This window comes from Canis aureus, chromosome 13 (assembly GCF_053574225.1).
Source record: "Canis aureus isolate CA01 chromosome 13, VMU_Caureus_v.1.0, whole genome shotgun sequence".
Classification (NCBI taxonomy): domain Eukaryota; kingdom Metazoa; phylum Chordata; class Mammalia; order Carnivora; family Canidae; genus Canis; species Canis aureus.
Genome location: NC_135623.1, coordinates 9,265,527 through 9,828,020, shown reverse-complemented (window position 1 = coordinate 9,828,020; position 562,494 = coordinate 9,265,527). Strand labels below are relative to the sequence as shown.

Sequence of the window (562,494 nt, the reverse complement as noted above, 5' to 3'; positions counted from 1 at the left end):
TGTCCTGCCAAGAGTTAACCCCTCAGTTACTGGATCAAGGGGAATAGGCAGGAGAAAAGCTAGGGATGTGGTGGGGGAGCCCAAGGCCCATGATTCTTCGTTTACAATCAATTTGGAAGTATTGTGGTGTTTTAACGACCAATTCAGCTGTACCGGGGACTGAATATCAGCTGTGGTATCATTACTTTATTTCATGGCAGTGGATGGAAGCTCAGAGAGGTTCAGCAACTGGCCCACTGTCATACAGCTTGTTAGCGACAGAGCTGGATTCCGATCCAGGTCTGATTCCAGAACCCACACTCTTATCACTGACTGACCTGTGTTTCTAGGAGAGGTTGTTGGGATTTCCACTTTCTACGACTAAAGGCTGAGCCAGAAGAATGTGATTTAAGTTCTGACTTTTGTTGTGGCCTTGGCTATTCTCAGGCTTGGAGCCTTGACAATACCTGTTCCGTGCTGCTGAGGGTGTGGACCCTGCCCCTGCAGAACGAGCGAGGAGTGCAGAGCAGACTGCCTGGAACGGTGTGCATGTGTGGGAGGACCCAAAAGGGGGCACAGAGGGAAATCCCAGCAGGGTTTCCATTAGGTCAGAGGTCTGCAGGCTATGGCCACTTCATTTTGCTTCCTGAAGTGCTAGCCTTCCTCACACCGGGTACCGCCAAGGCCTTTGTGATGGATAACACCTCCCTAACTCCCTGGGTTTCCTCAGCCTTGGCCAGTGCAGCCTGGTGACAGCTAGGATTCCCCTGGGTCCTAGATATTTCACAGCTTTTGTGGCTGGGAGACAGTGAGATCACCAGCTTTGGACTCCTTCCCTCTCCCTTATTGGCTAAGCAGGACTTTTTTTTTTTTTTTTTTAATTTCCAAAATAGAAATCTGTTATCTTCTTTCTTTTCCTGTTAATGCATGGTAGCTAAAAAAAAAAAAAAAAAAAAAGATACTAAGAGAGAGGAAGTTCCCTCTGCAGTTCCTCCCTTGAGTGTTACCTGCAGGGGACTTTGTGTTTTGTCCACCCTTCATTCACCTTCCTCTGGAGAAGCCCTATAGGTGTAGTGGGTTAAACATGCAGACTGTGGAGCCAGGCTGCCCGGGTTTTCATCCCAGCTCTATCACTTACCAGCTATGTGACCATGGGCAAGTTACTTAACCTCTCTGTGTGTCAATAAGGATAATAATAACAGTCCCCACATCAAAGGGCTACTCTGAGGACTAAAATGAGTTAGTTTGCGCAAAGGGCTTAGAACAGATTTTTGCTTTGGGGAATTACACAGGCCTGACTGTGTGCAGTCTTGATTGGAATTATCAGTCTGGGTGTCCTGCCTTCCTGTGACAAGGGCTCAGCATGTGACTCAGGTAGGGGGCTAAATAGGCACTCTGTCCCCTGCCCAAGCTAATCTGAATCTTGAGTAAAGCAACCCAAGCATGCTAGATGGTTACCACTGGTTTATTCCAGGGCAGTGTTCTGGAGACTGTCCACTCATTCCTCCTACCTGACTCCCCAGGGGTGACTCTGATACACATCTTTTCCAAGACCTAATTCTTCTTCTTTTCCTCCTACATCCTTCTCCCAAATCAATCAATCTACGTATCATCTATCTATCTTATCTTCCTTCCTTTTACAACTTAAGTTATCTAGAGGTGATTTCTGCTTGCTTGCAGAAAACATATATGAGTTTGGCATAGTTCTCTATCAGTTATGACTCTTGGTTGCAAGTAACAGAGAATCCAGCCCACAGTGGGTTAAGCAAAAAAAAAGAATGCAGTAAGAGAAAACTCAGGAGTGGACTGGACTTTGGGGATGGCTTGATTCAGGGGCTTAAACAGTATAATTAATATCTGACCTCTTTCCAAGGTGTGGCTTTGCTCTTCTGTGTTGACTTCATTCTTGAGACCCACATAAAGGCAAGCTATCTGCCAGCTTGGCCAACACACTCTCAGGCTGGAGTGCCACAGAAAAAAAAAGAGAGCTTCTCTTCCCCAGTGCTGGCAGCCAGTACCCTGGGCTGGTTCTCATTGACCTGGCTCAGAACCAGTCACTGAAAACAGGGGATCTGGTGCTCTGATTGGCCAGGGCTGAGTCACTTACCCACGCCTAGATAAGGTCAGCTTCTCCCAAAGCGTGTATACCCAGGGAAGGTGGATGTTCTTACCAAGGACAGCAGAAGTTCCTAAATTATAAAAACACACAAGCTATACTATCAGGATGCCATCAGGAAACAGATGGCACTCAAAGAGATGACCAAAGATCGGTCAGTAGGGGAACTGTTTGCACAGTTTTGGGCCCGGTTGAGAGAAATCCGTGAGATATTATCAAGCACTGGGACCAGCACCAGTGGAGAGCCATTACCACCTCCAGGCCTCAAAGGGCGAGGGGAGGAAGCAAAAATCTGTTGCTGTAGGAGGGAGTCTTCTAGGGAGAGTTGTGGCCTCTGGTAAGGAAACACAGCATTGCCAACACATGGCCTAGTACAGAGAGACTAAGGGTGAGTGGAATAAATGCCTTGACCTCCTTCTATTCCCATGTCTCATAGGTCTCCTACTTATGTCTCCCATTGGCCAAACCCAACTGGAAGTCAGAGGGCAAAGAAGCCCAACTGATGCAGTCCCCAGCAACCTCCTAGAGTGGCACCCAGAGGGTAGAGAGTGGAGAAAAGCAGAACACAAACCTAATAGGACTAGATAATATCTGTATCTATACCTATCTGTATATACATGCTACATATTTGTATGTAAAATATCTATATATCAATCCAAGTGCATAGGCTTTCAAGTTAGATAGCTCTTGAACAAGTGTCTTAATCGCTCTGCAATTCAGTTTCCCAGTCTGTAAATGGGAATAACAAAAAGAAGTACTTATTGTGTGAGGCTCCAATAGTGAAGAGTGCTTTGAAGTGCCTGACATTCACATAAATATATAAACCATGGCTGTGAAAGTGCCGTATTAGTTGAGGCAAAGGCTAAGCTGCTATAACAAATAAACCCCAACATACAATAAGTCAAATGCAATAGAAATTTATGTCTGGTTTACATATAGTCTAGGGCTGCTGTCAGGTGGGTGGATGGCTCTCCTCCTTACAGGGATTTGGGACTGATTTTCCATCTACTGTGTGGTTCCACCATTCCCTGGGGTCTTCAGCCAATGGAAAGGGAAGGAGAGAGTGGAGAAGGTAGACAGTGAGGTGACCCAGAGGTTTCTAATTGGAGGAAGCAACTACCACTCCTAGGCTGGAGGCGCAAAAGGGAAAATGATACAAGCCCGAGCCCAGGCTCACTGCAGGGGGAAGTTGAGCAGAGCACCTGTCGCCACCACCACCAGAACCAACACCGCTGCTGCCCTGCAGAAAGCCAGGAGCTCACACTCTTGCTGATGCTACAGTCTGGAAGTCTGAAGTCACTTGCTGCTGTTGTTGGACACTAAAAGCCCAGCAACCAACATGTGGTTACTTGTGCAGGAGAGTAGCGGTTATGACCCACAGGAAGAGGCCTGCCCCGACTCACTACAGGCAGTCACATGAGAACCTGTTTTTTCCTTTCTTCCTCCACCCTAAAACCCACACTAGAGAAGCAATCACAGGGATGGGAGTGAGTGTCTAAGAGCTCCCCGCTCCTCGCACCGCCTCCAGCTGCTGGAGCCTTAAGTCTGCCCTTCATGAGGCGGGGCTGGGAAAGAGCTTCAATGGAGACTTTAATTGAATTTCAAGAATCAAAAGTGATTGAGATAATGGGCTCAGAATTGGGGTAGGGATGAGTGGCCCGGTAAAAGGAATCAACTCCCTTGATCCAAGTGCCAATCTCCTTAGTGACCTCCTTCTGCCATTGCCAATCCCTGGCACAGCTCTTCCCTTACCCTGGCCCTGGGATGCTCAGCCACTGAGCCCAGGGAATGCCTGGTCCTTTGGCCACCTACATACACACACACCCCAGAACACCTGTCCAGCTCCAAGGGCCTTTGGGAATACAGGAGCAGATCAAGGCATTCAGGGACCGGCCTGGCCCTCCTAAGGAGGAGCAAGAATCCACCATGGAGGCCCCATAACCTCAGTCTGCACCTGTCAGAAAACACCTGGCTCATGCTAGGCCAGTCAGATGTTATTTCCTGGGAATTGGGAATTTGGAATTTGGGACGGAGAGGCACAGAAGCCTCAGCGTCATTAGAGCAGAAGCACATTGATGGCGGTGCTCTAGGGAGAAAGTTCTCTGGTCCCCTGTTATAGGGTGGAGGCTCTAGCCTGGCCTTCTGAGAATTGTCTTGGTAGTTCAACCTTGTCTTATAATTCATGAGCTACTCCATGACTCTTCTAATGCTCATCCTCTGCTCTCTGCACTCACCCCTGCGCACACCTTCCCCCCCCTTAGGTTAGCCAGAGCTGGTTTCTAGGACTTTCAGTCAGATGATTCAACTAATAAAGGCCATTTAAGGTCAAAGACAGGAGGTGCAGTGAGAGGCAGAGGCCAGCAGAGGGCATTGTGGGCTCATTTTGAAGGGGCTTTTGAGTGGCCCAAAGGTTCTGGACGCTTTGAAGGGAAGATGGGTGGAGGAGCCTGGGAGTGGGAACAAGGCTTTTCCATGCAGTATTTTATGGTAGCAAGTGTAGGAAGGGCACACAAGGAGATGGTGAGAGGGAAAGTTGGAACCTTTGTTGCAATTGTATCTATCATTTCACTCACTGTGTGGCCTTGGGCAAGTCATATAATTTCTTTGGTTTCCTCATTTGTAAAACTGGGATAAGACTAGAACCTACTTGGGGTGCCTGGGTGACTCAGTCGGTTGTCTACCTTCAGCTCAGGTCATGATCCTGGGGCCCCAGGATTGAGTCCCACATTGGGCTCCCTGCTCAGCAGGAAGTCTGCTTCTCCCTCTACCTGTGTCTCTGCCTTTCTCTCTGTGTCTTTCATGAATAAATAAATTAAATATTTTTTAAAAATGATATAATATTTTTTGAAAAAAGGACTAGAACCTACTTTACAAGGTTATTGTGAGGATTAAATACAATAATGCCTCTTAAGTGCTTAGAACATTGTCTGGCAAAGGACACCTAGGTGGCTGGGTTAAGCATCAGACTCTTGGTTTTGGCTCAGGTCATACTCTCAGGGCTGTGACATCGAGCCCCAGGCTGGGCTCCACGCTAGATGTGGAGACTGCTTAAGATTCTTTCTCTCTCCCTCTCTCTCTCTGCACTTCCCCCCACCCTGGCTTATACTCTCTCTCTAAAAATTAAAAAAAATTTTTTTTAATTTAAAAAAAATTTCTGGCAAATACACTCTTAATACATTTTAGTTATTATTATTACTCTCATTTCACTGAACACATTATCAAACGGCCAGAGATAGAGCCAGTGAATAACCCCCTAGACCTTGTGTGTCATGTAAGTCCTACATCTGTCTTCTTTTAGTTTTCATCATTCATCTGCTGAATACATATTTACTGGGTACCTATTAAGTATTAAGCTCTGGAGATATAAATATTAAGGAGTCTATATTAGTCTAGGTTCTCAAGAGAAACAGAAAGGAGATGATAGATGATAGATAGGTAGATAGATAGATAAAAAGGAATGGCTCATGCAATCATGGAAATTAAGAAATCCCAAGACCTGCCATCAGTCACCTGGGGACTCCAGAGAGTTGATGCCTTAAGTTCGAGTCTTCATCCATCCGAAGGCAGGAGACCAGTGCCCTAACTTGGAGATAGTCAGGCAGAGAGAGCAAATTCTCCTCCACCTTTTATTCTATTTGGGACTGAATGGGTTGGATGCTGCTCAGCCACATTGGGGAGGGCGGTCTGCTTTACCGAGTCCAAATGTTCGTCTCATCCAGAAACACCCTCAGAGGCACCCCCAGAATAATATCTGGGCACCGTGGCCCAGTCAAGTTGATGTGTGATATTAACCATTACAAAGACCAATATGGCAACTCCTCGCATGCAGTTTATGGTCCAACAGGAGCAACAGACACAAAAAGTAAAACAATGACTTTGTAATCCCACCTTGTCACAACATACTGGGAGAGAAATGAACAAGGGTCTGTCATCAAATAAGGGGGCACCGAATTGAATGCAGAGTGGAGATCTAGGGGAGCATCTCCAAGAAGATGACATGTAAAGGATTGGCAGTGGGCAGCCAAGGGAAAAAAGGGGAAGAATGTTCTGGAGAGGAAGTGTGGCTCATTGCATGAGCTCAGAGAAGACCTTTGTAGCAGAAAGAGAAGGGAGTCTGCTAAGAGAAGTCTGTAGCCAGGAGTTTTGATTTTATCCTAAGGGCCACTAGACTGTTTTGTAGCTGGAGGTGGGTAATGTGAGCGCCTGAACCACATTGTTCAGGGTAACTCGGGCTTCGAGGTAGAGACCAGATTGGAGAGGGCTGCAGGTGGAGGCGGCAGTGCTGGAGTGGTTGAGGGCTGGGGTCTGGGCTAGAGCGCCAGCCAGCAGCACAGGGAGAGGGGTGACAGGCAAAACTTCAGAAGAGGCTTTGCACACCTGCTTCCATGGCCTCTGACACCAGTAACATGAAGGTGACTGGGAGCCTGACTCCCCGTTCTGGATATTGGGGACATCTGGGTGCTCAGTGGGAAGGTGCCTGTGCTTCAGCGTGCTGGGCAAGGGGAACCCCGACAGTAGCCAACCCATGGAGAGGGACGCACTAAACTTATTCCCTCTTCCTTGTAGACAATGGCTAGCTAGACTGAATTCAGGGCTCCATTCCAGACCTGAGTTCTAGCTCCTGCTCATGGGTGAGCACGGAGGAAGGGAAAGAGCCGGGCTCAGGACAAGTTGGATTCAATCCCAGCTCTGCCCTAAACTCCTGCTGGGACTTCACTACTTACGTGGCATAAGCAGGATTGGTTTTTTTTTTTTTTTTAAGATTTTTAAATTTTTATTTATTTGAGAGAGAGAGAGAGAGAGCAAACATGAGCAGGGTGGAGAGGGAGAAGCAGCTCCCCCTTGAGCCAGGAGCCACATGTGGGATCATGACCTGGGATCATGACCTGAGCTGAAGGCAGATGTTTAACTGACTGAGCCACCCAGGTGCTCCTGTAAGTAGGATTAAAATCCTGGGCTCACAGGATTTGTTGTCAGCATCAAGTGAGACGATGCATGAAAAAATACACAGCACAGTGTCAGGCACATAGCAGGGATTCAACAAATGGAAGCTGCTTCCTTATGCCTAGAGAAAGCTTTAGTTTCTGGCTGAGACTAGAGGGCCATCTGGGGCCAGGTCATATGATCTCGGCTGGCTCTGCAGCCTCACTCACCTCCTATCTGCAGATGGAGCCTGGTTACATGGGGCTGGAGAATCTGTCTCCAGATCTGGAAGGTGGGGGGGTTGCCAGGGGCAGAAAGGGGCAGAGCTCAAAGTGACCCAGAGACTATCATCATATCATCTCAAAATTGGAAACTCTGGGGTGACTCCTGGGAATCTACATTCTCTGTACACTAAAATTTAAGAGCTGGCTTGTCTATCTTACTTGTTTGGGGTTCAGGAAGACTCGAGGCCAAAGGAGGGGAAGTAAGAGCAGGGTAGTGGGTGTGCTTGGGTGAGGAGCACCGGACAGGAAAGAAAGGACCCCCGGAATAAATGACATGTGCCAAGGGTGAGCTCACAGAGTTGGACTGCATTAGCAGGATGTTCCCCCTGTTTAAAAAGAACAAGCACAACACTTCTGTAATGTGAATTCTGAAAGGAGAATTTGTAAGTGGGGAGAGATTTCTAAGTAAGTAACCTGATTTTGCCCCACCTACACCCCCCACGGAGGCTGAGGAAATATTACCAACTAACATACTAGTTGGCAAAAGGTACCCAGGAACCTCACTAACCAGGAAAGTTAATTATTTATAAGTACAAGTATAAGTATTTATTAGTTCATCGGATACCATCACGAACATTGATAAGTGGTCCTCCTAAAATAACCACTTCTGAGAAACACCCATGGGTGCTCTCTGCTACTCCGCCCATGTCTCTGCACCCAGCACACGCTGCCTTGCTCATTCTTTATAAAGCGCTCTGTGCTCTAGGGGGGAATCATCAGTTTATCTTTACCCTCAAATTACCCACATGTTAGTGGCTCTAAATAGTTTACCCTTTCCATCTGCTCTCCTGGTGGTGCATTATACTTGTCTGAGTAGTAGGTGGGCAGGGTTTCAACATTTTCTTAGAAGATTCAGGACTTAGTTCATCCTTTAAAGATGAAGATCCAGGAGCAGGAGACAGTGATGCTTGGGAAAATGTTTCTTTCATTTATTTTTTTAAAGATATTTATTATTTATTTAAGAGAGAGAGAGAAAGAGAGAGAGAGCGCAAGTAAAGGGAGCTGAAGAGGGAGAGGGAAAATCTGCAGGTTCCCTAATAAGCAGGGACCCTGATGTGGGACTTGATCCCAGGACCCTGAGATCATGACCTGAGCCGATGGCAGACACTCGACTGACAGAACCACCCCGGCACCCTGATGTGTCTTTTAAATATCAGAAAGAGGGGATCCCTGGGTGGCTCAGGGGTTTAGCGCCTGCCTTCGGCCCAGGGCGTGATCCTGGAGACCCGGGATCGAGTCTCACATCGGGCTCCCTGCATGGAGCCTGCTTCTCCCTCTGCCTGTATCTCTGCCTCTCTCTGTGTCTCTCGTAAATAAATAAATAAAATATTTAAAAAAATAAATATCAAAAAGAAAAATCTTCTGGATCTGAGGGAGAAGCATTTAAAGAGATATTAATAACTGATATTAATAACATGAATGAGAAACCAACACCTCGCTACCAAGCCAACTACAGCCAGGAGCTGCGTGTTGCTGCAGCTAACGCTCATCACCCTAATGACCATCTCTGCTCATTTACTGAAGTGACAGATGACCAGAGGCTTTCATCTGGTGGGGTCCGGCGAGCTGCAAACAGCCCTGGTGGTTGTGCTCAGCATCCCTCCGTGATAAGAGCCCTTTGTGTAGTCACCGTGTCAAGGGTTGCTCTTGCGGCTCCTATCAGCTAACGTGCGTTTGATGGAATTTTGATGATCTCATATGTCTTTTTCTGACTAAAGGTCACAACTCAGGGGTTCGTTTGGTTGGCATTTTGTTAAGGCAAAGGGCAAACTCCATTGTCTTTCTATCACCAAGTTTATAAAATAACTCCTATCTGGATCCATTTCTTCTGCCCCCTGTGAACTTGGAGGAGGTTCATCTCCCACCCAAAGGCAGTCCAGGGTACAAATGTCTTCCCCCTAACCAAATCCGATAGTAATTCCGTGTTACTGTCCCTCTTGATGCCCTCAACAATGTAGTTGAGCAAACTCCTTCTCCAGACACTTCATTTGACTCCTACAACACACCTTTCCTATAACGTGCTGACTTCACCATGGTCCCTTCCACAGGCTCTTCGGTTGGATATCTAATAGCTCAGATCAAACAAACCCAAATTAGAAACTCATGCTCAACCCCTCCAAATCCAGGCCACCTGAACGCATCTGCACATCAACCCATGGCCCCACTCTTTACCTACTGGCTCAGGCCAGTCACCCAGGAATCATGCTTTTCGCCTCCTTCTCACACCCCTAAACTCTAATCAATCAACAAATCCTGCGAAGTCGAGCTTCAAATGATATACACCAGGATCAATCCATTTCTCGCCATCTCTGTTTTTACTGCTCTATTTCCAACCACCATCATCTTGTGCCTGGATGATGGAATAGCCTTAGAATTGGTTTACCCTCCTCCACACTTGTTCCTACGTTGTGTATTCTCCACAAAGAAACCAGAATGATCCTTTAAAAGTAAAAACTGTCCTTTGTCCTTTCAGCTCCCCAAATATACCAAATTCTTTCCTACCTCAGGGCCTTTGCACCTGTGGCTCTCTTTTCCTTGAACATCCTTTTCATATGAATTGCTATGTCTTATGCTTCAGATCCAAACCTACATGTCACAGTCTCAGAGAGCACTTATCATCCTATATGAATCTGGTTCTCCATTGCTGTTCTCTGTCACAGCACCTGATTTAATTTTCAGTAGGACTTATAATTATATTTTTGTTTACCTGTTTATACTGTTGAAATGTCGATCCTCATAACAATCTCCATAAGGGCGTGCCCTGTGGACTGAATCATGCCCCCCCCCACCAAAATCCATAAATTGCTCTAACCTCCAATGTATTTAGAGATATGGTCTTTAGGAGGCAATTAACATTAAGTGAAGTCATAGGGCACCTGGGTGGCTCAGTAGGTTAAACGTCCAACTCTTGGTTTCAGCTCAGGTCATGATCTCAGGGTTGTGAGATCGAGCCCTGTATTGGGCTCCATGCTGAGTGTAAAACTTGCTTAGAATTCTCTCTCTCCTTCTCCTTCTGTCCCTCCCCCAACCTCTCTCTCTCTCTCTCTCAAAAAAAAAAAAAAAAAAGATTAAATGAAGTCGTAAGGTGCAAATCTAATAGGACTGGTGAGCTTAGAAGAGGAAGATCTCTCCTTCCCTCCCTCCCTCTTAAGAAAGGCCATGGAAGGGCATAGTGAGTAGGGGGCTGGCTTGAAGAGCACCCTCACTAGGAACTGGACTGGCTGGTACCTTAATCCTACCTTTCCCAGCTTCTAGAACTGGGAGAAAACACATTTCTGCAAAAGCCACTGAGCCTGTGGTATTTTGTTATAGCTGCCCAAGCTGAGACAGCAGGTTTACAGAGTTTGCTCGTCTCCACTTTTTCACCCCTTGCACTCAGCACAGTGCCTGGAACATGGTAGACATGCAAAAATTACGTGTTGAATCATGAATGGACTCCACACAAGCTACTGGTACCACTGCTTCAGCTCTACATCTACCAAATCCCCAAATTCCCTAGACGGTAGGCCCATCTCACACGAATTTAAAGAGCAGCTTTTCCTTCCTCCTGCCCCTTTGCGGGTAAGTGGAAACATTACTGGCAGATGCTCCCACCGCTTCCCGCAGGTTAAGACACTTTACCTAGAACTTGACTAATCGAGATCTGCCCAGGACATGAAACCTGTTTGCCTTCCCTGGACCACCTGTAAGCAGTTCTGGTGAGAAAATAAGGCCTGATGGGGTGTGTGGGTAGCTCAGTCGGTTAAGCTTCTGACTCTTGGTTTTGATTCACGTTGGGATCTCAGGGCCATGAGATCGACCCCGCATCGGGCTCCACCCCGCAGTGCAGAGCGGACTTCAGATTCTTTTCAGTTTCCCTCCCACCCCTCACCCTCCTACTCGCAGTCTCTGGCTCTCTCTCTCTCTCTCTCTCATAAAAATAATGAATGAATGAATGAATGAATCTTTAAAAAAATACAAACAAAAAAACCCCCGAAGTCCCAACCTGCGGGCGGCCTGGGAATCGGGCAGGTGCTGCTGGGCCTTGGGGCTGGGAGCGGAGAGGTCAAGCGGCGGCTCCGGGCTGCCCCGGGGGCAGGATTTCCTTCCTCCTCGGGGACTTCAGTCTCTGCTCCCAAGGCCTTCAGCTGTGGCCCGGCCCCGGGGCCTGGAGGGCGGCCCGCGTCGCTCAGAGTCTGCGATGGAAACATCCGTCCCCTCCAAGAAGTGCCTTCAGAGCCACAGCGACGGGGACCAGAGCCCTGGGCACCATGGCCTAGCCACGTTGACGGTAAAGCTAACACCAGGCGGCCTCTCTTGGGGTTCCTAGGAGGCAGGCCTCGTCCTGCCTCAGGGCCTTCACCCCTCCTCCTCCCTCTGCCAAGGTTCTGCTTCCGGGTGTCCACCTGGACAGCCAGAAGTTCCCCCTCACCCCCCGTGGGCTTGGCTGGATGTCACTTGGTGACGCCTTCCCTAGCAGGCCCAGCACTTCCAGTCCCCTCCGCTTGGCTTCCCTGCCAGGTGGTCTCAGGTGAGGTGTGTCTCAAAGGCACAGTCTCAAAGGCACTAGGACAGTCTCCTGTGAAGAGTTTCCCTCCGGACTAGGAACTCCTTAACCAAAGGACCTTATCTAACTCGGCCAGTGGCCGGTGCTTTGGCTGGAATCTTCTATGTGTCCAACTCCACCCCCTTGTCTACTGGGCTTTGTGAGGCTAGAGCTGGGACTCTGGAGCTCACATTGTGCTTTGCTCATCGTCTCCCTGTCGGGGTTGCCACGGTGCCGCCACAGAAGGCTCTAAGGGAACCTGGGGTTTGTTTAATCAGATTCGGTGGGACATGCAAACACAGAAATGACTGTCATGAAGGAGGATGCTTAGGAAATAGGACACGCCATGCAGGGCTAGGTGGGGAAGCACCAGGGCGGGTCAGGGGGCAGAGGGAGTAAGGGGGAAATGTGGGAAGGGTATTGCTTGATTGCAGCTTTCCCTGGAAGGAACAGGCAAGGGGGGTAGGCAGGTGTAGAACTGCCCAGTTTGAATAATTTCAGTGGGCTCCGGGGTACAGGGGCTGTCCTTAGTCATCTGGTATCTGGCCCTGGAGTGATTAGAGCAGGTGAATAGTGACCTGAATGTGAGAGCCCACTAGAGGAGGTGGTGGGTTTGCATATAAAAGGCATGCTCTATGGGCAGCCCAGGTGGTTCAGTGGTTTAGGGTGGCCTTCGGCCCAGGGCCTGATCCTGGAGACCTGGGATCAAGTCCCACGTCGGGCTCCCTGCATGGAGCCTGCTTCTCCCTCTGCCTGTGTCTCTGCCTCTCTCTCTCTCTCTCTGCCTCTCATGAATAAATAAATAAAATCTTTTTTTTAAAAGGCATGCTCTAGGGCAAATTATGTGCCATCTCTATATTTTTTTTTAAGGATGTTATTTATTTGAGAAAGAGAGAGCAGGGGGAGGGGCAGAGGGAGAAGCAGAGAGGCTCAAGCAGACTCCCAGCTGGGCTTGGAGCCCATCATGAGGCTTGATCTTAGGACTCTGAGATCATGATATGAGCCAAAATCAAGAGTCTGGATGCCCAACCGACTGAGCCACCCGGGAGCTCCCTATCTCTAAAGGTGATGGTGGAAGCTAACCCTGGTGGGGAGCAGTCCCTCCAGAGTCAGTAAGGGCCCAAGGAAGCAAAGCATCAAATAAAAGGAATTTAAAAGGCATGATTAATATAGGCATACCTCATTTTATTGCACTTCGCTTTATTGTGCTTCATAGATATAGTGTTGTTTTTTTTTTTTACACAAATGTGGCTACTCTGCATCATCAAAATCTATCGACACCATTTTTCCAAGCATTTGCTCACTTCATGTCTCTGTGTCACATTCTGCTAATTCTGACAATATTTCAAACTTTTTCATTATGATTATATTTGTTGTGGTGATCTATGTATGATCAATGATTGCGACTTGCCCAGAGCTAAATGATGGCTAGCGCTTTTGAGCAATGAAGCATTTTTGAACTAAGGTATGTACATTTTTTTTAGACTACAGTATAGCACAGACTAACTTTCATATACCCTGGGAAACCAAAAACTTCACCTGACCTGCATTATTATGATATTTGCTTTATTGCAGTGCAAACAGCGGTGCCTTCCTGCCCCGGCAGCTGAGTCCAGGGTACAATATCCTACCACTTGCAAAGCCAGCCCCATTGTGCCCATCTCAGAGATACCAGCTCCAGCCAGCCAGTGTCCTGTCAACAAAAGGTCTGGGCCGCGGCCCCATGGACTGACTCAGAGACACCAGCATCCTCCAAGCAGTCCCCACCCTTAGTGGCCTGTGTTCCCTCCTGCAAACTCACATGAGTTTTGAACTCACACCTCTTCTCTGAGCTCCTTCAGCCCCAGGAGTGGTAGCTGCTTCCTGCAGTTGCTACCTCTACGGTACCCTGGTGGTTTGCTAATTGCCCCTTTAGTGACCTCATTAACACCTTTATACCTAGTTAGCAATTACTTATATTCAGTTCTCTCTGTTCAAATAACTGCTGGGGTTCTGTCTTCTGGTTGGACTCTGGCTGACAGAGAAAATGTGCCAGGAGGGGACTTTTTATTTTTTAATTTTTTTTTGGCATTGCTTTGGTTGTGTTCTTGGAGTTGAACTCAGCACTGACCTCCTTGCCTGTGGACGATGAGATAAGAGCAACTGTGGCATGCAGAGACTTCACAATTAATCAATCACCCGTGGTTGACCATAATGAAGTGTCTATTGAAAGTGCCAGGGGACCAAGTGGCTGTTTCTCCTGGTCATTGTGGCAGTGATGATGACCTCAAGGGCCATGGTGTGGGGTGAATTCTTTTGAATGCACCGCAGTCCTTATGGAAAGAAAGGGTGTGACTATTCAGTTGGGATCATGACCAAATTTGAGAAGTAATGAATGTATCTTAGAAATGAAGTATGAATGTCTCAAAAATGGATACAACCATTGCTGTCACTTTGCACCTTCTCATTTGGGGGAGAAGTTTAGATGTCTCCGTTTGTATGAAGGATGGTTTTATTTTGTTAGGTAGACAGATAGAGCTGGTTTTATGGTCTTACAGAAGTTCAAATATGTAAAGATGCGTGGTTAGGGATGCTGAATAGTCAGAGGGACGGAGGGTGCCATGCATTAAGCTGTTGTCTGTTAGCTCCAACTCACCCTTCCATACTCTGCGGGTGATGCTGGGGCAGGGACCCTGCCAACCACATCTCTGCTTCGCCAACAGCAGGCTCCCTATAGGCTCCATCAATACGTGGTACAGGGACAGCAAGATTGAAGGAAGTAGGAACTGGCTTCTTCCCCCGGACTTCCCAAAACTGTATCATCCTTCTTCAGCATGGCCATAGCAGATCCTTCCTGTGGGACTTGCTGAATCCAGTGTTTGATCTTTCCAACATTTGGACACCAGGCTTATTGCGCTTTGCTCAGAAACCCCAACCACAGCTGAGCAGTACCCACCCCTCCTCAGAGATCTCAGTTTCAGCTCTGCACCGCCTCTCCACTAAGCTTGAGTTGTAAAAATTTAAATACCTTCCCTTGGGGATCTCTGGGTGGCTCAGCAGTTTAGCGCCTGCCTTTGGCCCAGGGCGCTGTCCTGGAGTCCCAGGATCGAGTCCTGCGTTGGGCTCCAGCATGGAGCCTGCTTCTGTCTCTGCCTCTCTTTCTCTCTATGTCTATCATGAATAAATAAATAAAATCTTAAAAAAATAAATAAATACCTTCCCTCTGTTCTCCCAGCCTAGATCGTGGCATTGCTTCCAGTAATTGCCACCGCCAGGATACCTCATTATTCTTTTCTTGTCAGCTAACCAGTCAATAACTTTATATCTAGGTGACAGTTGTTGAGATTAAATTCTCTCTGCTCAAATAAATAGTGTGGTTTCTATCTCCTGATCAGACCCTTCCTGATATATATACCTTAGTGGGTGACATCGCAGCACTGAAACAAATATTTGTCAAACTAGTGGCAATACCAGTTATTGAGTCTTACCACTCAGGCTTTGTTCTAAGTGCCCTACAAGCATTATCTCATTTCATCATCCAAGTAATCTTATGAGTTAGGAATTGTGAACCCTAATAAGAGGAAAAATAAATACTGCTACGTAGGGAGTATTAAACTGAACGTACTGCCAGGTAAAGGAGGGACACTCGATCCAGTACAGAAGTTAGGCCATGTGAGATTGCATCTTCAGATTAAGTGTTAGCAAACAACTCAGGATGAAGGAAAGGTTTCCTTCGGGGCAAGTAAGGTACAAGGGCTGAACAGGGCCTGTGAAAACTGACTCCATCCAAAGGCAACGGTGAGCTTCTAAGGGTGACAGCCCCAGTTTCAGCAGGAGGGGTGACTGGTGGGTGTAAACAAGTCTTTAACTTGTCAACACAGGACTGTGCGGTTTGTAATGGATCTGAGCCCCAATCCCACCTGTGACTTTTTGGAACTTCACTGACCCAAAAAGTCATGAGGTTGAGTCCAAATAGTGCAGTTGAGGCAAAGATCACAAGTACGAGTTCATCAGCAGGCTTTTCTTTTTGCTGATTCTGAGTAGTTCTCCAAGAAGCAGTTGCTTTGGGCTTGACCAATGCTTTCTTGCATTTTAGTAGCAGTACAGGCTCAGAGTCACGCAGTAGATAAGCCTAACTGTGGATGCTCAAGACTCAGCAAAAATCTCCTTATCATCTCGTTTTTACCATGAGGAACCCAAGCCACAGGGCAGTTAAGTAGCTTCTCCCTTGGCCCCACAGCTGGCCAGTGAGAGAGCCACACATTGGTGGCTTACTTTGCATGGGAATCGATTTCATGATGCCATGTTTCCCTACAGGTACTCATATGGGCCAAGCCTTCCTAGTCAGGCAGGTTGACCTCAGAGTTGGTATATTTAACCTCTTCATTATACTATTTCTAAGGGAGAGAGGAGGGGAGAGGGAGAGGGAGAGAGACCAAGAATATAGTGTTGTTAAGAACATGGACTCTAGGGGTGCCTGGGTGGCTCAGTTGGTTAAGTGGCTACCTTCGACTCAGGTCACAATCCCAGTGTCCTGTGATCAAGTCCTGGACTATCAAGCCCTGGAATGGGCTCCCTACTCAGCAGGGAGTCTGTTTGTCCACCCCCTCCAAGCCCCCCCCTCTCACTCATGCTCTGTCTCTCTCCCAAATAAATAAATAAAATCTTAAAAAAACAAACAAACCATGGACTCTAGTGCTAAGTAGATCTTTACCGGCTTTACCTTATGCCACTTAGAGTTTCCATGACCTAGTTAAGTTACTTAGCTTCTCTAAGGCTTAGTTTCCTCATCTGTAAAGCGAAAAAACTAACACATACCTAAAAGGGCACTCAGTTTAATCTATTTTAGATCATTTTTTTAGAGCATCCAATTTGTGGTCCATGACTGCCCCCTAAAGGTAAGATTAAAATTTGCACGCTATAATTCTACCGTATACAATTCTTGAAAAGCCCTTTTCTCCCCAAACTGTCCGGCAAAAAGCCAGTAGTTTCTGCAATAACCGCTGGCCTGTAGCGTCTCTGATGTCTTCGAATTGCAAGATTAGGCTTCTTCAAATGGAATCGGCAAGGCTTGACCCAGCTGGTGCTGCAGGGCACCCGGGGCACAGAGAAGTGAGTCCCATGAGAAGTAAGTCACCTGCTACCAACAATAACAACAGCACATGAAACCCAGAGAGCTTTACAAACGAGTGTCCCCCATTTCAAAGAAATAAATTATCCCTTATACAAAGTATTTCAAATAACAACAGGAAGGAAGGAAGGAAGGAAGGAAGGAAGGAAGGAAGGAAGGGAAGAAAACTGACCAATTCATTATATTAGGCTAAACTAAGTCTGCAATCTTTTATCTTAAATTCTTTGGGTTTGGGAGTTTAGAAAGATAATGCAGTGTATACGTTGTGTACAACACCTCCAGCAAGTCTAGACCAGCTCCCACAACCAAATATGTTAATATCTTTGCAGCATCACATACCGAGTAGGATAAATAAAAACTATAAATAGGCTCACATCAGTTCAGATCAGTTTTTTTTTTTTTTTTTTTTAAGATTTTTATTTATTGACAGAGAGAGGGAGCAGGAAGTGGCAAGCAGAGGCAGAGGAGGAAGCAGACTCCTCGCTGAGCAGGGAGCCCAACCCAGGACTGTATCCTAAGACCTTTAGCCGAGCCAAAGGCAGACACTCAACAGACTGAGCCACCCAGGCGCCCCAATTCAGATCAGGTTTTGCTGCCAAATGAGTTTGCTGAAAAAGTACTCTCCCTAAAACAAACAAACAAAACCACCTATTGTTCTCAGAACTTTTGCATTTTAGAATTGCAGATAAAGATTGTGGGCCTCTTAACAGATGCCAAACACATCTGGGATGCTAGTATGAGAAAAGAAAATTTAGCCCAAACTTGTGAAAATATTTGCAAAACTCCTAAAAGTAAAATGCTAGCAAATAGCATCCTGCAGCGTATAAAGCAAACAAACAGCGTATAAATTTTCACCACCTCCACCACTATTCCCTCTGCACCACCTCATCATCTCTCTACTGAATTTTTGCAATAGCTTGCTAACTGACCTCTCTCCACAGAAGCCAGCATGGTTCCACTAAAACACATTAGAGTTGAGCAAACCTGTGGTGTCTTCCCATTTAATTCAGAATAAAAGCCAAAGGTCTTACAATCCCCTGCAAAGCTTTCCATGAGCTGATCTCCCAGCAGCCTTTCTGGCCTCACCCCCTACTGCTTCCCCACGGCTCACCCCACTTAAGCCACAATGGCCTCGAGGTTCCTTACCTGGAGGGAAAGAAGGAAGACATGAGAGCAGCCCCAGGCAAAACACCACAGACTCCTGCTGTTCTTACCTGAAGTACACCAGTTTTTCATGAAAAAAACACTTCTCAATTTGTTATGTGGCTGAGGCACAGGGGCACAGGAGCAATTGTGTTAGGTATTGGAGACAAAAGTCAAATAAATAAATAAATAAATAAATAAATAAATAAATATTTATTTTTTAAAATTATAGGACTCGTACTTAAAGGATACCTGGTCAGATTCTTCTGGAGAGTGACCTGGTTGATCTGCACTACTGCCAGGGACCCAGGGAGATGACAAATAGATCTCAGAGCCTGATTTCTAAGGAGCATCTCTTTGGTTTGGCCTGAGGGTGGTGAGGTCAGCTACTGCGTGGCTCTGGAAACACAACAGGCACAGGCCTTGGTGTCAGAGTGGGACAGGCCAACGCACCTGACTGCAGTGACAGCATGTGTTCTAGTCGACTTCTGACCCTGGAGGGCTGAGGCCCCCGCCTGTGGGGGGGATGTGAGGGAAGCTTAACGAGGACCTCTGACAAGGACTGGCGGGTGCCTCCTGTTGCGGGGAGGAGAGACCCAGATGAACCAGAGGCAGAGGCAAGGGGAAAGGGGCCTGTGGTAAGGGCCAGAATTAGTACACAGGTTGGGGTTGACTTGACAGCTGTGGCCCCTTGCCAGGACCCTAGGAGCCACAGCATCCACAAGTGTTTAAGAAGGGAGCTCTTGGGATCCCTTGGTGGCACAGCAGTTTGGCGCCTGCCTTTGGCCCAGGGCGCGATCCTGGAGACCCGGGATCGAATCCCACGTCGGGCTCCCGGTGTATGGAGCCTGCTTCTCCCTCTGCCTGTGTCTCTGCCTCTCTCTCTCTGTGTGACTATCATAAATAATAAATAAAAATTTAAAAAAAAGAAGGGAGCTCTGGAGAGTTTAGGTTTATTTTGAAAAAAGATCACCCTAGGAAAAGGCTGGAGGGTAGATTGAAGGGACGCTTTCCTAGTCAACTGCATTGACCTTCTGGTCTCCAGGATTCCTAACAATCCTTTTTGGCCACAGTGGTCAGAGCACTATTTTATTATTAATTTAATTTAATTTAATTTAATTTAATTTAATTTCAAAGACCTTATTTATTTATTTATTCATGAGAGATACACAGAGGCAGAGAGAGAAGCAGGCTCCCTGAGGGGAGTCGGAGGGGGTACTCCATCCCAGGACCCCAGGGATCACGCCCTGAGCCGAAGGCAGACGCTCACCCCCTGAGCCACCCGGGTGTCCCCACAGCACTATTTTAGAACATAAAATGTGATCATGAATTCCCTGTTACAACCTCCTGTAACTGCTCCAAGCTGCCATCCTGCACATGGCTTATGGGGTAGCGTCACCCTTGCCTACCTTTCCTGCCTGATCCCATGACCACCCCCTGCACACTCTAACCTTTCCATCCCTCGAGTGTGCACAAGCGGATCTCCTTAAAATCTCCCTGCTTCCTCCTCTCCCAGCTTCTTCTTCCTTTAGGCTTTAGCTTCGAGGAGACTTTATTTTATTTATTTATTTATTTTGAGAGAAAGAGAGCAAGCACACCTGGGGTGGGGGGCAGAGAAAGAATCTTAAGCAGGCCTCACCCAGCTGGGAGCGGGAGGGAGAGCAGAGCTTGACCTGCCCACACTGAGATCGTGACCTGAGCCTAAATCATATCCCCCCTTAACCGACTGAGCCACCCACGTGCCCCTAGGCTTCAGCTTAAATGTGACCTCAAAGAGGTCTTAACCCGCAGGTCTATGGAAAACAGGTGGCCCCATTAGTTTCTGCCACAAATGGCAATCTGCGATTTCTGAATTGGCTTAGTCCAAGAGTCAGGGGGCAGGTATTTCAGGCCTTGTGGATGGACCATAGGTCTTCTGACCCTGTAGTGTGAAAGCAGCCACAGGCAAGCGATGAGCATGGCTGTGTTCCAATAAAACTTTATAAACACTGAAAATTGGATTTCATAAATTTTCATATCTGCTAAGATTATTTATTTTATTTTTTTAAATTTTTTTAAATTTGGACTTTATTTTCCTTAAAATTTTATTTATTCATGAGAGGAAGAGAGGCAGAGACACAGGCAGAGGGAGGAGCAAGCTCCATGCAGGGAGCCCAATGTGGGATTTGATCCTGGGACTCCAGGATCATGCCCTGAGCCCAAGGCAGACGCTTAACCGCTGAGCCACCCAGGCATCCCTGCTAAGATTATTTAAAAAGTTCTCCCCGTCTACTTAAAAACGTAAGGGGATCCCTGGATGGCTCAGCTGTTTAGTGCCGGCCTTCAGCCCAGGGCGTGATCCTGGGGTGCCAGGATGAGTCCCACATCAGACTCCCTGCATGGAGCCTGCTCCTCCCTCTGCCTGTGTCTCTGCCTCTGTCTCTCTCTGTGGGTCTCTCATGAATAAATAAATAAAATCTTAAAAAATAGATTTTTTAAATAAAATAAGTAAAAACCACCTGCAGCTGCCGGGGTGTCCAAGGGCCCGCGGGTGGGGCGGGGTGGCCCGTAGTTTGCAGATGGTTTACTACCCGCGGAGCAGGCGGTTCGGCCGAGCACCCACCGCGTGGGGCCGCGGGGCTCACCGCGAGGACCCGCCGCCCCGAGGCGGACAGCCGGGGGCGGGGCCTGCGAGCGCCTAGGGGCGGGGCGGGGCCTGCGAGCGCCTAGGGGCGGGGCGGGGCCGGAGGGGCGGGGCCTGCGAGTCCCTAGGGGCGGGGCGGGGCCGGAGGGGGCGGGGCCTGCGAGCGCCTATGGGACAGGCGGGGCCGGAGAGGGCGGGGCCTGCGAGCGCCTAGGGGCGGGGCGGGGCCTGTGGATGGGCGGGGCCTGTGAAGGGGGCGGGCCGAACTCCGGTTTCCGGCGGGTGCGCGCGGGAGCAAGATGGCCACCACCAAGCGCGTGCTGTACGTGGGTGAGCAGGCGCGGAGCCGGCGGAATCGGGGCTCGCTCGCCCAGGGGTCTCCGCGTGGGGCTGGAAGGCGTCTAGGGACGCGGAGGGTGGCGAGCCTGGGTCTCGGCCGGGTCCGTGGCGGTACTGCTTGGCTGCAGGGAGCTCGGCCGCCGTAGCAGTCTCGCCGGCTCCCTTCCAAGCCCGCTGAGCTCTGATGGGGACCGCTTCGCCTGCTGGGCCCGGAGGATTGGGAGAGGCGTCTGACGAGGCTCCAGATCCTCGCTGCAGCGGGGGCTCGGCCCGGGCCCCGGCCCGGAAGGAGGGAGTCCCGGGACTCACCCGGTGGAAGTGAGAATGACCTCAATAGCGAAGTTTGATGAGCGCTCTATGGCCCAAGTAGGGTCGTTACGTTTACTGAAAGGGGAGCAGCAAGAGCAAAAACCCCCGAGGTGTGAAATAGCAAAGGGGTCATCTTGCGGGAAACCCAGAGAACTGAGGAAGCAAAGGGAAAGAAGGCGAAGAGATGGGCGGGGCGGGGAGTTTGTACTGTATCTTGAGGACGGTGGGAAATCTCCGAAGGAGTTGAAGCAGGGAAGTGATGGGTGAAAATCTGCACGTTCCCAGGTTTGCTCTAGTTGGCTGCGTGGAGGAGAGGGAGGCCAGCTAGGAAGCTGTTGCAGTAATCCTGGCGCTAAGATGCGCGTCCTCAGGAAGGGTGAGGAGGTGTGTTTCATGAGTGTTGGGTGAAGGAGCAAATGAGAAACGTGCTTCTGAGCCCCGAGGACTGGACGGAGCAGCCCCCTCTCCGTGGCTGTCACGTGCTAACTGGGCTGCAGGGACTTCTCCAGAGAGTGGAGGACAGTGGCTCAGAAGGCGCTTGGCATCTTCGCAGGTGGGCTGGCAGAGGAGGTGGACGACAAAGTTCTTCATGCTGCTTTTATTCCTTTTGGAGACATCACAGATATTCAGATTCCTCTGGATTATGAAACAGGTGAGGCCTTTTCATGTCATGTTCACAATCCTAAGAGGGGAAAAAAATTCTAACTGCATTCTAAATATGGTTGATATGTAGGAAAGCTCAAGAGGGTGCCTCATTAGGGCAGCATGACAGGGATCTTGATGCAGAAGGAATGTTCGGAGGCTTGTGGTTATAAGGTTATAAGCTATGACATAACTTTGCAGAGAGTCCCATCTGTCGAGTGTGAGAGAAGATTTTCAATAGCCGGGATGCCTGGGTGGCTCAGCGGTTTAGCACCTGCCTTCGGCCCAAGGCGTAATCCTGGGGTCCCAAGATCGAGTCCCTCATGGGGCTCCCTGCATGGAGCCTGCTTCTCCCTCTCCCTGTGTTTCTGCCTCTCTGTGTGTCTCTCATGAATAAATAAATAAAATCTTAAATTTTTTTTTTCAATAGCCCAATAGGAAGATAGGTTTTGAACTACATGGAGATCTGACTGTTGTTTCAAACTACCTGCTGGGTACCCCACCACCCCCTGCTGCTTTCTTGGCAGCAGTACTGTTGATCAGGGCAGCAGGGAAGCTCAGCCCCAGCTGAAGGGCTTTGGCCTCTGCTTTCCTGGGTGATATTTCCTTCAATTGGCATCACAGGTTCATTGCAGATTTTCTATCTTGCCTTTGCTTTCTTTTCTTTTTTAAGATTTATTTTATTATTATTATTTTTAAAGGTTTTATTTATTTATTTGTGATAGACATAGAAAGACAGAAGGAGAGACATAGGCAGAGGGAGAAGCAGGTTCCATGCCAGGAGCCTGACGCGGAACTCGATCCTGGGACTCCAGGATCGCGCCCTGGGCCAAAGGCAGTCACCAAACCGCTGAGCCACCCAGGGATCCCCCTTATTTATTTATTTTAGAGATAGCACATGAGCACAGGAGTGGGGAGATGGGAAGAAGGAGAGAATCTCAGGCAGATTCCCTGCTGAACGCTGAGCCAGACAGCAGCTCAGCAGCTCATGAGATCATGACCTGAGCTGAAATCATGAGTTGGGTGCTTAATGATCTAAGCCACCCGGGCACCCTGCTCACCCACTTAGTTGTCATTTTTAAGATTGGAGTTCTAGGCCTAAATCTGTCATCACCCTGCCTGATTATTAGCAAGGTCTTTAAACTCTCTGGGTCTGGGATCTTTATCTGTAAAAAAACAATACAAGCATACTTTGGAGATACTGCAGATTGGGTTCTAGGCCACCACAACCAAACCAATATCACCATGAAACGAGTGAAATGAAATTTTTGGTTTCCCAGTGCACTCAAGTTACGGTAACTATATTGTGGTTTATCAGATGTGCAGTAGCATTATGTCTAAAAAAGTAATGTACTGCCTTAACTTAAAAATACTTTATTGCTGAGGTGCCTGGGTGCCTCAGTCAGTTAAGCATCTGACTCTGGCTCAGGTCATGGTCTCAGGGTCCTGGGATGGAGCCCTGAGTCCGGCTCCTGGCTCAATGGAGAGCCTGCTTCTCCCTCTTCCTCTGCCCCTCCCCTCGCTCGTGCTTGCACTCTCTCAAATAAATAAAGTCTTTTTTAAAAAAAAAAAAACGTCATTACTAAAAAAGGCTAACCATTATATGAGCTTTCAGCGAATTGTAAATCCTGTAATCACAGATCACCATAGCAAATATAATAATAATGAAAAGTTTGAAATAGTGTGAGAATTTCCAACATGTGACACAAAAGACAAAGAGAGGAAGTGCTGTTGGAAAACTGGTACCAATAAAATTGTTTGCTGCCGGGTTCCCTTCAGTTTGTGAAAAACTGCTATCTATGACATGGAACAAAGCAAAATGCAATAAAATGAGGTGTGCCTGTAAGGTTATATTGGCTCTCTAAAGTTAGTAGTAGGTTTAATTAAATTAACACGGTTGTGCTTGGCCTTAGATCAGCATTTTTCTGAGGAAAAAGGAGTGAGCATCCTCATCCAGGTTTGAGGATTCATACTTTATGCACAGTCGATGCTCAAAATGTGGGATCAATAATTGAGAAGTTAAATAACTTCATTTTTCTACTTGCCTCGTATGCAGAGGTTAAGGTTTTAATTTGGCTTTGGTAGAATAATTGACTGCCTGAAAGATTGAAAGTATAGTACATTATCTAGCCATGTTTTCTGAAAGACAAAGTTTAATATTGCTGAAATGTTTAAACTGGGAAGAATCGAAGGAGGAGATTCCTTCTTCCAAGACAGTGATTGGATAGAATTTCTAGTGTCTGGATATGGCCTGTGAGTGACTTCACCTTCCTTGCCCCACATGGTAATAAGTTGTTTTTGTTTTCCTCCCTTTCTCCCCCCACCTCAGAAAAACACCGAGGATTTGCTTTTGTTGAATTTGAGTTGGCGGAGGTGAGAAAATTCTGTGTCACCTGTGTTTAGTCTTTGGCTAGTTTTAGTGTTGGTACTGATTACAAAGGCAGCTGGTCTCCGTTCGGTCCACTTCTGGGCCTCTTGCTGATGTTTCCGTAGAGACAAGAAGTGCTGCTTGGTAGAAAGCTTCCCTCAGTTAATCAGATTGTAGACTGTTAACAGCCCAGGCCTGCCCCTCTTGTCTTGCCCAGCTCCTGCAGCTCTGCCCAGTGAGCCTCCTGCCTGGCAGCGCTGCTGATTATTTCTCAGGCCTTCTGCTCCATGGCAAATTGCTGCACCACCCGCTCTAAACTCAGCCAGGGAGTGCTTTGATAGACACACATCGAACCTAGGCAGGCGATGTAGGTGTGACACCCCCCCCCCCATTATGTTTTGCTTTACTCTGTTTTTCTTCTGCTGAATCAGCATGTAGACCCCACAAGAAGCTAAACTTGACCTTGTATTTTCTCGGCAGGATGCTGCAGCAGCTATTGACAACATGGTATGGCTGAGAATCTTCATTCTTACTGAAGTTCCTTTTTGGTGGTACAGAGGGGCCCCCGTGCATCTGTTGCTTTGCCGAACTGCCAAAGTTACAAGGTCGCACGGGGAAGTAAAAAGTGTCGTTGTCATGTGAAAAGATTCACTGTGAATTGAATAAGATTGGTCCTTACTCAGACGTCCTTCCCTGTTTAACAGTAATAGAAATCCAAATCCTCATCGTTGGCTAGTCTCTCACTGGCCGCCCCATGTCTAGGATAATAAATTGTAAGCTCTCGGGAAATTGATTGCACAGTGAAATCGCCTATTTTGTAGAAGCAGAATTTCATGAAGTTTCAGACCAATTACAAGTAAAGAGCTCCCAGTAAGGGTAACGGCAGGGTGTGCTACTGATGCCGATGGTTTGGATATCCTGGAGAGGTCTTTGGGAGTAGTGACAAAACGCTGGAGTATCTGTGCACTCTTTGAGATCTTTGTGATTTTCACATCCGATAGGAAGCGCAATGATGTCATGTCGCACTGTTGATAGAGCTTTGTTGGAAAAAACACTGCAAATTAACCACCCATTACATCTTTGTTCTACAAATTAGTACGAAGTTAAACCTGAAATTTATAAGAAATTTATTTCCCTTGTTTTTAGTTTCATCCCAATAAAGTCCCAGTCCTTTTTTTTTCCCCCCCTTTTTCCTTCACTTTTTGCCATGGAATTTTTTTAACTGTTCTAAATGGGTTTACGTGAAGTGACTCTTCCTGATACCAGTTATCTTTGGATGATAAAGTTCTTTATTCCTGTTCGGTCACCCATTCGCCGAACATATTCCTCAGCCCCCAGAGATCATTTCTCACCATTTCAAAGTAGATCTTTTTTTTTTTTTTTTTTTTTTTTTAAGATTTTATTTATTTATGAGAGACATAGAGAGGCAGAGACACAGGCAGAGGGATGAGCAGGCTCCATGCAGGAAGCCCGACGTGGGACTCGATCCCGGGTGTCCAGGATCATACCCTGAGCTGAAGGCAGGCTCTAAACTGCTGAGCTACCCAGGGATCCCCTCAAAGCAGATCTTGACTTTGGAAGGTGAACTCAAGTAGTTGGAAACTATGTGTATCCAGGGCACTCTGGACCTGGAGTCATTTTCAGGAGCACAGGTCTCTGCTAGTAGGAAAGAAAGGAGATGTGTGATGGGGGGAGATTGCCTGCAAGCCCTGGGCTGCCGCGGGGGGGTGGGCACAGAGCTTGCTGTTCGGGGCTCACGGATTAAGGGAGAACCGGTCACGGGTGTGTGTCTCGGATGTATCAGAAGCAAATGCAAAGCTGTCTGACTCTCTCAACCTGACAGTTTAAGCAGCTGGGCTTCCAATCTTTTCAGAATGAATCTGAGCTCTTCGGACGGACAATTCGTGTCAATTTGGCAAAACCAATGAGGATTAAGGAGGGCTCTTCCAGACCAGGTGAGGGGGGGCAACCACGGGTTCCCCATCACGTCCTCCAGCGTGGCCTTCGTTGTGTTTTTATCCATGTTTAGAAGTAGGTGCTGAAGGCCACTCTGGATGGATCGGAGTAGAGGGTGGTTCGTGTTGGCAGAGTCGGCGTGAGCCAGCTTGTGGGGAATAGAGTCCCAGCAGAGTAATTGTTCCCATTATGAGAGAAACCTTGCCTGATCTCTCATCTTTCCCAGTTTCCTCGGCACTTCGTTCCTGAGATGTTCCATCAGGGGCTGGAACTGGCAAGGCTACACCTTCCCTCTTGGCGACATGTTTTGTTTTGTTTGGTTTTAAGATTTTATTTATTTATTCATGAGAGAGACACAGAGAGAGAAGCAGAGACACAGGCAGAGGGAGAAGCAGGCTGCGTGCAGGGAGCCCGATGAGGGGCTCGGCTCGATCCTGGATCTCCAGGGTCACTCCCTGGGCCGAAGGTGGCGCTCAACTGCTGAGCCACCCAAGGTGCCCACGTTTTTTCACTTAGCTTCATGAGAGCTGGACTTCAGGGCTAACGTTCCCAGGGGAAGCATTAATTACACTTGAGACTTCCGCTGAATATGTACTTTGCTGACCAAAGCAGCTAGTGAGCAGGTGGCCGGTAGCTTGAATTTCTTTTTGTTTGTTCGATTCTCTTCCTTTCAGTGTGGTCAGATGATGACTGGCTGAAGAAGTTTTCTGGGAAGACTCTTGAAGAGAATAAAGAGGAGGAAGGGTCGGAGCCTCCCAAAGTGGAAACCCAGGAGGTAAGATCGAAGGCCTGCGCTTCCCCGGGAGGGGCTGGCACTTTCCACAGGAGACTTTTTTTTTTAAAGCTTTTGTGGAAATTTGCAAATAGGTATGCAAAAGCAGAGAGAATGAAAAACAAGGTGGTATTGAGTGAGTGAGAGACAAGCTCTAGGTCTCTCACCTTTGTGCCCTGTGTGAGGAGCTGCCCCACTCAGACCAGTCCCCTTGGGATTGAGGTCGAGGAAGCCCAAGGTGAGGAAGGCGAGTGAGTGCTCCTCTGTGCCCCTCTAGCCCAGTTCCTCCTTCACTGAAGCGCCTTGCACAGGCTCCTGGTCCCCCTGGCCCTGCCCCGTGCAGGGGAGGCAGGCGAGGCAGGCGAGGCATGCGAGGCAGGTGAGGGTCATGGCACCCTCCCTCCAGTGGCAGCACCCTCCCTCCGTCTGCACACAGATTCGGGGCTCTCCGTTCCCAGGAGCAGCCTGCCAGCACACTCTCCTGACTCTGGCCTCCCTCCCTGGCTGGCTCCTTGGGCCTTCCCACCCCTCCCTGGGAGTGTTGTTCTCTGGATTTCTTTCTTGGCTCAGGGCATCACTCCCCCTCTTCCTGCCAAAACAGTAGCAGTCGCTGATTTTTTTGCAGCCTCTGCTGTGCCATTGCGTTTCCTGGCCTCTGTTCCTAGTGTCAAGCTGCAGACCTTTCAGCCACAAATGTCACAGGCAGCTTAGAGTTGCCCAGAATGGGTGCCCTCTTCTCTCTAATCTTGTTCCCCATCTTGTTGATTCGCCACCGTGTATCTGCCACATATTACCCAAGCCGGAAATTAGGTTGCAGAGCAGAGCACACCCATGGCCTTTGCAGTCAGAGATCTCCTCCTTAAAACAGCCTGCACACAACACATCGAATGCCGTCAGGTTTTCCTCTCAGACCTTCCTGAGTCTCCTTCCCCCATTTGTCCCACGTGTGCCCCACCCCCCCACCCAGCCTCTTCTGTACATAATTGCAGAAGCTCCCTAACTAGTCTCTGGCTGCAGTGTGCTCGCTTGTCCTTCATCAGGATCTCCAGAAATCTGTTTAAAGCACACACTGATCCCTGACTCCTACTAGAACTTTCAGTAGCTCCTTATTGCCTGTCCAGAGGGATAAAGTTGGGGGTGCTCCCCAGCTCCTGTCCTCCCACCTGGCCATCTCACTTCCACCCTCAGGAACACCAGTCTGTTTCCTTGTGCGTCTCTGCTTTTGTGCAGGCCGCTCAAGGGTTTCTTGCTTGTCACTTTCTAGGCAGTAATTCTGTGAGGTTAGGGGCCTTGTACTCAGCATCGTATCGAAGTGTGAGGTGGAGGATTGTGGGTAAGAGCATGGGCTCAGGATGGGGTGGTATGATTCAGGTTTGAATTCCAGCTTCACCACTTACCACCCTCTCGGCTTGGGCAAATGACTGCACTTCATTGTACCTCAGTTTCCCCACCTATAAAATGGGGACAAATAGTGGTACAGCTTCATCTTCAGGATGGTTGCAGAGTTGAGGAGCTAACATATATAAACGTTGAGAAGAGCCCCCTGTCCGTTGCCAAGTGCTCTGTGCGTGTTCTCTGCTACTGTTGCTGGCGGCAGGTAATAGTCACCGTGTCCCCAGTGCCAGCACCAGACCTTAGCATGCGTCAGCTAAACCAAACCCCAAACCGGTCATGAACATTTGACTTTTTTCTCTTTGGAACACTTGTGATGTCTGTAAAGGTCTCCTTACCCTCTTGGCCTTGTCTCCTTGTGGTAGGAAACAGGGCCTTTACCTCCCCCAAGGCCTTCTGGGCCACCAGAGGGCTGCCCTCCTGGCTTCCATTGTAGCCAGCCCGTGGTGCCGCGGGGCTGCGCATAGAGGGGAGGTGCCATCCATCTAACTGGAGTGGGGGGTCCGCAGATGTGGAGAGCTGCGCACTGCAGGCCAGGGTGTGGTTGTGTGGCCGCAGGCCGGGGTGCAGCGTGCTGGTGCGTCTCAGGGTGAGTGTGATGAGGTCCCGAGCCTGTGGGGCAGGGCTCAGGTAGCCAGTGCTTGAGGTCCCCGTCACTGGGGGTCGGGCTGGAGACCATGGCCCTGGCCTCTGCCTTCCGCCTGCCCTTCCACGGCCCAGGGCCTTCCCCATCGGCACCTGCCGCAGCCCGCTCGCTGCATTTGGGTCCTTGGTGTGTGTTCAGAGAACTCAGTCTCCTGGGCCGCCTGGCAGGCTCCGTTAGTAGGGCACGCGACTCTCGATCTCTGCGTTGGGAGTTCAAGGCCCATGTTGGGTGTAGAGATTACTTAAAAATAAAACTTAAAAGTTTCCAACCTAATGATTTCTTCTGCGCCCAGGGAGAGCCCGCTGCCAAAAAGGCCCGGTCAAATCCTCAGGTGTACATGGACATCAAGATCGGGAACAAGCCAGCCGGCCGCATCCAGATGCTGCTGCGTTCAGACGTTGTTCCCATGACAGCAGGTGAGCAGGACTCCGGCCCGAGGCTGGTGGCTGAGCAGTGGGCCTTCCCACAGTTCCCACTGCCTCAGTTCTTGTGCCCCGACACTGTTGCTGACCTCAGTTGTTTTGAGGCATCTCAGATTCTGGGATCTAGTAACAAGTGAGTCTGAGCAGACACTTTTTTTTTTATTTTTATTTTTTTATTTTTTTTGAGCAGACACTTTTGAAGCTTTATAGGTAGCTTTACTATTTTTTTAATAATAGGGGTTTGTGGGGGTTTTTTTTTGATACAAATAAACATGTATTCATGGTAGAAAACAAAAACACCAAAAACCCGTACATATTCCAACAATACTAAAGGCAGTAAGTTGGAAACTTCAGTCTTTTCCCCCCTCCACCTCCGATTTTATTCTCCAGAAGGTACTGTTAACTAACAGTTTCTTGAGTCTTTCTAGTATAAATATTGAATTCTACTCTTTCTTTTTTTTAATCTAAATTTTATTATGCAGACATACAGTTTAAAAAGCCAATTTCACAAAACTTCTTTTGAAAAACAGCAGTCCCTTGGTCCTGGCCCCCAACCCTGGGGCCCTACCACCCCCATCTGCCGCTCCTCAGAGGCAGCCTCTTTCTTTCTTTCTTTCTTTTTTCTTTTCTTTTCTTTTCTTTTCTTTTCTTTTCTTTCTTTTCTTTTCTTTTCTTTTCTTTTCTTTTCTTTTCTTTTCTTTTCTTTCTTTTCTTTTTTCTTGATTTTATTTATTTATTCATGACAGACACAGAGAGAGAGAGAGAGAGAGAGAGAGAGAGAGAGGCAGACATAGGCAGAGGGGGAGAGAGAGAAGCAGGCTCCATGCAGGGAGCCTGATGTGGGACTCGATCCCGGGTCTCCAGGATCATACCCCAGGCTGAAGGCAGCACCAAACCGCTGGGCCACCAGGGCTGCCCAGAGGCAGCCACATTCAACTCATATCTGGTTCTTTTGGTTTTTTACGTCTGTATTGGTATATAAGAGATTTATGTGTCTACTTTGTGTTTTTTTGTTTTGTTTTGCTTTAGACATCTGTTGGCTTCCCGCTTCAGGAGATAAGGAATCAGCTTTTTAAATCCCTTTCCCTGCCTTTTACCTTCCTTATATAGTTAGCATAGGTTTGGTTAGGCTGTAAATTATCCTGACTCTGTAAGCATCATACTATGGTAACCTCCTTTCATGCACAGCATTTTGTTTTCCTGGGATTTGTAGTTGTCTTGTTTTCACACACACTTCATCTTCTGTGCATTTATTCCTGATGCTGTCCCCAGTTCTGCTGCCTCTGTAAATCTGTCATCATGTTCACACACACCAGATATTGTCAGCTTCTCTCTGCTGTAGAAGTTCCTTCTTGGAGCCTCTGACTCTCCAGCCTGGACCATTGCTTTCCAGGCCCACAGCACAGTGGTGTTCACCTCTTAGGTTGGACTGTCTATTGTCTTCTTTTTTGGTGTGGTTCCTTATTTTAGTAGAAGACATCCTTCTGTAGCTTCTGCAGCAAAGAGCTTGGGAGGTAAGTTTTTTTAAGAGTGAAGTCTAAATATATGTACCTTCCCACTTGATTGGTAGTTAGGGTATAGAATTCTAGAGAAGTCTAGTCATCCTGATTCTTCTTCTTCTTCTTCTTCTTCTTCTTCTATTTATTTATTTATTCATTCATTCATTCATTCATTCATTCATTCATTCGAGACAGAGAGGCAGAGACATAGGGAGAGGGAGAAGCAGGCTCCCTGTGGGGAGCCTGATGCAGGACTCGATCCCAGGATCCTAGGATCCCAACCTGAGCCAAAGGCAGATGCTCAACCACTGAGCCACCCAGGCGCCCCTGTCCTTCTGATTCTTGATCCTTTATAAAAGCTTTATTTTGCTGTCTAGTCCAGAGCTGTGCAATATAGTAGCCACTAGCCAAGTGTAAATTTACATTTAAATTAAATAAAATTAAAATCCATTTACTCGGTTACATTAGCCAAGTGCTTAAGAGCCATTAGATAGCCCTGGCCTAGAGACTCAGAGGGGGTCTGTTCTGTGTTCTGAAACCATGTGCCTTTGGATAGATCTTGCATCTGTCTGCTGGCTCTTCAGTGGGCCCCCCACTATTAGTTTTCTCTTGCTTTTGTCACAGATTACCACAAACTTAGTGGCTTACAACAACACAAATTTATTTATTATCTCGCATTCTGGAGGCCAGAAGGCTTGTAGACTAAAATGAAGATGGTAGCTGGGTCACTGCCTTCCCTACTGGAAGCTCTAGGGGAGGATGTTTCTGGGGATATGCAGGTTGCTGGCAGAATTCAGTTTCCCACATCTGTAGGACTGAGTATCCCCATTTCCTTGCTGCTATTCCCAGCTTCTGGAGGCTCGCAGCCCCCCATTCCTCCATCTTTGGAGCCAACAGTGGTGGATCCAGTCCCTCTCACATTTTAAATCTCTCTAACCTCAGCTGGGACAAGTTCTGTTATAGGCTCTTGATTATATTAGGCCCATCCGGATAACGGGGACTGCTTTCCCCATCTCGAGGTCCATCCATAACCCTAATCACACATAGAGGCTCTTTTGCCATAAGACATTCTCAGGTTCCAGGGACTGGCATGGACGTCTCCAGGGAGCCATTACTCTGTGTACCACACCCATGGGCAGTGTTTGTCTGGCTGGGAAATTTCTTTCAATTATTTCTTTGCTTTTGTCTCCTCTGATTTCTCTCTTCTTTCTTTCTGGAACCTTCCTAAGTGTTCTTTTTCTATAACACTGTGCTGATTTCACAGACATAGGATCATTTCATCTTTCTGGGGACATTACTAAAGTTTTTTCTCCCTATAGTTTTTGTCTAAGGTCACTTTTTCCTGAGTTGTTATGTCTTGCTTTGGTTTTGGTCTGTTTGTTTTGGTCTTTGCTTTTCACATTAGATGCCTTCCTTATATGTAAGAATGGGGCCCTAACAATCTGCTTGGAAACCTCCTAAACGTTGGTAAGCCTTGCTGGTGGCAGCTTCCACTGTGGGTGATTCATTTGGGGGTACTTCTCTGTCAGACCCCGGATGTCCATTTCCCTGACTTATATAGGACAGCTTGGAGTCTCCCAAGAAGAGTCTAGTCTCCTGCTGGAGGCTCTCCATCCAGCTATTTGCCATCTTGGTGGTGCGAGATGGGGACAGTACATAAACTTTCACTTACTTTGTTTGTCACTACAGCACCTCATTCCCCAGCTACGTATAGTGTATCCCGGGCCAGAGACCTCTGCTTTAACCTACCAGGGAGCAGACCTTCACCCGGCTGCCTCCAGGGTTGGCAGAGGATCTGGGGGTTGGCTCCTTTCTTAAACAGGCTTTCAGCCAAGCTTTACTGTTTTTAGAACCACCTTCACCCTTGTACCTGAGCTTCTGGCATTTCCACAACACAAAGTGGGTTGCTTCTCAGCTCTACCAACTTCAGAGTCAGCTTGCTTTCTTTCTTTTTTTAATGTTCCAAGTTTTTATTTATATTCTAGTTAACATATAGTATAATAATAGTTTCGGGAGTAGAATTTAGTGATTCATCACTTATGGTTTGCCTCCCACTCTTTTTTTTTTTCTTTCCCCCATTGCTCATATGTTTTGTTTCTTAAATTCCACATATGAGTGAAATCATATGGTACTTGTCTTTCTCTGACTGACTTATTCTGCTTAGCCTAGGACTTTCTAGCTCCATCTACGCCACTGCAAATGGCAAGATTTCATTCCTTTCTGTGGCTAATACTCCACTGACTCTTGGCTCTTCTGTAATTTGGCTCTTGTTGATCATGCTGCTGTAAACATTGGGGTGCATGTACCAAGATGCAGCTTTCTTAAGTCTGCTACATCAGGTATGATTCATCGGTTTGTTTTCTAGCTTTCAAAACTTTTATGTTGCTGTTGTCTCCCCCCCCCCTTTTTTTTTTTGGCTTTTAAAACTATTTTTAAGTGTACAGTTCAGTGGCATTGATTGCGTTCACAATGTTGTGTAACCATCACCACTGTCTTCAAAAGTTGTTCATTTAATAGAACTAAGCCTATTAAACCACTCCTCATTCTCCCCCTCTTGCCCCTCATGGCCTCTAATCTACTCTGTGGATTTGCCTGTTCTAAACATGTTCTATAAATAGAATCATATACTCTGTGGTCCTTTCTTTTTAACTGGCTTTTTTCCCTTAGCATTTTTTCAAGGCTCATCCATATTCTCGTATGTGTTGGGAGTTCCATCCCTTTTCTATGGCTGAATATATCCCATTGTCTGGTTATGTCCTTGTTGTTCATTCATTTGTTGATGGGTACGAGCATTGTTTCTACTTTCTGGCTATTGTGAATAATGCCGCCATAAACATTTGTGTACAAGTTTACGTTTTAACGCCTGTTGTCCACTCTTTTTTTTTTTTTTAATTTTATTTATTATTTATGATAGTCACACACAGAGAGAGAGAGAGAGGCAGAGACACAGGCAGAGGGAGAAGCAGGCTCCATGCACCGGGAGCCCAACGTGGGATTCGATCCCGGGTCTCCAGGATCGCGCCCTGGGCCAAAAGCAGGCGCCAAACCGCTGCGCCACCCAGGGATCCCTGTTGTCCACTCTTTTGGGTACATACCTACGGGTGGAAATGTGCTCACGTGGCAGTTCTGTGTTTACCTTTTTTGAGAAATTGCCAAACTTTTCTACAGTGGCTGCTTCATTTTACGTTCCCACCTCCAATGTATGAGGGTCTCGGTTTCTCTGTATTTCTGCCAACACTATTTCTTCTGTTGATTGCGGCCATCCTACTGGGTGTGAAGCGGTATCTCATGGTGGTTTAGATATGCGTTTCCCTGTTAGCTAATGGTATTGAGCATCCTTTTGTGAGCTGATAGGCCATTTGTAGATCTTTTTTTTTTTTTTTGGCCATTTGTAGATCTTTGGAGAAATGTCTGTGTTGTTTGCCCATTTATCAACTGGGTTGTTTGTTGACCCTGTTTAGTTTTTCTTTTCTTTTTTTTTTTTTTTTTAAGATTTATTTATTTATTTATGATAGAGAGAGAGAGAGAGGCAGAGACTCAGGAGGAGGGAGAAGCAGGCTCCATGCCGGGAGCCTGATGTGCAACTCGATCCCAGGACTCCAGGATCGCGCCCTGGGCCAAAGGCAGGTGCCAAACTGCTGAGCCACCCAGGGATCCCCCTAGTTTTTCTTTTTTTAAAAAAAATCGGGGGATCCCTGGGTGGCGCAGCGGTTTGGCGCCTGCCTTTGGCCCAGGGCGTGATCCCGGAGACCCGGGATCGAGTCCCACGTCGGGCTCCTGGTGCATGGAGCCTGCTTCTCCCTCTCTCTGCCTGTGTCTCTGCCTCTCTCTCTCTCTCTGTAACTATCATAAATAAATAAAAATTAAAAAAAAATTGGTTGCCCACCATTCAGTGGAGCTGAGCTGGAATTCAGGTATTCGGTCTCCTTCTTATCCACAGTCCCTCCTATTCTTTACAGTGTGAGGATCACAAAGGCTTATAATACATGGCAGACTTTTTAATGAAAATACAAACACTAAGCAAATACAGCGTATCAGAATCTAGCTGCCTAGGTTTTGCTTTTTTGTTTGGGGGGTTTTGTTTTCGTTTTGCTGTTTTCCTCAAAGACTTGTTTTTTATTTTTATTTTTTTTAAAGATTTTGTTTATTTATTCATAGACACACAGAGAGAGGCAGAGACACAGGCAGAGGGAGAGGGAGAAGCAGGCTCCATGCAGGGAGCCCGACGTGGGACCGATCCTGGGACTCCAGGATCACACCCCAGGCTGCAGGCGGCGCCAAACTGCTGCGCCACCTGGGCTGCCCAAAGACTTGTTTTATTAGGGTACATGGGCTAGGCGTGATGGGAAGGGGAAGCTGTCGTGGGCGGCCACTGCGGTAATACCGGATGCCCCCTCAACGGCCACCAATGTGCCAGAGGTGCTGCGCCGCCACCTGCGTTGTGGCATCATGGTTTTCCCGATGCCGCCCTCCAGCTCCCGACCTGCATTCCAGTCCTGGCCCTGGCCACCATGCCCACTGTGCAGCCCGTCACAGGGCTCATCCTCAGGTGACCGAAGCAGCTGGGCTAGGACCGTCCGTAGGGCCCCACGGCCACCGGCACCTCGCTGGCGGCTTTGGTTGCTGCCTTCTCTGTCTCACGCGGAAGGCGAGGCGGAGGGCACCCACGGCCCAAGGAACTGCGCTGTTTTGTTTTTTGACCTCAGCACCTTTTCCTTTCTCTGCGCCAGAGAATTTCCGATGCCTGTGCACCCACGAGAAGGGCTTTGGCTTTAAAGGAAGTAGCTTCCACCGCATCATCCCCCAGTTCATGTGCCAGGGCGGCGATTTCACGAACCACAACGGCACCGGGGGCAAGTCCATCTACGGGAAGAAGTTCGATGATGAGAACTTTATCCTCAAACACACGGGACCAGGTGGGAGCCGGTTGGGTGCCGTGGCGGGCAGCCTGGCTGGGGTCGGGGAAGTGGCTTCTCTCCACACGGGCCTCCTGGCCACACTGCGGCCCACGCTGCGCAGTCAGGCTTGGGTTCTGGGGCCCGCGGCCCTGCTGCCCTGCTCTGTCCCACGCACCTCCCCGTGAGTGTTGGTTCCCCCGCACCTTGGCCGAAGTAGCTACGATGCTGAATGGTCATCTTGAAACTCATGACTACACCTCCTCGGGGCCTGGGCGGCGTTACTGCAGCCCCGTGGTTAATCACGCTCAGTCCCCGTCAGACGCCCTCCTCCCTCCACTCCCAAAGCCTCCACATCGCCCTCCAAGCCGCCGTGTGGCCTCCCACGTCCCCCCGCCTGCACCCGCCTGCTTTTCCTCTGGGCCAGCCCCTCTGTTCTGACCTGCCCCCTGCCCCCGCCGTCCTGCCCTTAGGTGTCCCCCTGCTGCCTTAGGCCCGCGTCCTCGGCTAGGCCGGCCAGCAGCATAAAGCTGCAGTCACAATCTTTAAAAAAAAAAAAAAAAAAAAAAGATCATCCTTTGACTTGTGTGAACTATCATCCAGGCTTCTAACCGCCTTTTGAGGCATACTTCTTAGAAGAAAGTTGTGTAGACTCCCTGTCCTTTGTTGTCTGCCCCCTTCGGCCAGACTGGTAGCCCCACCCTTTCAGTGCAGCCACTCTTACCACAGATGCCAGCAGGAGCCACCTTGCCGGGAGCCAGTTTTTGGCCTGCATCCTGGGCCGGCTTCAGGCAGCATTTACACTGCTCCATCCGCACAGACGTCCCTCCGAGTGCTGGGCCTGGGGTATGGGCTGAGCCACCCCTTCTCGCCCCCAGGCCTGCTCTCCATGGCCAACTCTGGCCCCAACACCAATGGCTCCCAGTTCTTCCTGACGTGTGACAAGACGGATTGGCTGGATGGCAAGCACGTGGTGTTTGGGGAGGTCACGGAAGGCCTGGATGTCCTGCGGCAGATCGAGGTGGGGGGCTGCTGGGTCCTGGGTGCGTGGCCCCATGGGGGAGCTGGGGGGCGCTGCTCCGCTCGGTGGGAGTGGGGGGACACGTGGGGAGGGGCCCTGAGCCGCCCATCACCCTCTACCCTCCCCGGTTTCTGCCCCTGTCTGTCCCCGCGAAGGCCCAGGGCAGCAAGGACGGGAAACCGAAGCAGAAGGTGATCATCGCCGACTGCGGGGAGTACGTGTGAGTCTGCACGCCCCGTGTCTGCACCGCCCTGCGTCCCAGAGCGGTCACCCCGTCTCGGGGCATCGGTCCCCTCTGGGCAAGCAGGGCTTTGTGTCCCGGCTCCTGGGGTCTGCTTGGAGCAGCTCTTGTGCCGAGGCGGCCCGGGCTTCCTCTGGCTCTCTCCCTGGGGCGGCCGGGGGCCGGGAGGGCAGAGGCGCTGCGTCTTCCAGGCCTCTGCTGCCACGGCTGCTCCTGGGCCCACCCGTGTAGCTCCCGGACGTCGCTTCTGCTAAAATAAATCCTAGTTCTTGTCCTGCCGAGTCCAGCCAGTTCCTAGTTGTCAGAGATTGCCTCCGTGGCGAAGCTATCCTGCTGACTTCTTCTGGCAGAGGGTTAGGGCACAGCCATTCATTCCTCCCCTGGGTGGATTCCCGGAGATGCCAGGTACCCTTGTCAGACCATTGTCAGGACAGTGGAAATCAAAAATACCGGAGAAGTTCCTGTCTTCTGCCTCTACTCCTAAGCTCACACTGGCCAGCCTTAGAGGCAGCAAGTGTACTTACCAGTCTTGACAATTCATTTGTTTGCTCCTTCACATTTATTCTACAGAATTTTTTTAAGTAGGCTTTATGCCCGATGTGGGGCTTGAATTCATGACCCTGAGATCAAGGGTCACATGCTCGACTGAGCCAGCCAGGCATCCCCATTCTACAGAATTTTTTTTTTTTAAGATTTTATTTATTCATGAGAGACAGAGGCAGAGACACAAGCAGAGGGAGAAGCAGGCTCTATGTGGGGAGCCCGACGTGGGACTCGATCCCAGGACCCCAGGATCATGGGCTGAGCCGAAGGCAGACGCTCCACCACTGAGCCACCCGGGTGCCCCTCTAAAGAATTTTTTAAATGATATTTTATAACTCAAAGTGCCTTCTCTGTGCCAGGGCCTGTGCTTGCCTGGAGATAGGAGGTCTCCTAACTGGGGGCCTAACCCAGCTGCTGCCTTTTTTGTGAATCCAGTTAACCAACACAGCGTCAAAGCCTAAAGTATTTACTTGAATCTTTGGAGAAGTTTGCTAGTAGCTAAAACCACTGGTCCCACCCGATGCTGAGCTCTGATCCTGATGCAGCCACTGCCTGGAGCTTGTCAGGCTGGCTTCTCTCCCATCGCTCGCCACATACTGGCCAACCAGGGGCTTTCAAGGATCCCCCACCTGCTGAGCCCTGTGGCCACTAGACACTCTGTGGCTGGATTGCTAGGACCATCCAAATCCAGTGGGTTGGGTTTTTCATCTTGAGCTCTGGACAAGCCAGGTGCAGGAGAGGCCTGGTGCCTCCCGGCCCTGGTGACCCCAGTATAGCTGCTGTGAGGGAGGATGGCATTCTGGCCCTACCTCTGGCTTCCGTGTGCCCAGTGGACTCCCAGCCCTTGGTTGAGCTCCTGCTTGGGGTTTGTATCCTTGTATCTTGCTAGGATGTACATGGTGACCCTTGACCCCATGGAGCTCCCAAAAGAGACCTTCCCTTAAAGCACAGGCCCCCACTCTGAGGGCTAACTATGGCCATCACAGGTCAGTCCCCAGGAAGGCATGTGTATGCAGGGCACAGCATGGCCCACCTCCCAAGAGAGCGCTGGCTTCTGTGACAATGACCTTGCTGCTTTCTGTTCTTCCCTGGTAACACCCACTGGGCACCAGCGTGCCCCCTGGTTCGCTCTGGAGTGTCCACAGGCGTTATTACTCTATCCAGAGCAGAACCCTATACAGAGGGGAAACCATGGCCCAGGTGACAGGCTGCAAAGGTCACCCAAAACATGGCAGCACCGGGAGAGGAAGCTCGGCCTGCTCGGTTTACTGGGCTCTAGCCTCAGTCTATGGCAGGGGGCCCAAGGCCCCGGGGGGATACCTGGGTCATGGTCCCTATAATGAGCCTGGAAGGAACAGAGACTGTTTGGCTCTGCACCCTGGGGTGCAGTGGCCTGGCTGCCCAGTTCAGCCACCACGGCACACCCAAACCTCTGTTGCTTGGAAAGGCTCTGGCCCATCAGAAGTGGACCTAAGGGTGCCACGCGGCCTTGCTGTGGTCCAAAGGACAGAGTGCCTCCCTGGGTCGGCCTGCCCCCGTCCGAGGTGGCCTCCAGTCTGCGCACACTGCTCCACTGCGGCAGACAGGGCCGGGGGTTGCCGGTGCGCTAACTCCTCGGGCTGTGGCCCTGAGGTTGGGCCCGTGGCTACGCGAGCTCCCGCTCTGACCGCACATCTACCTCCAGGGGCTGCGGGCTCTATGTCACAGTCACGACAGCCTCAGCAACCCCCCAAGGGATTAGGGACCTGTGTTGGAGTTGTGGACAGTCTTGTCAGCTTCGGGTATAAACGACCTAGAAAGCCATGTTTTCAAAAAATATTTATCAACAGGAGAATTTTTACGGCATAATAAAGTGGGAAAGGCATATTTGAAAGCAATCCATATAATACAGTATGATCCCAATTTTGTAAAAACATCTATAATATGTAAACATCTCTATGCGTGTATCTTAAGAGAAAAGCCTAGAAATAAATTCATCCAGATACTGCGTTTATCTGAGTCATACAACTGTGGTGACTTCAGTTGTATTTTTTCCTAATTTTTCCTCCAAAACTGCATTATTTTTGTGATAAGTTAAAAATCCGTTTTTCAACAGATGGGGCAAGGCTTGTGCCTTCAGCAGGCTGGTGGGCTCCCCCTGCCTCTGGGAGCACCGGGGGCGATTCCCAGCCTGGCCATAACCAGACACTTTCCTGAGGCCTTGAGAGCGGTGAGAACACAAAGTCCTCCCTCCGTGGATCGCAGGGTGTAGATTTTGTAGGAAAAAGCATCTGCAGAACATTTTCTGAGAGGAGGTTTGGTGGACAAGCACAGAAAGGGCTAAGCAGTCAGCAAATTCCTTGTGGTAATGCCAGCAAGTTCCAGTTGCTAAGTGTTTACGTGGGACACCTTGTCCTAAATGTGATCTTCACACTCGCTTGGAAGGAAGGAACCAAGATCCTGCTCCGCAGAAGAAAAACCAAGATTCAGACCCATCTGACTCCACACCTCTGTCCTCTTGCTATGTGGCCTCTTTTCCTGTTTCTGGATTTTTCCAGAACAAGTTACTTCCCCAATTTAGAAAACCTTAGAGCAGAAATGTGCCGACAAGGCCTCGAGGCCAGCCTCGTGCTCCCCAAACTGAGGCTGCTGTACCTTTCTCCTCAGCCTTTTCCTGGCAGCAGTCACGGACTCCTCGTGGCTGTCCACGGGCCTGACCGTCCCCCTGTGCGTAGCCTTCAGTCCCGTGCAACCAGGTACACAAGCCACGGCCTGAGCAAGAGGAAGGGAAAGGGCGGCATCTGGGCCGCTCCCTCGGCTGCCGTCCTAGGCTCAGCAAACTGACAACTGGGAACAGAACGCACGCAGCGAGCGCGTGCCACACCGTGCAATAAACGGAGGGAGACGCACAGGCTTTGTGTCCACTCACGATTGCGTCCTGCTCGGGGCAGTTCCTGTTGGATCTCATTTAGAGACTGCGCGGGCTGCAGAGGTTCTGCGAGCGGCACCCAGGGAGCCAGGCGAAAGCTTTTCAGTTGTGCATGCGCAGGGAGACTTAGCTCCAGGCGCTCGTGCTGTGCTGCCGAACAGGAGGTTTTGACAGACACCCCTGGCACACCGCTGGCTGTGCCAGGCCGCCACTGGGTGCTGGCTACCAGGGGAAGTAAAAAACTGTTGAAATAATTGGCTGATTTCAAATTTACATTTGCCTGAAAGACAATCCTTGATGTTAGGAAGACAAGTGTCAGCTGAGGACTCGAATGGCAAACAGGTTCCTGTCCTACCAGCCGATCTGTGACTGCCACCTGAGCCCCGAGTCCAGGGTCATGAGGCTGTCTCCGCGTGCAGGGTGAGAAAGGGTTAGACACGTTCCTGGCGGAAGGCCCAGTGCCCACAGGTACAGGTGGGAAAGTGAAGCCCAAAGGAGGCTCCAAGTCTGGTTGCCTCACATCTGGACCAGAACTTAGGTCCTTATACTGACAGGGAGCTCACCCCCTAGCACACAGTCCAGGCACAATCTGTGTCTGCTCCTGTCCCCCCAGGTCCCTGTGGAGGGGCTTTTGTCCCCCAGCAGGGCCTGGCCTCCACACCTGTGGTCCTGGGGCCCCTCCTCTGGGGGCGGGGTGACTGGGGATGTGCCCCAGGGGTACATGGTGCTTCTGCCTCCGCCCCGCTGGGCCTGGGGGGGGTGGGGGGGACAGGCCCAGGCAGCTGGACTGGGCTGAGCAGGGAAATTACAGGCTTGGCAGCGGCTCCGGGCAGAGGAGCGGTTTCCGGGAGCGCCCCGCCCGGGCCCCTAATTACCGCCTGTCGCGCCCTGGCTCACAGGTCCCGAGGTAGAAGACAGCACTCCTGGGCACACAGGGTGGTGCAGATTATGGTGACAACTTCTGGCCATAGCGGGGGCTGGGAGGCCGTGCCCTGGCCGCAGGCTGCCCGGGGTCCCAGGTGCACTGCTCTGGGTGAAGCGGATTGCCCCCTGGCCTGCACAAGATGGCAAACAGTTTCCACTTAACATGTCAACTTTGATCTGCTGGCAGTGGCTGCAGGGGACTCCAGTATGCGTCATTTTAGAATTCTATACAGATTTGGAAGAAAAAAATATCAGGATTGATGATTGGTGTTTGCCACGCCAAAGGGAAATCACATCACGTGTGCTGAGCACTGTCATCTCAGGCCACCTGACGTATCACCGGATAGGCTCAATACGGAGCTTCCCATGGGGCTGAGCTGCTCGTGGCTCAGCATGGGGACAGGCAGGCGAACAAAACCGTCCAAATGTTTTGTTCCTACAAAGGCCAAACGTCCATGCCCTGTACCCCTTCCCCAGATGGCAGAGGCAGATCAAGACAGGAAGACGGGAGGGGGAGACAAGTGCCATCGGCCTTTGTCCTATACCATGTTGTTCATTCAACTCTTTCTCGAGTTGACCCACATGCCTGTGGCCAGCGGGCTGTAATTCAGACCCACAACTACACAACGAGGGCAAGTCCACATTCTAACAAAAAAAAAAAAAAAAGAAAGCGCCAGGGAGGGGCAGGCAACCGGAGGTGGACCAGACCCTGTCTACACATACCAAGCCCTGAAATGGACAGTGAAGACCCGGAGGTAGCCACCCTGAGCCCTAGGTGCCTATTTACCGCAGACCACCCTGCATGGGTAGGTCCTCAGACAGGACTTCGGTTTCAACCCAAAATGCTGGTCAGGATGTGCTTGTGGAGGAGGCTGGGAGAGAACCTACTTGATGACTCAGACCACCAGGCCTGGAGGCCAAAGGACTGTCACAAACCGCAGGCAGGGAAGGATGCAGAGGCCTGGAGAAGATCCAGCCCGGGCAGGAAGGCGAGGGGAGCATACATATGTTGATCTGAGGACCAGGCTGGGTTACAGGGTTCCCTGCCTCCAGAGTGGGGGGACGCAGGCAGGAGGCACAGGGGGTGGGCAGCACCTCAGTGGCAGCCGCACGCCCTGACCACCATGTTGCGGTGCTTGCGCAGGATGACGTTGTTGCTGCTGTCGTAGTAGAGCACGGAGGTGGCGCTCAGCTTGGTGGGGGCACAGCATGCCTTGGGGACCGCATCCGGCTTCATCAGGTGCACCTGGCCAGACGGGGCGGCGGGCAGAGGCATGAACACGGGGCTTCCCCGAGCCCCCACCCCCTGCGCCCTCCCCACCTGCAGCCGAGGCGGGTGCTGATGTGGAGACGTGCCCCACCCTGTCCCCGTCGCCCCTTCCCCGCCCCACTGCCCTCAGGGCACCCCCTGGGCCCCGGCCGGCTCCCCTCAGATGGGACAGCCCAGCACACGGTGCCCCTCCAGGTGCCCTCCATGCCCCCCTCTGTGCCTCTGTGATGTGCCCCCCCCTTAGCCGTTCGTGGTCTGTCTCCCTCCCACGTGCGAGCTGGTGATGGTCACAGGCCTGGAGACGGCCCAGCAGCCTAGGCCCGCCCCTGGGGTGTGCAACGCGCTTCTCCCGCAAAGCGCTTCCCACCCTGGAGCTCACCTCTAAGGCCACGACTGTCCTGGACAGACCAGGACTGAGGCCCGGGACCCGGGGGTGGCACAAGGCTCCGCGCGGGGCGGTGGGACCTGGGCCCAGCGCACTGACCTCTTGCCCCCCCCGCCCCGGCCCTGCTGCCAGGAACGAGCCCAGGGCAGTGGCCTTTCAGCCTCCGAAAAAAATAACGCGCTGCACCGAGAGGACGGGCTGCAGCGCCAGCGGCCGGGCAGGGGCCACATGCAGGGGGCCTGGGGGGGAGGCTGCACGGGTGAGGCGGCCTCCCCGCAGCCCCGGCCTCCAGCCCTGGCAGGGGCGCCGAGCGGGACCCGGACGAAGCCGTCTGGTGGGGGGCCCACCGGCAGCCTGGCCCCCGGCCCCCCCCGCCCCCCGGCCCGGTCTTGGCCCCGTAGGCCCAGCGCGGAGCCGCCTGCGGAAGGACGCTGGTTGCTCGGGGCCCGGAAGCCTCGCGGAGGCCCAGCCTGGCGGGGACGCGGCTGCCACTGCCCCCAACGTCCCCACCTCCACGCGCCATGGCTGGGCTTGGTGTCCGTAGGCCCACGGGACAGAAACCAGGGGACACGGCCCCCCTGCAGCAGCCGCGGGGCTCTGTGGGCTGGAAACCTGCGAGGGCCGCTCCTGAGCTGGGGCTGGGGGGACGTCGGGCGCCACCGGGCACGGCCTGAGACTCCCCGCAGATGACGGACAGAAAGACAGGCCTTTGTCCCATCTGGGCCCAGACCAGGGGCTGTGGAGGCCGTGGTGCCAGCCCACTTAGCTTGGTGTGGGCCCTGGGGGAGCAGGTCACAGGGTCTGTCACTGGCTGGGCCGCTCTGGGTACAAGTCACGCCCCTGCCAAGGGGGTACAACGGCTCTCTGCTCGTTCCCCACACCAGCGTATCCAGGACACAGGCCTCGCGCCAGCCCCACCGGGATCGGGGCACAGAGGATGTCCCAACCTGGTCCCTGCTCTCACGGACTCCGTGGGGAGGGAAGGGGACACGGGGAATATTCCAGTCGGCACCCAGGACCTCGGGGTCAGTACAGCCCTCCAGCCCAACGGGCTCACCTGCAGACCCCAGGTGCCCCACTCCCTGCCCCTCCCGAGGGCCGCCCTGCCTCTGCCCTGTACCCCACACCCTGGCGGTGGCCACCGCAGCCCCCCGCTGGCACCCTGCCTGCCCCGCCCCGCCCCGTCCTTCTGCGCTGCAGCCAGAGCAGCACTTCCAGAGAGCAAGGCAGGCGGTGGCACTTTGCACCTGCTTGTCCCTGGACAAGGGATTAAGTCCACCCACCTGGCCCTTCAGGCGGGACCCAAGGGCCCCGTGAGCGGCCCCTGACCCCCGACGTCACCTGCCGCCCGAGCCCACCCAGCCAGCCAGCCGGACTTGGGAGCTGCAGGGGCCCCTCGGGCCGCACGCCCTTGAGCCCCTGGAGGAGCAGGAAGCAGGTGCGTAAAGGGCAGCTGGGGCTCACGTGCCTCATCCCACTGAGCTCCTCATCCCACTGAGCTCCGGGCAGAAGGCGGCTCCTGGGGGGCGGGAGGGGGCAGGCCCCGCCTGACGTGGGAAGGCGGTTACCACCGAGCCAAAGCCCCCGCGGTGCTGCGTCTCCTCGCCCCTGGAGCTCCCAGACAGGCTTGGGGACACAGGAGTTAGGAGTCCAGGTCCACCTTCTAGGAGGTGTCCACCCCGAGTCAGTACCACGTAAGCCTTGGGGTGCCGCGTTGGTAGCAGACGCCCCCCAGAGCTCCTGGTCCCTGCACACAGCCGGGCACCCCCGAGGGTGAGGGACGCACAGACTCGACTCCACGGCCCAAGGCAGAGAGAAGGGCCCAGAAGGGGGCGGAGGGGGCGGACCCTCACCAGGAGCCCTGGGAAGGCACAGCCCCTGGCGGCCAGTGTTGAAGAAACCCAGAGGGGCTGGATTTCGGGGTCCTTAGGACCTGAGCACTTCCAGCGGCCCGTGGGCCAGCAGCAGCCTGGCTGGGCAGGGGAGGGGGGTGGCGGGAGTAGCCACCCCGCCTGGGGCCCCACCTGAGTCGGGAGCTGCTCACCCTCCCAGAGCACAGCCCAGAGACCCCAGGGCACCCAGGGGCCGAGGAGCCTTCCCCCCCAGCCCCCCAGCACCCCGTGGGAACCAGCACCCCCGAGGCCCCGCCCACCTCTCCACCCCTCCCTGCAGCCCTGCCCCCCTCCAGGGGCCCCTCCCGCAGGCCTTGCTGCCAGCAGCTCCCCGAGCAACTCCCCACCCCCCAAGCTGCTCCGGCCACGCCCCCGGCTCGGGCCCTGCAGCAGCGGCTGCCCTCCAGCAGGGGACCAGCGCACACACCTGCAAACACTGCGCGCCCACCCCCCCCACTACACGGTGGGCTGAGCCCCTTCGAGGTGGCACGCTAGCCCAGCAGCAGCAAGCAGCCCCACCAGGGCTCCTTGGGACTCCTGCCCTGGGGAGAGGGAAGGACGACTATACACACACAGAGGAGACGCCCCTGAAGACTGGTTCCGGTGAACGGGGGCACCGCTGCAGGGCACTACAGGACCTCGGCTTCAGGAGGCCGCTGCCTTTAAGAGCCGGAGACGTAGCTGACCTTCCTCACACACAGAGACAGACATGGAGAGTTAGAATCAGGAGACAGTACATTCCAGATGAAAGAACAAGACACAATCACAGCAAGACACCTAAGAGAAACGTCAGCAATATACCTGCTAGAGATTTTAAAGGAATGACCACAATGATACCGTATGTGAAAAGAGTGGAGGATGTCAGTGAGACCCTTAAAGAGAAAAAAAACAACCAGTCAGAGATGAGGAACACCATAAATGCGATTTAAAACACACTGGAGGGGCGCCTGGGTAGCTCAGGGGCTTAAGTGTCTGATTCTAGTTTTGGCTCAGGTGAGTCATGGGATCGAGTCCTGCATCGGACTCCTGCTTGGTGTGCAGTCTGCTGGAGATTCTCTCCCTCTGTCCCCCTCATGCTCTTCATCTCTCTGTCAAATAAATAAATCTTAACACACACACACACGATAGAATAAAGAGTAGGCTGGAGGAATCAGAGAACAAATCAGTGACCTGGAAGACAGAGTAATGGAAAGTAATCAGGGGGGCACCTGGGTGGCTCAGTGATTGAGCATCTGCCTTTGGCTCAGGTCATTATCCCGGGGTCCAGGATCAAATCCCACATCAGGCTCCCTGTAGGGAGCCCGCTTCTCCTTCTGCCTATGTCTCTGCTGTTCTCTCTGTGTCTCTCATAAATAAATAAATAAATAAATAAATATCTTAAAAAAAAAAAAAAAAGGAAAGTAATCAAGATCACCAGATGAGAGAGGGGAAAATTACGCAGAATGAGAATAGATTTAAGGAACTCAGCAACACCATCAAGCATTTAACATCCTCATCACAGGGATCCCAGAATGAGAAGAGAGAGAAAAGGGGCAGAATATTTATTTGAGGAAATAACAGCTGAAGAAATAGGAGGAAGGAAACAGAAATCCAGATTCAAGAGGTAGATCCTGGAACCAGATCAACCCAAGGAGATCTGCTCCAAGACACACAGTAATCAAAATGGCAAAAAGGAGTGCTACAGAGAATGTTTAAAGCACCAAGAGGGGATTTACAAAACAAAACAAAACAAAACAAAAAAACACCCAACAGCACATACAGGGGAACCCTAGAAGGCAATCAGCTGAGTTTTCAGCAGAAACACTGCAGGCCAGAAGGGAGTGGCATGATATATTCAAAGTGCTGAAAGGAAAAAAGCTGTAGCCAGGACAACTCTGTCCAACAAGGCTACCACTCAGAATAGAAGGACAGATAAAGTACTTCCCAGAAAACAAAAGTTAAAGGAATTCATGACCACTAATCAGCCCTACAAGAAGTGTTAAAGGAGATTTTTCTAGTGGAAAGAAAAGATCATAAGTAAGATTAAGACTAGTAGGAAGCACAACAGCAGTAAAAATAAGTATGTTTATAAAAATCAGCCAAAGGACTCACAAAATAAAAGGATGTAAAGCACGACACCATATACCTAAATGATGAGGTGGGGGGAGAAGAGTAAAGAATGGGTTCATCTTAAACAACCATCAACTTAATATAGACTGCTCTAAGCAGAAAATGTTAGGTACAAACCCAACGGTAACCACAAATCAAAAGCCAGGAATAGGTGTGCAAAAATGAAAGGGCAAGGTAGCCACATATATTACTAAAAAAAGTCTGCACTAGACATGAGAGTAGAGAGCAAGGGAGGAAAGGAACAGAAGACATACAAAAACAACCACAATGGAATGGCAAATAAAACAAAATGGCAACATGTACGTCCCTATCAATAATTACTTTGAATGTAAACGGACTAAATGCCCCAATCAAAAACACTGGGTAATAGAACGGATACAAAACAAAAAAAGACCCATCTATACGCTGCCCACGTAACACACCCATTTAAGATGGTGAGACACCTGCAGACTGAAGGTGAAAGGGTGGAGAAACACTTACCGTGCAGACAGACACGATAATGAAGCCAGGACATGGGACAAAACAGACTTTAAAGACCACAAGAGACAGAGAATGACACTATATAATCATAAAGGGAACAATCCAACAAGAAGCTCTAACAATCGTAAATATTTATACACCCAACATGGGAGCACTCATATACATAAAACAGTAATAACAAACACGTAGTAAACTGACAGTAATACAGTAATAACAGGGGACTTTAACACCCTAGTTACATCAACAGATAGATCGTGCAAACAAAATCAACAAGAAAACAGTGTCTTTGAATGACACATCTGACCAGATGATTTTAACATATATTCAGAACATTCCATCGTAAGAATATACACTTTATGGGATCCCTGGGTGGCTCGGTGGTTTGGCACCTGACTTGGGCCCAGAGCATGATCCTGGAGTCCCAGGATTGAGGCCCACATCGGGCTCCCTGCATGGAGCCTGCTTCTCCCTCTGCCTGTGTCTCTGCCTCTCTCTGTGTATCTCTCATGAATAAATGAATAAAATCATTAAAAAAAAAAAAAAGAATATACACTTTACAAGTGCATATGGAACACCTTCCAGAACAGATCACATATGAGTCCACAAAACTAGTTTCAATAAATTACAAAAGATTAAAGTCATACCATGCATCTTTTCTAACCATAATATTACAGAACTAGAAACCCAACACAAGAAAGAGTCTGGAAAGAGCACGAATACATGGAGGTTAAATAACATGCTATCAAAAAATGAATAGGTCAACCAAGAAATCAAAGAGTAAAATTTAAAAATATATGGAAAAAAAACTAATGAAAATGAAAGCACAATTGTCCCAAATCCTTGGGATGCAGCAAAAGCTGTCCAAAGAAGGAATTTTATAGCAACACAGGCCTACCTCAAAAAGCAAAAAAATCTCAAATAACCTTATCTCACAGCTAAAGGAGTTAGAAAAAGAACAATCAGCAGGAGGACAGAAATAATAAAGATGAGAACAGAAATAAATGAAACAGAAACAAAAAATAAAAAAAGAGACCAAGGCACCTGGATGGCTCAGTTGGTGGAACATGGGACTCTTGATCCTGGGGTCATGAGTTTGAACTCCATTTTGGGTGCAGAGATTACTTAAAAAACAAAACCAATAATAGAGCATCGATGAAATCAGGAAACCAGGAACTAGTTCTTTGAAAAGATCAATAAAATTGGTGAACATTTAGTCAGGCTCAAAAAAAAAAAAAAAAAAAGAGCGAGAGAGAGAGGACTCAAAATCAGAAGTGAAGAGGAGAAATAGCACTGCAGAAATATAAAAGATCGGGATCCCTGGGTGGCGCAGCGGTTTGGCGCCTGCCTTTGGCCCAGGGTGCGATCCTGGAGACCCGGGATCGAATCCCACGTCGGGCTCCCGGTGCATGGGGCCTGCTTCTCCCTCTGCCTGTGTCTCTGCCTCTCTCTCTCTCTTTCTGTGTGTGACTATCATAAATAAATAAAAATTTAAAAAAAAAAAGAAATATAAAAGATTATAATAGAAGAGTATTATGAAAATTATACGGCAGCAAACTGGGCAACAAGAAATGAATACATTCCTAGAAACATAATCTACCAAAACTAGAAGAGGGAAGAAAGAAAATTTGAACAGATCAATTACCAGCAAAGAAATGGAATCAGTATCAAAAGCTCCCAAGAAACAAAGTCCAGGACCGGGTGGCTTCACAGGCGAATTCTACCAAACATTAAAAAAAGGAGTTACACCTATTCTCAAACTGTTCCTAAAACAAGAGTGGAAGGAAAACTTCCCAATTCATTCTACAAGGCCAGCATCGCACCGATACCATAGCTAAAGACACTGCAAGTAAAGAGAACTGAGGCCAACATTGCTGATGAATACACATGCAAAGTCCTCAACGAAATACTAGCAAACTGAATCCAACAATACATTAAAAAATTATTCACGATGATCAAGTGGGATTTATTCCTGGGATGCAATGATTGTTCAATAATTACAAATAAGTCAATCTGATACATGAATAAGAGAAAGAACCAAAACCACATAACCGTTTCAAAAGTTGCAGAAAACACATTTGACAAAGTACAACATCCATTCATGAAAAAAAAAAAAAAAAAAAAAACAACTCAGGAAAGTAGGTTTAGAGGGAACATAACCTCAAAAATAAAAGCCTTATATGAAAAACCCAGAGTGAACATCATACTCAATGCTGAAAACCAGAGATTTTCGTAAGGTCAGGAACAAGGGAAGGATGCCCCTGCGCTACTTTTATTCGACCTAACACCGGAAGTCATAACCACAGCAATCAGACAAGAAAAAGGGAAACAAAGGCAACCAGATCAGTAAGAAAGAAGAAACATTTTCACTGTTTGCAGATAACATGATACTATATGTAGAAAACGTTAGAGACGCCACCAAAAAACCTGCTAGAATTGATAAATGAATCCAGTAATGTCACAGGCTACAAAATCAAAATACAGAAATGTGGGATTTGTATACACTAAATAGAAGCAGCGGAAAGAGAAAATAAGAAAACAAAGAGTTTCTTTTACAGTTTACACCAGTTTACACCCATTTACAGTTGCAGCAAAAATAATAAAACACCAAAGACTAAACTTAACCAAGGAGGTGAAAGACCAATACTCCGAAAACTATAAAACAATCATGAAAGAAAGTGGAGATGACACAAACGGGCAGATCCCCAGGCTCAGTGGCTGAGACAAGCGGTACTGTTAGAGCCGCCGCGCCTCCCAGGGTAGACGCGGCCTAACGCAATCCCTATCATTACACCCGGAGCACTTGTGACAGAACGAGAACAATCCCAGAATTTATATGGAACCACAAAACCGCCCTAGGAGCCAAAGCATCGTGAAAGAGAAAAACGAAACTGGAAGTCTGACGATCCCAGATTTCAAGCTACGCTGCAAAGCGGTGGGAAAACCCGGAGCGACAAGCGGCAGCGACAACCCCTCCCAGGGGCGATCTTCCAGCTCTGAGGCTGCCCCCCCCCGCCCCCCGCCCCCAGCACGGGAGCCACAGCACCTGTGGGAAACACCAAGCGCCAAAGGAGCAGGACAAAGAGCCGACGGGGAGGTAACAGAAGGGGCCGAGGCCCAGCAGCTCAGCGGGGCACCCGTCACCCGGCCCCGTACACATGCGGCGGGAGGCCCAATGCACACGCCCGTCGCTCACCCCGCGTACGTCTGTGCCACAGGAGGCTGAGCACGCCGGCGACACGGTGGTGCGTGTGCTCAGAGCACACAGGGACCCAGGCGGGACGCACGTCTGCTGTGTGTGCCGTGCGTCTGACCACAAGAGAGCAGGTCGTGTAAGTCGCGTGTGTAGCGCACAGAGGTGGGGGCGCGCCAGCAGTCAGGGTAAGTCGGGTGTGTGCGGGTGCAGGTGCACACACAGCTCGGCCACCCAGGCACTGGCTCCTGAACAGGCGTGAGCCCGGAACTGCTCGTGCACGCAGGGAAGCTCCTGTGCACAGAGCCTCCCCGACACCCGGGGCTGCCACCCACCCGGCGCTGCGAGCCCCCGCCCCGTGGGTCCGGGCAGGACGGACGCGGTACTGACCAGGGACTGCAGGATGGCGTGGTTGGTGGCGTTCATGCACGAGTCCAGCGGGAAGGAGCACTCGCCCTCACAGTAATAGGCTGAGTAGCCCTGGGGGGCGATGACCCAATCCTGGGGGGTAATGGGAGAGGTGAGTCCCAGCGGATGCCCCCTCCTGAGCCCCGAATCTAGCACCCGGCGCGGCATGACTCGGGGCCGCCCCTTCCCCTCCCGCAGCCCCAGGCCAGGCTGCCGACCCTCGGCTCCCTCCAGGCAGGCTCCCCCAGGAGGCACCACCAACAGGCCCGGCAGGGGGCGGGCACAGCCCTGTCCCCCGGTGCCCACGCCTCCTGCAGCTGCAGCCCCAGCCTCTGTTTCCCTGTTGCAGAGCTGACGTGTCATGGCTGAGGATTCAGACTGTCCCCGTTTCCCGGGTTTACCCCAAAGCACCTCCTCACACTAAGACATTCTCCCTTCAGAAAACACATCAGAACCTAACGCACAAGAAAATTAAAGTCACCGTAATGGGACCTCCCCCCGGGGGCACACTTAGGATCTTCGGGTGGGGACGGTCATTTAAGCAAAGGAGGCGAATCGGAACTAACCAGCCAGCCCAGGTCCTGGAAGCTGACGTAGAGCTCGTGCCGCCGGCACACCTGCCGGCCATCGGTGCCATGAACGTCATCTGCAGGGACAGAAGCAGGGGCTTTCCTGGGGTTCCTGCTCCGGGCAGCCACCACAGGGAGCTCCCAGGGCGGGGACACCCTACCGGGCACATTTGTTGAATAAATGAATGAAGTGAAACCAATGCCCTGGTGTCCTGAAGCCCATCCTGCAGCGGTGCTGGTGCCATGACCCAGCTCGAGAGCCTTCGCCGGCTCCAGGTGGCTCCCGATCGCTGCAGGGCAACCCTGCACTTGCTCAGAGCCTCCCCTGACTTCCGACTGCGGCCCCGCGATGCTCCCGTAAACAGCCAGGGGACCCTGGGCCACAGGTGGCTCCTGCTTTTCTGCAGAGACCCCTCCTGACCTCACCCCACCTCTCCCGCCACACCCATTCCACCCGATGGAGGGGCTCCTGGAGGCCAAAGGGTGACCCCCCGTGGAGGGAAGGGGGCAGGAGGGCAGGGGCAGGGCAGGCCCATCCCTGATCCTGAGCGGCTCAGCCTGGTGGGACACACAACTGTGGATCCTCGGGGGACCCAGGGGGGACCTGAGAGCCACCAGTGCCTGGAGGAAGGGGCACCTGAAGCTAAGGGAGACTTCTGGAAAAAGCCCTGGTGCCAGGGGAGGGCAGAGAAGGCACCCCTGGGAGGCGGGGACGGAGGCCGGTGGCCGGTCCTCGGGGCCCACGAGGTAAGCAGGTGTCAGACAAGCATTGGAGGGTGACCACAGGCTTGACGCCACTGAGGCCCCGAGGGTTCGGTCCCCGCCGCCGTCCTCGTCCTCGGCCCGGCCCAGGCCCGCCCCGGACCTCACCGAAGATCCCTGGGAGGCGGTTCGGGTGCGGCAGCTCGTTGCTTTTCTTCGGCGGCCTCCTCTTCAGGGGCCTCGCTGCCCGAGGGGCGCGGACGGGACCGGGGCTCGCCCTGAAAAAAGTGACCAGGAAAGGCTGCTTGGAGCGCGGCGCCCGTCGCCCCAGCAGACCGGCCAGGCCAGGATCCACGCTGCGCCCTGGGACGGAGAGAGGAGAGAGGCGGTCACTCGCGGGCGGGGGGCGCACGGGGACGGCGGGGACCCTCCACCACGGCCTGCACGGTGTCCCCACCCGGAGGACACGGTCCCAGGGGCACGGGGCGGAGGGGCCTCGCCACCACAGGGTCCCTGTTTGTGACACCGGTGAACCCTCTACACGTTCGAGCTCCTCCCACTGGTGACCTCAGGCCTCTCCACCGTCCCTGGACCACGTGCTTCCCAGGAAGCCTCAGAGCCAGGCTGCCAGGGGCGCACAGCACCCCGGGTCCCACCTCCGTCCGAGGGCCCCGAGGCTTTCGGGGGATCGATGGATCTGTGACCCAGGGGACTGGGGCGGCCGCCAGGTGGGAGCCACGGCTTGCTCTGCCTGGCACGGCCAAGAGCAGGGCGCTGAGTGTCCCCTGAGGCCCACAGGCGGGACACAGGGCAGCGGGGCACAGACATCTGGCCAGAGGCCCAGGGCCGGGGTCCAGCCCACGTCGGTCTGACCCCAGTCCTTACTCACTTACAGGGTTAACCCCAGGTCTGTGGGTCACAAGAGAGGAAAGGCTGTGGGCAGGGACACGGGGGCCTCGGGCTAGGAAGAGGGACACCCGGGAAAATGGGATTTGATCCCGTAGCTGCTTAGAGACGAGGATGCCGTGAGAAACACTCACGACCCTGGGAACGTCCCCTCCACCAGTAAGACTCCCTGGGCCCCTTGTCTTTCCAAATGTCCTCCTGACTTTTTAAAGATCTTTTATTTATTTGCGGGGGGAAGGGCAGGCGGAGAGGGACGGAGCCTCTCAAGCAGACTCCCCGCTGGCGCAGGGCTGTGCGGGGCGCGGGCCCAGGACCCTGAGACCACGAGCTGAGCCAAACCCAAGAGTTGGCCGCTCCACCGACTGGGCCACTCGCCTCCTGGGTTCTTAATTGTCAAAGTGACACAACAGCAATGCAAAGTGGCCTCGGAGGAAAAATACCACTCGGAAATCTCTCCCCACTCCAACTCGGCATTTTCATTTTTTTTTTTGGCATTTTCATTTTTCTGGAATGTTTTCATGTCAATCAAAGCTTTACACAACAGTCACCGTAATAGTCTCCATTTTTTCCAACTTTTTCACCCAAACATGGTCACTGCAGTTAAGATGTCTCCACTCTGAGCATTTCAAGCCTATAAAACTCCTTTGAGAAAATATACATAATATTTGGATATTAGCTCCACTCCAGGCACGTGGGGTACGTGCTGGCTTTCGCGATAAAGACGAGTGGCCACAGGCCCCTTCATTTTCTCTTCCTGAGGAATTTAGTTAAACGACAGGAGCTGAACACTAAGTCCATTTTATGTTTCGTGTAACGCAGAGCCAACGGCTCCATTCCGGGGACACGTCACCTCGGGGTGGCCACCCTGACCCCCCCCACGTATGCAGAGAAACACACGCGTTGAGCACACAGTACGCAGACGTGCACACGCACAAGCACACACGTTGTGCCATCGGCGGCCCTCCCGCGACTCGCCGTGACACAGCGCAGGTCAAGGCATCGCCCGCCCCACCGCGGTCCTGCTCTGCTGGCGACGGGAGCCCCTAGACGGCCGAGCTTCGGGCCGAGTCCTCGGGCCAAGATGCTCCAACAACCAGTCAACCCGGACACTGACCTCTGACCTCACCGCCACAAACAGGTGCGCTGGACCCGTTAGAGGCTCCACTCGGGATGAATCCTGCCGGATCGCGGCCCCTGCTCTGGGCGCAGGCCCTTCCGCACTCTCCGGCCCACCTCAGCCTGCGGGGGCGGGGGGGGGTGACCCGGGGGCCTCGCTGAGGGACCCTCAGGGTGCCGGGCTGAGAGCTGGATGGTCCCAGCCCTGGCCCAGGTCCGCTTCTGTCCCTCTGCTTAGGATTCTCCGTCACGGGGGGACAAGGGGCTCATCCCTCCTCCTCCCTTCCAGCGCCCTACTCTCCTCTAGCCGGCGCCGCCCGGGAAGCCCGGCCTGCCCCACGGGGCGGCTGGACAACCGTCAGGTCCCCTCCCCGGACGCCCCAGACGGTGCCCCACCATCCATCCCGCCCCCAGGCGGCCCCATCAGGGCGCAGGGCCCCCCTCCATTCCAGGGGCTGCCTCCCCTCAGGGTGAGGCCCCAGGGAGGCCGCTCACAGGCCTTCCTTCACCCGCGAGACTCCCCAGGCCTGGCCCACATGCTCCTGAGGGCTGTGTGCGCCTCACAGCGACGTGAGGGAGGGTGCCGCGCTCCACGCCAGGCTGTGGTCTCATCATCACACACACACACATTTGCACGCACACACGCCTGCAGATGAACTCACTGTTCCCTTAGGTCTGTGAGTCTGCGGGTTCGGGATGAAGCCACCACAGCCTCTCCTGGTTCTAAGGGAGCAGCACAGCAGCAGGTGTAGCGCTCCAGGACAGACACAGGGGTCTGAGTGCCCGGGGTGACACAGGACGCCCGTGACTGGACATGAGAACTCCCGGAAGGGGCCTAGGGTTGCTTCTAGAAGCCCTCCTACCACCGGCCGCCGCCTCTGACAGCACAGGCTGGACTGTTCATCCACGGAGGCACCTCGCTCCCCGCCCTGTCCCTGCACCCCGCGGGCTCCGGCCCAGCTCCACAGCCTCGCTGTCCTTCCAGAGACATCTATTTAGCCGTGAGGAGAACGAGCAGGGAGGAAGAGGGGAGGCTACCGGGAAACAGAATTTGGCAGCGAGATGAAAGGCCCCAGAGGAAAAGTCAGAGGGGCCGCGGGAAGACGAGCTCACGCCGACAGCACCCCCTGCTCACGATGCACGTTGACGCTTGTGCATTTTTCACGGCGCTGGCAAAGTGGGGCCCTGGGCGTGGGGGGGAAGGGCTCCTTCCTCATCACCCCCCACATCTCGGGGCCCAGTCGCCAGGGAAGGCCCTTCCCAGAAAGCCTTGCTGCGGGCTCCTCCGAGCTGCGGGGAACTTCATGGAGTATCACAGGGAGGAAGGCCGCGGGGGGCCCCGGGACCAGCAAGTCCTCCTCAGGAGCCACAGAACATACAGGACAAACGGCTGCGCTCTCCCCTTGCTTTTAACTGAAGCCACAGCCCTCGTGAGAGAAGAGTCTGTGCGGCGGTAGCAAGTCTGAGACGCCGGAGCACCGCTCGGGCCACCTGGCCCCACAGCTGTGCTCACCTCCTCTGGGTGAAACCCCAACGGGCTCAGACGAGACGCGCCCTCTGTGAGCAGGGCTTCCTTCCCGGGCGAGGCTGCCAGTGCCGCGAGGGTCCGAGGTGGTGACACGCGGGGGGCCGCCCGCTGCCTCGTCCACCGTCAGGTCGTCCCAGAGCTCGATCAGCATCAGGACGTCCAGTGCACGTCGCACCCGGCCCTCCCGGCGGTGAGCAGGTCCACACGGCGCATCCCGGGCGGTGGCAGGTGCACCTGTCCCAGACTTGGGGTTCGCTGTCCTTGGTGCAGTGGTCCACGGGGCCACCACTCCGGTCCTGAGAGTGGACACCAAATCCACGGCACCCCCATGCTCTCACCTTCTTTCCAGGTATCGTCCAGTCGTCAGGAATCCCACGTGGCTCCTGGGACACTGAGGTGGACGTGTCCCCTCGAATCATGGCAAACCAGTCATCGCTGGAGAAAAACAGCCCCCAGGGAAAACACGGACTGTCCGCTTGCCCACAGCGACGGGATCTGCACCCACCTCATCTTTGAATGGAGACGGACCCAAGCCCAGGACCGTCCCCGTGCAGAGGACAGTCCAAGCCAGGCTGACGCAGCTGCTGGCCAGAGGGGGATTCCTACGCCCAAACCGGCGTGCGCGCCTCCTCAAATTCCGGAGCTGCCCGTGTTGGATTCAGGCCTGGGGGTCACCGACAGACTCGGCCTCTTCACCCTCCTCCGTCTGCAGCTTCACCGCTCACTGCCTTTCTCATATTCCCCCCCGTGTTCTGGGTCCACATAAACGTTAGGAACGTGGATGGCTTCCGGGGCAAACGTCCCCATACCCACGATTTCTTCCACCTCCACCACTGAGGTTTCTGCAGCTTTGCACATGGACACGGTGGAATTCCTGGCGCTTCTTCCCAACATGATGCTTCCTGCAGGGTTGGCCTTCCACCCTTCTGCCCGCAGAACCGGCCGCGATGGCTCGCTGCAGAGGACAGTGGCTCCCGTGACACTCCCTCACCTCTCGGGGCTGGCCCGTGATCGAGATGCTGCCGAAGGGCGCGTACCTGATGTGGGGGGCCTCCTCCTGCACCACAGTCCCGGAGGCCGTGTGGAACGCGGGCACCCCAGCACCCACCACCCCCGCACGGATGCGCTCGGCCAGGGAGCCCTGGGCTGGCAGCTCCAGCTCCCGCTCGCCCGACAGGGACTGGCTCTGGCACAGCGAGTTCTCCCCCACGTAGCAGCAGATGCTGCGGGTGATCCGCTCGGTCCCAGTAAGAGGCCCGGCCCGAAGTCGTCCACCCCACGTCGCTGCTGACCATGCACAAGTCCCTGACCCGCGTCTTGAGCAGCGCCTTGACAGGTTCTGGAATCCTGCAGAGCCCTAAGCCGCCGACCATGGTCCTGGCCCTGTGGTTCGTGTCTCTCACCAGCTCCGCGGGATCCGTGTAGGAGAATCATCGCTGGTGACCAGGCTGCACACGGCGCCCTTGGTCTTGGCCAGCGCAGGCCCCAAGCGGCCGGCGGGGACACAGCACCCCAGGGCCACCACGGGCCTCCAGAAGGCTGCCATCGTGGGCTCCACCTCCGGGCTCGGGTCCAGGTCAGGGACAGACCGCCACCACCCATCAAGGAGCAGGGAGGGCAGGCAGGGCAGTGACACGGGACCAGGTTCCCCCCATGTCCCAGCCCCTCATGCTCAGAGGGCTCCGGAAGCCACGTGCTTCCAGGCACGCGGGACCCAGACCCTGGACCCTGCAGCCCCACAGGGAGGGAGTGGTGCCTGTGGAGGCCCCGACAGGTCACTGAGGGGAGACAGACCCTGGGTCTGGGGGTTGGTGGGAAGACCGCCCTCTTCAGCCCACCTCCCTGTGGGATGGGAGACGCGTCATGTGGTCCCTCCTCGGCAGCTCTCTCCATGTGAGAGGCCCCAGGGCTCTGGGCGGTCCCCTTCCTTCTCCATGGCCATCCCCTTCCCAGGCCCTGCTCCAGGCCCATGGCTCTCAACCCACGTAGACGTCAGCGCTTCCCACACGGGTGCCTCCAGCACTCACCCGTCCTGGATGACGGTCCATCTGACGTCCCCCAGGGCTCTCAATAACATCACCCAAAGAGCACTCTTGGTTTGCTCCCTCAAGCCTGCCCTTCCTCTACTGTTACTCAGGCAGGAGAAAAAAGATTCGATTAAAACGGCCCCTGGCTGGATCCACACTTTCCCCGATTCCTCCTCCACCCGCTTTTCTCCATTTCTGCTGCTGCCCACAAGCCCCTGTCTGCTCCCGCCGCACACGTGTGGCTCAGGGCGTCTGACTTGGCTCTTGTCCCGCACAGATTACTCCCCCTGCTGATGTCGGGGGCGGGGCCTGTCGCATACATGTGGTCTACAACAGCTGACGTTTACAGAGAAACTTCGAAGACCCTGCAGAGTCCCAGGTGCCCAGAGCCAGTTTCCCCGGGAAATGTTGGCATTTGTCTGCGTGGTGCATTTGTCACGACTAATGAACCGATGTTGCTGTCTGATGCTGTGCTAAACACAACGGGTTCGGACCTCATCTGTCTTCCTCAATGTCCTCTTCTCCTCCAGGGTCCCATCCACTTGTTACCACTGCTCAGGCCCCGTGGGTTGTTATGTATGTGATGACCTCGACACGTTGCGAAATACTTGTCAGACGTTCTGTAGTGTGTCCCGCAACTTGGTTTGTCTGACGTCTCTCTCACAGTGAGAGGGGGTTCTGGGTTTGGGAGGAAGACCAGGAGATGAGGGCCCTTCTCATGCCATCATGTCAAGGGGACACAGGATGGACGTGACATTCCTGTGAGCGTTGATCACCTGCTGCGGTCCTGCGGTCAGCTTTCTCCTCTGGGACCTACTTCCCCACCCCGGCCCTCCTGGACTTCGGGGAAGCGAGTCACTAAGCGGAGTCCTACGGGGGTGGAGGGACCCCTCCTCGAGGGGCTGTCTCAGAGGCCTCTTTTCTAAAAACTGGAATCAGATCCTGTCATCCTCCGCTGCTATGGAATACAGCGAGCTGTCAAGGCTCCAACACCGGGCCCCGCGTCACCCGCACTCAGTGTGCCCCGCCAGCGGTCAGTCTCCTGCCCCACCTCGCCCTGACCGCCCGCTCCAGCCACGGCAGCCCCGTGTGTGGCCCAGAAACGCCCATCCTGCGCCCGCCTTCGGCCTCTCCCTCTGCACGGCTGCCCACGAAGGAGGCTCTCCCTGGCTAGCTGGGGAATGAGCGCAGGCGTGAAACCTCGTTCTACAGAGGAGGAAACAGACTGGGCAGGGAAGCATCCTGCCGAGGTCACCGGGGGAGAGCGCTGCAGCGCTGGGACTTAAAGCCAGGCCCCTCTGATCCGAGTCTGAGGGTGTGATCCCTTCCCTGAGGCCCTGCCGCTACGGACACTCCCCACTGCTCATGCCGCTCGCTCGTGGTAGGGACAACATGGACTCTCTCTTAGCAACTCAAATGGTTCTGCAAAAGGAGAGGAGGGAGACCGTGGTGGTGGGGGCCTCCGCTGTGGGAACCTCACCCTCTGTGCCCCGCTGAGGCCCCAGAGGGGGTAGGGGATTATCACCCAGCCACCGGGCTGAGAAGGGCCAGGCCTCTGGGGCCAGATGCGGGGGGTAGGGGCCGCAGCCGCCTCCCGCCAGCAGCGTCGGAGGAGCCCCCAGGAGGAGGTCTGCTGCCCGGGCCTGAGCCTTACCATCTTCCGTTTCCACATAGAGGCGGAGCCCCAGGTCCTTGTTCCGGCCCAACAACCAGCGGCCACTGGCTGCTGTCACGTCCAACACCAGCCAGCCCTCGTCCCCAGCTCGGAGCGTCTGAAGATCCAAAAAGAACAAGTCAGACTCCCTGTGGACACGAAAAAACAATTAACTGAGGGCCGGCACAGCTGCTTTTGTTTCCAGCCCCCACCCTGGGGCCCACTCGTGGGGCACCGACCCTGCCTGGCTCGGGCTGGGCCCCTCGCCTGCCTCATCTCACCGTATCTACTGTGGGAAGGTGTTGCTGTGCCCAGTAGGGACGTGGAAACTGAGGCTCAGGAGCTGAGTGACCAGCCCACGGTCCCACAGCCAGGACAGCAGTGGAGGGATTTGCAGCAGGACCAATGCTGGGCCTCTCCCCGTGGTGACGCGAGGCCTCCGGCCACGTGTCCTTCTGTCTCTGAGGGTGTGTCCCCCGGGAAGCTCCCCTCCGTCCTCTGGGGAACGTCCCCTCCATGGCCAGGCCAGACACACCCACAGAGGCTCATCGGGAGGCGGGTGCAGGGTAGGCACCTGTTGGACTGCTCCCTGACCACCTCGAACGTGCTGACGTGCAGAGTCCTGTTGAGCAGGTGGGTGCTGGCCAGCTTGTAAATCCGGAACTCAGCGGCCGTGACCGCCTCCCCCTCCGGGATCTGGGTCAGGTCAAAGTGGAACTCCTTCCAGTGGGGCTCCTGGTGGCCCAGGGTGCGGTCACGCTCCACTGCAAGACAGAGCAGGGCTGCGGGTCACCTGTGTTCTGGGCAGAGCCGGGAGGGCACCGGGGGCCTGGCGGCCTGGGTGGGGACGGCTCCCTCCTCCTCTGCAGGGGGGCCTGCTCCCAGGCCCTGCCTCCTGGGGCTGAGACGGCTCTGCACAGGGCCCCACACACAGTGGTGCCGCAAGAGCAGCCTCCGCCTCTGGACCCCAACCCCAAACCCAGCCGGCCCCGCCCCATCCCCGCTGGCTCTGGGACCCCAGGATGAACAGAGGCCACATCCCTCTTCAGGGAAGAGGAGCAGGCACAGAACCGAGTGCATTTCTGAGGCCAGTGTGTGTGCATGGGAGCCTGGGGAGGGGAGCGTTTGCAGCTGACACTGGGGCTGGGCCCCGTGGGGTGACGGCACATGGGCCACAGCGTCCCGGGAGGAGGACACCGCAGAAGGAAGGGCCAGCCTGAACACAGGGCTGAGGCACAGACGGCACAGGCAGGGCAAACAACAGCCTTGAGACACAGCAAAGGGCCAAAGGATGGAGGTCCTGCCTGGGGAGAATGCAGAGGAGGAAGGAGGGCCAGGGGGAGACTTGGCAGGAGCAAGGACGAGCAAGGGATGAGCGACCGCCCCTGGGGACACCTGGTCAGGTCCTGGGGAGGCTGGACGGTCCCCTGACGTGGTGGGATCTGAGCAGGCTTCCCAGGGGAGCTGCCACCTGCCCTGGCCTTGAAGGACGGGACAGAGTCGTGTCGGGTGGAGCAGGTGGCGGGATGGTATTCCAGGCAGAGGGGACCTGGTGGGCGCAGGTGTGGGTGTGGGGGCGCCCGCAGATCAGCGGTGGGGCTGGGCGGTGAGCCTGGCTGTGCTCTGGCTCCGAGGGCTGGCATTCCGGCCTAGGGGCCCGGGCTGTGCCTCTGGCCAGTGGGGTTCAGGGTTCTGGGCAGCAGGGGCGCGACGTGGGTTGGGAGGCAGGGGAGTGGAAGACAGATGAGGAGGGGAAGGTGAGGCACAGGCTGGAGGGGGCCGAGGCGGGCCCGGTGGCCGGGCTGGCGTGTCTGGACAGGAGGCTGGGGGGCGACTGAAGCCCACATGTCCCCGCTGCCCGGAAATGCCCAGGACAGTATATTTAGCAGCGTCTTACTTTAGCCTCCTGTCACTTTCAAAGGCCACAAATCTGTGTTTCCGGAAGGCAGGGGCGGGAGCCGCCCAGCACCTTCCCCAACCCCGACGCTGAGATTTTAATTACATGTCTGTGAGTCTTTTTAAAAACTCTCTCTGGCTACTGGGCTCAGTGACCACAAGTCACCAGGCTGGTGGTGGAGGCGGATGTGGGAGCACTTCCCGGCCTCGCGGTGGGGACCGGGTCCAGGGATGGACAGGCAGGCAGCTGGGCAGGGCGGGCCAGTGTCACCGTGACACACACGATGACAGGAGGAGATGGGCTCCCGGCCCCGGGAGCAGAAGGAACGGGACGTCCAGCCTCTGACAGGGTGGGGGCGCGCAGCACGTGCCCACCCGGGAGCCAGGCTGCCCAGGGGGCAGTGTGACCCAGGGTGGGATCCGGGTCCTCCCACGCGGGCCTGCCCAGAGAGTGTGGAGGGCAGGGCTCTGGACCCTCACCGAGGACGTGTGCCACGAATATGGACACACGTGTCCCCTCCGCCCTACAGACACGCTCACACCCACACTTGCAGAGCTTTGGTGACATTTTGTGGACTCAGGGTCCACACGGAGCACCTCTGTCACCTGGCTGTGAGGCTCCCAGATGTGTAGGACCACACAGGTGGAGGCCATAGACCGTGACAGGGTGTGGCACAGAGAGTGAAGGAGGGTGGCTGGGGGGCGGCCTCCCGACTCCTCCCAGAGCAGCCAGCAGGGACCTGCTCCCCGGGCTGGGGGCTGACAGGCGGGTCCCCGAACCCCGGGCAAGCTCGGTCTGCAGGCCCGACGCTGACATCCTGCTGGATCTGGGGACTGAGAGAACGACCCTGAGCCTGCCAGCTCCACAGGGGGACCGCGCTCTGCGGCCTCCCTCCCTGGCTGACCCGGGGGCCCACATGCGCTGGGTCAAGGGAGCCTGGGGTACCCAGTTCCAAGCTTCCACCCTGTGGGTTTGTGAAACTGATGAACCGGCCAGCAGTTCAGCCAGGAGACTGCCACCCTGGCTGTCCCAGACGAGCACTGGGAGGAGGGACAGTCTCAGGAAAGTCATGTTTTTCATCAGAAATTAGTGATATTTACTGCAGTGTGGAACCAGGTAAAGAAAGCTCCTTTATCTGACAGTCAGTTGGGAGGATGGGAAGAGGTAACCTACAGATTCGCCCCCTTTTCAGTGGCTGTTGCTCTGAGTTAGGAGACAGGTTTTCCAAAAGCTAGTTTTCTGGGAAAGTGTTTCCGGGCACCTCTATGCCCCCTTGTTATCTGTGCAGGCCAAGCCTGTTTTAGCCAAAGGGGCAGCTCAGGGCACTACCGGGGACTCTGGCAGTGGTCAGGCCAGACCCTGCACCAACCAGGTACTATGTCCCCTCATGGCCTCATCTCCTCCATGAACTTGGAATAAGGGCACTGCCCATCTTTCCTCACAAGGCTGTGGAAGGGCTTGGTGAACAGCCACGCAACGCACTGGGAGGAGCAGCCATTCAACAGGAGTTCTGGGGGAGCCTGACTGCAATCTCCCTACTTTGTGCCAAGATAAGACACCCTCAGAAGGCCATGCCAGAAATTTCAAAGCCATGGGGAGGAGAGGAAGGGGAGATCTGGAATGATTTTTTTCTAAATAAATGTCCTAATCTGCTCATTTAATTTTCATTAGTTTTTCAGGTTCAATTTATAAACAAATTTATTAAGTTCTTACTCTATGTGAGACTGTTCTTTTTTATTTTAAAGATTTTATTTATTTGACAGAGAAAAAGAGCAGAAGCAGAGGGAGCAGCAGGCAGAGGGAGAAGCAAGTTCCCTGCTGAGCAAGGAGCCGGGTGCAGGACTCGATCCCACGCCCTGGGATCTAGACCCGAGCCTAAGGCAAAGGCTTAACTGACTAAGCCCCACAGGCGCCTCCATCTGAGACTGTTCCGAGCACTGGAAATACAGTAAGTCAGGTCTCTGCACCGATGGGGTTTATGGTCTTAATGGGGGGAGACACAACAGAAACACCACCAGCAAAAAAACAAGGAAGACAGATGATGCTGTTTACATTGTGAGTGGAATACAGAGGGTTATGGGCTCAAAAATAATGAGGAAGGGGAGAGGGTACTGCGGAGGGTGCTCAGCATGGCCTTTGAGAAATAGGTGAGAGCGGACATAAATATCCTACCACATTGCTGGGAGGAATGAGTTGGAGAGGAATTTGGCAATATCCTTTTGCAGTAAGGACCCCGGCAAAATTACATATGAATGTCCATTCCCAAAGATAAATGGGCAGAATATGAAGGGCCACACACAAAGTATTCATCAGGCCAGACAACAGGCACTGCTAAATGTTTATTTTCTACATAATTATAAAAGCTGCCCAGAATGATCAAACACTGAACCAGCTTCTATCTGGAGAAGCAGCAAATGAATTTACTTTCTGAATCACTGTAATGCGGCTTCCGGAACCAGAAACAATTATGAATCACCAACGTGTACTAATAGGACTCTCGGCCTTCTCCTTGGTCTCTGATAAACCAACCTCCAGATCCCACGTTCGGGAAGGGCCTGCTGTGGGGAGGTGGTGGCCTCCACCCTCCGTGACCGCCATCCACATCCGACCTACCGCGTCTGAGGCTGCATCTCCAGATGCCACACCCTGAGTCCACCAGTCTTATACCAACAAAAGCTGTGGCTATATTTGTGCCCTGGACAAAATTCAGAGTCACTCAGAAGACCTAAATCTGTCTTGTTTCTGACCAAAAGTAAGCCACCCCAAGTGGCTGTTCAGAGAACAGAATCTTCTGACCTGTCTGCCCTCAAACCCTTCCCCAGCCCCATAGGGCCCACCAGGAGTAGCCCAAGCTCTGGCTCCAGGCTCCCCCTGAGCTGGCCTGGCCCAACCTCATGGCCTCCTGGGCCTCCTGGATGCAAATGCTGCCCCCCCTCACCTCTAGGCCCTCCCCAAAAGCCCCATCTCCTGAGTGCCCCCATCCTGCTGGGTCTGAAGGCTCCCCTCCTCTGAGGCCACTCTCAAGGCCCCTTGTCCTCCTCTGAACCACACCGATCAATGGCCTCTCCCTTTCTCCTGGCCCGGGGGTCCCCATCTCTGGTTCATGTTCCCCTCTGGATGGTGAGCAACTGAGGGTAGGACCGCACAACGTGGGCCGGAGACAGGAGGCTCTCAGTGGACCTTCCCGAGCTCCTCGTGCCCTGGGGGCCCAGAGGGGGACGTGTCTGCCGCGCTCCCCAGGACACGGGGCAGCCTGCTGGCCTGGGAATGGCTTCCATGCCACAGTGTGTCTCCATCAGAGGCCACCCGTGTTTCCACTTTGCTGTGGGACCGGCCCCCGTTCCCGGCCCGGCTGGGCTGCCGAGGCAGAGGGCAGGCTCCCCAGGCTCCCAGAAGCAGAGGCGTGGGTCCGTCTGGCTCATCCTGCGAGTGACAGGGCTGAGGGGCCCCCTTCAACCTGGATCAACCCCCAGGCCTCCGTGGCCGGTGCAGGCCCATGGACGAGCTGCAGAACTGATCACCCACCAGGTCTGCATCTGAACCAGGTCCGCTTCCTCCCACCCACAAATCTCAGTGCTGCCCAGAGGCCAGGGCTGCATTTCTAACGTATTTTTAGTCACTTTTCATTACTGACTTTCTCAAAAGCCGTTCCATAAATGGCTCCGCACGCGTGATCGCCGTCCAGGCCTCAGATGGCTTTAGACCCCAAATTAAAAGGGAACACCCGCACACTCGGCCACATCAAGTCTCTCAAGGCCAGAAATAGATCCAAGGAGACTGAGCAAGGATACTATTCCCTGGTGCAAACCCGGGGAGAGGACCGAACTGTGGGAGTTTTCCAGAAAGATGTGGTCACAGTGACACAGCCCTCTCTCCCTTGGGGAATGGGTTCCCATGAGGAGGTGGACTGGGTGTACCTCCTTGCCCCAGGCCTCACCGCTGGAGGGGCCCCCCTCAGTGGGCAGGGGCGGGCACATTCTCTCAGATTTAAAGATGATGTAAAACGAGTGGCCCTAGATTCCCTCTAGGGGTCGATATTGGGATGGGGGGGGGTCACCTGTCAATGAGGTTCTCCTGTCAATCCCCACCCCCTCCCAGAATGCCTGCTGAAGCCACCTTCCTCCAGGCAGGACCCTGGGAGGACTGGAGGTCCCGGGGAAGTGCCCAGGGAGATGCTGCACCCATGGTCGGCCTCCACAAAGACAGGGAGGGCAGCCCTGCTCTGGCCCACCCAACCAGGCCCAGGCTCCTGCCCCTGCTCTCAGCCCCTGCCTCCTGCCGTGTTCCTCCTCCCTTAACCTTGCCTGGTCCGTCTGGCTCATCCTGCGAGTGATGTGGTCACTCTGCGGTCTGCCCTGCGCACCTGCCATGCAGGGGCTGGGGTGAGTGCCATGAGGAGTCAGAAGATCTGGTCCCTGTTCTCAGGTCGTTCATGATTCCCCAGGGATTAAAGAGGGATAAGACATGGCCCTAGGGATGCCTGGGTGGCTCAGCAGTTGAGCATCTGCCTTTGACTCAGGGTGTGATCCTGGGGTCCCAGGTCCGAGTTTCACATTGGGACCCCCACAGGGAGCCTGCTTCTCCCTTTGCCTCTCTTTTTCTCTCATGAATAAATAAGTAAAATCTTTTTTTTTTTTTTAATTCATACATGGGGATCCCTGGGTGGCTCAGCGGTTTAGCGCCTGCCTTTGGACCAGAGCATGATCCTGGGGTCCCGGGATCGAGTCCCGCGTTGGGCTCCCAGCGTGGGGCCTGCTTCTCCCTCTGCCTGTGTCTCTGCCTCTCTCTCTCTCTCTATGTCTATCATGAATAAATAAATAAAATCTTTAAAAAATTCATACAACAGCAAAAAAAAATTATTTTTAATGGGCAGAGGAACTAAACATTTTCCAAAGACGACATACAAATGGCCAACAGACACATGAAAAGGTGCTCACCATCACTCATCATCAGAGAAATGAAAATCAAAACCACAATAAGGTATACCTCACACCTGTTAGAATGAATAGCTGTCATCAAGAAGACAAGCAATAACAAGTGTTGGTGAGGATGTGGAGAAAAGGGAGCCCTCGTGCACTGCTGGCAGGATGTAATTTGGTTACAGCCACTGTGGAAATCATTATGGAGGTTCCTTAAAAAACTGACCCAGCAAGGGTACTTCTGAGAATATATGCAAAGGAAATGGAAACAGGATCCCAAAGAGATCTCTGCACTCCCATATTCACTGCACATTATTCACAACAGCCGGGACATGGAAACAACCTAAGTGTTCATCAACAGATAGACAAAAAAGATGTAGTATGCACATATCATGGAATATTCAGTCATGCAAAAAAGGAGGTCCTGTCATTTGTGACAACAGGCTGCACTTTGAGGGCATTATGCGAAGTGAAAATAAGCCAGACAAAGACAAACACTGCATACTAAGTGAAATCTTTAAAAAAATTTTTAAAAAAAAGTCAAAATCATAGAAACAGAGAGTAGAAAAGTAGATGCCAGGGGCTGGAGGAGGGGTGGGGGATATAGGAAGAGACTGATAAAAGGGTACAAACTTTCAGCTATGAGATAAATAAGGTCTGAGGACCTAATGTAAAATATGAGGACTAAAGCTGGTAACACAATAGCGCATGATTAAATGTGTGAGGTGATGGATGTGGTAAATAATACCTGGGAAGAATCCTGTAACAATGCACATGTGTATCAAGTCACCACACGGCACGCTTTAGATATCTTATAATTTTATATGTCAATTACATACCAATAAAGCTAAATTAGTTTTTAATACGGGATGCCACTTTGGGCATACGGTCGCATTAATAGCTTTTAAGATGGACAAAGGATTTACTGTTAAATGAAAGATAAAGTAGCAAGATGGTATGTATTTGTGCCCCATTTTATTAAAAAATAAAATAAAATATTAGTTTCTGTATTGATAAAATGTCAGGGGTGGTTGAGGAGACTACAACAAAGGAATGAAATGCTGGTTTTCTCTGAAGTGGAGAGAGGATTACAAGGGGCTTTCATATCATGTTTCTGAACATATGGTCTGATTTTCTATAATGAAATTCTATAATGAGCCTAATGGTATAAATTTTTTATAATGAATATCCATTAATTCTATAAAATCCCAAAATAAAGGTATTTTTGAAATGAGCTACTCAGTTTACAACATACATTCAAGACAGTCCAATTGGGCGACACTAACACACCTAGTGGTGGGCCAGGCCTCCCCCTGGGTGGAGAGGCAGCTTCTCTAGAGGAGAAGAGCAGAGAACACAGCGATCACCTGCTGGGTGGCCTTGGGAAAATCACCCAACTCCTCTCACTCTCCTCTTTTCAAAACAAAGTTGTGACCAAAACTGTGATGCAAATGAAGGGACAGACCTGAGGGCCCTGGGCATGTGGTCCTCACAGGCGCCATCTCACGTGGTCCCTGAACAGCCCTGCAGGGTGGGTACGACGAGGGCCTGCATGTTACAGAGGAAGGAACTGAGGCTCCCACAGGTGGACTGGAAAGCCCAGATCACACGCGCAGCAGGTGGTGGCACCAAGATGCAGATTCTGATCCAGGTCAGAACCCCCCTCCCAGGTCCGTCTGCCCGCCCCCACCATTGTCCATCTGCTCCTGGTTTCCAGATGGGGAGTGTCACCGTCTAGACCACTTGATGACCATCTTTGTGGCTTATGTATTTATTATCCGCTCCCCCCAGAAGGCCAGCTCCCCCAGGGCAGGGACTTTGTTAGGTGCACCGTCACATCCCAGGAACTAAAACTGTGCCTGGCACGGAGCAGGTGCCACAGGACTATCTGCTGAGTGAATTCATAAAAATGAAAGAATTCGTTGGTAAAGAACCAAAGAAAATGACCTGGGGGCTCGTGGACACCAAGCATTGCCCCTTCAAGGTCACAGGACTGAGGAGGACATGGGCCAGGTCCCTCGCTCCCACTCAGCCCTGCCGCCCCCAAATCCAACACCTCAGGTCAACTCCCCCGTCCTCGCCGCCTGAGGCTCGGGAATAAGTCTGGTCAGAGAAGGGTCGGGACAACAGTGAAGACGGCTCCATGCATCTCTGGCTGGACCTCTGCCTGGAGGGCCGTCTGTGCCTCAGTTTCTCTACCTAGAACACGGCAGCTGCTGCTCCTCTGCCTCAGGTGGAGAAGGACCAGGAGAGACTTGCAGAGTCGGTCCTTCCTGCCTCATTCCTCCCTCCCCGCGGGCTGGGCCATGCTCCAGTCAGACCCACGCTCCCGCCCAGGGGACAGGGTGGTGCCATGAGGAGCTGCCTCCGAAACAAGGCCACGGGGTCAGCGATGGGAGGCCCCCGGTTTTCCGGCACCATCGCTGGACTGGACGAGAAAACAGAGGCTCAGGGAGGGAAGGGAGGTGACTCGGGACAGGAAGGAATCAGTGATGGGCCCAGGTGATACCAGAACCTGGGCGCTGCCTCCCAGCTCGGAGCTCTCCTCTCCCTGAGCACCCAGGACACCCAGGACAGACCCGGACTGCTCCACGTGGGTATCCGCCCCCATGACCGTGTCCTGACCAAGGGGAGCCAAGGGTGTACAGTCTGAGACTGACTTACAGGCCGCCAGGGGCCCCAGCTCTGACCATAGCCCCGGCCTCCCTAGAGAGACACCATCAGCCACGACGCGGCTTCCTAAAGCATCTGCTTGTGACAGGTCCCTGGCCTCTGGGTCCCACAGGCTGCCGTGGATGCTCAGGGGCCCGGCAGACATCAGGTCTGGCTTCTCAGGAGCCACATGAGGCCCACAGGAGAGGTGGAGCTGGAGGCCCAGGTATGGGAGCCCGGGCGTGGGCGCCGATACCACGGTGACTCTGCCATCAGGCTCGGTGGTTCAAGGGCCTGGGGCCTGGGCCTCCAAACAAGGAAAGAATCCTGCCAGGTGTCTAACCCCTCCCCCCATCCCAGCCCAACAGCCTAGGTAATTACCAGGTAAAACCACTCAAACTGCAAGAGTTCTACTAGTGCAATTAGTACATCAGAATAAAGAAGGCCCTTCTGACAGCTGCTGGGCCCGCCCACAGCCTGGGCCTCCACAGAACAAAGATCTGCTTGTTAGTCCCACAGCGTCAGAGGCCCTAGATCTTAATGAAACACGCACCGACGGCGTGGGAAGAAGCCGGCATCTGGAATCCACAGCCCCGGATGATGTCATGGACGTGCTGTGTGGCCCTGGGCTGGCCACTTTACCTCTCGGAGCCCATGAAAAGGGGGCTGGCACAACAGCTTACATGTTACCACATGGATGGAACGTGGACTTTTCCGGCTACAGAACTTCAAGCGCTAGTTTGTATTCTAAAAATAGGTAGAGACACCTTTGGGTTGGCTTTTAAAACCCATCTCGGTTGCACATAAGAAGCCTCGGACATTCCCAGCACATCCCCCCAAGGCTGGGCAGCAGTGGGGAGGGACGGGGGGCAGCAGGGACCAGGCGCAGGTGCACCTATGACAGGGCTGATGTTCTGCTCCTCCCATCCATCAACCAATCACACGGTAACCTGTGGACGCACTGATCTCAAGCAGCCCCATTTCACAGGGAGGGATCTGGGGCTCCAAGAGGGCAAGGGACTTGCTGGAGGCCACCCAGCAGAGGCAGGAGAGGAGGCCGATCTGCGTGAGCTCCGGGTGCTGCTTGATTCGGACGACAGCTCCCACCGAGGCTGTGCACGCCTTCACCAGGGGATGCTGGGAAGGAAGCAGGACACTGGCCGGGCGGTGACTCACTCTAGTGGACGTTTCCCTTAGGGACGGTGTCAGGGTGACAGTACCCACAACCCTCTTGGTTCTGAGCCGCAGGTCAGCTAGTCCAGAGGACAGGGCTCTAGCCTCAGTTCCACACATGGTCTCTTTTGTCCTGAGCCCCCACCCTGCCCTTCACCAGGAAGGCGGCGTTCAGAACCCCCGACCCAAGTCCTGTGCCTGGCACCCGGCTCTCAGCAGAGGTTAGCAGCCACTTCCTGCTGCTCACTCCCCCCTCGGCCACCCTCTGGGCTGTGGGGACAGAGGTCCCCTTGGCCGAGCCCTCTGCCTGCCCTAGTAGAGGAAGCAAATGGCTGAAGACCCCACAAAACGTGCTGCTGCTCCATCCCCTGGGTTTCTCTGCCTCAGCCTCCCTGGAAGCTCTCTCCACCCTGCAAGTGTGCCCTCCTGACAGTAGAAATGTCCCCGCCTGGAGGGCTGGGTGTCGGGCCGACACGCCCGCCTGTCCTGGCTGGGCCACCGCCAGGCTGCGCGATCCTGGGCGTGACGCGCCTCGCTCAGCCTGTGTCCTCATCGGGGAGACGGGCACGATGGCACGTCTGCTCCCAGGCTGTGCGGAGGGTTAAGGGTGACGCTGCCGGTGAAGGGATGCTGGTGGCCTTGGCGAGGGTCCGTCCCCACCTCAGGCCGCGCTGGGGTCCCTGAACCCCCAGACCCCCGGCCCTCTCTGGCCGCGGACAGGTGCAGAGCGGAGAGGGGACGGTGGTGGCTGCAGGTTCAAGAGCGTGTGTGCAGTCACCCAAGACGTCGGCGTCCTCTCCCCACAAACGGCCCCGGGACTTGAAGAGAACTAGTGCGGAGCACAGGCTGGGCTCCGAGCGGGCAGCCGGGAGGGCCCGCCGGCCGGTCCTCACTGGTCTGGACGGCAGCGCGCCGAGCCGGCTGCGGGCTGGGCCCAGGCGACCGCACGGCCGAGCTCCGAGTCGCCCTTCCCGCCCGCTGCCCGCCAGCCACGCCCTCCCCAGGAGCTGGAGCGGGGGCTCCGGCCGGCCCCGGGGCGGCTCGGCGTCTGGGCTCCCGGGCTCCCGGGCTCCCGGGCAGCTCCCTCCCGCGCTCACCTTCGGCCCCGGCCCGGCCCCGGCCCGGCCCCGGCCCGGCCCCGCCCTTAGCGCCGCGCCGCGCCGCATCCCCGCGGGCCCCGCCGCCCGCCCGCAGGAGAGGACTCCGACCCCGGGCGGCTGCGCGGCTGCGGGCGGATGGACGCGCGCCCCAGCGCTCCCGGTCGCGCCGCCGCCGCGGGGCCCACGCCCGAGGCCACAGCCCTGCACCGCCCCGGCCCCGCCGCCCGGGCCCGGCCGCCGCACTCACCCACGTTGACGAAGCTCATGACCAGGTCGGCGCGGCCCGGGCGCCGCGCGGGGGGGCCGCCGTCCTCGTGGTCGTCGCGGGCCATGGCGCGGTACAGGCCCAGCATGAAGAGCGGCGCCGACGCCGGCAGCCGGGCGGCGGCGGGCGGGGCGCGGGGCCGGGGCCGCCCGGGCAGCCCGAGCACCGCCAGGATCTCGCGCTGCATGTCGCGGCGCTCGCGCGGGCCCAGGCGGCGGGCCGGGCAGCCGGCCGGGGGGCGCGGGCCGGGGCCGCCGCCGCTCAGCGCGCACAGCGCCAGGCCCACGAGCCACAGCGGCCCGGGGCGCGCGGCCATGGCGGGCCGGGCGGGCCGGGCGGGCCTCAGCGGGCGCGCATCCGCCCCGCGGCCGGGCGGGAGCCGAGCCGGGGCCGCCCCGACGGCGGGCGGCGGGCGAGCGCGGGGCCGGCGCCGCGGGGGGGGCTGGCGGGCGGCCGCGGCGCTGTCCCCGCGCGCCCCCCGCGCCGCACCTGCCGGGGCCGCCGCCCCGCGGCAGGCGAGCGCTCCCCCGGGGCCCACGCGCGTGCGGCCGCCGCGCCGGCAAAGGCTCCGCCGAGGCCCGCGGGGCGGCGGGGGCGGGGGCGGCGGAGGCGGCGGCGAGCGCCCGTCGGGGCCGAGCGGCGCGGACCGAGCGGCGCCTCCGCAGCGGGACCCGCCGTCTGCGCCGCGCGCCCCGCCCCCGCCGCCCGTGGGGCCCGCGCGCCGCCTCGGCCCCGCCCCGGCCCCGCCCCCTCCGGCCCCGACCAATGGGGGCGCGGGGCGGGGGCGGGGGCGGGGCCGAGGCCGCGACGCCGGGAGGCTGCTGCTCCGCCCGGGCGAGGGGGCGAGGGGCGAGGGGGCGAGGGGGCGAGGGGGCGAGGGGGCGAGGGGCCGAGCGGGCCGAGGGGCCGAGGGGCCGAGCGGGCCGAGGGGCCGAGCGGGGCGAGGGGGCGAGGGGCCGAGGGGCCCCTGCCCGCCGTCGGGGCGTCTGCGCCGCGCTGGGCTCCTCTCCGGCCGCTGGTGGCGCCGTCGGGCGAGCGCGAGGTCCCGGCCCGGGACCCCCGGGGACCCGGAGTCTCCGCCCCGCCCCGCCCCGCCCCGCCCGCGCAGGGACCCGCAGCCCCGCCCGGTGCGCAGACCGTCGCTGGGGACCCGAAACGCCTCGGGCGGGTGCGGAGGTACAGGGCCCCGCAGGTGCCCGCCGCGCCCGGAGGTGCGGCGCTTCCTCTGCCCGCGGCCGCCTCCGCACCTCCTCGCTGGCACCCGGGCCCTCCCCGCCGTCGCCTTGCACGCGCGGTGGGCGCTTCTCCTTGCGCGACCCCTGCTCAGCCTCTGCTCCCCGCGCGCCCCCTCCTGGCTCCCCGTGCTCGCGGCCGGTGCCCCAGGCGGGCGCCCCACACCCCGCGCTGTGCCCGCGCCCTGCGGGCCCCAGGGCCGATCCAGCGGGCGTGGGAGACGCGCCCTGCAGAGCGCCTGGGACGGGCTTTGCTCGCCCCGTGGTCAGGGCCCTGGCGGCCCGCGAGAGCAGCTCTGCACGGAAGCCCCCGTCGCCTCAGCCCCCTCTGCACGCTCTGCTCTTCCGGGGCGCTCCCTCGCTGCGCTAACTCACGTGGGAGGAAGTGACCCCTCGACTGCGCTGGGAAGGCTGAAGGACTGGGCCCGGGGTGACAGCAAAGGGCAGGCAGGGGGAGAAGAGTGCTCCAGGCAGAGGGAACAGCGACTCCGGGGAGCATAGTGCAGGCACCACTTGGCACTTGGCATGTGCCGGCAGTGCTCTGCCTCGCTTCTTTAATGCTAGCGCACACCGCCTTGATGCCATTTCACCCCCTTTTTAACAGACGAGGACGCTGAGGCACGCAGAGGTTAAGGGACTCTCCCTGTCACACGACAGCGGAGCTGGGCTTGGGCAGGTGGGCGCTCGCAGGTGAGCTGTTCAGTGGAGCCCAGAGAGCCAGCAAACGGCGAGGCTGAGGCTGAGGCTGAGGCTGAGGCCGAGGGGCTGGCCAAGGATGGGTCCAAGGGCCTCGCAGGGAGACTAGAGGAGGGCCCTGGACGACAGAGGGTTATGGGGCCCCAGTGTGGATTCAGTATTAAACTTCAAAATACATTAAGAAGTCCACCAAAAATTAAGATTTCCCCATGATCGCTTCGAACTTTTAAAAAATACTGAAACTGGGCTGCTTGGCTGGCTCGCTCAGTGGAGCATGGGACTCTGAGTTCAAGCCCCACAGTGGGCGTGGAAGCTAAAGGCTACTGTACATAAACAATCATTTGTTGGTGCCTTAGGCTCGGGCTCAGTCTGCCTTTTATCCAACGGGCGCATTCCCACGCTGCTTACAAGCCTCTTAAGGATGTTGCAGCTTAGCCACCGAAAGTGCCCAAGGCAGAGTCTGCTGCAGGGGCGAGTGTGGATTGGAGGGACAAGATTAGAGCCAGCGCCCACAGCGGAGGCAGGTACAATGGGGCGGGGGGGGGGGGGGGGGGACAATGATCCGTTTTGGTGACAGGGTGGAGGGCAGAGGAGAAAGCGGTTGAGGAGGCTGCATCCCCAGGGCTTGGTGACTGCGGACAGAGGCAGGGGCAGAGTCAAGGGGGCATCCCCGTGTCAGGCTCGTTCAGGGTCTCAATCTCAGGTCCTCTTCACTGTCCTCTGGGCATCCCTCGGCGCTCCCCGTGGAGTCCACACCACATCATCGGGGGCCTCAGGTCTAGCCTGTAACCCTCCGGTTGTGTATGGTGCAACACTGGGCTCCCAGCTAGACTGTCAGCAGCCCAGTGCAGGGCTCATACTTAGAACAGAAATCATTTATTTCAATATAGGGTTAGCGGAGACAGTGGTATTCTTTAAATAATGGATCTTGGGGCACCTGGGTGGCTCAGTGGTTGAGCATCTGCCTTTGGCTCAGGTCATGATCCCCTGGGGTCCTGGGATGGAGTTCTGTAAAGGGCTCCCTGCAGGGAGCCTGCTTCTCCCTCCGCCTAGGTGTCTGTCTCTATCTCTGTCTCTCTCTCTCTCTCTCTCTCTCTCTCGTCTCTCATGAATAAATAAAACTCTTTTTAAAAATAATAAATGAACAAATAAATAAATAATGGGCCTCACATTCCCATAAACCTAAACATCAGGTTTGAGCCATTCCGAAGGGTGTTACCCCACAACTGAGTTCAATAGCAACCACCATGGGCTGTTCCGTGCTCTGCCCTGAGCCAGAGATGAAGCCAACCAGTCCCTGCCCCGCAGTGGCTCATCACCCCCAAATGAGTGATAACAGTTGAACATGGCCCATCATCACACGGTCATGCCTGACTCCCAATGCACAGACCCTCTCCTGAACCCCAGGAGTTCTATCGAACGAGGGATCAGTCTTGGTTGAAGCCAGAAACCTAGGAGCCAATGTGTATTCCTCCCTCCAAAGGCACCTCAGCCTATTGATTCTACCCTCCGATGCTTCTTGAATCCCCTGAGCCTTGCCATGCCCTCCTCCTAGGTAGTTCATGAAGCATCTTCTCCACCCTGTGTGGCTGTAACAGGCTTCCTTTCAACTGGCCTCCGTGTTTCTCATTCCCTATCCCTCCCACACTCTTCATTCCCCAGAAAGAATTTTTAAATGAAAATCTGATATCTGTAAATGGCTCAAAATCCTTCTATGGCCATTCATTTCTTTTTTTTTTTAAAGATTTTATTCATTTATTCATGAGAGACAGAGAGAGAGAGAGAGAGAGAGGCAGAGACACAGGCAGAGGGAGAAGCAGGCTTCATGCAGGGAGCCCAAGTGGGACTCGATCCCGGGTCTCCAGGATCACGCCGTGGGCTGAAGGCGATGCTATACCACTGAGCCACCGGGGCTGCCCTCATCCTTAGGATTTCAATAGATATCTGCTGCATTCACTAGTCTCTGAGAAAGGAGTAGCCTCCAGCCCCACTCAGAATTGTCTCTAATTGCATGGGAGGCAATGAACAGAAGCACAAAGGTGTGTTGGAGTGAGGGGGTCAGTGACCAGCAAAGCTCTCTCTCTAGCTATGTGATTGGTTCTCTTGCACACCAGCCACAAATGCAAATCCATGAATTTTTTTTTAATAGTGCATAACCTGGTGTGTTTTTTTTTTAAGATTTATTTATTTATTTTGGAGGGAGAGTGTACACAGCAGGGTGAGGTAGAGAGAGAGGGAGAGAGAACATCTCAAGCAGACTCCCCACTGAGCACAGAGCCTGACACAGGGCTGGATCTCACAACCCTGAGATCATGACCCCAGCAGAAATCAAGAGTTGGATGCTTAATGGACTGAGCCATCCAGGTGCCCCGCAAATCCATGAATCTTCATTACTGAAACCACAAGGTTAAATTCATGGTAGCAAGACCTGTTCTGTTTTTTTTTTTTTTTTTTTGACCTGTTCCATTTAGAATATGAACAAGAAACAGCAATTTAAAAGAGCAGAGAGTACAGCTTCCCATAAGAAAGATACTACAGGAATGGAGATTATCCAATGTTCTCACCAACACATTTAACCTTTGCATTTTGTGATCTGAGGACCTGTTTAATCCTATCACAGAATCCTACCCAGAGCTCCTATGTCATGATTGTGTCTGACCCAGAGGCCGCCGGGGGCAAAGTGCACTATCCTGCCTCATTAAATGACTGTGAAGGGGCCCAAAGTGTGCCTCTCTTACCTTTCTGGCTGGCTGCATCTAGGAGGCTGGGAAAAGCCAACTCATCACGTTCCCAAAGTGTGCGTACCTGCCAAGAACAAACAAATGACACAGGTCCCGTCATCATGGGTCAGGTCACCTCCTATTAATGGACTAAATGCTCCAATTATAAATCAGAGATTGTCAGATGACTTAAGGGAGGTAAAAAATAAAAGCAAAAGAGCAAAGGACAAGTTGTCTCTAAGAGACGCACTGTAAATATAACCATACAGGTTTTCAAAACAAATGGATGGAAAAACAGTATGTCATGCAAACAAAAGAGAAGGCTGGAGTGGCTTATCAATATCAGGAAAACTAGTCTCAAGATAAAGACTACTGGGGTGTCTGGCTGGCTCAGTTGGTAGTACATGTGACTCTTGATCCTGGGGTTGTGAGTTCAAGCCCCATGTTGGGTGTCGAGATTATTTAAAGAAATATAAAATCTTAAAAAAAAAAGATCAAGATTATGAACAGAGATAGCGATAAGTGCCCCCTCAGAATCCATCATGCTGAAACAGGACATCATACAGCTCACGATGACAGGCTCGGACTATACTAAGGGAATAGTGAATGGTTCAAAAGTGGTTCAGAAATTCTCACATTTATTTTGGAAGTCAGTGGAAATGTACTCCAACTAGTACTACCTGAGAAAAGCACACAAATGTCATTGTTTTGAGGGATCCCTTTTCTTTGGCTCACAATTCTGATTGCTAAAGGGAATAGTGCTTGAACTCTATAAAAAAGAGGGCCCTCCCTCTGGACTGGTTTGAAATACAGTTAAAAGTTATCAAGATGAGGGCAGCCCCAGTGGCGCAGCAGTTTGGTGCCACCTGCAGCCCAGGGCCTGGTCCTGGAGACCTGGGATCGAGTCCCACGTTGGGATCCCTGCATGGAGCCTGCTTCTCCCGCTGCCTGTGTCTCTGCCTCTCTCTCGCTCGCTCTGTGTCTCTCATGAGTAAATAAAATAAAATCTTTAAAAAAAAAAAAGTTATCAAGATGACATCAAAAGTACAGGCAACAAAAGAAAAAATAGATCAGTTGGACTTTTGTACTTCATCAAAATTTAAAACTCCTGTGCATCAAAGGACACTATCGATAGAACAAAAAGGCAAACTACAGAATGGGAGAAAATGTTTGTAAATCATATATCCAATAATATCCAGAATATATAAAGAACACTTACAACTCAACAACAAATAAAATGGACAACCAATTTAGAAATGGGCAAAGGACTTAAATAAATATTTATCCAAAGAAGATGTAGAGAGAGCCAACAGGCACATGAAAAGATGTTCAGGGGCACCTGGCTGGCTCAGTCAGCGGAGTGTGCAACTATTGATCTCGGGGTCATTAGTTCAAGCCTCCTGTTGGTTGTAGAACTTACTTTAAAAAATAAATATAGGGATCCCTGGATGGCTCAGCAGTTTAGCGCTGCCTTCAGTCCAGGACATGATCCTGGAGACCCAGGATCGAGTCCCACATCGGGCTCCCTGCATGGAGCCTACTTCTCTCCCTCTCCCTGTCTCTCTCTCTCTCTGTTTCTCATGAATAAATAAATAAAATCTTTTAAAAATAAATAAATATAATGGATCTTCAAAAAAAATATTCAGTATTAATAATCATTAGGAAAATGCAAATCAAAGCCACAATGAGATACTCTACATCCATTAGGTTTTTTATTATCAAAAAAACAAAAGCTAAAAACAAAAGATAACTATTATAAAATAAAACAGAAAATCACCAGTGTTGGTGGGGATGTGGAGAAATTGGATCCCAGGTGCACAACCAGTGAGAATGTAAAATAGTGCAGCTGCTGCGGCAAAGTATAGCAGTTCCTCAAAGAGTGAAACACAGAATTACCGGGGACACCCAGGTGGCTCAGTCGGTTGAGGCTCGGGTCATGGTCCCACCGTCCTGGGATGGAGCCCCGCATCAGGCTTCCTGCTCAACCAGGAACCTGTTTCTCCTTCTGCTTGTGTTCTTCCTTTCTCTCTCTCTCTCTCTCATAAATAAATAAATAAATAAATAAATAAATAAATAAATAAATAAATAAAATCTTAAAAAAGAAACCACACAGAATTACCATAATATCCAACGAAGGCAGGGAGTTAGTTACTTGTACACCGATGTTCATAGCAGCATTCTTCACAATTGCCGAAAGATGGAAACAATCCAAATACCCATCAACAGGGACGCCTGGGTGGCTCAGTGGTTTAGAGTCTGCCTTTGGCCCGGAGTGTGATCCTGGGGTCCCGGGACCGAGTCCCACATAAGGTTCCCTACAGGGAGCCTGCTTCTCCCTCTGCCTGTGTCTCTGCCTCTCTGTGTGTCTTTCATGAATAAATAAAATAAAATAAAATAAAATAAAATAAAATAAAATAAAATAAAATAAAATAACAAATGTCCATCAACAGATGAATGGATAAGCAAAAGATAGAACATACATACAATGGAGTATCATTCAGCTTTAAAAAGGAAGGAAACTCTGACACATGCTACACCACGGATGAACCTTGAGGACATTATGCCAAGTTGAAGAAGCCAAGACACAAAAGGACAAAGGCTGTATGATTCCACTTAATGAGCTACCTAGTGTAGTTAAATTCAGAGACACAAAAGTAGAAGGGTGGTTGTGAGGGGCTGGAGGAGGGGGAGATGAAGAGTTCTTTTTTAATGGGGCACAGGGTTTCATTTTGGGATCATGAGAAAGTTCAGGAAATGGGCGGTGGTGATGGTTGCACAACAGTGTGAATGTACTTAATGTCACTGAACTGTACACCTAAAAATAATTAAAATGGTAATTTAAAAAAAATATGTATTTATTCAGAGAGAGGGGCAAAGACACAGGCAGACGGAGAAGCAGGCTCCATGTAGGAAGCCCGATGTGGGACTCAATCCCGGGACCCCAGGATCACGCCCTGGGCCTAAGGCAGGCCCCAAACCACTGAGCCATCCGGGCGTCCCTTAAAGTGGTAATTTTGATGTTATATATATTTTACCACAATTTGAAAAGTGACCAAAAGTAATAATAATAGACATTTTTTACCCAAACCACACTGTAGGATGGAGTGAGTGGAGTGCAGGGAGCAGGGATGGAGTACCCCTGGCGTCTTACCGTCCAAGGACTGGGTGCACAGACTCACCCCGATGATGGAGTGCCTGTACTGATCACATTATGCCCTGGCACATTAGAGGGCAATGGTTGAGGGCAAGGTAGCAGTTTAGAACACAGGCTCTGGAATCAGACAGACAGGGGTTCCCATCGAAGCTCCACACCAGCCCTGTGACGCTTAGCCTCTCTCAACCTCTGATTCTTGTGGGCAAGATGCGGTCATTAGTGTCCCTACCAGCAGAGCTGTGGTAATAGCCCGACAGCTGCCCCTCATTCACCACAAGGCCCAGGGCCTGGAGACCCAGGACCCCAGCTCTGGACTCTCCGAGCCTCACTTCCTCTTCTGAGGAACAGGCATCAGAGACACCTGCTTCCCTGGGTTGCCCGGCAACTCGCTATTAATAATAAAATAGGAACAACAAGAGCAATAGAGCCTCCACTGCCTGAGAACTTCCTCTGCGGTCAGCCCTTTGCATGAATCCTCACAACAGTCCTGGGAGGGAGACCCCCTGCCCCCTGTTACAGGGACTTAGGAACCTCTTGGTGATGGGGAGCCTGGCTCAGGAAACGGCAGCTGTATCCTGGCCGCGGGCAGGGCCGTGTGGCTCCCCTGGAGCAACGGATGTCTGTGCAGCTCACAGCTGGGGTGGGAGCCCCCGCCACAGTCCAGAAGCTGGGCCCAGGGTGTCGCCCCCCAGGCGCTGGGGGTCACCTGAGTCCAGGGCTGGGGTCTGGGGCTCTGGTGCCACTCCTGCTCCTGATGGGCTCTGCCCCCTGGGTGGCTCCCTCTCCTTCTCCGGCCTCCATTTACCCCACGGTAAAGGGATGGAGAGGGGTTAGGTCCCTTGATCCCCCAGGTCTCGGACCACAAAGGCAGGCAGGCAGGCAGGCAGAGGGAAGTTCAGGAAAGCTTGGAAACTGTGTCTGAATTCCTGGCTTCTCTCTGCCCCCTAGTGGACACCAGCAGCCTAGCACCGGGGGAGAAACCTGGCTTTGTCACCTTTTCCAGGGAGCCCTCCCCTGGGAGCCCGGGTGCCAATCTGCTAAGTGGGGATCATAAGAGCATCCACCTCTTTGGACTGCTGTGAGGATGTGAAAAAATAATACGTGAGAAGTGCTTGATCCTAGTCAATCAACAGAAGCCAAATCCTATGATTGAGATGGCCAGTCCTGTCTTCAGTGAAGAACGCAATGACACTACAAGCTCCTAAGACTTGCTTGTTATTGGAAACTGATGTTATTTACTTAAGCTGTAAATGAATTCACTGTGATCATTAATCCACCTCTGGATATTATTTTTTATATATTTAATTATATACATTTGTAAATTTTTACATTTTTTACAGATATATTTGATTTCTTTCAAAACACCAAATTTATTTTTCTACTTTTGTTTGTTTTCTTTCCTTGGTTTCTGATTTTTTTTTAAAAATTTTTATTTATTTATGATAGTCACACAGAGAGAGAGAGGCAGAGAAACAGGCAGAGGGAGAAACAGGCTCCATGCACTGGGAGCCCGATGTGGGACTCGATCCCGGGTCTCCAGGATCGCGCCCTGGGCCAAAGGCAGGCGCCAAACCGCTGCGCCACCCAGGGATCCCGGTTTCTGATTTTTTTTATGGTTTCCTTCCTTCTTATTTTTATTTTCATTTTTAAATACCTTTATTTATTTATTCATGAGAGACAGAGAGAGAGGCAGAGACACAGGCAGAGGGAGAAGCAGGCTCCCTGTGGGGAGCCTGATGCGGAGTCAATCCCAGGACCCCGGGATCATGACCTGAGCCGAAGGCAGATGCTCAACCACTGAGCCACCCAGGCATCCCATTTTTATTTATTTTTTAAATATTTATTTATGTAAGTAATCTCTACACCCAATGTGGGGCTCAAACTCATGACCCTGAGATCAAGAGTTGCATGCTCCTCCGACTGAGCCAGCCAGGGGCTCCTTTACTTTCTGTTTTTTAGAGGTTTGTTTCATTGCTCTTTTCTCACCATCTTAAATTGAATGCTTTCCTTATTTATTTTTAACGTTTGGTTGAGGTATAATTTCCACACCATAAAATTTGCCTGTTTTAAGTGTACAATTGAATGATCTTTAGTGTAGTTACAGATTTGCACAACTATCACCACAGTATAATTTTAGAATATTTCCATCATTGCCAAAAAAAGAAATGTCATACCCATTTGGATGAACTTATCCCTAATTCCACTTCCCCCTAGGCAACCAATAATCTATCTTCTTTCCTTATAGAGTTGCCTTTTCTGGACACTTCACAATAATGCAATCATACAATACAAACTCTTTTGTGTCTGGCTTCTTTCACTCACTTAACATAATGTTTTTGAGATTCATCTGTATCATAGCATGTAGCGGCGCTTTGTTCTTTTTTTATCACCAAATAATATTCCCTTGTATGGACATACCACATTTTGTTTATCCATTCACCGGTTGATAAACATTTATATTGCTTCCTTTGGGAGCTATTTTAAATAGTTGCTGCTATGAACGTGCTTGCAAGTATTCGTGTGGATGTATGTTTTCATGTCTCTTGGGGGCTTGTTTATTTTTATATATGTACTGGTTCCTAATACATGTATTTAAAGATATAAATTTTCCTCTAAGTGATGCTTTAGCTGTATCTCACAAACTTTGCCGTGTGCTTCTGTCATTATTATTCAGAGCTAAATATTTCTGAGATTTCTTTATGATATCCTTTCCTACCAAAATTGTCAATACAATAGTTTCCAAACATATCAACCTATTATAATTTGCAATTTCACTGAATCATGATTGAGAAACATAGACTGTATGGTATTAATCCTTTAGAATTTGTTGAGACTTCCTTTATGACCTTAAAATACGTGCTCTGGTGCTCGCTTTGGCAGCACATATACAAAAATACATGCTCTATTTTTTTTTTAATGCTCCATTTGTCTTCCCTGGTAACATCACACCTGCCTATCACACAGGTACTCCTCCCTGCCCCCCCTCCAGTCCAAGGATACTCCTTCTATGCTCAGAATTCCAACCCTGCTGGCTTCTCAGGGACTTCACACTATTCATTGGAGGGAACTGAGACATTGTGAAGGGAAAAAAATCAGGAGGTAAGTGGCAGAGGTGCTTGTTTTAAAACACAAATCTGCGGGGCCCCAGCTGGCTTAGCTGGTGGAGCATGCCACTCTTGATCCTGGGGGTTTTAGGTTCATGCCCCATGTTGGCTATAGAGATTACTTTAAAAAAATAAAAGTAAATAAAAATAAATAAAATGCAAATCTGGATATATTTGTTCGCAACAACCTCTCTTCCACACCTGCACACAGCTCTGAAGAGTAAAAACTAACACGGTCCTCATCAATACATAGTTCACAAAAGATGAAAACAACCATAACACATATTGAAATATACCAACTTCACTCATTATAATAAAAGTACAAATTTAAATTACACGGAGCTAAAATTTCTCACCATCAAAAGAGCAAAAAAAATTTAAAAGTTTGACAACACAGACTGATTGATGGTGAGGCTGTGGGGAAACAGGCACTCAACCTCCTGATGGGAGTGTAAATACAGTACAGTCTTTATGGAGAGCAATTTGATCACATTGACCAAAATTTCAAATGCATTTACACTCTGACCCAGCAATCCCTCTTCTGAGAACTTATTGTATAGATGTAATCTCCATACTAAGAAACGACATATGCACAAAGATAAAATTCAAAAATTCAAAAGTGGCTGAGGCGCCTGGGTGGCTCAGTTGATTAAGCGTCTGCCTTTGGCTCAGGTCATGATCCCAGGGTCCTGTGTCAGGCTCCCTGCGCAGTGGAGAGTCTGCTTTTCCTTCTCCCTGACCCTCTCCCATTCATGTTCTCTCTCTTTCTCAAAAAAATAAATAAAATATTTTTAAAAAATACTGAACAAGGGCAGCCCCAGTGGCGCAGTGGTTTGGCGCCACCTGCAGCCTGGGGTGTGATCCTGGAGACATGGGATCGAGTCCCACGTCAGGCTCCCTGCGTGGAGCCTGCTTCTCCCTCTGCCTGTGTCTCTGCCTCTTTCTCTCCGTGTCTATGAATAAATAAATAAAATCTTTAAAAAAATACTGAACAAGTGGATATGATCATTAAAATGTATAGGTATGTGTATATATGCATATCAACAATTTTTAAATATTCCCTTTTATTCTCTAATTTATCTAAACTATATCTTATATGATGGTCCAACAAGTGATGCAAATTGTAGGTGCTCACCAAATTATTCTAATGATTTCCAAATCCTGTATTATGTTAGTTTTTAGAAACTGTTGGCATATCGTCTGTATAATGCAGTGGTCACTAGCTAAATGAGCCATGATTTGACTTTAGTTTTCCAAACAGATCATCCTAGTGTGACTTGTACTCTCGAAAGTTTTTTCTTATTTTTTGCCTGCTTTACTCTATCCGTTACTGAGAAGTATGTCAAAATTTTCCACTGTAATATTAAATTTGTCTATTCTTGTTCATGTTCTGTTGATTTTTGCTGTAAGTATATTTTTTAAGATTTTATTTTTTCATTCATGAGAGACACAGAGAGAGAGGCAGAGACATAGGCAGAGGGAGAAGCCTGATGGGGGACTCGATCCCGGGACCCCGGGGTCACGCCCCACGCTGAAGGCAGACACTCATCCGCTGAGCCCCACCAGGCGTCCCAAAAGATCTTATTTTTAAGTAATCTCTATGCCCAGTGTGGAGCTGGAACTAACAATCCCAAAATCCACCCAGACATCCCCGTGTTTTTCTTTTCATAGTGTTTGCAGGGCTGCCTGGGTGGCTCAGTTGGTGAAGCATCTGCCTTGGTGAAGCTCAGGTCATGATCCTGGGGTCTTGGGATTGAGCCCCGTGTCGGGCTCCCTGCTCAGGGGGGAGCCTGCTTCTCCCACTCCTTCTGCAGTTCCCCCTGCTTGTTCTCTCTCTCTCTTTCTCTCTCTCTCTCTGTCAAATAAATAAATAAAATCTTTATAGTATTTGGGGTTTGTTATAGAACGAATTGTGTCCCTCCAACAAATTCCTCTGTGAAAGCCCTAACCCCTCAGGTGACTCTGTTTGAAGACAGGGCTTTTAAGGAAGCAACTGAAGTCAAAGGAGGTGATAAGACAGGGCTCTCCTCCAATGTGACTGATGACCCCGTAAGAAGAGGGCCACCAGGGATGGTCACACGCAGACAGAAAAGGCCATGTGAGGACACGACCAGAAGGCAGCCACCTGCGAGCCAAGGGAAGAAGCCTCAGGAGAGAGCGAGCCTGCTGACACCTTGGTCTTGAACTTCCAGTCTTCGGAGCCGTGAGAAAATAAGTTCCTGTCATTTAAGTCTCCCTGTGTGTGGCACTGGTGTTACGCCAGCAAAGTTATACAGAATTTGTAAGGCTTCTTGAATGTGGCTGGATGTTTAACTGTGTCTTGATTTTTTTTTTTAATCAGTTTTGAAAAATTGTTGACCGTTCTCTCCAAAATTGAGCTCCTGCCCCATTCCCACTCTCCCCCTGGGAATACAAGCATGTGTGGGCTAAACCTTTTCACAGAATCTCTCAGTGTGGTGGCAAGGCACGGGCCCTCAGCATCTGCACATCCTTGTGAGGGTGTCAAACTTCAAGGCTCAGTATTCCCTGACACTGAGCAGTTACTGTAGCCGGTCATGTGGATCAGCTACAGTGTAACCACGGCCTGTAATGGCATCTATGTGGGCCCACTACGTCACCCCAGGGGACATACGTTTGGGGAGAGGAGGGTGGGCCATAGTTTCCATTAGAGATGGGGGTTGCTTTCTGGCTTACCTATCATCTTCTGTAATTTTTGACAACTGCACTGCCCCTTGGGTCAGGTTTCCTTTGTCGGGTCCCCCAAAAAGAGGGTAGTCCTGCCTGCAGCAGACACTGACTTCTGGTTCCATACATCTGTGTGAGTCTTGGTAGCTCCCAACAGAGACCATGCTCCAGACACAACGATCAAAAACCTACCCCTTACTTTAGCTACCACAGCCAAAGGGATGGCACGAGTCCCAGGTTAGCAGGGCAGGCTAAACTCTCTCGCGCAGTTGTAATAGGTAAGGGTCTGGCTTTATCCTACATTCTGAATGAACAGGGAAGAGCATGTATGGTTGCCCACACCTCCTGTTCTATTTGGACTAAGAGCACAGTTCAAGCAGAGTAGTCCATCCACACCACAAGAGAGGAAGCTAAAAGGTTATCTGAAATAATCCTCCCCTGGGACTCCTCACATGGCTGAGTCAGAGACCCCTGAGATGCATGAATGATGTCAATACTGCACCATGCTGCTGATTGGGATTCTCGTCATAATAGCCTAACCAAGTGTTATATGAGACAAACTAAATGGACTTGTGCCAGGCCCAGTCAGTATGTCCAATCTGAGTCTCTGATAGGATGGCATGTTCATGAGAAAATGCGAATTCACTTAAAAACATGTGGGGTGCAGGATGGGTTATTGGAAAGGCAGGCTGCCATGGGCCTCAAGAGCCCCTTATATCCTTGCTGAGGTAAACCAAACTACCTGATACTGAGCAGTCTCTGTAGCTTATCACAAGGTGACAAGGCAGGTCAAGGAGCCCACAGGTGACTGCATGCACCTGTTCACTCTCCAGAGGAGGGGACTGGTTTGTCACTTACTGCAAAAATGCTAGATCCTTGGGGCACCTGGGTGGCCTGGTCAGTTAAGCGGCCAACTCTTAATCTCAGCTCACATCTTGATCTCCAGGGTGTGAGTTCAAGCCCTACATTGGGCTCCATGCTGGGCATGAAGCCTACTTAAATAAAAACTTAAATAAAAAGTGCTAGGCCCTTGGCTCTGGGTTCCTCAGCTGTGGCTGGGACACAACCCTTTCATGTGGCGTTTCTATCATGTCACACCCACGGGACTTGGAGGCAAGGACCAGCCAGACACCACTGTTCTGGTGTTCCTGCCACTGGCTGTGCTGTGAGAAATAACCTGTCTTGGGGCTTCTGAGTGGCTCAGTCAGTTAAGCATCTGCCTTTGGCTCAGGTCATGATTCCAAGGTCCCAGGATTGAGCCCTGAATCGGGCTCCCTGCTCAGTGGGGAGCCTGCTTCTCCCTCTCCTGCTCTGCTTACTTGTGCTCTCTCACTCTCTCTGTCAAATAAATAAAATCAAAAAGAAAGAGAAAGAAATAAGAAAGAAAGAAAGAAAAAAGAAAGAAAAAAGAAAAAAGAAAGAAGAAAGAAAGAAAGAAAGAAAGAAAGAAAGAAAGAAAGAAAGAAAGAAAGAAAGAAAGAAAGAAAGAAAACCTTGTCTTGCTCCCATGAGGGCCTGTTGTCTATGTTCGGCATCTGTCGACTTGTGGCAGGTTGACTACCCGCTGTCCTCTAGTAGGTTAGTTCTTCCCCAATAGTTTTAACTCCCTGCTTTGTGTTCTCCATCCATTTGTCTCCCCGTGTTTCACTCTGGGTACTTTTTTCTGACCAGTCTTCTAGTTCACTAATTCTCATCCACTGAATTTTTGCTTCTCGTTGTTTATCTTTCAACTCTATGCTCTCAGGATTCATTTCTTAGGGCTGCAAGAACAGGGTGTCATGAACTGGGAGGTTTAAAGCAACAGACATTGATTCACTCACAGTTCTGGAGCTAAAATCTGAAGTCTAGGTGTCAAGAGGGTGGGCTCCTCCTGGAGACTCAGAGAGTCTATTCTCGTTGCTGCTGGAAATCCTGGGGGTGCCTTAGCTTATAGACGTGTCACTCTGATCTGCCTCCGTCATCACATGGCCTTCTCTTCTGGTGTGTTTTCACATCATCTTTTTTAAGGCTGCCAGTCATACTAGATTAGGGGCCCACACTACTCCAGTATGACCTCATCTGAACTTAACTAATTATATCCATAATGGCCCTATTTCCAAATAAGGTCCCATTCTGAGGTGCTCAGGGGTTAGGACTTTGACATATCCTTTTGGAGGGCACAACTCAACCCATACCACTTTCCTTTTGGCTCTCTTTTTTTGTTTTTAAGATTTTATTTGTTTGTTTATTTAAAGAAAGAGAGTGAGCATGTGCATGAGTGGGGGGCGGGGTGCAGAGGGAGAGGGAGAAAGAATCCCAAGCAGCCTCCACACCAAGCTCAGAGCCTGACAGGGGACTTAGTCCCCCGACCCTGAGTGGAAATCAAGAGTCAGATGCTCAACCAACTTAACCACCCAGGTATTTCCCTTTTGGTTCTTTTTATAGTTTTCAGTTCTCTACTGAAATTCAAGCTTTTTTTTTTTAAGATTTATTTATTTATTTGTTTTAGAGAGAGCATGGGGCCTGGGTAGAGAGAGAGAGGGAGTGAGAGTTTCAAGCAGAATCCATGCTCCAAATGGACCCTACATGGGCTTGATCCCATGACCCCAAGATTACAACCTGAGCTGAAACCAAGAGTCAGTCACTTAACCAACTAGGCCATCCAGGTGCCCCATCTTTTAAAATTTTTAATGTAGAATGTTACCTAAAGGCCTGTGTCTACTATTCCAGTATCTAAAGCCTCTGAGGGTTCATTTTTCTTGTCTATTGATTCTACCTATTTTGTTCATGTTGACTCTTCATGTGCTTCTTACATGAATATGCCAGGTATTGATTTGCAAAATTCCATGTAGAAACAATTTCAGGCTGAGCATGGTGTTATCTTCCTCCAGAAAGTAAGTCCAGAGATGACTCACTTTTCCTTCTGCCCAGCACCTGAATGACTTGCAATCTGGGATCATCTCAATACAATTTCAAGGACTGTGGTGGTACAGAGCCACAGTGCATTCTTTGTGAAGAGATATCTACTCCCCATTCATCCTTACTTACTCCTAGAGTATAGCCTCTCAGGGTCCTAACTCATAGCCAGGGGAGTTCACTAAGGAACTTTCCTTGATGGTCCTCAACTCTAAATCCCATCCCACTTGCTCTGCTAGTTTGTGGAAGTACTACCAAGTTTCCTGGCTGCCTTCTGTCAGCCCCAAACATAAGGCTCACCTCCCTGACTCCCAAGGGTCTGAGACCAGTTGGTAATTCTTCACTAACTTGTGAGCACTCTATTTCCTTTATGTTAGTTGTCTATTGCTGAATAACAAATTACTACTAAACTTAGCATCTGAAAATAATAAGCATTTATTATCTTACACAGATTCTGAGAGTCAGGATCCAGGAGTGGCTTTGGCTGGTTCTGACTTCAGGGTTTCTCACAAGGTTGCAGTAAAGCTGTCAGCTGAGACTGTGTTCATCTGAAAGCTTGACTGGAGCTGGAGGACCCACTTCACCTGGCAAGATAATGCTGTTTTTTGGTGGGAGGCCTCAGCTTCTTCATCTTGTAGACCTCTCTTTATGGATGCTTAGATGTCCTCATGACAAGGCAGTTGGCTTCTCCTAGAGTGAGTAATCCAGGACAGAGAGCAAGGAGGAAACCACAGTCTCTTTAAATGATCCCATTGCTCATTGTCACTTCCACTTTATTCTATTCATGAGAACCGAGTCATGAGGTCCAATTCACATGCAAAGGAAGGGAAATTGGGCTCTACCTCTTGAAAAGAGGACTGATGATGACTAAATGGATACATTTAAGACCTGTCACAGCTGGCAAGTAGGATTGTAGGATTTTTTTTTCGCCCCCCCCCCCCCCCCCCCCCCCCCGCCACCCCGCCGGATTGTAGGATTTTTAAGTGATTGTGTTCTGCTTTTCTAGATGTCCTTGGGAATATGATTGATTAAAATTACTCAGTCCATCCTAGAGACATATAAACTACCAAAACTAAAACAGGAAGAAATAGAAAATCTGAACAGATCCATAACCAGCAAGGAAATTGAAACAGTAATCAAAAACCTCCCAACGAACAAAAGTCCAGAGCTGGATGGCTTCCCAGTGGAGTTATACCAAACATTTAAAGAATTAACACCTATTTTTCTGAAGCTGTTCCAAAAAATAGAAATGGAAGGGAAACTTGCAAATTCTTTCTATGAGACCAGCATTACCTTGGTCCCCAAACCAGACAAATACTCCACCAAAAAGGAGAATTACAGACCAATATCCCTGATGAACATGGATGCCAAAACTCTCACCATCATACTACGCAATAGGATCCAACAGTATATTAAAAGGATTATTCACCATGACCAAGTAGGATTTATTCCTGGGCTGCAAGGGTGGTTCAACATCCATAAATCAATCAACGTGAAACACTAAATTAATAAAGGAAAGGACAAGAACCATATGATCCTCTCAATAGATACAGAAAAAGCGTTTGACAAAGTACAGCATTCTTTCTTGATTAAAACTCTTCACAGTGTTGGGATAGAAGAAACCTCAATATGATGAAACCCATATATGAAAAGCCCACAGCAAATATCATCCTCAATGGGGAAAAACTGAGAGCTTTTCCCTTAAGGTCAGAAACACAACAAGGATGTCCACTCTCACCACTGTTGTTCAACATAGTAATAGAAGTCCTAGCCTAAGCAATCAGACAACAAAAAGAAATAAGAGGCATCCAAATTGAGAAGTGAAACTCTCACTCTTTGCAGATGACATAATACTCTATATGGAAAACCCAAAAGACTCAACCCCAAAATTGCTAGAACTCATAAAGGAATTCAGCAAAGTGGCAGGATATAAAATCAATGCACAGAAATCAGTTGCATTTCTATACACTAACAATGAGACAGAAGAAAGAAATTAAGGAATCAATCCCATTTACAATTGTACCAAAAACCACAGGATACTTAGGAATAAATGTAATCAAAGAGGCAAAAGATCTGTACTCAGAAAACTATAGAACATTCATGAAAGAAACTGAGGAAGACATACAGAAATGGAAAAATTTCCATGCTCATAGATGGAAGAACAAATATTGTTAAAATGTCTATGCTACCTGGAGCAATCTATATGTTCAAAGCAATCCCTATCAAAATGCCATCAACTTACTTGACAGAGTTGGAACAAATAATCCTAAAATTTATATGGAACCAGAGAAGACCCCAAATAGCCAAAGGAATGTTGAAAAAGAAAACCAAAACTGGAGGTATCACAATTCCAGACTTCAAGCTGTACTACAAAGCTGTCATCATCAAGACAGTATGGTACTGGCAGAAAAACGAACACATAGATCAATGGAACAGAATAGAGAATCCAGAAATGGACCCTCAACCCAATGGCTAACTGATCTTCAACAAAGCCATAAAGAATATCCAATTGAAAAAAAGACAGTCTCTTCAACAAATGGTGTTGGGGACACGTGGACAGCCACGTGCAGAAGAACGAAACTGGACCATTTCCTCACACCATATACAAAAATAGACATAAAGTCGTTGAAAGACCTAAATATGAGACAGGAATCCATCAAAATTCTAGAGGAAAACACAGGCAGCAACTTCTTTGACCATGGCCACAGCAACTTCTTGCTAGACACATCTCCAAAGGCAAGGGAAACAAAGGCAAAAATGAACTATTGGGACCTCATAAAGATAAAAAGGTTTTCACAGCAAGAGAAACCATCAACAAAACCAAAAGGCAATCTACGGGCTGGGAGAATATATTTACAAATGACATATCAGATAAAGGACTAGTATTCAAAATCTATAAAGAATTTGTCAAACTCAATACCCAAGGAACAAATAATCCAATCAAGAAATGGGTAGAAGATGTGAATAAACATTTCTCCAAAGAAGACACACAAATGGCCAATAGACATATGAAAAAATGCTCAACATCACCCATCATCAGGGAAATACAACCTAAAACCACAAAGAGATACCACCACACACCAGTCATAATGGCTAAAATTAACAAGTCAGGAAACAACAGATGTTGGTGAGGATGCAGAGGTTGCACTGTTGATGGGAATGCAAGCTGGTGCAGCCACTCTGAAAAACAGTATGCAGGTTCCTCAAAAAGTTGAAAATAGAGCTACCCTAAGACCCAGCAATTGCCCTACTGGGTATTTACCCCAAAGATACAAATGTAGTGATCCGAAGGGGCACCCGCACCCCAGTGTTTATGGCAGCAATGTCTACAATAGCCAAACTATGGAAAGAGCCCAGATGTCCATGGACAAATGAGTGGATAAAGAAGATGTGATATATATATATATATATATATATATATATATATATATATATATATCACACACAATGGACTACTACTCAGTAGTTTTTCTTTCAAAAAAAAAAAAAAGAAATCTTGCCATTTGCAATGACACGCATGATGTGGTTAGAACTAGAGGATATTGTGCTAAGCAAAATAAGTCCATCAGAGAAAGACCATTATCATATAAGCTCACTCATATGTGGAAATTAAACAAAACAGAGGATCATAGGAGAAGAGAGGAAAAAATAAAGACAAAATCAGAGAGGAAGTAAAAGCACTAGAGATTCTTAATCATAGCAAACAAACTGAGGGTGGCTGGAGGGGAGTGGTATGGGAGATGGGGTAACTGGGTGACAGGCATTAAGAAGGAGATGTGAGGGTGGGGGTGAATGGGTGACGGGCACTGAGGGGGGCACTTGACGGGATGAGCACTGGGTGTTATTCTGTATGTTGGTAAATTGAACACCAATAAAAAATAAATTTATTTAAAAAAAAAAAGGAGATGTGATGAGCACTGGGTGTTATATAAGCCTGATGAATCATTGACTTCTACCTCTGAAACCAATAATAAATGTTAATTAATTGACCTTAAATAAAATAAAAATAAATAAATAAAATTACGTAGTGCATCATAACCTGAGGTACAAGCCTATAAATTTGGTTTTTATTCTAAAAATACAAATTACTTATTTTGTACTTATTCTTTTTAAAAATGATTTTATTTATTGGAGAGAGAGAGAGAACAGGAGCAAGGAGGAGGGACAGTGGAAGAGGGAGAAACAGGGTCCCCACCAAGCAGGAAGCCTGACGCGGGGCTCGATCCCAGGACCCTGGGATCATGACCTGAGCTGAAGGCAGACACTTCACTGACTGAGCGAACCACCCAGGCACCCCTGTACTGAGTCCTGCATGCTAGTAAATCTTCTGGCTTCAGATTTTCGCACCGTAGTAAAAGAATATTCTAGACTGTGATTGATTATTATTGTTATTCTTTTCTTCCTTCTTCCTCCCAGGAAAGGAAGATTGATGTTTCAGGTAGCTAAAAGAAACCTTAAGAACAATCAAATGTTCTCGTCTCTGTTTCTTTCTACTAGTTTGAGATACATCTTAAATTTTCAAACATCAAAGCACCGCATTCTCCTTCTTGACAAGAATGAAAACGAACCAACAAAAAGCCCAGTGGAAACAAATATTTACGAACAGTAGCAACTAGATCCCTAGAGGACAATGATAAACGAGCGACTCGTCTAAGATACAGAGTGCTCTGTAAAGAAGGCTCAGTACGGCACAGTCACATGGGCTCTGGCCTAGGCTGAAGCCCAGCGGGCCCTCGTGTTCCTAACCGGCCAGGTGCAGGTAGGGCGGGTGGTCCCCTGAACAAGTCCTGACGTCCCACAGCCACTGCTTGAACGGCAGCGTTTATTACAGAATTCATATCGTTAAGTTCATCGATCGTCACAGTTGCAATTGTATTATTTACCAAGCACTAGGAAAGTATTTCAATATTTTAGCAACCGAGTCAGCCATGCCTTTGATGCCACTGCCTACACACCAGCCGTGAAAGGGTAAAGTCATTCATTACGGTGTCGTTTGTGATAGCAAAACCCAAGTGCCCCTTAGGAAGGAAGGAACGGGCTGGGTAAATCACCGGTGGCACAGCCTCACGGCGCAAGACCAGGCTGCTGCTGAAGAAAGAAAAGAACAAGGAAGCCGTCTACGGACTGATTAAGCTACAAAACACATTGTTAAGTAAAACAGGTTCGATGCACAACTCTCTGTGCCCTCCTTTGGGTAAAAAGGGTGTGAATAAATAAGAATGCATGTTTATATTCGGTTATATTTGTTCACATGACAAGGATACATAAGAAACTAATAAGATCAAATACTTACCGTTCCCTGTGTGGTTTCTTGGAGGTTGTGAGTACATTACTTAGCCCTAACAGTGAATCGAATAAAAACGTGTTGATTTACCGAATGCTCAGTACGAGCCTAAGGAATTTATTTTTCGTGGGCCTGGCTGGCTCAGTGGGTTAAGTGTCTGCCTTCAGCTGAGGTCATGCTCCTGGAGTCCCGGGATCGAGCCCTGCCTGGGGCTCTCTGGTCTGCTGGGAGTCTGCGTCTTCCTCTGCCTCTCCCCCTGCTCCTTCTCTCTGTCTCTCTGTCTCTCTCTCTGACTCTCCCTCTCTCTCTCAAATAAATAAAATCTTTGAAAAAAGAAATGTATTTTCCTTAGTGGCCTGTAGGACAGCTTTCCATACAGGCTCCAGGACCCTGGTGCAATGCTCCCGACCCAGCCCTGCCAGAGAGGGTCCGCCTCCCTCCCCTAGGATCAGTCCAGGTGCCACCACCACCCCCACCACCCCAGCCAGAGGGCTCCTTCTCCACCTGGTCCAGCAGCGGGATGGGGGAGCAGGCCCAGCCCAGTGAGGGGCCAACCAGGCTCCGCTCTGCCCAGGGGCCGTTCTGCACTCTGGGCTCGGAGTGTGCCCCCACTGAGGTTTGGAGCTGTGGTGGGACCTTGGAGGTTCATCACCCCCCATAGGTACCTGCTTCCCAAGTGACAGATGTGGCTGCCCTGGTACTGGGACAGAAACCTCCCTCCCAACCGTAAGTACCATGGCTCCTGCGGGCTGCATCCTGCCCTGTTTTCTCTCTTTCATCCTCATGACGGTCCAGCTTGGCAGATAAGGAAGCTGAGACCCAGAGAGGGCGCAGGTGGGGCGGGGGGGTCCTACAGCAAAGGTGGGAGAGGGGGGCAAAGACAGCTGCCGTGAGCTTTCACGAACTCACCTGGAGGCAGGACCAGTGGGCCTGAGCGGAGGGACCCAAGGAGCTGGGTGGTGAGAACACAGGGAGTAGAAAGGCACAGGGTGACTGGGCTGTCCAGGTGGCCAGGATCCCCGAGGGCTGGGCTGAGGGGCCTGGACGGCAGCCTGAGATGGGCATGCACAGGTCTGGCCTGGGGAGGGGGGTGCACCCAGGTGAGGTGCCGCAGGGCTGGGGGAGTGGGTGGGGGGGCTCTAGGAGAGGGATCGTGAGGCCGGGTTAGGGGGCAGCGGGGAGCCAGAGGAGCAGAATCGGAGGTGGGGCTTGGGGACTGATTGGCCGGCAGTGGAAGAGAAAGAGGGAGACAACGATGATTACCACGGCCTGGGCCCATTCTGGGCGTGTGGCTCAGTAGCAAGTACGCCACACTCGCTGTCACTTAGTCATCACAACAAGCCTCATGAGGTGGGTGCTCTTATGATCCCCACTTAGCAGATTGGCACCCGGGCTCCCAGGGGAGGGCTCCCTGGAAGAGGTGACAAAGCCAGGTTTCTCCCCCCGGTGCTAGGCTGCTGGTGTCCACCAGGGGGCAGAGAGAAGCCAGGAATTCAGACACAGTTTCCAAGCTTTCCTGAACTTCCCTCTGCCTGCCTGCCTGCCTGCCTTTGTGGTCCGAGACCTGGGGGATCAAGGGACCTAACCCCTCTCCCTCACTTTACTGTGGGGTAAATGGAGGCTGGAGAAGGAGAGGGAGCCACCCAGGGGGCAGAGCCCATCAGGAGCAGGAGTGGCACCAGAGCCCCAGACCCCAGCCCTGGACTCAGGTGACCCCCAGCACCTGGGGGGCGACACCCTGGACCCAGCTTCTGGACTGTGGCGGGGGCTCCCACCCCAGCTGTGAGCTGCACAGACATCCGTTGCTCCAGGGGAGCCACACGGCCCTGCCTGCGGCCAGGATACAGCTGCCGTTTCCTGAGCCAGGCTCCCCATCACCAAGAGGTTCCTAAGTCCCTGTAACAGGGGGCGGGGGGTCTCCCTCCCAGGACTGTTGTGAGGATTCATGCAAAGGGCTGACCGCAGAGGAAGTTCTCAGGCAGTGGAGGCTCTATTGCTCTTGTTCCTATTTTATTATTAATAGCGAGTTGCCGGGCAACCCAGGGAAGCAGGTGTCTCTGATGCCTGTTCCTCAGAAGAGGAAGTGAGGCTCGGAGAGTCCAGAGCTGGGGTCCTGGGACTCCAGGCCCTGGCACCCACACTTGCCTAGGAGGGCCTCTTCCTTTGGTCTATTCTTTGACTCATTCATCTAACTGTTTGTGTAGGATGCTCTCTGAGCCTGGTTCTGTAGCGGGCACATGTGCCATGTGCTGGGCCCTGAGCCTTCAGGCTCCCTGGGTCTGGGCACTGAGTTATGGGGCCAGGGGAACAGAAAGCCAGGCCTGAGGGCGCAGGCTCAGTGCCACCTCTGGCCAGGGCTTGTGTATCTTCCGCCCAGAAGCACACACTGGGGGGGCAGAGCATGCACTGGACAGCCTTCTGCCCTCAAGATAGCCTCAGGATTACACCCTCATCTAGGGACCACTCCAAGGCGAGAGGGCTTGGGAAGAAGCCTCCTGCCACTGGTTATTGGGAGCTGCTTCTAGGGAACCCCTCCTGAGTCCCTGCCCTGTTGCCTGAAGTGGGTGTGTGCCAGTGAAGGCCCCCTTTTGCCCAGCCCAGGGAGGATCCAGGCCAGGGGAAGGGGATTTAGCCTGGGAATCAGGGGTCCAGGGTCACAGTTTGGGGATTACCCTACCAGCACTGCCCCTGCAAATGACAGCATAGGTGGGGTCTGTACCAGCTCAGAGAGATGCAGAGCAAGTGCAGGCTGAGGTCCAGCCCCACTCAGCACGGCTGGGGGCCCTGGAGGAGCGTGCTGTCCACCTGCAGGAGTCTCTTTTTCTGAATCACCATACAGCGCCACGTGGGCTGGCAGCGGCCCTGACGACAGCAGTCACTACAGCCGAGGGTTGGAGGGGGAGGCTTGGGGTGGCCTGGGGCTGGGAGCTGGGCCTGGGGGTCCACAGCCCATCCCTCTTTGAACAAAAGAGCTGAGGTGAGGTGGTCTCTTGTCCAGATCCATGCCCCTCTCGTCTTGCTCACAAGAAGGGGAGAAGGAAGGAGAAGGAACTCAAGGAAGGTCATGGGCTGGGCACCAACTTGGGAGGCCAACCCCCACCTCTGATGAGCTGCTAGCACTTCGCTCAAGAGGTGTCCAGGGACTAGGGGGGCCCAGCTGGCTCAGTCCGCGGAGCTCTCAACTCTTGATCTCGGGGCTGTGAGTTCGAGCCCCACAGGGTGGGGGTGGGTATAGAGATTACTTATAAAAAAAAAAGTAGAAGCATCCAAGGAGAACCACATCACTACCTTGGGGTCTCAGTCTTCACTTTTCATTCCTCCAGGCCTCCAGTCCCGATATGCTCCCCCAGTGCCTGCTGCTGCTAATGCCCCAATTCCCTCACACCCCTGTGCACTCTGCACCTGACAAACCATTGTGGTGACACCAACCTCTGGGCTGAGGGAGGCCAGGCCCGGGGCTGTGAAGCCACCACCCTGGACACCATGGGGGAGCATGGCAGGAAGGGAGGTTCAGGCAGCCTGGCCGAGCCCCAGGGGGACGCCAGCCTGGGGGTTTCTGGGACGTGCACCCCTCACCCCGGGGTGAGGGGGCAGCCGGGAGGTGCTCCAGGCTGGGCCCTGACACCTCTGTGCAGCCCCCTGAGGCCGTGTAAGGACCCGATGGCCTGGAGGTCAAGTGCCCCGGCTGAGGACCTGCAGGCACCTGGAGAGGCGGCCGGTTGTGGCAGGAGGACGCCTTTGTTCCAGGTATTTTCTCAACGGTGAGGCTGGGCCACCTGCCAGGTGCCAGGGCGCGCTCTGGCCTCCCGCCCCACGGGCAGCTTTGCCGCCAAGGCCCGTACCTGGCTCAGGACTCCTTCCCGCGCTTCTGGGCCCCAAGGGAGAGGCAGGCCCTGGAGGGCAGACGGCATGGGCCACCTCCCCACCCACCCAGCCTCATTTCAGGAAAGGGGACTCACCTAGGGCTTCTCATGTGTTTGCCATTTAGAACTACATTCTTCTAGGACAATAGGTTAGAAACAGAAAAATACAAACTTTTGCTCAACAAACTATGATAAAACTGCATTGTTGGATAGAGGCTCTGTCTGGGTTTGAATCCCAGCCCCGCCACTTACTAGCTGTATGACCATGGCAAGTGACTGACCCGTTCTGTGCCTCAGTTTCTTTTTCTGGAAACTACGGGTGATCGTTGTACCCACCTCATAGGAGCGTGGTGAGGATTTAACAAGTTGTCACACGTAAAGCTGTCAGAAGAGTCCGGACGTAGCGCTGTACCGGTATTTGCTGTGATCATGGTGATGACATCAATGAGGATGATGTTAGTCAAGACTCTTGGCTGCACAGAACAGAAACCACTCAGGCAAGCTTAAGCACGAGAAGGATTTGACACAAGTCTTCAGAGGTGTCACATGGAGCCAAAGGGTAGGGCGCAACCAGGCCTCACCAGCGATAAGAACCAGGATCTTAAAAGTCATTGAGGAGCCAGGAAGCTTCTCTCCGTCTCTGAGCCTCACCATCACCCACTTCACTGAACATATGGCCAGACGTGGCCAGCTCTGAGTCTCTAGGTCAGGAGCCCAGCAGACATGGACTGGCATCTCTGAATCCCAACAGCAACATCATGGGAGGGAGAACCCATTGCCCTATTTGGGTCATGTACCAAAAGTCCATCAACCATGACCAAGGGGAACACCAAGGAGCCAATCCTGGGAGCAGTCTAGGGCCTAGAGACAGCAGCATGGGCCAGGCAGATATTCCTAAGGGCCCCTCTCCACTCCAGTGCTGCTCTGGAGTGAGGGTCACAGACTTGTGCACCAGTCCTGCTGTTGCCTCAGAGAATCACCTACATCTCTGAGCCCTTTCCCTCTGTTCACTCAGAGCTTTCTGCAGCCCTTTATCACAGTACGTAGGTGGTATTATCATTATTTGTTTATGTATCTCTCTCCCTTAATAGACTGGGATTTTCATTCATTTTTTTCAGTGTAATAAATACCTACCAAACACCAGCCATGTGTTAGAGCACAGAGAGGAATCCAACAATTCCTCTCTGCCCTCCTGAGGGCTCAGTCTATGTCCGGGGGCATAAAGTCATATGAAACAGGTCAGCCTCCCTATCCAGCTCCTCCCAAGTTCAGGTGCTAGGGACTTTTTTCCCCACACCATTGATACTCAGTGTCAAGATCCTACCTTCTGGGCACCTAGCTGACTCACTCAGTAGAGCATACAACTCTAGATCTTGTGGTCATGAGTTCAGGCCCCACACTGGGTATAGAGCTTACTAAAAACAGGGAGAGAGTGAGAGAGAGACCCCACTTATTGTTTTATGAAGCTTATAAAGTTCCCGAGCTGTCATGAAAAGCGGGTGTCCACAGGAAATGGCTCATGTGGGGCATGGAGTGGGTGGGCACCATTTCTCCTGAGTGATCCAAGGCCAACAGCAGGCAAGAGAACAGCTGACAAGAAAACGACTTCACCAGGAGTGAGGAGAGTGAGGAGCAGAACAGTGACTGTGGCCTCGGCACAGATGATGGCAGAGTGGACATCATGACCTTGTTGGCTCAGCCGCCACAGCGCCACCCAGCTCTGCTGCTGGGCAATCTGTTGACACTGACTCTGCTCCTGTCTGATCTCCAGGTTCAACTCCTGTCCTCACTCCCTGCCGAGGTGACCCCTGGCCAGCCTTCCCATGAGCAGGATGGGCCAGGCACTTCACTCTTTTAGTCCACTATGAAGGCATACACTTTATACTCTGCCTGCTTTAGGACCACTTCCTTGGGTTCTCAAAGTCTCTTCTCTCCATAAAGCTCACTGCTTGGCTCACAAACTATTTGTGTGGGTGTCCACATGGAAATGTACTCTAGAAGTTGAAAAACTAAACCTCTTTTCCTTTCTCTTTGCATTCTTATTATACGGACTAATTCTTGAAGATGATGTGAATGCCTCTGACTGACTGTGGGAGGGTCACATACAAGGAAGTGTGGACAAGAAAAACACAAATGTTAGTATTTCAGGATGTTCTCTCTTACACACATCATGAAATGATTGTATATACATGATAGGGCCTCTGATTCAGGTCACAGAGCTTCCAGAGTTCCAGCAGTGGTGGGAGGAGACAGCAGGGAGTCCTGTGCCCGTGAGGTGATACTGCGGTGAGCCTTGAAGGGATGGCAAAGAGTTCCAGGGAAGCGAGGTCATGAGGAGAGCATTCTGAACCACATCAACAGGACTGAGAACATGGAATGATATGGGAAAACCTGTGTGCCAAGCACTGTTCTAAGAAATTAAAAAAGATTTTATTTTAGGAGCACCTGGGTGACTCAGTTGGTTGAATGTCCAACTCTTGATTTTGACTCAGGTCATGATCACAGGGTTGTGGAATCAAGCCCCACATCAGGCTGTGTGCTCAGTAGGGGAGTCTGCTTGCAGATTCTCTCTCTCTCTCTCTCTGCCCCCCTCTGCTCCTCCCCGGACTCATGCTAGATAGATAGATAGATAGATAGATAGATAGATAGATAGATATCTCCCCCCCAAAAAAAAATTTATTTATTTTAAAATAATCTTGGGACGCCTGGGTGGCTCAGGAGTTTAGCACCTACCTTCAGCCCAGGGTGTAATCCTGGAGTCCGAGATCGAGTCCCACATCAGGCTCCCTGTATGGAGCCTGCTTCTCCCTCTGACTGTATCTCTGCCTCTCTCTGTGTGTCTCTCATGAATAAATAAAATAAAATCTTTAAAAATAAAAATAAAATAATCTCTACACCCAACATGAGGGTTGAACTCACAACTCCAAGATCAAGAGTCACAAATTCTTCCAAGAGAGCCAACCAGGTGACCCTCTCTGAATACTTTAAGTAATTTAATTAATGTAATCAATTTAATCATCACAACAATCTCAGAGGGCCAAAGTTTTAAAAAGATGAAACTAAAGCACAGAGCAGTTAAGTTATTGGCCTCAGAATTCCTTTTTGGCAAGTGGTAGAGCTGGCATTCAAGGCTGAGTAGTATGGCTTCAGAAGCTCTATAACCCATGTTTTGAGAAATTACAAGTAGCTCTGTTACGGCTCGTAGATTTGGCTAAAAGGGTGAGCAAAGAGGGGCGCCTGGGGGGCTCGGCGGTTTAGTGTCTGCCTTTGGCTCAGGGCGTGATCCTGGGAGTCCCGGGATTGAGTCCTGCATCGGGCTCCCTGCATGGAGCCTGCTTCTCCCTCTGCCTGTGTCTCTGCCTCTCTCTCTGTGTGTCTCTCGTGAATAAATAAATAAAAAATCTTAAAAAAGAAAGAAAAGAGTGACCAAAGAAAAGACCACAGAAGGCCTGGAATACCATAACGGCGCCTGGGTGGCTTAGTCGGTTGAGCATCTGACTCTTGATTTCGGCTCAGGTCTTGATCTCAGAGTCGTGAAACTGAGCCCCACAGTGGGCCTTCTGCCCAGTGTACAGCCTGATTGTCCCTCTCCCTGTGCTCCTCCCTCTACCCCCACCTCCCTGCCCCCAGCTCACACACCCTGTCTCTCTAAAATAAGTAAATAAAACTCTTAGGAAAAAAAAGAAGAAGAAGAATAAGCATAATGGTTTATGGAGGGGGTCAGAACCAGAAACAGAGGCCCACTGCCCAATTTGGGTCATGCATCAAAGGCTCACCAACTCAGAGACTGTTTTAACTGCCTGGATGAGAGACCATGTGATCCGAAGAGCGACAGTTGGAACAGATGAGTTCCCGGAATGTTGGGTGGGTAGGATGGTGTGTAAGACATCCATATCCTAATGCCTGGAACCTATGAATGTCACCTTATTTGGATTATCTTGGTTATCTGGGTGGGCTCCAGGTAGATTGCCCCCTGGGTGGGCTCCAGGTAGATTGCGAGGGTCCTTCTGAGAGAAGGATAGATCAGAGGAGGGGCAAGAAGGCAGAGATGCAAGTGGGCAGCTCTAAGCCAAAGAATCTGGGTGGCCTCTAGAGGCTGAGACAAGGAATGGAGTTTCCTTTAGAAGCTCCAGACTGGGTGACGGGCACTGAAGGGGGCACTTGACAGGATGAGCACTGTGTGTTATACTATATGTTGGCAAATTGAGCTCCAATAAGAAAATATAGAAAAAAATAAAAATAAATAAAAATAAATAAAAAGCTCCAGGGGGATCCCTGGGTGGCTCAGCAGTTCAGCGCCTGCCTTTGGCCCAGGGCGTGATCCTGGAGTCTCGGGATTGAGTCCCATGTCGGGCTCCCTGCATGGAGCCTGCTTCTCCCTCTGCCTGTGTCTTTGCCTCTCTCTCTCTCTCTCTCTCTCTCTTGTCTCTCTCTCTCTCCCTATGTCTATCATGAATAAATAAATAAAATCTTAAAAAAAAAAAAAGAGCTCCAGAAGGAATCAGCCCTGCTGACAACTTTCAAACTGTCAGATGATAAATTTGTGTTGTTTTAAGCCACTAAGTTTGTAGTTACTTATTATATCAACAATAGGAAATAAATACAGATGATAAAACCTGGTGATCAGGTAGTTACTGTGGGATGCCCCAATCAGATGGCGGGGGGCCACTAAATGTGGGGTGTCCTGATTGAGTGGAGACCGGCAGTGGAGGTGGTGATAGAATTTACCCAACACAGAACAAAGGAGAAGTTTATCAATACACTGCAAAGAAGCAGTGGGCAGGCCAGCAAAGGAAAGACTGTCTGCCACGAGGCAGCGGTGAGGGGCCTCGGAGACAGGACAGAGTGAGGAAGTATTTTCCCTTTTTTGGTAACCTTAGGAACTGTGCCCAGTTTTTATTTATTCATGAGGCACACAGAGTGAGAGGCAGAGACACAGGCAGAGGGAGAAGCAGGCTCCCTGTGGGGAGCCCAATGTGGGACTCGATCCCAGGACCCCGGGGTCACGCCCTGAGCCAAAGGCAGACGCTCAACCACTGAGCCACCCAGGCGCCCTGGAACTGTGCCTGGTTGTAAATGGTCAGTTAGGGCCTATGGCTATTTAGAGATGGGTCGCTTCATGAGCCTGTTTGCATTGCCTGTCGGCGTTGAGCTCCGGGGCCGCTGTGGGCTTGCTCTACAGTCACAAAAGAAGGGAAGGGTTGCAGAAAGGGTGGGGGATGACAGCCAGGCTCTTGGCTTGGGTAACAGGGTCGGTGGTGGGAGCACTACAATCAGAATTGAGACTTAGCAAGGAAAGGGCAGTTTGGGGACAGTGGAAGAAGGGTGGCATGTTCGGTCTTGCAAGTATTTTTTAAGTGCCCTTGGGACACCCTGGCGAGACGGCCAGAGGAAGGTCTGGAGCCTCGGATAGAGCTGAGAGCAGTCAGCGTGCACAGGCTCTGGTCTGACACTTTTAGGGAGACCCTTGCAAGCCACAGACCTGGGTTTCCTTTTCCAGCTCATACGCTGTGCTGTGGAGTTGAAAGTCACTCCTAAATGCAGCTGTTAAGCCCCGACGCACCTGTCCTCACATCCTGGTTTGGACTGGGTGGCAGACTGACTCCAGATGGGAGAAGCCAAACAGCCTCTTCCAAGGAAGTGCCCAGTGTGGCTTCACAGGCAGCAGGGCCTTTCAAGGCAGCCACGGGGCCAAGGTCCAAGCAGGTCAGCCTGAGGGGGTACTTCTGGGGGAGCTCTGTTGGCTCCTGAAGGGCCCTCCTGTCCCACTGTCCATTTGAAGATGCAGTTTAGGGGCGCCTGGGAGGCTTAGTCACCTAAGGGTCTGCCTTAGGCTCAGGTCATGATCTGGGGTCTTGGGTTCGAGCCCCACATTGGGCTCCCTGCTCAGCAGGGAGCCTGCTTCTCCATCTCCCTCTGCCACTCCCTCTGCTTGTGCTCTCTTCCTCTCTTTCAAATAAATAAAATCTTTAAAAAATATATTTTAAAAAACGGAGATGCCGTTTAGTGTACAAACCAGTTTAACTCAAGGTATACCTGTGGACAGCACCAACATGTTTCTGGCAGTGACAGATATATCTCAGTGGAGTTTCCCATGGGTCAAACTAAACATGCAAACACTGAGTACAAAGTGCAAGGGGTAGAAATCACATATCAGTTAAAAAAGAAAAAAAAAAAAAGCCTGCTCATCTTGCAGAACAGGTGTGAGCTAAGGCCTGAGAGCAGATGAGATCATTCAGGGAGGGCTGGTGGCCTGAGAGAGGAGGGCCAGGGAACCCAAATTCTAGCAGGTAGGCAAAGGAAGGGCAGGGGACAGCCTGACATTTATATACCTATACAGTGGGAATTCAGCGGATGCTTGAAGAATGGATTAATTTGTATTTTCACCTCCATAGGCTATAAAAGGGAAAGGGAAAATATGTATGCCCAAACCAAGTACACAAACACACATTTAGTATCTGAATAACTGAGTAACTAAATTAACTGTAAAACTTGTTTCCGGGGCACCTGGGGGGGCTCAGTCAGTTGAGTGCCTTCATCTCAGGTCATGATCCCAGAGTCCTGGGATGGAGCCCTGCGTGGGCTCCTTGCTCAGCCCAGAGTCTCCTTCTCCCTCTCCCCCTGCCTGTGCTCTCTCTGTCAAGTAAATAAATAAAATCTTAAAAAACAAAAACACCACTTGTTTCCAGTCAGAAAGACCTTACTATGGAAACAATATGACTATGAAGTTATCCCAGGAAAACGTTGGGTCTTACCAGTGAATAAAAGAGAAGCAAATTCAGTTACCTTAAGGTAACCTGATGGGCCCATAAAACTAGAAAAAGCAGAACTAGGCTTCCAAGCACTGAGTGGGTGAGGCTGTGAGACCTGGGGCAAGCACTGGGCACAAATGAGACCAATGCCACCGTGGAGGACAGGCACTTTAATGACATGCTCATTCCGGACTGGGGGGGTCATTGAGTTGCACATAAAAGAAACCCATGGAAGCAAAAATAAAACTCCCATCTTGCTAAGGGAACAGTGATCCCTCAGGAGCCCAAGGAAGCATGTTAGGCCTCAGGAGGATCAGAAACCAGGAAGCGAACTGGAACCTGGGAGGCAGAAGGGACTTCCCTCTCCTCGCTGGGCTTCCCTCCTACACCTGCATCTTCTCTCCTTCTCTGCAGATCTTTTTGGCCATGTACCCGTTCACACAACAAATATTGATTTTGTGTATGTGCCCAAACATTACATTTCCGTGTCCAAGGGTACCCGGCAGAGACCGAGTTGCGGTTTGAAATTCTCAGGAGTCTGATTGGCCCAGCTTAGGGACCTCCACTGGGCTGTTGCTGCTGGTTAAGGGGGTTTGGAGGTTTCTGATCTTTTTTTCCACAGGAGGATCCTTCATCTCTAAGTTAGTGAATGTGATTAGATAAATTGGGGAGGGGATACCCCAGGGCAGAGAGACAGCTAGCATTAACCATTAACATACCCAAAACTTCTGACCTCCAGGCCCTGCTTCCAGCCAGAACATCCGGTTAAACTTTTTCCTGCTTCCTCATTCCACATTCTTATCACCTTACAGCCCATCCTCCACAGAGCAGCCAAACTAATCTTTTATCATGTGCATCAGGCTATATTCTTCCTCTGCTAAAAATAGGCCAAAAACCCCACATACAAAACCCCCAAACCGGAAACACCACCACCATAGCAAAAACCCTCTTTGATTCCTACAGTTGCAATTAAAATAAAATCCCAATTCTGTACCGTGGCCTTACCTGATCTAGCCCTTGGCCATCTCTCTCTCTTCTACACATGTCCCACTCATCCACTGTGCTATAGGTACGATACACTGGCCTTTTTGCTAGTCTTAGAATATGCCAAATCCAGTTCTACCTCAGGACCTTTTCACTTGCTGCTCCCTCTTGCTCCATTGCTGACTCCACATCATACTGGAGTCAAGTGATGTCCTCTCTTCAGAGGGTCTTCCCTGGTCACCTCACCTAAAGTAGTAACACCTACCTCAATGCACATGTAACTGGTGACTCTCTACCTAGTGTTTCAGTTTTTTCTTCATAGGAGTTAATACTTGTTGACATTCTCCTAATTGTTTACTAGCATATTTTCTTCTCTCTTCAGAACATAAGCTCTAGTTGAGCAGGGATCTGCTCTGTCTTGCTCTTTGATATTTTTCCCAGCAGCAAAAAAATCCTGAATTATTTGGTTTCAGTGATCTGCCTTGTGGGCTTGTAGCTCAGCACTTCGGAGTGAAGGCTCTGAAGCTGGACGGCCTCACTTCCTCCCCGTGTAAACTTGCACCAGCGGTTGAACCTACCGGGGCACCAGGGTCCCCATATGCATAATGAGGAGGATGATAGTCCCCATGGTGTTGAAGAGTGAATTTGTTCACATGCGTGAAAGGCTTACAAAGTGCTTGTCACAGAAATTAGCACTCGGCAAGTCCTCATTTATTTTATGCATTATTAATCATTAGTCCAATCATTTGAATTCTTAAAATTCATCTTTAATTGTTCTGCCCTCCGGATCTCATCTTTTATTTTCCTATCTTCATCAGTTTTGTCCGTGTTCTCGGAGATCATCTGAAGTCTGTTTCTGGGATTTAGTAGACCTACTGTGCTCAACCTGGTGTGTGTTGCTTCTGTGAGATTTTTAGTTCAAGAGCCAGTGTTAATCTCCTCCTTCCTTATCTCAGATTATTCCACTTGCAGGATCACTATTTCTAAGTTCATGGTGGACTTTCTGACTGAAATACCAGTCAGGTACTACCTACCTACCTTCTGACCTTCTGTTCCTTGCAACAGGTCTTTTTCTAAGGTAGGTAGCTCTTCTAAATCTTCAGAGAAATGATAGATCACTCTCTCTGCAACTGCAGGATATTTCTTTTTTAAAAATACATTATTTATTGGAGAGAGAGAGAGAGAGAATGAGCAAGTACCAGTAGGGGGAGAGGCAGTGGGAGAGGAAGAAACAGGCTCTCCACTGAGCAAGGAGTCAGACGTGGGGCTTGTTCCCAGGACCCCAGGATCACCACCTGAGCAGAAGGCAGATGCTTAATCAGCTGAGCCACCCAGGTGCCCCAGAATATTTCTTATTTATCCTTATGAAGCATCCTGGTTTGCCTAGATTGAGGCATTTTTCCAGGACACGGGGCCTTCAGTGATAACACCAGGAAAGTCCCAGACACACCGGCCCAGTAGGTTACCCTACCTGCAGCTGTAGAGAGCATCAAGAAGGAGCTCTGTTTTATCGGTACCGACATTCCTCCAAATCTATTTTACTTATTTATTTATTTACTTACTTATTTTGAGATTTTATTTTTTGAAGTAATCTCTACACCCAGGGTGGGGTTCAAACTCGTGATCCTGAGATCAAGAATTGCACACTCTATGGAATGAGCCAGCCAGGTGTCCCCACCCCAACCCCTGTCCCCAATCTTTCAAAAAGGGAGGAAACCTTTTCTAGTACTTGGAACTGCTAATCCCTTTCAAGTAGCATTTAAGCATGCAAAAGTCTCTCAGCAATAAAGGAAAACAATTTCCTTCAACCCTTCAACCTCCAGCAGCCACCCTCTCTCCTTCCATTCACTACTTAAGCAGCAGACCACCCTCACGACGGCCACTCTCCTCCCACTCACTCTTCAAAGCACTGAGATGTGGCTTCCACGTTCTAACCATCGGCTGAGTCTTCTCTTACCAAGGTTACCACGATGTCCTCATCACTTAAAAACTGCTGAATACTTCTTATTCCTTATCAGACATGGCTTCTCTACACATTCTTGCCTGCTGACTGCTCCCCTCTCTCGGCTCTTTCTACTCGGCCTCTGGGATCCCAGCCTCCTGGTTTCTCCTTGCTCTTGCGATGCCTCCCTTCCTGATACAAGTTCCCCTCTCCCAATTGTCCGTGTCCCACAAGCTCTGTTCTAGACCTTTCCCTTCTCACTACGCACCCAGTGGCTTCATGTTCCACAGCTTCAAATACTATCCACACTGATGACTTAGAGATCTCTATCTCCAGCCCAGAATTCTCACTGGGCTCAACCTGAATATCCAGTTCCTTACTACTTTCCATTAGGCTTCTCCGTAGACACTTCAATCTCAAGTCCCAAAGTGAACTCTGCCCAGGGCCCAATCCTGCTCGTCCTCCAGTGCACCAGTGCACTCCATTTTTTTTTTTTAAGATTTTATTTGTTTGAGAGAGAGATCACAAGGGGGGTGGGGCAACAGAGGGGGAGGGAGAAGCAGTCTCTCTGCCAAGCAGCTCAATCCCAAGACCCCCAGATCATGACCTGAGCCCAAGGCAGATGCCTAACCGACTGAGCCACCAAGCACCACCAGAACACTCCATCTCAGCCAAAGGAACCACCATCAATCAATTGCTTGGGTGAGAAAGCCTTCTTCCTGGCCCCTTCCCATCCTTCACTATTGATGCTTAAGCAGCCATCAAGTCCTATGAATTCAACCCACTTTACCATCCCCCTGCCTCTTGGCTGTCTCCAACCAATTCATTCTCTGAATTGCACCAGCATCATCTCTCCAGTGAACACACATGATGTTGTTATCTTGGGGTGAAAGGTTTACAGGCCCTTCTCCCCCACCTGGCTCACTCCCATGACTTTCCTGGTGTTTTCTTAGATGCCATTTCCTCAGAAAGCCTTCCCAGATGCCCCTGAACCAGGTCAGGTACAATCGTGTGTGTTTCCTGAACCTCTCTAGAATAGTATTTAGTGCATCCTTGGAAACAGCACGGGAGACTCGAACTCTCTGAAGATAGGAATTATCTCATCCACTGATACATCTCTAGCACCTGGAACAGTAATTAGTAACTCAGTAAGTCTGTTGAACCAACTAACAAACAAAAGTTCCTAATTATAAAGCTCTTATCTATTTGTTAGATTAGGGTCCCAAAGTCCTCTACTTGCCTTCGTGTCAGACCAGTTCCTGCCCCTGAAGAAAGTATTGTGCACCTGAAGAAAAATACAAGTACTTCCATTGGAGAGCTGTCATGAAATAGCTAGAAGCAGCATGATTCAGTGGAAAGAGTCCGACTCCTAAGCAAGGAGACTGGGATGCTGATGTAGGAACGAGTTAGGGGCCGACGGGGTAGGCAGAAAGAGGTAAGGGGAAGTCCCAGAGTCAGGCTCCTACCCATCCCAAGAAAACAGAGATAAGACAGTAAAATCAGAAAAATAAACCTGGCTCACTAGCTCCAAAATGTTAGGGAGTATCCCCCTTTAATGGCTACTAAGTAATCACAGAAATCCCAGATATAAAGAAACGTTATGGAGGAGATACTAACCTGGGAGAAGGGAAGGCCTTGTTTGTGCTCAGGATATTTATAAAGACACATCTTGGGCAGTCCGGCTGGCTCAGTGATTTAGCGCTGCCTTCAGCCCAGGGCCTGATCCTGGAGACCCAGGATCGAGTCCCACATCCAGCTCCCTGCGTGGAGCCTGCTTTTCCCTCTGCCTGTGTCTCTGCCTCTCTCTCTTTCTCTCTCTCTCTCTCATGAATAAATAAATAAAATCTTAAAAAAAAAAAAGAGAGAGACACATATTGTTTCTTAGGAGTCCACCAGGTTTGTTCTAAATAGAGATATGATATTTATAAATCTACTTTGATATTGACAAGAAATTTACCAAGTTCCCTGGTCAGTTTCCTATAAAAGACCATAAAATGCCCAGTGGCAAACCCATAGGGACCCCTCTCACTTTTGAGAGCTTTCTCTGTATCTCTGCTTGATAAACTTCTATTGCTTTGCTCACTCTCTGTCGTCCAGGAGATTCATTCTTCATTCTTTGACTCAATAAGACAAGAACAGAGCTCTCCCCTGTGGATGCCAGTCAGCTCTGCTAACTGTTGGTGCTCTTGTGGGTGACCCACTTAACCTTTCTGGGCCTTAATTTCTCCATCTGCAAAATAAGATGGCTAATCTAGATCAGTGATTTTCAGAGTGTGTTCTGCAGGGGGAGAGACCAGAATCAGAGGGTCCAGAGGTCCCTGTGAGCCGCCAAGACTCCAAGCCACTCTGCTTATATCTAGATTGTGTATTAGGAGTTTGGGTAAGGTTTTACTTGGGCGGTGGGAGGAAGGATCCATAGCCACAGCTAGTTTGAAAACAACCGAACCAGATGATTGTTGAATTCTGTGCATCCTTTACATGCTGACATTTAAAACCATCGAAAGTTATGAGTGTCAGTAGCAAGAAGGTAGTTTCTAGGGACACCTGGGTGGCTCAGGCTCAGGGCGTGATCCTGGGGTCCTGCGATCAAGTCCCACATTGGGCTCCCCATGGGGAGCATGCTTCTCCCTCTGTCTCTTCCTCTCTCTCTTTGTGTCTCTCATGAATAAATAAACAAAATCTTAAAAAAAAAAAAAAAGAAAAGAAAGAAAAGGTAGATTCTAAAAGCATGTGAAGATTCTGTGAAAGGTTGGAGAGGGTGGGCTGGCCCTTCCAGCTGCTAAGAAATACTGGTTTTCATGCAACTCTACTTCATCGTGTGCTTCTAGGAGGACTCAGAGGTGTTTCTGAATCCACAAAAATAAGTTATATGAAGGTCTTTTCTCCCTCAATCCCCTGGTACTAACGAGGAAGCTCAGGTGGGAGGCATCGGACTAAATGGTTTCCTTTACATCAGGTGGCCCATCACCCCAAGTCTGGTGACTCAGAGGCTGATGCAGCCTCACACCTGAGAATGCATTGGCCCCAGGACCTGCAAAGATAGGCCCTTCCTTGTGTGGGGGAAGTACTGAGTAGTTAGCGAGTGCCACTGAGGCTATTGCCCATTCAGGCCTGGGGTCCCCTAATATGCACTTGCTTGCTCTGAGGCTCAGTGGGGGACACCCATTGTTTGGTCTATCAGCATCAATCCCACAGCCACCCTCTTAAAAAGTGTTTTCCCCATTGTCCCATTCTTTCTAATCACATTGTTCTTTTTTTAAAGAGTTTATTTTTAATAACCTCTACACCCAACATGGGGCTCAAACTTACAACCCCAAGATCAAGAGTCCCGTCCTCCACCGACTGAGCCCATGAGGCACCCCACTAGTCACGTAGTTCCACAGGGGGTTGCCGTGTTCCTAGGTGACTGGTTCTCCTGCTTCATGCTGTGGGAACAACAGGATCCAGTGCTACCAGGAGTCCTTCCTTGGGATTTTTAAGCTTGCGAGTCAGGTGTACTTCGTTGCAAGGGGACAAAGCTAGAAGATGGGAGATGTGAAGCTTCCAGTGACCATTTGAAGAAAAGTTGTTTGCATGGAGAAAAAAGTGAAGTCAGTATGCACAGAAGAGAAAGGGGCAGAGACGGTGCTGGTCATGTGGGGTCCCTGATGGCAGATGCTCCCGATGCCCAACTATATCTTACCTGCTTACCCCGCTGCTTACCCTACTTCAGAGGGACTCAGCTGTTCAACTTGTCCTTGGGTTCCATGAGCCAATAAATCTTTCTTTATATCTAAATTAATTCAGATTGCCTTTAGTTGCTCACAAATGAACTGACCTCAACTCTACGTTAAGTCACTTAAATAGTGTGAGTCTGTTGCCTCGTTTGTAGAACCTTCTTGAGAGATTTTTGGCAAGGACTAAGGAGATATGTAACTTTGTTAAAACTGTACTAAGTTGAGGCACCCGGGTGGCTCAGTGGCTGCACGTCTGCCTTTGGCTCAGGTCATGATCCCGGGGTCCTGAGATCGAGTCCTGAATCGGGTTCCCAGCAAGGAGCCTGCTTCTCCCTCTGCCTGTGTCTTTGCTTCTCTCTGTGTGTCTCTCATGAATAATAAATAAAATCTTAAAAAAAAACTGTACTAAGCTATAAATATGTCAGGAGTGACTATGGCATGTCCAATGATAAATATGATGGCAAGTGCTCCTCAGTGGAGTTAGCACTTATCACCCTTGCTCTACAAAAACAACTGTCCTGCTGACTAGAAGGCAGGAACTCCGCAGTGGATACCCACTGCTTGTCTGTCCACTTGCCCTGCCCTTCCAACTCACACACCCTACTTCTGGGAATTGCTTCACCTCTGCTCCATCCATTTGGTTTCCATGGGAACTGCCCTACTCTTTCAAAACTCTGTCCCTAGCCTGGTTGATCAATGGGCCTCAGGATAAGCACCAGACCCAATCTAAGCTAATGAATCCCTTTCCTGGGACTCTTTTTTAAAATTGTGGTAAAATATACATAACATAAAATCTATAATTTTTTAAAAACACTTTATTAGGGAGAGAGAGCAGGGGGAGGGGCAGAGGGAGAGACAGAATCTCAAGCAGATTCCCCAATGAGCATAGAACCCTATGTGGGGCTTGACCCCAAGACTCAGAGATCATGACCTGAGCCAAAACCAAGAGTAGGGCGCTTAACTGACTGAGCCACCTAGGCACCCCTAAAATCTATGATCTTCAATCATTTTCAAGTATATATTGAAATTGAAGTTGGATATTTCACACTGTTGCACAACCCAATCTCCAGAACCTTTTCCTCTTGCAAACTTGCAACTCTATACTCATTAAACAACTCCCCATTTCCTCTGATCTCCAGGCTTTGGCAATCCATTCTACTTTCTATCTCTATTAATTTGACTACTTTAGATCCCTCATATAAGTGGAATCACACGCTATTTGTCCTTCGGTGACTGGCTTATTTTATTTAGCTTAATATCCTCAAGGTTCATCCATGTTGGACCATGTGTCAGAATGTCCTTCCCACTGGGTGTTATACTATATGTTGGCAAATTGAATTTAAATAAAACATTAAAAAAAAGAATTTCCTTCCTTTTTAAGGCTGAATAATATTCCATTGTATGTATATACCACATTTGTTTTATCCATTCATCTGTCCAGGGACATTTGAGGGTTATTTCCATTTTTTTTGGTGACTGTGAATAAGGCTGCTATGAACATGGGTGTACGAAAATCTCTTCAAGACCCTGCTTTCAGTTCTTTTGGATACATACCCAGAAGTGGAATTCTTGGATCATTAGGTGATTCCATTTTTTAAATTTCTTGAGGAACTGCCACCATACTGTTTTCAATAGCAGCTATACCATTTTGCATTCCCATCAACAATGCACAAGGGTTTCAATTTCTCCACATCCTCACCAATGTGTTATTTCCTGATTTTTGATAGGAGTCATCCTGATGGGTGTAATATGTCCCAGCACTTTTGAACTTAGAGAAAGAATCAGCATAACCTCTCCGATGTAAGAGCTCTAAGAGATAAAGCAGCCTTATCTCCCACCATGTAGAAAAAGTCTGCTTGCAAGGAGAGAAGAGACAGGAGTCACCACAGCATCAGATTAGGTAGTATTGGTTACACCTGGGGCTTTTCTGTCCTTGATACTGGTGAGACACCCAAGTAATCCTATCATAAATTCACCTTTTCGCATCCATTAGTTTGGCTTATTTCATTTTTTTAAAGTAGGCTCCATGCTGCATGCCCCAAGGTGGGGCTCAATCTCATGACCCTGAGATCAAGACCTGAGCTGAAATCAAGAGTTGGTTGCTTAACAAACTGAGCCACCCAAGTGCCCCAGAGTTTAGCTTATTGGTAACCATTAGTCTTAACTAAAATAAATATCTTAGAAGGGTTAGATCTTCGGGAATCTTTTTTTCTTTTTCTTTTTCTTGATTCCTTCTTATAAGTAGTTGGGATGTAAATAATTTGTACATTTAAAAAACCTGTGGGTGCCTGGGTGGCTCAGTTAGTTAAGCATCTGCCTTTGGCTCAGGTCATGATCCCAGAGTCCTGGGATAGAACCCTGTATAGAGCTCCCTGTTCAGCAGAGTTTGTTTTTCCCTTTCCCAATCCTCCCTGCTTGTTCTCTCTCTCTCTCTCTCTCTCTGTCAAATAAATAAATATAATCTTAAAAACAAAAAACAAAAACATTAAACACACACACAGACTTTGGAGGCACCTGCTTAGTTTCAAACCCCAGCTTGCCTAAGGAAAATCACTTCATTCTACTCAGTTTCCTCAGTTGAAAAATAGGGATAATGATGATATTACCTCACAGAGCTGTTGTGAGAACTAAATCAGTTATTACATGTAAAGTACTTAAGACCACTCTGGCACATACTGCTATATAATAAGTATATCCTAATGTTTCATATAAAACCACTGTGGAGGGGCACGTAGCTGGCTCAATGTGAGACTTCATCTTGGGGTTGCGAGTTCAAGCCCCATGTTGGCCAGAGATTACTTAAAAAAACAAAACAACAAAACTGCTACAGGAACACACAGGAGGAGACACCAAGCCTCTAAGAGGTGCCAGTGAGCCTTTGTTTAAGGAGAGGACATAAAATTTGGGCCTTTAAGGATGTATAGGGCTTCACTGGGTAAAAAGTAGCAGAAAACATTTCAGGTGAAGAACAAACACAGTTTAAGGAAATGAACTAAACCATGAAGAAATCATATGCATTAAAAAACAATAGGGGTCCTGGCTGGTTCATTTGATGGAGCATTAGACTCTTGATCTCAGGGTCATGAATTTGAGCCCCACATTGGGTGTAAAGTTTACTTTAAAAATTTTGGGGGGGAGACACCTGGGTGGCTCAGTGGTTGAGCACCTGCCTTCGGCCCAGGGCGTGATCCTAGAGTCCCGGGATCCAGTCCCACATCGGGATCCCTGCATGGAGCCTGCTTCTCCCTCTGCCTGTGTCTCTGCCTCTCTCTCTCTCTCTCTCTCTCTCTCTCTCTGTCTCTCATGAATAAATAAATAAAATCTTTAAAACAATGTTTTTAAATTAAAAAAAAACCAATAACATCTAATAGGTGGTAGATAATGCAGGAGGCATTCTTTTTAGCCATTAGCACTGTGGACAACCAAACTAATCAGTTTTAAGTCAGAGCTTGACCTGATAACTTCTGGGAACTGACACTACACCATAAACCAACACTTCGGTGGCATTAACAGTTTTTCCACAATGAAGCAAATAAATCCAATTTATACCTATCATTTACGGGGCACTGCCTTGCCAGTAAATGGCAACAACTATGCTGTTTTCCAAAGGACCTCATTTAATCCTTACAATGTTCCCCAGAATGGAGGCAATAACTCCATTTTATATATGAGGAAACTCAGGACGCTTGAGCAATTTTCTCAAGGTCACCAAGGAAGTGTGCTAGATAGGAAAGTGTTCAGCTGCAAGTACAAAGAGCAGATGTTGTTTTTTTCCACACAAAAAAGTGTGCAGGTAAGTAGTCCCAGCCCCTAGCCCAGTTATTCCACAAGGCCACCAAAATACCCATCATCCCTCCCCACCATCTTTAGGGGGTTAGCCCCTGGCCCCAAGCCTCCTTCAGTCTCTATGCCTTCTAATATTCTTTTTAACCTATCTTTAAAAACCTTGCCAGCCTGGGATGCCTGGGTGGCTCAGTGGTTGAGCATCTGCCTTTGCCTCAGGCCATGATCCCAGGGTCTGGGATCGAGTCCCACATCAGGCTCCCCACAGGGAACCTGCTTTCTCCCTCTGCCTGTGTCTCTGCTTCTCTCTGTGTCCTCATGAATAAACAAAATCTTAAAAAAAAATAAAAATCTTTCCAGCCAAGATCTTGTCCAGCTTTACTTTTTGAAATATTTCAGCAGTCAGCTCATACAGCTCACTGATTTCACAGATGGGGATATAGATTTGCCCCCAGCGAGATATCAGAGCTAATTAGTTACAGCAGCCTGGAGTCCAGTGCTCCTTTCATGACACAAGTGTTTAGTGGAGGCGGCAAAGTGCCCACCAAAATCCGTTCTCCCATTTTATCTTGGTCTGTGACTTGCCTACATTTCTCAGCCTCCTTTGCAGGTAGGTGTGGACGGCCACAGGACTAAGTTCTTGCCAATGAGAAGCATGAAGTAGGGACGCCACTGCGGGCTGCCTTCTGGGTGCCGGTTCCCCTTCCCCTTGGCTGGAACCAGCGGTGATCCAGCCTCGTTCATGCAGGTGATAAAATGACAGTGTCCCCTGGATTATGGAAAAGCAACATGATATTAGGAACCCATGTCTCTGAGAGGCTGCTTGGAGCACAGCTGTCCCGCAGACCTGGACCACTGGCTTCAGAAATGTTAACTCCCCCTCAAAGTTGCTATGTGAGAAAGAAACAAAGTTCTTTGTCCCTTAAGCCACTTTATTGTTGAGCCTCTTTGTTATAGCAGCTTAGCCTTTTATCCTAACTGATACAACCATGCAGCTTCCTTTGTACATATTCAGAATAGCTTGACAAGTGACCAGTTAGCTATCTTTTTAGAAAATGGCCCTAACTGCCCAAGCAGGTGATGATCAAATAATGAAATTCCTTCCTGTGGCTACTATCTCAAGATTTCGTCATCCTGGTTATTTAATGATATTTTAAAAAAGATTTTATTTATTTATTCATGAGGGACACAGAGAGAAGGAGAGGCAGAGAGACACAGGCAGAGGGAGAATCAGGCTCCACGCAGGGAGCCCGATGTGGGACTCAATCCCGGGTCTCCAGGATCAGGCCCTGGGCTGAAGGCGGCGCTAAACCGCTGAGCCACCCGGGCTGCCCCTTATTTGATGATTTTAAAACATCTTTATGTAGAGACCCACTTAGCTTCTATGCTTTTGTGTAATTATTTCAACAAGTATTTGACTTTCTAGATGTTGGGGATATATAGACAGGTTACAAGCTTGCCTTCTAGTGTTTTCTGTCGTTTTTAATGTAGTATCTTAAGCAGAAAAAACACTTTGTAGGAACTGAGGCTAAGAATACAGTTACTGACAGTTACAAAGGAACAAACCATGGACCTAGACTATAAATGAACTGTTTCCCTACTTAGCTCTAAAAATCAAGCAATATATTTTGTGGGCTTTTAAGAATATTTTATTTATTTGAGAGAGAGAGCAAGAGAGCGAAAAAAAAAAAAAGAGAGCGAGGGTATGGGCAGGGGGTAGGGGGAGCATAGCAGTGGGAGAGGGACAAGTAGACTCCCCACTGAGCAGGGAGCCCAACTCAGGGCTCAATCCCAGGACCCTGGGATCATGACCCGAGCCTAAGGCAGACATGTAACCGACTGAGCCACCCAGATGCCCCAAGCAAAATATTTTAAAGACGAAGAATCCAGCTCTCTGATTTTCAAAGTATTTCCTACCGTCTTGAAAACAGCATTGCCTGAGCTACAAGAAGTGTAAAGCCTAGTCAGGATTTTTACTTTATATGTCAACTTTATCTCAATAAAACTGGGGCAAAAATTTTTTACTGACAGAGGTAGACGGACCTAAATAGCTTGCTGAATGTTGGAATTAATTACCAGAGCCATTTAGATAGCACTGCTGTGGCCTGGAGACTCTGAGCACCTGGACCAAAGGGCTCTGCTTGTCTGGGGATTAGCTGAGGCCAGATGGTACAAAATGGCACTCCTCATCCTCCCTCCAGGCTGAACAAATAGCCCAGAGCTGGTCTCCATGGTCCTTCCCAGTTCTCAAATGAGATTTGGAATGAGGTATTTAGTAGTAGTTAATAGAGGGAAGCTGAGATTTGTCCTGACTTTGCCACAACTTGCTCTATGGTTATGGAACAGCCATGTTTTGGGTCTCAATTTCCCCAACTGCACAAAAAGGTGCTGAGGATCCTTCCAGGTCTACATTATGACAATTACTGGGAAGAACTTACACTCAAGAGCAAGGTCATTCAGCAGGCAGCAGGCAGCAGGCAGAGAAGGGGAAATCTACCTCAGTGCAATGCCTCAGACCGGGGTACCAAGCTGATTTCTGGTGAGTGTTCCTCTTCCCTAGGCTCTCTGCTGACGGTGAAGGAATTCCATCTTGCTGAACTTACAGTTTCTAAGAATAGGGGCAGTGGGCACAACCACAGGGCCTTATACTTCGTAGGTACTTCATGAATATTAGGCGCTTGGCTTGTCTCTTTCAGGAAATTCCTGATTTCCAATTGCCATAGAGATAGCAGTGGGTTCAAAGAGAAGGTGCTGCTCCAGGTATTTCAGATGAAAGGATTAAAGGCTTTTTGAGGTAGGATTATTAAAACTAGTTTTTCCTGCTTATCCACCAAAACTTTATTGCTTTAAAATATATTTAGTGGCTGGAGTGAAGAGCGTTTCAGAGACTAAGGCTCCTCCTAAAATTACAGCCAGCTTCATAGTGCCTCAACTCCAGGCGGCTGCTCACTAGCTGTGGTCCTGTGTGGAGCCCTTTCCCCGCCGGTTAGCGGGAAGAGGAACAGCATCTCCCTCCCAGGAGTATGTGGGAAGGGAAAGAACAGTACAAAGCGCTTGTTTGACTCACAGTTAAGTATTCATCCCCACTTCCAGTGGGAAGATGTGACTTTCTGCTCTGTTAGCTCCTGAAGTAGTTAATAATAATAATAAACAAACAAACAGACAAACCCTGATTGGGAAATGTGTTATGTTTAATACTAGGAACAACTTGGGGTGGATAGAGACTTGACTTTAGAAAAATTTATTCTTGAAATCCAAAGTCGTTAAAAATGGGTAAAGGTCAATAAAACTCAAGGGGTCCAGGACATACGAGTGGGGAAGGAGGGAGGAGAAGCCACTGCAGTCATATTGAGAAACCGAGTTTTCCAGGTCACGTGGTCCCTTATCTGCAGATTTGGCTCCTAACTCCCGACCTGGCGTCATGCTGTGCCATGCCACAAATGCCCTCCCCCAACTCATGCACACACTCCCACACACCAACATGGGGGGCAGGTCCTCGGGTTACTTGCTCTTACAGCAATGTCCTTTATTTGCAGCCATTATCACAGCTATAATTCTGTAATTAATTTTTTTTTAAATTCTGGAATTATTTAATCAGTGTGAACTTTCTGGATCACCACTGTATCCACTGAGTCTAGCAATGCACCAAGAACGTGTTAAGTTCTAAGGTATCTGCTGGCTGAATTTGTCAGAGACTGGTTTTGGCCTCAACCCCGGCATCTGAATGAAGTTCAGTATATAAGGTAAATGAACCCTGTTGAGGTTAACTGGGGAAGTCTAGGGTAGATGGTTAAGGCCCAAAACAAGAGACCTGACAGACGTGACAGGAGAAATCATGCACATCCAGATATTGCTAACCAGGTTTACCTGTCACAAGGTAAGGGGACATATTAAAGACTGTATGTGCTAAATGCTATATTTTGGGTAATGGAAAATTTGTTCATTTTTGCATTAAAAACAATTAGAGAGTTCTAAAAAACTAGTAAATAATTATTTCGAGAGGAGGGGATAGGGATGGGAGTGAGATTTCTCAATGAACATCTTTTTTTTTTTTTTTTTCCAAGATTTATTCATTCATGAGAGACACACAAACAGAAAGAGAGGCAAAGACACAAGCAGAGGGAGAAGCAGGCTCCATGCAGGGAGCCTGACGCGGGGCTCGATCTCGGGTCTCCAGGCCCTAGGCTGAAGGCGGCGCTAAACCGCTGAGCCACCCGGGCTGCCCTTTTTTAAAAATATTTTATTTAGAGGTGCCTGGGTGGCTCAGTTGATTGGGCTTTGGCCCTCCACTCAGGTCATGATCTTAGGGTCCTGGGATGGAGCCCGTGCCAGGCTCCTTGCTGGGTGGGAAGTGTGCTTCACCTTCTGCCTCTGCCCCCGTCTCCCACTCATGATCTTTCTCTCAAATAAATAAAATCATTGGAAGAAAGAAAGATTTTTGAGAGCGAGAGAGCCACCTAGATGCCCCTCAGTGAATGTCTTTTTGTATTATTTTGATTTTTGAAGTATGTAAACTAGTGGAAAAAATTAAACTTTTTTTAAATTAAACTTTAAAAAAATGTTAGAAGAAAAAAAAAGGTAAAGCTATGGAATTCACACTGTTTAAAAAAGGACAACCAAGTTTGATAATTCTTTACCCTCTCCTCCTACAGAGAGCTAACCAAGAATTGCTTTTAAAGGTCCAGGAGAGGGGGCTCCTGGTGGCTCAGCGGTTGAGCATCTGCCTTCAGCTCAGGTCGTGATCCCGGGGTCCTGGGATCGAGTCTCACATGGGGCTTACTGCAGGGAGCCTGCTTCTCCCTCTGCCTATGTCCCTGCCTTTCTCTCTGAGTCTCTCATGAATGAATAAATAAAATATTTAAAGGTCCAGGAGAAATGCTCCTTCTTCTATGATCCTCTCCCTCCCCGGCCCTCCCCTCTAAAGTACCATGCTACCCACCTCTTATGACCTTTAGATATTCTTCCCTAGACTGGCTATTTGTAGAGTATGAACAAAGCTCCCTGAAAACAAGAACAGCATCTCATTTTATCTCTGTATTCCCTCTAGCCTCTTACCTAGTAGATTCTGAACAAATAAAATACTACTTGAGTGGGGTTATGGCTTAATGGATACACCGTGTTTGGGGTGATGAAAAAGTGTTGGAAATAGAGGTGATGGTCACAAAGCACTATGGATGTAATTGATGCTGAACTGTAAACATAAAAATACTTAATTTTATGCTAAATGCATACCTACATATACTCAATATTGCTGGAAATCACACATCTCCAATAACCTGTCTTCCAGGAATATAAGAAGTGCTTAGTAAACATTTTCTAAATAATGAACGGACAGCATGATCATATGAAGAATGTGGAGTTTCAGAAAAAGCTATGATGTTTTTGTTTTGTGTGTGTGTGTGTGTGTGTGTTAAGTAGGCTCCACACCCAGCATGGAGCCCAATGCACAGCTTGAACTCACGACCCTAAGATTAAGACCTAAGCTGAGGGGATCCCTGGGTGGTTCAGTGGTTTAGTGCCCGCCTTTGGCCCAGGGTGTGATCCTGGAGTCCCGGGATCAAGTCCCACATCAGGCTGTCTATATGGAGCCTGCCTCTCTCTCTGCCTGTGTGTCTGCCTCTCTCTCTCACTGTCTCTCATTAATAAATAAATAAAATCTTAAAAAAAAAAAAAAAGACCTAAGCTGAGATCAAGAGTAGGATGCTTAAACGAATGAGCCACCCAAGTGCCCCAAGGCTGTATGTTGACAACAGAGCCTACAGTGTATAAACTAGACATGGAACATACATTGCTTTAAGGACTAAAGAGACTCTTAGGGGCAGCCCTGGTGGCCTAGTGATTTAGCGCCGCTTTTGGCCCAGGGCCTGATCCTGGAGACCCGGGATCGAGTCCCACATCAGGCTCCCTGCACAGAGCCTGCTGCTCCATCTGTCTGTGTCTCTGCCTCTCTGTCTGTTGTAAATTAAAAAATCTTAAAAAATAAAAATAAAATAAAAAATTAAAAAAATAAAGAGACTCTTGGAAACTTTCTTTTTTTTTAATTTAACTTTCAATAAAAATATAGGCTCCTAACTTAATGTAAAGACAGCAGTGAGAGTAATTATCACACAGGAAGAACTCAACAAAATGTCAAAGTCTTTAGTTTTCAAGTGCCATGTCATGACCACGTTCTTCTCTCCTTCTCAGTGGAATTCCAAGAACTGGTGGTTGAGTTCACTTAATCTTCTTGCTGGGGCTGGTCCTTTCCTGCCATTCACCCAAATCCAGAACTCCCGATTTGTGGCCCATAATACTTCAGTCATCTATAAAAGTATCTGGAAATGAGATATTTTTAGCCAGAGTCAGGGACATAAAACTTCTTTTTTAAAGGCTATAGGGAATTCAGGTATTCATTACCAAAAAGATCTTCACAAGTATTAAAAAGTACAATCTGTGCTTCTTTCAAAAATAGAACTTTAAGGTTAAAAGAAAAAAAATTCCTTCCCCAAATTATCATTAACAGGCACATCAGCCAAACAAGGAGCTAACAAGCCCTGCTGTTTCCATGACAGAGAACATTAAAACTACACCACTGAAGGCAGAAAATGGTGGGCGCTTTCTGCAGAGCACTCCCAAGTCCAGACAGGGACAAAGACATAACCCTCCCTCCTAAACTGGGTCTCTACCTGTGCAAAGGCTACTGGACATGTCTCTTTAAACACTAGATTCCAGCTCTTTCTCATTCTGCCCTAGGGATCCTTTCTCTTTAAGCTCTTTCTCATGGTCTGAAGAAATACTCGGACTTTCTATGGTAGTGACAGCATCCGAGTCCAATCTTCTTCTCTTCTTTAGTCGGTGCAAGTGGGATTTGGATTTTATGTGTGCTAAGACAAAACAAAACAAAAACAACTCATTAGAACTTTCTAGAATCAATCCTAGAAGCATAAAAATTAACTATATAATCCTTTTTTTAAAAAAATAATAATAGGATCAACACATTCACTGGTATAGCTGCTTAGCATTTTTAAAAGAAGGATAAGTTACATGGCCAGCAAGCTACCATGCATTAAGTGTACCCTGCTGGGTGCTTTACATCACTAATCCTCACAGCAATCTTGCAGGACAGTATTATTCAGCTCATTTTTTTTTTTTTTTCTTCAGCTCATTTTATACAGAAGGAAACTGAAGTTCACTGAGGACTTAGATTCTGTCCAAGTACACACAGTAGGTAAGTACTTTGGCTCATCTATAGCTCAAAAGAGACCAAATTTTCCAGAATCAGAGCTCCAGACTCCATTTTTGTAACAGAACAGAGCTGTTTCAGAGAGATTACCTTTCAACTCAGTCAGTTAAAAAGTTACAAACCCAAATCCTTGTCTATATTGCCAGACAGATGCTCTGTCCCACATCAAACCCAGAGCTGTCCTTTCCTCTTCTTCCCCGCTCACACAGGTGGCCCCTCCTGATCCAACATCCCCTATGCCTAGGCTAGATAAGCCATTTGAATGACTAACCCACAAGGTTCACATTCTTCAAGCACACAATGCTCCAGGCAGATAACAGGAAGCATTCTTCTCTGTTGATCCTTTTTGAGGGTCCACAGAATCAGTAAAGCTGAAAGGCCACTGTTGCCTAATAACGATTTCTGACCTCTCACCCCAAAGAGTGTTCCCACCCTCTGACCAACTCATATTAGCCTCTTTTTACTTATTCTTTTTCAAGGAAATTTTCTTTGGAAGCCTCTAAAGAGAGAGATGACTAGATTAAATGATCTTTGATATATATTTAAAAAAAACAAACAAACATCATTTTAAGGGTTTCACAGCAAAAATAATTTTTAAAAAAGGAAGAGGTTAGAAGAAAAGTTTACTTGGGGGGAAAAAGTCAGCTTTATTCTCCAGCTAGAGCCTAAGGCAAAAAAAAAAAAGGGCTTCTGGCCTGGCTCTCCACGGCAGCAGGAGATGGGAGCAGGGACCTGACAGATGGCACTATAGAAGGGCTCACACAAGCTAAGCTCACAAAGGCTCACAAATGTTGTTTCTTTAAGGCTATCCCTGAAGGACATTCGACAAATCGAACCACTAAGTTTCCTTTAGAAAAAACAATCAGACACTCTCTTTCTCTTCCCCTTTCATCATTATAAACCAGTGACAATCGAGGCTTCTTCTGCCGTTAAGGCAAATCACAGCCATTCCCAGCCTCTGACAATGGAGTTCATTTTGCCAGTGTTACCAGTTAATAGAACTAATCATTCTATTGGTTGGTATGGGGAGAAAATTCTATTTCTAGGAGAATCTCATGAAAGGCAGTACTCTGAACAGAACGATTCCAGCTACTGGGTATCCTACAAGCCCTACTGTGCTCAAAAGGAGTAACCTTTTAAGAAGTCTCCAAATACAGTGTAAACTCAAGACTTGTAGGCCCTGGCCCTTTCTGGGCTTTGACCAGAGGACTACAAGAATCTGACAGGGGGGATCCCTGGGTGCTTCAGCGGTTTGACGCCTGCCTTCAGCCCAGGGTGTGGTCCTAGAGTGGTCCAGGATCGAGCCCCACATCGGGCTCCCTGCATGGAGCCTGCTTCTCCCTCTGCCTGCGCCTCTCTCTCTTTGTGTGTCTCTCATGGATAAATAAATAAAATCGAAAGAAAGAAAAGAAAAGGAAAGGAAAGGAAAGGAAAGGAAAGGAAAGGAAAGGAAAGGAAAGGAAAGGAAAGGAAAGGAAAGGAAAGGAAAGGAAAAAAGAAAAGAAAAGAAAGAAGGAAGGAAGGAAGGAAGGAAGGAAGGAAGGAAGGAAGGAAGGAAGAAAGAAAGAAAGAAAGAAAGAAAGAAAGAAAGAAAGAAAGAAAGAAAGAAAGAAAGAAAGAAAAAGGAAGCTGACAGGGGAGTGCAGTGTGACTATGGCAGAGCAGACCCAGGCTCTAAAAGACAGAGAGCCTTAGGTCAGTGCCCATGCTGGTTGGTCAGGAGTACCTTTAAAGACATCACCCTCTGACCACTTTCTCTATATAAGTCTTGCTTTCACAGCTTCTCTCTCTCTTTTTAAAGATTTATTTATTTACTTGAAAGAGGGAGTGTGTGTACGTATGTGGGGGGTAGAGCAGGCAGAGGGAGAGAATTCCCAAGCAGACTTTCCTCTGAGTGCTGAGCTCAATACAAGGGGGTGGAGGTGGTGTGGGGTTTTGCTTGCTGGATCCCAAGACCCTGAGATCATAACCTGAACTGAAACCAAGAGTCGGATGCTTAACCAACTGAGCCACCCAGATGCTCCTGCTCTCACAGGTTCTCTTAATGCTTTTTATCACAACTTTAGCAATCACCACCATTTCGATATATTACATTAAAGATTACCAGAGACCCCACTTTCAAATAATGTACTCAGGAGGAGTAATTGCACTTCCTCCTCCCCTCTCAGCTGTTTCTGCTTCTCTGGTCTCTTGGGTGAGTTGGCTAGTTTCCCTTACAATCCCACCTCACCTGCACTGAGTTCTAAACATGAGGGGCCAAGAAACTCCTATAAGGTAGGATCAGGAAAGTCAAAGGGGCTCTGGAAACTTAACTACAGACCTGTCAGTATAAAATATCTACTCTAGCTGAAATTGGAGGGCAGATGATCTTCCTTTGAAATTCAGAATATAAAGATAACTCTTCAAAATGGGAAAGTTGCCATGAAATGTGAGTACTTAGGGGCTCTTGGAGGAATCTGGCCATCCCTTTACAAGTAAGCAGACTCCAGCATTTAACCTACCGAAGACCTTAAATTTCACAAAGTCACTGTGAGTCACCCTCACAAATGTCTCCGTGCCCCTCCCCAGATCCTACCTGCCCATTCACGGTCCCCAATGATGATTCGATCACAGAGGTCACACATGTGATGACTTCTCCTGTTCTCTGTTTCATTGCATGGCATCTTTACTGGAGCAGCTGCAGGCTGGTGGCCCTGAAAGAACAAGGAGGGGGAGGGGAGAGAAGCAATCAACTCAAAAGAGATTTGGATCTCATTCTCTGATATTAAGGGGAGTGGGATTTTCCCAAGATTCCTTTTTCTCATCCCTGTTCTGGTGGACTACGGACAGATTTTAGCAACAACCTTTCTAAATGTGAAAGCAGAAACACAGCCTCCAGGGATCTAAGGGCAGCCAGCTCTTCTGCTCTATTCCATGGAAAAGAAAGCTTGGTTCCCTGACATGCCAACAAAGGTGCCAGCTAAGGAAAACTCTCTGAAAGCCAGACAACACACAGCACTGTGATTAATAATCACCTGGATGAAACTTTGCACGATTTCAAGAGCAGGTTCAAGAACACACTCTTCCCACTTCGAGACATCAGACACTTCTAAGCCATATACTGGGGGGACTCTGGGACCAGGTCCTAATGATGACAAAGAGAAGTTGTGAGAGGTCAGCCTCAAAGACCCAATCCATTCTGCTCCCAGGAGTCCAAAATCCTCAACGGAAATATATGGGGCCAAAGAATAAACATTCTGATCATGCCATTCATTCTAACCAGAAACATGAACCAAACAACTACATACAATCCAAGAATGATCTAGAAGGTTCACTGATCTGTAGCAAACAAGTCTAGCTGTATAATCCAGAGACCTCCAGAGACAGGATCTTCCAGATCAGTCAAAAAAACAGAACAGAGTAACAGCTCTAGTGACTACTGCGTGCGCAACCATATGAAGATAGCATACCATAGGAGTAAATAAACTAACAGCTCTAAGTAAATGCCTATTCTAAGTTGCCTATGATCTTAACAGTGATACTGCTCTTCTGGCAAGAGAGTTCACAGCTTTCTTCAGGAGCGGACACTAGTCTCAGGTTTGTATATATCCCTTCAGCAGCACGGCCCTCATGAAACTTGTTGATACCATACCCATGATCAGGGACTGGGAACAGAAGAGTATCAGTCAATGAGCCACTAAATCTGAGAACTTTTAGAAAGAAGCCATGAAATTAAACTAGTTGAGCCCCTTCTTTTAGGAACAAGATCTAGAGGAGTATTCAAGAAACATCTTTTGGTAAATACTTCTGAGTGGAGAGACGACTAGAGACAGCCTAGAATACAGCTACAGGCATTCTGTCCCCTGGATCCAACCCTGTTTTGTCTCTGTTGGTAGCCTCCCCTGTCTATGGACACACTAAATTGCCTTCCACAGCTAGGTCAAGTCAGTTGCCTAAAGGCAAAAAGCATCTCCCCATGGACAAAAACATCAAAGTCCTTAGGATGCCAACGGCTGGCAGGTGCTGGCCTTTTGATTGTGCCAACCACAAGTAAGATTTTTCATAAAATGGACTGGGCCGCACCTGCCACCACACGGAAAGGTGAGACCGGGAGGGTGCAGGCAGCATCCACAGCACACCTGGCCTTGGCTAAGCTCTGCACCTGTTTCCAGGCCACTCTATATTTTCCTTTCCCCTCTGAGTCCTTTGTTGGGCTTCTGTGCCCTGTCTAAGCACCTTTCAACAAGTTCTCGGCTCCCAGCTGCTATTTCTGGCTTGGGTCCAAGGCCAAGTTGGGGCGGGGAAGTCCCCCTGGCTTCTTGCCAGAACCATGTCCCAGCAGACTAGCCCTGGCCAATCACACACGGCTCCTGGTTTACAAGGCAGCTGTGCCTTTCACTCTAGCACCAGGACTGTGCCGGCATACACATGAATGAGGAATGGGCAGATGATGCACTGTGCCATCAATCCCTCCTGACTCAGAGATGGGGGAGTTATTGTGGCTTTACCACAGGAGGAAGTTTCAAATCATTACAAAAAACAGCTTTTGTTGCAGACTAATTGTTAGCCCTGGAGAGAAGAGAAGCTGCATTAGAAATCTATAGTGAATTTCAGTTGATGCAATTCAATTTTGATTTTAGCTGAAGTAGAGAATTCTCCTATTTGACAGGACATGCAGAGAAACCAGGGTGAGTAGAAAGAAGTATAAAGAGCCTCTTGGTGCCAGAACTACCCTGGAGAGGTCTGGCAGAGAGTGAGAGCAGGAGAGAGAAATGCAACAATCCGTGGTCACAACATGGATTGAGGTGTTTCTGTTCAGAGACCCTGAAGAGCAGACAGTGGAGGCCTCAGCTGTCCTGATCTATAACTGAAAGCAGAAGTCTAACAGCAAAAGGCAAACAGGAAGATTCAGAAACATATTTAAAGAGTGACTATAAGATAAAGTTGGTGTTTCATTTAATCTCCTTTAAATTAATCTCCTTTTAGCTCATAACCAGAAAATTTCTTACCCAAGGCCCAATACCAATGCTGTCTAGCTGAAATTATAGCTACAGGAAACAAGAAGCATGCTATAGAATACATTGCGGGGGGCGGGGGGAGTGGGTAGGGGGACAGGCCTGCTTTCAATACTGCTTATTCAGCTGGCAGATACTTGGCAAGATTTTTAACGTCTTGAAGCCTCCGTTGCCTTATCTGCAAAAATGAAAGAATAGCACCTATCTCACAGGCTTAGTAATATATGTATGGCACCAAATTTACTGTCAAGGACACAGAACAGGGTCAAGTGAAGGAGAATTTCTTTCCCTGTTGCTTAAAAGTGCTGTTCAATTGAAGGCAAACCTGCAGCAACTCTGAAGCACCACATACCTAAATGTGAAGGCAACACTGAGAGAACTGGTGAAGGTTTGGCTTTTTATACTGCTCATGTATCCTAAGAACGATTTTCTTTCTTTAAGCTTTCTTTTGTTGTTAGAAATCTCTACACCCAACATGGGGCCCAAACTCACAACACTGAGATCAGGAGTCACATGCTCTTCTAACTGAGCCAGTCGGGTACCCCAGAACCACTTTAATTAGGAAAGCCTACCTACAGAAATCTGACTGCACTCAAGGTACAAAATTTGAAGCTAAAATCAACCTTGAACACCGACCCTACGACGATGTTGCTGTTATGTTCTTATGTGTTTGTAGCCAACACCCATGTGTTCAACTTCTCATTGGAAAGATTTCATTTGTTTTCTGACACATTACAAAAAAGCATGGTCATTTATGCAGTAGACCCTCTCCCAGATCAGGTCCCCAAAGCTCAGGACAGGTCCAGAAACTAAAGTTCCTTTTCGCGGTGAGTTGAGGACAATCTATACTCTACTGGAAACAAACCCAGGGGTAAGGAAAAACATGAGACTTACTGCTCAAAAACCGATTTTTAACCCATCGGTTTTGCTTCCGGGCATATCTCTTGGTCACTTGTTTCAAAGACTCGATACCTGAAAGACATAGTAGGTCTAGTAACCTCTAAGTTCTGACCCAGGCAAAATGCAAGCCCTCCCAGCCCAGGAAAAGAGAAAATCAGCCATAGCAGCACCCTGGAGTACACTTGGTAGACAAAAATCTCAATTCTGAGCTGAAGGCCACTTGGGACTCTTTGGCCTCAGCTCTTTCTCAGATCATACCAGTAGGTACTCTGCCACCCAAGGATGTCCAAGTCTAGGTAAGATGGAGGAATTCACACCTTTCTTTAGGAGCTGGTTACTAGTCTCTGGTGTGCATTTTCCCTCAGTGACCAGGTACTCGTGAAATTCCTTGAAGCCAATGGATTGGAAGATACCATGTTGATAGTCCTGGCTGGGAATAGGAGAGCATCAGCGATGAGCCACTGCATCTGAGAGCTAGCAGGGGCCTTAGAGAGGATCTAGCTAAGCCATTTCATCTCATAGATGAGAAACTGAGATCCTGAGCAACTACTGTCTCTCTAAATTCTTCCTCCACCCCCCACCCCAACAGTTCCCTGGTTAGTTCCCTTGAAAATGAACTCCTGGGAATGTCTGACATATTAGAAAAGTGCAACTGTAACAAGTACACCAGACCTCCTTGCAACAAGCCTTGCCAACGCCAAGGACAAAGGCTAATAAACAAGTAGGTCCAAAGCCAGTACTCTATTTATGGCCTTTGGGCCATATGCAAGGGAGGGAGAGTAGGTTGAAGAAACGGCCAAATCCTCACCTGTTTTCTGCAACTTTCTTCTGATTATAGCGTCGGTGAAAATCTCTTAGTTCATCCAAGAGCCCAGCAGCTAGCATTTCATCCACCCTCTTATCCAAGCGCTCATCTAGAACTTCAATCACATTAGCCCATCAACCATCTAGTCTGTCATAGGTGCCCACTAGACACTTACACAGTGAGTGAATGGACAGGCTGCCACAAAGAGGAGCATTTATTCAAATGAAAGAAGGCATTTAAAGTCCAAGGATTATAGAATAATTCATATTATATTTGTCATACTTAAGACCAAACTTCAATACAAAACAGCCAAAATGAAGCACATGTCTTATTACATAAAGAGAAAGCATACAATTATAGCAACTAAGAAGGACAAATATTTTATTATGGAACATATATTCATTGTTTACTTTAGAGGCAGCTGAGACCCCTGCTTTACCTTTATTTAGTCCCATCATATTTGTTACTTTAACTTTGTGTTCTTTTACATTTAAGAACTGACAGATGACACCTTGGACAGGAATAAGAAACATTAATACAAAGCCACCCTAGGTATCTCTTGAACTACTGAGCCAACCAAAGGAGAAAAGCAGAGTCAGGGGTCATAATCATTCAGATGTGGTGGTCAAAAACTTTACTATGATCAAAGGTAGTGGTCAGCTTTATTATGAATCAGATTCCATTATTTTATGCTAAATTGCAATACATGTTTTTATTTACAGAAATTTCATTTAAAAAATTAACTTTTTCTATAAACTTGTACCTGAGATTAATTTAACAGTAATTTTTCACCATTTCAACCATATTCTACATTATCTGCCATTGCTACTTCTCAGCCTGCAGTAACAGTAACCTTTTTTCCTATCTTCCTAGAAAGTTTGTATTTATTAAGGACTCACCACGTGTAACGCACAACTGAGCACTTTGTATGTTCTAATTAATCTAATCCTCAATCCATATATATATTACTATTATTATCATTAATTCCATTTTATAGAAGAGAAAATTGGGGCACAGGAAGGTTAACTAATTTGTCTTAAGTGGGTCTCTGATTGCCCTCAAGAGAATGCTCATCATCCTTTCTCTGTGGCCTTACAGCACTTTTTGGCCCAGAATTTATCACAAAGTAGTATCTATCTTTGCTGCCCCACTAGACTGGGAGCTCCTAAAAAGCAGGCACTGTCTCATATTCATCTCTGAAATCCAAGGACTATGCAGCATATCTAGCACTTTATTAGAGATGCTTACTAAATGTTAGCTGGATGAAGAAGTTAGTACTATCACAGGGCATTACCATACTTTACAAAAAAAACCCAAAAAATATCATCAGGCTAGCTAATTAACCATCATATCCATTTCTGAGGCCTGCTGCTTCTAGAATAATCAGTGATGCAGCCTCCATCTCATCAATCCAGGGAGGCAGACCTCCTTTCACAAAGCCTTCCTTCTCTTTCTCTTCAGACCTTCCCTGGATGGCAGTCTCTTACCCACCCTACCCATTTCATGTTATCCCACCCTTGGTATTTTATCCTAGTGCCAGGGCTACCCTTCTTCCCTTTCCAGACAGATACCTAGGGGAAGGGCACTGTGCCTTACTAAGTTAATGAAGAACAATAATTATAAAATTAATAGCTAACACTTGTTTAGTGCTTATTATGAGCCACTTGTGGTTCTGGGCATCTTATGCGTGTATATATACATATAATCACATATTATAACAAGCTCTATCTCAGATGGACTCTAAGGCATCAAAGGGCTTTTACCTGTCTGGTCAGCATGAAGCCAGAGGATGCAAAGATTAGGGAACTTCAGAGGGCCTCCGAGAGGACCACCACCTTCCTCCGCATGTTGACGATGAAGAAATTCACTATGAGAGATTCCTGTTTCTTCAAACACCTGCAAGCTCCTAAGCCATTTAAGGGGACAGCGGGGGGGGGGGAATACCCATAAAAACCATTAGAAAATATTCATTCTCAAATGAGACAAGGAGAAAGGTTATTTATTACAAACACCTCTTTCTCATTTTCACTGATAAGCCCCCAAAGCCATGAAGGCCTGGAGTCACTCCAATCCTATAGCTACCCAGAAAACAGTTCCAAAGAAAATTTTAGATAAAGTAAGACTAATACTATTCTTGTAAACATATATTAATTTTTCTGAACTCAGGTTCAGAAACAACAGGCTTCTTCTACACAAATAGAATGGGACACACTCACCTTCAGGTAAGCAATAAAAGAGCTTATTTGGAAGACTGTTACAAGCCAGCAAGTCCAGTCTTGCTGGAATGTCTTTCCCACAGTACAAAAGTATGTTGTATATCCAGCTCATCAACCTTTTTTTTTTTTTTTTTAACATAGGTCTAGAATTAATGAAGAGCACTTCTGACTGATTTGGTACTCTACTAGCACAAAGACCACTGAAGAAAGAACTCAGATACTTATTCTTCAGCCACCATCCACTCTGTCTGCCTCTATTAGATTATGCAGGTAATATAACTCTCATACCTACACTACACCACTCTGAGTGGTGGCAACTTATCAGCTTGAAAGTGATCTTTCCCTCCCTGACCCAATTCTACTTCCTGAATCCCTAACACGAGAGTAGAGACCCCCTGTTTCTGTACCAATGCTCACTCAAAGAGGACCTGTGAGGAAAAATTGTAATAGATAATCTCATTTATCTGGAGGTTAGAATATAGTCTCAAACTAAAAGAAAGATGAACAAAGTCCTCCAGTCCTCTCTAAAGAAGAGACTAGAGCTCTTGCTTAGAACCTATTGACTTGGGGTTCCTGGGTGGCTCAGCGGTTGATCATATGCCTTTGGTTGAGGGCGTGATCCAGATCCTGGATCCCAGGATCATGTCCCACATTGGGTTCCTTGCATCGAGCCTGCTTCTCCCTCTGCCTCTGTGTCTCTCATGAATAAACAGAATCTTAAAAAAAAAAAAAAAAAAAAAAAAAAGAACCTATTGACTCTTACTAGGACACAATTCTTGGCTCTAGTTTAGAAATAGCAAAATGAGGAGAGGTGATAAAAAAGAACTCATTAATAAAAGGAGAAGATAATAAAGACCAAGCTCTAGAATCACATCATAAAACAATATAAAAATGAATGTTCATCATTAAGTTTCTGTTTTCTAAAAACTTTTGAAAGATCTCTATTAAAATGTTTTAAAATAAATGTTTAGATACTGAAGGTATAAACTTCATTTATCTAGAACATGCATTATCACCCGGGGTGATACTGCTCTCAAGGGGGCAAAAAAACTTAGATATTACAGTGGTATGACCCTCTGAGGGCAATCATACCCAAAGAAATATTATTCTTTAGTACTAAACTTCATGGAGAACAGGGAGGGAGGGAAGTACAATTAGGAAAAAATTTCTAAAAAGTCACTGGGTACATGTAGGGTGGTGGGGGATAATGAAAAAGGATTAAGAAACACTGATCTAAAACATTCATTTAAGTGGACTATTTCACAATCCCTATCAATACCAGGTGGTTCTATAATATTTAATCTGCATAATCAACCATCCTTCATTAGACCCTCTACTTTGCTAGATATGGTATCACTCCCAACACTGCAGAAAAATAAACCTAACACACAAGACTGCGATTTCAAAGCAACCTAAGAGGGATTGGCTCAGTGGTTGAGTGTCTGCCTTTGGCTCAAGGCATAATCCCCGAGTCCCGGGATTGAGTCCTGCATCAGGCTCCCCGCAGGAAGCCTGCTTCTCCCTCTGCCTGTGTCTCTGTGTCTCTCATGAATAAATAAATAAAATCTTAAAAAAAAAACACTAAGAAAACATGACCTTATGAGTTCATTCACCACCTCTTCAAGAAAACCTCCATATGTGAAGATGAGCAGGTCTACGAGACAGGTTCATAAAATCTACCTCCCACTGGGAAAGCTGCTGGGGCAGAACTCAGCATTACACCATCAATTATGAAACTCAAATCACAATGTAAACCAACTGCATGCCAGAAAAAATTTATATGAAAACTGTTATACAAGCAAAGATCAAATAGAAAATGAAGCACAATTACCTAGGCCCTAGGGAAAACTCTATTGTATTATACATTTTAAATTAACAACAAAGTTGGATGCAATTATTTATTGAGGGAGTTGGACTGAGGCAGTACCTCAGGGCCTCATGACCTGTGGGCTGGGAACACACCAATCTCCACTTCCTGCTATTACCAAACCCCTCTCATTACCCAGGTGCACTGAAGAACTGGCTCCCCAACTCCAGACGGACTCGGCTCAGTAGGCCCAGGCTTTCTTACCTGGCTACTTTGCGCTTGTCATGCGGGTGCAGCTTGGCAGCCATTTCTGGGTCCACTTGGCTTAGGCGTTTGTGGAGTGCATGGCCATCCTCCTTTTCAAGCTCTACCTTCCGGTCAATCACTTTCTCAGTCCCCATCTCCTGGGGCTATTAAAAGAAGGTTTAGAAGTAAATTTAATTCAACGGTTCAACAAGCATTGCAACAGTATATATGCCAGGTGCTTTGCTGGGAGTTAGAAATACAGAACAGAGAGAAATCAGAAGGTCTTGCCATATAGTGAGAGACAGATCATAGAAAATTCCAATACACCGTGGTAGTGTTGTGAGACCACAGCACACAAAGGACTTACTGCTGAGCGAAGTACTCAGGTACCTGCTTCCTTGTCAGAAGTACAAACAGGAACCAGGGCTAACACATCTGTATGAACATATCTAGGAGCCCAGTCTTCTCAGTAAGTGACCAGAGTGGATCAGGATTGCCTGCACAATACAGTTTGCAAAGCCTCCCCCTAGGCAATAGCATCTCCATACGAAAGGTTAGTGTTGGGCATCTCACTGATGTACAGATTGTTACAGCCAGGAAATGCTGAGTCAGACTGATGTACTGTTAACTTACATGGAGATGCTAATTAATTCACAGAGGAGCATTTTTCCCACACACAGCCCCTGCCCTCAGGCCACCCTGCAGGAGCACACTTCACATATGGAGGTGGCATTTGCTTCAGAATATTAAGTAAGAAAATTACACTTGCTGAGTTTAAGAAATAGACAAGAGTCAACTTTCCTCCCACTAAAATTAGCTGGCAAGAAAGAGGACCCATTTCCTCAGTGACTTATAAAGGAACTAAACATACCTTAGTATTGACAAGAACTTTCCAGAGCAGAGACTCAATGTAGTAATTGGTTCCTCCCACGACAATAGGAATTTTGTCTCGGGCAAATATATCTTCAATGTGAATGTTAAGAAAGACATCACAATATTTAATATCAAGAAGAGCATCCTGACTCACTTGGGAAGGAGGATATTAGCAAGAAACCACACTCATTTATTCGTCTGGAGAACAGAGAAGAAAGGGTGGAAACCAAGATGAACTGATACCAGTCTTCACCCTCTCCCATGAGTTCCCAGAAGGATTTCCCATTAGTTCTGGAGGGACTTGCATAAACCAGATACAAACACATGATGGTAATTCCTTTCAGTTCTAGAAGTTTCTAGGCCTCGCTGCTACAATTCAAAGCTTGCTTGGTATTCCAAATCAGTTTAATGAGCACAAGCCCAAGGGCTCTCAGAGAAACAAGTGTCAGCTGCTCAGGAAGCCACCAAGGTAACATCCATTCTGTGACTGCCTTCTACAATAAAATACAAGCTGGTTTCCCTACACCACGGTTCCTAGACTCAGTCAGTCCCCACCATTACATAGTAATACTGCACATTTCAGCCCCACTTGAGACTCCACCAGTAAACTGGGAAGCACAGGTTCTGAAGACAAATAGATCTCAACTACCAGCTCCAACTCTGACAAGTTATTCAGCCTGAGCTTCAGTTTTCTCACCTGTAAAATTCTCTTGAAGTCTAAGGAGCATTAAATGTGACGAGGCATATAAATCCCCTACCATGATGCCCGAAATATTTGCTTTCAATTGAGTAAGCACTGAATTTACTTGAGCCACTATTGTTTTTATATCCCCACTACTTTAAATTCTTCTCTTTAGAATCTCTGTTGAACAGATAATTATCTGCTTTATGGAGGGCTTTGCTTCTGAGGATAATTGATAAAAAGAGACTTTCGACCTAGACAAAGACTGACTCATTTATACCTTTCTTCCCCTTGCCAGCCTGTCTGTGCACCCAGAGATAGATGACCTCTTTTCTATCAGAAGCCCACTAACCCCAGAGAGGCTGGGTGGGGTGGGAAGAAAGCTGTTACAAATCAAGGATCTTAAAGAAGAAACATTGTTTCTTTTGTTTTGTTTTGTTTTAAAAATTTTATTTATTTATTCATGAGAGACAGAGAAGACAGAGACATAGGCAGAGGAAGAAGCAGGCTCCATGCAAGGAGCCCAATGTGGGACTCCATCCCGGAACTCCAGTATCATGCCCTGGACCAAAGGCTCAACCTGGACTCAACTGCTGAGCCACCCAAGTATCCCTTTCTATTTGTTTTTTTAAAAAAGAAATACTGGGGTGTCTGGGTGGCTCAGTTGGTTGAGCATCTGCCTTCAGCTCAGGTCGTGATCCCTGGGTCCTGGGATTGGCCCCTTGTCAGGCTCCCTGCTCACTGGGGAGCCTGCTTCTCTCTCTCTCCCCCACACTTGTGCTCTGTCTCTCTCAAATAAATAAAATCTTTAAAAAAGAGAGAGAGGGACGCCTGGGTGGCTCAGCGGTTGAGCGTCTGCCTTTGGCTCAGGGCATGATCCCAGGATCTGGGATCAAGTCCCACATCAGGCTCCCTGCATGGAGCCTGCTTCTCCCTCTGCCTGTGTCTCTGCCTCTCTCTCTCTCTCATGAATAAATAAATAAATAAAATCTTTAAAAAAATAAAAATAAAAAAATAAGAGAGAGAGAGAGAGGAAATACTATATTCCCCCTATTAAGTATAAGGAGCATACACAATTACAGTAATTATAATAAACATTCAAGTATATACTATGAGTGACAAAGGGAGAAGGACCAAAGAAAGTAAAAAGGGAAGGGGTAAATGGTGAGATGCCAAAGAGAGAGAGTAGAATAGAGAGAAGGAGAATGGGATAGGAGATATTTGGTGGGAAAAGGTTTAACTTGTTTGCCCAAGCCATGAAACAACTGGACAAAATCCTTCTCTCTGGGCCTCAGTATCTAATACCTTACCTAGCCTGTCAAAACAAGGTTAACTGGATATTTCTTCAGGTACTTTCAGTTTTGACATTCTGATTTTAGATTCTTACCTAAGCTCAAAAATATCCGATCCTGTAAGTGATGATTAAGTCATCCCCTGCTGCCCTCTGAAAACTCCACTTTCTCTAAGTTCTTTCTGAATAACCAAACTGTCTTAAAGCAACAACATACATTCAGTGTTATGTTTTAATTTGTCAAGGGCATTCATATATATTATTCCATCTGATACAACTGTCTCGTATAGCAGGTAGGGCAAGAATTACCTACATTTTAATATCTGCCTATTTGATAGGCAAAAAAAATATGATCTCACTATTTTGATCTGCATGGCCTTAACAGCAAGGATAAAACCCTTTTCTCCATTTACCATCATTTCTATTTCTTCCTTTGTGAATTATTATTACTCAAACCCTTTAAGAATTTTTCATATTGGGGATCCCTGGGTGGCGCAGCGGTTTGGCGCCTGCCTTTGGCCCAGGGCGCGATCCTGGAGACCCGGGATCGAATCCCACATCAGGCTCCCAGTGCATGGAGCCTGCTTCTCCCTCTGTCTGTGTCTCTGCCTCTCTCTCTCTCTCTGTGACTATCATAAATAAATAAAAAAAAAAATTAAAAAAAAAAAAAGAATTTTTCATATTGATTCATATGAGTTCTTCATATATTAAGGATATGAACTATTCACTTTTCCTAGGTTACAAGTATTTTTCCTCTGGCTTATAGTCTGTTTTTTAATTTTGTTTATAGCAGGCTAATTTTTTAAAAATTATAAAATATTTAATATACACAAAAGAACATCCATACATTATGAAGCCTAATAATAAACACTCATGAACTCAAGGTAAGAAAAGGAATATTATTAATTCTTTTGAAGCTTCTTTTTTTTTTTATTTTTTTTTTTATTTATTTATGATAGTCACAGAGAGAGAGAGAGAGGCAGAGACATAGGCAGAGGGAGTAGCAGGCTCCATGCACCAGGAGCCTGATGTGGGATTCGATCCCAGGTCTCCAGGATCGCGCCCTGGGCCAAAGGCAGGCACCAAACCGCTGTGCCACCCAGGGATCCCTCTTTTGAAGCTTCTTGTGTATTCATTCCCACTCCAACCCCCTACACTTCCCCTCTCTGCAGGGAAACCTGAGATTCGCTATCCTGAATTGTTTGGTTTTCTTGTTATCATTCCATTGCTTTTCTTTATGTTATTCCTTATGTATATATAACCCCCTAAAAAATACATTGGTTAGTTTTGCTTGCTTTTTAACTTTTATAATAAATGGTATGAGTGTATATGCATCCTTCTAGAATTTCTCATATTTTATAATGTTTCTGAAAATCTCCCACATTAATTGCTGCACGCAGCTACAATGTATTCACTTTCACTGCTGAAAAAGCACTTTTATGAACAAAGCAAATTTTACACATTCTTCTGTAAGTAAGAATCTAGGTGTTTGTTTTTGCCATTAAGAGCAATGCTGCTATGAATGAGATCTACCATCTATCTCCAGTTATACTCGTGGCAAGGTTACTCTAGGGTGGACACACATTCTTGCCAATACAAATTCTTAATTCGTACATACTCAAAGCTAGCTACTTTCCTTTAAAGAATCCTCTTTTTTTTTTTTTTTTTTAAATTTATTTATGATAGTCACACACAGAGATAGAGAGGCAGAGACACAAGCAGAGGGAAAAGCAGGCTCCATGCACCAGGAGCCCGACGTGGGATTCGATCCCGGGTCTCCAGGATCATGCCCTGGGCCAAAGGCAGGAGCCAAACCGCTGCACCACCCAGGGATCCCTTCCTTTAAAAAAGGAGAAGGTGGTACCTGGGTGGTATAGTTGGTTGAGCACCTGACACTTGGTTTTGACTCAGGTCATGATCTCAGGGTCCTAGGATGGAGCCCCACATCAGGCAGGGAGTCTGCTTGAGATTCTTGCTATCTCTCCCTTTGCCCCTCCCACTTGTGCTCTAATAAATAAATCTTAAAAAAAAAAAAAAAAAAAAAGGTTATATGGAAGGATGGTGGTGATGGTTGCACTATAATGTGAATGTATTCAACACAACTGAAATGTACATTTTAAAATGGTTAAGTGGTAGGCAGCCTGGGTGGCTCAGCGGTTTAGCACTGCCTTCGGCCCAGGGCCTGATCCTGGAGACCCAGGATCGAGTCCCACGTCGGGCTTCCTGCATGGAACCTGCTTCTCCCTCTGCCTGTGTCTCTGCCTCTCTCTCTCGCTGTCTCTCATGAATAAATAAATAAAATCTTGGAAAAATAGGGGATCCCTGGGTGATTCAGCGGTTTAGCACCTGCCTTTGGCCCAGGGCGTGATCCTGGAGTCCTAGGATTGAGTCCCGCGTCAGGCTCCCGGCGGAGAGCCTGCTTCTCCCTCTGCCTGTGTCTCTGCCTCTCTCTCTCTCTCTCTCTCTCTCTATCATGAATAAATAAATAAATAAATCTTAAAAAAAAAAAAAGAAAATCTTGAAAAAATAAAATAATATAAAATAAAATAGTTAAGTGGTAAATTCTGTATTTTAACATAGTAAAATAAAGAAAAACTGAGTTTAAAAATCCATTTAAAAACCCTTTACCAAAAAAAAAAAAAAAAACTTTTCCCTACTCTAAATCATAGAACTACTCAATTCTATATTATCCCATTTGTTTCAAAGTTTCATTAAAAATACACGTATTTAACTCTGAGATCCATCTGCAATGTCATATATGAGATTGTGATTTTATTTTTTCCCAAAAAATTAGCTATTCCAGGAATAATTATTAACTACTATATTATTTCTCTACTGTTTCAAATGCCATCTTTTTAAAAAATATTTTATTTATTTATTCATGAGAGACACATAGAGAGAGAGAGGCAGAGACACAGGCAGAGGAAGAAGCAGGCTCCAAGCAGGAAGCCCAATGTGAGATTCGATCCCAGGACTTCAGGATCACGCCCTGAGCCAAACGCAGATGCTCAACCGCTGAGCCACCCCGGTGTTCCTCAAATGCCACCTTGATTAGGTAAATATATATATCCATTTGAATTTGTACCTGAGTTTTCTATTCTGTGTCATATATTTATCTAGTATAAGTTCCATGTTATTATAACTATTATGAATTTTCCTTATATTTTAATATCTGGCAGTCCAATTTTTTTTTTTTTTTAAGTAATCTCTAACCCAATGTGGGGCTTGAACTCACAACCTGGAAATTAAGAGTTGCATGCTCTACCAACAGAGCCAGCCAGGCACCCCACCTGGAAGTCTGGACAATTAAAATATAAGGTCAGTCTCCCTTATAGTATTCTTTTTTCAAAATTTATTGGTGTTGAAACTAACACTATATGTTAACTGTACTGGAATTAATTTTAAAATAAACAAGGGGCACCTTGGGTGGCTCAGCTGGTTAAGCATCCGACTCTTGATCTCAGCTCAGGTCTTCAATACAGGGTTGTAAGTTCAAGTCTCATGTTGGGCTCCATGCTGGGTATAGAGCCTAATCAATCAATCAAAGATCACTGATCATAGGAAAAAAAATTTTTTTTATTGTTTTGCAGTCCTCACCCAACAATCCCTATTCAATTCTAAATGTAAGTAACTCCATTATATCTATAAATTGATTTTGCATCCCCATTTAAAGGATGAGAAACTGGAACTGAGTGGGGTAAATGCTCTACTCAATAAAATTCACTTGGTCCAAAGGTTCTGGAACTAGAGAACAGATTTTCTAATTCCTAAATCAGTGCTGTCTTCACTAAAACTGCTTCTGAAATTGTAATATGTATATGAATCACCTGGGACTCTTGTGAAATGTAGATTCTGATTCAGTAGTTTTGGAGTGAGGCCCAAATTCAGCATTTCTAATAAGCACCTAAGGGATGGCTGATGCTGCAGTCTGATGACTCTGAGAAGCAAGAGCATTCTATTTTTGATCCATATAGTTCTGATGGGGGTGCTATCTATTGGTTGTTATGTCTTGGGTGCCCCTGGTTTTAAGAAACTCACTGAAAAGAAAACTTCTCTTGGCTTGGGCTGCCTTGTACCCACCAAATCTAGTTGCTCTTTCATAAGGATATTAGAGCAGTTGCTTTGTTCCTGAAGTCCACAACTGTGTAATTTGTCACGAGAGGATCCACAAAGCTGATCATGTGGTGCTGGCACATTCTCTGCTCTTGGGCAGTAACCTTGTTCGTGATGATGTCTAGGCCTTCATAAACCTAGGGAGGGGAAAGAAAATTAGCATGAGAAAGTAAGTCACCTGCCTCCATAAAACGCAAACTTCATAAGTAGCAATGGTGATCTGTTCCTCCCACTAGCCAAACACGGGACTGACCCAAAGCACCAGAATAGATGTGTTTCTAAGCACATGTGTTGAGAGAATAGCAGACCTACAAACACCCAAGATAAAGGAAGCAAAAGAAAACAGAACACTGGCTTTCTTATCAAACAGTGGCTATTAGCTTAGACTTAAAGATAAAAAGTGTATGTAAATCAATGGTCAAGTAAGAACTAATTCCGCAGGATTAACTGGACGTTCTTTAGGTTCTGTAAGCATTTAAAAATGGGCAGGTTGTTTTATTTATTTTACTTATCACAAGTCTCCAGAAAGGTAACATTTGCATTGCTCATAGTTCTACTTCAAATGCTTAGATATTTCTTGGATTTAAATGGCTCTGAAAGATTTTTAGAATCTTGGCTCCATTTGTAGAGAAGTGGCCTATTTACAAAGATACATATAAAACACACACAGACACACTTTGAAGTCAGAACCCCTAATACTGCTGTACTCTAATGGAAACATTGTGATCTAACCAAATTACTGCTTCAGGGGGTCAGCACATACAGTCTAAATACTCAAAGGCAATATCCTGTCTGTAAGCTCTTGATCTGCCAATTCAACTAAAAAGTTCAAATGTACTTTTTCTAAATGCAAGGTCTCAGATGGAGAACAGATCTGAAAATACTAGTTTGAAAATAGGGATGAATGCTTTGAGATTAAATGTTCTCTCTGTAATCACTGATTCTACAGGGAGCATTGAATGAACAAATAATAAGTTCCATAGAGCCCACAAAGATGTTAAAAGCATTTTTTATCTCACATTTCCCTTTACTTACATGGGTGTCGATTAAGTACAGTACAGTATAATGGTTTAGGAGGAAGGACGCTGGCGCCAGGCTGCCTCAGATCAATTCCTAGCTCTGCCACTTACCAGTTATTTGTACTTGTGGAGTAGTCAGTTACTAACCTCTCTCTGCCTCAATCCCTCATCAGTAAAATGAGGATAACAGTATCTATCTCATGGGGTTGTTGTGTGGATTAAGTGAGTTAATACACGTAAAAGCACTTGGTTTTTCCCTAACACTTTGTATATGATATACAGGGTCATTATATTACTACCTATATTACAACCACTACTACTACTATCACAATGCAAGAGAAATGGGAAGTAAGTTTAGTGTCACTAGCACTCTGAAGCTTCTGTGCTCTTAACTACTGAGGTTGTTTACCCAACAAGGATATACGCTATCTTCAAGGAACAAAAAAAATGTTAATTAGTAAACCCCCCCCCCCCCCCCCCCCGCACAGAAGAAATATAAAGAGCCATAGGAAAGAACCAGCTCTGTCTTTAATTCACAACAGACATCCATTCTTACACCTGAATACTGATGGAATCTTAAATCATCGGGTGTGCTTTTCTGTGTATCTTGAATAAGATGGCCTTCTGACATCAGAAGGTGCCACAGCATATACTATACACAGCAGTCTTCTGCATGAATTAAGAAAACTATAGGAGGGACAGGAGTTAATAACTCTGTGTTCTGTGTTCTTCTCCCTCTTCCCCACAAACTTTAGAAAACTATAGGAGGGACAGGAGTTAATAACTCTGTGTTCTGTGTTCTTCTCCCTCTTCCCCACAACCCTGTAAATGGATTCTCATTTTTAACACTGAGATTAATGTTAAGGAAAGGCATAGTTGTACATGCACAATTATCACCCCCACCTCCAAAAAAGCCAAAATGTAAACATATATAAATTTTCATCCTGAGTCCTGCCTTTATGTGTATGTTCTAGAACTCCTTTTTTAAAAAAAACTTTAAGCTTGCTTTTATTTATTTATTTATTTATTTATTTATTTATTTATTTTTTTATTTATTTAAAGATTTTATTTATTTATTCATGAGACACACAGAGAGAGAGGCAGAGACACAGGCAGAGGTAGAAGCAGGCTCCATGCAGGGAGCCTGATGTGGGACTCGATCCTGGGACTCCAGGGTCACGAACTGGTCCAAAGGCAGGCGTTCAACTGCTGAGCCACCCAGGCGTCCCTGTTCTAGAACTCCTTAAAATGGTAAGTTTATTTTATTTATTTTTTATTTTTATTTTTTGTTTAAACAAAAACATCAACAAATACTAAAGGCAACCCCAGAACGAGGCTCACCTTATTTATTAAAGGAAGTGGTCTGTTGTACTGTTTATGGTATATATAAATGTCAACAAATATCAGAAAGAAACGAGTATTAGTGATTTAAGGAAAGTAGATGTCTTGCTTATAGAGTTAACAAACTAAAAACTGTAAATCACACAAAAGTACATCTTGGTTACCAGTGTAAATTGTCATCTTTGAGTGATTTGTCAACTTTTCATTTCCTGTACCACTAGATTAAAAGAAACTGGGCATAAAGACATAGGTGATACTAACTGGATATCTGATGATAAAAGGATTATTTTTAGGTATCAGTTTTATGGTTATGTTTTTTTAAAAAAAAGGAGTCCTTAACTTTGAGGTATACAACATATTGAGGTACATATGAATGAAAGTATACCTTTTTTTAAAAAAAAGAAATTAGAGCTGATCCAAAGTTACATCTATAACAACGTTGCTTCAGTCTTCCATTCTAATATGACTTCTTTCAACAATTACAGTTGAGCTTACAAATAACTGTGTAACTTGTGACCACAGCTACTGTGTATTTTTTCATTTTACCCATGAATAAATTTTTAACAAGCAAGAAGGCAAGAGTAGATGAAGGGCATATGTAAAGTACATCTATATGTGCATTGCATGAGAGAAAGAATGATGCTGAAAAGATATTTGTTAATAATGACATGAGAATTATGATCACTGGGGCACCTGGCTGGTTCAGCTAATTGAGTGACCGACTCTGAATTTTGGCTCAGGTCATCATGATCTCAGGGTCCTGGGATCGAGCCCTGCTTTGGGTTCTGGACTCTGTAGGGATTCTGCTTGAGGGTTTTTTAAAATTTTATTTTTTACATTTTTTAAAAGATTTTACTTATTATTTGAGAGAAAGCACGAGCAGGGGGAGGGGCAGAGGGAGAAGCAGGCTCACCACTGAGCAAGGAACCCAATGTGGCTCAATCCAAGGACCCTGGGATGATGACCTGAGCTAAAGGCAGACACTTAGCCAACTGAGCCACCCCAGTGCCCCTCTGCTTGAGGATTCTATCCTTCCCTCTTCCTTTGCCCCTCCCCTGCTTGCACATACTCTCTCTCGCTCTCACATAAATAAATAAATAAATTTAAAAAAAATTTTAAGTTTATTTGCTGCTTTTAACAACAGGAAAAAAAAAAGTATATCATGACTGGGATCTGGGTTCCAGTAACAGGGTAGGAGGGGCAGACTAATAACTGAAACAAGATTGGCCAAGTGTTCTTAACTGCTGAAGGGAGGTGAGACACACAGCAGTTCAACTGGTATTCACTCTACTTTTTTATATGTTGGAAAATTTCCCTAACAAAAAGTTTCTTTTAAAAAATGTGGATGCAGGCACCTGATCAGGTCACAATCTGAGCCCTCTCCCTTTGTCTGCTGTCCCTCCTGCTGTGCTCTGTCAAATAAATGAATAAAATCTTTAAAAAATAATAACAATAGTAATAATAAATAATAATAAAAAAATTGGTACAGAATTTCAGTTTGGGCTGAAAAAGTTCTGAAGATGGAGGGTGATGAAGTTTGCAGAACAATATGAATATGCTTAACATATGGCAAAACAGTAAATTTTATGTCATGTATATTTTACAATAACAAAAAACTTGGATGACAGATTTTTTGGTAGAATGACAAACCAGTGAATATTAGCAATGAAGTGAAATTTTCAAAAATTTGAAATTTTCAATTCTTTTAAATATGTACCTAGAAGTGGAATTGCTAGATCATACCATAACTTTTAAAATTATTGAGAAGACTGGTAATGTTCTATTTCTTGAACTGAGTTTTGGTTACACAGGGATTTTCACTTTTTTGATAACTTACTGAATTGTACAGTTATGAATTATGCATTTTTAAAGATTTTATTTTTAAGTAATCTCTACACCCAACATGGGGCTTGAACCTATATTTCCAAGATCGAGAGCTGTACCCTCCACCAACTGAACCAGCAAGAAGCCCCAAGAATTATGCATTTTAAGACATATATTATTTACCAATTAAAATCATACCACCCAGCCAAAAAGCAAAAACACAACACATTTTACACATTTGTACTAAGGATAAATATCTAATCAAATTTAGAAACCAATCAATTTTGTAAATGTCACATTTGGCCCATACAGATATTTATATTATAAATCCCACAACTGTGCTTATTTTATTACCTGCCCAGAAAACATCATCCTACCAGAGTAAGTTAGGTTTGTAGCTGATTGCCTTATATTTCACCTATTTTCCAGCTTCAATTATAGTTGCAGTGAGACTCTACCTATAGAATAGACAGCCCTGGGTGCTAGGAAGAACTTAAAGGATCTGTTACCTTCCAAAGGCAGCAGGTCACTCTGTTCCATTTCCTATTCTCCTAGAGGACACCTATGATCTGTGGACATAGAAATGACTGGATAAAATGCTTCTCTCTGTACAATTCAGATTTTGTCAATATTAAGGGAGTTCTGGTCTCTTTGTGAGGTCTGATAACTGAAATACTCTGAAAAATTACAAGTTTAACCTACTTAGCCAATTATCAACATAATTGACTGATCTTAGCAAACATTTATTGAGAGTCTACTATGTGCCAGGTATTCTGCAAGATGTTAGGGCATGCAAAGATTTAAAAAGGGTCCCTGTCCTCAAGGAGTCCAGGCTAGCAAGAGATACAGATACAAATAACTATACTATAAAGAGATAAACAGTATAAAACTTTCTGAGACATTAAAGTTTGACTGTAACCATCATCTATAAATCTCATAAGCACTAACCATTTAATGAATGTTCTAGGTATTTATCTGTACTAGAAGGAAATATGCTTCTGTCTCACTTCTAATCAGAGTTTATTTCCAGATTGAAAATGTCTTGGGAAAAGGCCACAAAACTAAAATAACCCGAACTCTCCAAACCAACAAAGCTAAAGTGCCCAGAGGCGCTAATGAAGGTGAGTAAAATTTACAGCAGAGACCTAGAGGAAAACCAGCAGAATCGAGAGGTGTGTTATCAACTGAAAGTAAATTGTCCCCTAGGGGACATTTGGCAATGTCTAGAAATATTTTTGGCTGTCACAACTGCGGGAGTGGACGTGCTGCTGTTATCTAGTGGGTAGGTCAGGGATGCTGCTAAACATACTACAATGCAAGGACAACTCCCCCCTCTCCCCATACACACACACAACAAAAAAATTATCCAGCTCAAAAATGTCAATAATCCTGAGGATAAACCCTGATCCAAAGAAATTTTACCTTGGAGAAACTCCCCAAAATCTTTAAGTGTACTGCTAAAGATCCTACTCATTTAAGTCTCCATCCCTTTAGTCTGTTATTCTGTAGGGTAGTCCTACTGAGTATGTTCATCAGCAAGATCCTGAGCACTAGGCAGATCATGGAGCTCTGAGTGCAGATTGATTCCCCAACAGTGCTGTCTACAAGCATGAGGAAAAGCTGCCCCCCCTCCCTTGTTTGTTTTTCTTTCCTTCTTTCTTTGGACTTCATTTCCTTCCTAATCCAAATTAGATCCTGAAGTCCTTCAATCACTTTCTTGCCTCTATGGATTGCATATGCTTTGAAAACCACAATCATGGATTATGAATCAGTACAATCACCCTACCTTCTCTGCTGGCTGCCCCTGTACTGCTCCATGGATACCACTCTCTGAGATCACTAATGAACCCTGGCTGCCAAATCAACACTTTTCTACTAAACTTTCAAAACACATGATGGAAAAAGCAACAATCTGATACTACTAGTCTCTCTCCATAATCCATTCTCCTTTGGAGTTTCAATGGCAGCAATCTCTCCCACTTTTCTTCCAATCTCACTGGCCCTTCTTCAGTTTCCTTACTGAAGCCAACCCCTGATCTGTTAGCAATATCTTTCATGGTAACAATATTGAGAAATGGCTGTCTTTAGGGCATCTACCTGTCATTCCTATACTATGAACTGTCTGACACTCATGGCTTCTATAACCATTTTTGTGCTAACTCCTAAAATCCATATCTGCAATCTAGTTCTCTCTTGATGCCAGACCTGTATATTTAACTGCCTAGTGGACATTTTCATCATCAATGAGAGGCATATAATATAGTGAAGTTGTTAACAGTAAGGACTCTGGAGCCAGGTTGCCTGGATTTAAGTCCTGGCTCCACTATTACTGGCTATGTAACCTTGGACAAGTTATTTAACCTCTCTGTGCCTCAGATTTCTTACTTATAAAGTGAGGATAATCTTAAAGCTAACCTCAAAAGGTTATGGTTAGAATTAAATAATTAATATGAGCAAAGCATATGGAATAGGGCCTGCCTTTTGGAAGCAGTCAATAAATGTTAGCTATCATCCTTAGCAGCAGCAGCAACATCACCCCAGACACCTGTAACCTGATATATCCAAAACTGAACTCCTTATTGTCCCAGCCATACTTGAGTGAACCATGAGATAATCAAACCAAAACCCTCGAAGTGATCCTAGTACCTCTGTATCCATCTCTCTCCCCACATTTCCAATCTCTCACTTTTATCCAAACTAGTTCCTAAAATGCTCACTATCATCACACCAATTGAAGGCTTTATGACTTCCCAACCAGACTGCTCATTCCATCGGGTTCCTCACTGATCTTTCTATCCTTACAGTATAAGTCCTCCAATTTATGTCCACACCCAGGCAGCTCAGCAGGCTCCCTGCATGGAGGCTGCTTCTCCCTCTGCCTCTGTCTCTCTCTCTCTCTCTCTCTCATGAATAAATAAAATCTTAAAAAATTTCACACCCTATGAAATTATGTTGGCTTCCACTTTAACAATGAGGGAATGAAAACTTAGACATGTTAGGTAACCTGACCAAAGTCACACAGCAAGTTAGCAGCAGAGGCAAACTTTGAATCCACATCTTCTGACTTCGTATTGTTCTCTTCCCACCATGTTGCTAATCTCTGTTCTATACACATTAGCTCTGTGACTTTGGGGAAGTGAGCTTTCTTTCCTGGAACCTCAAGTTCCTCATTCCCAACATCCTCTTTAATTCTAACAGTCCAAACTTCAGAAAAAAAGACTTTTGGCATGGAAGCTAAAAGGAAAAAAAATTTTTAAAGGATGTTGACACACACCAGAAAGTTGATTTTCTTTTCTGATTAAAGGAGTTTGGATTTGATTATTCAACTGAAGAGAAAGGACAGAGTAGGGAAAAGGTCAACCTCTTGCCTAACTTTTCTTTCTTAATAAAAAGATGACTTTTAAAAAATTTTACACTTTATTAAGAAAGAATGAGCAAGCTACAGGAACATTGTATCAGGCAACTACTCCTTTTAGCTTTGTTTGGCAGACGTTCAACTGCAGGCATACTGACTAAATCAGATAGACTAAGATGCTCAGAAAGTGGGAGAAAGTCGGTCTGGTGAGAGGAGTGCTTTGGAATTTGCAGTGCAGATCATGACTTTTCTTCTTCCAATGGCTATCTGTATATAAGAAAAAAAGGTGGGTGGGGGGAACACCTGGCTGGCTTAGTCAATGGAGCATGGGACTCTTGATCCCAAGGTTGTAAGTTCGAGTCCCATGTAGGGTGTAGAGATTACTTAAAAATTAAATCTTAAAAAAAAAAAAAAAAAAAGGGAAAGGGACTAGAATCTTAATACAAAGCCATGCTTCTCAAACTAAGAGGCGCATACATAGTAAGTATGCATTCCTGGAGAGCATCAATCTAACTAAATGGTAAAAAGAATTTGAAACATTTTTATATCTAAATAAATACAGACAGGGGATCCCTGGGTGGCTCAGCGGTTTCCCGCCTGCCTTTGGCCCAGGGCGCGATCCTGGAGTCCCGGGATCGAGTCCTGAGTCGGACTCCCAGCATGGAGCCTGCTTCTCCCTCTCCTCTGCCTGTGTCTCTGCCTCTCTCTCTCTTTCTCTATGTCTATCATAAATAAATAAAAATAAATTAAAATAAATAAATAAATAAATACAGACAGACAGATCAGGGTAGAGAATGCAAAACTGGCACATAATGGGGCAGCCAGGGTGGCTCAGCGGTTTAGCACTGCCTTCATCCCAGGGCCTGATCCTGGAGACCCGGGATCGAGGCCCATGTCCAGCTCCCTTCATGGAGCTTGCTTCTGCCTCTGCCTGTGTCTCTGACTCTCTCTTTCTCTCTCCCTCTCTGTGTCTCTTATTAATAAATGAATAAAATCTTTTTAAAAAATGGCACATAACTTTTAAGTTAAAGCCTGAGAAACTCTGCAATGGAGAGCCTCTGCAGTGGCTGCTTAGAGGTCCACCTGTAAACTCTGGGGAAGCATGGATTTAAGGAAATTCAGAGATCATCCACCTAGTCCAATCACCTGAAATTTTATACTTGAGAATATGGAGGCTCAGAAAGCTTCCCTAGACATATAACTGACTGGCAGTAGAGATACAACTAAAGCCTGGATACTCTGCTTATAGCACAAGCTGTTTCTGCTGTCTCTTACCAGTAGAATTTTTATCCCCATTTGACTCTGATCTGTTTGCTTGCTTGAAGTAATAAACTCTTATTAAGGTGAAATTAAATTCCAGAAACCGAGGAGAAGACTGCTTCCATTCAGTGAACCCCCTCATGGTTCTGAAAAGTAAATGATAAGAATACTAAAAATAACTAAAAAGACAATGCCATGTGACTATAATGCTGGGACAGAAACAAGGGCTCTTTTAAGAAAATAAAATTATTAATAAAGTTCCTCTCATGGCCACTTTTATAGCCTCAATATTGGCCCACTTTTGAGGGTTTCAATAATATTTTACTTAAGATCCTTATGATAGGGGATCCCTGGGTGGCGCAGCGGTTTGGCGCCTGCCTTTGGCCCAGGGCACGATCCTGGAGACCCAGGATCGAATCCCACATCGGGCTCCCGGTGCATGGAGCCTGCTTCTCCCTCTGCCTATGTCTCTGCCTCTCTCTCTCTCTCTCTCTCTCTCTGTGACTATCATAAATAAATAAAAATTTAAAAAAAATAGAAAAAAAAGATCCTTATGATAGAGTATATATTATTTGGAGGTCTATGTCTAAGTTAGGGAGAGGCAATAAAGTATAATGGAGCTATGCCTGGGTTCAAATTCTGGCTTTACTATCAAACTTCATTTTGCAGTTAATTAAGTATTTAATTTTTCGTTGTGTCTCGTTTTCTAATCTATAAAATGGGGATGATAATAGCACCTACACTCCTCACTGGGTTATTCTGAAGATTAGAGTTAATATAGGTGAAATATTTAGAAGAGTAGCAGGCAAACTGTAAGCACTATATAAGGCTTGGTATTACCTATATTTAACTGGTGGTAGTTAAACAAGACTTTCCTTGGTTCTTCTAGGTGAGACCCCTTGCTAGGGTTTGAAAGAAGAGAACCACAAAATGCCAGAACTAAAAGGAGCTTTAGACACTGTGACAGACAGACACCATATGTATGACCCACAGAGCCTATCTGGACCTTAATAGAAAAAAGCTGCCCATCCCTGATCTAATCTAATCAGTTCCCCTCCCTAATATACCCAAAGAGGAAACTAAAGCCCAGAGAGGACAGTACCTTGTCCCAGGTTATAGATACAGTGAGTTAGTGGCAAAGCTAGGACTAAAACCCAGTTTTCCCAGTAAATAAAACTGTCTACCAGGCTCAAGAGGCTAAATGAAGACCTCGGAATAAGACTGTAAATTATGAAGAATATCAGCACCTGAAAAGTTAGGCAAATCATCTAATTCTAATCAATAGACACTTACCAAATACTATAAATCTGTTTTTTTCATGCTCTCCAGGTGACTGGAATGTGCACTTGAGAGTGAGAACCAATGTTGTAAGTATTGTGTGAGGCACTAGCAAGATGTAAACCCCAGAAAAGGAGAGTAAAGTTGCTGATTGGGTAGCTGGGTAGCTACCAGCCTGGACAATGCAGAATCCCATACTTCAGCTGCAGTTACATTATGTATAGGGGACTGCAAGGGAAGAGCAACAGACACAACAAAGGCAAAGAGGCCTTGGGTATACCTTCATTTATGCTAGAGCATCATCAACATTTTTTACACACATCTGTAAGTTCCAATAGTTCAATAAATTATAAATCTATTATATCATTCTCATCATTTTTTTTTTTACATTCTCATCTTTTAAAGCAAGTTCTACACCCAACGTGAGGCTCAAAGTCACAACCCAAGATCAAGAGTCACAGGCTTTACCAACTGAGACAGCCAGACACCGCTATAGCATTCTCTAAAAGAATATTAAATTTTTATACTCCTAAAACGTATATAAGAATATACAAATTTAAAACATTTATATTGGGACACCAGGATGGCTTGGTGGTTTAGTGTCTCAGAGTGTGATCCCTCTGACTCAGAGTGTGATCCCGGTGAGGGAATCTAGTCCATCTGGCTCCCTGTGGGGAGCCTGTTTCTCCCTCATTCTGTGACTCTGCCTCTTTCTGTGTTCCTATCATGAATAAATAAATAAAAATCTTCAAAAAAAAAATAACATTTATATGACAAAAAAAGTCATATAAATCAAAAGACAGATGACCAACTGAAAAAATACTTCCAACACATGAGACTGCACCAAGGATTAAAACTTAGAATACAGGGATCCCTGGGTGGCGCAGCGGTTTAGCACCTGCCGTTGGCCCAGGGCGCGATCCTGGAGACCCGGGAAAGAATCCCACCTCGGGCTCCTGGTGCATGGAGCCTGCTTCTCCCTCTGCCTGTGTCTCTGCCTCTCTCTCTCTGTGACTATCATAAAAAAAAAAAAAAAAAAAAAAAAAAAAAAACTTACAATACATAAAACCTCTTAGAAATCAATAAACACAAAATGAAAAATTAAAAGGAGTATATAGGGGACACCTGGGTGGCTCAGCGGTTTAGTGCCTGCCTTTGGCCCAGGGCATGATCCTGGAGTCCCAGGATCAAGTCCCACATCGGGCTCCCTGCATGGAGCCTGCTTCTCTCCCTGCCTAGGTGTCTGCCTCTTTCATGAATAAATAAATAAAATCTTAAAAAAAAAAAAAGAAAAGGATTATATAGAAGTAGACACAACACAGGACATTCAAAAAAGAAAAACACAAATAGCTAATGCACCCTTGAAAAGACAACCTAAAGGGGTCCCTGGGTGGCGCAGCGGTTTGGCGCCTGCCTTTGGCCCAGGGCGCGATCCTGGAGACCCGGGATCGAATCCCACATCGGGCTCCCGGTGCATGGAGCCTGCTTCTCCCTCTGCCTGTGTCTCTGCCTCTCTCTCTCTCTCTCTCTGTGACTATCATAAATAAATAAAAAAAATAAAAATAAAAAAAAAAAAATGAAAAGACAACCTAAGAAATGAAATTAAGATGAAATTCACTTCTCATTTACCAAACTGACAACAACGAAAAGATAGGTAATACATAGAATTGCAAGAGTGAAGGAAAACAGACTTACCACTGGTACAAACTTTCTTGAAAGCAGTCTGGCAATACATATCAAAATGTAATGTGCAGGGGCACCTTGGGTAGCTCAGTTGGTTAAGCATCTGACTTTGGCTCTGGTCCTGGGATAGAGCCCTTGTGGGGCTCCCTGCTCAGTGGGGAGTCTACTTGTCTCTTTTGCCCCTCCCCCTGTTTGTGTGCTCTCTTGCACTCTTCCTCAAATAAAATCTTTAAAAAAATAAAAATGAGCACAGGACTTAAATAGGTATTTCTCCAAAGATATACAAATGGCCACTAGGAAAACGTAAATCAAAACTCTAAAACCATACCATTTTTACACCTACTAGGATGGCTATATTAAGGAAACAAAAACAAAAAAAAAAGGAAAATAATAAACATTGGAGAAGAGGTAAAGAAATTGGTACCCTTATACATCACTGGTAAGAATGTAAAATAGGGGGCACCTGGGTGGCTCAGTAGTTGAATGTCTGCCTTCGGCTAAGGTCGGGATTCTGAGGTCCTAGGATAGAGTCCCACATTAGGCTCCCCACAGGGAGCCTGCTTCTCCCTCTGCTTGTGTCTCTGCCCCTCTCTCTCTGTCTCTCATGAATAAATAAATAAAATCTTTTTAAAAAGAAAGAATGTAAAATAGTATAGCCATTGTGTAAAAACAGTTTGGCAATTCCCTAAAAAGTTAGACACAGAATTATCATATGACCCAACAATTCTACTCCTATATATGCCCAAAATAAATGAAAACAGATAAACAAGTAGATGTACATGTTCAGAGCAACACTATTTATAACAGCCTAAGGTTCTAATGCCCATCAACAGATGGGACAAATTTTGATCTATACATACAATGGAAAATTACTCAACCATAAAAAGAAATAAAGTACCAATACATGCCTACAATAAATGTGAGAGAAGCCAGACACAAAGGTCACAAATTATATGATTCCATTTATATGAAATATCCAGAATAGGTACAATCCCTAGAGACAGAAAGCAAACTAGTGGTTGCCAGGGGCTTGGGATTGGGGGGGGGGGGGCGGAGAATGGGGGGAATGAGGGGAATGAGGGAGTAAATGCTTAGAGAAATGCAGAATAAATGCTTAATGGGGATAGGGTTTTCTTTTGGGGTAGTGGAAATATTTTGGAACTAGAAAGAGGTAGTGGTTGTACCACCATGAACATACTAAATGCCACTGAATCACTTCGCTTTTTTTTTTTTTTTTAAAGATTGTATTTATTCATTTGAGAGCGAGACAGAGTATAAGCAGGGGGTGCCGCAGGGTGGGTGGGTGGGTGGAGGGGAAGCAGGCTACCCCCTGAGCAGGGCCCCAATGCAGGGCTCCACACGACCCCGGGATCATGACCTGAGCTGAAGGCAGACACTTAACCAACTGAGCCATTCAGGTGCTCCTGGATTGTTCTACTTTAAAGATTTTAAGTAATCTCTACACCCAACATGGGGCTCAAACTAATAACCTTGAAATCAGCAGTCACATGCACTACTGATCGAGCCAACCAGATACTCCTGAATCCTTCACCTTAAAATGGCCGATGCTGGAGCACCTGGGGGCTCACTCAGTTAAGCATCTGCCTTCAACTCAGGTCATGATCCTAGCATCCTGGAATTGAGCCCCTCATCAGGCTCCCTGCTCAGCTTGGAGTCTGCTTCTCCCTCTCCCTCGCTCTCTCTCAAATAAATAAATGAATCTTTATAAAAATAAAGTGGCTGATGTTATGTGAATTTCATCTCAGTAGGAAAAACAATATAAAATAAGTATAACCTCTAATAATCTTAGAAAATTGGAAGAAGGGAGAAAAAAAGGTGCTATGTGCATCTTTTTTATCCAGTGTTTCCATCCTACGAATTTAACTTTTTTTTTTTTTTTTAAGGCAGGGAGATTTCTTTTCTTTCTTTTTTTTTTTTTTTTTTAAAGATTTTATTTATTCATGAGACACACACAAAGAGAGGCAGAGACACAGGCAAAGGGAGAAACAGGCTCCATGCAGGGAGCACAACATGGGACTCAATCCTGGGACTCCAGGATCACGCTCTGAGCCAAAGGCAGAGGCTCAACCACTGAGCAACCCAGGTGTCCCCCTAGGCATTTATCCTGGAGGGAGAATCACACAGTTCAAATAGATGTATGTGTGAAGATGTTCATCTCAGCATCATTTATTATAGCAAAAAACAACCCTCTAAATGTCCTTCAGTAGAAACCTAGCTAATTACGATATGCCTATAAAATAGACTACACAGGGATTAAAAACAACAAAGCAGAAAGTTGGAGAGCTTACACTATCCAATTCTAAGACTTATTATAAAGCCACAGTAATCAAGACAATGCAATATTGGCAAAAGACTAGACACAGATCAATGGAACAAAATGTAGCCCAGAAATAGACCTGCACAAACATAAACTAGCTTTTGACAAAAGTACGAATGCAATTTAATGGAGAAAGGATAGCCTCTCTAAAACAGTGTTGGCATAACTGGACATCTATATCTCATACCTTATACAAAAATTAATTCAAACCAGCTCACAGACCTAAATGTAAAATGCAACATAAATGTAAACTGCAGTATAAAACTTTTCTTTTTTGGGGCAGCCCCCATGGCTCAGCGGTTTAGTGCCACCTTCAGTCCACGGCATGATCCTGGAGACCTGGGATCGAGTCTCACATCAGGCTCCCTGCATGGAGCTTGCTTCTCCCTCTGCCTGTTTCTCTCTCTCTTTCTCTCTGATCCTAATAAATAAAAAATCTTAAAAAAAAAAAAACTTTTTAAAAATAAAACTTCTTTTAAAAAAATGGTGAAAAAATCTGCATGACCTTGGGTTTGGCAAATTTAGGATAGGAAACCAAAGACACAATCCATAAAAGAAAAAAACCGATAAATTGGACTTTATGATAATTTAAAACTTTTGTTCCGTGAAAGACACTGTGAAGGAAATGAAGAAAAAAAAAAAAAAAAAAAAAACACAGAGCAGAAGATATTTGCAGGGGATCCCTGGGTGGCGCAGAGGTTTAGCGCCTGCCTTTGGCCCAGGGCGCGATCCTGGAGACCCGGGATCGAATCCCACGTCGGGCTCCCGGTGCATGGAGCCTGTTTCTCCCTCTGCCTGTGTCTCTGCCTCTCTCTCTCTCTCTCTCTCTCTCTCTCTGTGTGTGACCATCATAAATAAATAAAAATAAAAAAAAATTAAAAAAAAGAAGAAGATATTTGCAAATAACATATCTGAGGGCAGCCCGGGTGGCTCAGCAGTTTAGCACCTGCCTTTGGCCCAGGGCATGATCCTGGAGACGTGGGATCGAGTCCCATGTTGGGCTCCCTGCATGGAGCCTGCTTCTCCGCCTCTCTCTATGTGTCTCTCATGAATAAATAAAATCTTAAAAAAATAATAATAATAACGTAACTGGTAAAGGATTTGTATCGAGGATATATAAAGAACTCTTAAAAGTCAAGAATGAGACACACCCCCAAAAGATCCAACAGACACTTCAAAGATACACAGATGGCAAATAAGCATATGAAAAGATGCTCAACTTCATTAGCCTTTAGAGAAATGTAAATTGACCACCATGAGATACCAGTACACACCTATCAGAATTGCTTAAAAAAAAAAAAAAAGAGTACCAAATCCTGGAGAGAATGCAGAGGAACAGAAATTCTCATTCACTGAATAGCCATTTTGGAAAAACTTTATAGTTTTTAAAGTTAAATCATCAGCACATGAATGTCTACAGCAGCAAAAAGTGCTAAAAACTGGAAACCCCCCAAAAAAAATTAAAAAAAAAAAAAAAAAAAACATTGGAAACCCAGATTGTCCTCTCATTGGTGGTGAATGGGCATACTACAGTACATCCAAACAATGGCAGGACACTCAGCAATAAAGATTAATGGATTCATGCAACAACATGGGAGAATTTAAAATGTACTTTGCTAGTGAAAAAGTCAGTTCCCAACGGGTGCATATTGTATGACTCCATGTACATTACATTCTGGAAAAGGCAAAACCATGGGGATGGAAAACAGTGGTTGCTGAAAGTTGAGGCAGGTAGAAAAGAGCTGACTACAGAGGCCACACAAGGCAATTTTTAGAGTGATGGAGCTGTTCACTTTGGTACTGTACTGGTAGACACCTGACTCTGTATTTGTCAAAACCCATAAAAACATACTCAACAAAGAACGCACTTTACTGTATGCAATTCTTAAAAAAATAACCAGAATGTCTGGGGAACCCAGGATAGAATGCAGACTGCAACAAATGAATCTACCTGTATTACAAATGTATATGGCATAACCTCACCAAAGGTCAGTGGAGGGGAAAAAAGCTTACCTAAGTAACTGTAATTGTTACATTGTTATGACTGGATACTCTAAGGCTAATATGAACAAAATGACTGCACACAATTATACCTAGTTGGTAAATCTGTTTCTCACACAAGTAACTAATGAAACTACAATACAGGTTGCACATATAAGTAAATATATTATACACAATGAGAGCCAAATTTCTTACTCTCTGAGAAAGAAGTCACAAATAGGCAAGGAAGGGAACACTAAAATGAGAATAATTTTCTGAAATGCCAGAATAGAGTCAGAGATATTATAAGCCCATGGATGCCAGAAATGCCAGAATAGAGTCAGAGATATCCATATAAGCCCATGTTTATTTTCACATATATGCAGATACAGATATAAACATAGATACTATGTATACATGGAATAAGTGTGCATATTCATGTCCTAGCTTTTTCCACTGAAGGGACAAGAAGCAATGATATCCCAGTTGCAACAAGCATACCCAGCATCCAGATTTTGGTTCCTAAATACCATTCACCAAAACCCAAAATAAAGCAAAATAAACAAACAAAACAAAAAGACATTCACCAATTAAAAACAAAACAAAACAAAAACCAGGGCTCCTTGGAGAAATGGCTGATTCTGGGGTGGGGCAGGACAAATACAAGCTGAGAGCGTCTTGTAGTTCCAGAAAGAAAGTGCTAAAAAACAAAGATGGGAGCATGCCAAAAGGACACAAGAGTTAATGTGAAAGAGCACCCAATAATCAAAGTTTGAAATAATTTGAGCAATAAAATAAATAACATAGTATTGAACTATAACCCAAAGAATATCCATATGGATATAAGTAAATGATGTAAATAGTGAAGAAAGGACAAATTATTCCAGAATAATTATAATTCATAAATGTAGAAGGAATAAAGGAAATTATCATAGTAATTGCAGCAGGAATAATGCACTGGTAAATGCTAAAATTAGTGAGTGAAACTTTAAGACACTGGATATCTACACTGTCTCAAAGTATCTCCCCTAAAATACTTATTAATCATTGGAGATGCTTTTAATGTTTGTCCACACATTCTTTGATATCCCTCCCTCCAGGATATAAAGGTTAAATCCCCTCCCCTTCAAAATTGGCTGGACTTAGCAACTCATTTTTTTTTTTTCCTCTCAAAGATTTTGTTTATTCATTTGACAGAGACAAAGAGAGCACAAGCAGGGGGAGCTGCAGGCAGAGGGAGAAGCCGGCTCCCCTCAGAGCAGGGAGCCCCATGTGAAGCTCAATTCTGGGATCCTGGGATCCTGCCCGACCTGAGCCAAAGGCAGACATTTAACTGACTGAGCCACCCAGGGCCCCTAACAACTCATTTCTAACAAACAGAGTATAGAAAAGGACTTTACAGGGGCAAAATCTGGCAGACACAACCCAAATCAAATGATCAAGATTAATTAACATCACCAGAATTAAGTCATGTTGACATCATACCCTGATAAAATGTAATGAAAAGGGTACTTCACCTTTGTGCTGTGCTTTCCTAAAATCTGTAATGCCAGTGTAATAATGAGAAACCATCAGACAAACTCAAATTAAGTAACATTCTACAGAATATCTGACCAGTACCCTTCAAAAGTATCAAAGTCATATACTGGAAAAGCCTGAGAAACTTACAGATTGGAGAAGCCCAAGGATACAAGATGACTAAAGGCAATGTGGGACCCTAGATGGGATCCTGAAACAGAAGATATTAGTAGAAAAACTGATGAAATCCAAACAAATCTACAGTTAACAATACTATACCTATGTCAATTTATTAATTTTGACAAACGTACCAAGATGATAGAAGCTGCTAATTTTATTTTATTTTTTTAAATTTTTATTTATTTATGATAGTCACACAGAGAGAGAGAGAGAGAGAGGCAGAGACACAGGCAGAGGGAGAAGCAGGCTCCATGCACCGGGAGCCCGACGTGGGATTCGATCCCGGGTCTCCAGGATCGCGCCCTGGGCCAAAGGCAGGCGCCAAACCGCTGTGCCACCCAGGGATCCCTAATTTTATTTTTTTTAAAGATCTTATTTATTTATTTATTATTTATTCATGAGAGATAAAGAGAGAAGCAGAGGGAGAAGCAGACTCCACACAATGAACCCAATGTGGGACTCAATCCCGAGACTCCGGGATCATGCCCTGAGGCAAACAAAGGCAAACACTCAACCGCTGAGCCACCCAGGCATCCCTAAGATGCTAATTTTAGAAGCTAGGTGAAGGATATACAAGAACTTTCTGTACTATCTTTGAAACTCTTGTATAAATCTATAATACTTCAACAATTACTATTACAATTACCTCCTCCCCAGTTTTTTTTTTTTTTTTTCCTCCCCAGTTTTTACAACCAAAAATGTCTCCAGAAATTGCAAATGTGCCCTGGGGGGGCAAAATGACCCCAGATTGAGACCACTGATGTACATACATTAACACATAAAGATATCCATAACATATTGTTGGGGGGGGGAGCGGATACAGAATAATATGAAATGTAAACAAATAATAATAATATGAAATATGAGTCAATTTATGTAAAAACATACACACGTGGATGAACCTTGAGGACATTATGCTAAGTAAAATAAGCCAGTCACAAAAGAGACAGATATCGTATGATTCTACTTATGTGCGGTACTTAAGAACAGTCAAAATCATAGACAGAGAAAGTAGAATGGTGGTTACCAAGGGCTGGGAAAAAGGAGGAATGGGGAGGTATTGTTTAATGAGTATAGAGTTTCAATTTTACAAGACGAAAAGAATTACGGACATAAAAAAAAAAGAATTATGGACGTAGATGGTGATGATGGTTACAACGGCATTACAAATGTATTTAATACCACTGAACTGTACACTTAAAAATGGTTAAGATAGAAGTGCCTGGCTGGCTCAGTCAGTACAGCATGTAACTCTTGATTTCAGGGTCTGAATTTGAGCCTAACATCAGCTGTAGAGTTCACTTTAAAAAATGGTTAAGGTGGTAAATTTTATGTGTATTTTACCAAAATAAAATCGGAGGAAAAAAAACACGTAAACAGATGTTCATAAATACACAGACAAATGTGTGAAAGAATGTACATCAACATGTTAAAATGTTTATCTCTGGATGCTAAGACTATGGTGATATTTCCTTTGTACTTTTCTGTGTTAATTTGCATTTTTTTCAGGAAGCATGTCTTTCTTTCTAAACATCAAAAGGCTTTGTTCTCTATCATTTTTTCTCATAAAAACTTCCATTTCGGGATCCCTGGGTGGCGCAGCGGTTTAGCGCCTGCCTTTGGCCCAGGGCGCGATCCTGGAGACCCGGGATCGAGTCCCACGTCGGGCTCCCGGTGCATGGAGCCTGCTTCTCCCTCTGCCTGTGTCTCTGCCTCTCTCTCTCTCTCTCTCTCTGTGTGTGTGTGTGACTATCATAAATAAAAATAAATAAATAAATAAATAAAAATTAAAAAAATAAAAATGTTAAAAAAATAAAAAAACTTCCATTTCAATAACCAAAATCTTATTGATTCTGTCTCCAAAATGTCAAAATGGTTCCTCTTCTTCTCAGCCACAGTTCAACTCCAGCCCCTCTCACCCAGGCCAATGTAACTGAATCCTAAGCTGTTTATCCCTCTCTAACCCATTCTCTAACCAGAGTTACCCAATGAAACACATTTACTAACACTCCCATAGTTAACACACACACACACACACATACCCGCATTCCTTTCAAAGGCCTCTACAGTTTGTTCACAGGGTCCTTTATTTTTAGTTTCACCTCCTACTACTGTCCCTCAAGTATCCTCTATACCAGATAATTGCTGGTCACTCCTTGAAAACACACCATACACTTTTATTTTTCCATTACTTTGTTCATGCTATTCTTTTGTCAGGCAGGAATAGTCTTCCTCCTCTGCCAAATAAAATGTATACAGTGGTACAGAGGAAAAACTGGGATGCAGAATGAATGGACAAATAAGTAAGAGGAGGTGGAGGAAAAAAGCATAGAATAGTACAGAGGTGAGGGTTCAAGAAAGTAATTTTCTGGGATCCCTGGGTGGCGCAGCGGTTTGGCGCCTGCCTTTGGCCCGGGGCATGATCCTGGAGACCCAGGATCGAATCCCACGTCGGGCTCCCGGTGCATGGAGCCTGCTTCTCCCTCTGCCTGTGTCTCTGCCTCTCTGTCTCCCTCTGTGTGACTATCATGAATAAATAAATAAAATCTTTAAAAAAAAAAAAAAAAAGAAAGTAATTTTCTGTAGGGCTGAGATAATAGTGCCTACCTCACAAGGCGGTGGTGAAGGGATTAAATGAGATAATACGTGTCAAACTTTTAGAACAGTACCTGGCATATATACTATTATTGTTTTCTATGCTGTTATTATGATGACGAGGATTATTCATGGTATAATGGTTAAGAGCTTGAACTCTGGATGCCACAATGAGGAAGGGGCAGAACCAGTGCCCCAAAGGTAAGTAATGAGGCAAACAGGGCTCCAGTTTGATTCAAATTTATCTAAAAAATTCAAACTACACAAGAAAACAAAACCAATTTGGTTAAGCCACATACAAGTACATACAAATCACATAGGGCAATTCCTGTATATCCCAAATAACATTTACCCCTTGAACGTATATTCCCTTTATTTTTTAAAGATTATTTATTTATTTATTCATGAGACACACAGAGAGAGAGAGAGAGAGGCAGAGAGAGAAGCAGGCTCCATGCAGGGAGCCTGATGTGGGACTCAATCCCGGAACTCCAGGATCACGCCCTGGGCTGAAGGCAGTGCTAAACCACTGAGCCACCTGGGCTCCCCCAAATATATTCCTTTTAAAGAAGAGCTGTGGGATCCCTGGGTGGCGCAGCGGTTTAGTGCCTGCCTTTGGCCCAGGGCATGATCCTGGAGACCCGGGATCGAATCCCACGTCGGGCTCCCGGTGCATGGAGCCTGCTTCTCCCTCTGCCTGTGTCTCTGCCTCTCTCTCTCTCTCACTGTGTGGCTATCATAAATAAAATAAAATAAAATAAAAATTTAAAAAAAAAATAAAATAAAAAATAAAGAAGAGCTGTTTCAACACCCTGCCCCAGGCACTGAAGCATCAGAGCACCATCTTCTCCTCACACATGTGAACCTACAAGTCCCATCTGTGCTCTCCTATGGTTTCTCATTTGGCCAGTAGTGACTTCTCTTTCCTCACATAACATAGGATGTTTGATTCCACAGTTCTTTCCACAGCTGCGAGAAAGTGAATATACACATATATGAATAACCCACCCAGGCTTATTACCATAGCCTAAGGAAAACTAAACTCAGTGACAATGGAGGTGAACTAAGAGATCTAGAAATTCATAGTTTTTTTAAATATTTTATTTATTCATGAGAAACACAGAGAGAGAGGCAAGGCAGAGACACAGGCAGAGGGAGAAGCAGGCTCCATGGAGGGAGCCTGATGTAGGACTCAATCCCCGGACTCCAGAATCACACGCTGAGCCAAAGGCAGATGCTCAACCACTGAGCCACCCAGGCGTCCCGAAACCCATAGATTTTTTAGATGAGTCAAAAATTTTGAGATTTCCTTCTTAGCCTCTTGTCGGCCTCAGTCTTTTTTTTTTTTTTTTTTTTTTTTTAAGATCTCCTCTGTCAGTCATGGCAAATAGCCTCCAGATAGCTCCCATCTCTCCTGGTTAACAAGGTTTTTATGACTTTTATTTCATGTCCTAGTAAGCCACTGTGATCCACTCTCCCATCTCTCCTTTCATATCCCTCCCCCAAGCATCCCAGATCTCCCTTGAGCACTATCAGACAAACAAACAGTCCTTTGGTTTATATATTAATTAATTAATTAGATACTGCTGCTAAATTATATCCCAAAGCAGACAAAAAGAACCCAGAACTCCACATCTATTAGATGACACATAGCCTGCTCATAGCCAGACTGCCAAAAATCATTTGCTTCTCCTCTTGTAGGTTTAGACAAACACAAAGGGAACTGTGCTCCTATGTATGACTACTGCTTCTCCACAGGACTTGAAGAACTAAGGCATTAGAGATACTTCCTCTCTATAAACCCAAATAGAACACTTTGTTTATTTTTCTCTTGGCATATAGTTGGCAGTCTGTATTTCCAGGCAGTCATTGTACATCTTTTGGCAAGTGCCTTCATGTTTCTCAGTACAATGTTTCATCCAATGACTGAAGGCAATGCATTGTACCTTGAATTTACATGCCAAGAAAAAGACTCAGACTGAAAAGAAGACCTTCAGTATCATCTTCCTGCAATATATCAGACACTACACAGGAGTCACAAGACCCAGATCCAATTCCCAGGTGTACCAGTGTCTTGCATTGCGATCTCTAGCTTACTCTTTAATCTTCTGGGCCTCAGTTTTTCCATCCTGGAAAACAGGGATTGCATTACCTGTCCCTCCTTAAATTTAGACTCTTACTGCTAACAATAGTTTCTATAATTTGTGAAATTGGGGTTTGGAAAAACTCAGAAAATTATTATTTTTTTAAAGATTGTATTTATTTATTCATGAGACACACACACAGAGGCAGAGACATAGGCAGAGGGAGAAGTAGGCTTCCTCTGGGGAGCCCATGTGGGACTCAATTCCAGGACCCCGGGATCATGACCTGAGCTGAAGGCAGACGCTCAACCACTGAGCCACCCAGGTGCCCCAAACTCAAATTAAATATTTGTATTTAATTTCTCACATTTGTCACAACTGCCATGCAGAAATTCAAAGCAGAATCCAGCAAGAGTCCCTAAACAAGTAATTCCTCAGAAAGTGTTTCTGATATCCCACTCAACAAATTAAGTGCTTGAGAATGGGAAGCAAGAAGCCAGGCAGGACCTTCGGATGCCACATGGCTACAAGAGCAAGTCATTATCTATCAGGCTCCATGACAATGTATTCACCCTAGACATCCTACCCTTAATACTCCACTGTGATTTTCCCTCAAAGAAGCTACCTCAATATTTAAAGCACTTACTTATTCAATGTTTACAAAAATAATCACTTTCCCTGGATGGGAACTGCCTCAACAGGGCTTGCCTTGAAATCACCCTACAGTCAAGGTAAGACAAAGATATAACAAAACAAGTACAAAGTGCAAGACAATTTAAGATTTAAAACAGTGTTTTATGAACTAGGGGTGGTGGAAGGGGAGGAGGGCAGGGGGTGGGGGTGAATGGGTGACAGGCACTGAGGGGGGCACTTGATGGGATGAGCACTGGGTGTTATTCTGTATGTTGGTAAACTGAACACCAATAAAAAATAAATTTATTTAAAAAATAATAATAAAACAGTGTTTTAGAATCCCTTTTGAGTTACTAATACACTTATGAAATACAAAATTCTGGACATCACCCAAAAGGGATTATTAAAATGCAAATACTTTTTTTAAAAGATCGACCTGGAACCTTGAAAGAACTAATTATCACACTTTGCATTTGGTCACTCTTTGTGTGGCTGTACAACAAAGTTTACTGCTCCAAGTAGGCTCTCCACAAGGCCAAGTTTCCCCTTTGTTTCAGTACACATTCTCTCCAGGTATCATTAAATTACTGACATTAAATATTTCTCTTAGCTGCAGCAAGTTTTATTCTCCTAAGCAATGCATCATGTAGCCACCACTAAGTTCAAACTCCATTTGAAGACATCACTATGAATATTCACACTATGATTCACAATATGAATCCTAAAATACATTTTATATCCTACTCAAAATGTAGCACTCCTGTGAAAGAAGAGTCATACATATTAAGAAATACTCTCTAATGCCTGAACACTACTGCTCCTGCCCCATCTAAAGGGCAAGGCTTTGTGGGGATAAGGCAGCAAGCATGGAAAGTAAACACATATATTCAACTCCAGGTTTGCTACTTACTGGAAGACCTTACTGCAAAGCCTGTTTCCTTACCTGTGAAATGACAATATCTACCTTACAAGGTTGTTGTGAAAATAAAAAGCATCTGTAACTATTTTATAAACAAATTTGCTCTACAAATTTATTATTATCATTCTGCCTCTGTATTTATTCGAAATGGTTTCAAGGAGCTGGTAATACAACATTAAGAATGTCATTTTGTACACGTGAAACTAATATAACGCGTGTCATCCACTATACTTCAATTCTTTTTTTAAATGTCATTTTGTTCACATGGTTACCAAAAATTTTGAGTTAACCTCAAGTCAATGAAAAGCACCATCTCGCTCCTTCGGATAAAAAAACAAGCAAAGCAGGTTAACAGGCATGTAAGCAAAGGTAGAAATGAAGAACTGTGTACAACCACATAAATGGGGCATAAGTACTTTATATCATTATTTGGACTGAAAACTAAAATCAAAGGTCAAAGTTTTCCAATGGAGACCAAGAGGTCAAATAGCCATGGTATAATCAAAACTAAACACAATCTATAGCCAGTTCAGAAAGCTCAATGATCTTCAAAGTGTTTTCCTACATTAATTCTCAAGGCATCCCTAAGATGAAAGAAATTTAAGTCTCTGAGTGCCTGGGTAGCTCACTGGTTGAGCCTCTGCCTTGGGCCCAGGGTGTGATCCTGGAGTCCTGGGATCGAGTCCCAAGTCAGGCTCCCCTGCTTCTCCCTCTGCCTGTGTGTCTGCCTCTCTCTCTCTGTCTCTCATGAATAAATAAATAAAAACTTAAAAAAAAAAATTTAAGTCTCATATTCCAGTTACTTACATAACCACAGGAAAAATCTGAATGGATCAAGATCTTTCTTCCTTCCTTTCCTTCCTTTCCCTCCTTCCTTCCTTCCTTCCTTCCTTTCCTTCCTTCTTTCTTTCTTTCTTTCTTTTTTTTTTTTTTTTTTTTTAAGATTTTAAAGCAGAGAGAGAAGCAGGCTCCATGCAGGGAGCCCAATGTGGGACTCGATCCCAGGACTGGGATCATGCCCTAGGCTGAAGACGGCGCTAAACCGCTGAGGCACCCAGGCTACCCTGGATCAAGATTTCAATAAGGCAAGTCAACAAATCTTTCATCAAATGTTAAGTAAGGTCCACCATATCACCAGTATGGCACAGTGTCCCACTGCCATGACCTATTTTACAGCCAACAAAACCTCTAGCAACCTCAACCTTATAGTACACAAACTACAAGTAAAGAAACACTTCTGAGAAATGAATAATAGCTATTACAACACTGTATACAACACTCATGATCAGAACCCACTAACTTACTTAAAAATAAATGTAAAACTAAGATGATTTACTGAGAACACTCTCCTGACATGGACGATATTTGGTATATGAGGAAAATGGGGAACAGGGAATAGTGGTGTGTTATTTTAAATAGGATGATCGGAGAAGGCCTCAGTAAGGTGACATGTGAATAAAGAAAGTGAGCCACATGGTTAAACAAGTTCCACCAGGCAAAGGTAGTAAGTGCAAGAATCCTGAAGCAGGGTCACATCTGTGGCACTCTCCACCCACCCAGTAGACTTTCCCCTTGAATGTCCTGCTGCCGCTCCCACTGTGCTCTACAAAATCTTCCTGATGTCCAGGCTCACTATACTCTCCCAGGCATGTAAACCTGAATCCCAAGTCACATTGTGTGTATTCTTTCAGGAATCAGTGACCAACTCACTTTAACATAATAATACCTTCGAAAATATTACATCTTGGGGCGCCTGGGTGGCTCAGTCACTTAAGTGTCTGACTCTTGATTTCACCTCAGGTCATGATCTCAGGGTCCTGGGATCAAGCACCACAGTGGGCTCCGCACTCAGTGAGCAGTCTACTTGAAATTCTCTCTCTCCCTCCCACCCCCACTCAAGAGTGTGTGCTCTCTTTCTCAAATAAAGAAGTCTTTAAAAAAAAAAAAAAAAAGTTACGGGGACAGCCCAGGTAGCTCAGCGGTTTAGCGCCGCCTTCAGACCAGGCGGGATCCTGGAGACCCGGGATCGAGTCCCACATCAGGCTCCCTGCATGGAGCCTGCTTCTCCCTCTGCCTCTCTCTCTCTCTCTCTCATAAATAAATAAAAATCTTAAAAAAAAAAGTTACATCTTTCCCTTCCCCTGCATTCCTAACACCCACTCCCAAATCCAATTCATTATGCATACTGTTCACAAAGGAATGCTTCTTACAGTCTTCATCACATTACTCATCCCCGATTCCATCCACAGTATCTACAATACCTAATGAACACCCTTCTTTCACTACCCTACATACACACTATGCCCACTTCACCTTCTAAATCTTCATTTGTGTTCCTTTCACATAACGCCTTTTCCTTCTCTCTTATCCGTCCAAACTTCTCACCCATCTTTCAAGTCCCTTTTCAGAGAGCTTTCCATGACTGACTACACCAGTCTTCACTGATTTCTCCCATCTCAGAAATTGTATGGCTTGCTATAAAATCTGACTTGTAGGGCAGCCTGGGTGGCTCAGCGGTTTAGTGCCTGCCTTCGGCCCAGGGCATAATCCTGGAGTCCCAGGATCGAGTCCCACGTCGGGCTCCCTGCATGGAGCCTGCTTCTCCCTCTGCCTGTGTCTCTGCCTGTGTCTCTGCCTCTCTCTCTCTCTCTCTCTCTCTGTGTGTCTCATTAATAAGTAAGTAAAATCTTAAAAAAAAAAAAAAAAAAAAAAGAGGGATCCCTGGGTGGCTCAGTGGTTTAGCACCCGCCTTTGGGCCTGGGCATGATCCTGGAGTCCTGGGATCAAATCCCACATCGGGCTTCCTGCATGGAGCCTGCTTCTCCCTCTGTCTTTGTCTCTGCCTCTCAATCTCTCACTCTCTGTCTCTCATGAATAAATAAAATCTTTTAAAAATTTTAAAAATTAAAAAATTAAAAAAAAAAAAAAAAAACTAATAAAGGTAGAAACCATGCCGCGGAGGTTTACAGGGTGTATAGCGTGAGGGGAAGGAATGCCCCTCCTCGCTTTAATACCCATCAGGTAGGTGCCGGACTCAGGGTCAGGCATTTCATATCAAGCACCTATATACTCTGTAAAAACCCATTAACTGAAAACTATCTTTAACAAATAGGGTTCCTCCATCAACGATTTACCCAAAATGTCACCCACTCTCACCGCGAGCACAAATGCACCCAGGTGCTGCGGGTACTACACTCCCTTCTCGGCTTCCCTCTAACTCAAGGAAGAGGACAAAGCGGCCTGACTCCCAGCGGCCAACAGGTTAAACATCTCAATAAACCATTTACCAAGTGCCTGGCCCTGGCCTTCCTCAGGACCCTGCTCTTCATTTGAAAACTCCTGCTCTCACCTATCGAGCCCCAAGCCCTGTGAAGGAGGTGGCATTCCCCTTCCCACTTTACAGAGGCGTTTAAGCTCACGTGGCCGGCGGCAGATTCGGAACTAGAACGCAGGTCTCCTGAACATCCAGGCACCCTGTTCCATTTCCCGCACGAGTCACTCACAGATGGGCCCCGACTGACACCCGCGTCGCCGAGTACCCTAAACAGCAAAAGCTCTGCAATGATTTTCATTCAACAGGTTACTTCCTGGACGCCCGTCAGCCTTGTAGGTTCAAGCGCCACCTCCTCGCGTACTCGCTCTGCGCCACGGGGAACGCCGGTCCCTCTCCCTAGGCGAATTCCCTCAAGCCGTCAACGGAGACGGTTACCTTCCAACAGCAACGTCGTGAGGCGTGAGGGGGAGGAGGGCTGACTCGATCGCCGGGCACTACGTCTGGCACATGGTGGGCATCTCCAGTCATGACGGGTTCCCTTCACTTACCCACTCCGCCCCACAAGCCTCGGGGTTCACCCACTCCCACCAGGCGACAGGGCATCCGCTCGACCTGAGGCGCCCGCAAATGGCCTCCGGGTTCCTCAGGCCCGGCGCTCGCCGCACCGTCATACCTGCATGGAGTCGGCGCTGACGATTTCGCCGCCGAGCCGCTGGCCTAGCTGCAACGCCAGGGTGGATTTGCCGGTGCCGGTGGCCCCGAGAATCACTACGAGAGGCAGCGTCCGCGGCAAGCCCCGGAGCCCAGAGCCCACAGAAACCGCTCGTGCAGCCGCCGCCGCCGCCATCTTGAAGACATCTGCGCTTGCGCGGAGCAGCTGTCCCCATGGCAACCGATAGTGCGCCGGCGCATCCCTAAGGCTCTGTGGGGGAGGGGAGGAGAGGCGAGGTGGGGGGAGCGAGACCTAGGTTTCCAAACTTGAGAGATTCCCGACTAGCTGGTGTCAGAGCCTCAGCTGTCACCTCTCTCTCTCTCTCTCTGTTAAGCAACTAATAATCAATGTATTCAAAAGATTGATTTTTTTCTTAAGATTTTATTTATTTATTCATGAGAGACAGAGAGAGAGAGAGAGAGGTAGAGACCCAGGCAGAGGGAGAAGCAGGCTCCATGCAGGGAGCCCGATGCGGGACTCGATCCCAGGTCTCCAGGATCACGCCCTGGGCTGAAGGCAGGGGCTACACCGCTGAGCCACCTGGGCTGCCCGAAAAGATTTTTAAGCTATGTCCTCTTAAATGCGGAACGGCAATTCTATCTCAAATCACTCTCAGTTCTTTTCTTCATGCCATTAATTACAATATAAAATTATATACTGATTTCTTGTGCATTGTCTGACTTCCCCCCCAGGCTGGTAGTTCCATAAAGGCAAGGAACAGGTTCTACCCAGCCATTGCTGAATCTCCAGTGCCTAGCAGAGCGTCCGATGGGGAAAAGACACCCAATAATTGTTAAACGGAGAGGAGAATGGTTTCCCTACCTAGCGCTGGAGCCAGTGAGCTAGAGGCGTGGTGTTTTCCAGGATCAGATCTGCCCAGTTCTCAGGCAAGGGCAGCCGCTCTAATGTTTTTATCCCAAAACGCAAACCCAGACATAATCAGAAGGCAGGACAAAATCTTCCATCTCTTTAGTGAAAGGATGCAAGAGATGGGTTGAGAACAGAGAAAAGTAAACAACCCTCAAAATAAGAGGGAAAATAAGGAAGGCAGAAAGGATAAAGGAGTGGTAACCCTCAGATTAAAGTACAGATCAGAGGCCTGAAATTCAGGAAACCCCACAACCTTTAAGAAAGGGCTTTGAAATCAGAGACCTGGGTTCAAATCCTAGATCTGCTACTTATCAGCTGCTGTATGACCTCACATAATTAACTTTACCTCTTAGCCTCACTTTTATCATTAATACCTCTCAGGATCGTCATAAGGATAAAATTCAAAAAAAGTACCTGTAGGGCACCTGGGTGGCTCAGTGGTTGAGCATCTGCCTTTGGCTCAGGGCGTGATCCCAGGATCCCACATCAGGTTCCCTGCATGGAGCCTGCTTCTCCCTCTGCCTATGTCTCTGCCTTTCTCTGTGTCTCTCATGAATAAATAAAATCTTAAAAAAAAAAAAAAGTACCTGCTACAATACACTAGCACAGAACGACTACCATTTGTTGAACACGTATTATTATAATGGTAACACCCCATCTGCCTCCCTAAAGAGGTAAGAACAGCAGCCTAAGGGCAGAGAAATCTTCAGTACTGTGTAAAAGTACCCAAACATCTATTCTAGTAACCCCTTGTTAGCCAATTTAAGGGTTAATTTATTTCTCCCTGAGATTACTTGGCTGTGCCCAGCTCTCAGGTCATATCACCAGGATCCCTTGGGCCAGAGGAATTACCGCTGGAAGTTTAGAGCATATGTAGGCCTGCCTGGAATAACTGCCAATACATTTCTCAATCGCTTGGATCACTGCTGGCATAATGGCCACTTCTTCTGCAGCCTGAACCTTGTAGCCACATGTATTGTTTGGAGTACATCAGAACCCAGAGTACCCTGTACCTCCTTTTCTCAATCCAGTCTGCTTTGATCAAAAGCCTGTTCTCGCCAATTTGTGGTACCCGCCTGGGGCTGGTTTTAAAATCGAGATGTGTGGCCATATATTGGCAGACACTCTCACATGATGGTTGTTAACTGTAGAGCCTTTGCCTGGAGACTTTCAGAGGGTACGGTTACCATGACAACCACTAGAAAGATGGCAGGCAGGAGAAATGATGCAAATAAAGCAAAAGGGAGCTAATTTCATGATGACAATCTGACCATGACAGAGTATGCTCACTCACAGATAGGAAAGCACTGTCCAAGTCATGACCAGGTGACTGTTACTAGAGAAAGCAAAAAAGAGGGGAGTGGAATTTACCACTGAGAGACCCAAAGAGGGAGAAGCTGGTTACTAAGGCAACTGGGGAGAAAGGAATGAAAAAATGGGGCTTCACCACAGCAGCAGAAAATTGCTTCTAGCCAAGCAACACGGGACTGTTGCTATAGAAACAAAGAGAACAGGGATCCTATAGACCATGGGGAGAATTATCACTGAAATGCTGAGCAGGAAAGACTCCTAAATCAGAATGGAGCCCATGGTCCAAAACAAGTCGGAGAAGTGAGAAAAACATCGTACCATTTCCATTTGTTTTAATTCTACCAATCCTGCCAAAAGAGAATGGGACCATATTTTTTAAATACCTTTAGGCTATTTCATTTGTACCTGTTTGTCTCCTAATGGTCTTCTGAACTCTAAATTATACTAATAGTTCCATTCAAGATAATTTGTAACTTGAAATCCTAATTGGTGAGTTTAAATTCAAGGGAAAATTGGGAAATGGAAGACTATGATTAAGAATTAATAAGAATTTATTTTAAAACAATATAAAACTCTCAGATGGGAAGCTTTTCAGGGCAATAAGGAGACAAAAGGTGAAAAAAATTGTTGAGAAAGATATTTGGAGGCACCTGGGTGGCTCAGTTGGTTGAGTGTCCCACTCTTGATTTCAGCTTATGTGATGATCTCAGGGTTGTGGGTTCAAGCCCCAGATCAGGTTCCTTGTTCAGCAGGGAGTCTGCTGGAGATTCTCCGTGACCCTCCCACCTTCCCTCCCTCTCTCTCTCTCTCAAATAAATAAATAAATCATAAGAAAAAAAAGAAAAGAAAGCTATTTGTAGTCATGCCCAGATATTAGCCCTGACCTCACTTCCCGCCCGCTTTTTAAGATTTTATTTATTTATTCATTCGTGAAACAAACAAACACACACACACACACACACACACACACACACAGAGGCAGAGACACAGGCAGAGGCAGAAGCAGGCTCCATGCAGGGAGCCCGATGTGAGACTTGATCCCGGGTCTTCGGGATCATGCCCTGAGCCAAAGGCAGGCGCCAAACCGCTGAGCCACCCAGGGATCCCCCCACTTCCCCTTTTGTGAAGCCAAATAGCAAACAGCTTTCAGTTATTCTGAAAGATAACTCAAGAAGAAAGGGAGTCTTTTACTTAAATTGTATATCTAGAGGTGGAAGATGAAGAAGCCCATTTCCCATACTCCACTGCTTATAGATTATTCGGGGTAAAGAAATTCTAATTGAAAAGGCAAAAATGCTGAGACAACTTCAGTTTCAGAAGAACATATCTAAAATGTAAGAATAAGGAACTAGGGATATTCAAATTACTTGGAGGGTAATAATCCTTGGTCTCCCCTACTAAAGTCCCCAGCCAGCCACCTCATCATTATCCCCCGTGTGTGCATGTGTTGTACGGTGTCTGTCTGTAGGACGGATGTATAGTCAGGCTGGACAACCTCTGCACCTGCCTCACCTTCTTTAGAAAATTGAGAGCAAAAAAAAAAAAAAGAAAAAGAAAAGAAAATTGAGAGCATGGGACACCTGGGGGGCTCAGCAGTTAAGCATCTGCCTTCAGCCCAGGGCATGATCCTGGAATCCTGGGATCGAGTCCTGCATCAGGCTCTCTGCATGGAGCCTGCTTCTCCCTCTGCCTGTGTCTTTGCCTCTCTGTGTCTCACATGAATAAATAAATAAAATCTTAAAAAAAAATTGAGAGCAATACAGGGGGTGAAATAGGCATGGGAGCACGTCAAAAAAAGAGAAAGAGGGAAGTGCAGAGAGGCAAAGGTGATATCTGGGTGATAACCCAGTGTTCATTCTATTATTTCCTGTCCTCTATTTTAAATAATTTATTTTTAAAAATTTTAGGGGCGCCTGGGTGGCTCAGTGGTTGAACGTCTGCCTTTGGCTCAAGTTGTGATTCCGGGGTCCTGGAATCGAGTCCCGCAGGGTTCCCTGCAGGGAGTCTGCTTCTTCCTCTCCTGCTCCCCCAACTTGTGCTCTCTCTATCAAATAAATAAATCTCTGTCAAATAAATAAATAAAATCTTTTTTTTTTTTAGATTTTATTTATTCATGAGAGACACACAGAGAGAGGCAGAGACAGACAGAGGGAGAAGCAGGGCCCCTGTGGGGAGCCCGATCCGGGACTCGATCCCAGGATCCCGGGATCATGACCTGAGCCAAAAGCGGATGCTCAACCACTGAGCCACCCAGGTGCCCCAGTAAATAAAATCTTTTTTAAAATGTTTAAAATATTTTTAGAAAAAAGGAGTATAGGGAGAAGGCTAAAGGTGAAGCCATTAGAGTGGAAGGGCCATCCACAGTGAAGCATCCAGAAAGCTCAAATGTTCAACATGGAAATCTAGAGGATGTTTTGATAGGACAGGAGGAGGAACATGCCACGGGAGGTCTGAAGCATGTTTCCCAGGCAAAAGAAGAAAGTTGAATTGAAGACAAACACTAGCTTTTTATGCAACCCTAGGTGCCTTTGCAGCCTGACCCCCATACTAATTACATATTCTAAATAGAATATATCCTGTGGGATTATCTCATGGTAAACTCGGAGCCTGCATCGATCTCCTAGGGCTGCCATAACACATTACCACAAACTGTGGGGCTTAAAACAACAGAAGTTTATTCTCCCACAGTTCTGGACCTCAGAAGCCCCAAATCCAGGGCTTGGCAGGGCCCCAGTCCCAAGCTTCCCTCTATGGAAGGATGCTTCGAGTGCCTCTTCTGGCTTCGAGTGGTTGCTGGCATCCCTTGGTTTGTGGCAGCATGACTCCAGTTCTGTCTCTGTCTTCAAATGGCCGTCTTCTCTGTGTGTGCCTCTGTCCAAATTTTTCCCTCCCTGGGACACCAGTCACTGGATTAGAATCCACCTTAATCCAGTATGACATCATCTTGATGACATCTGCAAATATCCTATTTCCAAATAAGGTCACATTCATGGGTTCTGGATAGACATGAGTTGGGTGAGGGACAAAATATGACCCAGCAGAGTGCCTGGGAGTAATCAGAATACTTTTTCATTGGTTGCTATTTCCATTGGCGATTTGTCGATTCAAATTTGGGAGCTCAGAATTGCTCAAAACAAGTGAAGCTCCCCTCTCAAGGGAGTGGAGCTCATCATGTTATATGGTTTGTGTTACGCCCAAAGTAAAGTTATAGGGTTTTCTCCAGAGTCCATCAGAATGTTCTCAGAGGGAGCTCACTTCCCGTCTTCTCAGCTGTCTAAGAGGGCCTGCACACCCACAGCGAAGCCCTGAAGGCTATAAGGTCAGAGTGGGGGTCCTCTGTGTCCCTGTCCCTTCCCTTTCTCATGGCATGGCATGGCCGGTTGGGCCTTCATCATCTTTATATCCTCATGAGTCTCAAATCTGTACCTTCACTGCAAACCCCTTCCTAAAGCTTTAGTATCACATCCTCAACTTCCTGTTGGGTGCTCTGTTTTGTATGACCCCATCACCTCAAACCTCACGGTGTCCCAAACCACAGTCAGTTTCCTCCCCTGACTTCCCTATTTCAAAGGATCTCTGAGGATGTTTGCCAACCCAAGGGTCCTCTTAGAAATCCAGCTCAACTCCTGTTTTGCAAAAAATGAGACACCCAGAAGACAGCACATCAAACTGGATTCTTCCCCATTCCCAGATTCCATACAAACCTTCCCATTTCCCCCATCCCGCACCCAAACTATTCCCTCAGCCTAGAATACCTTCCTCTTCTCCACTTAGCTAGATGCTGCAGGGACTTCTAGTTCCAGTTACAGTCACACTATCCCCAACAAGAACTTTCTTAATGACTCCAAACAAAGTGCTCTCTTCCCCTTTGAGGCTTGTAGCCCTTGCCTGAGACATATAGTGTCTTATCTCGTGATTGTGTTCACACGCTTATAAACTTCCACGAGGAACCTAGCTTCATATATCACTGCTCTCACGCTGTGGCGGGCACCATGCTAAGTGTTTTACATATAATTACCTGCTTAATCTTTACAACAGTGCTATGTGGTAGGTATTAATATTATACCCATTTCAGGGAAGGAAACTACTAGGACTCAGGGAGGTTGAGTGATTTGCCCAACGTCACACAGGTAGTAACTCCAAGTCCCCATTCTTTTTTTTTTTTTTTAATTGAGAGACACACAGAGAGAGGCAGAGACACAGGCAGAGGGAGAAGCAGGCTCCATGCAGGGAGCCCGACTTGGGACTCGATCCCAGGACTCCAGGATCACACCCTGGGCCAAAGGTAGACACTCAATTGCTGAGCCACCCAAGGATCCCCAAAATCCCCGTTCTTAACCATTATACTATGCCATCAAACCACCTTCTGTGGCTATTCTTCTTTAATCTCCAAAGGACCTGGCCCCAACTTCTCATTCCAAAGTTCTTCTAAGTGTGACCTCAGGATTCCCCTCCCTGCTTGCTTGTAGATTCCTGGCTCTGACCTACTGTATCAGGTTGGGGCGGGTAGATTCTCAATGCACACTCATGTTTGAGAGTCACTGCCTGAACAAAACAGGCATTTGAAAAAAAAAACAAAAACAAACAAAAAAAAAACCAGGCATTTGAGGGTTTAACTGGCTAAATGGGATCAGTTGACTCTGGCTCAGTTTGACGTTACCACACTGCCCAGTAAGGACACATGGAAGGCCCATCCATGCAACACCATCACAGACTCACGGCTCCTGCCTGCTGTGGGTCATGGGATGCTGTGGGCCAGCCAGAAGCTCAGGTCGTGCCCACCATTCCCCCTGTGCCCTAGCTCGGGCTCCCCAGATGACTAAGTACTCATGCTCAGAAGATTCCTTATTTCACCAACCGCTTCTATCACTTTTCAAATATGACTAATCTGTATTAGCAAGGTGTGGCTTGCTACATGGTTTGAATTACACTAATCATTTACTGAGCACTTACTATTGCTCATAACAACCCCACAACACCCCAGCTATTATTTAGAGCTGTTTTACAGAGAAGGTAATAATTTGCCCAAGGTGGTGGCAAAGGTGCAGCTGGAAAATGTGGAGCCAGATTTGGAACTCAGATCTGCTGGGTGTGGGAGACCAGTTATCCATACCACCTCTCACAAGTTTAAAGGCAATCCAACACTTCCTGGGCACCTACCGGGCCCCTGGCACTGGGGCTAATTATTTAATAACTCATCTGATTAGTGACTTTAAGAACATATTTACATTTCCCGGTCCAAAGAATGGAAACGTGAATACAGTTGATCCCTTTGGCAGTAGTTCCAAATAAAGACATTAATAAGAGCTGCCCACCAGGCTTAAAGTAGAAATGCTCACACCCCGCTGGAGCTTCGCTGACACATTTAGACACCTCGCCTCTCCTCCCCAGTCACCCACTCATCAATCATCTTCCAACTTGCTAGCTTATCCTCAGAAAGGAACTTCTTTCTCACTCCCTCCTATCACCTTCCAGAGCAATAAAGTCATCCCCATCCTCTCCTCCTCCTTCCAAAAGTGAGTATTCTGGAATATCCTAATCCCGGGAGCACTTTAGACAAATTCAGCACATCTAAAATAGTTCAACCTGTCTCAGTGCCCCCAAAATAGCTTCCCACAGGGGTGGGAATTAGCACACGCATTGGCCTTTTATTGTTTAACCTTTCTTTTCTACACTAAGGGTGGCTTTGCAGCTGACCCTTATTGTCCATACGTGTGTCCTGGAGTCGGGTTCGTGGTTCCTTAGGTGTACTCTTCCGAGTCAAATCTAATTTGTAGGAATTGTTCTCCGAAATCCAGGAATAAACTCCCTGACTATTTTCAGACAAAGATAGAGGTAGGAGTCTGTAAGAAATGAGCTAGGAAGGAGCTTAAAATACTTCACATTCCAGAAACACCCTCCCTTCCCCCCAGGAGATGGCTTTATTCCCACTCCTTTCTCAGCAGAGTTGGACGAGGAGGAGCTGAAGCTTGGAGACAGCCGGCTGGCACTAGCAGGTGTGGGCTTAGACAAATGATTTCAATGTCTCTGAGCTTCAGTTTGCTCATCTGTGAAATGGGGCCGATGCCACCCGGTTCTCTAGGTTATCATGAGAATTAAGATACGTAAAACAATTAACACCAGTACCCCTACCTAGGAGTCCCTACTATTTTACCGAGGGCCTAGGGATTCATCCCAGGCTAGGAAAGGGAGAGAAGTCCTACGTGTTCATCTCTTGATAAATGGCTGGGGATGGGGATGACTTTATTGCTCTGGAAGGTGATAGGAGGGAGTGAGAAAGAAGAAGGAGGAGTATCCTGGGCACAGAGTGACTAGCACTAGAAGAGGGAATTGGGAGTTTTCAGATTCCCAGCAATGCACATCTCTACACTAGGTTTGGTGACTGAGAGAGGTAGTGGGGATGGAGTGGAAAGCTTACCTGCCGGGAGACTGGGTTTGGGACTCTGATTTTGTTCTGGGACCTTGAGCAAAAATCCGCTCTGGTCCCTGTGGCAGAGGTGGTGTACTTACACAGTGTGATGAGGCTCCCTCTGCCAACGTGAGGGCTTTAGGGTAGCTTTTGGACTCTACTCAGGCTCCCCGATGACAGAGGGAGAACAGGCAGGCGTTACCAACCAAGTCTGAGCTGTAAGGAAGAATTGGCTGAGGCAAAGTGGCCTCCCTCCGCCATGATGCTCATGGCCTTTCCCAACAGCAACTGTTGGCCTGTCCCAGTCCCAGAGGGGCCTCTCTGGCCTAACCAGGACTGACCCACCCAGCCCACAGACGTGGCCCAGTGACTGGTCATGGAACATTGGCTCCACTTCATCCCAATAAGTGGCCGGCACCATGGTCCCGAGGAGGGACGATTGCAACAGGCAGTTAAGTGCTGGAATTTCATGCTTACCTCCTCCACACACCCCATGCTAACAAAACAGGCTGGCATTACTAGGCCGTGATGAAGACCTGTGGCTGTGGAGATAGGCAAAAGGGGGTTTCAATCCTAACTCATTTACTAGTGGAGTAACTTTGGGCTGTTTTGTTTTCACTCTTAGAACCTCAGTCTCGGGGAACCTGGATGGTTCAGCATCTGCCTTCGGCTCAGGGCATGATCCTGGGGTCCTATGATGAAGCCCCATGTCAAGGTCCCTGCTCAGTAGGGAGTCTGCTTCTCCCTTTCTCCTTGCCCCTCCTCACTGCTATGCTCGCACTCTCTCTTTCTCTCTCTCAAATAAATAAATAAATATCTAAAAAAAAAAAAAAAAAAGAGGTCTACTACTTCATTAATACCTGCCAACCTCCTGTGTAGTAGTGTTTATCCCCATTTTATGACAAGGAAACTAGGGGTCAGAGAGGTAAAGCTAAAAGGCACAGAAGAAGTTAAGTAGTGGAACTGGGATTTCAAACCTTCTGAAGTACAAATTCAGCACTCTGTGCAATTCACAAAAGAATTTCATGTTCACCAAGTACACAACCTACATTGTTTAGACATGTCTGAAATGGCATTTCAGGAACCCAAAGTGGAATGACCTGGTTGGCAACATGGTTAGAAAAATGCAACCCTCCGGATCACTGGTGGTTACCCTGAAATAGTTTTCCTTGGCTTAGGGGGACTTGGCATAAGGTGCCCCCACTCTGACATGTTTGAGGAATCTTTTATTAGAAGTCCCAGAAGGCAACATTTTAAAATCAGGCAATTGATAATCACAACAAATTCAAAATTTCAGGTAAACTTGCCTTTCAAAATAAATCAGACTCTTGCAACATGAGAATTGCCCAAGAGTTTTTTTCTTGTACAAAAACAACACCACTTTGCAAAAGGCATACAAAAATACAGTATTAAAAAAAAAAAAAACCCACAAATAAAACAAACCATTGCTCCCAATCTAAGACCCAACAGCAGCTTATAAAACACAAGCTATTCGGGTGATACATCAGTAACCTACATCCCACCTGTTCTCCAAAGACAGTTCCAGAAGTCAGTTGGCTCCCGAAAACCATACTCCAGAAGGTAGAGAGGTTTTTTCCAAACTTCCGCTGGGGTTCTCCGAGGCGAGGAAGCAACCTCAGAAACAGACCATTGTGCCTAAGTTTGGAAGTAGCAGCTGGCTCTCCAGACCCCCCAAGAGTGCTCCACCATCCTCCCCTCCTCCACTTATAAAACCACAGCCAGTAGGCACCTGCTGCCCTGGGCAGAGTTCTGGAGGGGCTGATCTTTCTTCCAGGCCAGGCTTAGGGGCTGCTGAGCTTGGCCCATAGGACACCTGTTGGGTTGGATGCCTTTCCAGACTGGAGGCGGCACCTGGAATCCACTTGGAGGTACCAGGTTCACCTGGGGCAAAATCCATGGTCAGCTAAGCAGAGCTTCTGGAAGCTCCTTTAAAACCCACCAGGAAACCAGTCCACCTTCTGGAGCCCTGGATGAGTCCCAGCAACTCTCCTAGCAAGAACTCCAGTAAGGCCCAGACTCTGGGAAAGAGATCTGACTCATGTCAGGCTGGCAAGGGGCCAGAGGGTGGCTGCAAAGCCAGCAAGCAAGCTCCTTGGAGTTGCCCTAGAAGGACAGCCTGCATGGTTCTAGTAGAACTTCAAACTTACCAGTCAGGGTCTGAGATGAGAGGGAAGTGGGAAAGAGGAAGTGGTATAGTTCTCCCTCTGAGGTGCCTGACATCTGCCTGGAGGAAAGATTCCAAACTGGAAAACACCTGGGCAGATAACAAGTTCACAGCCAGGACTCCAAGCCTTCCCCAGGCCACAGTCTAGTAGGACCCATTTCCCAGTGTCTTGGGGAAATATTTCTGACCTTGGGAAAGGGGTGCTGGAGAGCCCATTGCATAACAAAGGCAGAAGGAAACAAAAAAGTCCCTTGTGAGGACAGAATGCTTTCTCCCTCAGAGGAAAGGGCCCAGAGGGCTTCAGGAGACAAAGAATTTAGAGGTCAAGCTCTTTTAAATGTTCTCAAGGTCGCAGCATTGAGAGTGGGAGGAGGGGTGTTGGCTAACATCATTATATATATATTAAAGGTTTCCAACTCCTCAGCTACTGTAAAGTGTCTGTCAGTGAGGTAACGGTCCATGTTGATCAAGTCTGTGAGCTTGTCTTCACCCCAGATAGCTCGTGTGTCTCCTGGAAAGAAGAGCCTCAGGGAGGACGTCCGGGCCCAGCTGTCCTAGCGTCACCCCAGAGACACCAGCGGGAGCATCCTTTCCCAGCCTCAAGCTCATCCGGAGTGTGAGATTTCATGCAGGCTGGAGCCCCCCGACAACGTCCACCACCTGTTGCATAGCATCTGTCAGGCTTTTCTTCCGAGCTAGTGAGCTAGGCCGACCCCAAGTCTCCTCGGTCAGCTGCCTGCCTGAGAAGCCAAAGGCGCCAGAGAAGACCCAGTGCTCCTGGGAGTCAGGGAGGAGGGAGAGCTGGGTTTCAGGGTTCCCAAGAACGCGAGCCCTGCCTTGGAGGGCATGCCCTGCCTCCCCTAAGGCCGCACCACCTTCTGGAATGTACAGTTCCGACTGTCCCTCCATAATCCAAATGTGCAAATTACTAAGGGGGAGAAGGAAGGTTAGAAAATAAACTCAGGTCTCTGTAAGACAGAGCAGTCAGGCTTTTTGGTCACCTAGTAGCCACTGAGGTAGGCAATTCTCTTCTGCAGTTGCTGCTGCCGGCATCGGAGCTGCCTTTTTTCCGTGGCCATCCTCTTCTCGGCCCCCACCAGGGCTTGCAAGTACTCCAAGGCCTTGCTCAGGATCACCACCTTGGGGGCCTTGGAGCAGCTGGCCAGGGTGGGGACCTGGTCCCTCAAGGCCAGGAACCTAGAACGGAGGTCGTTCCGCCTTTTGCGCTCCAGGAAGTTGTGGTTCTTCCTCTTGGTCACATCCTCGGTGTCAGAACTGCCAGGTTTGGGGTGGCAGGACTGGGGAGCCTCGCTTTCTACGGGGGGGCGACTCACAGTCTCTTCATCCACTTCTTCCTTTTCCTCTGGGGCGTCTCTCTCCAGAGCCTCTTCTTGGGGACCTCTCTCTGGAGCCCCCCCTTGGGAACAGCTTTCTGGAGGAAAGCGGGCGGCGTAGTTGTGCTGTTGCTGGTGGATGGAGATGTGGAAGTGCTTCATGCAGGGGTCCAAAGGGTCCGCCCGCACCGTGATGGTGACCGGCTTCCGTACACCCAGGGACTGTCTCTTCTCCACTGTCACGACGTCTATTTCTTCACCCTCTGTCCAAGAAGAGAGATCCAGAGAAGAAACACACCCCATGAGAAACACACACCCGCACACGCACACACACACACCCTATGCTGGGGCTTGGGAAAGGAGATGACATTCCGCTCACTTAGTTATAAACGGATCCAAGTGAGGAGCAAGACAACGGATTCATTTGTAACGGGGTAAGGGCAGCGGGAAGGAAAGAAGGGGGAAGAAGCAAGAAGGAAAATATTCTCCAATTTCCTTTTGCACAGCAAGGCTTAGATAAGAACAAAAGGCAGACCCAAGCCAACAGCCCCCAGTCCGCCCAGGCGCTCCCCTCCCCCACGGAGGGGATGGAGAGAAAGAGCTACCGGCCTGGGACAAAGTTTAGCTGTAAAGATCTTCCCCCGTCGGGCTCTTTCATGCCCCATCAGAATTGTAAATGAGGGGTCTGTGGGCAGAGCTGCCCTTTGTTCCGGCCCAGCACAGTCTGCACTTGGGGAATTGTTACTTTTCACAAGTTATAAATCCTATTATTCCCCTACCTCTCTATTCTGCTATCCTTTCAGCTGAGGACTCCGAGAAGGGAGGGCAACAAGCCATCCCTCCTCACCCACGGGGGTGGGGGACGGGTCTCCCTCAGGAGCATTTTGCTCCTGGTTTCAATGGGTTTCTAGTCATCCATCATTTATAGGTCGCCTGCCCCACCCCCTTCCCTGGACCAGAAGGGGGTTGGATTTTGCAATCGCCTGTCTGCAAAAGCTGCTGGAACTTCACAAAGATACAAGCGACCATTTCCTAGCGACCTGTGCCGGGGGAGGGGGAGGGGCAGGGAACTGAGCAGCAACAGAACGTCCTGGTGGGAGGGCCAAGACACCAGGGGCCTGGGGACGCCTGGAAATGCCCCCCGTCATCCCTTGGCTCAAAGGTGTCTCAGGCTACTCAACCCCGGAGAGGGGCGGTGAGGGGAAAGCCTTCCTGATTCGCACATATTGCAGCCCCCACATAGGAGGCCACCCGAATGCATCGCGGCCTGACCACAGAAGCGCCCAGTTCTGGGCCTCTTTTGCATATCAGGATGGTTGAGCCCCTTTGTCAGGAAGGCTTCCATTGTGTGGACAATCGCATTATTTCTCCATTAATAAAACCTGACCATTCAGCCCTCCTGACCACGAGGCCCGGGATTGGCTGGCTGAGCTGTGTTTGGAATGCCGTCTCACCCGGCCCCTGGCCCCCATTGGCTGAGCCCCGCCGTCAGTCACTCTCCCCGCCCCCCCCCTCATTGTTTGCAATCTGTTGCATTTTGTTCTGGGCCATGTGGCCTGTGAGTGAACCAGGAGCTTGCGAACAGGTTCAGGTTAAAGGGCAAGTCAGAAAATGATTCAGGAGGCTTCCCCACATCCCAAACCTTTTAATAGTTCAGTGTTAAAACCTCATAGCCCGTAAGGTTCTGCCTAAGGAAGCAATAACGGAAGATACCATTCTTTTCAGAGATGGTCTAACTCTACCCAGACAAGGAAATGGCCTCAGCTGGATAATCAAGTTCAACCCTCTCGCGTGCAGAAGGGGAAACTGAGATCCAGATCAGCCATGTCCGCATATCACCTTTGTAATGTTCTGGATCTCAAACTAAAGATCTCCAAACTCCCCCAAACAATGCTCTTTGCACTCTACCACTCCACCAAGCTTTTGTAGAGATACATCTTTATTGGTTTCTTGATCTCAAAACTCCCGTTGCAGCCATTAAACAAACACAAGCTCTTGGTGTTGAAAGCAGGCAGGTTAAAAATGACCTTAACACAGTGGACCGAAAAAATTGACTTTTAATTTCTTGTTATCCTTATTTTTCCCCTCAAGTGTATGACAACTTCCATACCCACTCCCCAGTTCCCTCTCAAACAGTCACGTAAAAGTGATTCTTAAAAGCTACGGTGAGTTTTCTAGGTCCTGATTTACCTGATGCTAGTCAGTGGCACGCTATTAAAGCACCCTCTCCGGTCTCTCTCATGGGTAGAGATTTAAGAGGCTAGGCTAAGAACGACATAGTTTGGTGGCACAGGATGCTCAAAGTCGGCCCTTAGGTTTAAATTTGCATCCAAGGGTGGAGGAGGAGGCTGGAGTTTCAGATCTGGGACCCCAGCATCTGGCTCAGAGCTTGGTACCAAGTAGGGACCAGTGAACATTTGTTGAATGCAAGGAAGCCGCTACACAGAACCACAGGTCAAATTAGGAAGGTACTAGAGGTTGCTCTTCCTACTCGGGCCAAAGCAACAAAGCAAGATGTAGCCCTTTTCGGATAAGCTACCATGAAGACCCTGGAAACATCGAGGAAATGCCTGGTTGCAAATGGACCCTTGGGCCAAAGAAGATGGGGCTCACTTCTGGTGATTTCCCGTTTCTAAGCCTCAGTTTTTCCAGCTGTTAATGGGGAGCGTTCGTTGCTCTGCTGCCTGTCTGGTGGGTGATTGTGTGGGGCACTGGTGGTAAAGGGTGGGAGGTGCAAGTGTGTGTGTGTGGGGGGGCATTATTGTAATTTTAAAGCAAAGCAGACAGGAAACTAGATTTTTCAGAGGGCGAAGGCTCTGGTTTTGCACAAAAGGCTCCTCAGCTTCCTCTCTCCCTGGGGGAGTGTGAGCTTCCCCCCGGAAAGTGGCAGCAACAAAAAACTTCAAGCTTGGAATGACCCTTAAGGGACCCCTTCCAGCCTCCGAAGGCCAGAAATCCCCTACAGTCCAATCCTAGGATCGTCCTCTCTAAGCGCTAAGCCTCACCCCGTCTCCCTTGTCCCCTGGGGCTCCGATCATCATCCAAAGGACGCTGGCTCCCACGCCACTTCTTCAAACTGTTTACTAACACACCCACGTGCCAGACAGACACCGCTGGGGGCTACACCGGCAGCTTCAGCCAGAGAAAAGGGGAGGTGGCCGAAGGGCTTGCGAAGACCCAATGCCAGACCTCAGACAGCGGCAGAGTTTTGGCCACCCTTGGGGTGCCCCCCTCTTGGATGGCCCGGGGCGGTCCTTACCCGAGTCGCTTGGGCTCTCGGACCCCGAGCAGGCCTGGGTCTTGGGCTCGCCCAGCGGGCAGGGGGCAGCGGGAGCCGGGTTGCCGGCTTCGAGGCTGGGAGCGCAGTCCGGGGCGGCGGGCGCCTTGGGCGGGTTCCCCCGGGGGGCGCCGGCGGCGAGCCGGTCGCTCACCGCTCTCTCCAGCCGCTCCCGGGCGGAGAAGCCGCTCCACATGCAGTCACGACGGATGATGGAGGCGTAGTTCCTGCCCCAAGCTTTCGAATGGCCCCGGGACTCCGCCTCTTCCCCGGCGCCCCCTCCGGGCCACGGCTCCGGGGGACCAACGCCAGGGGCTGCGTCCCCGGCGCCTGGACCCGAGCCCCAGGGCGGCGACGTGGGGGGCGACGGCACCAGCTCGAATTTCTTCCAGATGTCCTCACTGGGCGCCGTGGAGCGGTAGAAATCCTCCCCGCAGTCATAGTCGTAGAAATAGTGCTGGTACGAGTCGAAGTCCATGTCCGCTCCCTGCGGGAGGGAAGGGGGACCGGCTGACGGGGGTGCGGGCCGGCCCGGGAGGCGCCCCGGGTCCCCCGGCACGGCCGGCCGCGCTCTCGTCCCTCCCCGACCTCCCGGCGGGCAGCCCGCGCCCTTCCCTCGCGTCCGGGGCGGCGTGCCCGGGGCAGCGGCTCGCGGCGCGCGGACGGGGCTGCGGGGAGCGAGTTCAAAGCAAACTTTGCCAGCGCCGCCCGGAGCGCAGCTCCCAGGGCCCGGCCGGGCCGGGCGGGGGCGCTCGGAGCCCGGGACGCAGCCCGCAGCCCGCCCCGGGGCCGCCCGTCGCCTCACCTCGCTCCCGCCGCCCGCCACCTGGAGCGGACCGGCTCCCCGCCGGCTCGGGGCAGCCCGGCAGCCCGCACACAGGCACATGCGCGCCCCCGAGCGCGCGGCCCGCACCCTAGAGCGCGCCCCCCCGCGCGCGCCCCCGCCCTCGCCCGCGCACCGCGGCCCGGACGCTCCCGGGATCGGCGCGGGAGCGCGAGATGCAGGCGCATTGTTTCCGGCCGCCTTATATCTGGTCGTGCGCCGCGGGCTCGGGAGCGGGGGCGGGGCCTACGGGACAGGCCACGCCCCCGACCCGCCCCCGCCACGCCCCCCGCCAGACCCGCGCCCGACAGGTGGGGGCGGTCGAGGGTCGGTCCCGCCGGCTGCTCGGTTCCCTGGACCCCCAGCCCGGAGGGGGTGCACGCTGGGTGGCGCGGGGCAGGCCGCGAGCTGACACGGTTCAGGGTCGTCTAGCGAAGGCGTGACTCTTAGCTGGGCCGGGACGGTCCCAGCACGCAACCTAAAACCTCACCCTTTGCCCACCCCGGGCTGGGGAATGGGGCTACTCCCTGCCCCGCCCCTCGAGCCCGTGGGCGGGCTTATTTCAGGTGCTCCTGCAGGGCGGTCTGCGTGAAGGTGGGGGGCCCGGTGCACCTTCACCGCGCCACCTGGCGGCCCGCCGCCCTGAACTGGCGCTGGTCCCGGGTATCCATCCTCTTTATCACCTGTTGGCCCGTTAATTCACTGCGGTTGGTGCAAACCCGGACCTCGGAGAAGCGAGGTAGGAAGATGCTGGACTTCGGAGCGTCAGATTTAACCTTCCTGAACTTCAGTTTCATCTATAAAATAAAGGGATGGTAATACTTACCTTATAGGGTTGCTGCGAGCGTTTCTTTAACAAGATAGCGAAGGTACTAGGCCAAGAAGAGAGGCAAGTAAAACTAACTTAGCCCCTGGTGTGCTGGTGGTAAGGAGAATTTTTCCCCGGAATCTACGTGTGGGCTACTCTCCCCTCACACCACACACACACAAAATAGCTCTGTAGGAACTGTAGTACTAGAGGAAAGAAAATGGGGTTTGGAGTCAAGAAACTTCATTGCAGCCTTCGTTTTGCTATTTGCTAGCTATAGGGCCAAGTCGCCCGAAGCTTCTGTTTGCTTATCTGTAAAATGGGACCATTGCTTGCAGTTGCATGTGTGGCCAAGATAATGGACATAGAAGCCCTTTGCGTCATCCATCTTCTATGTCTTCAGTGGGAGAAGAAAAGCCAAACTATATGGTCATTCTGTTTAGGCCAAGTAAAGTAATTTGGGATAGCAGCCAATACATATAGAATGTTCTACATGGCATTCAAAGTCTGGTCGCTGTCTACAGTCAGCAACCAGATTGCCTGCTCTCTTTTCCTCCCACTCCTGTGGTCTAAGAACACCCAAGTACTCACTGTTGGCATCCAGGCATAGGGAAATGAGAAGTGCAAGCGGTTCATTGTGGTTGGAGCATCCAAAAGTGTGAGTTGGGAGAAAAGGCAGGGAGGATGACACCATCAGTCTTGAATATATTGGGTCTAAAATGCATGTGGGACATCTTTGAAGGCAGCAAGTCGTTCTCACTAGCTTGGGAACCTCAGTGCCTAGAACAGCTTCTGGCAGATATTTGTGGACTCAGTGAGTGATTCAGCCAACCAGAGTTTACTGAGACAGGCTGTGTGCTCTGCTTTGTGCTGAATGAAGGTGCAGGTCAGAAAGGTTCTAGGTTTGGTTGCAGTCCTAAAGCAGAAGGCTTGGAACTGCCTTTTGGTAACTTCCTCTCTGGTCCACAGATGTCTGAGATGGTTGCAGTACCAGTCAGGATGCTTGGTTATACATGACAGAAACCAACCCTAGATAAATTTAAGCATGAAATAACATTATTGGAAGGATTTGGGATATAGAAACCACAAGGGGCTGGGATTCTATGCTTGGAAAATGGATCTTTTTTCTCTTTTTACATGAAAGTTCTTACTCAACAGCCCTTCCCCATGATTCATTTTTTTTTAACTTTAAGACTTTTATTTTTTTCTAAGATGTTATCTATTTATTCATGAGAGACACAGAAGAGAGAGAGAGAGAGAGAGAAGCAGACACAGGCAGAGGGAGAAGCAGGCTCCATGCAAGGAGCCTGATATGGGACTCGATCCTGGATCCCGGGATCATGCCCTGAGCCAAAGGCAGATGCTCACCCACTGAGCGTCCCTCCATGATTCACTGTAGTTGGTGATATCTAGGGGCACCCATGAGGTGACCCCACCTCAAGAACTAAGATAAAGGAAATTGTCTCTGAGAGTTGGGTTGCTCCTTCACTTTGCACACTTCTTTTGTGGGGGGAGGAATCAAACCATTTTATTGAGGGGCTTTGGGGAAAGGTCAAAGGGAAGGAGGGCAAGGAGATCCGATGTCCCCAGCCCAGCTGAGATCTTACCTTTCCAGCTTCATGGTGGCTGAAAGATGTACACTTCGGTTAATGTCTGTCTTCCTTACTAGACTTTAAGCTTAATGAGGGCAGGGACAAATGTCAGTCTTATTGGCCACTGTAACTCCAGGGCTTAGAGCCTAGCACATCATGGGTGCTTTATAAAGGTGTTGCCTGTTTGACTGGATATAAGCTTCTAATGCTGTGAGGTAGAGATGTGCCAACCTACCTGATGGAGAGAGAGTAACTGTCAGGCCCAGTCTAGACTGTAACCTGAATAAAAGGTACTGTTTTTTAAAGATTTTATTTATTTATTTGACAGAGAGAGGGAGAGCAAGCACAAGCAGATGGAGTGGCAGATGGAGAGGGAGAAGCAGACTCCCCGCTGAGCAGGGAGCCCGACATGGGGCTTGATCCCAGGACCCTGGGATCATTGACCTGAGCCAAAGGCAGACACTTAACCGACTGAGCCACCCAGGCACCTCAAAGGTGTTTTTAAAAATATTTTATTTATTTGAAAGAGAGAGAGAGCGAGCAAGCCGGAGTGGGGGCATTGACAGAGGGAGAGGGAGAAACAGACTCTCCGCTGAGCATAGAGCCCAATATGGGGCTTGATATGGGGGGTTTCCATCCAGAACCCCAAGATCATGACATGGGCTGAAGGCAGACTCTTAATCGATTGAGCCACCCAGGCACCTCCTGAGTAAAGGTATTAAAGCAGCTGAAGAAAGAAGGTGCCAGTGAGGAGCAGTGTGGATAGCCAATGAAGCAGAGAGCAATGAGTTGTCAAGGCAAGCACCAGAGTGTCTATCTGGGGACAAAGATGCTGGTCCAGGAACAAGGGAGATGGAGGCCTCATTCTTTGAAATCTTACCCAGTTCACCCCCCCCCCGCCCCGCCCCACCTCACTTGTGCTTTGGATCACCAAGCAACCTGCTAAAAATCACTCTATTCCCTATGTAGATCCGCCCACTGGGAGAGAATGCACTCACCAGTGAACAAGAAGATCTATCTAGTTGGCTTCGAAGCCCTGCTTCCCCTTATAAATTAATGAATTGGCATCTGATTTGAAATATTGGTCTCATGAGCCTGGTTAATGTGTGTCTGTTCCATAGAGATGCTCCTGCTTTTAGGGCTAACAGCTTTGTTTTCTGAGGTGATATCCGGATCCAGGCTGGTGATATGAATTCTCCAAGATAACAAATGCTACCCTAGGGACATTCAATTTTTTACTTTATTTTTCTTAAAACATTTTAAATCAAACTAGTACGTGTACACGGTCTTAAAAAAATCAAATAGGTGGGTGATAAGGTTAAAAAAAAAAAAGGCAGTCTTCTGCCCTGCCCTCACCACCCCTGATTCGCAGTCTCCAAAGGCAACTACTCTTTTAGCTGTTTTTTATTCCTAATATTTACTTCCATATTTTGACCAATATGATCTATTTTTTCCTGATTTTTAAATTCCTATTGACATTCTACAATAGAAGATGTAGCTCTTGTATTTCCCCTCCCACCTCCACATACTTGGCCTTCCCTTATTCTCCAGTTAGATTTTTAAATATTAAATATTTACAGTATTTTGACTATGTGACTATGGAGCACCTATGACTACATTTCCTTTCTTGCACATTTTTTTTCAGAGTTAAATTGTTTCATTTTTTTCTTTTGTGCAGATTTCTCTTTACATATTATGAATTCGACCCTACACATTTTTTACTTGAGCTACAAAGATCACTTCATGTGGTCAAACCCATCCAGTAATCAATCTATCAGTTCCATTTTTTTCTTGGAAACTTACCTCTTAGAACCCTTTAGCTTCCTGTTCTAATCTGAATTTACTGGTTGAGTCTAGGCCTACTTCACAATTTTTATTCAGCAACTTCCCTTCACCATTATCCTGGAAATCCCCTTTGCTTCTCTCCTGTGTTGGCTTCCCTGTTTTCTGGTACTCATTGCTTTCTCTCTCTTTTTTTTTTTTTTTTAATTTTTATTTATTTATGATAGTCACAGAGAGAGAGAGAGAGAGATGCAGAGACATAGGCAGAGGGAGAAGCAGGCTCCATGCACCGGGAGCCCGACGTGGGATTCGATCCCGGGTCTCCAGGATCGCACCCTGGGCCAAAGGCAGGCGCTAAACCGCTGTGCCACCCAGGGATCCCTGCTTTTTCTTTCTTGATTTACTTCCTCACGTTGTTGGAACACACCCTACTGCAGCTGCCTGAGAAAAGGTCCTTGGGAAGTAAAATTTTTGAGACTTTGCATTTCTGAAATTGTCTTCACTATACCTTCGTCTTTGGTTTTGATAGTATGGTTGGGTATAGAATACCAAACTAGAAATAATTTTCCCTCAAAAATTTAAATGTACTGCTTTCCTGTTTCTTAGCAACCAGTGTTGCCATCGAGGTTGAGATCATTCGAAATTTATTTTTACGTAATTTCTACACGCAATATGGGGCTTGAACTCACAAACCCAAGATCAAGAATCACATACATGCTCTTCTGACTGAGCCACTAGGCACCCAAGGTTGATATCATTTGAAATGTAAACCTTTACAGATGGCTTGTTTCTCTCTCTGGAGGCTTTTAGGGTACACTCTTCGTCTCTGACAGTCTAAATTTTTTCACTGATATGCCTTGGTGTGGGTCTGTCGTATAATAAACCGGTTGATTGGCCCTTGTCTCCAGTCCCTGGAAAGTAGCCTCTAAATCCTTGGAATTTGCCAAGCAATAGGACTTTGTTTATTATTCATAATGGGCCCTGATAGTTTTTGCTAATGGATTACTCATGGTGGGCCTCCAGATAGTTTAAGATATGTTAAATTAGATAAGTTGGATAGCCAGATAGTTAAGAGACCCAAGATAGTAATTGACAAGCAAGAAAGGCCAACCATGTAATTAAAGGGTTGGGGCTTTGGGTCAAGTGATATCAGTCTGACCTCTGGGAAGGGGAAAGGGGGCTGGAGACCAAGTTCAATCACATTCAACCAGTCTTATTTACCTAATGGAAGCCCAATAAAAACTAGACACTGAAGTTCAGGTGAACTTTCCTGGTTAACAATGCTTTGTATATGTTATTACACACACATGCATTGGGAGGGTGACTCATTCTGACTCCACAGGAAGAAGACATTGGAAGTTTCACGTTTGGGACCCTCCAAGACCTTGTCTCTTCTTTTTGCTAGTCCTGATTTGTATCCTGTTGCTACAATAAATCTATAACCATTAGTATACCATTTTCCTAAGATCTATGAGTTGTTCTAGTGAGTTATCAAACCTGAAACGGTAGTGGGAACCCATAAATTTGTAGCCAGTTGCTCACGAGTGTTGGTGGCCTGGGAAACCCTGAGCTTGCAGCTGCTGTCTCAAATGAGGGCAGTCTTATGGAGAACCGTGCCTGTGAAGTTTGGCCTAACTCTGAAAGTTAGTGTCAGAATTGCATTGCAGGATCTTTTTGCATTTTTTGCCATAAGCTTTTTAATCTGAAAACCCATTTGCTCTGTAATTACATATATTTTTTCTATAATTATATATATAACATATATAATTATATATAATTTATAGTATATATTTATATATTTTATTACATATAATATATATTTAATTATATATATATTTAGATTTCATTTATTTATTTGACAGAAAGACAGAGACCACAAGCAGGGTGAGCAGCAGACAGAGGGAGAGGAAGAAGCAGGCTCCCTGAGGAGCAGGAAGCCCTATGCAGGGCTTGATCCCAGGGCACCAGGATTAAGAACTGAGCCAAAGGCAGATGCTCAACCGACTGAGCCACCCAGGCACCTCTTTAATTATATTTTTGAAAAATTTCCCCCTTCCACTTTTTCCTTCTCTTTCTGAAACTCCTGCTAGCGTTTTCTTATCTTGTCTCTCATTTCTATCTCTGTGTGTTTCATTTCACCTTTTGGGAGATTTCCTAAACTTCCAATCCTTCTATTGATTTAAAAAAAAAAAAACAAAAAACCTTGATGTCATGCCTGGGTGGCTCAGTGGTTGAGCGTCTGCTTTTAGATCAGGGTGTGATCCTAGAGTCCCAGGATCTAGTCCCACGTCGGGCTCCCTGCATGGAGCCTGCTTCTCCCTCTGCCTGTGTTTCTGCCTCTCTCTCTTTCTCTCTGCCTCTCATGAATAAATAAATAAAAACTTAAATAAATAAATAAAATCTTTTTAAAAATCTAAAAAATTTGACTATTACATATTTTTAAATTTTTTTGTTAAAGATTTATTTATTTATTTATTTATTTATTTATTTATTTATTTAGAGGGGCAGAGGGTGAGAATCCCAAGCAGACTCCCCTGAGCATAGAGCCCAATGCAGGGCTCCATCCCATGACCCTGAGATCATGATCTGAGCCAAAATCAAGAGTTGGACACAACCAACTGAGCCACCCAGGTGCCCCCTCTTGGGCATATTCCAGTAGCAGAATTGCTGGGTCATATGGCAACTTTATGTTTAACTTTTTGAGGAACTGCCAAACTGTTTTCCACGGTGGCTGCACCATTTTACCTTCTTATCTGGTAAAGCATAAGGTGACAATTTTTCCTCATTCTTACCAACACTTGTTATTTTCAGTTATTATTATTATAGCCATCTTCATGGGTGTGAAGTAGTATTTCATTGTGGTTTTGATTTACATTCCTCTAACAACTAATAATATTGAGCATCTTTTTCATGCGTTTATTGGCCATTAGTATATCTTCTTTCCAGAATGTCTATTCAAATCCTTTACCTATTTTTTCTTTTCTTTTTTCTTTAAGATTTTATTTATTTATTCATGAGAGATACACAGAGAGAGAAAGAGAGAGAGAGAGAGAGGCAGAGACACAGGCAGAGGGAGAAGCAGGCTTCATGCAGGGAGCCCGATGTGGGACTTGACCCCAGGTGTCTAGGATCACACCCTGGGCTGAAGGCAGCACTAAACCGCTGAGTCACCCGGGCTGCCCCCATTTTTTTCTTTTAAAGAGAGAGAGAGAATGAGGGATGGGGGACAGAGAGAATTTCAAGCAGCTTCCACACCCAAGCACAGAGCCCAACAAAGGGCTTCATCTCATGACCCTGAGATCATGACCTGAACTGAAATCAAGAGCTAGATACTGGGGATCCCTGGATGGCGCAGCGGTTTGGCGCCTGCCTTTGGCCCAGGGCGCGATCCTGGAGACCCGGGATCGAATCCCACGTCGGGCTCCCAGTGCATGGAGCCTGCTTCTCCCTCTGCCTGTGTCTCTGCCTCTCTCTCTCTCTGTGACTATCACAAATAAATACCTTAAAAAAAAAAAAAAAAAGAGCTAGATACTTAATCAATTAAGCCACCCAGGAGCCCCCCACCCTTGGCCCATTTTTAAAATCAGGTTATCTTTTTTGTCAGTGAGTGTAAGAGGTCCTTAGAGTGTCTTGGATTCTAGACCATTATCAGATACATGATTTGCAAATATTTTCTCCCATTCTGTGAATTGTGTTTTCACTGTCTTCACAATGTCCTTTAAAGCACAAGTTTTTAATTTGATGAAATTAATCTATTTTCTCTTTTGCTGCTGTACTTTTTGGCATCATACCTAAGAATCCATTGCTAAATCCAAGGTTATGTAGATTTACTCCTGTTTTCTCCCAAGAGTTTTATAGTTTTAGCTCTTACATTTAGGTCTGTGATCCATTTGAGTTCATTTTGTTTATGGTGTGAGGCAGGGGTCCAGATTCTCCCATTTCTTTATTTCTTTTCTTTTATATGCAACCATCACCACTAATTGTAGAACATTTTCATCATCCCCAAAGGAAACCCTGTGATCATTAAAATACAGTCATTCCCTTCCTTGGTGAGTTTATACTTTTTCCCCCCAATCCACTTACTACCATTTTAATGAAGTTTCAGGACTGAGTCAAGATAAACACGTGTGATCAATCCTCATGTTTAGCCAGAAATCTCCTCTTCCTTACAAGCTGCAACAACTCTCACTTTCATTAGGCAGATTCCTGAGCCAGATGCTCTGAGAGAGTTTTCTGGAGAAAGGAAATTGGATCTGAACCTTAGAGATGTCTAGAATTCCAGGTGAAGTTAAGGAGATAAAGGTGAGAGAGGATGAGAAGGGAGAGTTGGGGAGAAGGTAGGGGAAGGAAGGAGAGGAAAGACCTTGGCACCAGCACCAGAAGAATTTAATCAGATAAAAATCTGGTTTCTTATCCCTTGTCTGTGGCTCTATTACCTCTGCTTGAGTTTCAATGAAAAGCAGTCCTTTTCTTAGAACCCTAAGGAATGTGGCCTTATTTTGAGTGTGGTGAGAAAATGGTTCTGGAGATTTGGGACCTCACTCTGCAAGCCATCCTGGGGAGCGGGCCAGGCCTAAAATGACAAGAGCAGCTTTCAAGTAGAAAGAGAAGTAGGCTGAATATAAAATTTCTCTGTTTGCAAGCTGTGTCACACCAAGTCAGCTGGTACTGACACTCAGTTTTCTCATCCATAAGATGCCCTATCTAGCAGCATTACTGGAGAAATAAGATACTACAAGGTATCCCTCACTTTTTGAAAGTATATTTGTATTTGTTTTTGCTAACAGAAAGAAATCAGAAGAGGATTTAGTTTTTTTTTAAGTCTCTACTGTACTAATATAAATTTTTGATAAAAGCAAAGAGTATAATGTGAACTTTCAGAACATGGGGATTATTTTCACTTTATGCTAGTTGGGCTTATGAAGGATTTCATAGCTACCCTCAACTTTCAGATAGCAGGAGAAACCTGTATTTACAGTGTTTAGCAAAGTGCATGGCCCAGAGGAGAATTTTTAAAAGATCAGCTTTCTTCTCTTTCCTTCTTTGGCAATTTAAGGTAAACAACACAGATGAGTTCTCAACCAAGGGCTTGAGTGCCTGAGCTTGGGCTGAAGATATGAGCAATGAAAATTATAGGAGATTTGTGAGTGGAAAAGTGACAGATACAGCTATGCTTTGGAAAGATCACTTCGGGAAGAAGAGAGACCAAGCATAATGCAAGAGAGGGAGTCCTGAGCCCCAGCTCTATATCTAAGTGACTCTATTTTCTCATGTGCCCAACACATATGTTTCCCTGTCGGCTATGAGTTATGTGAAAGCTTACTTCCTCATGCAAACAGAAAAAGCAGTTCGTCTCCTTAGAGATAGACCTGATGGAGGGTGTTCTCCAAACTTGAATGAAGCGCTAGTGTACTAGCTGCCACCTGGGGGATGAGCTGGGACTTGGGAAAAACTCTAGAGACTGTGATAATGGCTGAAGCCCAAAGGGCCTCCCTGGTGCTACCTCTCAGAGAAGAGGGATGCCAAGTGTCTAGTGCTTGAGGACAATTTTGAAACCATATGGACCCCCATTAGGAAACTTTTCCCATGAGGGACGATCAGCCTCATCCACACCCTCTGGGCCATGAACTCTGGATACAGGTAGGAGAGAATCACCTAGAATGACTCTTCTGTCCACTAGAGGGAAACCCAGGCTAGAGATGGGGAATCCTGTGTGTAGGAGCCCTGAGGCTGGAGGAAGGCCTGGAGCTGCTGGCGTGGGGACCTGGGTGACCTTGGCTCAATGTTGCACTGGAGTCAGCAAGCATCCGCTCTTGAGATCCAATTGTTGCACTTACGGGAATCCTGTGAGCTGGTTGTTAAACACGGTCATTAAATTAAATTCTGGGCAGCCTGGGTGGCTCAGCGGTTTGGCGCCACCTTCAGCCCAGGGCGTGACCCTGGAGTCCAGGGATCGAGTCCCATGTGGGGCTTCCTGCGTGGAGCCTGCTTCTCCCTCTCCCTGTGTCTCTGCCTCTCTGTCTCAATCTGTGTCTCTCAGGAATAAATAAAATCTTAAAAAAAAAAAAGAATTAAAGTCTATAAATTGACATATTAAAAACAAAAGTAGTAAAGACTCCAAACTCATCATTGCTTACTGGTTTTCCTATCATCTATCAGATCTGTTATGGTGTGTTACTGTCCAGTTTCAACTGCAGTAGCTTGATATTGACCATGGTGGAATATTTGCTCCATGGAAACTCGCAAATGCTACAAATCGGGGTACCCACCCCCCATCGTGTGCCAGTTGCTAAATATTTGCCAGGACATCACTGCCCAGCCTCTCCCACATCAGGCCTTGTGGGGAGGAGATGGGCTTTTCCGGTGGGCTTGCCAACACAGATACACTCAGAGGTGTCCCCATGAATGAAACACCCGATTTCAGCAGGCAGAGGAAGGGGTACAGTGGCAGAAAGTTGTGTTGTGGTGGCTGCTGGGCCCGGAGCTCCTCACCCAGTCTCAGCCCAGTCTTTGTGCAGGGTTCCCCCTCCACCTAAAACCTGTTTATGCTTTAGTGCTCAGGCTGGCCTTTCTGTCTGCAGAGAAACAAAGTGAGTTTCTTTCTTCTTTTTATTTTTTTTTAAGATTTTATTTATTTATTCATGATAGAGAGAGAGGCAGAGACACAGGTAGAGGGAGAAGCAGGCTCCATGCAGGGAGCCCGATGTCACCTCGATCCTGGGTCTCCAAGATCATGCCCTGGGCCTGAAGGCAGGGGCTCAACGGCTGAGCCACCCAGGGATCCCGACGAAGTGAGTTTCTAGATCATCCAGCACTAGAAAGCATTCCCCATCAGATGGGGAGCTGCCTGAGGGCCAGGGAAACACCCACCCTGGTTGGTGTCCCCAGGACAGGTGCAGGTCCCTGGGCCGGAACCTTGGAGCGGTTTCGCGCAGCCCCGCAGCAGCACCAAGTCTAGACCCGCTGGAGTCCAATAGATCCGGGCTCCGCTACCCCGTCGCCAGGCGGCCTGAGGACAGAGGCCTTTGACCAACCTGGTCTGCAGGTTCCTCACCTGTGAAATAGGGATGAGAGCAATCATCCCGCTGGGCTCCTGTGAAGATCGCATGAGACTATCCATGCAAAGGCCTCCGCCCCTGACTCAGTCACCTGGAAGGTGCTCCGCGGCGCAGGAGCTATTGTTCCCACCGGACTTGCAGAGGGACGGCGTGGGGGGCAGGATTTAAATTGGCTCCGAGCGTGTCAAGGAGGGAGGGCGGGCCAAGGCCGGACCAGGAGGCACCAAACCCGTGGTGGCGCGGGGGGTGGACTGGGGGCCTGCAAACCGGCCCTGCGGCCTGGACGCCAAGCCCTGGCTGCGGGGCAAGGGGGGCAAGGGCGCCTCCTCCGTGCCCCCATCCCCCCGGCTCCCGGGCTGGGGCTTCGGGGGCGGGAGGGCCGGCAGCCGGACGTCGAAGGCCCGGGCTGTGCGCAGGAAGCGGCGGCCCGGCTGTCCCCGAGCCTCAAAGCGGCGGAAGGGAGGGGGCGGCGGCACCTGCATTGTGCGAGCCCCGCTCCCCGCTGGCCCGCCCGGCCCCCCGGCGCGCGGTCCCGGCGTGGGCGCAGGGCCAGGGGGTAACCGGGCACACACGAGAGCTGCGCCTGCCTTCATGTCTCTATGCATCCTCGGTTATTAAGCTGGGGCAGGAGCTGGGGCGCAAAAACAGGCCAGGGTCCCAAGCAGCCGGAGGACTGGGCTGGAATCCTGGCTCCTTCCCTCCCTAGCTGTGTAACTGGGGCAAATTACTCGACCCAGCACGGGCCTCAGCATGCAGACGGTGGCATTAAGTGAGTTGCATGTGATGCATTTGGTGCATTAAGTGTAGGAATTTTTTTTTTTTTTAAGATTTTACTTTTAAGTAATCTCTCTGCCCAGTGTGGGGTTTGAACTGAGCTCAAGAGTCGCATCATCTTCCTATGAAGCCAGCCAGGTGCCCCCAAGTGTAGGAATTTTTTTTTAAAGATAATTTTTATTATTGCAAAAGATCATTTCAAGAGCAGTGTGGAGGACACACTTGGAGGGGCCCAGAGTTGCATGCTGGAGGCTGAACGCTGGTTTCAAAATTTTTTAAAAACTGATTGCTAACATTTAAACTTGTGAGATTTTTACTGAAACTCAGATTTTTGGCTTCTTTAAAAAAGACTGAAGGTCTGGAGAGCTTGTGTGTTTCCTTCTTTCTTTTCTTTTCTTTTCTTTTTTTTTTTTTTTTTGAAACTTGTGTTTCATAAGCTGTTATTGTATTATGCTAGAGGCAGTCTCGTTTTTTTTATAGTGTATTTTTGTATTCCTTTTGCAAAGTGGTGTTAATTATTGCACCAGAAGGGGGAAAAAAAACCTCTTGGGCAATCCCCCTGTTGCAAAGGTCTGCAAGACAAGTTTATTTTGAAAGGCAGATATTGTATTTAAGCTGTGATTATTGATTGTCAGATTTTAAAATGCTGCCTCCCGGAACATGTTCTTCTAAAAGAGTTCTCAGGGACACCTGGGTGGCTCATCGGTTGAGCGTCTGCCTTTGGCTTAGGGTGTGATCTGGGGGTCTGGGATTGAGTCCCACATTGGGTTCCTTGTGGAGAGCCTGCTTCTCCCTCTGCCTATGTCTCTGCCTCTCTCTCTCTCTCTCTCTCTCTCTGTGTGTGTGTGTCTCATGAGTAAATAAATAAATCAATCTTTAAAAAAAAAATTCTCAAACATATCGGAATGAGGCAGTTTATGCCTTTGGAGTCCCCTGAAGCAAGGAAAAGATCTGACTTTCCTCAGCTGGGCTAGAGGCCAGAAGTGATGGGGTGCAAGATGTGGAGACCTCAGCAGGAAGTAGGGTATAGATGGAGAGGAGGTGCAGAAATGATGGGATGTGGGGTGCAGAGGAGGAAAAGGAGACAAAGCCTGGGCGAATGGGTAGAAGGAAGACCCATTCATTGACCTGAGGGTCCAGAGGAGGAGAATGAGCTCCTTTTAGCCATGTGGGGTCTGAGAGTCTGGGTCAGTGATGAGAGTGGGATATAGGGGGTCTGGTGCTCAGGAGAAAGAGTTGCCTTCGGAGGCACAGTTGGTGACACAAGAGGCCTGTATGTGGAGAGAGTGAGAGGCCCAGGATGGCCCCTGAGGACCTGTTAACATAAGGGATTCAGGATGCTTAAGGGACTAGAAGGATGTTAAAGGAAAAGGAGAGGAGCCTGGAAGACTCTGCAAATGCCTCCCCAGGTGGCCTTGGCCTCTGTCCTGCAGGACTGGCCCCCTCCTCAAGACCTCCTTGCACAGGTAGACTGAGGAATAGGTGGGGAGGGGGTTTCTGACTGGAGCCTGTGATAGGCCCCCATAGTGGGCAAGGGGGGGGGGGCCAGACTCCAGTCTGGTTCAGGACATCTAAGCATCCCTCATAAGTTCCCTCCTTCCCCCAGGGTCACTTGATGGGCCTCTGGGGCACTATTGGGAAGATTTGCTCAGAGGAGGAGGGCACCTGGGCCTCACTGGCCAGAGAATAAGCAAACAGGGCACCCAGAACATTCTCCTCAGCTACAGGGCCATTGGAAGACAGGAGGTACCTGGAGCTGCCTGCCACATGGTAGGATACTTGCAGGTCACGCTAGGTCACCCCTTGTGACCAGCAGGTATTATGATGGTCACTGATAGAGGCCAGCAATCTTTCTTGGAAGCCTGAGGTCTGGGCTGGGGCACATGGCTGAACTTGGAACAATGAACAGACTCTTAACATGTGCCAGATACCATCATACACGTTTTGTCTAGTCTTCATAAAAACTCCATGAAGGAAATAAACATTTCCCCATTCTGCAGAAGGAAAAAACCCGAGGCTCAGAAGGCCTCATAAATAACATGCCAGGGACACGCTGCTCGTGAGAGGCCAAGTTGGGAGGACAGGCTGGAGCACGGGCTCTGTCCCTGTAGTTTCTCCGGGGGTGACCCCACCTCTGCAATGGCCTCTCAACCTCCCTGGTGTTCGAGCTCTGCCCCGGGTGTCCTCTTAGGCTTTACCCTTGCCCTCACACTCAAACAAAAAGTGATCACCAAATCCTGTCGATCATACCCCCTCTATAGATCTGGCATCCGCCCCCTTCCCTCCGGTCCTGGGTGACTGCCCAGCATCAGCCTCACAATCTCCCACCCTATGACATCAGCCTCCTCCTAGGTCCCCCTGACTTCCAGCTCCCCTTCCCACCCTGAGCTCCTCACCCACACCAGCAGCCCAAGGGCTTTTGTCATCGTCCTTCTTAAAACTTGCCAATGATGTCCTGTTGCCCTCTAGATAAAGTCCAAATTCCCAAGCAGGACATCAAGTCCTGTGGGATCTGGTCACCAACCTTGCCAGCCTGATGCTTACTGTTCCCTGGTCTGTTCCAGTGAAATAAGATGCTAGCTCACTTGCCTCCGGGCCTCTGTTCCCAGTGCCAACCTGGCCTACCCCAATCTCCCTCATCTATCTCTGGATCCTGGTGCTTGAAGTCCTGGCCACCCTTGAAGGCCTAGATGCATGGAGAGTCTGTTAGCAAAGTCTAGTGTGCCTTGGATTAAAGTTCTTTGTGTCCCTGTCTCTCTTTCCTGAGCGATGTGAGCTTCTGTGCATCCCATCTCAGGGCCCAGCAATTACCTGAGCCAGTGGGGGAGATTCTGTAAGCATGAGGTGGGAGCACCTTAGCCTCCATCTCCCGTCCCTCTGTTCTGGCTCAGGGCTGACCTGGATCCACTCCAGTGACAGTAGCAGCTCCAGGTCCAGCCTCCTGGCTCAGACTCATATCTGATTCTCGTTCTGACCTGCTTCAAGCTGTAGCTCCGGCTCATGTCTAACACCAGCTTTGGCTCAATATCCAGGACTAATATGGGCTTAGTCTATGGCATTGGGTCCAAACTCACAACCCATTCATCTGTTTCCTACCCCACCCCCTTTAAAATTTTTTCTTTCTTTTTTTAAAAAAAACTATTATTTTAAAAAAATTTTTAAGTAAACTCTATCCCCAATGTGGGGCTCAAACTCATGACCCTGAGATCAAGAGCTGCATGCTCTACCAACTGAGCCAGGCAGGTGCCCCATGTTTCCTACCTTCCCAATCCCCAGCTCCACTTTTCTGGGCTGAGGTCTCCTACCTCAGTTACAGGTTTGCCCTGCATTCCTATGAAACCTCTCATAAGCTGAAATGGCATAAAGAAGCAAGTGCCATTAATTTATATGGAAAAAAATCTTCAGCATTCCCAGACCCCGAAAGTAGCCTCTGTTAGGCTTTTCTGATATGCTTTTCGATACTTTATCACACGTCTTGCTAATGGGTGTGCAAGATAAATCGAGAGAAAGCACAGATGCCTACAGACACAGTTCAGATCTCTGGTGGCTTGATGCTGGGATGCTGAGCGTGGTTCCCAGGGAAGGAGTCTGGCAATGCCACTCTCACTGTCAGGGGTGCGTACTCCTTCTATGACAGCTTGACGCAAAACAAGCACTGGGTGCTCTTTTTGCCATTCGCTATCTTTTTTAAAAAAGCGAAAATCCTCTTCAGATTTCTTCAGTTAGCAAAAAAAGGTACTAATATAGGTCTTTTGTAAAAGCAAAAATCGTGTTTAATGCAAACTTTTGAAAAGCAGGGGGTATCTGTACCTCCAGTGAGAAGGGAGAGAGATGGCAAAAAGACCAGAATAGAGCCCCACGTGGCCTATCTGCTGCTGGGATCACTCCTGCCCTGGAGCTGCCTCGCTGTGGCACCCCAACCTAAGCTGGGGGCCCTGGCGCTGTAGGGACAGAGTCCCAGGTTCAATGTAAGACCTTACCACTTACTGGCTGTGAGGCTTTGAGCACCAACGTGGGCCCCAATTCTCTTTATCTATAAACTGGGATGACAGATGATGTGCAGATGATAGGAGACAATGCTGTGGAGGTCTAGACATGGCACCTGGCACCGAGTAGATGTCAATAACCGCCAGGGCCTTTCCTCTCCACTGGTTCCCCAGGTCCACTGGATCAGCTCCCACAGGCACCCTGCACATTCCACAGTGCCCATTGCATAAGGGCTGTCCTGCCACTATGACATTCGTGGGCCTGGCACAGCCTTGCTTCCAGGCTTCTGGCTAGGGCTGTTGTCCCTAGGGCATCTTGGACAGTGGGGGCAGAGCCAGGGCACCATACTGGATCCCCTGCCCAGAACTCCATGTCCCTGACGTCAGGGGCAAACATGGGTCCATAGGGTACTGGGGGAAAGGCTAGTCTTCCTTCTTTGCTGTGGACTGAATATATGTATTTGGGTTGGGGAGGTAGGGGCACTCCCTTCTCCTCTCTGATTGCCTCCTGAGCTCTGTCCATCAAAGCTCAGAAGGCAAGGGTTCCTATGGATGAAGGAACCTGGGGGGTCCTATACCTCAAACACAGGAACCAACATCAAAGGGGGTCTGGGTATGATGTGTAAATAGGTAAGTGAATGTGTAGGGATGGATGTATTTGTGGCATGCTGTATGGTAAGAATAGGTGTGTTAGCGTATCATGTGTAACATGTATATGTCTGTGTGTGATATGTGCAGGTCTGTAAGTGATGTGGGTAGTTGGAGGGCTGTATCTACACGTAGCATGTGTGTCGTGTGTACATGTGACTTTTGTGTGTGAATTCCTGTATGCGGGGCAATAGATGTAGATCTGGGTACCTGGTGTGAGCAACGTGTGTTGGTGGGTCTATTTGACGTGTGTGTCAAATAGAATAGAATAGGGGGAGTGTGAACTGGAGAGCTCTGTTAGGGAGTGGGGGGGTGCTGGTGCATTTAGGATTCCCTGCTGAACTCTCTGAGGTGGCCCGGCCAAGGTCACTTGTCTACTTGCTGCAAGAGCAGAGAAGGGCAACAAGGTCAGCGTCAAGGGGGTTGGGTCTATTCTCTAGAGAGCCAGACGCTCCTCTCCCAGCTGATTATCTTGCCCTGATGTCTGCAAAAAAAAAAAAAAAAAAAAAAAAAGCCAGAGAAATAAACACAACCTTTGGAAGTCCTGGTGATGTGTCTGGGGAGGATGCTACAGCTGGTAGTTCATGTGGCAATATCCTGCCTTTGACCAGCAGTGGAGGCTCGTGAGGCCAATGGCCTTGTGGCCACTGCTGGCTCCTCAATGATTACTTCAGTACTGCAGCCCCACTCCAGAACTTCCAGAGTCTTCCTGCCAAATCTCTGTCCATCGAAGCTTACAAGGCACAGGTTCCTAAGGCTAAAACAACCCTGCCCTCCAAACACAGGAACCACACAACCTGGGTGTGATGTATAAGTGAGTGACCGTGTGTATCTGTGGCATGGTGTGCCACAGTTGCAAATTGGCATCTCTTGGAACTCCAGGCCTGGGAAGGAAAGTCAAGGACTTCTAAAGCCAAGCCACACCTAGGCTGTTAATCTCTGGAGAAAACTAATTTTAACACAGGTTGGCTCCTCCCCACCACACCTCCAGGTGTGTCTCTTTCCTCAGAATGAGCCACGATTCCCCCCACCCCCCAAAAATGACTTAGATGATGTGATCTTGTCTGTATTTTTCCATTACTCCCCAAGGTGCACTCCATGCTGGAGACACCTTGAACCGCTTGCATTTCCAAGAATATGCTCTGCAGCCTGGCTAACTGATTCATCCCCCAAAATTCAAGTGAAGTGTTGGGTCCTTTGGGTACTTTCTGAGGTTGAAACGACTAGTGGACCCCTAATATCCATTATTCTGCTTGCCCTCAGTCATACAACCCTGATTTTCAGCTGGGCCCATGGGCTGGCTCAGAGCAAAAACGGTATTTGTCAGAATTCTTTATGGCTAGGTGTGACTCTGTGACGAAGTGCTTGGTCAATAGCTTCTGGGCAGAAGTATTTTGTACAATTTCCAGGAACTATTTATAAAGGGAGAGTGTGCTCTTTTTCACATCTTCCTTCTTCCAACTGACTGGAACGCAAATGCGATGACCAGAGCTTCAGCAGCTATGCCGGCCAATGAGAAGCAAGCACCATGTTCAGGATGACAGGACAGTGGAACGGAAAGCACCGGGCTCTGCTCTGATGATCACGGAGCTACCACACCAGCTCTGGACTGAGTATTTCCAGGTGACGTGGTCGTGATTTGTGGCTTTTGTACCAACAGCCAAACCCAGACCTAACTGATCCACTTTCCTGGTATCAGCTCTCTCTGCCAACACACTCCATTCCACTCGCCTAGCTCTATCTGCTCGCCTGACTCTGAGCTCACGAGGGCAGGGTCCACATCATCTATCAAGCCCGGTGCCGAACAAACTAGAAAATATCGGTTGTGTTAAGGACGGTGTGAAATACACAGGCAGGCATTCAGACTGGGTGAAGCTGCAGACCGGGAAGTTGTTGGTACAGAGTCACTGATGGGGTGGGAGAAGATGGGGTAAGGAGAACAGAAGGTCAAGGGAAGAGGTCCTCAGAGCTCTGACATCTAAGGTCATACCAAGGAGGAGAAGCCCTGGGACGAGGCTGAGAAGAGCTGACCTGGGTCGGTACCAGATGACCTGGGTCACCTCTGCCCAAAGTTAAGGGCGCCGGTGTTGTAGGAAAAGCAGTGATCAAGGGCTCAGGGTTCCAGAGTCCAGGACAGGGTTCCGCCCTGGCTCTGCCATTCTCTCTGCCCTTGAGCAAGTCAACTAACTTTTCCTGGGCCTCAGTTTCCTTATCTGTAGACAGCAGGATAATAAAGAACTTCCCTCATGGGGCTGTTGTAAAGTTAAAACTAGAGAATTCACATAAACCACCCCGCACAGTGCTTGGCGTAGAGTGAGTAGCTAACAAATGTGGGTGATTATGATTTTTGTTATTATAGTCTTTCTTGCATTCATTAACTCACTTTAACAAACAAGCTTTAGGCATTCCTCCACATGTGCCCAGGGCTTCAGCCAAAATGTATTTCCTGCTATTTCCTAACACTTCGCATGTTCCCTCACCCCCTTTGGCTTCACACATGCTGTTTGCTCTGCCTCAAGTGCCCTTCACTCCTCATCTGCCTGGTAAACTTGCCCTTCGGGCCTCTGCTAATAGCTCATATCCTTAAGGGACTTGTTGAGACCGCCAACGCCGGGTTAGATGCCTCCTCTGGGCTTGCACATGACCAGGGCCATCTCGTTGCATTATCTCCAGCGAGCGACCAGTTATGACTGGCAGGCCCCTGGCGTTGTGCAACGTGGCAGCTGTGCCCATATCACTCTCTGTTTACCTTTAGCATAATTTTTTTCTTTATCAGACTTCTACTGTAATGATTTATTTACCTGTTGATCTCTCCCTCTAGACTCTGAACTCCTCGAGGACTGCCCGACACCGAGTCAGGGCTCAGAGAATGGTCATCCTGTATCCTGGGGTTCCCAATCTGGCTGGGGAGACAGAATGAACAAACATGAAACGTGTCAAGAACTGAGCATGCCCCTGTGCGTTTCAGATAGGGGCTTTCCCGGGGTGGGCGAACAGAGCCCTGAGAATGCAGTGGTCAGAGCAGGGGACAGGAGCTCAGATGGAAAGCATGAGTATATACTGGGAAACCAAATGCCCTACATTTCTGGATTGTTCTTCTCGGGCATGGGAAGAATTCTAGGGCTCCCCCTCCCACGATTTGGGAGGACAAATGTAATGTCTTACAAGGACATTACATATCCAAGAGGGACTAGGATAGGCTGATGCTCTTTGCCAGGCCCTTTGTTATGCTGGGTCACAGCCCGAAGCAAGATGAGGTACCCAGAGGGTCTGACATTGCCCCAAAACACAATATGAGCTACCTCCACCATGCACAGGGACCAGATTATGGGGCTTTTAGGAAAGTGTTTCTCCTCCTCAACATGGATTTAGACTAAGTTGCTGCTGAGAAGAAACACTTGTGTTTTGTAGGAGTGTGTATGTGTTTGATCTGCATTTAACCACTCTCCTGCCGTTCCCACTCACCTCAAAAGGCCAAATCTGAACAATGAGGAGGAGGCATAGCTCGTCACTTCTCACCGGTGGCAAGATTTTAAAGAGACGGGAGACTGAGGGTCAAAATTTCCAAGCCCATCCTGGGCTGTTTGGTGAAGGCTATTTGCCTGAGCCCTTCCATGTTTCTGCTGAAATATTTTTATTTTTTTTAAAGATTTTATTTATTTGACAGAGAGAGAGAGCGAGAGAGAGAAAGAGAGCACAAGCAGGGGGAGCTTGCGGGCAGAGGCAGAAGCAGGCTCCCAGTCGGGCAAGCTCTATACTTTATTCCCCTTCAGGGAAGGTCCTCTTCCTCCCATGACTGCTCCGGAGCCTCCCACCCTGCAGGACTCCTCCCTAGCCCTGGGATCATGACCTGAGCCAAAGGCAGATGCTTAACCAACTGAGCCACCCAGGTGCCCCTGTAATATTCTTTTAGACTGAATAACTCAGACTTTGGGAAGTGTTCTGCTAAGTGTTTCTTATCCTGTTGATCCTGTCCCATGTGGCTTAGGGGGTGAGGTTTCCTGAACAGAGCCTAATGGAGATTTTTGTCCAGGAGAGAATTGAAAAGGTGGTCTCTTTCAGTGGGTGTAAGGGAAGGAAGATCTGAGACAAGAGAATAAAGTTAGGAACTCAGTGTACTCACGAGGGGACATCCTGTTAACAGGTTTTGGTTGTTTTTCCCTTGGGCAGTCATGTGACATGCAGAATTTAAAATGATCTCTTCTAGTTGTATTTCCCCACAGGAATTCCTGCCCCTTCAGTGAAGTCTGTCACATGTATGTGGACCTTGCCTTCATGGCAGCCCTTGGAGTGAGCATATCCAGCAGGGAGCTAGGGAGGAGTCCTGCAGGGTGGGAGGCTCCGGAGCAGTCATGGGAGGAAGAGGACCTTCCCTGAAGGGGAATAAAGTATAGAGCAGCCCATCATAAAGGACAATGCAGTCAGGGTACAGGTCAGGGCTTTGAGTAAAGGCTTAGGGTGAACCCTTGGAATGACTTCTGGGGACTGAGGGAGCTTCAAGCCCAACTCCTGGCCAGGGCAGAGGGTGGGGTGAAGTCTCGGGAGTGAGGTGGGGAAAGGTGAGGGTGGAAGCCCCTCAGTCAGTCCCAGCCCGTTGTGGCCGGTTTTCCCACAAGGTGCTGGGCTATGAGCTGCGCCTGTGTGTTGTCACTGCTCTCTGCTCCCTGGGAACGTCCTTGAGAGTGAGCAGGATGGTTTGTGGCCAGGTGAGGACACTTCCACATGCTCCCATCCCCATCCTTCACCTCTCATTTCTTACTGATGGGGAGAGAAGTCCTTAGAAAGCCCAGGGAAAGCCACTACCACCTTCACTTTGGCCCTATTAGAAGGAGGGAGCAAAGCTGAAAGTCTCCAGAAAGGAGTGGGGTGAGGAGAGAGGCTTAAGAACTTGCTACTTTCCCTTCTAAGGTCTCTTGCTCCCACCCAACATAAACCCCAGCGCCTGGAGTTCAGAGGAGAAATCAGTTTCCTGCCTGGGGTTTAGAATACAGTCTAGGGGCACCTGGGTGGGTCAGTGGTTGAGCATCTGCCTTTGGCTCAGGGCGTGATCCTGAAGTCCTGGGATTGAGTTCTGCATTGGGCTCCCCGCAGGGAGCCTGCTTCTCCCTCTTCCTGTGTCTCTGCTTCTCTCTGTATCTCTCATGAATAAATAAATAAAATCTGAAAAAAAAAAAAAAAAAGATTACAGTCCAGCCCAGCCCCAAAGTCCAGCTCAAAGCCTAGAACCCAGAGCCCAAACAAGCCCAGCCCAGTTCCAAAGTCCCACACTAAAGCCCAGAACCCAGAACTCAGACCACAGAGATCAGAACTCACTCAGTTCAGGCCCAAAATCTAGCCAGAGCTATAAAGACCAGAGCTCAGAACTTAGAACCAAGTCTTGGACCAGGAACCCAGTTCACAGCCTAGAACCCAGAGCCAGAGGGCTGGAAGCCCAGAAACTAGAATTCAGAGTAAAGCTAGGTCCAAAGTCTGGAGCACAGAGCAGCCCGGAGTCCAGTGAGAAGCTACCCAAAAGGGGCACCTGGGTGGCTCAGTAGGTTGAGTGTCTGCCTTTGACTCAGATCATGATCCCAGGATCCTGGGATCGAGCCCTGCATTGAGCTCCCTGCTCAGTGGGGGCCTTCTTCTCCCTCTCCCTAGGCTGCTCCCCCTGCTTATACTCTGTCAAATAAATTTAAAAAAAAATTTTTTTTTAAAGAAGTAGGACATCTGGTGGCTCAGCGGTTGAGCGTCTGCCTTTGGGTCAGGGTGTGATCCTAGGATCCAGGATCGAGTCCCTCATTGGGCTCCCTGCATGGAGCCTGCTTCTCCCTCTGCCTTTGTCTCTGCCTCTCTCTCTCTCTCTCTCTGTGTCTCTCATGAATAAATAAACAAAATCTTAAAAAAAAAAAAAAAAAAAAGGAAGCAGCAGCAGCTACCCAAAAGCCTAGAACCCAACACAGACCCATCTTAGCTCCAGGACACAGACCCCAGCCTAACGGGGGGCTTAGAACCCCACACCCAGCCCAGATCCTAGCAGACCCTGATGTTCCTCCTAGTGGCAGCACCAAAGGGAGAGATCAAGATTGCAAGGTGAGAAGGAGGAATTCCGGATTCCAACCCTACTCCTGGCAGGAGAGGACGAGGAGATGCTGTTGCGTGGTGACAGGTGGAGTGTTCTGTGGGCTAAGAGGCCCTGCGCTGGGAGGTCCATCCTGGGGACTCAGATACCAGGCAAAACAGGGCCCGGGGCTTTCTCGGCAAGGATAACCCTTCAGAATCCCAATGGGATAGGAAGCAGAGCCACTGCTGCTGACTTGCTGTGTGACTTTGAGCAAGTCCCTTCCCTTCTCTGATCTTACTGTCCCAGAAAGGAAGTCAGGAAGTGTTTAACTTAGACCCACAGACCCAGAAACATAGAAGAAGGGCCATTACAGATACCCCTTTCATTCATTTCATCTTTCATTCATCAAATATTTATTGAACACGTATTAAAAAGTTGATGTTAAACAGGGGGATGAAATGGTCAGATTTGTTTTTATCTGTCATTGAAGATTGGATTAGAGAGGGCCCATTAGGGCATTGTTGCGACAGTCCAGGAGTTGGCAAGTGGCAATGCCATCCTTATAAAGTACAGACCTGGTCGTTTTACTCCTCTGCTCAGAATCCTTGTAATGGTTCCCCACTGTCTTCAGGATGAGGATCCAAGGCCTCTTCCCATCTTTTCAGTTTCAGGCCTTATCAATTTCCCATCCAGCAAATGCCCAGCCCCGGCTCATTTCTTCTACAACCACCATCCTCCATCACTCTTCCATCTGTGGTGTTCCCTTTGCCTGGCATGCCCTTTCCTATCTCAGGAACTCTTATTTATCCTACAGGATTTGGCTCCATCATCACCTCCTCTGTGAAGCCTTCCCGGACTTTCATCCCTCAATCTGGTATTTTCAAGTCTGTGCCTTCTGACAGATGTCCATTAGGCCCTTGGCCCATTTTGTAACTTAGTCTGCTTATGTTTGTCCCCATGACTAGATGTGACTCCCTCAAATGACAAGATCATCCATGCCTCATCCACCTCTGTGTTGCCGGGGGTGGGGGGCCCAGAATAGGCTCAGTGAACCACTGACAAGCCTACTCTAATACTACCTCCAAGTAGCTTTCATTTAAAAAAAAACAAAAAACTTTTTAAAAATTTTAAGTAAACTCTACACTACACATGGGGCTCTAACTCATGACCCTGAGACCAAGAGTTGCCATTCTACCAACTAACCCAGCCAGGCACCCCTAAATAATTTTTAAAATTTAAGGCCCTGGGGTGCCTGGGTGGCTCAACTGGTTGAGTGACCACTCTTGATTTTGGCTTGGACCATGATCTCAGGGTTGTGGGATTGAGCCCTGTGTTGGGCTCCATGCTCAGCATGGAGTCTTCTGGAGATTCTCTTTCTCTCCCTCTCCCTCTGCTCCTCTCCCTGTGCTTTCTCTCTCTCTCTCAAATAAATAAAGTCTTTTAAAAAAATTAAGGCCCTCATGCTTTAAGTATTTATATTTATTTATTTATTTATTTATTTATTTATTTATTTATTATTCATGATTGAGGGAAGGAGCAGAGGGAGAGTGATAAACAGACTCTCTCCAATGAGTGGGGAGTCCTACCTGACCGAGGTCTCGATCCCAGGACCCCGGGATCACTACTCGAGCCGAAGTCAGTCAGACAGGTTACCATGAGTCTGAAGGTAGCCACCAAAAGCCAGTTCTCCATATGCCATAGTGAAAGCAGAAACAGCCATTACTTGGTGTTAGGTTGTCCAATCTGCTTTTTTGTGCAGATGGTAAAAGAAGGCCTAGAGGTGGGGCAGGACCTAGGGCTTCCCAAGGCAGGCTCTGCTTCTGCCGTGCTGGCCTTAGTCCTGCAAGTTACTTACTCTGAGAATCTTACTGAGAGAGTCAAAGCCAGCAAACCAAAGCAGGGCCTCCACGCAGGAACGTGGTGTGAGCATAAGGAGAGCCAGAGCAGAGTCCTAACCAGCCAGGAAAGGCAAGGTATTGCTCTGTCTTCAGCCCCTACCCCATCTTTGGAGGCCAGACTCTAAGCTTCTGCTCAGAGAGCACTTTGCTTGATTTGCAAATCCTGAGGTTACCTGGTAGGTGGGTCCAACCACTGGGGCCATCTCAGCACTATGCCATGGCCTCAGATGGTATAGCTCTCAGCTCAGAAAGGCTCTCTGGCCTACTCAACTTCTTCTACTCCTTCATACCTCTCCTTGCCAGAGTCCTCTTGAAGAGTAGGGATGTCTCTTCTGGGAAGAATCTTCAAGTGACGGGAGTCCAGGATGAGAAGATCCAGGGATGCTGGCTGGTTGGTTGGGAGAGGCACTGGGGGTCCCAGGGAATCTCTGGGCCCTCTCCAGTGCCCCTCACCTTCTGACACCTGAGGCTCAGAAGTCAGACCCATCACCTAGCCTGGTCTGAAAGTGCAGGATAGGGGGCCTCCCCATGGAGTAGTCTGGAGCCTCTTGTGGTCAGATGGATCGGTCTTGAGGCCTCTCTTCTCCTACAATTGCCCAAACAACATCCAGGCAGGAACTAGCAGCCTCCCTGGTGCCTTCAAGGGCCCTCAGACACTTCCTACCCAAAGGACTCTCCTGGGACTATCAAGAGTCCCTCCTTCCTACTCTCTGCCCTGCCTCCTCCCCACAAGACAAACAATAGGGGCTACATGGAGAGCGGCCTGGGACATCCCCATCAGCTGCTGTTTTAGGGAACACTTGCTCCAGGGCCCGCTCAGTCCTTACCTCTAGCTATTCCCTGGCCTCAGAGCACCACCCCCCAGAATGTAAACTTACTAGTGGCTCTTGAGCTAAGTATATTTTAAAGTCCGGGCTGATCTCTTTTTTCCAGAAGTCAGGGTGGTGAGTCTGCTGAGTAGCCACAGAAGAGATCTTCCATTGTAGAAGTAGAAGCTATCATACTTGACAACTCCTTCCCTTGGCACCACAACCTCAACAGCTCCACCTGGCAATCATGGCCTGATAGCATCCAGTAGTGGTAGAAACACCACCTTGTATAACCAGACAGAAACCTAGCCTCTAGCTACGAACGGCAAAATCTCTCCCCTCTGACTGAAGTGGTCTTGCTTAGTGAGGTTTTGCCAAGGGTACTAATAAGGGTAATCACCACCACCATCACCATCCTTTTAAAAGTGCTCGCTCTGTGCCAAGCACTATTTTAAACACCCCACTTAATCCTCATTCCAACCCTATAAGATAGGTACGATTATTATTCCTATTTGACAGTTGGGGAAGGTGAGGTCTAGAGATTTGGTAATTTGCCTAAGAGTAAACTGTCATGGTAGAGATACGAAGCCAGGTAACCTGTCCCTGGGATCTCTGCACTTAACTCTGCTGCTCTGCCTTCCAAGAAACTCTGGGGACCTGCTGGCCTCCCCCAAACATTCTCAGGGGATTATGCTAGGGCATACAAGAAGCCGATTGGGCTGGACATGATGCCCATGAGGGCACAGACAGGTGGAGAGCCACAAGGAGGGGGATGCTCTGAAATTCAGTTGCCCTAGCCTGTGAGGTCGGGCTAGACTCAAAAGTGGTCAAGGACAGCTGGGAGGGTAGTCCTACCAGAATGGGGAGCTGTCTGTCTGCCCTTTAGGGAGAAGCGCTTGTCCTCACTGCTGTCCTAGATGGAAAGAATGTTGCTATGATCAATGGGCCCAGGCCTCTGCTCCAGGCTCCTGAGGCTAGTAAAGCCCTCTGCTCATCATGGACAAGAGCCTCAGCACAGCCCCTTGGACTCCAGGCCTGGTGGTGTGGGGGCAGAGGGGAAAGAAGAGTGGCCAAGAGGGCCAATGGAGACACGTGGTCAAGATTGGAGGACATCTCTAAGTGACAAGTCTATAACCACACTCCTCACCATCAGAAGGGGCCTCACTCTGGGTTTATAAAACTAGTCCTTCCCCTCTCTTGGCCTCAGGTTCATCATCTATAAAATGGGGAGGGATAAAAACTACCTCAACTACCCCCCCGCCCAGTGGTGTTGTGAGGAGTAAATGAGATGGTGTTACACAAAGCACTTAGCATGGTGCTTGCCTGGCATACAGTGGGTGCTCAATAATTGGGAGCTTTTGTATTAAGGGTGCTCTGCTTCTATTGCTGGTGAATGTCTCTGGAGGAATGTTGTGGGGCTCTGTTCCCATCGACAGTATGGATGGTGGAGTTGAAGTTGCAAGGAGCAGCCTGCATCTAAACTTAGGGAGAGAAAGCAGCGAGCAACAGAAACAGCATTCAAAATAATTTCTACAGGCTGGAATGAGCAAGATGACATTGTCCTTCTGGGAGCTTCAAGACATTCACACAAAGCCGAGGATGGGAGAGACCTGACTTGACCCCAGCTCTGGTGAAAGGGTCTGAATGATTTAGTTGATCACAACCTGATGGGAACTAATCATGGGAGAGAAAGGCTCTGGAGCCCTGCAGTCTTAGGCTGCATTAACAGTGTGTCACGTCCAGACTGGGGGAAATAATAGGCCTATTGTGCTGGCGTGGTCAGGCCATATCTGGAATCTTGCATTGCTACACTGACAGGCTGGAATCAGGCCAGGAGGGGGACCAGCCCAGCTTCGGCTCCCAGGTACTTGTCCTAAGCACTTCCTGTGCATTTTTTTGGTTTCATACCCCAAGCAACCCTACTAGGTAGTCACCATTAATATCTCCACTTTACATATGGGGAGGGTAACTGAGCTGCTCAGGACCCGCCACACAACTAGTAAATGAAGGAGCCTGGGGCTTTTCCAAATGGGCTCCTCTTGTGCTTGTACCGGAGGAAGACAGAGCATGCATCACTGAACACATATTTATTAGGTTCCTACTAGGAGTCAGGTCCCAGCTAGTCTGTGGGGACAGCAGTGAAATAGATGTGGTCCTGTCTTCCTGGAGTTCATGGTGGTAGGGGAGATAGGGGGGGATGGAAATCACTGGCGTGGTGATATGGGAGTAAAGGATTTAGGGCTGGAGGGATCACAGACTAATACAGCCGACTCAAGCCCAGAGAAGGGAAGAGACAGAAGGGCAACACACCGCTTGCGTGGAGCCATGGGGGCCAGTCCATACCTTTTTCACCGTATGCAGCTGCTGCACCCTGGCCTTCTCTGCTCAGCAGTGACCAAGAGCTGTGTGCCAAAATGGGAGCAGCTAGGGCACGTGAGGAGGCTTGGTGTGGCCATCCTGGGGTAGCCAGATCTCATCTCTCCTCCCTGAGATCGGAAATCTTAAGAAAGAAAAAAGGAGCCGGAAGCTGAGCAATCACAGGAACAGGGCTGAGTGGCCTTTGAGAATCCCAGCAGCCCCTTCGCTAATTAGAACAAAAGGGCCCCCACCTGGCCTCTTGAGTGTCTGGGAAGCCCGGGATGATGCTGGCATGAGGGACCCCCGGGGTGGTAGAAAAGCATATTTTAAGGATCTGGGTCTGGCGTCTGTTCCAGACTAATGCCCACCTTCTTTCAAGGGTTAGATTGCTCAGTCCTCTCTTTTTCAAATCTTTCCTTGATTGTTGCAAACCAGAGGGCCCCCGCAGCTCTGGGTCTCCCTGGGCTTTTAGTTGGGGAGATACATATAACCCCATTTAGCCTTCTGGTCTTTTTTTTTTTTTTTTTTTTTTTTCTGAGAGGGACAGAGCAGGGCTGTTAAGAGAAAGAAGGCTCTGGAAACGGGCAAAACCTGCCAGGCCTGGCTCTGCTGCATAACAGCTGGTTCACTTCTCTTAAGTTTGCATTTCCTCAGCTATAAAATGGGGATGATGGTCCCACACTCAGGTCGTTGCCGGGAGGACCGAATGAGATCACGTCAAGCATGGAGGAAAGCATAAAGCCCCCCCATAACAGGCCACTGTGATTACCACGGTGTACAGTGGCTGTGGCCCCGTCTCCTCCCCACACCTGGGAGCACCCCTGCCAGCAGGGGCAGCCTGCCTCGTCGGTCCCCCCATCGCCCAGAGGAGCCAGTGTTGGAAAGGGGGACGGGGGTCTCGGGGGACGACAGAGGGCCAGGGGCACTGGGAGTGCCGGCCTGCATCCTCCCTGCAGGCCTGGAGGCCAGGGGGGCTCCCGCTCCCCAAGGGGGGCGTGTGGAGGGGTGGAGGGGGCGGTCAGGGCCTGGGCTGCAGGCCAGCCTCGGGGAGAACTCACTCCGGGGGACCTCGGGCAGCTCCCCTCCAGCCTTAGGCCTCAGTTTCCTCGCGCGCGTCAGATGAGCGTCCGGGTCTCCTCCCGGGGCCGCGGGGAGCAAGCTCAGCCGGATGCGGCTTTTGAGAACGTGGCCGTAGCGGCGGAGCTGCCGGGAGCTCGGCGGGCGGAGGGCGGCGCGGGGCTCAGAGATTGGCTGCGGGCGGGGCGGCGCGGGATTGGCCTGGGAGGCCCGGGCGAGCCTTTAAGAGGCGCGAGGGGCGCGCCGGGGAGCGTGCGCCTCGCCCGCCCGCCGGGGTAGCAGCGCGCGGCCGAGCGGCGGCCACGACGGGAGCCCGGGCGGCGCGGAGGCCGGCGGAGCGGAGGAGCGACCCGGCGTCCCGGTCCCGGTCCCGGTCCCGGGCGGCGGGGCCCGCGGGTCATGGCCAAGGGAGAGGGCGCCGAGAGCGGCTCCGCGGCGGGGCTGCTGCCCACCGGCATCCTCCCAGCCGCCGAACGGCCGGCGCAGGTCAAGGTGAGCCCCCCCGGCCCCCCCGGCCCCGGGCGGAGGGCTGGGGGTGAGGGCGAGCCGAGGCGGGGACGTCTGGGGTACAGGCTCGGTTCCGGGACGCCCGGGGAGGGCGGGGTGGGGGGCGGTGTCCTGGGGACGGGGGCTGATGCTGATGGAGGTTTGGGGGCCCCGCGCCCCCTTTTGCGCACCCCTACCCCGCCCCTCCGCCGGGCGGCCCAGCCAGAAGCTTCACGTGGTGTCTGGCTCTTTGAATCGTTTTTGCGTTCTTCCGTGATGAGTGGCTTAGGTTTGCTGCCCTGGAAGCCAGAAAGACCTCCGAGCCCCGGGGAAATCCCGTTAGTTCCCCAACTCGCAGCCCCTGCTCCCCACCCCCACAGGCCCACGCTCGCGGCTCGGCTCTGCGGTGAGCCGTGAGCGCCGCTCAAGTTCATTCATAAGAACCGGAGCCACTTCCGAGGCGTTCCGAGGTGGGAGTGTGGGTGTTGGCGCTTGCGCGGGTACTTTGTGCCTCCTGACCTTAGACCCCGTCCCCAGCTCCCTTGGAACTCATGAAGGACCACACGAAGCCTGGCGGCTCCAGGGGGTGTGGGTCTCAGGCAGGAGAGAACTGCCTTTTCCTTTTGGTTTTATTAACTGATCCTTGCAAAGAGCCAGGGTGAGCAGTTAGGCTCCTACCTCATCTGAGTAATCTCCACTTTCCCTGGGCAACCTCAGTCTTCCTAGTGCCCCACCCAGATAGGGACCGGCACCCAGAGGCCGCTCCTCCCCTCTCCAAGGTTCCCTAGGAGCTGGAGATGGGGGACAGACAGCAAGAGGGAGGGTAGGACAGCTCCTGGGTTTGCCTGAAGCTCTGGCTGTCTACAGGGGCCACGGTGGCTCAGGGACAGATGAAGGAACAGCTGTGCCCGCAGCCAGCTGGGCTGGGCCCCTACAGCTCTCTAGAGTCCTCACCCAGTAGGCAGGTGGGTCTCGGCCTCTGAACTAGGGCGGGAGCAAGGGCTGGGCTTAGGCGGCTCTTGGCAAGAGGATTTTCAGGTTGTGGCGGTTGGTGCTGGGTGGGGACGAGTCCACTGCTGGCGCATGCTCCCCCCTGCAACTTGACAGGAGCATGGCTGAGACCCTGGGGGAGTCTTTTAGGGATGGCGGGCTGCTAAATTAACTCAGAATCTGGGAGTGGGGTGGCTTAGGGGCAACTTCCTCAGTATGGAAGTTTCCTAAGACAGAGAATACCTTTCTTTTCTTGTGGGAAGTGAGATCTCTGGGTGGGAACAGGGCAAGGCAGTCTTGTTCCTCCTGGCAGAGTTGGCTGGAGGGATGGTCCTGCCTTTAGAACATTCTAGGTTGGAAGCCAGGATCTTGGGTCTTTTTTCATCCTTTCCTCTTCTTCCCAGAAGGAACCGAAGAAGAAACAACAGTTGTCCATTTGTAACAAGCTTTGCTATGCAGTTGGAGGAGCCCCCTACCAGGTGACGGGCTGTGCCCTGGGGTTCTTCCTGCAGATCTACCTGTTGGATGTGGCTCAGGTAAGTTGGCTGAGCCTGCCAGGGCTCCTCCACCATCCTGAGGTGGGAAGGACTAGGGACTTGGGGTAGGTTCATTCAGTTTTCCTCATCTGTGAAATGGGACTGGAACCCTTACTTTGCTGCCTCTCAGAGTCAGCAGTGGGTGAGAAATAAGAAGGCTTTGGAAAGTATCCAGCAGAGAAATCTGTCTGCCCCAGGAATCTTAGGTGGTGAGGTCAGGCAACTTCTCCTTGCCTGGCAGGAGCAACAGAGCCTGGAGGGGTAGGTGGTGGCGTGAGGGAGAATGGAGCCTGCTGGTGACACTGTTCTAAGAAGAGACTGGTACACCATGGTACACCATGTCTCCATTTGGACAACAGTCAGATGGCCCAACTCAGGGGTTGCTAGATGTCACCAGGCTTAACTCACCTTCACCTAAGAAGCAGAAGCATAGCAGGGGGCAGAGGGGCCCCCCAGGGCTGGGCTCAGGCAAGGTGCACAGTACACAGGGTCTTTGACTGGGAGAGGTACTTAGGGTGAAGCAGGGCTCCTCTGTGTTTTGAGAAGCTTTGGCCAGGAGTATAGCATCCTGAGAATTCATCTTGCTTGGATGGGAGAGAGGGAAGCTCCCCAGCGGTGGATCTTAGGGCCGCACACCGCACTGGCTGGCTTTTCTGTGTAGCATCTGACTCTGCAAGCAAAGCACCTTAGTTGTATCCATTTCCAGGTGGGGACCGCTGAGCCGCAGCAAGGGCAAGTAGCCTCATTCAAGCAGCTTGTTTTTGAGCAGATCCCACGGGCTGGGGTCCTAAGTGGGGTACAAACACGAGGAAGCTGCAAAGTGTAGAGCTGTTGTCAGGAGTGGGAGGGTAGGGAAAGTCAGATGGGGAAGCTACGGTGTGGGGAGGCCGCTAGCTTCCTGACTTCCTGGGGCAAAAGCAGTAAGAGCTGTGATGGATATAAGGAAGAGTGTTCTCCTTTGGAGAAGCTGTCTCTTTGGGCCTAAAAGTTTGAGTGGATAGTGACCGGCCACTTTTTAAAAGCATCTAAAGATTCCTCTTTGCACAGCCAAGACAGACCTTAACCCGTAAGACAGGGATTTGAACTCCAGTCCTATAAGCTAGAGATCCTAACTCCCATTGTACAGATGGGGAAATTGAGGCCCACTGTGGTCACCCAGCATATGCCCATTCTGACAGCAGGTGGCTGGAGCTTGGGGCTGTGAGAGCGAAGCATGGAAAGGATTCTGGATTCATTCGAATTGGTGGGAGTGTTTTCAAGGGCAGTGGAAGGGAGGACATATGGGAGCAGATCTGGGAAAACTTCTGAGGCACACAGTGCTACTGACTGCTATCAGAGAACTGTTATTATCGCTATTAACAGGCAAGTGAGGATGCTTAAGGCCTGGGTGAGAGCAGCGCAGAGGCCCAAGGGCCTGGCTGAGACGGGGAGGGGGCCCCCCTGCTTTTGCCTACCTTTGAGGGTTGAGATGAGTAGAAGGATGAAGGGGTCATCTTGTACCTGTTCCCCATTCCAGGTGGAACCTTTCTTTGCCTCCATCATCCTATTTGTGGGCCGAGCGTGGGATGCCTTCACAGACCCCCTGGTGGGCTTCTGCATTAGCAAATCTTCCTGGACCCGCCTGGGCCGCCTCATGCCCTGGTGAGTAGAAGAGATGCCTTCCAGGTGGCAGAAGGCAGGGCTTCCAGCACGTCTACTAATTCTCGATTCTTCCATCTGGCTTGTCACAGACTGGGGGGTGAGGAGAAGAAATGATGCAAAAACCAGTGTTGAAACCCTGGCTGAGGCCTCAGTTGCCCCAGGCCCGGGCACTGGGATGCCCTGCCAATTCATTCCCAGGCTGGCCAAACCACTCACCCGAGCAGCCTCCCCTCCACCAGGCCCCATTGCTCCCCAAGGTCCGTTCCCTTCGGTGAAGCTGGCATTCTAACTTCTCCCATTCAGTCATTTCCCATGGTGGCAGAGACAGTGCTGCATAGTGGTGGAGGGGTTGCCCTCTGCAGCCAGCCTGCCTCAGTCTCACCAGCCGCAGCTGTGCAGCCTTGGGCAAGTCACTTAACATCTCTGAGCCTCAAGTTTCTTCATCTGCGAAATGGAGCTAATAATTATGCCTATCACATGGGTTTAAGGTGAGGATTACATTTTTTTTTTTTGACACGTAAAGGACTTAGAACAGTGCTTGGCATGTAGTAAGTAGTATGTAATCGGACGCTGTTTCAGAGTGGCTCCCGGTAGGGCAGGGGCGGAGGGCAATGCCCAGAATGGGACAGCAGACCATAACCTCTGGCCCATCGGATGATGTAAACTACCCTTTCCCTTGATGCGGAGCCTACGCTCCCTCTGCAGCCTCAGGCTATAGGGCAAGGTGGGGGGAGGTCGCACCACAGAAGAGACAGCCGAGGGAGACACAGGGGCAGGCTGACAGGCTGGAGCTCTGGTTCCCTCCAGGACATCCTGCCTGCTGGGGGGAGGGGGTGGACATGCCCCTTTCATCTCCAGCCCATCCAGGCTCAAGTGGGCGCCTTCCTGCCCCAGGGGTGCCCATACCTGGTCTCCGGCCTTCAAAGCTCTTCCCACAGCCCCCCTCTACCCCCACAACTTCCTTTCCCACGAGGCCCCCCTCCCACCACAATCCCGCCAGCTTCTGGCTAAGGCCCAAAGTGGGGCCTTTGATCCAGGCTTCACTGCAGGGGGGGGCAGTGGGAAGGTGGCAGGCGGGGCATGGGGGGGTGTGGTGACAGGAAGGCAGGGAAGCCTGCCTTACCTGGCCAGGCTGCCCAGGTAGGAGCCAGCGGCAAGTCTCTGGCCAGGGCCTGAGGCCCTGGCAGCCGGTGGGAGGTGGGGCCAGGCTGCCACATCTCCTCATGAGGCCCAGCCAATGGGAGGCGGCTACCCTAGACAGCCCCTTGCGGTGGCGGCAGCCGCTGGGTTACTTCCAGTCACATTCAGTTTCTCAGCCCAGAGGAGAGAAGGAGTGACGAAGGCTGACGGAAGGAGCCCTTGTTCTCTGAGGAGACACGTGGAGTCAAGAGGGAGGAGGAGGGCGGGGAGGGAGAGCGGAGGAGGCCCTCGCTGTGGAAAGTAGGGTCTGAGGGCCTCACGCTAGGCAGGTGTGGCAGCCAGCTTGGTGCAGCTGCTGGGGGCCCTCCAGGCTAGTTTTGGACTTTGCAACAATGTCTGTGTGCATGTCCTCACCTGTCTGGGTGGTAAGTCCCACTGGTACCTCCTGACTGGTACCTCCACCCCGGTGTCTGAGTGCACGCTGGGTCTCCCGTGGATGGAGGGGCTGCTGTGTAGGGTGTGGGGCCTCCTGCCTGCTCATGCCACAATAAGGGCCTAGGTCCCTCAGGCCTGGGACCCGGCACCTTCTTTGAGCATAGGAAGAGGCTGGGCCTCTCAGGGTTTATCAGCCCCCATGGCCCGCTTTCCTTCCAGGCCTCAGAGCAGCCTCTGCCCCCAGCGAGCATTTAAATCTACGCTTCAGACCAGGAAGACTTTGACAGACACTTTCCCTGGAGTTCCCAAAGCCACCTGGCGAGAGGCAGGGTGTCCCCAGGCTCCCGTGGGCAGGCAAGTGGGGATGGCGCAGGGCTGGGCCTGAGGTCTGATTCCCTGGCTGTGGACCTGTGCTCTCCTGCTGAGCTTTCCTGGCGCGATCATCACAGCAAGTACTTACTGTGTCCCAAGCACTGTTCTACACTTTAATATCAACTCAAAAGTACTTCCACTCTAGGAAATAGAACCAGAGTCCTTCCAGCGGCTGGTAAGGCCTTCCATGACCGGGTACCCTGTGTCCTCCAACCCCGGGCCCTAATCCCATCTCCTATGCTCACTCCACTCCAGCCCCAGTGGCCTCCCTGCTACTCCTCAGACCTGCCTGAGCACCTCTGTGCTGACTCTTCTTGCGCGGCACACTTCGGCCTCAGACAACTGCAAGGCCAACTGTCTCCTCTCAGTCAAGTCTTGGCACAGATGTCGGCTCCTCAGCGAGAGCTCCCCCGTCTACCCTGTTATCAATTGTAGCCTCATACTCCTAATCCCCTTGAGCCTGCTTTCTTTTCTTTGTAGCCCTTAATCACCTTCTAATGTGTTAAAGAACTTTAAAAAAAAATTGTGGTAAAATATACATAACATAAATTTTGCCATTTCAACCATTTTTTTTAAAAAGATGCATTTGTTTATTTGAGAGAGAGTGCGGGGGAGGGACAGAGGGAGAGGCTGAGCACAGAGCCCGTTGCAGGGGCTCCATCCCAGGATCCTAAGATCATGACCTGAACCGAAATCAAGAATCGGCCACTTAACCAACTAAGCCACCCAGGCACCCTGCCATTTTTTGTAACCATTTTTTTTTTAAGATTTTATTTTTATTTATGTGTGTGTGTGAGAGAGAGTACGAGTGAGGCAAGTGAGAGGTAGAGAGAGAGGGAGACCAACGCAGGGCTTCATCCCAGTATGGACAGAGATCGTGACCTGAGCCAAAGGCAGACACTTAACCGACTGAGCCACCCAGGCGCCCCGATCATTTTTAACTTACTATTTAGAGTCATTGAGTATATTCTCATTGTTGTGCAGCCATCACCACCATCCATCTCCACACCTTCTTCATCTTCCCAAACTGAAACTCTGTACCCGGAAAAAATACCTCCCCACACCTCCTTCCGCACAGTGCCTGGAAACCACCATTCTACTCTCGGTTTCTGAATTCAACTGATGTAGGTATCCTGTAGGTGGGATCATGTAATACTGGTCCCTCCATGACTGGCTTATTTCACTTAGCGTAATGCCTCAAGGTTCATCTGTGTTGTAAAATGTGTCAGCCTTTCATTCCTTTTTAAGGCTGAACCATTTATAGATAACTTTTTAGTTATGTCTATTTTTCATTTGCCAACTAGAATATGAGTTCCACTGGAGCGATAACTTCTGTTTCATTCACTGATCCATCCTGAGTCATAAGAATATCGTTAAGAATAGTGCTTAGCACATAGCCAGCACTTGAATATTTCTTGAGTACATATTGAATATAATTAGGTGCTATTACTATTCTCTCACTCTGTTTTAAGAATCTTATTTATTTATTTGGGAGAAAGAGAAAGGGAGAGGGAGAGCACAGAGGGAGAAGCCGGCTCCCCATTGAGCAGGGAGCCCAATGTAGGGCTTGATCCCAGGACCGATCATGACCTGAGCTGAAGACAGATACCTAGGCGACTGAGCCACCCAGGCACCCCTACTATTACCCCCCCCTTTTTAAGTTGTATTTATTTATTCATGAGAGACACACAGAGAGAGGCAGAGACAAGGGCAGAAGGAGAAACAGGCTCCCTGAGGGAAGCCTGATGCAGGACTTGATCCCAGGACACTGGGACCAAGCCCTGAGCCAAAGGCAGACGCTCAACCACGGAGCCACCCAGGTGTCCCCCTACTATTCTCTATTTACAGATGAGAAAATGAGCCTCAGAGAAGTTAAATAACTTGCTCAAGACCAAGTTATCTATAGTTATTGGTAGAGCCAGAATTGGATTCCTGAACTATGGCTCCGAAGGCCTTTCTTTTAGCCACTACTCTCTGCTGCCTTTCTATGCTGATGACCTGAAGTCAGTCCATCCTGATGTCTAACCACATTTGCAATGGTGTGAGATGCACCAGTGGGAAGGCAGACATTCCCCCTCCCTTATGTGATTTCATTAGGCCTGGTCCTTCACCTGGAGTTGGCCTCTGCTACCCATGTGTGTGCCACGGTATGTGTGTGTGTGTGTGTGTGTGTGTGCGCACGCGTGCGCGCACACACACATATAAGAATACCAGTGTTAGGGTTGCTCCTGCTTCCTGCCTCCCTGCCCTGCCACCTGAGGTTTAGCTGTCATCCTCCAGTCCCCCAGCCCATAGGAAGCTCCCGCCCATGGAGCCCTCTCCATGGAGGCAGACGTAGGCAAGACTCAGTGTCTGACCTCATGCTCCATGCTCAGGATTTCGGTCCAGGGGCCCTGTTGCTGTCTGGGCTCCAGGCTTGGCCATCAGCCTCCACCCAGAGACCCTGGGGTGGGTGTATTGGAGTGGAGGGTGGGGGGAGGAATCTCCTTCCTCGGCAGGCACCCTGTGGGAATACAGAGCAGTCCAGGCTAACCCCAGATCCTGGGGTTTGGCCTCCAGCCCCCACTCAGACCCTCCCTTTCCCCAGGATCATCTTCTCCACACCCCTGGCCATCATTGCTTACTTCCTCATCTGGTTCGTGCCTGATTTCCCACGGGGCCAGGCCCTGTGGTACCTGCTTTTCTACTGCCTGTTTGAAACGCTGGTCACGGTGAGTGTGGGCCCCTCCCCTGGGTGCCAGTGGGGAGGCATGAGGGTGGTCCCAGGGCCTGTAGGGTTGGTGCAGGAAGCCACATGGGCTTGTCCATCATCTGACTGGCTGACGGCCTCTCTTCCATGCCAGTGTTTCCACGTTCCCTACTCAGCTCTCACGATGTTCATCAGCACAGAGCAGAGTGAGCGGGATTCCGCTACTGCATATCGTAAGTCTCCCTCCAGTCCCGCTGGCCCCTCCGCCAGGGACCCTGACCTTCGTGCCACATTTCTTCCCTTGCTGGGAGTGGGTTTGAAGCCATCTCAAATATAACTTGATCCCTTTATCACTCTGGTGAGAACAGGGAGGCGCAGGGATGCCAGAGGTCAGGCCAAGGTGCTGGGTGCCCCACCATGTACCTACCCTCCTGGAGTGGCTCCCATCACCGGGGGCCACACCTGGGTATCTGTCCACCTGACCTTCCTCCCTGGAGGCCTACAAGCCACGAAGCCCCTCCAAAGGACCTCTTTACTGTTCAGGGATGACTGTGGAGGTGCTGGGCACAGTGTTGGGCACAGCGATCCAGGGGCAAATCGTGGGCCAAGCAGACACGCCTTGCCTCCAGGACCCCAGTGACTCTGCACTGGCCATGGAAGGTGCCAATCACACACAGAGCACCACATCACTCAAAGAAACGGTGAGGCCCTTGGTTGTGCGGGGATTTGGGGAGATGAGGCACAGAGGGGTGGTTTGTCATCATCCTCAACCTTGTAAATGTTTATTTAATGTTGGGCCGTTGATCTACAAACTATTAATACGCCCACTTTCCAGATGAGGAACCTGTAGCATAGAAAGTCTAAATAATTTGGCCAGGGTCATAAAACTAGTTATTTACAGAACCCAGATTTGGGGGAATTTGAGTGGTGGCCTCTCACACTCCACAGCCTGGCTTCTTAACATTCTGTTCCTCCGGACTTTGCTGTCAGAACAGCAGCCGGCCCAGGATGATTCTCCCGTTTCATGGGTGGAGACAGTGAGGCTCCAGAGAAGGGACTGGCCTGTGGAACTGCCGAGAGCTGGGATGAGATCACGCTGACTGTCTGTCACCTTTATCCTCTTTGTAGCAAAACGCATACCTGCTGGCAGCAGGGGTCATTGCCTCCATCTATGTCATCTGTGCTGTCATCCTAACCCTGGGTGTGCGGGAGCAGAGAGGTGAGGGGCCCCTGGGGAGCGGTGTAGGCCCTAGCACCGCATGCCTTTTCCCTCTGCCTGGGCCTCAGGCTTTGAGAGGGGCCTCTGCTCCTTCCTCACTGTCCCCTCTGGCCTCTAGAACCCTATGAGACTCAGCAGGCTGAGCCGATGTCCTTTTTTCGGGGCCTGCGGCTGGTCATGAGCCATGGCCCATACGTCAAGCTTATTGCTGGCTTCCTCTTCACCTCCCTGGCTTTTATGGTGAGTGGGGGGGGGGGGGGGCTCCGACATGCTCCGCCTGAGAGTAGGGCGGGTACAAGAGGGGTGGGCTAAAACATGGACTCGGGATGTGACAACGCCTGAGGGACAGATGGAACGGGGTTGGGGTGAGCAGAGGTCCCAGGAGCATGGGGAAACATGGGCACTGACATCACCTCTTTCCTTGCATTTCCTTCCCCCCTACCCTGCCCGTCTCCCAGCTGGTGGAGGGGAACTTCGCCTTGTTTTGCACCTACACCTTGGGCTTCCGAAATGAATTCCAGAATCTGCTCCTGGCCATCATGGTGTGTGTGGGACCCTGAGGGTGGGTAGGCAGCCTGGGCTTCCAGATGGTTCTTTGGATAGTCAGAGGATGTTTCCCAGACTGGCTACGGTGAGGAGGGAGGAGTCTCAGAATCACTGGTTGGATCTGACCTCCAATTGCTTAGGCAAGACTGAAAGATATTCCAGTAGGAAACATAGCAAAAGCTAAGGCATGGAGGCCAGGAACTTAGAGATTTTGTGCTCGGTCGTGCTCAGAGAAAGTAGGAGAAGCGACTGGAACTAGCTCTCAGCTCCCCTGGGGAGCCATCAAAGGTGACACTGCCTAGATGGTGTCATCTGGCGGCTCTCAGGCAAGGCTAGGGGTATCTTTGAGTGCCTGGGAAGGGCAGCAGGGGTTCATGACTAATCCCGTTCCCTCACCCCACTGTGTATCCACAGCTCTCGGCCACATTCACCATTCCCATCTGGCAGTGGTTTCTAACCCGATTTGGCAAGAAGACGGCTGTATACGTTGGGATCTCAGTGAGTGGGGCTGAAGGGGTACGGCCCCGGCTGGGTTGCGTGTCGCTGGTGGGCGTCTCCAGGCTGACTCATCTCCCGTACCCACCCCTTCCACTAGTCAGCAGTGCCATTTCTCATCTTGGTGGCCTTCATGGAGAGTAACCTGATTGTCACCTATGTGGTAGCTGTGGCAGCTGGCATCAGTGTAGCAGCGGCCTTCTTACTACCCTGGTGAGTATACAGGCCCACCTGGCTATGTTCCCCAGCCCCCTGCCTCCTCCCTACTTCTGAAGCTCCTTGCAGGGAATTCTGCACAGGCTTCTCCTGCAGACCATTCTGTGGGTCCGTGTAGGGGGCAGGATAGGTCTTTCCTATACAGTTCTACAGGTTGTGAACTGTGCAAAAAGACCTGATTAATCAAGGTGTGACATGGGGGGCTTAAGTCTGGTCTGTGCTCTGTTCACCAAGCTGCAAACCTAGAGTGGGGCTCTACCTTGGAGGAAGCGGCCTTCTTATTACCATGAAGTTGCCATGTCTTCACAGAGCTGTGCACCCTGGGGCTACAGAGTCCCAGAGGGCTACCTCTTCTAACTGACACAGAGATGCCACACGGGCTAGTGGGGGCCCCGGGGTGGGGGTGGGGGGTCCTCATGGCTGCCACCACTCTGCAGGTCCATGCTGCCTGATGTCATTGACGACTTCCACTTGAAGCAGCCCCAGTCTCACGGCACTGAGCCCATCTTCTTCTCCTTCTATGTCTTTTTCACCAAGTTTGCTTCCGGAGTCTCACTGGGCATCTCCACCCTGAGTCTTGAGTGAGTTGGGGGGGGGGGGTTCCTGGGGCAGCGCGGGGCGGGGCGAGCCCTGGGTGTCCTGCCCTCACCACTCCCCTGACCACTGGGTCCCACAGCTTCGCCGGGTACCAGACCCGTGGCTGCTCACAGCCGGCACGTGTCAAGTTCACCCTGAAGTTGCTGGTGACCATAGCTCCCATAGTCCTCATCCTGCTAGGCCTGCTGCTCTTCAAGCTGTACCCCATTGACGAGGAGAAGCGGCGGCAGAACAAGAAGGCCCTGCAGGCTCTGAGGTGAGAGCGGGGAGACAGAGGAGGGGGCTTCGTCCAGCCTAAGCCCTCCACTACTGCCTCTTGGGGCCAAGTCCTGGCTTACCTCCTGCACACCTTCCCTCGAGGGCCCCTCCTCACTCCCCTGCCCACTGCTGATCCATGGTAATGGCAGCTGACCTCTCTCGGATACTCAGCTGCATGCCAGGCAGTGTGCTGGGTGGTCTTACATTTATTCATTCAACAAACACTACTGGAAACCTACTATGTGCCAGGCACTGCTCCAGTGAGACCAACAGAATCCCTGCCCTCACGGAATTTACATTTTGGGGAATGTGCACTCACGTTCTCTTACAGTCCTTCCACAACCCGAGGTGTCAGGAGGGTCCTACGATTCCCACTCTGCAGATAAAGAAATCGAGCCTTAGCCCAGAAGAGTGACTGGCCCAGCTGATAGGGAGGAGAATTGGGCTTTGAGCCCTGGCATTGTCACTCCAGAGCTTGTATTCTTCACAGCTCTCTTGGCATGCAGGACCTCAGGTGTGGCCTGAGTCTGCCTTTCTGGAGACCGGGAGGCATGGTGAAGTGAATCATGCCAGACCATCAGCCAGCCCAGGCCAAAGCATAGTCTTGGGGCTTGTGGTGCAGACAAACCAACTGGCAGTTTCTGAGTTGAGAGAGGGAGTGAGCAAACTGAATACATCCTATAGGTTAGACTCCCCTGACAGCCGGCTAAGACTGTTGGGCCAGGGTCCTGTGAGGAACAAGGCAGCAGGGGACAGGGGAGGGGTAAGGATGCTTTTTCCAACCCATCTCCTCTGGTTCTTGCAGGGAAGAGGCCAGCAGCTCCGGCTGCTCTGACACAGACTCTACAGAGCTGGCCAGCATCCTCTAGGGCCTGCTGTGTTGCCCGAAGCCACCACCCACAGGGCCTGGGTACCAGACCACAGGAGAAATCAGGGCCTGCTTGCCTGTTTGCTGATTAGCGGGTCTCCAGGTGCCAGAAAGGGAGCCAAAAGACTCGAGAGTAAGTGGCCCAGGATACCTCCTGTGCCTACCATGGGGAGGGCTGTTCATACAGCCACCTGCCTCATGTCTGCCTGCCCACGGGGCCAAGCCCAGGGGCTGCTACTGTGAATATGCCAAGGACTGATGGGGCCTAGCCCAGAACACTAATGTAGAAACGTTTTATACAGAGACTAATTAATAACTTAATGACCATGTACATAGCAATGTGTGTGTATGTATGTGTCTGTGAGCTATTAATGTTATTAATTTTCATAAAAGCTGAAAACCAGAGGTGCTTGCTTCTGTCTTTGCCCTGAGAACCCTGTGTGCCAAGACAGGAAAGTAAGCGGCAGGTGCCCTGGGGAGCAAGAGTGTGTCTGGAGGCGTGATAAGAGCATCAGCTAACATTTACTAAACACCTATCTGTATCAGGCACAGTGCGGAGGCTTTATAGTTCCCTCTGCTAGTGTTCAAATTTAATCATTGAAACCGTCTTGGTCTGTCAGGACTACTCCACATTTTTTTTTTTTTTAATTCTTCTTATTTTTTTAAGGAGGCTCCACACCTAGCACAGGGCTTGAACTCATGACCCTGAGATCAAGACCTGAGCTGAGATCATGAGTTGGGTGATCAACCCACTGAGCCCCTCCCCTCCACCCCAGGCGCCCCAGGACTATTCCACTTTAAAGTTGAGGAAACCGAGCTCCAGTGTAGAGGGGGACCTGGCTAAGGTCGCACGGCTAAGAGCTGCCGAACTGGAATCCCCACCCCAGGTCTGTGACACTCCACCCTTCTGCTCCCCTGAATCTGAGTGACCCACTGACTGGCAGACGGCCGCTCTGCCCAGGCCTGCGTGCTGTTTCCTGGCCCGTGCATGCTCGAGCGTGTGGAGCTGGCACATCCTCTATGTGACTGGGGCTGGGTGAGGTCCTAGAGACCTGTGATTCTTTGCCCACAGCTGTTAATGATGGTGTTGGAAGCTGAGAATGTACCTGGCTGGGTGGGTGGGTGTGGGCTGAGGAGGGAGTCTTGCCACTGGTGTGCTGGTGAAAACCCACCGCTGGTGGGGAGGAGGTTGCTGGGGAAGACCTTTGTGTATAGCACTTGTCCATCTGCATGGTGTAATTGCTTCCACTATAGCCAATTTCAAGTTACCAGTGGTTGTACTCGGGCCAAATTCCTGAAAATTTGACAGTTGGCTCTCACAAGCTGGTAGGAGCTTGCCCCGGCACATTACTGGGTCTCACACACTTAGGCCAAGCTCCAAATATTGGGAAAGCGAAGCTGGCAGGATCAGGGGCTATGGGTCCAACTTCCCTATTTTACAGCTGGATAAATGGAGGGCAGAGAAGAGAAGTGCATAGACTATTCAGGCGTGGTTTTTACTCTGGGTATAGGGCTCCATTTTCGCTCTAAAGTTCTACCAAAGTATTTTCATAAATTTATCAAGTGTCACCAACAGGCACGGTTTAGGCATAATTCCCCTATGAGGTAAGTACATCATCATCCCTGTTTCACAGATAAAGAAACTGAGGCACAGAAAAGGAACTTGTCCAAGGTCATCAGGCAGTAAGTGGAGGAGCTGATGTTTGAACCTGAGCTGTCTGGCTACAGGACTGGTGGTCTTACCCACTACTTTAGGCCATTATGTGAACCAGTAGTCTGTCACCACCAAGCCAGGTTCTGTTGCCTTTACAGCTGCCATCTCAGGGTCAGGCTGCCTGGGCTGGGCAGGAGCCCTGGGCTCTGGGCTGGCCTTTGTAGCTGGAATACTCAGGAGCTCAGATAATGTTTGCAGAGGCCCACTCCTACCTCCCCCTCCCTCTACTCCAATAACCATGCAATCCTGTCTTTAAAAAATAAAAATTTTAAATTTCCTAAGCCACTCAGTCTTGCTTCTTTCCCATCCCTATAGTCACTTACTAGGTCTCTCACCGGATGATCATACCAGCATCCTTGCTGGTCTCTATCTCTGATTTGATCTCCTGACATTCCTCTGCAAACTCTCCAAGATAACCAAAGTAGCCCTATTTAGAAACCCTTCGATGAGTCCCCATTACCTTCAGGAGGAAGTCTCAGACCCCTGCCAATCTCCCTATTCCCACAGGTCACCTGCCCAGCCCTGGAATATACCTCTGGCCCCTGGTCCATCTGGCAGACACTGCTCCAATGTGCCTTGTTTCCAGAATGCCTCTCTAAAGCCATTCCTGCCCCTGTGTTCTTTGGGGATAGCTCTTGAGAGGCCATGCTTCCTCCACTGTAGTTTCCTATACTGAGCCCAGGCACAGTGGGCTGGGATAGGGTGGGGCTCATGCTGCGGAGTTTTTAAACATGAGCTAGAACAAGAAGGCTTTGTGAGCCACTCCCAACTGGCACTGACCCACCATGAAGCTTCTCTCTCCTCAGTTTCCCCCAACTGTACAATGGGGATTTGTAATGGAACACCCTCTCTTCAGTTTCATACTCACAGAAAATTGTTCTCCTCAAAGATCCCCTGCCTATTTCTGGGGGGAAGATATGGTAGGGGGTGGGATGGGTAGGAATACAACCTGGGATCCCAGAAACTCCTTGGGTTGCTGGTGACTCCATGTGCCTTCTGGGCAGCTCATACCTATTCCTCCTTTGGGAGAAGTGCCATCCTGACCTCCTCTATGCTTGAATCCAGCATTACTACAAAAACCCCGCCTCCCTCTTGAATCTGACCTGCTGTCCCCAGCCGCCAATCGCACCCTCCACCGGGACTCCTGCTAAAGAACAGGTGTGGCTTTGGCTCCACCTGCTGGAAGAAGGGAGCAATACCTTTCAACGTTGCAAAGAAGGAACTCCCGACCTGTCATTGACATTGACTCTAGGAGGTTGGCTATCCACTTGGGAAACAAATATTTATTTGTATTGGGCCTTTTTTTTTTTTAATTTTTATTTATCTATGATAGTCACATCAGAGAGAGAGAGAGAGGCAGAGACACAGGCAGAGGGAGAAGCAGGCAGGCTCCATGCACGGGGAGCCCGACGTGGGATTCAATCCCGGGTCTCCAGGATCGCGCCCTGGGCCAAAGGCAGGTGCTAAACCGCTGAGCCACCCAGGGATCCCATGTATTGGGCCTTCTCTATGTCATGTATTACCTAGGCTCTGAGGATAGAGGGGTGGATAAAATAGAACTTACATGCTCAGTGAGGACCAACGACAAATATATGGGCAAATAAATAAGATAGTTTGGGATTGTAATAAGCACCATGAAAGAAGCAGGGTGATAATGTGGAGAATTGGTGTGGAGACTATTTTTTTAAAAAGATTTTAATTTATCATTTTTTAAAGATTGTATTTATTTATTTATTTGAGAGAGAAGAATGAGAGAGGGAGAGCACGAAAGGGAGGAGTCTCAGAGGGAGAAGAAGGGCTCCATCCTGGAACTCCAGGATCATGACCTGAGTTGAAGGCAGACACTCAACTGACTGAGCTACCCAGATGCCCCTAAAGATTTTATTTTTATTTCGTTTATTTATTTTTAAAGATTGTATTTATTTATTCAGGAGAGGCACAGAGAGAGAGGCAGAGACACAAGCAGAGGGAGAAGCAGGTTCCATGCAGGGAGCCCGATGTGGGACTCCATCCCAGGACTCCGGGATCACACTCAACCGCTGAGCCACCCAGGGACGTTCAACCACTCCTTGTGTGGAGCCTGCTTCTCCCTCTGCCTGTGTCTCTGCCTCTCTCTCTCTCTCTGTCTGTCATGAATAAATAAATAAAATCTTTAAAATAAATAAATAAACAAACAAACTCTGTACCCAACATAGGGCTTGAATTTATAATCCCAAGATCCAGAGTCACATGCTCTACCAACTAAGCCAGGCACCCCTGTGGAAACTATTTTAAATTGAGTGCTCAGGAAATAATATTCTGAAAAAAATGTCTTTTGACTTGAATCACAAAGGAGGAGAATTAGCAGATTCAAAGAGCTTGGGGGGAAATAATGTAGATAGAGGAATCAGCTAGTGCAAAGACTCCAGGATAGGAAAGAGCTTCATGTATTTGGAATATTGAAAGGAACAAAGTGTAGCGAATGAGCGGGCAGGTGGTATGAGGTGAGTTTGGAGAGGTCTACAGGAACTAAACCATCCAGGGCCCTGTAGTAGCCCACAGTAAAAGTTTGAGTTTTATTTTGAGAAAAGCCAAAAAGCCAATTGACAAGTTTTAAGTAGGGAAGCCATATGATAGATCAAGAGTTTAGAAAGACCATATCATCTGCTTTGTGGAGAAAATACTGAAGAAAGTGAAAGTGGAAACAGGGTGACCAACATAGTGGGTGCTCTCAAAACATTTCTTTCTTTCTCCTTCCTTACTACCTTCCTACCCTCCCTCCCTCCCTTCATTTTCTTTTTCTTTCTCTTTCTTTCTTTTTTCCTTTTTTCCTTTCTTCCTTTCTTTCTTTCTCTTGAGAGAAAGAGAACACATGCATGTGTGTGCATGTGTGTGCATGTGTGCACGCAGGGGAGGGACAGAGGGAGAGGGAGAAGAGAAGCAGACTTCCTGCCGACCACGGAGCCTGATCCAGTGACCCTGAGATCACGATCTGAGCTGAAATCAAGAGTCTAACACTCAACTGACTGAGCCACCCAGGCACCTCTCTTTTAATGTTTCTAGGCAATGAAAAGTACCAGATGGGTAAGTGGCAGTGCAAATGGAAAGAATATGGATTTGACAGCTGGCTGGCCTGGATAATAGAGAGAAGGAAGGAGGGAGAAGGAGAGAAAAAAGGAAGGGAGAGGAGGAGACGGAAATGAAAATGATGCCGAGATTTCTAACTTAGAAAACTGGTACCTCAACTCAGTAGCACAGGGAGCAGGGGAGGAGGAGCAAGCTAGAGGGACAGAACAATTCATTTGTTACCTGTTGGTATCATTTTTACATATATAAAGCACTTAGAAATTCCATTAAGTCAAGAACAAGAATACACACTTTCTCCAATATCATTATATAACCTTTATTTGGAGGTATTAGCTGATGGAATTAGATAAGAAAAAGAAATAAGGGGCAGCCCGGGTGGCTCAGCGGTTTAGCTCCTGCCTTTGGCCCAGGGCGTGATCCTGGAGACCCAGGATTGAGTCCCACATCGGGCTCCCTGTGTGGAGCCTGCTTCTCCCTCTGCCTGTGTCTCTGCCCCTCTCTCTCTTTCTGTGTCTCTCATGAATAAATAAATAAAATCTTTTAAAAATAATAAAAATAAAATAGCTAAAAGTATGTAAAATTTAAAATTCTCTTTCTTAATCATACTAGTCACACTTTAAGTCCTTAATAGCTACATCTGATTAGTGGCTACTGTATTAGTGTTGTTATAGAACAAGTAGATCATTACAGAAAGTTCTATTGTTCAGTACTGAGTTAGAAGGTATGGTGAAAGAGAAGACCACATTTACGAGAGCAACAAAATACCTATGAATGAATAGGAAAGAAATAATTCTTTGTCAAACCACATGAATTAGTTTGTGGTCATGAGCCCCCTGTCTGGACCTCTCTGTATTACAGGAATAGCCAAAGTAACATCTCTTTGCAAATCTTCCCCGACTCTTCTGAGTCAGAGTTTCCTCCAATCTCCCCCGGGGAAAAATATAGTTGATCTTCACTATTTGAAGGTTCTGTATCTGCAAATTTTCCTACTTGCTAAAATTTATTTTTAACTCCAGGGAGGGAGGCAGGACAGGGAGGGGGGAAGAAAGAAGTAGTATGCCAGAGGAGGCAGAGAGCGAGGGAAAGCTTAGGTCTGGGTGTTTTGAATTAGATTCAGACCTTCCCCTTTCCTTCAGGGCAGCTGGGCAGAGCTGAGTGTGCCTCACATCTCCAGGGCAATCAAGGAAGTCCCTGATTGCTGTGGCCTAAGGCCCTTTCCGGGGTGAGGCCCAAGCCCTAAAGAGGCCAAGCCCAGAATGAACTCTGATTGCTCATCATCCATGAAATTGCCTTCTGTCTGGCAGAGATCTTGCTGAAACTGGCCTAGAGGGGGTAGACTGGGCACCCACCTCTGGGTGATCTAACAGTGGGCTGGATGGCTTGTGGGGGAGGCTGGAATGTCCTGCAGGTGACCTAGGGCCAATGAAGCAGGGAGGGGGCAGGACTATCTGCTTTAACAGTAGTTTAAGAGATGGGGAATGAGACCTAGAATCTCTCTGATTCTTGTTTCCCACTATAGTCACAGCAGTCTCTCACCAGTACCTTCCCCTTTAGGACTCCCATGTAGCCTCAAATGAGGTCTATACTGGGGATGGCAGGGGAATCGCCTAGCCTGGCCCCCAGGCTCAGAGATGGCAAAGAAGTTGCACAAGGTCACATAGCCAGCCAGAAGCAGAAGCAAGATGGACTTATTAGAAGGGGTGGGAATTTTACTCTATCCTTTGGGGTTCTTCTGGCTGGTCTAAGAATTAAATTGACATGAGAGATTAACAGGAGAAAAACAAATATAATTCATACTTATGGGATCTCATAGAAATATGAATCTCAGAGAATTGACCAAAGCAGGCAGCTTTTATACTTTTTAGACAAAGAAACATAAACCTGTGAAGAATTGGCAGGACAAAGAAAACTTATGTTTGGGAGCTTCAGTTAGTAAGGAATTCTAAACAGAATTTGGGCTGGGTAGTAAAATAGTAAAAGTAACAAGGTGTGTTTATATAGGCTGTGGCCCTGAATTCCCATCTCTGGTGATAAGAATGTCTCTTTACTTCCTGGTAATCTTTCACATAAGAGATTTATTTCCTGCCCTTATGAGTACAAAGGAGGGTCAGAGTGTCCTTTTTGCACTGACTGTTTCTTAAATAAATTTAATTCAAAATAATCAGTATGCCAAAGTAGCATATTTTGGGGCAGGCCTGCTCAGAGTTATTTTTGTTTTCCCACCAAATTGTCAGTTTCTTGAGGACCAACACTTAAAAAAAAAAAAAAAAAGATTTAATTTATTTGAGAGAGAGAGAGAAAGCATGCTTGCAAGTGGAAGGAAGGGCAAAGGGAGAGGGAAAAGAAAAGAATCTCGAACAGACCCCACTGAGCATGGAATCCTCAGTTGTGTTCAATCTCACAACCCTGAGACCATGACCTGAGCTGAAACTAAGAGCTGGGCACTTAACTGACTGCACCACCAAGGCGCCCTAACAACCAATATTCTTGCTCTGTGTCCTTGCCTGCCCTTCCATTTCCAACAGGGCCCAGACTCCAGAGCTAGTTCCCCAGCGGTCTAGGGCTGCCAGCAGACAGGCTAGGTCATCTCTAATAACAGTAGGGGCAATTCAGTGTGTGGGAGGAGCTGTTCCACTCACTGCTATTTCTTAAAGGGGCCCAGCAACAGAGGCCACAAGAGACCTAGGTTGTCTAATCCAACCCCCACCTGTTGGATGCCCTCTACAATATCCCTGCCTTGTGGCCCGCTGGCAGCCTTCTGTTTTCACACATTACCATTGGCTTACTGTTTCAAATCTGCCTGTTTCATTTCTGGAGTAAGTTGTAAAAAAGATCTTCATCTCCAATGGAAACTATATCCCTGTGGCTTGCCCCCACAGATTCTGGATCTGCCCTTTGTCATTTGCACAAAACATGCCCTCCCTCTATTCCAACTTAGACCTGAAGGGAGTTGAAGATAGACTCGTGTCCCCAGAAATGGATTCAAGTCTTGGTTTCATTCTAGTTATATTTGATTTAATTTCCTGTAAAAAGTGTGTATCTATTTTGCTTTTCTTTTTTTTTCTATTTTGCTTTTCTAATTAAAAAAGAAACTCCTTAAATTAAAGCTTTGTATTAAAGTATAATTTCATATAGGAAAATGGACAAATTCTAATTGTATTGCTCAATTTTCCCATACACTCATATAACCTCTACCCAGTTCAAGATATAAAACATTTCTATCTCCCTGGAAGGTTCCCTCTGCCCTGTTCAATCAAAATCCAATCCCTCAGAAGTAACTGCTATTTTTATTTCTATCATTATAGATTAGTTTTGCTTATTCTTAAACTTCTTATGAAGGGAATCATATAGTATGTATTCTTTTGTTTCTGGATTCTTTGTCTTAGCACAATGTTTTTGAGATTCATCTAGGTTGTTCTGTGTATTACCTTTTTTTCATTTTGACTATTGCTGGTAAAATTCCATTTTATGAATATATCACAAATTGTTGTATTCTCCTTTTGTATATTTGGATTTTGCCCAATTGTTGGCTGTTATGAATAAAGTTGCTTGTACAAGTATTCTGACCACCATTTGAACTAATCTTTCTCGGGTACATGTCTGGATTCTGGATGTAGAATTGGTAGATCACAGTATAGGTTTATATTTGAAACTGCCAAATAGCAACATGTGAGAGTTCCAATTACTCCACATCTTCAGCAATCCTTGATAATGACAGTACTTTAAAAAGTCATTCTGCTGAATATATTAACTATATTCTGGTTTTAGTTTGCATATTTTAGATGAGATACTATTTTAGGCACTCTTTCATATATTTATTGGCCACTTGAATGTGTTCTTTTGTGAAATACTTGTTTATATCTTTTGTTCATTTTTTAATTGAATGGGGTTTTTTTGTATTGGTTTGTGGGAGATCTTTGTATGTTCTGGATACTTTGTCAGTCTATACCTTTCCTAGTTGTTTTCTTTTTTTTCTTAACATTTTATCTATTCATGAGAGACACACAGAGAGAGGCAGAGACACAGGCAGAGGGAGAAGCAGGCTCCCCACAAGGAGCCTGATGTGGGACTTGATCCCAGGACCCCGGGATAACAACCCAAGCCAAAGGCAGCCACACAGGGATCCCCCTCCTAGTGCTTTCTTAGTGAAAGCTTTTGATGATCAGATATTTTAAAATTTTAATTAAGAAAAACTTATGAGTTTTTTAATGGTTTCATGCATTTTGTGGTCCGATTAAGAAATCTTATCTACCCTAATTTATTTATTTATTTACTTATTTATTTTAAAGATTTTATTTATTTATTCATGAGAGACACAGAGAGAGAGGCAGAGACACAGGCAGAGGGAGAATCAGGCTCCACTCAGGGAGCCTGATGCAGGACTCGATCCCGGGTCTGCAGGATCACGCCCTGGGCCGAAGGCAGGGGCTAAACCGCTGAGCCACCCAGGGATCCCCTTATCTACCTTAATTTAAAAGAAATTCTCCTATGTTTTTATTTCGAAGTTTGTTGAAATTTTAATGTTTCAGTCTATGATCCACCTAAAATTAATTTTTGTTATAGTTTTTTTTTTAAAGATTTATTTATTTATGATAGACACAGAGAGAGAGAGAGAGAGAGAGAGAGAGAGGCAGAGACACAGGCAGAGGGAGAAGCAGGCTCCATGTCTGGAGCCTGATGCGGGACTCGATCCCGGGACTCCAGGATCGCGCCCTGGGCCAAAGGCAGGCGCCAAACCGCTGAGCCACCCAGGGATTCCCCAATTGTTTTTTTTTTTATAAGATTTATTTATTTATTTATTCAGAGAGAGCGAAGAGAGAGGCAGAGACACAGGCAGAGGGAGAAGCAGGCTCCATGCAGGAAGCCGGATGTGGGACTCGATCCTGGGTCTCCAGGATCACACCCCGGGCTGCAGGCGGCGCTAAACCGCTGCACCACCAGGGCTGCCCAATTTTTGTTAAGCTTTAAGTCAAGGGCCCAAGTTCTTTTCTCTCCACAAAATCTAATTGTTCCAGCATTGTTTATTAAAAGATCATTCTAAAAAATAAAAGATCATTCTTCCCCTATTTAATTAGAGTGACACTTCTGATATATATCAAAGAGAGTATATATACTCTCTTTGTCTATGGTTGATCCCAAAATGCCTTATATTAATTAATTACTATAGCTTTATAGTAAATCTTGAAATCTGATAATGTAAGTTCTCCAACTTTCTTCATCAAGAACTGTGGATACTCTAGATCCTTTGATTATCATGTAAATCTTAGAATTAGCTTACATGCACACACACACACATGCACACACACAGCTTGTTGGAATTTTGATTGGATTGCATTGAACCCATAGTCCAATTTTGAAAAAATTGACATCTTAACAGTACTGAGTCTTTCAATTCATGAACACGGAATATCTATTTACTGAGGTCACCTTTAATTTCTCAAGAATGTTTTGCAGTGGGCAGCCCTGGTGGCCCAGGGTTTAACGCTGCCTTCAGTCCAGGGCCTGATCCTGGGGACCCAGGATCCAGTCCTGCATTGGGCTCCCTGCATGGAGCCTGCTTCTTCTGCCTGTGTCTCTGCCTCTCTGTGTGTGTGTCTGTCATGAATAAATAAATAAAATCTTTTAAAAAAAGAATATTTAGTAGTTTTCAGTGTCTAGGTCTTAAGCATCTTTCAATAGATTTATCCCTAGGTATTTGATATTTTCCATGCAGTTATACATGGTATCATTTTGTAACAATTGTCCAATTGTATCTTGCCAGTATATAGAAATACATTTTTTAAAATATTTTATTTATTTATTCATAAGAGACACACAGAGAGAGAGGCAGAGGCACAGGCAGTGGGAGAAGCAGGCTCCACTCAGGGAGCCTGATTCGGGACTCGATCCTGGGACTCCGGGACCACACCCTGGGCCGAAGGTAGGCACTAAACCGCTGAGCCACTCAGGGATCCCTAGAAATACATTTTTAAAAACATTTTATTTATTCATTTGAGAGAGAGACAGAGAGACTGCATACATGAGCATGAGTAGAGGGAGGGGCAGAGGGAGGAGAAGCAGACTCCCTGCTGAGCGGGGAGCCTGACTAGCAGCTGGATCCCAGGACCCTGACACTTAACCAACTAAGCCACCCAGGCGTCCCTAGAAATACATTTGTTTGTATGTTGACCTTGTATCCAGTAGTCTCATCAAATTCATTAATTCTATGAAACTTCTACATATGTATTTTTTTAAAACCTTTTTAAAGAAAGATTTTACTAATTTATTTGAAAGAGAGAGAGAGCACGAGCAGGAGGAGGGACAGAAAAAAAAAAAATAAATAAATAAATAAATAAATAAATAAATAAATAAATAAAATAAAAATAAATAAAATAAAATAAAATAAAATAAAATAAAATAAAGGAGGAGGGGCAGAGGGAGAAGACTCCTGCCGAGCAGAGAGCCTGATTTGGGGTTTGATCCCAGGGCTCTGAGATCATGACCTGAGCAGAAGGCAGATGCTCAAATGACTGAGCCACCCAGGCACCCTGAGATTTCTACATATTTAACTTAAAAACATTTTCATTGATCTTAAAGTTAAAGCTAGTATTTTGGGGCACCTGGGTGGCTCAATCAGTTAATAAGCTCTCCCATCCCCTACCCTCCCACCCTCAAGATCTCTCTCTCTCTCTCTCAAAAAAAAGTTAAAGCTAGTATTTTGATTATTAGTAATTTTTTTTGTAGACAGGAATGGGGAAGTGAGGTTTTATTTTTATTTATTTTTTTAAGTGGGGGAGAGGGAGAGAGAGAATGTTAAACAGGCTCCACACCCAGCACAGAGCCAGACATGAGGCTTGAGTGCACAATCCTGAGATCATAATCTGAGCCAAAATCAAAAGTCAGATGCTTAACTGACTGAGCCACCCAGGAGCCCCAGTATTTTTATTATTTTTAAGTATTCCATTCTTTGACCATTACCACTTTTCTTTGTGGCTCACTCTATTTGGTATTCTGAATCTAGTAACTTTTCAACTTCTTCAGGATCCAGCCCATTGACCCTACTACCTTTTTGTTACCCTTTACCTTGTCTATTTATCTACCTTAGGGTCCATGGTCTCATTATTATCATTTTCCTGCCCCCTTTCTACTGTATAGAACTTGCCTGTTTCAATCCAAATCTCTTCTTGTCTTTACTTCCTGCTTTGGTTGATGCCCCCTATTAGACAAAATGTCCCTTTTTTTAAAATTAATTTTTAAAGATTTTATTTATTTATTTGAGAGAAAGAGAGAGCACAAGAGGAGTGAGGAGCAGAAAGAGAAGCAGACTCCCAGCTGAGCAGGGAGCCTGAGGTTGGGCCCAATCATGACCTGAGCTGAAGGCAGGTGTTTAACTGACTGAACCACCCAGGTGTCCCAAAATGTCCCTTTTCAATTTAATCTAATTTAGTTTTGAAATGGTTTACCGTAAAGAATGTCAAATATACAAACAAATAGAGAGAACAGTACAATGCATCCCCATATATCTATTACCTGGATGCAGCATTTAATAATATTGAATTTGGTTTATCTATCCCCTTTCCCCCAAGTGCTTTATCCCTCTTTCTCTTTTTCATTTTTCCTTGCAGGAGTATTTTATTTATCTTTTTTAAAGATCTTGTTTATTTATTAATGAAAGACAGAGAGAGAGAGAGAGAGACAGAGACATAGGTAGAGAGAGAAGCAGGCTCCATGCAGGGAGCCCGATGTGGGACTCGATCCTCGGTGTCCAGGATCACACCCCGGGCTGAAGGCGGCGCTAAACCGCTAAGCCACTGGGGCTGCCCTCAAAAGTAATTTAAAACAAATCACAGGGGCAACCCCGGTGGCTTAGCGGTTTAGCGCCGCCTTCAGCCCGGGGTGTGATGCTGGACACCTAGGATAGAATCCCACATCGGGCTCCCTGCATGGAGCCTGCTTCTCCCTCTGCCACTCTCTCTCTCTCATTCTCAATCTCTGTGTCTCTAAAAAAAATAAGTAAAAATAAATATATAGGGATCCCTGGGTGGCGCAGCGGTTTGGCGCCTGCCTTTGGCCCAGGGCGTGATCCTGGAGACCCGGGATCGAATCCCACATCAGGCTCCCAGTGCATGGAGCCTGCTTCTCCCTCTGCCTGTGTCTCTGCCTCTCTCTCTCTCTCTCTGTGACTATCATAAATAAATTAAAAAAAAAATATATATATATATTTAAAAAGAATAATCAACTGTTTAAAAATAAATAAATAAAACAAATCACAGATACCGTGTCATTTCACTCCTACATACTTCAGTGCATCTCTTAAAGACATGGGCCATTTTCTCACATAATCATGATGCCATGACCATACTTAACAAAATTTAAAATCATTGTTTGGTGTCATTTAAAATCCAGTCCATAATTAAACTTTCTCTCATGTCTCCAATATGCCTTATTACACTGGGTTGGTCCAAATTTGGATCCACACAAGGTCCACACATTACATTTTGTTGTTGTGCCCTTTCAATCTTTTTAATCTCTAGCAATCCTCCCCCTCCCTTTATTTTTCATTCTGCTGACTTATTCCAGAAACCAGCTCAATTGTCCTCAAAAATGTTTCACATTCTGGATTTACTCTCTTTTATAACAAATCTTTTGTAATTTGCCCTTTACTGTCCTGAAATGAAATTCAGAAATAATGTAACTAGTGTATTAGTTAGGGCCTGGCAGGAAACAGATGGCACACTCAAGCTGAGTCCAATTGAAGCCAGTTTAATGAAGGGATTATTGGAAAAGATGTGGACAAAGTTAAGGGAACCAACAAGGAATGAGGGGGCACTGGAGAGATCTGTCTGTTATCCATAGGTCTGAAGGGCTAAGACGAGGGAGTAGTATTTCCCTTTGGCTGAACTCAACAGGAAGCCACTGGGCAACAGAGCTGATTGATAACATTCATTAAAGTCTGCCTCCTGGGGCAGGATTGCTTGCTTCCAGAAGAGCAGAGAGTGGATCAGGTCTGCAGTGGCAAATGGAGAATATCCTTCACACCAATCTACACACATCATTTCAAAATAATGAATTTAATTCCCTGTATTATAGGGAGAAATAATAGGAAACTGGTGCAAAAAAAGTATTATATATTTGAACATGTACAAATTATGCACAACTTCACCAGAAGCCCTAATGTAATCATCAGATGCTTGCAGCCATTCCTAGAATCACTATGCCTGCCAAAGCTGCAAATGCAGATGGATCCAAGAGAACTGGACTGGAATCTCGAATACAGAGAGCAGCTGTGTGGTTGATTTTTTTGAACAAGACAAAGCACCCTCTTCCATCAATTAATTACATGGAAGTGGTGTTCCTGGGGAACTCAGTATATATTAAAACCATACAAAAAATACTCTGGGTTTACATGGACAATAGAGTTAGGCTCTAGGTTGAGATAAATAATAAATATATTTTCCATCAAATGAGTGTCTGATAGGACATTTGATAACTGTGTTGAATGTGGGACAATTTCTGATGTGCGGGATTGTCTTGTGCATTGCAGGATGCCTAGGGGCCCTGGTCCCATACACTAAAGCCTTGTAGTGGTTCCCACCCTAACCATCATGCCACCAGCAATTTTCCAAATTATCCTCTACTGGGTGGATCATCCCAGTGGAAAATCATTGGCTTATGTAATCTGCTCTGGTCTCTCAGATTTAAATATACTGATACCTTCCAAACTATTCATTCAGCCTCATCCTCTCGCCTGAATGCACACTTGTAAATTCAATTTCTCTTTGATGTCTCTATTTACATCAGTAACTGATATCTCAAAATTTACATGTTGAAACCAAAATCTTGAATCTACTCCCCAACACAGGTACCCCCACCTTCTTCCTCTCCCAGATTTACTTCAGTTTTGTAAGTGACAATTTAATTCTCCTAGTTGTTTGGACCCAAAATATTCAAATCATCCCTGACACTTCTTTTTTTCTCATGCTCCATCCACCAGTCAAGTCAGTTGGCTCTGCCCTCAAATTATATTCCAATCTGATCACTTTTTACCACTGCTACCAGCACCATCAACACCACCTTGGTCCAAGCCATCATCATCTCTCTGAACCATTACAACAGCCTCCAGAATGGTCTCCCTGCTTCCACCCTACTATTTTCTATCTGTAACATGGCAGCCAGCGGGATCGTTTTAAAAATATGAATTAGATTGTCTCTTGCCTCTACTCAAAACCCTGCAAGATTGTTAGGGAAATTGGGATATCCAGTGTCTCTGTGTGTCCAAATTTCCTTTTATAAGGACACCAGTCACATTGGATGAAGGCCCACACTTTCCACTCATTTTAACTTAATCATCTCTTTTTTTCTCCAAATACAGTCACATTCTGAGGTACTGGGAGTTGGGCTTCAATATATAAATTTTGGAGGAACACAATTCAGCTCATAACAACATCTTTATTTATATGAGAGATATTTGTATCATGTTAAGGGGAACAGTAATGTTATTCGAAAGTTAAATATGTGTAGAAGAACATATATGAATTGCAAAAAGGTGGCCGCTACCAGATTGTCAGCTCAGCACCATTCTCACTACCTTCTATGATTTCCTCTATATTTTGGGAGCTAGAAGCCTCAAAACTACATTTCCCAGTTTCCCTTGATGGCAGGGTTCTAGGTTATGTCCTGAAAATAAAAAGTGCTCATGTGAGTTTGGAAGGCAAAAGGAAAGGAGAAGCCATTATTATCCTATCAGTGGTGAACAGTCCCAGGGCTTTGGCAGACAGAAGACAGGTTTGGGGTGCAGCTTTAGGAATCAACCACTTTGGTGTCTCTGGTAGTTGAGATCATTGATGTTGCTTCCTTGTGATTCTACATTTCCTGATTTCCTAAATATTAGCAGACATTTTCGGCTCCAGGATTCTTTGGAAAATATGTCTCAAAGTCTTACATTATCATAACTAAACTCTCCTTCTCTCCCTCAGGCACGGAGGCCCACCTGGGCAGGCCAAGTTGGAGTAGACTTGTTCCCCAACCAGGAGCAGAGGCAGGGAGCTCCTTCCTCATTAGATTTCATAATATCAAAAAAAAAAAAATTTCATAATATCCTCAGGGCTTTGGTTCTAACACATTCTCCAAGGAAACTCTGTAATAGGTGGTTGGTTGCGCGACATTTAGGGTGATGGACCAAACATTGAACTTAGGATCAGAAGACATTAGCTCTAGGCCCAGCCTTACTGTGTAATTGCAACACGGCCTTGGGCAATACCCTTGACTTCTTGGATCTTAGTTTCCCCACATATAAAATAGGAGAAAGGAGAAGAAGAAAACAAAGATGAATAATAGGTAATATTTGCATACTGCTTTCTATGTTCCGGTCATTATTGCTGAGGATTTTTCTTATAATCACTTGTTTAATCATCACAAAAATCATACGAGAAAGGTACTATTTCTATCTTACAATTGGGAAAAAGGATATGAATAAACTTGCCCCGGTCACCCAGGAAGTCTGTGTCCTTGTTGGGGTTTTGGCCATTAAACTATTGGCCTCTTGTTACATGGAAATATGTGATAAATCATAATTGATTTATAGTTTTTGTTGTTTGAAAATGCCTGGTTTGGGATGTGGGGCCCTCTCTCCAAAGTTCTCTGGACGCCTTAAATAAAGTATGAATTTGCTGGATCCAGGAACTAAAGACTTCAGCAATCTCTATTTCTTCTTCACATATGTCATTCGTCCTCTCTCTCAACATCATTGCTCAGCTTTCTATTCCACATAGCAGGCAGAAGAAGGCCAGGACGCAGCTCAAGCACACTTCTCCTCTGTTCAAGAGATCTTCCCAGACTGAATACAATACCTCCTGATTCTAATTACAGATTTCCCTGAGAAAGGGGGGGAGAGAGAGAGAGAGAGAAAGAGAGAGAGAGAGAGAGAGAGAGATCCTACTAGCCCAGCTACAATCAGGATGTGACTGAGCACAAACTTGGTTATATCGGGCTGCCCACTCAGGGGCAGGTGGCAGCACCGCAGGGGGTGGTACTTCAGCTCTCTTGACCACAGAGATATTTACATCCTATATCATATTTTTCACTGGCTGAGAGACAGTAATGTGTCTCTCTCCTATGAGAAAACCTCTTCCTACTCCAGGCTTGGCAGCCAGCCTCAACCTTCCAGGGACAGCTTGGCTGTGGTGGAAAGAGCCCTATATGCAATCGGAAGTCCTGGGACAGGATTGACTTCCAGGCCACCATTACTAGCTGTGTGACTTCAGGCAAGTTATATAACCTCCCTAAGCCTCTGTGTATTCATTTCAGAAAAATCAGAAAATGCAAACAATTGTTAACTAGAAAAAGAAAACCACACTCTTTGTCCCTTCTTTCTTTCACCAGACTCCTTTTTATGTAACGGGCACAAGCACAGACTGGAGAAGTCTAAGGGTTTAGTTTCAAAGCTTTGGCAGGGCCTTTGTGTTTTTGTGTAGAAAAGGGAGAAGCTATTAAGAGGTACCTGATTCTTCAATAGGCCTGCTCATTATTCCCAGCAGGCTTAAGAGAACATAGTTTGGAAGGCAAGGATCAAAGAAAGAAACAAAACTGTTCTGCATTGCAAATAGAAGTCCTCACTTCATTGTGAGAGAGGCAGTTTCACAAATTATGGGAGTAGAGGGAGTGAGGTAGCCAAGGCAGGAATGATTAGTGAAACCCAAGAGTGGAGAATTGTATAAACCTCCAGGGGAAGGTAGGTGAGGAAATGTTATATAGGGCAGGTACAAGAAGGGTGGGTTTCTCCTTCCTGTTCTGACACAGCTAGTGGCAGCAGGGTTGTCTCTATCCCACAGGGCCTCTTAGGGGAAGTTAAGAAATGGTGTGCCTCTCTGAGCGGATGTAGCCCTGCGCCAGTGTGCAGCGTTTGGTGAGTGGGGCACGGGCTGGGTCCCTTATGTCCTAAATGATCTCTAAGTCTACGTTCGCTCAGTGGCCCTGAGTGCCAGCCCTCATTGTAGACCTGGCTGTGAGGAATAGCTACTGAGAGGAATAGACCCAAACAGAGACAGAACAAAGGTGAGTCACACCTGATAGAGGATGAGAGGAGGAAAGGCCAAGCACACAGGTTTTATATGTAGCCCAGATCCCTACCTTCTGAAATTACTTAGAATTGCCTCTAACCTCCAATTCCAAACCCTCTGGACGAAATCCACAGACTCCTTGATTTACTCCTGTGAATTCCCAGGGATTATGTTCTCATGTTATCCCTCTGTGTTCCAAGCTTCACCAAAACTACTCATACCAAGCATTTGTTTGAGTAGTAGGTGTTACAGAAGATTAGGGTGCTGGGGAGCGAGGAGAAGATGAAGGAAGTGTTTACACTGAAGTGACATACACTTAACTTTGCATAAGGAAAATTCCAATGTTGATTTTCTTTTCAGTCATTTCTTTACTTAGTGTTAAAAAGAAATCAATTTAATGACTAAAGAGGTTTCTTTCTTTTACAGATTTATTTATTTATTTATTTATTTATTTATTTATTTATTAAGAAAGAGAGAGAGAGAGAGCAGGGGAGGGGCAGAGGGAGAAGGAGAGAGAATCTGAAGCTGACTCCTCTCTGAGTGAAGAGCCAGACTCAAGGCTCCATCTCAGGAACTTGACTCTGAGATGAGATCATGAACTGAGCCAAAACCAAGAGACCAATGCTCACTAACTGAGCCACCCAGGCACCCCCAGCTTCCAAGTTTTTCATTGTTTCTGTTTAAGATATTATCTCACACAACACTGGAATCTCTGAGACCCAATCCAGATTCCTGAGGGAGGGACCGTGTCCCAGCTCAGGTCAGATCTCCATCATTGGCTGCGGCCAGAAAAGTGAGATCACACGGTACCAACCATACCAGCCCTTCTGTAATCAGAAGGGGGGCCCAGGAAGGGTGCAGTTCTCAGACAAGGGAAAATTAATTGAGCCACTCAGGTGCCCAGGACTAAGGAGTTTTAATTGTTTGTTTGTTTGCTTTGCTTTTAATCTTTGACCAAATATATGTTTGCAGCTACATTAAGAAGTTAAAAATTAATTGGTTGATTAGTAAATTATACTACTGGATAAATATAAAGATTACAAAGTGGAAAAAAATAAACTCATGAAAAAAATTCTTTTCAGTTAATCTGCCATTCTCACTGACATCTTTTTTTTTTTTTTTTTTTTAAGATTTTATTTATTTATTCATGAGAGACACAAGCACAGGGAGAAGCAGGCTCCATGCAGGGAGCCCAACGTGGGACTCGATTCTAGGTCTCCAGGGTCACAGCCTGGGCTGAAGGCAGTGCTAAACCGCTGAGCCACCCGGGCTGTCCAGAAGCATAGAATTTTAAGTAAAGTTAGAAGGAAAGTGATTTTTTAGTCAGATTGAAAACTTGAGTTGTTACCTTGACAACCACATTGCTGGGAAGTGTGGAATATTCTCATATCTAGTAGTCAGGAATATATTGATCTTAAATTAACTTGATCTTTATTTTTTTTTAATTTTTTAAAATTTATTCATGAAAACAGAGAGAGAGAGAGACAGAGACAGAGACACAGGCAGAGGGAGAAGCCAGCTCCATGCAGGGAGCCCGATGTGGAACTCGATCCCTGGACTCCAGGATCACATCCTGGGCCAACAGAGGTGCTAAACCGCTGAGCATCCCTAGCTTGATCTTTAAATAGAAAGTAATGAGGGATGCCTGGGGGGCTCAGTCAGTTAAGTGTCTGCCTTCAGCTCAGGTCGTGATCCCAGGGCTCTGAGATCAAGCCCGGAGTGAAGGAGTTCCCTGCTCAGCAGGAGTCTGCCCCTCCCTTCCCCTTCATGCTCTCTCTCTCTCTCTCTCTCTCTCACACACACACACACACATTCTCTCTCTCTCAAATAAATAAATAAAATCTTTAAAAATAAATAAATAAATAGAAAGTAATGAAATTTTTTTTATTTGCCACTCCCTGAAGTATGGAAGAGAGACAGTTGGGATTTGTAGGGTCTGAGGATCATATAGTTTTATGGGGGCTTTTTTTATGGGGTGCTTTTTATTTTTTTTATTTTTTTTAAATATACATGGTAATTTCACAGGACTTGATTTGTTGCTTTTTTTTCTTAATTTTTATTTATTTATGATAGTCACAGAGAGAGAGAGAGAGAGAGAGAGAGGCAGAGACACAGGCAGAGGGAGAAGCAGGCTCCATGCACCGGGAGCCCGACATGGGATTCGATCCTGGGTCTCCAGGATCGCGCCCTGGGCCAAAGGCAGGCGCTAAACCGCTGCGCCACCTAGGGATCCCTATGGGGTACTTTTTAAATGGTGGTTCTTAAACACTTAAAAATTATTATTATTAAAGATGTAACTCAGTAAGACTTCACTGTCCTGCTTTGGAGATGATGAAGCAGAAAGGTGCAACACATGAGAAGTACTAACACTCTTTTACTTTCTGCAATTTTGTCTCAAGATACAGCTACCTAAGTCAATGCATATCCAGAGTGTTTTGATCATCCATGACTTGCAGGCAGAGAGCAAAGCAAAGGGTCTCACTTTTAGTTCAGTTTATTTAGTAAGAGAGAGAATCTCTCTCTTACTAGAGTCAGAGAGTGAGTCTCTCTCTTACTAGAGTCAGAGAGTGTACTATGTTCCAAGAAGTTCAAATACATCCTGCCAGGACTTTTGTGAATCTCAGTTCTTATGTTAGATGGTAAAGAGGCTGGCCAAGTAGAGCTAACTTCTACAAACTGGTCTGTTGCTGTTCTGTGGAGAAGAGATGATTAGGCTGATATATAATAGTTTCATAGTTAAGATATTTTAGGATTACCTTTTTGGGTGGGATCTCATGGAGGTCCACACAGATGGCAATTTCCCAGGATTCTTCAGTAGGGCAAAAAGCAGTTAAAGCTAAGTTAAAGGTGTGGCTGTTGAGTGACTTAGAATGAGTAGGAGAAGGTTTCTCAGGGGGTAAGCAAAAGAGGTCCCAAGGACACAGCATTTATTGCTCTTTTCTCCCAGCTCCTCATGTTACATCTCCTACATCTCCTTTTTTTGGGAGCTGTCACAAAGCTTGGGAAAAGGGGTCATAACCTTGTTTGCAAAAGGTGTGGTTCCTTTTAAGAAAAAGAGTATGTAAGTATGAATACAAAATTAGACCCTTGGAAGGGTCTCATGAAAGGAAGGGGGTCCTAAATCTTAAGCTTTATTAGCTTCATGGTAAGTGTGCCTCTCTACCTGAGATTTAGAAAATCTTTTTCTGCTCACTCTATTTCTGGCCATTGGTCTGTCTGAAAGGCATCATGGAAAAGGATCAAAATCCACCATATTCATTCCTGCTGCGTGATGGTGTAGCATCAGGGCAGCAACCCTGGGTCATCACAGGTATCAGCCTTTCACTAGCTCATCAAAGGTCAGGTTTGTAATGAGAGAAGCAAGTAGAACAGCAGGAATCTATCTGGAAAACATCAGGTTATTATGACTATTTTTCCAACATTATCATGCTGATTGCTCAGAGGTTGTTTTTACTGGCTGCTCAATGAAGTATGGGCAAGAGCCAAGATGATTAGGCCAAACTTTGCTATTTATAACTTCCTGTAGCAGCAACACCTCCCTTCTTCTTCTTCTTTTTTTTTTTTTTTAATTTGTTAGGAATGGAACATCACATCATTTTTATGAAATGGGCCCTGGCTTTCTACAGTGTGGCCAGGGATGACACAAGAGGCTAAGTTTTCCAGATGTCTTTTACATTAGCCCATAACTATATATCTAATGGGATCCGATTTATATTTTGGAAAATTTCCCTCTGGCTATTGAGTGGAGAACTGATAATGGGGGCAAGAGTGAAAACAGGCAGATGAGTTAGGGGGATATTACAGTAGGCTAGGCAACAGATGATGGGAAGTTTAGACTTGGTAGGGCTTCAGTGAAGAGGTTGGATTCTTGAAAAAAAAATTTTTTTTTAAGTAGGCTCCACAGGCATGTAGCTCAACGAGGGGCTTGAACTCACAACCCTGAGATGAAGACCTGCGGTGAGATCAAGAGTTGGATACTTAACTGACTAAGCTACCTGGGCTCCCCTTGAAATCTTTTGAAAGGAGAGTCAACAAGACTGCTAATGAATTGGAGTGGGATGAGGGCTGGGGGATGGGAAGAAAAAGAGGATTTACAGTTGTTTCTTAAGGTTTTGGCCTGAATACTAGATAAAATTTCAGAAAAGGGAAAGATGGGGTAAGTGCAGGTTTCGAAAAAAAAGAATCAATTCTCTTTTGATCATGAAATTGACCAAATCAAACTCCATAGACCAGGGGATACATATTCTAAACAATGCAAATTTTCTTTTCTTTTTTAATTTTTTTATTTTTATTTATTTATGATAGTCACACACACACACACACACACACACAGAGAGAGAGAGAGAGAGAGAGGCAGAGACATAGGCAGAGGGAGAAGCAGGCTCCATGCACCGGGAGCCCAACGTGGGATTCGATCCCAGGTCTCCAGGATCGCGCCCTGGGCCAAAGGCAGGCGCTAAACCTCTGCGCCACCCAGGGATCCCCAATGCAAATTTTCAATCACTGAAATATCCATCCATTAAAACACAACTCTACAAATACCAATGCAAAATTTATATTTATATAAATAATTGTTGTTTCTTTTAGCCTGACATGGAGAAGTCAGTATTATCGCCAGGTCAGCATAACCAAATTCCACTTCCTCTAGGGACTTTCAAGATTTAAAAAAAAATAAATATAAGAAGTAAAACTCAAATGACAACCATGTTTGCAGGGCAAACACTGGTAATCTAAAAGGCAAGTCTCAAGGTCTAATTATCAGCAACAAATACTTCTGAAAGAGAATCTTGTTAAAGGAGGAAAGTCTTCTATGTGCCTTCTCATTAATTAATTAACTAGTTAATGAATGTAATAATCTCACGTGCAAATAAAAAATGCACACAACTTCTTCCAAAAGGAGAAACCCATGTCCAGTTATGGCATTCATTCCTTCCCTGCTTGCATTCATGCATTTAACAAACATATAATAAATGTCTATTATATACCAGGTACAGTGCTAGGTTGTGGGAACATAATTATGAACAAAACATCCTCCCTGTCCCTATGGAGTTTGCAGTCTAGTCTAGTGAAGGAGATGGAAAAGTAAACACACAGGGACTCCCAACTTCAGCTATCTGAAACATTACAAAAACTGAAAGCATTCGTGTAATAAACACCTAGAAACCTGACTAAAATTTAAGGAAACTCATAACTGAATTGGTAAGATGAAAGAGAAATCTCCAGGGTCCAAAGTAGAAAGAGAGCTGAAAACCAGAGTGGTAAGAAGAGCAGATGATGTAGCTACCCTAGGGAGGAGTTAATCCCAATAATCAAAAGTAGTCTAGGATCGGGATCCCTGGGTGGCGCAGAGGTTTAGCGCCTGCCTTTGGCCCAGGGCGTGATCCTGGAGACCTGGGATCGAGTCCCACGTCGGGCTCCCGGTGCATGGAGCCTGCTTCTCCCTCTGCCTATGTCTCTGCCTCTCTCTCTCTGTGTGACTATCATAAATAATAAAAATTAAAAAAAAAAGTAGTCTAGGATCTATTCAGTGTGGCAGGGCACTATACAAGGGCATGAACACCTGGAGTTGAGAATCACTGGGTGATACCTTGAAGGCTGCCTACCACAACCCACCTAGCAAAGCACTAGATCAACTGACTGCTGTCCAATGACAAAAGAATGTGGATGGGTAGGGGAGGAGAGAAGTCATAAATGTCATAATCGGATCCATAAGTGAGGACTGTTGTCTCTATTTGTATTTCCTTCCTTGCTGTGTCATGTATATTTTTTCTCTTTATTGAGGTATAACTTTGTGAGATAACAGAATATATGTATATATATTTATTCATATTTATATATATTCATATACCCCTGGTTCCTGGCACAGAGCTCTTAAAACCCTCCTAATTTCCTCAGTGATAAGAACACTAGGAACATCTTTTGTTCTAGCATTTTGTCTTTAACCCAAGTCCTGACACAAAGTTCCCAAATCCCCTGGAATTTCCTGGGTAATAGCAGTGTATTTTGTTCCAGTGAGGTAACTCTGATGGGCTCCTGGCTGGCAGCTGGTCATCAGAAAAACCAAGTCATGATTAGAAGCTTGGAATTTTCACCAGTAAGGAGAGAGGGACTAGGAATGGAGTTTCTAATTGATCATGCCTATGCCAGAAAGCCTCCATAAAAATCCCAATAGTTTAGGGTTCAGAGAGCTTCCAGGTTGGTGAACTTGTGGAGGTGTGGGAAGAATGGTGTGCCCAGAGAGGGCATGGAAGCTCCATACTCCTTCCCATATAACTTACCCCACACATCTCTTCCATCTGGATGTTCATCTGTGTCCTTTACCATGCATTTTATAATAAACTATTGCACACTAAGAAATACTTTTCCCTGAGGCCTGTGAGCTGCTCTAGGAAAAAATTTTAAAGATTTTATTTATATATTCTGAGAGACACAGAGAGAGAAAGAAGCAGAGACATAGAGGGAGAAGCAAGCTCCCTACAGGGAGCCTGATGGAGGACTCCATCCCAGGATCCTGGGATCATGACTCCAGCCAAAGGCAGACGCTCAACAGCTGAGCTCCACAGGTTCCTGAACTGCTCTAAAAAATTAATCGGACCTGAGGATAGGGTCATGGGAACCTTTGATTTACAGCCAGTTGATTAGAAGCACAAGTGACAGCCTGGGTTTTGCAATTGGCATCTGAAATAAGGGTGTAAGAGGTCGTGCTATAGGACTGAGCCCTTTATCTGTGGGACCTGACACTATTTTCAGGTAGAGAGCATCAAAATGGAGTTAAATTGTAGGATGCTCAGCTAGTGTTACAAACAACAATAACAACAACAACAAAAACAACAACAACAACAAATACCCATCTGATGTCAGAAGTGCTATGAGTGTGCTAATCATGTGAGAGTAAAGGGGAAACACAGGAGGAAGATGGGGTTTTTCCTTCTTTAACTTACATACAGTAATATACAGAACGTCGGATATATTTAAAAGTAGTTATCCTTCTCTTCCCTATTCCCTTCCTCTAGAATTATGTATGGTGTTGGTTGGCAATGTTTAAATCTGTCATTTTGTCCACAAGTTTCAAAGTACAGAGGGGGCTCTTGATGGAACCAGGGAAGGAATGGATGCCATAACTGGACATGGGTTGTATCCTTTTGGAAGGAGTTGAGTGTGTTTTTTTGCTTACATGTGAGATAATTATATTATGTTAGGCAGAAGCATTTAAAAAATTGTGTACGGTATGAAAAAAAGTGGGAGGACGTTGCTTGGCAACCCATGGTTGGAATGCAAGGACATCTGTTGTTTTTCTCTATCAGCATTCTAGCTCCTTCTTTTGGAGAGTGTCTCCTCCCCCACTACTTGATCGGTTGGTGGGCTGTCAGTCATGGTTCTCTACCCTTCCCTAGTCAGAGGATGGCATCAAATCCCAACTAGGCCACTGGGAAGTCTTTCTCTGGAAGAATATTTTAGTGAGAGGCAGGAGGACAGAAAACTCTTAGAGCTGATTCCTTCTGGGGCAGCACCTTCAATAGGCTATTACCTACATATCCAGAACTGACCTGATTCCTGAATATCTTGATACTCGGTTCCCCAGATTGTCTTTTGATTTTGTGAATTTTCATATCTTCTTTCAATAAGTTCCTTTATGTTCCCCCTTAAGTTAACCAGAGTTAGTCTCTGTTGTTTGTAGACAAAAACTTTAATTAGAAGTTGATGCCTTAGCATTAAGTTCAATTAGGAGGGACCCATAGCAAAAGGACACTAAACTCTAAAAGAATCGTATAGATTGAAAGAGAACCCCCAACTGAGATATTTAGTGATCTTTTTCAACACATACAAAGAGCAATTTTCTCCCCAGACTACCTCCATAATATCTGGATAGGAATGGCTCCAGGAAGAGTACCAGTAATTACTGATACATTGTATTCAGAACCACTACCTAGGGAACAGCCTTATAGGTTTTGCACTACAAAAATCTGCAGGGAGTGCCATTCACATAGACTATGAAATGAATGGTGCCCTTGGTGCAGTGACCTGGTACTCCCCTCTCATGGTCCTTGTTGTTGGACTTGGCTTTTGTGCCAGCTTCATGCTGGCCCCTTCTCGAATTTTCCCTCAAGTGCACAACTGAGCTTCCTTGCAATCAGTCGGGCCCTACCAATCCATCGGATGGGATTCAGATGTGTCTGAATCAAATAGTGGACAGAAATCAATACTTTGTTTCTCAGAAGGTTCCTAAGAAATCAATGGATATACTGAATATTCGAGCCCCCTCCCTCTCACTCATATATTGAAGCCCTAACCCTCCTCACTCCACCCCGCCCCCCCCCCCCCATGGCTGTATTTGGACATAGAGCCTTTAAGAAAGTAATTAAGGTTAAATGAGGTCAGGAGGATGGGTTTCTGACCTGTTAGGATTAGTGTCCTTATCAGAAGAGTACTAGCATTCTCTCTCTCTCTCTCTCTCTCTCTTCCTCTCTAAGAGCGTGCACTGAGGAAAGGCCATGTGAGGACGTAGCAAAAAGGTGGCTGTCTGCAAGCCAAGAAGAGAGTCTCAACGGAAACCGAATCAGTTGGCACCTTCAACTTAGACATTTCAGCCTCCAGAACTGTGAGAAAATTAATTTGTTTTTCAAGCCACCCGATCTATGGTATTTTGTTAAGGCAGCCTGAGTTGACTAAGCTTTAAATAGATATGTGGAGGAGCACCTGGGTGGCTCAGTGGTTGAGTGTCTGCCTTAGGCTCTGGTCATGGACCCGGAGTCCTGGGATCAAGTCCCACATCAGGCTCCCTGTAGGGAGCCTGCTTCTCCCTCTGCCTGTGTCTCTGCCTCTGTGTGTGTGTGTGTCTCTCATGAATAAATAAATAAAATCTTTACAAAAATAAATAAGTAGATATGTGGAGGTGGAGAGAAGAGCATTAATGAACTTCACTCATGAGAAGCACTGACTCACAACCGTATCCCACCTAGCCACCTTGCTATATAAAGAAGTTAAAATGAATTGTCTTTTTTGTTATGGGGGAGAACAGATGAATGAAAACCATGGGAGAGAATAAATAGAACTAACTCTTTCTACGTTTTATGTTTTCTTTAACATATCCATAAATGCCTTATCACTTATAGAAAAGTAATTTCTCATCACCATCATCAACATACACACACACGTGCGCGTGCATTAAAATAGAAATAAATTAATGATTAGGGAAATACAAATTGAAACCACAATGAAATACCACTTCATACCTACTAGGATTGCCATAATAAAAAAGACAGACAGTAACAAGCATTAGAGAGAATGTTGGAAATTGGAACCCTGATACATTGTTGGTAGGACTACAAAATGATACAGCTTCTGCTGAAAATAGTTTAGCAGTTGCTCAAAACATTAAATATAGAGTTGCCATATGACCCAGAAATTTTACTCACAGGTATATACCCAGAAAATTGAGAACGTACATTCATGCAAAAACTTGTACACAAATGTTCTTAGTAGCACTATTCATAGTAGTCAGAAAGTGGAAACTCAAATGTCCATCACTTGATGAATACATAAAACACAATATATCCATAAATGAAATAGTATTCATGCATAAAATGAGTGAAGTAATGATATATGATGCAACATGGATAAATCTTAAAAACATTGTGCTTAGTGAAAGAAGCCAGACACAAAAGGCCATGTACTGTAGATTGTAGATTCCATTTATATGAAATGCACAGAACATAAAAATCTATAGAGACAGAGAATAGATCAATGGCTGTCAGCTGCTGAGTGGGGGCCATGGGGAATAATAACTGCTAAAGGGTATGGAGCTTCTTTTTGAGGCGATGGAAATGTTCTGGAATTAATGGTGAAGGTTGCAAGACCTGATAAATATATTTAAAACTACTGAATTGTGTATATTTAGAAGAGTGAATTTTATAGCATGTGAATTATATCTTAATTAAGAAAATGAAAAAGAGGGGCACATGGGTGATACAGTCAGTTGAGCATCCAACTATTGGTTTCGGCTTGGGTTGTGATCTCAGGGATGTGGGATCCAGCCCTGACCGGAGCTGGGCTCCAGGCTCAGCATGGAGTCTGCTTGGGATTCTCTCTCCCTCGCTCTCTGCCCCTCCCCCTATGTGCTCACTTGCTCTCTCTCAAATAAATAAGTCTTAAAAAAAAAGAATGAAAGAAAACCAAAAGGGATAGCAAGTTGACTTCTATGGTATACCTTAGACAATCAGCCATCTGGTAACACCATTCAACTTTGCATTTCCTACAAAAATGTTAAGAAGAAATTACTCAGGGAACAAGGAAAAAGAGTTGATTATAAATTATGAAACATTAATTTAAAAAATCTATATTGGATAGAAGGCTAATTGTAAATGCAATATATGAAGCTGCCTATGATTTCTGCTGTAGCTTTCTTGTCCTGGATTGCAATTCTCTTCTATTCCCAAATAAATCCTCATTGATACTGGTTAAAAAAAAAAAGAAAAGAAAAGAAAAAAAAAGAGAAAGCTTTACAAAATGCAAACCATACCTAAATATATAATACAGAAAGTTAAAGATTCCTATATCCTGCTGTATGAGTTAATGTATGCTAGCCTTTTTTTTTTAAGATTTTACTTATTTATTCATAGAGACAGAGAGAGGGGCAGAGACACAGGCAGAGGGAGAAGCAGGCATCATACTGAGAGCCCAACGCGGGACCCGATCCCGGGTCTCCAGGATCATGCCCTGGACTGTAGGCGGCGCTAAACCGCTGCGCCACCGGGGCTGCCCTATGCTAGCCTTTTGACAAACCCTGACATCTCAGATGCCTAATAAAATAAGTTATTTTTTCCTTCCGATCACTAAACTGCTCTCTTCTAAACAATGATTCAGGGGCCTAAACTCTTATCATCTTGAGTCTCCATGTTGAACACAGACCTTTCAAAGTTGCCATAGAAGGAGAAAGAGCATGGAGAATTGCCAATTCTATTGGCCAGATCTTAGGCATATGGCCATTCCTTTCTGCAAGGGTGGCTGAATGATGTAAGCTAATGAATGCCCACGAGGAAGAGGTAAGATATTTGTTGAATTATTGACCAATCTCTGACACATGCCCCCATGGATACCTCTGTCAACAGTTTAGAGCAAAGTCCTCCAATTTCTTTTGTATGTATGTATATAGGTATTAATATACAATAGTAGTTTTTTTTTTAAAGATTTTATTCTTTTAAATAATCTCTACCCCCAATGCGGGGCTTGACTTGTAACCCTGAGATAAAGAGTCTCATGCTCTACTGACTGAGCCAACCAGATGCCCCTATAATGGTACTTCTAAATGAAAATGGAATCATACTATGCATATTGGATATTATGCATGGGTAGGTGCATTCAGATATAACTTACACTTACTTCACTGCCATCCATATACATTCAGAATTTGAATACACAGATTCAAATGTTGGTAACCTCAAACAAACATCACACACTATTATTCAGATGTTTTTCAAGTTGTCTCAGATGCTACCCGGCATACTCTTTCAACATGCTAGCCTGTGTGGATGGCTAATCCCAAGTAAGACTTGAATGAGGGGTTCACAGTTTTTATTGAGGTTCATTTCCTATGCAATTGCCTTATTTACTGCTTTAAAAGAAAACTAGCATGCTGGTTTTTTATATTATCTGTTATTTTTATTTTAACCTCAGATGCAGTTTATCATTTTCCTCATTTCATGGCACATTATCATCATTGGTCCATGCAATGTTCCTCATATATATTAATATCCCCTTTCATTCCACAATCCACACTTCCTTGCCTACTCCATAGACAACCACTATAATATGTTTGATACGTATCTTCGTGTTTGTGTTCTCACAAAAAAGATACTGTTTTGTGCCCATATATTTTACATTTGAATAAGTGGTTTGTATTTATAACTTATTCTGACTTGCTAAAACCAAAACTGTATATCTGATCCATTGCTCCCAACTGCTATATAGTACTCTTTGGTGTACATTCACTACATTTTATGTATTTACTTTTCAGATGACAGAAATTCAGATTGTCTCCACTCCTCTGTACCACAAATAATGCTTCAATGAATATTCTAGTTCATGATCCCTTATGGACTTGTGTGGGAATCTCATTGAGATACAGACTTGGGAGCAGATTTGCTGGGTCAACATACACTATTGAACTATGTGCCACCATATTACACTCTAGAATAGTTGCATTTTTCTTTATTTTCATCATAAAGAGTCCCTACTTCGTCAACAAACCTCACCATTATGTCCCTAATTTTTGCTATCTGATTAAATGTAAAGCAATATCTCATTATTAATTTATATTTCTCTGATTATAATTTAGTGGTTTTTTTAAAGATTTTATTTATTTATTCACGAGACAGAGAGAGAGAGAGAGAGAGGCAGAGACACAGGCAGAGGGAGAAGCAGGCTCCATGCACCGGGAGCCCGACGTGGGATTCGATCCCGGGTCTCCAGGATCGCGCCCTGGGCCAAAGGTAGGCGCCAAACGGTTGCACCAACCAGGGATCCCTAGATAAAAATATCTTATTGGCATTAGACATTGATAGTACCTTTTCTCATTCTGTCGTCTGTCTTTTCACTTGCCCACATAGTCCTTCAGTAAACCAAAGGTTTTAATTTTAATATAATGTAATCCATTCAAGTTATACTTTTTGGAGTAAAATTTTTTCTCCCTGCCCTTAGGTTACAAAATATCTTCCCACTTTTTTCCTATTAAATTCATAATTTTACCTTTTATGTTTAGGTCTTTTTAAAAAATATTTTATTTATTTATTTATTCATGAGAGACACAGAGAGAGAGAGGCAGAGACAGACAGAGGGAGAAGTTGGCTCCCTGGGACTCCAGGATCACACCCTAGGCCAAAGGCCGAGCTAAACCACTGAGCCACCCAGGCGTCCCTTACGTTTAGGTCTTTAACCCATTGGGAGCTCACTGTTTTATGTAGTAGTGTTTTCTCTGCATAAGGAGCCAATTTATCAAACACTATCTACTAAACAATCCAATTAGTCTTTGAATTTTTTTTTTTAATTTTTTTTTATTTATTTATGATAGTCACAGAGAGAGAGAGAGCGCGGCAGAGACACAGGCAGAGGGAGGAACAGGCTCCATGCACCGGGAGCCCGATGTGGGATTCGATCCCGGGTCTCCAGGATCGCGCCCTGGGCCAAAGGCAGGCGCCAAACCGCTGCGCCACCCAGGGATCCCCCAATTAGTCTTTGAGCCAATTTTGATGTATTGCCTCACGGTTCCAAGTATATCCTTTATTGCCTGTTCAACTAAAATTAAGATGATCCCTTTAAATATTTCTCCCTTGCCACCTGGCATGATGTTAAGCTTTGTCATTAGAGGATGCTGGAGGGACATTGGAGGAAATGGAGGTTTTTCTTCTTTCTGATTCATCCTCTTGACAGGCTCCTGCAGTATGCAGTCTCTGTGGTGCTGGGCTTGCAGGACATGGTTCCTATGGTGTGCAGTGGTCTGCAGTATCCAATATCTAGCAGCTTCCTCTGGCAACCTCTTGGGTACATTTCCAGCAAATTTCACTGGTGTGGCACCTTAGCATCCAGTAAAGAGGCTCCCTCTTCAACCTATTCTGGGTCTCAGGCTGGAGGGTAAGGAAGACTTCTTTGGTTATCTTCTCTTGCCCTAGAGGTAATAGCTGCTCCTTGCATCTGAGATTCTTGTATTCTTTAGAGCTCTCTTTATTTCTTATTATTCAATGTCCTGTTACTTTCGTCCCCTGTTATAGTTAATAGTTCTTTACACTAAATTTTTCCTGTTTGTGCTCGTTTCAGCAGCACATATACTAAACTTTTCCAGTTCAAATTATTATGTGGTTTCTGTCCCTTGGTTGGACTGATACAGTCATCTCGTTGATTTGTGCTATATTTTTGTCATATATTCAATTTCTATATTTATACATGGGTCTATCTCTGAGATCTCTCTTTTGTTTTTTTTTTTCTCTCTTTTTTTTTTCTCTTTTGTTATATTGGCTTATTGGTCTAACTTAATCTTTTTTTTTTTTTTTAATTTTTTTTTTTTATTTATTTATGATAGTTACAGAGAGAGAGAGAGGCAGAGACACAGGCAGAGGGAGAAGCAGGCTCCATGCACCGGGAGCCTGACATGGGATTCGATCCCGGGTCTCCAGGATCGTGCCCTGGGCCAAAGGCAGGCACCAAACCGCTGCGCCACCCAGGGATCCCGGTCTAACTTAATCTTAAATGAGATAATAGTTGCAAAGTACCTGGCCATTACCTAGCACATAGTAGGTATTCATTAAATAGTAGCTTTATTGATCATGGTAGAGACTGTCCATCTTTGCTCTCAGAGAGTACCTGCTTAAGATCAATAATCTGCTGTTAATTTAATTATATGGGCTCGATAAGGGAGGCAACCCTAGTAGGGGAGAAGAGCCTGTTTCTTAGTTCAATCAATTTATGAATGAATAAAAATCCAGAAACCACTGAATTTTTCTAACTTTAAGCCACTGCTTTAGTCACCATCCATAGCTTACATTCACACAACCATGCATTCTTGGTTAGGTTTACTCTATAATTTAAAACAATTTTGGACATAATTGGGTCACCTGGCTGGCTCAGTCTGCAGAGCACATGACTCTTGATGTTTGGGTTATAAGTTCAAGTCCCATGTTGGGTGTAGAAATTAGTTAAAAATAAAATATTAGGGGCACCTGATGGCTCAGTCAGTTAAATATCTGCCTTTGGTTCAGGTCCTGGGATTGAGCCCTGAGTTGGACTCCTTGCTCAGTAGGGTATCTGCTTCTTCCTTTGCCTCTCCTGCTCATGCTCACTCACTCTCTCTCTCTCTCAAATAAATAAATAAATAAATAAATAAACTTTAAAAAAATTGTACATATATAAATATTACATATAAACTTATTTTTGAAAGAAAACTTATTTTTGAAAAATAAAATAAAATCTTTGAATTTTTATGGACATAATTAATAAGCATAAACCTCTACAATGCAGCCTTATATAGGAATTCCAGTAAACGTTCCAAGTATACACATCACTTTTTTTTTTTTAAACAGGCTCCGTGCCCAGTTGCAGCCCAGTGTGGGGCTTGAACTCAAAACCCTGATATTAAGACCTGAGCTGAGATCAAGAGTCAGATGTTTAACCAACTGAGCCGCTCAGGCACCCCAGTACTTTGTTTCTTTTATATTTTTGTTTCAAAAGGGATGGTTCTCTCACCAATTAAATATAACTGAGTTATAAAAAAATCTAGACAACAGAAAAACATCTCCTATTCTTGGAAGGGAATACTTAAAATGTCCAGTCTCCCAAAACAAATACATTTTTTAAAAGATTTTATTTATTTATTCGTGAGAGACACAGAGAGAGGCAGACATAGGCAAAGGGGGAAGCAGGCTCCCCACAAGAAGCCTGATACGGGACTTGATCCCAGACCCCGAGATCATATCCTGAGCCAAAGGCAGATGCTCAACACTAAGCCACCCAGGCATCCCAAGATAAATGCATTTAGTACAATTTTAATTATAAGCTTAATAACTTTTTTAAAAGATTTTATTCTTAAATAATCTTTACACTCAACATGGAGCTCAAACTTACAACCCTGAGATCAAGAGTCACCCGCTCCACCAATTGAGCCAATCAGGAGCCCCAGTAACTTTTTTTAAATGCACAAATAATCTTTAAGTTGATTTTGTAGATAGTCTCTAGGGATGAACATGATTAATTCCTTCTCTCTCTAGTGTTATCCTTCCCCTTGAATCTAGAATGGATTTAATGACTCACTTAATCAACATAAAGCTGACTTGATTAATCAGTAGAATGCAGAGGAAATATTGTTCTGGGACTTCCTCCTATCATAAGAAACATTATAGCTTTCATTTGGAATCTTAGAATGTTTTTTCCTAAGATAGTCCCTCCCAGAACCCCAGACATCATAGTGTGAGAATCCCAAGCCCTGTGTATGGGCTAACTGTAGGCACTCTGATTGACAGTCTCAACTAAGCTCCCAGCAGAGAGCCAGCAATCATTTCCAGTTAAGGTGAATTAATCAGCTTGGATATCCAGCCCAGTCAAGCCTTCATATGGCTCCGGTCTCAGCTACCGTCTGATAGTAATCACATGAGACACCTCAAGTGAGGACTGCACAGCTAAGCCCAGTTAGCCCACCAAAGTATAAAAGATAATAAATTACTGTCTTAATTAATAAGTTTTGGTGTGGTTTCCTATTAATTAATAGATAACTAGAACAGAAACTGATACCAGAAGTATTAAGCTACTGTGACAAAAACCTAAGCCACGTGGCAGTGGTTTGGAACTAGAAGTGGAAGGACTTCAAGGAGGCTGTTAGTGACAATTTGAAGGAAAGAAAGGAAACTGTCACTGAAGGCTGGAGAAAGGCAACTCCCCTTATGCAGTAGTAAAGTATTCAGAAGAATGTCACTTGGGGGCTCCTGGGTGGCTCAGTAGGTTAAGCACCTGACTCAGTTTCAGCTCTAGTCATTATATCAGGGTTGTGAGATCAAGCTCCACATACAGTTCTGCACTGAGCGTGGAGCCTACCTGAAATTCTCTCTCTCCCTCTCCCCCTCTGCTCATCCCCCACCCTGCTCTCAGACGTGCTCACTCTCTCACTCTCAAAATAAATAAGTAGATAAATAAATAAGAATGTCACCTGTGATAAAACACAAAATAGAAAACACATTTAATGTATGGGTGAATTTGGCTAAGGAGATCTCTAGGTAGAATGTTCTAAGTGCTAACTGCTTTCTTTTAGCTGTTTAAGATAAGGTACAGGAAGAGAGAAGCTAAAAAGGGAACTGTTTATAGCTTTGAAGAATTCAGAGGGTATGTGAAAAGCTCAGGACAGCCTTTCTAGTCATCAAAAGTTTCTCAAAGGAAGAATATTTTTAAGATAAAGATGGAGTTGGGACACCTGGGTGGCTCAGCGGTTGAGCACCTGCCTTTGGCCCAGGGTGTGATCCTGGAGTCCCAGTATCGAGTCCCACATTGGGCTCTCTGTATGGAGCCTGCTTCTCTCTCTGCTTCTCTCTCTGCTTCTCTCTCTGTGTCTCTCATTAATAAATAAATAAAATCTTAAAAAAAAAAATAAAGATGGAGTTGAGAGTGTAGTTTTAAGACTTTTTGTTAAGACTTTAGAAAGTTTTAAGTGCATGTTTCATAGATTCTCTCAAGTAAATGAAGTGGCTTCTAAGAATGGTAAAAATACCTCTTACTGGGGGCACCTGGCTGGCTCAGTCAGGAGCACACAATTCTTGGTCTTGAAGTTGTGAGTTTGAGTCTCACATTGGGCATAGAGATAACATAAATAAATATTAAATTAAAAAAATCAATCAATCAAATGCCCCTTACTCTTTTTCTTACCAGACAAGAGAACTTTTAAGAATCTAAAGGTTGAAAAAAAAAAAAAAGAATCTAAAGGTTGTTGAGGCACCTGGATGGTTCAATTGGTTGAAAGTCTGACTCTTGATTTCAGCTCAGGTCATGATCTCCAGGTCATGGGATCTGGCCCCCAATGGTCTCTGAGCTCATTGCAGTCTGCTTGAGATCCTCTCCCTCTACCCCACCTACAGAGTGCACACGCACTCTCTCTAAAATAAATAAAATAAATCCTAAAAAAAACTCAAGGGTGTTTTTCTTCTAGTATACTGAATCTCAGACCAAGGTAGAAAAGGGCCTTTCTTTCTTTCTTTTAAAAATTCTATTTATTTATTTGACAGAGAGAGAAAGAAAGAGAGAGAGAGAGAGAGCACAAGCAAGGGGAGCAGGAGAGGGAGACACAGGCTCCCCACTGAGCAGGGAGCCCAATGCAGGTCTCCATCCCAGGCTACAGGATCATGACCGGAGCCAAAGGCAGACACCTAACTGACTGAGCCACCCAGAAGCCCCAGAAAGGGGCCTTTCTTGAAGAAATCTTAAGTGTGGCTTTTTTTTTTTAATTTTTATTTATTTATGATAGTCACAGAGAGAGAGAGAGAGAGAGAGGCAGAGACATAGGCAGAGGGAGAAGCAGGCTCCATGCACCGGGAGCCCGACGTGGGATTCGATCCCGGGTCTCCAGGATCGCGCCCTGGGCCAAAGGCAGGCGCCAAACCGCTGCGCCACCCAGGGATCCCTTAAGTGTGGCTTTTGAGAACCCAAATAAAATTCACAGAAAACATAAAAAATTAAGACAACTACACTGTAGAAGCACCATCAGCTTCAAGAGAAAAAGGCAATTCAACTGAAGAGAGCCCTGGAAACTCCCAACTTTCTATGGGCAACAAGCAGTCTGTGAAGGCTACACAGCAGCAAATATGAGTCACTTCCTTTTTAAAATTTTGATTCCAGTATAATTAGCATACAGTGTTATATTAATGTCAGGTATACAATACAGTGATTCAACAATTCCATATATCACCCAGTAGAATATGAGCCACTGCTTATGAGAAAGTAAGATGAGAGGTGCCTGAGTGGCTCAGTCAGTTAAGTATCTACCTTTGGTTCAGTTCATGATCCTAGGATCCTGGGATTGAGCCTTGAGTCAGCTCCCTGTTTAGCTGGGAGTCTGTTTCTCCCTCTTCCTCTGCCCTTCCCCACTGCTCACACTCCCTCTCTCTTTCAAATGAATAAAGTCTTAAAAAAAAAAAAAAGAAGAAGAAGAAAGGAAGGATGACTCAAAGTAAAGAATCACGAGTCCACAAAGCAGAGCTCAGAGCCACAAAGAATCATTCCAGGGAGCAAGACTGGGTCACAATCAAGGACATAGAAACATGCTCATGGCTGGGGTTTTAGAATTGCTATGAAACACTGACTGTATACTATCCACCCCCTCACCTCTTTTAACCAGGAATGTTTATTGCAATTATCCTAACCCCATAACACTAATGTATACTGTTTGTATTGCAGGCAACCAGATTATTCATTTCACAGGTCTCCAGATCAAAAGGAACCACATCCAAGGAGCCACATCTAAAGAGTCTCATCTATAACTAGACCTCATTTAGATGACGAAGTCCTGTACTTTAAGCTGACACTCATAATGTGATGAGACTGTGGGAGTCCTGGCAAGAGGTTGGATATATTTTGCATACTCGATGGATGTGAATTATGTTGGCTAGAGGAGGAGCTGTGGTAAATAGTCTTTACATATGTTACATCATCAGTCTCTGTTGTATCTGTAGTATGTCTTCTTTTTCACTTCAAAATTATTTGTGCCTTTTCTTCATCATTTTACCAGAGTTTTTTCTATTTTATTACTTTTCTCAAAGAATCAACTTTTGGCTATGCCAATCTTTTTTTAATCACATGTATTTTTTTTCTGCTTTACATTTAGTTTCTCCTCTTATTTTTATATTCCATTATTTCTACTTCTTTGGATAAGTTCTGTCGTTCTTTGTCTAACTTCTTGAATTTAACACTTAGCTTTTTATTTATTTATTTAAAAAATTAGGGGGACACTTGGGTGGCTCAGCGGTTGAACGCGTCGGCCTTTGGCTCAGGTCATGATCCCGGGGCCCAGAGATCAAGTCCCGCATCGGGCTCCCCATAGGGAACCTGCTTCTTCCTCAGCCTATGTCTCTGTTTTTCTCGGTGTCTCTCACGAATACATAAATAAAACCTTTAAAAAAAACTTTATTTTTTATTTTTTTTAAAGAGTTTATTTATGTATTCGTGAGAGACACCGAGAGAGGCAGAGACATAGGCAGAGGGAGAAGCAGGCTCCATGCAGGGAGCCCAACGTGGGACTTGATCCCAGGACTCCAGGGTCACGCCCTGAGCCAAAGGCAGATGCTCAATCGCTGAGCCACCGAGGTGTCCCTAAAAAAACTTTTTAAAGAGATTTTATTTTTAAGCAATCTCTACACCCCGTATGGGGCTTGAGCTCACAACCCCAAGATCAAGAGTCAGTTGTGTGTTCTATAGACTTAGCCAGCCAAGCACCCCAACACTCTGCTTTTTAAATAATTGATTTATCTTCTAATATGAGCACTCAAGGTTATGCATTAAGCACATCTCACAAGTTTTAATATATCATATTTTTAAGTCAGTTCTAAGTATTTTCTGATTTCCTACATACTGCCTTATTTGACTAGTTTAGTAGTATGTTTTATATTTCCAAACATACAGAATATTTTAAGGTGTTGCTATTATTGTCCTCCAATTATGAGGTAGACACACAATATGGTAAGTAAAATACTGATTCTTTGGTATTTGAGATTTGTCTTCAACAAAGGTAGAGAGCATGGTCTAGGGTATGGACAATATTTGTAAAAGCTCCATGGAAATGCTTGATGAAAACATATACTCTCTAATATTGTGTAAATATTCCTAAATAAAAATGTACTAAATAAAACCTTAAAAAAACCCAAACTACTGTTTCTTAGTCTGGGATCCCTGTCATAATTATATGCCATCTGTGATGTCTCTTGCACAGTGTAATCTAGTTTTTTTATTCTTTGTTAATAGGATTTGAAGTATTTGCAAATTTTATGGAATAGACAGTATGCTTGATTTTTAACTATAAATCTATGGAGTTTTACACCTAATAGTTCATCAGTATTTTAAGATGCTGGTATTTGATATCCTCTTTTTTTTTATATCCTCTTTATATGCACAAATTGGTTACAATTTTTTAAGCTAGAAAGTCATTGCAAAGTTGTTGAGAAAATTATTACAGCCATAAAATTATTATAGCCATGTAACTTTTAGAGATTTTTAAAACTTAGAATTATATACAAATTGTTCATAGTGTCTATGTTCTGATTATCAAAAAATAATAAAATACTAATTATGAAAAAGTAAATGTTAGCATAAAAACAGACTGAGTTCAGACATGTGTACATGAAGATTTTGGGAATGACAAATTGGTATTTTATTTTATTTTTAAAAAGATTTTATTTATTTATTCATGAGAGACACACACAGAGAGAGAGAGAGGCAGAGACACAGGCAGAGGGAGAAGCAGGCTCCATGCAGGGAGCCCAATGTGGGACTCCATCCTGGGTCTCCAAGATCAGGCCCTGGGCTGAAGGTGGCGCTAAACTGCTAAGCCACCGGGGCTGCCCACAAATTGGTATTTTAATTCAGTGGGGAAGGTGTGGTTTATTTAATAAATTTAATAAATAGGCAGAAGACATGAACAGACATTTCTCCAAAGAAGACATACACATGGCCAACAATCACATGAAAAAAATTCTCCACATCACTTGGCATTGGGGAAATACAAATCAAAACCGCAATGAGATACCACCTCACACCAGTGAGAATGGCTAAAATGAACAAGACAGGAAACAACAAAATGTTAGAGAGGATGTAGAGAAAGGGGAACCCTCTTGCACTGTTGATAGGAATGCAAGCTGGTACAGCCACTCTGGAAAACAGTGTGGAAGTTCTTCAAGAAGTTAAAAATAGAGATACCCTATGACCCAGCAATTGCACTACTGGATATTTACCCCAAAGATACTCATGTACTGGGCAGCCCGGGAGGCTCAGTGGTTTAGTGCCGCCTTCAGCGCAGGGTGTGACCTGGAGACCCGGGATCGAGTCCCACGTCAGGCTCCCTGCATGGAGCCTGCTTCTCCCTCTGCCTGTGTCTCTGCCTCTCTCTGTCTCTCATGAATAAATAAATAAAATCTTTAAAAAAAAAAAAGATACTGATGTACTGAAATGCTGGGACACCTGCACCCCTATGTTCATAGCAGCAATGTCCACAATAGCCCAACTATGGAAGAAGCTACAATGTCCTTTGACAGATGAATGAATAAAGAAGATGTGGTGTGGGCTGCCCGGGTGGCTCAGCGGTTTAGCGCCGCCTTCAGCCTAGGGTCTGATCCTGGAGACCTGGATCGAGTCCCACGTCAGTTTCCCTGCATGGAGCCTGCTTCTGCCTGTGTCTCTGCCTCTCTCTCTGTGTCTCTCATGAATAAATAAATAAAATCTTAAAAAAAGAAAGATGTGATGTATATACACAATGAAATATTACTCAGCCATCAGAAAAGATGAATACCCACCATTTGCTTCAATGTGGATGGGCTGGAGGGTATTATGCTGAGTGAAATAAGTCAGTTGGAGAAGGACAATCATCATATGGTTTAATGCATATGTGGAACATAAATAGTGTAAGGGATTATAAGGGAAGGGAGAGAAACTGAGTGGGAAAAATTGGAGATGGAGACAAACCATGAGATACTCCTAACTCTGGGAAACAAACAAAGGATTGCGTAAGGGGAGGTGGGTGAGGGGATGCAGTAATGGGTGACGGGCACTGAGGAGGGCACATGATGGGATGAGCACTGGGTGTTACACTATATGTCAGCAAATTGAATTTAAATTAAAAAAAAGAGAAATTGGGATCCCTGGGTGGCGCAGCGGTTTGGCGCCTGCCTTTGGCCCAGGGCGCGATCCTGGAGACCCGGGATCGAATCCCACATCAGGCTCCCAGTGCATGGAGCCTGCTTCTCCCTCTGCCTATGTCTCTGCCTCTCTCTCTCTCTCTGTGACTATCATAAATAAATAAAAAATTAAAAAAAAATAATAAAAAAATAAAAAAAAGAGAAATTGACCTAGCTACCTCAAATACTTTGGAAAAAATTAAAAGGCAAATAAAAACCTTCACATTAAAAAAAGGAAAAAAATAAATTTAATAAATGGCACTAACACAATTAACTATCCACCAGAAAGAAAATAAGATGGGACTCCCAAACTCACTACCGTCAGAAATAAATTCTGGGTGCATTAAAGTTTAAAGGTTAAAAAGTTAAAATTTTAAAATAATATTTTGGAGTCTAAACATATAATTTAAGATTTAGAAAGACCTTTTAAATAAGAGAAAAGCTCAGAAGATCAAGGAAAAGTTAGGTTTATTTGACCTCATAGAAATCCATTTTTTTATAAGGAAAAAGACAATGAACTCAAAGAATGAATTGGAAAAATGTTTGCAATGCATGGAATTGAAAAGGGATTAATACCTGTAATATACAACAAGAGTCTCTAACTTTTAAAAAAGACAATTCAACTATCTGCAGCAATGGGGGCTATAGTTCATCCCATTCACCTTTCTCTTCTAAGTTTTCCTTTAATAAGAGAGGCCTGGAAGAACCATAGAAGAGGAGCTGCTTTCCAAGATGTGTGGAAGTCCTGAGCAGTCCAAGGGATGGACTGTATGCATGATCTCTTAGATTTACCTTCAGAAAAGAATTGCTGTGAAGAGTATAGGTGCGGACATCTGCCAACTGTCATACTGTTGGGATTTGCTACAGCATTCATGCCAAGGCACACTCTCCCTGGATCAGTCCCAGCTGATGACTAAGCCCAGAGAGCATACTGAAGCTGGTCTATTTCTCCCTCGTGTGGGGCTGTAATGGGAAATTAGCCTGACAAGTCTTTGTCAGAGCTGCCCTGCACTCTGAAGCATTTTCTTCCCAATCTTTCTGTTATACTTCTCAGTCCTCCATCATGGTCTGAAGATTCTCCCTATTTATTCCTGCTTCCTCTCATCTTTATCTTTCACAGGAATTGCCTCCTTGAACTTCTGATTCCATCCTTGGTTTGTGAGAGGACTCAAATTTATACTGCTCCTAAATTTGGGGGTGATTCACTATGTAGCAATAGATAATGAAACAGCTTGGTATGGGTGTTGCCATAACAAAAGCCTAAAACATTGGCATTAGCTTTGGAACTGCATGGCAGAGGGCTAGAAGGGCCTTGAGGCTACCCGGTTGCTAACTAAATTTTCTTATGAGAAAAGAAGGATGATTCAGAGGGTGGAACCAAGAGCCCAGATACTGGAGCCAAAAACCACAGTGAACAAGAATGTGTCTCAGGCAATTGGACTACTAAGCTCTAATCAACATATATCAACATATGCTTATTGGATGAAATCCATTTTCCCTCTTTTTTTTTTTTTTTTTTGAGAGAGTGTGTGTGTGTGCTCACACATGAGCAAGGAGGGGAAGAAGGAGAAGGAAAGAGAGAATCTTAAGCAGTTTCCACCCTCAGTGTGAAGCTGGACATGGAACTGAATCTCACAACCCTGAGATCATGACCAGAGCCAAAATTATGAGTTGGCTGCTTAACCAACTGAGCTATCCAGGCGCCCCCTGGCTTCTCTTCCAACTGACTAAGAATGTAGCTCCTCAGGAGCTCTGGCTAACCCTTTTCTTGTCTCATTCTATATTTCTTCAATCCTAACATTCCTAAATCTATACCTTCTGGCCAGAATTGGGTCTTCTAAACTCTAGTTCTGTGTGTCTAGTTGCATATTCAGGAAATCCTAGATCCCTCAAACTAAGCATGTCCAAAACAGAATTCATCACTTTTCCCCATCAAATTTACTCTTCACCAGTGTTCCCAGTCTCTATTGGGAAATACCATCTACTCAACTGCTCAAGCTTGAAAACCAACAGCCTACTTGGCTACTCATTCTCTCTTACACACACTCCCATAGACAATCAATCAGTAGCTTCTGTAATTTCTACCTTTTAGATCACTTACTTTCAAATATGTTCATTTCTTTCCTTTTTAAAGATTTTATTTGAGAGAGAGAGAGAGAGCATGAGCAGGGAGGAGAGGGAGAAGCAGTCTCCCCGCTGAGCAGGGAGCCCAACGTGGAGCTCAATCCCAGGACTGCAATCATGACCAGAGCCAAAGGCAGACGCTTAACCGACTGAGCCACCCAGGTGCACCTGTCCATTTCTTTTCATCTACTGCCGCCATTGTGGTCTAAGTCATCATTATCCCCTTGCCTGGATTTCTGTATCAGTCCCCCAACTCTATCTCACTAGCCTCCTTGCATCTGCTTTGGCTCTCCATGCTATGGCCAGCATGTTCCTGTTCAAAACCAAATAGGACCACACACGTCCGTAGTTTAAAGGCTTTCAATGATCTCCTGTGCTCTTGGAAGATATTACAAAACCCTTAATTTAGCTCGTATGACTTTGCATGATCTGGACCCTGCTATCTCTTTCACCTCAATCTCATATCACTTCCCTTTATTTTCTGTGGTCAGTCACACTGATCTTTTCTCCATTATTTGAACCTGCCAAGATTATCCCACCTTTGGGCCTTCACACTTTCTCTCTGCTCAAACAGGTCTTCTCTATTCTCTCTGTCTTGCTAACTCTTACTCATCCTTCAAGTCTCAGATTAAACAACATTTCCTCAGGGCAGCCTGCCCTAATACGCCCAGATTAGGTCAGCTCACAGTCTTGTACATTTCCTTAACCTTCTGAACTTCTCTTATGCAGCACTTTGCTTCTGATTCTTGTAATTATTTAGTAGATTGTTTCATGTCTTCCCTACTAGGCTCCATGATGACAGACTGTACCTGTTTTATTCACCATTGTGTCCACAGTGCTCAGTAGCACCTGGCACGTAGTTAGATGTGCACTAAATATCTCTGGACTGGCTGACATCAAGGAAGCCCGAAGTAGCACTGGCCTTTGGGCACAGGCTAATATTGCCTAAGGCTACGCTCCCTAGCCCTTTCCTCTCTTAAAGGAAATTGTAAGGGCTAGGAGAAATGAAGTTCTAGGTGGCTTCATGCACTGTCTAGTACAAATATGAAATTGTGATACGCATCACAATTTTACTTACTAGAGTGGAAAATTAGGAAAAATTCAACAGCCCTAAACATCCAACAATATGGGGCAGCCCGGGTGGCTCAGCGGTATAGCGCCACCTTCAGCCCAGGGTGTGTGTGATCCTGGAGTCCAGGGATTGAATCCCAAATCAGGCTCCCTGCATGGAGCCTGCTTCTCCCTATGCCTGTCTCTGAGCCTCTCTCTCTCTCCGTGTCTCTCATGCATAAATAAATAAAATCTTTAAAAAAATATATAGGAATGGCTTCGTACATTACACCAGTGTTTTCAAAATATTGTCTAATATACCTAATCCTTATTTTTCAAATAGAACCTGACATGGGGGGGTCCCAATATGTAAAATGCATTAAAAAATGAGACTATTCTAGTTGAATGGGGAACAGGGCAGAGTTTAATTACTCTCTTAGGCCACCCTAGCTTTACCTGTCTCTTCCCCTCCATTTTTGTTCTTCCTCCCCTAAGTCTTGAAGGCTTTCCAATTCCTGGTTCTATTCTCTTTTAAAGCCAGGACATCGTTTCCTTTTAGGCTTCCATGAGGCACTCCCAAATGCTTTATTGTGTTGTTGTTAGGCTGGCTCAAGTTGGTTCTCAGTTACTTGTAATTAAAACAAAAACAAAAATAAAAACCCTTAAATAATACTGTTTCAGCTTGAGATTCACTTATGTAATGGAAATAATTGGATTTGGAGTCATAAACATTTCAAATCTAGGTCCTGACCTTGAGCAAGTTAGCTATATTCAATTCAGTTTTATCATCTGCAAAGGGGAGTATACTTAACTTTTGCAAATTGTTTTTAAAACCCAATACTAATATATTAAAAGATCATTCGTTGAGCAGACTTTCAACAAATGTTAAATAAATAAGATTAAAGTCTTTAGAAGTCGCTCCTACTCTGTCCAGCTTGAAGGAGTGGATAACTATTCAATGCAGCCTAAATTAGCAAGGCTGCCATCTTGTGGCGATTTGCTGACACACTGTCCAATGTTATTTAGCACATTTGAAGCAAAATGTTCAAGAACCTAAAGCTAAATAAAAGGATGGCAGACACACCAGAGAAACACTGAAATGAAGATAATAATTAAAGACATGAGACAAGGGTAACTTGTCAGTGGAAAGAACAAGAAATAAGAACCTAAGAATGAACTTTAAGGAACTGTCACACGCAGCAGAGAAGTTAGAGAAAGGGACAGAAAGAAACGACTGATGAAGGAAAAGAAGTAAGTTTAGTTCCGTGTAACACTCAAGCTAGGGTTGAAAGACATAGATATATATCTATAGATATAGATATTTATGTGGATATCTAACCTGTTATCTTTTTTCCCCCAAACTTCAAAAGCCTTTTTTTTTTTTTTTTTTTATGATAGTCACACACAGAGCGAGAGCGAGAGAGAGAGAGGCAGAGACACAGGCAGAGGGAGAAGCAGGCTCCATGCACTGGGAGCCCGACGTGGGACTCGATCCTGGGTCTCCAGGATCGCGCCCTGGGCCAAAGGCAGGCGCCAAACCGCTGCGCCACCCAGGGATCCCAAAAGCCATTAACTAAAGCCAGCTGACACCATAATTTTTTTTGACACCATAATTTTTATAATACCATTACCGCAGGCCATACAAATGTTACCTCTGTCTCTTAGGTCAATGCTTCACTTTTCTTATACACCTTATTACAGTATGCTACTAATAAAAGTTTTAAAAACTTTTTAGAAATTATGAGGCTATTGCATTGTTAGGGGTTATCACTACTGCACATATCACCAGGAATGTGGTGCTCTTTGAGCCCTGATCCAGTTCCAGAATCTTATGCTGAGAATCTGCCTTCTAGGGTCACTTCTACTACCAAATCTTTTAGATTTAATTTCCCCCAAAAAAGAGAAGTCTGAGACAAGGGCTTGCAAACAGGTAGTTTATTTTCAGGGGTGATCCCAAGGAACAGAAGTCAGAGACTAGGAAGGGTAAAACAGGCAAAACAGGAAAGCCAAGCCAAGGATGATTGATCCAGAAGGTCATTGCTTGGTTCTACTAGAGATATTCTGAAGCACTGTAGAACGTGTCTCATAATTGTCCAACCAGGGAGGGAAGAGGGAATATTTATTCACCAGCTCCTGTCCTTCATTGATCAAAGGTCTCCCAATTGCTGGTTAACTCCTTTGCACTCTCAAGTTGGCACTTTCAGGTTGATGAATGTATCTAAATAACTGTGCAAGTTCCCACGGACATCCCATGAGGTCAATTCCATGAAAGAAGCCCTGGGGCAGAAAGTGAGATACCTGGAGAAAACAGTGGAAGCTGTGGATTGTCAGGTCACACCTGCAAGCACTTGGCAGCCACAGTAGTGGCTGGAGTAGAGATACAACATTGGGCACAAAAGGTGCCCAATACATGGCATGGCCATAAGTGAGAGACAATACCTTGTGAGATTGAAGCTCTATAGGAAGCATTGTAAATTGTAAACTGGTAAGCAAGCATGCAATAGCATTTTACTTAGAACCAAAATAGATGGAACCCAAGAAGAAAGGGTAAACATGGAGTGGTAATTCTGTTCTACCTAACTGACTATTAAATGTTGATCTTCAGGTCTCTGTAATTTTGAGCATGGCTCTTCACAAGTACTATTACCCAAGGGAGGAATGCTTCCACCAGAGGACATAAAAATAGTTCCACTGGATTGTAAACTAAGGCTGCCATTTGCCAATTTGGGCTTGGCTAGGTAAGAGATTACCCCCAAAATGTTAATTCAATAGTGTTCTAGAGCCAGTTCATACAGGTTTGCAGAAGTTGACCGTGTATATGTGTTAGTTTCCTCCTGTTGCTATAACAAATTACCACAAGTTTAGTGGCTTAACACAAATTTATCATAGTTCTGAAGACCAAAAATCTGAAGTGGGTCTTATAAGGCTAAAATCAAGGTATTAGCACAGATGTGTTCCTACCAGAAGCTCTGAGAAAAATTGATTGCACACCTTTTCCAGCTTCTAGAGGCTGCCTATATTCCTTGGTTGTATCACTAAGACTGTTTTCATTCATTTCATTCACATCTCTTTTTCTAATGCTGACATCCTGCTTCCTTCTTTCCTTATAAGGTTCCATGTTGATTGTATTGGGCCTACCGGGATAATCTCCCTATCTGAATATCCTTAATTTCATCACATCTGCAAATCCCTTTGTCATATAAGATAGTATATTCACAGATTTCAGAGATTAGGATGTGGTCATCTTTGGACAGCCATTATTCCATATACCACAGTGCCTTTTTCTCAACTCTACATTCAGTGACATTGTTAGTTTAAAATTGGCCACAGTGGGAGTATTTACACTACAGAAATTGGCAAATGCTACAAATCAGGGCTCGGAGAGTCTATTGTTAAACTTTATTTGCAGATCTTGGATTATGATGGTTGGCTGGGGTGAATGAGCCTATTATCAAGGCAAAAGAGAACTGTCACTATGCAATAGGAAGACAGGATTATGGATATAACCCAAGGAGTACTTAGAGGTCCTCCTACTCCTGCCATATTTAGCGCAGAAAGTTATGGTAATATTTTACAAGCAGGACAGGTAAGATCTCCCATCCCTCAAGGGAAAAGTTTTGGTCACTTACAGAAAACTCTAGGGCACTTGGGTGGCTCAGTTGGTTAAGCATGTGACTCTTGATTGCAGCTCAGGTCTTGATATCAGAGTAATGAATTCAACCCCTGTAGTGGGTTTAACTTAAAAAAAAGAAAGAAAGGGACACCTGTGTGCCTCAGCAGTTGACCATCTACCCTTTGGCTCAGGGCATGATCCTGGGATCTGGGATCGAGTCCCATATCTGGCTCCCTGCATGGAGCCTGCTTCTCCCTCTGCTTGTGTCTCTGTTTCTGTGTGTGTGTGTGTGTGTGTGTGTGTGTGTCACAAATAAATAAAATCTTAAAAAAAAAAAGAAAGAAAAATTCAGCCCCAACTACAAGCTATATAATTATATTCTAGTTCATGCAATGTAGTGGAAGTGATACATACCACTTCTTGATCAGATCCCCCCCCTTTTTTTTTATCATCACATCTGCATGTGGGCCGAAGGCAGTCACTCAACCGCTGAGCTACCCAGGGATCCCTGATCAGATCCTTTTAAGACAGTAGCATGCTCCCTTCATGCCTTCTTTCTTTTCCAATCACTGTGACCCTGATGAACTGAGGTGCTGGTTGAAGACAGATAATATGTAATGGATATGTAGTCATGAAGTCAAAAGTATCAATTAAGGCCTTGTGATTAGTATAGGAAGATTCCTTGCCATGTCAGTTCAATAGTTACACATTGTTTTTTTGTTTTTTAAAGATTTTATTTATTTATTCATGAGAGACACACACAGAGAGAGAGGCAGAGACACAGGCAGAGGGAGAAGCAGGATCCATGCAGGGAGCCCGATGTGGGACTCCATCCGGGGACTCGATCCTGAGACTCCAGGATCATGCCCTGGGCCAAAGGCAGGTGCTAAACCAATAGTTACATACTGTATCTAATTTTCTTCTCCTTCCCCAGCAACATATACCAGCAACATATACAGGATGTGGTATGTTGTGTTGGTTGGCTTTAAAGATCAGCCCAGGCTGAGGAATACTGAGGAAGCATCATTATGGAACTGGTAGAGACATTATTTGGAAATCTTGGACTTGGATGAAGTAACTGATGAGAGTTTTGTCAATTTCTTTTTCTGGGTAGGGGGGTGAGTACAGTGATGACAATTTAGGTTATTAGAGGGGTTTTAGTTTTGTTTTAGTGAGGAGTTTTGTTTTGTTTCATTTTTTGAAGTGTAAGCATAGAAAGAAGGGTATAGGGACGCCTGGGTGGCTCAGCGGTTGAGGGTCTGCCTTTGGCTCAGAGCGTGATCCCAGAGTCCCTGGATCGAGTCCTGCATCAGGCTCCCTGCATGGAGCCTGCTTCTCCCTCTGCCTGTGTCCCTGCCTCTCTCTGTGTCTCTCATGAATAAATAAATCTTAAAAAAAAAAAAAAAAGAAAGAAAGAAGGGTATATGTTGATATTGAGCCATTCCAGGGATTATTATGGATTATTATCTATCATTCCTATTGGACACTCAGCATCTGCAACCCCTTTACATATTTGGGTAACATCCTAAACAAAGAGAGAGTGCACCATACAGTAGCTTACATCAAATCCGACAATGCTCACTATCATTTTCCTAGGGTTGCAGATCCAGCCGATCCCACTCTCTTTAGTTTGGATTCCCTGAGATAGGTGACTTGGGGTAGGGAGAAAAGCCAGTAAAGTGTTCATTAATGAGTGGGTTACTGCTGTGTGCAACTGGGGTTTGGCCCTTCTGGGTAACCTCAGAAATACTGTGAAATGTGCACCTTGAAAATGTCCCTTTGAGGGATAAGGAGGCTGAAATACTCGTTGATCATTAGTTCTGGCTATGAAACAGAAAGCTGGGTATCCTCAGAAAACCAGCTTTCCAATTTCAGATGCTGTACCTCCTCTTCCTCTTTCCTTAAACATGACGTGATGGCTTGGACTACAACAGCCAACTTGCTACTCTAAAGATAAGTCTAACTGAATCACAGAGATATCAGCTGATTTTACTGAGCCAGGAAAACTGCCTACCTCCATTCTTCTTGGGAAAAATATGCTCTATCTAGTCTTACTTGCACCGAAGGGCACAGACCCAGACTTTGAATCAAAAGGTAACAACGTAAAGAAGCAAACACTGTGGGCAGTAGCAGCAGTGGCTTGGTAGAACCATCCAATATGATGACACTTCAGACCTTATTTTGCTTTCTGGTGGCCTTCACCAGTAACAAAGACAATAGACTCTATGTATTGAATAATAATTGTCACTACTCAATTGTATGACCTGTTTTACAAATTCTCTCCTTCATATGGGATATGCATCTTCAAGATGGGTGTTAATATCCTTCTTTGAGGTTAACTGACTTGACTCCGATCACACAGTAAGTGGCAGAATGGGACTCAAGTTCAGGTCCAAGTGACATCAAAACCAGATGTGAACCACTATGTTATATTGCCAATATTTCCTTTGCTGACTTGTAATTTTTGGACTGAGACCCTAGATCAGGCTGGAGCCTGCGGCCCTACTGTAGGAGAGGAAGAAATATGGGCTCACAGAGATTGTTGTGTCATCAGCCCCTTCTGGCAGGGGGATACAGGATCTGCTCAAATGCAGACAGGCTTTGAGCCAGGCTGCACAGATACAGGCGATCCTCTGAGCCAGGCTGGGAAACGCTCCAGATGAATCGCCAGACTTCTGTGTCTGAAACTCAGAGAGATAAGGAAGAATTTTGGGTGGCACCCTCAGAGACAAAGCGATTCTGCAGGTTTAGAATGTGCTGAAATCCAGGCAAAATACAAAAGTGGCAAAATACAAGAAGGGAATTGTGTGAGAATCAATCAACTCTCTGTTGGCGATTCTGGTTGCAAAATGATTCACTGCACTCCTTTCTCTTCCCGAGCTGGATTCTGAAGTCCAAGGTGCAAAATCCTCAAACCCTGACCCCGTCTTCTTGCCACCTTCCACAGACCCATGCTCCAAGTCTCAGAGCCATCTTGGCCCCTCTTACTCTTTTCATTTCGTCACATTTTCCCCTAAATATCTACTGAGAATCAATTTTGTGCCAGAGAGGCAAAGACTCTAACCTCAAGTTACTTACAGGGAAAGAAAACATTAAGACAAGTGTACAGATGATTATTTAATTAGGACTGTGATACCTGCCACAAAGGGAAAAGTAGTATTCAGTGGGAGTGTATAATTGGGGAACTAGATCTAATCTGAAAGATCATATTCAGATCATCCCTCTGCCATTTGTCTTTCTCCTGTCATCTTCCTAACAATGGCATCTCTGCTGCATCCTCATGTTATAGACTTGATTCAGACCCTTGCTACCTCTGTACCCGTTTTCTAAGAGAGCCCCCTGCCTCTTTCCCCCCAACCCCACTCAAGCCCATGCTCTACCCTGCAGTTAGAGTTATATTTCTAAAATGTAATCTGACCAGCTCCTCCTTGATTTCACATTAAGGTTTTACATCTCTTGTCTGGCACTGCTTACTCAACCTCTTTCTCTTCAGCCTTATCTCCTATTCTTCTCCTATAGGATCCTCTCACCGCAGTTAGTCAGATTGTACCTCCACTACTGTTCACTCATGTTTGCCTTTCAAAGTTCTCCCTACCCATCACAGCCCAGGAAATGACTATTCTGAATTCAAGGTACTCATTGGGCATGTGTCTGATGAGAGCCCACCACGGATGAGAAACTGGGCAAGATCAGAGGAAAAGGGTGGAAGCCAAGAGTCAGAGTTCCAATGACTGCCCCAGATGGCAACACCTGTTTCCATGACAGATTGTAAGCTCCATGAGGACAGTGACAGAGTTTGACTTGTCCACTCATATACTATTTGTACAAAGTAGAATGGGGCCTAGCACAGAGGAAGAACTCAGTATTTTTTTCTCAGTGTATAAATAAATGAATGAAAAATAAAAATGAATAAGTAAAAGGCTCTTAAACTGCCTCCCACTGGAGTTAGATTCCTTAAGAGATCAGAAGTTCCTTAGGGGTGGGGACTGTGACTTACTCATATGTGCACTCTGTAAAGAAGCACTTTACAATGTGGTTTCATATAGGTTACTGCTTCTGTTTCTCAGTCCAACCCCACAAGTTATTTTTTTTTAAATATTTTATTTATTTATTCATGAAAGACACAGAAAGAGACGGGCAGAGACACAGGCAGAGGGAGAAGCAGGCTCCCTGCAGGGAGCCTGATGTGGGACTCGATCCCAGGTCTCCAGGATCACGCCCTGGGCCAAAGGCAGGCATTAAACTGCTGAGCCACCCAGGGATCCCCTAACTCCACAAGTCTTATCCCTATTTTCTTCCTTTCTTTCTTCTCTTTCCTATTTCCTCCTCTCTTTCCCCTTTCTCTGGGATACATGTCTAGGCACTTCCTGTCTCTAAATTCTTTTTTTTAAAGATTTTATTTATTTATTCATGAGACACACACAGAGAGAGAGAGAAGCAGAGACACAGGCAGAGGGAGAAGCAGGCTCCATACAGGGAGTCTGATGTGGGACTCGATCCCAGAACGCCAGGATCACACCCTGGGCTGAAGGCAGGTGTTCAACCGCTGAGCCACCCAGAGATTCCCCCTTGTCTCTAAATTCAAAAAGATACTTAGGACTAAATGTATAACTGATTACAGTGAGGGTCAAGAAGGACACTTTGCCATAGGCTTCACATACATGAAGCACTCAAATATAACCATTTGATGTTATGTGTGAGCGAAGTTAAAGTTTTTGTGCTGCACATGTGTGTGAGAGACAGAGTTTTTGTTAAATGTAAATATTTAAAATATACATTTTTTTGTACCATATTTTATTGCGGTCATTTTTCTTTTAACACGAAAGCCATAAAATTAAAAAGTGGCCCAGGTTCAGCCAAGTCAGGTAACCTGGCCAGTCTAACCCCCAGTAAAGTGCCCAAGGCAGGAATGGAACCCAGGATGTCTCCCCATCCAGAGGCATCACTGTGCGCAAAGTGTAGCAAACGTTATTTTGGTATGGCCTACGGCAGGGGTTAAATTCATGGGGTTTCATCAGGCAGGTGTGTTCCCTTCAAAGTCCCAAGTTGCTCTGTAACTCTGGCAAGTAATTCAGCTTCCTCGTTTGAAAACTGGAGGCCCCACTGGTACCTACCACAGAGAGTTCCTATTAAGGATCACATGAACATGTTCTTGAAGCGTCAGCACAGGCCTGGCACGTTGTCAACACGCAGTAAATGGTAGCTGTCATTATAAGAACCGTATTTGTTGAACGAGTGACTTTGGCACGTAACGCCTGCATTCAACGCGAAGCTTGGAGCTGTCATAGAAGCTCAGCTGAAGGAGTGGGAACACTGGCACTCGCCAATTTTTTTTCTGGAAATAAATCTTTGTGGGAGGATAATCGCCGGTTGGAAAGTGTGAGCCTTGAGGGAACAAAGCTCTGATCCGAGGCCCCGGCGGCACGGAAGCGAAGTCTCTCTCCCCCGCGGGCCGGACTGAGTGCCAGGCGGCAGGGCACCCCCCCTCCCCGCGCCACCCCAGCCCCCCGCCTCGGCGAGGAGGCCCCACAAACTGGGTTTTAGCGGAGTGGAGGTGGAGCGGGATCTTCTCTAATTCCGCTCATCTTATTCTCGGGGACCACACCCAGCGCGCGGCGAGGAAGGGCTCCGAAACCGCGGGGCGGAGGCTTCCGAGCGGCCCCAGACCTGACCATCTATGGTCACAGCGCGCACGGAACAAACAGGAAGTGGGGCGAGCCTCCACCTTCCCGACCCGGGGGGCCCGGCGCGCGGCGCGAAGGCGGCCACGCCCGGAAACCCAGGGCTGGGCCCCCACGCCAGCCTCGGCAGGTACCGCCAGAACACGGTCCGGAACAACGGCCGCCCCAGGTCCCAACCGGGAAACTGAGGCACGCACGCCCAAAGAGGCGGAGCTGCGCCCCTATCTCCTCGGCGAGTAGACGACTGCCCGGGATCCCCGCCCCCCGGGAATCGGCCTCCTCGTCCCTCCAATACCCCTTCCAGTCGGCTGGGCGAAGGCACCGGCCTCGGCCACGGCCACGGCCACCGCGACCACACCGATAGGAGCGCTAATTAGCCACTCACCTGTCCTCCCTCCGCGGAGGTGGAGCCTCGCCGGCGACTCCGGCCCTTCATTGGCCCGGGCGACTGGGCCCCGCCAGGCGGCGGAGAGGCGTGGCCTATCCTGGAGCGCGCTCCCCGGCCGCTCGCGCCCTGGGGGCGGGGCTCTCCGCCAAGGGCCCCCGGGCGGGCGAGGATTCTCCCTTCCGGGCGTGGAGAATAGGGGGCGGAGCCGCGAGCGGGGCGGCCAGACTTCCTCCCGGGTCTCTCCTCCACCTCGGCGTCTCGGCGGCCGGCCGTTTCCGGTGGGGGCGCCGCGCCCAGTGAGGGCCCGGAAGTGGGTCGCGCGGAGATTGCTGGGCGGTTCTTGCCGGAAGTGGAGAGCGGCTGCTCGCAGTCGGGAGGTGAGGCGGAACTCTGAGGTGAGGGGACGCGGCCGGGTGGGGACTGGGGTCCGCTCCGCGGCCCACCGGCCCGTGGCTTTGTTGACGGCCCGTCCGGCCTGTGCGCGTGTGGTGGGCCCTACTGAAGGGGCCGGAGAGGAGGCCCTCGGGCCGACCCGGGATCCTGGGCGCGGTCTCTTGAGGTGGGGCCGGGGTGACCAACTGAGCCGGGCTCTTCTGGGGAGGCTCCTCCGCTGTGAAATCCTGTCAGCCTCGGCGGGGCCCGATTCCTAACGTGCCCAGACGTAGGCATTCCTGAGGAACCCGCGATACCTTAGAGTCTTCCCTGTCCCCCCCCCCCCCCCATCTCGTCCCCATTGCACGGAGGGGTAAATTGATCCCCCGGAGCGTAGAAGCTGGTCTGGGATCTTAACAGCGAGTAGGGACACAGTTGGAATCCAGACCTCAATTCCTTAGATCATTAGTTCCAGATCCTCCCCACGACTATTTCCCAGGAACCTCTCTCTCCACCTCTGAGTGGTCTTCCGGTCGGTGTCGTCTCGCTGGCAGCTGCAGGTTAAAGACCTCCCGCTGCGTGGTTTGAGGGTGGTGGTGGTGGTGTTTGTTTTGTTTTCTGTTTACTGCAACCTGTTTGGGATCCCTGGGGAGTTTTTCAAAAGAGAGTGGGACAGGTCTTTGTATTTGCAGCCAGGTAGCCTCTCCTTCCTCCAGGTCTGTCGCTCCAGTTCGGAAAGACTTAGTTAACTTTTTGGAAGGTGTTGCTGCGTGCTTCTAGACCTGAAATCCGCTGGCTCAGGTTTGGGCTGGCCCCACTGCTAAGTACCTGTAGCCCTAGATGCATTATTTAGCTTCCTTGAGCCTCATTTTTTTCCTCCTCTTTTAAGCGGAGATCTCTGCTTACCCCCCGCAGGATTAAATTCAGTGTAACAAATTCTGTTTATTCCGTCAGGCGCCGCCATACCCAGGGGATGCAGTTTTGAAACCAAACAGGCCAGCCCCTGCCCCCATGGAGCTAACAGTTGTTGCAGGGCCGTTTAAGAAGTAATGATAAATGTGATGAGTGTTCGGAAGAACAGGGTACTATGGAAATATATGACGGGGGGCGGGGGTGGGGTGGGGGGAGCCTCAGGAAAATCCCTTCTGCGGAGCAGAATTTAAGATGGATTTTGAAGGATAAATAACAATAAGCTTGATGAGAAGAGGAGAAGCTTTTAAGGCAGAGGTTAGTATTAGAACTTAGTAGGGAAGCTCTTTGTAGGGTTCCTTGTTCAAGTGAAAAACGGGACAGCTCAGCACATTATTTTCTCATTCACCCACTCGTTCCCAGCGCCCTTCATATGTTTGAGGCACATATTGAATGAGGCACTTGGCCCTGGTGGCAAGGAATACAATTGTTACCGTGGGGGGGGGGGGGGTTGCGGGTAGACAAGTGAATCAGGGACAGCTAACCCTGTCATAATGCCCTGTATGAGCCCCGCGCTGTGTGAGAAGAGAGGAGGAGCACCTGAGCCAGGTGTCTAAGCTTTGAGGAGGAAATGGAGGATAAGTCTTGCAGGACTGACTTAACCATACGGTGAATCTGGAAAAGGTATTTACAGGCAAAGAGTGCAAGGGCCTGGGGACCTGGTGGTGGGGAAGCCCATGGCTAGCTCAGCATGTGACTGAAATTCCAGTAATGCGTGGAGAAGTGGAGGAAGTGGCAAGTGGTGGGTCAAATATGAAGGCCCTTGTAAATCATGCTGAGTAATGCGGCTCTTATGCCGAACGCTATGAGGGTGCTTTGAAGGGTTTTATGTAGGAACATGATGTGGTCAGATGTATGTGTTAGAACCTTCAGTTTGTCGATTGAGAAGCGATGTGATGGTGAAGTGGACCAGGGTTGGGAAGCTTTTGCCGCAGTCGTGGCTTGAACTAAGACCATGATAGTGGGGAGGAGAGGAGGGATCAGATTTGAACAGTATTTAAAAGATGGAATAAAAAAAAAAAAAAAAAGATGGAATCCATAGAATTGGGAGGCTAATTATTTGTGGAAATGAAGAAATAGGAGTACTCTAGGATGAATGCCTGGTTTTCTGGCTTAGGGAACTGGATGGTAGCATTCACTAAGGTAGGTAATGTGAGAGGAGAGGGGTAAGTTGGGGAGGTGGCATGGAAAGAAAATGAATTTGGGGCATATTTAATATGAGGTGTTTGCAGCACACCCAGGTGAAGATGTCTGGTAAGGTATCCCAGCTAGAGGAAACAGCAAGAGCAAAGGTGTGGAGGCCAGAAAGGGCTTATATTCTGTGAAGTACCTGGAGTATTATTAGAGTTTGCCTGGAGTTTGCAGCAGAAGTTAAGACCAGAAAAAATGATAGATGGCTGCCAACTTGGGAAGGGCTTTTGATACCTTGTTTGAATGTGTTTGGATTTTATTCTGTGTTTGGCAGTTTGCTTATTGTTTGAGTTGTGTTGGTCTAGCTCAAAGAAATTTCTGGGGACGCCTGGGTGGCTCAGCGGTTGAGCATCTGCCTTTGGCTCAGGGCGTGATCCCAGAGTCCCTGGATCGAGTCCCACCTCGGGCTCCCTGCATGGAGCCTGCTTCTCCCTCTGCCTATGTCTCTGCCTCTCTCTCTCTCTCTCTGTCTGTCTCTCTCATGAATAAATAAATAAAATCTTTAAAAAAAGAAAAAGACATTTCTGTGAAATTTCCCACCTTTTTTCTTCTCAAGAGATACTTCATCAATCAGGTGGACATAATTTATGTCTGAGAATAGTTTTAATAAAACGGTAGCGGTGAAAGTACTTTGTCAAGTACAGCCTGTCATGCAAACCAAAACTGGTGGTACTGTTAAATTTCAGTGAGTGTATTTTTGCTCTGAGAAGGTTAGCTGTGTGTGTGTGTGTGTGTGTGTGTGTGTTTTAAGTATTTATTTATTCATGAGAGGGCTGGGGCAGAGGGAGAAGCAGGCTCCATGCAGGAAGCTCAATGTGGGACTTGATCCCGGGACTCCAGGATCACGCCCTGAGCCAAAGGCAGATGCTCAACCGCTGGCTGAGCCACCCAGGTGTCCGGAAGGTTAGCTGTTAATTTGTAAAATGCTTTGTTTCCGATTTGAGGAGTGATTTTTTTTCTCACCCCCTTTTCTTCATTATACATACATATGTTTAGTTGCAATTATTTTTTTTAACCAGGAACTAAGCCTTCAAAAAGGGACTTTCTCCTTTCAGTTTTCTCTGAAGAATTGTGAGTCAAAGATGCATTTTACTTAAGTGAGCAAATGCAAAGTGTTATTGGAGGTTGGACCCTCAGGTTGGAAATTTAATCCTGAGATATGAAATTGGAGGATCCTCAAGCCATATCTTACCCAGTCCTTTTTTTTTTTTTTTACTTTCTATTAACCTGGCTTTCATACTTAAACTTCACTTTCTCTACCATAACCAGGCTAATCTTTTAAAGAGAACCATTTTTGTCTTCTTATCCTAATCTGGCTTCGTATTCCCAAAGAATCAAGTCTAAACTCCATTGTCCAGTTTACAAAACTCTCCACAATCGGACTCTTAACCTTAATTTTCATTAGATGATGCAGAGTGACATTCTAATTTAGACAGTCTTAAACTATTACATTAGCATTTTATTTATACCTCATGCACTTCCCTTTTGTTCCGTATTATACTAGAACACGGTTTCTTAACCTTGGCACAACTAACATTTAGGCTGGATGATTCTTCACTGTAGCGTTGTCCTACCTGTACATTGTAGGATTTTAGCAGTATCTCTGGCCTCTTACCCATCAGATGTCAGTAGTACTCGCTCAGTTGTACCTACCAAAAATGTCTCCAGACATTGCCCAGTGTGTCTCCTGGAGGGCAGAATTGCCTCTGATTAAGAACCACTGCATTAGAAAGTATTGTAACTATGATTGTGCAGTGTCTTCTCTCTCCAATGAAATTTTTTAGGGGAGGCTTCATGGACATGCTTAGCACACGGTATGCACATGATAAGCACTGGGTATCCTGTAGTGAGTGAATCATTTTTTATTGAGGCATCATGAATGATCGTTTATTCAAGGAACTTCTGGGTGGTACTTGAAGGACTTGCCTTTTTGGTTTTCCTCAGAGGATGTGATCTTGATAGAGAAATGCCTCTGATAGGCACTCACTACAAGAAAGCTTTGGGTTAGTTAACAGTGCAAGTCAGCAGATATATATCCCTTATACTGGGGATATAGAAATTCCTATTATGTTCAGGTTGCCTGCATTTAGACAGCTTGGTTTAATGAATAGGAGTTACCATTTATTTCAAATTGCTTATAGTTTATGATGTTGGTACTCAGTGTTCATTTTTATCAAGTTGTTAGAGTTGAATCGTCTTCAAATTAATGCAACTACAACATTCACCATGGAATTATTTTTTTTTGATATACCATTATGTAAACTTAATAAAGAGAATCCGAACTCTCAAAATATTTCTTAGCTATTATAAAGCTTTGTTTGCCTGTATTACCAGACCTGTAGTGTTAAACTTTTCCATTTGACTGGAAAATATAGTTGAGAGGTTTCATGGAAGGAGTGAGCTTGTTTTTTTTGTTTTGTTTTGTTTTGTTTGTTCTTGGGTTTTTTTGGATTTTGTTTATTTTGTTTTGTTTTGTTTTTTGGTTTTTTCCTGCAGAGGTCATTTAAAATTCCTATACTTAAGTTTAATTATAGACCCACAGTCACATATCTTTTCATATCTCTAGCTGTAGCTGAATCATGAATAGGGACAACCAGCATCCTTGGATCTATCTTTATGCAGCTACCCAGCTGAAATCAGCCAGTGCACTTTTTCCTTATACAATGTAAAAGGTGCCTGCTTTTATCCAGTTAATCTTCATAACATTCCTTAAATATGAGAGGAGAACTCATGGTCACGCAAAGTTGTTTACTTGCCCTGACCATCGAAACAGCTAGTTCCTGAGTCTGACTTCAGTTTACAAACCCTAACTAGCTTTACTCACTCCTGGAATTTCAGATAGGAGACAGAACTGGAGACAAGTGCTGATACTGGATTGGATTCTCTCTACAAGATAGGCCTTTCTCTTTTAATCTAAACCTCAGATGGCAGTGACTCAGACACTAAATGTCATTGGTTCCCTCAGTGAAACCAAATGCGTGGGGAAGAACAGTGGCTCCTGATTTGGGTTAGATTTAGATGACATCTTTACTGAGGCAAAGTGGTATCTATTCTTTGGTTTCTGGGTTAAAACAGCCAATTCGTGTCTCCTGTTAGCATGCCTAGGTTTTGTTTTGTGGCATATTAGAGCCTCGTGATGAGAACTTGGCTCTAATTCTATATTGTTAGGAGTAGAACTAACCAATGCCTTATAACTTAGTGGTGCCTTAGGAGAGAGATCCAGGTCAAGCTGTTTTTTGTTTTGTTTCATTAGAAAGAAACTATGTTAAAGAAAATTTGGGAAAAAAAAAAAAGAAAGAAAGAAAATTTGGAAAATGGGTCAATTGTCCAAAACCCCATGTGACAAATACTGTAAATTTTATGTTCTCTTCGAGTCTTTTTCCATGGTGCATTTAGCTATTCCCCTATACGTAGATGTCTAAGTTTGTTTTGTTGTTTGTTAAGTAGGCTCCACTGGGCACCTGCGTGGCTCAGTCAGTTGGGCATCTATCTGACTCTTGATTTCAGTTCAGGTCATGATCTCTAGCTAATGAGATGGAGCCCTATGTTGGGTTCCACGCTCAGCAGAGTCTGCTTAAGATTCTCTCTCCCTTTCCCTCTGCCCCTCGTCCAGTGTGTGTTCTCAAATAAGTAAATAAATAAAATATTTTAAAAAATAAATAAAGTAGGCTCCACACCCAACATGGAGCCCAACAACACAGGGCTTGAACTCAAGACCTCAGCTGAAATCAGGAGTCGGACGCTTAACTGAGCCACCCAGGAGCCCCAGAAGAAGTCTAAGTTAACATTGCAGTGAACCTCTGCCTATAACTTTCCCCACATTTTATTATTTTCTTAGGATAACATCTCAGGAACTGAATTACAAAGTCAAGGCCAAATAAAGTATTCTGAAGCAGACCAGTTGGGCTATCATAGTTTCACTATCATAGTGTATGAGCTGACTTGTATAGCTGCTTTTCAGTTTTAGTTAAGTGTATGACTTAGAGGAAAAACTACCAGACAAAGTAGAAGACATTTTAAGCATAGCAACTTCCAACTCAAGTAGACACTCATACTCCTGGCTTCAGTGCCTGGTGAGATGAGACAAGAACTGCAGGAGTAACCTGGTTCCATTTACTTCTGAACAACTTCCTTGAATAAGCAGAAGGAATTGGATTGTATGAATTGTTAGAATGATGAGACTTTGATGCAACTTTGGCAGGAATCACTAACCATTTCTTGATTTTTCTTGGTTTCAGACCACAAAAAAATTGCTGGGGAATCAACCTCATAGTTATTTTTTTTGCTCTGTGTGATATCCCTCCAAGAAGCCTATCCATTCTTATGACTTGATATATTTCTTTGCCAATAACTTGCAGACATTGAGCTCCAGCCTTGCTCTTTCCCCAAGCTTTATTTCTGAATACTTACACTTAGAAGTTTCATCTCCTCTTCAGACTCTGCTTATCCAAAACTGACCTCATCTTCTTGTCTTAATACGTGCCAGAAACCTGTTTCTGCCTATAGTGTCATCATTCTGTAACGCCCCTGGGTTTGCATTTCGAGTCATCTTTGACTCCCTTCTCTGAGTGCCACAGTACTCAATAGTCAGTACCACACAGTTAGTACTTGTTCTGTGTTTAATGCACACTTGTTTTGTATGACCTTCAAGGGCAGTACCAGGATCAGTGGGTGGAAGTTGCAGGGAAGCAGATTTTGCCTCCATATAAGGAAGAACTTTTAAATACTTAGAGCTGTCTGAATGGAATGGGCTGCCTCCAGAAGTCTCTGATTCTCTACACTGAAGGTGTTTGAACAGCGGTTACCTGACTAATTGCTGAGAATGTTGAAAAGATTGTTCTGGCATCAGATGGTGTTTTTACAAGGTGATTTCTAGAATCCTCTTAATCCTGAGAGCCAGTGATTCGATGAAAAGTAGCTTTGTTTTTCCTACTAGATTCCCCTGGGACAGGAAAATTATTTTACCATTCTTTTATATTCCTACTTAATTCAGGTGCTGGTCACTTACTTAAAACTGATTATTTGTAGGTTAATTGATTCTTTTCCTTTGGTTTCTTCATCTGGCTGGACACTAAATGTTGTGGATTTTTTTTCCTTTGAAATATAAAAAATATTTTTTCAGCAGCCCTCTTATTTTACAGCTGAACAGCAGCATTTCAACCTTAGACCCTAATAGCTTCCTACTTCATGTTCTGTTTATCAGATAGTACCTGTAAAAATTTTGCTTTCATCATATAATTCGTTTACTCAGAATGCTTAAACGGCTTCACATTTATCATAACATCAGATTCTAATACTGCCTGGCCTTCAGTGCCTTTAATAACCTAGTCTGGCTTGCTTATCCAACCTTATTTTCATGATACTCGATGCTCTCTGCAGATTAATTTACAGTTTATGTACGTAGCCTCCTTATTCTCTCCTCCTTGCTTCTGATTGCTCTGGAGTATCTTCCCTTTTTTCTTTACTTTCCCATCAAGATGCCCACGTTCCTCCTAAAACCAGACTGTCTCAACTGATTTCTTCTCAACCCTCAGAGCATATAGTCATTTATATTGTATCATTCAGAACCATACAACATTCTTCAAAGAAAAGACTCCAGGATATAGGCTGATACTATAACTTTTCCTAATCTAAGTGGAATTAGGAAAAGTTCTCTTCCAAATCTCTAACAGAACTTTTAAAAAATGTAGTCATTGGTGTTTTTACTCCATTGACATTTTCATTTGTGTTGGCCTTCCAATAAGAATGAAAATTTTTGGAGGGCAGGGGCCATGTGTCTTCTATGTCTTCAGTAGCTGCTAAGTATAATGGTAAGCACTTTGATTTTATGAGCATCTTCTGTGTGCCAGCTTGTTCTAGGTGCTGTGAATTGGTGGGGCTGGATGTGGGGAGAAGAATGGATAAATTCCCATCCTCTTGGAGCCTGTCTTCTAGCACATCACAGGCAGTGATAACATTTTACATTTGAACTGCATGTTAAGGCACCCAGAGTAACTCATCTCCTTTGATCCTTCCACCTCTGTATGCTAGAAGGAGAGGCTTTTTAAAGGTCCTGAGTTAATAACAGTGAATACATGGCAGAGTTGAGACTCAAAGTGTGGCCTCCTACATCCTTGTTTTTTCCTTAGACTTCTGTAGTTAGGACTGCCTCTCTTTCTGAAAGGTTTATGATGAATGCTTAAATAGTTAGGAATCTGTACATACATTTATGAAGGCTTACCCTTGGTTCTTGGTTATTGTCGATCAGAAATGACAAAGAACAAGTTCAAGCAGAGTTACAGTTTTCTACTCCGGCATTCTAAATTCTTGTGGAAAAGCCTTACTTTAAACATTTGCCTTCCAAATATGTGTCATTTAGCCTATGAAAAATATTGGCCTCCAAGGAGGAAATTGAAAGCAGGGAAATTAAAAGCTGCTAAAAATGTAACTAAAGACACCATGAAGAGGCCTTGAACCCACAGCACTATGCTCAGCAAGTAGTCAGGGCTAGATGCTGTGATGAACCACATAGTCACTTAATTGCTTAAAACTAAGACATGTGGAGTGGTGGGAAGAGCCTCAGTCCAGGATTAAGAAAATTTGTGCCTGTAGCCTAGGTTCTCCACTCAGTGGTTGTTCCATATCTGGCAGGCTTTTTAACTTCTGTGAGTTTCTTCATTTTAACATGGGGATCGGTATCTTCATAGATCCCATAGAATTATTATATTATATAATCTAGTAAGCCAAGGCTATTTTCTTTATGGTACTTGGTTTGAAGATCTCTATATCAGTGTGTGTTGTGCCCAAGAAGGTAGCATGCATTTGACAGATGGGGATATTTGTAAGATCCTGCAGACAGGCAAAGAGGAAAAAAAGAAAGGAAAAAAAATCTCCCCAGATTTGTCAGGGAGAGGAGACAGCCAGACTTGAGGAAAGAGAGGGCAATAGACCCTTACTAGCCTACTGTATTTATAGTACCTACTACATTTATAGTACTAGAAATTCAAAGACAAGAAAGAGTCTGTCCCTTAGGATGTCTGGTTGCCTATTAACTATTAAATAAATGATTTTAAGCCGTTATATTAAATGTGTGGTAGAGATAAGTGCACAGTGTTGTGGGAGCACAAACTGGAAATGCTTCTTGGGGAGGTGGTACCCTAGCTGAGCCTTAAAAGGCAGTAAGAGTTCAAGAGAGGGAGCAGATTGGGAAGGAAACGCATACCAAACTGGACAAGCTTCCTATAGAAGGTAACACTTTAGCTGAGTCTTAAAAAGTAGGAGTTATGAGACAGAACAACCACCAGGCGGAATAGATAGCATGAAGGCTCAGAAGTGAGAGAAAACGTGATTCTTTCTGGAAAATGCAGGTAGTCCTGGGTTGCTGTAGTGTGTTTAGGAAGGGTGTGGCAAGAGGTAAAACTGGAGCAGAGTGATAGGAGATAACGCAGCACCAGATTATAGAAACCCTCCTTTGGACTTTACCCTGAATACCCTGGGGTGGGGGAGTACTGAATGATATTTAATAAAAGACTATCATAATTACATTTGCATTTGAAAAAGATTGTGGTGGTAATAGGAGAATGAATAAACAAGGTGTATTACTATAATTAGGGGAGACTAGCAAGGAAGTTATTGCAGTAATCTAGGCAAAGTCATGAAGACCTGATTTTTGACAATCAGGATGAAGCAAGGGGGCATCTATTCATGAGATAAGCAGGTAGAGCCTATATATTTTGATGACTGGCTAGATTTGGGGGGAGTAAGGAAGAAGATAGTTTAGTTAACGCTTATGGAATCCTTGCTGTTTTTCACTACCGAGTCTGGTACTGCTACATGTATAGTTGACCCTTGAACAACATGGGGGTCAGGAGTGCTAAGCCCTCCAATGCAGTTGAAAATCTGCATTTTACTTTTGACTCCCCCCAAATTTACTAATAATGTACTGTTGACTGAAAACTTACTGATAACAAACAGTTGATTAACACATATTTGTATATGTATTATATACTGTATTCTTAAAATAAGCTAGAGAAAAGAAGATGTTATTCAGAAAATCAAAGGAAGGGACACCTGCATTGCTCAGTTGCTTAAGCGTCTGCCCTTGGCTTGGGTCATGATCTCAGGGTCCTGGGTTCAAGTCCCACTTCAGGCTCCTTGCTCAGTGGGGAGCCTGCTTCTCCCTCTGCCTGCCACTCCCCCTGCTTGTTCTCTCTGTCTCTCTGTCTCTCTCTCAAAGAAATGAATAAAATCTTTAAAAAAATCAAAAGAGAAAATACATTTATAATATTGTATTGTACAAAATTCATATGTAAATGGATCTGCACAGTTCAAACTTGTGTTGTTCAAGGGTCGAATGTATTTCCCCTTTATTCTGACTTAGGCCCTTTGGATTTTGTACTGTTGTTTCCATTATACCGATAAGGAAGCTGAGGCTCAGAAAGTTCGATAACGCTCATAGTCACAGTGCCAATGAGTACTGTTATTCAAACCCCTAAACTCCCTGACTTCTCTTAAGATCATGCTCTTAACCACTGTACTTTTTTTTTTAAAGATGTTATTATTTTATAGGCAGAAGGAGAGGCAGGCTCCCCCTGGAGAGCTCGGTAGGGGACTCGATCCTGGGACCCCAGGATCATGCCCTGAGCCAAAGGCAGATGCTCAACCACTGAGCCACCCAGGTGGCCTTAACCACTATCCTTTGCTGCCTAATAGTTCCCGGGTTACTATCTTGGTCTACCAGGTGATTGATAGTGCTGGATTACTGAGACACCAAGGGAGGTGTGGGAAGATGAGTTCTGTTTTGGACACTTTAGTTTGAGATGCTTTTGGAATATCCAGTTAGGGATGTCTAGGAGGAAGCTGGTTCTAAAATTATAAATTCCAGAAGCATGGCTTGAGTTGGATATGCTACTCTGGGAGTCATTCGTCTCTAGGTGATCGTGCCACTCCAGAAGCAGGCAGGATGGTACGGTGATAATGGTAGCTGAAGGCTAGGGAGTGGACACGACTACCTGGAGAACGGGAATATGTGTATAGGGATGGAGAATAAGACAAGGTGTGTCTTTTGGTCCCTTCAGTTCTGGATTTTCTTTTTTTTTTTTTTTTTTCAATTTTTTTTATTTTTTATTTATGATAGGCACACAGTGAGAGAGAGAGAGAGAGGCAGAGACATAGGCAGAGGGAGAAGCAGGCTCCATGCACCGGGAGCCCGACATGGGATTCGATCCCGGGTCTCCAGGATCACGCCCTGGGCCAAAGGCAGGCGCTAAACTGCTGCGCCACCCAGGGATCCCAAGTCGGATTTTCTTTTCCAAAACATCTCAAGTGTCACCCTGCCTCTACTTAAAAACAAAAAAACTAAGTACTGTTCTCCTGTTTGGTTAATGGTAGATTGAGATTACTGTAAATGATAGCCATATTATCCTTTTATATTCTGTTTAAGTTAGACAGCAGAACTGTAGCTTGCTTAGCAATTTAAAGCTTACAAGTACAAGTGAAATACAGGGGGGAAGGATGCAAAATCTCATAACCTCTATTACTAAGCTTTTAAGATAGGTAAGTATTCACCAACCTGGCAGCCATTAGAGACACTTGTACTCATATTTTCCATGTTAACACTGGCCAACCTATAGTATCCATTGCATATGAAGGAATGTGTTTTTTAACAGAATGGGTGGTATCTTTTCTCTTTTTTAAGATTTTATTTTTAACAGGGCACCTAGGTGCCTTAGTTGTTTAAATGTCTGACTCTTGATTTTGGCTCAGGGTCATGAGATCAAACCCTGTATCAGGCTCTACACTGAGCATGGAGCCTACTTGGGATTCTCTGTGTCCCTCTGCTTCCTGCTCCTACCCCACCCCCTGCTGCTTGGGAACATTCTCTCTCTCTCTCTCTCTCTCTCTCTCTCTCTCTCTATTTTATTTTTTTTTAAGATTTTATTTATTTATTCAGAGAGACAGAGAGAGAGAGGCAGAGACACAGGCAGAGGGAGAAGCAGGCATCATACAGAGAGCCTGACGTGGGACTCGATCCAGGGTCTCCAGGATCACACACTGGGCTGCAGGCGGCGCTAAACCGCTGCGCCACCAGGGCTACCCTCTCTCTCTCTCTTTAAAGGAAGGGGGAAAAAGATTTTATTTTTAAGTAATCTCTATACCCAGTGTGGAGCTTGAACTCACAACCCTGAATTAAGAGTTGTACACCCTGGAATGGGTGGTATCTATTAATGGAAGATAGTTTAGGAGTTTATTGCATTTCTTGTCTTTTCCCCTGGGATTTATAGACTGTGGTGAATTGTATATGAGTATCTTCCTGGGCAGTTTCCAGAATGGTCAGTAATTTGGGTACTTGGGTGATGATGGTATAATGTAAGGGAGAATATATTGGTTGCTTCTAGTCTGCTCCATTTGTGAGCAGAGCAGAGACTTGGAGGCTTCTGCTACTTCACCAGGCCAGGCAATGAAAAGTTTTATTTGGTTCACATTTTCACCTTTTTCTCTGATTCTCTTTTAAATGACATTCTTGGGGTGCCTAGCTGACTCAGTCAGAAGAGTATCCGACTCTTGATCCTCAGGGTTGTGAGTTTGAGCCCCACATTAGGTGTAGAGATTACTTAAATAACTTTAAAAAGAAATCTCTTGTAAGTCACTGGGCCCAGAGAGACCAGAGCCTATACACAGAAAAGCATGAACAGGGAGGGCACCTGGGCGGCTTAGTCAGTTAAACAACTGCCTTAGGCTTGGGTCATGATCTCAAGGTCCTAGGATCAAGTTCCACATCGGTCTCCCTGCTGAGCGAGGAGTCTGCTTCTCCCTCTCCCTCTGCTACTCCCCCTGCTGTGCTCTCTCAAATAAATAAATAATCTTAAAAATCTCCCTCTGCCCCTCCCCCTATCCCCTCTCATGCTCTCTCTCTCAAATAAATAAATATTTTTTAAAATATATATTTTCAGGGACACCTGGGTGGCTCAGTGGTTAAGCGTCTGCCTTCAGCTCAGGGCATGATCCTGGGGTCCCAGACTCGATCCGGGATCATGCCCAGAGCCGAAGGCAGACGCTCAACCACTGAGCCACCCAGACGTCCCTCATTGAGTGATTTTTTTAAATCATTTATGGTCTCAAACATTTCATGTGGATGTATATTGAAAACATTATTATTTACGTGTATAGTGTAGACAACTTTCAGAACACTTTTTCTTTGGAGTTTTGGGATGCTGTGCTTCAGGTTCATTAACTTCATAAATATTTACTGAATACCTTCTTGCCAAGTAGTGGTCTAAATGGTAGAGTATAATAGGGAGCAAGCCAGAGAAGTTCCTTTCTCTGGTAGAGCTTGCTTTCTTTAGGATTTAGACAGTGAGTGAGACTAATTTGAGATAAATTAATACTTGTAAAAGATCTGAAAGAAAGCTCTTCTGGATGCATCTATCTTCCGTACTACAAGTCCAGATCATACCCATCTTCATTTGTGAAGCCTGGTTCAAATGGCAGCATGTCCATGCTATCCTTACCTGACTCTTTCAGCTGATACACTCTTCTTCCTGAAATTGTTACTCTGTCTGCAACTTTATTACCTTAACATTTTTTTCTGTTTGTAGTTGTTGGTGTACATGTCCAGTACCCACTATTAGACTAAGTTTTTGAGGGCAGAATAAATATCCTAGGGACGCCTGGGTGGCTCAGAGGTTGAGGGTCTGCCTTCAGCCCAGGGCATGATCCCTGGGGTCCTGGGATCGAGTTCCACGTTGGGCTCTCCCCGCAGGGAGCCTGCTTTTCTCCGTCTGTCTGTGTCTCTGCCTCTCTCTCTCTTTGTCTCTTATGAATAAATAAATAAAATCTTAAAAAAAAAAAAAAAAGAATATCCTATTCAATTTGGTTTGGAGCATTCCATATGTAGGCAGCAGGATGTTGTAGGAAAAAACACTGAACTTAGAGCCAGAAGATTAAACTTGAGTGCTGGCTTTCTTGTTAATTAATTAGCTGTGTGACTGTAGGCAAGTCATTTAACTTCGCTGTAATTAAGTTTCCTCTCTCTGCAGACTGTAGTAATTAACCTCCCATTCCTGAATAGTTGTTAGGAGGCACAAATTGAGATCATATATGTGACTGTACTTTGTAAATTCTAAATTCTGGCACAGATATTTGGTGATGTCATAGTAGATATCCAGTAAGAATTTGAATGAGTAAAAGTTTGCTTTCAGTGAACACTTTTTTCTGGGTAGCTCTCTTGTTTAATGAGGTCTTCATGATTTTGCAAATATGTTAGTCTGTTTTTCATCTTGTTTTATTTGTTAACTGATTCTGTTCCTCAAAATTAGCATCCTCCTCGCCCCATGAGTATTCTGTTATTTCTTAAGTGCTATGTACTATTAAAATAACAAGTGACATACGATTTCTTTCAGCAGGTGGTACATTATGGCCGACATGCAAAAGCTGGTGGAAAGATTGGAGAGGGCAGTGGGCCGCCTGGAGGCAGTATCCCATGCTTCTGACATGCACTGTGGGTATGGAGACAGCGCTCCAAAAGGTAAGCAGTATCTAGCACAGCAGAATACTTTGAAGACTCAGTGTCTTGGCCTGAAATCGTTCTACCACAGTGTATTCTCTCCTTTGGAGTTAACTTCCCAAAATGCTTAATCTGCTAAGTTCATCGCCTGTGAACAGATCAGGGAGGAAGTGACTTATGCAGGGAGGCCTGTGGTTATTTTAACATAAGAACTTCCTGCTTGTGTGATACTTCCTGTTCTTTAGCAAAACGACTCTAGCATAAGTTGAGTGACAAGTGATACTAAAATTTCCTCTGGCCAAATGATTGGCAAATTAGCCATTTTGCATACGCACTAAATGAATTGTAGGATGTTAGAGCTAAAAGGGAGCTCAGGGGATTTTTTTTTTTTCATTTTCATTTTATAGATTAAAGGAAATTAAGCTCAGAGAGGAAAAGGAACCTAGTCAGGGTCACACAACCAGTTAATGGTGGTACTGGAACTAGCACCCAGCTTTCTGGACTCATGTTCCAGTATTCTGTTTACTGTATTACCTTTCTTTTCTGCTTTCATGTGGAAGTGCTTTTTAACAGATCATCTTACTGGTGCATGACTGATTCTCTGTGGTATGTCTTTCTTTAGCAGGAGCAGCTCCATATGTGCAAGCATTTGACTCACTCCTTGCTGGTCCTGTGGCAGAGTACCTGAAGATCAGTAAAGAGATTGGGGGAGATGTGCAAAAACATGTAAGGATGTTTTGGCCCTTTTTCCCCCTCTTTTAAGGACTGGTGGCTGTCTTCAAATCCTACTCCTTCTGATTTAAGAGCCCCTTGAGAGGCTCCTGGCTCCTTCTCTGTTACTTTAACTGAGGGGCTCACTCCAGGCACTGGAGCAGTTCCTCAAATTTTTCCAGGCCCTCTGCTTTTTATCATATTTTCTGTGTGGACTTTTATACTGATAACTGTTTGGTGCATAAACTATGGCTTGGAGGTCATCTGGAAGGTTCGGTTAAGCATCCAACTCTTTTTTTTTTTTTAAAGATTTATTTATTTATTTATGATAGACATAGAGAGAAAGAGAGGCAGAGACACAGGAGGAGGGAGAAGCAGGCTCCATGCCGGGAGCCTGACGTGGGACTCTATTCCAGGACTCCAGGATCATGCCCTGGGCCAAAGGCAGGCGCCAAACCACTGAGCCACCCAGGGATCCCCCTAAGCATCCAACTCTTGATTTCGGCTCAGGTCATGATCTCAGGGTCTCGTGATCAAGCCCTGCATCAGGCTCCATGTTTAGCAAGGAGTCTGTTGGAGAATCTTCCTCTCCCCCACCCCTTGTATGCACACTCTAAATAAATAATCAACTTAAAAAAATTATATATATATATATATGTATATAAGATGGCTTGGTTCATCTTTATAGTGAGAACATTCTACTATTCTGATCCCAACATGTTATATAACCAAGCCTAGGGTGGCTTATTCAAAGGAGTCATAGTCATGACTTAGCATTTATAAAACTAGGCATGATAGTTATTAGTTATGCTAATATGAGTTATTTTCACACTTAGCTCACAGCAAGAATGTGAAGTAGGCAGTGACAGGTGCCTCTCCACCCACCTTGCTTCATGTGCTACCACCTACATTGTCACCACCCCCACACTCAAATATATATTCTGAATCTCTCTTTAGGATCCAAAATCTTCCTGCTGGTTCTCTGAGTGGTCCTCTGTAAGCAGTAACCATGTTTAGGATCTTCTTGACCCTTCAGTAAGACTGGTTGCTTGATCTTTGGAAGATCTATTTTGAGCTTTCATATGCCATCTGTTGGCAGTGGTGTTAGCTCTAGTGAGTGGGACTGGAACTTAGATACAAGAGTGAGGGCTTGCATTTTTATTTTATACAGGGTGTAACATTTGCAAAGATTTAAAAACATGTATCACTTTGTATGTTCTCAAAATGCAAATCTAAAAAAAATAGGTTACCTTATTTGAATTTTTGTATTAGAGAGTACTTATAGCCTTATGTTTCTTAAACTCTGTTGACTATGACTGTCAGTAAGAAATATGTATTTGTGGGATCCCTGGGTGGCGCAGCGGTTTGGCGCCTGCCTTTGGCCCAGGGCGCGATCCTGGAGACCCGGGATCGAATCCCACGTCGGGCTCCCTGTGCATGGAGCCTGCTTCTCCCTCTGCCTGTGTCTCTGCCTCTCTCTCTCTGTGACTATCATAAATAAATAAAAATTTAAAAAAAAATTGAAAAAAAAAAGAAATATGTATTTGTAACTGTCATAAGTTTCACAAAGCAATGCTTAACCTACTTGCACTGCACTCTTTTTTTTTTTTAATCTGTGAATGGGTTATGACCCAAACTTTGAGAAATAGCTTTAACCTAAAGGAGTAAATACCTTGAGAATTTAGGCATAAATTTGGCCTTTGCCTTTACTTCTGCCTCAGGTTTTTTTGGGAGGAAAAAAAGAGCTTTTTTGGTAATGAGAGATGGGGGGTTTTTTAGTGCACTTTGTATGACACTGCATGTACATTTGCTAACTGATTGCATCTAAGGCTAACCCTGATTATCTTCATTTCCTGGATATATATCCCTGATTAGTTGCAACAGGAACAGTGGTATATGTCATTCTGCTGTCACTCCCTGGAATCTGGAGTACCTGAGGAAAGCAGCATGAAGTGCCTGGGTTGCTACCAGAGTACGTGGAAGTGGAGGTTTCAGGTTATTCTTATCAGGACCCTCTCCGACTATGTGTTGCTGATAAGCAATTCTTCTCCTTTCTGGCAGGCGGAGATGGTCCACACAGGTCTGAAGTTGGAGCGAGCTCTCTTGGTTACAGCGTCTCAGTGTCAGCAGCCAGCAGGCGTAAGTTCACCACTAATCGGTTTCCTTGTGGTTTGAATTGAGAGGTTTCTGCTCAGGACAAGTTGAGAGGTTTATGCTAAGTATCACAACATACTAAAACACACCTTCCAGGCTCATGTACGTTCACACCAAGTCCCAGAAATAGACATAAAATGCATGAGAACGTGCCAGTGAGTATTTATTGGACTCTGCTGGTTTGGGGTTTTTTGTTTGTTCCTTTTTTTTTTTTTTGCTTTTTTCTTCTGTCATTTTACTTAGGACCATGGTTACTCCTGGACTTGGTGCTTCTCTCAGTAGACAGCCTTTTTTAACCTCTTGGCGGAGGCCAAATTCATCATGGCCCTTTAGGTCATAGAGAATGGTTCTCTTGCTTCACTGTGACTGGGCTTTAGTAGTGCAGCTGTGGAGATCCTAAAACCCCTAAGGTATTGCTTCTCCCCTTGTCCTTCTGTGGTTGGGATCTCCCTTATGTTTACTTCTACTTAAAAATTTTATGCTGTATAGGTATGGAAATCAATTAGAGAAAACAGGTTTCTCCTGGAGATTTTAGTTTTGTTCTGTTTGTTCTTTCTGCATTTGGTTTTCCTAGGCAGAGTTAATAAAATGCTGTGAATGCTGTTTTAAAACCTCTGGACCTTCAGCATGCCTAAATAATGTAAAAATAATATAATGTTAAATATATTAGACTCTAATTCTTAATTGGTCTTGAATGGTTAGAGCATTTTGTCTAAATCTTTTCTCCAAACCCACACTTTCCATAAAAATCAGGCAGCTGAGACACTGTTAATATTTCCTGTGCTTTAGACTAAGGGTTGATAAACTACAGTCTCCAGGCCAGATCTGGTCTGCCATCTATTTTGTAAATGAAAGATTTTTGGAATACGGCCATGCCCATTCTTTCAAGTATTGTCTAACTGCTGCTTCATGAACTATAATGGCAGAGTTGAGAAATTGCAGCAGACTGAAATATTTACTGCGTGGCTCTTTAGAGAAAATTTGCCGACTCCTGCTTTAGACTGTTTTCATGCTAAGGTCTGAGAATTGAGATGTTCAGGAAACTGAGCTGGAAGGACAAAGCATGGAAACACAAGATTTGTCCATTTTGCTGAGCTGCCTGTTCAAATGCCAAGCCCCCTAATTGCATTTGATTCAGCAGATCTCTATTCAGCAGCTGCTACATACTAGCAATGTATTGAGGGCTATAAGGATTATAAAAGAGGGCTGAGACAAAGCTCTTGTCTTTGAAAAATTAATGAGAAATTTAAAAAAACCTACTCACATGGGTCCATTAATAGTTTGTGCTAATGTGTGATAAGGTGCCAGAATTGGTTATGCAGACAGTAGACACTGTAAGAGGCCAGTGGGGCTGAAGCTGGAGGGCTGTTCCTCATGGGAAGAGAAGAGACCATCCTGAGTTAAGGCTCAGAAATGAGCTAGTATCTCTTATTAGTGGGACAGAAAAGAGACAAGTGGCTAAAATGGTAGAATTTTATGGTGTAGCTGGAGCATGGGTCCTGATCATTGAAGAGCCACTAAATCTACCCTGAGGAGAGTGAGATGATGAACAATAGTTTAGCCATAGGAATCTGTGCAGGATTGAATACAGAGTTTATTTGGGTGTTCATTATAGCCCATAAAGAATTCTTGCCCATAGGATCAGAATTGACCAACACATAAAATTTTTGGAGAAAGACTAACCTGAATCTTTTCCTGCATCTTTCCCTAGAATAAACTTTCTGACTTGTTGGCACCCATCTCAGAGCAGATCCAAGAAGTGATAACCTACCGGGAGAAGAACCGAGGCAGCAAGTTGTTCAATCACCTGTCAGCTGTCAGCGAAAGTATCCAGGCCCTGGGTTGGGTAGCTATGGTGAGCAATGCAGCTTCTATGGAAGGGAAGGGATGGAATGAAAGAGGTCAGGAGATAAGGCTGGAGAGGCTCTGAGTCACTAAAGGTTTCTCTTTTCTCTAGGCTCCCAAGCCCGGTCCCTATGTGAAAGAAATGAATGATGCTGCCATGTTTTACACAAACCGAGTCCTCAAGGAGTACAAAGATGTGTAAGTCCAGCTTTTTCTCAAGGGGTAAAGGACAAGTCAGGTGGTTACTTGCTGGAGTAGCACTTTGGGGTTAAGGCTGTTGCGTTGGTTCTGTACCCTAGGGCTGCTTTCTGGAAAGTTTGATAGATACTGGTGCATAGAGGCTGCATTTGTAAGCAGGAAGTGTTTCAGCTTTCACTTCTGCTTTTTCTCCAGGGTTTGTAGAGTCCCTTTTAGTCTTCTAATCCTTACCCTTGCTGGTTGAGGAGGTTTTACAAATGCCCTTTAATTTGCCTGTTTGAACACGATGGATTTTGTTCCTTTGTTGAGAATTTCTAAGTGGCTCCTTGACAAAAGGTTCAGTAATATTTACTAGGAAATTACCCTGACTATTCATATAGTCAGGTAAAGTGAGAGGAAGGCTATGTTGGCAAAGCACAGGTATCAAGTAAGCAGGGGGATGCGGGGGTGGGTCATTGTATGTCTAACCACATATGTTGGCCAGTCCTAACTGACTTCTCCATTGTTAGTTTTGAGCTGGAATGACTGTAGGCAGCTATCACTCAGCTGCATAATTACCCACACCCTTCCTTTCTTCCATCAATCAGTAGTCAACCAACATTTGTTGAGTAACTACTTTGAAGGAATAGCCTTCATGTCTGTGATATATGTCTCAGAACACCAGGCATTTCCTTGATCCTTCCTGCAACCTAAAGTTAAGCATTGCAGTGTTTTGATTTACACCACTATTAAACTCCACACCTTAGAGTTGAGCAAATGAGGTCTTATCCTAAATAGCCATAAAGTCTTCCAGCTAATATGTAAGAGGAGGGCAGCCCTGGTGGCTCAGTGGTTTAGCGCTGCCTGCAGCCCAGGGTGTGATCCTGGAGACCCAGGATCGAGTCCCACATCAGGCCCCCTGCATGGAGCCTGCTTCTCCCTCTGCCTGTGTCTCTACTTCTCTCTCTCCTCTCTGTGTATTCTCATGAATAAATTAAAAAAAAATATGTAAGAGGAGAGACTTGAACCATAGTGCAGTACTCTCTCTATAACCAAATAATGATTATTTCTTCCACAGAAGTTTTAAATTTTTGGTGGGAGGGGCATATTTTGACATAAGGCATTGTGCTATAAGGCAGTTGAGTTTCTTAAAGTCCTGGAGTTCCACAGTGATGTCCGAGGGACCTTCTCCAGCATAGCTTCATGCACAGAATTTTATTAGTTTTAGTTTTATTAGTTTTGTATATTATGTTCTGCCTAAGGTCTACGTAGAAAAAATGATTTTGCTATATTACAAAAAGTTTGAGGAATACTGCTATAAGAAATAGAAAGAGGAGTGCCTGGGTGGTTCAGTCATTTAAGCATCTGCCTTCGGCTCAGGTCCTGATCCCAAGGTCCTGGGATCGAGCCTCGCATTGGGCTCTCTGCTCAGTGGGGAGCCTGCTTCTCCCTCTTCGTCTGCCTACTTGTGCGTACTCTCTCTGTCAAATAAAGTCTTTTTTTAAGAAAGAGATAAAATCTGCAGTTCTTGTCCTAATGTATTTTAGTCTAATTAGGTTAACAGAATAGGTTAAAAAGAATAGTAAAGCACAATTATGATAGGAAAGCTAGCATTGAGCAGAGCCATACCACAGCCAGGAGGGTACAAGCTCACAGATAGGAGGGGCTCTGAAATCCCTATTGTAATATACCCTGGCTGTCTGTGATGCGTTCTTCTTTAATTCTCCCAGCGATAAGAAGCATGTGGATTGGGTCAAAGCTTACTTGAGTATATGGACAGAGCTACAGGCTTACATTAAGGAGTTCCATACCACCGGACTGGCCTGGAGCAAAACGGTTAGTAAGTCTTTCCTCCCTCTTTCTGTCCCTCCAAGACAGGGTCCACAAGTTTCTTAGACTTCATTGCTACCAAGGTCCAAGAAAGAATGCTTGTCTTTTCAGTGAAGAGTAGAAAGAGGAGAGAGTATAGAAAGCAAGGGTCAGAGAAATACTCAGTTTTAGTACACATGGGTCAAAGACCATGATTGGGCTGGAGGGGAGTCAGAAGAATGAGTTACATTATCCCAACCCTCCGGAAGATTAAAAATAGGAATATAAGACCCCTGAGTACAAATCACCAAACTAAATGCTATGCTTAAGATATAGATTACAGAGTAAAAGGGAGAGTGAGTCTCACTGGAAGAGATTGTACTTTTAACAGGTGTACTCTGCTCTGAGACTTTTTTCAAGAATAGAACAGTGAGAAGTGAGAGAAACAGGGATGCTAGCAAACAGCAAAGCTTAAACAGAGTACGTGTAATGTGTAGAATAAATACAGATTGGTCAGCTACAGATTGGTCAGCTCTGGCTTCAGTAAGGAGAAAGTCAGATTTTTTGGAGAAAAGGCTGGAAGGGAAGGTTGATTGCGACTTTTAGACAATGATAAGTGATAAAAACCAGTCATAGGTATTTGAGCAAGAGTGATAATGATCAGACTTGTCCTTAAGAGAGTTCTCAGTTTATAGGTTAGGGATAAGGGCTCGTGGTCAGACAATGGAAGTGCTCTTGTGCTGGGGGCTGGTACAAAAGAATTTGCAGAAGCAAGGAGTTTGATGAAATTGAGGGGGTTGGAAGACTTAAGATTGAACAGTCAAGCTGGGATGGTGACATCTTTTACTGAAATAGGAAGAAGGGGGTGATTGTACAGGTAGACAAGCAGGCAGGAGAGGACATCAGTCTTGGACTCATTGAGGCTGAGGTACTGATGGCACACTAAGTCAATTTACAGAAATGTGGGTTAGAGCTGGAGTTGGGTAGAGGCCATAGGAATGATACAAAAGCCTCAAAATGGAACTGGGTAGGATCCTTGGGAAAGGATGAGAGAGGGAATAAAGCCAAGTTGGATGTGGATAGAGAGCATGAATCATAGCATCAAAGGCTACGATGGGTACCCCATGTCCCTGAATACATGTAGGGCTCTATTGGGAATGGTACAGAGGGGAGAAGAGGATGGCTGTTACCTGCGTTTTATTGTTCCAGGGGCCTGTGGCACAAGAATTGAGTGGATTGCCATCTGGACCCTCTGCTGGATCGGGTCCTCCTCCTCCCCCACCAGGCCCCCCTCCCCCACCGGTCCCCACCAGTTCAGGCTCAGATGAGTCTGCTTCCCGCTCAGCACTGTTTGCGCAGATTAATCAGGGGGAGAGCATCACACATGGTAAGTGAATACTTTAGCAAGAAGAGTTGGTACAAAAAGTTGTTTGGGCCAGATCTTATCAACTAGAGACCTGACGGTCTGAACCAGAACCCTGGTATGTATATGGGTGAATTCATTTGGGGTGTCTCTGTCCTTCAGGTTTGCCCAAAGGGACATCAAAGCTGGCTTAAATGGAAATTGAAATGGGTGATTATAGTTGGGGGGAAGCCCTCTGCCCCATAGGAAAGTTATTTAGTATTAAGTGGCATATGTAGAGTACCCTGTTGAACCAAGGCGTGATGCTGGCAGTTTACCCTAGAGCCTTTTCTGTTACCACATGGTCTCTTTGGGAAGTCTTTTTGGTGTGGAGGGTTGGGGGGGGTGGGGACGGTTCACTACTTCAGAGGATGTCTGTTAGTTGTGGACATTTTGCATAAGATTCACCAATGTTGGCTTATAGAAAGTAGACATCCTTGTACACAGCAAGTAGGACATTTAAGTGATACAGCTCTCTTCTAGGAATCTACCTGTAAACACATCTAAAATAAAGACCAAGTGTTACATAGTATTACTTGTGGTAGCTAAAAAATGGTATAACAACATATATATATCCAGCAGCCTAGATACCCAGTAAGAGAAATGGCTAACTGTGGTATATCCTCCTAGTGAGATATACTATGCAGCCATGAAGTCTTTCTACAGTGAATCATGCGGTGTTTAAGAAGAAATCTAGTATTTATACTACAGCCACAAGGAGTGGTGGAGCTGAAAGGGCCAGTCAGTATTGGTTATACAGATTGGGCCATAATCAAAAGCAAAAAGTGTATCAGCCTGCAGCAGGTGATTATGGAATCTTTTCCTTAAAAAGGAAAAAAAAAACCTTTTTAGAAACTGTAGATTAACATGAGAAAATTTTAAAATATTAACTGGTTTAAACCAAACTTGTTAACAGTGTGTATGGTTAAACCAAATACAAAACTCTATCAGTAGGAAAACTCATGGAATGCGATTTCAAACGCAAACACTGTCTAGGGGGCATGGTAGGTCAGCTGTGGGTGAGGTTTCTTTCCTTTTACCAAATTTTCTTTACTATCACGTATTACTTTTTCTTCTGTTGCTTTAAAAACTGTACATATTTTGTGAATATATATTTGGTATGTGTTTTTCAAGATCTTTTTCTGTGCATTCACATACCATTCCTTTCATACACACACATTCCTTTTTTTTTTTTTTTTTTAAATGGAACTGTTTAAATGAACCTTGAGTTGGAGGGGAAATTCTTAGACTTTCTCCAAAAACTGCTCATGAAAGAACACCTTAAAAGGCCTTAGCTTTTGGCTTGAAAGTTTTAAGGCAGTTTAACTTCTGAGAGCAGAAGTTAGTTACTGCTTCAGCCTAAAGCCGTGGTATGAAGGAGAGGCACAAGGTAGCTGTTGTTCCTACAGCCCTGAAACATGTATCTGATGACATGAAGACTCACAAGAACCCCGCCCTGAAGGCTCAGAGTGGTCCAGTACGAAGTGGCCCCAAACCGTTCTCTGCACCTAAACCAGGAGTCAGCCCATCCCCCAAGCCAACCGCAAAGAAGGAGCCAGCTGTACTTGAACTAGAGGGCAAGAAGTGGAGAGTGGTGAGTTAAAAATACCAGGACTGAGGGAACAAGAAGTGGGGACAGGGGCTTTAAACAGCACAGCCAAATGAGTTCAGGGTTCTGACTTAAGATTATAGGAACGAAAGATTGGGACAATTGTGTTGGGGGATAGTGTGTAGATTGCATGAGATTCCTTAAAAGGGGTATCTCTTTAACAGGAAAATCAGGAAAATGTTTCCAACCTCGTGATTGATGACACAGAGCTGAAGCAGGTGGCTTACATATACAAATGTGTCAACACAACATTGCAAATCAAGGGCAAAATAAACTCCATTACAGTAGGTGAGTTTTTATCACTGTCTTGGCAGGCTTTGTCCTAGAGTCTGAGAGGGCTGGAACTTACCTACCTATTCCTAAAGATTCTTAAATTTATTATAGTAGTTTCCTTTAAAGTTACACTGTTGATAGGGCACCTGGGTGGCTCAGTTAAACATCTGACTCTTGATTTCAGCTATGACCTGATCTCGGGGTGGCGAGTTCAATCCTCGTGAAAAAGTTATACTGTTGATCTGCTCCCTTTCTCCTAGATAACTGTAAGAAACTCGGTCTGGTGTTCGATGACGTCGTGGGCATTGTGGAGATAATCAATAGTAGGGATGTCAAAGTTCAGGTAACTTGATATCTTGGCTCCTTCCTTTGGTCCCTGAGGAATTAATTGAAAGACACGGCTGACCCACAGATGTTGCTATGGTGGGAATCTGATTCTACTGAGTCTGTAAGCTGAGCTGCTTTGGTGGCAGGAAAGGAGTTGGCTCTTACATTGAGGCCTTTCCAGCACCCATCCCAGCTCACCTCTACTCTAGTATCTAGTATCTGCCGTATACCTGTGAGCTTTTCATGTAGTTGTTGAATCACATGAAACAGTGAAAGCTTGTTCCTGAAGCTTACTGTTGCTCTCCTCTGCTGCTGGGACTCAGGTGCTTGTTTTCTCTGCAGGTAATGGGTAAAGTGCCAACCATTTCCATCAACAAAACAGATGGCTGCCATGTTTACCTGAGCAAGAATTCCCTGGATTGCGAAATAGTCAGTGCCAAATCTTCTGAGATGAATGTCCTCATTCCTACTGAAGGCGGTGACTATGTAAGTCCCTTGATCTCTTTGGTGGTGTGATCTAAAAACAGGAGGGACTAAGATTTCTCGTTATGGCCATTCTGCACTGAGTCGGTCCAGCCTCACATCTCACGCACCCATGAATGTGAGACAACCTCATGAAGGAGCGCTCCAAAGGAAGCTTTTCCTTTCTTAGGTTGAGCAGATGCTCAGGGTAGTGAAAAAGACTGGGGTTGAGTCATAGCCCCCTGTTGGACTGGTGCCGTGAAGCCATATCATACTTATCTGTGCCTCACAGGTTTGTCCAAGATCACTGATCCTGGAACAATAGGAAACAGACTCAAACCTATCCCTCTGGCTTTGGGGCCTTTGTTCTCATTCCTACAACACACTGCTCCTTTGTTAGGTCAGTGGCAGGGGAGGTGGGTAGTACGAGATGTTGGGTTTTGCTCTCACTACATCCTCCTTGCTCTAAGAGTTTAGTGGAAGCAGGCATTGGGAGGAAAGTGTAAGATTGAACCCCGACTTGTTTTTGTAGCTTCGATTTAAATGTGTTTTTTTATTTGCAGAATGAATTCCCAGTCCCTGAGCAGTTCAAGACCCTATGGAATGGGCAGAAGTTGGTCACCACAGTGACAGAAATTGCTGGATAAGCGAAGTGCCACTGGGTTCTTTGCCCTCCCCCTCACACCATGGGATAAATCTATCAGGACGGTTCTTTTCTAGATTTCCTTTACCTTTCTGCTCTTAAACTGCTTCTCTGCTCTGAGAAGCCCAGCTACCTGCCTTCACTGAAATATACCTCAGGCTGAGATTTGGGGCGGGAGAGCAGGTCAGCTGATCTTCTGTAGGAAGGTACGGCTTTTCCCTATCACCCCAACCACACCGCCAGTCCATTCTTAGGGAACCGCACACCAGGACTGGTGTGTTTTAGCTTTCAGCCTTTGGGGTTATTTGACCAACAAACAGTCTTTCCAGAAGAATAAAGCAGTCCCCAGGGATTAACAGATCAGAATGTTCACACAACTTCATCTTTTTCTAACACTGAGCATGAAGGTAGCAGAGGCTGGTGTGATTCTAGGCTGTTCTTCTAACCAAACTAATTTTTTCACTGCTGACCAGTGAGGCAGGGGTTGCACTGGACCAAAGGCTGAAGCTTGGCCATCTAGCATTCCAAGCAACATGGTTTCTTCTAAGCATTCCTTTTATTCTGTATTCCACCCTGGGTGGGCCTGAACCTGGGAGTGCAGGTTCTCCTGTATCAGCTGCTGGCAGTGCCCTACACCCAGGCCAGTTAAAGGAGTCTTGGCCCCTTCCTTTCACTGGGGTCCCTGCCCAGCACCTTCCTATAGAGACAACTTAAAAAAAAAAAAAAAAAGAGGAAAACCCACCATTCCGAGGAATCTGGAATTCCTTCCTCCTTCCGTGCTAGGTGCCTGTCCACCTTCATTGCCTCCTTTGCCCTGTCATGCTCAACTGCTTTTGGTTTCTGTCCGGGCACCTGATCAAAGGACTAAAGTCTCCACTGCAGCCTGGTCTTAGGTCTTACATAAGAATCTCGCACAGCACTGCTGATGTAAATTACAGTTTTTCTCTCTAGGACACTTACCAAAATATGCAACTCTTTTGGTGGGAAGAGAGATTGTCCTGTTGACTTCTACCCATTTCCTGAGGCCTGTGGAAATAAACCTTTATGTACTTAAAGTTATACAGAAAATAGAATAAAATTAATACCAAACTTGCTTAGTATTTACCTATGATGTTTACTGTATAGAGATGTTAAGAATTTTTTCTTTTTAAAGTAAACTCTACCTCTAACTTGGGGCTCAGAACTTACAGCCAACCCCGGGATCAAGAGTCACATGCTCTATTGACCGAGCCGGTCCGGTGCCGAGAGGTGTATTGATTGAAAAGAAAAAGGCCACCAGGGATAAGAAACTATTCTTTATTTTAGACAACATCATAAAATTTTTTTCACATCCCCCCACTTATTAGCCTTAATCCTCATCTTTTTGTTGAGAAATAAAGCTTGAGGAGGTGAGGGAAAATCATAAAGGGTAAACTTAGCAGCACTAACAAGATGCTTCCCTCCAGCACAGCAGTGGGCCCACACTGGCATTCCGCAGAACAGTCTTCCAGAAAGTGCTGATAGGTTTTCTCAGGTGGGGGAGTAGAGGCTAAGATTTCCATGCTCTAATAGTGTCAGCAAACAGTAGATAAAGGTTAGTTTTCTTTATTGTAACTGGAATTCTCAATCTTTAGTATCCTAATGTGAACTGATCTCCAACAGGAGAAAAGGAATGTGCAATACTCCGAAGCTTTTTGAACAAATAATCTTTTTTTTTTTTTCATTAAATACATCAGAAGTAGTTTAGAGTGTCCTATAAATACAGTCTTTGGAGATGGGAGTTAGAAAGCCTGATTTCTTCCCATCATCTGCTAAAACCAGCAGCGGAGTGATTCTAGAATGCAGACCACTGGCCACACTGAGAAGGGGACAGGTTAATCAAGGATGGAGTGAAAGGGACCAGCTGCGTCCTCACTTTCCATTTCTGCTTGCTCAACTGAAGTATAGCTGACATACAGTTGTACATTTTTCTTCACTCCCCTAAGTTAAGCAAGATGTACCCTCCACCCCTGTGCCCCTACTTTAAGTAATCCAATTGGGCACTACTTCCCCTCTTTTGTGACAGAGCAACTAAGTCATCACTACCTGAAGAGACCAAAAGAGTGCTGCTGAGACAAAGATGATGGCCCAGCAGGACGGGCCAAACGCTGCACACCACAGAAGACCACGTATTGTGCAAAGGGCAACGTCAAATACTGCAGAAACACTCTCTAAGCAATACTTTCACAAGCACTGGTTCTATCTCTACCAGCAAAACCGAGAAAGCATTTATGGTCACAACCCTGGATACTGGCCGCCTCTTGGGTTTGAAATGTGGCAAGGCTTTCCTGGAAAAGGTGTCTGCCCCTAGACTCTAACTGCTTCAGTTTCAGCCTCATCTGGGCACAGTTCTGACACTGATCTGCAGCGGACTCGGTTTTCCTAAGACAGCCTGACCACATCAAGGGGTTGTAAAATAATCTCCATGCATGGTTATTAACTAATTAAACTTGCATTCAACACCATATGCTAATAGGATGAAGCAAAGGATAAGATCTGAATCTTAGATCTTTCTGAGCAGGGCATGTTAGGTGATAACTAGAGGGAAGGATTAGTTGCAAGCTGGATGGGAGCTCAGGCTTAGGCATGAGGGGAATGGTCTCCTACTGGTTTAGAAGCGCTCGGGGCTCCCTGAGCTCTGGTGTAGACTATAAGGGTTTTACTCAAGGAAGGGTATGATGTGGGCATAAAACCATTCCTGAGACAGTTGAAGATGGTCCCCTTCTACAGCCAGGAACACTAGCTGTCCTGCATTATCCATTTCCTTTAGCCCCAGGCGGTCCTGCAGAGACAAAGACCATAATTAATCAAGAGCCTTAATGAAAAGTTTCACAGTTAAAAAAGTAAAGAAACAGGATGTTCATTTGGGATACATGCTCAAAAGTGTAGTCTTTCCCTCAGTAGTAAAATTGAGGTGTATTGTTGAAAGTACCAAAAAGGATGCCTCCCAGTTTGCTTCCTGAGCATTCAAAACATATATTTAATTGAGATTGTTGTCTACAGAGTTCTATATTCTGCTTTCTGGAAAGTTTCCTAAAGCTTCTGGAGGACCACTTATGTGGGTGGGCCAGCCACCAACAAAACTGGCTCAAAATGTCAGTCAAGTGAGACTGAGCCAAAGACAGGAAAGCGTTAGCTTAAAATGTACCCAGCCCTTCGGTAACTCAGATGCTTTTCGCATCCTGCAGTTGAAAACGGCCTTCCGGGCAGTGCCACACGACAAATACGGCTGGGAGGACGTGCAGTGACGGCCCCGGAGCGCTGCTTCTGCTGCAGCTACTGATGGTTTGACTTTCACGATAGGGACGTTCTTAGTTGTAATTTCCCAAACTCAAAAGACCCCCCCAACCCCCAGCTTCCCTATCCTTTGATCACACCCAAGCTGGGGCACCAAGAGAGGAGACAACTCGGCCTGCAAAGTTAATCGGAGGAATTCCAGTAGAAGGCAAGTGGTGCAGAGAGCACTCGCGCCCTTGGGGCCAGGGTCCACCTCCAGTATATATTCCTTAGAGTGTGGAAGGCCCCAGAACTAGAGGTAGGGGAATGGTGCACCCTCTGCTTGAGAAACAGAGCCTGCTGTGTTTCCTCTTCAGGCTCCTGCAGGGGGAGCTCCCCTCCTCAGTGCTCTAATTTAAAAACAGAACCTCACATCCACTCGTGTTTTAAAGTTAACACCTTGGGCAGCCCCAGTGGCGCAGCAGTTTAGCACCACCTGCGGCCCGAGGTGTGATCCTGGAAACTTGGGATTGAGTCCAGCGTCGGGCTCCCTGCATGGAGCCCGCTTCTCCCTCTGCCCGTGTCTCTGCCTCTTCTGTCTCTCATGGATAAATGAATAAAATAAATAATAATAATAATAATAAAGTTAACACCTCTCCCATGTTCTCACGATGCGCGGGGGCTGCTTGGACTTGCAGTGTGCACATCAGCAAAGGAAGCCAGTTCGAACCCTTTCTATCAGGAGGAGGAAACTGGAGATGATGCGACCTTTGTACATACTTGGAAACCATGAGGTACAGGTCCTGCGTCCTTCAGGGTGTACGTTTCTGTAAACCAGCGCTGGCCTAACAGCACCCTCACCAGCCTCACCCGTAGCAGGCACAAGCCAGACGCCTCTGTGCACCTACTGCTCAGGGGTGCACAGGACGGGCAGCTGCAGGAACCAGGAGCTGAGTAAGACAGCACCTCGCTCCCCTCTGGTTACCTGTGTGTACAGAGCGGTCTCCTGCAAGGGAATGGTTTCCTTGGCTTGGCCACTTCTGTAGAATCCAAACCACTGCAGGAGAAGGAGCAAGAAGGAAGATGATCACACACACCGCACACACGCAGTGTTAAGCTAGGACTGGCCGGCACCTAAGACTACCACCCAAAGTATCAAAAAGCTGCAGCAAAGAGTAAAAATAGAGTTAGGTCTTGAGTCATGTCTTTTGAAGGGTGGATCCTGATGGGATGAGTTAATCTTTCCAAAGAGCTTTCCAATTCCCCGGAATTCCGGTTTCCTACAATTATCGAGCACCTACGCTGTGAAAACCCTTGTGCTAAATTTGACATTTGAAGGTGAATATATATATATGGGTCCCTGTTTTCTACAGCTCCGGTCTAGTGAGGCACAGAAACAACCGTTGGGCACAGGGATCAACCAACTTTTCTGTGAAGGCCAGATACAAAATATTTTAGCCTTTAAGGGCCACATGGGTGCAATTACCCAGTGCCGCCATTCCAAACAAAAGCAGCCATGGAACAAGATTTTTAAAATGGACATGGCTTAAAAAAAAAAAAAGTAAAAATGAATATGGCTGTTTTGCCAAGAAATTCTGTTTATGGACATTGAAATTTGGATTTATATAATTTTTATGTCATCAGATATTCTTCTGATTTTTTTTCCTAACCATGAAAAAAATGGTTCACAGGCCATGCAAAGGTGGATGGCAGGGTGGATCTGGCCGGCAGGCTGCAGTTTGCTAGTCCCTGGTGGCTAGACATAAAAGAGGGAGCAAACTCTGCTTGGAACAGCGATAGCATCCTGGATGGAAGAAGTGACTGTGGCGCTTGGCCTTGCGAGATGAGCAGGAGCTTGTCAGGTGGAGCCCACGGAAGGGCACTCCAGAGGCTGAGAAGCATGAACAAAGACACGTAAGAAAAAATTTGTGCTAAGCCCAGGGCATTTCAACAAGTACAACATGGCTTTGGGCGCAGTGTATGGAGTCGCTAATGAAGGAAGCTTAGGTTGGAAAGACAGGTCAAGGCAGGCCTTGAATGCCAACCTCAGGGATTTCTAGACTTTGGGCTCCTGGTCTGGGTCCCAGGTCCCCTTGGAAAATGTAAAAGTTACAGACCCTTCCTCAGAGAATGCAACTACATACTCTTGCAAATAATTTCGGGTGGTGGGGGAATAATACCCCCCAGTGTCTCATTTGTAGACCTCGGGTGAAGAAGCCCTGCTCTACACAAAGGTGGTGGAAGGGACTGAAGGATTTTCCCCAGCAGGTGGCTCTATCTTAATGCCATCTACTCCTTGGGTCTCTGGGCGTGGCCCGCCGACACAGCATCTCACCTCAGAGTCCACAGGATCCACAATGGAATCGTTGAGAAATTTCACCATCACAAACTTCTTCAAGGCCATCAGGTTTCTCTTGTAGGACTCATTGACGCCCTGGGGGAAAAGCCAGGTTCCAGCAGGGATGCTAAAGCCTGCCCAGCGCTCCGGCCTCCCCAGCCCTGGGCCACCGGATTTCCTCCCCGTGATCAAGGGCCACTCTCCAGCTTCCCGCCCAGAATATACCTTGTACAGGCCTTTCTCACCGTCCTAGCTGACTGGCAATGCCCCCACCTACCACAGCACTCAGATGCCACCATGAGTTCGTCACCACACTCCCTGGGCATCCGTCACAAAGGTTAAAGGCCACCGAGAAAGCCAAGGCACAAGGAGAAACTACACATTCTCGGTGGTTCTGCGAGGCTGTTCTGTTTCTTCCCCGCTAGCCCTCAAATTTTGTTTTAAAAAACAAAAACCTGGGCAGCCCCAATGGCTTAGCGGTTTAGTGCTGCCTTCAGCCCAGGGTGTGATTCTGGAGACCCGGGATCGAGTCCCACGTCGGGCTCCCTGCATGGAGCCTGATTCTCCCTCTGCCTGTCTCTCTCTCTCTCTCTCTCTCTGTCTCTAATAAATAATTTAAAATAAATTAATTAATTTAAAAAAATAAAAAACAAAAACCTCTAGGCAGGCACAGTACAAATTGAGCCACGGAGTTTACCAGAATCTCCCAAACCAAGCTTGTGCCTGGGCCATACTCGGTGCCCTCTGCAGTCTCTCTTCTAAGTAAATCTCACTTCTGAGAAAATCGGACCCCCAAGGGACCCACTAGCAAGGCCTCCCTCAGTGAGGACAGCAGCAGTGCTGGTCCACCGAGGCCAGCGGCACCCGACTGAGCTTCCCTGCTGCTTCACAAGGAAAGGAAAAGGACTCGGGGGGAGAGCCAGATGAATGGCAGCCTTCCTGAAAGAACTGCCGCTCAGAAGCACAGCCTCCGAGAGCAGACCTTGTGCCTCCCAGTCTGTCCAGGGCGTTCTGGGCGAACGCTCACGGCCCACCTGTCTAATGCCCCCAAAGCGAACCGAATGCAGCGCCGAGGCACCGGGGCTGGGTGCTTACCCGCTCCTGATTAATATCGGCCAGGAAGATGCTGTGGTTGCGGTACGTGTCCTCCTTTATGGGGTCGTGCCAGTACTCTGCTTGCACCAGGCTGCGGGGAGGAGGAGGAACGAGTGAAGGCAGCCCAGCCCGCGGCAGGCAGGACACAGGGGTGGGGGGTGCACGGCCGACTGTGTACCCGGTGACTTCAGAAGGACCGAGAGCAGGGCCACCGGGGCACAGGCCCTGCCCCGAAATACAGCAGAGGGGACTTCCACTCATGAAGCGGTTCAGTAACACATACCCGAGGCGTGGAAGTGCTACTTAGCTCCGGACCCGGGCCCACCGGTTTGGGAAAAGGACTGATTTTTTTAAAATGTGATGAACCCTTTTTTTTTTTTTTTAAGATTTTATCTATTTGAGAGAGAGAGGGCATGTGCACAGGGGCAGGGGGAGGGGCAGAGGCAGAAGCACACACACCCCACCCCCCAACCCCTGGGGCAGGAGCCTGATGTGGGGCTCGATCCCAGGACCCCAGGATCATGACCTGAGCTGAAGAACACGGGTGCTAACCGGCTGAGTCAGCCGGGCACCCCTGAACTGCCCATTTGTAAAATACTGACAGCAGCCCTGCTCTGGTCCTTGCATCGTAGCGCTGCGGCTCCCCGGTCTCCCTCAGCAGCAACCCGCAGGACCTGCCTGCACACGGCAGATGCGCGGCGGGAGGCCTCCGCCGGGTGCCAGGGGCCAAGCCGGGGATGCCGGGCAAGCTGGGAAGTCGGCGGGCACTGAGGGAGGGGCGGGACTTCAGCTGTGAGCAGAAGGGAGGGCAGCACGGTTAGGCGACCGCAGGAAGACATTTCGGGAGTGGGTGGCCAACAGTGTCACCTGCTCAGAAGCGGGGAGCTCAGGGCGCCCACGCGCTCACACGGGAGGCCCATCGAAGTTCCTCCAAAAAATGTTAAGTGTGGGCAGCCCGGGTGGCTCAGTGGTTTAGCACCTGCCTTCGGCCCAGGGCGTGATCCTGGGGTCCTGGGATCGAGTCCCGCATTGGGCTCCCTGCATGGAGCCTGCTTCTCCCTCTCTCTGCCTGTGTCTCTGCCTCTCTCTCTCTCTGTGTCTCTCATGAGTAAATAAAATACCTGGAGAAAAAAAAATTTTTAAGTGAATAAATACAAAGGTCTCTGGATGTTGCCAGCCCGGGTTCCGGAGCCCAGGGGCTGACAAAGGCAGGCAGTCGTCACCGGTCACTCTTCTGCGTGAAAGGGAACCAGCTGAGAAGGGGCACCGGGCAGAAGCCCGGGGCACAGGGCGGCCAAGGGACCTGGGGATGAGCAGTAGCCGCACGTGCTGCACGAGGCGGAGGAGCCGGGGAGACCCAGAGAGCAATCCTGGGCCTGGGCTGTTCTTCTCTCCTTGTCGCCCTGGGAAGGGCCAAGGTCAGAGGTCAAGTGACCCTCGCAAAACCACATAGGCGTATTGCGGGGGGGCCTGGGGGGCTCAGCTGGTTAAGCGGCAGGCTCTTGGCTTTGGCTCAGGCGGTGATCTCAGGGTCGTGGGATCGAGCCCCGCGTCGGGCTCCAGGCTCAGCAGAGTCAGCCTGAGGATTCTCTCTCGGACCCCCCCACCCTGCTCGCTCACGTGCGCATGCGTTCTCTAAATAACTTAAAACAATCTTTTTTAAAAAAACCTACATAGTCATAGACAAGGTGGGATGGGAGCCTAAATCTGCCCAAGTCCACACTCTTTCCAACGCAGCCCACTCAAGAGGCAGTCACCCCCCAGACACGGAGCCGTTGCCCGAGGCCTGCTCTAGCCACTGTGGGGTGGAGAGGGGCACTTACCAGACCCTGGGCCTATCCTATGCACTGACATACAGTAGCCTATTTAATCCTGACAAGAATTCCATGGGGCAGCACTATTACCAGCCTCCTGTTTACAAATGAGGCAGCGATACCCAGAGTGCTTATGCAGCTTGCCCTGGGTCTACAGTGGGGAGGTAACGGAGCCAGAAGGGCCTGCATGCAGCCCACGCCCATGCAGCCTGGAGATGCGGACAACACCACTTGGTAACCGCACAGACCTGGCCTCCAATCACCGGTCTTCGCCTCTTGGAGCCGGACTCTTTACAGGGTTGTCATGAAAATTAAATAACTGTAAAGCTTGGGCGCCTGGGCGGCTCAGCTGGTTAAGCGTCTGCCTTCAGCTTAGGTCATGGTCCCAGGGTCCTGGGATGGAGCCTCGTGTGGGGCTCCCTGCTCAGCGAGGAGTCCGCCTCTCCCTCTGCCTCCCCTGCTCGTGCTGTCAAATAAATAAAATCTTAAAAAAAAAAAAAAACACAGAACTGTAAAGCTCACTAAGGTGTCCACTCATGGCACAAATTCCACAAAAGGTGGTGTTCTCAGACCTGCCACCTGCTCGGTGTCCCCCCACCCCCACCACCGCTCTAAGTCCAGCAGCCAGGACCCTCTGCACAGGGAGATGCTGGTCCAAGTCCTGACGCCAGAGGAACAAGAGCCTGAAGCAGAGGAAAGGAAAGCAGAAGCAGAAGTGTTGAGGAGATGGCCAAGCCCTAAGGAATTCTAATCTAAATCACAAGACAATTTTTGGTAGAATCTGACAACCTGATTTGATTTTATTTTATTTGACAAACTAATTTTAAACTCCAGATGAAACAATAAAAGTCCAAGACCAGCCAAGACTTAAAGAAGAGCTGGGTACAAGTTGCTATAGTAACTAAAGCAGTGTGCGTGCAGGGTGGAGAGAGACAGATAAATGAGTGGAACAGAACAGCAGCCCAGAAAGAGACTCAAGCATAGAAAACCCCAGGTAGATGAAAACATGAGAATCAAAACAAAACCTTAAAAAAAAAAAAATCAGACGAAAATATGGGATAGGAATAGCTTTGTGCTTCAGTCCTAAGGATGATGAAGTGGCCTGAATCCAAATTAGAAGCTGCTGCATCTGATGCTGGTGGTAAGACACTGTGAATGTACGTAAGGCCCCTGAACTGCACACTTAAAACAAAATGGCAAATTTTGTTTTATATATAACATATATATGTTTTACCGCAACATAAAAAAATTAATAATATAGAATGGCCAAACCAATTAATTATATGCTCTAAGTGACAGAATTATATGGCATATGAATTAGATCTCAATAGAACCATCTAAAAAAAAAAATCTGCTGTACCAAATGAAGACACTATAGGGCATCTTGGTGGCTCAGTGGTTGAGGGTCTGCCTTTGGCTCAGGGTGTGATCCCGGAGTCCTAGGATCAAGTCCTGCATCGGGCTCCCCATAGGGAGCCTGCTTCTCTGTCTGCCTGTGTCTCTGCTTCTCTCTCTGTGTCTCATGAATAAATAAAATCTTCAGGAAAAAAAAAAAAAGACGACACCATAAATAAGACTGAAAGATAAGCCACAGGCTAAGAGAAGTGTAATATATGTAACAAAGAAAAGGCTTAATAATAATATATATGCATGTGTGTGTATATAATACTTAAAATCAGCAAGAAAGGGGGAGACTCAGTGGCTCAGTGGTTGCTCAGTGGGTGGCTCAGTGGTTTAGCGCCTGCCTTTGGCTCAGGGTGTGATCCTGGAGTCCTGGGATCGAGTCCCACATCGGGCTCCCTGCATGGAGCCTGCTTCTCCCTCTGCCTGTGTCTCTGCGTCTCTCTCTCTGTCTCCCATGAATAAATAAATAAAATCTTAAAAAAAATAAATCAGTAAGAAAAAGACAGCACCCAGCAGAAAAACAGGCGAAGACTAGAATAGGCAATTCACAGAGAAGAGAGACCTGAGTAGCCAACAAACAGGAACAGATGTTCAAGCTGCCTAAGAGGACGCGCGGGTTGGAATGTGGAACCTTCCCACATGCATCTCTGACTGGCAGACATGCAACAGGCACAGGATTAAAAGACTGGGGAAAGCAGGAATGCTCGCACTCTGTTGGTGGGAACAGAAACCAGCACATCCACCTTGGCAATCCGGAGTCAAGTCTAAAGTGCACACACTCATCACTGTAATCACAGCAGTTAACACGCACCGTCTACGAAGTACCGTTCTCAGCGCTCTACACTTATTGACTCATTTAACCTTCTCTACAAGCCAGGACATAGAATTTGTTCTACTTTACAGATGATGAAACTAAGGCACTGAGGTTAAGGAGCATTCCCCAAATTACCTCATAAATAACTGCGAGTCCACAGTCGTGAATTCCACTAGTAGATAAATTCTTGTTCCTTGGGATTGTTAGGTAATAGAAAATACGTATTATGAGGGGTGCCTGGGGGGTCTCAGCGGTTGAGTGTCTGCCTTTGGCTCAGGGCGTGATCCCGGGGTTCCGGGATCGAGTCCTGCATCAGGCTCCTTGCAGGGAGCCTGCTTCTCCCTCTGCCTGTATCTCTGCTTCTGTGTCTCTCATGAATAAAATAAGATCTTTTAAAGAGAAAAGAAAATACATATAATGAATGGTCTCCAGCCCTGGTTCCTGGCACAGAGCTCCTAAAACCCTTGTAATTTCCTAAGTGGTAAGAATATGAGGAACAGGGCAGCCCAGGTGGCTCAGCGGTTTAGTGCTGCCTCCAGCCCAGGGCCTGATCCTGGAGACCCTGGATTGAGTCCCACGTCAGGCTCCCTGCGTGGAGCCTGCTCCTCCCTCTGCCTGTGTCTCTCTTTCTGTGTCTCTAATACATAAATAAAATCTTAAAAAAAAAAAAAAAAAAAAAAAAGAATACGAGGAACATCTTTTGTTCTGTGGAGGTGGCCGCGGGTGGGCTCCTGGGTGGCTCCTGAATGGAGCAGCTCACCAGAAAGACCAAGCCTCCACCTGAAGCTCGGAATTTTCTGCCCTGCTTCCTATGCTCCAGAGAGTGGAGGGGGGTTAGAAGTGGAGTTAGTGACTGATCATGGTTACATGAAGAAGCCTCCATAAAATCCCAATAGTAGGGGTTCAGAGAGCTTCCAGGTTGGCAGACACACCCACATCAGAAGGGTGTGCACCCCACCTCCTGCACTCGGGACCCTCCCAGACCTCACCAATGTATCTCTTCAATCTGGCTGTTCCTCTGTGTCTTTAAAAAAAAAAAAAAAAATTATTTATTTACTTGAGAGAAACAGCAACAGTGAGAGGGGGAGGAGCAGAGGGAGAGGGAGAAGCAGGTTCCCCGCTGAGCAGAGCCTGATGGGGGGGGCTGTATCCCAGGACTCTGAGATCATGACCTGAGCCGATGCTTAACGGGCTGAACCACGGAGGAGGTGCCCTTCATCTGTGTCCTTTATCACACCCTTCAACAAACTGGTAAACATGTTTCCTTGAGTTCGGTGAGATGCTCCAGCAAATCAGTCATCAGAGGTTGTGGAGTAACCTGGACACATACCACTGGCGACAGGCATGTGGGGAGAGGGCAGGCTTGCAGGACTGGGCACTTAATCTGTGGGATCTGACGCCCTCTCCAGGTACGCAGTGTCAGACTGAGAAATTGTAGGACACCCAGCTGGTGTCACAGAGAATTCCTTGGTGTGGGGAAAACCTCCACACATTTGGAGTGTCCTGTGTGAGTACGGTAGCAGCGTAAGAGTAAAGCTGACATGCGGGAACACACACTGGGCTTTCCAACACAAGGATGCTCCCTCGGGGTACCTGGGGGGCTCAGTCAGTTAGGCATCCGCCTTCGGCTCAGGTCATGATCCCAGGGTCCTGGGATGGAGCCCCACATCGAGCTCCCTGCCTGGCAGGGAGCCGGCTTCTCCCTCTGCTCCTCCACCCTGCTCATGCACTTGCACGCTCTCTAATAAATAAATAAAATCTTAAAAAGAAAAGGATGTTCCCTCAAAGTTGTTTGTTACAATGAGAAACTAGAAATGCCAAAATGTTTGCAATATGGAAATCAATACACTGTGATGAAGTCAGAATACAGAATGCCACGTAGCAGTCAAGAGGAATGAACTAGATGTATATATAACATGTTATTAAACAAATATTATTGAGTGAAAAACTCATGTGCAGAATGAAGTGCCCACGATATCTGTTACATAACATTTAAAAAAAATTTTATTTGTTTATTCATGAGAGACACACAGAGAGATGCAGAGACACAGGCAGAGGGAAAAGCAGGCTCCCTGCGGGGACCCTGATGGGGGACTCGACCCTAGAGCCCCGGGGTCACGTCCTGAGCCCAAGACAGATGCTCAACCACTGAGCCACCCAGATGCCCCTATTATATAACATTTTAAATATACAAAATAAGGCTATGTATGAAGGATATATATGTATTTAAATATAATTTTTTTTTTCTTAATGGGCAGAAAGGATCTAATACTCTAATTTCTTGACAGTGGTTGTCACTATGGAGGGAGGGCAGGGAATGGAACCTGGCAGAGATATGTAGAATTCAGTATTATCTGAAATGTTTCTGTTCTTAAAATATTGGAGGCAAATATGGCAAAATATTAATTTCAGGTCTTAGATGATGTCACTCTCTAGACTTTTCTGAACCGCTGAAACGTGCCTAAGTGGATGCCTCAGTACTTCCAGAAAGGGAAGTGGCAAGTTGAGGGCGGAGGTGTGATGAGAGTGGGACACCTGTGGATAAGCACACGGTGGGAGCCTCGGGGCCGCAGGGCTGAGGGCCACCTGGGAGGACAGGGCTGGCACAGGGGAAGAGGAGAGGCCAAGGCCAGAGCGACGCTGCAGCACCCGCCGCGGCTGGCATGGGTGCCATGGGCAGGGTTATGAAGGAGGAAACCGAAGGGAGGAGAAACCCAGGAAGGGCCACCAGCAGCTCAAAGCGGAACCAGAGGGCGGATTTCACACCCACGAAACGAGAGAAAACGGTCCCACTCACCATCCTCACTGCTGCCCCCACCGAGCCAGGGGCGGGGGCTCGAGGAGACCCTCTTCACAGGCTTCCCAGGGACTAGATCAAACTTGCTTTGTTAAGGTTGAATGATCTGAACAGGGCAGAAGACTTCGGGGGTCTCTGCTGAAATCAAAATTAACTCTCCCCTGGCTGGAAACCACACCCTTCCGGGGCCCCCCTTCTGGTCACAGGGGCAGGCACAGTTGTACCATGTGGTCTCACTTTTCTGGCCGCAGCCAGTGATGGAGATCTGACCTGAGCTGGGACACGGTCCCTCCCCAGGAATCTGGATCGGGCCTTAGAGATTCCAGCACCCCGCCCCCCAGATAATATCCTAAGCAGAGATCATGAAAAACTTGGAAGCTGGGGGTACCTGGGTGGCTCAGTTGGTTGAGTGTCAAACTCTAGATTTCGGTTCAGGTCATGATCTCGGGGGTTATGGGATGGACCCCAAGGTGGGCTCTATGCTCAGCAGAGAGTCTGCTTGAGGAGTCTCTCTCCCTCTGCCCCTCCTCTGCTCCTGCAGGTGCGTGCACTCTCTTTCTCTTCAAAATAAATAAATAAATCTTTAAAAACAGAACAACAACAACAAAAAAAAAATTTGGAACCTGGGCAAGGCCACCTTTCACCACGTGGGTGGCCGGAGAGGCTGGTGTGCACAGACACAGAGGCAGCAGCAGAGCCAGCTGGAGAGATGGACCCAGCTCTCGGTGGCTCCCATTTCTTGATTCCCTCTGAAACCTTGGGCACCAAAAGACTATGAATTTATTTAAAATTTTACTCAGGGGACAGCCCCGGTGGCTGAGCAGTTTAACACCGCCTTCAGTCCAGGGCATGATCCTGGAGACCCAGGATCGAGTCCCACGTCGGGCTCCCTGCATGGAGCCTGCTTCTCCCTCTGCCTGTGTCTCTGCCTCTCTTTCTATATATATATCTCTCCGTGTCTCTCATGAATAAATAAATAAAATCTTTAGAAAAATAAAATAAAATAAAATTTTACTTTGGTTTGCTTTGGTTATTGTCCTGCAGCCAGAACCCTCCCTGGTACAAAGGACAGCCGAGGACCATCCTGCTGGAACGCGGTCTCCTTCTGTCCCTTTCTGCCCTCACCACCCACTTCCCGCCTCTGCTGGGGCCACCCGCTTCTTTAAGTCTCATGTTGGCCATCTGCTAAAAAGAGATATACATAGAAATACAAAGAAATTTCAAAAAAGAAAAAGGAACTCCATGAAATTAGAAAAGTATCAATCTGTAATTGAGCCACTGGGAACTCAGACAGCATTTCCCAGGGAAACCGTGGTATAAATGCTGAGCTGTATCCTGGCTCGTTCAGCTACGATGTTCTGAAAAGTATCTCGGGGTGCCAAGCATCTGCCTTCGGCTCAGGTCATGATCCCGAGGTCCTGGGATCGAGCCCCGCATCGGGCCCCCTGCTCTGCGGGGAGCCTGCCTCTCCCTCTCCCTCTTCCCTGCTCATGTTCTCACTATCTCTGTCTCTCAAATAAATAAAATCTTTAAAAAAGGGAAAAAAAAGTATCTCAGGTCCTTCCAGTTCCTTCCACCTCACTGTGGCCGCCCCAGTGTCCACGCCATCATCACCTCTTACCAAGACACTGCGGCAGCCTGTGCTTATCCTCGACCCACTTTCCAATCCCTCTCCACAAGGCAGTGGAGACCTTCCAAACACAGAAATCAGGCCATATTATTCCCTGGCTTCAAACCTCCCGAACTACCGATGTGACCTGCACGTCCTTGCTGGTAGAGCCCCGTCAACTCCTATCTATCACTCAACCTGTCATCAGAGCCTAGAACAAGCCAAACATGTCTGAGGATCAGGCCTTGGGGCCTACTGTTCCCTTGGCCTGATGGCTCTCTCCTTAGTCCTCCCACCTCTTCATCCTTCAGACCCCTGCGTGAAGACCACTTCTCCGAAGGCCATTCTGTCCAGAAGAGGCACCTCCTCCTCTCCTCAGCGTGCTGCTCACTCCCACCACGGTCTAGCACCATGAGGTGACCCAGGGCCTCTGTTTACTTGGCACTCCTCTTTTCCCACTGCTACGTTCCTTCAGGAGCGCAGGGAGCCTGTCTTCTTCTCCGCTGCATCTGACACACATGATGAAATTATGAATGAAGGGGTGCCTGGGTGGCTCAGTGGTTAAGTGCCTGCCTTGGGCTCAGGGCTTGATCCTGGGGTCCCGGGATCGAGTCCCACGTCGGGCTCCCCACAGGGAGCCTGCCTCTCTGTGCGTCTCTCATGAATGAATAAATAAAATCTTTTAAAAAATTATGAATGAAATACTTTAGAGCTGCAACTAAAAATAGCAAACAAAACCCCTGTAATGCTTATAAACAAAGGAAACAGGAAGCTCAAGTTGAATAAATATTTTAAACACAGCACCACTAGTGGCTGACAGCCCAACCTGCCTACTTAGTAGGAACTGAGGATGCTAGGGGTGAGGACGAGGTTCAAAGCCACATCGGGCCACACGGTGGGCCCACAGCCCACACCCGTCCAGAAAGAGGGTCATTCTGTGTGTGTGTGTGTGTGTGTGTGTGTGTGTGCACGCACCTGAAGAGGCCTTTATTTTGCCTTCACGTGTGGCTGCTTCTTATAGGTTTGGCGCAGAACTCTAGGATGGAAATCACTTTCCCTTCTTCCGTGGCTGTTAGGAACAGACCTGTGGGCGGCCTCCCTGGGGTCTACTCTCTAGGGTGCTGTTCCGAAGGCTCCCAGGAGTGTGCCCCAGGGTGAGGATTTTCTCATTCCCTGCCCTGACCACTCAATGAGCCCTTTCGATCTGGAAACACGTCCTGTCCTGTCGTTCTGAGAAACTTCCTTGCGTTGGCTTTTCAGCCAACTCCAATCCAGCCTTCTCCTCCGGGCTCTTTTCGGAGCTCCTCTCCGGCAGATCTGGGGCTTCCAAAGGGGTTCCTTTAATTTTTTCAGTTCTCTCCCCTTTTATAAACCTCTTTGAGTTTTTGTTCTAATTTCTAGTAGGAGATTTCCTCAAGTTTATATTCCCATATCGCTCACCTGTTTTTTACTTTGGTCATCTTATTTTTAATTGCCAGGAGCTCTCTTACTCTCCGATTGTTGGTTTTATTCACATTCTTTTCTGTGTGACAGATGCAATTGCTCATCTCTAAAGATAATTTAAATGTAGGCTTTTTCTTTTTTTAAGGTTTTCTTTGGCTCCTTGAATTGCCGTCCTTTCCTTCCAAGTGGCTTTTGACTTTTTATTGGTTTCAGTCTGTTTTTCATGCTAGAAGCTTCCCTCAGACGTCTGGTTGGGCATGCCTGGCCCATAGTTCATATGGAAGCGAGGTGCTACAAAGCTGACGGGAGGCTCCTCATGCGACAACAGAGCTTACCTCCTGGGGGCGTCACCTCACAGTGGTCCACAGGAATCCTGATTTCTTGGAGGACTCTGAAACATCAACCTGTAGATCTTTTCTCTGGGGCCAGTCAGGTTTTCCAGAGACGGGTCCACCAAATATCAGCCTAGCAGGTACTAGGCCTCATTGCTCTCATTCTGGGAGCTGAGTGGGAGGAAAGCAGAGTGGGAGGGAACGGGGTTTCAAAGTGGTGTCTCACCACCATCCTGTGCTTGGTATCTCAGTCTGCTAATTCTCTAGTTAAATTGCTCCGGAGAATAAATTTTGCTTCTCTTGTCACAGTGAGGAACAGTCATTTGGATGTGCACTTACGGGAACTGGGAGTTTGATCATTCCTTATATAGAAATGATTTTTTTTTTTTTTCCAACAAAAAGTCCTGTTTTTAGCTCCATGCACTTATCTCTACCTTCCAAAGGATCTTATGCATCTAATTCCTGGCCCTCTCTGGAGCTATAAAAAGTGAATCTGCTTCCTTCTTGTCAGTGCATCCTTCTACAGACATAAAGGTTTCAGCTTCTTCTGCTCTGCTGAAAGTTATCACTTATTCATCCACTTTCTATCTTTCAAAGACATGTTGACGTCTTTTATGGTCTCCTCTCTCTACTATTCTCTTGGCCCTTGTGGGTTTATCACTTCTTATTCTTTTGCTACCAGGTTATTGCTACAGTTTAAGGAGGAAGTGAAGATAAACACGTCAACCTACCACTTTTAATCAGTACTTAGATGTTACCGTCTCCCTCCCACCCACGACTGCTCATTTATAGTCACTAATAATTCTGAGGGCCAGGGGCTGTGTTTGGTTCACAAAAGAAACACAAAGAAAGAAAAGGATGAATTTTTCTGAAGCATCTGGAAAGATAAGAATACTGAGTAAAGAATAAAAAAAAAATGGAGGCGCCTGGGTGTCTCAGTCAGTAGAGCATGCAAATTTTGATCTTGGGGTCCTAAGTTCAAACCCCACACTAGGTATAGAGCTTACTTTAAAAAATAAAATTCTTAGTTTCCTTCACTGACCATCAAGTGGCTCTACTGGGGCTTCCAAAGGGGTTCCTTTGTGGGCAGCTTTGTGGCCCTGCGCATGGCCAATGGGTAAGAAAGGAAGAAAGTTCCAGCTGCAGGTTGCTTCCATGTATGAGTCACTGGCAAGACTGAACCTAGGAAGATGGCTTCAAGGAAGTGCTGTGATGAAGAACTGTTATTAGACAGGAACGATATGCTTGGAAAACCCATAGGCTAGCTGCTGTAGCCATACTAGTGGATCCCAAATCTCAGTAATCATCTACTCCAGACCCATGGAATCCAAATCAAATCTCTGAGCCCAGGGATAGAGCACCAGGATCCATTTCCAATGAATTTCCCAGAGGTTCTGATGTAGAATTTAAGTTTGGAAACAACTGAAAAGAACACACGCCAAAAGTAATACTGTACATGTGTGTGTTTGGATATTTTTAGAGGAAGGTCAAGAGGAGCAAAGGGAGAGAGAGAATCTTAAACCCAGAGATTCCAATGAGGGGCTCAATCTCACGACCTGAGCCAAAATCAAAAGTCGGATGCTTTAACCAACTGAGCCACCAAAGCGCCCTGTGATTCTGTATATTTTTAAATATCTGAACACATCTGAATGTTGGGACTAATGATGTAGGAGGGTAACCTCTCACTGGTAACAACCCAAAGAATCTGTCCTCCAAATATGCACAGTAATTCCTTAGGCTTGGTACTTTCTAAAGGCTCTTTTGTTTGTTTTTTTTTTAAAGATGGAAACTTATTCTGTTGTAATTATATTCTGTATTTTTTTTAAAGTACCCTCAAAACCAAAACAAAACCTTCTAGGGGCGCCTGGGTGGCTTAGTCAGTTACGCATCTGCCTTTGGCTCAGGTCATAATCTCATGGTCCTGGGACAGCGGAGCCCCACATCAGGTTCTCAGATCAGCGGGGAGCCTGCTTCTCCTTCTCCCTCAGCCCCTCCCCCTGCTCATGCACTCTCTCTCTCTCTCTCTCTCACATTCTCTCTCTCTCATAGATAAATAAAATCTTTAAAAAAAAAACCCTCCCTGTCTTTTTAAAATTAGGCTTCTCTAGACAGCACAGAGGTATTTACAAAAAGCCTCTCATGTGAGTATCCGTGGCCTGGAATCACTGCTGGAGAGAAAGTCAGCATATTTTCACACAGTGACAGTTCTGCATCCTTTTCAGCCAACCATACGTACCGTTCTTGAATAGCTTTGTTGTAAGCCCCAGCATTCAGTGTTTTTCTGATCAAGTCACAGATGTGAGAGCTCTCCCCTGGGCACCGAGGGAGTCCATAAACACCTAGAGCAGCAGAAGACAAAATCCATTCATCCCTTCAATAGTTGTGTATCAAATACCTACTATGTACAAGGCACTGTGAGGAACAGCTGCCTCTGGTCTCATTCATTTATTCTTCAAGAAAATAATGGGCTGAGAAGCCACACCATGCCCGGTTTCCTCCTAGTGCTCCTACACTCTTTTCTGCCCAAGGCCTTGGCACCAGCTCTTCCCTGGGAGATGTGCTTCTCTCACTGCTTCAGTGGTTGCACTCATTTCAGCTCTCAGGTCTTAGCCTAGGGAGGTCACATCTGACAACCCTAATTCAAGTGGTATCCACCCCCCTTCCCTCCCCTCCCTCAGTTACACCTTCCATCCTATCCTCATCATCCTCAGCAATATTTTCAGGGGTACCAGGCATAGTTCAAAGCATATATTGCCAGTAATTCATTTAATCCTCACAGCCACCAAGTGGAGTAGAAATCAGTATTTGCTCCATATTGCAGATAAGAAACTTCAAAACAGAGAGGTTAAATACTTTGTCCAAGATTCAACAGTAAGTATAGAGCCAAGATATAAACATAGGTAGCTTGGCTCCAGAGCCCACATCTTTCTTTTTCTTTTTTTTTTAAAGTAGGCTCCACTCCCAGTGTGGAGCCCAACAGGGGACTTGAACTCACAACCCTAAGATCAAGACCCTGAGAGAGAACAAGAGTCAGATGTTCAACCAACTGAGCCACTAAGGCACCCCCAGAGTCCATATCTATTCTGTCCTTCAAGTATTATCCTGTTTTTTTCTTTAAATATGCTCCAGGCCCAGCGTAGAGCCCAATGCAGGGCTTAAACTCACCACCCTGAGTTCATCTTGAGCTGAGATCAAGAGTCGGATGCTTAGCCAACTGAGCCCCCCAGGTGCCTCATACCCTATTTTTTTCTTGATCATAGTTCCCACTATCTGTATTTATTAACTTGCTTCATCGTCTATTTCCTAAATCCCCTCACTAGAATGGAAGTTTCCTGAAGACAGGGATCTTGTCTGTCTTATTTATAGATTTTCAGTAAATATTTGTTGATTGAATGAGTGAATGATAAAGTTCTTTTTATCAACTTGCATTTGAATAATACTTGTGTTTTTAAAAAAGTATTTTTCTACTTATTATCTCACTTCATCCTCTGAAAAATTCCCAAAAGATGGGCAGGGGCTTCTATCACTTTCCCTTAGCTGCAAAAGGGACCTAAGGGGGACACCTGGGTGGCTCAGTGGTTGAGCGTCTGCCTTCAGCTCAGGTTGTGATCCTGGGTCGGGGGATCGAGTCCTGCATTGGGCTCCCTGCATGGAGCCTGCTTCTCCCTCTGCCTATGTCTCTGCCTCTCTCTCTGTGTGTCTCTCGTGAATAAATAAAATCTTTTTTAAAAAATAAAAATAAAATAAAAAGGACCTAAGGTACTAAATTACTTGCCCATCAGCAACAGTTAGCTGAGTGGATCAATTTCTTGATTATCAGGAGAACCCTTCTGCCCCTACCCCATGCCAGCTGATAGCTATATCCATGAAAACAGAGATAAAGTTCTATCCCAAAGACACATCCTTCCCCAAAAGTGTATTATTCTGCCTAAAAAGAAGACTTACTATTTTTCAAAGGATTTAATTTCCACTTTTACTTTACAAACAAAAAAGCTTACAGGCTATCATTTGCCTGAGCATAGATTCAATAGGACATCACCAATGTCAGAAAACAGGAAAGGCAGGGCACCTGGGTGGCTCACTCAGTTAAGCATCTGCCTTCAGCTCAGGTCATGATCCCAGAGTCCTGGGATCAAGCCCTGTGTGGGGCTCCCTGCTGAGCGGGGACTATGCCTCTCCTTCTCCCTCTGCCCCGCCCCCACTCATGCACGCTTTCTTTCTCTCTCTTTCAAATAAATAAATAAAAATATTAAAAGAAAAAAGAAAAGAAAGAGAACAGGAAAGGCTGTTGGCCTTCCCTGACTCAACCCCTACCTGCCAAGAAGCTGCAACCATTTCACCTCACCTCCACATCAAGCTGGAGAGAAGCAGACAGCAACCTACTGATTTCACCTGTGTTCTTGGCAGCAGCCAAGAACTAGTCTTCTAGTCTAGAGACTCTAGAATCCGGAGTCTCTTCCTATTTCTTTAATTCTGGCTACTTTGTTATAAGCTGGGAAAACAGGATTTTCCAAGGATCACTGGCTTTTTGTACAAATAGAGCTACTGGAATGTTTTTAAATCAAGTTACGTGGATTAGAACAGAGAAAAAAGGAGGCAAGGAGGCCAAAGTTACCTTGATGTTGTCCCCCAATCGAGATTAGATTGATCATGGGAGGTGATGGGCATCTCTGAGCCACTGCCCTCCTGTGGGAAAAAAAATTATCAGCTGACTGTCAGATAAAAATGTATCATCAACAACCAACTTCCCAGATTAAGCTACTTCATCCTCTGTGATTCCCCAAAGCCATGGGATGTCAGGATTTCCCCCAATATGGCCAAACACAAATCCTTCTTCTTTCATAGAAAATAAATTAAGTTCTGGGCAGCCGAGGTGGCTCAGTGGTTTAGCGCTGCCTTCAGCCAGGGCCTGATCCTGGAGATCCAGGATCGAGTCCCACATTGGGCTCCCTGCATGGAGCCTGCTTCTCCCTCTGCCTGTGTCTCTGCCTCTCTCTCTCTCTCTCTCTCTCTCTCTCTGTCTCTCATGAATAAATAAAATCTTTAAAAAAAAAAAAAAAAAAGAAATTAAGTTCCATAAAGCTTTTCACATGGAGACATTTTAGAATAGCTTTCCTTCCAAGATAGATGAAGAGCTCAAAAGAATTCGAGGAATGGATCTATCTGAATAAAAGAAAAAAATGAATTCCATGTAAGTGATACAACAAGAAAGGGACTTACAGAAATTGGCCTCCCTGAGAGAATCCCATAGCATTGTAGCCTTGATGCAATTTAGGATCCTTAGCAAGAATCTGACACACAGTTGTTACTTGGGAATTGACATTCAAGAAGAAGCTGTTCTCCACATCCTAAAAGAGAAGCCACAGAGAAAGGACGGGATGAAAACCATGCATCTTCTCTAAGAGGCCAAACCTGGTTAGGTTGGAATTCCCAGTAGCTCCCACTACTCAAGAGCTAAAGTATCATTGTATGATCCGCTGCTAAAAATGCAAGGCAAAGTATTTGAATAGTACATTCTATGGGGCGCGTGGGTGGTTAAGTGTCTGCCTTCAGCTCAGGCCATGATCTCAGGTGCTGGGCTCCCTGCTCAGTGGGCAGTCTGCTTCTCCTTCTCCCTCTGCCCCTCCCACTATTTATGCATGCACACGCTCTCTGTCTCTCTCTTAAATAAATAAATAAAATCTTTTAAAAAAATAGTACATTGTATGAAATCAGTCAGCAAACCTTCAAAGGGTCAAAACTGTGAAAGGCCTTACCTCCATCAGGGTCTTCCCAATCTCTAAAGATAAGACGTAAATTCCAGGTATTTTCTCCTCAACCATTTTTTTAATAGCTCCCATGCTTAAGGGATTACAACAGCTGTCTCCTAGACAACAAAGACAACAGTGGATACTCGTGAACCAAAATATTACACATTTTTTTAAAGTTCTATGCTTCAGGGGCACCTGGGTGGCTCAATGGTTGAGTATCTGCCTTTGGCTCAGGTCGTGATCCCGGAGCCCTGGGATCAATCAAGTCCCGCACCAGACTCCACACAGAGAGCCTGCTTCTCCCTCTGCCTATGTTTCTGCCTCTCTCTCCCCCTGTGTCTCTCATGAATAAATAAATAAAATCTTTAAAAATAGGGGATCCCTGGGTGGCTCAGCGGCTTGGCGCCTGCCTTTGGCCTAGGGCATGATCCTGGAGTCCCAGGATCAGGTCCCACATCAGGCTTCCTGCATGGAGCCTGCTTCTCTCTCTGCCTGTGTCTCTGCCTCTTTCTCCCTCTATGTCTATCATGAATAAATGAATAAAATCTTTAAAAAAAAAATCTTTAAAAATAAAGTGAAAGTTCTATGTTCCAAAGGGCATTATTAAGAACATGAAACATACATAATGGGAAAAAATATTTGCAAAATACATATCCAATATGGGTAAACCCATATTTATACCGAGGATATACAAAGAACTCTTACAACTCGACAAGAAGTTAATCTAATTAAAAAATGGAAAAAGAATTTCAACAGACCTCTCTCCAGAAAAGATATACAGATGGCCAACAAGCACATGAAAACATGCCCAACATCACTGGTCATTAAGATAATGAAAATCAAAACTTAAATGAGAGACTATTTCATACTTACTAGGATGGCTTTAATAAAAAAATTTTTTTTAATTAAAAAATGGAAAGTAACATGTATTAATAGGGATGTAGAGAAACAGGAACCCTTGTACATTGCTGGTGGGAATGTAATATGATGCAACCACTGTGACAAGTTTGGTGGTTCTTCAAAAAACGGTAAACCTAACAATTACCATATGACACAGCAATTTCACCTCTAGATACCTACCCCACATAAATTAAAACATGCCCAACAGAAACTTGTACATTAATGTTTATGGCAGCATTATTCATAAGAGCTAAAGGGTGGAAATGACCCAAATGTCCATCAAGGAGTAAGTGGATAAACTGTGGTATATACATAGTGGAATATTATTCAGCCATAAAAAAAGAATGAAACACTCAGGTGCTACAATATGGATCAACTTAAGAAACATTATTGTAAGTGAAATATGCCAAACACACAAAAAAAAATCACATAATGTATGATTACCTTCATCCAGAATAGGCAAACCTATAGAGGCAGAAAGCAGATTGGACATTTCTACAGGGTATTGGGAGTGCAGAATAGAGTGATTACTTAAGGAGTATCCCAGGTGTTTCCTGGGGTAATGAAAAAGTTCTGAAATTGGAGAGAATTGGTGGTTGTACAACACTGTGAATACACTAAATCCCACTAATTATATATTTTAATATGGTTAACCAATCATATGTTGAGTTCCACCCCAATTTAAAAAAAGAACATTTTTTGCTTGGCTCATGTTTATCAAGTAATAACAAACTTCAAAAGCCCACACAATATAATTGGGACACCAGATTCACAATTGAAAAATAAGCAGAGGTGCACATTATGCTCCCTTATCATCTGGAACACTTGGGGTTAACAGACTCAAAAGCACTTAAGAGTCAGACTCAAAAAAAAAAAAAAAAAAAAAAAAAGGGTCAGACTCAAGGCTAGGACCAGAGAAAGGCAAGTGAAGCACCTGGGACACCAAAATTGAGGTCCGTGCAAGCGCTGACCCTAAACTTCTACAAACTGGAGACGGAATGCCGTCTTAAATTTTGCACCATGGGGGCCTCCTTGCCTCATCCCACTCCCAGCCCTGCTTCCTGTTCCATGGAACCAAACTTAAAAACGGGAAGCAAAGAGAAATAGGCTGAGGTCATTTCCCATTCTGAGCTTAATCATCACATTTCGAACCTAAGGGGAACCTGAAGAATTCATTTTTGAAAGAAAAGCTAAGGCTTAGAGCATCTTCTTATTTCTCCGGTAGTGACTTAACTCTGCTGCAATAGCCCCAGGGCCCAGCACAGAGCTCTGTCTAGATTTGTGGACTCAAATTTCTCTCTCTCTCTCTCTTTTTTTTTTTTTTTCTAATTTCTCTTTGAACAGTGTTCTTTAACAAAACTGTCATCCTCTTCATGCTCCGCAAACTGCCTTTATTAGGGTCATTAGTGGTCTTCACATTGCTAAACCCAATGACCCGTTCTCAGCTGACCCACTGATAAAACTCTATATAACTGATTACTCCCTCTGTATGGACTGGCCTTCCTGGACGTTACACTCTCCAGATGTCCCTCCACCATCACTGTCTCCTCAGCTAGCTCCACCTCATCTCCTCAACCTCCACATGTTGGAGGGCTCAATCTTCAGATCTCTTCCCTCCTGTGTACACTCAAGCCCATGATCCTGCCCAGTCTTGGGGCTTTAAACGTCAGCCATATGTTGAAGACCCCCAACCTAAATCTCCAACCTGTGTATCTGTCCTGGACTCTGAACTCCAAACGCCCCTCCAATGTCTCCTGGATGTCTTAACAGGCATCTCACATCTAGAAAGTCCCAAAGCAGGCTCTTGATCTCCCCACCCCAAATTTGCTGACCCTGCAGACTTCCCCATTTGGGTATAATGACAACTTCAACCTTCTACTTGTCCAGCCCTAAACCCATGGGAATCATCCTTGGCTCCTTTCTCTCTCTCTCATCCTGAATCTAATGCATTAACAAATTCCGTTCGTTCTGCCTTCAGAAGATACTCACACTTTGACCACTTCTCAGCATCTCCTCTTTTACTATACTATTTCATGTCACCACCATCTCTTGTTTAAATTGCTAGAATAGCTTCCTAACTTGTCTCCCTGCAAATGTCTGTAACCCACTGTAGTCTTTTTTTTTTTTTTTTTAAGTAGGCTCCACACTGGGCTTGGAGCCCAACGCGGGGCTTGATCTCACTACCCTGAGATGAAGACCAGAGCTGATATCAAGAGTCAGATGCTTAAGGAACTGAGCCACCCAGGTTTCCCCAATCCATTCTTTTTTTTTTTTTTAAACATTTTCTTTTTTTTTTTTTTTTTCATTTATTTATGATAGTCACAGAGAGAGAGAGAGAGAGAGAGAGAGAGAGGCAGAGACACGGGTAGAGGGAGAAGCAGGCTCCATGCACAGGGAGCCTGACATGGGATTCGATCCCGGGTCTCCAGGATCGCGCCCTGGGCCAAAGGCAGGCGCTAAACCACTGCGCCACCCAGGGATCCCCCATTCTTAATAGAGCAACCAGACGGGGATTCCCTGGGTGGCTCAGTGGTTTGGGCCTGCCTTTGGTCCAGGGCATGATCCTGGAGTCCCCGGATCTAGTCCCGCATCGGGCTCCCGGCATGGAGCCTGCTTCTCCCTCTGCCTCTCTTTCTCTCTGTGTCTATCATGAATAAATAAATAAAATCTTTAAAAAAATATATAGCAACCAGACTGGTGCTTTTAAAATGTAAGTTATATCAGGTCACTCATGTGCTCAAAACGCCTCAAGGACTACCCAGCCATCTCTTTGTAGCCAACTCCGTTGGCAGGCCCAACGTTGGCACCCCCCTAACCTAAACCCCTATTTTTTTCTCCTTGCTCATTCAGTTCCAGCCCCACGGACCTAAATGTTGTTTCTTCAACATATCAGACATATTTCCACCTCCCGGCCTTTGCATTTACTGTTCCTTCTACCAACTATCCACATGGCATCTTCCCTCACCCACTTCACATCTCCGCACAGATGTCACTTTCTCAATGAATCCTTTCCTGACCTTGCTTATAAAACTGCAAGCCCCCACCTCCCATATGTAGCCCCCTCCCTGCTTTATTTTTCTCCATTGCACTTATCACCATTTTACTTTAAGACCTGTCATTTTGGGGATCCCTGGGTGGCTCAGCGGTTGAGCACCGCCTTCGGCCCAGGGCGTGATCCTTGGAGTCCCGGGATCGAGTCCCACATCGGGCTCCCTGCATGGAGCCTGCTTCTCCCTCTGTGTCTTTCAAGAATAAATAAATAAAGTCTTAAAAAAAAAAAAAAAAAAACAGAGACCCGCCATTTTTTAAGAGTCTGTCTCCCCCACCCCACCCCCACCCCCACCCCCACCCCGGCCTCCACCCCCCGGGGGGAGTAAGTTCCGAAAGAGCAAAAAATTTGCTCTGTTGGTTGTCGTACCATCTCGTAGGTGCTCAATAACGACGCGTTAAATGTAAAAAAAAAAAAAAAAAAGAACCCTAGGTGCCTAACAAATCTCCGTTCAAGGGAGGATGTCCGTCCGGGTCCCGCAGCCTCCGCCGCCGCCGCACCCGGACGCCCCGGCCCTGAGGATTCCCCGCGAACAGCCCGAACCCCCCAGCGCGACGCACGGCTCCCGGCGAGCCCTCCCGAAAGCCAGTCCCCGCTCCCGTCTCCCCCTTCCACCGCAGAGCAGCCCCCCCAAATCCTGCAGACGCCGGGCCAGCCGGGGGCCGCGCGACCACGGCCCTCGCCCGGCACGCCCGCGCCCTGCAGACGCGAACCCAGGTCGGGGCGAGCGGGGCAGGCGCCAGGCCCCTCCGACCCCGCCGCTCTCGCTCACCCATCCCATGCCAGATCACCAGCGGCAGCGGCGCGGCCGGGTCCAGACGCCAGGGCGCCCGGGCAGCGCCGGACCCCGGCAGGAGGGCGACGGCCAGGAGCCACAGGCAGCTGGGCGACGCCATCTTGGCCCAATCACGTGACCGCCGCCGCGGCACACACCCCCCCCCCCCCCCGCGGCCGGGCCTGGCCTCGGCGCCCGCGGGGGCCGCCCGTCCGCGCCTCGCCTCCCGCCGCGCTCCTGCCCCACCGAGGCGCGGGTTGCGTCGGCGCATCCTCGCCGCGGCCTCCGGCCTCCTGACAGCGCTGGACGCCCTTCTCCCCACTTTACAGGTCTGGACGCTGAGGCAGCCGAGAATGTGAGACAGGTGCAAAGTTGGCAGGGCTAGCAAGTTGCTGGCAGGTGTTGCGCAGCCCCTGCGCTGTAGCGCCTTGGAGAGAAACATGCTCCGTGCAAGGAAGGTAGGAAGGGGGCATCCGGCTCCCTATTAGAAAATGAAGGGGGCAGCCCGAGTGGGCAGCGGGTTAGCGCCTGCTTCCGGCCCAGGGCGTGATCCTGGGGACCCGGGGTCGAGTCCCCCATCGGGCTCCCTGCATGGAGCCTGCTTCTCCCTCTGCCTGTGTCTCTGCCTCTCTCTCTGTGTGTCTCATGAATAAATAAGATCTTTAAAAAGACAAAAAATAAATAAATGCCTAGACATACGTGGGGCACCTGGGTGGCTCAGTAAGTGAGCATCTGTCTTTGGCTCAGGGCGTGACCCAAGGGTCCTGGGATCGAGTCCCACTTCGGGCTCCCTGATTGGAGCCGCTTCTCTCTCTGCCTGTGTCTCTGCTCCCCCCACCCGTATCTATCATGAATGAATAAATAAAATCTTTAAAAAGAAAAGAAAATGGAAGGAGAGAGGTCATTTCCAGCCAGCGCTACGAATGACCTGGTGTGGGGTATTTGTCTTGGATGTGAAGGAAATGTGGGATTTCAACAGGCAGAGATGAAATGCAGGAGGACTGGAATGAGCCAAGACGGAGAGGTGGACAGGAATGGGATGTTTTGCAAGAAAGGGCAGGGCTTCTAGACTGACACGAATATCTGTTGGATTTTTATTATTTTTTAAAGTTTTTATTTATTTATTAATGAGACACAGAAAGAGAGAGGGGCAGAGACACAGGCAGAGAGAGAAGCAGGCTTCATGCAGGGAGCCCGACGTGGGACTCGATCCCAGGACCCCAGGATCACGCCCTGGGCCAAAGGCAGACAGACGCTCAACCGCTGAGCCCGTCAGGTGCCCATCTGTTGGATGTTTAAACCACAGCTGCTTTCTGGCTTAACCTCAGAGCTGAATGAGCAGGAGCCTCTCCTTCACCGTTTCTCCCTTTTGCATCACCCCCCCCCCTTTAATCCACTTCATGTTCTATTGCCCAATTCGTTATCTAAATCCATTTTCATCTTCTCAATTCCCCATTCACAATATTTTTTTCCGAGAATTATCCGAATAGTCATACATAATTTGGCAAGTAAATTAGGATGTATCCACCACCATACAATGGAATGCAGTGAGGTGAATTTTATAAAGGATAAGATAGACTTTTATATAGCTACATGAAAAAGTCCTCTGTACAGGGTAAAGGAAAAAGTGGTTGCACACCCACCTGAAGCCCTTTTTATCTGATGCTGTTGGGCCTGGTGGTTGGTTGTTACTTGATAAAAATCCATAGAAATGCAGAATTGTAAAGCATTATACAGTATACAGTTGTGTTTATTTTTTTTAATGTAATTTTAAAAAAAGTAACTTTAAGATATAAGCCACTCTGTTTTCCTTAAATTTAAGACTTGGGGGGGGGGGGTGGAAAGACTTGTGAATGTAAATTGCTTCATCAATCTTTTGAAATAGCCTCAGGCTTTTTCTGTGATTATGGGGCCACTGGCTGAAGTGTTTCTTAGATGATTTGTACTTCTTGCCTTTAACAAATCACCCATCATTTTTTTCAATGCTTCTTTAAAATGGGGCATTAACTGGAGGGCACTGGTAAAGCAATCTGAATGCAAAGTTCTTCTAGACGTGTGTAGTTCTTACAATCACAGAATTCTCATCAATACCTAACTTAGAAGTTTTCACCACTTTGCTTTCTTTTTTTAAAAAGATTTTGTTTATTCATGAGAGAGAGACACACACACACACAGGCAGAGGGAGAAGCAGGCTCCATGCAGGGAGCCCAACATGGGATTTGATCCCTAGACTCCAGGATCACGCCCTGGGCCAAAAGCAGGTGCTAAACCTCTGAGCCACCCAGGAGTCCCTCATCATTTTGCTTTTAACTAGTCTTTCCAAAGCATTCAACTTAGTTTTCATAGAAACATCTTTTTATGCTTACATTTTCAAAAATTTAATTAAATTACAATAGCAAATTTCACTGATATAAGAAAGTGGAATAAACCCAGCTGATATTTGGAAGTCAGGTAGCTCAACTGGCAAGAACAGATCTACCCCATAGCTCTAAACAATAGCCTCCCTGAGCACCTGTGTGGCTCATTCAGTTAAGCATATGCCTTCAGCTCAGGTCATGATCCCAGGGTTCTGGGATCAAAGCCCTGCATTGGGCTCTCACCCTGCTTAAGCAAAAAGTCTGCTTCTCCCTCTGCCTGCACCTCCCCCTGCTTGTGTTTTCTCTCTCTCTCTGTCAAATAAATAAATAAAATCTACAAATTAAAAAAGTAGCCTCCTAAAAAAAATAAATAAAAAATAAAAACATAAAAAAGTAGACTCCTAACCCTGTTTAGCATCCTGGGGGCATTGGTAAGTACGTTTTAAAGTTTTTTTTTTTTTCTTAAGTAATCTACACCCAATGTGGGGCTTGAACTCATGACCCTGAGATCAAGAGTCAAATGCTTCACCAACTGAGCCAACCAGGTGCCCCTTTATTAGATTGGGAGAATAGATTAGGAACAAAGAAAGTTACTATTTATTTTTGCAAAAAGTATATATGTTACAGTGATGGTTGCATTTGTACCACTCTATGTTTATTAAAAATCATTGGATCAGTGACGCCTGAGTGGCTCAGCGGTTGAGCTTCTACCTTCCACTCAGGTCCTGATCCCGGGTCTGAGGATTGAGTCCCACATTGGGCTCCCTTCGAGGTGCCTGCTTCTTCCTCTGCCTATGTCTCTGCTTCTCTCTATGTGTCTCTCATGAATAAATAAATAAAATCTTTTTAAAAATCATTGGATCAGGGATCCCTGGGTGGCACAGCGGTTTAGCGCCTGCCTTTGGCCCAGGGTGCGATCCTGGAGACCCGGGATCGAATCCCACATCGGGTTCCCGGTGCATGGAGCCTGCTTCTCCCTCTGCCTATGTCTCTGCCATTCTCTCTCTCTCTCTCTCTGTGTGACTATCATAAATAAATTAAAAAAAAATTTTTTTAAATCATTGGATCATACACATGAAATGGGTGAATTTTATTGTATGTAAAACCTACCATAATAAAGCTGTTCTTAAAACATCTATTCACAAAAAAAAATTAAAAAAAAACATCTATTCACGTATGTCTAGATTTTTCACTGAATTTCTAATTTTCACTGAATTGCTAAAGCGCTGGCAAGGCAACAGAGTTTTCACTATTCACTTTTGGGAGGGGAGGAACGCTTCACCAATTCGTGAGTCATTGTGCAGGGGCCATGCTAATCTCCGTATTGTTCCAATTTTAGCATATGTGCTACAGAAGTAAGCACCACGTTTTACCTTTTTTTTTTTAATGTGTATTTATTTATTTATTTGAGAGAGAGGGAGAGAACACACGTGCATGCTAGCAGGGGAAGAGGAAGGAGAGAAGCAGACTCTGTGCTGAGCATGGAACCTGACTCGGGACTTGATCTCACAATTGAGATCATGACCTGAGCTGAAACCAAGAGTCAGCCGCTTCACTGAGCTATCCAGGTGCCCCACCACTTTTGACTTTTTATACATAAGTATGGCTTGAATTTTTACAACAAAAGATACATAACTTTTATTTTCTCCCCGCCCCCCCCCGGTTTTATTGATATAATTGACATACGACACAGCATTAGCTTAAGGTGTACATCATAATGGTTTGATAGAGATACCTTAACTTTTATAGTCAGAAAAAAAATAAGATGTACATACATCAAAGATATAATTAAAAAGTGTATAATGTATATATACATCAAAAATTATTATACTGTTTGGGACGCCTGGGTGGCTCAGCGGTTGAGTGTCTGCCTTTGGGCCAGGACATGGTCCCAGGATCGAGTCCCACCTTGAGCTCCCTGCATGGAGCCTGCTTCTCCCTCTATGTCTCTGCCTCTCTCCCTGTGTCTCTCATGAATAAATAAATAAATAAAATCTCTTTAAAAATTATTATACTTTTTGATTAAGATGACGAAATAAAGCTTTCTCATAGGCTCTGTTTCCGCCAATACCTAAGAAAGTTAAAATTTCATCCACAGGGAACAAAGGGCCACAACTCAGTATCTTAAATGTCAACAGTGAAAGAAAGAAATAGAATATTCTGGTCTGGAGTAAATTAAGGCTTCCAGTCCTGCCTCCATTCCATCAAAATCCATATTGCTAGGTTCACAAAATCTTTGGAATCAATACATACATATGCACGTCTATTCCAAGAGAGAAGAGAATTAAGTAGTGTCTTTATCTTCAACCTCTTCTCTCCAGAGAAGTGAAAATGACTATCCAGGAGAAGGTGCAATGAGAAGTGGAGAGCAGGCTAGGTGTTTTAGGTGGCTGTGATGAGTGCAGGAGAGCTAATACTTAATTGAGAGAGAGGGTTCCAAGGACTGAGGCTCTTTCATGTTGGAATGGGATACAACAACCTCTAGTAGAGTGAACTCTGAAACAGACTTCTAAAATTTCAGAAAACATGGAAGACATAGAGGAATGTAGGTATTCTAATAAAGGGTGCCTACCGTTGCCCCTGAGTTCTGCCCTCCTCTCTTTCAGACAAGCTTATAAATCATAGAAAAAGTGCAGGGCAGCCCCGGTGGCGCAGCGGTTTAGCGCCGCCTGCAGCCCAGGGCGTGATCCTGAAGCCCCGGGATTGAGTCCCATGTCAGGCTCTCTGCATGGAGCCTGCTTCTCCCTCTGCCTCTCTCTCTCTCTCTCTCTCTCTCTGTCTCTCTCTCTCTCTCCATCTCTATGAATAAATAAATTTTAAAAAAAGGAAAGAAAAAGTGCATACGGCATAAAATAACAGCCTTCAAGCTGCAGTTCATTAGGAAAACCAAGTTGGTTTCAGATAAAGTGGCAAGGGGACCCCTGGGTGGCGCAGCGGTTTGGCGCCTGCCTTTGGCCCAGGGCGCGATCCTGGAGACCCGGGATCGAATCCCACGTCGGGCTTCCGGTGCATGGAGCCTGCTTCTCCCTCTGCCTGTGTCTCTGCCTCTCTCTCTCTCTCTCTCTCTCTCTCTCTCTCTGTGACTATTATATATAAATAAAAAATTTAAAAAAAAAACAGATAAAGTGGCAAGGAATTTAGGAGGCAAGGAGAGAAATCAAAGGCGTTCACCCCAAGTGCTTTGAATTCTAGGATAACCTACGAAGAAAATGAGCTCGATTAAGAACTCAAAAATAGGGCAGCCCCGGTGGTGCAGCGGTTTAGCGCCTCCTGCAGCCCAGGGCATGATCCTGGAGTCGCGGGATCGAGTCCCACGTCAGGCTCTCTGCATGGAGCCTGCTTCTCCCTCTGCCTGTGCCTCTGCCTCTCTCTCTCTCTGCATCTCTATGAATAAATAAATAAAGTCTTAAAAATATATATAAAAAAAAGAACTCAAAAATGAAAATAATAATAAATAAATAATTTTAAAAACTCAAAAATGAGATAAACAACTGAAAGAGATGAATAGAGAAATTGCACATCCAACAAAGCCAAGACCGAAACAATATCATTATAGAGCTAATAAATACATCAAAAAAGCAAGGAGTAGAGTAGACATGGCTGTAAATGGAATTATTAATGTGGAAAGATGGCTTGAAATAATCACAATAAAGGCAAATGAAAACCACAAAGAGATTAAAACGATCATCCCCGACCCAAACACTTTTTAATCAAATAGTTCAAAGTATCCATGTAGAAAGGCACCAATAGAGTTCTTACTTCCTCTGGATTTGGTTTTAGGAGGAACCATTCAGTAAGAGACAAGTAGAATTCTTCCAATTTAAGTCAACACCAGATTGTTATTTTAATAAACAGCCTCTGAAGCTTATTAATATTGTAACAGTAAGTGAGAACTTACAGAGCCTGAAATTCAGTGTGACCTCAAAGAGTACTGAAAGTTAGTAAGATACATATCCATTCCCTGAACAGACAAGGAACAGTGGGAACATGGAGTAGAACCTGAATTGCTCATAGGTTTCAGTTGTGTGTTGTTATTATTATTATTGCACACAAGAAATGAAACTGCTTTATGTAAATGAAAATTTTTTAATTAGGTTGCTTGCTATTATCTTAAAGATTTTACTTATTTACCTGACACAGAAAGAGAAAGAGCACAAGAAGGGGGAGCGGCAGGCAGAGGGATAAGGAGAAGCAGGCTCCCCACAGATCAGGGAGCCCGATGCGGGGCTTGATCCCAAGCCCCTGGGGTCATGACTTGAGCCAAAGGACTCAAAGCATTTAGCTGAATGAGCCACTCAAGGCACCCCAAGTTGCCTGCTATTAAAAACACATCATACGTATTAATAATCCAGATTTAGAACATACTGGCTTTTCAATAAAATGAACAGAGAATTTACCAAGTGGCCACTTACAGTGAATTCTCTCAGACTGAGAAATAACCGATTTCCATTATTTGAGCCATGAAAAAAGATCACGATACCATTACCTGATGGCAGCAATGGATAAAAGTAATACCGAGATTTCTTGGTTTGGGGACACCTGCCTGGCTCAGCCCATAAAGCATGCAACTCTTGAGGGATCTTGGGGTTGTGAGTTCAAGCCCCATGTCGGGTGAAGAGATTACTTAAAAAAAAAAAAAAAAAAAGGGCACCTGGGTGGCTCAGTTGGGCATCTGCCTTTGGCTCAGGCTCCCTGCTCAGTGGGGAGTTTGGCTCTCCCTTGCCCTTTGCCCCTCCTCACCCCTTGTGTTTGTTTTCTCTCTCAGATGAATAAATGAAATCTTAAAAAAAATTTTATTGGTCTATTAACTATTGGGAGCTACAAAAATGATTCATAAAAATGAAAAAGTTTTATTAGACATGCTGTCTACGTTAGAAAACTTTTGAGAAAAATGCTTTCTTCTTGCCCAATGGAAAGGAATATCATCCCTTTTTTTTTCTTTGTAACATTGAGACAACTTTTAAAGCTTTTGATATTTCTTATCAGATACAGACACACACACAATGTTGAAATTCTAAGAAAGGCATGAAAAAGAAAATAAGGCCTTTCTTCCTCCCCATTTATTAGATTTTACTCCCTAGAGGCAATTCTGTTAGCATTTTCTGCTGTTTCATTTTCCTGATATTTATCATGATTTCTTCAATCAGTTTAATTTATTGGTTTGTTGATTTTAAACTGTATCTCTCCACAGTAAAAGATAAAGAAATTAACAAATTTCCCCTTCTTTTACTTCTCTCCACCTCTAAATTTTTATTACTTATTGTAAATATAACATTTATATTATTTTTGTTACTAAATTAAATACTAAATTAATTTGTATATAGATTGACTAAAAATAAAACACCAAAACCCAACACTTACCATATTATAATTCTACAAATATTAACAGGAGAACCAAGTAGTGTGATTAGACCTTTCATGATGAAAATATATTCCCAGGTCATTAAAACTTTGCAACTCACAAGGGAGCCTTCCATGTATCAGGACCTTATGGATCTTTTATTTTTTCTCCAAGTTTTTTTTTTCTCCCAAGCTTTTTAAATTTTGTCTGGTCTTGTCTTACACTTCTATTACTTAAATCCTACATGGTCCTCTTTGTTAGATGGTATCTAACAAAGGGGTATATCTATTGATGTGAAGTGTTGGTGGGTTCAGGAGTAAACGGTTAAGAAAAAATTCTTGAGACATCTTCAGTGCAAAAAAGGTGGTTTTATTGAAGCATGGGGACAGGACCTCTGGGCAGAAGAGAGTTGCACTGGGATTTATGAAGAGTGACTGATTATGTCCTTTTAAGTTGGGAGTGCCTTAGGGATAGCCTAAGTCTCTAAGGAATTTGTTTGTTGTTTTAAGATTTTATTTATTTATTCATTAGAGACACAGAGATAGGCAGAGACACAGGCAGAGGGAGAAGCAGGCTCCCTGTGGGGAACCCGATGCGGGACTCAATCTCAGGGCCCTGGGATTATGACCTGAGCCAAAGGCAGACACTCAACCACTGAGCCACCCAGGAGTCCCCTATCTGTAATTTTTAAGGGGTTTCTGACATCCTACTGAGTTCTGAATGGCCATTTTTATCACTGTTTTTGAACATGACAATCCTACCTAGGACGAGTACTAGGGCCCAAATGCATGTGTTTTTTGTTTTTTTTTTTAAAGATTTTTATTTATTTATTCATGATAGTCACAGAGAGAGAGAGAGGCAGAGACATAGTCAGAGGGAAAAGCAGGCTCCATGCAGGGAGCCCGATGTGGGATTCGATCCGGGGTCTCCAGGATCACGCCCTGGGCCAAAGGCAGGCGCCAAACCGCTGCGCCACCCAGGGATCCCCCAAATGCATGTGTTTTAACACAACTTTGGAAATACAACCTATGCAATTATTTGCCGCATTCTTAGGATCTGTCCTCAGCCTGTACAGTCCCGTTTTAGCAAGAATCCTGATAAATCAGTTTGGCAAGAATTCCATTGATATCTTTAAAAAAATTCCATTGATATCTGATCACCATTGATACTTAATCAATGGTGATCATTGATTCTACACCCTTGATGTCTAAGTTCTTGGCCTACTTTTAGCTAGAATCCTGTTAGACAAGTTTATAAAGGAGCCCCAGGTGCCATGGCTGACTCAGTCAGAGACTCTTGATCTCAGGATAAAGTTTGAGCCCCATGTTGGATATAGAGATTACTCAAAAATAAAATTTTTTTAAAGATTTTATTTACTTATTCATGAAAGACAGAGAGAGAGGCAGAGATACAGCAGAAGGAGAAGTAGACTCCATGCAGGAAGCCCAACGTGGGACTCAATCCTAGGACCCCGGCTTCACACCCTGAGCCAAAAGCAGGTGCTCAACTGCTGAGCCACTTAAGTATCCCTCAAAAATAAAATCTTAAGAAAATAAAAAGAATAAAGAATCTCCTTATTCCTGAGTTCTCTTAATAATTTTCACTCCATTGACTCTGTTCCCACTTTCCCCCACCCCCACTTTGCTCATTGCTTTTAAATCACCAGCTGTCTTTCCTGTATTTGGAGTTCAGCTCAGTTTTACTGAAGCCTTTCTGCTCTATTGCAATAGTACTGAATGAAATCTGCCTTTACTGATTTTAACTAATGTCTGGCTCTATTGCTCCTTAACAATTCTGGGTTCAAATAATTATTCCCTCAAAACTTTGAAGACATTCATTACTAATGATGACAAGTCTCATTCCTTTATGGAGAAATTGCTTTGTTTGCTTGCTTTTTTTTATTTTGTGGATGCCTGGTTGCCCACTCATATTCCTATAGGGAGAGCTAGCCCGAGTTTTCTCTGCCTGTGTGTTTTTTCAATAGACCTATCCCTTAACCTTGAATTCTATGTGAACAGGAGGTATGCATCATTATCATCAGGCAGGCTTCCTCAGAAGTTTCCTGGGGAGTAGGCAGGCCGTCCAAGGACCTCTATAACTAACTCCATCATGAAGGTGGAGTACACAACATGAATCATCCCAGAATAAAGCTGTTGTTCCCCCACCCACACTACCTTTTATGCAGATCTGATCTGCTTTTTTTTTGAGCCTAAATATTCCCTCCAGGAGCCTGCTCCAGGCAAATCCTCAATGTCTTCAGAAAACATCTAGGCTGTGATTAGCAGATAGACCTTTAAAAGGAAGCAGTTAGGTTCCTCCTTTTGTGGATTGTCTTCTTTTGCCAGATTATCTATTGGAAATTCACCCTCCTCTGTGCTATCCCATATCACAAGGACTGGAAATTTGGGATCTATATTTTCCAAAATCCCTTCCCAGTGAAGTTCAGGTTAGTGCCAGCCAATCATTCAGAAGATATGGATAGAAGCAAAAAAAAAAAAAAAAAAAAGAAGAAGAAGAAGCAGCCATACATTATTGTTGCTCAGGCAGCAACAAGAAGGTAAGAGGTTTTGCAGTGGCTTCTAGGTATTTTCCCACAAACTGCCCAATTCTGACTCTGGAATCTAGTGGGGAATCTGAGAGCAAAGGATGACTTTTCCTGACTTTCAATCCTCCAGCTCTTCTAATGGTTTGGTAAAACAGCTACTTTCCTGAAATAAACTCCTTCCTGCTTAAAATATCTAGAGTAGTTTCTGTTACTCTGATTGATCCCCAACTGACACAGTGACAAAAACAAGGAAAGCTGGGAACGTAAGCCTACTTTGAGACAAAATTGGCTGGAAAAAGTCCCATGCGGTGAAGGCAGGTAGCTGTAGGAAGAGACAAGAGCTGATCACTAGAGCTCACACTAAGAACTAAGGGCCAAAGCTCTTCAAGGAAAAGGTAGCTGGGACGGTTAGGGTTTTCAGACTGTGAGGACACAATTTTCTTTGTTTACTACTGTATCCCTAGTGCATGGCACACAAAATTGTAATATGAACATGTTTGTGCTTGCTTCACCAGCACATATACTAAAACTGAACATGTTTAATAAGTGAATAACCCAGTAAGGAACTGTGCCTTTCTTTGTGCTTCAGTTGGAATGCTTTTGGTTGCAAGTAATGAAAAATCCAACTTGAATTGGCTTGAGCAGTAAAGGAAATTTATTATTCCACGTATCTAGATTTTTAGAGATATGCTGACAGCTTTTTGCAACAACTCAACGAGGATCTAATTTCATTTAATCCCTTAGTCCCTGCCTTCTAAAATGCCGACTTCATTAAAACTACCTTCTTTTGGGGGCGCCTGGCTGGCTCCCTCAGCAGAGCATGCAATTCTTGATCTCAGGGTCATGAGTTCATGCCCCATGTTGGGTGTAGAGATTACTTTAAAAAAAAAAGAAGAAAGAAAGAAAGAAAGAAAGAAAAGGAAGAAGAAGAAGAAGAAGAAGAAGAAGAAGAAGAAGAAGAAGAAGAAGAAGAAGAAGAAGAAGAAGAAGAAGAAGAAGAAGAAGAAGAAGAAGAAGAAGAAGAAGAAGAAGAAGAAGAAGAAGAAGAAGAAGAAGAAGAAGAAGAAGAAGAAGAAGAAGAAGAAGAAGAAGAAGAAGAAGAAGAAGAAGAAGAAGAAGAAGAAGAAGAAGAAGAAGGAAGAAGAAGAAGAAGAAGAAGAAGAAGAAGAAGAAGGAAGAAGAAGAAGAAGAAGAAGAAGAAGAAGAAGAAGAAGAAGAAGAAGAAGAAGAAGAAGAAGAAGAAGAAGAAGAAGAATAATTTTGGGCAGCCCGGGTGGCTCAGTGGTTTAGTGTCGCCTTCAGCCCAAGGCGTGATCCTGGACACCCGGGATCGAATCCCATATCAGGCTCCTTACATGGAGCCTGCTTTTCCCTCTGCCTGTGTCTGTCCTCACTCTCTCTCTCTCTTTCTGTCTCTCATGAATAAATAAAATCTTAAAAAAAAAAAAGAATCTTTAAAAACAACAACAACAAAACCCACAATTTCTTTTGTTATCCCAAGATTGATGTCCATACTTTCAGGGTTACACACTTTATCTTTCACGTCTTACAGAAAACAGGGAGTGTTTGATCCTAGCATTCCTAAAAATCATATGATGGGGTTGTATTAGATTGCATGCCCACCCCTGGACTATCACTGTGGCCAAATAACCTGTGATTTACAGTCAGCTTCCTTGGACAAAATGAATGCTATAAAGGGAAACAAAAATACTTTCTGTTCTTAATATGTGATCTACTGTATTGCCAATTCTTTTCTTTTTTTTTTTATGATAGTCACACACAGAGAGAAAGAGAGGCAGAGACATAGGCAGAGGGAGAAGCAGGCTCCATGCACCGGGAGCCTGATGTAGGATTCGATCCCGGGTCTCCAGGATTGTGCCCTGGGCCAAAGGCAGGCGCTAAACTGCTGTGCCACCCAGGGATCCCCGTATTGCCAATTCTTGGGGAGACCTTCATCTCTGGCTACCTGAAGCTGGGCACAGGAACTATTTACACAAGGAGTCACTAGATAGATGTAGATTCTACAGTGGATAAGACATAGCCAAATGACTCCAGTTAGTGGGAGAAGAGCCTGTCTATCTCAACAATAAGCCCCAGACATTTTCTGGGTGAAGATGTTCATTCCTCAGAACCAGTGTTGATAAGAAAGAAGGTATGCCTCTGTCTAGGACCCGGCCACAAGAGTCAAGGCCTGGGGTCTTTAGAATTTCCTTTAGCTATTGAATTGAGTGGTCTAAAACCCTAGATCCCACTTCTCTTATCTACTCCATGACTTAGCTCATTAATTTATTCCCTCTCACTTGCTTATCATCAGAATGTCCCTCCCTACTTGAGTGTTTCCATGAGCATATAAATAATGCTGTAATTTCCCCTATCATAAAAACATACCTCCTTGGCACTTTGTACCTTCCCCTATTTCCCAGCTCCTCTTTGCAGAAAAAAAGATCCCTTGTAAAGTTGTATTTACTTCAAGTCTCTGTTGCCTCTCCTCTCATTTGCTCTTGAACACATTTTAATCAAGCTCATATTCCTAGAACTCCCTAGAGTGCTCTCATCAAGGTCACTGATAATTGCCACTTTGCTGAAATCCAAGGGTTACCTCTCAGTCCTCATGTCTCTCAGCTTTTCAACAGCATTTGGCACAATTGATCAGACCCTCCTTATTAAAACCCATTTTTCACTAGGCTTCTAAGACCTCACACTCCTAACACTTTCCCTGCACCTCACCTGCTGCTCCTCAGTTCCCTTAGCTTGTTCTTTCTCACTTCTAAAGGCAGAGTGTCATGAGTTGGTCTTCATAACTCTTTTCTATGCATGTTCCCTGGGTAATATCATCTGGCCCCATGACTTCAAAAATGGTCTATTACCTACTGAAGTATTTACGGGAAGAACAGTAAATATCCAGAATTTGCTTTAAAATATTCCAGGCTTGGGGGCACCTGGCTGGCTTGTTAGGAGGGTGTGTGTGACTCTTGATCTCAGGGTCATGAATTAGAGCCCAACACTGGGGTTAGAGATTACTTAAATAAATAAATAAAAATAAAAATAAAAATAAAAATAAAATAAAATAAAATAAAATAAAATACTCCAGCCTAGGGAGGAATGAGGAAAGATGGGACAAGACTAATAAAATATTAATTATTGATAAAGCTAAGTGATGGGTACACAGATATCCATCATATTATTCTCTCTACTTTTGTATATGCTTAAAATTTTTCCATAATATAATAAATAAAATCTGTATACTGAACACTTCTATATTTATATAAAATATATATATATTATTAAAAAGGCTTTCAAGCCTTTTTTTCCTAAACTCCAAACATGTATTTGCAACTGCCTCCTCAACATTTCTACTCGATTGTTCAACAGTCATTGCAAATTTAACATGTCTAAAATGAACCACCTACCAAACCCTCCTTGCCCCACAAAAAACAAAACAAAACAAAACAAAACAAACAAACAAAAAAAAACTGCATCTCCCAGGGTTTCCTGTCTCTGTAAATTACATTACATTTACCCAATTGTTCAGACCAAAAACTTTGGAGTCATCCTTCCCTCCTCTCTTTCACTTATAATCCACATCCAATCCCATTGCCAAAACACACTCAATTTCTGACAATTCACTACCTTCCGTGTTACCATCCTTTCTGTTGATATACCCAGCCTCCAGCCTCCAGCCTCACTCACGTCCAGGGTTGAGGCTCTCCGGCTCTCTGTCTTTACTACAGTCTAGTGAACTGGCCTCCTGCTGTTTCATGAGCCCAAGAAGCAGACTCTCACCTCCAGAGACCTACTGTTCCTTCTGCCTGGAATGCTTTCCCCCCAAGCATTTGCCTGGCTTAAACTCTCCATTCCAAGCTCCAATCAGTCATTAACTTAGGTAGAGCTTTCCTCAAACAATTTATGTAAAACAAATGCTGCTTTCACTGTCTATCTCCCTTCCTGTTTGATTTTCCTATTATTTTATATATCCATTAGTTACTTGCTTTGTAAGCTAGGTAAGAACAAGAACTTTGTCTTGTTTACTGCTATAACCCTAATACCCAAAATAATTCATAGCACAAGTAGTGTAAGTAATTTGTTGAGAGAATAGATGATTGGATGAACGGGTCTCAGATAAGGGTAGAAGATAGCCCTGCATTTGGATGCTCCAGGTTGAGGGGATGTGACTCTTCCCTTCCCCACTCCCAGCTTCTGTGCTCACCTGAACCATGCTCAGACCCTATAACATCCAAAAGGTTTTTTCCGTAAGGTGGAACTAAGCAGGTATAACCCCAGAAATTAGAACAGTTAAATAGTCCTGAGTAAGATATTCCTTAGAAAATGAATTCTTTTTACTTTTTATTTTCTTTTTAAATATGGAATACTTCACGGATTTGCGTGTCATTCTTGTGCACGGGCATGCTAATCTTCTCTGTATCGTTTCAATTTTAGTATATGTGCTACCAAAGCGAGCATTGAATTCTTAAAAAAAATAAAAAAAAAGATTTGGGGATCCCTGGGTAGCTTAGCAGTTTAGCACCTGCCTTTGGCCCAGGACGTGGTATTGGAGTCCCAGGATTGAGTCCCACATTGGAGCCTGCTTCTCCCTCTGCCTGTGTCTCCGCCTCTCTCTCTCTCTCTCTAATGAAGAAATAAATAAATAAATAAATAAATAAATAAATAAATAAATAATCTTAAAAAAAAATAAAAATATTTTATTTATTTATCCATGAGAAACACAGAGGCAGAGGGAGAAGCAGGCTTCCCACAGGGAGCCCGATGTGGGACTTGAATCTGGACCCCGGGATCAGGCCCTGAGCTGAAGGTAGACGCTCAAACCAAGCGTCCCTGATTGGATTTTTGTCTTAAGAACATCAAGATGAAGGTCAAGATCCCCTTTCTTAAAAACAAATGTTGCTGAAAAGTCAGTATAATAATATGGAAAAAAAAATTGTTTTAAACAAGTAACTATAATTCTCCCAACAAACATTGCAACTATTTATATTTTTGCATCCCATCTGCCAAGTTTTGTCTACATGCAGGTGTCTTTTCAATCTTTTGCATACGCAGAAGACACCATCAAAATTTTGTTGTGGGGACCAACTCCACGGCCAAGGCTCCCGGCTCAGATGGAGCCTGATTCCAGAGTCACTTGCCTATGGCTCACCCAGGGAGGAGGAGCCTTCACTTCCCACAGGTATTGGGCAAGCCCTGTGAGTGGAGACATGGGGCTTGGCCCTGGGTATACAACAACTGATGATCATTTGGGGCCAGAAATGGACTACGGCAGGGGCTGGTTTATTCATTCATCCAATAGCCACTACAAGAATCTCCTATTTTCTTTGATTCTACGGGCTCTACTTTTTTTCCTTATTGTGCCTGGCTAGTAGACCTACCACAATTTATTAAACTTATTATGTATTCCTTTTTGGACCTTACAGAACTTTGCAGTTGATTCTTCCTACATGGAGCTTTTTTACATTAATTGTACCATTGCCTTATAGTGTTGTAGTTAAAAGTGCAGGTTCTGGAAAGAGAATGTCGTTTTTTAACACTAGTTTTATGACTGTCTGTGGTACGTTGGGCAAATTTCTTCTGTCTCAATATTTCCTTTATAAAATCAGGTCACTAATACTACCTTCCTCATAGGATTGTTAAGAGAATTGTGAGATACTTCACTTGAAAAATGCTTGGTCCAGGGCGCCTGAGTGTCTGCCTTCGGCTCAGGTCATGTCCTGGAATCCTGGAATCCAGCCCCACATCAGGTTCCCTGCTGAGCAGGAAGTCCGCTTTTCTCCCTTTCCCTCTGCTGCTCTCCCTGCTTGTGCACTGTCTCTCTCTCTCTCTCTGTCGAATGAATAAATAAATAAAATCTTTAAAAAAAGAAAAATGCTTGGTCCTGAGTTAGAACTCAAGAGTTATAACTACTAGTACTATTACTTATTGACACAGGAATAACTTCAAGGATATTAATATCTTCCAGACTTTCAAGATTGTTGCAATGGTTATACAAAATAAATATGTTAAATACACAGTAAATATATTAAAAGCCATTGAATTGTATACTAAAGGAAAGATTATGGCTAATTATGACCATTCTGCTTTTCCAAATGGTATTTTTTTTTTAAAGATTTATTTATTTTGAGGGGAGAGTGAGAGGGGAGGGGCAGAGGGAGAGCAAGAGAGAAAATCCCAAGCAGCTTCAAGCTCGTGGAGCTCAATCCCACGACCCAGAGATCATGACCTGAACTGAAATCAAGAGTCAGACACTCAACCGACTAAACTACCCAGGTGCTCCTCCAAATGGTATTCTTGTTTTCATCTGTATTCTCACCTCAATTTTATCACAATCACATCAGTAATAGAGGATATTATTTTTTGCTTGCTTTTTTTGAGAAGGGTCAAACAGAATCCTGAAGGCACTTTCTTTGGAATTTTTACCCCCTGATTACTAGCAAGGAGGAATATTGTCGTACATATTGTTTCCTATTTGTTTTTCTTCTTCAAACTCTTTGCCCATGTAATTACTGCAACTGAATCCTTTTTTTTAACAATCTATTCCTTAATACCTCTAATTCAGTCCCAGGAGTGGGTTGGTCTCTAACAAGGGGCGCTTCAAAGAGGCCCATTGTTTCTCTGCAGAGGACGCCTCAGTGCTCCCCTGGACCCATTTTCCTCATTAAACAAGGATCTTCCTATTAACTAGAGCTTCTCCCAGCATAGTCCTACTATCATGAATGGCCCACAGCATTTTATCTGGGGCATGTACTCTAAAGACAGAACAAGAAAATTCTTTGAATACACCCTTTCTTCTTGATCTTTGCAACTGCTGATTGGGCCTGGGAATTCTGTATGTAAAAGCAAACATCTCCTCCTTTCAGGGAAGAGCAAGGTTTTTTTTTTGTTTTTGTTTTTGTTTTTGTTTGCTTGTTTGTTTGTTTGTTTGTTTGTTTTTAAGAGCAAGGTTCTTAACCATCTTTGAGGGGCCTACTCCAGGTAACAGTTCCAACAGCATGCTCCCGGGAGAGCTTCGGGTTGACATGACCTCCACTTTAGAGACAATAAAGCTCCAACTGGAAAGAAACCATTACCACCTCTTCCTAGCAGGACAGTGTTTATTAAAATATATGGAATGTTGTTGTAATTGTCATGGTTGCATCTAAATAAACTGAGGGTGACATGCAGAGGAGTTGGTTACATGCCCCAACAGGGGCCTCCTAGTCCACAGTCTGAGCTTGGTCGGTGTACCCAAGAGGATCAGGATCAGAGAGTTGACTCAAAATAACCAAATTCACAAGAGTCTAAGCCTTCATAAAGGAATTCTGAAAGTTGTGACAGTCATGCCCTCAGAGATGAGAAGGGGAAGACAGGTGTTAGCTTATTTATATGGAAAAGGGAGATGGCTCAGTGGCAGAGGAGACTGGGTGCTCCGGGGGTGGGCTCCTGTTGGTGCATCCTGCTTGTTAGATGATATCCTGAAACCATAGATAACTCAGTGGCTTTGTTCCTTTTAAAAATAGGCCAGGAATAGTCTGTAGTTCAGGAGGGACTCCTGTCAGTACTTCTAGTCACCACCCCCTCTCCCCTCCCTAGGGAGAACACTGTTGGGCGAAGCATAAGCAATTAGGGAGAATGAGGAATTGATGCTCTTCCTTATTCCTTTGTCTACTGGTACCCAGTAAATAAGCACCCTTCCCCCTCGTATTAATAACCTCATGTTGGGAGGGATCCATTCTATTGTCCCTTGTGGTGAATCAGAAAGAATCGGAAGTTCTTCTATCTTTAATTCTCTTGGCTCAGTCGGGAGCCGTTTAGAACAATACAAATGCCAATTTATTAATAAATGTTCTCTTTGATGAGATAATCTTGTCTGCTGAGAAGCAAAATAAAAGACTAGCCACTTAGTCCTGAAAAGCACCGGGATGCTTCAGGCTCAGCTATATTGGAGATCAGCCAGGAGCGCTAGGCCATCAGAGTAAACCGAGTCTACTGGAGTGGACATAGCGCTTTCCTGAGAACAAATTAAAATTGTTATTTCTGGGCAGCCCGGGTGGCTGGGCGGTTTAGCGCCGCCTTCAGCCCAGGGCGTGACCCTAGAGACCTGGGATCGATTCCCACGTCAGGCTCCCTGCATGGGACCTGCTTCTCCCTCTGCCTGTATCCCTGCCTCTCTCTCTCTCTCTCTCTCTCTCTCTGTGTGTGTGTGTGTGTGTGTTTCTCTCATAAATAAATAAATAAATAAATAAATAAATAAATAAATAAAATCTTTAAAAAAATTGTTATTTTAACTGAAATAGAAAATGCACACAAGATTATTTTATCTTAAAAGCAGTTACCAAAATTTCGCAGACTATACAGAGGTCAGCAATCCCTGATTGCCTACTGGTTGCCCTCAGGGTTATCCCGGCAGGAAGCGTGGAGAATGTAGCTTGTCTCAAATATAATTTCTATTTGGGACTCATTATTTTTAAGGTCAGTGCTACCAACAAATCAGAAGGTCAGAGTACTAGGATTTTACCAAGCTTCAACTCTAGGCTGCCAACACACATTAACTCTATTGTAATAAGTGTAAAGCATATTTTTCTCTTTTTTTAAAGATTTTATGTATTTATTCATGAGAGACAGAGAGAGAGAGTGAGAGGCAGAGACACAGGCAGAGGGAGAAGCAGGCTCCCTGTGGTGAGACTGACTCGGGACTGATCTCAGGATCTCGACCTGAACCAAAGGCAGATGCTTAACCACTGAGCCACCCAGGTGCCCTCAGGGAAACACTTATGTTAAATGGTTGATTATAAAGGTTTATAAAGGTTTATTATAAATGGTTGATTACATAATAAAGAATCACCAGCCAGATAGAGAGACATAGGGCAAGGTCCATGGAGTTGGGATGCACCACCATTCTGGTTCATAAATGTGTTCACTAACCCAGAAGCTTTCTGAACCCTATACTTTTAGGATTTTTAGGAGGCTTCATTGCAGAGACATAATTTTTAAAAATATTTTATTTATTTATTTATTTATTTGACAGAGAGAGAGAAAGCACAAGCAAGAGGAGCAGCAGAGAGAGAGGGCTCCCTTCACTCAGCAGGGAGCCCTACTTGCGGCTCAATCCCAGGACCCTGAGATCATGACGTGAGCTGAAGGCAGTTACTTCACTGACTGAGCCACTCAGGTGCCCCCAAGACATGATCAATCATTAGCTCAATTTCCAGCCCCTTTAGCCTTCCCAAAGGATGTGGCATGGAGCTGGAACTTCCAAGTACCTAATCATGGCTTGGTTTTTCTGGTGACCAGCCCCATCCTGAAGCTGTCTAGGAATCTACCAAAAGTCACCTCCTTAGAACAAAAGACATTCCTTCTGCCTGGGGGAGTTCTAAGAGATTTAGGAGCTCTGTGTTAGGGACCAGAATAAAAAATGACCTCATTTAAGCCAACAACAACAACCCAATGAAGTGAGCTCAATCAACCCCAACTTGCAGATGAAGAAACTAAGACATGAAGTTAGGGCCAACGTGAGACAGCATGTAAGAAATAGAATTTGAAGCTAGCAATTCTAACTGCAGAGCCCTAATATTTAACCTCACTGCCACCTAGAATTTGCAAGTTCTCAGGAGATTTATGAACTCACAAGGCAGGGACGCCCGGGTGGCTCAGGGGTTGAGCATCGACCTTCAGTTTAGGGCGTGATCCTGGAATCCTGGGATGAGCCCTACATCTGCCTATGTCTGAGCCTCTCTCTGTGTCTCTCATGAATAAATAAAATCTTAAAAAAAAAAAAAAAAAAACCCGAAGGGCAGCCCAGGTGGCTCAGTTGCTTAGCGCCACCTTCAGCCCAGGGAGTGATCCTGGAGACCCCGGATTGAGTCCCACGTCGGGCTCCCTGCTTGGAGCCTGCTTCTCCCTCTGTGTCTGTCTGTATGTCTCTCTCTCTCTCTCTCTCTCTGTGTGTCTCTCATGAATAAAAAAAAAAAAAAAAAAGAACTCTCAAGGCACAGTGGCATCCTGTAGTCTGTTCTAAGGAACCAAGTTTTACGAAGAGTTGTATGATCTAACTCTACACATGCTAAACCATTCTCTGTAGTCCAGCTCCCATCCTCTGTCACCAGCAAGCCCTATATACCAGTAGCATATAAACAGTGGTGGGTGGAAGATATTTTTGACCAGGAGAGATAGAAAAAAGAAGCCATTTGTCCCAGATTAAGAAATGTTTTCCTGGGGAGATATCTGGTTTTTCTTGTGGTATCTTGGAATATTGTAACATATAGCTCCTTCCCATATAAGCCTTAGTAAAGTTCTCACATGTACCTCCTAAGAATGCCTGATACTGGGCGCCTGGGTGGCTCAGTTGGTTAGGCTCTGCCTTAGAGTCAGGTCATGATCCCAGGGTGCTAAGATCAAGTCCAGCCTTGGGCTTCCTGCTCAGCAGGGAGTCTGCTTCTCCCTCTCCCTTCTCCCTGCCCCCTGCTCATTCTCTCTCTCTCTCTCTCTCAAATAAATAAATAAAATCTTTTAAAAAATGTCTGATACTTTTGCAACAGGTCTATTCCTTCCCCAGTGTCCAGCAATACACCAAGAAAAGGTAAATTCTGAGAACATTTTCTAACTATTCTCCATACAAAGACATTTGTAAAATACACTATTGAAAGAGAAACAAACAAAAGGAAGAGAAATCAGGTTCAGGGTGTCCAAGAACTGCAGGCCTCTACACCCAAAGTTGGGTGCTTGGTAAGGTGAATATGGTGCTCCATTTCAATTTCTAGTTTATTTCATGAGTTCTTGCTGTAAGTTGCTTCAAACATTTTTATTTTTTATGAGTTTGGACACAAATCTGTTTAAAAAGCCATTCACTGTTGATACAGAAACTTCTGATCACTTATGAGAAATAGACGTGGTACCATGAGAGCAAGAGCAGGAGCCAGACCATTATCAGACTGTTTTCATTATAAAACTGGACTAAATTATCTTTAATTCTTTCAACCCCAAGATTCTGTGCTTCTATGGTGTTAGATTTATCAGTAAAGCTTAATTTAATAGTTCCCTATTTCATTTTTTTAAGGAGAACCGATAAAGAGGAAGGCAAAGAAAGTTGTACCGCATCTAAGAATTGAAGTCAAATTCTGTTGTAAGCAACAGCTCCATATTTAGATACTGAAAATAAAATACTCTTAAATATAAGTTCAACACAATACAACTGTATTAAGCTAGGTTACAAGCCATGTACTAAGCAAAGCAGTAGAATAAAATAATCTTAAATATTTTAAAATACCCATGCTAGAGATTAATATTTAGCACATTTTTAAAATTCTTTAATGTCTTTCAATGTAATCCGTACTCTTGTGAACCACCTGAGTAATCAATTCATCAACTTTGTACATATAGTAATAAAGTGAGTTTTAGTAAAGCATATTTTATTTTAGGTAAGAGTATTTTTTTAAGATTTTATTTTTTCAAAAAATATTTATTCAGTATTTCTTTTTCTTTTTTTTTTTTTTTTAGAATTTTTATTTATTTATTCATGAGAGACACACACACAGAGAGGCAGAGACACAGGCAGAGGGAGAGGGGCAGGCTCCATGCAGGGAGCCTGACATGGGACTTGATCCTGGGTCTCCAGGATCACACCCTGGGCTGAAGGTGGCGCTAAACCACTGAGCCACCCGGGCTGCCCTAAGATTTTATTTTTAAGTAATCTCTATACCCGATGTGGGGCTCAAATTTATAACCCTGAGATCTGTACCAACTTGGCCAGCTAGGTACCCCAGCTAAGGGTATTTCTAAATATGCTATTATAAAGTTCATTTTTTTTTTGTTTTATAAAGTTCATTTTTATATAATTTCTTTTTTAAAAAAAATTATTTATTTATGATAGTCACACAGAGAGAGAGGCAGAGACATAGGCAGAGGGAGAAGCAGGCTCCATGCACCGGGAGCCCGACGTGGGATTCGATCCCAGGTCTCCAGGATTGCGCCCTGGGCCAAAGGCAGGCGCCAAACCGCTGCGCCACCCAGGGATCCCATGTTTCATAAAGTTCATTTTTAATGCAATCCTTGATTACATTTATAATATGGAAAGATAAATTTAGACTTTTTCCAATTTGACAACTTAAGTGGTTAAAAAAATTCATAATTTTCAACATAAATTTCAGAATGATATGTTATGTTTGTGGACCAAAAATATTACAAAGTGAAAAATAAATAAAAGTTGACTTCCTGACCAATTTTTAAGTTACTATGGTTAAAGATTAAGAATTGCCTGATTGTATGTGGCGGGGTTGTTGATTGCCAAGTAAGAGCTACCTGACTCACGGGAATAATTTGGAGTTTTTCTAAATTCTAATTTCAGACATTTTACAAACTGAACATTTAACATTTAACAAAAATATTGTTTTTAGATAAATCATTGCTGTAATTTGTGCACATGGGTATGTATGTTTGTACGGGGGGAGTGCTTTCTGTGTCTGCAGTTATTTGGAAAATTTGGGGGCAAAACAAAAAATGAACAGAGATTGATTTAATTAATTTTCTTAATATCTTAAATGCAACATGTTGTTAGAATGCAATGGACAGAACTCAAGTAAATAGGCTGGCCCAGAATGTAATTTTGTCTTGAATCCTCAATATGGAGGCAATGAGATTCTGGGAACACAGTAAAAGTTTAATTTATGTAGTTTTTATTTCCTGCAGACCAGCATAGTGAAGTAAGAGAATAGTCTATGGACTTTTAGAAAATTTTGTCTGCAGGTGAAAGTGTATTGTTGCATATAATTTGTGATATGTAACTGGATTTTTAGAACAATTCTTGAGTTTTAAAAGTCTTTTGGAAATTGGGGATGGGTAATGAGTAGAAAATATCTGTTTTAGGGATGCCTGGGTGGCTCAGTGGTTGAATGTCTGCCTTCAGCCCAGGGCGTGATCCTGGAGTCCAGGGATTGAGTCCCACATCGGGCTCCCTGCATGGAGCCTGCTTCTCCCCCTACCTGTATCTCTGCCTCTCTCTGTGTGTGTCTTTCACGAATAAATAAGTAAAATATTTAAAAAAAATAAAGTATCAGTTTTAAAAGGCTTTCAGGGCACCTGGGTGGCTCAGTCAGTTAAATGTCCAACTTCTGATTTTGGCTCAGGTCATGATCTCAGGGTCGTAAGATCAAGCCCTGCCAAGGGCTCCCCTCTGGGTGTGAAGCTTGCTTAAGGTTCCCTCTTGGGGTACCTGGGTGGTTCAGTCAGTTAAGCATTGGACTCTTGGTTTCCAGTCGAGTCATGATCTCAGGGTCATTAGATCCAGCCCAGTGGTGGTTCTGCCATCAGCACAGGAGTCAGCTTGAGATCCTCTCTCTCCCTCTGCCCCTCTCCTGCTGCTTCTGTGTATGCACATGGACACACACTTTCTCTCATTCATAAATAAATAAATAAATAAACAAACAAACAAACAAAATCTTTAAAAAAAAAGATTCTCTTTCTTTCTCTCCTTCGGCCCCCCTTCCTCTTGTTCTTTCTCTTTCTCAAAAAAAAGCAGGGGTGGGCTTTGGAAATTATCCAGTTTGTCCTTGTAATCCATTCCACTAATATTCAACTAATATTTATTGACAGCTATTATATGTCAGGCATTATTCCAGGCACTTGGAATAGGTCAGTGAGCACACAGGACAAAGATTCTTGTGGTGCTTCTAGTAGGGGAAATGGACAACAGCAATTAATATAATAAATAAGCAAATTCAATAGTATGTTGGAGGCTGATAAGTAAAATGGAATTTTAAAAAATAGAATGGGAGAGGGGCGCCTGGGTGACTCAGTTGGGTAAGTGTCTATCTTCAGCTCAGATCATGGTCTCAGGGTCCTGGATCAAGCCCTTCATTGGGCCCCTTGCTCAGTGGGGAGTCTGCTTTACCCTCTCCCTCTGCCGCTCACCCTGCTTGTTTGCTCTCTCTCTCAAATCAATAAATAAAATCTTTAAGATAAATAAAATAGAAAAGGGCAGGAAAGATTGCTAGGCCCTGCAAGGGTGTCATAATTTTATCTTTTTTTTTGTAAGATTTTATTTATTCATTCATAAGAGACAGAGAGAGAGAGAGAGAGAGAGAGGCAGAGACAGAAGCAGGCTCCACGCAGGAAGCCCGACATGGGACCTGATCCCGGGTCTCCAGGATCACACCCCGGGCTGAAGGCAATGCTAAACCGCAGAGCCACCCGGGTTCCCTGAGTGTCATAATTTTAAATAGGATGGTCAAGGTAGGTCTTGTTAAGAAGGGACATTTTTTCAAAGACTTTATAAGGAGGGAATTTAGCCATATGATTCTCAGGGGAACAGTCTCTTAAGCAAAAGAACTAATTTGTGTGAAACCTGCAAAGCAGAAGTGTGCCCACTAGAGTTTGAGAAACAGTGAATAGGCCAGTGTGTCTGAAGGAACAGGGAGCTGACAGTAGGGGCATCCAGGACCAGATCAAGGAGAGCTTCATAGGCCATTGTAAGGACTTCGCCTTTTTTGCTCTAGATCCAAGTGGCTCAGTCTTAGCACTGTTGACACTTTGGGCTGGACAATTCTTTGTTGTGGAGGACTAGCCTGTGCATTCTAAGATATTAAGCAGCACCCTTGGCTTCTCCCCACTAGATGCCAGCAGTACCCTGACAATGAGACAACCAAAAAGGTCTTCAGACAATGTCAAATGTCCCCTGGAACAAAACCTTCTTTCTCTCCCTGGTCAAGAACCACTATTGTAGATGCTATGGGAAGCCACTGGAGGATTGTAAGCAAAGGAGTTGATGTCTTACATATTTTTAAATAGCTTTATTGTCATATAGTTACGTATCATAAAATTCACCTATTTAAAATGTACATTTCAACACTTTAGTATATAGTTATATAGTCAAACTACTTCTCGAAGAGACCATTCTTTCTGATTTGTTTTCACACCCTTGTTGAAATCAATTGATTATAAATGTAAGAGCTTATTTCTGAGCTCTCACTTCAATTCCATTGATCTCCATGTCCATCCTCATGTCACTACCACAGCGTTTTCATTACTGTAGCTTTGTAGTAAGTTTTGAAATCAGAGGGAGGCCTGGTGGCTCAGTGGTTGAGCTTCTGCCTTCAGCTTAGAGCATGATCCCAGAGTCCCAGGATTGAGTCCCACATCGGGCTCCCTGCATGGAGCCTGCTTCTCACTCTGCCTCTCTCTGTGTGTCCCTCATGAATAAATAAATAAAATATTTTAAAAATTAAAAAAAAAAGTTTTGAAATCAAAAAGTGTAAGTCTTCCAACTTTGTTCTCCCTTTTCAAGATTGTCTTGGCTATTCTAGATTGCTTGCATTTTAAAAAAATATTTATTTATTTATTTATTTATTTATTTATTTATTTAAGAGAAAGAGTGCAAGTGGGGGAGGGGCAGAAGGAGACGGAGAGAATCTCAAGCAGATTCCTCACTGAGTGCAGAGCCTGATGGGGGCTTGATCTCACAATGCTTAGATCATGACCTGAGCCAAAACCAAGAGTCAGACACTCAAATGACTGAGCCACCCAGGCGCTCTGAGATCTCTTGCATTTTCATATGAATTTTAAGATGAGTTCATCAATTTCTGCAGACTCTGGCTGAGATTTGTTTTAAAGATTTTATTTATTCATGAAAGACACACAGAGAGAGGCAGAGACACAGGCAGAGGGAGAAGCAAGCTCTCTGTGGGGAGCCCCATGTGGGACTCCATCCCAGGACCCTAGGATCACGACCTGAGCTAAAGGCAAACACTCAACCACTAAACCACCCAGGTACCCCTGTGTCACTATTTCTTGATTTATTATCTATTTTTGGCTTCCTGCTATGATAGATAGGGGTTTAGCTTACTTAAACACATCCCATCTCCTGCTATCTTCTTAATTAGTAATTCTAATTAATATTTTACATATTTGTTTTATGTATAGGCAACAATAGAAACATCTCTAGACTCCACATTTTTGTGAAACACAAATATCAGCTATCTTCCCTTTCCTTCAGTGTTCTTCTCCACATTTATCTCCCAACTTCTATCATTTGTATGTCTACTTTTATGTGACCAAGATGGAAAATGTTTATATTTGGGCAGTCCCAGTGGCCCAGTGGTTTGGTACCACCTTTGGCCCAGGGTGTGATCCTGGAGACCCGGGATCGAGTCCCACATCGGGCTCCCTGCATGGAGCCTGCTTCTCCCTCTGCCTGTGTCTCTGCCTCTCTCTCTCTTTCTCTGTGTGTCTCTCATGAATAAATAAAGAAAATCTTTTTTTAAAATTATTTAAAAAAAACAATGCTTATTATTTTAATTTTTATTTATTTATAATAGTCACAGAGAGAGAGAGAGAGAGAGAGGGGCAGAGACATAGGCAGAGGGAGAAGTAGGCTCCATGCACCAGGAGCCTGACATGGGATTTGATCCAAGGTCTCCAGGATCGTGCCCTGGGCCAAAGGTAGGCACCAAACCGCTGCACCACCCAGGGATCCCCAATGCTTGTTATGATAATAAATTCCTCATATGTCCAAACTGTGAAAATGTACCTAATAAAAGGGTAGGCTTCATAGAAAATCATAAAAACATCTGTTTATAATGATAATCAACCCTTATTTAGCACTTTCCTTGTGCCAGACCCGTACCAAGACCTTCACAAGGGTTATCTCATTCATCTTAATCCTCACAACACCTGATAAAGTAATTACTGACATTGATAGAACATTGTTCTAAACATTTTGCATCTATGAATGCATTTGATCTTAGGCAACCTGATGATGTAGTTTCTATTAATATTCCATTTTGAAGACCTAAGATGAAGAGATTAAGAGCCTTATCAAGTAGGTGCAGAACTAGAATCTGTGTAAGCCTATTTGTAAAATATACATTATTTATTATTTTTCTTGTCTTAGAAAGAGAAAGGTCACGGCGAATGCATATCAAATGCATTGTTTGCACAAATTAATCTGAGATCACTTTATACTGCTAAGTGATACTAGGCCACAAAAGATGTGATTTTGTAGTAGGAGTTAAAAGTTTTCTCAAAAAAAAAAAAAAAAGTTTTCTCCAGAGGCAAGATAAAAGCAATCCTATCAAGAACCACTAAATTCCTCATAGCTCTGAAAAGGCCTTTGAAACAAATAAACCAATGAGAGGTAAGCTGTCTTTTCTGTTCTAATAGCCTTAGGAAAATAGACCCAAAGTGTTACTGAGCCTGCTTTCTTATGGGTGGAAACCAGGGAAGGGAGATCTCATAAAATGCTTGGGCTTTTCAACTTTTCCTATACAGGGATCCAGTGCCATTATGACATGTCTCAAAAGGGTCCCTAATTTCACATCTGTGGTCAGTTCACAATACTTTTTTTTAAAGATTTTATTTTTGTGTAATCTCTACATCCGATGTGGAGCTCAAACTTACCACCCCTAGATCAAGAGTCACATGCTCTACTGACTGAGCCAGCCAGTCATGACCATTTTAGGGAAAACTTTGAATTATAAGAATGTGTAAAAATAAAAAATAAAAAATAAATAGGGAACCCTGGGTGGCGCAGCAGTTTGGCGCCTGCCTTTGGCCCAGGGCGCGATCCCGGAGATCCGGGATCGAATCCCACGTCGGGCTCCGGATGCATGGAGCCTGCTTCTCCCTCTGCCTGTGTCTCTGCGCCTCTCTCTCTCTCTCTCTCTCTCTGTGACTATCATAAATAAATAAAAAGTTAAATTAAAAAAATAAAAATAAAAATAAATAAAAAATAATAATAATTAAAAAAAGAATGTGTAGCATTTCTTCCATAGAAAAATATTTTTCGGGCAGCCTGGGTGGGTCAGAGGTTTAGCGCCCCCTTCAGCCCAGGGCATGATCCTGGAGACCTGGGATTGAGTCCCCTGTCCGGCTCCCTGCGTGGAGCCTGCTTCTCCCTCTGCCTGTGTTTCTCTCTCTCTCTCTCTCTCTCTCCTGTGTGTGTGTCTCATGAATAAGTAAATAAAATCTTAACAAAAAAAAAAAGAAAAATATTTTTCAACCTATTCGGTTTTATAGAAAAATCCATCCTAAAATTCATATTGAATCGCAAGGGACCCCAAATAGCCAAAAACAATTTTAAAAAGAACAATATTGTATGTCTCACAATTCCTAATTTCAAAACTTTTTTTTTCAAGATTTATTTATTTATTAATGAGACACAGAGAGAGACAGAGAGGCAGAGACATAAGCAGAGGGAGAAGCAGGCTCCCACAGGGAGCCAGATGCAAGACTTGATCCCAGATCCCAGGATCACAACCTAAGCCAAAGGTAGACACTCAACCGCTGAGCCACCCAGGCATCCCAGCTAATTTCAAAACTTAATCCTACCCTGCAGAAGTCAAAACAGTTTGGTCCTGGCACAAACACAGACATAGCCTAAAAGCCTGGAAAAAAAAAAAAAAAACTCTTGCATATACAATCAAATTATTATTATTATTATTATTATTTTTTTATTTATGATAGTCATACAGAGAGAGAGAGAGGCAGAGACACAACAGGCAGAGGGAGAAGCAGGCTCCATGCACCGGGAGCCCGACGTGGGACTCGATCCCGGGTCTCCAGGATCGCGCCCTGGGCCAAAGGCAGGCGCCAAACCGCTGCGCCACCCAGGGATCCCCAAATTATTTTTTTGACCTTTGTTTTAATTGAAATATAATTGACACAAATTTTATATTACTTTCAGGTGTACCAGTGTTTATATACATTACCAATAATAAGTGTAGTTACAATTTGTCACCATACAAAGTTGTTACAATATCATTGACTATAGTCCCTGTGCTGTGCTTTCATCCCTATGACTTATTTATTTGATAACTGGAAGCCTGTACTTCTGAATCCCCTTCACCTATTTTGCCCATCTCCACAACCCCTTCCCTCCCAAACTGGCAACCACCAGTTTGTGTTTATGGGTCTGTTTCTGTTTATTTTGCTTGTTCATTTCTTTTAGTTTTTAGATGTCACATATTCTTGCAGGTCCTTTCAGTAGAACTAGAAAATAGGACATCAGCTAGGAAATAGACTTATGGACACATATCCACACAAACATAGATATTGTGTGGATTCTGAAGCGTTGGGCTGCAGTCAGCTCATATGGGCTTGCAAAAGCCCAATGTTGAATATTCAGGAATTCTGCAAGCAGCTGTTACACTGGTGGTGGTTTGAAATTGGCCATAGTAGGAGTATTTATACCATGGAAATCAGCAAATGCTAAATATCAGTGTGGTTTTTTTAAATCAGAAAGCCACTTTACCAGCACACCACTACATATATATCACACACATGCATCTTCTCTTCTCTTTCTTTATATATGATAGTTAATATTAACTCTACCTACACACACACACACACTCTCCATTTCTATCTTTAATTCTATATTAACATCAGAGTTTGTTCTAGTTTTTTCCATTTCCATATTTGTAACTGTCTTCTTCAACAGTGAGAAACTTGGCTCCCATTATTCTTGATATATTCACTTTTTACTCAACCTCCTAACCCCAGGAGCCATCTGCTTGGCTCCATTCCCACTGATTCTGATTGAGAGAGCTGGATCCTTTGCCTTGAGGGCCTCCTAGTCCTGAGGTTTCCAAGCCGCACTTCAGCCCTAGCCCTGCCAGCCCAGACCACCAGAGTTGCTTTCTTAGCCTGAGCCCATCAGCCCTAAACTCATCAGCCAAATCTTGACTTTAGCTTTTCACATTTTCTTTTTTTGGGGTATCCCTTTCCATTAAACATGCTTGTTTCCCTATTGTTTTTGAGCTCATGGTTTTGAGTAGTTAATTTAATTCATTCGTAAGGGTTGCCAGATAAAATACAGGAAGCCCAGTTATGTTTGAATCTGGGACATACTTATACTAAAAAAGTATTTTTTATTTATCTAAATTGGAAATTCAACTAGATGTACTGCATTTTAATTTGCTGAATCTGGCAATCCTAGTTAGAGAGAACTACAAATAAACGTCCTTTAATCCTAGTCAGCCCCTGGGTCAACTGAACATGATCTGTAACTCCAGTGTGTTCCTGCACACACTGGGCTTCTAGCCTGTCCTGTACCAAGTACCATCCAACTCATACCCCTGCTTGAAGGGCACAGGTAAGTCCCCACTCCCCAGTCTCACTTTCTGAACAGCATCTTTTCTCCATCCTTGGTCTGCACATACTGCTTTTGCTCCCTGCCAAACAAATATCAGAGTTGCAGATAGAAGCACACAGTTTAGTACACAACTAGAGGGTTTTGTTTACTAATTAGTGTTTTTTTATCCTGGAATACACATAAAAGAGATGAGGCTGCCCCATTAATCTCCAGGAAGCTTTACCTAAGCTAGCTAGAAGTCTGTAGTATTCCACAGAACCCACTGCATTCTTTTTTTTTTTTTTTTAAGATTTTATCTATTTATTTGAGAGAGAGAGCACAAATGAGAGAGAGAATGAGTGGGGGAGGGGCAGAGAGAGAAGCAGACTCCCTGTGGGACTGGGTCCCAGGATCCTGGGATCATAACCTGAGCTGAAGGCAGAGGCTTAGCCGACTGAGTCACCCAGGCACCCAATCCACTGCATTCTTTTTATCCCTCTACCGTGATTTTTACCTCCTTATATATTGAAAACTAACTGTTTACAGAGGGTGGGAGGGGGGGGAAAAAGTATCTGTTTGATATGTTTTGTTATGGAATTATCTCCAGAGTAGAAGTGTTAAGTTAAAAAAAAAGAAAGAAAGAAAAAAAAGGCAAGGAGAAGAACCAGAATAAAGAAAGGGCAAAGCTACTATATACAAAGCTACTGTATACAAATACCATATTGAAAGGGGGGATGGAGATAGGGATCACAGAGAGACTTACTTTTACTATGTATTCTTCTGTGCAGATTTTTTAAAAAATCAAAAGCATATTTTAATTCTTAAAAACTATTCACTTTTTAAAAAGAGAAATGATCTGTTTATGTGTGGGTCCCTCACTACACAGTAAACTGCTGCTTGAGGTGAGGGATCCTGTCTATTTCAATTTGAATGCCAAGAGCCCAACATTGTCTCCAGGGCAGGGTCATTATCTGGGATGTTCATATGTATAATAAAAACAGCATTTCTTCTCACTGATTCATTTCCATTACTATCACTGACAGCATATTATCGTGATATTAAGATAAATTAATATTTATTAAATTATTTAATGTCAAGTGTAGGTTAGTGAATAATAAAAATAATTTCAAATTCAATTGCTACTTGAATTTAAATAAAAGAAGTATTAAAATAATAAAACCTATGAAAAGATTAGATTTTTAGAAATTCCTTTTATTTTTTATTTTTTTTTAATATTTTTATTTATTTATTTAGGATAGTCACAGAGAGAGAGAGAGAGAGAGGCAGAGACACAGGCAGAGGGAGAAGCAGGCTCCATGCACCGGGAGCCCGATGTGGGATTCGATCCCGGGTCTCCAGGATCGCGCCCTGGGCCAAAGGCAGGTGCCAAACCGCTGCACCACCCAGGGATCCCCTAGAAATTCCTTTTAAAAAGAATTAGCTCGGGGCACCTGGTAGCTCAGTCAGTTAGGCATCTGCCTAAGGCTCAGGTCAAGATCCCAGGGCCCTGGGATCAAGTCCAGCATTGGGCTCCCTATTCAGCAAGGAGTCTGATTCTCCCTCTCCTCCCTACTTCTCCCTCTCCTCGCTGCTCATGCTTTCTCTTGCTATCTCTGTCTCTCTCAAATAAATAAATAAAATCTTTAAAAAAATTAGCTCTATTGAGGTATAACATACAGTAAAATACCCACATAAATGTATAGTTCAATGAACCTTGACAAATGTATATACACATGTAACAATGATCACAATCAAGATATAAAACATTTTTGTTATCCCAAAAGGTACTGTTTGTCGCTTTCAATCAATTTCTATTCCCTATCCCTGGCCACTGACAACTTAATAATTATATTTATTAATGGATTTTAAGTATATTCAGTTACACATAATTAACAGAATGCCTGTTTCCTTATTAAACTAAAAAGCAAAGTACTACCTACAAAAAAGTACCTAGTTTGACCATATTCTTGTTTTAATTTTTTTCTGATTTTCTCTTTATTTTTAGAGAATAAATTTGTCATTTGGCATAAGAAAGAAAAGTGGAAAGGCTGCCTAATTTTCAAAAACAATAGTACCAGTTGCCAATTATTGAGCATCTATTGTGTACCAGGCACCATATTCACACTTCACACAAATCCATCTTCTCATTTGATCCTCACAACAACCCTGAAAGGTGGGTATTTATTAATATCCTAATTTAATGTATAGCTCAGAAATATCCCTAACCTCACCCAATCGTGGTTAACAAATGTACCACACATTTAGCAATAACCCAAATTTCTAAGCTCTAAGCAACCCACCCAATGCTTAACTGGCAGTAAATCTGGTCTTTCAACCAGGTCCCCTGCCCAGTTCTCAAGAATAACTAGAATGACCACTCTTACTCTGCTGCCCAAGGACTGCTGCCCTCTTCCAGGCTGCTGAACTTTTCATCTGTGGCTCACTGTCTGTTGCCAGCCGGCCCTTCTCTCCAGGGGGTCAGAGTAGCTGGCAAAGATCTTCAAACATTCCTGGGCTTGAGTCCAGTAGTCCAGAAACAAAAGCCCTCTAGGGGGCAGTGTAGATTAACACCTTGGCCCAACCTAACCAAGGTAACCTCTGACCGCTTAAAATTCTGTTCTATATGAAGGACAAAGCTTGAGACTCAGAGAAGTAAAATGGTCAAGCTTGCCTGATCAGTCAGCAGCAAGACTGGGATTCGATCTTAGCCCTTCTGACTTCAAGACAGTAAAGGCTCTCCCCTCTTGTTGGACTATCTTTCCGGACCATCCATCAGACTGAAGAGAAAAGCACACAGCAAGAAGCAATTAAACAAATATGTGTGTGGCAACCACTCCGTGCCAGGCCCCAACCCATGAAGTGAGCAAAAGAGGAAGGACAGCAGGTGAGGGAAGAAATGTTCTTTGGGGAGAGCCAGGTGTAAGTTAAAGCAGAGAAGAGACTGAGAATCTAGGTGGTTTTGCTGATGATAGACCATGAATTCCATGCATTGTAACCTATTCAGTCACTCAGGCATCCAGCAAATGTTCATGCTTGCTGTGGCCTCTGAGTTAGGCACTGAAATAGAGTGGAGAACAAACAGGCCTGCGTGTTTATGATCTAGTGAGGTGGTGGTAGGGGATGTTAAACAAATACGCTAATACTTACATACATAATCACAGATTTTGCTAAGTACTAGGAAGAAAAAAGAACAGGCTGCTAGAATAGAGAAAAGCAAGGGACCTACTTTAAGAGAAGAATCTTGAGGATTGAGGAGCTGGATAGGTAGAAAACAAAGCCCTTGAGGTAAGAAAAAGATTAGGATTTGAAGGGCTGAAGGAAGGGCCAATCCACCATGAATGGTTAATACTATCTCTTCATGCCATTTAGGGTTTTTTTTGTTTTTTGTTTTTTGTTTTAAGATTTTATTTATTTATTCATGAGAGACACACAGAGAGGCAGAGACACAGCAGAGGGAGAAGGCTCCATGCAGGAAACCCGATATGGGACTTGATCCCAGGACCCCAGGATCATGCCCTGGGCCAAAGGCAGAGAAGCTCAACCACTGAGCCACCCAGACATTCCTCTTCATGCCATTTAGTATAAATGGCTGGGAATTCCAGGAAGAGGTGACAAATTGGGCAAAGACACAAAGGTAGGAAAACTGTATAAGGGAGGGTGGTGGTAGTGACATGTTTGGGGAGCTGACAAAGAACTCCGTGCTCTTAGGAACTGCAGGTGGTAAGTGGTTGGATTTATTTTATTTTTAAAAATTTTTTAAAAGATTTTTATTTATTTATTCATGAAAGACACATAGAGAGGCAGAGACACAGGCAGAGGGAGAAACAGGCTCCATTCGGGGAGCGCGACAAGGACTCAATCCCGGGTCTCTAGGATCACACCCTGGGCTGAAGGTGGCGCTAAACCACTGAGCCACCGGGGCTGCCCAAGTGGTTGGATTTTTATTCTACTTGAAGCAAGAAGGGGCTAAGCATGTTTCAGCAATGTTGGTGAATTTAGGGAGATGAATTTCAGGGAGCAAGGGGGATGACCTAGAAGCAGGGATTACTGTTCAGACCCTCTTGCAATAGCCCAAGCAAGAGAAAAGTAGGACTTTGTCTAATGGTGGTGGTACAGAAAAGGAACCAATCCTTCCATAAATCTAATGTAAAATCCTCCAAAAAGAAGAGCAAAGAATTCTCTTGCAAAGAGCAAAGGTTCTCTCCCTGGGAGAACTTCTGGCAGGAAGACTGAAGCAGCATCTGTGAGGTTTTCTAGTTTGCATCTCCTCTGAGGGTTCTCTGCCTTTGGGACCCCCGACCCTTCATCAAAACATAGCAACAAAGTATCCTAGAATGGAACACTAGGCTCCTGGGAGCCCAGGGCGGTGATGAGTCCAAAGGAGAGAGATTGGGAAGACGTGGTGACAGTCCTGGGAGCTCAGCATTTAAAGGAGGTTGTGGAGTATAGACCTTGCTTCCTCACCTTGCAGCTACTCTTCCCCTCCCTGCTCTTCTCAGACTTTTAGAGGACATTACGCTGTGTTCTATACATGTTCCCAATCCCAGGGCATGGATAAGTGGGAATCGGCCACAGAAAAGACAGATGGAAGAAAGTTTCCTGAGGACAAATGGATAGGATTTGGAATCAAACCTGATTAGATCTTGAGGAAATGAAAGAGAGAATAGAAGATAATTATAAAGAAGGCTGAGTGTGGAATGGAGTGATTTAAGATCCTCTAGGTCCCTTTACACTGATCCCACCTGCCCTAAGCAAACTTGTGATGCTAATTTTGTTTCCCAAGTCGACTTTTCTGTAGGGATGCCATTATATTTCTCAGGGTGAATTAATAAATTGGGCTCTTGTGACTTAATCACCACCTCGGTGAAATGATAGAGTTGAGTTCTTGAACTTGCAAATCGGAAATTCTAGCCTAATCAACACCTTTAATGATCCACAATATAGGTCTGTCCTCTGATCATTTTGTGTCTCACACAATAGTCATAAAAATAGACTGTTTCCATAGTCACTACGTGTGGGAGTCTACAATAAGGGAAGCTAAAGTTATTCTCTGAGACTCAACCTCATAGAAACAGTAATAACATTTATTGAGCACTTAGTATGTGCCCAGCCCTCTTCTGGACACTTTAACAATCCCCCTCTCTCTTTTTAAATTTTGTTTTATTTTTATCCTTTAAGAGGTGGGGAGGGGAGGGTGAAGGAGAATCTTAAGAAGGCTCCACACCCAGTGCAGAGCCCAACACAGGGTCAGTCTCACAACCCTGAGATCATGACCTGAGCCAAAATCAAGAGTTGGATGCTTAACCACCTGAGCCACTCAGGTACCCCTAATGATAGGTCTTTATTTATTTTTTTAAGAATTTATTTATTTATTCATGAGAGACACAGAGAGAGGCAGAGACACAGGCAGAAGGAGAAGCAGGCTCCCTATGAGGAGCCCGATGTGGAACTCGATCCCGGGACCCTGGGATCATGACCCGAGCTGAAGGCAGATGCTCGACCACTGAGCCACTCAGGCATCCTCCCCCCCGTTTTTTTTAATGGTATCTCTTTAGATACATTCTAATATTATGTCTATCCTAAGATAAAGAACCTGAGGCTCAAAGAAATTAAATGATCTAAAGGCATACAACTAATATGCAGTGGGGCTGGGATCCAAACTCGGCAAACTTAACTCCAGAACCCTCTGCTTTTCACCTATTTGGAAAAGAAGTTACCACTACTGTGGTAGATGTCCACATGTTTTTTGAATCTGAAAAGATGAATCTGCAAAATGAAACTACCCTAAATCATCACTTGTAAATGTATTGCTGATGGTGTATTGAGAAATACCCAGCTTCAAAATCTTAAAAAAAAAAAAAGCATTAAGGATGCCTGGGTGGCTCAGGGCGTGATCCTGGAGTTCCAGAATTGGATCGAGTCCCACATCAGGCTCCCCGCAGGGAACCTGCTTCTCCTTCTGCCTGTGTCTGCCTTTCTCTGTGTCTCTCATGAATAAATTAATAAAATCTTAAAAAAAAAGAGAGAGAGAGAGAAATACCAGCTTCATCAAGGAGAACTGGGAGTATCTGTAGAACTAGAATATGACTCCTGAAAGTTGCAGGTAAGTTAACTGTAGTGTAACTTCTGGCAAGAAAACAATACAAAACACAGGGACATCCTTTATTCATGACTTTTTGTTTTGTTTTGTTTTCAGTAGGCTCCACACCCAATATGGGCCTTGAGCTCATGACCCTGAGATCAGGAGTCACATGCTTTACTGGCTGAGCCAGCCAGGCACCCCCATTTAATGACCTATTTCTGCACTTAGAACAGTACCTGAAACATAGCAGACCGGCCATGAGTATTTGTTAAACAAATGAAGAATGCCACTCAACACTGCCCTTCAGTCTTCGCACACACATATGATAAGTATTCTTTTCTTTCTCACTCTGAAACAACTCTATCTCTAAAGTTTCTTCTCTCTTCCAATGTTCAACACTGTCTCTCCCCACCTCCTTCCTTACTGTCATGTCAGCTCAACACTTTATCTCATACTTCATGGAGGAAGAAGCACTCAGGAAGAGACTCCAGAGTCTCTCGTTGCCACATTTACACACTTCCCCGCATCGACACCCATATTCAGCAGCTTCCCTCCTGTCAAAGTAGAAATGTGTCTCTAATTTCTACCCTAGACCAAACCTTTCCCTGTTATCTGGATGCCATATCTTCTTGCCTTCTCAAGGACTTTTCTCTTGCAGTTTGTCCTCTTTTCTACATCACACTTTTTTCCTGTTTTCTTGTACCATTTCCATATGCATACAACCATTCTGCTTTGAAGTAAGATAAGAATATCCTTATCTTCAAGAATTCCTTCCAAAATCTCACATCCCCTTATAGCACAGCCCCATTTTTATGTTCTTCTTTCACAACCCCCCCCCAAAAAAAACAACAAAGAAAAAACTTCTCCAAAGTATAAACTTCCTCCCCTTCCCATCCTACCTTTTTTACTTCCTTACCTCCAGTTAATTCTTCAACTCTCTCCAACAGGCTTCCATACCAGAGATCCACAGAAACTTCTCTAGTCAAGGCTATTGACAATATCTATGACATCATATCAAATGGTCACTTTTCTGTCCTCATCTTACCCAAACTCTTGTTAGCAGTCTGCATAACTAACTGCTCTCTTCCTGCCACTTTCTTCTTTTGTCTTCAGGAATATTCCACCCTTCTGATTTACCCTCCACCTCTTTGGTAGCTCCTTCTCAACATTTTTACTAGTTAGATACTAGTCTTGTGTGTCAATATTGGGTGATCCTGGACCCTCCTCCTTTTTTATGTTTGAGGATTAGAAGATCTAACAAAATAGGATCTACATTCCCCCATAGCAATAATTGGCTGGAGCTGAGTACCTGCTGCCTGGGTCATTTCTCTTTTTTTTTTTTTTTTAAGATTTTATTTATTTATTCATGAGAATACACAGAGAGGAGAGAGAGAGAGAGAGGCAGAGACACAGGCAGAGAGAGAAGCAGGCTCCATGCAGGGAGCCCGACATGGGACTCGATCCCAGGTCTCCAGGATCATGCCCTGGCACTAAACCTCTGAGCCACCCGGGCTGCCCTGCCTGGGTCATTTCTTAATCAGTTTGCTATTTCAAACATCTGATATCCAGCCTGTTTCACTCATTTAGGTTATTTGCCAAAGGTTTATAGGAATATGAGTTTTGTGACCCTTGATTCCCACTTTCCCTAGAAGAGATTCTCCAATTCCACTTATTTGTTTTAAGATTTTACTTATTTATTCATGATAGAAACACAGAGAGAGGCAGAGACATAGGCAGAGGGAAAAGCAGGCTCCCTGAAGGGATCCCAACGCAGGACTTGATCCTGGGACCCTTGGATCAGGCCCTGAGCCAAAGGCAGGTGCTCAAATGCTGAGCCACCCAGGTGTCCCTCCTTCAATTCCATTTAAACACTATAAGCTTTTAAAGTTTCTTCTTTCATTTAACAAGTTGATTGCCCACAATATGCCAGGACCTATTGTACCAGAGACACTAGGGTTACAGCATTGATAAAGCAAGTCATCCTGCTTTCAAAGACCCTACCTACTGTTATACATCAGTTTTATTTCAATCAGAAAAAAAAAAAAAACTTGGGGCATCTGGGTGGCTCAGTGTTTGAGCATCTGCCTTTGGCTCAGGTCAGGGTCTCAGGGTCCTGGGATAGAGCCCCATCTTGGGCTTTCTGCTCATCAGGGAGCCTGCTTCTCCCTCTCCCTCAGCCTGCCATTCTGTCTGCTTGTTCTCTCTCTCTCTCTCTCTCTCTCTATCAAATAAATAAATAATAATCTTGAAAAAAGAAAAGAAAAATAATAAGGTAAAGCCAATTAATATGAAAATATTACAGAAGAGCAAGGGGATAGAGAAAGCTATTTCAGATAGGGTCATGAGAAAACGTCTCTGAGGTGATACTTGAACTTGAATAAAATGAGAAAAGCAAGCTTTGCGCAGTGGCAGTATCGTAGCCAATGAGGTTTATCCAAGGCGCTATTATTGCTAATTGAAAATGAGAAAAGTAAAAGTACATCAGAGAAAGGAAACAGTAGGTATGAAAGTCATGGGCCTTGTTTAAGCATGCTAAGGCCACTGTGTTTAGAGCCACAATGGAGCAAATGAGATGAAGTGATGGGGAAGTGAATGTGGAGAGGTAGCAGGGCCCAATAAGGTAGGACTTTGTGGACTCTGGTAAGGATAATGGGAAGCCCCTGGAATATTTTGAGCACAGGGATGCAATATGAATTATGTCTTACAAGTATTAATGTGGCCATGATATAGAGAATTGACTGTAGAAGGACAAGAATAGAAACAGCTAGCTTACCAGAAGGTTTATTACCTATATTTAGATGGGGCGGGGGGACACGATATTAGTGAAGAGGCCTAGGGGGTATTGCTGAGGAGGTAAGAATGGATTAGATTTGAGAATATATTTTCAGTTTATTTTTTTAAAAGATTTTATTTATTCATGAGAGACACACAGAGAGAGAGAGGCAGAGACACAGGCAGAGGGAGAAGCAGGCTCCGTGCAGGGAGCCCGACGTGGGACTCGATCCCAGGTCTCCAGGATCAGGCCCTAGGCTGAAGGCAGCGTTGAACTGCTGAGCCACCTGGGCTGCCCATATTTTCAGTTTAGAGCTTGGATTAGACATGGAGTGTGAGATAGAGAATGGAGATGAGCATGACTCCAAAGTCTTTGGCTTAAGTAGCTGAATGAATACACGGTGGTTTACTGGGAAAGGAAAAGTTTGGGGGGCATATTTTGTGTGAGATGCCTGCTAGATATGCAGAGGAGGCAGGAGGCAGAGTCTGGATGTCAGGACAGTGGTGATAGTTAGGTTCATTCTTATTATTTGTAGGGTCAATAGATTTATTGATATCTATTGATGATGTAAAGAATCAATCTCTCAACCCATGTTATGAGTAGACAAATATACATATGACCATAAAATTTAGGGGTCAAAAGAATTGTTTAGTATTGCAAAAATTTTCTTCAGTCACTATGGGAAATTGTGCTAATTCATTAATTGTTTCCAAACTATGAATTAGAATGTGAAAGGTAATTTTAAAAAAGGGACATTCACTACTACTGGGAAATAATACTTGGTTATGCAAGAATATGTTGCATTTGTGCTATCTAAGAGGAAGACTATGACAAGTTAATCTGTGTTTTCTTATCTAAGTACTTCTGCTGTTCAAATTCTCTTCGCACTGCAAAGCAGTGCCTGTTTCTCTTAAGTGGCTCCACCTAAAACTGTAAAGGCCTTAGGATGCAGTTGCCTTTCAGTTTTTTTTTTTTTTATTTTTAAGATTGTATTTATTTGAGAGGGAGAGAGGGAGAGAGCACGAGTGGAGGGAGGAGCAGAGGGAGAGGGAGAAGCCAACTCACTGCTGAGCAAGGAGCCCAACCTTAGGACCCTGGGCTTATGACCTGAGTCGAAGGCAAACGCTTAACCTACTGAGTCACTGAGGAGCTCCTCAGTTTTTTATATCATGAAAAAATACACATAAAATTCACTATTTAACCTTTTTTTTAAAGATTTTATTTATTTATTCATTAGAGAGACATACAGAGACAAAGGCAGACACAGGCAGAGGGAGAAGCAGGCTCCATGCAGGGAGCCCGACATAGGACTCCATCCTGGGTCTCCAGGATCAGGCCCTGGGCCAAAGTCAGCGCTAAACCGCTGAGCCCCCGGGCTGCCCTATTTAACCATTTTTTTTTTTTAAAAGATCTATTTCTTTATTTGATGGGGGGAGGGGCAGAGGGAGAGAGAAACCCAACCCAACTCCACACTGAGCACTGAGCCGGATGCAGGGCTTGATCTCATGACCCTGATCTCAGGACCTGAGAGAAACCAAGAGTCAGATGCTTAATGGACTATATCACCCAGGCACCCACCATTCAATCATTTTAAATATATGGTTCTGTGGCATTAAGTATACTCACATTGGGGATGCCTCGGTGGCTCAGGGGTTGAGCATCTGTCTTCAGCTCAGGTGTGGTTCTGGGGGCCTGGGATCGAGTTCCACATTGAGCTCCTTGATGGGGAGCCTACTTCTCCCTCTGCCTATGTCTCTGTCTCTCATGAATAAATAAATAAATCTTAAAAAGAAAAGTATACTTACATTGTTGTGCCACCATCACCACCATCCATCTCCAGAGCTTTTTTATCTTCCTAAATTGAAACTCAGTACCTATTAAATACCAACTCCCTATTGTTATTTCCCCCAGCCCCTTGCAACCACTGTTCTTTTTGTCTCTGATTTTAAATCCTTTAGGTACCTCACACAGGTAGTAGCACAGTGTAGTTGTCTCTGTGATTTACATATTTCACTTAGTATAATGTATTCGAGATTCATCTATTGTGTAGCATGTGTCCTAATTTCTTTCCTTTTTAAGGCAATCTTCCATTATATGTATATGCCACATTTTGCTGATCCATTCATCTCTCAACGAATGCTTGGGTTGCTTCCACCTTTTGGTGATTATAAATAATAGTTTTTAAAAAGATTTTATTTATTTATTCATGAAAGACACAGAAAGAGAGAGGCAAAGACATAGGCAGAGGGAGAAGCAGGCACCATGCAGGGAGCCCGATGTGGGACTCGATCCCAGGACTCCAGGATCAGGCCCTGAGCCAAAGGCAGACACTCAACTGCTGAGCCACCCAGGCATCCCTAAATAATACTGTTGTAAACATGGGTATACAAATATCTGCTCAAGTCCTTGCTTTCAATTCTTTTGGTGCCTTTTAGTGAAGGAGGACATAGAGCAAAAGATATGGGAAAGAGGTTCCTGAGCTTGAATAGTGGTAGTTACAAAAGCAAATATTTAGGGTTGTTCTTTGTGGTGAGTGCTAGATCTTGAAAGAAACTTGTGTTATTTAATATAGCTATAGAGTGTGTGTGTGTGTGTGTGTGTGTGTGTGTGCAGAGATAGATTTTTGCGAGGACAGGGTATCTTCACATTGTATTAATGGGATTAATGGGCATAAGTACATAAATGGTATTAGAACTGGGTGAGTATAGCAGTAAGTGTAGATAGAAAAGAGGTTGGGGCACCTGGGGGGCTCAGTCAGTTAGTGTGCGACTCAATTTCAGCTCAGATCATGATCTCAGGGTTGTGGGATCGAGCCCCGAGTTGAGCTCTGTGCTCAGCATGGAGTCTGCTTGTCCCTGTCCCTCTGCTCTTCTCCCTGCTCATGTTCTCTCTCTCTCTCTCACAAATAAATAAATAAAATCTTAAAAAAAAGAAAGGTTGAAGGGCTGTGCTTGAGACGTTTGGAGGTCAGAAAAAGAAGGGAGAGCAAGAAAAGAAACCAAGAAGAAACACCAGGAGAGTATGGAGACTTGGAAGCCAAGTGATATCCAATGTTGAGGAATGATCCACAAGCTAGAACACTGTCAAGGGACTAGATAAAGGACTGATAATTTGACATTTGATACAACAAAAGTGGAAATTACTGGCAACATTAAAAAAAAAAAAAAGCAGTTTCAGTTAGAAGCGAGGATGAATGCCTGGCTGAAAAGTGTTCAATACAGAATGAGAAGAAAGTGCAAACAGAGGGTTTGGCCAGCTCTTATAGGAGTTTTTCTATAAGAAAGAGCAGAGAAACGGGGCGGAAACTAGAGGAGGATGTGGGGAGTCAAAGAAGTGTTGTGGTTTTTCTCCCTTGTTGTTGTCTTATAGCAGGGATATCACAACTGATGGCTCTGCATCTAGAGCCCTGCCCTCCCTGAAGTTCCAAAGACATACTTCCAAGTGCATCCATTTGGATGTCTCATAGGAAAATTAAAATTAACCTGTCCCAAGCAGAACTCTTGGTTCTCTCTCCCCTTCTTCCCAATCTGTTCTTTCCTAAGTCTTCATTTTCCTCAGTAAGCATCATTGCCAACCATTCAGCCCAAAAGCCATGCAGTGATTTCAGATTCCTCTCTTTCCCTCACTCCTCATAACTAGTGCACCAGCCTGTTGGTTCTGCCCCCAAAATATATCCTTAATCTATTTACTATTGGGACTGCTACAATAGCTTCATTCTTGCCTCCTACCACCTAATTCTGCGTGTGGTGGTAGCAAGAGTGTAAATCAGATGATATCATACGACCACTTAACACTTTCCAGGGGTTACCTGTCACATTTTAAAAGATTTACTTATTTGAGAGAAAGAGAGCATGAGTTGGGGGTAGGGCAGAGGGCGAGGGAGAGAACCTCCAGTAGATTTCCTGCTGAGCGTGGGGCCAGAGGTGACACTAGATCTCACAACCTGAGATCATGACCTGAACCAAAATCTAGAGTCAGATGCTTAACTGACTGAGCCACTGAGGCACCCCTACCTATCCTATCACCCCTAAAATCCCCACTGCCTACCTTGAACTATAAAATCCTATATTATCTTGTCCCTTTCTCCTCCAACCTCATCTCTACCACCTTCCCTGTCTCTCATTACATTACAGATACATTGACCTTCTCCCCACCCTACTCAATCCTGCCTTTTTAAAAACCTAATTATTTATATTCTAAAGATACAAAAAAAGTACAGAGAATATTATAGAAAATCATGTGTCCACTACTTAGATCTAACACATTAATATCTAGTCACATTTGTCCATTAAAATACCGTAGTTCTCGGGGATCCCTGGTGGCTCAGCAGTTTGGCGCCTGCCTTTGGCCCAGGCCCCGATCCTGGAGTCCTGGGATCGAGTCCCACGTCGGGCTCCCGGCATGGAGCCTGCTTCTCCCTCCCCCTGTGTCTCTGCCTCTATCTCTGTCTCTCTATCATAAATAAATAAATAAATACATCTTAAAAATAATAAAATACCATTGTTCTCTTAATCTCTATTACCTGGGAAAATGCTCAGCACAAAATAGGTGCTAATCAATCAATGTTGATGTTCACTATGCTTATCAATGTTCACTATGCTAATATCTGAAATTTTCATTCATTCATTTACTGGCTATATACTTCCGTGTGTGAATATACCATAATTTATTTATCCATCTCTCCACTTTTGAACATTTAGGCTGTTTCTGATATTTTATCCTTATAATAGTATTGCAATGAACATCAGCAACATAGTGGTTAAGAGGTCAGATACTTTTTTTTTTTAAGATTTTATTTATTTATTCATGGAGACAGAGGCAGAGACACAAGTAGAGGGAGAAGCAGGCTGCATGCAGGGAGTCCGATGCGGGACTCGATTCCGGGACTCCAGGATCACACCCTAGCCGAAGTCAGGAGCTAAACTACTGAGCCACCCAGTGATACCCAAGGGGTCAGATTTTGGGGGTGTCTGGGTGACTTAGTCGGTTTAATGTTAGACTCTTGATTTCAGTTCAGGTCATGATCTCATGGTTGTGAGATCAATCTAGTCTGGCTTAGCGCCAGAGAGATTCTCTCTCTTCCTCTGACCCCGCCCCAATCTATAAAAAAAAAAAAAAAAAAAAAGAGGTCAGATTTTGGAGTAGACTAGTTGGGATTGAATTCTGGGCACCATAATTTATTAGTTCTGTTACTTTGGTCAAGTTATTTAAATTCTCTGTGTCTGTTTCCTGAATTATAAAATGTAAGTAATAACAGTAGCTTTCCATAGTACTGTTAGTAGGGTTAAATGAGTTGAAATATGCAAGGAACCTTAAAAAGTGCCTGACACATATCAAATTTCAACAAATATCAACTCTTATTATTAGGAATTGCTGAGTCACAGGACATGAGTATCTTCAATTTTATTAAATATTATACATTCTTCTAGGTGATGTACCAATAAACGCCTCCACCGGCAATATATAAATTCCATATTCCTAAATCCTAAAACATGGCACTAATTTAAAACTTCTGCCAATCGAATGAGTATGAAATTATATCTACATATATCTCAAGTTTACTTATTTAATTTCTACACCCAACATGGGGCTGGAACTGGCCACCCCCTAGATCAAGCACCACATGCTTTTCTGACTAAGCCAGCCAGGTGCCCCATTGTTTTAATTTGTACTTTGATAGTTACAGCGAAGCTAAACATCTTTTCATGGGTTTATTGGCCGTTCGTGTTTTTTTGTGGAGTTGGTTGTTGTTGGTGATTTTGTTTCTTTTTGGTGAGCTAGCTCTGCATATCCTTTATTTACTTTTCTACTGTATTGAACGCTTTTATCCTTTCGATTTTGGTTCGGAATGTGTTCGGAAACATATCTTTTGATGGTTTTGTTTATCTGAATACCATCTAGTTTTTGGCTGGTCTTTGTGTTGCACCTTTTTAAATATATCTTGGTAGAGAATCAACACATTTTGGTGCAGTCAAATCTAACAGTATTTTCCCACATGGTTTGTGCTTTCTGGATCCTATTTAAGAAATTCTTCCTTATCCTAGTACCAGAAAGATATCTTCCCCGAAAAAAAAAAAATATTTCGAGGCCTTTCATCCATCTGGGATTTATCTTGGGATATGGTTTAAAGTAGAAATCTAATTTTTATTTGTTTCCTATCGGGAGAAAAAAAATTTCAGCACCACTTCTTGAAGAGTTCATCCTTGCCCTACCGATTCGTAATGCCCACCGTTATAAAGCACCTTTCCACGGAGCAGGTCTTCATTTCCGCTTCCCAACCTGTGCTTCTGTTCTTTCTACTGGGGGATGCGTTCCTGTCGCGCTTCCGACCGCAGCTCAAGCGTCAGCCCCCTCATACCTAGGTTTTGTCTACAGGTACGTCAGGCCCGGTGCCTCCGCGACTCCAGAGTCCGGGAGGCTGAGGCACGTAGGAGCGCAGGGGCAGGTAACCTCCAGGCTGTTGCCAGGGCGGCCGTCGGGAAGGCCGCCGAGAGGAGGAGCGCCCTGAGTCTCAGCGACGCAATCGGGCCGGCGCCCGCGTCGCCAAGGACTGCGTCACCACGTGCGGTCGGCCGGGGGCGGGGCCAGGGCTGAATCACGTGGCTTGGTTGCCTACGCGCTGCTGGGCCGTGGGAAGATGGCGGACGGAAAGGGAGACGCCGCCGTCGCCGCCGGGGCCGGGGCTGAGGCTCCGGCGGGAACGGGAGCCGGAGACGGACCCGAGACTGAGTCCATGGCTCGGGGTCATCGCCCTGCTTCTCCGGCGCCGGGAGCCCCGGGACTGCGACCGTGTCTGTGGCAGCTGGAGACAGAGCTGAGGGAGCAGGAGGTGTCGGAGGTCTCATCTTTGAACTACTGCCGGAGCTTCTGCCAGGTGAGGGGCTGACTGGGGGGCTGAGGGCGGCGGGGCGGGGAGGCCAGGGGGAGAGGCCCCGGATCCGTTGCCGCAGCCGGGGCCGGACTGAAAGGCGCCACCTCCGTGTCTCGCCGCGCCCCCGGGGCCGGGCAGGCCCAGCTCGGGAAGCTCGACCGCTGGCCCCCCTTCTCCACTGCCCGACTTTGGCCACCGCCTGGGCGGGTTGCGCTGGGCCAGACTGAGAGCCTGGAGGGCGCCGGCGGCTCCCGGGAAGGGCCGTGCCCTGTCGCCGTTGCCTGTCCCCCTGCCGGGTGGCTGGATCGCCATTGCCTCCTGAGAGATTGATTGCTCGTTCCTGCTGGGAGAGCCTTTTTTTTTTTTTTTTTTCTTTTCTTTCTTTCTTTCTTTCTTTTTTTTCTTTCTTTCTTTTTTTTTTTTTGAGTGCAGATCTCCAAACTGGAAAACCTGGGTTTTCCTGAAAAAATCCGGAGATATGCGTTGGGGCCAGAGACTTCTCTTTGGAGTCAACGTCATCTGGGCCCCTAAAAGGTCTGACAGTTGGCTTTGAAAGGCGTCTAGGGCTTCTCACTAGGGATTGTGGAGCCCATTGGTCGTTTGGTTTTGTCTTTTTTCTTATTTTATTTTTTTTTTCGAGGGCGGGGGGGAGACTGTTAAGCTGTTCTTTTCGCCTCTTCTGTATTCCTCTGAGGATTGTGCTACCAGGAATGAGGCTAGCGAGCCTTGTAGTGGCTATTAACGGTCTTTGAGTAGAAGAGGATTGAGGGAGATGTGGAGTGTGGTCTCAGTGGTCCCTCTTGGCAGTGGTGTCACCATTTCCATGCTACGGTGGGTCCTAACCTGTGATTACATATTTATTGGTATGTTTAGTTTAGTCTCCATGGTTACCTCGAGATTTTTTTTTCTCTCTCTGAATTTAAAGATATGCCATTATTGCTTATACTTAGGCTGTTCGTTCTATCAGGTTTCAGGGCCAACCCTTTGCTCCTCACCTGGTGTATCTTAGAGAATGCAAAATAATAGTAGTATGTTGGTACTCGGACTCTTGATGAGTAGTTGAGTGTGCCGAATAAATTGCAGTGTTCCAAAGTTGTAATTTTAGGGGACAATTTGCTCTGTTGGTCCAGTGGAAAATAAAAAAGTAGACCTGCTTGATTGCTTTTCTTCCTCTCCCTGCTGAGCCAAAGACACCTCATCTCTTCAAATGGAATTTTGTCCGTGCTAATCTTTTCTACACATTGTATTATTACAGTTTTTGTGTGTACACCCCGCAGCATTTCCCTACTAGGAAGCGCTGAGGTGTAATTATCCTTTGCTTCTTGGCTCTTAACGAACATTTGTACTTATGCACACGTTTATTCTACAAACTTCTATTGACTGCATTGGATGGTGCCAGGCACTTTACCAAGTGCTGAGGAAATAAGACAGCCCTTACCTGTGATGAGCTTACAGTTTGGAGGACATGGTAGACATAACAGTATCTCCAAAAACAGTTTTGGTAATGACTGAGATGGAGGTGTTGTAGAGACATTGGGGAGGGGAAAGCCATCATGGGACAGCCTAATGGGAACAATTACTAGTAAAAATAAATTAAAACTTTAACTGTGGATTGTACCTAGAAGTAACTAGGAGAGGCTACTTTAGATAGAGTGGTCTAGCAAGGCCCTATGGCTGAAAGCTTAAAAATGAGTCATGGGAATGTTGGGGGAGGGGAGGGGAGCATTTCAGTGCCAAAGGTAGAGATTATGAGAAGGATTCAAGCTTTGGGAGAATGGGGAGCTAATTGGACGAGGAGGAGGAGTGAGGAGGAGGACAGGAGAAGAAATGTGGGTTTGGTGGAAGCCTTCTAAGCTTGTGTTTTCATCTTAGCTAAAAGAATGGATGTAACTAGTTAAATTGAAGCTTCTTAGAAGGTACCATATATATATTTTTTCTTTATGCCTAGTGCTTGCACTTCTCATCTCATTTTAACTGAATGTTTTAATGTCTTGAGTCTTGGTGACACCTAGAAATGTAAGGACAAAGAAGAATTTAAAAAAGAAAGTACTTTTTGTAATTTGTCTTTTCTATGAGATTTTCTTTTAGCCTAAATTTTTTTCAAAAATATTTTTTTTGACTAGTAAATGAAATAAGATGTTCCTGTGATGACAATATGTTATAATAGGAAGCACATTGGATTGGGAACGAGTTGCCCCAGTTGTGACTCTACTACTTATTAGCTAATACCCTTGGGTAAATTGTGCTTGTAGAATTTATTTTGTTTTCTGGCTTTTATTTCCTTATAATGCTTTATATAAACAGTAGAATAGAAAGTTTATATACAATTCTTCACAGTATTTTTGTCACTTTTTTTCCAGTAGCCCAGATAAAATCAGGGTATCCTGTTCACCAAATACAGAAAAAAATTCCTAGTTTTATGATGAAGGAGGAACAATTTCGCCATTCAAATTTGGTTGAATAGCTCTTGGTTTCACATTTGAAAGACAGAATAAGATTTATTCATCCACTCACTGTATGTCTGACATTGCACTAAGCGCTGGTGATGGAGCATGCCCTCTAGGAACACTTAATATGTAAAGATAGGTAACCTGACTTGTGCTCTCTGGGATATTGAACTGCCACAGAAGTGTTTTTATCAGGTATTTAGTTTTTTTGTTTTTAGATTTTGTTTATTTATTTGAAAGAGAGAGGGAGTGTGAGCACAAGAAGGTGGAGGGGGAAAGAGAGAGTGATAAACAGACTCCCTGCTGAGCAGGTTGCCTGACTTGGGGCTCCATCCCAGAACCCAAGGATCATGCCCTGAGCCAAAGGCAGATGCTCAACCAACTGAGCCACCCAGGCGCCCCATCAGGTATTTAGTTAAGAAGTGTTGTTCTAGAGACTTAGATTATACCAAGTAGACAGGCTGGGACCATATTCTCTCCAGCTCTTGCAGTATGGCTCTATCTTTGGAATTGCACCAAGTCAAGAAATAAACTAACATATGAAAGGATAGAGAAGCTTGTCTCATTCTGGGCATGTTTTCAATTTTGAGAAGTTTGTGAAGATGATAAAAATGAAACTTCAGAAGTAATAGTTACTAAGAAAATGATACTTAGATCAACTTGTATTCAGTGAACATTTGTATTCAGTATTCAGTGACTATGGGATGTGGCTTTTCCCTCCTTTCCCTCAATTCCTCTTTTGAAAACATTGTCTTCCAAACCGTGTGGATAAGATTAACTCCAGAAGACATTTCTTCTTTGTTTTGTTGAAAAATTGATGGTATCCTCTCAAGTTTTTGCTATATTTTGGGAATCATGATTTCTGAAGTTTTACAACTTCAAGTTTTCTTTGCAATACAAATTTTGAAGGCTTTTATTTTATTTTTATTTTTATTTTTTTTGAAGGCTTTTAAAGTAACATTAACAAACTTTAAATTATTGGGTAATGATTATACTTTGAGAATACCAGACAAAGTAGTTTTATGAGTAAACCTTGTTTATATGAAACACTTTTAGGTTCTAGACTAATAGTGCCTTTAGATTTTTCAATGGTAAAATAAGTAATTATGGCATATATTTAAGTTTCTCCTAGATTAGTGATTGAATACAAAGGATCTAAGCAGATGGGCATACTGGCTTCATCATTTAAACTAGAAATATAACTTTGGAATGTACTTTCCTTTAACCCTTAGTTTTCTCATTGGCAAATGGAATACTAATAGTACTTACTATTTCCATGTGAATGTATTATTGTATGGACTAAATAATCTGTAAAAAAAAGTGTTCCCAGAATTGTCTGAGTTACCCAGATTTCTTAGCCTTAGAATAAAAAGTCTTCACCACCTTACCCCTAGTTTACTTATCAGCTCCTACCTTAGCCAATCCTGTCGCATAATCCTACTCTTATTTAGGAGTACTATACTTGGAGTTCTTGAACCAAATGTGATCTCAGTTACCCCTGTGATTAAAATTTTGCCTGTACATTTCCAAGCGCATTATTTTGGGTAAGGTGATCGTAATTTTCACTTAATTCTTCAAGATCCAAGACACATATTAAGCTATCAGTAAATATTAAGCTATTAATATCACTAAATATTAAGTAAATATTAATACTGATATTACTTATCAGTAAATATTAAGCATATTAAGCTATCAGTAAATATTTACCAAATGATTGATCTCCAGAAGGATAGAATTCCTACTTTTACAAGATCTCAGGTCATTAAGCATTATCTTCCCTTTCTTTTCCCTTTTTCTCTCATTTTCATTTATGTATGTACGTATGTATGCATGTATATATGTGAGAAAGAGCAAGCGAGGGAGCATGCCGGTGCACACAAGCACAGAGTGAGAGGGAGAAGCAGACTCCCTGCTGAGCAGAGAGCCTGATGCAAGGGTTCAATCCCAGGATCTTGGGGTCACGACCTGACCTGAGCTGAAGGCAGACACTCAACTGACTGAGTCACCTAGGCTCCCCTCTCAATTTCTCTATGGCAAATTCCTTGTCTAGGGCCCACTGGAAACACCGCCTCCCCTGTGAAGCCTTCTCTGAATTCACTAGATAGATTTCCTCTTAAATGTTTGTATTCTTTTGACACTTTGTACATACCTGTGCTTTTAATTCTTGTTTTTCTTGCTGTCACTGTTTTAGTTCAGGCTTCATAATGTCCTATTGCAGCAATGTCTTCACTAATCTCTTGCTCTCTGACTGGATTTATCTACAGTCCATTTTGGTATTCTAAATTATAAATATAATCTCATTAGTCATTTTATTTCTTAAAATTCTTAAATGATTTCTTACCCCAAAGACAAGATAAAATTCAGACTTATTAGCCTAGCCTGGCAGACAAAGCCTCTTAGAATCTGGATACTGCCTCCCCTTTTCCCAGCTCCTAGCTCCCAGCTTTCCAGCTTCTTTTTTGATAGGTGAGTGTGTGTGGGTCTACCTTCATTACAGTATCCATCTCAGTTTGCCTGATTAACCTCAGGGTCCTTCCTTCTCCATCTGCCTTTAAGACCTTTAAGACCAGGTTCACATATTAAAGTCTTTCAGAAGTGTTTTCTGATCTTAGCAGACAGAATGAGGTGATTCTTTCACTTAACGTCCTCTAGTAGCATCTTTTACATAAGTGTGGTACTTGAAGAGTTGTTTCTATGTTTGTCTCTTGTATTGACTAGTAAACCAACATGAGCAGGGGTCTTGTTTAGTCTTTTTTGTATGCTTGGTACCTAGCAATTAATATAATGCCTGGCAAACAAAACTAATTTGTTGAATGAATTATATTGTAGAACTTCATGATACACTCAAGAGGTGAGTACTTCAAAAGGAACACTTGTTGTAAAATCTGATATATTAAAAAGCAACTTTATCATAAGAAATAACTGTAAAGGAATAGGATAGGACACTGCTAATTTTTTAAAGACATAACATGTCAACTTAGCCTAAATTAATATAATATTGTACAGATTTACATGTGTGGAATGAGGAGTAATGGTTGTTGAAGGGAGAAAATTGGAGGCATTATATTATTGAGGAAGAGTTAGCAGCCTAATAAGACAACAGTTTGGGGATGCCTGGATGTCTCAGCGATTGAGTATCTGCCTTCGGCTCAGGATGTGATCCTCAGGTCCGGGGATCGACTCCTGCATCGGGCTCCCTGAGGAGAGCCAACTTCTCCCTTTGCTTATTTCTCTGCCTCTTTGTCTCTGAGGAATAAATAAATAAAATCTTAAAAAAAAAAAAACAAGACAGTAGTTTGAAGATGTTGAGATGGAGAGGATCGGTCTTCCTGACTCCTTGAGATTGGTGGCCATGAAACCTCTTGAGCTCTTGAATTCTTTATTTTATTTTATTTTTTTTTTGAATTCTTTATTTTAAAGGATTTTTAATACTTTATTTTTTCTTTTTTGTGCTTCCTTCTCTTGGGAGATATCTAAATAGAAACTAGATGACAGGCAGTTATAATGGCAAAAGCTAGCATTGCACTACATACGACCAAAATGTGATTATAAATGTGACTTGTGAAGCAATGGGAACTTTGGATGCTGTCATTTAGTTGGTACCAGCCAGGGATCCCTGGGTGGCGCAGCGGTTTGGCGCCTGCCTTTGGCCCAGGGCGCGATCCTGGAGACCCGGGATCGAATCCCACATCGGGCTCCCGGTGCATGGAGCCTGCTTCTCCCTCGGCCTGTGTCTCTGCCTCTCTCTCTCTCTCTGTGACTATCATAAATAAATAAAAAAAAATTGAAAAAAAAAATATATTTAGTTGGTACCAGCCAGTCTCTTTTATATTAGTAGTTTCTTTTTTTTTTTTTTTAAAGATATTATTTATTTATTCATGAGAGAGAGAGAGGCAGAGACAAAGGCAGAGGGAGAAGCAGGCTCCATGCAGGGAGCCTGACGTGGGGGACTCGATCCCAGGTCTCCAGGATCAGGCCCTGAGCTGAAGGCGGTGCTAAACCGCTGAGCCACCCGGGCTGCCCTATATTTGTAGTTTCTGTGTCTACCTATGGATCACACTCTTCCCAACAATGTTAATAAGTCTAATAGAAAACATTTATTTCAAGCCTACAAAGGCATTGGTAAACTAAAGTGTGTTTTGGTTTTCACTTAGTTCTAAACACCTGTTACCTCTCCAGGAGGCCTTCCCTTGACTGTCTTTATTTAAAACAACGCTTCTTCATCTTCCATCTCCTTAACACTGCTTTCCATTTCTTTAAGTCACCGACTATTATCTGATGTCTATGAGAAATATATCTATTTGTCTCTCTCTGCATCTGTAATGTAAGTATCATGAGAGTGTTGACTATTTTGTTTACCCAGTGCCTATAAATATGTCCCTGTCACTTAATGGGTACTCAGTCAATATTTGTTGATCTTTTATCTCCTCCCTTCCTTAAATCACAGACTAGACCTTGAGAGTAGCAATTCTTACCTGTGTTTCTTAAGAAATAGGGACATTTTTTGGTCAGCGAGTTTATGCTGCTTCCCAGCAGGGATCCATCCGGTCTTATTGTTCTTTGTATCTTGATTACTAAAGAGTAGAACTTAATTTTATTTATGCTTTTTAAGAATTTCTTTGGTTGTCCATATTCCACAATATTTAAAGTAAAGATTTTTCTTTTTTATAACAGGGTTTGCTTAGCCAGATTGAAACATTTATTTTGGATATGATTGACATCAAACTGGAAAACTTGAACATAGATAAGGGATTGAGCAAGATGGTGTAAAATATACAGATTCCTAAAATTTTCTTTGTTCACTAAAGCCAACATAAACTGTTATATGAAAATTAGAGGGACTATATATTTACTTATCAATCCTTTTTTATGTGCCAAGCACTCAGGTAGATGGTGTTATTTTCATTTAACAGCTAGAAAACTGAGGCTCAGGGAAATTAAATAACTTTCCCAGGGTCACACAACTAGCAAGCTCTGGCGGTCTTCAGACTCCTAAGTCCATGCTCTTTTTCCTATATCAGCATTCCTAAACTGTTTTGTTCCATGAGTTATATGTATTAGTAAGTACTTCTTGAACTAAGGATTCTGTGCTCCTGTAAATTGGGATAATGTTGGGATAAATTTTTTTTTAATGTGTCGTCTTGTATACTTTGAGATGCATTGTGAGTCTCCTAGAGAGACATTAAGTGTTGTGCAACATTTGCCAAACAGCAGGTCCAGAACGTTTCCCCATGTTCTAAACCTGATATCACCCCCAAATCACATGGTTGTTTTATTTATTTATTTTTTTCATTCTAGTAAAGCGAATCACTGGGGAAGAGTGGATTGCTTTGTGTCTGCATACTACTGAATTTTGATTCCCCAGTTTCAGCCTAAAACATGACTGTGAGCTTTTTATGAAAAGAATTCCCCTCCAAAGTTTTTGCAGGTTTTGAATTATACTTACTGTCCCATATGAAAAATATTTCAATGTATTGTGATTTTTTTGGAAATTGAGATTGAATTCTATTTCAGACATATCTTGAGTTCAAGGTTATTCACTTAGTTTTACCTGTATTTTTGCAATATAGCTAGCTTGGGAACTACGAATATTTGTCTATTTCTTCTCACTTTTGGGCTGTCTGAATTCTTTAATATTTTTTTAATGCCTTCTCCTTTTTGGGGAACTCTATTAGCTTATTGTGCTGACATTTGATTACATAGTATTTTTACTCCCAAGGAAATAGACTGTGTCACATTAGCCAACCAATAATGCCTCTTTAATATGGACACATGTAGGAATTATTACCAGATATGATAGATTAAATGGCCTAGCTTGGAAATTGCATTTTTTTGATATATGGTTGTATAAAATAGGCGTATTTTTAATTTTGGTTTCATTTTCTTTAATTGCTTTTTTTAATATATGTACTTGAAATACATAAGGTATCTTAAAATAATAAAACTAAATATATACATTTAAAAATTTTTGTGACTCTTACCTAATATGTACTCATTCTAAAAGCTTACAACAAGATGTATAGATGCAGAAAGTGAAACCACCATGTATTCCCATTGTTAATAGCTTGGTGTATAACTGTGATTTTTTGGAAAAATATGTATACAGTATGTGTGTATAATATAAGTATTACATAAATTTTAAAATTTAAAAATTTGAGTATAGTTGACACAAAATGTTACGTTAGTTTCAGATGTACAAGTAGTGATTCAGTTTCTCTGTATGCTATGCTATGCTCACCACAATTGTAGCTACCATCTGTCACCATATAAGCTATAACAGTGTCACTGACTATATTCCCTGTGTAGTGCCTTTTATTCTTGTGACTTACCGTTCTGTAACTGGAAGCCTGTATCTTCTACTCACCCTCACCCTTTTTTTCCATCATGCTATCCCCCTTCCCTCTGGCAGCCACCTGCTTGTTCTCTGTATTTATGGATCTGATTCTGCTTTTTATTTGTTTTGTTTTTTAGAATCCACATATGAGTGAAATCCTATGGTATTTGTGTTTCTCAGTCTCTATTTCACTTATTAGCATAGTACCTTCTAGGTCCAACCATGTTGTTGCAGATAGCAAGAGCTTATCTCTTTTTATAGCTGTGTAATATTCCATTATATGGATAGATATGCATTTGTCTGTTAATGGACACTTCTTTATATAAAATCTTTAAGATTTTATTTATTTATTCATGAGAGACACACAGAGAGAAGCAGAGAGACAGGCAGAGGGAGAAGCAGGCTCCATGCAGGGAGCCCAATGTGGGACTGGATCCCGGAACGCCAGGATCACACTCTGAGCCAAAGGCAGACACTCAACTGCTGAGCCACCCAGGTGTCCCTGTTAATGGACACTTAAGTTGCTTCCACATATTGGTTATTGTAAATAATGCTGCAATAAGCATAGGGGTATATTTATCTTTTTGAGTTTGTGTTTTTGTTCTCTTTGGGTAGATACCCAGAAGTGGAATTATTGGGTGTTACGTATTTCTCTTTTTACTTTTTTTTTCCCCTATTTTTACTGTTTGAGGAGCCCCCATACTGTTTTCCACAGTATGGAAAAAATTGGTTGTGCCAATTTACATTATCACTGTGTACAAGTGTTTCTGTTTTTCCACATCCTCACCAACACTTGTTATTTCTTGTCTTTTTTATTTTAGCCATTCTAATAGATGTAAGGTGATACCTCCTTGTGATTTTGATTTGTTTTCCTTGATTAGAGCTGTTGAGCAATTTTTCATGTGTCTGACCATCTGTATGTTTTCTTTGGAGAAATGTCTCTTCAGGTCCTCTACCCATTTTTTAATTACATCGTTTGTATTTTTGATGTTGAGTTGTATAAGTTCTTTATATATTTGGAATATTAACCCCGTATCAGATCATCATTTGCAAATATCTTCTCCCATTCAGTAGGTTGTCTTTTTATTTTGTTGTTTCCTTTGCAGTGTAAAAGGATGTAGTACCAGTAGTTGATTTTTGCTTTCATTTCCCTTGCCGCAAGAGATATATGTAGAAAAATGTTGGTATGGCAGGTGTTAGAGAAATTAACGCCTGTGTTTTTTTCTAGGATTGTTATGGTTTCAGGCCTCATATTTAGGTCCTTAATCCATTTTGAGTTTATTTTTGTGTATAATGTTGAAGAGTGATCCGTTTTCATTCTTTTATATACAGCTGTCCAGTTTTCCCAGCACCGTTTATTGAAGAGACTGTCTGGGGATCCCTGGGTGGCTCAGCGGTTTAGCACCTGCCTTTGGCCCAGGGCGCGATCCTGGAGTCCTGGGATCGAGTCCCGCGTCAGGCTCCCAGCATGGAGCCTGCTTCTCCCTCCTCCTGTGTCTCTGCCTCTCTCTTACTATCATCAATCAATCAATCAATCAATCTTTAAAAAAAAAAAAAAGAGAGACTGTCTTTTCCCTATTGCATATTCCTGCCCCCCTTCATCATAGATTACTTGGCCACGTAAATGTGGGTTTATTTCTGGGCTCTTTATTCTGTTCCATTCATCTACATGTCTATAATTGTGCCAGCATCATACTGTTTTGATTACTACAGCTTTGTAGTATATCTTGAAATCTGGAATTACAGTATCTCCAGCTTTGTTTTTCTTTCTCACGATTGCTTAAATATTGGAATTTTTAATAGTCCAAACAATTCATGAATACATTCTAATTTTAAAAATTAGAACAATGTAAAAGAAGAGAGAATAAAAGATGAAAACTGTCACATATACCCTTATACTTCAGTTCTGTGTTTTTTTAGGTTAATGGTTTTCTTAGGTTAACAGTTTGGGAATGTATACTTACAGAATTTTTCTATGTATGTACATGTTTTTAGAAAAATAGGGTCACTTATATATTAAAGCTTAATATACCAAAGGTATCTTTCTTGTGGAAAACACATGTTTACTACTTTGAAAAAATAACTGCATAGTATTTCATTGAAAATTGTTTTGTTTTATTTTATTTTATTTTATTTTATTTTATTTTATTTTATTTTATTTTATTTTATTTTATTTTTGTTGTTTGATTTTAAATTCTGCAGGTAGCACAACCTTCAACACTGAACTGAAAATTTTTAACTTGTTGTAAAAGCCGTGCTCAATATGTATAATGTTACAGGAAGGCTTACCGAAAAAAGTAAAAGCTCTCTTTTGCCCTCAGTCCCTCCAGTCAGTCCCCAGAAGGGTTAAGTAAATCTTTTGTATATTCGTAAAAACTCAATTCTGCAATTTGATTTTAATTTATTGAGAACAGTTTTCTATATGAAAACATGTTGAGCATGTACCATAATTAAACTACTGTTGTCTTCATTATCATAAGTAAAGTTGTAGTGAGTGTCCTTAAACATTAAGAACTGGTTATTTATACCTATAGCATAAATTCTTGGAATTGAAGTTACTGTATTAAAGAGAATGTTTATTTTATTTTATTTATTTTTTTTTAATTTTTTTTTTTTTTTTTTTTTTTTTTTTTTATTTATGATAGTTACAGAGAGAGAGAGGCAGAGACACAGGCAGAGGGAGAAGCAGGCTCCATGCACCGGGAGCCCGATGTGGGATTCGATCCCGGGTCTCCAGGATCGCGCCCTGGGCCAAAGGCAGGCGCCAAACCGCTGCGCCACCCAGGGATCCCGTGAGAATGTTTATTTTAAATTTTGCTGGATACTGGCCTATAAAAAGTTTGTTTGTTTTCAAAAAATCTTTATTTATTTATTTATTTATTTATTTATTTATTTATTTATTTATTTATGATAGAGAGAGAGAGAGAGAGGGGCAGAGACACAGGAGGAGGGAGAGAAGCAGGCTCCATGCTGGGAGCCCGAGGTGGGACTCTCTCCTGGGACTCCAGGATCACGCCCTGGGCCAAAGGCAGGCGCTAAACCGCTGAGCCACCCAGGGATCCCCTATAAAAAGTTTAATATGTACTTCCTTCAGTAGTGTTTGGGAGTTCCTGTTTGTTTGTTGGGTTGTTTTTTAAAGATTTTATTTATTTATTCATGAAAGACACATAGAGAGTGGTAGAGACACAAGCAGAGAAGCAGGTTCCATGCAGGGAGCCTGATGTAGGACTCGGTCTGGGGACCACGGGATCACGTCCTGGGCTGAAGGCAGGCAATTAACCGCTAAGCCACCCAGGCATCCCTGGGAGTTTCTGTTTGACTATATTTTTGCTAACCTTGATGTTATTAAACTTTTTAATATTGGCCAGTCTGATAGTGGCAAATGATTACTCTTATACCATTTTTACTAATTTTCATTTTAACAGCATTTGCATGTTTTTTTCTTTTCTTTTTTTAGCAGTTCTTTTTTTTTTTAATTTTTATTTATTTATTTATGATAGTCACGGAGAGAGAGAGAGGCAGAGACACAGGCAGAGGGAGAAGCAGGCTCCATGCACCGGGAGCCTGACGTGGGATTCGATCCTGGATCTCCAGGATCGCGCCCTGGGCCAAAGGCAGGCGCCATACCGCTGCACCACCCAGGGATCCCTGCATGTTTTTTTCATGCATATTAGATACTTGATTTTTTTTTTCCTGTGAGGTTTGTCTTTACTTTTTCTTTAACATACCTATATTTTATTATTAATTAATTAATTTTTAACATACCTATATTTTAAAATGTTATTACTAGAAGGTCATTAAAACTCGATTGTGTCTGATCATGGAGTATGATCATTTAATCCTAAGACTGCATGCTGCTTTGAGGTTCTCAAGAAGCATAGTTAGTTGCAGCCTAACCTGAAGCCATTGTAATATATGATACAAATTCGTGATTGATTGTTGCTGTGAGAAATGTCAGTGTACTCAATTCCAACAAACATTCATGATGTTTTGCATATCAGGGCTACTAGACCTTAGGAAGACTAAGTCATAACTGGAAAGACCCTAGATAACGTCTTCTTATATTGTTATTTTTATATGTTTTCAAATAAGGTGCTACTGAATGGATGTATGACCTTGAGCCAGATCAGTTTGTTTTAGGGGCTTTAAGTGTGATTCTCCTTCAAAATTATATAATTACATTGAAAAACATTTGCTAAGGATTATTTTCTAAGTCCCCAAACATTTGTCTTGTGTATCCTTATTGAAATAAATGAATAATAAATGTTTTATTTATGCAGTACCTATGTCATAAGCAATCACAGAAAAATATAGAAGTGAGTGAAATTTTTGAAAATCATTTAAATAAAAGTGTTGATGTTATAGTTCTGCCTATAATGGGTTATTACTTACCCCTCTAGGGTAAATGCCCATCCCAGTGGAAACCACTCTACTATTTTGAACTGAAGTTATTTGTTACATTAGTTACGTTTATTATCCTTAATTGACTTTTTCCTTAAGAGTGAAATCTTTATTTCAGTGTTTAAGGGATTTAAATGAAAATGTTAAATCTAGAACAAATTATCCCATAAAGTTCTCGCAGTAAATGTGAATACCCCATCAAATTCAGTCAGTCTTGTGTTTTATTGTCTTTTGAAATGGATAACATATCCAATAGGAAGTAGATTTGACGTTAGGAGATTTTACTCTAAATCTTCATTCTAGCATTCTTGGGACCTTACATTCTGCCTTGGATCTCTATTCTTGTCTATAAAATTGGGGATAATAGCTCCCCAGTAGGTGGTTGTGAATATCAAGTGGGACAGTATAACATTGCCATTAGCATAGCTTTTGGTATCAGATACTATGCAGTGTGTCCATTTCTTTATTTCCTCTCCATTCTGAATACTGTTTTAAAGAAGTATGTCATGTAGAGCAGCTTTCCACCATTTTCCTGTCAGTATGTACAGCCCATTAAGAGAAAAAAGTTTCCTAGATCTTTATAGAGGATTTACAAATATGGTTTTAGATTCAGAGAGCCTGTGATGGAACTATGTAGATTGGAAGTGTAATTTACAGTAAATTTTTTTTTACATTGAAACAATATAGATGTTCTTTGGGATCCATATATGGTAGATACCTAAATTTGACCTGTCCCAACTAACTGATCATTCTATATAAAGGTTTTATTTTTTTTTAGATTTTTTTTTTTTTTTTTTTTTTAATTCATGAGAGACCCAAAGAAAGAGAGAGAGAGACAGACACATGCAGAGGGAGAAGCAGGCTCCATGCAGGGAGCCCGATGTGGGACTCGATCCTGGGTCTTCAGGATCATGCCCTGGGCCAAAGGCAATACTAAACCGCCACCCACCCTGGCTGCCTTATAAAGTTTTTTTAATTCATTTGACCATTGGTTTTAACTTGGTTTATTGTTTGGCACTTAAATTATGTATTTCATTTTATTGAAATCTGAACATATCAAAAGTGATTTGAATTTGTAATACATTGGATTTGAGTCCCTGGGTAAATGTGGCCGTGTTTTCATAATCCTATGTTTGAGGGAGGAACTTAGAAAGTTATCTAATTCACTCCCTTTTCAGCTTGCAACTTTTTTTTTTTTTTTTTTTTTTAAGATTTTATTTATTTGTGAGAGGCACAGAGAGAGGCAGATACACAGGCGGAGAGAGAAGCAGGCTCCCTCCTGGGAGCCTGATGCGGGACTTGATCCCAGGAGTCCGGGATCACGACTTGATCAACCAATGAGCTACCCAGGCATCCCTAAAAAAAAGCTTACAAACTTTTAAGGGGGGAACTCCTGATCCCTGGGTGGCGCAGCGATTTAGCTCCTGCCTTTGGCCCAGGGCGTGATCCTGGAGACCCGGGATCGAATTCTACATCAGGCTCCTGGTGCATGGAGCCTGCTTCTCCCTCTGCCTGTGTCTTGGCTTCTCTCTCTCTCTCTCTCTCTCTGTGACTATCATAAATAAAAAAAAAAAAAATTTAAGGGGGGAACTCCTTCTCAGTCTGGGATGTAGATTGAGGATCAAGAATACGCAATAATATTAAATAAAATTCTGAACATTGACATATCTATTTACCCATCAAACAAAATTAATGACTAGTGTATCATTAATCTGATGTGAATACCCATCTAAAAAATAGAATCTAAGTATTTCCTTTAAAAAATTCCCAGAAGTTCAGTTTGGTCAACATTATGCTGCTCTCCTTTACAGAATTTGAAAGAAGCAGTGAGAATTTGGAACCAAATCTACTTGGTTGAATTTTTTAATTTTTATTTGCTTGGAATTTTAAAAAGTATTTGATAGAGAATGAACAGAGGAAGGACAGAGGGGAGAGAGGGAGAAGCAGACTTCCTGCTCAGCAGGGAGCCTGACACGGGGCTCAATGCCAGGACCCTGGGATATGACCTGAAGGCAGAAGCTTAACCTACTGAGCCATGGAGATGCCCCTGAATTTTAGTATACAGTCATATTGTACTCTCATCAAAGATACATATCTGAAAAATTATCTTTTTTTTTAAAGATTTTATTTATTCATGAGAGACAGAGAGAGAGAGAGAGAGAGAGGCAGAGACACAGGCAGAGGGAGAAGCAGGCTCCATGCAGGGATCCCTACATGGGACTCGATCCTGGGTCTCCAGAATCACGCCCTGAGCCAAAGACAGGCACTTAACTGCTGAGCCACCTAGGGATCTCCCTGAAAAATTATCTTAAACTTCAAAAATAAGTTAGTGAATCCTTTAATAATAGTACAAAGCATCAAAAATAAGTAATTACAGAATACCTGCTACATTCTATGTATTATGCAGGGTTCTGGTCTATAGTGATGAAAAAAACAGATTTGATTCTTGCCCTCCTTGTTTATTGTCTAGTGGAGAAGGTAAATATTAAACAATTTTTATGTTAGTTTGCTTATTGATACAATAGAATAGTAGTCAGTATTTGATGATCTTCTGTTTTTATCCACCTTCCAATTAGTTTGTCCTTTGGTAAGAGAAGTGTAAGAGAAACAATTCCATGCTTAATTATTACATAATTATTTTTAGGTCTAATATGAATGGTTTTGAATAAACATTATTGTTTTTTTCCAACTTGTGTAGATTATAAGGAATGATTTTCTTTTCATTATTGAGATTTTTAATTATTCATGAGAGATAGGCAGAGACACAGGCAGAGGGAGAATCATTCTCCCACAGGGGAGCCTGATGTGGGACTCGATCCCAGGACCCTGAGATCATGACCTGAGTCAAAGGTAGACACTCAACCATTGAGCCAACCAGGTGCCCCAAGAAATGATTTTCCATGCCACTTATCTGTAGTCAGCTTCATTGATATTGGTTGTCAAACTAAAAAATTGAGGCAAGTGTATGGTTAAGAAGGGAAGACCTTACTAATATGAGGGAGAGTAGGATTGGCAGAAATCTATATTTTAGGTTTGGAAATGCCAAAAATAAGTACCCCTTTGAACATCCCAAAACCATAAGACATTTGAGCCCTGGAGATTATTACAAAGAATTAGAAAGCTTGTACGAAATTATTTATAGGAATTATTTGGAGGTGGGGAATGGGACTGGAATTAGATGGAATACAAGTATGATTTTTCCCTTCTTTATTGCATGCAAAATTTTAAAGTGGTGGGATTGTAGGTGAATTTTACTTTTTTGTTGTGTTTTAGTAGTTTTTGGAATAAAACTTAAGCAGATGATAAGTTAGGGCTATATGTATTAGTATGAAACGATATCCAAGATGTCTTTTTTTTTCCTAAGAAAAAAATCATATTATCCTCTTTTATAAAGAAGTGATGTATGAAGAAGTTTTGAAAGAATTACTAAAATGTTATGTGTTGCATGAATTAGTGGGACATCACTTTGTTTCTTGTGTTTTTATATGGTTTGTACTTAATCTGTTACCCTTTTATTTTTATTTTATTTTTAAAAATATTTCATTTTTAAGTAATCTCTACATCCACCATGGGGCGCAGACTTAAGAACCCAAGATCAAGAGTTGCATTCTCCACCAACTGAGCCAGCCAGGTGCTCCACCTGTTACCCTTTTAAATTAGTTTTCATTTTATCAGCTGTTGTTTCAGTACTTGTCTTTGCTTCTCTCCATTCTCTCTGTGTCCTAGCCCCCTTGTGTCTTTTTTTCCTTTTACTCCCTTACTTGAGATCTGAAGGAATACCCTCTGGTAGCTTCCTGAGATCTTTCCTGTCTCTTGTTTGTGTTAGGCTGGGTGTAAGAATCTAGGTTTAAAATCAGTTTTGCTTAGAACTTTGAAGCATATGTTACAAGTCAGATATCTCCAACATACAAAGCAGTAAAGAATGTATAAAATAAACATGACCTGGGGATCCCTGGGTGGCTCAGCGGTTTAACGCCTGCCTTTGGCCCAGGGCGCGATCCTGGAGTCCCAGGATCGAGTCCCACGTCGGGCTCCCGGCATGGAGCCTGCTTCTCCCTCCTCCTGTGTCTCTGCCTCTCTCTCTCTCTCTCTATCAGGAATAAATAAATAAATAAATCTTAAAAAAAAAAAAATCACCTAACAAATAAGATGATTGAATGTACCCTTTCACAAATTCTTTTACCTCCACCACCATCCTGATTTTGGTATTTAATCATTCTCCTGCATCACTTTACTTAATATTTGTGCATTTTAATACAGTCTATAGTATTATTTTATGTGTTTTCAGCTTTACTTAAATAGTGTACTGTATGTATTCTTCTGAAGCTTTTTAAATTCAATGTAATGGAAAAATAAATTCAACATAACATTTCTAAGATTTGTCTATATTGCTATGAATAGCTTTGGTACATTCATTTTCAGTGACGTAGTGTTTTATGTGCATATGTTATAATTCATTTGTTATTGTTAATGGATTTAGAAGCATTTATTAACTTTAGAAGTTTAATAGTTGATGTATATTTTGTTTATTTAGTTAAGTTATTAATATATATGCTTAGAAGCATATATTAACTGTTGGAATAGACATCTTTCCAGTATATCTTGATACATGGGTACAAGAATTTCTTGAGGATGTATACTTAAAGTGGAGCTGCTAGGTACATATATAGGCCTGCCTTCAACTATAATAAATACTGCCGGGTTACTCTCCAAAGTATCTATAGCAGTTTATTTCAGTTTTCAGTGTATGGAAGTTAATGTCGCACATTCTTGCCAATACTCCATGTACTTAAATTTTAGCTATTCTCATTGGACGTGGTATCTCATTTTGGTTTTAATTTGTTTTTGTTTTCATATTTCCTCTTCTGTGAATTGCTTTTTCTTATTTTTTGCTCATTTTTTAGTTGGGTTATTTGTCATTTCATTTTTTTAATTTAGATTTAGATTGTTATTTATTTTTATTTTGGATTTTATTTTTAAGTAATCTCCACACCCAACATGGATCTTGAACTCACAACTCTACGATCAAGTTTTGCATACTCTACTGACTGAACTGGTCAGGCACCCCTTATTTGTCTTTTTCTTTTTTTTCCTAAGATTTTATTTATTTATTTATTTGTGATAGACACAGAGAGAAAGGTGCAGAGACACAGGCAGAGGGAGAAGCAGGCTCCATCCCGGGAGCCTGACATGGGACTCGATCCCAGGACCCCAGGATTGCGCCCTGGGCCAAAGGCAGGCACTAAACCGCTGAGCCACCCAGGGATCCCCTGTCTTTTTCTTTATAGTTTTTTGTTGTTGTTGTTTTCTTGGTTTTTTTTTTTTTTTTTTTTTTAGATTTTATTTATTTATTTGAGAGAGAACACACATGAGCACCGGAAGGAGAGGGTCAAGCAGACTCCATGCTGAGCACACAGCCCAATGCAGGGCTTGATCTCACAACCCTGAGATCATGATCTAAGCTGAAATCAGTCAGCCACTTAACCAACTGAGCCACCCAGGCTCTGCAACTTTTTCTTTACAGTTTTTTATGAAATTATGTATGCTAGACATGAATCTTTGCAGGTCATGTATCTTAGAATTTTCTTCTCTCCAGCTTATCTTTCATTTTTTGTGTTATCTTTCTGCACAGTTTTATTTTTTGCAATGTAAATTATAAATCTGGCAATTGAAACATGATGTGTACTTTTGACCCATGTGTCTTTTTTTTTTTTTTTTTTTTGGTGTGCCTGATTGCCTCAGTTGATTGAGTGTCCCACTCTTGATCTCAGGATTATGAGTTCAATATTTTATTTATTTATTTATTTATTTATTTATTTATTTATTTATTTATTTATTTATGACAGTCACACACAGAGAGAGAGAGAGAGAGGCAGAGACACAGACAGAGGGAGAAGCAGGCTCCATGCACCGAGAGCCTGACGTGGGATTCGATCCCGGGTCCCCAGGATCGCGCCCTGGGCCAAAGGCAGGCGCCAAACCGCTGCGCCACCCAGGGATCCCAGGATTATGAGTTCAAAGCCCCACTTAAGCTTCCTTTAAAAGAAAGCTTCACGCCCAACGTGGGGCTTGAACTCACAACCCTAGATCAAAAGTCACACATACCACTGACTGAGCCAGCCGGGTGCCCCAAGGCTGATATATTTTTTAAAACAGCTTTATTGAAGTATAATTGACTTATAGTAAACTATTTCTAGTTAAAATGTGAGATTTGATAAGCTTTGGCATATCCAAACACCCATGAAATCATCACCATAATCAAGATAATGAATATATCCATCACTCCTAGAAGTTCCTTCTCGCTTCATTGCGTTTCCTCTTTCCCTGCCATCTTTCCACCTTCACTCAACTATTGATTTACTTGTTGTCTATATAGATTAGATTGCGTTTTAAAGAATTTTATATAAATAAAACTCTGCAGTGTCTTTGGCTTCTTTCACTCAGTATAATTATTTTGAAATTCATGTTGTATATATTACTAGTTAATATGCTTTGTTGCTGGTTATTCGTTGTATGGTTCTATCATGATTTGCTCATTCACCTATTGATAGACATTTGGCTTATTTCTAGTTTTTGACTATTGCAAGTAAAGTTGATTTGAACATTTGTGTATAAGTCTTTGTATGGACAGATGCTCTCTCGGGTAAATACCTAGGTAGAATGGCTGGGTCACATGACAGGCTTTTCACAATAGTTGTATCATTTTACATTACTACTAACAATGTATGAGAGTTCTAGTTTTCCACCTCCTGATCAACACTAGGTATGGCTATTCTTTTTCATCTTAGCCATTTTAAAATTAGTGGTAGTTCTTTGTGGCTCTAATTTGCAGTTTATTTTATTTAAAGATTTATTTATTCATTTGAGAGAGGGGCTGAGTAGGGTGGCAGGAAGGGCAGAGGGAGAGAGAGAATCTCAAGCAGATTCCTGCTGAGCTTGGCAAAGCCCAACTCAAGGCTGATCTCATTACCCCAAGACTTTGACTTGAGCCAGAACCAAAGCTGGATGCTTAACTAAGTGTGCCGCCTAGGTGCCCTTTATTTTTTTTTAAAAGTTTTATCTGTTTATGAGAGAGTGAGAGAGCATGTGCATGTGTGCATGCGTGAGTGGGGAGAGAGGGAGAGGGAATGGGAGAGAGAATCTTTCATCAGACTCCCTGCTGAATGTGGAACCTGATACGGCTTGATCTCACGACCCCGAGATTGTGACCTGAACTGAAATCAAGAGTTGGATGCTTCACCAACTGAGCCAGCCAGATGCCCCACTAATGACTTAACTATGTTGAATACCTTTTCATGTGCTTGTTTGCCATCCTTACATCTTTTTGGTGAAATGCCTTATCAGAGAGAGAGAGAGAGAGAGGCAGAGACACAGGCAGAGGGAGAAGCAGGCTCCATGCACCGGGAGCCCGACGTGGGATTCGATCCCGGGTCTCCAGGATCGTGCCCTGGGCCAAAGGCAGGCACCAAACCGCTGCGCCACCCAGGGATCCCCTCTTTTTCTTTTTCTTTTTCTTTTTCTTTTTCTTTTTCTTTTTCTTTTTCTCTTTCTCTTTCTCTTTCTCTTTCTCTTTCTCTTTCTCTTTTTCTTTTTCTTTTTCTTTCTTTCGAGGCTTAGTTGGCAAAGAATGGGCAGAATGGCAATGGTGATTTGTATCACTTCTAAGGTTATACATGTTCTGACTCTGGTTCACTTGGGACTCTCTGGAGGGAACACTCTTGGTCATGACACAGATTCCATTGTGGTGATGTGGCCATGGGGAAAGCCTGAGGTGCTTCTGCTGTTTATAGGGAGCAAATTACAAGGATGAACTTAGGCAGAACAGTATGGTGGACGTCACACATTCTGGAAAGAACTGTTGGTGAATTCGTGAGATACCATTAAGAACTACTAGAAAATACTGGGTAAGACAGGAAAGAAAGTCCTACATAACTAGATGGGCACATGAGCAGCAAGCACATGGTTTATTTCATTAAATTGATCCCTTCTATAACCACAGAGTTGATGGAGTCAGGGGGAAAAAAACTGAATCAAATATATTCTCTGCAAAGATCTCCTAGGCTGTGGCTTTTCTTTTTATTCTCTTAACAGTATCTCCTGAAGAACAGAAGTTCTTAATTTTGATAAAGTTCAGTTTATCAACTTTCTCTTTTATGGATTATGTTTTCATATGTAAGAAATCTGCCTAATTCAAGACCACAAAGATTTTCTGCAGGGTTCCCTTCTAGAAATTTGTTTGAGGTTTTACATTGAGATCTGTGATCCATTTGGAGTTAATTTTTGTATTATATGAGTAAGGGTGGATGGAAATTTTTTGGTTTTTGTTTATAATTTTTAATTTTTTGTGTTTTTTAAAATGAATAGCTAAATGTTCCACATCATTTGTTGAAAAGACTGCTTTCTCATTGAATTAAGAAATTGCCTTTGCACCTTGTTGAAAATCAATTAGCCATATGTATGTAGGTGTATTTCTGGACTCTTTTCTGTTCATTGAGCTATTTGTCTCCTCTGATGCCATTATCATACTCTTGTGTTGCTTTTTCAAACAAAATATAGTTTGAAAGCAATATTGCACATAGAGGCAGGAAGTAGAATAGTGGTTGCCAGGGGACTGAAATGAGGGAGTAATAGGGAGTTATTGTTTAATAGGCTCAGTTTCAGTTTTGCAAGGTGAGAATTCTATGGATGGATGTTGGTGATGGTAGCACGATAACTTAATAAATATACTTAATGCCACGGAACTGTACTTTTAAAAATGGTTAAGATGATAAATTTTGTTGTGTGGGTTTTTTCTTTTATTAAGAGTTATATTGTACAATGTCTGGGGCAAAATGAGTACTCAGTTTCAGTTGATTGTTTAAAAAAAAAAACAAACCCACAAAAAACAAAACCCAGAGAGGTTAACAAATGATGAGGGTAAGACGTTTGAATCCACAGCCACAAGGCATATTATTTCACTCTATTACACAGCTACACTTGAATTTTAATACTTTTCCCCAGTGTGATAAAGCTTGGATTTTAAAGTCTCTAAACTTAGTATTCTAGATCAATCCTTTTAGTAATAATGACTCACTAAAGCAGAAATGGGGGATATTTGAATTTATCTTCTCCCCATCTTCCTGTTGCACACTCACCCACCTATGCTTCTTGAAAGTTGGTAATCTAAAATCTCAAGGCATAAGGTTGACTCTCTTTTTGAGGTGTTTCTAAAATTGTAGTGAAGTATGCATAATATAAAATTTACCATTTTAAGCATTTAAAGAAAATTATTTATTAATGAGAGATACAGAGAGAGAGAAGAGAGAGAGAGAGAGGGGCAGAGACACAGGCAGAGGGAGAAGCAGGCTCCATGCAGGAAGCCCAACGTGGGACTTGATATCCCAGGTCTCCAGGATCAGGCCCTGGGCTGAAGGCAGCGCTAAACCGCTGAGCCACCGGGGCTGCCCCATTTCAAGCATTTTTAAGTATACATTTGCTAGTGTTAAGTATATTCCATTGATATGAAACCATCACCACTATTGATATTCAGAACATTTTCATCTCAAGCCAAAACTCTGAACCCATTAGACACTAATTCCCCATTCCTCCCTCTCCAGTCTCTGACAACTACACTTCTACTTTTGGTCCCTAAGAATTTGACCATGGTACCACATGTGAGTGGAAACATACATTATTTGTCTCTTTGTGATTTGCTAATTTTACTTAGCATAATGGCTTCAAGATTCATCCATGTAGCATGTGTCAAATATCCTTTTTCTTAAAGATTTATTTATTTATTTGAGAGAGAGAGCAAGAGAGCATGAGTGTGCGAACATGTAAGTTGGGGGAGGGGCAGAGGGAGGGGAACTTAAGCAGATTTCACACTGAGCACAGAGCCTGACATGCGGAGCTCAGATCTCACAACTGTGAGATCATAACCTGAGCCTAAACCAAGAATTGGACGCTTAACTGACTGAGCCAACCAGGCCCCCGAAATTTCTGTTCTCTTTTAAGGCGGAATAATAGTCAATTGTGTGTTCATATTACAATTTGTTTGTTCATTCATACATTGATGGGTTCTTGGGTTGCTTCAACCTTTTGGCTATTGTAAATAATGCTGCCATGAACATGGGTGCAAAGCACAAATACCTTATTAGGTCCTGCTTTTGATTGTTTTGGGTGTATGTCCAGAAGTGGTAGTGTTTAATTTTTGGAGGAACCACCGTGACATTTTCCACAGTGGCTGCACCATTTTTACATTTCCACCACCTATACACAGGAGTTCCACATCTCCATATCCTTGTCAGTGCTTGTTATTTTCTGATTTTGGTTTGTTTTGTTGCTTGAGAATAGCCATCCTAATGGGTATGAAGTGATTATCTCATTGTGATTTTGATTTGCATTTTTTAAAAGATTTTATTTAGAGAGCTCAAGTAGGGGGAAGAGCAGAGGGAGAAAGAGCATCTCAAGGAGACTTGGCATTGAACATGGAGCTCCTGATGCAGAGCTCAATCTCATGACCCTGAGATCATGACCTGAGCCAAAACCAAGAGCAGGTGCCTAACCAACTGAGCCACCCAGATGCCTCTGATTTGCATTTCTTCTTTTTTTGGAAAAAAAATTATTTATTTGAGAGAAGGGCAGAGAGGGAGAGGGAAAGAATCTCAAGCAGATTCTTCCACTGAGTGTGAATCCCGATGTGGGGCTTGGTCTCAAAAATGAAATGATGACCTGAATCAAAATCATGAGTCAGGTGTTCAACCAACTGAGCCACCCAGGTGCCCTCCTTCCCCAATTGGCGTTTCTTAATTAATGATGTTAAGCATGTTTTTAATGTGCTTTTTTGCTGTTTGTGTATCTTCTTTGGAGAAATGCCTATTTAAGTCCTTTGCCAATTTTTAGTTGGGTGGTTTCGTTTTTTGTTGATGAATTTCAAGACTTCTTTATATATTCTGGCTGTCAGTTCCTTAACAGATATATGATGTACAAATATTTTCTCCTGTTCTTTGGATGTCTTTTTACCATGCTGATTGTGTCCTTTGGTGTGCAAAAGTTTTAAATTTTGATATAGTTCAGTTTGTCTATTTTTACTTTTGTCACCCATGGTTTTGGATCTTATTCAAGAATATCATTGTCAAATCCAGCTTTTCCCCTGTGTTTTCTTCTAAGAAGTTTTAACACTTATATCTGTATTGAGTTCATTTGTATAGGGTAAGAGTCTAATTCTTTTGCATATGGATACCTAGTTTTCCCAGCACTGTTTATTGAGAAGACTGCTCTTTCTCTCACTGAATGATCTTTGCACTCTTGTGGAAATTCAATGACCATACATGTAAGGTTTATTTCCGGGCTCTATTCCATTGGTCTGTATGTCTGCCTTCATGCCAGTTTGATTATTGTGCCTCTGTAGTAAATTTTGAAATCAGGAAATGTGAGATCTACAGCTTTGTTCTCCTTTTCAACACTGTTTTTGGCAATTCAGGGTCCTTTGAGATTCCCTAACAATTTTAGGGTGAATTTTTCTAATTCTTCAAAATAAGTAATTGGGATTTTGCTAGGGATTGCATTGTATCTTTAGACTGCTTTGGATAGTATTGACATCTTAACAATAGAAGTCTTACAATCTGTGAACATTTCCATGTCATGTCTTTGATTTGTGTCTTCTTTCATTTCTTTCAGCAAAGGTCGGTAGTTTTCAGTGTGTAAGTCTGGTCTTTCACTCCTTTTTTTTTTTTTTTTTTTTAAGATTTTATTTATTTGAGAGAGAAAGAGAGAGAAGAGAAAGCACAGGCGGGGGCAGGGAGAAGAAGAAGCAGATTCTGCTGAGCAGGGAGCACTGTGTGGGACTCCATCCCAGGACCCTGAAATCCTGACCTGAGCTGAAGGCAGACACTTAACTGAGCCACCTGGCACCTCTGATTAAGTTTATTCCCAACTATATTTCTGATGTTACTACAAATGGAATAGTTAACTTCCTTTTCAGATTATTCATTTGTTAGTATATAAAATCAGCTGATTTTGTGTGTTAATTTTGTGTCCTGCAAGTTCAGTGAATTTAATTCTGCTTGTTTATTTTAAATGTGGAGTCTTTATCATTTTCTACATACACAATCATATTATTTGCAAACAGTGATATTTTTATTTTCTCTCAAATTTGGATAGCTTCTATTTCTTTTTCTTGCCTAATTGCTCTCACTAGGACTTCCAGTATTGTGTTGAATAGAAGTGGTGAAAGTTGGCATCTTTTTTCTGATGGTAAAGGAAAAGCTTTCAGTCTTACCATTGAGTATAATATTAGTTATGGGTTTTTCATCCATGAATCTATATTATGTTGAGATAGTTTTCTTCTTTAATAGCTTTTATTTATTTATTTATTCATGAGAGACACACAGAGAGGCAGAGACCTAGGCAGAGGGGAAGCAGGCTTCCCTGCAGGAAGCCCTATGCAGGACTCGATCCTGGGATCACGACCTGAACCAAAGGCAGATGATCAACCACTGAGCCACCCAGGTGCCCCAAGATAGTTTTCTTCTATTCCTTGTTTGTTGACTGTTTATCATGAAAAGTTGTTAAGTTTTTTAAATGCTCTTTCTGCATTAGTTGATATGTTCTTGTGAGGGTGTTTCCCTTTATTGTTTTTTTTTTCCCTTTATTGTTATTGTAGTTATTACATTATATGATTTTCTTTTCTTTTCTTTTTTTAAGTTATATGATTTTCATACACTGAACCATCTTTGCATTCCAGGAATAAATCCCACTTGGTTGTGGTATCTGATCCATTTTACTATGCCATTGATACTAGTTTACTAGTAATTTGTTGATTTTTAAAAAATCAATGCTTATAAATGATAATACATAGTTTACTTGTAATCTTTGTCTGGCTTTGATATCAATAATATTGGCATTATAGGATGAATTAGAGTGTATTTCCTCCTCTTTGATTTTTTGGAAGATTAAAGTTAACTGTTGGAGTTATCCTCATCCAAGCTCTCTGCCTTACTGTTATTGATAACTCAGATGAAGATACCTTACAGATGCTATGGTGATTTTTAAGATTATCTCATAAAAGAAATATATGAAGATTTTATTCAACTTCACCAGTAATGAAAGGATTATAAATTGAATAAACATGATAATTATATTTCCCCTATCCAGTTGACCCTCAAAAATTGTATTTAGGAAAAAAAAAATTGTATTTAGGTTGTAATATACAATAACTTTGACAGCTCCCAATCTGTCACTGTCTTAACACTAATAATAGGAATGTAAATTGGAACACATTTTCTGGAGCAGAATTTGAGTCTATGTAAAGCCTTAAAAATAATGCATCCTTTGACCCAGCAATTCCATTTATAGTATATTATCCTGAGAAAATTGTCATGGATACATGAAAGAAGTTAGCAGTGCTTTCATCATTATAATAATGCAAAGTTAAAAACCATAATATCCAGAAACAGAATTCAGTAATAAATTGTGGTATACACACACAGCTGTACAGCTATAACATACTGATGTTGGAGAAAATTTTACAAAACATTGTGTAGTATAATCCCATTAATATACTTCTATTGATGCATTATGAAAACCTCTCAATATTACCTGTTAACAGTGGTCTCTTTCTGGATAGTGGTAGTGTGGATTTTTGACATTTTTATTTCTACTACTTCTCTCTCTGTTTTTTAAACAGTAAATGATACTAATTTTATGATAAAATAGGAAAAGGTATTCTATTAGAATTGAAAATGAAATGATGCAAGAAAGCGTAGTTAAATCTTATGGCAGAATCAGTATCTAAAAATAATCTTGGTAGGCTGGGATGATGGACTGAATCCAGTGAAATTTAATCAGGATGGGTGAATTAGATGAGATAGAGTAATAAGCAACTCATATTTCTGAGTTTAAAAAACCAACTATAACAAGTATGCAAAGTGTGAGGTGGATCCTAATAGCAGCATATATAAAAAACTTAAAGGTTTTAGTGGATGCCAAACACCTTCTCTATGTGAGCAGCCAGCAGTTTTCCTACTCTTCTATTGCATTGCACACCCAGCTTAGTCTCTTCATGGGAAACCTCCAGTATTTCTCACTGAGTGATACTCAGTCTTGTCACCATTTGCCCCCATTTGTTTTAGTCATTTCTGACTTTGTTCAACGTTGCTGTCTATTTGGAGTCCTCCTGTTCCTCTCACTTTTGCTTTTTCAAACTTGACCTGTACTTCAGAAATCAGACTTAGGCTTGCTAGAAGCCTTTTTGTCATAGTGCAATCACATTTTACTCAGATTTATTTAATTCTGGGAATTCCATGTGTCGAGATATACAAATCAATAAGGTTTCTCACTTTATGTGCAAAATCTGAAATAATGCAAATCCCCTTCTATAATTAAAAGTGACATAATTTCCTTTTGCCATACGACATGCAGATTTAATGATAACTACCAGATACCTTTTATCATGTCTTTGTGAACCACCAGCATTCTAAAGTGTGGGTTGTCAGCACCATTGCCTCAAAAACCTTCCCAGAAGCAGTCTTTTAATGACACTACTTGCAACAAAATGTTAAAGATAGTGTATAGGTGAAAAAAGCAGAATTTAAAAGTACGCTTAAAATAGTTGTAGAATTGTGCATTCTGAGAAGACATGAAGCAAAGCAATGAAGTGTGGGCTCTTTAGCCTGATGACCCTGAATTCAAATTTAAATCCTGAATCCAACACTTACCTACTGGATGACTTAGGGTGAATAACTTAATCTCTCTGTGTCTGTTTCCTCATTAAAAAAAAAAAAAAAGAAAATATTTTATTAAGTATTGTCTACACTCAATGTGGGGCTTGAATTTACAACCCCGAGATCAAGACTTGCATGCTCTACCAACTGAGCCAGCCAGGCACCCCTCTGTTTCCTCTATTTTAAAATGGGCTCATGATAAATCACCTACTTCACAGGGTTGTTGTAAATTGTGTTAGTAGCATGTAAAACTCCTAGGAGAATGCCTAGCTTATACTATGTGTTCAAAAATACTATGAGTATTCCTTTGGGAATATTAGTCTAGAACCATTTGTTTTTTTTTTTTTTATTTTTTATTTATTTATGATAGTCGCACAGAGAGAGAGAGAGAGGCAGAGACATAGGCAGAGGGAGAAGCAGGCTCCATGCACTGGGAGCCCGATGTGGGATTCGATCCCGGGTCTCCAGGATCGCGCCCTGGGCCAAAGCCAGCCGCCAAACCGCTGCGCCACCCAGGGATCCCCTAGTCTAGAACCATTTGAAATTGATTGATTAAGATTTTATTTATTTATCTGACAGAGGGAGCAGTGGGCAGAAGGAAAGGAAGAAGCAGGCTCCCCTCAGAGCAGGGAGCCCAATGCAGGGCTTGATCTTAGGACTCTGAGATCAGGACCTGAACCAAAGGCAGACACTTACTGACTGAGCCACCTAGACACCCCAAAGATTTATTTATTTGAGAGAGAGTGCATGCACACACAGCCATGAGAGCAGGGGGAGGAGCAGAGAGAGAGAGGGAGAGAGAATCTCGTACAGATTCCCTGCTGAATATGGAGCCTGAAAAATCCCACAACCTCGAGATCATGATCTGAATTGAAATCAAGAGTTGGACACTTTGCTTAACCTACTGAGCCACCCAAGCACCCCATCATTTGAGTTTTAAATTGTAATACATCTCTGCATAAAATATGGCCATTCTGTAAGAAATGCTCCCTTTTTGGGGTACCTGGCTGGCTCAATTGGAAGAACACACAACTCTTGATCTTGAGGTCGTGAGTTCGAGCATGTTGGGTGTAGAAGTTACTTTAAATAAATAAATAAACTTAAAAAAAAAAAGAAAAAAAAATCCCTCTTTGGTAGTTTCAGAAAATAGGATGCTTCCAATCTCTTTGGAACCATGTAGTGAGGAGTGTAGGTAGAATTCAGATGAGGGTAGATTTTTTTTTTTTCTTCTTCATCAAAAACATGGTAATGTTCATTAAAATTTGGGAAGTTTAGGGGCACCTGGGTGGCTCAGTGATTGAGCGTCTGCCTTTTGGCTCTGGTCATGGGATTGAGTCCTGCATTGGGCTCCCCCAGGGAGCTTGCTTCTCCCTCTACCTATGTCTCTGTCTCTCATGAATAAATAAAATCTTTAAAAAAAAATTGGAGAAGTTTAGAAAAATATTTTTTTTTTATAAATTTTTTTTTTAATTTTTTATTTATTTGTGATAGTCACAGAGAGAGAGAGAGAATGAGGCAGAGACACAGGCAGAGGGAGAAGCAGGCTCCATGCACCGGGAGCCCGACGTGGGATTCGATCCCGGGTCTCCAGGATCGTGCCCTGGGCCAAAGGCAGGCGCCAAACCGCTGCGCCACCCAGGGATCCCCAGTTTAGAAAAATATAAAGACAACACAAACGTGTTCATAATGCTACTACTGTCCCTGTGCTAGCCACATTAGCATTTTAGTTGAGTTCCTTCTGTTTTTTTTTTTTCTCTGTACATTACCTTTTTTTATGTACAAATACATTGTGATTATACCACATATATAGAACTGGAGAGTATATAGCCTAGAGAAGAAACTATTGTAGAAATCCAGGTGAGTCCATAGTAAACTATGTTGGAGGCCTGGTTAGGGTCACGGTCTATAGAAATAAGTAAAGTGTAGGGGCAGGAAACAGGTATTTCTGAGGTTGATCAATTTGAATCAACAAACTTTGGGGCAATGGTGTCAAAGATAGGTTTTTTTAGCTCTAGCTCTTGAAAAAAGAGGCAGATGGAACATAGGAGGAAGAGCATATTTGCTCGGGAAGATGTTTTGGACATGTTGAGTTTGAGAATTGAGTAGGACATTCAGATGGAAATGTCTAATAGGCAGTTGTCTAATATAACAAAGACTTGAGAAGTAATCTGCCTGGGATGCGAATGAGAGCACCCAGGCATGCCATAAAAATGCCATTAAAATGTTGAAAATTATCAAAGATAGCGCCTATAGAGATACAGATGTATTTGATCTTTCAGTATACCTTGCTTTTTAAGGGCAGGTAGTTAGCCATAGTATTGCCCACATAGTAGGCGTTTGTGGAATAAAGGAGTTAACTGAAACAAAGAGAGGGGCCATTAATTTGGTCTCTGTCGAATCCTAATGAACTTGAGGGAGTCATTTATTATTTATCTTCCCTTTCTCTTTCAGTTTTGTTGGTGTCTAAAATTTAAATTTCTAAGGAAAAGTAAGAACTCTGTTTTTCTTTACTGCTTCTGATGGAATTTTGTTTACATGAGATACTTAAAATGTTATTTGGATGGCTATAATTCATTCAACTTAATCTTGAATTTTTAAAAAGATTTTATTTATTTAGAGAAAGCATGAGCAGGGGGGAGGAGCAGAGGGAAAAGCAGGCTCCCTGCTGAGCCTGATGTGGGGCTAAATCCCAGGACCCCGGGATTATGAACTGAGCTGAAGGCAGATGCTCAACTGACTGAGCCACTTAAGCACTCCATTCTTGGATTTTTTAAAAACAGGTGATAGTGAGGAAGATTGTTCCAGTGATTGTTCAAATGCTCAGGGTATGTCATAATGGATATGTTAAAGAGACCTATTTATTTTTTAATTTAATGTAATTTAATTTTTATTTTTAAAAATTTTATTTATTCATGAGAGACGGGGGTGGGTGGTGGTGCAGAGACACAGGTGGAGGGAGAAGCAGGCTTCATGCAGGGAGCCCGACGTGGGACTCGATCCCGGGTCTCCAGGATCACGCCCTGAGCTGATGGTGGCGCTAAACTGCTGAGCCACCCAGGCTGTCCTAAAGAGACCTATTTAATTGGACTAACACATGAGGGTGAAGATTCAGGAATATAAAAATGTATAGATCAGTATAGGGCACGCTGTAAACAAAAATACCCATGGGGCATTGAATATTTGAAATTGTGTTACTTGTGGAAGTCTTAATGGAATGTCAGTGTCAGAAAGTACTAGATTAGTGTCAGGAGCATTCTGAGTGGGAAGGTGGACTGAAAAGACCTACCTCATCTATATGCACTCTGCCCTTCTCTTTGTATATACTTCAGGCAGCAGTTGGTTAATTTGCATGTGTGGTTTCAACTGTCACACTGTGTTGACTCATTCTGAAAGCTCCATGAGGATAGGCCCCCCATGTCTTTTTCCCCAGCACCTTGCAGTCTAGGTTAGAGTAAGCTATCCGTAAATATTTGTCCAGTGGATAAAATGGTGAATGAATCAGCAAACATTTAGTGAGACTTGAGAATGTCCTGTGGCAGTGGAAGTGAGTAAATTGTTAGGCCTGTAAAGATTGATAACATAATATCTGACCTCAGGGAGCATAAAATCTGGTATTGAGTATAAATTTCTCAAGCTCTCTGGATTTAGATTAACCAGTACAGACAATAATTAATTTGCTGACCTGAAACAGACTTTGTTTGTAACAAAGATTTTAATAAATTTCTTGAGAGATTGTGTGAACTCTTATTTACATAACAGATAAGTACATATTCTGCATTCCTTCTCCGTACTCATTCAGCTGCAGAAAAAGGATTGTTATGGGGTTGGTTTTATGATCCTTTGGGTTTTGGGTTTTTCTTTTTTAAGATTTTATTTATTTGAGAGAGAGAGGGAGAGAGCAAGAGAGAGAATGAACAGAGGGAGAGGCAGATGGGGAGGGAGAGGTGGACACCCTGCTGACCAGGGAGCCCAGATGCAGGGCTCTATCCCAGGACTTTGGGAACATGAACTGAGCTCAAGGTGCTCAACGGACTGAGCCACCCAGGCGCCCTTGATCCTCTGTTACTAAGTTTTTGCTTTTATTAAAATTTGGGACTTGATTAAATAAGGACAAAATACTCTTCCAAAAATACAGAAGGAACTCACATTTCTAAAGTGTGGTACAGCAGCAAGACACTTATTTGAATTGATATACTAAAATAAATGGCTTGATCATTCAGATATGCAAAGACCAGATAATCTAATGTGTTAGCTAAGAGAGTTTTTACTGTATATGGTATGATTGTTTATCATGTAGTTCCTTTAAGGTATTTTTTTTAAATAATCCAGATTATTCAGTTCTTAATTATCAGAATAGATATAGATAGGGACTGTTACTTTGGGAACTAAAACTGCAGAAAATCCAGTGGAATCCTGCCGTGCTACCACAGCTACTTGTGGTTCTTCAAGCAGAAAAATAAAAGACAGGAAGTCACAACTTTTTGAAGAAATTATTGGAGGGGTAATAAATTCAAATCATATGTAATTCACTCAGGATAAAGCTACCCTCTAAAAATAAGACTTTACTATAGAAGTAGCCCCAACCAAGGAATTAGGACTAGCTCAGTCAGAATATGTATTCTAGAGGAAAAAACTTGTATCCTGCCTATGCATAATTCAAGTGGTAACCTAACTTGATAATATCAATTGACCATAAGCAAAACCTAATCAATTGTTAGAAGAAGGTATCTCTATATAATAGAAGAGAGTACAACTCTGAGGAACCTGGAGTGTCCCCAAACAAGAATTTAGTAGTCATTTTGTAGAATTGTCCAAAGAGAACATAAGCCAGCTTTCCACCATCATTTAAACAAATTATTGTGTTGAACACATGTAGTTTATCAGGCTTGATTGTATTTCATTTTCCTTTGTTTTAGATTTCATACTCACCAGATACTCTCTTAGAAAATCATAGTATGGGTAACAGGGTACTCTGGAGGGTAGTATGACTATATTATAAACATAAATTAGTATTTGGTCTGTATGTTAATTTTTAAAAACTTAGTTAAAAATATATAACATCATTCTTTCACAGATTGGTTAGTGAGTGTAAATCAAGCCTAATCAGTTCTATGGGTGCAGGAAAAAGTGAATTTGATGGAGCTATAGAGCTGAGGATCCATACTCAGGAATAAGTCTCTTTTTGTAGAAGGCGGGGGATCATAGTCTTATTCTTGGATACCCAGTGCTTGGCACATGGTTAGTGCTTAGTTTAATGTATTAATGAAACTCATTATTGAAATTCAGAGATCAAAACTCCAGACCAACTGTCTGTGAGAACAACTACAGACATTTTATGGCTCTACTCTTAGATTTATTCTCATGTCAAAAGAGCAGTTCTGGCTTTTCTGTAACTCAGCAGAAACAATTCAGTAAGTGATGAAAATAGAATCCTCTAAATAAACCAGAGCCTAAAAAGGCAAATAAAAGGTGTATGCATTTATTCGAAAAAAGAAGAGGGACCATGCATTTGAGAAAGAAATCTGCTTCATTATTTTTATTTTTTAATTGATACTTTAATTTTATTTTTTTTTAGACATTATTGCAATATGCAAACAACAAGAATGCCTCAGAACATATGGTGTATCTTCTGGAGGTGTATCGACTTGCCATCCAAAGCTTTGCCAGTGCACGCCCATATTTAACTACTGAATGTGAAGATGTCCTGTTAGTGCTTGGCAGATTAGTACTGTAAGTTTAAGTACTTAAGTCGCTGATAAAGTTGAGTACTTTCGGTTGCGATGTTTGCCTGACTTCTCTTTACTGTGATATCACGTTATTCAGAGCACCATTAAAGTCATACCTTTGAATGAAATTTCCTTTGCTTTGAGCCTTCATACTCTGGTTCCCAGGAGATAAAGTACAAGTGAAGTTCCAGCCAAACAACATAATCTTTAATTGCCTCCAGAATCTCTTCCTCAGGCTTAGCATCCAAGAATGATACATTTTCTTCCTGTCCTTAGGTATAGATCAATATGAGTGACAGAGTGCCTGGAAACTGTAGTGGTCTTTGAGGATCATTTTGGGGGGGAAATACTGTGACATTGTGCCATTCAGCTATATTATTTGAACTAAGAATAATTTTACTAGCAGAAAATAACAGGGTATATATATAAGATTACCACCCTGAGTCCATGATAATCTAGCTGCTGTTTTAATATTTGACGGCCTAGTGGCAGATAAAATTATAGCTTTCATTTAATTTTCATCTGTAAACTGAAAAGGCACAATAGCTATTCAGCTTTTAGATTGGGTTAGCTTACAGATTGTTTGGGAGGGTAACTTCTAGTCTAGGTGGTCTTGATTTGTTAGAGGTAAAGATTTGGCCTTGCTAGTCTTTCTGTTTCCTCTGCAAGTGACAAGAACCTACATAGATGACAGTTATATATATTTATCTTTATCAGCTGAATTAACAATAGCATGAGCTCCTGATTTTGTCTTCTGGACTCAGAATGGTTCCTATTTGGGTACCCTCCTACATCCTAATAAACTAAATAAAACTGCTTGGAATGTGATTTCTAAAAAGAATATATTACCAGATGTTTTAAAGCCCAATGTAATTATAAAGCCTCCTGGTTTTTCTTTTTTCTCTTTTTTAAAGTTGAAAAGCCAATATAACAATGTTGAGGAAAAATGTAAAGAATAAGAAACAAATTTCAAATAATCTAAACAAATGTAAAATGTGTATTCAGTATTCCTGTCATACTATATTTTATTATGCTTATAACCACATTTATATACTGACTTCATTATTTTACATTATAGGAGTTGTTTTGAATTACTGCTTTCAGTGTCTGAAAGTGAACTGCCATGTGAAGTCTGGGTACTCTTCCTACAGTCTCTACAGGTGAGTTGATTTGGACTCAAAAAAGATCTCTGTTTAGATACCCAAGATACCTGGTTAATTTCTCCTAGCAAACTGAAATTGAAAGCTTGGAAGAAAAACAAGTGTATTGTATATTTGTATTAAGTTCATGAGATTTTGAGAAAGAGGTCTTCCAAATGAAAGAGGTGTGTTAAAAAATTGTTTTTGTCTTTCATTTGGTTTTGTTAGCCTTTATATAGCTTAGAAATCAGCGCATGTTTTCATTATTCAAAAACAAAGTTTTAGACAGAATAAAGCTATTAAAAAATGTAAAATTATATTTGGTTACAAAGTAGCAATATTTGGATCATTCTTAGTATACTTGTCTAGTAATTTCCCCTAACATTTCAGGGATTATGTCTAGCATTTTAAGTCTCTCAGACAACCAGAATAGTCATCATAGATTCTGTTCATGCATTTTACTTGCAGGAGAGCTACATTGGCTCTCATATTGACTTGATTATCAGCTTGCTTATAGGTGAGCACATCAGAAAGTAGCAAGTTACGGAGGGTAGAATAGGATAGGAGGAAAATTTGCTTGTTACTGATAGAGACAGTAAAACTATTCCAAAAAATAGACGCAATAGTAATAACTATCATCATTTGTTACCACTGTATACTAAATACTGCTCTACTGTTTTATATCTTTTTTTTTTTAAGATTTTATTTATTTATTCATGAGAGACACAGAAAGGCAGAGGGGGAAGCAGGCTCCCTGCAGGGATCCTAATGCAGGACTCGATCCCAGGATCACGCCCTGAGCCAAAGGCAGACGCTCAACCACTGAGCCACCCAGACGTCCATGTTTTGTGTCTTTTAATCAAGTTACAAACTTTACAATGTAGGGATCATTTGAATCTCCATCTACAAATGGGGAGACAGGCATAGAGTGTTAATTAGCTGCCCAAAGTTATACTTCGATTTATAACCACAGCTTGCTTTTTGCTAGCTGCTCCTCAAGAACACAAACTCTGTGGTAGCCTGGATGTGTTTCATGTAGGCACAAGTAAAGATCTGCATATTAACAGACATACTTCATTATCTGGAAATTTCTTTCCTTTGGGATATATAACCCAAAATGAGATGATGATAATGTTAATCTTTCTCTTTTGGGGGAGAAGAGGATTTTTTGGGTCACGTCCTTGGCCTATTTTAATCCCTGCAATGCAATCCTAATTTCACATATTCATACAGCTGCTAAAATCATCTTTCATACATAACACACTGATTTTGTCATACTATGTTTTGAGGCTTGCTAGTAGTTTTGTCCCGGCATATGACAGTCCAGAAGGGCAAATCTCATTACTCTTCTTAGAGCTGTTACTGTTATTTATAGTAGTATCCTTTGTAGAGAGAATACTGTCCTATTTCTTTATTATTTTCTTAGAGTGTATGCCTGCATAAAATCGTTGCCTTTTCCCTCTACCTGCATAACTTTTTCCACAGGATATATTTTTGAATATGTGTTCAATAAAATCAATGCAGTAGAGGTACAGATAGATATAAGACGTGGTCCTTATTAAAATCTGAAAGGTAAAACCCTGAAGTTTCCTTATTTCAGTGTTAAATGGACAAAGCAGCAGATAGTTTTGAAGAAAGTTTTGGTAAAAGAATAGTTTTATCAGAGCAGGCCACAAACATAACACACTCATTTCACTGTTTTCAGCTTGTAGAACCCTTCCAGATGTTTTGCCTACGGATATGAAAATATACCCTGAAATAAGTCTTCTAATAAAAATGAGATCTCATTTTTTGCAACTTTTTTAAACCTAATTTTATCATGGTTGTATGTCTAGGTTTGTATATATAGGTCTCCCTTATTTTATGATTGCCTGTGATTCTGTTAGGTGATTACACCATAAATTATTTGGCCACATCTCTGTTATTATAAATCATGCTAGAGTGAACTTCTTGTGCTAGTACTTCTGTATTGTAGATTTTAAACTGTGGACTAGTATATTTTTTACCTTAACAAATTTAAGTTTTAAAATGATTTTTAAATTCTGCCATAGTTTTTAAAGACTTTAATATTACTTTTTTAAAAAAGATTTTATTTATTTAGTCATGAGAGACAGAGAGAGAGAGAGAGAGAGAGGCAGAGACACAGGCAGAGGGAGAAGCAGGCTCCATGCAGGGAGAGAGAGAGAGAGAGGCAGAGACACAGGCAGAGGGAGAAGCAGGCTCCATGCAGGGAGCTCAGTGTGGGACTCGATCCTGGGTCTCCAGGATCACGCCCTGGGCTGAAGGCGGTGCTAAACCGCTGAGTCACCTGGGCTGCCCCCTAATATTACTTTTTAAAAGTAACTTTGCTATAGTAGAGGATTATACACATCATTCTTATGCAGAATACACTGTAGTTTGAACAGATGAAAAATAGAAAGTTGTTTTTATTTTTTTAACCCAGACTGTGGCTGTTTATTTTAGTTGCTGTAGATGGTATTATTTCTGCCAAAGTGTGATGATACAGGTCTGTTAGATATTGTATATAAGGTGACCAGACCCTGCAAATTCTGAAATTTGTATATGGAATCTTATTCTTCACTGTAGGATAAATGTCTCTTATCCTAAGTTAAGGAGAAAGAAGCCTGAGTACAGTTCAAGCCCTTAAAGGAAAAATTGCAGCATTGATTCAATATTGCTATTAGTAAACTGTTAATTAGAAATATCACTTTCTGTGTCAATTCTAAATTTTAAACCCTTTCTCTACAGAAAGTAACTCAGCATATTGGGAATGCATGTGTTAAAAACCTATCATTTTGACATTAGGAGACAAATTAATTTTATTTCTTATATTTCACTTATGTGAATATAAGATTATATACTTAGGTCTGTGAACATCATTAACTTTTATTTCCAAAGAATATTGCTATAAATGGAAGCTTATGTTTTTTGAGAATTTCGGCCGTCTAAAATAGAGAAAACATTAAAATTTTAGAATATGGGAATAACCAATAACATTCACTAGTAATAGAGGACAGTGACATATACTTAAATCATTTATGTCAACTTGTATTTCTGACCCCTTTCTCCTGATCCTTTGTGTACATAAATATTTTAAAGAACAAATTATTGGCAATATATTTTGTTTCTGAGGAGATAGAATGATAGCTACTAACCTAGACTTTCCATGATATTTTATGTATAGCCACTTTTCATTTAAAAAGTCATTTGTGGGACGCATGGGTAGCTCAGTGGTTTGAGTATCTGGCTTTGGCCCAGGGCATGATCCCGGAGTTCACATTGGGCTCCCTGCATGGAGCCTGCTTCTCCCTCTGCCCATCTCTCTCTCTCTCTTTCTCTCTCTCTCTCTCTCTCTCTCGAGTAAATAATATCTTTTTTTTAAAAAAGTCCTTTGTTAGAAGAATTTAAACAAAAAATATATCAATTGGCATCATTACATAATATTCCTATTAGAAGGAATAGCTTGCCTTTGTGAATACTTCAGAATCCTTTAAAAGAAAGTTGAACAGTGGGCTTAAAATAGTCTAGTAATGTGAAATTGTAAATTGAATTGTGATAATTTTACCTAAGGAGAATTTAGGAAAACATTTTAAAGGTGCCCTTTAATTTAGTGGAATCACTCTAGTTTCATTTTTTTAAGAAAAAACTAACAATTCACAAAGCTTTGAGGATAGGTTTTTTTTTTAACCCTTATTTCTTTTTAGAAAATCCAAGGTAATGGTCCTTTCTGTGGACGTTCAGATACATTGAAAAGGCAAAACTATTTTATATATTGCTTACTAGCCTGTTTGTGGATGTGCTATTTTTGTTTTAGGAGTCACATGATGCATTATTGGAATTTGGGAATAATAACCTACAAATATTGGTTCACGTTACCAAGGAAGGGGTGTGGAAAAACCCAGTTCTTCTTAAAATTCTGTCTCAACAGCCAGTAGAAACAGAAGAAGGTAAGCCTCAAAACTTGACTGACTATATTGAAGGAAGGTTTAGCTCTTAGAGAGTTAGAATTGATTAATGGAATAAAAATTTGTGAATATCACCTGTGTATCTATACCCCTCTCCTTTAAATAGTAAACACTAACCTTAAGCATTTAATGTTTTGCCTGAGGATTCTTGCATTTTTAGGTAGTGTTTTAAATATCCCTTGTACTTACTTTAAAATGTTGCATTGAGTAACAATGTTCAAAGTTCCTGAGATACAAATGAGTAATCTGTTTCTAGTCTTCCTTATATGATAGAACTTTACTGCCCATATGTTGTTCACTGGTTACTACAACTAAGGACCATGAAAAAAATTGCTTTTTGATTTAAACTTATGAAATATTGGAATTTAGCATTTTGTAAAGAAATGCAAAGAATGGAAACTTTTATTTGCAAAATTGTCAGTTTAAGACCAGAAGATTTGTGGGTTTGAATTGATACTTGCATTTTAGACACAAAAAATTATCTCATTTGATACCACCAATTATGATTTCATTTGCTTTAAGGTAGTAGAAAATTAAAAGGATCACATTCTGTTAAATATATATTTCTGGAATAAAAATGAGATTGAGAAGAGTTTTTATACTTTTGGTATGTCTTTAATTTAGGTCTTAAACAGACCATTTGAATATTGATGCCTTAAAATACCCCAGTTAGCTTATTCATTCATCAGGTTTGACAGCCTACTGTATTCACACTGTTTGGTTTTTCTGTATAGTGAGAAGATTGGCAATAAGAGTACTTATTCTTGGTTCCTTCTCTCTGCTATCTACTGCTTATTAGTCACACTGACAAAAGGGAAAAAAGAATAAGAGAAAGAGCTATTTAATAGAAAACGATTGATTTTATTGTTTTCTGTTGAGGTTCCAGTAAATGTCATCCCTTCGTAGATATAAGCAGATGGAGGCTAAAACCACCTTTCTTATTAATAAAAGTTGCTTAGAGGATAGAGCCAAATAGTTTCAGAAGAATCCCAGAATTAGGCAGATCCCAGTCCAGATAGGGCTTGACTAGGGCCAAGAAGAACACTTAACTCTCATACTTTCTAGAGGCAGGCCTAAATAAACTCAAGACAAAAAAGGATAGAGTGGCATTAAAGGTCCCCACTTTATTTTCTCATGATGTACTAATCAAATACATCACCCTACCTCAGGAGTAAACCGCAATTTCTTTTTACATAGAAAAATATCAAGAGATGAGGAGAAGCACCCTTCACCTGATAACCTTGTGGTATTCTGTCTATTCAAAGATTAATTAAGGCCCCACTATCTATAAGATTCTGAATGGGTACAGAACACCTACATATCTAAGGGATTATTCTGTGAACTATCATATAAGTGATGGGTAGCCTATATAGTCTGCCTATTTTCTCAGTTACTCTTACCCTAATTTCAGGTCAGGAGATTAGGAAACTTCCTTTATGGCTCCACTGCCCTTATAGCCCAGGTTTTAACATATATTTGAAACTAGAAAGCAGTGACCATCGTCTTATTGATGAGTGTTTTGGGGCATTTCTGCTGGGCATAGTCAGCAGGAAATAGTAGGTTCTCCCACCCAGGTTTTAGCCCAGATACTGAAGGCCTTTCCACCTCAGGCCACCCCAGCATCCTATCACAGAAGATGGGGATGGTGAGACCAAGCCCAGCTAAGGCTACACTGGTGGTTCCCATCCTGACCCCCATGACTCACGGAACCACTCCTCCCCACAGTAGTGATGGCAGTAGCCACCTGGATCCAGGCAGCTCACAGACCAGGAGACTTCAGCCCACTGACAACAGTGGGGACCCTCCCCACATGCCATTATAGAGTGATTCTAACTCCAACTCAAAAACACCCAGAGCTACCATTTGGTATCTGCTAGTTTTTCCAATTGACCTCTACCCCTTCCAGCACCCTTCTCCCCTTACTTTGCCATAACTTGTGACATCAAAACAATGGCTTTTCCCCCCTTTTCCTTGAGACTCAGGAGGGCCAAAGCCATAGCCTTTTTTTTTTTGCTTTTTTCTTTTCCCTCTCTCCCCTACCAATGGTTGTAAGAGAGTTCCATCCTTGTTTAGAGTCACTAACTCCTTTCCCTAAATGAGGCTGACAAGGAACCAGCTCCTATACCTCCTTCCAGTTGTTTTTATTTCCCACTCCAGTTTGTTTTTTGTGTCCCTTAAACCATCTACCTCTGAAGCCATTTTGTGGCTTGTCATGTGCCACTTGACCCTCTAGTAAAAACAAAAATGGGCTTTCCTATTAAAAAAGAAAGAAAAAGGGCTTTAAAAAAAAAAAGATTTTATTTATTCAGGAGACATGGAGAGAGAGAGAGGCAGAGACACAGACAGAGGGAGAAGCAGGCCTCATGGAGGGAGCCCAGTGTGGGACTCGATCCCGGGTCTCCAGGATCATGCCCCGGGCCAAAGGTGGGCACCAAACTGCTGAGCCACCAGGGATCCCCAAAAGGGCTGTTTTTAACTGGACCTTAAATGTTACCATTTTTTATACAATGTAGTATACACAAGGTAAACTGTTGTGATGTTTGCAATTTATTTTTAAATAGCTCAGGAAAAGAAAAGCTAAGTAAAAGGACAAAAACGGTTCAATTGTTGAATCTAGATGGAAGAAAGAATATATAATTAAAAATTATTTTGTAGTGGGGTGCCTGGGTGGCACAGTCAGTTGAGCATCTGACTCTTGGTTTTGGCTCAGGTGGTGATCTTGGGGTCATGGAATTGAGCCCTGCATAGGGCCCCATGCTTAGCAGCATGGGCTTGGGCTTCTCTCTCTCTCTCTCCCTTTGCCCCTCCCACTTGTACATACTCTTTCTCTCTAAAATAAATAAATGAAAAAAAATTTTAAAGTACTAAAATGACAGAAAGGATACAGGATTTCCTGCCCAGGATTTCCTTTTTAAAAACAAAGTTGAGGGGCACCTGAGTGTCACAGTCAGTTAAGCATCTCACTCTTGGTTTCAACTCAGGTTGTGGTCTCAGAGTTGTAAGATGAACCCACATTGAGTTCCATGCTTACTGCAGAGTCTACTTGAGATTTTTCTCTCCCTCTTCCTCTGCCCCTTCTGCTTGCGCTTCTTTATTTCTAAAATAAATAAAATAAATCTTTCAAAAATTGAATAAATAAAAAACAAAGTTAAGATACATAACTTGAAATGAATTTTAAAATTCAAGATTGGGGGCAGCCCGGGTGGCTCAGTGGTTTAGTGCCTCCTTCAGCCCAGGGTGTGATCCTGGAGACCCAGAATCGATTCCCATGTCAGGCTCCCTGAGTGGAGCCTACTTCTCCCTCTGCCTGTGTCTCGGCCTCTCTCTCTCTGCTTCTGTGTCTCTCATGAATAAATAAATAAAATCTTTAAAAAATAAAATAAAATGCAAGATTGGGGCGCCTGGTGGCACAGTTAGTTAAGTGTCCAACTCTTGTTTCAGCTGAGGTCTTGACCTCAGGGTCATGATATTGAGCCCTGCATTGGGCTCTGTGCTCAGCGAGGAGTCTGCTTGAGACTCTTTCTTCCCCTGCCCCTCCCTCTATGTGCAGTCTTTCTCGTCCTCTCTCAAATAAATCTTAAAAAATAAATGAAATGCAAGATTGGTTTGTGTGTTAATTGATACAGGGACACCTGGGTGGCTCAGTGGTTGGGCACCTGCCTTCGGCACAGGTCGTGATCCTGGGATCCAGGATCGAGTCCCATATCGGGCTCCCTGCGAGGAGCCTGCTTCTCCCTCTGCCTGTGTCTCTGCATCTCTCTCAGTCTGTGTCTCATGAATAAATAAATAAATATTTTAAAAAATAATAGTAATTAAAAAAAATAAAAGTTGATAGAGTTGTGTAACTTGTTCTAGTATATTGGGTAAAGTAGAAATAATAGCTACAATTTAGAGTTCATTATGTTGTAACCACCATGTTAATGCTTTTCATATCTCATTTAGTCCATAAACCAGGAAGAGATTACACATGCCCAAGGCCACATAGTTAAAATAGGGAGGCAGAATTTGAGCCCAGGTGAAGAGGTTTTAAAATTTTTTTTTAAGCTTTTATTTATTTATTCATGAGGGACACAGAGAAAGAGGCAGAGGGAGAAGCAGGCTCCATGCAGGGAGCCCGATGTGGGACCCAATCCTGGGACTCCAGGATTATGCCCTGAGCTGAAGGCAGAGCTCAACTGCTGAGCCACCTAAGTGTCCTGAGATACTAAAAATTTTTGACTGAAGAGTGATAACCACTCAGCTGCTAAATATATGGTTTTATTAAACCCTTCTAATATGTAAGGCATCGTGCTTACTGCTGTAGGGAACACAGAAGTTAACAAGATGTGGTATTTGTTTACAAATTGTTGATGGTGTAGTAAGGGAGATGACAGAAACAAATAGCAGCAGCTAGTATTGAGCATTTACTCTGTGCCTGGCTCTGTACTAAGTATCTTATCTGCATTACTGGTATTTCATTTATGATTCCTTCAGCTCTGTGAGGTGGATATTACTAACTTTTTTTTTTTATAGATAAAGAAACTTGAGGCTCAGAGAGGTCAGTTAATTTGCCCAAGGGTCTCACAGCTAGTATGTGCCAGTCATAATTCAGCCTCATATTAGTGATTCCAAAACCTGAGATCTTAACCTCTTTAAACTGTAATCCTTTATTCCTATGGTTAAAGAGAAAATAAGTGTGGTGAAAGAAGTAAAATGCTGTGAAAATTTAGAAGAGAGTGGCTTGTATAGATACATACCTGTACTTATGGTGGGATTTGTGACTCTGCTTAACCTGGTAGGACAGATAAACAGCAGAATCTGATGTTGGGTAGGATAGGATATTGGGGTGACAGATGTGGCAGGAAGTAGGATGGAAGAATTAGATTGGAGAGTTTAAAGAATCGCTAGGATACAATAAGGATATAATAATAATTGAGGGACAGAGTTGGCAAGGAAGTATAATGCCAAAATTTTTCTGTATGATTAAGAGAATACCATTACTGAAAATAGAAGTAAGGAATAAGGAGATATTTGAGTGGGAGATATGATTATGAGTTCATTTTGTGGAATTTAGGGTCTGTGGGACTAAAATAGAAAAATCTAAGTGAAAGTGATCTGTTTTCTGTACATACTTTTTGACCTTGACTAGATATTAGAGTACCTATGGAATTTATTTTATTTTTTAAAAGATTTTATTTATTCATTTGAGATACATGCGTGCGCGCGCACACACAGCATTAGCAGGGAAGAGTGGCAGAGAGAGAAGCAGACTCCCTGCTGAGCCAGGAGCCCAACATGGGGATCGATTCCAGGACGTGGAGATCCGACCTAAGCCGAAGGCAGACACTTAACCATCTGAGCTACCCAGGCACCCCTAGAGTATCTATGGAACTTAAAACCAACACACACATTCACTCCCTCCCCCCATTCCAGCTCCAGGCTTCACCTGCTAAACCAAAATCTGCAGAGTTGAAGCTCTAGAATCTAGACCCTTTGAAGTACCACAGGAAATGAGCACCTTCTTGCCTATATAGAATGAATTATATTTAGTGGGGGAAAAAATAGGTCCTCTGTACTCAAAATATTTCTGGAATGATAAATAAGAAATTGGAAAGTTACTGTTTTTTAAGAGGAAGACTGGAAGAATGGAGTTAGGGCAGAAAGGAGACAATGTAATTGTACACCTTTTTGGGCTTTTTGCATTTTGTGTCATGAGCATATGCAGTATTACCTGTTTTTGAAAAAATTTTAAAAGCTTTATAAACAATAGCCAAACTGTGGAATGAGCCCAGCTGTCCACCGACTGAAGAATGGATAAAGAAGATTGTGTGTGTGTGTGTGTAAAATGAAATATTACTCAGCCATCAAAAAGATTGAAATCTTGCCATTTGCAACAATGTGGATGGAACTAGTGTACTCTGCTAAGCAAAATAAGTCAGAGAAGACAAATACCATTCATTCATGTGTGAAATTTAAGAAACAAAACATATCAATCTGAGGGTGGGGGGTAACGGGGGCTATCAAACCATAAGAGACTTAACCATAGAGAACAAAATGAGGATTGATGGAGGGAGGTGGGTGGAAGATGGGCTAAATGGGTGATGAGTTTTAAGGAGGGCACTTATGAGGAGCACTGGGTGTTGTATATAAGTGATGAACCACTGAATTCTCTTGAAATCAATATTGCACTGTATGTTAACTAGCTAGAATTTAAATTTTTTGAAAAAATGAAAAACTGTACAGTTCTGCAATTAAGACTGAGCCAATGGTTTATCCTCCCTGAGTTCAGTGATTTATTATTAATATTAATGATTTCTACTCCATGTATAGCCTGTAGACATAGCAGCGTGGGCATCATCTGAGAGGCTTGTTAGAAAAGCAAAATCTCAGGTCCCATTTCAGACCTACTGAACTAGAACCTGCATTTTAAAAGGATACTCATGGTTATTTAGAAGGCACTTTCAAGTTTGAGAAACACTCTTTTAGATGAAACACTTAAAGCAGTTTGTTTTTTCATGACTTGTCTTAGCATACAGTATTCTCACCTCTGTTTTTTAAATAATGGTATATAATGACGTCACATATTGAGTATCTGTTATTCGTAAATCTAGGGATTGTCTGGAACACTGTAAAAGTCAGTGCTTGGGTGCTTAATATTTAGTAGTGCTCAGAGCAGCATTTTCCAAAGTGTGTACTGAACCAGGAACATATATTTTACATTGTACTAATAATATGTGTAAAAGGGTTCTCTGGTCAAATCAGTTTGGGAGACATTGGGTTAAATAAAAGTGAACAGTTTTCTTTATTGCAGGACTGTTCAGAGATTTGACCAAGGAATCCTTTTTTTTTCTAGGACTATCTCTCAGGTCTTTTGGTCGGTGGAACACACTTTGAGAAATTCCTGGTTTAGAGGAAAGAACACCACTGGCTTTGGAATCCTTGGCAAGTTACCTAATTTCTCTGAATATTAATTTTCCTAACCTTAAAGTGGGGATAATAATACTTGCCTTGGTGGTGGTGTGAAGAATAAATGAAAGGTATATTAGAAACACTCAGCCTAAAGCTTGGTACCTCATAAAAGTGTTCAAGTGGTAGTTGTTAATATTACATAGGTTACGTCTTTTTCTTGCACTTAACGCTTATGGTTCATTTCTGTATTCCTTAATATCCTTATCAGAAAGTGAGGGAAGAGAAAGTCAAATAATTAATTTTGATAAAATGTTAGTAGTTTTATGAAGAGGTTTGGTGTTCAGAATAAAACTACTAAAGTAATGTGGGAATCATTAGCAAATTTAGTTTATTTTGCTCTCTGCTCTATTAGATGAATATTGAGATCAGAATAAACTTCCCAAGTTATATCAACTGAATGTTTATTCACTAAAAACGAACCAACAACAAAAGATACCAAACTTGCATTTTAACCTTGACATGTTATGAGGTATGTTACCAGATTTTTATTTTTCTTCTTTTCTAGTCAATAAATTGATTGCACAAGAAGGACCTTCCTTTCTACAAATGCGAATAAAACATTTGTTGAAATCTAACTGCATTCCTCAGGCCACTGCTTTATCAAAACTATGTGCAGAATCTAAAGAAATTTCAAATGTGTCGTCTTTTCAGCAAGCCTATATCACATGCTTATGTTCCATTCTCCCTAATGAAGATGCTATTAAGGAGGTGAGTAAAGCAAATTACTATGAATTTAATAGATTTTTATAAATGTCATATGGCAGGATGAAAACCAAGACTTTTTTTTTCTGACTACTGAAAAGTACCATTTTAATTGCATATAGCTGTTCAACAGATTGAGTATAAAGTTGTCCTGTAGGTGGATTTGAAAAGTAGATAATTAAAAAATATACAGATGGGTATTATGTGTTTGGGCAATGGTTTGCTTTGAAATCTTCAAATGTGAAAGCTTTTGTTTTTAAGTAATGCTTTCTTGTATTTGGGAAACGCAGGAATTATTAATACTGACATCAAGAGATAAACTAAAGAGAATGGCACTTAGCTTAAGTTACTTCATACATACTGTCATACATACTGTAAGCAGAGAAGTACAGAGCTTTAGAACCCAGAAATACATTTTGAACTCTTATTAAATGGATAAGCTGGACACCCTGGAAAATAATAAAGCAGTTGAGTCTTTTTTAAAAACTATTTTATGAGTCAAAAATGTGTTTTTTCTTTAAAAAAGTTGGAGCTTGCTTTCTCTAATAGTTTTTGATAAATTATACAGAGAAAGATGAGGAATTCCTAGTATATTCCATCATCTACCTGTAATCTCTAAGATTGTAATCTCTAAGAAAATCCATCTGGTACATGGATTTTCATTTTACCTCTACACTGACCTTTTCTTATGAAGGTAAGAATCCCAAGGATTTGGTTTTATGCTGTAATAATTCTTAAACTTTAATGACAATTTCAATTTACAGTTTTATTTATAGTTTCCTACTCCAAATGCAACTCTGTCTTTCTACCTCTCTCACTGCAGGACCAAGAATCTGTTGATCCTATCACCTTTTCACTCTCCCTCATCCTTCTCATGTATTCATTTCCCTCCTTACTTTGCTTTTCCATAATCAATATTATCACTTCTTTAGTTTCTCTACTGTCTCTCCCTTAATTGTACTTACTTGACTAATCAGCATCCTGATTATCCCTGAATCTTTACCTACTCCATATCTTTACCTGCACCAGTAGGGTCAAACTTGGGTGGAGGAAACCAGCCTACCGATTTCACTTGAAATCAGTCACACTAAATTTTTTTTTAGGCCTTTCACTTTCCACTTTTGTAGATTACTATTTCATAGTTTGTCCTTTCTCTTCAAACTTACAATGTCTTGTGCCCTATCGCCCTATCTACTGATGAACTTTCTCCCTATTTCTCTGAGGAAATTCAGGCAGTTAGGAGAGAATTTCTGTAAGCTGCTTCCATGACATCTGTTCATCTATTTGTATCAGTGCATGCACTCCTTTGCTTCCATTACTAAGGATAATGGTATCTGTTCTCCCACCTAAGCAATCCCCTTGACTTCACTATCACATCCCATCTGCTCTCACCCTCTCAGAGGTAATGCTACAGTACTTCTTTTCTCTACTGCATCATAAGTTGCCCCTCTGCTGTAACCATCCTGTCAGCATTTATGCTGTTATTTCTTTTATCTTTAAAAAGGAAATTTTTAGATTCCACTTCCCTTCCAGTGATTCCTCCCCCTCCCCGCATTTTTCTCCTGGTCTTTCAGCCTAATTTCTTAAATGAATTGTGTGAATTTACTGTTCTAACATTTTTCTCTTTGAACACATTGTTTTAAAGATTGCTTTTTAAAGATCTTATTTATTCATGAGAGACACAGAAAGAGAGGCAGAGATGTAGGCAGAGGGAGAAGCAGGCTTCCTGCAGGAGTCCTGACTCAAGACTCAATCCGAGGACCCCAGGATCATGACCTGAGCCGAAGGCAGACACTCAACTACTGAGCCACCCAGGTGTCCCCCCTTTTCCTGAGCACATTGTCCATTGCAATATGGCATTCACCCTGCCAGTCCACCACATCACTAAATCCAATGATGATTTCTCAGTTTTCATCTAACTCAATCTGACGTCTTTTAAACTTTAACAGTTTTCCCACTTGGATTCTAGGTATCGTGCCCTCTTGGTTTTCTATGCACTTGACTGATTAGTCTTTCTTAGTTCTACCTAGCTCTTCCTCCTCAGTACCCTAGGACTCTGTCCTTCCTTGAGTGTCCTTTATTTTCTACCTATACATATCCCCTCAGTGACCTCTTTTTGATTCATGGCTTTAAATACCAACTGTAATCTGAATCCAAAATATTTTATCTCCAGCCCAAACCTCTTCTCTGGTAGGGCTTGATCCAACTGCTTGATCACTGTCTCTACTGGTATGGCTAATAGCAGTTTAGACTTCACATGTCCATAACTAAGCTCCTGATCTTCCTGACATTAGGGCTTTGTTTTTATGAGCTTTCTTCTGAATGAAGTCTGTTGCTGTCCAGACTCAATGTTTGAGTCCTTACTATATGTTAAGCACTATGCCAAATGCTTTATACAGATTGTCACATTCACTTCTCACAACGACTCATGAGTAGCTCCATTTTATTGGTGAGGAAACTGAGGCTCAGATCAAATAATATGTTCATGCTTACATGAAAGTGGTTAAGCTGAGATTCAAACCTGAGTTTGAGGGCAGCCCAGGTGGTCGACGATTTAGCACTGCCTTCGTCCCAGGGCCTGATCTTGGAGACCCAGGATCGAGTCCCACGTTGGACTCCCTGCATAGAGCCTGCTTCTCCCTCTGCCTGTGCGTCTCTCTCTCTCTCTCTCTCTCTCTCTCATAAACAAACAAATAAATAAATACCTTAAAAACAAACAAACCTGAGTTTGGTATACTATCACTAATACTATATTAAAGACACAGGATAATAAATATCCTAGGTGATATATATGGGATATATAGGGTTTATATGACAAATGCTGCCTTAGGCATTGGGGTTGCAAAGATGAATCTATAAGCCTCTGAACTGGCCTACTTGTTTTCACTCTTGCCCTCTACATTCTTCCCAAAAGTAACTAGAATAATCTCTTTAAAACTTAAATGGAGCCATTACATCCCTTCGATCAAAACCATTCAATAGCTTTCTGTCTTCTTCAGAATAAATCAGAAGTCTTTATTCTGTGTGTTATGGCCCCTGGCTATTTCTATAAATATCTCTGATAGTATCTTATACAACTTAATGGTCACTGCTCTCTAGCTGCCTTGTCTTTGCTGTTGTTTGAACAAACTAATTATATTCCTAACTTAGAGCTTTGTAATTGCCATTTCCTCTGCATGGAATGCCCTTCTGCAAGATCTTCTGGATGGCTTGTTCCCCTTAACATCATTCACAACCTTCCTCAATATTGCCATATCAGAGAGACCTTCCTCCTTGTCCCATCTAAAATAGTATCCCGGAATAACGGGGTGGCTCAGCAATGGAGCATCTGCCTTCGGCTCATGTCGTGATCCTGGGGTCCTGGGATCAAGTTCTGCATCAGGCTCACTGCAGGGAGCCTGCTTCTTCCTCTACCTATGTCACTACCTCTTTCTCTGTGTCTCTCGTGAATAAATGAATAAAATATTTTTTAAAAAATCCCATCCCTCTACTCTGCCCTATTTTTCTTCAAGTAATACCTGTTGTCATTATTATAAACAAATACAGATACATCTAAAATGGCCCCCTTCATATCCCGTTCCCTTACCTACCTGTTTTTTCTTTATGTTTATATTACTGTTGCCACTAGACATCATATTTGCTGCTTCTCCTTCCACCCACTAGATTGAAAATTTTGGAAGGATGAGGACAGGTTTGTTTAGGTGTATCTCTGCATTCTAGAATACTTAGCAGCATAATAGTCATTCATGAGGGACTGACTTTAAGCCTGTATGCTAATTTATTTATTTGCATTATTGGGAAGAAAAAGGAGACAGGAGAGTGCTTACCTCTAGTAACAGCTGGGAACTGTGTTTGGGAAAATTGATTAGAGTTTTTAAATTATAGTAATGGTTATATTCAGCACCTGATATATACCAGAAGAATTCATTCAGAAGAAGCAGAAAAGCTAGACTATGAATTTGATTCCTTTTCATTCTATAAGTTAACAGTTTTTCCTTTAATGTCTCAGTCTTTGTTTATTTAAAACTTATTTTGTTTGTAGCATTGTATGAAGCATTGGCAAAAACAGAAGAGTGTATATTGCCTAGTTTGGTTGCTAGAAACAATTATACGGAGATAAGTACTAAGGTGTATACTGCTGCCCCTAAACTATAATATAAAGCTTTATAAAAATTCATCCTTGAAAAAAAAAATTGATCCTTGAGTTGGACCTTGAAACGATGGTAGTGTTTGGATGGGTAGAAAGAAATGGTTTTGGGATAACTGCCTATTATAGTAAAGGCAGAAAAATGAACGTGTATGTTATAGGGGCCCACTAGAGCACACCTTGCTGTGGCAGAGTAGATGCAGTAGAAATTAGGAAGGTTTTAAAGGTAGAAAGGGAAATGACTGAAACTGTTTTAGGAAGCTTAGACAGAAGGAGAATGTATTAGGTTTAGAAGAGGTTAGAGTTAGCAAGAGGAGAAAGAACAGGACTTGCTGACAGGACAGAAATAGAGGATAATGTGCAGAGATGCTGTCAAGAGACTCCTAAGGCCTGGGAGACCAGAAGAATGGCGGCGTTCTGCTAATTGACTAGACTGTTGGAGAAGGTATGGACAACAGAGAGAGATTGGAAGAATAATTGCCCTTGTTTGTATTCATGACCTTCTCTGGTTTATTAGTAACAAGGCAACAAAACAGAATTTTTTCCTAAAGGTATATAATTAATTCCTTTCAACAAATTTGTTGAGTTTGTAAGGAAGGGAATTAGAGGAAATATGATTTGATTCTCTACAACAGCAGTTATCAAACCATGGCCTGTGGACCAAATCCACCCAACTGCATGTTTTGTAAGTAAAGTTTAACTGGAACACAGTCATACTCATTTGTTTATGTTTATGGCTGTTTTTACTTTACAATAGGAGAGTTGAATAGCTGTAAGAGAAACTACCTGGCGTTAGAAGCTGACAATATTTTATATCTGGCACTTTATAAAAGAGTGTTGGCTAGCCTTTGCTTTACAAGAATCAGATATTTCAGTGTATAGCAAACATTAAATATCATTTAGTCTAACCCTCCATGGTTTACCAGTGATGAAACTAAGGCCAAGATCATAATGTTTCCAAGGTCCAGCCTGCATTAAATTAGAGAGTTCAAGCTCAGGCTTGAACACAGATCTTGCTTCCTCGCAGTGCAGTATAACTTATCTCCAGTTGGTAAACATGATGAGCCATGTTAAAATAGGAAACATCTTAGTGGTAATTCATTTTGTTCATATTTATATACTTATGTATAGGTGTGATTTAAAACAGTTTTATGATTATTGGAATTAAATAAATCTATGCAAAAACATGTAGCACACATCATAAAATTATTTTGAAAGGAACACTACTAACCATCATAATTAGTCTCTTCTCCAGTGATGCTTTCTTTTGCAACTGACAACAGAATTAAAGAGAATCTTTGAATTTAACTTTGGAAAAGTACTAATGAATCACTAGATGTTCATTAATTGGAGTTTAAAATCAGCATATGTTGTAAGGTAACAGGGCTCTATACACATTTGCCATCTACTTGAGCAGAATTCAGGAGAAGAATCAAATTAACTTGAGCAACAGCTGGGAATAAAACTACTTGTATGTTGGCTCCTGTGGGTATCACCATAATGGATGTGTGTAACAGGATACCTCTGCTGGGGAAGATTTAGCCAGACACATACAATTAAGATTAATTGAGGGGATCATCTTGAAAGTCAAAATTCAGAACCCCACATTCAGAACTCAGTGGATCCTTAAGTTCTAGTTTCATTTACAATTGAATGAGATAATATTGCTATTAATTTTAAATAAGAAGGGTTTTTAAAAAAAGTTTTTTTTGGAGTTCAATTTGCCAACATATAGCATATCACCTAGTGCTCATCCCGTCAAATGCCCCCCTCAAAGCATATGAAAGGTTTTTTTTTTTTTTTTTTTTTTGAAAGGTTTTTAATGAAAGTTACAGATTCAGCCATGGCCTAGTGTCCCAAGTGGATGTCTCCTCTATTTTTTTATCACTGAAAGAAGAAATCTTTGCAAAGATCAAGTTTTCCACACATATGAGGATAATGATGTTTTAAACACAAAACATTTCTATTGTTATGAAGAGGCAAGGAATCTGTCAGTAGAATTCTTGGCACAGTTAAGATAGGAGTCCATTTCAGTTTTAATCCCTGAATGAACTATATCTTTGGTGTCCAATGTTAATAGATACAGCAGGAGAGGCTTGTTTCTTCTCTTGATGGGGAAATGAAAAGACAAACAGGACTTAATTTACTCACTAGTCTAACACTGTTGGGAATTGACATAGTCACTAGGTGTAGATGATAAACAGAGCAAATACATTTAAACAGGATCCATTGGGAATTCTGTTTGGGAGTAGAAGAAAAAGTAAACAGGAGCATAGAAATTCCAGGTGTAGTTTAAATAAAAATCAAGATTAAGATGGATCCTGAACAAGGAATAATAACAGAGTGCATGATTAAATTAAAAATTAAAATCTAAATAATTTTACTGCATTATATGGGAAATGAATGGTACACTCAAAAAATAGATTAAAGGTCAAAAGGCTGTATGAAGAATTGAGGATTTGCCTAATAAATATTTTCTCTCTTGAGGCAGAGTTCTTGTAAGTAGCTTTGAAGAGATATCTTTCCAGGTGCCCCAGTTTTAAAAGTCTGTTATGAGGAACAGATTATTTGCATTATGCCTCAGAACTGATCAGGAAAATACTAGATTGAAAACTGCTAGTCTAGAGGAAAAAAATGATAAAATATTTCAACAATGGCACTGACCAGAATACTAGTTCACCTTGGTAGCCTAATTGTGAAAATGAGCCACATACGCTGCCTCTGCTCACCTTCTCTTATGCCATTTGGCTACCGGTTATATATACCGTTGGTGTTTAATTGGCTGTTTATTATGAAAGTCTTCTAATTGCATCTGCTCTTGTCCCCACAGTTCATTTCCTACAATATCCAAGGTTATCTTTTTTCTTTTCTTTTTAAGATACAAGTAGATATTGGGGCACCTGGGTGGCACAGTTGATTAAACATCCAACTCTTGGTTTCGGCTCAGGTCGTGATATCAGGGTCATGAGATTGAGCCCTGAGTCTGGGTCCATGCTCAGCACAGAGTTTAAGATTCTTTTTCCCTCTGCCCCTCCCCACCCATGCTTGTGCATGCTCACACTCACTCTCTCAAATAAGTAAATCTTAAAAAAAAAAAAAAAAAAAAAAAAAAAGTAGGCTTTTTTTTTTTAAGATTGTATTTATTTATTCATGAGAGACACACACAGGCAGAGACATAGGCAGAGGGAGAAGCTGACTCCCCACAGGGAGCCCAATGCAGCACTCGATCCCAGGACCCAGGATCACGCCCTGAGCTGAAAGCAGATGCTCAACCACTGAGCTACCCAGGCATCCTGACATTTTGTTTTAAGATCATTTTAGATTCGCATATTATTGTAAGAAATAGTATAGGCATATTTTCCAGTCATTTAACATGTTTTCATTGGAAGACTCTGTTAGGCACTAGGGATACAAAGATGAACAAGACACAAGGGAGAGGAACAGCAAACAGAATTCACACACTGTGAGACTGAAGGAGAGAGATCTGAGTTGGAAATTTAGAGATCCAAGTTATCAGCATTTATAACCAGAGAGTGAATAAGATTAAATTTTTCAGAACCCCAGAAGTTAATAAAGGCTTAGTACAACTCAAGAAGGTTTTATTCAAGCAAAACAGATGAGTCTCACTAAGAACAGTGAAGTCGGTGGCATTCAGCTTGCACTACTTCCCAGCTTCTCCCTGGCTTCACAGTAACCTTGAAAACAGCCTAAAAACTACAGTCGTGGATCCCTGGGTGGCGCAGCAGTTTGGCGCCTGCCTTTGGCCCAGGGCGCAATCCTGGAGACCCGGGATCGAATCCCACATCAGGCTCCCGGTGCATGGAGCCTGCTTCTCCCTCTGCCTATGTCTCTGCCCCCCCCCCCATATGTGACTATCATAAATAAATAAATTAATTAAATTAAAAAAACAAAACAAAATTACAGTCGTGAAAACCAGCAGCCTAGCAGCCAACTGAGGAAGCAGAATGGATTTTGGAATTCTGCAAAAGCCTATCCCCAGAGAATTGTCACTATTTGATTTTTCTGGCAACTTTTCTGAAAAGCTCCATTCTCAAGATTTGTCGTCTTCTTCTTCTTTAAGATTTTATTTATTCATTCATGGGAGACACAGAGAGAGACAGGCAGACACAGGCGGAGGGTGAAGGAGGCTCCATGCAGGAGACCCAATGTGGGACTCGATCCTGGGGCTCTGGGATTGCACCCTAGCCAAAGGCAGACACTCAACTGCTGAACTGCCCAGGCGTCCCCCTCAAGACTTCTTTATTTGACTCACAGCTCACAATGCCAAAAGCTCTATCCTCAGTGTATTTATCAGAAACAATCAGTGGTAATTGTTTAACGTGACAATTGAGGAGGCATTACCAGTCAGGCTAATAAGAAATTGGCCAAAAAGATTAAAAAAGAGAAAAACTGGATATGGGATGTCCATAGGGGATTTTGAAAAGCTCTGATACATTCCTAGAATTCTGTAAAGTAACATGCATGTACAGGGCTGTGTGTCTGATGAGGATTGACCCAGGATAGCCCTAATCCCTCACTTTTTATATACCTTTTTTTTTTTTAATTTTTATTTATTTATAATAGTCACAGAGAGAGAGAGAGAGGCAGAGACACAGGCAGAGGGAGAAGCAGGCTCCATGCACCGGGAGCCCGACGTGGGATTCGATCCCGGGTCTTCAGGATCACGCCCTGGGCCAAAGGCAGGCGCCAAACCGCTGCGCCACCCAGGGATCCCCACTTTTTATATACCTTTAGGCTCTGCACAAGTAGGAAATGAAAAGCAAGAGAGAATTTTAAGCTGCTTCCTGAAATAGTGAAAGTATGCCCCAACACACAGAGCCACTTGGCAAAAGCAGAGAATTATTCAGTTAAGTAAATCTCTTGAATATGTTGAACTTGTAAGCTGACCATTAAGCTAACCAAGCCGAGACTCCAGTGGCCACACATGACAAAGAATACAGATTTTATTTACAGAATTATTCTCAGAAAGTCAATAACCAAATAGTATTAATAACAAACCCTAAAAAGGTGGAAGAATCTGATATCCATAGTTGCCACAACATATTACTTAAAATATCCACTTACCATGTAAAGAAACATGATAGGCCATACAAAGGGAAAATAGTAGCCAGTAGAAACTTTTCCTAAGTACACCCAGGTATTGGATTTACTAGACAAAAAATTATAAATCAGCTATTACAAATATAGTCAATTTTGTCACTTGTGGTAGTTATGTTCTATATAGTGATTGCAAACACCAAATTACCAAATACTGAAACCATTCCTATAAGGGGAAATATGTGGTTAGGTTCCTGCAAGGCTCTGGTCATGACATTTTTGTCAACTGAACAATACATAACTTTATTCTATGCGTGCTTCTGTTAGACACCTTATTTTAGGATATGTTGTTGATTTCTTAACATTGAACTCACAACCAGCAGCATGGTAACTCAAGCCTGAATGAAGCTTATCTAACACATGTATTTTCTCCATGAGGCACATCAAAGCCTCTTGCACTTAGCACTAAACAGCACTTCACGACACTGGTGGGCTATTTTAAACAGCAAAATCCCAATGAAAAGCACAAAAATGTAAAAAAGTGCCACTATATAGTGTGTACACCAGAGGACTCAAATTTTTCACCACTCTTTGCATGTTTATGAATGACTATGAAAGCATCATGACTTTGAGAATCAAAAATAAATTTAAGCACATAGTCAAATTTGTGATTGTAGAATCTGTGAATAATGAAGATCAACTATGTATTCAAAAAACCAAAGGAACCATGTCTAAAAAATTAAGAGAAGGGTGCCCAAGTGGCTCAGTCAGTTAACCATCTGCCTTCAGCTCAGGTCATGATTCCAGAGTCCTGGGATCAAGCCCAAAAGTGGGCTCCCTGCTCAGCAGAGAGTCTGCTTCTCTCTCTGCCCTTGTTCTTGCTCTCTCTCTCTCAAATAAATAAAATATTTTTAAAAATAGAAAATTAAGGGAGAATATGAGAACAGTGTCTCAACAAGTAGTGAATAAAGAAATAAATTCAAATTATAAAAACCAAAAAAAATCTAGAGTGGGAAAGTACAATAATTGCTAGAGAGATTAAATTGTTAAAGAGGTTCAACATCACATTTGAATTAGCAGAAGAAGGAATCCACAAACTTTGAGTGAAAGAGGTTAATTGAGATTATCCAATCTGAGGAACAACCAAGCCCAAAAATATATATGAGCTGACAAAATTGAAAGGGGAAATAGACAATTCAAATATAATAGTTGGAGACTTTAATACCCTACTTTTAATTAATGGACAAACCAACTAGACAACAAAGAAATGGAGGCTTGAACAACACTAAACCAACTAGGCCTAGCAGACATCTATAGAGTACCCAACAGCAGCAGATTATACGTTTTTCTCAAATCACAGGGATGATTCTCTGGGAAAGAATATATATTACACCACATATAAAATCTTGAAAACTTTAAAAGAACTGAAATAATACACTATGTTCTTCAGTCACAGTGGAATGAAATCAGAAATCAGGGAGAAGGGCAGGGCTGGGGGTGAATGGGTGACGGGCACTGAGGGGGGCACTTGACGGGATGAGCACTGGGTGTTATTCTGTATGTTGGCAAATTGAAAACCAATAAAAAATAAATTTATTATTAAAACAAAAAAAGGAAATTTGGGAGGGCAGCCCCAGTGGCCCAGCGGTTTAGGTTTAGCCTGGGGCGTGATCCTGGAGACCTGGGATCAAGTCCCACGTCGGGCTCCCTGCATGGAGCCTGCTTCTCTCTCTGCCTGTGTCTCTGTCTCTCTCTCTGTGCCTCTCATGAATAAATAAAATAAAAAATCTTAAAAAAAATTTTTTTGGGAAATTCACAAACATGTAAAAATTAAACATCTTCCCAAATAAGCCACGGATCAAGTAGGTTTTATCACAGGAATGCAAAGTTGGCTTAAATCCGTCAGTGTAATACACCACGTTAATAGAATAAAGGACAAAAGCCACATGTTCATCAAAGAGAGGCAGAAAAAGCATTTAACAAGGTCCTACACCACGTTAAAAACACTAAACAAATTAGGAATAGCAAGGAACTTCCTCAGCCTGATAAAGGGTATCTGAAAATCCATGGGTGACATATTTAATGATAAAAAATTCAGTGGTTTTCCCCTAAGAGGAGAGACAAGACAAGAATGTGTGCTTTTGCCGCTTCTATTCACTATTGTACTGGAAGTTTTAGCCAGGACAATTAGGCAAGAAAAGGGAGGGGAGAAAGCATCCAGATTGGAACTGTCTCTGTTCCAGCATCCAGATTGGAACTGTCTCTGTTTTCATGAACATACTATCATGTATATAAATAATCCTAGTAAGACCAGTATACAAAAGTTACTTATTTATATACATATGACAGTAAACAACACGAAAATGAAGTTAAGGAAACAATTTCATGGACAATAGCATTATAAAGAATAAAATGTTTAGGAACAAGTTTTTAGAATGTGTAAGACTTATCCACTGAAGACATAAAATGTTGTTGAAAGAAAGTAAATAAATGGATCAACATCCTGTTTTCTTGGATCAAAAGACTTAGTATTGTTAAGATGGAAATATTCTCTAAATTGATCTACAGATTCAATGCTATCTCTGTCAAAATCCTACCTTCCTCTTTTGGAATAATTGAGAGACTGATCCTAAAATTCCTGTGGAAATTTAAGGGACCCAGGATAACAAAAACAATCTTGTAAAAGAACTGAGTTGGAAGGGCACTTGAATGGCTCAGTTGGTTAAGCATCCAACTCTTGATTTTGGCTCAGGTCATGATTTTAGGATAGTGAGATCAAGCCCCACATTGGGCTCCACACTGGATCCTGCTTAAGATTCTTTTTCCTTCTCCCTTTGCCCCCCACACCCACCCCACTCATGCCCCTTTTCTCTCTCTCAAAAAGAAAGAAAGAAAGAAAGAAAGAAAGAAAGAAAGAAAGAAAGAAAGAAAGAAAGAAAGAAAGAAAGAAAGTTGAAGGACTCACACTTCATTAAAAGGTAACAGTAATCAAGTCAGTGTGGTGCTGGCAAAATATAGGCAGAAAGATCAATGGACTAGAATCTGGAAATAAGCCATTACACTTATGGTCAAATGATACATTTATATGAATTTCAAGATAATTCATTAGTGGGAAGAATAATCTTTTCAATTAAGGAGTCTTGGACAACTGGATATCCACTTGCAAAAGAATAAAGTTTGACCACTAATACTATATATAAAAATTAACTCTAAATGAATCATAGACTTTATAAATATAATAGCTAAAAATGTAACATCTTAGGAGGAAATACAGGAACAAGTATTTAAGGCCTTGGATTAAGTAATTGTTTTTTTATATTTGACACCGAAACACAAGTGACAAAAATAAAATTTCATCCAGCTTTGTGAAAGAACATCAAGAAACTGAAAAATTAATGCACAGAGTGGGAGAAAATATTTGTAAACTTATAAGGCTTTTTATAAAGCCTTTCGTCTAGAATATATGAAGAACTCTTAGAAATCAACAATAAAAAGAATCCAGTTTTAGGGCAGCCCTGGTGGTGCAGTGATTTAGCGCAGCCTGCTGCCCAGGGTGTGGTCCTGGAGACCTGGGATCAAGTCCTGAGTCGGGCTCCCTGCATGGCGCCTGCTTCTCCCTCTGCCTGTGTCTCTGCCTCTCTCTCTGTGTCTCTCATGAATAAATAAATAAAATCTTAAAAAAAAGAATCCAGTTTTTAAAATGTTTAAAGGTTTTTTTGTTAAATGAATAGACTTTTTTTTTTTAAAAAGCAGAAACAGCAGAGAAGGACAAACATATGGTTTCATTCATTCGGGGAATATAAAAAATAGTGAAAGAGAATAAAGGGGAAAGGAGAGAAAATGAGTGGGAAATATCAGAGAGGGAGACAGAACCTCAGAGACTCCTAACTCTGGGAAATGAACAAGGGGTGGTGGAAGGGGAGGTGGGCGAGGGGCGAGGGGATGAGGTGACTGGGTGATAGGCACTGAGGGAGGTACTTGACGGGATGACCACTGGGTGTTATGCTATATGTTGGCAAATCAAACTCCAATTAAAAAATGGCATTAGGGGGATCCCTGGGTGGTGCAGCGGTTTAGCGCCTGCCTTTGGCTCAGGGCGTGATCCTGGAGACCCGGGATCGAATCCCACGTTGGGCTTCCGGTGCATGGAGCCTGCTTCTCCCTCTGCCTATGTCTCTGCCTCTCTCTCTATCTCTCTCTCTGTGTGACTATCATAAATAAATAAAAATTTTTTAAAAATGGCATTAGGTAAACCAAAAATAAAAAATAAATAAAAAGCAGAAGCAGTTTAAGAAAAATTGAGTGCAAAGTACAGAGTTCCCAGTTTTATCTATTAACATCTTGCTATTAGTGTGTTATATTTGTTATAATTGGTGAACTATAAAATCTATAGTTTCCATTAAGGTTCAGTCTTGGTTATGTTAAACATTCTGTGGGTTTTGACAAACGTATAATGACATGTGTCTAGCATCACAGTATCATACCGAATAGTTTTACTGCCCTAAAAATGTCTTGTGCTCCACCTCTTCATCGTTTACCCTCTCCCCTCAAGCCCCTGGCATTCTCTAATCTTTTTACTGCCTCTACAGTTTTGCCTTTTCCAGAATGTCGTAGGGTTGGAATTATGTAGTATGTAGCCTTTCCAGATTGACTTCTTTCATTTAGCAATATGCACTTCAGGTGCATCATTTTGTGATTTTATGCCTCCTTCCTCCTTCCGTTCCTCCCTTTCCTCCCTCCCTCCCTCCCTTCATTACTCATGTTGCTCTCTGCCTTTCTTTTTTCTTTTTTCTCTCTCTCTCAAAAAGAGAGAGTGAGTATGCACTGAGGGGACAGGCAGAAGGAGAGGGAGAGAGAATCCCAAGCAGGCTCTATGCTCATGCAGAGCTCGAAGCTAGGCTTGATCCCATGACCCTGAAATCCTGAACTGAGCTGAAATTAAGCTGTCTGATGTTTAACCGACAGAGCCACCCAGGCGCCCCTCTGCCTTTTTTTTTTTTTTTTTTTAATTCCACGTTTAGGGTTCAGTCTTCATGTTGTGTTGTAATTCTATTATCTCAAGTTCTTGGGAGTCTAGTTCTGCTGCTTATTGTGTATGTTGCACTTTCTGGAATGACTGGCGTATTTATACTTTTTATAGTTTCGGATTGTGAACTCAGTTTCGGGTGCGTGGGTAGGAATAAGGAATGCTTTATTTCTAAGAATTCTAATAGGCCTTAGCATGTGTCTCTATAAATCTGTTTTATGTTTGCTTCTGCCAGGTGATTCAGAGGTTACCAGCCAGGACCTTATTTTTATTTTCTTTCTTTTTTCTCAGTTTGAAGATTTTAGACAACAGAGTAGTGTTATAGCCAAGGACAGGTTATAAATTCTCAAATACTTTTTTATCCCAGCAGAATCCAGGTTGAGATTGCCATCTCCCTTTCTCTCAGTTTTTAGTTCTTTAGGAGTTATAACTTTATGCAGAAGGTCTCACTGCCACCTTCCTATGCCTCAGTCCAAGCTTTACCATCTCCCATCCAGGAGTTGTAAAACTTAAGCTTCTTAGCGAAATTAACAATGATCCAGCAAGTTAGGGCAGTTGTCCAGTCACATTTAATAAACACTTTTTCCCTTTAGCGATTTATTTTATTTCTTGAATGTTTGGCTGTGCATTCTATAAAAAGCATTTCTAGGGCAGCCCCGGTGGCTCAGCGGTTTAGCACCGCCTACAGCCGGGGACGTGATCCTGGAGACCGGGATCAAGTCCCATATCAGTCCCATATCAGGCTCCCTGCATGGAGCCTGCTTCTTCCTCTGCCTGTGTCTCTACCTCTCTCTCTCTCCTCTCTGTGTATTCTCATGAATAAATAAATAAAATCTTTAAAAAAATTAAAAAAAAATAAAAAGCATTTCTATTTTACCCGGATTTCTAAGTGCTTTGCCATCAGAGAACTTTCAGGCTTTACTCTTGTCAGGTCTGACTCTTTATTCCTTATTCAGCATCAGGACTGGCAGGAAGGTATGTAAATATATATATTTGGTTTTTATACATATAAAACTGAGAAAAAAGCAATAAAAAGAAGGTCCTGGCTAGTAACCTCTGAATCCCCTGGCCGAAGCAAACATAAAACTAATTTATAGAGACACAATGCTAAGGCCTATTAGAATTCTCAGAGATAAAGCACTCCTTATTCCTATATATACATATATATATATGGTTTTTTAGATATAAAATTCATGGGGTAAGGTGGTATACATTTTCATCTTTGCCCCCAGAGTTTTCCAGCATTAGCCACTTTATTCCTTATGTTGAACGTTTTGATACTTCCAATTACAAATGCAATTAACAATGCTTAAGCATGATTTATGTTTTTGTATCATTAAGTTTATCAGACTTTGTTAGGGAGTAGATTCTGATAAGAAGAATATGAGGAGCTAGTTACGATCTTGAGGAGGCTTAATGTGTAGAATGAAGGTTCCTAACTAGTCTTTCAGGTGCTTTTAAGTTCTTGACTGGCTCTGCTTACTGTCCTTTCAGTTCAGTAAATGTTTATTGACTACCCTTAGAAACAAAACAATCACATGTCCTCCAGTCTCCCGCTATTGTTAGCCTATATGGTACCTTTATGGGAATTGGCAGAAAGTACCTTCTCTTTCACATGGTTGCCTTCCATAGGTCTCCCTTCTGTAAGGAAGAGCCTCATGCCAAAACTTAGGGCTTGGCAAGCTGACTGAATTTCAGCCTCCGTTAACTTCCTTAGCTTTGTGTAGTATGAAACTACACAACTCTAGGGTATGGCCTTATTTAGGATGTCTTCTGATGTCAGATTGAGCTCTGTCCAAAATCTCTAACTTTTTTAAATCCAACCTTTCATTCACTGAATGCTAGCTTTAGTGGTAGATATCATTCTTTACAGTTCTATCTTGTAACCTTTTCCCTCCTCCTAAGCCATAGTTACTCTCACATTTATCAGCTTCCTCATTCTAGCATCGTTTTTTTTTTCCATTTTTTAAATTTGCATAATATTTTTATTATTTTTTAAATAAATTTATTTTTTATTGGTGTTCAATTTGCCAACATATAGAATAACACCCAGTGCTCATCCCGTCAAGTGCCCACCTCAGTGCCCGTCACCCAGTCACCCCCACCCCTCGCCTACCTCCCCTTCTACCACCCCTAGTTCATTTCCCAGAGTTAGGAGTCTTTAATGTTCTGTCTCTCTTTCTGATATTTCCCACTTATTTTTTCTCCTTTCCCCTTTATTCCCTTTCACTATTTTTTATATTCCCCAAATGAATGAGACCATATAATGTTTGTCCTTCTCTGATTGACTTACTTCACTCAACATTGTTTTTTTTTAAGCCATCCCCACCCAAATGTATCTAGACCCTGATACTCCCCCCAAGACCTATTTTCCTGGGATCCCTGGGTGGCGCAGCGGTTCGGCGCCTGCCTTTGGCCCAGGGCGCAATCCTGGAGACCCGGGATCGAGTCCCACATCGGGCTCCCGGTGCATGGAGCCTGCTTCTCCCTCTGCCTGTGTCTCTGCGCCTCTCTCTCTCTCTCTGTGACTATCATAAAAAAAATAAAAAAAAAAAAAAAAAAAAAAAGACCTATTTTCCTTAAAGCCACCTTTGCTTACTCTAGTCCATGTTATTTTTTGTCTTAAGTCTGTTCCACTTATTTATCCTGTGGCCACTATGTTATTTATCTTGTGGTTATCTTTTATTCCAACAAATATTTATTGATATTCCCCCAGGTGCCTGGTATCATTGTAGGCACTGAAGATACAGTGATGAATAAAAAGAAATTCGTGCCCTGATGGAACATATATTCTACTAGGCAAGATGGAAAGTAAACAAAGAATCATTTGATGCATGTTATCCGACTCATCTTAATTATAGAATGTAAACCACAGGGATATGAATCATATTTAAGAACAAAAAAATTCTTTCAGTACCTAGTGCAGGTATTTCCTGGTTACTGATTGAAATTCTCAGAAGCGGGGCACCTGCATAGCTTAGTCGGTTAAGCATCAGCCTTCAGTCAGGTCATGATCCTGGGGTCCTCAGATTGAGCCCCACATCAGGCTCCTTGCTGAGCAGGGGCCTGCTTCTCCCTCTCCCTCTGCCTGTAGTTCCCCCTGCTTGTGCTCTCAGGTTCACTCACTCTCTGTCAAATAAATAAAATCTTAAAAAAAAATTCTCAGAAACTTGTTTTTTTTTTATCTTTTTTTTTTTTTCAAGATTTTTATTTATTCATAGAGAGAGGGAGAGGCAGAGACAGGCAGAGGGAAAAGCAGGCATCATACAGAGAGCCTGACGTGGGACTCGATCCAGGGTCTCCAGGATCACGCCCTGGGCTGCAGGCGGCGCTAAACCGCTGCGCCACCGGGGCTGCCCTCAGAAACTTGTTAGTAATCTCATTTTAATTTATGGTAACTGAAAAGTATTTTATGGCATATATGGTTTTTAGTGTGTGGTCTTAAGGTATTTTTTAGAAAAGGTTGGGGACCAATAGTATACCATACTTATTAATGAAGCATTTTAAAAGTATATCATTTTAATTTACCTGGATTTTTCTATTTTTTTCATCTTATTTTATTTCTTTATCATAATTCTTTTTTCCTCTGTTTCAAGAAAATACAGGTGTTTGGGGCAAAATACTGATAATTTTTTTGACTAAAAATGTTAACTGAATGCTTACTTGTCACATACAGATCCTAAAGTAGGCACTAAGTGAGATAAAAGCATGAAATGAGATTGGTATCAGCTTTTAAAGGATTTAGAATCAGGGAGAGTAGGTAACAGATTGAAGAATTCTGTTTCTTCGTTTTTTTTTTTTTAATAAATTTTATTTTATTATATTTTTAAAGATTTTATTTATTTATTCAAGAGAGACACACAGAGAGGCAGAGACACATGCAGAAGGAGAAGCAGGCTCCATGCAGGGAGCTCAATGTGGGACTTGATCCCAGAACTCCAGGATTAAGCCCTGAGCCAAAGGCAGACACTCAACCGCTGAGCCACCCAGGCATCCCCAGTTTCTTCATTTGTAAGAATGATCAGATTTTTTTCATTACTTAAAGGAAAGTGAAAAAGTATTGAAGGATGCCCCTGTATTAGTAGCATCAGTAAGTATGTGTGAGGCAAATGAGTTCTTGAACTGGAAGGTTGTACCAAAACCCCACTGTATGCTAGTCCTGTTTTCTCAATAGTAACTTAGATAGAAGTAATGGATAATAAAAATGTATGTATGTTACCATGCTTAGATGTTACGGACCTCTCAGAAACTTCACGATCAGGCATATAATTGAGTTCTAAAATGTCAGGTAAACCGTAATATTAGACATGAACTAAAAGGATGCTAGTATTTGAAATTTGTTAGAAAATGTATAACATTGGAGAGAGTTGAGGATAGGAGAAGTTGGTAGAGGTTAGGTTGGTGCAGGAGCATGCATGGTTACCAGCATTCACTGTGGTAGTGTCAGAAGACACTGAGATACCAGAAGAGCAGAAAGTGTCCACTCTTTAAGAACTCACTAGATATGATGTTCCAACACTAGTGCTGTATTACCTTTAGCTCTACAGAAATAATTTATTTCTATTTCTCCAATATCATGCTCATTTTTACCCTTTGGCTCTTGCAATGTGTTTTTCTTCCTTCCTGGAACAATTTTATTTCATTTTACCCTTTCCCATAGCTTATTTCTACTCATTCTTTAATTCTCATCTTATTTGTGACTTCATCGAGGAAGTTGTTTTTGAGCTCCCAGGTTTGGGTTAGATTTTTCTTGCCAAAGGTAGTTTGTTTTATTTTTAGGATTTTATTTATTTGAGAGAGGGAGCATGAGCAAGGGTGGGGGTGGGGACAGAGGGAGAGGGCCAAGCAGACTCCCTACTGAACAGGGAGCCTGATGCAGAGCTCCATCCCAGGACACTGAGATCATGACCTGAGCCAAAGGCAGATGCTTAACTGACTGAACCACCCGGGTGCCCCCAAAGGTAGTTTTAAAATACTCCTTACATCCCCATTGTAGCAGTTAACATACATTGTAATTCTCAGCAATTACCTGCTTCCTCATTTATTATCTGTAACTCAACTATGAGTTCCATGAAGGCAAAAATCAGGTTGGCTTGTATCCCCATCACTGATTTTGAAAGATACGTACATTTTAATTTTAACGTGGCTTTTTTTTTTCCTGTGGATTTTTTGCACAGAGGATTTTGGATATCATTTATAAGACTGTGCTCTTGTCTTCAAAGAATTCATAGTCTAGTTGAAGAGCATAAGTTAAAACCTCAAAACAGGAAAGTAATAAATAAAAAGGCCAGTATGAGTTACTAGTTCAGAAGTTGACCCAAGGTGAAATAAAAGCCCAATTAAAAATGTTGATAAGAGGGCAGCCCCGGTGGCGCAGTGGTTTAGCGCCGCTTGCAGCCCGGGGTGTGATCCTGGAGACCCGGGATCGAGTCCCACGTCGGGCTCTCTGCATGGAGCCTGCTTCTCCCTCTGCCTGTGTCTCTGCCTCTCTCTCTTTCTCTGAATAAATAACTAAATCTTAAAAAAAAAAAATGTTGGTAAGATGCTGTGAATTCACAGCAAGACAGGAGATCTTGGACATTAGAATAATCTATAAAGGAGACTTCATGATGAAAGAAGTTTCCACTGAATGTTGAAGGATGGGGAGGATCGGCTCAGCATGCAAGGGGAGGAGGGCTGTAAAAAGACCTAAACAAACAGGTTTATAATACACTAGCAGTGTTCATCTGTAGAATATTTGTAATAAATGGAAATAATATATATATATGCCTTATAAACTACTAATATGGATTTTTCATATCATTTCCTCCTCCCCCCATCATTTTAGGTTAGGAAATTTTGACTTGAAATCTCTATTTCTAGTTTACTTCACTTTTGTCCAGTTTTTCTTGACACTGGTTCCAAGGTGAAAGCTCCTATACCTCTGAATTATACCCCTTTAAAATGTAAGGGCTTCCCTGTAGGAATAAAATGAAGTGAGATTCAGTTTTCATTTAGTTTACTGTTACTTCTGATTATTAGCCACAGTTGACTGGAGACGAGAAACAGTCTCTTCTTAGGCTCATCTTTTACTTGTGAATAGAAATATTGCCTGCCTTGTCGATCTTACTATTTATCATGTTGATAAAATGAGATAATACAATTATCTCATTCAAGTTACTTGAAACAGATAAAAAATGTTCTAGAAATGCAAGTTGACAGGGAACCCTGGGTGGCTCAGCTGTTTAGCGCCTGCCTTCGGCTCAGGGCATGATCCTGGAGTCCCAGGATCGAGTCCCACATCGGGCTTCCTGCGTAGAGCCTGCTTCTCTGCCTGTGTCTCTGCCGCTCTCTTTCTGTCTCTGTGTGTCTCTCATGAATAATTCTTGGTTTTAGACAGGAGCTTGAACACACCTGGATAGTAGCTGCTCTGGAACAGCTGTTTTCACTTGCTGTAGAATTCTCATTTTGGTCCCTTAGTCACTTAGATTTTAAATGCCCTATGGCTTTTGTCTCTGGATGACCCTTCTGATTCATTGAGCTATGAATGAGGACATGATTGTTTAGGGCATCAGTAAAATTCCATCTTCATTAAATATGATGAGGTCTTTTTTCTCTTAGCTGAAAATTTATTTTAATTATGTTTTAGGTTTTAACAACTTAACTTTACCTCCCAGTACTCCTTAAATATAAATTTGCATCAAGTGTGGTCTCGCATCTGAGAGTGATCTTTTGGAATGACTTTTCCTATTTCCTATTTTTAAAATTTACATATTTCATAAACACAGTTTTATTTAAAGATTTTATTTATTTATTCACGAGGGACACAGAGAGAGGCAGAAACCTAGGCAGAGGGAGAAGAGGCTCCCTGCGAGGAGCTTGATATGGGACTTGATCCCCACACCAGGATCGTGCCCTGAGCCAAAGGAAGATGCTCAACTGCTGAGCCACCCCGGTGTCCCCATGAAAACAGTTTTCTTCTTTTTTAAAGATTTTATTTATTTATTTATTTATTTATTTATTTATTTATTTATTTATTAATGAAAGACAGGGAGAGAGAGAGAGAGAGAGAGAGGCAGAGACATAGGCAGAGGGAGAAGCAGGCTTCACACAGGGAGCCCAACGCGGGACTCAACCCCAGGTCCCCCGGATCAGGCCCTGGGCCAAAGGCGGTGGTAAACCGCTGAGACACATGGGCTGTCCTGAAAACAGTTTTTATTTTTATTTTTATTTATTTTTTTAAAGATTTTTTATGTATTTATTCATAGAGACACAGAGAGAGAATGAGAGGCAGAGACATAGGCAGAGGGGGAAGCAGGCTCCGTGCAGAGAGCCCGATGTGGGACTCGATCCAGGGTCTCCAGGATCACGCCCTGGGTTGTAGGCAGCGCTAAACCACCACGCCACCGGGGCTGCCCTGAAAACAGTTTTTAATAGCTCTTCTAACTTGATCCCTATTAGCCAATCCCTGTTAGAACTTATTTTTTAAGACTTAGCTCTAATAGGCACAGATATCACATTTTTTATTGATGTATAATTGACATATTAACATTATATTATTTCAGGTGTACAGCATAAAATTTGATGTTTTATATGTTGTCTAATGGTAACGAAAATAATTTTAGTTGATGTCTGTCATCATTCATGGTCACAAATTTTTTTTCTTTTCATGAGAACTTTTATGATATACTCTCGTAACAGCTTTCAGATTACTAACTAGAGTCACTATGATGTACTAAAATATAGTAACTTCTGGGGATCCCTGGGTGGCGCAGCAGTTTAGCTCCTGCCTTTGGCCCAGGGCGTGGTCCTGGAGACCCGGGATCGAATCCCACGTCGGACTCCTGGTGCATGGAGCCTGCTTCTCCCTCTGCCTGTGTCTCTGCCTCTCTCTCTCTCTCTCTCTCTGTGACTATCATAAATAAATAAAAATTAAAAAAAAAACTTAAAAAAAATATAGTAACTTCTTATAATAACTCCATGAGGGGGGTTCTATTATTTCCATTTTATAGATAGGAAACTGATACATTGAATTACTGAGAAGTTATGTGATGTATCCAGGGTCACACAGCTAGCAGCTATAGAGCTGGGAAGAGAATATACAATCTGGTTTTAAAATAATTACTTAAAAAATAAAATAATTACTCTTAGGGACTCCTGAGTGGCTCAGTGGTTGGGTGTCTGCCTTCTGCTCAGGGCATGATCCCAGAATGCGGATCAAGTCCCACATCGGGCCCTCTGCATGGGGTCTGCTTCTCCCTCTGCCTGTGTTGTGTCTCTGCCTCTCTCTCTCTCTCTCTCGCCCCCCCCATCTCTCATGAATAAATAAATAAAATCTTTTAAAAAATAAAATATTTACTTTTAATCACTGTACCACACTGCTTATTATTTCATTGCATTGTCTTTGAAAACATTAGAAAACACAATTGTATGCGTTTCACTTTGTAAACACGAACATTTTACCCTGATTAAATTTGATTCATTTACTCCATTCATCAGCATTTACTTTTTTTATGTGTTGCAGACACTGTTAGGTGCTGAGTTTTGAACAAGGTATATACATAGCCCGACCTCATTCATTTTACATTATAGTAGAGAAGACAGATCCTAGTAAGTTCTTCATCTAATGATTGAATAGCAATTGTGATGGATGTTACAAAGGAAGAATTAAGAGTACAGTTTTTGTATGTGGGTTTGTCCTTTTTTAAAATTGAAGTATAGTTGACTTTTGGAGGAGTTGTTTTTTAGTTTTTTAATTGATGGGAATAGAGTTTTTGATGAATATTCTGACATGATCTTAGAAGTAAAATGATTCTATGAGAAAATGGTATTTGATCTAAACTTTGAAAGAAGCCTTTCTGAGGGTCTGACTAAAATTAAGAGACTTAGAAACCACCTATTGGAACTGTATAGCACTTTGGAAGAGATGAGCTCTTATATACCTTATTTGCCCTGACATATGCTTCATTTATCCTGAAATTTAACATTGTTTTATACATTTAGTGTCTGGCATAATTAAGATTTATAATGCTAACACATAGACAAATGACAAAGATTATTCTTCATCTTCTTTATTAAGATAAGGAATGATAAAACACAGTTGAGAAAGGATCTTTTGAGGTCTTTTCCCCGTTTTATTAGTATGTAAAATAACTAAGCCCCAGAAAATTCTTGATTTGCCCAGAGGTAGTTTTAAGATTTCTATAAATAATATAAATGAAAAAGATATATATCTAAGTGTTTTAGTTGTTTGAAAACTCACTTATACCAAAGATTTTTTTTTTCCTTAACTCTATGAAAAAGTGATAAGTTACTACAGTATTTGAATTTAACAGTTTCTCATCCCGCCTCCTTTAGCTTTACTGGCAGTGAGGATAAACTTTGTGTTTTTCTATCTGTAACTAGAGTGACTTGAATAAAATTGAAAAAGAAATAGGAGTACCTGTTGGCTCAGTTGGAGGAGTATGCAACTCTTGATTTTGGGATCATGAGTTTGAGCCCTATGTTGAATGTGGAGATTACTTAAAAACAAAATCTTAAAAAAAAAAAAAAAAAAAAAAAAAAAAAAAAAAGATGGTGCTTCAGGTGAAAATAATCTGAAGTTATTTCATTTATATGGTGGCGGTATTCATGAATAATTTTTTTAAATTAGATTCCACGCCCAGTGTGGGGCTTGAACTCACAACGCTGAGATCAAGTTGGAATGCTGTACTGACTGAGCCAGCCAGGTGCCCCATGAATAATTTTTTTTTAACTGTACAAAAATGTTTTTATCTGCCTTGGGACTAGAGGGGGACTTCCTTACAGTGTCTACTCTCTTTAATATTTTCTTATATGAAATATTCCAGAACAGTTGGCCATGAGTTAATAGAAAAAAATTAAATCCTTCTAATTGCTTCATCAGTTATCAAAATAGAAAATGTTAGGGACACCTGGGTGGCTCACCGGTTGAGTGTGATCCTGGAGTTCCAGGATTGAGTCCCACATTGGGCTCCCCGTGGGAGGCCTCCTTCTCTGCCTATGTCTCTGCCCCTCTGTCTCTCTCTCTCTCTCTCTCTCTCATGAATGCATGCATGAATGAATAAATAAATACCTAAAAAGTTAAAAGAAGCTTCATATTACATAACAAAATATGTAGGAAAGTCACCATTTTCTTTTTGACTCCATCTTCTCATTTTTGATAGATTGCAAAGGTCGACTGCAAGGAAATACTAGACATCATATGTAATCTGGAATCTGAGGGTCAGGATAACACAGCATTTGTTCTTTGTACGACTTACCTTACCCAGCAACTCCAAACTGCAAGTGTATATTGTTCTTGGTAAGTATATTTACTTTTTATTCTCCTTATTTGTTTAGTACAGAGTATGGCATTTAGAGTTTATGTAAACATTGGTTTGTTTCAAATTTAAAGCCTGATGACATGTGAATTAAATCTTGCTTAGAAGCTAAACCATTTAATTAAAAATATTATTGGTTTGATATTTTCCAGAAGAGTCCAGAAATAAAGAGAAGGTAAAAAGTTTGAGCTCTTCTTGATCATCCTATAGAGGATTGTCTGTTAAATTTAAGATATATCTTTGAGGATAAAATTATAGCAACATGAAACAAATTGGTGTTAGGTCGTTTTCTTTTACACTTAATGTATCCTCTGATAGTTTTTTCCCCCTCTTGTTTGGAAACCCACTAATAATATAGGTTTCTAGGTCAACTTTGCCCTAGAGAAGGATATCCATTTGAATAAGAATCTCTTGCAACTTTGGTACTATATAGCAGAATTACACAATTTGGTTTTAATTCAGTTTATATCTTGTTTGCCTACAGAGTACTTAGTTGCTAAAAAAGGAAACAATAAGTGTAACCCACTGTTCTTTCATTCTAACTGTATGGAATCTATTTAGTACAAAGAGGCAGACTTGGTACACAGGAAACCCAGAATGTAAGACTGTAAATGAGTATCAGATTAGTAATACGGATAATGCTATAGGATATTAAAGAAAGGTGCTCTCACTGTATGTTTAAGAAAAGTTTCAAGGCGGAGGTAAATCTCTGATGAGCTTTAATTCAAAGAAAAAGTTGGATTTGCATGATCTTGATAAGAGGAACCTTGAGCATTTTAGAACCTTAGGATGGTTTAAAGTTGAAAATGAGCATTTTAAAACCCAGTAAAGCCCTTTGTTTACTTTAACCTTCATCAATCTCTTTTTGGAGGATCTGTGTGTATTAGTACAATTTTATTATTATTAGCATTATATACCACTATATTTCTTTTTATTATTTTATATAGAAATATTATTTATGTACTATCAATCATCTCACCCAACTCTCATAATTGTCATTGTGCAGATGAGGCAGTGGAGGTCCAGAGGAAGTTTTGTGATTGCCCAGGATCCTAAGGCTAAAGTGATAGAACTGGATTCACATCCAGGGTTTTGGACTGCTAATCCAGTACTTTTCTTCTCCTATGGTGGTTTTCTTGGCACAGGCACCAGAATTCAGATTGTAGCCTTCTACCACTGGGTCCACTAGTCCAGAGTTATATCTCCTATAAGAAAGTAGATAGTGGAATAGAGAGTTAAATATATTTTGTAATACTCATTATGGACATTTTGTAAGGAAAATAAAAAATAGGTGATATAAATAGAAAGAATTATGTAGCAATGAGGGTTTTGATCATTAAATTGAGGGTTTTTTTCATACATTACAGATTAGAGATTTTAGCTTTAGAAAACAGATGTGTTTCTTGAGAAGCAAACCCCAATTTAAATTTTTCTTGTGACCGTTAATTTCTTTGCTTATAATGAAAAAGTATCTGCTAGTGATAGCTAGATTTTCAGGACTAAGAAATGTATTAAATCACATATGGGATGTTTGTAGATTACAGTTTTTTGTTTTGTTTCAGATGTACAACATATGATTCAACATTTCTGTACATTACTTAGTGCTCATTACAATAAGTGTGCTTTTAATCCCTTTCACCTATTTCACTTATCTCCCCACCCACCTCCCCTCTAGTAACCACCGGTTTGTCGTTTGTCCTGTTTTTAAGAGTTTTTTCATTTGTCTCTTTTTTTTATTTGCTTTGTTTCTTAAATTCCACAAATGAATTAAATCATATGGTATTTGTCTTTCTCTGCCTGACTTATTTCACTTAATATGGTACCCTCTAGATCCATCCATGTTTGTTACAAATGGCAAAATCTCTTTATGACTAAGGGGTGTGTGTGTGTGTGTAGTATCTTTTTATCCATTCATCTGTTGATTATGTTGATACTTGGGCTGCCTCCATATCTTGGCTCTTGTAAATAATGCTGTAATAAACATAGGGGTGCATATATCTTTTTGAAGTGTTTTTGTGGTTTTTGGGTGAATTCCCAGTAATGGAACTACTGGATCATATGGTAATTCTATTTTTAATTTTTTGAGGAACCTCCATATTGTTTTCCAGAGTGGTTGCACCAGCCTGCATTCCTACCAACAGTGCATGAGGTTTCCTTTTTCTCTACATCCTGGCTCATGCTGGTTATTTCTTTAATTTTTTTATATTGGCCATTCTGACAAGTGTGAGGTGGTATCTTATTGTGGTTTTTTGGGGTTTTTGTTACTGGTTTTGTTTTGTTTTTAAGGGGGGCACCTGGCTGGCTCAGTTGGTTAAGCATCTGCCTCGGCTCAGGTCATGATCCCAGGATCCTGGGATCGAGCCCTGCGTCAGGCTCTCTGCTTAGCAAGGAGTCTGCTTCTTCCTCTCCCTCTGCCCCTGCCCTGTCATTATCTCTCTCTCTCCGCCCCCCCCTGCAAATAAATAAATAAATAAATACATAAATAAATAAATAAATAAATAAATAAATAAGATCCGTGAAAGTTTGTTTTAGAGAGAATGAATTGGGGGAGGGGCGGGGGGGGGGGAAGAGAATCTTAAGCAGGCTCACACCCAGTGATAGCCTGATAGAGGGCTCCATCTCAGGACCTGAGCCAAAATCAAGAGTCCAAAGCTCCAGATGCCTGAGTGGCTCAAGCAGTTGAGCATCTGCCTTTGGCTCAGGGCCTAATCCTGGATTCCCTGGATCGAGTCCCACATCCTCCTTGCATGGAGCCTGCTTCTCCTCCCTCTGCCTGTGTCTCTGCCTCTCTGTGTGTGTCTCTCATCAATAAATAAATAAAATCTTTAAAAAAAAAAAAAAAAAAAGGAGTCCAAAGCTCAACTGAGCCAATGAGGATCCCCTCATTGCAGTTTTGATTTGCATTTCCCTAATGATTATTGATGTTGACCATCTTTTCATATGTCTGTTGGTCATCTGTATATCTTTGGAAAAATGTCTTTTTGTGTCCTCTGCCCATTTTTAAATTGAATTGTTTGTTTTTGTGTCTATTCCATTGTATAATTTTTTTATATGTTTTTGGGTATTAACCCCTGTGAGATACATCATTTACAAATATCTCTCCCATCAGTAGCTTGTCTTTTCATTTTGTTGATGGTTTCCTTTACTGTGCAAAAGCTTTTTACTTTGGTATAGTTTGAATAGTTTTAATTTTGCTTTTGTTTTCCTTGCCAAAGGAGACATATCTAGAAAAATGTTTCTATGACTGATATCAAAGAGATTACTGCCTTTGTTTGCTTCTAGGAATTTTATGGTTTCAGGTTTCACTTTTAGGTCTTTTAATATAATTCTGAGTTTATTTTTGTGTATGGTCCAAGAAAGTGGTCCTGTCTGGTTTTCTCAACACCCTTTGTTGAAGAGATTGTCTTTTTCCAATTGTATATATATTCTTGTCTCCTTCACTGTAGATTAATTGACCATAAAAGTATGGGATTATTTCTGGATTCTTTATTGTGTTCATTGAATTGATCTGTGTGTCGGTTTTTGTGCCAGTATTATACAGTTTTGATTTGATTACTATAGTTTTGTAATACGATCTTGAAATCTGAGATTGTAATACCTCTAGCTTTGTTCTTTTTCAAGACTGCTTTAGCTATCTGGGGTCTTTTTGCGGTTTCATGCAAATCTTAGGATTGTTTGTTCTAGTTCTGTGAAAAATGCTGTCGGTATTTTGATAGGGATTGCATTGAATGTGTGGATTGCTTTGGGTAGGGTGGACTTTTTTTTTTTTAAGAGAGTGGGAGGGGAATGGGGAGTGCAGAGGGAGAAGGACAGAGAATCCAAAACAGGCTGCATGCCAAGCATGGAGCTCAACACAGAGCTCAGTCTCAGAACCCTGAGATCCTGACCTGAGCCAACATCGAGTCACGCATTGACTGAGCCACCAACGTGCCCCAGGTAGTGTAGATATTTTAACAAGAGTAATGGTCTTTTACTTCCTTGGTTAAGTTTATTCCTAGTTATTTTATTATTTTTGGTGCACGAGTTAAATGGGATTGTTTTCTTAATTTTTCTTTCCACTATTTTTTTTTTTTTTTAGGATTTTATTTATTTTTTTGAGAGAGAGAGCACAAGTAGGGGAGAGAGGGAGAGAGAATCTGAAGCAGACTCCGTGCTGAGCACAGAGCCCAATGTGGGGATTGATCTCTTAACTGCAAGATCATGACCTGAGCTGAAACCAAGAGTTGTGACGCTTAACTGACTGAGCCAACCGGGCACCCCCCTTCCACTGCTTTATTAATGCATAGAAATGTAACAGATTGCTGTATATTAATTTTGTGTCCTGTGAATTTACTGAGTTCATTGCTCAGTTCTAGTTTTTTAGTGGCATCTTTAGGGTTTTCTATATATAGTATCCTGTCATCTGTAAATAGTGAAAGTTTTACTTCTTCCTTAATGATTTGACGCCTTTTATTTCTTTTGTTGTCTGATTGCTGTGGCTAGAACTCCCAGTACTGTGTTGAATAAAAGTGGTGAGAGTAAAAAAAAAAAAAAAAAAAGGTGGTGAGAGTGGGGGATCCCTGGGTGGCTCAGCGGTTTGGCGCCTGCCTTTGGCCCAGGGTGCAATCCTGAAGTCCCGGGATTGAGTTCCGCGTCAGGCTCCCGGCATGGAGCCTGCTTCTCCCTCTGCCTGTGTCTCTGCCCCTCTCTCCCTCTCTATGTCTATCATAAATAAATAAATAAATCTTTAAAAAAAAAAAAGGTGGTGAGAGTGGACATCCTTGTCTTGCTCCTGATCTTAGAGGAAAAGTTGTTTTTCACCATCAAGTATGATGTTCACTCTGGGTTTTTCATATATGGTCTTTATTATGTTGAGGTATATTCCCACAAAACCTACTTCCTTGAGAATGTTTATCATGAATGGATGTTGTACTTTGTCACATCCTTTTTCTGCTTCTGCTTTGAGAGGATTGTATGGTTTATCCTTCCACTTGTTTATGTGACATACCACGTTGATCGATTTGTGACTGCATCCCTGGAATACATACCACTTGATCATGATGAGTAGTTTTTTTTAATATATTGTTAGATTTGGTTTGCTAATATTTTATTGAGGATATTTGCATCCGTGTTCATAAGAGATACTGTCTTAAATTTTCCCTTTTGTGTAGTGTCTTTACCTGGTTTTGGTATTGGGGTGATGCTGGCCTTGTACAATGGATTTGTAATCTTTCCATCCTCTTCTATTTTTGGAATAGTTTGAGAAGAATAGATATTAACTATTCTCGAAATGTTTTTCAGAATTCACTTGTTAAATCATCTGGTCTTGGACTTTTGGGACTTTTTTGATTACTGATTCAGTTTCACTGCTACCAACTAATGTTGGTCTATTCAAACTCTCTATTTCTTCCTGATTCAGTTTAGAAGGTTATATGTTTCTAGGAATTTATCCATTTCTTCCAGGTTGTCAAATTTACTGGCGTATAATTTTTCATAATACTCTTTTATAATCCTTTGTATATCTGTGATGTCAGTTATTTCTCCTCTTTAAATTCGGATTTATTTATTTGCACTTTTTTTTTTTCTTAGTCTGGCTAAAGGTTTATCAGTTTTGTTATCTTTTTAAAGAACCAGCTCCTGGTTTCATTGATCTGTTTTCTTTAGTTTCTATTTCATTTATTTCTTCTCTAATCGTTTTTATTTTCTTCTGTCTTCTGGCTTTGGGCTCTGTTTTTCTTTTTCTAGCTCCTTTAGCTATAAGTTTAGGTTGTTTGAGATTTTTCTTGATTACAAAGTAATTGTAAAACTATAGTTACACAGTTCTTTTAATATTCCTGATAACGCTTCCCTTTTAGAATGACCTATAACTTTTTTTTCTTTCTTTCTTCACTCAGCCACATTATAGCCCTTCCAAGGATATTAGTGGCTCTGGGATTAATGCTGCTCCCCTGCAACAGGAAGGGATTAAGAGGGATTTCCCTCTTGTTGGCCTCCTGAGGAGCTATAATGAGTAGATGAAAGAAAATATTAAGTCACATCACACTTTGTTAAAAGTGAGCTACTTCCAGGCAATTCATAGAGAAACAGGATCTACAATTTTCAAATTTGGAGACTTTTTTTTTTTTTTTACCCTTTTGTTGTTTTCATACGTGTTTGCTTAGAATAACTATAATGTAAAACAGTGAATTTAAGGAAAATGAAACTCAGGAATTCTTTTCAAATAGGTAGGATAGATTCTTTTGTTGTGGTAGAAATTTCCTGTGTTGAAAATAGTGGGCTATATGGAATATTTGTGGAGAAGAGAAAAAAAATTTTAAGTGGTAGTTTTTGTAACATGTTTGTAAAACTGTGACAGAGTTGGAATCTGAAAAAAAGCAGTCACTTTTTTTTTTTAAGATTTTATTTATTTATTCATGAGAGACACACACAGAGAGAGAGAGAGAGAGAGAGGCAGAGACACAGACAGAGGGAGAAGCAGGCTCCTTACAGGGAGCCTAACATGGGACTCTATCCCAGGACTCCAGGATCATGCCCTGGGCCAAAGGCAGTCACTCAACTGTGGAGCCACCCAGGTGTCCCAGAAGTCTCATTCTTGAATGTGATCACTACAGAAGATAATACTTGAGGTATATAAACTATGTAACTATCACCCAAAACAGTTTATTTTCTTAGAAATCTTCAGAGATATTTACAAACCACAATAAAACATGTCATAATACTTTATAGCAGTCGCCACTTTTTTTTTTATCAACAAAAGGTATATCGCTTAACTTATTCATTAATCCTGGCCCCAAAAGAGTTTTGGTTCTCTGCAAAAATCAAAGTTGTACTGGAGGAATGAGTTTCCTATAGATGTCTGCAGTGGTAATAGAGTAGTCAGGCAAATGAGAAAGATAACCATTTTTGAATGGGACAGTATACACATAGATGTGTAATTAGTATTGCTACTTTTATTTTTTATATATTATGGCTTTACTTAAATTCAAGTTAATTAACTTATAGTATATTATTAGTTTTAGGGGTAGAATTTAGTGATTCATCAGTTGTATATAACACATTGTGCCTTCCTTAATGTCCATCATGAATTATTCCATCCTGTCACCCGCCTCCCTTCCAGCAACCCTCAGTTTATTCCCTGTAGTTAGAGTCTCTTATGGTTTGCCTCCATCTCTGTTTTTATCTTATTTTTACTACTTTTATTTATTTTTTTTTTTACTACTTTTAAAATAGAGTTAATACAGGTGAAACTTAAACTTCCACACAGAGCTTTCAACAAGTATTTGCTAGATGATTGTTGCTTTCTTGGATCTGAATTTAAATCTTATATATTGCACATTTGTGTTTCCTCAGATGTAATTTCTTGCTTGTTCTTTCTCAGCCTAGACTATGATATATCAGGGACAACGTGAATGTTATTCTCAGTACCTGTCAAAGACCAGATATCCATATGTGTTTTATTTAACCCAACTTTGTCAGAAATAAAAAGTTAAAAAAAAAAAAAAAAGTAGTCATGAGAATCAACCACTATATTTGTAGGAGCCATCTTTAAGGATGGTCACTCCTTAATTGCACGAAGTTTTCTTTGCCTCATTTCCAAAATGCCTAAATTCCAGATATCAGTGTGACATACTAGCTAGATTCCACAAGCTTTCTGCAATGCCATAACACAGTGTAATTTAAAGTTCCTGCTTGGTAGCTAGCTCTCTGCCAAAATATGTTTCCCACTTTTTTTTTTTAAGACTTTGAGAGAGAGAATGAGCAAGAGAAGGAGCACAAGGAGGAAGAGGGAGGAGGAGACTCACCACTGAGCAGGGAGCTGAGATGTGGGGCAAGGGGAGGCTGGGGGAGGGGTGTGTGGGGGCTCTATCTCCGGACCCTGGGATCATGACCTGAGCCCATAGCAGATACTTAACCAACTGAACCATCCAGGTGCCCTGTGTTTCCCACTATTAATAGAACTAAATGTCCTTTCCAGACTGTTTGAATTTGTATGTAATTTTTTGACTTTTGAGGTATGGATCGGGCTAGTTTGAGGGTGCAATAAATTATCTGAATACTGGAAGCATCTGTACAATAGAATCATTTTCAATATATCTTTTAATGGCTATTCATCTTTTAAAATTAATGGCTATTTATCTTTTAAAATCATCATTGTAGTAATGAAGAAGCATTTGTCCTTCCTAGCACTATTTATATGATCCAGCAGGCTCTGAGTTACTATTTATTGGTGGTTTCAGTTTTCCAGTGTGCAGATTTGAATGGATGGCATCATGGCATTGTCATAAGTAATATACTGTTTTAGTTTCATTTAGTCAAGTTTATATGTTTGGGTGGGTAATGGCAGTTTTAAATTATTTAATTGTAATTGTGTAAGTATGTATAAAAACAAAAAATACATGATAAAAATGACCCTTTTTTGGTCATGATTATTTGGATTTAAAATAACTATAGCTTGAAATACTTAGTTTGGAATAAATCAAGCCCTAAACATTCTGGTTTATTTTTTAAAAATTACTTAAGGGGTGCCCGAGTGGCTCAGTTGGTTAAGCACTTAACTCGTGATTTTGACTCAGGTTATGATATTGGGGCCATGAGGTTGAGGCCCCCCCCCTCCCCGAGGTGGTGCTTAGCAGAAATCTTCACTCTGCTTGAGATTCTCTCTCTCCGTCTCTCTCTGCACCTCTCCCTCTAAAATAAATAAATCTATAAAAAAATTATTTGAGAGACTTTAATTCTCAACTTCTCACTTTATCAGATTTGCCTGACTTTGAACTTCTAGCCAGTTGATGAATTTTATTTTATTTTATTTTTTTGACAGAGAGCACAAGCAGGGTAACGGCAGGCAGAGTGAGTGGATGAAGCAGGCTCCCTATTCAGCAGAGAACCCAATGAGCCAAAGGCAGACACTTAACTGACTGAGCCACCCAGGCACCTCTAGTTGATGAATTTTAGATAGTAGATATTCCTTACCCTTTTCTCTTCATAATAATTTTAGATAGTAGATATTCCTTACCCTTTTCTCTTCATAATGAGGTTTTACTGGTTTTCTTTTCAAATAGGATAATTTTGTTCTTTTCAAATAGGATAGATTTTTTTCGCACATATATTTTGGTAGAACTCCTTTTTATCTCTGAGCATATATAAGTCTCCACTTCCTTTGTTATTCTGAATTTTGCATTATTCTCAAAATTTTTTATTGCTAAGATCTTAACATCTATAAGAAGCAGTCTTGTGAGTTTGAAAACTAACAGTGGTCCCAGTTACTTGCCTGGCCACTAGCTATTCTGAAAGGTGACTTGTCTCAATTTTTACTTTTTCTGGTTAGGAAAGCAACCCTAGTCACCAAGACAAATATTTAAAGGCATTTTAAGTTCATTTTATTTATTATAGATCAAATGTTCCATCACAAAATGATTATAAGCTTTTAAAAGTATAATAAAATAAGTTCTGTTAAATATGTTTATTTTCTATTATAAAAAAGATAGGTTCATTCATTAAGCCTTGTATTTGTGCATATCTTCCTTATAACAGTCTGTTAATAGCAATAGATTTTTTTTTAATTTTTTTTATTTATTTATGATAGTCACAGAGAGAGAGAGAGAGAGAGAGGCAGAGACACAGGCAGAGGGAGAAGCAGGCTCCATGCACCGGGAGCCCGATGTGGGATTCGATCCCGGGTCTCTGGGATGGTGCCCTGGGCCAAATGCAGGCGCCAAACTGCTGCGCCACCCAGGGATCCCAGCAATAGATATTAGTGTTCTAAAACTGGCTTGTGAAATAGTACTTCTTTATGAAAGTTATTTAACAAATATTACAATATGTGTTGGAATGTACAGAAGAAAGTCACTTTTTTTTTTTTAATTTTATTTATTTATTCATGAGAGACACAGAGAGAGCAAGAGGCAGACACAGGCAGAGGGAGAAGCAGGCTCCTCCACTCAGGCAGCCCAGCTCGGGACTTGATCCCAAGTGTTGGAATGTACAGAAAAAAGTCACTTTTTTTTTTTTTTTTTTTTAATTTATGATAGTCACAGAGAGACAGACAGACAGACAGACAGACACAGGCAGAGGGAGAAGCAGGCTCCATGCACCGGGAGCCCGACGTGGGATTCAATCCCGGGTCTCCAGGATCGCGCCCTGGGCCAAAGGCAGGCGCCAAACCGCTGCGCCACCCAGGGATCCCCCAAGTCACTTTTAAGTGATAACATTCTCTCTTTAGTTTTACTCAGTGACTTACCTTGCATTCACATTTCACGTTCATATTAGCATTTTTATCCTAGGTATTTTTTAGTGCTTTTCTAGTGCTTTTCCTTAAGAGTTTTCTCTTAACCCATTCAATGCTTTTAATTAACTTATTTCCAAACTTTTCTTTGTTTCCATAATGAATATTTATAGGATTCTCATATTTTAGGCATTTCCAAGAATGCCATTTTACTAGTTTTATTAGTAATATTTAAACATTCCAAAATACATGCCTAAGTAGCATCATCAAATTTAATAGAGCTGGAAAAGAGCAGATTTAGTGTGGAGAAGTATGCTGTTAGAATATTTATTAGTTGTGTACATTTTGCTAGCAGTTTAGGAATGTCAGATGATCCCTGCCTACTGGATCAGGTTTAATTCAGTCAATATAATTACCAGTGTAAGGGATAAAACCTTTTGGAACACGATGGGAGTGTTGAATGTCTAACTCTTGGTCTCAGCTCAGGTCTTGATCTCAGGGTTGTGAATTCGGGTCCTTCATTAGATCCGAGCATTAAAAAAAAAAAGTCAATATAAAGGAAGTAGTCAAAAAATAATTAAAAAATAATTAAAGGAAGTAATCTGTTGTTTTTAACTTTTCTCCACAAAGAAGAAAAGTGGTGGAATTTTCAGAGAGGATTCTTAACAATATTACCAGTTTGAAAGGACACAATAAGGAATATAGATAGCTTTTTTTTTCCTCTAGTTTTTGCTTACTATTAAATACAATCAAACAAAACACCAAAATGGGGTGGGGAGGTGGATAGCAAATACCAGTTGCTTTAAATGTTTTACCTTAATCTTTCTTTTTATAGGGAATTGACTCTCTTTTGGAGTAAACTACAAAGAAGAATTGACCCTTCTTTAGACACTTTTTTGGAGCGCTGTCGTCAGTTTGGTGTCATAGCTAAAACACAGCAGCATTTATTTTGCCTGATTAGAGTTATACAAACTGAAGTGAGTAATTTTGCTTTTTTATGATAATTGTCCTGAAATGGAGGAATGAGTGGGGAGATAACTTCTCAGGCAACTCCTCTTAGATGAGGGAAAATGAGAAATAATGGGCTTTAATAAGATTATGGAACTGGACATATCTAGCAGTTTCTACGGATTGACCTTCTGGAATCCATAGCTTTTCTTAATGGAAAAATAGTAATTTGAAGGGACAGGCCATTGGAGTAAAGAACAATTATGTTTCTGAGCTGTCACTTCAACTACTCTATATCTACTTTTACTAGAATAATTTTCTGTTTTTATATTTTCCTTAAGAATGGAATGATACATTTTCTAAGTGTTGAAAGAGTAGAACAGTTCCAGAATCAACTGTATATAAATTGTAAACCTCTGTGAAAACCAATCGGAAGCAAGTTAGATATTTTCAGGAAATAAATATTTGCTAAAATGAGAGGAAGCACCATATATAAAGCCTTGTGTTTTGAGTTCAGCCCTATATATATGCTAAGCCTACCAGCCTAGAGATTCAGGATGAATCTTAACTCTATTTTTGCTCTATTTTTGTGTTGTTTTTAGTATCTGCTCATGAGTGAGCTCTTAGTATACCCGTATCTATAATGGCAAATGGGTATGTTTTATGGGTTACTTCTTTGACAACATCCAAGAATTGTTTATACCAAAGTCAAGGCACAGTTGTATCTTTGATACATCCTGTCTCTTCTAATGTCGTAACCGTCTATATCCTATACTTTTTTTTGAAATATGTTATTCTGGTCTTTTCTAATAAAGACAGGAAGAAGCAAAACATTTTATTAAAAGTAAATTAAATAAATAAATAAATAAATAAATAAATAAATAAATGTAAATTCATGGTCAGATAGATAACTTAGGTGATAATTATTTAGTCACCTAACTAACTAAGTTAAATATAACTTATATTTATTTTTATATTTATTTATATTACTTATTTATATTTATTTAACTTATAAATATAATAAAGTTATATTTAACTTATTTAGTTAAACCTTACTTTATTTTTTAAAAATTACTTTTTGCTATATGACATAATCATAGGAATGATACTGTATTTACAGGATCCCTTTACACTTGAGGGGAGGAGATTATACAAAGGTGAGAGTCACTGGGGGGGGGGGTCACTTTAGAATTCTACTTACCATGAGAAACCACAGAAAATGAGAAAGCTGCTAGAGGACTAGGGAAAATGGGTTTCTGACACAGACTAAGGAATTTCTGTCCATTTGCATAACCAGACCCATTTCTCTTTAAGCCTAGTCTAGGGTACTTTCTACTATAATCATTCATGATAATTGGCCTGAAGGGTAGAAAAGATGTGGACTGGTGGGTGGAAAGGAAGTGAGGTAGAATTCCTTTCAAACTGAGAGACTCACTTCTAGGTTTTTAAAGAGAAATGATCTGACCTATTTCAGTTAGGATCTAGTTCTATGAATGGTAGATATCCTGCAATAGTAGTGGTCTAAAGAAGATGGAAGTTTTCTCCCTCTCTCATATAGATAAATAATCCAGGCAGACAGGCGAAGGTGGCTTATAGTGGCTCCACTTAATGGAAACCCAGGTACCTTTTGTCTGTCTACAGTCAATATATAGTTTGATCTCATATTCTAAAACCTAACTATTCCAATCCTAGGTATCATGTCTCCATTCCAGATAGCAAGGTGGCGGGGGCGAGGGGAGTGGAAAAACCACAGGAACCACACTATGATACACCTTTTCCTCACTCCCTCCAGTATATATACACACAAACACACACACACAGAGACAGACAGACAGACACAGGGCCATCCATATCTAGCTGCAAGGGAGACGAGATATATTCATTATTTCAGGTTACTTTATAACCAATAGAAATCAGGTATTCTGTTCTTAGAGTAAAAGAGGGAAAAAGATATTGGGAGGCAACTAGTAAAAAGTGACATAAACCTTGGGATGGAACAGGTTAATGATGCTGAAAAGCTTGTGTGGGCTTTAGGCCTCTTACGGCAATAGTGGGGACGCCTGGGTGGCTCACTGGTTGAGAGTCTGCCTGTGGCTCAGGGCGTGATCCTGGAGTTCCGGGATCAAGTTCCACATTGGGCTCCCTACATGGAGCCTGCTTCTCCCTCTGCCTGTGTCTCTGCCTCTCTCTCTGTGTCTCTTATGAATGAATGAATGAATGAATGAATGAATAAATAAATAAAATCTTTAAAAAAAAAAGAAGGCAACAATGAGTATATAATGGAGAGGGCCTTATAACAGTACCTTTTATCTTCTGGGCTTCCATTTTATATAAATAGCTTAAGCCAGAGTACATCATCATAGAAGTCACATAAAGTTATGTGACTTGTAAGGATCATAAACCTGTTTTGCAGCAGAGTCAGGACTAGACCATGGGTATCTTGACAAATTGCATAATGTGATTGATTATCATTTATAAATTAGAGCACAGAGAACTTGGAGGATCTGATAAGTTTTAAAATAAGTCATAAATAATTTGTTCTCAACAAATTATGATTACTTAAACTCCATTTTGGAAGACTGAGATAAACAGCAGAGAATGTCCATTCTTTCTTAAATAGTCAAATCTGGTTAAAAGGGTAAAACTGATGAAATTACTAAGCACTTTTCAAAAAACAGACTGAAAATACCATTATACATTCTAAACAAGTATACCAAGAAGTTACTTGTTAAAAGATGGTGAATATATTAGAATTAGGATATGGAATATGGAAATAAATTTTGAAGACATTGATAGATAAAACTAAATTGATTTTAAACCAGGTAGCTGAAGGAATGAAAGTGGTGAGATACATTATATCCAGGGCACATGGGATATAGCCATGTCAGATAAGCTTTGGAATTTTTATTGGCTGTGTAAAGTGGTTAAGAACTCGGGTTATGTACAAAGATCGCTTTAAGTTTAAATCCTTGTTCCTCTGCTTATTAGCTGGTGACTTTGGGCAGTTAACCTACTGAGCTGTGGTTTCTTCATCTATAAAATGAGGATAATGTATGAAAAGAGTATTTGGAGTAGTGCCTAGAATGTAGTAAGGGTTCTGTAAATTGATGGTAGTTGTTTCTTTGTGTTCCTAGAATTAGAATGGTGCCCAACACAGAAGAATTGCTTAACAAATTGATTACCAGTGTGAACAACAGAATTTATCCTCAGTTATTTTACATGGTATTCTGTTGAATACTTATGATGTGCCAGCAACATAGTAATCACTTTATATTATCTTCATTTTCATAACAATACTAGGAGGAAAATCTAACATTACCACTACTGTTATCATTTTATAGATGAGGCAGCAACAACTTAGGATTTAAGAACTTGTCACTGTAGTGAAGCCTGGTATTCAAAGGTAGTCAAAATCTGATTCAAAATTCTATGCTCTTGGGGACCTGGCTGGCTCAGTTTGTAGACCATGTGACTCTTGTCTCAGAGTCATGAATAGAGCCCCATGTTGGGCGGAGGTAAAACTTTTTAAAAACCTTTATGCTCTTAAGTACCGAATTTTAGGCCACTCTGCCATATAATCAATCCCACTTTACTTTGCTCATATTTTCACATTCCATTTCAGTCTCTCACATAAATCATTTTGTATGCACTAGCCTTTTATCACATAATGACCAGATCTTTTTCCTGATTTTTGACTAGTTTCTGAGAACCTCTTGCTATATAGAGATTTAAAGACTCTGTTGTTTTTCCCATGGGAAGTACTTTCCCATAAAGTACTAATTATTTTATGAGAAAATAGGGCAGGGCACTTGGGTGGCTCAGTCAGTTAAGTATCAGACTCCTGATTTCAGCTCAGGTTATGATTTCAGGGTTGTGAGATCCAGCTTTGGTTCAGGCTTGCTTGAGATTCTCTCCTTCTGCCCCTCCCACCTCTAAAAAAAGGCTTTGGGGGCAATGGAGCATCATTTATTTTAGCCTTAAGATTTTGAAAACACCCAGCTTCTCATGACCCATGTGTTTCTTCAATTGAATTCAATCCTAGACTCACTTTTATACAGGTGTTTCCTTTTATACCCATTTATTTAAGCCCTGTCCTTCTAACCAGCTTAAGACAATTCTTTTTTGAATCAACTTCAATGACCTTATTTATCCTGAATTCCTTTGAATTCATATACCTTTATTGTTTATATACATTTGGCATATAAGCAAATTCTTTGAGGGTTAGAGATTGCTTTAATATGTAGTGCCTTATAAAGTTGGACACTCTATAAATGTTCATTGTTATTCATGGTTGTAACATGTAAGCAGGATCTAAATGTCAGTTGCAGGAAGAGAGAGTAAACATAAATTTAAGAACTCTAAAAGTTCTGAGAAGTATATATCTTACCAATGAAAGTTATGTAATATTTAATATGAAAAAGAATAATGACTTTCCCCCCTATTTTTCTTATAGGCTCAAGATGCTGGTCTTGGGGTGTCAATTTTACTATGTGTCAGAGCTCTTCAACTCAGATCAAGCGAAGATGAAGAAATGAAGGCATCAGTTTGTAAAACAATTGCTTGTCTTTTACCAGAAGATTTAGAGGTCAGACGAGCCTGTCAGCTTACAGAATTCTTAATTGAACCCAGTTTGGATGGATTTAATATGTTGGAAGAACTGTATTTGCAGCCAGATCAAAAATTTGATGAAGAAAATGCACCAGTTCCAAATTCTCTCCGATGTGAGCTCTTACTAGCTTTAAAGGCCCATTGGCCTTTTGATCCTGAATTTTGGGACTGGAAAACTTTAAAACGACACTGTCACCAACTGCTAGGACAAGAAGCCTCCGATTCTGATGATGATCTAAGTGGCTATGAAATGTCTATTAATGACACAGATGTTTTAGAATCATTTCTCAGTGATTATGAGGAAGGTAAAGAAGATAAACAATACAGAAGAAGAGATTTAACAGATCAGCATAAAGAGAAAAGAGACAAAAAACCTATTGGTTCTTCTGAAAGATACCAGAGGTGGCTTCAGTATAAATTTTTCTGTTTGTTATGTAAGCGGGAATGTATAGAGGCCAGGATTCTTCATCATTCTAAGATGCATATGGAAGATGGAATTTACACCTGTCCAGTTTGTATTAAAAAATTCAAGAGAAAAGAAATATTTGTTCCTCATGTGATGGAACATGTTAAAATGCCACCAAGCAGAAGGGACCGCTCTAGAAAGAAATTACTGTTGAAAGGCTCTCAAAAGGGAATTTGTCCCAAGAGCCCCTCTGCAACCCTGGAGCAAAACCAGTCCTTGGATGAACAAGCCAAAGGAGAGTCTCATGAATATGTCACATTCAGCAAACTAGAAGATTGCCACCTGCAAGACAGAGATCTGTACCCATGTCCTGGCACAGACTGTTCCCGTGTATTTAAACAATTTAAATACTTAAGTGTGCATCTTAAAGCTGAACACCAAAATAATGATGAAAATGCCAAGCACTACTTGGATATGAAAAACAGAAGAGAGAAGTGTACTTATTGTCGACGACATTTCATGTCTGCTTTTCACCTGCGGGAGCATGAACAAGTGCATTGTGGTCCTCAACCTTATATGTGTGTATCTATAGATTGCTATGCAAGGTTTGGATCAGTGAATGAACTACTTAACCATAAACAAAAACATGATGATCTGCGTTATAAATGTGAATTAAATGGCTGTAATATTGTTTTCAGTGACTTGGGACAGCTTTACCACCATGAAGCACAACACTTTAGGGATGCATCTTACACATGCAACTTTGTTGGCTGTAAAAAGTTCTATTATTCCAAAATTGAATACCAAGATCACCTCTCAATGCATAATGTTGAAAGTTCAAATGGAGATGTGAAAAAATCAGTGAAACTTGAGGAGGCTGCACCAGGTGAAAAGCAAGATAGTATCAATCAGCCCCATCTACTTGACCAAACTGATAAATCACATTTACCTGAGGATCTTCTTTTCTGTGCAGGATCAGCTAATTCTCAAATAGAAACTGCAGAAAATCTGAAAGAAAACAGTGACAGTAATTCTAGTGATCAGTTAAGTCATAGCTCTTCAGCTTCCTTGAATGAAGAGTTAATTGATACACTGGATCACTCTGAAACCATGCAGGATATATTATTATCTCATGAGAAGGTCTTTGTGCCCTCCAGTTTAAAAGAAAAATGTTCCAGTGTGGCAGTTTGTTTTGATGGGACTAAGTTTACCTGTGGTTTTGATGGCTGTGGTTCCACATACAAAAATGCAAGAGGGATGCAAAAGCATTTACGGAAGGTTCACCCATACCATTTCAAACCCAAAAAGATAAAGACAAAAGATCTCTTTCCCTGTTTGGGTAATGAACATAATCAAACAACTGAAAAGTTTGATGCAGAACCTAAACCCAGCTCAGATACAAACAGTGACTCCCCCGATGAAGGTCTAGATCACAATATTCATACTAAATGCAAACGAGAATATCAAGGTTATTCCACAGAAGCTTCCATTTGTGCTTCTAAAAGGCCGTGTACAGAGGATACCATGTTGGAACTTTTGTTACGCTTGAAACATTTAAGCTTGAAAAACTCAATGACACATGGATCTTTCTCAGGGTCGTTGCAGGGGTACCCATCCAGTGGTGCTAAGTCTCTTCAATCGGTTTCACCTATATCAGACCTTAATTTTCAGAATCAAGATGAGAATATGCCAAGTCAGTACCTTGCACAGTTGGCAGCTAAGCCTTTTTTCTGTGAGCTTCAAGGATGCAAATATGAATTTGTGACCAGAGAGGCTTTGTTAATGCATTATCTTAAAAAACATAATTATTCAAAAGAAAAAGTCCTTCAGTTAACCATGTTTCAACATCGGTATTCCCCATTCCAGTGTCATATTTGCCAAAGGTCATTTACAAGAAAAACACATCTTAGGATTCATTATAAAAATAAACATCAGATTGGCAGTGACAGAGTAACTCACAAACTGTTAGATAATGAAAAATGTGATCATGAAGGCCCATGCTCAGTAGACAGATTGAAAGGTGATTGCCCTACAGAACTTGGCCGTGATCCCAGCAGTAACTCTGAGAAGCCACACTGTCACTCTAAAAAGGATGAATGCAGTTCAGAAACAGATTTGGAGTCATCCTGCGAAGAAACAGAAAGTAAAACATCTGATATTTCATCACCAATAGGTAGCCATAGAGAAGAAGGAGAAGGAAGAGAGGGACGAGGTAGCAGGAGAACTGTTGCTAAAGGAAATCTCTGCTATATTTTGAATAAATACCACAAACCATTCCATTGTATCCATAAAACTTGCAACTCCTCATTCACCAATCTAAAAGGCTTGATTCGTCATTACAGAACTGTACATCAGTACAACAAAGAACAATTATGTTTAGAGAAAGACAAAGCAAGAACCAAAAGGGAACTTGTCAAATGTAAAAAGATATTTGCTTGCAAATATAAGGAATGTAACAAACGCTTCCTGTGTTCCAAAGCTCTTGCTAAGCACTGTAGTGACTCTCATAACCTAGACCATATTGAAGAGCCTAAAGTGCTTTCTGAAGCTGAATCTGCAGCAAGGTTTTCCTGTAACCAGCCTCAGTGCCCTGCTGTTTTTTATACATTCAGCAAGTTGAAGCACCACTTGATGGAACAGCATAATATTGAAGGAGAAATACATTCAGATTATGAAATTCATTGCGATCTTAATGGCTGTGGCCAGATTTTCACCCATCGCAGTAATTATTCTCAACATGTATATTACCGACATAAAGACTATTACGATGATCTGTTTAGAAGCCAGAAAGTGGCAAATGAAAGGCTACTAAGGAGTGAAAAGGTGTGTCCTACAGCGCTTACTCAGGGGCATGAACATCAGACTACCAGGAGATCATTTAATGCTAAAGCTAAAAAATGTAGTTTAATCAAAGAAAAGAAGGCTCCGATTAGTTTTAAAACAAGAGCTGAAGCCCTCCATATGTGTGTGGAGCAGTCTGAGCACACACAGTATCCCTGCATGGTTCAAGGATGCTTATCTGTGGTGAAGTTGGAGAGCAGCATAGTGAGGCATTATAAACGCACCCATCAGATGAGTAGTGCCTATTTAGAGCAACAGATGGAAAATCTTGTCGTCTGTGTTAAGTATGGTACCAAAATTAAGGAAGAGCCCCCTTCTGAAGCAGACCCCTATATAAAGAAAGAAGAAAATAGCTGTGAATCAGAGCGCACGAAGCACAGCCATTCCCCAGGTGACAGTAGCGTCCCTGCCCAGAGCACTGATTCCCTTCATCCAGGCGAAAGGGAGGGAGGTCAGAAAGGATGTACAGAAAGCAAACCAGTGTTTGATGCAGATACTCTGCTCTACAGAGGAACTTTGAAATGTAACCATAGTTCGGAAACCACTTCTTTGGAACAATGTAATATAGTTCAGCCTCCTCCTTGTAAAATAGAAAATTCCATACCTAATCCTAGTGGGACTGAAAGTGGGACTTACTTCACAAGTTTCCAGCTGCCTTTACCAAGGATCAAAGACTCAGAAACTGGGCAGCAAAGTTCAGGGCAAGAAAACACTGTAAAAAATTCAACCCATGTCCCAAAAGAGAATTTTAGGAAGCATCCACAGCCTAGGTCATTTGATTTGAAGACTTACAAACCTATGGGATTTGAATCTTCATTTCTGAAATTTATTCAGGAAAGTGAAGAGAAAGAAGACGATTTTGATGATTGGGAGCCTTCGGAGCACTTAACATTAAGTAGTTCTTCACAACCCAGTAATGACTTAACAGGGAGTGTTATGGCAAATAATATGGTGAATGACAATGACCCTGAAGTTGACATACCTCATTCTTCCAGTGACTCTGCAATTCATGAGAACCTGACTGCAATCCCACCTTTGATAGTAGCTGAGACAGCAGCAGTTCCTTCCTTGGAGAACCTGAGGGTTGTATTGGACAAAGCATTAACAGACTGTGGAGAGCTTGCCTTAAAACAGCTTCATTATCTACGGCCAGTGGTTGTCCTTGAAAGATCTAAGTTTTCCACACCAATTTTAGACTTGTTTCCAACAAAAAAGACCGATGAGCTTTGTGTAGGAAGTTCCTAAATAGCAATTTTGTTTTAGAAACAGACTGGCTCCAACACTGCAACATGGGGACAATTGCCAACTTGAACAAAGGCTGAGAACCAGCCACACTGTTGTTTAGGGTAGAATAGGCTGTGTATTTACATGAATGTATAATATCTATGTCAGCAGTATTGGCTGAGTCCATTAGCTCTCCAGTTGGTTTATTGATTGGGTTTGTTTTTTTTGTTTGTTTGTTTATTAAAAAAATGGAACTGTACTCTTGTTTGGTGCTAATTAATACATCAAAATATATTGGGGCTTCCTTTTTCAAATTAAGTGTGCATGATTGTATATGGAACAAATACTAAGATCCCAGGGTGGGAGGGCTAGGGAAAGGGATATGGAGTTCTTACTTGACTTGAATGTGCACCTGAGGGTGCTTTGTGTAATATATTGTACACTACAGCATCTTATATTTTTTGAGTTGAGTTTCAATAAATTACAATTTTTCACCCATTTCTTGTTTACTCATAATGAGTTTTCATACCATACATAAACTGCACTTAATATTTTCTGGAATGTGCACTTGTATTTGCCCCAATAGTTTTTCTTGTTAACCAAACCATTTCGATCCAGCTTCTTTCTGAATGACAATATATTGTCTTAAAATTTTTGTGCAAAGAAAAATCTAAAATTGAATAATTAGTCCCAAGAGTCAAGATAGCTCCCAAAAAAGGATGTCCAGGAGTTGCCTGGGTAGAAGGAGAAAATACCAAGCAGAACATGAAGGGCATAGTTGTGTGCAGTCATGTTTCCAGGGAACTACAAGTAATTTGGTAGGCTGCAATGAAAGAGAAGCACTGAGGTGGATGAGATTATTGTAGAGATAGGTGGCAGGAACCCAACCATGAATGCTAAGGAGTTTGGACTTGAAGCCACAGGCAGCTGAGACCCTTTGAAGGATTTGAACAAAATAACATGATGAAGTTCATTGTAATAATGTTAAGTCAGTAACAATTTCTAGGTCACTTTAGTATGATATGAGACACCTGGTGGATTCATTCTTAAGACTCCTTATACTAGAGACTTTTTGGCCCAGAACAAGAAAAAGTTGCTAATTGTCTTAAGACTGAACTACATCCATTCATCCACTCCTGACTTATACCCTCTGAAAGGATATAGTTAGTCCATTTGTAGGGGAGCCAAACCCTAAATTTCAGAAACCTATTGAAAGTTTGCTTCAAGTACAAGCCTAAATGATTTATCCTAAATCACTTTCTATTCCAGTTGGAGATCTTGTTTCATTTTGTGGACTTACTAACGACCATGTTTTATGTCAAACCCAGCATGTGAAGTTACATGACAATATAGAAGGTCAGAGTTTTGTAGCTTTTAGTACTATCGTTTTTATTTGATGTGTCTTTAGGATTTATCCCCAATGCTGGTATGAACCTGGAAGCAATGACTTTGTTTTCAAAGTCCTTTTATTTTTTATTTATTTTTATTTTTACTTTTAAAGATTTTATTTATTTGAGAGAGAGTGGGTGGAGGAACAGAGGGAAAGGAACAAGCAGACCACACACTGAGCACAGAGCCCCACAAAGGGTTCTATCCTATGACCATGAGATCACAACCTGAACTGAAACCCAAGAGTTGGACGCTTATCTCCGTGAGCCACCCAGGTGCCCCTCAGAGTCTTTTTAAATTCAAGATCTGCTCTGTAACTGACAGAAGTTGAGAGTGCCACTTTCATTCTATCCTTTTACCCAGAATTCACTTGTTTCAGTGTTTCCCCTTGTTCATGAACATGTGTGAAAGAGAGGGTGGGGAATCATGGAGAAGAAACCTTTTATTAATCCCAAATCTATCCTCTGTTTGTCCTGGGTTGCCTACTTCTGACTTGCATTGCCAAGAACATAGTCATTGGAAGATGGAATTAGTCATTAACCAAATATTCAAGTGTACACGTATTTAGAGGCAGTTTCAGATGCTTAGGGAGATAAAAATCCCAAAATAAATTTGTCAAGGCATCTGCCAGTGTGGAGCCTTCATGTGAGGGCTAGGATAGCTTAAACATTGTTAATCATAGTGTGGCAGTGGACCTGCAGCATGGGCATCACCTTGGAGCTTGTTAGAAATGTAGAATGTCAGGCCAGGCCCCACTCCAAAACTTCTGGCCCAAAATCTACATTTTAGTAAGATCTCTAGATGATCCATAGGCACAGAAAAATTCCTGAAGCAATGGCCTAGAACATAGTGGAAAGTACTGTGAGAATTCAGGATAGCTACACTTTCTTAAAAGCACTTTACATAAAAAAAAAAGCACTTTACATAAAATTATCTTGTTGAATTTTCATAACTTCAGGAAGTAGGTACTTTTCCCTTCATTTGACATACAGACTTAAGGATGGAGTGTTTTCCCTAGCTGTTAGAAGCTGGGGATAGGTGGAGCCTCGTTTCCAATTTCTTCTGACTGGAAGGATATCAGGGAGGGAAACTTCATGTGAAGAAAGTACATCAAAAAGTTGCAAGTGGTGTTTAAATTAGTGCCAAAAAAAAAAACATAGTTCTGTAATGAAACAGTATATTGTTTGTGGGAGTGAATAATGGGATATAAAGTTTGAAGTGTAAGTATAAGCCAGGTCATGCAGATCCAATTCTAATTCTACATCTGTTGACGTTTTCTCATTTGAGGAAAGAGAGGAAAACTGGCTCATACTGTTTCTGTGAGTCTGTTTCTCTTTCTGAGAGGAATTTATAAAAGAAAGGTTTCTCAGTCCCTTCTCCCCACCTCTCACCCTCACGATAGACTGTGATGCCTCTCGCTTTATCCTGCTGACTCAGGGGCAAAGCCTTCTGTTATGTAGAGCTGAGACTGGAAAGAGGGACTCGCTCTAATCTGACTTCCTTGGTCTACACCTGCAGGAATAGATTCTGTGATAGACTGCATTTGGAAGTCGGAACCACTTTGAGAACAGGAACCAGGATACTCAGACTTAACCTGTCAACCTGTATTTGACAGGTTTCACCTGTATTCCAGGCGCCTGAAGGCACAGGAAAGCTACAGCCAAATATTCACGAAGCAACACTATCTGCCAACTCCTGGGTGTCGAACTTCACAGTTTCCTGCATCGTGGAGATGAGAGTCTAGTAAAGAAGATACACAATAAACAAAACAATACAAATGAAGTGCTACATGAGAGCTGTGGCTGTGACAGGACCCCCCAAAAAGGCCAGGAAAAGCTGCTTTGAGGAAGGGATGTTTGAATTGAAACCCAAAGAACCAGTAGGAATTAGCCAGAGAGTATAATCGTATTGTGTGGAAAGGCTTTGTGGTGTGTTCATGACATTGATGAGTCTGGTATAGCTGGTGCTGAGAGTAAAAATGGGAAAAGGAAATGAGAGAAAGCTGGATAGGTAAACAGCAACCAGGTATTTTAGGGCTATGTAACCAGCTTCTAGATTTTTTATTTTGTTTGAAAGGCAATGAAGAACATATAAGGCATAAAGTAAGCATTGCATGAGTCCGAAGTTCCATCCTAATAGGGTCCGATGTGGAAGATTACTGGGTGGACTGGCTGGATAGATGGATAGATGACTATCTAAAGGTAGGCTGAGATGCCTTGCATATTGATAAATCTTTGTTGTTGGGCGTTTTCAGGTGTCTAAGAAGGGAGTCAAACTATAAATGGGTTTTTTTTTTTTTTGGACTAGATTCTTTTAAGGCACCTTACACTATTGAGATTTACAATACTGTGTATTTTGTCATAAATGTCACTACAAATAATAGTTGCACTTACCTATATGGGTAGCTTGGGGTTTTTTGTTTTTGTTTTTTTTAAGATTTGTATTTATTCATGAGAGACAGAGAGAGGCAGAGACATAGGCAGAGGGAGAAGCAGGCTCCCTGCAGGGAGCCCAATGTGTGACTCAATCCTAGGACCTTGGGATCATGACCTGAGCCAAAGGCAGATGCTCAATCACTGAGCCACCCAGGCACCCTAGCTTCTTCTTTTATACAAATTATCAAATTCCCATTACAGGCCTACAAGGTAAGGAATTACTCCCACTTCACAAATGAAGATAGATATTAGGGCTCAGGTTTAGCGATTAGCTCAAGGGAACAAGGTCAGTGAATGGGAGAGCCAAAACTTTTAACCCAGATTCATTGTACTCCCAAAAGCCTACCCTCTTAACAGCTACTCTATAAAGATTCTGTCCAAACAAGTACACAAATACGGTAATAGGCACTTGATGAATTAACAGTTTAGGCCATAAGGATATTTAGGATTCTTTCCGGGGACTTTGCATTCACCTAATATTTTGTTTAATGCCTGTTATGTGCCAAGCCCTAGGGATACAGTAGTCAATAAAAGGGGCATGGTCCTTGTCTTCCTTAAGTTTACAACAGTCACGGGAACACCTGGGTGGCTCAGTGGTTGATCCTCTGCCTTCGGCTCAGGGCGTGATCCTGGGCCTGGGGATCGAGTCCACTTCAGGCTCCTACATGGAGCCTGCTTCTCCCTCTGCCTGTGTCTCTGCCTCTCTCTCTGTCTCTCATGAATAAGTAAATTTAAAAAAAATTTAAAGTTTACAACAGGGAAGGCCAATGTTAAACCATAAATTGCACAAATAACTATAATTATGTCAAGTGCTTTGAAAGTAAGGGGTAAGGTGCCGTGTAACAGGGGGCTCTAATGTAGTAAGGAGAGTCTCAAGTAATGATTTAGTTGTCACAGCCCTATCTTTCTCCAAAAAGTTTCTGGTTACCATTCTTTAATGGTTTCTGACCTATGTCTAATCTATAATAGCCAAATCCAAAGTCTTATCTGAGTCACTTTTATTCCTTGCTAGAAAGAATTCTCAGTGTTGTCAGCCTCTAGCTGACTGTGGATTTAACATCAATAGCAGTCACTCATAAATCGGTAGGTCATTTCACCCTGACATAAGTACTACATTTCCTTTTTCTTTTTTTTTAAGATTTATTTATTTATTCATGAGAGACGGAGAGAGAGAGGCAGAGACACAGGCAGAGGGAGAAGTAGGCTCCATGCAGGGAGCCCGATGTGGGACTCGATCCCAGGGCCTGGGACCATGCCCTGAGCCCAAGGCAGACGCTCAACTGCTGAGCCACCCAGGCATCCCAGTACTACATTTCCAACAACACTTGAGACTCCATTTTCTGGATGTGTCTCTGATACCTGAAGCTACCTGCCATACCTCCCCTTCCTGCAAGAACGAAACAATTATTCCTCCTATTACAAGCCTCCCTATTACTGTTCTTTCAACCTGAATGAACAAATTGAAATACAATCAGGCAGTACTTTTCTAAAAATTGTCATAACTGACCCTTTCGCCCCTTCCTTTTTGTGCCTCTCCCCTCCTATTGGTGCAAACTCTCTTTTGGATTCTTGCTGTCTTCACAATTGACCTCACAGTTTAGAATATACATGTGTGTGAACTCTTCTCATAAGGTTTTTGCATACAGATGGTACATATTTTCATACCTCCACGCTGAATGTAGATAGGTACCAGTCAGCAAATAATTGATTTGATAACATGTCATATAAGTTACTGCACAATACGCTACAGTTTACAAAGTGTTTAGAAAATTATACCATCTGTTTCTAATATAAACTTTGTAAAGGATGTGGAATCCCCATCTGTAAACAGATGAGCAAAATGAGGCTCAAATATGTTTAAATAGTCTTCCCAAAGATCACAATTTCTACATAATAGTGACATGTGAAAAAAACGAATGCTGCAAAATAATCCAGTAATAATCTCCTTCCACATTTACCAAGTAAACTATTCACTCTTTAGGAAAGCTTTCTTTAAATCCTCTCAAGTCTCCACTTAACCTCAGTTTTCTCATTTGCCATGTAAAAATAATTGCTGTCCCTTCCATGTATCATTGGAAATGTTCTGTATCTACACTCTCCAAGCCATATTGGCTAACTTAAATGTAATTACAATTAAATAGAATGTAAAATTCAATGTCTTGGCCACACTATTCACATTCCAAGTGACGACTGGCTACTATATTGGACAGAGCAGATATAGCATATTCCCATCATTGCAGAAAGTTCTATTTGGACAGTGCTGTGCTACAGCTAAAACTTGCCAAAAATCGAAGAAAGCAATATTACTGAACTGAAAATCTAGGCGAGTGTCTGATTGAGTGAGAAAGTTCACTGGGTGAGTGGGAAGCAAGCTGACCTTTAGAACAGTGACATCACAATGCACAGTTCACAGTGGCTCCAGAACACCTGGGCTCCCAGGCCACTCTTCCTAATGCATATCTAGGTTCCTGAAGCCTCTGTACATGTAGTTCCTGGAGCTGCTGTCTTATTAAAATGTCAACATATTTTTCTTCATCTTCATCTGTCTGGGACAACGTCGTAGATTACCTTTCTCTGAGCTCAATATGGAATTGGCTACAAGCAACTCTTCTGGGAGAGACTAGTCCACCTCAGCAAACAAATTTGGGTCTACTAGATAATCTTGGTCCAACTGTGCAAGTTATCCTGGGGATTTCCTTTTTGCTTTTGTTGGGAATAGGAGTGTATGCCATGTGGAAACGAAGTGTTCAGTCAATTCAGGTTATACTCTTTTGTTACAGAGGAATTTAAATAATTCTAAATTGAAATTTGGTTAGTCCTCTCCTGTATTCCTGCTACCCAGTTTTAAGACCCTGCAGATGAGCAAAGATGAACCCTAGTCTCTGACATCAGTTGAAACTAGATTAACCTTAAAAACTTTTGCCAATTAGGTTTTGAGCATAAAATGCTCTTCCTCACAGTGGTCTTTGGCTTGTTTTAGAATAAAATAGATCAAACGAGTTCATAAACTGAGAAGGCAGCCTAACCCCAAATTTATTTGATCACATATTCATCTTTGATTTCCTGCTATGTGCCAGACACAGTGAGGGATACCTTTTAAAAGTATAAGCATTGCAAATATAATTGGGATCTTGGGTTTGGCCTTTCTGTCCCTACTATGACATTGTTCTGTAACTGATGCCAACGCATATATATTCATTTAGGTATCACAATATTCTCATTATTGTTTTAACAAATATCACGCTCAATAAATATACAAGGGTTCTTTTGGGGGAATAGAAGTATAATTGGCTGGGATTGTAAGAAACATAAGGTTTTTCATCTAATTACCAATGATTATAACTTCATAGTTTAATCACCAAAAAATAGTTCTATTTACAATATAGTCAAAATGCTTTTAGAATCCGAACAGTTCCATGAAATGGATAGAGGTTATTTTCATATGACAAACAAGGAAACTGAGGTGCATTGAGGTTCAGTGGAAATCTAAGGGGGTAGGGTTCTAAAAGGTCATTCTTAAGGTTTACTTGGTAAATGCTGAGAGAAGTTATAACCAGATCATTTTGTAGCTTTCACTTTTTTCATATATCACTACTGTCAAGGAATCATGGTCACATGCATTCTCTTAACTTTTCAAAACCCTGCATGGTAGTCATGGCAGGGATTATCATGTCCATCTTGTGGGCAAGGTAACTTGGTTATCACTGAGTCAAGTTGACATAGATTGTAAAAACTTGCAAATCTGAGATTCGAACCCAATTTTTAGAATTCCAAAATCAAATCTTCTCCAAAGTTTAATTTAATATAATCCAACTAACCTAAATCCCCAACAGGGATATGTGGGCATACATGCATTTCAATTAGCTAGTAGAAGAATATAAGAAAAAAAAACCCAAACTATTATCTATAATTCTGGGTTCTGCTCTTGTTTGGTTAATGTTCGGCTCAATTAGATAAATTTGCAGACCTCCAGACACCTCAGCCAAGAAAGAGGTAGTAGAACAGGTGGTTAATAGCCTGGGCTCTGGAATTGGACTGCTGGGGCTCAAACCTTGGTCCCATCACTTGCTGTGTGAGCTGAGAGCAACCAGCCTCCAAAACCCCACTTTCCTTATCTGTAAGATGGGTTTGCCAACAGCATCTCCCTTAGGGTGGTCATGAGGGTAAAGGAGATATTGTGTGTATAAAGCTCAGCACACAATGAATACTCAATAAACAGTGCCAATGATCATAATAAGGAAGAAAGATGATTGGTTTCTAATTTTTATCCTGACAGGAATCTGTCCTACATCATTAAAAAAAATTTTTTTTCCCCATGACCAGAAAATCTAATTTTTCAGACCACTGTGTCCTGAGGGAACTTACATGAAAGTCAGTATTCCTGGATTTCAGTCTTGGCTCTATCATTTCCAAGTATATGACCTTGGACAATGTAAGGATCCAAACTGGAAGTTATTCAAATGCTACCTAGTTCTGAGGTTTTTCTACACAAATAGGTCCTTCATAGGGAAAACAGCCTCCTAGCACAGACCCCTGCATGTGGCAAATTTTTAGCAAATGGTATCTATTATTATCATCTTTATTAATTAAACACAAATAATAATCCCTGACCTGCCTATCACTCTGTTTTGTGATGAAGATCAAAAGACAAAATAGATATGAAGATGTTTTGTTAAACAGAAGCTTTGGCATAGTAATGAGGGATTATTGTTACTATTAGGCTTTTGTTTCGTTTTGAATCTGAGGCAGTCACATGAATAAACTAGTAACGTTCAACTTCTGTTGTTTTATTTTAGAAAATATTGTTGTTTATAATCACACTCTACAAACTTTACAAGAAGGGCTCAGATTTTTTTCAGGCTTTGCTGGTCAGCCCAGATGGGAATCTTCTCCCAATTCAAGACAATAATCTCTTCCTGTCCTTGGGTCTGCAAGAGAGAATTTTGAAAAAACTTCAGACGGTGGAAAACAAAGTGAAGGACCTGGAGGGGATGATCATTTCCCACAAACCTGCCACAAAGAGGGAGTGCTCCTCTGAGCCCTACTGCAGCTGCTCTGACTGCCAGAGTCCCTTACCCACATCAGGGTTTACTTCCACATCTGAAATGTGATGGACTCCAATCTTTTCCAGAAAAGCACTGTTTTCCCCTCATGTGTGTGATGCTGTAACAATAAAGATAGAGAACTATATTGAAATGACCCTGTAAGGACTGGCCCTCTCTTTGGTGGGGCCCAGCTTCTACTTATGTATGTGGTGGGGTTATGTGGGGTGTAGTAGTGTCAAAAATGTTTCTGAGATAATGATGCCGCTTGGTAGGCTGGAGACCCTAAACAGCCATATAGAAAAGGAGAGCCCAACTGGAATCCATGGGAAAGAAGGGAAAGTGAGTCAGTGATATGGCCTTGAGCTCCATGCTGAACAGGTTGGATTAGATGTAATAAAAACAGCAAGAAAGTGCTGAGGTTTTTTAATAAAGATTTTATTTATTCATGAGAGACAGAGAGAGAAGCAGAGACATAGGCAGAGGGAGAAGCAGGCTCCATGCAGGGAGCCCCATGCGGGACTTGATCCCAGGACCCCGGGATCACACCCTGAGCCAAAGGCAGACACTCAGCCACTGAGCCACCCAGACATCCCAGAAAGTGCTGTGGACTGTCCCGTAGAGGTGGGCTGGCTCTTGTGCTGGTCTTCAATCTAAAGGTAAATATGTAGCCCATGAGTTTGTCTGCATTAATTACTCAGAGATGGACAAGGATACTTGAATTTTATCCAACTTTTATTGATACTCCAGGCTAAAGCATTATGACAATCCTTGGGAATCTGTCCTGAGTGCTTTAGGAGCAGCCAGTTCGGCTGTTGGGCAGGTAATTTTAGAACAAGTAGTAATATAAAATATAGTGGGATCCCATCATCTTGAACTTAGCTGAATTCTCCTATGTGAATCCCAGGTGGGCAGGGAGAGAAGGAGGTACCCACCTGTCATTTCACCTGATGAGTGTGTGCTCTGATGGGAAGGGGGAGGACACATGGTAGCAGATGATCCCCTCAGTGGATGGGTCTCAGATCCCACAAGCCTAGTGTGTGCATTCTTGCCACAATAAAGGTGATTAAACAGTCATTGAAATACTTTGTAACCATCTGACACCCAAATGAAACTCTGCAAAGAAGCAGTGATTTATTGCCATGCTGGAGCAAAAACTGGCTGTGTTATTCAACAGGAAGAAAAAATAATCTCCCTAGTGGCATCTTCCTAAGGGATCAACGAGGGCAATTTTGATCATACTTTTTTTCCAGTGTACTGGCTTTAAAATGCAACCTCTGTGTAGTGTAGTGTCCTCAGCGTAAAAACAGGTCAGTGAATACAAGGCAGGACCAGGAAAGGCTTTCTCAAGGAAGTGACACAGAGTAGTCCCATAAGGGGTTACATAGGCAGACAACGAATTGGAAGGTATTCATGCCTGTGGAATTAGTATGGAGCCAAATAAAAGAGGGTGGCTTGGCTGGAAAACAAGGACAATTTCAGGGTGGCTGGAGCACTGGCTATTTCCTAAGCTACAATGAAGAATTTTGGCTTCAGGGTAAGACACACTAATCTCATCTTCAGATCAGCTTTAATTCATGATGTGCATTATCTGATAGTGTAGGTGAGAAGTTTGTTAACTATGCTGCTGAAGGAGTGCCATGCAATCTTTTATAGTCAATGTCTCAGAGCACCTGGCTCATGGGACTCTTGATTTTGGGGTCATGAGTTTGAGTCCCACACTGGGTACAGAGATTACTTTTTTTTTTTTTAAGATTTTATTTATTTATTCATGAGAGACACACAGAGAGGCAGAGACACAGGCAGAGGGAGAAGCAGGCTCCCTGCGGGGAACCCGACGTGGGACTCGATCCCAGGACCCCGGGGTCACACCCTGAGCCAAAGGCAGACACTCAACCACTGAGCCACCCAGGCATCCCTCATTGTAGGTTTTTAGATAGGGGAGTAACAGAGATAAGGTAATCTGGGAGACAGAATAGAATGAGATAGATGTTAAAGATAAAACAGCTGGTTACTTCTATGAGGATGTACAGTGTGGTAGAAACTGAGGAAGTCACCTTGTTTCTGGCTCTCAGCTCCCCAGGAAGGGTGTGTAATTTACACGACAGTCACATTCCCAGTGTGGAGAGTAAGCCATTCTTGAGACCAGAGCACTTATGTCCAGGGCATCAGTTAAGAAAACTGATGTGTAGCAAGCAGAGATTCAAGGCAAAATGGAAAAAGGGCTTGAGAGCTACTTTACCATTCAGGTTAGAAGGGGTAGATGAACTACGCTACCCCAGTGTCCACCGCTTTAGAGATGAGAATCCTTATCTTCCAAATACAATTTCTCTCCTTTGGCAAAACCCTAACAATAGCCTCCTTTGAGGCTCTCATTTAGGTCTTCACACACATGAGCCCCTCTATTTATAAACACTAGCTTTCTGTACAAGGGGAACAAATAATTAACTTTCCAGACTTTGCTTCTGCCTCTGCTGATCCCACCCTAGTCTTAGCCCCCATCATTTCTCACCTTGATTCTCAAAATGGCATCCTAACTGGACTCCCTGCCCCCATCTGTGTCCCCATTCAATTTATTCTCCCCACAGTTAGCAGAGATGTTACTTCTCAAAATTTCCAAGGACTTCTTATTTCACTCTGAGTAAAAAAGTTATTAACTAAAGGACTGTGTATGATGACATGATCTGTCTTCCTTCCTTCTTACACTCTTCATCCCACACCTTCTTATTCCTCAAATATGCTAACCATAGACTGGCCTTAGGGCCTTTACATTTGCCATTCACTGCCTCACACTTTCCCCAGATACCCATGTAGCTTCTTCTCTTACTTTCTTTGAGTTTATGCTCAAACATCAATCTGAGAGGTCTTCCTTGACTATTTTAAACTTTTTAAAAAGGTTTTATTTATTTATTTATTTGAGAGAGAGAGAGAGAGCAAGAGAGCAAGAGCAGAGGGAAAGGCAGAAGGAAACAGAATCCCAAGCCAACTCGCCGCTAAGCCTGGAGCCCAATACAGGGCTCCATACACGACCCTGAGACCACAACCCAAGCTGAAATCAAGAGTTGGATGCCCAACAGACTGAGCCATCCAGGCGCCCCTTCCTTGACTATATAAGGAACATGCTGTATCCCCCCTCTCCCTGCTTTTTCTGCACAGCACCTATCTTCCTATTATCTATCTTCCCCTCCCTTTACCTCTGCCTACTAAGAATGTAAGCTTTAGGGGAGAAAGAGGTTTTGTCTAATTCGCTGCTATATCCCAGGCATCCAGAACAATGCCTGGCACTTAGCAGATATTCCATCTTCACCGAATGAATGAGTGAATTCCAGTCTTCACACTTAGAAACCCTTTATCAGCTTCCTGTTCTCCTATGTCTTCAGACACATGGTGACAGATCAACACTATGATGTGGTTCTCCCAAGTATGGGGAGCTAGTAGCTAGTCTTCATAGGGTACTTGTTTAGAGCCAGATACGTAACTAAAAACTACACGATTTTTGTGTAGTTTGTTCCTCACCATAGGAGGTGGTAAGTACTATTATTCTCAGTTTGCTGATGAGAAACTGATGCACAGAGAGATTAGGTAACTTGCTAATATGTGGTGCAACCGTGACTGGCACTCAACCAGCTTAATCTAAATCTGTGCTCTTAGCCACAAAGTTTGGTTGGCAGGAGTTTCTCTGAGGCTTTTGGACAAACTGCAGCAGGATGGAGCTGAATGAATCCAGACAGATGAAGACAAAAAAAAAAAAAAAAAACACCAAAGAGGGTATGGCAATGACAGCCCAAGGGAGAAAGCATTTTGAAAAAGTGTTTATCTCCTCATATTTTAAAGTTGATACCTAAAAGTCTTCATCATAGGGGTATCTGAGAGTAGCTGAGTCTGTTAAGCCTCCAACTCTCCATTTCAGCTCAGGTCAGGACCTCAGGGTTGTGAGATAGTGCCCTGCTGGGTGTGAACCTGCTTGGGATTCTCTCTCTCCCTCTCCCTCTTCTCTGCCCCCCTGTCCAACTCCTGCACACTCTTGTATGTATGGGCGCTCTTTCTGTAAAAATAAAAAGTTTTCATCATAAATTTAAATAGTTGCAATCAATGTAAACTCTGACAAGCTGTAAATAAGGACAATGTAAGATAAAACTATTAAATCACTTTTTATAACATATTGAACAGATTCTACATAACAATGACTGACCATCATCATCCATTTAAAATTACACAAGTGAAAAAAAATAAAATAAAATTACACAAATGAGCTCTTTAACATTCACCGAATGAATTTCGGTGAACAATATTCGGTGAATTGAATGTTTTATCATCCCTAAATTATATTTGTGTTCTACTCCCCCATAAAATGGTATCCAAAGGTAATAATTTTTATGTTTCAAAAACCTTTTGTTGATCACTTACTCGAGATAAAATATAGGTTAAGGGAATTAAATTTTTTCCCCTGTAATTGCATAGCTCTATGTATTAGAATTCTTCCAAGTTGAGTAATCATTACAATTATCTTTAATATACAGCCACTCAAAATGACACGATTATAAATTTTGATGATACATAAATATAAAAGGTAAAATTCTACTGGAAATGCATCTCTCAGTGAGATGGATGGGGTTTCCCCACTAATTAATGCATGTATCTAAATGACTATTTCTTGCTGCTACATTAACAGGGTTCAGTTTCAATTTTCTCTTTTCATAGATGCAGTGCCAAGAAATACTACTCACATAGATAGATGGGTATGCTGGTAATTTTGTTTAGAAATGTCAATCAATTTTTTGGTTTCCTTCTGAGTGATATGCCAAAAGTCAAATAGTGCTCCTTCCTCAGCTGACATTTCAATTAGGTCTATTACTAATTCTACTGAAGGCAAAAAAAACAAAAAACAAAACTGAAACAATCTGTCTAGCAAAAGAATTTGTTATCCTGTCATTTGAGTCCTTCACTTTCTCAAGTGATTTTTAAAATTATACTGATTACTTTCTCTTAGAGGCATTTAGGAAGAGTTGGGGACTTGGAGACATTAATTTCAACACATCTTTAGCATTACAATATTACTGTAATTTAAATATATTTTAGTTGCAGCTGCATATTTAGCTCAATTTATTGTAAATAATAATTATGCAAATTAGCAAAGCCAGTCTCTCGACAAACCAATTAACCAAATTAGACTTTTCTGTGGTGAGAAAAGAAATTTCCCTTTTCAAGTCAAATGAACGCCTTAACAGCCATTCCAAGGTGACTCCATTTCACTTCTCCATTCCAAGATATACAGGGCACTGAGCTTTGACAGGAGTTTGTCCTTGGAGAAAGGAAGGCCCTTTCAGCTCAGGTGTTTTTACTTTTTTTAAAGATTTTATTTAATTATTCATGAGAGACACAGAGGCAGAGACACAGGCAGAGAGAGAAGCAGGCTCCCTGCGGGGAGCCCAGTGGGGGACTCGATCCTGGGTCTCCAGGATCATGCCCTGGGCCTAAGGCAGATGCTCAACCGCTGAGCCACCTGGGCTGCCCAGGTGTTTGTATGTATATATGTATCAATGTATTTATTTATTTATAAAGATTTTTCTTATTTATTCATGAGACACACGCACACACAGAGGCAGAGGGAGAAGCAGGCTCCATGCAGGGAGCCCGACGTGGGGCTCGATCCTGTGACCCCGGGGTCACACCCTGGGCGGAAGGCAGACGCTCAACCGCTGAGCCAGGTGTTCTTAATCTATGCTTTCCTTGCTTTGCTCTAGAGCAGACTCTGGGGCAAAAATCTCCCATCTGCCTTCACACGGGGTGGAAGAGGCAAAGCCTTTTTTTTTTTTTTTTTTTTTTTAAGATTTTATGGATTTATTTGGCAGAGTGCACAGGCAGGGGGAGAAGCAGGCTCCCCGCAGGGCGGAGAGCCCGAGCTGGGCTCGACCCCAGGCTCTGGGGGCAGGGCAGAGCCGCAGGAGACTCCGGCAGGCCTGCGCTCAGAGCACCCGCACGGGCACGCGCCGCGCCCTCTCCCCGGGCCCGCCCTCGGGGCCCCGGGCAGTTCCCAGGAGCCGAGCCCCTCACCCCGCGGGCAGCGGCGGCGGCGCAGCCTGGGCCCCCGTCGCACCCCGACGGAGGGAGGAAGCCCTCGGGGCTCCGCCGCGCTGCGGCAGCCGGGACCGAGGCTAGAACCCTCGGCAGGAGCCCGGCGCGCCCGGCGGGAAGCGGAAGGACCGCGGGCGCCGCGCAGCCCAGCGAGAGCCGAGCGGGCGCCGCCGGAAGCCGGAACTCGGCGGAAGCGGCCCGCGCGCCTCGGGCCGGAAGTGGGGAAGGCGCGACTGTCCTTTTCCGGCAGCAAGGAGGCGGCCCCGGGGGCGTCGCCATGGGGAAGACTGTTGGTGTAACACTGCGGGCTGCGCGGAGGGGGTGGGATGGAGGCGGGGGCCGGTGTGGGGGCGCTCGGAAGGGACGGATATCGCGGTGGCACTGCGGGCACGGCGTGAGGCGACGCGTGTCGCGGAGGCACGGCTGCGCGCCGAGGGAGCCGGCGGAACCGGGCGGCCGCGGGGATGTGGGCGTCGCTGGACGCGGTGTGGGAGATGCCGGCGGAGAAGCGTATCTTCGGGGCCGTGCTGCTCTTCTCCTGGACCGTGTACCTTTGGGAGACCTTCCTGGCCCAGCGGCAGGTGAGCCTAGGCGGGGCCCACCTGGGCCCGACACCTGGTCAGCCCCGGTCCCGCCGCGCCCCCGGGGGCTCCCCCCGCGAGGCCTCGTGACCCGGCCGCGTCCCGGAGGGCGTGTGGGGCAGCTGGGAGCTCCTCGGCGCCGCGAGCCTGGGACCCCGGCCGCTTGGGGCCCGGTGAAGGGGAAGGCAGGGCCGCCGCTGGGTCGGACGCGCCCGGCCTGGCCCGCAGCGCCCCCGGGATCCTCGGGCCCGGACCTACCTCCCGTCTGTGGCCGCGGCCCGTGTGCCTCCAGAAGCACAATTTTTAGAATCCCAACTTCCTCATGACCTTTGTGTCATCACGCTCCACCACGGGCTTAGGAAACCATTTTCTGAAAATAAAGACTTCACAGCCCTTCCTGGACTTTTTTTTTTTTTTTTTAAACCGTATACAGTATGATATTTTGCCCAAAGAGCAATAGCCTCATTTTTTTTTCTTAAAAAGTCTTTATATTGTTGTTTAGACGATTACAATTGTAGAAAGTAGGAAGTGAACGTGACTAACAGTTTTTTCTGGAGGTGATCATAATGAACAGCCCCCTGGATTAGAGAGCTGACCTTTTTTCTTTTTTATAAGATTTTATTTATTTAGTCATGAGACAGAGAGAGAGAGAGGCAGAGATACAGGCAGAGGGAGAGGCAGGCTCCGTGCAGGGAGCCCGATGGTGGGACTCGATCCCGGGACCCTGGGGTCACGCCCTGGGCCGAAGGCAGGTGTTCAACCACAGAGCCACCCGGCCCTCCCGAGAGCTGAACTTTTAAATGAGAGATTTTAAGTTTTGTCTGTCTCTCACTGCTGATTCGCTTTACCTACACTCTTGTATGTTGTCGTTGAATTGTGTCAACCATGATGGTTATTTATGAGAACCATTCTCTTTTTAACTGCTGGAACTCTTTTTCTTGAGCATTACAGCCATTTTCCTCTGCAAATTTCTTCTCAGATTACATCCTGCGTGAATCTTTAAATGGAAATTTTTAGTACTTCATCAGTGTCAGAGTGGCATCTCGATCTCTTTTATTTTATTTTTTTCAGATTTTATTTATTCATGAGAAATACAAAAAGGGGGGGGCAGAGACACAGGCAGGGGGAAAAGTAGGCTTCACGCGGGGAGCCCATCGTGGGACTCGATCCCGGGTCTCCAGGATCACATCCCTGGACCAAAGACGGTGCTAAACTGCTGAGCCACTGGGGCTGCCCTGGATCTCTTCTTTTAGTCCAGAGTCTTTATTTACTTATTTTTAAATAATCATTTGAGTCATCTTGTCTTTTTTTTTTTTTTTTTTTTTTTTTAAGTAATCTCTATGTCTAACATGGGGCTGGAACTCAGGACCCCACGATCAAAAGTCGCATGCCCTCCCAACTGAGCCAGCCAGGTGCCCCTAGCCCAGGTGCAGAGCACTAGGTTCTTTGACAGATCTCTTTGGCTAGCTTCATTAGTTCAGTAGAGAAGATCCTTTGCGTAAAAGAAACAGGTATATACTGTCTAAATGGGGGATGGGGTATTGAACACCTATCTTTTTTTTTTTCCACCTATCTGTCTTTAATGATAAACCCCATTACAGTAACTACTTTTCAATAATGTCTCCTTTACTCAGTGATGGTTTAATGTAATGCCTTTTGTTGAGGATTTGGTAAGGTGCCCAACAATATATAGAGAAGCCATGTGTCATAAAACCATTATAGGAGATGCCGTCCATTATATTAGTTTCTGTGCCCTGTATTAGGTTCCATGGGGTGAAATTACCATTTAGAATTTGGGGTAATAATAAAGTTTGTCTTTCTTGAAGACCTGATCGGTTTCTATTTGTCAGTCCTCAAATTTCCTGTAATTTGGTTTCTAGGACCAGGTTTAATAATGAGCCACAATACTTACAGCTAGCATATTTGCTTTCTTCTCCTTTCCATGAATTTGTTTTCTAAATCTTACAGGACGTATGTTTTATTTGGAGTGAGTGGTGCCCTTTGTGATGTACAGTTTTGGTTTACATATGCAGACTGAAGTATGATGACAACCCTGATTTTAATTTTACCTAGTCAGCCAGCCTCGTCTTCTCTTGTTCTGCTTTTATTTTGCTGAATCAATTGTTTTAGTGGTCAATGCACTTGATCAAATGCAATATTTGTGTATCTATAAAGCAAATTCAGTAGGCTTAAGTGACAATAAATGCTATAAACCACTCAATATCTGAACATAACTACTGTAATAAAAAAAATTAGTTGGTTTGACTGTCTCAGAGTGTTTTCTTCAAAATATTTCAGAGACGGATCTATAAAACAACAACTCGTGTGCCACCGGAGTTAGGACAGATCATGGATTCAGAAACCTTTGAGAAGTCCCGACTGTATCAGCTGGATAAAAGTACTTTCAGCTTCTGGTCAGGACTCTATTCAGAGATTGAAGGCACTGTGAGTAATTTACTTCTTAGAGACACAATCCATCAAATTGTTTAATACTTTGTGGGATCCCTGGGTGGCGCAGCGGTTTAGCGCCTGCCTTTGGCCCAGGGCGTGATCCTGGAGACCCGGGATCGAATCCCACGTTGGGCTGCCGGTGCATGGAGCCTGCTTCTCCCTCTGCCTATGTCTCTGCCTCTCTCTCTCTCTCTGTGACTATCATAAGTAAATAAAAATTTAAAAAAAAAGATTAAAAAAAGTTTAATACTTTGTAATATTTGTTTTCATCTTGTATTTTTGTTACACAAAAGAAGGTATCTTATCTACAAATCCCAGAATGCTTTCTTAACCTTTTTTGTCAATAGTAATGGATGTAGAGCAAAAGAGGCTGAAATATAATTGTTAGTAAGTTGAAAACTGTGCAATTACTGTCATAGGTCAGGTGTGAAAAACAACCTTATATTGTTAAGTTATTATTATAGCAGTCCCTCCTTCTTCTTTTTTTTAAGGTGTATTTATTTGAGGGGCCCCTGGATGGCCTAATCACTTAAGCATCTGCCTTTCAGTGGGGTCATGATCTCATGGTCCTCAGATTGAGCCCTGCATAGGGCTCCCTGCCTAGCAGGGAGCCTGCTTCTCTCTCTCTCCCTTTTTCTGTTCCTCCCCCTGATCATGCGCGCGCGCGCGCTCTCTCTCTCTCTCTCTCAAATAAATAAATCTTTTAAAAAAAAGATTTTAGAAACAGACTTCCCACCAAGCAGGGAGCCTGATGCGGGCTCAATCCCAGGACCTCAGTGTCAGGACCTGAGCCAAAAGCAGACACTTAACTGACTGAGCCACCCAGGTGCCCCTTCCTGCCTCTAGCTTAACCCTGTCTTCCACATTGCAGTCAAAGGAATCCTGAAGGACAATTCGGATCATGTTATTCTCCTATATAAAAGCTATGATTGGCTCACTGTTTCCTTCAGGGTGAAGCCCATATTTCTTGGGCTTTTTGAGGTCCTTTTTAACCTAGCCATTACTTACTTCAGCTTCATCTTTTTTTCCCTTTCCCCAAATTCTTTCCCCTTCTTTTTGTCCACCTCATACCCAGCTTGATTTCCTGTGACTTTGGGTCTTTTCATACGCTGGTATCTGCCAGGGGCGCCCACCTCTTCAAGTCCACTCTCGCTAGAAGCTGATTAATCCCAACTCCTCCCATTAGGTTCCAGCTGAGACGTCATGTTTTCTAAGAATCAGTTTGAAACTTCCCCTGTCCCTCAGGACTGGACAGGGTAGCATCTTATCATTATTCCTATCAGAGTACTTATCACATTGTATTGAATTTTCCTGTTTAGTTGACAGACTTAGAGTTCCTTAAAGAAAGGATACTTTAAGGTTTTGTAGTCTTTTGGTACCTAGTGCCTGGTATAAAAATAAGCACATGATTCATATTAATTGAATGAAACAAGTGGCAGATCATTTTTACCTAGTAAAACAGACCCAGGCTAACCCCCATGCTAAAAGAAGAAAGGCTGTATAGTGTAGAGCAGTGTTTCTTAGTCTTTTTTTCATGATCCCCTCTGGCCACCGGCCCTGTATATTTTTAGACTTTTTTTTAAGTGGGCTCTGTGCCCAACATGGGGCTTGAACTCACGACCCTGAGATTAAGAGTTGCATGCTCCACCAACTGAGCCAACCGGGTACCCCTAGACATTTTTTCCTTAATCACCCTTCCATGAAATTTTAGTACCACAGATAGATTGTATATCTGTGTCTGTACTATATGTATGTGTATCTGTGCTTTATAAATGAAGATTTTTTTCCTTTCCCCAAAACCAGTTCTTGGTTTTCCACCTCCATGAACAATTGAAACTGCATGGTACAGAGGTTAAGAGCAGACTCTGAACTGAGGTGGCTTGAGTTTGAGTCTCAGCTCTATCATACCAGCTATGGGACCTCAAACATGTCACCGATTCCATGCCTCAGTTTTCTCATCTGTTAAAATTGTGTGGTAATAATATTTCCTCATTCATAGTGTTGTTGAGAGGATTAAATGAGTTAATATATGTAAGATGATTAGAATAGTGCTTGATCATTGTAAGTGCTCTATAAGTGTTGGCTGTTATTATTTTTATCATCATGATCATGATTATCATCATTTTTCCTCCAGAACTCTCTTAGATCTCCTGGTACCACCAAGAGAAAGATTTCTATTTTTTTTTTTTGAGAAATATTTCTAAATTGAAAATAGATGAGATTAGCTACCACAACTATTTTATCAGTTAAAGAAACTAACTGTTCGTAGCTTTAAGTGATGTCTAGCTAGTCACAAAAATTTTTTTTTAAATATTTATTTTTTTTTAAATTTTTATTTATTTATGATAGTCACAGAGAGAGAGAGAGAGAGAGAGAGAGAGGGGCAGAGACATAGGCAGAGGGAGAAGCAGGCTCCATGCACCGGGAGCCCGACGTGGGATTCGATCCCGGGTCTCCAGGATCGCGCCCTGGGCCAAAGGCAGGCGCCAAACCGCTGCGCCACCCAGGGATCCCTCACAAAATTTTCCTTGGCAATTATGGACTAGTGTGGTTGGAACCAAATAATATTTCCCATTGCCTCAGGATGATGGAAAAGTAGCAGAGAGTTAAGAAAAATTAAATCTTGGTATTTTAGAAAAATTAGTAAACAGTCTGAAAAACAAAATTGCAGGACACCTGCGTGGCTCAGAGGTTGAGCGTCTACCTTCGGCTCAGGGTGTGATCCTGGGGTCTCAGGATCAAGTCCCACATTGCCTTCATGGAGCCTGCTTCTCCCTCTGCCTGTGTCTCTGCCTCGCGCTCTCTGTGTCTGTTATGAATTAATGAATAAAATCTTAAAAAAAAGAAAAACAAAATTGCTTTTGTTTTGGGATACTTAATGATTTCTAGTAATTATTCTTTTCAATGTTGATTTTTTAATTATATTTTTACTAGTCAAAGCCTGGTTTAGTTACTGAGACATTAAAGATTAGTATTGAAACCTGATGTTTTTCAACGAAGCCAGGAAAAGTAGCTTTATTATGGATCATATTTGGCTTTGGTTAATTTATCTGAAACATTTCTCTTTTTTTCTTTTTATTTATTTATTTATTCCTGGAGTCCTAGGATCAAGTCCTTATCGGGACTATGCTGTGGGACCCCTGTGGGGAACCCATTTTTCCCCTCTGCCTGTGTTTCTGCTTCTCTCTCTGTGTGTCTATCATGAATATTTAAATAAAATCTTAAAACACTGTAGGCAAAAAGCTGATGATAATACCAAATAAAGTTACAAATCACCATCAAATCACCATGGATGGATCTAAAAATATGTAGAGTATAAAAAGCCAACTTGTAGAATAATAAGTACAATATGATACTATCATTTATATATAGTCTTAAAAAGCATATGTAAATCACTACAGAATTTATGGATAGATACATAAAAATGGAAAGTAGATTGGAAGTCTACCCATGAAATATAGTGCCAAAACTCCTCACAACCCCAAGGAACTGTATGTGAACCAATGAAAATACTGTGCTTCTAACCAAGGAGTGTGATGGATTGTTGTGTTCTTGAGCCTCCACAGAAAAGAAAAAAGAAAAATAAATTGATTCCTCTTGAGTTCCATAAACTTTTTTTTTTTTTAAGATTTTATTTATTCACTTGAGAGAGAGAGAGAGAGGCAGACACACAGGCAGAGGGAGAAGCAGGCTCCGTGCAAGGAGCCTGATGTGGAACTCCATCCAGGACTCCAGGATCACGCCCTGGGCCAAAGGCAAGTGCTCAACCACTGGCCCCCCAGGCGTCCCAAGTTCCATAAACTTAATATCTGTTGTGGGAAGATGTGTTTTGTAAGCACATATTCTTTTTAGATTTTAAGACCAGTTCACCCATTCAAATGTCATGGTGATTTGGTGAATATCTTTATTCACTTTATCTGCCCAAGACAAAGGGTAGTGCCGAGAAGGGTGCCTCCTACGAAACTCTGACTCCTACCTAAGGATTCCTTACCTGGGGAAAGCACAGATATCCCGTTCTGTCCCTTAGCTTGGAAAGTGGACCTGACTCTCCACTTAAGCAGATACTAATACTTTGTTCTGATTGAAGGGGGAAACTTTTCAAGGAAAGCCACTTAGGAAGCCACATAGCCTGGTTCAAATCCCATTTATGTCACTCATCAGGTGTGGGATTCTGGACAAATTGGTTACCTTTTCTCTTTAAGTTCTTTTTTTTTTTTTTTAAATATATTTTATTTATTTATTCATGAGAGACAGAGAGAGAGAGGCAGAGACACAGGCAGAGGGAGAAGCAGGCTCCATGCAGGGAGCCCGACGTGGGACTCGATCCCAGGTCTCCAGGATCAGGCCCTGGGCTGAAGGCAGACGCTTAACCGCTGAGCCACCCAGGGATCCCCCAGCTTTAAGCTCTTGATTCATAAAACCCTTGTTGTGGTCTTTGGCATTTTTTTTCCTCTTACAGCTCTATAGAGATATAATTTACATACCATATTAGTTTATCTGAATGAAATGGATAGGTAAAAATCTTTACTGGTCTAAACTTAGTATCTCAGTTGGTTTGTTTGTATTCATCTAAATGCATAGTTTACCTTAAATAAGATAGGTCTCTTTTCTATCTTTTTTAAAAAAGATTTATTTATGTATTTGAGAGGGAGAGAGAGAGAAAGAGCAGGAGTGGGGTGAGGGGCAGAGGAAGCAGCAGACTGCCTGCTGAGCAGGAAGTCTGATGTGGGGCTTGATCCCAGGATTCTTGAGATCATAACCTGAGCTGAAGGCAGACGGTTAACCCACTGAGCCACCCAGGTGCCCCTCTTTTTTTCTTTAGAGATAATTATTTTGTCCTTTTTTTCTTTATAAAATGCTCTCACCTGATAGTTTCTAGTCTGTTCAAATGTAACCAAAATATGTCTTGTTTTATAGCTTATTCTTCTTTTTGGAGGAATTCCTTATCTCTGGAGACTTTCTGGACGGTTCTGTGGCTATGCTGGCTTTGGAACAGAATATGAGGTATGTTATTCATCGAGAGTCTTTTGGCGTGGCCAGCTTTATATGAAAGTTAATTTTTTGACTCTGTCTTTAGGCTTCTCTGTACAGTCCTTGTCCACGTATGCTCTGTTACGATAATGCTAGTTATTGTAGCAAACTCCAGAATTCCAATGGCTTATCACAATAGTTCATTTCTCAATTACATAATAGCCTAGTTGAGGATTTTTGGTCAGCAGGTGACATTCTTCTATGTAGGAAGCCAGGGACCTGGTCTCTTTTCATCTAATTGGCTCTGCCATCCCCCAAGTGCCCCAGAGTTCTCTGCATCCAACAGCCAAAGGGAATGAGAAGGTGGAGAAAGTACACCCTCTTCTTAACTCCTTTGTCTCTGATGAAGTCCTTTGGATTCACATTTTGTTGGCACACTGGTCATTTAATCTCAGGTGTAAAGGAACTAGGAAATGGTAGTCTCTGATTAGGCAACTATTTCTCAGGGACAACCCCTTGCAGTGAAAGGGGAAGCATGAATTTTGCTAAACTCACTAAACAGATAGTCTTGTGCCATATGCACGTAGCAGATACTTCAAACATGGACAGAGAGTATATCTTCTAGAATCTCCATGGAGCTGCTGTGTCTAGCTATACAATGGAATATTCTAGAGTCTTTAATGATGAAAAAATAGATATAGATATGGAAGGATTTTTATAAGATGTTTAGTGAGAAAAGCAAGTATTCACACAATCAGTACAGTACAATTGCATTTTTGGAAGATGGGATTCTGATTCATTAGTTTTGAGGAAGGTCCTAGAATCTGTTTTTAATTTTTTTCCCATTTCCTGTTTGGGAACAGTGCCAAAATAAACCACCCTGCATGTTATAGCCAGACAAATCTTCCTTTCTCCTTCACTCTCCCTTCTTCCCTTCTTTCTGTGTTTAGAAACTTATATTGACTGAATCTTGTTACCAAATCAAATGTGTTTTGGTGATGTGTGGCATATTCACACTTACCTTAAAAGCATTACATTTTATACCATGTGGTAAGAGGGTGAGGAGAGAGCAGAGATTCTGTTTGCCCCATCACTCTTTCTCTGTCCCCCACCTCCCTCCGCACTCAGGTGCCCTTTTCCTCCACTGTCCTAGGGAAAATTTGGAAGAGAAATGAAGCAGTTCTTGGCTTTTGATTTCCCAACAATCTATAGTGAAGGCACTTAAAGTAGTTCTTTTTTTTAAAAAAAGATTTTATTTATTTATTCCTGAGAGACACAGAGAGAGGCAGAGACAGAGGCAGAGAGAGAAGCAGGCTCCATGCAGGGAGCCCTATGTGGGACTCAAGTCCTGGGACTCCAGGATCATGCCCTGAGTTGAAGGCAGGCGCTAAACTGTTGAGCCACCCAGGCATTGTCCCACTTAAAGTAGTTCTTGAGAGTAATTTTCTCCGTTGGTGTTTGGCTTCTTGTGAAAACTTTAGCACACTCCACCCCACCTGTCCTAGCCTAGCTTTTTTGATGCTCTGGGATCAATATCTCTGCCTTGTCCCAAGGCCTCTCATCTTTTACTCTTCCTTTTACAGGGTACTCCATGCTTTCACAAATTGCAAGGAATTCCTTCTTTCTTTGTCTCTCTTGTCCCATTAATTTACCTCTTTCTTCAGAGTGGCATCCCGAGTCTCAGCCTTTTAAGCCTTGTTTGAATTCTGGAGCATACATGATTGTCCCTCATTTTTTAGTTCTTTTTTGTCTATATGGCTTCAGATAACTTTCACATAGTGCCTGTGTAATAAAAGAGAGATTGTTTTATTGCCGCCTCCTTGCAAGTAAACTCTGAAGGTAGAGATGATGTTGTTTTACCCATAGAATCAAGCACATTGCTGGAGATGTAGTATGTACCCAACGCCTGCTTGTTCATTTGTTTACTAATCATTCATTTGAAAAATGAATTAATATTACACTATAAAAACTGCTATTTTTTTCTTCTTGTGTTTAGATCACTCAGTCCTTGGTGTTTCTCTTGTTAGCTACACTTTTCAGTGCATTGACTGGTTTGCCATGGAGTCTTTATAATACTTTCGTGATAGAAGAAAAACATGGTTTCAATCAACAGGTAAACTAGAGAATACACATGTTCTCTTTTAAATATAAAGACTTTTGTTCTTTTTTTCCCCTCTGCTGGTAATAATTGAAACATAATTTACTATTTTTTTAAGATTTATTTATTTATTTATTTGAGAGAGCAGGGGGAAGGGGCAGAGGAAGAGGGAGAGAATCTTAAGCAGACCGTCACTGAATGCAGAGCCTGACTGGAGGCTGTATCCACGATCTTGAGATGATGACCTGAGCTGAAATCAAGAATCAGAGACTTAACTGACTGAGCCATCCAGGCGCCTCCATAATTTGCTATTTTAGAGCATGAATTAATTGAGGGAAAAGAAACTGCAGATACGATAAGGATCATAGCTTAAAGTCTTGCCGTAAATTCTTCTAGTACTAAAGTCTAGTGTTTTTCTGCTAACATTTAAATGGTATATTTTGAACTGTAAAATGCCAGACATTTACTAATTGTCTTAGGCTATCATATAATATAGACCCACTGCCTTTTAACCTAAAATTGCTTTTTTAAAAAAATTTTTAATTTTAATTTTAATTTTTTTTAAATTGCTTTAATAGTGTATCCTTTGTATTCATGTATTAGTTATTTTAAAAGCAATTTCTCAGTTTCTTGTGATGATCTTTTTTTTCAGACTTTGGGATTCTTCATGAAAGATGCAGTCAAGAAATTTATTGTGACTCAGTGCATTTTATTGCCTGTGTCTTCACTTCTACTTTACATTATTAAAATTGGGGGTGATTATTTTTTTATATATGCCTGGCTGTTCACATTAGTTGTTTCTCTGGTGAGTAGAATCTTTTTTTCATTTTCTTTTATAAAATTTCCTTGGCAAGATAACTGATTTAATCTTCATTAACATGTGGACAGTTCTTAAGAAGCAAATGCAATATAAATAAGTGGGCTTATAAATTTCCCTCTTGGTTTCTGTATTTGGGTACAGAAACAGGAGAGCTGACTCTGACCATAGATTTTCTTCTTATGCTGACTCAGATTCTAGAAACTCTTTGTTAATGATCCAGTTGTCAGGTAGTTTTGGGCTGTGCATTTGTGAGTTGTCACCAGAATGGATGACTAAGTTTGATTGATTAGTGACTCTACTGAGCTCCAGTGCCTAAAAAAATATCATGGATGTTTTGAAGAGAGACTAGATTTAAGAGGGACAAGAAAAAGAAAGCATAACCTTACCTGATTTTTTTTTTCTGCCCTCCTTCCCCTCCTCCTTTCTCCCTTCTTTACCCCTTCTTCTGTCTTCTGTTTTTCTCCCCTTTTTCCTACCCCCCTCCCTCCTTTGTCCCCTCACCACCACCACCCTCTTCGTTCCTCACGTCTTTGCTTCTTCTTTCTACTGTATTCTAAACCACCTCACAACACATACACTACAACACAATGAAAACAACCTGTTCACAAGCCCCAGAAAGTAGCATCTATTACCTCTTCAGCTCCTCTGATGATAAAGTTTACTTTAGTCTGAATTGCCATGATGCTCACTGCTTCACTTTCCATTGGTGGGATCAAGCTCTGAAAATAGGTACTAGTTGGATTTACACACATCTGTGTGTGGCAAATGAAGTAAGGGGAAAGAGAACAGAGGAAATGCTGCAGAAATGCTTAAGGAAGTGCCATTTCAACCACAGAATAGTTATGCACTGCAGATAGTCAATTTTAGCAGACCACCCAAATAACATCACATAGTCAAACTCTAGTAATTATTTTCTAGCAAAGACTGTAGGTCTCTCAGGATTACTCTGAAAGGCAGGATTCCAAGTTATTATGGGCATGTGAAGTGTCAGAAATTCCCAAGATAATTTTGAGTGGACCATTTGACTTTTTGGTTATTACTGCACTGAGACTACTCACTTTGATTTAATTTAACAAACAAATATTGAGCATTTACTATCTGGTACTATTTGGGGCTGGGAATACCAGAGCAAATAAGGCCCATGTTCTCAAGGCTGGATCACATAGTTGTCTCAATATAGTCTATATAAATTGCAGTTTTTGAGGACAAATTCATAGGTTCTGAATTTATTTTTCAGGTGCTTGTCACGATCTATGCTGATTATATTGCCCCTTTATTTGACAAATTTACACCTCTGCCTGAGGGAAAGCTTAAACAAGAAATTGAAGTAATGGCAAAGAGTATTGACTTTCCTTTGACTAAGGTGTATGTTGTTGAAGGTAAGGCTACTGAGAGGTGAGGAAGTTTTATTCAAGTGTTTTGATTTGTTAGGATTTTGCATTTTGGTTTTTTAAGGTTCCTAGGAATTGATGACATAGTCCAGGGACAGAAACTGGTTGCCTGATACCTGTTCTTACCTGCAGCTCTATGTGGTTGGCTTTATAGTGTTGTTGGGCCAAGGCTTTTTTCACTCCTTGTTACATCATGTATATTAGGCTGAGTTATGTATTTCTATTATCTGCCTGGCTCCCTCAGGTAACTGAGTTGGACCTTTGCCTAATCAGGCACTAGTTTGGGGCCTCATAAATAAAACCAGTATTACTGGCTTTGTCTCATCCAGTAAAACTTTCAGTGTTCTGGAGGAGTCTGATTTCACTTGTACATTACCAAAAACAGTAGTACCTTTGAATATTTCAGATCAGTTATTCTCTGCTGTTTGATAATTGCTTTTGAGAGTTAAGCTATGTGTTAGCTTACATAAGACTACTAAAATCTCAAGCCCAAAAAGATGTAGAGTAAAACTGTTGTATGATACCATGACTTTCGGAATCTATAAATTAAAATCCATGTGAATGCCTGAAACTGGTTCTGCCTCTGCCACTTAGCAGCTGTAGGATCTTGGATGAATCCCTTCACCCCTCTAGGTTTGTTTTGCTTCCGCTAAACCATTGTTGGGCAAACATTTTCTGTAAAAGGCTAGTCAGTCAATATTTTAGGCTTTGTGGGCCACATGGTCTGTCTCTGTCACAACTCTTCAACCTTGCCATTATAGTTGGCAAGTTAGAGTACAGAAGCAGTCATAGATAATACACAAACAAATGACTATGGCTATGTTCTAATATAACTTAAAAAAAAAAGTGGCAGATTAGATTTGGCCTGCAAACCATACTTTGTCCATCCCTCCTCTAAATTAAAAAAAAAAAAAAAATCACCAGTGAGAAACAGCTGTATTGGATGAAGGAGTAGAAACAAGTAATTATGGGGTCAGGGAGAACAGAGATGGCTACAATGGAAAAGAACAAATTAACAGCAACTAGAAGAGTATAGAAGTCTTAGGCAACCAGTGGCTTCTGAGGCTGTATTTCCCAGCTAATGGGATAGTTGGGACATTTCTCTGGGGGAAATGGTAGAAGAATGACAATTGCTGCTACTTTTTAGGCTCTGTGATCTCTACTCTTAGTAAACTAGAGGCACACTAATCAGTACAGTAGGACCATCTTTTAGCGTCTTTTAAGCAACTTTTACTAAGTTGCTTATCACTTAAGTTATAATCAGATAATATGAAATGACAGCTAATGATATCACAATGGAGTTAATTGGTAAGGTGTGTAATATATACTGTCATTGCCACGTGGTTTTAGATGAAATAGGGAAGGCTTTATGGAGAATTATAATATGAGCTAGTACTTTTTGGAATATCACGATTTGGCCTTTTTTTCCTCACTCCCGGCCATCTTGTGGGGCCGGCCTGCACCTAAGGCAGGAAGATAGTGGCTGCAAAGAAGATGAAAAAGCCACTGGAGTTGATCTACTTTGGGCTCCAAATCAGTATGAAAAGTGGGAAGTACGTGCCGGGGTACAAGCAAACTCTGAAAATGATTAGACATGACAAAGTGAAGCTAATCATCCTTGCCAGCAACTGCCAGCCTTGAGGGAATCTGAGATAGAGTATTGTGCTGTGTTGGCCAAAACTGTGTCCATCACTACAGTGGCATAATGGCAATAGTATTGAGTTGGCATAGAAAGTGGAAAGTACTGTGGAGTATGCACACTGGCTCTCATTGATCCAGGTGATTCTGATATTATTAGAAGCATGCCAGAAAAGGCCAGTGAAAAGTGAGTCGTTTTTTATTTAATAAAATATTTTTTATTTAATAAAACTGACCAGAGATTGCTTTAAAAAAAAAAAAAGATTGGAGTAGGTACAGGGTAGCATTTCAGAGGTCAGGCTGTGAGGTCAGTAGGTTTGGGTTTGAATCCCAGTTTATCACAAATTACCTATGAGTTTGGCAACTTACCTTTACTAATCAGAAGTTTACTGATCCGTAATATAAGTTTTTGTTAATAATGGTAACAATCCTCAGAAGTATTTTGAATGCTCAAGTGTTGTTACTAAGAATAACAACGTACATTATGGATTTGTAAATTAATAGGGATATTGTAATGAAAAGCCAACATTCTTCTCTGAGAAAATATCAGATAGCAAGTATTGTGCAGAGAATGAAACTAATGTGATGTGATCAAGGACGGCTGGGTAGATATTTTATTTTTTTAAAGATTTTATTTATTTATTCATGAGAGACACAGAGAGAGGCAGAGACACAGGCAGAGGGAGAAGCAGGCTCCATGCAGGGAGCCTGACGTGGGACCGGATCCCGGGTCTCCAGGATCACACCCTGGGCTGAAGGTGGTGCTAAACTGCTGAGCCACTCGGGCTGCCCTGGGTAGATACTTTATATTGGGTCATTAGGCAACAGCTCTCTGAGCAAATGGATTTGAGCTGATACCTGAAGGAAGAAGCCATCCATGCCAAGATCAGTGGAAAGACCTTCTAGAGCTTTGTGTCTATAAGAAACAAGTTCCAGTGTGGCTGTAGCCTAGTAGGAGAGTGTTATGACATGAAGTATGAGACAGACAAGAATTAGACCACATAGGCCTTTGCAAATCAGGATGAGCGTTTAGGTTTTATTGTAGTTTGGGGGAAAAAAGCCATTGAAAATTTTAGTGACATGGTCTGGTTTGTAGTTTTTAAATATTGTGGGTTGCTGTATGGAGAAGAGATTGTAGTGGGAGGGCAAGAGTAGCAGCAGGGTGAAAAGTTAGGAGACAGTGGCAGTGGTCAGGAAGGAGATAGGGCAGCTTAGACTAGGACAGTAGTAATTTATGGAGAGAAGTCGATGCATTAGGGATATTGTTTTACAGGTAGAGTTGATGAAATTTACTCCTGTGAGGAATTGGGGAAAGGGGGACATTGAGGGTAATGACCTGGATTTTTGGCTTGAGCAGCTGGATAAATGGTAGTTTACTGATATAGGAAGACTGAGCGAAGAGCAGGTTTTGGGGAATTAAGTTCTGTTGGATGTTACATTTTGAGGTATCTATTGAACACCATATTAGAGTTCCTCAAACAGTGGTTAGCTCCAAGTATGCAGTAGAACCAACTCTGGCTGATTGAAGCTGGAAAATTCCTTATTTGACAATCTTTGATTCATAAGATCACCTTGAAAGTTAAGTTTACAAGCTTGGAAATGGGCTGTTCTCAGGGAGACGAGCTGAGAATCTCACCATAGAACCAGTCTGGTGAGGACCCTGCTGTTGCCTCCTGCTGTTGAATTCGGCAGTTTGTTCTCTTGACATCCCCTCCACCCTAATAGCACTCTTAGCATTGATTCCTCACTGCCTGCTTCTTTGCATAATTAGCTAGATCTTCTGAGTCCCCAGTGGGTATAGCTGATTAACTGAGCCAGGGCATGGGCTGGGTTCCAGGAGTGCTGGGGGCACAAGTATCTGGCCTTTTAGATTTCTCAGATGGGAAGCAGTCTACTACAGTACTTACATGATGAGAACTCTGAAAGGAGGATTCAGCACTGGACAGGAAAAAAAAAACAACATAAAAATATAAACAACAAATCTGCCATGTAGATATCCTTGTGGAGATGTAGAGATATCAGATAGGTAGCTGAATATATGTCTGGAGTTCTAGGGAGAGGTCAGGGCCAGAATATTGATAGGAAAGCATCTGGCACATAGATGGTGTTTAATGCCATGGATGGGGATCATTTAGAGAAGAGAAGGGGGATCAGGTTGGATTCAGCAAGGGAGGAAAAGCCAGTAGCAGAGGCTGAGGAGGAGAGACCATTGAGGTAGGAAGAAAGCCAGGAGAAAGTGGTAATTCTTTTGAGACAGGAGAAGGAAGTCTTTCCTGGAAGAAGTGGTCAGCTGTGTCAGATGTTGCTGAGAGGTGAAGGTAAGACGACATAAAACACATAAAAGACACAGAGGGCAATGCCTTACATTGGTTTTCAGAGTTCTCAAGTATATTACTTCATACCTCAAATGGAATCATCAACCTATTCAGTAAACATGCATTATTGAATATATATTACATGTCAGCCCAGTGATACAAAAAACTGATGGTCTAGGGCAGGGACCTTTAAGCTTTAGTGAGTGTAAGAATTTTCAGGAGGGTTTGCTAGAAGACAGATTCTTGGGCTCCCTGCTGAGGTATTTTAGTGTCTACCTTTAACAAGCACCCCCAGGTGATTTTGGTGTAGGTATTCCTTGGGCTATACTTTGAGAAATGTGGACCAGTGGGAGGTATTAAGCCATTAATTTTATTTTGTTTATAAGCTTACAGTCTGCCTACTTCCAAGCTGCCATAAGGCTGCTTTTAAGAAATATTTGCATTTAAAAATTAGAATCAGAGAAGACAGACATGAGAGAGAAGTATGAGACCTCCAAATGATATATAGCTTTCCAGATGCTGAGGTCCTATACGACTGACAGAATTGGACCACATGTTTGGCATTTCTAGGTCATGAAATCAAAAAGGAAAAAACAATAAATAAGCTACTATTTATCAAAGTCTTCCTACATTCTAAACGTACTGCCACACATACTACTACTCTATATGCAGAATATACTGCATCCTAAATATATTGCTAAACATACTTCATATTAGAAGTATGAGTGGTTACATGCTAATAACATGCTATTACATTTTGTATTTGTATCTCATCTTCTCAAGTGAAACATGTTTTGTCCTTTCTTTTAAAAAAGGTTTATAAGTAATAGTAGTAAGTTTATGGGTCAGGCAGTATATGAATTTATTTGCTTAGAATTTCTCATGTAAAAAAAAAAAAAAAAAGAATTTCTCATGTAATCCTTAATCCAGCTCAGTGAGATGGACATTAGCTTCATGTGATAAACAGGTAAATCTTAAAGAAATTAAGGAAGTTTTTTTACATTTACCCAACTACTACATGGCAGAGCCAAGATTTAAACCCCAAGTCTGTTCTTAACCACATAGGTAGAACATTTAGAAAATAAAGAAAAATATAAAGAAGCAAATAAAAAATCAACCATAGTTGAGCTCCTGTTAGCCACATACTGTTAGGTATGGTTTTTTTTCCCAGTCTTTTTAAAAATAGCTTTAACTTTTTTCTCATTATAGAAGTAAGTGTACTTATTTTAAAAAGCCTGGAAAAGTATACAGGAGGGAACTAAAATCCTTAGTCCTAGAAGCCAATGCTAAACACCTCAATGTTTCGAAATATGTCTTCATAGGCTTGTGTTATGCTTTTCTATTTACATGTACTTTTTTTCATGACAATAATGGAACCTTATATACATGAAGTTTTATATCCTTTACAGTATATTGGTGAGCTTTTTCCTATCTTGTTAAGGTTCTTCGAAAAATATTGCTTTTTTTCTGGCTGTTTAAAATTCCATTTCACAGCGCTGCCATACTTTAATCATTCCACTACTGTTAGGTATTTAGACTTTACTTGTTTTCTAATTGCTATAAAGCTGCGATGAGCACAAACATTTGTTGGCAAGCCTGTAGGAAAACAGACACTCTCCACTGCAGGTGGTCATTTATGTTGATACAGTTTTCTTCAGGTATTAAACAGTTTGAAAATGTTAATGTCCTTTCCAGTAATGCAATTTCTAGGAGTCTCTCCAGAGGACCCAAAACTTTTTAATTATTTTCCATGCTTTGAACTGTCTTTTCCTTAGGATCTAAACGCTCTTCCCACAGCAATGCTTATTTTTATGGCTTCTTCAAGAACAAGCGAATAGTTTTGTTTGACACTCTACTAGAAGAGTATTCTGTTCTAAACAAAGACATCCTGGAGGAGTCTGGCATGGAACCCCGCAAAGATGGAGAAGGGGACAGTGAAGAAATAAAAGCTAAAGTTAAAGTGAGTTCTTCTTTTCCTAAGAGACTCTGGCTTAGTTTTTATAAAAAGTTCCTATGACAACTCAAAATAACATCAGTTTCTATGTAGTGAGTGAGTGGTAAATTCAAGGAGGCCATCAAATAAGAACCCCATGGCCCCTTTATAATTCTGGTATTTGGGAGAGATTATCACTATTATTACATGCTAACTGCCTCACGAGCTTTTATAGAATGTACACATGAAAATTGGAGGCATAAGATAGGAAAATTCTTATGATTAGAAGCTATCTTTAAAACAGGGGTGTTGTATATATTCCCTATTGTTTATGTTCAGAGAATTCCCACAGCAGGATAAAGAGAAGATAAACATCTGATTTTTAGCTCATTGAGATACAGTAATGATAGGCTTTGACAATGGAGAGACTTGGATTTGAATCCTGGTTCTGTCATTTAGTAGCTGTGTGTCCTTGGGTACACTATACAGTGTGGTCAGTTTTGTTTTCTCTTGTTTGTTTGACACGTATTTATGAAACATATATTCTGTGCTGAGATACTTTGCCTGGCACTAGAAATGCAAAAATAAAGAGGGAAATTTTGCTCTCAAGCAGTTTATGGTCTAAGGGAAAAAAGTCATCGAAGCACAGTACAATATGATAATTACAACAGTGAAGTTATATGTACTGGATACAGTGGGGAGCACAAGAGAAGACATTTCTTAAATCTGACTTGAGTCTCAAGCTTTTTCTGAATTCTTTCCTGGATGAGATCAACTGAGGCTGATTATCAAGATCTCAAGTACTGAAAACTAAAAGGGGGAGAAGGGACAATGATAAGAAACAAAACAAATTTAATCAGAAACAGCTGCCAGTATTTGTATATGTATGGGAATGTGCTATTGGCTTTGGTTTCATTTTGGATCTGTGTAACTCTGGGCAAGTAAGTTCTCTAAATCATAGATTTCTTAACTAAAAGATGATGCTAGCAGGGTTTCTCAACTTGGCACTATTGACATTTGGGGCCAGGTTTTTGTTGTGGGAGGGTATCTTGTTTAGCAGTATCCCTGGCCTTTCCCCACTACATGCCAGTATCAACCTCCCCTATCCCTAACAACTGTTACAACTGAAAATATCTCCAGACATTGCCAGACAGCCCTGGGGGGCAAGGCAAAAAAATCATTTCTGGTTGGGAAACACTGGGCTAAAGATGCCTGCCTTTTAGGGTTGGGAGGATTTTTTTTTTTTTTTTTTTAAGATTTTATTTATTTACTTATTTGAGAGAGAGAGAGAGAGAGAGAGGGAACCAGAGAGCACAAGCAAGGGGAAATGGCAGTGGCAGAGGGAGAGGGAGAAGCAGGCTCCCTGCCGAACAGGGAGTCCAACGTAGGGCTTGATCCCAGCACCCTGGGATCATGACCCAAGCCGAAGGCAGACACTTGACTGACTGAGCACCAGGGTTGGAAGGATTAAATAAAATAATACAGGGGGAATACCTTATATTCCATTTTATACATTCTAACTACCAGAAAATAACTATTATCTTTTGAACATCCATTTTGATCCTAAAAGGATAGCCGAGTAATGTGCCTAGCCCGTTATAAATATGTACATGGAGCAAGATTCTGTGAAGGGATTAAGTAGCATTGGGAAAGGGCTAACTGCTTTGATTCTGCTTATTTTTGAAGTAGGGTTATCCTTCCAGTTAGGTTATTGGCATAAAAATCACTTTGGTCTGATCAAATGTCAGGATTTTAAGCTAGGAAGAGGTTCTAAGATCATCTTATCAGAGGTGCCTGGGTGGCTCAGGTCCCACGTTGGTCTCCCTACGTGAAGCCTGCTTCTCCCTCTGCCTGTGTCTCTGCCTCTCTGTCTCTGTGTCTCTCATGAATAAATAAATAAAATCTTTAAAAAAAATCATCAGTAGGAATACTGAAGTCCAGAAAGGGTAACCCAGGAATGGCACTGGGGAATCATGCACGTTCAGCAAGTCAGCCTGCTTAAGAGGTATCCACATAGAGGGGGATGTGGGTGGGGGTGGAGAAAATCATAGCCAAATCATGGTGTTAGATAGTGGTCTATTGATTTCAAACAGTAATGAAATTACTGACCTTTAGTATCTAGGAGAACAGTATTCTTTGGCTTAAATCTTACAAAAGATTAGTCTTTAGAAGTGTGTTGAGTGGAGTTTGAGTTATTTTTGCTGACTTCTTGAAGAGCCCACTTAAGTTCATTGACAACTACAAATATTTTAGCATCTATGTATAGATTATATGATGAAGATACACTAGACATAGTCTTGTCCTGAAGAACCTATAGTAGAGGAGACTAGCCATGTTTACACATAGCCCATAAATTAAAGTAGAGTGCAGTGAATAGTGGCTGGGATAGTTTGACTTGCAGAAATTAAGAAATTGAGAATTCTAATAGTTTTCTTAAAAGAGAAGGTATTGGGGATCGCTGGGTGGCTCAGCGGTTTAGCGCCTGCCTTTGGTCCAGGGCATGATCCTGGAGACCCAGGATCGAGTCCCACATCGGGCTCCTGGCATGGAGCCTGCTTTTCCCTCTACATGTGTTTCTGCCTCTCTTTCTGCCTCTCTTTCTGTGTGTCCTTCATGAATGAAACATTTAAATAAACATTTTAAATGAAACATTTAAATAAATGTCTAAAAAAAAAAGATACTTGAACTAAGAATTATGACTGGGGAATTAGGCTTTTCAGATTGAAGTTATGGAATGAATAAAGCTATAGAGATCAAAAAAAAAAAAACTACATGCTGGCTATTCTAAGATTAATGATTATGTGGATTCTTAAAGGTGAGGATAGAAAGGTAGGCTGGGGCCAGTTTGTAAACTTCTTCCTGAAAACATCAAATGGTTGTTTCCAGTGGCCTGGAAGATTTAGATTGATTTGGGTAGAAGCCAGAGCTTGCTTTAGGAAAATTACAGTTTGGGGGCAGCATATAGGATGAAGCTGACTGGAGGCAAGGAGACTTCTAGAGGCCTGTTGCATCAAGATAACCAAGACAGTGAGGGTCTGCACTAGACTGAAAGTCAGTATGTTCAAGAGTCACAGTAAAAAATGATTTAAAGTACCCAGTGATTGCTATTGTGGGAAGTGAAGGAAGTCAAAGATTGACTCAGCCAACACAGAGGAAGACAGATACCATACGATCTCATATGTGGCATTTAACAAACAAAACAAACAAACAAGGGGGAAAAAATAAGAGGCAAACCAAGAAACAGACTCTTTTTTTTTTTTTTTTTTTTTTAAGAAACAGACTCTTAACTATAGAGAACAAACTGATGGTTGCCGGAGGGGCGGTGGGCAGGGAGGAAATAGGTGATGGGGGTTAAGGGGGGTGCTTGTGATGAGTACTGAGTGTTGTATGGATATGTTGAATCACTATATTGAACACCTGAAACTAATATAACACAGTATGTTCACTATATTGTTTATGATTAAAAAGTTAATAAAAAAATAACAGAGATTGACTCAACACTCATTAAATGTAGTGCCTTCCAGTGCATGTGCCATACTACTATTTTAGGTAGCATATCAGTATTTTAAATTGGAATACCAATAAATAAATAATTAAAAATTTGAATAGCTATGTATTTATATTTATTAAGGTATATTAGAACAAAGAACTAGCATACAGTGACTTCATGAATATTGCCATTTATGACAAACCTAAGTTTTTAAAAGTGAATTGGTTTAAAAAAAGCTATTGAGTAAATAATCATACAGAGTACACAGATATACAGCAGAAGTTTAGGAAACAGGTTTATTCACTTGCTACTGAACACCTGTATATAAAGCAGTGAGGGTTATGAAAATGGTTGTCAATCTGATTGAGGTAGAGAAAATGAAGCATTTCATTTTAAAAAAATATTTTATTTATTTGACAGAGAGCATAAGCAGCAGGAGCAGGAGAGGGAGAAGCAGGCTCCCTGTTGAGCAGGGACCCCAGTGCAGGGCTCAGTCCCAGGACTCTCTGGGATCATGATCTGAGCCAAACAGACAACTAACTGAACCACCCAGGTTCCCCAAAGCATTTAATTTTTAAAGAAGTTTAAAGAAGAAAACTAAGTGATCAGAAATCCTGCCTCTCAGAGAGAACTAGTAACATTTTGGTGCATGGCTCAGTACTAGTTATTAACATTTTAAAAGGTGTCAAGGAAAATTAACTCCGGGATTTTACCCTTCTGGAGACAAACAATATTTGGAACAACTTGTCTTGAAAGTAGTTTAATTAAAAGGAAAAGTAAAACTATAGAAAAGCTGTCCCTTTACAGAAGAAAGTAATAAGTATGTCCCTGCAAGTGCTAAGGTTGTGTGTAAGTCTTCCCAGTTAATAAGAGTAATAGGGCACAGGCTCCAGAGATTTGGGTTCAGGGTTTACCTACTACTTACTAACAAGACAGTCTGAAGAAAGGCATTTTTAATTTCTCAGCTTCCTTTTCTTCATTTCTAAAATGAAGATAATACTCCCCTCCTGCCCAGTTTGGTAGTGTTGGGATCAAACAAGTCAGTAGATGAATCCCATGAAAAAGAACATGCTGGGATGCCTTGGTGGCTCAGTGGTTAACCGTCTACCTTCAGCTCGGGGTGTGATCTCGGGGTCCTAGGATCAAGTTTCTGCATTGGGCTCTCCATAGGGAGCCTGCCTCTCCCTCTGCCTGTGTCTCTGCCTTTTTCTCTCTGTCTTTCATGAATAAATAAAATCTGGAAAAAGAAAAGAAAGTGCTGGGATCCCTGGGTGGCGCAGTGGTTTGGCGCCTGCCTTTGGCCCAGGGCGCGATCCTGGAGACCCGGGATCGAGTCCCACATCGGGCTCCCGGTGCGTGGAGCCTGCTTCTCCCTCTGCCTATGTCTCTGCCTCTCTCTCTCTCTCTCTCTGTGACTATCATAAATAAAAATAAAATTAAAAAAAAAAAAAGAAAAGAAAGTGCTATAGAAAAGTAAAAGATGTGTGGTACTTCTCTCTCTTCCTTTATGTGAAGTGAGTGTGAGAAGTAAAGGAAATCCAGTTTTGTTCAAGAATCTGTCACAAGAAGCAAGCCTCCTTTGTGTGGAAAGTGACCCTCATTTAAGCTCTGATCATTCCAAATCTTTGAATGTGACTCTGTGTGCTTCCAAATAGTGTTGTAAACCCAGCCACATGCCAGACAACAGTGCCTGTGCTGTTCAGTAGACAGCTGGTTGTTCTATGAAAGAATTCATAGTTCATATCAGGAAGCTGGCAACTAGTGAAAACAGAAGCCTGAGGATCATGTTACTTTATAGCAGTGGAGAGTAGCAGACTGTGTGTTAAGTTGGTGTAATATATTTGGTGGCTGCTGCATAGGCTGTTACTATTATTCTGTTACCATTATTCTAAGTATTAAACACAACAGCCATATTTTTGCTTATTTTGGAAGCAATAGAAAAGTTAGAATACATGAATAATCCAGCTGACCATAAATATCTTACCATAATGTATTTCTGATCTTTATAAACCATCATTTTTTTCATCATTCTCCTAGTACATACATGGATTGTTTCCAGTTTCTTGCTGTTAAAAATATTCTTGCAGTGAATATCTTCATATGTGGATCTTTACTCTTCATTTCCCGCTTAGAATAGATGTCTATTAATTGGTGCTTTAAATTGTTACTCTTTCTTAATGGCCCTGAAGGAATAGGTGCACACGTGTCTCTCTGCCTTTTAAAGAACTAGGTCAGTTTTCTCATTCTTTTCTTCCCCTACCAAATGTGCTCTGACCTGAATTCTAATATTTGAAAGGAAAAGAGATATATATGTCAATACTATCTTGCAAAATCTCTTTATCTTCTTTCTTACATATCTACCCAGAGGAATTGGGGAAGGAGGGGAAAAGTGGTACAATATCTAGATTCTAATAAATCTGGCTGTTTGTGTTCCCGTTAGGTTGCATTTTTCTAACCTGCGTACAACAAAATCAATTCCACATTCATTTGTTTTTTTTTTGTACTTCATCCTTTTTTTTTTTTTTTTTTTTTTTTTGTACTTCATCCTTTTAAGTAGCTGCAGTTTATTTCAAAACCCTTAGCCTTCACTTTCTAGGATATATATTCTCTAACTGTTGCAGGATACTGTGTGTGTCAGTGGATCAAGCTTGTTTATTCTTTGGTTCAGATTTCTGTATGTCTTTGATACTTTGCTTGATGTTTCAGTTATTGAGAGAGGTATGTTAATATCCTCTATTATGATAGATTTGTCAGAATTGATATATTCCAAGGGAATAGTATTAGGTACATATAAATTCAAGAATTAATGCATCCTCCTGGTAATTTGAACCTTTGAACATTCTGTAGTGACCTTCTTTAACGCTGTTAAGTCATCTTCTCTTTTTTTTTTTTCCTCTTTTTTTTTTTTTCTTAAAAAAAAAATCTCTAAGATTACTTAGAGATAAGTAATCTCTTTTTTTTTTTTTTTTTTTTTAATTTTTATTTATGATAGTCACAGAGAGAGAGAGAGAGAGAGAGAGGCAGAGACACAGGCAGAGGGAGAAGCAGGCTCCATGCACCTGGAGCCTGACGTGGGATTTGATCCAGGGTCTCCAGGATCGCGCCCTGGGCCAAAGGCAGGCGCCAAACCGCTGCGCCACCCAGGGATCCCGAGATAAGTAATCTCTATGCCCAACGTGGGGCTCCATCTCACCACCTTGAGATCAAGAGTCCCATGCTTGGGGATCCCTGGATGGCTCAGTGGTTTAGCGCCTGCCTTTGGCCCAGGGCATGGGCCTGGAGTCCTGGGATCGAGTCCCACATCGTGCTCCCTGCATGGAGCCTGCTTCTCCCTTTGCCTGTGTCTCTGCCTCTCTCTGTGTCTCTTAATAAATAAATAAAATCTAAAAAAAAAAAAAAAAAAGAGTCCCATGCTCCAACTGAGCCAGCCAGGTTTCCCTTGAGTTGCCCTTAAGTTGATTTTGTTTGATCTTAATATAGCTACACCAATTTTCTTCAGTTAATGTATGCTAGATGTCATCCATTTACTTTTTTAAATAATTATTGAGCTAAAACTCACCATTTCAACCATTTTTAAGTGTACAATTCAGTGATTTTTAGTATATTCATCATGTGCAACCAGCCACCACCATCTCTCTCTCTCTCTCTCTCTTTCTCTCTTTTTTAAAGATTTTATTTATTTATTCATGAGAGACCTAGAGAGAGAGGCAGAAACATAGGCAGAGGGAGAAGCAGGATCCCTGTGGGGAGCCCAGTGTGGGACTCGACCTCTGGCCCCTGGGATCATGCCCTGAGCCAAAGGCAGAGGCTCAACCACTGAGCTACCCCTCAGCTACTACTGTCTCATTCATCCTTTTGCTTCCCACCTTACCATCCTCTGTCTTAAATGCTGTATACAGAGTATGTAGATAGGTTTTGTTGTTACGGTTGTTTTGTTATTTATTTCTTAAATTTTTTTTTTTTAAGATTTTCTTTATTGAAGAGAGACACACAGAGAAAGGCAGACACAGGCAGAGGGAGCAGCAGACTTCCTGTGGGGAGCCTGATGTGAGACGCCCTGAGCCAAAGGCAGACGCTCAACCGCTGAGCCACCTAGGCATCCCTATTTCTTAAATTTTATTTATTTGAAAGAGAGAGACAGAAAGCACAAGCACAGGCAGGGCAGAGAGAAAGTGGCAAGCAGGCTTGATACTAGGACCTCAAGATCATGACTAGAGCCCAAGTCAGATGCTTAACCGACTAAGTCACCCATGTGCCCTATTATGGTTGTTTTTAAGTCCAAATTGAGAGTCACTATCTTTTTAAAAATTTTTTATTAAGTCTGTTTTGATTACGGATATATTTGGAATTATTTCTACCATATTATTTTATGCCCTCTTCTTCTGTCCTTTCCATACATGCACTGTACCCCCAAACATATATATGTACTCCTTTCCTTTCCTTTCCTTTCCTTTCCTTTCCTTTCCTTTCCTTTCCTTTCCTTTCCTTTCCTTTCCTTTCCTTTCCTTTCTTTTCTTTTCTTTTCTTTTCTTTTTTGGAGGGCTTTTTAAAAATTCTATTTGAGGGGGATCCCTGGGTGGCTCAGTGGTTTAGCGCCTGCCTTGACCCAGGGTGTGATCCTGGAGTCCTGGGATCAAGTCCCACATCAGGCTTCCTGCATGGAGTCTGCTTCTCCCTCCGCCTATGTCTCTACCTCTCTCTCTCTCTTTCTGTGCCTCTCATGAATAAATAAATATATAATCTTTAAAAAAAATTCTATTTGAGTTGCTGTTCAGTTTGGAAGGTTCTTGTATGAGTATTCTCTCAGAGACCACTGTTAAAAATTAAGCTTGCCCATATAATTTAAAATCTTAAAATATGGGGCGCCTTGGTGGTTCAGTGGTTGAGCGTTTGCCTCTGGCTCAGGGACCAGTGGTTGAGCGTTTGCCTCTGGCTCAGGGACCTCATGATCTTAGGGACCTGGGATCGAGTTCCGCATCAGGCTTCCTGCGTGGAGCCTGCTTCTCCCTCTGCCTGTGTCTCTCTCTACCTCTCTCCCTGTGTCTCTCATAAATAAATAAAATCTCAAAAAAAAATCTTAAAACACAGTATCTCCACTGCTGAGCAATCCAGGGACCATACACACTTTAATCCGATCACTCCTTTCATCTTGTGTTTTAGCTTTGTTTAATTTTTACCCCCCCAAATTAGCATTATTATTATTTTATACAGTCATTATTTTAGATTTATTCCTGTACTTACCTGTTTCTTTGCTTACCATTCCTTATTCATTTTACACCTTCCTTTCAGACATAACTTTCTTCCAGAAGTATATGTTTTAGCACCTTCTTTGGAAATTTCTGGGTTTTGTTTTTATTTCATTCTCATTCTTGGATGTCAGCTCAAGACTGATTATCTCATTGAACTGTTTTTCTTTTTCTTTTTTTTTTTTTTTTAACTGTTTTTCTTAGCACTTTAAAGATGCTATTCTGGGGTACCTGGGTGGCTTAGTCGGTTAAGTGTCTGCCTTCAGCTCAGGTCGTCATCCCTGAGTCCTGGGATCAAGCCCCATGTCCCAAATCTGGCTCCCTACTCGGGCTCTGCTTCTCCCTTTTCCCCTCCCCCTACTTGTGCTCTGTCTTTCTCTCAAATAAAATATTTAAGAAAAAAAATAGATGCCATTCCATTGTGTTGTAGCTTACCTTGTTCCTATGAAAAAGTCTACTCTCAGTTTATTGTCATTTCTTTATAGTTCTCTCTGGTTGTTCTTAAGATTTCTTTTTGATTTTTATGTTCAACAGTATGGACTTTATGTCAGTCTTACTTGAGATATAGCATTGTTCCTAAATCTAATAACTTAGATCTTTCCTGAAGTTTTGAGAATCTTAGTCATTGGTATCTTTGAGTGTTGCCTCTCTCCCATTCTCTCCAGTCTATCTTTCAGGAATTCCAACTAGATGAATGTTACACTATCGCATTCTGCCTTTCACAAGTGATAATCACCCTTTGATATTTTCTGTCTCTCTGTGTTCCAGTTCACTGATTCTTTTTCTAGATATATTTATTCTTTAAGTAGGCCATTGTGTTTTACTTTTAAAGCTCTATTTGTTTCTTTTTCAAATCAGTTTAGTTGTTTCTAGGGGTCTCCTCTTCCTTCCGTGTTCTTAGATCTCTTCTTTGTATAAAGCTTGCTTTTAAAATATTTTGTATCTAACATTTCCATTGTCTAAAGTCTTATGGAGCTAATCATGCTCTTTATTTTTTCTGCTCTTACTCATTATTCCATCATCTTCTGAAGTCTTTGGCAATTTTTATTGTGAGCTTATAATGCGTCCCTGATTTTAATCTTTAGGAATCCTGAGGGGTCTGGGTTTAAGGTACAATTCTCAATTAGAGGATTTGCATTTGCTCCTGTTATCTGTCCCCAGTGCTACCAAACCAGAAGTACTTTAACCTGTCAGGTTGGGATTTTTCTGGACCATACAGATGATTTTGAATTTTAATCAGAGACTTTTTTTTTCCACTTTAGGTAAGACTTGACACAATTGGGTAATTTTGCCACTGTATTTTTTTCTAAGCTTGTGCAAGGGATATCAATTTCAACTCCGCACCTTTGGCTTTTCCCTATAAATTGTATGTCTAAAAGGATATTTATAACTTCTTAAGCATTTTTAGATGTCTGGGATTTTTTTAGACTATCTAGTAATTAACATTGCCAGAAGAAGGTGTCTGGTGGTGGGTGTGTATGTGTGTTTTTATTGGTGAATGAATATGTATGTGCACATGTGTGAGTGTGTGTATTAAGATTAAATTGTTCATTGTGTCTTGGCACTATTTACATTGAATCTGGGAAGTTTATAAACAATTCTATTTGGCTTAGTAAACATATTTCATCATTGATATGACCACCTGGCAGTTATGTTTAATTATTTGGCAGTACTGTAATAATATGCAAAGGGTTACACATGTTTTAACTAAAATTATTTTATTTGATTGATGAAGCTTTTACATTCATAATTGTGTAAAAGTTGAAAGCACAGGTCTCTGGCATCAGACTACTTGGCTTCAAATGCCAGACTCTGGCTATGTGGCCAGAGGAAAATTAGTGAACTTCTCTGTGCCTAGATTTTCTCATCTGTAAAGTGGTAATTATAAAATATATCCTATGGTGATAATGATGTATAAATGAGATAATTAAGTATTTAGCACAGAGGGCCTATGTTTGTAGTTATTGTTTAATAAACATTAGCAATTTCTGTGGTTATTTTTTCATCTTTCCTGGCCCAGTCTTTATATGTGTTGAAGGGGAAAAAATTAAAATTTTCTCCTTATATAATGTCTATTTCTTCCATACTGCTTTACTTTCCTGCATCTAGTCTTCCATCTTAACAGCTTCTTTCATGTATTTGGTAATTCTTGGTTGTCTACTCCTTAGCAAGAGAATGGGACTAAAAACTTGATTGGAATCTCTGAGCCTATCGATAAGAGGTGTTCACTGTAGGTTCCCTGTACCCCGTGTGGTCTTCTTGCCAGAGAACACCTGGTGTTAGTATCCTCCAGTCTTTCCTGGAGTGGTGAGAGTTCCCAGGCAGTACTCTTTTGATCTTCTGCCTGGAGGGTAGTGTTCTCGGAGCTGGGTATGGGGAGGACTCGGTCAGGAGAGAGTCCTCAGTATTCAACATCCTTTCCCAGCAGCTAACCAGGTTACGTAGTCTGCTGCTGGTGTACTCTACCCTCTGCTTTGTGGAGCCGTCCTTTGAAACGTTCTCTTCTTTTGCCCTATCCAGAGAGAACAACCGTTCAGGCTCCTGCTGCAGTGAGGGAGGAGCAGTTAGTTGCCTTTTGGTGTAGAGTTGGAGAAGGAATCTGGAGCCTTAATTACTCCCGAAACCACTCTTACCCATTTCTTACTCTAGTGACTTCCCCTTCTCTCCCAGTTCCAAAAGTTCCTAGTGTTGTTAGTTCCCAAGCCCTTTGAAGACTGTGTTAAATCCGGCTTGTTCTGTTTGCTCCACTGCTGGCTTGTGAGTCAGCTTTCTCTAGTCTACTGTAAAGCCTGTTCATTTGCCCATCTGCTTTCCTGCTTCCCAGATGTTACTATTGTCACCTTTTCTGTTTTCCCTAGTGGGTTTCTATCTTTTTTTTTTTTTTTTTTTTTAAGTCCCTTGGACTGTAGTTTTTTGGGGGATTTTGGAAGGAGTAACATTAGTTGTGCATTGTGAATGTTCTTTTTGCCATCTTAACTTGCAAGTCTCGATTTTTTAAATGGAAATTGATAGTGTTTTGGGGGGGATCATAAGTGATATGTGCTTATTTGTAGATAATTTGGAAAATAGAAAAAATAGAAGACGGTTAAACATTACTATAATTGTATCATATAGAGAAAACTAATTAACATTTGATATACATCTGGTTTGTTTTCTGTATTTGTGTGTTTTTATGATACACATTCATGTTTTTTCATAATCGGAATCATTACTTTTACTTTTGTATCATGCTTTTTTCACCTAATAAGCCATTTTCCCATGTCAGAGCATAACTTTGGAAACATTTCTAATGGGTTTACAATATGGCTGTCATACAGCTTTGTCATGATTTATTTAAATATTGTTCTATTGATAAAGATTTATATTTTTAATATATATATTTTTTCCTAATCCAAATTAGACTGAGCTTCATGAAGTTAGAGAATGTCTTGTTCATGATTCTTTCTCCAATGCTTAACCCAATGTCTACCATGGAATGATTTCAGAGAATATTTTGTTAGGTAGATGAGAAATTTTGCATAAAAGACTGATTGTTTTCTTAAATTAGTTAGAATCTAAGAAGGACTCTTACTGAGTTAAAAGGCATAAAGTTTCTGAAGGTTGTTAATAATTTATTTTCAATGTGTTCTTTGATTTAGAATAAGAAACAAGGATGTAAAAATGAGGAGGTGCTTGCTGTACTAGGCCATGAACTGGGGCACTGGAAGTTGGGACACACAGTCAAAAATATCATTATCAGCCAGGTAAGTTGGAAGTGACAGTTCTCTTTGTATGGCATGGTAGTCAAAGGAGAAGTACAGCAGGCAGGAGAAGTAGTCTAGTTAGAGAGGCTAAGACAGACTGTAGCTGGGCTACCTGGCTTCCCCTCATGGCTCCCTGACTTAATATATGTGGCTTCAGGTAAGTTCCTTAAGCTCTCTCTGCCTCCATCCCTTGTTGAATGATATTACCCCCTAGGACTGATGTAAGAATAAATGAGTTAATACATGTAGAGTTTGGAGTAGTATGTGGAATCAGTAAGTACCATGACAGTGTTTATTGCTATTACCACCATTGTGGTCAGCTCCAGTGTCCCTCAGTTATAGGAACTGTGAAAATCAAAAGGCGTGAGCTTTGATAAGCTAGACATTAAAATGCTTTCTTTTTTCTTTTTTTAAGATTTTATTTGAGAGAGAGAGAGAGAGAGAGAGAGAGAGAGAACAAGAGCACACAGAGCAGAGGGAGAAACAGACTCTCTGCAGAGGAGGGAAGCCCAACGCAGGCCTCAATCCCAGGACCCTGGGATCATGACCTGAGCCTAAGGCAGACGCTTAATGACTGAGCCAATCAGGCGCCCCTAAAATGCTTTCTTTTTTTTTTTTTTAATTTTTATTTATTTATGATAGTCACAGAGAGAGAGAGAGAGGCAGAGACACAGGCAGAGGGAGAAGCAAGCTCCATGCACCGGGAGCCTGACGTGGGATTCGATCCCGGGTCTCCAGGATCGCGCCCTGGGCCAAAGGCAGGCACTAAACCGCTGCGCCACCCAGGGATCCCAAAATGCTTTCTTTTTAAACCTTTTTTCTCATTTAGAAGTCATTATACATCTATTGAAGAGGACTGTAGTAACTAAACAAGAAAATAACAATTCCTTTAACATTCCTCCTCTGGGGTCTAAATCAGCTCTCTAAACCAACAGTTACCACAGTTGTTAGGCTCCAGGTGAAATAGCACTATATTCTGTTGACTGGTTCTGAGCAGATGTGGCCTTAGCTGAGTCTGAAGTGGGTGTTTTGTCTTGTTTTGTTTTGTTTTCATGTCAGATGGGTAATGTGCTAAGGTCATAACAAGGTTTGAGGGAGGCACATGTCCTACAATGGCGTAATAGGCTAATAGACTGTGTGCTCAGCAAAAGCCAGTGGGGGGAATATCTGGGTTGTTGGTTAATGCACTGACTCCATCCCTGGCACCTTGGCCTTTGTTCAAGAGCCCCTTGACCAAGTCCTAGAATAGCTGGGGAGAGAAGCTAACATCCACAGAGTAGGTATCTTCACCTTACTGACAGCTTCCTTTGCTGTGGCCTCTTTTAGTGAACATTCACATTGGACTAAAATATTATACTCTGGGCTAATTTTGGAAGCTTTTCCACATACCCTATTTTCCACATCTTGTTAGCCATTCTTAAGTTCATTCCAATTCCCTGATCATCCAGCCAAACCATTATTTGCCCACTGCCAGTGATTGTATATTCTTAGCTCAGGCCTTCTGTCCTTCCAAGCTGAGTGAGCAATGAAATATACTACCCAAAGTTTCCCTCATTTAGAGTATTTCCTTTATTGTTGTCTTCCAAGAACAGCCCCAAGTGGTTCTGTAATGCCACAACAGTCTACTTTGAGCCAGTGCCAGCATAGTTGTACTAAGTTAATTGTAAAACAGGCTCACATTTTTCCTCCTCAATTAAATGATTATAGGGAGCTCCCCATGAGTAAGGGTTGATTGAGGGGGGTGGTAGCGTGGCAGGAGTTGACATACTAGGAGTATGATCCACTTGCTCATTTAATGTACTTCTCCCTTCATGACATCCTTCATTCCCACTTGCATATGTGCCGCTTATATCTGATTTGGAGTGCTTCAGGGCCTACCAGTTTTCTGGCTAGGTGGATCAACATGGCAGTCAGTTTAGGAAGGGCAGCTCAGATTGCAGGTTTGTAGTGTCCCACAATCAGGAATCAGTCTCTGGTAGGGCCCAATAGCAAACTAAAAGTTGTTTTTCAAAAGGCAAGTAGTTACTTGACAAAAATGGCATGCATAGCTTATTTTAACTCTAGGGGCCTTCACTGTGAGTGAAGTTTTCTGTTGGAGCTTGTCATGTTGAATCTACTGAATTATAAGGACTAAATGATAGAGCTGGTTGTGCTTCAACCCAGGCCAGCTGGCGAACCTTATGCTGAGCCCAACTCTAGGCTGGTAGCTTTTGAGTCATCTGGCAGATGGTTTAGAGCAGTACATTTGAATAGGGTACCTCTGGCCTCCAAGATCCTGACCACCCAGTACCCCTTTTACTCATATTTTGGTACAGATTTTTTATTTTTTTATTTTCCCTCCCCTCATTTATTGTTAAAGGTACATCTACTTTTTTTTTGGACCTTAGTACTCAGTACAGCTCCAGTGGTTCTAAAAAGTAGGGAGTATTGTTTTTTTGGAGCTTCCACATCAAGGTGAGTGGAAGGCCTTGTGTCTGATTACAATTTAGTGCAAACAGAGCCAGAATCCATTCTAGCCTTTTAGCTTTTTACAGAAAGAAAATACTCCATTGCTATTGGCCACTTCAGACTCTCAGTCATAGGAGGCTCCACTTAAACTTGCCTATCCATATAGAAACCTACAGTTTAGACATTTGGGGAAATTTTATTTTTCTTTCTAGGATAAAACTGTAAAATTACCCAAATAACTTTTTCTATGATTACACTAAAACTATTCGTAGTTAGAATCACACCATGATGTCTGATTCTAGTTTTTTGGTGCTTCTGATCCCATTGTGAAATCACCTTAGTAATAACTTAGGAATTTTGTGTCTTTCTTTCTAGATGAATTCTTTCCTGTGTTTCTTCTTGTTTGCTGTATTAATTGGTCGAAAGGAACTTTTTGCTGCGTTTGGTTTTTATAACAGCCAACCCACTCTAATTGGATTATTGATCATCTTCCAGTTTATTTTTTCACCTTACAATGAGGTAATGTATAATCGTTAAAGTTATCTCACATATGCCCTTGCATTTCAAATCTAGAACCTTTAGGATAGTGAAAAAAGAAATAAAACTATATTTTTAACAAGTAGATGATTTAATCCTTTCATTTGCTGGCCAGTCTAAGAAAGTAGCAGAAAAACCCAAGCCCAAATGAACAAATGCTTGCATGCTGCCAGCAGGGGTGGGGGTGGGGGGGTGAGTAGAGGACTAGACTTTAGTGATGGAAACCTTGATCTAACCTGTACCTCAGAGACTTGGTAGATGGAGGTTAACTATTGGAATGCTATGTTCTAGATCACATATTCCCCAGTGCTTGGCTGAAAATCTTGTGTATGTGAGGGAATGAAACAATGATAGTTGAGTATATGTATGTATGTATGTATGTATGTATATGTATGGCTAAATATGGGAGACAGTATGATGACACTGTTCCTCTGATTGTGTTCTCTGACTACCCGCTTCAGAATAGCCTTAAGGGTCCCACCTCAGGCCCTTTTGGTGTGTTATGGTAAGTGAGGTCAGATTGCTCAGTAGCGGGACTCCATGCAGGTGGTAAGGCATGGGTTAATGAGACTGTATATTAACAAATCTGATGATGGCAACATGTCATGATATTTAATAAATTAAGTCAAATTAAGCCAAGAAATAATATTGGGGATTTTGAGATGTTTCCATACAGAAAGATTCTTTCCTGGAGACAGGTTGTAAAGATTTTTTTTTTCCTTTCTTTTTTTTTTTAATTTTTATTTATTTATGATAGTCACAGAGAGAGAGAGAGAGAGAGAGAGGCAGAGACACAGGCAGAGGGAGAAGCAGGCTCCATGCACCGGGAGCCCGATGTGGGACTCGATCCCGGATCTCCGGGATCGCACCCTGGGCCAAAGGCAGGCGCCAAACCGCTGTGCCACCCAGGGATCCCAGGTTGTAAAGATTTTAAGATAAACTAAATGAATCCTGTTTCTCCATTACAAAGGGGGAAAGGGTTGGAAAAGAAAAATAGAAAAGAATAGATCATATTTACATAGCATTGTCCATATAAACTAAGAAAGTTTCCCAAAGCACTGAGATTTACTACCTTTACATTCTTTTTTTTTTTAACTGAAAGTATTTTCTAAAATGCCTTATGCATTTTGTTACTAGTTAAATGGATTAGAGACACTTTTTGTTTTTAAGATTTTATTTTTAAGTAACTTCTACACCCAACATGGGGCTTGAACTCACAACCCTGAGATCAAGAGTCTCATGCACCACCGACTGAGCCAACCAGGTGCCCCCGTAGGGAACACTTTTTAATGATTTTGCCATTTCTGTCTTCTGTCGCAGTTCAGCCATGCCTTTAAGGACAGTGAGCTATGTATACTAATGACCTCCACTGCTTTTTAAGCAGTTATCCTACTTATTTAACTATTTTTGGGGGGTCTTTTCCTGTCAAGCTGATAACGCTTACTACAGTCAGTGTGACTCACTTACATTGTTATCCCTTTCTAGTTTTTTGTTTTTTTTTTAAGATTTTATTTATTTATTTATTCATGAGAAACACAGAGAGAGAGAGAGAGAGAGAGGCAGGGACACAGGCAGAGGGAGAAGTAGGCTCTGTGCAGGGAGCCCCACATGGGACTCGATAATGGGTCTCCAGGACCACACCTTGGGCTGCAGGCAGTGCTAAACTGCTGAGTCACCCAGGCTGCCCCCTTTCTAGTTTTCATCCTTAACCTACCCTAGATGGGGAAATTAGATCATCAAACTCATTAAGTAGCAGTTACCAGATTCTGATTTGAAGGGTCCCATTCTAAGTACAAGCATGCACAGTATTTAATAGTGTTCTCCTTTGTGGCAGTTAATTTGGCTGCTCAGAGAGTTTTTGTTTTGCTTATTTGCTTCCTTTTATTGAGTGGTTGAGTTCACTTCAAAAACCACCTAAATAAATGAGGGGTATTAGAGTAATTTGAAGTGTGATTAATCTGCAGAGATACTAGCAACTGTTTAAAAAATCTTGGAGAACCTAGAAGATTTGTTTCAAAAGGACTAGATATTTAAACAAAAAAATTTATGCTTAATGTCAGTGTTTGAGAAGGCATGATAAAAAAGAGCTGTTTTCCTCGGAAAGTTGGGAAAATTCCCCCTTAAGAAGAGTTTGGAAACCTACAGCAGAGCAGGCAGGTGCAGGTTAGTATCTGCTTATGTTTTTATTTTTATGTTTAATATGAGATTCAAAGAACACTTAAAATCAGATAGGTTGATAGAGACTAACCATTTTTTTTTTAAGGATTTTATTTATTTATTAGAAAGAGAAGGAGCATGAGTGGGGGGAGGAGCAGAGGGAGAGGAAGAAGCAGATGCCCCGCTGAGCAGGGAGCCTTACTGTATCCCAGAACACTGGGATCATGGCCTGAGCTGAAGGCAGGGGCTTAACCAACTGAGCCACCCAGGCGCCCCCACTTAATGATTCTATCCTGAAAAGTATATTAAAGATGTAGAAAGAAATTTCTGGCAGAATTCATTCAGGTGATAGCTTTGAATATGTCTAAGAAGGTATTAGGAACTCCCAGGAATTATTTTGCAACTCTCTTATTTGCTAGTAACAGTGAGAGGTACAAATGAGAGACTTTTTAAAACTTATTTTTTGTTTTGATGCTGAAGTATTTTAAGGTAAGAACTAGAATTCGTGCCATTCAATCTGAAGTACTCCAGTGTGCAAAGAAATTGTTTTCCCCTCGAAATGTATATCTTCTTTTTTTTTTTTTAATTTTTATTTATTTATGATAGTCACACACACAGAGAGAGAGAGGCAGAGACACAGGCAGAGGGAGAAACAGGCTCCATGCACCAGGAGCCCGACGTGGGATTCGATCCTGGGTCTCCAGGATCGCACCCCAGGCCAAAGGCAGGCGCTAAACCGCTGCGCCACCCAGGGATCCCGAAATGTATATTTTCAAATGAAATTGGACTCCTTTGTAATGGTCATCATCAGTAACTGGATATTTATTCTGACAATTCTGCCGTAGCTCAGAACACTTTAGAAAATTCAATTTTGAGGTTTTCATTAGAGGCCGTAGCCTCTTATGTGTAATTAGTGAACAAGAGAAAGAGTCTGAGCAGAAATGACAACTTAACCTCTGATCCTGAGGAAGGTGGTGTGCGTGATCTGTGGAGGCACCGAGACTCTCAGTGCCACCACCTTCTAGCTGTGTGACTTCCACCAAGTTATTTCCGCTTTCTGAACATCACCTTCCTCACCTGTGAAACAGCAGTAAGAGTAACTACCATGGTAATTGTTAGGATTGTTGGGGAATACGTACAGTGCCTCCCTCAGTGGCTGGCACATGGCAGATTCTTAAAAATTAGTATTTTTTTGGTCAGAATAACATATAGACTTGGATATATATCTTTTTCTGGTCTGTTTGCTTGGGGAAGGAAAAAAGCTCAATTTATAATTTCCCACCTAGGTTCCCTAAATACTAGTGGTCTTTCTTTGGGTCTGCTGTTTCTTATCCTGAGCTGAACTTCCCCTGTAGGCCTTGCTCATGCAGCTGGCAGTGGCAGCAAAGAGGGGGGCAGTGGTTAAAACTCTTCTGTTTACTTTTTCAGGTTCTCTCTTTCTGCCTAACAGTCCTAAGCCGCAGATTTGAGTTTCAAGCTGATGCATTTGCCAAGAAACTTGGGAAAGCTAAAGACTTATATTCTGCTTTAATCAAACTAAACAAAGATAACTTGGGATTCCCTGTTTCGGACTGGCTGTTTTCAATGTGGCATTATTCTCACCCTCCACTACTGGAGAGGCTTCAAGCTTTGGAAAGCTCAAAACAAGACTGATGTGCCCAGGGTCTGCGACTCAAGACATTTCTGATTATTTCTGTCCTGACAGCATGTTCCAGCTCTTGATGTTTTTAAACTTTTTTTTTTTTTAAAGGGAAATTATTAAGTACAGAAAACCCAGATTTAAATACATTTAATATCTCATGTCAAAAATGATTTTAATAATCCATTTCTTAAAAACCACTCAAAACACATTTTGAGGCTTAATGTTTTTAAAGGCATGGTTTTATCTTTCACATCTAATTTACCATCATCTTTTAAAATTATTTGAGAAATACAAAACTTGTTTTATTCACACACTTATATGGAATCTGCATATAATGTGTTTGGGGGCATATATTTAATAGAGGAACACCACCTCAGAGTCCTTTCTGTGAGGCAGAGACAGTGGTCCCAAATCATTGTGCTCATACCTAAATTGAGATTTGTTGTTATTTTCATGCTATTGTGACCTAACCTGGCCAATCATTGTTTTAAGTAAGGAAGAAAATAATCAGTAAGGCTGATGTTATTTAAATGAAAGCAGTTAGAGATATGTTCTACTGTTCTACCAAATTTCTCTGTTGCCCGTCTTGCTTCACACTGATCAGGAGCCTCTAATAGTGCTCTGAAATTTGAAATTATGTTTAGAATATTTTAAATCACTGGGTTTTGTTTTTGTTTTTAGGAAAATATCAATCTTTACCTTTCTTTCTACCTGATGGATACGACTCCATTAGAGGTAAACTAGTATATTTCAGAACACTCAGCTTTTTCCTCATCTATACTCTTTTATTCAGTAAATAGTGCATCCTTCACTTAGCAGAAATTGCCCTATTGAACAGGTTTTGCTATTTTTAAAGTGGCAGAATGTGGAAAGAAGGAGAAAGGAAGTGGTAAGAGATGTAAGGGTGAAACGATGATTCTCTTATGGTGTTTCAGGAAAAAATATAGTTTTATATCTCTTTCAAGGACAGAAGAGTCTCAGTTTTTATTTTTGTAATTTTTATCAGGAAGTCATAAGTACTACTCAATCAGACCTGGTTTCCATTTTTGAAAATTACAATTCTTGATGTGCAGCTAATTTTTATTTTCAAAACAGATGTCATGAAAGATTTCCGGTTTTCAAAGCTGTGTGTTTGACTGCTTCAGATCTCTGTCCATTTTCTGAACGAGAACTTACTTTGTGCCTAGAGCTCCCACCCTCTGGTAATGTTTCCCTTCTGAGCATTTATTCCAAAGTGGAATCAACTGTGTACCTTTGGTATCTGGCCAGAAAGTCTTTTACTCAGCTCATATTTGGGTAATGTCTTTACATGGAAGTATAACAAAAATAAAGATCTAGTTTAGTACTGCATTATTTATTTTCCTAAGGCTAAAGAGGAGCAGTCTTTTGCTTTTATCCAGCATCCTTTATCTGTGGATTCACGCTGTGATTACTGCCTTTCCTTCCTTCTGTGCCTTTCAATACAAATTTCATTTCTGCACAAGTGAAACATTAAAAATTGCCAATGCAGATTAATGGACTTTGTCTTTGATTTGACAAAATTGTGTGTCATTTGTTACCTAGAGGTATGTTTATTTCCTAAGAGGACTTGGGGGCTAGTCATGACGAGTAGGAAGAAGCAGCCTTACCGTTGACTGATGTCAATGCTGCGCTGTGCCTGACCCACACAGTCCTCTTCTGTGCCTCCCTCCTGTTCCACTCCAGAACGCCACTGGGTTTTGATGTTTCATCAGAAGCTTCATTTGGAACCACTCCTCCACTTCCATCTGCTCCGATGGTCTTGGGCCTGTCTGGTCTGCTCCAGCTGCCTCTTTGGGCTCCTTTACCTGTGGCAGCAATAACTTGCTTTTTAATATGTAATTGTTTTGACCTAGTCCTCTCCAGTTTATTGATGGCAGAGGCATAGGGATGGCCGGACAGTACCAGTAGGTTCTCAAGGTATTGACCAATCAGGGGCTGGAATAGAGAGGCCAGCCAAGGAAAGAGGTGGCACTCTGGACCCTAATACTCAGAGGATCTGCAGGGGGCAGGATGAAGCAGATCCGGGCCTCAGGTAAAATGGCATGACCTCAGCAGTATTGATCTCTAAATCTAAGGTAGAGTCTCCATGAATGTAGAGTATACACTGCCTTTATCTAACATAGCCCGTTGTGGAAGCCTGAGAGCTACTAGTAAATTTTGTCTCTGTTTAGGATAGGAGCAGAGTTCCTAGGATTAATTCAGTAATTTTAGTTCCATTGATGGTGCCACCTTGCCCTTGGTCTTTATATTCTCACTGTCATCCTTAATCCCTTGTGTGGTATTCCCCTCCCTGAGGAAGCATTCTTCTGCTTGGTCTTCTTCATCAATCCTTTGGATTCTTCTGCACATATATGCTCTGTGTTGCTTTGACTGTTTTGAGTGTTTTATCATCATTAGCAGAAAGTTTACTAAGTACTACCTGAGGGCTCTAAGTTCTGTTCTAGTTGCTCTATACAAAGAAAATTATAGGGAACTTATATTCAAAAACTTATGTTTCAAGACCACAATGAGTGAGCAAGTAACTTGTATATGGAGCTATACATATAGTTTGGTGGGAGGCAGAAATAACCCGTAGTGGGATGGTATAGTCCTGTTCAGACAATATGGATAGGAAAAACTCTGGGTCTTCTCATCCAGGATGGATTCCAGGAAGGAGGATTTTCCAAACAATTTGACCAGAGACAGATAGGATGACACACACCCCCATGTTTTCTAAAAATCTGTGAAACCAGAATTTCCTACACCCAGTAGCAGGATGAAGCCAGCATCTCAGATACCAGCCTGCGCCTTCAGATCAGAGCTCCTCTCTGGCTCAGGAAGGGTGTAACTTCAGGGTTAAGATCCAGGGTTCTAGAATCCAGTGTACCATATACCACTTACTAGGAAAATTTTGGGTAAGAAACATGACTGAGCCTTTATTTCTCCATCTGTTACTTAGGAAATACCAAGTCTTCACTCTACCAAACTGTGCTCCAGGCTCTGGGAGATATGTTAGTAAATAGGTGATAGAAAAATCACCCCCTCATGGAGTTCACATTCTAGTGTGGAGGGAGGTAGACAATAAAAATACATATAATAGATATTAAACAGTGATACATGTCTTGGTGAAAAAGGAGAGCTGTATACATGTGTATGGGGAGTGGGAGTTGCAATTTATTTTTTTAAAGATTTATATTTTAAAGTTTTTTTTAAAGACTTATTTTTAAAGATTTTATTTATTTTTTTAGAGAGCAAGTGAGAGAGTGAAAGTGCATGATCTGGGGGAGGAGCAGAGGGAGAGGGAGAAGCAGACTCCCCACTGAGCAGGGAGCCAGACGTGGGGTTCCATCCTAGGACTCCAAGACCATGACCTGAGCAGAAGGCAGATGTTTAACTGATTGAGCCACCCAGGTGCCCCAAGAGTTATTTATTTTAGAGAAAGAAAGCTTTTGCATGCACGCAAACGGGGAGGGACAGAGGGAGAGAGAGAATCTCAGGCAGATTCCATGCTAACTGTAAAGCCCAATGTGGAATTTGATCTCAGAACCCTGAGCTGAAATTAAGAGTGGGATGCTTGACCAGCTGAGCCACCCAGGTGCACCGGGAGGTGGAATTTAACATACGGTGATCATAAGGTGTTGCTAGAGGTAATGTCCACACAAAAACCTGATGGAAGTGAGTAGGTGATTTGTGGGAAGTGGGTGTTCTGGGGAAGAATGTTGCAGGAGAAGAGAACCACAAGTATGAAGACCTTGATGTGGGAGTGAGTGGTGTGTTTGAGAAACCCCATAAGGCCAGAGTGTCTGGGATGGGATATACCAAAAGGAAATAGTGGGAGGTACAGTCAGAAAGGTAGGGATAAGGTAGTTTTTACAGAGTCTTGTAGGCTGTTGAAGAATTCAGGCTTTTCCTAGAGTACAGAGGAAGCCATCAGAGGGTTTTGGGCCAAAAAGAGACATGATCTAATCTCAGTTTTAGCAGAATCACTCTGCTTGCTCAATTGAGGAACAGGGGTGCCATCAGTGGACTAATTAAGTGGATTAGTTGATCAGAATACTTCTGGCAAGAACTAAAAATGGTGCCTGGGTGGTGGTCAAGAAGGTGGTGAGAAGTGATTGGATTCTAAATGTATTTTCAAGGCTGGAAGAACAGGATTTGCTGATGGAGAAGATTTGAGGTGTGAAAAAAGGAGTAGAGGATGATTCCAGTGTATACTGAAAGCATGGAGTTGCCAGTAACTGAGATGGGGAAGGAGGAAGGAAAAGGGCATTCCAGAGGGGAAGGTTGGGACTTGCACAGTGGGCAGCCTAAACTTGAGATGCCCACCAGACTTCTTAGTGAAGATGTTGAGGCAGTTGGAGAAATGGATTGATTTAAGGGGAGAAGCCTAGGTTAGGGATGTGGGGATGGAATTTAAAGCCATGAAACCAAGGGAGGTTGCAAGACGAGTGTGAGAACAAGTGCTCCAAGGACAAGCCACGTGGCACTCTGACCTTCATGACCTTTATGTACTGGGAGATGAGAAGTCAGCAGAGGAGTCTGAGAAGGACCGTGTGGTGAGCTGGAAGCCAAATCAGGCAGTGTTCTATTCCCATAAAGGGGAGCAAAACTATGGGATGGTAGCAGTAGGTAGAAGTCAAGTCAGGAGGGTTATTATATTTAACAGGATGAATAGGGATAATACCTGTGTCAGGATTGCTGTAAGGGTAGAATAAGATCATGTTTGTAGGGTGCTTAGCATGGTATCTGATAATAAAAGCTCAGTAACTGGTTAATAGCAATAATAGGGGCAGCCCTGATGGCCCAGTGGTTTAGCACCGCCTGCAGCCCGGGGTGTGATTCTGGAGTCCCGGGATCGAGTCCCGTGTCAGGCTCCCTGCAGGAAGCCTGCTTCTCCTGCTTGTGTCTCTGTCTCTCTCTCTGTCATGAATAAATGAATAAAATCTTTAAAAAAATAGCAATAATAGTTAATAATTTACAATAATTGCTATGATATAAATAAGCACGAGAGACAAGTGCCTAACCCAGCTGGCAACTGCGGGGAGGGGAGGATCAAGTTTTGAACGAGGAATAGGAATCAGCTAAGGAAGGGTGAGAGTGGTATTCCAGGGAACAGCAGGTACAAAAACATCAGAACATGGGCTTTTTTTTTTTTTTCACATATTTATTTGACAGAGAGAGGGAGAAAGAGCACAAGCTGGGAGAGCAGCAGAGGGGGAGAGAGAAGCAAGCCCTCCACTGAGCAGGGAGCCCGAGGTGAGCTCGATCCCAGACCGTTGGGATCTCGACCTCAGCCGAAGGCAGAGACGCTTAACCCACTGAGCCACCCAGGTGCCCGGTACATGGGGCATTTTAGGAATTGCAAGAAGTTAGGAGTGACAAATGACTGAAGAGGAAGAGGGGTCAGGCCCAAGGGCTTGTGTGCCATAATAACGCCTGTGGATATTACCCCAAGTAATATTCATTTGGCCAGTATGTATGAAGTTCCTGCTAAGTACTAGGTATTGTTGAAAACTCGGAGGACACAGCAGGGAACAAAACAGGTAAAGTCCCCTGCCTTCATGGAGCTTACGTAGTGGAATGAATGAATATTTGCTGAACGAATGAGTGAAAAGGAGAGATCGACAGGGTTGGAGACGAATTAGCGATGGGGGTGAAAGCCAACGAGTTAAAAGATGGTCCAGGTTTCAGGCCTGGGCCCCTGGTAGGTGGTATAACTGGTCACTGAGATAAGGTATCAGTGTTGAAGAAGCAGTTTGGGGGAAGGATAGGCAAAGGGGCAGAGGACACCGTGCTCCTCACCCACCTAGAGCTAGAGCCACTAGACTTCGGTTGACTGTGACCTCATGGCAGCATGACAGGCCCAGTAACCAAAGCAACTGGCAGTGGGTCCTACCACCAGTCAAAGCCTTGTTCTGGGGATAAGGACAGGCTCCCCATTTATCCTGAGACTTTTTCTGCCCTTCCCCGGCTCTTTTACAGCAGCCTCTGGACTGCTTGCTGTTCTTGGGCAGTGCTCACCTGGCAGAGGACCTCGTCAGCTTCTGTGCCCGCCTAGTGCCACCATAGCAACGCCCACTCCGAAAATTGCCAAAATACCTGGCAGCCAACTAGAGATCCTAATTGTCAGTAAGACGCCCAAGCTCTGGCCGAAAGCCCTGTCACTGTTGACTTAACAGCGTGGCTTGGACGCTGGCCATCTGGGCTGAAAGATTAGTGACTTACTAAATTACTTGCAACAAAAGCCCATCATCCAGACTCCGGGACCTCTGCCAGGGGCAGGTTTGGGACCCTGAGTCCTCACAGGCTACGTGATGGAGGAGAAGCTGCTGAGCCTCCGGAAAGGAGGTTCCTCCTCCATGAAGGAGCCGGGCCCACTTGATGCAGTGCTCCGTTAGGCCGCCCGAATCCCCCTTTTCATAATTACTAACAGGGGAGTTGAGTTCCTACTTTGTTTCTGTTACACCAAGACTTTTGTCTCTTGGTTCAGTTGGGGGAGGTTCATTCTTGCTGGTGAAGGGAGGAGCCTGGACGTTGTGGGCCCTCTTGGAACACGCCTCAGCCCCACACAAGCTGAGACCAAATCCCCTCCTTCCCGGTGTGAGGCTTGGTGGGGTCTTCCTTTCAGCATCCCGAGCATACTCATCTACTTAATAACTACTTATTGAGCACTTGCTATGTGCCAGGCATGTTTCTGGTTTTGAAACTTTTTCTCTTTTCAAATGCTTTTTTCGTGTGTGTGTGTGTGTGTGTGTGTGTGTGGACACTTAAGTTCTGTTCTTAGCAAGTTTTAATTATACAGTATGCTGTTTCCAACTGCAGTCACCATGTTATTAGATCCTGACACCGGGCACTGTTCTATGTGCAGGTTCCAGAATGAAGCAGCAAACGAGAGACCAAAGTTGCTGCCCTGCAGAGTTTATAGGATATTGTCGAATAGTGACAAGTGCAAGGACATAAAGCATGGGAGAGGAATCTGGAATATTAGGTGGGGATATGAAGGCCACTTTGGAGTAAAGACCCGAAGTGAGGGCACCGGCAGTGATGGTATTTTGGGGAAGAGCACTCCCAACAGGGGGCCGACACATGTGTGGCACAGCATGTTTGAGGAGCAGCACAGGGGCTGGCATGGCTGGAGTGGGATGTACCAGGGTCCCAGTGGAGACATGAGGTCAGAGACGCTTAGGAGAGTCTCATAGATGCGGTTTTCCTTAGTGAGATTCAGCCTCCGGGAAGTCTTGGGGCACCGGTGCCGAGGAATCCACAGCCCCCCTCCAGCCCTTTCAGATGCCGGAGTCAGAAGGAATGAGGTGTAACTATAGGATTCAAACCCCTCCTCCCGTGGCAACAATCCCCCAGTGGACATGGTCTGAAAAGTTGCAGAGAGGGCCACGGAGAGAGCCCAGAGCACACGGGGAAACCTCAAGGTGCACCCCGGCTATAAGCCATGTCTTCACACGCTAGGACAAGCACTGTGACTTGGCCTAGGGAAAGGGAGCCCCCTCCCCACCTGCTGCTCCCACCCTCCTCCCCTGCCCCCCCACCAGCCTGCTCCAGCAGCTGCAGCAGAAGTGGGGCCTCCTGGGGGAGGGGGGTGGGGGCTGGGATGCTGTGATACAGGATTTGTCAAAGCATTGAGGGTGAAGCCACCTCTGTGGCCCTTGGAGCTAGGGGCTATGTCACCATATCTTTCCTTTTGTCCCTTAGCTGGGGTAAGGGGACTGAGACCTCACTGGTGTGTGTGTGATGGGGCAGGGGAGGGAGGCCTGGGAGTGCATTAGTGAGAGTTCTCTGCCCTGCTGGTCGGAGGGGAAGGGCACCCCGGCTTGGTTGGGGACCTAGTGCCAACATTAGGGTGAGGTGTAGGAGGACCCAGACTTCAGCAAATGCTTGGGTCTCACACTGGAGGCCTATGCCTTCACAGGGGGCTGAGGACAGCAGAATGCTTCGTTTGGGAACAAATGCCCAAATCAATAATGGAGCATGGGGATTGGTCACTCCCTGGATAGCAAAAGCTTCCATCCTTTTTTTTTTTTTTTTTTTTAAAGATTTTTATTTATTCATGAGACAGAAGCAGAAACAAAGGCAGAGGGAGAAGCAGGCTTCCTGTGGGGAGCCTGATGGAGGGACTTGATCCCAGGACCCTGGGATCATGCCCTGAGCTGAAGGCAGACGCTAAACCACTGAGCCACCCAGGTGCCCTAAAATCTCTCATCCTTGCAGGGTCCAAGGTACCTGTCATGACCCCCCACCACCACCACCCCACACACACCCCCACCCCCACTTTGCTGCCCCTGCTGCCCGGAGCAGCCTTCCTGGCCTACATAGCTCTAAGGCTGGAAGTGCCCAGGGGCACAGATCAGATGTGAGCCAGTCTCCCCTGGACGTCTCTCGAGGGAAAGTGGCATGAATGTCCCTTCTGCTCTCATCCGGTGCCACAGATCTGGGAACCCCTGAAGGCAAGAACCAAGTCTTTGGGTCTTTCGCTATGAGTTCCCGCACCAGGGCCAGCACAGTGGGTCTCCAGAGGACCTTCCCTGCGCTGGGCCCGGCAAGACGCTGGGTGTGTCCTCCTGGGACTTGGCTGGGTCCCTGCTACAGCCGTACAGAGGCTGTGAAGGGATTTGCCCAAAGTTACACAGCAGGTCACCGTCCCGACTCCGCCCCAGGTCCTTCCCACAGATATTCCCCGAATGTCCCCTGCGTCCTCATGCTCACATTCAGGGTGCCCCGAGGAAAGCGCATGCCGCCCCTCCAGGGCCCCTGACCCTCCTGCCCAGACGGGGGTGGGGGGGGTGCCGGGCAACAACCTCCCGCCCCCAGTCCACCAGAAATGAACTCCAACTCCCATCTTAGTTTGTACCCAAGTCGGGGGGGGGGGGGGGGGGGAGTTTATTTACAGAAAGGCTGGGGTGGATCTCAGGGTGGGTGGGGGTAAGGCCAGGAAGAGAAGGGGGAGGGGTGCTTAAATACTCAGATGGGAGGGACGCAGGGAGGAAGTAGTGGGGCCGCTTCAGACGGCCACCTCGGGGTGGGTCACCCACCAGCAGTCACCCAGCAAGTCCAGGGGAGGAAGGTGGGCTCAGGGACCGGCAGAGACCTCAGTCCACCTGCCCCAAAGAGGTGGCCACTGGAGGACAGCACAGATTACGGAGACATTTGCTTTGGTACCTTGTGAGTCGTGCTCTGGGAGGAAAGCCACCTCTTTGGAGCTGGGACTCTCCAGTGACCCTTGCCGTCTGTTGGCCTCACCTTTTCATCCCAATGCCCTCCCTTCGCTTCCCCCGAATCTTAGAATTTCCTTTTCCTCAGGACTCCAGGGTCCCGGATGGAAGGGTCTGGAAAGCTGGCTTCCTGGTCTGAGGGATGGGGTGCGTGTCCACCCCGCTGGAATCTAGTCCCCCCCCACCCCCCAGGATGCCCGCCAGGCTCTGTCCTGGCCTCCTGCTCATGGCCCTTTGATGGATCCGGGCTCTGTGAGGCGCGCAGAGGCGTAGGCCGAGGCTGCCAGGCAGGCCGCGGGCTCACAGAAGCCGGGCAGCCCCGCGGGGCCCGGCGGACCCGGTCGGCCTGCTTCCCCCGGGGCCCCTGGGGCGCCGCGGGCCCCGTCCTTGCCGTTGATTGCCTGCCCGGGCCGGCCGGGGAGCCCTACGGAAGGGAGAAGACCCCGCCGTCAGGGGCACCGCCTGTCCCAGCGCCAGGGGGGCAAGTGCTGTTTTTCAGGGAGGCAGGCGGGGGGGGGGGGGGGGGGCAGGACGGAGCCCACCCAGTGCTCCTGGGTGTTCCAGAGGGACCCGAAGCTGGAGGAATGGGGCGTGGGCGAGCAGGAGAGGCCTCCACGGCAGAGACCCGGTGTCTGCGGGTCATGAATCCCAGGGACCCAGGGGCAGGGCCAAGGTCTTACCTGGGATCCCGGGGGGCCCAGGCATCCCGGGGTGCCCGCGTCCCATCTCTCCCCGGTCACCCTTCTCTCCACGTTTTCCTGCGGAGAAAGAAAGGAGCTGTCGTTTTGCAGAACTGGAAATTCAAAGTTTGCGACTTTGGTTGCTATTTCATGTCCCATTTCCCACGCAGCAGTTATTCCTGTTTTGTTCTAGTTTTATACTAAAAAGAAGTTGGAAATGTCGGTAGAACTGGTTACACAGAGGAGAGTCCAGGGCAGGTGGCTCGGCGGTTTAGCGCCGCCTTCAGCCCAGGGCGTGATCCTGGAGACCCGGGATGGGATCGAGTCCCACGTCGGACTCCCGGTGCATGGAGCCTGCTTCTCCCTCTGCCTCTGTGTGTGTGTGTGTGTGTGTGTGTGTGTGTGTGTGTCTCATGAATAAATAAAATCTTTTAAAACTAAATAAAGGAAAGTCCAGGCAGAATGGAAGGTACAGCCGGTCGGGTTCATTACGGAGAGCGTCTAATGAGCATCCAGCCAGCCTTTACCATGTTCCGACGCTACTGAAATTACCTCCACGTGTAATCCTCAGGACTGTATGAGGCGGTGCTTACTAACCCCCCGTTTACAGATGAGAAATCTAGGGCCCAGGGAGATTATCAGGAAACTTGTCCAGGTCCGCAAGGGGAAAGTAGCAGGGTCTGGACAGACACCTGTCTTGTGACTCGAGTTTGCGTGCTTTACGACTTTGCTACGCGGCTTCCAGAGACACAGATGTTTACGGGGCACCACTAAGCAAATTTACAACAACCCCTCTCCCCCAAACCCCAAGTTATAAAATAGTACATTCATTTCCATCAATTTGCTACTGAGAAAGCCCAGGAGTCACATATGACTTCTGGAACCCTTGGCGGAGGGAACAGGGGATCCTGAGGGGGGATGAGGAGAGAAACCAAGAGGCTGAGCCATCAGCCCACAGAGCCCATAACCCCACCTGCACCCCGATCAGCACTCACCCTTGGGGCCGGTGTTGCCAATCTGACCCACGGCTCCCACGATGCCAGGAACGCCCCGAGGGCCAGGGTGCCCATGAGGTCCCTGCTTGCCTGGGTACCCAGGAGGCCCGGGGGGTCCTGGCGGACCCACCATCCCGATGGCACCCAGGGCCTCCCGCTTGGCACTCACAGCGACCTCTGCCAGTTGCTCTGGAGGGAGGGAAGGAGGGAGGGAGGGAGGTCAGTGAGATGGGGTCAGCTCAGTCCAGCCCGGGCCCCAGGTGTGAAGACCCCCAGGTGTGGAGACGCGTGAGCCACGAGCGTCCTGCCCCCTCCTCCTCCTCTGCCTTCGCGGAAACCGAAGACCAGCGAGGGCGGAGGAGGGGCCGCCCGCCCTCACCTTGCATCATCTTCATCATCACGGTCACGATGTGCTGGTCGCTGGCGTCCCGGCCCTGCGGGCAGAGGAGGCCTCCAGGAAGAAGCCCCGCCGGCCCCGGCCCCGGCCCCGCCCCGGCCCCGGCCCCGGCCCCGCCGACTCACCGCCACGCCCTGTCTCCCGGGCAGTCCGGGCACGCCTCGGTCTCCCGCCAGTCCTCGAGGGCCGGGGGGCCCGGGGTAGCCCTGCACCCCCGGGGCGCCCGCATCCCCGCTGGGGCCCGGGTAGCCGGCTTCTCCGCGGACTCCTTGCTGCCGGGGCGGAGCGCGGGTGAGACTTCGCACGTGCCGGGGAGGGGGGGAGGGGAGCAGCGCCCCGGGTAGGGGGAAGGCGGCGTCGCAGGGGCTGGACTCACCTGTCCCTTGGGCCCCGGCTCGCCGGACTCGCCCTGCAGGTACAGGCAGCTCGGTCACCGGGCGCTGAAGCCCCGCGCGCCCCGCGCGCCCCGCCCGCCCCGCGCCGCCCGCTCACCTTCTCGCCTTTCTCTCCCCGGAGGCCGGCCACCCCCGGGTCGCCCTGCAGATTAAGCACCGCGGGTCAGAGCAGCGGCGGCCGCCCAGCCACCTCCACCCCCCATCACCCCCACCTCAACCACCCATCAGCCCCACCTCCACCCCCATCACGATCCCCACCTCCACCCACATCACCCCCACCCATCGCCCCCACCTCCACCCCCCATCACCCATCACACCCACCTCCACCCCCATCACCCCCACCCCCGTCACCATCACCCACACCTCCACCCCCCATTACCCCCACCTCCACCCCCTATCACCCATCACCCCCACCCCCCATCACCCATCCCTCCCACCCCGCCGCTGCCCAGGACGCTGCTACTCACCACGCTGCCGCGGGGGCCGGTCTTCCCCGGGAAGCCCTGCAGCAAGCGGGGAGGCAGGGCTTGGTGAGGTCACGCCCCCCCTTCTGGCCACACCCCCTGCAGCCCGCCGCGCCCCGCCTCGCCCCTCCAGCCCGCTCCATCCCCCGCACCCGGCAGGTCTTGGGGCCTTGCTCCCAGGTATTTTCCAGCCCCTTCTGTACCTTGTCTCCCTTGATGCCTGGCAAGCCTTGGGGCCCTGGAATTCCGGGGGGGCCCTGCTCCCCCTTGGGGCCCTGAGGAGACAAGAATCCAGAGCAGTAAATGGCAGGGGGCGCCCAGGCTTCTCCCTGCTGCCCCTCCCAGCCACCTCCACTTACCTGCCGTCCCTGAGGGCCTGGCTGCCCCACCGGCCCCCTCTCACCCTGGTCACCCTGAAACGAAAAGAAAGGATGAGGAGCACGGGGTCAGCAGGGGCACCCCCCCAGCCCCCTCTCCGACCCCGATCCTGCTGGTCAGGGTGCCCTCCCCTCCGCTGTCCCAGCTTGGAGCCCCTTGCTCCGCGTCACACACCAGCGATCGGCCCTTGCTGGGAAGGCCCCACGCAGCCTGGGCAGGACTAGGCGGGTGCTGGAGCCTTGGTAGGACCCACATCTGGGTCCCCGAGTGCCCGGGGAGCGGGCAGGCGGCAGAAACCGCTGTGCCAGGCCCTCACCTTCTGCCCCATGATGCCTCGGGGTCCAATTTCTCCTTGAGGTCCTGGCTCTCCCTGGGGGACAGAAATTGGGAGTGAGCCGTTGGCCCCTGGCTGCCCTGGGCCTCAGCTGAGTCACTTCATCAGGGAAGCCTTTCCTTGTGCTCTGTCCTTCGGGTCCCCGTACTCCTCCTCCAATAGGACCCACAGCTGTAGTTACTATCCTGTGATCGTAGGTTCAAGATCCGCCTTTTCCACTACACTTTAGCTCTGAGTGAGAGACTGTCTCGTCCAACACAGCTACAGGGATTTGGTGAATGTTTATGGAATGAATGATTGAATGAATGAATGACTGTCTGCTGGATTCTTAGCTCGGGTCAGTGTGGCCATCGGAGGAGGGGACACCCATACAGGACAGAACTGATCCCCACCATCACTGCATTGTACATAGAGAAACGACCACCCAGAGAGGAAAAGGGAGCACCCCTGGGTCAGTGGGGTCAGTGGCACAGCCCAGACTGGGATCCAGGGCACCCCCCGCACTAGGGCTTCACCCCACACCTCACCCAGGCCTCATATGCTGGGTGCAGGGTCTTCAGGCCTGGGAGGGGGGCCGGTGCAAGAGCCCTGTGTTCTGGGGAGAGCACTTACCTCCTTCCCAGGGGGACCAGAGAATCCAGGGAGGCCCTGCTGGCCTGGTTCACCCTGCAGGAAAACACAGTTTTAAGGTGAGTCTGGGGGGCCCAGGCAAGCCCTTGACCTTGGGGAGCCTGGTGAACCCTAAACAGAATCTAGAACCACATGAATTGGGGATACGGTGTTTTTGGTCAGGTCTTCTGGAGTCCACAGATTTTCCCGTATTTGTTTCCTCCTCTGGATTGGGAGCCGTGTCTCTTGTCCCCAAGGAGGGCAGGGGGAGGGGGCAAGCGGGAGGTGGTGAGGCCCAAGGGGACTTGTGTCCAGGCCATGTCCTTGAACCTGGGGTGAGGCCTGGCCTTGCAGTCTTTGAGCCATGCCCCTGGACCCTGCCCGCAGGCTCCCTTGCTCAGATGAAGCCAGTTCTGTCCCCAGCCTGGAGTCACCATACCTTGTCTCCCGGGCCTCCTTTTGTCCCAGGCTGGCCCGGCACGCCCTGTAGAAAGAAGTTGGTATCAGTTTCTACCCTGGCTTTGGGGAACCCCAGGCATCTCCGGCTTTACCTCCCATCCCCAATCCAGACCCCCTCCTTTGGGAGGCCCAGTCCTGGCCTCACAAACCTGACTGAGCCCTGAGCCCTGGTGGGAGTGGGGGTGTGGGGGTGTGTGTGGGAGTGTGTGGAGGGGTGGCACAGGGGCCTGCAGCCTGCAGGGAGGAGAGGAGGCCCCTGCGCTAACAGGCACACGTGAACACATGTAGGAACGTGCTCTGCACCTGGGCGTGTTATCAGGCTTTGGCCTCAGTGCCCCCAGCAGGGAGGGAGGCGAGGCGCCCATGGACTGGGCTCCCGGAAGGCGTGGGATGGAGGTGGCCCTGAACGGTGACAAGGCCCAGAGAGATGGGGAAGGGCGGTCCAAGCAGCAGCGCCTGCAAAGGCCTGAAGGTGTGGGGTTAGAACAGCCAACAGCCGAGAAAGGGGAGGACCCGGGGGCAGTGGCTGATGAGGATGGAAGGGTAGGGTGGCGTCAGTTAGGGTGGGCTGTGAGGACAAGCACTGTGACTGTCCTGTTCACAACTCTCCCTGCCACTCAGTGTGCCCCGGGGACTCTGTCTTGGAGCACTGGATGGAATGGCTTTCCTGGAAGCAATGGGGGCCACGGAGAGCACTTCAGTGGGGAGGAGCCAACACAGGGAATCTGAGTGGCCACAGAGATGGTGATGGGGCCTGGGCTGCGTGGGGACAAGGACTAGAGCGAGAACCCTGGGTGTGTGTTCACACCCAGCCTCATCAGCCACCCATGCCGCCAGGAGGGAGTGGGCAGCCCTGAGGAGGAGAAGCAGTGTGCCCGTGGGGCAGCCCCTGGGATCCCCCCACTCACCGCTAGGCCTTGGTGGCCTTGGTTTCCTGGCCGCCCTGCCTGTCCCGCACTGCCCTGGGAGACACGGAGAACAGAGGCACAAGTGAAAGCCCCAGCAAGAGGGTCCATGGCTTCCACTCAAGTGCCAGTAGGGAAACTGAGGCCCAGAGGCAAGCAGGGCTGTGTCCGTGACACACCTGAGGATCCCAGGCTCCTAGGCCTCCGGGATCAGTGTGATGAGACTGGCCTGAGCCAGGAGGGACCCCGACCCTCCCAAACCCACCGGCAGTCCCCACTCCTACCTTCATGCCTGGCGTGCCTGGGGTCCCATCCTTGCCATCGATGCCTGGGGGCCCCTGCTCAGAAGGAAAGTTGAAGGGAGACTCACAGTGGGGAGACGCCTGGGGTTAGGCCACCCACACGTCCCTGTGTGACCGCTGCAGCATGAGGGTAGGAAGTGGGTCTGGTTATCTCAAGAACCCCCACCAGCCAACTGGGAGGGGAGCAGAAATGGGAGGAGGGTCTGGGGGGACAGACCGCAGTCCTTCCTCTGAGTGGGGGACAAGTGTCCCAGATTGCCGCAAGATCCCCCCACCCTCTGCTCCACCATCACCCTATTTGCAGGTGAAGGAACTACAGCCCAGCAAGAGGGCTTTTCCCAGGTCACAGAGCAGCCCGCCCTCTGTCCTCCTAGAATCCCAGGCTCCCTGTCCTCTAGGACCTGGGACAGACTGACCCACTCTCTGTCGGGGTAGCCCTGGGCCACTTACGGTTGCTCCCTTCGGGCCTGTTATGCCCTGAGGTCCTCGGAGACCTTGGCCACCCTGCAAAGTAGACAGAAATGAGGTCACCTTCAGGGTGCCGAACCCCCACCTGGCTGTTCAGAGAGGTGATGAGAAGGTGTCGGGCCCAGGATCCCTCTTGGCACAGGAACACGGAGCAGAAGCTGAGGGAGGGGGCCTGGGAACTGGGGGGGCGGTAGCAGAAGTCAGCCCCGCACCGATGGGACTGGATGGGGCACGTCCAGGGGAAGGAACTGGAGGTCCACCGGGACCTCCCCCACCTGGGCTCTGAGCTCCACTTACTGAAGAAACACAACAACTCAATACAATGTGTGGATTTTGGGTCTTGATTTGAACAAGAACCTTGAAGGGACTTTTTTTTTTTTTTAAGATTTTATTTATTCACGATAGACATAGAGAGAGAGAGAGAGAGGCAGAGACACAGGCAGAGGGAGAAGCAGGCTCCATGCATGGAGCCCGACGTGGGACTCGATCCCGGGACTTCAGGATCACACCCTAGGCTGAAGGCAGGTGCTAAACCGCTGAGCCACCCAGGGTTCCCGCTTTTTTTTTTTTTTTTTTAAGATTGTATTTATTTATTTGAGAGAGAGACAGAGATGGCGACAGAGCCAGGGAGTTGGAGGAGAAGCAGGCTCCCCAATGAGCAGGGAGCCCAGATGCAGGGGTGGGGGGCAGGGGTGGTCTCCATCCCAGGACCCTGGGATCATGATGTGAGCCCAAGGCAGCCATGTACCAACCGAGCCACCCAGGTGCCCTCTGAAGAGACATTATTGAGATAATTAGGAAACACGGAACACAGACTGGTTATTTTGCGGACATTAAGGAATAATTGATCATTTTGTTGGTATGATAATGAAGGATAGTGTGATTTTGGGGAGGAAAAGTCCTTATTTTTCCTTGTAAAAATACGACTCTTGCAGTACTTCCTTGTAAAAGTCCTTGTATGTAGAGACATGCAGAAGTATTTAAGGGTGGGGCGTCCGGGTGGCTCAGCGGTTGAGCATCTGCCTTCAGCCCAGGGCGTGACCCTGGGGTCCCGGGATCGAGTCCCACGTCAGGCTCCCTGCATGGAGCCTGCTTCTCCCTCTGCTTGTGTCTCTGTCTCTCTCCCTCTCTCTCTCTGTGTCTCTCACGAATAAATAAATAAAATCTTTAAAAAAGAAGTATTAAAAAAAAAAAAAGAAGTATTTAGGGGTGAAATGACATATGAGGGGATTTGCTTGGAAACATGAGCCACAAAGTGGTGGATTGACTGCGACAGAATGTCACCTTGGGGAGACAGGTATATGGAGGTCGTTCTAGAATTCTCTCTACTTTTATGTACGTTTAAAAACTGGCACGGCCAAAAAACGTTTACTTTCTGCTCAACTTCTCTCTAAACTCAAAACTGCTCAAAAATGAAGTCAATTAATTAAAAAAAAAAAGGAAGTTCAGAGGTTTGGGACGTGGCCCAAATCCCATTAGCCCCGTGGCTGATCTGCTGGAATGTCATTGTCTGGCCGCCACGGGCCTGGGACCAGATCCCGCCGCTTCTCTCAAGCTGAATTTGCTCAGCGCAGGCTGGGCTTGCAGGAGTGGGGCTGCTGGGGTGCGGGGCTCCCAGCGCAAAGGCTCCTGCCCCACACCAGTCGCTCACGCGCACTGACACAGAGTAACGCACACGCATGCACACACGCACGTGCAGACGCACAGAGTGACCCATGTGTGCACACCTGCACAGCACAGCACGGAGTCTGCACACACCCCCATGCATCCGCACAGACACAGAGTGACACACACGCATGCACACACCCGCACACACGCACGTGCAGATGCACAGAGTGACCCATGTGTGCACACCTGCACAGCACAGCACGGAGTCTACACACACCCCCATGCATCCGCACAGACACAGAGTGACACACACGCATGCACACACCCGCACACACGCACGTGCAGAGTGACCCATGTGTGCACACCTGCGCAGCACAGCACGGAGTCCACACACCCCCCCCATGCATCCGCACAGACACAGAGTAACACACACTGGCGCACACACACACACCTGGGCAGACACCCAGAGCACGCACACACCCGCTCACACTCGAGCCCCAGGGGGAGCTGAGTCCTGCCCAGTGCTGTCCAGGGGCCCCGACCCGACAAGCGGTGGCTGAGGACTCACCACATCGCCCTTCTCCCCCGCTCGGCCCGGTGGCCCCCGTGGACCTTCCTCACCCTGGCAAGAAGGACAAAGGGGAATCCAGGTCACCCGGGCTCGGGGGGAAGCCACCCTCCCCTTGTAGCCCCAGGAGCTCCAGCGGGAGCAAGAGGACACTTACGGGTGACCCGGCAGCACCAATGGAGCCCACCATGCCTTTGTACCCACGAGGACCCTGGGGACAGGAGAGGGACAGTCAGTGCTGCCAGAGCGCAGAGGCCAGAGGGCGGGTCATGACGACTCTTGCAGTACTCCCGGCTGACTTACCATCTCTCCTTTGGGTCCCTCCATGCCCGGGTAGCCCCTGATGCCCTGGGGACCCTGTCAAGACAGAAGAATGACAGCAATGGCAATTCCACTTCATTGCAGCTTCTCTGACCCCCACCCCTGCTGTTCACCACGCCCCTCTGAGGCAGGGGGCATAGTCCCGACCTCAGAGAGGGGACAAGGAGGCTCAGGGACCGGGGAGGGACTCATCAAGGTCACTCGGGGGACACTGCCAAACCTGGGCCTCGGCTGGGTCTGCTGGCTGACAGCCTTGGCTCCTGTCCCCCGATTTCTGACCGCCTTGGCCTCCCTCCCCCACCCAGAGACATGCCACCTGCACGCGGCTGTTTCTTTTTCAGGTTGGAGGCCAGACCCAGGGGGTGGCTCCACTAAGATGCCGTAGGATGAGGAGGGGAGGGCCCTGAGGTGGGGGGCGCCGAGTGTTCCTTACCGGTGGTCCAGGGATGCCTTGCTCTCCAGAGGCACCCACATCTCCCTTGGGACCCTAGGGGGGCAGGAATGAGTGATCAGACAGGCAGGACCCTAGAACCCAGACAGTCCCATGTGTGACAGACAGAGGAGAAATGGACACCCAGGAGGAGAACGGACTTGCCCAGGGACACACTGGGCCTCCTGCTTCTCAGCTCAAGGCTCGGGCCCCAGAGACCCACAGGGGAAGGAGGGGGGATGAGGAGGGGAGGCCCCTGTGAGCCCTCTTCCCACCACCTGCCGGGCCTCTGCCCTCACACTCACCGGCTTCCCCTGGCGGCCAGAATCGCCCAGAACCCCGCGTTTGCCAGGATGCCCCTGAAGGGAAGGAGGGAGCTCGGTGTGAGGTCCACCCCCAAACACCTGCTCTGCCCCCCAAAGCCTTGCGCCAGTGACTTACCTTCACCCCCTGCAGCCCTGGGGGGCCTTTCACCCCTGCCGGACAGTTGGTCGGACACTGGAAAGAAAATCCCGCCGGGTTCTGGGGTCACTGGCTTGCCTCAGGCCAGCGGGGCTGTGCTCCCCATCTTGCCAACTCCCGAACCCTCCTCTCACCCCTCTAGGTTGAAGCCGCAGCCTCTCCCCCTCCCCGTGACTCCACCTCCAGAGCCCACCCGCCCCAGGCCCGTGGCTCACCAAGAAATCCGCGCTGCCTTCCAGGCCCTGGATGGTTCCGGGTCGGCCCTGAGGGAGATGTATGAAGAAGGAGCCCGACCCCAACCTTTCCCACCCCAGGCTTGTGCCAGAGGCCCTCATCCTGACCCATGTGGGAGGTCCGAGGACACTTACCGGTTTGCCAGGTGGCCCCGGGGGCCCCGATGGCCCATCTGGTCCGGGATCCCCCTGGAAGCAAAAGGGGCCAAAATTTATTCTGCCTGGCACTGCCAGTGTCACTCTGCCCCCCTCCCGCTACTGCCCTGCCCACTCCGTCCTCCAGGTCGGCTTCTTTTTGCCTGAAAGTTCTACGGCAGGGTGGGCTCAGCAGGAGGGGTTTCTGCCCCAGACCCAGAAGTAGGCTAGCTTGGAGGTAAAGGGCAGGAGGCAGAGAGTGCGGAGGGGGGCGCTGGGGCTCACCTTGGGGCCTGTGATTCCAATCTCACCGGGGAGGCCAACAGGTCCAGGTGGTCCCTAGGAGCAGAGCCGTCACTGGCCAGGATGCCTCGGAGGGTTAGCTCACCCTGACACAAAGGTCGGGACTCTGCTACCCAGAGGCCCCTTCCCCACTTTTACTTTGCAGCCAAGCCCAGAGACACTGGCAGCTTAGGGCTTTAGGGGCCGGAGAATCCCAGAGCCAGCAGACAGGCCCAGCGTGAGCTGGCCCAGAGTCCTCCCGGCAAGTGTGCCTGTGCTTGACACCATCCCAGTGTGCTGGCCCCTCCCCTTCATGTCCAGTCCCCTGGAAGCCCTTCTGTGTCCTCCTTCCCCAAGAGTCTCAGGGCCCCTGTTCCATCCGGGAAGACTTACAGGAGGTCCAGCAAAGCCAGGGCCCTGGAACAGAAGGAAAGGAGTTCGGGTTCATGGCTCCTTCTCCAAGTTCCTCCCCCGCCCCCCCCCCCCTGTAAAAGCATCCCTTGGAGCCCAGATGTCACTCACCGGCAGGCCAGGGGGACCGGGGAGCCCAGGCTGGCCCTGAAGGAGCAATGGGACAGGTTCAGAGGCTGGGGTCTCCTATGTCCCTGCTCCTGTCTACTACAGCCCACCCTCCCCCCTGGAATACCCAAGCTGAGTCCTCAGCAGGCCACTTACCTTGACTCCAGGGATCCCCATGGGGCCAGGCTCCCCCTTGGCTCCAGTTAGACCCTGGGGAAGAACAAGAAGGTAGATCAGGGAAGGGCAAACCTGTTCCCTGAACCATGCGATAAGCCAGGGCCTGAGGTCTCTCCTGGATGGGCCCAAGCTGCCCTTCACCTGCTCCAGGAAGGCCAAGGGGCCTCAACACCTTGCTTTCTCTTCCCCCAGTTTCCACAACAACCGTGGGAGGCAAGCAGGCAGAGTAATTCCCCTCTTTTGAAAGATGAGAAACCAAGGCCCAAGGATTTGTCTGGGCAGGCCTCACACCTGCCAGGTTAGCAGCCTGGGAGACCTAGAGGTAGGCCTGCCCTTGGCAACTTCTTCTGATCCTTAGTGTTCACATCTGCAAAATGGGTTAATCACGTTCACCTCTCTGCATAGATGTGAGAACCAAGGCGCTAGTGGAAGGCATGTGATTTTTAATCTTTGCAGGGTGTGGAAAATTTTGGAGGGGTCCTGAGGGCTGCTCATAGCTCTGATGACACCTCTTGAGCCAGCAGGACAAAGACAACTCATGGGATCATGGGACCTCTTTGTCCTCCATCTTTTAGTGATTAACCCAAGTGTATTCCCCAATCAGATGACTGTCCCAGTAGTCCTGGCTGTGTCCAGGAGCCTGTGACCTTGGCGTCCCTGGGAATTTTGTGGTATCAGTCAATAATATTCCTCTCCTGAGTTCTCCTGGGGCTGCGAGGGGGTAGGGTATGGCAGGGAAGGAAGGGACAGCTCCATCCACAGCATTCGATCTGTACTTGGAGGCCAGAAATGTGAGAGTAAACCCATTAGCTGCTGCAGAGGAACAGAACCCCTCTTTGGGACCCCATGTGCCTGCGATCCATGCTTCCGGGTGGCTGTGAGGTCATGAGCCACATGAAGGTGAAGGGAACTCATAGCTGTACAGTCTCCATCCTGCTGCCCTGCTCTGAACAGAAAAGCAGGGAAGATGCCAGAACTGGGCTCTGAAAGTCAGGGAGTGCAGCTCTAACCTGCTTTAGCCGACACTCAGGTACTTACATCAATCCCAGGCTTCCCATCAGGCCCATCTGGCCCGGGTTTGCCAGGCTCTCCCTTCAGTCCCTTAAAAACAGAGGTTGGGCAAATATTAGCCAGAGGAGGGCAAGACCCAGAAAGGTCAAAGGTCAAAGCAGAAAAAGCACTCACCGGAGGGCCGGCTTTCCCAGGGGGCCCCTTGTCACCCTGCAAGATACAAGTCGGTCAAATAGCACCCTGTGGCTCACACTACCCCAAATGGCCACACACAGGCCCTGGCTGGCTGGTCCCACATGCCCTCTCCTCACTCTCTTCTCTTCTGCTCTGGGTTCCCCTCAGCCTGGCATTTTAATATTTTTATTATTTTTTTATTTTTTATGAAAATAGCTCCCTTCCCCCCCAACCCCCCCCCCAAAAAAAAAATCATGGGTGGATTGAGATCAACCCCAGCCAGGCTGGAGAGGGTGCTGTCAACACGCAAGCAGGCTATAGACACACCGCTGTTGCTAAGGTGCCAGTTACAGGACCCACAGAGACGGTTGTGGGTTCCAAGTTACCTGAGCGTGGGCGCCTCTTGGATTTGGGCAAGTGTGGCAGAAACGTGGGACTTTCAGAAACACATGAAAGGGGACATGAACTGGGTGGGCAGCAGCTATTTTTGGATTGGGATCAGGAAGAGAAGAGACTGGGACAAGGACAAGGGCCAAGAGGGACTACGAAGGGCTCCGATCCAATCGTTCCCAAGGCAGGAAGTCCCCCCCCCCCACTCCCATGACAAAGGACTCATAGTGACAAAGGACAGACTGGGCCAGTGGAGTCATATTTAGCCCCAGAGCCGCCTTCAGGCAGCTCAGGGCCTGCGGCAGCCAGGGAGCCTGGCAGGGACCCAGCGGCCCGGGGTTGGGGGGGGGCACCAGGTTGAATAGAAGTCTGTCCAGATGGGTAAACACGGAGCTGACCTCCTGGGGGAGCCTCCTGAATGGGGCATTTAACCCTCGCCGCTAGGGAGCTAGGAGGGCGGCGACAGCCCCGTGCTTCTAAATCGGGGAGGAGGAGGCAAAGGAAGAGCGGGGGTCTGGCTTCGGCGGGGCAGCGGTCTGACCGAGGCTTCGAGCCACCCCAGGAAGCATCCAGACGTGCCGGGGGCAGGGCCGGAGGTTAGGGCGGCTCCCGCCCCAAGGGAAGGGATGGGGGTGGGGGCTGCGGCTGTGAGCTCGGCGGCCACGGGACAGCAGCCCCTTGTGGGCGCGCGGCGGCCACCCGCTCGGCTCTCCGCGCTGCTTCGGGGTTTTCCAGGAACAAACGGGCTCCTTGTGGGGAGGCCGGCGCCGCCTACTGACCGCAGGGGGCGCTGCACCCCCCCCCCCCCCCCCGCCTCCCGAGGCTCACAAAGTCCCCCTTTGTGCGCAGCTCCCCCGCCCCCCCCCGCCCGACCCAGGTTAGAGACTCACGTCGATGCCGTCGGATCCAGGCACTCCCGGCGGCCCCGGGGGGCCCGGGGGCCCCGGTTCTCCGGGCGGACCTCTCTGAGAACACACACAGGGGGAGGCCCTCAGACGGTGCAGGGGGCGGGGGTCCCTGCGGAGAGCCCCCCCGGGGCGCGGCGCGCTCACGGGGAACCGACTGTGCGGCGCCCTGGGTGCCCCTCCCGGCGCTCAGGACCCGAGGCGCGGCCCCCGGTTGGCCGCGGGGGGACCCGGCTCCCGGAGAGCGAGCGCGGAGCGCGTCCCGGTGCGCTGGCCCGCGGGGCCCGTGCGCGGTCGCGGAGGGCGGAGGGCGGAGGGCGGTGGACGGAGCGGGAGACCGGGGCGCCGCGGGTCCCAGCGGGAGGCGACGGCGGGCTCCGGGACCGCTCGCTCGCACGACAGGTACCGACGGTGAGCGGGTGCCCTGCCCCCTGCGCCTGGCGCGCCTAACCCGAAAGGAGCACGCGGGGGGCGCCCCTCCCCGGAGCCCCTCCGTTTCCCGTTGGCTTGCCCTCCGCGGGGCAGCCCCCCCCCCCCCCCGGGCCCGCGCCCTCCGCGCAGCGAGGTGCCAGGCTGGCGCCCGGGCCGGTCCCGGTGGGTCCCCGCGCCCCGGTGGCCCCCGGCAGCGGGGCCGAGCGGCGTCTGGCTGGAGCCCCCCGGGGGGAGGCGGCGCCGGGGCACCGGAGCCCCGTGAATGGGCACCATTGTCTCGCCCGCCACCCGGGCTCTCGGGGCTCCCGGCCGCGCCGCCTGTCCCAGGCCGGGCCGCGCGCCTCCGGACAGGGACCCCTGGCTCCCCGGGCCCCTCCGCCTCCCTCGCGGCGCCCGGACGCGCCCGCTGTGCGCCCCGCCGAGGGGAAGCCGAGGCCCGCACCCCGACCCGTCCCCGCCCCCGCCCCCCGCACCCCGACCCCGCGCGGCGGCCGCGGCACTTACGATCTGCGCCAGGGCGAGCGCGAGCCCCTGGAGCAGCAGCAGGAGGCGGCGGGCGGCGGCCATGCGGGCGGCGGAGGCTCGGGCGGGCGGGCGGCGCGGGCTGCTCTCGGACGGGGCGGGCGCGCGGGCGCCTGAATATGCGGCGGGGCGGGGCGGGGGCCGCGGGGCCGTCACCCGAGAGGGCGGCCGAGGGGCCGAGGCCCGCGCAGCTCCGCCCCGCCCGGCGCCGCAGCCAGCGCCCACCCTCTGCCCCCGAGGGGAGGCGCCGGCCGTCGGGGGGGCCCCTGCAGCCTGACCCAGGGCCGAGCCTCGGCCCGTCGCTCCTCTGCTCCAGGGCGCAGGCCGAGAGCGAGCCGTGGGTCCTGCACCCCAGGTCGCAGAGGCCCCCACCCACCTGGCTTAGCAGCACAGACCGGCAGGCCTCTTCTGCAGGAAAGCCTACCACAAGCCTTACGGGTCGGCGGTCCCGGGAGCCCCCCCATGCACCCCGTGCCCCACCTCCAGACCCCCTCATCTCCCTCTCACCTCCCTGCTCCCGCCGCAGCTAGGAGGTCAGGCTTTTGGAGGCCACCAGCGAGCCCCAGGCCCTCTCAGTGCCCCCGGAAGCACTGAAGCTCCTGTTGCTCCTGGAGCCGCCCTTGGCCATGCTCTCCTTGAAGCCTCCCTGCCCAGGCCCCCACCGTCCAGCGTCCTCCTCCTCCTCCTCCACCTCCTCTTCTTCCTCCTCCTCCTCCTCCCCCTTCTCCTCACCTTGCCTTTTCTTCACTGCAGCTTCTTGAAGCACCAGAGTCTCTAGGTATCCCTCGGGGTGATCTCCTCCATGAAGCACTCCCCCTCCCCCGTTTGTCCAGCATCACCCCTCTCCCAGTCTCTTAGCTCCCTTTTCCTTCCCTTAAGCAATGTTGGTGAAGTGCTTTGGAATCTGTCGCTAACGGTGACCACAGGCACCTGAAACCATATAGTGTCCTCCTCTGTAAAAGGGGATAATAATAATCCTATCTTATAGAATTTTTGTGAAGATTGAATGAGATGATGCTAAGTACTTCATATGAAGTAGTAGGGGCTTCATAAATTTCAGCTTTCATTATGATTTATGGAGAATATACTTTGTTTACCAGTCCTGTGCCCAGCATGGGGGAGAAAATCCACAAGGTCAGCTAAAATAGTCCAGGAGAAACCCCTCTGGAGCCTGGGAAAGTCCAACCCGGCGTGGCATTGTGAGCAAAGGGCCCTGGGCTTTGAGAGGTGTTCCTGGAGCTGAATTTGGGAGAATTTGATTGCTCTGCCTAATGGACCGAGGAGGAATTTGGAGTTTATAGGAAGTAAGCTGACAGGAGGAGGGAGTGAGGGAGAGATGGTGGGCATTGCCCCGGTGGGAGGGTAATATGGGGTATGTGTAAGGGACTTCTCAGAAACAGGGCGGCCTTATTGGTTTTTATATTGTTCATTTCTTCATCTCTTTGTGGGCTAGACACACCAGGGACTCGTGTGAGTAAGTTTTCTTTTGTGTGCGTGGAAATCATGGAAAGGGGATGCGCCTCCCATCTGGATAGCACACGTTGGTGTATTCACTGTCTATCGTGCGTAGGAAAAGCACCTAAACACTTAGTGGCTCAAAGCAGCAATTTCTTGGATCAGGAATTCAGGAGTGGGTCCGGTGCTTGGTTCTGACTCGGAGTCTGTTACGAGGTTGCAGTCAGATGGGCTTGGCTCATCTAGAAGGCTTCTTCATTCACGTGTCTGGTGTCTGTGCCAGGAACCCCCCAATAGCTGGGGCTGGAACAGCTGGAATTCCTTGGGAAGCTCTGTCCTTTATTTGTGGGCCTTCCATAGGGTCTCTCCAGCACTTCAAGGTGGCTGACCTTCAAAGGTGGCAGCTCACAGAGAGAGAGAGAAAACACCCAGAACAAAGCTGACTTGCCTCTGAGGACTTAAGTCACACAGCATCAATGTCACCACATTTGGTCCAGGCAATTCCAAAGCCTTGCCCAGTTTCAAGGGGAGAGAACAAAGATCCCAACTCCTGATGAACTTAGTATCAATGGGACAACATTTCAGGAGGAGCATGGAGTGATCGTGAGGGGTGTGGTGGGGCATTCATGGGTGCAGTCATCTTCAGAAAATATGACCTACCACACCTGGGCTTATAACCTGAACCAAGTCAGTGGGAACCAAAACTCAAAGCTGGAGCTGATCGGGAGAAATCATAAGGAAGGCTTCGGACCCACAAATCATGGACTACAGGTTTGGGCCAGTCACATACAGCTCCTAAGGGACAAGGAGACCCAATAAATGGGGAGTCTATCCACATTCCTGGATAGGAAGATTCATTGTTGCAAATATGGCAAATTAATCCAGGGGCGCCTGGTGGGCTCAGTCTGTGGGGCATGCGACTCTCGATCTCAGGGTTGTGAGTTCAAGCCCTATGTTGGGTGTAGAGATTACTTAAAAATAAAATCTTAAAAAAGTTAATCTATAAATTCCATGCAACCCCAGCCAGAATCGGAATGCAGATTTCATGAAGGTTGACACCCTGATTCTAAAGATATTCTAGGAGAGAAATGACATGACGATAGTCAAGAAAATTTGAAAAAGCAAATGAGAAAGGTCTTTCCCCATCACAGATCAAAGCATATTAAAAAAAAAAGCATATTATAAGGGAGTTATTCAAATAATGTTTTATCAGCCCAAGAATAGATTTTTTTTAAAAAGAGAAAGACAAGACGCACACTTGTACACACACACAATTATTATGTCTAATTTATGAGAAAGGTCTACATGTTTAGTTTATGATAAAGGTTAAATTTAAAGTCCTCAAGGAGGGGCACCTGGTTAGCTCAGCTGGTTAAGCTTCTGACTCTTGATTTCAGTGACAGGTCTTGATCTCAGGGTTGTGAGTTCAAGTTCCATTTTGGGCTCCGTGCTGGGTATGGAGTCTACATTAAAAAAATAAAAATAAAAACAAATGTCATTGAGGAAAGAGCAGCCTGGTCAATACATGCTGAGAAAGTTGGATACATATTCAGAAAAAAACTCATTAAATTTCTATATAAGTGTACAAAAATATATCCCTGGATGAATTATTTTTTGGGACCTAAATATAATAATAACAAACTATTAAGACCTAAAGGAAACTGTTTCTTTTAAAAATAATTTTGTAGTAAAATCAATAAAAATAACTTTGTGGTAGGGAAAACTTTCCTGAGCAATACTCAAAACCATGAAAGGATGCTTAAGTTTGACTTCATAACCCTTAAATGTCTTTATAATAAAAATGTATGGAGAAAATTAAGAGACAGGAAGAAAATATTTATACTACACATTACCAAAGAATTAATCTGGATAACACACAAAGAGGTCTTACAAATCAATAAGCAGACTCTAGCAAACATTTAATGGAATATCTAATTTGAATCTCCAAGCTTTTCAAGAGTAGAAAAACAAAGAACACGCAAACTCATTTTACGGGCTAATATAACTTTGGTTTTCAAACCAGTGATGGGTGGTACAAGAAAGGATATTAGAGCCAATTTGTCTTATGAACACAGACGGAAAAATCCTATTGAAAGTATTAGCAGGTTGAATATAGCAATTTTTCGAAAGGTGCATCATGACCGAGTTGATTTCACAGCAAGAAAGTAAAGATGATCCAAAGTTAAGAAAATCTAGGGGCGCCTGACTGCCTCGATTGGTGGAGTATGTGACTCTTGATCTCAAGGTTGTGGGTTCGAGCCCCACGTTGGGTGAAGAGATTACTTGAAAAAATAAAATCTTTAAAAAATAATAAAAATGAAGTTAGAAGAAAAGCTTAAGATCATCTCAATGATGTGGAGTGGGGGAAGGGGAAAGAAGCTCAAATGTTTCCTTTTGTCTTTCCACTTAATGCAGTAATTCACTTGGCAAGAACAAGCCTGAAAATGGTGGCCCAAGAATCCCAGGTCGTGGACCAGAAGGGAGCCTTGACACTTCCCGCCACCCGCAATCAGCCTCATCTCTCCTGAAGAGTGAACACAGCCTGGATGCATCCTCACTATGGGCTCCAGCAAGAAATAGGAGGAGGAGAAATGTCCCTTCTATTCCCAAACCCCTTTTTAAAAAAGATTTTCTTTATTTATTCCTGAGACACACAGAGAGAGGCAGAGACTTAGGCAGAGGGGGAAGCAGGCCCCCTACAGGAAACCTGATGTGGGACTCGATCCTAGAACCCTGGGGTTCATGCCCTGACCCAAAGGCAGCCGCTCGACCACTTAGCCATGCAGGTGTCCCCCTTCTATTTCCTTTTCATCTGAATGAACTCAGAATTTCGTTTCCGTTTTTCAATAAAATTTTAAGTTTTTTTTTTTTTAATTTTTTAAGTTGTTTTTTAAAAAATATTTTATTTATTTATTGGCAGAGAGAGACATACCAGCCAGGGGAGCAGTGGAGGGAGAGGGAGAAGCAGGCTACCCGCTGAGCAGGACCTGGTATCATGACCTGAGCTGAAGGCTCAGATGCTTAACCAGATGAGCCACTCAGGCGCCCCAAATTTTTAAGTTTTCATCATAGAGATACTTTATGTTTGAGCAGAGACTGAGTGTGACTCATCATCTGTGCTCCCAAACTATAGATTTTTGGGTGAGCAAGTGACTGATCAGCGAATCAAGCCCCAGCTGGATCCACAGGCCGAGGTTTTCCTCAGGACCTTCCCTAACCACGTCCCTTCTCTCTCAGGGGCAGGGTCTCAGAACTTAGTTTGGAGTAAATGCCTAAATCCTCTTACACCTGACCAAACACACCTGGTTAGTGTTGTTGCTGTTGTTGATTGAATGAGTCTTGTTTTTTAATCCACTCTGTCACCCTATGTCTTTTAATTGGAGTGTTTAGTCCGTTTACATTCGTAGTAATTATTGATAGGAATATATTTATTGCCATTTGATTACTCAGGTCATTAGTTTGGTGGCATTCCCCTCATGGAACCCTCCGATTCCTCCTCTCTCATTCATCATCTTTCAAAGCTCCTGACAGGAAAGGTTCATGCACCCCATGACATAACCAAAGCACAAGACCTATGGGGTCAAGCTCAGTTAGCAATTTCAGACAAGTCAGTGTAAGTGTGTACACTGAGACTGAGTGTGTATACTGGAGAATGTCTGGGACCATAGACATCAGAACAACAAAGACCTAAAAGTTACCTTGTCCAGCAAGGGGAGTGCGGGGGGGTTCCCAGCCATTTTACAAAGTATTTTCCTCCTTGCTGCTGTTTCCCCTCCCCCAAACCTGCATCAAGTTCTCAGCCAATCTCCTATCCCAACCTTTCCACTGGGACTTCTGGAACACTGGTTCAATGATCACCAAACTTTCTGACTGTTCTCAGTTTCTCAGACCGTGTCGACCACCTCCAAGCCTGGACCTCCACGTGATCCTCCCTGACAAGCTGCTTCCCGGCCACGTCGCAGATGGAGGCCTCCCATCCCTCACGGTCAGGATGTGGGCTCAGTGTCCACATGATTTGTTTAAGTGTTTCTTAAGTGTTGTAGAAGCCCCTGCTCCCTCATGTGCCCACGGGGCCTATCACCTCTCCTCTTTGCCCTGGGTCACTTTTCCTTACTCACCAATGATTTGGGCCCCTGGGTCACATCTTGCCCTTCTCTCGGAGTCCTGGCACCTGGGGTTCTTCATCATCTTCTTGAATGACTCCTTAGCACCTCGGATTCCAGTGCCCTAACCACCTCATTTCTTCTTCTTCCTCCTTCTCCTCTTCTCAGTCTCCCTCCTCCTCCTCCTCCTCCTCCTCACCCTCCTCCTCCTCCTCCTCCTTCTTCTTCTTCTCCTTCTCCTTCTTCTTCTTCTCCTTCTCCTTCTAGAGACGGAGAGAGTGGTAGAGGGAAAGGGAGAGAGAAAGAATCCCATGCAGGCTCCACATCCAGTGGATCTCAGGGTTCTGAGATCTCATAACCCTGAGATCATAACCTGAAACAAAACCAGGAGTCAGTCAGACACTCACCGGACTGAGCTACCCAGGCGCCCCTAACTACCTCATTTCTAGTAATGATCTCAACTCCACTTTGGCCATGTCCTCAAAGCCACCTCTGGGGCTTTGGTCTCACTTAGAAGTACTTCATCTCTGAAATATTAAAATCAATCAATCCCTGAGCCGCCATATAAGAAGTCTAACCATCTTGCTGGGGAGACTCCATGGAGAGAGAGGCCCAGCTGAGCCCGGCCTTCCAAGCTGTCCACACCAAACCACCAGGCATTTTTAACCTTCCAGACCAGATTGATCACCTGCTAACTACCACTGAGGGGCTGAACAAACACTATAAGGAACAGAAGAATTGCCCATCTAAGCCTTAATCCCTGATCCAAAAAAATTATGAGTTTTTAAAAAAGATTTTAAAATCTTTTTTATTTTGAAATAATTATAAATTCATAGGGAACCTCAAAAATAGTACAAAAAGGTCCCATGTTTCCTGTACCCAATTTATCCCAATCACAGCCTTTTACATAACTATAGAGCCATGACAAAATCAGGAAGTCGGCAGCACCATCCCAGCACATCATGATTTCCAGCAAATATGTACTATGGATTTGGGTAGTAGTTTTGTACAGTTTGGTCAGTTATATATTCTAAATATGTAATTTCTAAATAACTGTGAATGGTATTGTGTTTTAAATCTCTCATCCATGTGTTTGCTGCTAGTAGATATAAATACAATTGATTTTTGTACATTTGTATCCTGATAGCTTGTTGAATTCATTTCTAGCAGGTTTTGTTTTGGGGTAGATGTCAACATTTTTTTCTATACAAACAACCATCTGCAAATAGAGACAGTTCTATTTTTTCCTTTCCTAGGCATATGTCTTGCATTTATATTTCTTAGTTTTTATTGCACTGGCTGGACCTTGCAGCACTGTGTCCGGTAGGAGTGGTGGAAGGGGACATAACTCTCTTTGTTCCTCATCTTAGGAGGCATGATGGTCAGTTTTGTGTCAACTTGGTTGGGCTATAGTTCTCTGTTAATTGAAACACTAAACTAAATGTTGCTGTGAAAGAACTTTTTGAAAAGATTTTATCTGTAAGTAATATCCATGCCCAACATGGGTCTAGAACTTAGAACTCCAAGATCAAGAGTCATGGGCTTGACTGACTGAGCCAGCCAGGCGCCCCTGTGAAAATATTTTATAGATGTGATTAAAGCCCATTATAAGTTTTTTTTTTTTTAAGAGAGAGTGGGGTGGGTGGGAGGGGCAGAGGGAGAGGGAGAGGGAGAGGGAAAGAATCCCAAGCAGACTCCACACTGAGGGTGAAGCCGACGTGGGACTGGATCTCACCACCCTGAGATCACGACCTGCACCGAAATCAAGAGCTGGATGCTTAACAGACTGAACCCCCAGGTGCCCCATTGTTTTTTTGTTTTTGTTTTTTTTTTCCCATTAAGTTGGTTTTAAGTGAAGGAGCTTATCCTAGGTACTCTGGATAGGCCGGCTGTAATCATTTGAAAAGTAGAACTGAGGGTTCCCTGAAGAAGAAATTTTGCCTGTGCATAGCAGCTTCAGCTCCTTCCTGAGAATTCCAGCCTGCTTTTCCTGGTGACCTGCCTTGTGGATTTGGGACTTGCCTTCCCAGCCCCCATGATTGTGTAAACCAGTTCCTTGCAATAAATCTCTTAATATATATCTCCTACTGATTCTTTTTCTCTTTTATTTTTTTAAGATTTTATTTATTTGACAAGGAGAGAGAGAGAGCACAAGCAGGGGGAGCAGCAGGCAGAGGGAGAAGCAGACTCCCCACTGAGTAGGGAGTCTGATGAGGGACTTGATCCCAGGACCCTGGGGTCATGACCTGAACCAAAGGCAGAGGCTTAACTAACTGAGCCACCCAGGTGCCCCTGATTCTTTCCTTCTGGTTAAACCCTGAAGGATAAAGGAAGAAAGCATTTAGTTTTTCATTACTAAGTATAATGTTAGCTGTACTTGGTTTTGTAGATAGTTTTTATCAAGTTGAGGAAGTTCTCTATTCCTAGTTTGCAGAGAGGTTTTTTTGTTTTGTTGTTGTTTTTTAAATCATGAATGGGCGTTGAGTTTTGTCCAGTGCTTCTTTTGCATCAATTGATATAACCATGTGATTTTTCTTCTTCAGTCTGTTAATATGGTGGATTACATTGATTTTTTTTGGTTTGATTTTTAAATATCGACCCACCCTTGTATCTCCGGTATAAATCCCACTCAATCATCATGTATAATTTCTTAATATATTGGTGAATTTTATTTGCAAATATTTTGTTAGGGATTTTGTATCTGTAGTCATGAGGCAATTGGTGTATAGTTTTCTTTATTTTGTACTTTATTTATTTATTTGAGAGGGAGAGCATGAGCAGAGGGAGAGGGAGAAGCGGAGTGCCTGCTGAGCAGGGAGCTGATGCGGGGCTTGATCCCAGGACCCTGAGATCTTGACCTGAGCCAAAGGCAGATGCTTAACCGACTGAGCCACCCAGGTGCCCTGGGACCAAGCATATATTGATATCAACTCTACTAAGCATTTTTGCTAGGGATCCTGTTTGTAGCCCCTTCTCAGAGATTCTTTTTTTTTTTTTTGAATTATTTATTTATTTATTTATTTATTTATTTATGATAGTCACACACAGAGAGAGAGAGAGGCAGAGACACAGGCAGAGGGAGAAGCAGGCTCCATGCACCGGGAGCCCGACGTGGGATTCGATCCCAGGTCTCCAGGATCGTGCCCTGGGCCAAAGGCAGGCGCCAAACCACTGCGCCACCCAGGGATCCCTTTCTCAGAGATTCTTAACTCAAAACCTCCTTGAGCTTTTCTTTCATTTCTCTCCTTCCTCTACTTGTTTTCTCTCTTCCTCCCTCATTTCCTTCTTTCTTTCCTTCCTCATTCCCTCTCTTCTTTCTAAAGCATTTACTCAGGAGCACCTGGGTGGCTCAGTGGTTGCGTGTCTGCCTTTGGCTCAGGTTATGACCCAGGGGTTCTGGGATCGAGTCCCGCATGGGGTTCCCCCCAGGGAGCCTGCTTCTCCCTCTGCCAGTGTCTCTGCTTCTTTCCCTGAGTCTCTCATGAATAAATAAAAATAAAATCTTTAAAGCATTTACTGAGCATTTCCTGTCCTCAGGCACTGCTCTGTATACCAAAGAGGGTGTGATTATCTTTAGGTGGTCCTTAAAGATTCCACCTCTAAAAAGTCTTTCCAGACTCTACAAGTTGGAACAGCCCAGAGAATGTGACTGAAATTTATTTTTATTTTTATTTTTTATTTTTTTCAGCGTGGTGAAGGGGGACTCTCCTAAGTTTATTGGGCAAGGGCTGACAAGGGGAGGGGGGTGTATGAAATTTATTTTTTTAATGTTCCCTCCTACTAATATTTCCCGAGGACCTACTATGTATCATGCCTATAGGGTGAGGAAATAATTAAATAATTGACATAATTATAAAAAAAGGTAGCTAGGAACTGCTAATTACTGCAAAGATTTTATTTTATTTTTTTAAGAGTAAACTCTACACCAGTTTGGGGCTGGAACTTACAACCCTGAGATCAAGAGTTGCATGCTTCACGGACTGAGCCAGCCAGGTGCCCACAGGAACTACTAATTATTAATAATACAATTTATCATTTACATATTTGTATTATTATAATTATTGTATATTTCTAATCATACTTTTTGAGCACCTGCTCTATGACATACATAGTACTAGTTCGTTCTGTGCACTTTGTGGTTAAGGCCTCACAACCATTCAGTGAAGTAGGTCCTGTGATTAATCCCCATTTTATGTGAAGACGGAGGCTTAGAGGAGTAAGTGGTTTTCGCCAAGGGCACCCAGCTGTATTTCCACCGTTTCATGGTAGGTACCAATAATGGGCATTTCCTGCCTTTTCCTGGGAAGATCACAGCATAGGGCTGTGCAGGTTGGGCTCTGTGCAAACACAGATGACAGAGGGGCAGCCCAGGTGGCTCAGCAGTTAGTGCCACTTGCAGCACAGGGCAGAATCCTGGGGTCCTGGGATCAAGTCCCACATCAGGGCTCCCTGCATGTAGCCTGCTTTGCTTGTGTCCCTATCCCCACCCCACCCCCGTCTCTATGAATAAATAAATAAATAAATAAATAAATAAATAAATAAATAAATAATAAATAAATAAACCTTTAAAAAAAAAAAAAAACCGGATGACAGACAGGGGAGTGGGGCTGACACCCAGCCCTTGCCACAAGCTTTTTTTTTTTGCAGGTCCCAGCTCTTCTTAGAGAATTCTTAAAATCTTCTATTTGACTTGAGGCCCAGGCCACTCCAGTGTACACTCTAATCTCTAACCTTCGAATCTCCTGCTTTTCTCTCCCCGGCTCTGATGGGGTGGGGGACTGGGCATGGAGGGGAGAAGAGAAGGCCGGGCCCCTGGGTTGCCCCCCCCATCACCCCCCCACCCCCACCCCGCTGGCTGTCAGGCCGTCTGGTACTTTGGCGCCACCTAGCGGGTCTCTGCTGCAGCAACACGGCCGGCAACGGGGCCAAGTGGAGTACTTGAGTATTTTCTCCAGGAGAAACATCCTTGCGGAGATGAAACGGGGAGAGAAGGTAAAACACAGTGGGAACTCAACGAGGGAGAGAGAGATCGTGGCTTTGGGGCAAGTAGAGCTTAGAGTCTGCATTCAGCTAGACTCGGCTCCTGTATGGACTGCATGCTAGTTGTGTGACCCTGCGCAAGGCACTTCAGTCCCCGGAGCCTCAGTTTCCCCATTTGGGAGAACACCGATGCCTCTTGATGCCCAGGACGGTGCCAAGCAAGCTTTGGACCTTTACTTTAGGCAGAGGGAACTTTGTAAGCAAAGGCGGGGACCAGGGCTGGTGTTCAGAGCACAGGGTAGGTGACCTGATGCCCCTTCCCTGCGAGTCCCTCCCCAGAAGGGAACCTGCTGCCCATTCTAGGCTGAGCTGCGGCCCCAAGCAGGTCTGCTCCCTCGGATCTGGCCACTCTGCTGGGGCCGCAGGTGCCAACCACTGGGCTTTCCCGGTGCCCTGCCGCGTTGCCGGACTGTGGCCCTGGCTTCCACGAGCTATGTGCTCGGGTTTTCCTCCCACCTCTCTGGCTGTTCCTTCTGCAGCCCGTGGGGGTTTCCTTGTGCTGCACGCCCTTGCTCACCTTCTTCCTCCCCATGTGCTTCCTGGGACACCTGCCCCCTCCTCTGGCTTCAGCTATCACCTGTGCGCTTCCCACCTTGTTTTCCGCAGCCCGGCCTGCGCAGCTGCCTCTCGGATGTTCCACCGGCTGGCGGTATGTTCAAAATGAAATTATCTGCTGGCTCCCAAGCCCACAGCCAGCGGTGTAGGCCTCTGCCCGGTTGCTCCCGCCAAAAATATGGGTGTCGGCCTTGACTCTGCCCCGGTTCCTCCCCTGGTTTTATCACCACGCTCCAGTCCCGGTACTCAAATATGTTTATCTAATCCTTCCACCAGGTGTCCCCATCCTCCACCCCATCCCCCCCCCCCCCCCCCAAACGCCTCATCCCCGACACCATCCTCTTTTGCTTGGATTATTACAACCGCCTCTGAATTTGACTCTTGGCTTCAGTTTTACCCTTTGCTTCTTGTGTTCCCTTCTGGAGGCTCTAGGGGAGGGCCCATTTCCTAACATCTTTATTATTTATTTATTTATTTATTTATTTATTTATTTATTTATTTATTTATAAAAGATTTTATTTATACATTCATGAGACACACACACAGAGGCAGAGACACAGACAGAGGGAGAAGCAGGCTCCATGCAGGGAGCCGGACGTGGGACTCGATCCTGGGTCTCCAGGATCACGCCCTGGGTGGAAGGCAGATCCTAAACCACCAAGCCACCCAGAGATCCCACATCTTTGCCTTTTAGAAGCTTCCCTCATTCCTTGATTTATGACTCCCTTCTTTCATCTTCGAAGGCAGAAAGAAGACTTATACCTCTCTGACCATTCTTCCTTGGTCAGATGTCCCTCTACTGCTCTCTTCTGTTTTCTTCTTCCACTTTGAAGGACCCTTATGTTTTCATTGGATCCACTCAGATAATCCAGGATAATCTCTCCATTGCAAGATCCTTAACTTAATTATATCTACCAAGACCCTCTTGCCTTGTAATCTAACAAATAAATTCACAGGTTTTGGGGGCTACAGTGTGGACGTCTTTGGGGGGCTCCTATTGTGCCTGCCACAGTCTTCTCTTTGACCTCCAAATATTTATATTTATGTCTCCCTACATGCAAAATATACTTACCTCATTCGGATAGTTCTCCAAAGTGCCTCAAGTCTCAGCCCATTATTATTATTATTATTATTATTATTTAAGTCTCAGCCCATTAAAGTATCAACTCAAAGTCCAAAATCTCAGTCTCATCAGCTCACATTCCTGTGTCTCATCATCCCTATCATCTCTATTAGGTATCAGATGAGACTCGGTGTAATCTATGTTGGGGTGGAGCTGCTTTCCCTCTGTGGACCCATGGAACCAGAAAACAAGTTCTTTGCTCCCAGAGTAGAAGGTCGGGATTGACATATGGTCACAGTTACAGACATTCCTGTGGAAAAAGAGGGAAAAAAATGGAAGAAATAAAGGAGTCGTGGGTCCCATGTAATTTCAAAATGAAATTACAAATTCCATTAAGCATCAAGGCGTAAGGATAATACTCTGGCTCAAGGCTCAGCCCTGTGAGTCATTCTTTTCTTTCTCGTGAAAGACAACACCTGCTTTCAGTAGGGCCATTTTATCAGCCTCTTTCCTGCCTGCAGAATTTTGGGAGCCCCGCAGCCTTCTTTCATTTCAGACTTTGTCCCTCTCCATCTGGGTTCCACTGTGTCTCCTGGTGTGAAAGTCTCAAGAACCTTGTGGGGCTCTCGTGTAGGTCTCAGATTTTTGCTCCCTTAGGCTAGAGGCTCATTCATAGATGCTCCCTGGATAATTCAGTTTCTATTTTTGGCTTCTGTCGAGACAGCCGATGTGATCTATGAGTCACACACTAAGTCTCTTCAAAAGGCCTTTTACGAGGCACCAGGGTGGCTCAGCGGTTGAGCATCCGACCGCCTTGGGCTCAGGGTGTGATCCGGGGTCCTGGGATCGAGTCCCGCATCGGGCTCCCTGTATGGAGCCTGTTCTCCCTCTGCCTGTGTCTCTGCCTCTCTCTGTGTGTCTCTCATGAATAAATAAATAAAATCTTTAAAAAAAAGGCCTTTTACATGGTGACCAAATACTTGGACTTTTGGATCTTTCTGAGATGTTCACAAAAGGTTGTCTGGTCACACCCTCAGCTTTTTCTCTAAAAGTACACTTTTCCTTTTCTTCTTTTTAAAAGATTTTATTTTATTTTTATTATTTTAAAAAAGATATTATTTATTTATTCATGAGAGACAAAGAGAGAGAGGCAGAGACACAGGCAGAGGGAGAAGCAGGCTCCCTGCAGGGAGCCGGAGGTGGGACTGGATCCCCGGTCTCCAGGATCACACCCTGGGCCGAAGGCAGGTGCCCAACCCCTGAGCCACTCAGGGATCCCCAAAAAGCACACTTTTCCTGATACTGAATCTTTTTGTTTTGATATCAGTTGCAATCCAGGTCGGCTGAGAATTGCTCCGCATCATCAAGCCCTGGTTCGAGTTGGTTTGACTGTTTCTTCTCAGTGGATCTGTGTCCCCTGTCTTTAAGGCAAGTGGCAGGAAGGAGCCAGGCCACATCCTTCAACGCTTTGCTTGGAAATCTCGGTGACATACCGTAGTTCATTATAAGTTCTGCTTTCCACACGCCTGCAGGACATGCGATTCGAGGCCTCTTGAGACTGTGGACCGAGTTGTTGTTGTTGTTGTTTTTTAAGATTTATTTATTTATTTGTTCATGATAGACAGAGAGAGAGAGAAAGAGAGAGAGAGGCAGAGACACAGGCAGAGGGAGAAGCAGGCTCCACGCCAGGAGCCCGACATGGGACTCGATCCAGGGACTCCAGGATGGCGCCCTGGGCCAAAGGCAGGCGCTAAACCGCTGAGCCATCCAGGGATCCTCTGGACCGAGTTTCTGACACTGCGTTCTTTGTTTCCTTCTTAGCTCTCCCGGCAGCACCTGTAACATCCATCCTCACACCCAGGCTGTGCCCACGGCACGGGCGGCCTCGGGGGTGGCTTATGCTTTCTCCTCCGTGCCCCTCACTTCTGAGTCTACACTGGCAGAGTCGTTAACATCCTTATATATTTTTTAAAGACTTTATTCATGTGACATAGAGACAGACAGAGAGAGAGAGAGAGAGAGAGAGAGCACAAGCAGGAGGAGCAGCAGGCCAAGGGGGAGGAGGAAGCAGGTTCCCTGCTAAGCAGGGGGCCCGATGCAGGACTCCATCCCAAGACCCCAGGATCATGACCTGAGCCAAAGGCAGACGCCCAACCCCAGGCCCCTCAATAACATCCTTACCGCTACTAAGTCAGTTCAGGGCAGTCTAGGCCAGGTGTTCGTTTCCTGTGGCTCCTGTACCAAACGACCACACCCTTAGTGGCTTAAAGGGATACAAATGTGGTAGCTCAGAGTCCTGTAGGTCAGAAGTCCAACCCTGGGATAAAATCACCATGTGAGCAGGTCAGCCTTCCTTTCTGGAGACTCTAGGGAGGTCTATTTCCTTCCTCTTTCTACCTGCTAAAGGCTTTCGCATCCCCTGGCTTGTGGCCCCTTCATCTCCGAAGCCAGCAACAATAGATCTTTCTTTCTTTCTTTATCTTTTTTTTTTTTTTAAGATTTTATTTATTTATTCTTGCGAGACAGAGAGAGAGAGAGAGAGAGAGGGAGAAGCAGGCTCCATGCAGGGAGCCCGACGTGGGACTTGATCCCGGGTCCCCAGGATCACGTCCTGGGCTGGAGGCGGCCCTAAGCCGCTAAGCCACCTGGGCTGCCCACGATAGATCCTTCTGACCATTTCTTCCAGCACAAAGTCCCCTCTGCCTCCCTCTTCTTCCTCCCTTGTCCATTTTCACGGATGCTTGTGGTTGAGCCCAACAGGTTCATCCAGGACCAGCTCCTCCCCTGGATCCTCACTTTAATCGCACCTGCGATGCCCTTCCTGCCGGTTCATGTCACGTAGTCGCAGGTCCCTGGGATTGGGACGCAGATACCTGGAGGGAACATTGTTCTGCCTCCCACACCCTCCAAAAGTTAACCCACGTGGTCTCTCCCAAGGGACTAGGTCATGTTTGTCTCCTGCTTGAAATTCTTCAAGGGCTCCGCATGGACTTGGGGTACAGACCAAGTTCCTGCATCAGCTGATCTAGAACGACCTTTGTGATCGTTCCTGCTGGAGGACACTGCCTCTCGCTTTCCCTCCCTCCGGCCCCAAGCGCCCGGCCTTGCAGCCACGCTGCCTCCTGGCAGCCGCGCAGTTTCCACGAAGCCATCAAGCTCCCAGTTCGGCTAGCTCACACTTACTGTTCTTTGGGTCAAGTGGAGGCATCATCCTTTTCCAGAAGCCATCCCTGGGTTGTCTGCCCCTGCCCTCCTCCCCTCTGCCACATGCTCCAGCACCTCCCCCCCCCAATCAGAATGCATCATGTGGCATTGGCATGACTGTGGACTTCTCAGCTCCCCTAGTAGACTGCGAGGGCCATGAGGGCAGGGCTGTGTCCTTGGTGGCCAGCCAAGGTCCCCTGTGAGACAGGCTCCTCATGAGTGTTTGCTCTGGCAAGTAATGGGCACGATTCCTTCCAGCTCACACCTTCTGTTCTGCGAGCTCTCACTGCAGGATGTGCTCGAGGATTTTGGCAGAGGTGTTCAAGGCAATCATCACGCTAGTGGGAGCCACCCGAGCTGTGAATGGGGGTGGGGTGAGAGGGCTGAGCGGTGGGCAGGGCCACTGACGACTGTGCAGGTGTCAGCTGATTCCCAGGTCTGGAGCCAACACTTCAACTACACCATCACCCTCCAGATTAGTCCAGGAGGAGTTTCCTTTCCATTAATGGAAAGGAACTTGAAAAGGTTGACACTTATTTGCTTTGATGTCTATTGTTGTTTGTAAAAAAACAAAACAAAACAAAAATAAGGACACCTGGATGGCTCAGCGGTTGGGCACCACCCTTTGGTTGAGGTCATGATCCCAGAATCCAGGATCAAGTCCCGCATCGGGGTTCCTGCAAGAAGCCTGCTCCTCCCTCTGCCTGTGTCTCTGCCTCTCTCTCTCAGTCTGTGTCTCTCATGGATAAATAAATACATCTTTACGAGAAACCAAAAATAGTAAATGGCATTCAGACTCCCATCTCTTAAAAATGTCCCCTCTGTGTCTCTCTTGAGTGGTTTCTACAAACACAAGCACACACACGCACACACACGCAGGCACCTGTGCACGATTTACTTTTCTTCAATATGTCAAGATATCATGAATGTCTTTCCTAATAAGTGCATAAAAATTTCCCTTCTTTTTAAATACCTGCATCTATTATGTATAACAGCATAATGTTAAAGCCACATCCCACTAATGAAGGACATTGATATTGCCTCCAATCTTTTGCAGTTACCCATGTGCTTTCCTGTATCCAAATCTTAGTAGTGGTCCCTCCCCAACCAAATTCAAGTTCATTTCGCTCAGCTTCTCCCCTCACTTTGCCACTATCTTGCCTCCTACCCAAAATTCTGTCCTGTCCCAGGCTTTGTACTTCAGGATCAGGAACAGGTGGAGAGATGGGGCAGGAGGAAAGGAAGAGGACAGAAAGTTAGAGGCTTGCATTTGGTGGTTTGGCCAGGGAAAGGACCAGTGTCCTTGGAAGTTAGGGAGAGTTTTGGTCACAGCTTACAGAAAACCTTATCACTCTTTGAGAGACACAAGCTTGCCATTCTTCTCTTTTTTAAAAGATTTTACTTATGTATTCATGAGAGACACACAGAGAGAGGCAGAGACACAGGCAGAGGGAGAAGCAGACTCCATGCAGGGAGCCCAATGCGGGGACTTGATCCTGGGACCCCAGGATCACACCCTGGGCCAAAGGCAGATGCTCAACCGCTGAGCCACCCAGGGATCCCCTTATCATTCTTC

General features: G+C 44.8%; 11 protein-coding genes, 3 long non-coding RNA genes, 2 other non-coding genes and 2 pseudogenes across 68 annotated transcripts; 8 read left to right on the top strand and 10 right to left on the bottom strand.

Moving 5' to 3' along the window:
* Positions 1 to 20,941: 20,941 nt before the first annotated feature.
* On the top strand, positions 20,942 to 37,486 carry PPIE (peptidylprolyl isomerase E). Of its 2 annotated transcripts, XM_077844628.1 has the most exons (10): positions 20,942 to 21,033; positions 21,905 to 22,003; positions 24,323 to 24,366; positions 24,842 to 24,868; positions 26,235 to 26,316; positions 26,992 to 27,092; positions 29,420 to 29,543; positions 35,779 to 35,964; positions 36,822 to 36,964; positions 37,120 to 37,486. In XM_077844628.1, exons 1-10 carry the CDS (start codon positions 21,003 to 21,005, stop codon positions 37,186 to 37,188), a joined length of 906 nt encoding a protein of 301 aa, XP_077700754.1. In that variant the 5' UTR covers positions 20,942 to 21,002; the 3' UTR covers positions 37,189 to 37,486. The 2 variants fall into 2 exon arrangements, with proteins under 2 accessions (XP_077700754.1, XP_077700755.1); XM_077844629.1 differs by lacking the exons at positions 20,942 to 21,033; positions 24,323 to 24,366; positions 24,842 to 24,868 and adding an exon at positions 21,694 to 21,735.
* Positions 37,487 to 39,551: 2,065 nt separating this feature from the next.
* On the bottom strand, positions 39,552 to 78,792 carry BMP8B (bone morphogenetic protein 8b). 2 transcript variants are annotated; one of them, XM_077844627.1, is made up of 8 exons: positions 78,248 to 78,792; positions 76,489 to 76,555; positions 60,391 to 60,580; positions 59,817 to 59,965; positions 52,754 to 52,948; positions 51,881 to 51,960; positions 51,297 to 51,407; positions 39,552 to 42,826 (listed from the first exon to the last, which is right to left on the bottom strand). In XM_077844627.1, the coding sequence occupies exons 1-8, from the start codon at positions 78,437 to 78,439 to the stop codon at positions 42,677 to 42,679; spliced, it is 1,134 nt and encodes a 377-aa protein (XP_077700753.1). In that variant the 5' UTR covers positions 78,440 to 78,792; the 3' UTR covers positions 39,552 to 42,676. The 2 variants fall into 2 exon arrangements, with proteins under 2 accessions (XP_077700753.1, XP_077700752.1); XM_077844626.1 differs by lacking the exons at positions 76,489 to 76,555; positions 78,248 to 78,792 and adding an exon at positions 71,805 to 72,138.
* Positions 42,852 to 47,539, top strand: LOC144281818 (uncharacterized). The gene is made up of 2 exons (XR_013350206.1): positions 42,852 to 44,673; positions 45,408 to 47,539. It is a non-coding gene; the product is annotated as an uncharacterized LOC144281818 (long non-coding RNA).
* Positions 78,793 to 94,060: 15,268 nt separating the features above from the next.
* On the bottom strand, positions 94,061 to 101,388 carry LOC144281817 (uncharacterized). The gene is made up of 3 exons (XR_013350205.1): positions 101,232 to 101,388; positions 97,792 to 97,928; positions 94,061 to 94,670 (listed from the first exon to the last, which is right to left on the bottom strand). It is a non-coding gene; the product is annotated as an uncharacterized LOC144281817 (long non-coding RNA).
* Positions 101,389 to 120,650: 19,262 nt separating this feature from the next.
* On the bottom strand, positions 120,651 to 167,930 carry TRIT1 (tRNA isopentenyltransferase 1). The gene is made up of 12 exons (XM_077844625.1): positions 167,736 to 167,930; positions 139,778 to 139,918; positions 133,694 to 133,792; positions 132,841 to 132,986; positions 130,317 to 130,459; positions 128,557 to 128,668; positions 128,066 to 128,178; positions 127,743 to 127,820; positions 124,869 to 124,978; positions 124,430 to 124,547; positions 121,298 to 121,495; positions 120,651 to 120,946 (listed from the first exon to the last, which is right to left on the bottom strand). The coding sequence occupies exons 1-11, from the start codon at positions 167,907 to 167,909 to the stop codon at positions 121,326 to 121,328; spliced, it is 1,404 nt and encodes a 467-aa protein (XP_077700751.1). The 5' UTR covers positions 167,910 to 167,930; the 3' UTR covers positions 120,651 to 120,946; positions 121,298 to 121,325.
* An 8,292-nt stretch (positions 167,931 to 176,222) lies between these two features.
* MYCL (MYCL proto-oncogene, bHLH transcription factor) lies at positions 176,223 to 278,517 on the bottom strand. 34 transcript variants are annotated; one of them, XM_077844590.1, is made up of 11 exons: positions 278,378 to 278,517; positions 216,283 to 216,559; positions 214,536 to 215,615; positions 205,634 to 205,791; positions 204,755 to 205,004; positions 204,097 to 204,254; positions 203,433 to 203,534; positions 185,383 to 185,820; positions 184,667 to 184,780; positions 183,143 to 183,647; positions 177,576 to 180,146 (listed from the first exon to the last, which is right to left on the bottom strand). In XM_077844590.1, the coding sequence occupies exons 8-11, from the start codon at positions 185,425 to 185,427 to the stop codon at positions 179,551 to 179,553; spliced, it is 1,260 nt and encodes a 419-aa protein (XP_077700716.1). In that variant the 5' UTR covers positions 185,428 to 185,820; positions 203,433 to 203,534; positions 204,097 to 204,254; positions 204,755 to 205,004; positions 205,634 to 205,791; positions 214,536 to 215,615; positions 216,283 to 216,559; positions 278,378 to 278,517; the 3' UTR covers positions 177,576 to 179,550. The 34 variants fall into 34 exon arrangements, 32 of the variants coding, with proteins under 32 accessions (XP_077700716.1, XP_077700721.1, XP_077700717.1 ...); XM_077844595.1 differs by having other exon boundaries at positions 203,433 to 203,530; XM_077844591.1 differs by lacking the exon at positions 204,755 to 205,004.
* MFSD2A (MFSD2 lysolipid transporter A, lysophospholipid) lies at positions 213,138 to 225,709 on the top strand. Of its 4 annotated transcripts, none has more exons than XM_077844573.1 (14): positions 213,138 to 213,308; positions 214,700 to 214,828; positions 216,345 to 216,469; positions 221,004 to 221,127; positions 221,260 to 221,338; positions 221,649 to 221,806; positions 222,234 to 222,324; positions 222,443 to 222,564; positions 222,783 to 222,866; positions 223,285 to 223,368; positions 223,466 to 223,578; positions 224,019 to 224,162; positions 224,258 to 224,434; positions 225,242 to 225,709. In XM_077844573.1, exons 1-14 carry the CDS (start codon positions 213,216 to 213,218, stop codon positions 225,303 to 225,305), a joined length of 1,587 nt encoding a protein of 528 aa, XP_077700699.1. In that variant the 5' UTR covers positions 213,138 to 213,215; the 3' UTR covers positions 225,306 to 225,709. The 4 variants fall into 4 exon arrangements, with proteins under 4 accessions (XP_077700699.1, XP_077700697.1, XP_077700700.1 ...); XM_077844571.1 differs by having other exon boundaries at positions 213,139 to 213,308; positions 214,697 to 214,828; XM_077844574.1 differs by lacking the exon at positions 213,138 to 213,308 and adding an exon at positions 214,251 to 214,267 and having other exon boundaries at positions 214,697 to 214,828.
* Positions 278,518 to 278,552: 35 nt separating the features above from the next.
* CAP1 (cyclase associated actin cytoskeleton regulatory protein 1) lies at positions 278,553 to 305,901 on the top strand. Of its 12 annotated transcripts, none has more exons than XM_077844586.1 (13): positions 278,553 to 278,757; positions 293,296 to 293,417; positions 294,022 to 294,122; positions 296,169 to 296,246; positions 297,973 to 298,116; positions 298,219 to 298,304; positions 300,014 to 300,119; positions 301,302 to 301,479; positions 302,904 to 303,088; positions 303,268 to 303,391; positions 303,637 to 303,719; positions 304,046 to 304,189; positions 304,729 to 305,901. In XM_077844586.1, exons 2-13 carry the CDS (start codon positions 293,306 to 293,308, stop codon positions 304,810 to 304,812), a joined length of 1,425 nt encoding a protein of 474 aa, XP_077700712.1. In that variant the 5' UTR covers positions 278,553 to 278,757; positions 293,296 to 293,305; the 3' UTR covers positions 304,813 to 305,901. The 12 variants fall into 12 exon arrangements, with proteins under 12 accessions (XP_077700712.1, XP_077700709.1, XP_077700710.1 ...); XM_077844583.1 differs by having other exon boundaries at positions 293,293 to 293,417; XM_077844584.1 differs by having other exon boundaries at positions 278,553 to 278,775.
* Positions 305,902 to 306,090: 189 nt separating this feature from the next.
* PPT1 (palmitoyl-protein thioesterase 1) lies at positions 306,091 to 377,796 on the bottom strand. 3 transcript variants are annotated; one of them, XM_077844624.1, is made up of 9 exons: positions 377,534 to 377,796; positions 327,445 to 327,554; positions 326,909 to 327,036; positions 326,304 to 326,374; positions 323,925 to 324,027; positions 311,476 to 311,566; positions 310,378 to 310,476; positions 309,028 to 309,099; positions 306,091 to 307,608 (listed from the first exon to the last, which is right to left on the bottom strand). In XM_077844624.1, exons 2-9 carry the CDS (start codon positions 327,526 to 327,528, stop codon positions 307,486 to 307,488), a joined length of 771 nt encoding a protein of 256 aa, XP_077700750.1. In that variant the 5' UTR covers positions 327,529 to 327,554; positions 377,534 to 377,796; the 3' UTR covers positions 306,091 to 307,485. The 3 variants fall into 3 exon arrangements, with proteins under 3 accessions (XP_077700750.1, XP_077700749.1, XP_077700748.1); XM_077844623.1 differs by having other exon boundaries at positions 377,547 to 377,796; XM_077844622.1 differs by lacking the exon at positions 377,534 to 377,796 and adding an exon at positions 332,160 to 332,316.
* Positions 335,782 to 335,882, bottom strand: LOC144282791 (U6 spliceosomal RNA; annotated as a pseudogene).
* LOC144282773 (U6 spliceosomal RNA) lies at positions 346,761 to 346,866 on the bottom strand. The gene has a single exon (XR_013351216.1). It is a non-coding gene; the product is annotated as a U6 spliceosomal RNA (small nuclear RNA).
* Positions 370,926 to 370,998, top strand: LOC144282758 (U4 spliceosomal RNA; annotated as a pseudogene).
* A 111-nt stretch (positions 377,797 to 377,907) lies between the features above and the next one.
* RLF (RLF zinc finger) lies at positions 377,908 to 469,576 on the top strand. Its single transcript, XM_077844570.1, has 8 exons — positions 377,908 to 378,178; positions 411,635 to 411,789; positions 412,864 to 412,945; positions 416,739 to 416,871; positions 424,343 to 424,545; positions 448,934 to 449,070; positions 460,126 to 460,267; positions 464,692 to 469,576. The coding sequence occupies exons 1-8, from the start codon at positions 377,942 to 377,944 to the stop codon at positions 469,336 to 469,338; spliced, it is 5,736 nt and encodes a 1,911-aa protein (XP_077700696.1). The 5' UTR covers positions 377,908 to 377,941; the 3' UTR covers positions 469,339 to 469,576.
* A 5,967-nt stretch (positions 469,577 to 475,543) lies between these two features.
* Positions 475,544 to 478,340, top strand: TMCO2 (transmembrane and coiled-coil domains 2). Its single transcript, XM_077844569.1, has 2 exons — positions 475,544 to 475,901; positions 477,938 to 478,340. Exons 1-2 carry the CDS (start codon positions 475,656 to 475,658, stop codon positions 478,250 to 478,252), a joined length of 561 nt encoding a protein of 186 aa, XP_077700695.1. The 5' UTR covers positions 475,544 to 475,655; the 3' UTR covers positions 478,253 to 478,340.
* Positions 478,341 to 484,614: 6,274 nt separating this feature from the next.
* ZMPSTE24 (zinc metallopeptidase STE24) lies at positions 484,615 to 523,234 on the top strand. Of its 2 annotated transcripts, XM_077844568.1 has the most exons (11): positions 484,615 to 484,839; positions 487,138 to 487,284; positions 492,208 to 492,294; positions 494,258 to 494,374; positions 495,012 to 495,164; positions 496,417 to 496,558; positions 502,299 to 502,483; positions 514,831 to 514,935; positions 517,759 to 517,902; positions 519,981 to 520,083; positions 521,506 to 521,691. In XM_077844568.1, the coding sequence occupies exons 1-11, from the start codon at positions 484,723 to 484,725 to the stop codon at positions 521,544 to 521,546; spliced, it is 1,341 nt and encodes a 446-aa protein (XP_077700694.1). In that variant the 5' UTR covers positions 484,615 to 484,722; the 3' UTR covers positions 521,547 to 521,691. The 2 variants fall into 2 exon arrangements, with proteins under 2 accessions (XP_077700694.1, XP_077700693.1); XM_077844567.1 differs by lacking the exon at positions 519,981 to 520,083 and having other exon boundaries at positions 484,618 to 484,839; positions 521,506 to 523,234.
* On the bottom strand, positions 515,989 to 516,095 carry LOC144282745 (small nucleolar RNA U13). The gene has a single exon (XR_013351203.1). It is a non-coding gene; the product is annotated as a small nucleolar RNA U13 (small nucleolar RNA).
* Positions 523,235 to 530,571: 7,337 nt separating the features above from the next.
* On the bottom strand, positions 530,572 to 545,595 carry COL9A2 (collagen type IX alpha 2 chain). Its single transcript, XM_077844566.1, has 32 exons — positions 545,481 to 545,595; positions 544,530 to 544,604; positions 543,250 to 543,285; positions 543,103 to 543,165; positions 542,044 to 542,097; positions 541,891 to 541,926; positions 541,762 to 541,785; positions 541,372 to 541,425; positions 541,087 to 541,140; positions 540,934 to 540,981; positions 540,698 to 540,754; positions 540,562 to 540,615; positions 540,260 to 540,313; positions 539,809 to 539,862; positions 539,663 to 539,716; positions 539,506 to 539,559; positions 537,312 to 537,365; positions 536,844 to 536,897; positions 536,563 to 536,616; positions 535,635 to 535,679; positions 535,199 to 535,252; positions 534,569 to 534,622; positions 534,234 to 534,287; positions 534,078 to 534,149; positions 533,878 to 533,913; positions 533,508 to 533,552; positions 533,392 to 533,424; positions 533,141 to 533,287; positions 532,998 to 533,052; positions 532,619 to 532,807; positions 531,624 to 531,701; positions 530,572 to 531,367 (listed from the first exon to the last, which is right to left on the bottom strand). The coding sequence occupies exons 1-32, from the start codon at positions 545,541 to 545,543 to the stop codon at positions 531,168 to 531,170; spliced, it is 2,058 nt and encodes a 685-aa protein (XP_077700692.1). The 5' UTR covers positions 545,544 to 545,595; the 3' UTR covers positions 530,572 to 531,167.
* A 2,616-nt stretch (positions 545,596 to 548,211) lies between these two features.
* LOC144281801 (uncharacterized) lies at positions 548,212 to 556,801 on the bottom strand. Its single transcript, XR_013350199.1, has 3 exons — positions 556,614 to 556,801; positions 551,072 to 551,429; positions 548,212 to 548,416 (listed from the first exon to the last, which is right to left on the bottom strand). It is a non-coding gene; the product is annotated as an uncharacterized LOC144281801 (long non-coding RNA).
* Positions 556,802 to 562,494: the final 5,693 nt, after the last annotated feature.

Coding starts and splice junctions, on each gene's coding strand:
- PPT1 (XM_077844622.1), bottom strand. CDS start 332,283: ATGGCGTCGCCCAGCTGCCTGTGGCTCCTGGCCGTCGCCCTCCTGCCG. Junction 327,037..327,444: donor TTGGGAAGACCCTGATGGAG/GTAAGGCCTTTC, acceptor CTTCTCTTTTAG/GATGTGGAGAACAGCTTCTT. Junction 324,028..326,303: donor GATTGGGGGACAACATCAAG/GTAACTTTGGCC, acceptor CTGCTGCTCTAG/GTGTTTATGGACTCCCTCGG.
- MYCL (XM_077844588.1), bottom strand. CDS start 195,285: ATGGATAGTCTCATGCGATCTTCACAGGAGCCCAGCGGGATGATTGCT. Junction 183,648..184,666: donor GTGAATTAACGGGCCAACAG/GTGATAAAGAGG, acceptor TCCCTCCCGCAG/GGAGCGGACATGGACTTCGA. Junction 180,147..183,142: donor CGAGAGCCCAAGCGACTCGG/GTAAGGACCGCC, acceptor CTTCTTGGACAG/AGGGTGAAGAAATAGACGTC.
- ZMPSTE24 (XM_077844567.1), top strand. CDS start 484,723: ATGTGGGCGTCGCTGGACGCGGTGTGGGAGATGCCGGCGGAGAAGCGT. Junction 492,295..494,257: donor GCTTTGGAACAGAATATGAG/GTATGTTATTCA, acceptor TCTTGTGTTTAG/ATCACTCAGTCCTTGGTGTT. Junction 495,165..496,416: donor TCACATTAGTTGTTTCTCTG/GTGAGTAGAATC, acceptor TTTATTTTTCAG/GTGCTTGTCACGATCTATGC.
- BMP8B (XM_077844626.1), bottom strand. CDS start 72,138: ATGGCCGCGCGCCCCGGGCCGCTGTGGCTCGTGGGCCTGGCGCTGTGC. Junction 60,581..71,804: donor CATGAGCTTCGTCAACGTGG/GTGAGTGCGGCG, acceptor TCTGTCTTGCAG/TGGAGCGTGACCGCACCCTG. Junction 51,408..51,880: donor TCCAGGACCTGGGCTGGCTG/GTTAGTTCCGAT, acceptor ATTACCCCCCAG/GATTGGGTCATCGCCCCCCA.
- TRIT1 (XM_077844625.1), bottom strand. CDS start 167,909: ATGGCGGCGGCGGCGGCTGCACGAGCGGTTTCTGTGGGCTCTGGGCTC. Junction 130,460..132,840: donor GACAAGCGCAAAGTAGCCAG/GTAAGAAAGCCT, acceptor TAAATGGCTTAG/GAGCTTGCAGGTGTTTGAAG. Junction 124,548..124,868: donor TCGTGCAAAGTTTCATCCAG/GTGATTATTAAT, acceptor TTGTTCTTTCAG/GGCCACCAGCCTGCAGCTGC.
- COL9A2 (XM_077844566.1), bottom strand. CDS start 545,543: ATGGCCGCCGCCCGCCGCCTCCTGCTGCTGCTCCAGGGGCTCGCGCTC. Junction 539,560..539,662: donor TTGGTGCTGCCGGGTCACCC/GTAAGTGTCCTC, acceptor CCTTCTTGCCAG/GGTGAGGAAGGTCCACGGGG. Junction 533,553..533,877: donor CCGGCCCCCGCGGCAGCGTG/GTGAGTAGCAGC, acceptor CTTAATCTGCAG/GGCGACCCGGGGGTGGCCGG.
- TMCO2 (XM_077844569.1), top strand. CDS start 475,656: ATGTCAACATATTTTTCTTCATCTTCATCTGTCTGGGACAACGTCGTA. Junction 475,902..477,937: donor GAAGTGTTCAGTCAATTCAG/GTTATACTCTTT, acceptor GTTTTATTTTAG/AAAATATTGTTGTTTATAAT.
- RLF (XM_077844570.1), top strand. CDS start 377,942: ATGGCGGACGGAAAGGGAGACGCCGCCGTCGCCGCCGGGGCCGGGGCT. Junction 412,946..416,738: donor TCTTCCTACAGTCTCTACAG/GTGAGTTGATTT, acceptor TTTTTGTTTTAG/GAGTCACATGATGCATTATT. Junction 416,872..424,342: donor GCCAGTAGAAACAGAAGAAG/GTAAGCCTCAAA, acceptor CTTCTTTTCTAG/TCAATAAATTGATTGCACAA.
- PPIE (XM_077844628.1), top strand. CDS start 21,003: ATGGCCACCACCAAGCGCGTGCTGTACGTGG. Junction 24,367..24,841: donor TTGAATTTGAGTTGGCGGAG/GTGAGAAAATTC, acceptor TTTTCTCGGCAG/GATGCTGCAGCAGCTATTGA. Junction 27,093..29,419: donor CCAAAGTGGAAACCCAGGAG/GTAAGATCGAAG, acceptor TTCTGCGCCCAG/GGAGAGCCCGCTGCCAAAAA.
- CAP1 (XM_077844580.1), top strand. CDS start 293,306: ATGGCCGACATGCAAAAGCTGGTGGAAAGATTGGAGAGGGCAGTGGGC. Junction 293,418..294,018: donor TGGAGACAGCGCTCCAAAAG/GTAAGCAGTATC, acceptor GTCTTTCTTTAG/CAGGAGCAGCTCCATATGTG. Junction 301,480..302,903: donor GGGGGAGAGCATCACACATG/GTAAGTGAATAC, acceptor TTGTTCCTACAG/CCCTGAAACATGTATCTGAT.
- MFSD2A (XM_077844571.1), top strand. CDS start 213,216: ATGGCCAAGGGAGAGGGCGCCGAGAGCGGCTCCGCGGCGGGGCTGCTG. Junction 213,309..214,696: donor AACGGCCGGCGCAGGTCAAG/GTGAGCCCCCCC, acceptor TCTTCTTCCCAG/AAGGAACCGAAGAAGAAACA. Junction 214,829..216,344: donor ACCTGTTGGATGTGGCTCAG/GTAAGTTGGCTG, acceptor TCCCCATTCCAG/GTGGAACCTTTCTTTGCCTC.